Below are 576,716 nucleotides of genomic sequence, written 5' to 3'. Positions count from 1 at the left end.
TGCACTTACACTCGCTATTGAATAAATCGAGATGTTTTGAAAATGTTATTTTTAGTTTTTTCATCATTTGCACATCATTTACATATCTATTGATCCTGTGATTTCCATAATTCCACAACCTTTCCTTCTACCACTGGAGCACATCATCCATCTACACGGACGGATAGGCTTCCACGAGTTTTGGAAGCGGGGTAAGCGTTAAGCCATAGGGGCTGCATCTGACGATTTACCTACATTACTGCCACACTCCGCTCTGTTTTTATCCTATTTTCTTTAGGGGCTCTCATTTTGCGGTATTATTATTAGCTATTTATTGGTGAAGAGCCACACTGTACACTCTTATGATAAGGGGCAAATAGAGCTAGAGTATTTGCACGTAGCTCCTTTAATTAAATGGTGCAGTTATTCACCTTACATATTCTTACTGTTTTTTCCTTCAATAGAGGATTAAGCATAAAGCAAATTGATGTGTTATTTGGCTTACTGAATTTGGTTCACTGATTGACAATAACCCAATTAATAATCATTTAGTGATACTTAAGAGAAAATTATAGGGCCGACCCTGGACTTAATAAAAAAAAAAAAAAAACTTACTCAGGTGCCCCCCTCCCCTGCATCTTGGCGCCCTAGGCACGTGCCCTCGAGTGCCTAGTGGCAAATACAGCCCTGGTTACTTGCCTCAAGAAACAAGGGGATTGGGAGAATACAGAGTTTGAGACAATTCACAAGGACCATCCTCAGGACACTTGCATTCACAGTGCAAAGATTAAAACTTGTTTTCATCATTGTGGCAACTGGCATGACCATCAGCCCGAATAGGTTAAAACCTTGAAAACTTTATTGTGGAGTAATATACTATAGAAATCATGTTCTATACACCGGTAACCCGGTTACAGAAGCATTCCCTCTCTAGAAGCATTGGCATATTAATGAATGGCTAAGATCTCTGCCAATTTAATCTGCACCTAACCTTATGTCTTATTGTCAAGGTCAGGATGACCTCAGTGTTATGTCAGAACGTGGCAGATACAATTCAGTATACAAAGAAGAGAGGGCAATGAAAGAATAATTTGTTCTTTGATCTTCTCTAGTATGAATATTATTCTTTTTATTCATTATAATTTCTTGGCGATATCAGCCAAGCGAACAAATGTAAGACAGGGCACGGGTAAATCTTTATTATTACAATTAAAGTAAGAAACAGATGTACTTCCATATTCCACAATAAGCATTTTCCAGCTCTGATGGCGGTCTATCTTCCCTGAAAACCAAGGGATGAAGCAGCGAAATTCGATGTGCTCTTTCCCTTCAGATTTGATTTGATTTATTCTATATCGACGCCTTAAGAACTTACATTTCACCTGCCTAGCTGGTGAATTATATACCACTCTTTACCTGCTTTCCGTCCTATAACCTTACTAGAATATCTGCACCCACAACACCTTTTTATAGCAAAGAACCTATCTATGTGGATTTGCAAGCTAAATAAAGATATATTATTTAACAAAAAATAATTGTGATGTAATTTCCTAGTCCAACCCCTTCTTTTACATTCTCAATTGAAGACCATAATATCATCAGATACCATATTCAAATATAATGTTTACACACACAAAACAAATATACCGTATATACTCGAGTATAAGCCGACCCGAGTATAAGCCGACCCCCCTAATTTTGCCACAAAAAACTGGGAAAACTTATTGACTCGAGTATAAGCCTAGGGTGGAAATGCAGTGTTTATACTGGCCCCATAGATGCCCCAATACAGTGCTCTGCAGTGTTTATACTGGCCCCATAGATGCCCCAATACAGTGCTCTGCAGTGTTTATACTGGCCCCATAGATGCCCCAATACAGTGCTCTGCAGTGTTTATAGTGGCCCCATAGATGCCCCAATACAGTGCTCTGCACTGTTTATATTGGCCCCATAGATGCCCCAATACAGTGCTCTGCACTGTTTATATTGGCCCCATAGATGCCCCAATACAGTGCTCTGCAGTGTTTATATTGGCCCCATAGATGCCCCAATACAGTGCTCTGCAGTGTTTATACTGGCCCCATAGATGCCCCAATACAGTGCTCTGCAGTGTTTATACTGGCCCCATAGATGCCCCAATACAGTGCTCTGCAGTGTTCATAGTGGCCCCATAGATGCCCCAATACAGTGCTCTGCACTGTTCATAGTGGCCCATAGCTCTGCCCCATATATGCTCTGCTATGTTCACAGTGGCCCATAGATGCTCCACATTAATCTGTGCGATGGCCGCTGCTGCTGCAATAAAAAAAAAAAAAAGCCATACTCACCTCGCTACTTGCAGCTCCCAGCGTCTGGTCCCGGCGTCTGTCTGCACTGACTGATCAGGCAGAGGGCGCCGCGCACACTAGTGCGTCATCGCGCCCTCTGACCTGAACAGTCAGAGAGCAGATAGACGCCGGGAAGATGGATCGGCGGCTGGAACGAGGACAGGTGAATATAACATACTCACCTAGTCCTGGCGATCCTCGCGCTGTCCCCTCCTGTCTTCCGCGCTGCAGCTTCTTTCTCTATCAGCGGTCACCGGCACCGCTGACAGAGAAATGAATACGCGGCTCCGCCCCTATGGGAGGTGGAGCCGCTTATTCATATCTCTAATGAGCGGTCCCACGTGACCGCTGAAGAGAGGAAGAAGCTGCAGCGCGGAAGCCCGTGGGACGGCAGGGACAGCGCGAGGATCGCTGGGACTAGGTAAGTATACCTCAGCGCCCTCACCCCCTCACCCGCCGACCCCACCGCTACCGTGACTCGAGTATAAGCCGAGGGGGGCACTTTCAGCCCAAAAATTTGGGCTGAAAATCTCGGCTTATACTCGAGTATATACGGTAAGTGAATACAATATATATTTAGTAATGAACAGGTGTCAGCAAAGATATCCTAAATAAAATGATAAATAAAGAGTTAAAAGACACACAGACACACACACACACACGAAATCTGCGCGAAATGCAATATCTGTTTAATTTTCAAAAACTTTATAAGGGTATGTTCCTACGGTCAGTAAACACTGCGGGAAAGACTGTGTACATCTGCAGCATCCAACCCGCAGCAGCCAGATTTTATAGCATAGTGGATGAGATTTGAAGAAATCCCATCTCCACTTCAAGTGTATCGGCGCCCGCGGCTTCCCTGAGGAGACGGACATGTGGCGCACCTTTCCAGACCGCAGCATGTCAATTTATCTTGTGGAGATGCTCAGTCTTCGCAAAATAAACGTCCCCGTTACAATGTATTGAGTGTGGTGATTCCACACGGTTCAATGAACACATGCGGAAGCACCTGCGTTCAAAATCCGGCAGCACTTTGGATGGAGAGGACATGTGCTGCGTCCAAAGCGCTGCCGGTTCCTGACCGTGGGAACATACCCTAAAAAAAATTGCGTGGGCTCCCGCATAATTTTCTTAACCAGCAGAGGGAAAGCCGACAGCTGATGTTAATATTCTGGGAAGGAGCCAATAGCCATAAAGGTTCCCAGGCTATTAATATCATCTCACAGATGTTTGCTTAGCCTTTACTGGCTATTTTTACAGGGGAACCCTAGAAAAAAATTGACATGAGGTCCCACTATAAAATCAAACCAGCAAAGATTAGGCAGACAGCTGCAGGCTGATATTAATAGCCTGGGAAGGGGCCATGGATATTGGCAACCCCAAGGCTATGAACATCAGCTCCCAGTCGCCCCAGAAATGGTGCATCTTAAAGAGGCGCCAACTCTGGTACTTAGCCTTGCTCTTTCCACTTGCCCTGTAGCGGTAGCAAATGGGGTAATATTTGTGGGGTTGATGTCACCATCAAGCCCACAGATTAGTAATGGAAAAGTATATCACTGGAGCTGTATAGAGTGGTCATATCTCCTAAATGGACTATGGCGGAAAGGTAAGTATATGTTTATTATTTTATTTTTATTGCAGAAGATCGAGGGCCTCGGGGAACTAGTTGTTGAGTATGAATGTGTTTTTTAATTGAACACAGTCGCCGGATGATGGGACTACTACTGTCCCATCATCGGCTCATGTTGTCACTGTTATATGTGACACCAGACATAGCCAGATGGGAGTAGTAATCCCATCAGACGATGCCTGGCTACACACAGCAGCACACACAGACCATTGAAGACCACACACACAGACACCAGCACAGATACAGACCAGGGGCGTATTTAGAGTTTATGCTGCCCTAGGCACTTTTAGTGCTGCCTCCCCCATTGGTGAGCATGACACTATCGGCAGTGACTTTGGCAAAAATTGCAGATGTGAAGACAGCCTTTTGCAGCAGATCTGGCAGTATTTCCGCATCTGCAGTATAACGGATTACTTACGGCAACACTGTGTTCGGCCTCATTGATTCCCTATGGGACTTGCGGACATGTACGGCACTTGAGGTTTTGCCGCGATCCGACAAATGCAGTACTTGCAGCAATGGAAAAAAAACGCTGCTAGCAGTGTTTTTTTGTCTCACCGCAAGTGCAAAACCGCAAGTGATGCACAAGTTCACAAGTAGCCTTCACTATCTGACCCTGCACCTTGCTAGCTCATCCCTAACCATCCCTCTCTGACCTAAAACTACACTATAAAGCTTTAGAAAAACAATTTATTGACATATTCCTATGATAATGAGGGCTCCAGGCTATGGCATAGACTGGGATGGGCAGTCTCAGGGTCTCCATTCTCTCTCTGAGCAGTCTCAGTCCTTGCCTCACTGCCTGTGCTGCACTGTGCACAGACATCCCTCCACCAGACCCGGTAATCGCTGCTCGCAGTAACATACCAGCAGAGGTGTATCTAGGTTTTCTGGCACCCGTGGCAAGAATTCATTTTGGCGCCCCCCCTTCCCAAGGACATATGTGATTTGCACACTTAGGCATGTACCCACGAGCTCCTCTCCCTAATGCTCTCAATGTTCAGTGAAAAACTGAGAAAAGCTCGTTGTCACAGGACCATAAGTATGAGTGAAGTGTCCATGTGAAGACCAATGGAACCTGCAGAGCTGAATAATGACATCGCAGGCTTCTGAATTCTTACAACTATTGCACTGCACACTTTTAGGATTCTCCCTTGCCTGTGGACAGTCATGTAAGCACAAACATGTGATTTGTATACCTCTGACCACATTCCGAATAGACGTGCCTGGCCTCACTCATTTCATTTTCATTGAGTGAGGCCACACATGTCTAGTCAGCGTACGACTGCATATATGTAAATCGCCAGCACAAGAGAATCCTGACCGCGTGCTGTGCGCAGTGATAATTCAGAAGTCTGCAGTCATAAAGAATAACTGCAGACTCATTACAAACCTGGACAACTCCTTTAATGCTCCTAACAAATAAAAACATGAGAATTACTATATATACTCGCGTATAAGCCGACCTGAGTATAAGCCGAGACCCTTAATTTTGCCACCAAAAACTGGGAAAACGTATTGACTCGAGTATAAGCCTAGGGTGGGAAATGCAGCAGCTACTGGTAAATTTCAAAAGTAAAAATAGATACCAATAAAAGTAAAATTAATTGAGACATCAGTAGGTTAAATGTTTTTGAATATCCATATTGAATCAGGAGCCCCATAAGATGCTCCATACAAAATATGCCCCATATAATGCTCCATAAAGTTCATGATGGGCCCCATAAGATGCTCCATTCAAAATACACCACATATAATGCTCCATAAAGTTCATGATGGGCCCCATAAGATGCTCCATACAAAAAATATGCCCCATATAATGCTGCACAAAGGTTAATAATGGCCACATAAGATGCTCCATATTAAAATATACCCCATATAATGCTGCATAAAAGGTTAATGATGGCCCCATAAGATGCTCCATAGAATAATATGCCCCATATGCTGCTCCATAAAGGTTGATGGCCCCATAAGATGCTCCATTGAATAATATGCCCCATATGTTGATCCATAAAGGTTGATGGCCCCATAAGATGCTCCATTGAATAATATGCTCCATATGCTGCTCCATAATGGTTGATGGCCCCATAAGATGCTCCATAGAATAATATGCCCCATATGCTGCTCCATAAAGGTTGATGGCCCCATAAGATGCTCCATTGAATAATATGCCCCATATAATGCTGCACAAAGGTTAATAATGGCCCCATAAGATGCTCCATAGAATAATATACCCCATATGCTGCTCCATAAAGGTTGATGGCCCCATAGAATATGCCCTGTATGCTGCTGCGATTAAAAAAAAATGACAAACTCACCTGGCCAGGTGTCCTGAGCAGGCGGGGACACTGGCGCGCTATTGGGGCCAGGTGCCGAAGTCGCCGCTGGCTTAGACCCCTGGCACTTGAGATATTCACTTGTTCCACCGCCGCACACCGCTGTCTTCCGGGTCTCTGCAGTGACTGTTCAGGCAGGGGGTGCGCACTAAACACATCATCGCACCCTCTGACCTGAACATCACAGCCAGAGGATGCGAAAGACACAGCCCTGCGGGGGAACAGGGACAGGTGAATATCACATGGCTCACCCTCCCGTTATACTCACCCTCCTGGCGCGGTCTCTGCACTTCCCTGCTTTGCCCCAGGGCCTGCTGCGGTCACATGATACCGCTCATTAAAGTAATGAATATGCACTCCACGCCTATGGGAGTAGAGTCAAGTCCATATTCATCACCTTAATGAGCGGTACCTCGTGACCGCTGAGCGCAGGAAGAGCTGCCGGCACAGAGACCATCGGAGTTGCAGGCATCACTAGAGGAGGGTGAGTATGATGTCTTCAAGAAAGTGGGGAGGTTGCTTAGGTGCTGCCCCCCACATCCTGGCGCCCTAGGCACATGCCCTCAAGTGCCCAGTAGCCTATATGGCCCTGATACAGATAGACCCGCACATATTCTCCGCTCACACATAGTCTCCGCCCACACACTCTTCCTCCTTCCTTTCTACAATGTTTTTGGCATGCAAATCTGCATACCTTTTTTTACACCTGCGGTTTAGCTGTGAATGTGACTGACTCAACGTTAGTCGATGGGTGCAGAAATGCTGCAGATTCGCAAAAAGAATTGACATGCTGCAGAAAATAATACGCTGCGAATCAAGTGTGGAATTTTCCGCAGCATGTGCACACCAATTCCGGATTCGCATTGATTAACTGAGCACTCTGTGGACTTGGAGAAAATCTGTGGGTAAAAAAATGCTGCGGATCTGCAACAAAATCGGCAATGTGTGCGCATAGCCTAATAGTGCAGAAACTCTGCACTCAATGACAGTGTTATTCCTCAAAATATATTTATATACAGGAAAGATATATATTTTTGTACCGTGTTAGCCAGTAGATAGAAAAATATTAATATTTGAGAGTCCTTAGTGGTTGATACCTTTTAATGGCTAACTGAAAAGATGGTAACAAATTGCAAGCTTTCGAGACTACTCGGGTCTCTTCATTAGGCATAGAACACAAAATCTGAAAAATCACATATTTATACACAACAGGACACAGAAATAATGCAATAGATAAGACAAGTGACGTGAAGCAGAAATATCATTATGGGAGAGGAATACACAGTGGTGGCCATAAATATTGGACCAGTTCATAGATAAGAAGAGTGAATGTTTTATTGTCCTCCGATTGAGGTCTGGTTCTGTGTTGTGATGCTCCCACAAGGTCTGAGGAGCAAATTCCTTAGTTGATGTAGAAAGACATAAATCCATGCGACATTTATTCCTGCACTGAGCGTGTCACAAGTTGTCATAAGTGTTTACTCTCAGACTCTTCTGTCTCTCTGAGATTTGAAGTTACCGTTTAATACAAGTAATTTCATGTCCATGATGTGATGATCAGGGATACAAAAATGTTGGACACAGGTAGATCTATTATTTTGTCTCTTATTGTGTGGCGATGAGAATTCTTGTTCTAAGTTTTTGCCCAGTCTCGCCTACATACAGTCCCCCCCAGTTGGACTTTTAGTACAAATAATTAGGTACATCACTTTAGATGTGATGCAGCTGAAAGTACCTGTGATCTTGCAATCCTGATGTGAGTAGGGGATTGTTATCTTGTCAGTGGTCATTATAAATGGACAGGTTTTACATTTTCTCTGGTTGCAGGGAAAGGTTCCTGTAGCTGTTGGAGAGGACAGGGAGCTTCTGACAATGATGCTTCTTAAATCAAGCAATGTCCATATACAACAGCTATGGCACTTGAATCAATGAAACAACACTAAACGAGACCTGCGAAATTAGCTGCCCAGAAGAAGAGATCCATATATAAAAATAAAATGATAAAAAATGTATTGACAATCTGTAAAATAAAACAGTAGAAATTTGTAAAAAATAGCCCAAAGCAATTATCACAGAGTACCCTGTAGGGGTGAACCCAAGCACTATTCAGCCAAAAAATGGTAAGTAAAATCATCTATACAAAAGCCCTATAAAGGAAAAATAGGGATTTTTGTGTTACTCACCGTAAAATCCTTTTCTCCGAGACGCTCATTGGGGGACACAGGACTGTGGGTGTATGCTTCTGCCGCCAGGAGGCTGACACTAAGCAAACTTGAAAAAAAAAAATTAGCTCCTCCTCCGTCGTATACACCCTGACACTGGCTGCTGGAGACTCCAGTTCTGTGCAAAAGCAGTAGGAGAACAAAACAATAGAAATAATATAACAGCATAAATACAGAAAACTTGTGTCTAGAAAAGATCCTACTGACTTGACAAAATCAGATGCAGCCATAGGCTACCAGGGAGGGAGCTGTGTCCCCCAATGAGCGTCTCGGAGAAAAGGATTTTACGGTAACACAAAAATCCCTATTTCTCCTTCGCCTCATTGGGGGACACAGGACTGTGGGATGTCCTAAAGCAGTCCCTGGGAGGGAAATCAACTCACCAGTAGAAATTATCCAGATAATGGTCAAGTGCGTCACCGCCGCTTGAAGAATCTTTCTACCCAGACTTGCATCTGCAGAGATCTGGGAGTGAACATTATAATGTTTCACAAAAGTATGCAAACTAGACCAGGTTGCAGGTTTGCAAACCTGATCTGCTAAGGCAGGGGTCCCCAACTCCAGGCCTCGAGGGCCGCCAACAGTGCAGGTTTTCAGGATTTCTTCAGTATTGCATCGGTGGTAATGTGATCATCTGCACAGGTGATGATTCCAACCCCTGTGCAATACTAAGGAAATCCTGAAAACCTGCACTGTTGGCGGCCCTCGAGGCCTGGAGTTGGGGACCACTGTGCTAAGGCCTGGTGCCGAATCGTCCAGGAAGCTCCCACTGCTCTAGTGGAGTGAGCTTTGATTCCAGCCGGAACATGCCCTTGGCGCGATAGGCCTCCTGAATGGCCGCTCGTATCCAACTGGCCAGGGTAGATTTCGAGGCCGCGCATCCCTTCCTGCGACCTTCCGGAAGGACAAACAGAGCATCTGTCTGGCGGAAAGGAGCCGTCCGGGAAATGTATCTCCTCAGAGCTCTCACTAGGTCCAACGTATGGAGAGCTTTTTCTACACGGTGCGTAGGCGCTGGACAAAAAGAGGGAAGAACTATATCCTCATTAATGTGGAAAAAGGAAACAAACTTCGGAAGAAAGGAAGGTGCTGGTCTGAGCACTACCTTGTCCTGATGAAAACGTAGAAAGGGAGTACGACAGCTCTGATACCCGCCTTATGGAAGTTATGGCCACTAAAAATACGACTTTCCAAGAAAGAAAAGTCAAGGAAATATCTTGAAGAGGCTCAAAAGGAGCCTCCTGCAATGCCCTTAGGACCAAATTAAGGTCCCAAGCTTCCAAAGGAGTTTTATAAGGAGGGACCCTTATGAGCGACTCCCTGAAAAAAAGTTCTGACCTGATGGTTAGTAGCAATCCTACGCTGAAAAAGGACCGATAAGGCGGAAATTTGCCTTTTAAGAGTACTTGGAGAAAATCCTGAATCCAGGCCCGCTTGGAGGAAGGCTAGAATATTTGGTACGGAGAAGCGCAAAGGAGGCAGCCCATGCTTTCTACACTAAGAGAGAAAAACTTTCCAAGTGTGACGATAAATTCTGGCCGAAACGGGTTTATGTGCGCTGATCATGGTATCTGCTACCTCTTGGGAGAACCCTGCCTGAGTTAAAACGCAAGATTCAATGGCCAGGCCGTCAAACATAGGACCCCTGAGTTCTGGTGGTAGATCGGCCGGATCTTCTATCTCAAGGGCTGATCATGGAACCCCGGTGAGAAGCTGTACTAGGTTCACATACCAGGTCCGACGCGGCCAATCCGGGGTCGATCAGAATAGTAGGTACTCCTTCTGACTGATCTTCTTGATAACCCTCGGGAGTAGTGCCACAGGAGGGAACAGATAAGAGAGATGGAACTGGTTCCAAGTTAGTACTAGCGCATCCATGGCGATTGCCTGTGGGTCTCGGTATCGGGAGACAAACCTGGGTACCTTGGCATTCCCCCTGGACGCCATTAGATCCACGTCCGGGGTCCCCCAGAGATGGTATATCTGCTGAAATACTTTGGGATGACGAGACCATTCCCCGGGCGCTAGACCCTGACGGCTCAGAAAATCTACCGCCCAGTTTTCTGCGCCCGGAATGTGGACTGCTGAAATCACAGAGTGATTTCTCTCGGCCCAGAACAGTATTTGTTTTACCTCCTGCATGGCTGCCTTGCTGTGGGTGACCCCTTGATGATTTATGTATGCCACGGCTGTGGCATTGTCCGATTGAATTCGGACAGGGCGACCCGCCAGAAGATGGTGAAAATGCTGCAATGCTAGTCGAACCGCCCAAATTTCTAAGAGATTGATGGGGAGATCGGATTTCAGAGGAGACCAGCGCCCCTGAGCTGTGTGGTGAAAAAACACTGCTCCCCAATCCAGGCGACTGGCGTCTGTTGTGACCACCAGCCAATTGGTTGGGGGAAAGGGCTTCCCCCTGAGTAGGGATGAGTTGTCTAGCCACCATGAGAGAGCCTGTCTGACCTGGGAAGACAACTGAAATCTGCGGTTGAGGGAGAGAGGATTCCTGTTCCATACTGCTAGGATCGCCTGTTGGAGAGGTCGAAGATGAAGCTGTGCGAATGGTACTGCTTCTATAGTTGCCACCATCCTTCCTAACACCCTCATGCAAGATCGGATCATATGAGGGTACGGTTGCTGAAGGTTCCTCACTTCCCACCGAAGGGTTAGGACCTTGTCCTGGGGGAAGATTGATAGGGCTTGAGAGGTATCGAAAATCAGGCCTAGAAAAGAGATCCTCCGAGAAGGTTGTAGGGATGACTTTCTTAAATTTACTAGCCAACCCAAACAAGCAAGGGTGACCAGAGTAATGCTGACATTTTCCCTGCAAGCTTGAAAGGTCGGCCCCTTGATCAAGAGATCGTCCAGATATGGCAAGACTACTATGCCTCAGGAGTGCAGAATGGACACCACAGTTGACATGACTTTCGTGAACACCCTGGGGGCGGAGGCCAGCCCGAAGGGTAAAGCCGTGAACTGGAAATGTAGGTTGTTTAAAGCAAACCTGAGAAACCTTTGATGAGGAGGAAAAATGGGAATATGTAGGTAGGCATCCTGAATGTCTATTGAGGCCAAGAACTCTCCCTTTTCCATTAAAGCAATCACTGACTGAAGAGATTCCAACCGAAAGTGACGAATGCGGACAAACCTGTTTAAGAGTTTCAGATCTAGGATAGGTCTTACTGTTCCGTCCTTTTTGGGTACTACGAAAAGATAGGAATAAAACCCTTGAAACCTTTCCTCCCTTGGAACATGAGAAATGACTCCGCTGAGACGAAGGGACTCTATGGATTTGTACAGGTCTTGTCGATGGGACTCGGACCTGGGAAGAACCTGGGAGGAGGCTGACAGACCAGCTCTATCTTGTAGCCTGAAGATATGAGCTCTCCCACCCACTGGTCGTGGATTACCTGAAGCCAGACCTGACAAAACAGAAGTAGACATCCGCCTACTGTGTTGGAGGAACTCCGAGGAGGCCTCCAGTCACTTGGCCGAAAACCTTTGAGTCCTAGCTCCTCTGGATCTAGTTGACTGGGAACGCATTCTCCCCTGATTGGCCGTATAAGAGACCCGAGCGTCTCGGTCCTGATTGGGTCAACCCTGCGCAACAGAGCCTAATGCTGGGGCCCACCTAGCATTGCGAAAGGGTCTGAAACGAGCCTGAAATTGGCGACGAAAAGGCTGTCTAATCCTCTGCTGAGGAAGGAACTTACTCTTCCCTCCTGTGGAGTCAGACATAAGCTGATCCAGCTTTTCTCCGAATAAGCGACCCCCCTGATACGGTAGGGTTGTAAGAGACTTTTTAGAGGTAGAGTCTGCCCGCCATGTTCTTAACCAGAGAGGCCTTTTAATAGCGATAGCCGCAGCCGAAGAGGCACAGTCTGCAGCATCTAAGGATGCATTGATCAGATAGCTACCAGCAAGAGCTATCTGAGATAACATTTCCGCCAGCTCTGCTGGCAAATCACCTTCTTGAAGAGCCTTTGTTAAAGACTCTGACCAAGAAATCATAGCCTTAGCAACCCAGGTTGCCGCAAAAGAAGGAAAAAGTGCCGAACTTGAAGCCTCAAAAACGGAGCGAGCCAAGCTGTCTATAAGACGATCCATAGGGTCCTTAAATGATGAGCCATTAGGGAGAGATAGCAACGTGTTAGAGGCTAAACGGGACACCGGAGGATCTACAGAAGGATTTTCTGCCTATTTACTACACAGCTCAGTAGCAAAGGGGTACCTAACCTTCAAGGCTTTTTGCCCCGAAAAACGCTTGTCTGGGAGCTCCCGGTTACGCCGAATCAAGTCCTCAAACTCAGGGTGAGAGGAAAAAACACTATGAGCCTGTTTGACCCGTTTAAATGAGATCTTATGATCTGAGGACGTCCTCAATCCCCAGGGACTGATTGACAGCCTCAATCAGGCCATCTACAGACTCCTGAAACACAGGATTCTAAAAGTTAAGGGACTCCTCTGACTCAATAGTCTGTCTCAACTTCCCCGCTCTCTGCTGGGGAAGGAGAACGTGATACAGAGCTCCAGGATGCCGAAGCACCTGACGGCCCGGGCGACGCTGTGCGAATCCGCTTTCCACGCATTTGTCTAGTGCAGGCACGGCCCCTGCAGGCCGAAGGCTCCAGAGACCCTGAGGCCCTCTCCGAGACAGGACTGCTGGCCCTGACCGCCGGAGTCTGAAGGGATTTGATTGCTTTAGTTAGGGACGCCATGGATTGCGACGCCATGGATTGCGACAAGGACGTGACCCATTCTGGCGGAGCTGCCCCAGCATCTGCTTGCGGGGCAGGAGCCAGAGAGATTGCTGGAGATCTGGCAGGGGGGGCTCCTGGGCGTGTTCAGAGTCGCAGGCCTCGCAGACACTATTGCTCTGGGCATGCGGAAATGCAGCACGACAAGCCACACAAATGGTATATAAGACCGTGTGAGTTTTAACCCTTCTAGATATAGTGATCTGTAAAAAGCTATACCCAGACTGGGAAAATAATAATGCTTCTGCCAGCCGGAGGGTGAAGCACTTACCCCAGTCCTGTGTCCCCACGAATACCGCGATGAAATGAACGCGCGATGCGGAGCCAAAAAGAGCTCACTTTTATCCCCAGCAGACCTAGGGAGGCGGGACCGCCATCATGCGGTGCGGCCTGTAGTAGGCCAGAAGCCGGGGCCTCAATTTCTACTTTGAGCGAAAAGGAAACCGAAACTGGAAGTAGATGCGCCGGAGGGGGCGGGGCTTCACGGCGCGGTCTGCTGGGAGGAAGCCCGGGTCAGAGCGACCCGGAAGGGTTTGCTGGAGGCCAGGCCGGAGCCTGAAGCCTCTAGAAGGCCGCGGCGCCGGCAGTAGACCGCACCGGAGAAGCGGCGCCGGAGACACCGCGGCGCCGGGCGCACGGCACAGCCGCGGCGCAGGACAAATACAGCAGGAGCTGCCGCACAGCGCCGCTGGGACGCCAGAACACCGTCGCATAGAAAAAAACGCCCGAGGGATGCCAGGTAAATCAGCATCTTTAAAGATACATTATGCGCCTTGTAAGGAGCCCCCTTTTTTTGCCACTCCCCCCATATTGCAGGCTGAGTACCCCCGGTGTAAATCCAGTGGGGGGAGGAAAACGACGGTGCAGGCACCCTAGCTCCATTATCTGCCCAGGATAAGGAGAGGGACCGTCCACCACCCCATCTATCACCGCAGCGGAGCAGAGGTGTAGGAATAGGGGGAGTCATACGGACATCAAACGGGCACCTGTACAGCCTAGGGTCTAAATACCTCAGGGTGGTCAGGGCCAAGTTCGCGGGAAAGGATACGTGGAGGAACTCGCACGTGCTTGCCCGTTGTTGGTTTGGGGAGATCGGACCCTCAAAAGGGTCTGTCGCCCCCTCAATCCATAGAAAATGATGAAGAAACAGGGTCCAAAGGATCCGGGACCCAGAGGTGTGCCTCCTTGAGACACTAAGCATGAACTGGAGTCTCCAGCAGCCAGTGTCAGGGTGTATACGACGGAAGAGGAGCTAATTTTTTTTTTTTCAAGTTTGCTTAGTGTCAGCCTCCTGGCGGCAGAAGCATACATCCACAGTCCTGTGTCCCCCAATGAGGCGAAGGAGAAATCCTAAATACATGGGTAAGGTAAATGGTATGATGGAAAAGATCATAAATGGACAAGAACATAAAGGTAACAGTGACCGGTAAGAAACAAGGGCCCCAATAAAACCTCATCTTCCTTCTCCACCTCCTCTGCTGAGCTACTCAGCTGCGTACCTCTGTGGGCATCAGTGTAGATGCTTTCCTCGTTTGGATTCTGTGATTCTTCAGAGCAGATCTCTGATGCACATGGAATAGAATTTGTGAACAGCTCTGCAGAATTCCGTATCTGTGGCTCCCTAGTCAGTTGGGTGTTTGGAAATTTTTGACATGAGGGGAAACTAGGGTGATAGGGGTGCAACCTCTGAGGCTTGTACTGTGTGATGAAGGTGAAAGAAGAGGAGAGGCCACTTGATGCGGCGCTTGCCACCCACTAGAGCACATACACTTTCTGAGCCTCATCTACAAGGTGGACCGCTGTGCGGCTGCCAAAGAAAGGTAGTCAAGTAGTCCGTCCAGTAACAGATGTTGTCAGCACTCTATGGATAGGATGAGACGGTGTTTGTTCACTTGAGCTTCCATTAATATTAACACCTAACCCACGTACATGTCGAACACCAAGCTTATTCCCCCACACGTTGTAAGTAGCTTTCTCCTATTTTAACCTGCTGTTTCAAAACCTTAGGCCCATACCTGTCAGTTACCTGTCACTAGATGAACAATCACTATTTATTTTCTTAGATAGTGTGCCTGAACAACCTTGTTATACCTAACGACAATTAAGTGGACATCTTGCCTTCTGATTTGCCACTGGAACACAGTTTTATCACAAATGATTTGCTAATTGGGCCTCGTGGCTGCACCACAATATTAGGCCTACAAATTTTTAAGCGGAAATCTGGCTTTCTGATTTGTCACTGAAACACAGTTTTATCACAATCTAGTTCAATTCTGGAAGATCAATTTCGCACAGGACAGGATCCGATCTAGTTAACTGACAAGTTCACTTTCAGCAGTAGCACAGGAGCAACCTCTCTGCACTGTGACAATGTGCCAGCAAAACAAGATGTCCAGGGACATGTGAATTCGCCAGCCAATCACAGAAGACCTTACATCATGACACATCGATGGTTTCTGCGCCCCGATTGTGTGTTGAATCCGGCAGCCAAAGTAAAAATGCTCGTGAAAGCGTACATGAATCCGAATGTGCTACGTTCCTGCCAAATTTGAGATTGCCAAACGTTTTCCGAATAAGTTCGCTCATCTCTAGTAATGAGTGCAAAGTAGGAGGACTTCTTAAAAGAAAAACTAACAGGTCTGTGAGAGCCAGAATTCTTGCTGGTTGGTAGGTGATCAAATATTTATTTCATACAATAAAATGCATTTATTTAAAAAATCATACAATATGATCTGTTTTTTTTTTTTTTTAGATTCTGTCTCTCACGGTTGAATTGTACCTACGATAAAAATTACAGACCTCTCCATTCTTTGTAGGCGAGAAAACAAAATCGTCAGTGTATACTATATACATATTATTTCATGAAAATCCATACTATGTAAGTCACAAATTTTGAGTACACTTTAGCATTAGACTGCAGCACAGGTAAGGTCAAACAGCCCAAATTAGAAGTCCCTCTGATCTTTGCTATGACAGCTGGGTCGTAACAATGACTGGCAGATAAACACCCACTCCCAAGGGCACTGCTTTATTCAGTCAGTGATGTATTATTTTTATTGCGCTATGTTCCAAAAGGTTAATGTTGCATTGCAGCAAACTTTAAATCAGTAAAAGACATGCTGCACTGAAAGAAAAGTCAAAGGAAGCAAAGATTTTCCCAATATTTATTAATTTTGGTCCAAGTGGACATAATCATACTTTATATATTACAGATGAATGAAAAGTAGCACCTGTGCCGGAGCGTCCGGATGTTACAACAGGATACAAAATTGTATGTGGCTCAGCAAGTTAGAAATGTAGATACAAATGCATATTCCTTTATGACAGTGTAAATCGCCAAGTTCAGCCAAACAGAACACATCTCTGGGATTCCAAGAACAAACACATTTCATCGATCAACACAATTGCTGGAAATCCCTCAGTAGCACATAAAATATTTTAATTATATCTCCGACTAAATTATGTCTATTGGACTCCAAGTGATACTTTTGAGCTGGTTTCAAACACAGAGGTTTATTTTTTTCTAGAAAAATGTATTTTTTTTTTCTTTGTGGCATTTAATGTTGTTGGCTTTCTTCTGTACAATTAGATTTAAATGCAATGCGCTACATACACACAGTCTTTTTTTGAGCATCAGTCGAGTTATTTTTGTCAATGCAGTATGCTCTAGTCCAGGGGTGTCAAACTGCATTCCTCGAGGGCTGCAGACAGGTCATGTTTTCAGGATTTCCTTGTACTGCACAGGTGATAATTTAATCACCTACACAAATAATGAGTTGGTGATTAAATTATCACCTGTGCAGTACAAGGAAATCCTGAAAACATGACCTGTTTGCAGCCCTCGAGAAATGCAGTTTGACACCCCAGCTCTAGTTGTAGCTTTCTTATGGTGGAAGAAGAGAGTGGGAAAGAGGCTAGCTAGGTTTCCCAAATTGGTTTCTCTGCAGAATAAAAATAAATAATAAACCACACACAAAAATATTTTCGATTCTTTGCATTTTACAAGTGATAAAAAAAGCATGTGAGAGGGAGACCTTAAAGAAGCACTTTCATTATCAGGTATTAAGCATGAACAAGCTTTTTCCTGTGAGACATGTAATGACAGACAGTGATCCCCGTGCTGTCCTGTCTATATTCTCTTTTGCTTCCTCTCCTGCCCAGGAGCTATGGTATGATCAGACCATGTTCCTGTATGGACAGATGCAGCCAGTACACAGCAGGGGCACATTTATAAGATTATCTCAGCACAGGAACATTTTTTTTTAACACATCAATTGTGGAAATTATTATTCAAAGACCTATTGATTAAAATGTACTTTCTTTGTGAAACCCCCTTTAAGGGTATATGCCCACATTGCGTTTTGCTAAGAAAAATGCAGCACTTTACTGTCCCTACAAAGTGAATAAGATTTGTGAAGTCTCATACGCTAATTGCTTATTGTTTCCCTTGCAGATTTGAAGCATTTTCTAACGAATGGGAAAAAAACAAGCGACAAAAAGGTGAGTTCTTTATGCACGTTTTTTACCGGCCAACAGGCATTTTTTGATGTAGAAATGCTTGCAGCTAAGACTTAACGTTTGCTCATAACTAGAGATGAGCGAATTTGTTCAGGTTCCCTCTTATTTGGCAACTATAGCGCTTGCCTGAATAATCTGCAGAGGGAACCCGGCTTCCTGGATCGCGCCGTCCGATCAGCGCCGCAGCTGCATGTGTCGCGGCTCTGTCACAGCACATACATGGAGAGCCCAACACACAGAGTGTCCATGTACGTGCTGTGACACATCCGCGACACATGTAGTTGCAGCGCCGATCAGCTGATTGGTTGGCCCGATCCAGGAAGCCGGGTTCCCTCTGCAGCTTATTTGGCAAGTGCTATAGCTTACCGAATATGAGGAAACCCGAACAAATTCGCTCAACTCTACTCATAGCCTTTGTCTATCTAAAAGTAGGATATGTCCGATACTAAAGAATTTCTGTTCATATATTGAATATGAAGACTTAGGCCGGCTTCACATTGCGTTAACAGCAGCCCGTTCAACACAAACGTTAATGGGCTGCTGTTAACGCAAGTGCCAACATTCCATTGCGCTAGCGCAGATAGAGCATCTGCTAGCTCTATCTGCGCTAGCAGTGACGGACCCGGAAATGCTGCAGCCCGCGTCTCAGGGTCCGTCACTCAATGACGGCACATCGCTAGGGCACGCCCATTGTGGGCGTGCGCTAGCGATGCGTCCGACATAGGAATTAATGGTGGCGTTAACGGACTGCGTTACACCGCGTTATGCCACAGTGTAACGTAGTCCGTCTAACGGACGCCATTAATGCAATGTGAACCCGGCCTTAAGATTGTGTCTTTCAGGAGCTTGTCAAATGGAAAATAATGATATGTTCCAGCAGTTACAATCAAAGGTTAGAAGAGGTCTATATGTGAGTGTATATATGGAATATTTATGGTCTTGTTGTAATGCAAAAACTATAGTACAATTCCTATTATAGGGAAACCCCCTCCCCACAATAATAGACAGATAACTGTTCAGAAAACAGCATCCATACATGGGAGTGATAAATAGCTGTGCACGCTTATGGTTCCACACTTCGCCTATCAGTACTTGAATATCACTTTCAAATAGTGCAGAACTGATTAAAATTTTTAAAAGTTTTTCTCAGCTTTACATTAGTGACTTTTCTTTAAGATAGGCCTTTAAATGGAATCTGTCTGTAGGTTTTTGCTATATACGCTGAAGACAGTATGTTGTAGAGATTAAAACACAGATTTCAGTGATGCCTTGCTTACGCCAGGTTCACATTAGCGTTCGGGGGCTTTGCGGAGGGCTGTGTATGTCCTCCACTAAGCCCCGCCTACTTCCGCATACTTCTGCACGCGTCCTGCGTACCTATCTTTAACATTGAGTATGCAGGACATGCGGATGCGTCGTTTTGACGTGCCCGCCGTATGCACAAAACGCAACTTGTTGCGTTCCCGTGCGGTTGCGTCAAAACAACGCATCTGCATACATCCGCAAGACCTGTGTACCCAATGTTAAAGATAGATAGGTAGGACGCATGCAGAAGTATGCGGAAGTAGGCGGAGCTTAGCAGAGGACATATGCAGCCCTCCACAAAGCCCCCGAACGCTAATGTGAACTTAGCCTTATCAAGCTCTGTGGTTGTATTAGCTTGCAATGATTGTTTTAGCACTAGGAGCTTCTTCATTGCTGGGACTCAGCAGCACCAGCATGCTAGTCCGACACGCCCTCTCCTGTGATAGGCACCTCACTGTCTATGGACTTTGTACATGGAGAGCCTGGTGGGGAAAGCTTCTTCTGCTCTGCTGCATTGCGAAATTTAAAAACTGTTTCAGAATGGCTGCAACTAGTAAACGGAAAAATACATTGCTGGATTCATCTTCTCTTTGCTTACAATCAGACTACTCTCAGATGAGATAAAAAAAATCTGCTGACAGAATCCCTTTAATATCAGTATGGCATTGATCCAACTCTTGGCATGCCTGTCAATCAGCTGTTTGACTGGGTCGTAGAACTTTTCGAATGCTGTAGCTTCCTTATTATTCAGTTTATCTCTATGTGGTCTACACAGTACCGGCCGTGCTAAGTGTAGCAGCACAACTCCATTACCTTCAATGAATCACTGCAATACTCAACACAGCTGATACTTTGTAAGAGAACACAAGTAAATGGAACAGAAGAGGCTGCAGCACTTGCCAAGTTCTGATAAATGGGAATGATAAGAGTGACTCCTACAAATTGGATAGTGGCTTATCCTAAGATTTGAAAACTGGAAGGCCCCTTGAAGTCAAAATCTAGTGGTCAATCCAAAAAAGACAGAAAAGTCCCCCAATTTCTGACTTCAAACCATGTTACAGTGAGCCTGTTGGCAGAAAAAGGTGGCCGCAAGCTACTGTACGAGGAGAGAGATGCCACTGTCCGTAATTAGGTCATATTAGACAGTTTCATTAAATCAGATTTATAAAAACTTAGACTGACAAACATTGACCTGTGGGCTCCTGGCTGATTTTTATAGATCACAGATGTACAAAAGAAATAAGGTTTCAGATAGTTGAGAATTTGTTCTTGATAGGATGCAAGAGCCATGCTAGGATTTCTTCTGCCCACAAAACTAGGAAACCTACTATACATCCAAAGTAATGGAGAAAGGAACTGTCTCAGTTATACATTTATATAAAGAAAAAAATATAGCAGCAAATAAATAAGCTTTGTGGTTACTACATCAGTAATAAATAAATATGTACCACGGCTGCTGAACACATGGAATGATGTGGTAGATAAAGGAAAAATGAAGTAAAATACAATTCCATACTGGCAGGATGAAGATTGAGAAATTTCCCTGGTAGCAATGAGAGAACCATGTTCTGGTACAAGAGCAGAGTTCTCCAATACATAGCCGGTATTGCAATGGGACGCATACGTTCACTCAGCTTTCCCATAGGTGTACAGAGGTAATCTGAGAAAAGTGATATTTTCTGTGGCTTGTCTTGCCCTAGGTACCTCATGCTATAAGTAATGAATGGATGTAGTAAGGATATGATGGGAAACACAGATCTCATAGCATGCTGAATAGTAGATGTATGCATGTTCTCTATACTCACAAACGGAGTTCTAGTTCACATTTCTACGCTGTGAGCAGCACACGGAGAATCTAAAACATGGATATGAATGTTAGAAAATGTATTGTTGGAACTTATCCTATTTAACAGTGTTAGATCGTTCTGGACTCTGAAATGAAACGGGTCAGCACTTGCATGTGCATTTAGTACATAAAATAACTATAAATTAAAAAAAAAAACAAACAAAATAATTGGAAAAAGTTTCCAAAATCCAACTCATGGCTCCAGTTGCGGGGTGTCGGGCTGTTTAGGTGAACTCTGCGCAGTGAAGTCAGTATCTTCAGGATATTGAAGCTGCAGTTCTTTATTTAATACATAGTGATCATCTGAAAAGTCAGAGAAGTAATGGCTGATATCAGGGTGCTGAATTGGTCCTGGATCTGGATGTGGCTCAAGATTTTCTGTGGAGGAGAAGACAATAGATGATTTAGAAAATCATGAGTATTGGCACATGTACCATTTATGCAATATGAAATAAGGGTACAAGCCTGAGACTTTGCATATTTCATGTAAATGCCACAAAAGTGTTGTAACATAATTACTAAGTAGTATGGAAGAACAAACCAGAAATATAGCTAAAATTACTAATATTTAAATCAGATAAACCTACCTACCTACCCTACGTGGCTGGTCACTACTCACCCTGTGCAACATAACTGCAAGATCCGTCTTCATGCAGGATGCTGTAAAATGGCTGGTTCGCTCCTTGAGGGAGGTGATGGACACTCAAGTTTTCAATCCAGTCTGGTGGCATCATGCACACAGGATCCCAGCCAAAGATTACACCACTATAGCCATACCTATATGTCAGATTGGGAAAACAAAAGGAGCACAACCTCAGTGAAATGTGAGCACGACACTTTCCATGATATGTTACCCGATATCCTTTACCTTCTTGTTACAATATGCAAACACAATTCAAATGCACGGAACAGATTTCCGGTACCAGAAAGTGAGTGAAATTAACGGAAAACTGTGTATAGTGCATCAGGATATACAGTCATGGTCAAAAGTATTGACACCCCTGCAATTCTGTCAGATAATACTCAGTTTCTTCCTGAAAATGATTGCAAACACAAATTATTTGGTATTATTATATTTATTTAATTTGTCTTAAATGAAAAAAAACACAAAAAGAATTGTCCTAAAGCCAAATTGGATATAATTTCACACCAAACATAAAAACGGGGGTGGACAAAAGTATTGGCACTGTTCGAAAAATCATGTGATGCTTCTCTAATTTGTGTAAATAACAGCACCTGTAACTTACATGTGGCACCTAACAGGTGTTGGCAATAACTAAATCACACTTGCAGCCAGTTGACATCGATTAAAGTTGACTTAAAAGCTACACTGAATGACCCACGTGTGCGCGAGATCCTACAGTTCCATCTCATATAACTTACAAGTCTCGGTGTTTTCCCATTTTATTTTACTCGTTACGCAAAATTTCAAAAATGAAAAACAAAATCCTACTGCATATCTGCAAACTTTGTAATTGTTTATCATTTGTTTTCATGACATACAACTTTGGTATTATATATATTTTTATAAATACAAAGGTTTAAATCTAAACACAAAAATTGGATATTAGTGATGAGTGAGTATACTCGTTGCTCGGGTTTTCCTAAGCACGCTAGGGTGGTCTCTGGGTATTTGTGACTGCTCGGAGATTTAGTTTTCGTTGCCTCCGCTGCATGATTTACAGCTGATAGACAGCTTGAATACATGTGGGGATTCCCTAGCAACCCCTACATGTACTCAGGCTGGCTAGCAGCCGTAAATCATGCAGCTGCGTCAACAAAAACGAAATGTCCAAGCACTTACAAATACTCGGAGACCACCCGAGCAACGAGTACACTCGCTCATCGCTATTGGATATTACTTTTGCATTACCTGCATGCTCGGGCTAGCATGCAGAATACATTACAATGAATTCCTACCTTTTGTGCCTCACAAGAAGTCCTACAGGATAGCACACTTCCTTCTCGCTGGATCGGAGCTTCACGTGGGGCCCACTGTCCTCCTTGCGTCTCTCTATATGCTCCAAGGTATGCTGGACTAGATATGCTACAGCACCATGCTGTGAAGGATCCAAAGCTTGAATATTCTGAAGAATATCTAGTACCTGAAAAGTGAAAGCATAACATCAAAATGGTAATAAAACGTTACACTTGGTAGCTCCCTCTAAATGGCTTTAATTTCCTTTCTAATCAAATCTTTTAATGATCGTGCCGCCATCATCCTTCTGATGATCGTTGTCCATAATTCTTCCCCGATTCAGTGTGACATGACATTGTACACCTTTACCTAGGGCAGGCAAGTTAGCGCTGCAGTTCTTAAGGGGATATCTTCCTAATATATGACATTTAGATCCATTTTCACTTCTATACAAATATGTATTAAAAAGTTATAAGACCGGACAGATCTACCTTTTCAGGCCAAATCCCCAAATGGAAGTATAATCTTGCTTGTAGCAGTAGGTGCTGCACACTGTCTGGATACATGGCCAGGTAGAGATCCAGGGACACTCTCAGCAGCATAAAGCTGCGATCTTTACTTTCCCTACAAGATATAAAATGTAAATTAAGATGTGACTGCACAGTCTGTGGTCTCCAATATGCAAATTGTACACGATGAGCTGTAAACGCACTAACTTATCACAAGGAAATATGGAATTGCGATTCCTTGCCATTCGGAAAACCTGTGATTGATCTCATCGGGAGTAGGATACATTTATTTCTGTTGTACAAAAAAAATAAAAATTGGCCTTATTTTATATGGGTTGCTAAAGGCGTTTTATTTTTAACCCCTTGACAACATATGACTTACATTAACATCATATGTCGTGTCTAGCCTTTGCACACAGGGTCCGTATCTTTCCCGGGAGAATATGGCTGATTTAAAATCAACCACCATTCTGCCCTAAGAGCCATGGGTGGAGCGGAGCTCTGCTCGCGGCTGTTAACCTGTTATATTTAACATGCACCGGCAAGGGGGCATGTCGTTCAATGCACCCACCGCCTCGTCTGTGGGCGGAGATAGGTTGCCATAACAGCTGGTGTTCATATGACATTGTGATTTTAGTTACACATAGCTTATAGCATACTTATGTATAGCGCAAGTGATCAGACAATCCCAGCTTCAAGTCCTCTAAGAGAACTATTAAATACAGTAAAAAGTTAAACATAAAACAAAACCACAAAGCCCACACAAAAATGCATATCACTCTCCTTTTACCCCATTAAAAATAAAACAACTAAAAATATATAATAATAATAATAATAATAATAATAATAATAATACACATAGTTGGTATCGCTGCATTCGGAAAAGTCCAATCTATCGAAATGTAAAATAAATTAATCTGATCGGTAAACAGCTTAACGAGAAGAAAACAAAAATCTAAAATGCAAGAATTACGTTTTTTGGCCTCCACAAAATTGAAATAAAACATAATAAGAGAAAAAAAAACAAAAAAAAACTATCTAACCCAAAATGGCAGCGGTAAAAAAGTCTGCTCAGGGCGCAAAAAAATAAGCCATCACACAGCACTATTTAAAGCGTTATGGGTCCCAGAAAATGATGACGCAAGCAAAGTTATTTTTATATTTCCTGATTTTTTTTCACTACTTAAATAAAAAATTACATGTCTTGTATCTGTGTACTTGTACTAACCTGGAAAATCATATTGATAGGCCAGTTTTACTGAGAACAAGGCAAATAAAAAAATATTGTGAAATTGCACATTTTTTGCTATTTCAATGCACTTGGGATTTTTTTTCCTGCTTTCCAGTGCATGACATGATAAAATGAATAATGTAATTCAAAAGTACAACTACTTCTGCAAAAAACAAGCCTCATACAGCTATGTGGAAAAAAATAAAAAAAAGTTATGTCTCTTGGACCAGGGGTATTTCCGTTTTTGTGTTTTCATTTTTCGCTCCCCTCCTTCCCATGGCCATAATTTTGTTGTATTTTTCCATCAATATGGCCATGTGAGGGCTTATTTTTTGCTGGAGAGTTGTACTTTTCAACGACATCATTGGTTTTACCATGTCGTGTACACGAAAACGGAAAAAAAATTTCAAGTGCGGTGAAATTGCAAAAAAAGTGCAACCCACACTTGTTTTTTGTTTGGCTTTTTTAAGAAGTTCACTAAATGCTAAAACTGACCTGCCATTATGATTCTCTAGGTCATTACGAGTTCATAGACACCAAGCATGTCTAGGTTCTTTTTTATCTAATTGGTAAAAAAACAAAACACAAAATTTGTCCCATTTTCCGATACCCGTAGCGTCTCCATTTTTCGTGATCTGGGGTCGGGTGAGGGCTTATTTTTTGTGCGCCGAACTGACGTTTTTAATGATCCCATTTTGGTGCAGATACGTTCTTTTGATCGCCCGTAATTGCATTTGCGGTGACCAAAAAAAGTAATGATGGCAATTTGACTTTTTTTCTTGCTAGGCCGTTTAGTGATCAGGTTAATCCTTTTTTTTCTCTTTTTATTGATAGATCGGGCGATTCTGAATGCGGCGATACCAAACATTTGCATGTTTGATTTTCTTTAATTGTTTTATTTTGAATGGGGCGAAATGGGAGTGATTTAAACTTTTATAATTTTTTATATTTTTTTATTTTTTTTAACCTTTCGACATGCTTCAATAGTCTCCATGGGATCGGCTCTGCTACATACAATTGAGATCACCTGTATGTAGTAGAATTACACACTTGCTAGGAGTGCTGACCACCAGGCGGGGCTCATAGCAATCTAGCAGTGACAACCATAGAGGTCTTCAGGAGACCTTTGGTTGTCATGACAACACCTCGGCAACCCGCGGTCATGTGACACAGGTGCCAATGGGAGGAGGTAATGACGCACTTCTTGCACGTTCATGTTAAATGACGCTGTCAGAGTTTGAAAGTGGCATTTAACATGTTAACAGCCGCGGGTGGATCGAGATTCTACCCGAGGCGCTTAGGGGCACACGTCAGCTGATCAGATCAGCTGTCATGTGCCGGAAAAGTGCAGGCTCATCGTCAGACCCGCATTAAACGGAAAGAGGCGTCCAATGACTGAATATGTCCGTCATTGGACATTAAGTGGCTGAACGAAAAAATGGGGTGAAGACGTTAAAGGAGTAGCTGCTGCTGAGTGCTGCAGAACTACTTCTATTCAAAAAGAGGAGCCCCCTGAGCAGATCAGTGAGAGTGTCGGGTGTCAGACCACACTGATCTAAGGGTAGGTGGATCAAAACCATATGCCGGAGAATCACTATAAGCTTTTAACTTTTTTTTTTTTTTTTTTCATCTGTCTGAACCTGTATTCTACATATCTTATTGAGGAATGTTATCTAGTGGAAACCAGAAAATAAGTTCCTGGTTCTGCTAAAGGGGTTGTCCACTACTATTATATTCTTTCAGAAACAGGACAATGGTGATCACATACACATACCAAAACAAAACCTCCTGGACCTGCACTATTCCTCTGCTAGTCTCCTTGATTTCTTCTCTGGCAGGACTGCTGTATTGACTGGCTGCACACTTGTATTCTGTACAAGCTGGTAGAGCGAGCTAGGAGCTTCTTACTAATATGAAACCTCACTGCAGTAGCCAATGAGTAGCCACTGATTGGCTGCAGATCTCATGTAACGTCCTTGGGTGGAAGAAGTAGCAAGGAGACTAGCAGGGAATTCTGCCAATGATGCAGATGATGGCAGGAGTCCGGTAGAGGAACATCTTTTTTTTTTTTTTTAAACCCCTTTACCACCAAGGGTGGTTTGCACGTTAATGACCGGGCCAATTTTTACAATTCTGACCACTGTCCCTTTATGTTGTTATAACTCTGAAACGCTTCAACGGATCCCGGTGATTCTGACACTGTTTTCTTGTGACATATTGTACTATTGAAACAGTGGTAAAATTTATTTGCTATTACCTGCGTTTATATGTGAAAAAAAACGGAAATTTGGCAAAAATTTCACAATTTTCCAACTTTGAATTTTTATGCAATTAAAAAACAGAGATATGTCACACAAAACACTTAATAAGTAACATTTCCCACATGTCTACTTTACATCAGCACAATTTTGGAACCAAAATATTTTTTGTTAGGGAGTTATAAGGGTTAAAAGTTGACCAGCAATTTCTCATTTTTACAACACCATTTTTTTTTTTAGGGACCACATCTCATTTGAAGTCATTTTGAGGGGTCTATATGATAGAAAATAACCAAGTGTGACACCATTCTAAAAACTGCACCCCTCAAGGTGCTCAAAACCACATTCAAGAAGTTTATTAACACTTCAGGTGTTTCACAGGAATTTTTGGAATGTTTAAATAAAAATGAACATTTAACGTTTTTCACAAAAAATGTACTTCAGCTCCAATTGGTTTTATTTTACCAAGGGTAACAGGAGAAATTGGAACTAAAAGTTGTTGTACAATTTGTCCTGAGTACGCCGATACCCCATATGTGGGGGTAAACTACTGTTTGGGCGCATGGCAGAGCTCGGAAGGGAAGGAGCGCCGTTTGACTTCAATGCAAAATTGACTGGAATTGAGATGGGACGCCATGTTGCGTTTGGAGAGCCACTGATGTGCCTAAACATTGAAACCCCCCACAAGTGACACCATTTTGGAAAGTAGACCCCTTAAGTAACTTATCTAGGTGTGTTGTGAGAGCTTTGAACCCCCAACTGTTTTACTACAGTTTATAACGCAGAGCCGTGAAAATAAAAATTCTTTTTATTTTCCCACAAAAATTATTTTTTAGCCCCCAGTATTGTATTTTTCCAAGGGTAACAGTTGAAATTGGACCCCAAAAGTTGTTGTCCAACTTGTCCTGAGTACGCTGATACCCGATATGTGGGGGGGAACCAACGTTTGAGCGCATGGCAGAGCTCAGAAGGGAAGGAGCATTATTTGGAATGCAGACTTAAATGGATTGGTCTGCAGGCGTCACATTGCGTTTGCAGAGCCCCTAATGTACCTACACAGTAGAAACCCCCCACAAGTGATCCCATATTGGAAACAAGACCCCCCAAGGAACTTATCTAGATGTGTTGTGAGAACTTTGATCCCCCAAGTGTTTCACTACAGTTTATAATGCAGAGCCGTCAAAATAAAAAATCTTTTTTTTTCCCACAAAAATAATTTTTTAGCCCCCAGTTTTGTATTTTCCCAAGGGTAACAGGAGAAATTGGACCCCAAAAGTTGTTGTCCAATGTGTCCCGAGTATGCGGATACCCCATATGTTGGGGTAAACCCCTGTTTGGGCGCACAGGAGAGCTCGGAAGGGAAGGAGCACTGTTTTACTTTTTCAACACAGAATTAGCTGGAATTGAGATCGGACGCCATGTCGCGTTTGGAGAGCCCCTGATGTGCCTAAACAGTGGAAACCCCCCAATTATAACTGAAACCCTAATCCAAACACAACCCTAACCCTAATCCCAACGGTAACCCTAACCACACCCCTAACCCTAATCCCAACCCTATTCCCAACCTTAAATGTAATCCAAACCCTAACCCTAACTTTAGCCCCAACCCTAACTGTAGCCTTAACCCTAGCCCCAACCCTAACCCTAACCCCAGCCCTAACCCTAGCGGGAAAATGGAAATAAATACATTTTTAAAATGTTTTAATTTTTCCCTAACTAAGGGGGTGATGAAGGGGGGTTTGATTTACTTTTATAGCGTTTTTTTTAGTGGATTTTTATGATTGGCAGCCGTCACACACTGAAAGATGCTCTTTATTGCAAAAAATATTTTTTGCATTACCACATTTTCAGAGCTATAATTTTTCCATATTTTGGTCCAGAGTGTCATGTAAGGTCTTGTTTTTTTGCGGGACGAGTTGACGTTTTTATTGGTAACAATTTTGGGCACGAGACAATTTTTGATCGCTTTTTATTCTGATTTTTGTGAGGCAGAATGACCAAAAACCAGCTATACATGAATTTCTTTTGGGGGGAGGCGTTTATACCGTTCCGCGTTTGGTAAAATTAATAAAGCAGTTTTATTCTTCGGGTCAGTACGATTACAGCGATACCTTATCATGTTATAGTATAAGATCGCTGATCTGACACCTTGCTGTGCAGTGTGTCAGATCAGCGATCTGACGTGCACTCTCCAGGCTTCCCGGCGCCTACTCTGAGCAGGCGCTGTGAAGGCACCTCCCTGCAGGACCCGGATGCAGCGGCCATCTTGGATCCGGCCTGCTGCAGGGAGGAGGAGGTAAGAAACCCTAGCAGCAACGCGATCACATCGCGTTGCTCCGAAGGTCTCAGGGAAGCACGCAGGGAGCCCCCTCCCTGCCCGATGCTTCCCTATACCGTCGGAACACTGCGATCATGTTTGATCGCAGTGTGCCGGGGGTTAATGTGACGGGGGCGGTCCGTGACCGCTCCTGGCACATTGTGCTGGATGTCAGCTGCGATAGTCAGCTGACACCTGTCCGCGATCATCTATATATATAATTGCCTAAGGGTTTTTCCGTCTGTCTGTCCTGGAAATCCCGCGTCTCTGATTGGTCGAGGCCGCCAGGCCTCGACCAATCAGAGACCGGCACAGCATCGACGTAGAAATCCCGCGTCTCTGATTGGTCGAGGCCGCCAGGCCTCGACCAATCAGCAACGGGCACAGCGACGATGATGTCATAAAGGACGTAGACATCCCGCGTCTCTGATTGGTCGAGGCCGTCAGGCCTCGACCAATCAGCAACGGGCACAGCGACGATGATGTCATAATGGTTGCCATGGCGACGATGATGTCATGCCTCGACCAATCAGCGACAGACACAGTCTGCCGCGAATTCTGGAATCATCATTGTCCATATATTACAGGGACATGCATATTCTAGAATACCCGATGCGTTAGAATCGGGCCACAATCTAGTTTTTAATAACCAGCTGAGGAAAGCAGACAGCTGGGATCTGGTATTATTATTTTGGGAAGAGAGCAATAAATATGGAGCTTCCCGGGCTATTGATATGAGCTCACAGCTGGTTATTAAAAAGTGAGGACCCAGCAAAAAAAATAAAAATAAAAATAAGTGCCCCCTATTTTTAATAACCAGCAAAGACTAAACAGACAGCTGTGGGCTGAGGTTAATAGGCAGGGAAGGGACCATGGGTATTGCCCCCCTCCCAGCCTAATAACACCAGCCCTTAGCCACCCTAGAAATGGTGTACCCATTAGATACGTCAATTACAGCACTTAGCTTCGAGTCTTCCTGCTTGCCCCGATGCGTTGGCAAGCAGGTGAATAGTTTTGGGGTAAATGTCAGCTGTGTAATGTTCGTCGACATCAAGCCCAGGGTTTCGTAAAGGAAAGGAGTTTATCAGACACCCCCATTACTAACCCCACAGCCTAAGTAATAAAAACAAACACACACAAAAGTCCTTTTTCCCGACCATCTTTTACCAATTTATTACGTTTAAAAAAACCAAATAATCCAAAAGAGGTTTGAGGTAAATCCATCCCATGACGATTCCCAACCCTGCTACATCAATATGGTGTGCGAACAGTGACAAGAGTAATGTGACCGCTTAGCACGCCAGTTGGAACAGACTGACAGTAGCGCGTGATCCCGACTGCTGCGATGAGCGCAGACATCAGTGAGATTATCGCAGTTGATAGCCAATTAACTGGTGTAAATTTACTGACGTTACAGATCGCAGCATGACAAATTGCTATTGTTAGGCCGGAGAGGGCCAAAGATGCACGGGCATTCCCAGCCTGATACCAGCCCCAAGCGGTCTGCTTTAGCTTTGCTGGTTATTCAAAATGAGGAGGAGGTGACCCCACGCCAGTTATTAATTATTTAAAAAAATGGTGTGGGGTGCCCCTCTGTTTTGGATAACCAGCCATGATAAGTCAAACAACAGAGGGCTGCAGTCCACAGCTGTATTACCTGGACTTGTTATCAAAAATAGAGAGGACCACACTTTTTTTTTTAATATAGTAACATAGTAACATAGTTAGTAAGGCCGAAAAAAGACATTTGTCCATCCAGTTCAAATATAAGTACCCACACACGAAAAGCTTGTTGATTGTTGAATGCCTAAAGCACAACCAACCTTTTTTCAGGCTGTCGAACCTGAACAGTAACACAGACTTCCGTGAGAAGTCCTTGTTCGGGGTCCGTGCATGGATACTACATGTCTGGTACTGATCCCGAATTTTACTGTTCCTGTTCACCCATCTCTACTCAGGAAGAGTTTTCAGCAGGGTGACAATAATCAAAGGCAGGATTCAAATAACAAGTAACACCTCTATACACAATGAATAACACAGGCCCCGAGTCTATAACTGCCCCAGAAGCCAGTGTGAAAAGTACAAGATTTTTTTATGTTTAAATTGTGATGTGAGAAAAAAAGCCTTTAAAACACAAAACTTAATTTAAAATTATAGGTCACTCTTGATGAAACGTTCCATTTTATTTTTATTGCTGCTAGCGTCCTGCCTAAATATTGTTTTGGGATGGCGGTAAATTACTTCCATCCGATCCGGAGCTATATGCTGCACTCATTTTCCAATTCCGAGTCTCTCACTCCACTCCCATATCACCGGTTGGCAGACATTCTAACAACAAATGTAACAGCAGCAGATGAAACTCTATTGTGCTGCCATGATAAGTAGGTGGGGTTCTGCAACTAGCAGAATGGACAAAGCTCTGCATTCTACAGATGGGCGTACTAATATCTATACAGCTTGCCATGCACTTATTAGTGTTCTTACCTCTTCCCTAGGTTGAGAAGGTTACCCACCATCCGCTGCAGAACTTCCTTAGTGTTGACAGGTGCATAGAATTCCTCTGTAACGTGCCGCCCAATCATGTATTCACATTCCTTCGCAGTAAGACTTTTCCCATAACCGAATGCATCAATATACACGTAATCGGTGATGTCTGAAGCTCTGAAAAATGACAGGGTGGAACCGTCAGGTTAATTGCGGTCCCCCAAAAAATTTGAAAAGACAAAATTTACGAAGAATGCTTTCTTTTCTGACCTCTATATAAACACAGTAAAGAAAATCTGAAAAATCAGAGTATAAGATATCTTGTGACCCGGTTCTGACTCATCCAAGACAGTTATTGCTTACCCCTGGCCACCTTGGCACCAGCGGAGCATGAAGTGATGAGGAAAATTTACTGGCTCCAAACGCACTCCCAAACGTTCAGCCAGAGTAAGATATAACACAGAAAGACTGATGGGAATGCCAGTCCTATTGATCAGAACCTAGAAAACAAATAGAAGAGAGAGGCCGAGACAACAGAAGGTTACAGGCTATGCAGAAACCAATGTACCCGTATATACTCGAGTATAAGCCGACCCCCCTAATTTTGCCACAAAAAACTGGGAAAACAATGACTCGAGTATAAACCTAGGGTGGAAAATGCAGCAGCTACCGGTAAATTTCAAAAGTAAAAATAGATATCAATAAAAGTAAAATTAATTGAGACATCAGTAGGTTAAGTGTTTTTGAACATCCATATTGAATCAGGAGCCTCATATAATGCTCCATAAAGTTTGATGGGCCCCATTAGATGCTCCATATTAAAATATGCCCCATATAATCCTGCATAAAGGGTAATAAGGGCCCCATAAGATGCTCCATAGTGATATTCGCCCAATATAGTGCTGCACAAACGTTATGGTCTCCATACAGACACTTGCCCCATATAATGCTGCACAAACGTTATGGCCCCATAAGATGCTCCGTACAGTCACTTGCCCCATATAGTGCTGCACAAACGTTATGGCCCCATAAGATGCTCCGTACAGTCACTTGCCCCATATAGTGCTGCACAAGCGTTATGGCCCCATAAGATGCTCCGTACAGTCACTTGCCCCATTATAGTGCTGCACAAGCGTTATGGCACCATAAGATGCTCCGTACAGTCACTTGTCCCATATAATGCTGCACAAGCGTTATGGCCCCATAAGATGCTCCGTACAGTCACTTGCCCCATTATAATGCTGCACAAGCGTTATGGCCCCATAAGATGCTCCATAGAGATATTTGCCCTATATAGTGCTGCACAAGCGTTATGGCCCCATAAGATGCTCCGTACAGTCACTTGCCCCATTATAGTGCTGCACAAGCGTTATGGCCCCATAAGATGCTCCATACAGTCACTTGCCCCTTATAGTGCTGCACAAGCGTTATTGCCCCATAAGATGCTCTGTACAGTCACTTGCCCCATATAGTGCTGCACAAGCATTATGGCCCCATAAGATGCTCCGTACAGTCACTTGCCTCATTATAATGCTGTACAAGCGTTATGGCCCCATAAGAAGCTCCATACAGTCACTTGCCCCATATGCTTTTGCTGCGATAAAAAAAAAAAATAAAAAAAATCACATACTCACCTCTCTTCGCTCAGGTCCCCCGGCACTTTCAATATTTACCTGCTCCTCGTGCGGCTCCGTCTTCAGCAGACGTTCAGCAGAGGGCGCGCACTGAGTACGTCACCGCGCCCTCTGATCTGAGCGTCACAGCCAGAGGACGCTGATGACGGAGCCGCACCGGAACGAGGAGTGGTAAATATCACGCATCGCTCCCTGTATACTCACCTACTGCTGGCGCTGTGCAGTCCCTGCTTCTTCCAGCGCTGCATCTTCTTCCTGTATTGAGCGGTCAAAGTTACCGCTCATTATCGAAATGAGTATGCGGCTCCACCTCTATGGGAGGTGGAGCCGCATATTCATTACTGTAATGAGCGGTACCATGTGACCGCTCAGTACAGAAAGAATCTGCAGCGCTGGAAGAAGCAGGGACGTGCAGGGACCGCGCCAGCAGTAGGTGAGTATAATTAGATAGCCCCCCTCCCCTGCCGACCCCCGGGTATGACTCGAGTATAAGCCGAGAGGGGGACTTTCAGCCCCCCAAAATGGGCTGAAAATCTCGGCTTATACTCGAGTATATACGGTAGTTACTAATTACATTCCTTTACCCAGCAGATATAGTTCAATAATCGCTTATGTCTGAAGTAATGGCAATATTAGCAATGTACACATTATCCTAACATGAAGAGCGCTATTTTAATAATATTGGACTAAACACCCTTCTTAAAAGTTTATTGTGTATATTCACTAGCATTATACCGGATTTTGTGAAAATCCGCTGCTTATGTACCATCGCGCAAACTCCATACATGCGGATGTTTCTGGTCGACACTCCGGGTGATAGTGGTAGAACGGATATGCCAACAATATAGGGAACACCATGGCACTCGTTACTTGCAGTGAAGACAATTTTATTTAGTGATTGGTCAGCAGGTCAACACTTTACAAGATGTTCCTGTCCAAATGTCTGATAAGAGCAAATAGATATCATAAAAGCGTACCCCCACACTACAGATCACTCTCTGGGTGCCAAGAGTTATAAGGAGTACTACGTAAAACGACATGCCCGCTGTATGTCAGATTAAACCACTGGAGGTGAAATGCTTCTACAGAATATGAAGCTATATTTTAATACTGATGACAATTAAGAGTAGAATAAGTTGTAAAATGATATAAAAATGCGTCAGTCTAAAGAAAAACAAATGTTACAGAACAAGAGAATGAGTAATTAGTGGTGCACAGTTACTCACAATCCTACCTGATGCATATACGAGTTCAGAGGGTTATAAAAGTCAGCCACATTGCCTTTAAATTTCATCTCCGTAAAGAGCACATGATTCAAAGCATCCAGAGCCTGTCCTTGTAAGTCAAGATCCTCAATGTGGGAGGATTCACCTGCAGTAACAGTAATGCAAAGTTACATGCACAATTAAGACATAAAAAGCCTTCATGTATCAGAGGAGCATGGCATGGCTTATAAGCCTCCTCACATTGGCATGCCAATCTCCACAAGGAGAAACATGATGCTTAGATCCCATGGTAAAGAATACAAACAGAACAGTCAAACAAGATGGAATACTAGGAGGAATTAAAACATACCGTATATACTCGTGTATAAGCCGAGATTTTAAGCACATTTTTTAGTGCTGAAAACGCCCCCCTCGGCTTATGCACGAGTCATTGTCCAGAAAGCCGGCGGGGGAGGGGGAGCAGAGGCAGGAGCCGGCATGTGTGGCACAGTGACAGTTGCAGCCGCCGGCTTCAAGAAGACATTATACTCATCCTCCTCGCGCCGTCGCTGCATCTCGGTCCCGGAAGCTCTTCCCCTGTGCTGAGTGGTTACGTGGTACAGCTCATTAGGGTAATAAATATGCACGCGTCTCCACTCCCAGAGTCATGGAGCGTATATGCACTACCTTAATGAGTGGTACCATGTGACTGCTGAGCACAGGAAAAGCTGCCGGTGCCGGGACAACGGAGATGCAGAGACGGCGCGAGGAGGGTGAGTAGGATGGGGGTGGGGACAGAGCCGGGGGGGACCGGGGGAAGCGCAGCCATGCGGGACCGGGGGGAGCGCAGCCATGCGGGACCGGGGGGAGCGCAGCCATGCGGGACCGGGGGGAGCGCAGCCATGCGGGACCGGGGGGAGCGCAGCCATGCGGGACCGGGGGGAGCGCAGCCATGCGGGACCGGGGGGGGAAAGGGAAGCCATGCGGGACCGGGGGGAGCGAAGCCATGCGGGACCGGGGGGAGCGAAGCCATGCGGGACCGGGGGGAGCGAAGCCATGCGGGACCGGGGGGAGCGAAGCCATGCGGGACCGGGGGGAGAAACGCCATGCGGGACCGGGGGGAGAAAAGCCATGCGGGACCTGGGGAGCCATGCACACAACAGGGGGAGCCACACACAGCAGGAGAGGACGGGGACAGCCACACATAGCAGGACAAGGATGAGAGGACAATGCATACTCTGCTTATACTCGAGTCAATAAGCTTACCCAATTTTCTGTGGCAAAAGTAGGTGCCTTGGCTTATACTCGGGCCGGCTTATACTCGGGTATATACGGTAATTTAGACCCCTTCATTTACAAGACAATCCAATACTTCCCACATCAAAAGGGCTTTTACAAAGAAGCATATTTTTAATGGACACTGTCACTGGCTACAATTTCTAAGCATTTTGTATTACTGGGCTATAGATATTCCTACAAACCTGACTGCTGGGACAGACTTGGATGTCTGCTGTTTTTTGCGCTCAAGTAAACTTTCACTCTTCTTGAAATACTTTCAATTTCTGCTTGAATGTTTTTAATGCTGACATCGTCTAGGGGATTACAATACTGATCGATAAGAACTGCCCCTGGAAGAAGACAAAACACAGGAGATTAGGCATATCTAGTACACCCATAGAAATCTGAAGACCAGCATACATATAGGCCCCAATTCATATCCACTGGCTTTCTCTGCCAGTCTTAGGCTGGTTTCACACTTGCATTTGGCTGGTCTGCGTACATCCTCCCTTAAGCTCCGCCTACCTCCGCATGCGTCCTGCGTACCAATCTTTAATATTGCAAAAAGTGAGAGCAGCACAGAAAGATGATAATTACTTACGGGTAATTTGATTTTCCAGAACCATGAAGAGGAAGAAATAGAAGACTCCTAGGGTGGGACAACAGCAGATAACACCTTTCTCCCAAAAGACAAGTCTGATAGACCTAAGTCTAGCCTATAAAGTCGGAAGAAGGTAGAGGGTGAGGACCATACTGCCGCTCTACAAATCTGTTCCACCGAGGCGCATGCCCTTTCCGCCCAGGATGTGGCAATAGCACGCGTGGAGTGAGCCGTAACACCTTGTGGGGGAACTTGACCAGAAGAGGAATATGAAAGTGAGATAGCTGTACGCAACCACCGTGCAATAGTTGCCTTTGAGGCCTTTTTTCCCCTGTTTGTCCCCTGGAAGGTGACAAAAAGGGCCGATGACTGACGCCAAGATTTTGTGGCTTCTATGTATTGAAGCAGGCAGCGTCTGACATCGAGACAATGGAAGGTTAGCTCCCCCTGGGATTTTGGTTGGGGACAGAATGAGGGAAGAATAATTTCCTGGTCGCTATGAAATTTTGAGTTGACCTTCGGAAGGAAGGCAGGGTCGGTTTTGATAACCACTTTGTCATCATAGAAGGTAGTGTAAGGAGGGTTCACCGACATAGCTTGCAGCTCACAAGTACGACGGGCTGAAGTTAAGGCAACCAGAAGGACCGTTTTTAGGGTCAAGGATTTTATCGATATAGAATCAAGAGGCTCAAAGGGGGAAACGGTTGGAGCATTTAACACTAAATTTAAATCCCAGGGAGCCACCTTAGGTAATAATTTTGAGGGTCTGGATGTAAAAGAGGCTCGGATGAACCTATAGACCCAAGGGTGGTCAGCAAGTTTATGATCAAACAGCGCACCCAGGGCGGAGACTTGCACTTTTAAGGTGCTAGTCGACAGACCCCTTTCCAACCCTTTTTGGAGAAATTCAAGAATTTCTTTTACCGGGACTTGCTGACTCGTTTCGGACAATTGTCGCCCCGAGAAATCTAGGAACTTTTGCCAGATCTTTTGGTATTTCTCTGAGGTGACCTTTTTCCTGCTGGCTAGCAATGTGGTCACCAAAGGGTTTGAGAATCCTTTGGCTAACAGAAGTCCCCTCTCAAGTTCCAGGCGGTGAGGTGTAGCCTGTGTACTTGGGGATGTTGAACTGGTCCCTGGTGCAGGAGATCCGGAGCATCCGGAAAGATCCACGGGTCCGAGATAGACATGCGTCTGAGCCACGTGAACCATGCCCTTTTCGGCCAAAAGGGAGCTATGAGGATCACTCGTGCCTTGTCTTCCCGAATTTTCCTGAGGACTGTCGGGATTAATGGTATTGGGGGAAACGCGTATGCTAGATGGAAGTTCCACCGATATAGAAACGCGTCTACCCCCTCCGGGTGTTCTCTTGGGTTCAGAGAATAGAACTTCTTCACCTTCCGATATTCTTTTGTGGCGAATAGGTCTATCTCTGGAACGCCCCAGCTGGCACATATTTTTCCAAACACTCGCTGGTTCAGGGACCACTCCTCTTGACATAGCGTGTGACGGCTCAAGAAGTCGGCTACCTGATTCTCTGACCCTTTTGTTGTGAATTCTGTTGTCGGGCTCCCTCCTGTGGTCATGAATGATACTTCGGCTGGTTCTGTCCATGGACTTCCTCTGGTGGGTGTTTCGGAGTTTCCTTCCACAGGTGACGAGTTTGAGTCGTTAGCTGGCTGCTCTGTTTAACTCCACTTAGATCTTTGCTCCATGCCACCTGTCAATGTTCCAGTGTTGGTCTGGTTCTCTCCTGGATCGTTCTTGTGACCTGTCTTCCCAGCAGAAGCTAGGTTCCAGCTTGTGTTTCTTTGGTTTGCTATTTTTCTGTCCAGCTTGCTATTTTTATTGTTGTCTTGCTTGCTGGAGGCTCTGGAACGCAGAGGGAGCGCCTCCGCACCGTGAGTCGGTGCGGAGGGTCTTTTTGCGCCCTCTGCGTGGTCTTTTTGTAGGTTTTTGTGCTGACCGCAAAGTAACCTTTCCTATCCTGTCTGTTCAGTAAGTCGGGCCTCACTTTGCTAAATCTATTTCATCTCTGTGTTTGTATTTTCATCTTTACTCACAGTCATTATATGTGGGGGGCTGCCTTTTCCTTTGGGGAATTTCTCTGAGGCAAGGTAGGCTTTATTTTTCTATCTTCAGGGCTAGCTAGTTCCTTAGGCTGTGCCGAGTTGCATAGGGAGCGTTAGGCGCAATCCACGGCTATTTCTAGTGTGTTTGATAGGATTAGGGATTGCGGTCAGCAGAGTTCCCACGTCCCAGAAATCGTCCTTTATTATCAGTAACTATCAGGTCATTCTGTGTGCTCTTAACCACCAGGTCCATTATTGTCCTGACCACCAGGTCATAACAGTACAGGTGGCCCAAAGTACTAATGCATCTCAATAGAGGGATAAGAGAAGACCATTTTTTTTTTCTTTGCTGTGTGTTTTGTCTCTCTTTTCCCCTTTACCTCTGGGTGGTTCAGGACACAGGTGTAAACATGGACATTCAAGGTCTGTCCTCTTGGATGGATAATCTCACTACAAGGGTACAAAACATTCAAGATTTTGTGGTTCAGAATCCGATGTCAGAGCCTAGGATTCCAATTCCTGATTTGTTTTTTGGTGATAGATCTAAGTTCTTGAATTTCAAAAATAATTGTAAATTGTTTCTTGCCTTGAAACCTCGCTCCTCAGGTGACCCTGTTCAACAAGTAAAGATCATTATTTCTTTGTTACGTGGTGACCCTCAAGACTGGGCATTTTCCCTTGCGCCAGGAGATCCGGCATTGCTTGATGTTGATGCGTTTTTCCTGGCGCTTGGATTGCTTTATGATGAACCTAATTCAGTGGATCAGGCAGAGAAAATCTTGCTGGCTCTGTGTCAGGGTCAGGATGAAGCGGAGATATATTGTCAGAAGTTTAGAAAGTGGTCTGTGCTCACTCAGTGGAATGAATGTGCCCTGGCAGCAATCTTCAGAAAGGGTCTCTCTGAAGCCCTTAAGGATGTCATGATGGGATTTCCCATGCCTGCTGGTCTGAATGAGTCTATGTCCTTGGCCATTCAGATCGATCGACGCTTGCGTGAGCGTAAAGCTGTGCACCATTTGGCGGTACTATCTGAGCATGGGCCTGAGCCTATGCAATGTGATGGGACTTTGACCAGAGCTGAACGGCAAGAACACAGACGTCGGAATGGGCTATGTTTTTACTGTGGTGATTCCACTCATGCCATCTCCGATTGTCCCAAGCGCACTAAGCGGTTCGCTAGGTCTGCCACCATTGGTACGGTACAGTCTAAATTTCTATTGTCCGTTACTCTGATTTGCTCTTTCTCATCCTATTCTGTTATGGCATTTGTGGATTCAGGCGCTGCCCTGAATTTGATGGACTTGGAGTATGCTAGGCGCTGTGGTTTTTTCTTGGAGCCCTTGCAGTATCCTATTCCATTGAGAGGAATTGATGCTACGCCTTTGGCCAAGAATAAGCATCAGTACTGGACCCAATTGACCATGTGCATGGCTCCTGCACATCAGGAGGATATCCGCTTTCTGGTGTTGCATAATCTGCATGATGTGGTCGTTTTGGGGTTGCCATGGCTACAGGTTCATAATTCAGTATTGGACTGGAAATCTATGTCTATGTCCAGCTGGGGTTGCCACTGGGTACATGGTGATGTTCCATTTTTGTCTATTTCGTCTTCCACTCCTTCTGAAGTTCCAGAGTTTTTGTCGGATTATCGGGATGTATTTGATGAGCCCAAAGCCAGTGCCCTACCTCCTCATAGGGATTGCGATTGTGCAATTAATTTGATTCCTGGTAGTAAGTTTCCTAAGGGCCGATTGTTCAATTTATCTGTGCCAGAACACGCCGCTATGCGGAGTTATATAAAGGAATCCTTGGAGAAAGGCCATATTCGCCCGTCGTCATCACCGTTAGGAGCAGGGTTCTTTTTTGTGGCCAAGAAGGATGGTTCTTTGAGACCTTGTATTGATTACCGCCTTCTTAATAAAATTACAGTCAAATTTCAGTATCCTTTGCCGTTGCTGTCTGATTTGTTTGCTCGTATTAAAGGGGCTAGTTGGTTCACCAAGATAGATCTTCGAGGGGCGTATAATCTTGTGCGTATTAAACAAGGCGATGAATGGAAAACAGCATTTAATACGCCCGAGGGCCATTTTGAGTACCTGGTTATGCCATTCGGGCTTTCCAATGCTCCATCAGTATTTCAGTCCTTTATGCATGACATCTTCCGAGAGTACCTGGATAAATTCCTGATTGTGTATTTGGATGATATTTTGGTCTTTTCGGATGATTGGGAGTCTCATGTGAAGCAGGTCAGAATGGTGTTCCAGGTCCTTCGTGCGAATTCCTTGTTTGTGAAGGGGTCAAAGTGTCTCTTTGGAGTTCAGAAGGTTTCATTTTTGGGGTTCATTTTTTCCCCTTCTAATATCGAGATGGACCCTGTTAAAGTCCAGGCCATTTACGATTGGACTCAGCCGACATCTGTGAAGAGCCTGCAAATGTTCCTGGGCTTTGCTAATTTTTATCGGCGCTTCATCGCTAATTTTTCTAGTGTTGCTAAACCGTTGACTGATTTGACCAAGAAGGGTGATGATGTGGTCAATTGGTCTTCTGCAGCTGTAGAGGCTTTTCAGGAGTTGAAGCGTCGTTTTTCTTCTGCCCCTCTGTTGTGCCAGCCAGATGTTTCGCTCCCGTTTCAGGTTGAGGTTGATGCTTCTGAGATTGGAGCAGGGGCTGTTTTGTTGCAAAGAAGTTCTGATGGCTCGGTGATGAAGCCATGTGCTTTCTTTTCTAGAAAGTTTTCGCCTGCTGAGCGTAATTATGATGTTGGTAATGGTGAGTTGTTGGCCATGAAGTGGGCATTCAAGGAGTGGCGTCATTGGCTTGAAGGAGCCAAGCATCGCGTGGTGGTCTTGACAGATCACAAGAATTTGACTTATCTTGAGTCTGCCAAACGGTTGAATTCGAGACAGGCTCGATGGTCGTTATTTTTCTCCCATTTTGATTTTGTGGTTTCGTACCTTCCGGGCTCTAAGAATGTGAAGGCTGATGCCCTGTCAAGGAGTTTTGTGCCTGACTCTCCGGGTGTTCCTGAGCCGGCGGGTATTCTCAAAGAGGGGGTAATTTTGTCTGCCATCTCCCCTGATTTGCGGCGGGTGCTGCAAAAATTTCAGGCTGATAGACCTGACCGTTGCCCAGCGGAGAAACGGTTTGTCCCTGATAGATGGACTAGTAGAGTTATCTCTGAGATTCATTGTTCAGTGTTGGCTGGGCATCCTGGAATCTTTGGTACCACAGATTTGGTGGCTAGATCCTTTTGGTGGCCTTCTTTGTCACGGGATGTGCGTTCTTTTGTGCAGTCCTGTGGGACTTGTGCTCGGGCTAAGCCCTGCTGTTCTCGTGCCAGTGGGTTGCTTTTGCCCTTGCCGGTCCCGAAGAGGCCCTGGACGCATATTTCTATGGATTTTATTTCGGATCTCCCCGTCTCTCAAAAGATGTCGGTCATTTGGGTGGTTTGTGATCGCTTTTCTAAGATGGTCCATTTGGTACCTTTGTCTAAATTGCCTTCCTCCTCTGATTTGGTGCCATTATTTTTCCAGCATGTGGTTCGTTTACATGGTATCCCGGAGAACATCGTTTCTGACAGAGGTTCCCAGTTTGTTTCGAGGTTTTGGCGATCCTTTTGTGCAAGGATGGGCATTGATTTGTCTTTTTCCTCGGCTTTCCATCCTCAGACAAATGGCCAAACCGAATGAACTAATCAAACTTTGGAAACATATCTGAGATGCTTTGTTTCTGCTGATCAGGATGATTGGGTGTCCTTTTTGCCGTAGGCTGAGTTCGCCCTTAATAATCGGGCCAGCTCGGCTACTTTGGTTTCGCCGTTTTTCTGCAATTCTGGTTTCCATCCTCGTTTCTCTTCATGGCAGGTTGAGTCTTCGGACTGTCCTGGTGTAGATACTGTGGTGGATAGGTTGCAGCAGATTTGGACTCATGTGGTGGACAATTTGACATTGTCCCAGGAGAAGGCTCAACGTTTCGCTAACCGCCGGCGCTGTGTGGGTCCCCGACTTCGTGTTGGGGATTTGGTTTGGTTGTCGTCTTGTTATGTTCCTATGAAGGTTTCCTCTCCTAAGTTTAAGCCTTGTTTCATTGGACCGTATAAGATTTCTGAGGTTATCAATCCTGTGTCATTTCGTTTGGCCCTTCCTGCTTCTTTTGCCATCCATAATCGTGTTCCATAGGTCGTTATTGCGGAGATACGTGGCGCCTGTGGTTCCATCCGTTGATCCTCCTGCCCCGGTGTTGGTTGAGGGGGAGTTGGAGTATGTGGTGGAGAAGATTTTGGATTCTCGTGTTTCGAGACGGAAACTCCAGTACCTGGTCAAGTGGAAGGGTTATGGTCAGGAAGATAATTCCTGGGTTTTTGCCTCTGATGTTCATGCTGCCGATCTGGTTTGTGCCTTTCATTTGGCTCATCCTGGTCGGCCTGGGGGCTCTGGTGAGGGTTCGGTGACCCCTCCTCAAGGGGGGGTACTGTTGTGAATTCTGTTGTCGGGCTCCCTCCTGTGGTCATGAATGGTACTTCGGCTGGTTCTGTCCATGGACTTCCTCTGGTGGGTGTTTCGGAGTTTCCTTCCACAGGTGACGAGTTTGAGTCGTTAGCTGGCTGCTCTGTTTAACTCCACTTAGATCTTTGCTCCATGCCACCGGTCAATGTTCCAGTGTTGGTCTGGTTCTCTCCTGGATCGTTCTTGTGACCTGTCTTCCCAGCAGAAGCTAGGTTCCAGCTTGTGTTTCTTTGGTTTGCTATTTTTCTGTCCAGCTTGCTATTTTTATTGTTGTCTTGCTTGCTGGAGGCTCTGGGACGCAGAGGGAGCGCCTCCGCACCGTGAGCCGGTGCGGAGGGTCTTTTTGCGCCCTCTGCTTGGTCTTTTTGTAGGTTTTTGTGCTGACCGCAAAGTAACCTTTCCTATCCTCGGTCTGTTCAGTAAGTCGGGCCTCACTTTGCTAAATCTATTTCATCTCTGTGTTTGTATTTTCATCTTTACTCACAGTCATTATATGTGGGGGCTGCCTTTTCCTTTTGGGAATTTCTCTGAGGCAAGGTAGGCTTTATTTTTCTATCTTCAGGGCTAGCTAGTTCCTTAGGCTGTGCCGAGTTGCATAGGCAGCGTTAGGCGCAATCCACGGCTATTTCTAGTGTGTTTGATAGGATTAGGGATTGCGGTCAGCAGAGTTCCCACGTCCCAGAGCTCGTCCTTTATTATCAGTAACTATCAGGTCATTCCGTGTGCTTTTAACCACCAGGTCCATTATTGTCCTGACCACCAGGTCATAACACCCTTTTAAGTATGTTCCGGTTAGTGAAAGAAGGTTGTTTTCGGCCCATGTAAAAAGTTCTTTGGCTTCTGCCATAAGGGATGGTGACCTTGTGCCCCCTTGATGATTTATATAGGCTATCGTCGTGTTGTTGTCGGACAACACCACAACATGTCTTCCCCGAATCCTTTCTCCTATATGAAGAAGTGCTAGCCTTACTGCAGACAATTCCTTCAGATTGGAGGACGCTGAGGTCATTGGGCTCCCCCATTGACCCTGTAGGACCTGATCTTCTAAGTGTGCTCCCCATCCCCATGGACTCGCATCGGTAGTAACGACTACTGGATCTTGTACTGACCACGGCACTGCGTTGCTTAAATTTTCTGTTTTCAGCCACCATTCTAGTGAGTCCTGAACTCTTGGAGATAGAAGAATCTTCCGATTTAGATTGTATGGACTCCTGTCTTGTTCGGCTAGAATCTGCCATTGTAACTCTCGTGTGTGGCTTTGTGCCCACCTTGTTGCTGGAATTGTTGCCGTTAGGACTCCTAAGAGCGACATTGCATTCCTCAGAGAGATAGTCCGTTGTAGCTGAAACAATTGTATTTTCTGTTGAATAGATTGAATTTTTCTCTGTGGGAGGACACACTCCTGGTTGACTGAATCTAATAAAATTCCGAGGAATTCTTGAGTCTGTGTTGGGATAAGTCTTGATTTTTTCAGGTTTATCATCCATCCTAATCTGGTTAGTACCTCCAGTACTCTTGCGACCGCTTTCTCGCAATTTTCTTTGTTGTTCTCTATTACCAAAAAATCGTCCAAATATGGTACTAACATTATGTCTTCTTTCCTGATGAAAGATGCCACTTCAGAAATAATTTTTGTGAATATGCGGGGCGCTATGGCTACCCCAAAGGGAAGACACTGATACTGTAGATGGACGGGGGTTTCTGCAAGGTTTACCACTAATCTCAGATATTGTTGGTGTTGGACAGCGATTGGCACATGGTAGTAAGCATCTGTGAGATCGATCACTGCCATGTAACAGTTTGGGTCGAGTACTTTCACTGCGGTTCTTAAGGTCTCCATTTTGAATTTTTCTATTTGAATATAATGGTTCAGGGCCTTCAGGTTGAATATTACTCTCAGCGAGCCATTTGGTTTTGGCGTTAGAAATAAGGTGCTGTAGAACCCTTTCCCTATCTCCTGATGAGGTACTTTCATTAATACCTCTTTTGGATGAGGAGATGAATTTCTCTCTCTAGTGTGGCCTGATTTTTCCCCGCCACTTGGGTCATTTTTACCCGATTTGGTGGGAGGATGGAGAACTTGAGTCTTAGACCCTCTGACAACAAGTTGGTTACCCATTGAGAAGCCGGCAGTGCTGCCCAGTGATGGACAAACCGCCGGAGTCTTCCCCCCACCGGAATGCTGGCGTCATTGATGTCTGGGATCAGACTTGGGAGGAGGCTTGTTGAAAAGAAATCCCTTTTCTTTCCGGTCTCTCTAGGGTCTGCCTCGACTAGGCCTGTCATCTGATCGGCCGCGGGTCCCTCTATATCCAGATCCACGAAAGGACGAATGAGAGGTTTCCCATCGGCGTCTGGGAAAGGAAGGAGGTGGAAACCGCTTTTTCTTGTCCGACGCCTTCTCAAGGATCTCGTCCAGAGCCTTGCCAAAAAGGTATTGCCCTTCACAGGGTACCCCGCAGAGTTTGACCTTCGATTGAAAGTCGGCTGTCCAATTCTTCAGCCACAATGCTCTACGTCCCGAATTGGATAAAGCACATGCACGTGCGGTATTCCTAACAGAATCTATTGAGGCATCCGCCATGAACCTCGCGGCGCCCTGTAGAGAGGGCAACGCTTCCAGAAGTCTCTCTCTCGGGCATTTGTTTCTGATTTGGTCACTTAACTCCTCTAACCACTTTACCATAGCACGTGCCGTGCAAGTGGCAGCAACCCCGGGTTTAAATGACCATGTCGCTGCTTCCCAGTCCGACTTTAGAAAAGCATCTGCTTTCTTGTCGAGGGGGTCTTTTAGGGCTCCCATGTCCTCAAATGGTAACGCAACCCCCTTAGAGGTGCTGGCGATGGCTGCATCTAAATTAGGCGCCTTATCCCACTTCTCACAGACCTCCTCATCAAAGGGGTATTTGCGTTTTAAAGCCTGAGGGATGGACATCTTTTTATTAGGTTTTTTCCACTCCCGTTTTATTAAATTGACTATGTTATCATGGAAGGGAAAAAATTTCTTCTTTTTCTCCTCCAAATTACTAAACATGGTGTCTTGGACTGTCCGCGGTTCCTTAGGAGTCTCTACCCCCATAGTCGTTCTGACGAGTTTGAGCAGCTTTCCAATATCTTCTGACTGAAAATAAGGGTGACCATACTCCTCGTCTGAGGAGTCTAAATCTGAGGCATCAGAGGGGGTTAAGGCTCCCGGCTCTTCCCCTGAATCTACGTCCGACCCTTGCTCACTTGTTGGGGAGGGGGGGGGGGTTCCCTTTGTGTGATGTTTCAGCTGCTCCTTAACCGTAGATTTAACTTCCTCTCGTATAATTGATTTAATATTTTGTAATAAGGAAGATGATTCCTCCGCAACTGTTTTATTGATACAGGGCTGGCAGATTTTCTTGCTGTATAGCCTGGGGAGTGTCTCTTTACATAGTGGACAGACCCTATTTTTCTGTTTGGAGGTGGCTTTTCTTCCCTACAAAACACAGTGTACAGGGTATCAGTGTGTGTGGTTTGCCTTACAAAGGCACTCACCCCTCCAGGACCCCAGATACCGCGGCAGCTTGAGTCTCCTCAGACATTCTGGGCGCAGGCATCAGCAGCGTCTCTGGATCAATCGCTGGTTCGGTCATCTTCAGGCAATTGCTTGAAGTGCAGGACCAGCGATTCCTCTTGCCGCTTCTATTATATAGAAGGAGCGGTGTGCGCGCCTCTGGAGCAGCTTCCACCCGGAAGTGTCCAGCACACCGGCTCCTTCGGCGTGTGACGTCACTTCCTGTGCGACCGGAAGTCGTCATCCTTCACTTCGGCGCCAGCGTCAGTGAAGGACACGCCTCCTTATCCCCGGACCAGCCTCCTGCACAGAGCGGTCGCCGGGGAGTCCAGCGAGGGGAAGGGAAGGCGTGGACATAGCAGCCTCTTCACCGGACAGCACCGCACGCGATGCCGCCGAGTATGGCTGGCCCCCCCGCGGACCCCGGCCTCCGGACCGGAATCATCAGAGGGAGATCCCTCCGGAGGTAGGAGCTCTGCGACAGGCGTCCACCTGCAGGAACAGGAAACCAAAACTGAGGAGAGAGGGGCCGCCCCATTCTTATATCTCTGCTACAGGTTTCCTGTTCTTGGGGGCGGATGCCACCTCTCACGTGCGGTGCTGTCATGGTGAAGGGAAAAAACTGGACTCTGACCGCACGGGAGCGCAAAAAGCGCATACAATGCATGTCCCTGCGTACCCAATGTTAAAAATAGGTACGCAGGATGCATTCGGAAGTAGGTGGAGCTTAAGGGAGGATACATGCAGCCATACGCAGACCAGCCAAACGCAAGTGTGAAACCAGCCTTAACCCCTTACCAACATCTGAAGTACATGTACGGCACACGTCGGTAGCGCGACCCATACCCAGTAGGTAATAACTGTGTTAAAGCCAGGACCGGCCTCTAATAGCCGCAGGTGGAGCAGAGCCTCACCCGTGACTGCTAATCTGCTATATTCTGCTGTCAAAATTCAATAACAGCCCGCCGTTAAGGGAGCGCATCATTTTATAGCAGGGCGCCATTGGGTTGCTTTGAAAGCTGGGGTTTTATTGAAGACCTCTACTGGTCATTATGGAGCTCCCTTGAAGTCCAGCCTGTAGACGGGCATCATAGGGGCTGTATATACACAAATAATCAGACGATTACAGGTTCAAGTCCTCCAATTAAACTCCGTAAACAGAAAAAAATACAAAATTGGGATATTTTTGGTCACCGCAATACAGCAAAAAATGCTGTAGAAGAGATCACAGTTCATGTATATCCCAAAATGGTAAAAAAATAAATAAAATTATATATATACATATACACAATATATATATATATATATATATATATATATATATATATATGTGTAGAATATACAGTGGGGCAAAAAAGTATTTAGTCAGTCAGCAATAGTGCAAGTTCCACCACTTAAAAAGATGAGAGGCGTCTGTAATTTACATCATAGGTAGACCTCAACTATGGGAGACAAACTGAGAAAAAAAATCCAGAAAATCACATTGTCTGTTTTTTTAACAATTTATTTGCATATTATGGTGGAAAATAAGTATTTGGTCAGAAACAAAATTTCATCTCAATACTTTGTAATATATCCTTTGTTGGCAATGACAGAGGTCAAACGTTTTCTGTAAGTCTTCACAAGGTTGCCACACACTGTTGTTGGTATGTTGGCCCATTCCTCCCTGCAGATCTCCTCTAGAGCAGTGATGTTTTTGGCTTTTCGCTTGGCAACACGGACTTTCAACTCCCTCCAAAGGTTTTCTATAGGGTTGAGATCTGGAGACTGGCTAGGCCACTCCAGGACCTTGAAATGCTTCTTACGAAGCCACTCCTTCGTTGCCCTAGCGGTGTGCTTTGGATCATTGTCATGTTCAAAGACCCAGCCACGTTTCATCTGCAATGCCCTTGCTGATGGAAGGAGGTTTGCACTCAAAATCTCACGATACATGGCCCCATTCATTCTTTCATGTACCCGGATCAGTCGTCCTGGCCCCTTTGCAGAGAAACAGCCCCAAAGCATGATGTTTCCACCACCATGCTTTACAGTAGGTATGGTGTTTGATGGATGCAACTCAGTATTCTTTTTCCTCCAAACACGACAAGTTGTGTTTCTACCAAACAGTTCCAGTTTGGTTTCATCAGACCATGGGACATTCTCCCAAAACTCCTCTGGATCATCCAAATGCTCTCTAGCAAACTTCAGACGGGCCCGGACATGTACTGGCTTAAGCAGTGGGACACGTCTGGCACTGCAGAATCTGAGTCCATGGTGGCGTAGTGTGTTACTTATGGTAGGCCTTGTTACATTGGTCCCAGCTCTCTGCAGTTCATTCACTAGGTCCCCCCGCGTGGTTCTGGGATTTTTGCTCACCGTTCTTGTGATCATTCTGACCCCACGGGGTGGGATTTTGCGTGGAGCCCCAGATCGAGGGAGATTATCAGGGGTCTTGTATGTCTTCCATTTTCTAATTATTGCTCCCACTGTTGATTTCTTCACTCCAAGCTGGTTGGCTATTGCAGATTCAGTCTTCCCAGCCTGGTGCAGGGCTACAATTTTGTTTCTGGTGTCCTTTGACAGCTCTTTGGTCTTCACCATAGTGGAGTTTGGAGTCAGACTGTTTGAGGGTGTGCACAGGTGTCTTTTTATACTGATAACAAGTTTAAGCAGGTGCCATTGCTACAGGTAATGAGTGGAGGAAAGAGGAGACTCTTAAAGAAGAAGTTACAGGTCTGTGAGAGCCAGAAATCTTGATTGTTTGTTTCTGACCAAATACTTATTTTCCACCATAATATGCAAATAAATTGTTAAAAAAACAGACAATGTGATTTTCTGGATTTTTTTTTCTCAGTTTGTCTCCCATGGTTGAGGTCTACCTATGATGTAAATTACAGACGCCTCTCATCTTTTTAAGTGGTGGAACTTGCACTATTGCTGACTGACTAAATACTTTTTTGCCCCACTGTATATAATATATATATATATATATATATATATATATATATATATATATGTATATATATGTATATATATATATATATATATATATATGTATATATATATATATATATATATATATATATATATATATATATATATATATATATATATATATATATATATATATATATATATATATTTTTTTTTTTCCCTTCTTTAAAATTTCTGATTTTCACACTCCTACCACTATACTAAAAAATCTGGACAAGCTTGGTATCACCACAATCTTGCTGATGAGAATCATACAGTCAGGTGATTTTTTACCACACAATGTGCACCCTAAAAACAATGTCAGAATTGTGCTTTTCTTCTTCCCCTCGTAATTTCACCGCACTTGTTATTTTTTCTTTTTCAGTCTTCCAGTATGTGGTAAAATGAATGGGTCCTTCAAAAGTACAACTCGTTCAACATAAAAACAAAACCAAAAAAAGAAAAAAGTGTCTATTTGGACAGAACAAAACGTAAAAAAAACACGTTTGGATGAAGGGAAAAAAAAAAGTCAGGAAGGGATTAATAAAGGGAGCTCTGAAGTAAGGTACACTTGCTAATTGGGCGCCTCTATCAGAAAACACATCTGCCTGAGGATGGCGGATATTCCTGCTGTATTTTGCAGCAGTTTCGAGCCATGAATTATGAGGAGTTTGTAGGGAAGGCTTCGTCACACCCCAGCCAAATTCCCCTACTGAAGTAAAAATGTCAACAGTCGAAAAACTTCAGAGATGATTAAACATTTAAAGGAGTTTGATGCCAGAAATTTGAACAAAATTCATTTTTGCATTGGGGTCATAATGTATAATTTTACGGCTATTTTTGGCACAAAGAATACTCCAGGACAAACCTTCCATGATGTCTTGCTGCTCCACAGGCCTCTGGAGAAAGCTCTTTAATTTGCAGATCGTTGCCTCTTGGCGCATAAAATAAAGGATTTTCTTTGCACAATACTTTTGGGTCAAACATTTCCTAAAGACAGAAATCTAGAAATTCAGGATGTAAAATACAGGAAATCTTACATCTAGCGGCAGCATATCTGGACCATGCTGTATTGGTGGGTTCACTTACACTGGTAAAAATATACATTCTGGTAAAAATGTGCCACTGAAAATGGCCATGTAAGAGGGGAAGAAGCAGAGGAGACAGAGCGGGAGCCCTGACTGGGGGACACTGGATCTATTCTTCCATAATAATAAAAAGATCAATGTGAGGAGCAATGATTATTCAGGGCTCAATCTGTTTCAGTCCCGTACTCTGCGCCTTCATATATTATTTTCAGTTGTTTAGAACATGTAGAAGTGTAAGGATATCATGATCTCAAACAGATTAGATTAATTAGTATTCACATACAGGGCCTATTATTGGAAAAGTGCAATCTTCATCCCAAGTATCAGTTGTCACAGTGGTCATTAACTTGTCTATCTGAATTACTGGTTAATTTGAAGGGACCGGTCACCAAGTTCTCCCAATATAAAATACTGCCACCACCTTTACCACGTCTTACAGTATTCTAGGAACATGTATGAGTCCCCAACCCCCTCTGCATAGCTCCCAAAGTACCTATTATTATCCACCCGTGCAGTGCAGTCGGGTCCGATGGGTGTCTCTGGTCTTGATCCCTGCATTCCTCCTGCCCAGCTTCATGTGCATGACACACAATCACACAGTGTCTTCCAATCACAGGCGTATTTAGCCCTCAGCAGGGCAGAGCACAGTACATTAATGCCCAAGAAGAGGGCACAGATCTAAAAGTAAAGCCAGCACATGGGCACTACGGTACCTTGCAATGCTGAAGCATGCCTGCGCAGGAGCACGTTTGGGGAACACCGTATGAATGATAGATGCGTCATCCACATGAAGCAAGCAGGAGGACAGCATTTGTGCCCAAACTAGAAGCGCCAGAACAAGACCAGAGACGCTCATCGGATTGGACTGCGCCATATGGGGGCATTATAAAAAATAATTTGGGGCTATGCAGAGGGTACTGGGGACACCCAAACATCTTCCTAGAATACTGTGAAAGTAGTAAAGGTCATGGCCATAGCTTATACTAGGAAACCCTATTGTCAGGTTCCCTTTAAAATGGTCATCTGCTACCATGACTCATTTACTGTTTTTAGGATAATAACCCTGGAGGAGATCTCGATATACCTTGCCGGCATTTTTTCATGTTTTATACCATTCTGCTCTGCTTCCTATGCCCTGGTATCAGCTCTGCTCTCACAGCCACCACTTCCTCTCCAGAATCCCCCGCTCCTTTCTAACTACATTCTCCGTCATTCCTTGACCATATAAATACAAATCTCACAGTAACCATCATCAGGCAAAATATATACCAAGCAACACAAGACAACTGCTAAACATAGCACAAATATTACAGTCTTACCCACTCTCAGCTTTAAGGACTGACAACAGCTCATCTTCAATGAAATGTACGGGGTAACCTGACGTGTCGAGATCATTAAAGCCTTCACACGGCATACGCTAAGGAAAGAGAACACAAGACAACTAGTATAAGCCGCGGTTTATTGTTTTCTTCTAGTTGCCAATTTCGGTTATTTTATCTTAAATGTGAACTGTAATTTCAACATTTTTTGCATAAATCAATAGAACAGGCATATATAAGAAATATTTGATAGATCATATCAGAGAAATTTACTCCTATCACCACTTATGATCCGTTTCTTTCCAATCCCTTGAACTCACTGATTTATTCGGACACAGCAGCGCAACTCCCTTGGGATTGCCCGCACAGTGAGGAGACAGTTTACACATACTATTACCCTCTATAGAGAGCAAAAGGAGGGGAAAAGAGTGAGCAGCAGAGTGAGGAAACAGGCCGAGAGAGATAGTACGGCCGGGGTCACACTTGCGAGTTCAATCCGAGAAACTCGCACCTCAATAATAATAATAATAATAATAATAATCTTTATTTATATAGTGCCAACATATTCTGCAGCGCTTTACAGTTTAAGTTTCAAACACAAACAGTAACAATGTTAACAATACAATAAATAGCGTGAAATAAGACGACCCTGCTCGTGAGAGCTTACAATCTACAATGAGGTGGGGGAGATACAAAGCACAGGTGTGTATTTACAATGATGTATTTACAATGATGGTCCAGCCATCTTCAGGGGGTGGGGGATAGATGGAGATAGTGAATGGGCTACACACACACAAACATAACACGACTGATTACTGAATGTGATAGGCCGCTCTGAACAACTGTGTTTTGAGCGAGCGCCTAAAACTATGCAAATTGTGGATGGTCCTAATATCTTGGGGTAGAGCATTCCAGAGGATTGGCACAGCACGGGAGAAGTCTTGGAGTCGGGAGTGGGAGGTATGGATTAGTGCAGAGGTTAGTCGAAAGTCATTTGCAGAGCGCAGTGGTCTGTTAGGCCGATAGACAGAAATGAGGGAGGAGATGTATGGGGGTGCTGCACTGTGGAGAGCTTTGTGGGTGAGAACAAGTACTTTGAATTGTATCCTGTAATGAATGGGCAGCCAGTGTAATGACTGGCGAAGAGCGGATGCATCTGAGTAACGATTAGCCAGATGGACGACCCTGGCTGCTGCATTAAGGATGGACTGGAGATGGGAAAGTCGAGTAAGGGGGAGGCCAATTAATAGAGCGTTACAGTAGTCCAGGCGGGAGTGGATCAGGGCGACAGCGAGGATCCTTGTTATTTCCATGGTGAGAAAAGGGTGGACTCCAGAGATGCTCTTCAGGTGTAAGCGACACGAGCGGGCAAGAGATTGTATATGGGAGGCGAAGGAGAGATCGGAGTCAAACATAACACCCAGACAGCGCGCCTGCTGCCGGGGTGTTATTATGGTGTCACCCACGGAGAGAAAAAGGTCAGATTTAGGGAGGTTAGTAGGCGGCGGGAGCAGAAGTAGTTCAGTTTTGGAGAGGTTGAGTTTCAGATAGAGGGCGGACATGATGTTGGAGACTGCAGACAGTCAGTGGCGTTCTGCAGTACAGCAGGGGTAAGGTCAGGGGATGACGTGTATAGTTGTCATCAATACCCGGCACTGCCTCCGGCACTCGGGAACGGAGCGTTCAGCTGCATAGAAATACATGCAGCTGCAAACTCCGGTCCCGAGTGCCGGCGGCAGTGCCGGGTATTGATGTGCGAGACTCGTGCAAATTTCTCGCACTGAACTTGCAAGTGGGATCCCGGCCTAAAATTGAGCATACCTCATCCCAGAGCTGGATTCACATCCACAGCTCAGTTCTGAGGTTTATTGCCCTCCATGCGGTTGATACCTCTGTCTGTGAGATAACTAAAGAATGGAGCGTAAAAATTCCTCTGTATGGGAACATCAAAGTAGCTATTCACCTCCCACCAGCTCAGAGTCAATTACAAATTCAGGCTACACTCACACATCTGTATGAATTTTTAATCTGTGAAAAACTGACCATTTCCTCATGTAGTTGGCATCCATTTGTTTTTCATCTATTTTTAAAAAGGGAATCTGTCACCAGGTTTGCCACCCAATCTGAGTTGCAGAGACACAGACCCTGATCCCCGCAACGTGTCACTTACTGGGCTGTTTTGTATAGTTTTGATAAAATCACTAATTTATTAGCAGATAATCATTAGAGGACTAGTAAACCTACTGCCAGGTAGTCAAGCATATTCATGAGCTCTGTACAGTACAGTCTACACTGAAAGCTGCCAACCAGTTGTGTGGGATTGGTTATACAGTGCTCAGCATTCAGAACGGCTAAATCTGCAGAAAATAAATCAGTGATTTTTATCAAAATGACAGCAAGCAGCCCAGTAAGTGACACATTGCTGGACTCTGCTCCTACATCATGCAGCTCTTAGATGGGGTAGCAAAACCTCGGTGACGGATTCCCTTTAAATCTAAAGCAGGTATAGCGTAGAATTTTTTTTAGCTGTTGACTTTATGAAACAGTCTAAAATGGATGAAACTCAGAATGGTAAAGTACAAGACATGTCTTCTGTTTTAGATGGATCCCCATAGACTTTATAGTTGGAACCACAAAATTGATATAGGACATTCTTAGACTCAGACTGTAAACATGGATCTGGTTTTAAAACTGATGTATGTGCGGATCAATAAAACTATGGGTCGGTGTTCTGTCTCAGAAAAAAGACAGCACACAGACCTGTCACATGGATGTGGGAATGTCACCTAAGACGGAGTATATTGTCCAGCCACGTAGTATATTGTCCAGCCACGTAGTATATTGCCCAGCCACGTAGTATATTGCCCAGTCATGTAGTATATTGCCCAGTCACGTAGTATATTGCCCAGCCACATAGTATATTGCCCAGCCACGTAGTATATTGCCCAGCCACGTAATATATTGTCCAGCCACGTAGTATATTGCCCAGCCACGTAGTATATTGCCCAGCCACGTAGTATATTGTCCAGCCACGTAGTATATTGCCCAGCCACGTAGTATATTGCCCAGCCACGTAGTATATTGCCCAGCCACGTAGTATATTGCCCAGCCACGTAGTATATTGCCCAGCCACGTAGTATATTGCCCAGCCACGTAGTATATTGCCCAGCCACATAGTATATAGCAGAGCCCTGGGACCGGAAGCTGCCGCTTGCAATGGAGCGGTCCCGGGAGCGTGGCGAGGAGGGTGAGTATAGCAGGTTTTCTGTTTTTTTTAATTATTTTTAACATGACATATTTTTACTATTGATGCTGCATAGGCAGCATCAATAGTAAATAGTTGGGGACACACAGGGTTAATAGCAGCGGTAACGGAGTGCGTTACACCGCGGGCCGTTACCGCTGCCATTAACCCTGTGTGAGTGGAGGGGATTACGGAGCGGGCGCCGGGCAGTGAGTGCAGGGGAGTAGGGGAGGGACTAATCGGACTGTGGCCGTCGCTGATTGGTCGCGGCAGCCATGACAGGCAGCTGCCAAGACCAATCAGCGAATGAATAACCGTGACAGAAGGACAGACAGACAGACGGAAGTGACCCTTAGACAATTATATAGTAGATTATATATATATATATATATATATATATATATATATATATATATATATATATATATAAAATTGTCTAATATATATATATATATATATATATATATATAAAAAATTGTCTAATGTGTATATATATATATATATATATATATATATATATATATATATATATATATATATATATATATATATATATATATATATATATATACACACATACACAAACACAGACAGAGGGGAAGGCTATTGCCACCTTCCTAATGGTTTGGTAGTGGTTGTTTGGCATAGAAGGGGGGAGGGGGACAGTTACTGGAACAACAACTCTACAAAACAAGCATATGCCAGGAAAAGATTAACTTATTAAATAAAATGCATATAAATAACTGTATTATTCAGTTATTTGAATGATGTAAAGCAACTTACATGTTCGACGATGAGCGCTTTTGAGAATGCGGCCACTATTCTATGTGCCTCTATGCCAGCCCTGTGTCTGGTCTTGTATTCTTCCAGCCAGTCCAGATTGTCCAAATGGTTGTAATATTTCATAATAGACGGCCATCTGAATAAGAGAAATACTGTTAGATACGCATCCTGAGTCTCCAAAGAAACAAATACATGGCACAGCCAGGGAGGACGCTACATATAAGAGCAGAAGCTATGGCTGTTGACTAGTTTGGAGATGTTGGATCCTTATTATTTTATTAATAGTTGACTACTATTGGACAACCCTTTATTGATAGGCCAAGATGAAAAAAATAAAATGTACTCAGCCTTTCACCCCCCCACTCCCTGATCTCCTGGCATCAAAATTTGGCGGTGTGTCACATGATCGCTAAATGCTGGTGCTAGGAGACTGGCAGGGGGCGCAATGCTGAGTATGGAGGAGTTGTGAATTCCAGGAACTGTTGTGACTTATTTTTTTCATCTGCTGGAGCCCATTATTATGTTAAAGATTTAGCGTAAAGACATTTCAATGAGTAAATGTATACAATGTGATTATCATTCATATTGATTAGTATCAAGGTACAAATACCCCTTTTTGCCAAAAACTGCTTAAAATTAATTATAACAATTATATCAACAATCACGTGCCCTTATTGGAGCATCAGTCACAGATATCCAAAATGTAATGTGCGAGGAGCCGGCCACAGACTAAAGACTATTGGACCAATGCACATAGAGCGGAGTCCACAGCTCTACAGGATACAGACTTTCCAGCCGGAGCACCGGTTGCGTCGACATTGTTGCGTTTTATTAGAGCTTAGCTTGCTGTGGTTTTTCTAGTGATTTGCTTGCTCGTCAGTTCAGCCTCAGGAATTAATGTTTCCATTCAGTGATAGTAAGCAGAGGAACACATGCAGGCTGGATCTTATGTATACGTACGGCCAGGCAGAAGATTGCTAAAGGTAAATGTAAAGCAATCATTCTAGTAATCTCATCAAGATCTCAGGGTCTCAAGCCACTGTGCTCTCAGCAAATAGGTCCATTGTGTGCATGGGGATGGTGGACCCGGAGAAGCCGTCACTACAGGGGGTCTCACATGCAGTCCCAGATGAGGTGCTATTGGAATATTCTTCATTCTTTGAGCTAAAAGCAAATGTTTAAAGGGTATGAAGGAAAATAAGCCACATGTTTAATTAGGCAGTTGTTGGAGTGGATCTAGGCTGAGGTCCTGGAGGAATAGATGGATGGCCTATGGAGTTTTAGGAGATCAGTTACCGGCTGAGCTGTACCCCCTGCTACAGTTGAGGATTTTTTTTTCTGGATTTCACAAACTTTCTGAAGGATTGTTGGTCTTGGATACATGGACGTCGTGACGTTGGTTGTGTTATTTGTCGTCTGGAGGGACCTGGACAGTGACTGCAGACTATACTGGTGGGAGATACGAAATCTGTGGGCCAGCCATAAGTTGGGAGACAGTGAGTATTGTCTGGTACTGGGATCTTGTGGACTGGAGGCAATTTATTTTGGCCATTCAGCTGGATCTGTTGTAAAACCATGGATGTGAGGAATTAAAAAAAAAAATAGTTAAATCATTAACCTGCCTGGGTTTTCATTACAACCCACCACCTCAGATCTTCACATAATGCATCAGACATAGATAACCACAATAACTGTGTCAACTGTGGAACCTCACATAAGCCCACCATCCAGAACACATACTAGATGGTGGCCCGATTCTAACGCATTGGGTATTCTAGAATATGCATGTCCACGTAGTATATTGCACAGCCCATGTAGTATATTGCACAGCGACGTAGCATATTGCCCAGCCACGTAGTATACAGCACAGCGCCACGTAGTATATTGCCCAGTCACGTAGTATACAGCACAGCGCCACGTAGTATATTGCCCAGCCACATATGTCACAGGTTAAAAAATAAACATATACTCACCTTCCGAGGGCCCCTTGTAGTTCGGTCACATGACCGTGACATCATGGCAGGTCCTTCTCGCGCAGGCCCTGTGATGACGTCGCGGTCACATGACCGTGACGTCATGGCAGGTCCTTCTCGCGCAGGTCCTGTGATGACGTCGCGGTCACGTGACCGTGACGTCATGGCAGGTCCTTCTCCCATACCATCCTTGCCACCAGAACCTGGCGCTTGCATGGAGCGGTCACCAGAGCGTAGCCAGGAGCGGGAAAGGCGGCGGAAGGCGAGTATATAATGATTTTTTTAAAATTATTTTTAACATTAGATGTTTTTACTATTGACGCTGCAAAGGCAGCAATAATAGTAAAAACTTGGTCACACAGGGTTAATTGCGGCGGTAACGGAGTGAGTTACCCGCGGCATAACGCGGTCCGTTACCGCTGGCATTAACCCTGTGTGAGCGGTCACCGGAGGGGAGTATGGAGCGGGCGCCGGGCGCTGACTGCAAGGGAGTAGGGAGGGACTAATCGGACTGTGGCCATCGCTGATTGGTCGTGGCAGCCATGACAGGCAGCTGGCGAGACCAATCAGCGACTTGGATTCCATGACAGACAGAGGCCGCGACCAATGAATATCCGTGACAGAAAGAAGGACAGACAGAAAGACGGAAGTGACCCTTAGACAATTATATAGTAGATACCTGTGTGTCATCTCCTGTATATAGTATATACCTGTATGTCATCTCCTCCTATATCTAGTATAAACCTGTATGTCATCTCCTCCTATATATAGTATATAGCTGTAAGTCATCTCCTCCTATATATAGTATATACCTGTGTGTCATCTCTTCTGTATATAGTATATACCTGTAAGTCATCTCCTCCTGTATTAGACCGCGTTCACACGTTATTTGGTCAGTATTTTTACCTCAGTATTTGTAAGCTAAATTGGCAGCCTGATAAATCCCCAGCCAACAGGAAGCCCTCCCCCTGGCAGTATATATTAGCTCACACATACACATAATAGACAGGTCATGTGACTGACAGCTGCCGTATTTCCTATATGGTACATTTGTTGCTCTTGTAGTTTGTCTGCGTATTAATCAGATTTTTATTTTTGATGGATAATACCAGACTTGTGTGTGTTTTAGGGCGAGTTTCATGTGTCAAGTTGTGTGTGTTGAGTTGCATGTGGCGACATGCATGTAGCGACTTTTTGTGTCGAGTTGCATGTGACAGGTTAGTGTAGCAAGTTGTGTGCAGCGAGTTTTATGCGTGGTGCGTTTTGAGTATGTGCAAGTTGTGTGTGAGGCAACTTTTGCATGTGTTGCAACTTTTGTGCATGTGGCAATTTTTCCACGTGTGCAAGTTTTGCGTGTGGCAAGTTTTCCATGAGGTGAGTTTTGCGTGAGCCTAGTTTTGCATGTCGTGAATTTTGCGTGTGGAGAGTTTTGTGTTTCGACTTTTATGTGGCGAGGTTGGTGTATGTGTGGTGAAATGTGTGCTGAGGGTGGTATATGTGTTCAAGCACGTGGTAGTGTAGTGTGTGGTGCATTTTGTGTGTGTGTTCATATCCCCGTGTGTGGTGAGTATCCCATGTCGGGGCCCCACCTCAGCAACTGTACGGTATATACTCTTTGGCGCCATCGCTCTCATTCTTTAAGTCCCCCTTGTTCACATCTGGCAGCTGTCAATTTGCCTCCAACACTTTTCCTTTCACTTTTTCCCCATTATGTAGAGAGGGGCAAAATTGTTTGGTGAATTGGAAACCGCGGGGTTAAAATTTCGCCTCACAACATAGCCTATGACGCTCTCGATATCTCTCAAAAAAAATAAAGGGAGCACTAAAATCCCACATCCTAGACATCACTGACTGAATGAAATATTCCAGTTGCAAATCTTCATTCATTACAAAGTGGAATGCGTTGAGAACAATAAACATAAAAATGATCCACGAAAATCACAACTAATATCCCACGGAGGTCTGAAGTTGGAATGATGCTCAAAATCAAAGTGGAAAATCAAATTACAGGCTGATCCAACTTCAGTGGAAATGCCTTTATTCAAGGAAATGATGCTCAGTAGTGTGTGGCCTCCACGTGCCTGTATGACCTCCCTACAATACATGGGCATGCTGCTGATGAGGCGGTAGATGTTCTCCTGAGGGATCTCCTCACAGACCTGGATGAAAGCATCAGTAAACTACTGGACAGTCTGTCGTGCAACATGACGTTGGTGGACGGAACGAGACAGGATGTTGCAAATGTGGCCAATTGGATTCAGCTATGGGAAATAGGCGGGCCAGTCCATAGCATCACTGCCTTCGTCATGCAAGAACTGCTGACACACTCCAGCCACATGAGGCCTAGCATTGTTGTCATGCATCAAAAGGACCCCAGGGCACCTGCATATGTCTCACAATGGGTCTGAGGATCTCATCTCGCTACCTAATAGCAGTCAGGCTACCTCTGGCAAGCCCATGGAGGGCTGTGCGGCCCTCCAAAGAAATGCCTCCCCACACCATTTCTGACCCACTGCCAAACCGGTCATGTTGGAAGATGTTGAAGAAAGCAGAACGTTCTCCATGGCGTCTCAAGACTCTGTCACATGTGCTCAGTGTGAACATGTTTTCATCAGTGAAGAGCACAGAGTGCCAATGTCGAGTCTGCCAATCTTTGTGTTCTTTGGCAAATGCCAATTACCCTGCACGGTGTTGGGCTGTAAGCACAACACCCACTTGTGGATGACGGGCACTAAGACCACCCACTGACCGCACTGACATCAGGGGCTTCCAGGAAGAGCAGGCACCATCACCGTACTGATATCGGGGGCATCCAGGAGGAGCAGCCGACATCACCGTACTGACATCAGGGGCTTCCAGGAGGAGCAGCAGACATCACCGTACTGGCATCGGGGGCTTCCAGGAGGAGCAGCAGACATCACCGTACTGGCATCGGGGGCTTCCAGGAGGAGCAGCAGACATCACCGTACTGACATCGGGGGCTTCCAGGAGGAGCAGCAGACATCACCGTACTGACATCGGGGGCTTCCAGGAGGAGCAGCAGACATCACCGTACTGACATCGGGGGCTTCCAGGAGGAGCAGCCGACATCACCGTACTGACATCGGGGGCTTCCAGGAGGAGCAGCAGACATCACCGTACTGGCATCGGGGGCTTCCAGGAGGAGCAGCAGACATCACCGTACTGACATCGGGGGCTTCCAGGAGGAGCAGCAGACATCACCGTACTGGCATCGGGGGCTTCCAGGTGGAGCAGCAGACATCACCGTACTGACATCGGGGGCTTCCAGGAGGAGCAGCAGACATCACCGTACTGACATCGGGGGCTTCCAGGAGGAGCAGCAGACATCACCGTACTGGCATCGGGGGCTTCCAGGAGGAGCAGCAGACATCACCGTACTGACATCGGAGGCTTCCAGGAAGAGCAGGCACCATCACCGTACTGATATCGGGGGCTTCCAGGAGGAGCAGCAGACATCACCGTACTGGCATCGGGGGCTTCCAGGAGGAGCAGCAGACATCACCGTACTGACACGGGGGGCTTCCAGGAGGAGCAGCAGACATCACCGTACTGACACCGGGGGCTTCCAGGAGGAGCAGCAGACATCACCGTACTGGCATTGGGGGCTTCCAGGAGGAGCAGCAGACATCACCGTACTGACATGGGGGGCTTCCAGGAGGAGCAGCAGACATCACCATACTGACACCGGGGCTTCCAGGAGGAGCAGCAGACATCACCGTACTGACACCGGGGGCTTCCAGGAGGAGCGGCAGACATCACCGTACTGACACCGGGGGCTTCCAGGAGGAGCAGCAGACATCACCGTACTGGCATCGGGGGCTTCCAGGAGGAGCAGCAGACATCACCGTACTGGCATCGGGGGCTTCCAGGAGGAGCAGCAGACATCACCGTACTGACATGGGGGGCTTCCAGGAGGAGCAGCAGACATCACCATACTGACACCGGGGCTTCCAGGAGGAGCAGCAGACATCACCGTACTGACACCGGGGGCTTCCAGGAGGAGCAGCAGACATCACCGTACTGACACCGGGGGCTTCCAGGAGGAGCAGCAGACATCACCGTACTGGCATCGGGGGCTTCCAGGAGGAGCAGCAGACATCACCGTACTGATATCGGGGGCTTCCAGGAGGAGCAGCAGACATCACCGTACTGGCATCGGGCCTTCCAGGAGGAGCAGCAGACATCACCGTGCTGACACCGGGGGCTTCCAGGAGGAGCAGCAGACATCACCGTACTGACACCGGGGGCTTCCAGGAGGAGCAGCAGACATCACCGTGCTGACACCGGGGCTTCCAGGAGGAGCAGCAGACATCACACCATAATACTGCCATGAGTGCTTTCAGCTGGAGGAGCCATCACAGCACGGATACCAGCACTGACAGGAGGAGCAGCCATCACAGCACGGATACCAGCACTGACAGGAGGAGCAGCCATCACAGCACGGATACCAGCACTGACAGGAGGAGTAGCCATCACAGCACGGATACCAGCACTGACAGGAGGAGCAGCCATCACAGCACGGATACCAGCACTGACAGGAGGAGCAGCCATCACAGCACGGATACCAGCACTGACAGGAGGAGCAGCCAGCGTTGTACTGACATCAGGGGGATCTGCGCAGTGCTCTCCACACCGCATCATACTGACCTATCACTCACCGGGCACACAGCTGCCTCCGCCAGACTTTGCCCCGGGCAGCACACAGGTCTCTCAGCCGCCGGCAGGTGCAGGTGACACTAACGATGTCCTTGCAGCCCAGGCCCCCGCAGCACAGGACGAGCTCCAGGACTTCCCCGGGGAGAGACAGGAGCCCCGGGCACTGCGGCAGGACCCGGCGCTCATCAGCGGGACAGTCTCCGCTGTCCGCGGCAGCTGCACCATCCTCCTCACTGTCCGCTCTCCTGTCACCTGACAGGGAAGCCGCCATAGCGTGTTTACATGGGTGACGAGTTACCGCTGCGCCACAGATGTCGCACAGCGATGACGTCTGCAGTGACCTCACAATGGGGCGGGGCCTGGGAGCGGCAGCACGTATGAGCATTGCAGGACGTATGAGGCATTGCGGGGCTGTGGGATGATTTTGTTATTGGAACATATAAAGGGGTTGCGCCTGCTCAGTTACTTTATCACCAGGTGCACTATGACATATAAAAACCCGCTGTACTGACTTTCCCTTGGCGTCCCCGCTGGTGTTGGCTGGGACACTGACGTCACGTCAACGATGCAGGCAGCCAATCAGTGAGCTCGGCACCCCATGCCCTGTAGACGGAACGCCCCTTTAGAGCTGCGGAGTTCACCGATTGGCTGCCCGCTGTCCTTCTTTTCCAATATTTTTGTTTTTAACAAATATAAAGAACAAGAGAGGGAAGGGGGGAAGGGATTTTTGCCAGGGTGGCATTAGGAAAGTAAGAGATGTAAACAAACATTTCACACATGAGAATGCGGATTGGCTACAGTTTAGCCTAAATAAGGCTACGTTCACATTTGCGTTGTGTGTAGCGTCGGCGACGCAACGCACCACGCATGCAAAACGCATGTTTTTGTGACGCATGTGTCCATTTTTGGCTTGCTTTTGGATACAAAAAAAATGCACCTTGCTGCATCCTCTGCGCCATGACGCTTGCGCCAAAAAAGACGCATGCATCACAAAACGCAAGACAACGCATGTCCATGCGCCCCCATGTTAAATATAGGGGCGCATGACGCATGCGTCGCCGCGGCTACGCCCGACGCACCGCTAATGTGAACGTAGCCTTAGGGACGCAGCCCTTGGAACGAACCGCCTTATAATTGGCAACTATAATGAACGTATCGCATATAGGAATGTGGATTGGTTGCATTTTAGCCTAAATAAAGCAAGGGACGCAGCCCTTGGAACGAACCGCCTTATAATTGGCAACTATAGTCCAAGAGTCAGTAGGCAGAGAGTTCCTTGACGAGGTAGGCATGTAATCAGGGTGGCATTAGGAAGGTAGGGTTGTGTAGCAATCGTATCACATGTAGGAATGTGGATTGGCTACTTTTTAGCCTGAATAAAGCAAGGGACGGAGCCCTTGGAGCGGATCACCTTATAATTGGTAACTACAGTATAGAAGTCAGTAGGCAGAGAGTATCTTGGTGAGGCATGGTCAAATTGTGGTAGAGAGCGAACTGGATAATAACTGAAGTGATATGAGATAATAGGTGGTCAAGGCGTAAAACATTGATCCCATCTGTACCATTTTTGATACAACTTGCCACATTCGTTGTTGGACAAAGCGAACTTGAGCTCAAGTTCTCTATGTTGTGACATCAGTTTTATAATGAGGTCAGCGTTGGGTAGAGTAGGTTTTTTCCAATGATAGGCGATGGAATTCTTGGCGACCATGCATAAGTGTAAGATTATATGTTGCAGAGATCTGTCAAGAAGGTTAATATCCAAAGAGAGAAGGGCCAATTGGGGTGAGAGGGTAAAAGTAGGACCTGGTAATTTGGAAATTATTGAGGAAATAACGGACCAAAAGGTGACGACAGTGGGACCTTTCCAGAAAATGTGTAATAAGTCGCCTCTGTGGCCACATTCTCTCCAGCAGAGTGGGGAGTTGGATGAGTTAATGTGAGACCACCTAGATGGTGTATAGTACCATCTGGAGCATACTTTGAAGTGAGATTCTAGGAGAGACATAGAAATTGTGGAGTGATATGATGTTGAGAATGCCTCTTCCCATTCGTCTAAGGAGGCAGAGTAGTTGAGGGATTTCTCCCAGGCTATTACGTAAGCGTTTTTGACAAAAGACGTGTCCTTATTAAACCTGTCGTAAATAAACTTATGACTCCAGAGAATTCGGTGGTTTGGGTTGGTTAGAATTTTTAGGGATGCCTCCGAAAATCTCAGCTTGTGGCCAAGAAAAAGTTTGGTATTTTCCCTCAGCACCATGTACTCGAGGAAGGAGGATGATGGGATTTTGAATTTATTTTTTAGGGAACTGAAATTCAGATGGTTGGGTCCATCTGAGATGTCACCCAGAGTTTGAATTTTGAAGTCCACCCAAAGGGGAGGCAATGTTAGGTTCAGGAATGAGTAAATAAAAGTTAAAGGCAGTTTATGTAACGTGGATCCATTTTGGCTGCGACCATCTAGTCTGGAGATTCTGGACCAGGCAAGGGAAATTGCTTGGAATATTGGATGTGTGGGAATGTTTAAGGTAGAACTAGCTATGGCCTTAAAGACCATAGATTTGGGGGGTTTGCCCTCGTTGATTTCCATCTCCATGTCATACCATGCCGGGACGTTTTGGTCTGAAAACCAAGCTGTTTAAGTAAGAGCGTATGGTAATGGGCGTGTATGTTAGGAAGATTCATTCCACCATGGATTTTCTTTTTGTATAGAGATCTAGTGTCTGTTCTGGGTTTTTTATTATTCCAGACAATGTTGTTCAGTTGAGATTGGGTCGCCGTCAGGTAGGGCGTGGAGATGGGAAGAGGGATGCATCTAAGAATATACAGAATTTTGGGGAGTGTGAATAGTCTAATTGCCAAATTTCTCCCCCACCAGCACAGGTCTCTATCTTTGAAGGTAATACTATCTTTTAAAATTGAGTCTGTTAGTTTTTTCATGTTTGATATGACGGTCTTGTCTAAGTTTTTGTTAATAATAACACCTAGGTATGGTAGTTCTTCACTACACCAGTTAAATGATATAGAAGCTTTTAGACGATGAATTTCCTTTGGGTTGACGTGAATGGGTAAAATGTTGGATTTTAGATTATTAATCTTAAACTTAGAGAGGGCCGCAAAACTTTCCAACTCGTTAAGGGTTTCCAGGGTAGAAGTTACCGGGTTAGTAAGTGTCAGGATTATGTCGTCCGCAAATAGGCTAAGCTTATGCCGACGTTTATTGGTGTGTATACCAGTTATGTTGGGGTTTTGTCTTAAATGTTCCACCAGGGGTTCTAGTGCTAAATTAAAGAGTAATGGGGAAAGGGGGCATCCCTGTCTCGTACCGTTGTTGATGGCAAATGCGTCCGAGATATGGTTATTGCAGATAATTCTAGCTCTTAGGCCATTGTAGAGTGTCATAAATGTGGAAATAAGATTGCTGTTAATACCGAACTTAATTAGGGCCTGTTTGAGAAAACACCAATCAATACGGTCAAAAGCTTTCTCAGCATCTAGTGATATAAATACTGTTGGGGACCTGGATAAGTTGGTGAGTTTGATGGAGTTCAATATTCTTCTTGTAGTGTCAGCTGGTTGCCTATTTTTGACGAAACCCATTTGGTCATTAGCTATTAAATTGGGTAGGAGGTAGCTAAGCCTATTGGCCAGGATTTTTGAAAAAAAATTTATGTCCGTGTTTAAAAGGGAAATCAATCTGTAGTTACTAGGAGATGTGGGATCGCCTGATTGTTTTGGGATTAGTATAATAGACGCCTCCAGCATCTCTGGTGGGAAGGAGCCTGCTTTGGCGGCGTAGTTGAAAAGCTTTACCAGGTGAGGGGATACATTTTTGCAAAAGGCTTTATAATAGGCATTGTTGAAGCCGTCTGGCCCAGGTGACTTGTGAGGTTTGAGGTGGTTGATGGTGCGTTCGACCTCTAGGGTGGAGAAGGGTGCTAATAGGGATTCTATATCTTCTTTCGTTAGAGATGGCAGTTTGATGTTGGCGAGGTATGTTTTGATGTCGAGTTCTTTTAGGGGGGGGGAGGAAGGGTCTGAGTTTAGGTTATATAATTTTGTGTAGTATTTGGAGAACTCATTGGCTATGTCCTGGGGGTGGGTAAGTATAGCATTATCTGCCAGGGAGGAGATTCTGTTTATTTGGTTTTGAGTCCTTAATTTTTTGATTCTGTTTACCATATACTTGGTGGGCTTGTTCAATGATGAATAGACCTTGTATTTAGAAGAGTTAATAGCTGCTTCATACGGTGAGTAAAGTAAGGATTTTAATTCTTGCCTTAAGGAAAGTAGGTCAGACTGAACCTCAGGCGAGGGAGAGGGGGGACCAATTAAGGTTTTTTCAAGTTCACGTATAGATTTTTGTAGTTTTTGTATTTTTTCCTTCTTTTCTTTTTTGATGTTGGTGGAAATGTTTATTAAGGTGCCTCTGATGACAGCCTTGTGGGCACACCAATTAACAGATGGATTGGTAGTTTCTGGGATGTTTTCGTTAAAGTAATCGGTTATAGCGTTCTGGATTGTGGCCATGTGAATGGAGACATGGATGATGGAGGAGTTGCATTTCCACATCCTCACATTTTTTTAAAGATGGACCAATGAGGATCTCACCAATAACAGGGGAGTGGTCTGATATCGTCACCAATGCATACCTTTTTAAATTTCTCAAGAGAGAAGATGTCTGTTAGGATCAGGTCTATCCTGGACGCCGATTGGTGGGCTGTAGAGAAATGAGTAAATTCCTTGGATGAGGAATTCAGGCATCTAAAAGTGTCGTAGAGTTCATTTCTGTCCAGCCACCAATTCAGGTTGTCTGAAGCTGGTCTAGAGCCAGAAGGAGAGTCTAGGATTCTGTCTGGGGTGATATTGAAATCTCCCAAGAGAATGAGAGTTCCTCTTTTGACCTCGTTTACCTTCCTCAGTAATTTTGATAGGAATTTAACCTGATTCTTATTTGGTGCGTACACGTTCGCCAAAGTGCATGTTTGACCGTTAATGATGCAAATCAAGATATGGTATCTGCCTCTAGTATCAATATGTTCCTCAAGGACCTCAAAGGGGACGGTATTTTTGACCAAGGTGACCACCCCAGCTCTTTTACTAGAATTGCAAGCTTCAAAAATGTGAGGGAAGCTGCGATGTTTGAAGTAGGGGTGATTTCCTGCCTAAAACTTCGTCTCCTGAATACAAGCAATGTCTGCTTGAGATTTAAGTAACTCTCTCCATAAAGTCTGCCTCTTTTGGGGGCTATTTAGCCCTCTGATGTTATAAGATAAGATTTTGAACAACATTTTAACCAAGTTGCTAGTAAAGAAAAAAAAAATAACACTTAAAACCTTAGGGTTGCAGTAGTCTGAAAAGGAAAAGTTAAATTGAGGAACGAAATATAGTGATAACCTGTGTACTGTATAATAACTTTCTTCTTGCGAGCCTCAGAGTCGTCGAGTTCTTGGTTGAGACCTTAAAGATAAGATATTACAGTAACTACACAAGTAGGTCTACAGAACTACCTGAAAAGAAAGATGGGGTTATTAAGAGTGGACGGGAATAGGGGAGACATCCCAAATAGTAGTTGAGAGGGAGACCCCCATCATTAGGAGGTGGTAGAAAAAGGGCAACCTTATGTTTGGTTGGTTACTATTCAGCGGTCAAGTGATCTAACAAAATTTAATCCATCTTCAATGGAGAGAATCGGCATGATTCTTCCTCTGTATGAAATTAGCAGTTTCAACTGGAAGCCCCATTTGCAGCTGATTCCTTTGTCGCGAAGGACTGAGGTCACTGGCCTGAATTCCCCTCGGCCTTCCAAAGTTTCTTTTGAAAAATCGGGGAAAACCTTTAGATCCTTGTAAGGCTCTGGGAAGGTTTTTTTTTCCTTTAGGTAGGTAAGTATAGACTCTTTGGTTTTAAAGAAGTGGAGTTTGAGGATAGTGTCTCTTGGTAGTTCTGCAGAGACTTTGGGAGGCTTGGGCAGCCGGTGGGCCCTGTCAATTGTTAGGTCCAGATCCGAGAGGTCAGGCAGAGCTGATTTAAAGATGTTTTTGAGGTGGGTTGACAGTTGGTCTTGGGACACATCCTCTGATATGCCCCTTATTTTTAGATTATTTCGTCTACATCTGTCTTCGAGGTCTGCCATTTTGGAGCGTAGGTGTTTCATCTCTAGGTTGATCCGGTCCAGTTCGTCGAAAGAAATTAACGACCTATGTTCAAGCCTGTTTAGCCTCTCCTCATGTTTTGACAGTTGTTTATCAATTTTGTCAAGCTTGTCACAGTATCTTTGAAAGTTGGAGTCCATTTCTATTTTCATTGTCTTTACAAGAGGTTCTAGCTTTTCGTACATTTTGTTCATTAGCTTACTCGCTACACTCATCAGGAGGGCGTTAAACTAGAAGAAGAGGGGACGGGAAGAAAAACATTAGACTTGAACAAAGAAGACCCAGGAAAACATACTCAGATGGGAGGTAAGAACATTTCTAAAACAATCCACAGCGAGGAGATTGGAACAAAACAAAATCCTCTAAACTGCATGCTCGCAAACGCCAGAAGCCTGACAAACAAGATGGAAGAACTAGAAGCAGAAATATCTACAGGTAACTTTGACATAGTGGGAATAACCGAGACATGGTTAGATGAAAGCTATGACTGGGCAGTTAACTTACAGGGTTACAGTCTGTTTAGAAAAGATCGTAAAAATCGGAGAGGAGGAGGGGTTTGTCTCTATGTAAAGTCTTATCTAAAGTCCACTTTAAGGGAGGATATTAGCGAAGGAAATGAGGATGTCGAGTCCATATGGGTCGAAATTCATGGAGGGAAAAATGGTAGCAAAATTCTCATTGGGGTCTGTTACAAACCCCCAAATATAACAGAAACCATGGAAAGTATACTTCTAAAGCAGATAGATGAAGCTGCAACCCATAATGAGGTCCTGGTTATGGGGGACTTTAACTACCCGGATATTAACTGGGAAACAGAAACCTGTGAAACCCATAAAGGCAACAGGTTTCTGCTAATAACCAAGAAAAATTATCTTTCACAATTGGTGCAGAATCCAACCAGAGGAGCAGCACTTTTAGACCTAATACTATCTAATAGACCTGACAGAATAACAAATCTGCAGGTGGTTGGGCATCTAGGAAATAGCGACCACAATATTGTGCAGTTTCACCTGTCTTTCACTAGGGGGACTTGTCAGGGAGTCACAAAAACACTGAACTTTAGGAAGGCAAAGTTTGACCAGCTTAGAGATGCCCTTAATCTGGTAGACTGGGACAATATCCTCAGAAATAAGAATACAGATAATAAATGGAAAATGTTTAAGAACATCCTAAATAGGCACTGTAAGCGGTTTATACCTTGTGGGAATAAAAGGACTAGAAATAGGAAAAACCCAATGTGGCTAAACAAAGAAGTAAGACAGGCAATTAACAGTAAAAAGAAAGCATTTGCACTACTAAAGCAGGATGGCACCATTGAAGCTCTAAAAAACTATAGGGAGAAAAATACCTTATCTAAAAAACTAATTAAAGCTGCCAAAAAGGAAACAGAGAAGCACATTGCTAAGGAGAGTAAAACTAATCCCAAACTGTTCTTCAACTATACCAATAGTAAAAGAATAAAAACTGATAATGTAGGCCCCTTAAAAAATAGTGAGGAAAGAATGGTTGTAGATGACGAGGAAAAAGCTAACATATTAAACACCTTCTTCTCCACGGTATTCACGGTGGAAAATGAAATGCTAGGTGAAATCCCAAGAAACAATGAAAACCCTATATTAAGGGTCACCAATCTAACCCAAGAAGAGGTGCGAAACCGGCTAAATAAGATTAAAATAGATAAATCTCCGGGTCCGGATGGCATACACCCACGAGTACTAAGAGAACTAAGTAATGTAATAGATAAACCATTATTTCTTATTTTTAGGGACTCTATAGCGACAGGGTCTGTTCCGCAGGACTGGCGCACAGCAAATGTGGTGCCAATATTCAAAAAGGGCTCTAAAAGTGAACCTGGAAATTATAGGCCAGTAAGTCTAACCTCTATTGTTGGTAAAATATTTGAAGGGTTTCTGAGGGATGTTATTCTGGATTATCTCAATGAGAATAACTGTTTAACTCCATATCAGCATGGGTTTATGAGAAATCGCTCCTGTCAAACCAATCTAATTAGTTTTTATGAAGAGGTAAGCTATAGGCTGGACCACGGTGAGTCATTGGACGTGGTATATCTCGATTTTTCCAAAGCGTTTGATACCGTGCCGCACAAGAGGTTGGTACACAAAATAAGAATGCTTGGTCTGGGGGAAAATGTGTGTAAATGGGTTAGTAACTGGCTTAGTGATAGAAAGCAGAGGGTGGTTATAAATGGTATAGTCTCTAACTGGGTCGCTGTGACCAGTGGGGTACCGCAGGGGTCAGTATTGGGACCTGTTCTCTTCAACATATTCATTAATGATCTGTTAGAAGGTTTACACAGTAAAATATCGATATTTGCAGATGATACAAAACTATGTAAAGCAGTTAATACAAGAGAAGATAGTATTCTGCTACAGATGGATCTGGATAAGTTGGAAACTTGGGCTGAAAGGTGGCAGATGAGGTTTAACAATGATAAATGTAAGGTTATACACATGGGAAGAAGGAATTAATATCACCATTACACACTGAATGGGAAACCACTGGGTAAATCTGACAGGGAGAAGGACTTGGGGATCCTAGTTAATGATAAACTTACCTGGAGCAGCCAGTGCCAGGCAGCAGCTGCCAAGGCAAACAGGATCATGGGGTGCATTAAAAGAGGTCTGGATACACATGATGAGAGCATTATACTGCCTCTGTACAAATCCCTAGTTAGACTGCACATGGAGTACTGTGTCCAGTTTTAGGCACCGGTGCTCAGGAAGGATATAATGGAACTAGAGAGAGTACAAAGGAGGGCAACAAAATTAATAAAGGGGATGGGAGAACTGCAATACCCAGATAGATTAGCGAAATTAGGATTATTTAGTCTAGAAAAAAGACGACTGAGGGGCGATCTAATAACCATGTATAAGTATATAAGGGGACAATACAAATATCTCGCTGAGGATCTGTTTATACCAAGGAAGGTGACGGGCACAAGGGGGCATTCTTTGCGTCTGGAGGAGAGAAGGTTTTTCCACCAACATAGAAGAGGATTCTTTACTGTTAGGGCAGTGAGAATCTGGAATTGCTTGCCTGAGGAGGTGTTGATGGCGAACTCAGTCGAGGGGTTCAAGAGAGGCCTGGATGTCTTCCTGGAGCAGAACAATATTGTATCATACAATTATTAGGTTCTGTAGAAGGACGTAGATCTGGGGATTTATTATGATGGAATATAGGCTGAACTTGATGGACAAATGTCTTTTTTCGGCCTTACTAACTATGTTACTATGTTATTAGGTCATCTTGGTCTGGTTGATTTGAGCCTGAGGAGTGCGTAGGTGTATATACCGTAGGTTTGTCGAGTTTGTGCCTTTGTTGGATTCAGAGTCGTCGTATTTTATTTTACTTTTCAATGGTGTTTGATTAGGGGATGTGTCGCTGGATTCAACATCGTCCTCTACTTCTGAATTATTCCCAGAAGAGATATATTTCACGCTTACTGCTCCTGGGTTCATTCTCTTCAAACTAGTAGAAGACTCAACCCTGCTGAGAAAGAGAATACGCGAAACGCGCGTCCGGGGTGCCAAGCCAGGAGGGGGTACCTTTCCTTAACAACTACAATGGGTAAGCCTGATCCATTATATGGTGCACTAAATGCATTGTATTAGTGCTATCTATGCTAAGGGGATACCGGCAGGACCCTGTATATAGTGACCATTGGTTTACAACTTTTTGCAAAAAGATGTAATATACTTTGTTTCCCCCTCTTTTTGCTTGGCTATCGTCATATCTCCTTCCTATTGCCCTCCTTTGTGTGCATAGTGCATACAGCACTTATTTGCAGTGTGAATATTGGTGTTATATTGTTGTAATTACAAAATAAACGTTATATACTTTTATACATAATTATGTTGTTATGGATGTTTGTGCTCCGTTTTCTCGTACTAAACTAGTAGAAGAGTCCATTTTAATAGGAGAGGATTTGCTGTGAAAGGGTTTACTATTAGGTCCATATTCAAATCGATGAGGCATGTCTCTCCGGGGAGATCTAGACCTGCGTCTAGGAGAGGGGATAGAATTAGCCCTGTTTCTTTCTTGGTCTCTACGGCCTTGATATTTATCTTGCTTTTGGCTGTATTGAGACTTAATTGGGGTAGTGGGGTTAGTTTTCCCCTTGGATTTTGTGCTGTACATGGTTGCGGACAGAGGAAGCTGGCGGAGTGATTCTGAATGCTGTGTAGCGGCCGCAACTACTTCCAATAAGCAAATGCTATGTGTGGCTGTGTTATAGTAAAGGCGCACTTAGACTCCTTCCCAGGAGTAGTTTCTTATAGTGCCGATGAGAGGAGGGTGATATTATAATTATCCCCCCTTTCGTAGAACTTCCCGCAGTGTGTGTGGTGTTTTTTCCGGATGGACTACTTTTTTAGGCCTCTGTGCAGCACCAGGTTGGATCCGGGGCCTTGATTTAATTAAGTAACGACTTTGCGGTTTGCCTCTAGGGGGGCTCGCCAAGAGGGCCGCGGATTTCATCGCGAGGCAGGGGAGGAAGGCGGGATGGATCGCTGGCTGTGGTCCCGCAGTTTCGGCGGCCTCCGGTCTTCTGATACGGAGACACAGAGCCCGCTGGTTGGAGCCTGCTGAACAAGTGACGCCGGCGCCTGGGGAGGAGCGGTGAGGCCCGCGTCTGATGGGGGGGGGGGACGCTGCACTGCAGCTCCTACTCACGGTTGTCTGCAATTTGATGTGGCGCTTCAGCAGCGCCTCAGCGGTGCTGTCCCCCACCGGTCTCCTGGAGTCGCGGCTTGCAGCTTGTTCTGTGTGCCTGACGGGGAGATGGAGCACCGCAGCTCCTGCTCTCTGCTGTCAGCCGCCTGATGCGACGCTGCAGCCGCGTCTCAGCGTCGTCGTTCTCAGCCGGTCTTCTGGGGCTGCGGCTTGAGCTGGTTCTATGCGCCCGGTGATGGGACGCTGGACTGCAACTACTGCTCCCTGTTGTCTGCCGCTTGATGCGGCGCTTCAGTGGTGCTCCGGCGGTGACGTTCTCAGCCGGTCTCCCAGAGCCGTGGCTTGTGGCCAACTCAGTTCCTGTAGGGCCCGCTGTACCTGCTTTCCGGGGTAAACTTGGCAGAAAGTCTTCCGGCTTGTGACCTGCAGATATCCCTGAAGGGTAGCAGTGAAGGATCTTTTGCAGGAGGAGCGTCTCTTGCTGGTAGTATTAGGCCTCAGGCTTAGAAGGCCTCAAAGGCCCTGTCAGGCAGATGCCAGATTCCGGCCTATTACGCTGTTTAGCCAGTTAATTTTTGGTTGGGAGTGATCCCTGTAGTGAGAGGGGTCTACATGAAGGGGTTGTGCGGCAGGTGGCCCCCTTTTGGATGCGTTGATAGCCGCTTTGTGGGATTTTTCCCCGGAGCTCCCTCTTCAAGTGTGTCTCTCCATTGACACCGAAGCCACGCCCCCTGCCCGCTGTCTTTCAAGCATTCTTTCCTTAGGCCGGGTGCCCACGATCTGGATCTAGCAGCGCATTGGACGCAGTGTATGTTCGCTGCCGTCTGTTGAACGCAGGTGACTCCGCATGTGATCACTGAACCGCGCGGATTTACTGCATCCAATACATTCTATTAGAGAAATGTCTCCACAAGATAAATAGAGAAGCTGCGGCTAGGAGAGACGCTGCATGTCCGTCTCCGCAGTGAGCCTGCGGCATCTGTGCACACATAGTGGACATGGGATTTCTAGAAATCCCTCCACTATGCTGTATCAGGCTGCCGTCACACTGGCAGTATTTGGTCAGTATTTTACATCAGTATTTGTAAGCCAAAATCAGGAGTGGGTGATAAATACAGAAGCATATGTTTCTATTATACTTTTCCTTTATTTGTTCCACTTCTGGTTTTGGCTACAAATACTGATGTAAAATACTGACCAAATACTGCTAGTGTGACGGCAGCCTTATCTGGATGCTGCATAAATACACAGCATCAAACCCGCAGCATTTAGGCTGTGTGCCCACATTGCGTTTTTTATGCGTTTCTGCCGTGTTTTTTGCCGCAGCGGATATGCATAAAAGCGCTTAAAAACCGCATTCCCATGCAATCCTTTGAGATTCCGCAGTTGCTGTGCCCACGCTGTGGATTTTCCCGTGGTGGAATCCCTTGTCGGTAAAATCCGAAGCATGTTCATTATTTCTGTGGAATCGCGGCAATTCCGACGCCATAGGATTGCATTGAAACGCTCACTTTATGCATGTGGCTATGCCCACCATGTGTAAAGTGAGCGCTTCATGTGCAGATGGTACCCGGGTCTGGAGAAGAGGAGACTCCTCCAGGCCCTTGGGGAACCATATTTCTGTAAAAAAAAAAAAGGGATATACTTACCTTCTGATGGCCCCCGGAGTCCTCCTGCCTCTCAGCCGTGCACGCGGTGGCTTCCGTTCCCAGGGATGCATTGCACGAATCACCAGGGATGACGTCGCTGTCACACGACCGTGACGTCACAAAGGTCCTTTGCACAAAGCATCACTGGGAACGTAACGTACCGGGAGCGCCGCTGAGATCGGGGGCTGTCGGAAGGGGAGAATAACGACATTTTTTCATTTTTTTTATTATTTTTAACATTCTGTCTTTTACTAATGATGCTGCATGGTAAAAAGTTGGTCACACTTGTCAATCACTATGCTTCAAATCACTTGGAAAACGCAAGCATTCTGCAAGCTAAAAACACTTGCAAAACGCTTCTCTTTTGCGGGAAACTGCATGCGAATTCCACATGCGTTTTACCCGTGGCAGGGAGTTGCAGAAATGCTGCGGACATTTCCACAGCATTTCTGCAACGTGGGCACATAGCCTTACTGATCGTGTGCATATACCCTAAAAGGAACCTGTCTTGAAAAAAATGCTATTAGGCCGGGGTCACACTTGCGAGTGCAGTGTGAGAAAATCGCGTGAGTCTCTCGCCTCAATACCTGGCACTGCCGCCGCCGGTTTGGACCAGAGCGTTTAGCTACATAGAAATACATGCAGCTGCACGCTCCGGTTCCGAGTGCCGGGTATTGAGGCAAGTTTCTCGCATTGCACTCACAAGTGTGACCCCGGCCTAGCCCTGCAGATATGGGGTTAATCTGCAAGTAATCTAGCCCAGTGGCCACACCGAGAGCCCCACTGCCAGGAGAAAATTAACTTCACTCCTCTTGGCAGTGCTTCTGGTGCCCTGTCAGGATTTTCCAGGGGCAGGAGGTCGTGTGACTGCAGGTTGCAATATACAACCCGGCCAAATTCCAACAAGACGTGCTCGGCCTCGCTCATCACAAGTGAATAGAGTGACACTACGCACATCTAGTCAGAAGATGCAGATGTCCTATTACTTTTGTCTGCATAATGTAATTAAGTGTAATAACCCCTTCACAACCTTGCGATTTAGAATCTGCCATCTCCTGATCGCTTATGTTATACAGCAGGGCTTCAGCCGGCTATGTGTAGCCAAAATGCTCATCTGCTATGAAGGCCGGCCATAGCAGAGCAGCAATGACAACCACAGGGATCTCATGCCAACCCATCGTCACCCCACAATCATGTGACATCGACACCGATGGGTGGGTCTCATGACGTGCTTCTGGTGCGAACATGTTAAATGCCCCTGTAGAAGATTGACAGTGGCATTTAACATCTTAACAGCCGTGGGTGGATCGTGATTCCACCCGCAGCAGTTAGGGACACATGTCAGCTGATGAAGCATGCGGGCTCCGGAGCATACATCAAACGGGGCCTATGGCGTACCTACATGAAGGGGTTAAAAGAGAATCCATCAGCAGGTTTTTGCTATGTATTCTGAGGGCCGCATGAGGTAGGGGCTGAGATACAGAGTTCAGCGATGTGTCACTCATTAGTCTGTGCACTGTTTTAGTATTATGAAGGTTTAATCACAAAGAGATTATCACTGCCTGGATTACAGCTCATGAACCCTTGTTCCCCTCCTCTGATAAGCAGCTCACTGCCAATAGACAATGCACACAGAGCCTGTTGGTGACGGGGGCAGCTTTCTGAGCTCTGCTACATGCTGCATCTGAAAACTCTTGATTGTATCACAACCTCTGGACCCAGTAAACTAGAGTAACACATCGCTGGAATCAGGGTCTCTTTTCATACATTATGCTGTTCTCAGATGTGGAAAAAACAGATTCCATTTAAGTAGGCATATATGCCTTACGTATACATAGGAGGGGCACTTTCATACATTTACTTTGGGTACAAAAATGTTCTAGATGTGTTGGTGGCAAGCGCCCCTATCAGGGAAAGCAGATATCTTTATAGCTAGTTGGCAATCCTTTCAGGTTGCGATGCGTTCATGTTTCCACTTTTTACAGAAAAGATACTTCAGACAATTCCCCAGTGAAATCCTAGAAATAGAAGGTAATTGCAATGTGACCAAAGTTTCCCTTCTACAGTGTTATGCTGCCCTCTGCTGGCTGTCGTTTGTATAACTATTCTGTGCTGTACCTGGAGGCGTGCTAGGAGGTGACACCCATGACTGCCTCACTGAATCCAGGAAATTGAAGATTAGTGTTCTTAAAATTTATATGAGCTTTATTTGGAAATATTTTTTCTACAATGTTCAGAGTTCATTTTAATAAACTCATCTACATTATGGTTGGAGGTACATTGGATGATATATTAGGGTATTCATTTCTATGATATCATATATGTCCAGCAGAACCTTCAGCAACACTGTGAGTGAGTAGGATTCTGAATGTCTATGTAGGTCCAAACTGTCCTGGCAACTGTGTGTTACCTGTGATCTGTCATTGGAGGGCGGCTGGAATTAAGCTCTAACTTCTCAGAAGATGCGTGGTCGTATCAGAGCACCTAGTCGGTAAAGGTAAGGTGAGATGCACATAAATTATCAATCTTTTTTTTTTTGGAGAGACAAGTTACTTTGAGTTTGGCTACAGCTTCATCCTCTGAGCATACATTCACGATTAGCCAGGCTAATGCGGGTGGTGTCGGGAGACAGCAATCGGCTGAACTTTGACACTTCCAATAACCTAGAATTAAAGGCAAGCAGCCAACTAAACACATCACATACAGTTGATTCTATTGATAAATATGTAAAGATCAGGTGAAAAATAACACTGCAGATAGGAGTGGCTTCCCTAGGCACTTCAAGTGGTCACGCCCCACTAATAAATGAGACTGAGGCCTCATTCACACATCAGTATTTTTATGCCAAAATCAGAAGTGTCTCCAAAACACAGATCACGTGTCAATCTTTCATTCATATTTTTTCTCTAAGTTCTACTAGCTTTGGCATACAAACATTGATGCAAAATACTGACCAAATAACGACATGTGAATGAGATCTAAGGCTAGGGTCACATGACCATTTTTCTGTCACCCAGGAAAATCGGTCCGATTAGGCTGATCAGAGGGTGATCAGATTTTCTCAGATGTGGAGGATAAAAAAACCTCTCCATCTTCTCCATTCTATTAGTCTGTGAAAGTCTGATTTTTTTCACTGGCTGAGTGCGATCTGAAAATCATGTATGCTGTCCAAGCAAAGAAATCAAACATGCAAACGGCCCCATAGAATGATATGAGGAGGAGTGCTGGCCGTCAAAATGACAAACAGTACTAGTACGATTTTTATGGTCGTGCGCACAAGTCCTAAGGGTATTTGCACCTGATATCTATTTCAGGCAGATCCTCTCTGGAACTGTCTTGAGGGTGTCACGTCCTCCTGGGAGACCTGGAGTTAGAAGGTCACAATAGGTAATGAATGGCAGGTCCTCTTTAGAGACGGTGTAATTTTTGTCCTATTTTAAATGGATTTCCTTTCCATCAGTGCTGAAAGGGCCAAGGACTCTCTCCTTGCTGGATGGGAACATAAAGGGTTGTTGCTAGCAGCTTCTAAAATTATTTCCTCTCCTTACATATACTAGCTGTGGGCATATATTCCTTGCTGGTGAAATAATCTTCCTGGAAAGTGTTGAGCTGTGTAGTTGGGAGTAGTAGTTGAAGTGTTTTTTGTGCAGTAGGTTCGTTAGTGTTTTTCCCCTCATCCTTTTTGCTATTTAGTTTGTTCCTCCCTGACTGCAGAGACCCGTGTGTCGTAAACAGTGCCTTTCCCCCTTCCCACCAATCCCGTAATGAAACACAGACAAGCCTGGGTGGGTTGAACAGGTCGGTCACAGTTTATTAATGTGATAAGCAGAGATGGGCAATTACAAGTCATAACGGACTCATCGCTGAAGGCCCGGCAGTGACCGCCAGGCGAGCAAGCCGATGAGCGGTTACAAACCTTTACCCCCTCTACACTACCGCTGTGACGTAATAAGAATTATTATATATATATATATATATTTTTTTTTTAATGTTTTAACAACCATAGCACAGTACATTCATGAGTATATAAGGGAGGGAGGATGGGACAACAGCTTCCATTGTCAGCCTGGGAGAAAGAGGAAGGCACTGATCCCAGCACCCTAATTTAACCCTCGAGGGTGTGGCCGGATGCTCCTTCCTCTTTCTTCCCGTTGGTCAGTTGGGCATTCCAATTTTGGCGTCATCTGGGGAGTACTGGGAGGGGGAATTGGGCACTGCACAGAGTTTACTTCTAGTCTTAACCCTAAGGGCTCCGCAGTCAGAGGCACATTCCTTAATCAGTACCGTGCCTACCAGACTGCAGAGACCCGTGTGTCGTAAACAGTGCCTTTCCCCCTTCTCACCAATCCCGTAATGAAACACAGACAAGCCTGGATGGGTTGAACAGGTCGGTCACGGTTTGTTAATTTGATAAGCAGAGAAGGGCAATTACAAGTCATAACGGACTCATCGCTGAAGGCCCCGGCAGTGACCGCCAGGCGAGCAAGCCGATGAGCGGTTACAAACCTTTACCCCCTCACTACCGCCATGGAGGATCATGTGTATGACCTACACAGGACTCCAACCCCCACCCATCAGTATTAGGGCCTGTTCAACTCCATCCTGCAAACCTGACAAATATGCTGAGAATGTCTGAGAGGTGAATGCAGTCTGGTCTCAGTAGAGCAGAGTAATCTCCTTCCGGCTTGTGGTGTCGAACAACGATGCTATCTTTCCCTTTTATAAAATTTGCCATCCTTACGTTGATCCTTCTTGTTTTGTCGGTGGCTTTTGCCAATTACCATATCCGGTAATAAACAGATAAAACGCTCTATGTCTGCTGACATCACTGTACAGAGCTAGGCACCTTTCCGCTTGCTCCGATCCTTGCCACCAGCATGTAACACTAATATCACCGGCCTTTTGGCCCTCTTAGTGATGTTGATTATCTCTGGGAACCCATGTTGCCATTGGAAACCTCTGATACCTCTCCAGTTGAACGTTAGTCCTGGGGAGCCTAGATCTTTTCCTCCCGGCCGAAGTTTGACTCTTGATCGCCCAGTAGACATAACTATGGCTTAATGCCCAAACTGCGGGCTTACAGATGCCTGTAAGAGACAAGATTTGTTACACGAGCAAATCAGGTTATATATCTGGCGAAACATGTGGATTTACGGCGCCCATTGTCTGCACTTCGGCCTCCGATAGCTGCGGCCGCGGCTGCTTATATTAGGAAAGAAAGTGTCGTCTTCCTTTTGGATTGGCGATGGAGTTTTTTTTTTTTTTTTTGGCACTGTTTGTAAGTTTGCTCGAAATTGATACTTGATAAGAGGGGACCTGACTGTATGTGAGAAACTCTGCTTGTATTTATTATTACTGCGTACCGTTTGACTATTTTTAGCGGGCATATTGATCATCGCATGAGTTATCCAGTACCCACATGCCTCTACCAGCGAGATCGCATTTGGGTTTGAGAACGCCAATGCGCAAAGAGTTATTGTAAATGACTAAGTCTTCGCTGATTAAACGACCTTCCGACGCTGTTTTTAGTCCGCTGTAATCAATCACTAATGTGTAGTGCGCTGAAAACAAGAGATAGCGAGGAGTGCTGATGAGGATCGACCGATGTCGCGACTTGCCCCTGATGAGATTGTGATAATATTGTGCAATAGTCTCAATAATATAGAGCGAAGGCGTTCCAGACTGGTTGAAGCCTTGTCCAGCCTTTAACGGTTTGATAAAAAGGAGATTTAGTAATGCTCGCCCGGCCCATTAAATTGAAATAAAAAGGCTATTCCCGATAAATGCCAATGTACCAAAACCGCCTCTTTCCCTGAGCTGATTTAAATACTCTACGCACGGCTTGTATCTCGGACAATCGCACTTAACCGGCCTACCTTGATTTAGAGAGCAGCACTCTTCCCGTGCCTTACCATAGACCTGGCAGGTAGCTGCTGTCACAGAAGCGTGGATTAAGGGCACCGGTGATTTGTGCTGCGTCCCCTAGGGATGAAAGAAACTGGACACCCGATGGTTGCGCCTTCGGGAGAAGGACTTTGAAGGCCTGCTAATCGGAAGGTAAAATTTGAGTTAACAAGATTATAATCTACTTCGACATTACTCTGGCTCGACACCGGATGTTGTTATTAAAGCGTAGTTGAGCTAGTCAGGTGGCAAAAGAGCAAATAAAGGTGGGGATGCAGAAGACATATTGGTTAAGGTGTTTTAGGTTCCCAGACTTTTTATTTAAGTTGGATGTCTGTGTTTTTCGACAGAGTACACCATTGCTCCACTTGAACATACTTTTGCAAAATTTCTAACAGGGCTGGATCGCGGTCCTAGCTTGCTGTGGTCCGTAATTATGGCTAGCTGCCTTTGTGCCATTGTTTTTTTTAGATTGCTTCCCCCACCACGAGGTCCTTGCTTGACGTATCTTGTGTTATGACGCAGGTATGGGCATTGTAGGATTGAAGGAAACCATTGTAGGGTTGTAGGAATGTTTTTTATACTAGTAAGCTGTATGGCCCGTCTGGGTGAAGCTCTTTGTTGCCAAAGGAAGGCTCTGCCAACCGGCATCACGCTGCAAATGTCAGCAAACCCAGTAAGGACTGCTTCTGTTGGAGGGTGACTTTTTAACTTCACCGAAGATTTCTAACACTAGTGTTCCTGTATTTTTCTCATGGTAAGCGAAATTGGTGACAGTATGTTACATGGGACGACTGTCTTTTTTGGGCGGTAGTGGCATGCTGAAGTACCGAGATGTAAATTTACATTTTTCAAGTAGGAAGGAGCAGAGTTTCGTTTTTTGTTTTAATAAAGGACAACCCTGTTCGGGAAAGTAATGGAACTCAGTAGGCAGATCTCAAAATACTAGTGCTGGTCCACCTTGCAATCTGACAGGTGGAAGCAGTAGGGGTGCACGGGTAATAGGTGGAATGCCGACTATGTCAGACTTTGCCAGCGAGGCACCGAGCACGGCTTTGTGTACTAATTGCACTTCCTTGCTGAAAGACGCAAACATCACGGAAGCTTCTCCTGTGGGGGGTTGCGCCATTAGCCAATGCACCTTAAGGGGTTAGTTGGTATTTTAAGTGTTTTTCTTTTTGTTTTGGGGGGGTGTAAAATTTAGGGGAAATCGCGTGCAGATTTTAGGTTACTGGATATTACTAGTATCGGAATGATTTTGCAGGGGATAAAAAACTTATGAAAAGCAGGAGATTAATTGACGACTGCTATACTCCGGTTAAAATTATGTCAAGTCCATTAATAATCTCATTTTCTTGTCCTCTGAGCTCTTTCCCAGGGACCTGTATTCACTGTCCGGTTTGGGAACCCATATTTCACCGTCCCTTGAGTCCACCTCAGGGCCCTTTTTCCACTGTCTGATGAACCAGGACTATTGAGTACGCTGGAATGAAAACACTCACCGTTAGTTGATTTTTTGGAGAGTGACTCCAGTTGATGGAGGAACTCCAGCTCCTGTTTAGCTCGTTCTCCTTTGTAGTAAAAGCCTCTTCAGCATCATCATTGTTGTAATAACAGCCCCGCTCAGCATCGATTCATTATTTTTACACCGCACACCATTGTGTGTCGCAGGAGGAGTGACATCCGATGATGGAGGAACTCCAACTCCTGCGTAGCTGGTTCTTAGTAACTACTTTCAGCATTGATTTCAGTAACTGCCTCGTTCGGCATTAATTCATTGTTGATTTTACACCGCACACTATTGTGTATCGCAGGAGGAGTGACATTTAATGATGGAGGAACTCCGACTCCTGTGTAGCTCATTCGTATTCGTTATTGATTTTACACCGCACACCATTGTATGTCGCAGGTGGAGTGACATCCAATGATGGAGGAACTCCGACTCCTGTGTAGCTCGTTCCCACCATCCACTTAAAGCACTCACCACTATCTGACTGGAGGCCGAGTGACTCCGAATGACGGAGGAACTCTGGCTCCCGCTGTATCATTGGTTCCGGTTGGGTCTTTGAATTGGCCAGAAGCCCTAGGAGATTGGAATGTATTTCTCTTTGGCTGACGGCTGGTGATGCAGCACGTGACGTTTGACCTTTGTCGTGTGCACGTGACCGAGTGACTCCCGTTGATGGAGGAACTCCGGCGTTGATTTGGTTGCTGGATTGGCTGGAGGCCCTGGGTGATGATTCACTCCAGCCGGCAGCCACTGATGGAGCACGTGACGCCTGACCTCCATCGTGTGCCTGGGCCCAAGGGGCTCCCGTTGATGGAGGAACTGTTGTTCTGGTGATTGGATTGGCTGGAAGCCCTGGATGATGAATCACTCGAGCTGTCAGCCAGTAATGGAGCGCGTGACGTTTTGCGTCTGTCGTGTCCCCGAGCACTCATATCGTGACTGGAAATGGTGACGGGAGTCATCTGAGGAGAAGGAAGGTCCAGCGGCATCTATACCTGTGCCCGCTGCTGCTACGGGGGGTGGTATTGTCACCGTTAAGGGGTTCATTAGAGGCCGTAGCTGGTAGTGGTGTGCTCTGTAATATGGGATGTGGCCATATGCTACAATAATCACTATCATGGGCCGTGTATGGGAGTGAAGGGGTTAAAGTACTTTATTTTATTTTTTTGGGGACGGGCATTGGCGGTGTTAGTGGTACATTACTAATAGGCGAGTACTATTGCTGACTTGTTGCTCCACAGAGCATGCAGATCGGTTGTACAGAACCGATCAACAGGCTCAGCAGCATTGTAGGACCAAAGTCCTGCCTCAGCGTCACCTCATGCAGGCAGCGTGGATGTGCCTGCAGAAGGGACTTTGTGTAGTCAGGGCTCCTCAAGTTAGTGGTGCTTGGTGCATTCACATAGTAACATGGCGGCTGCAGAGCGCGCTCATCGGTCAAGTAGGACCAATCAGCGCGCTCTGCCGCTGTATACCGCGTCCTGTAACCCGTTCCCCCTGCAGGCAGTGCGGCTATACCTGCATGCGGAACAGTAGCGCAGCACGCTAGACGCCGGGGCACGAAAAGTGGGTGGAGCTTCGTGGGGTGGGCGGAGCTTCGCGGTGACGCGACGAGTAGGCGGAGATTCGTGATGATGCTGCGGCAGTAGGCGGAGCTTCGCAGTGAAGAGATTGTAGGGAAGTGGAGTGGACCTAGCCCGGATATTGAAGGCGGAGCTGGCACCACTGCTCTGCTGCAGGACAAAGAGGGGGTGGAGCCTCGCAGGGACACGCACGGTAGTGGATGGAGCTTGGCCGGAAGTGGGCGGAGCTTGGCCAGAAGTTGGCGGAGACACCCGGGACGACGAGTGTTATGGACCTGGTGGTTAGGAGCACCCGGCACGACCTGATAGTTAAACTCACACAGGACAAGCTCTGAGATGTGAGAGCTCTGCTGACCGCAGGCCCTAATCCTATCACAACAACTAGAAATAGCCGTGGAGCGTTCCTGACACTCCCTAGACGCCTCTTCACAGCCTAAGAGCTAGCTAGCCCTAGAGATAGAAAATAAAGCCTACCTTGCCTCAGAGAAATTCCCCAAAGGAAAAGGCAGCCCCCCCACATATATTGACTGTGAGTAAAGATGAAAGTCACAAACGCTGAAATGAAACAGGTTTCAGCAAAGGGAGGCCAGACTTACTAAACAGACAGAGGATAGGAAAGGTATCTTTGCGGTCAGCACAAAAAACTACAAAAGACCACGCAGAGTGTGCAAAAAGACCTCCGCATCGACTAACGGTGCGGAGATGCCACTCTGCATCCCAGAGCTTCCAGCTAGCAAGACAAAATCATGATAACCAGCTGGACAAGGAAACAATGAACAAATAATAACTATCAGGAACTTAGCTTCTGCTGGAGAAGACAGGTCACCAGAAAGATCCAAGAGCGAACTGAACCAATGCAGGAACATTGACAGCTGGCATGGAGTAACGATCTAAGTGGAGTTAAATAGAGCAGCCAACCAAAGGATAAACCACGTCACCTGTGTAAGGAACCTCAGAAGCAGCAGCTTCACTCACAGCCACCAGAGGGAGTCCATGGACAGAACTCGCCAAAGTACCATTCACGACCACTGGAGGGAGTTCGACAACAGAATTCACAACAGACGAGGAGTAGGCCCAAGCCGGGGCCTAAATTTGAATGCTGCCAACCTGGAGCCACCGCTCAGGCCGCCTGCTTACCCGCAACCGGAGCGGTGGATGATGTTAGGGGGCGACGCGCGGGCCCAGGGGAGGAGTCAGGCATCCCCCCACCGAACAAAACAGTCAGGTGGGTCAGCTCAGCACATGGGATCACAGCGGGGGAGGAGGCGTGGGGTTCTGTGGACACCAGGGGCCCGAGCGCAGGGTAGGCCCTGAGTAGCAGGGCTATGGGTGATATCAGCTAATGGTGCCCTGGGGGAGGAAGGCCTCCGACGCCTGCATGAAAGCACGAGCAGGGGGTGAGGAGGGCACAGGAAGGTAAGCGCTGGGCCAGTAATAAGGGAGGCTTGAAGCCAGTGTTCACCTTCCTGTGCAGCTTTCCGCCGCAGGGCCTCGACAGGGAAATCAAGGAAACAACAACAGCTTCCATTGTCAGCCTGGGAGAAAGAGGAAGGCACTGATCCCAGCACCCTAATTTAACCCTCGAGGTTGTGGCCGGATGCTCCTTCCTGTTTCTTCCCGTTGGGCATCCCAATTTTGGCGTCACCTGGGGAGTACTGGGAGGGGGAATTGGGCACTGCACAGAGTTTACTTCTAGTTTTAACCCTAAGGGCTCTGCAGTCAGAGGCACATTCCTTAATCAGTACCGTGCCTACTATTCCCTATCTTCCTCCCTACCTTTGGTGAATGTTTTTGTATGATAGTGGTTTTTAATTATCCCTGTCTGTCTTTGTGTTTTGTTTCTTTTACATTTCTGTCCCATGCCTCATGGGGTGGGGGAGGAGACAGATTTGGGTTTAACAGGAGTAAAGTAAGGTCAGAGACCCAGGCCTCTCTACCATCAAGAGTACCCCTGGGGCAAGGATAGATAGGGTCACAGTTCTAGGGATAGTATATTGCCCAGTCACGTAGTATATTGCCCAGACACGTAGGTCTATAACACAGCCCACGCAGTATTTAGCAGTGTGTGCACCATATCCATGTTAAAAAAATAATTAAAATAAAAAATAGTTATATACTCACCCCTGGGATCCAGCGAAGCTGTGTGATGCGGCCGCCATCTTCCGTTCCCAGGATGCTTTGCGAAATTACCCAGATGACTTAGCGGTCTCGTGAGACCGCTAAGTTTTCTGGGTAAGTTCGCAATGCATCTCTGGGAACGGTAGATGGAGGCCGGCGGGAGAGCATCGTCTGACGACGGAAGGTGAGAATAGCAGGTTTTTTTTTAATTATTATTTTTAACATTACTTCTTTTTACTATTGATGCTGCATACTCAGCATCAATAGTAAAAACTTGGTCACACAGGGTTAATAGCAGCGGATACAGAGTGCGTTACCCATGGCATAACGCGGTCCGTTACCGCTGGCATTAACCCTGTGTGAGCGGTGACTGGAGGGGATTATGGAGCGGGCACTGACTGCGGGGAGTATGGAGCGGGCGCCGGGGACACTGACTGCGGGGAGTATGGAGCGGGCGCCGGGGACACTGACTGCGGGGAGTATGGAGCGGGCGCCGGGCACACTGCGGGGAGTATGGAGCGGGCGCCGGGGACACAGACTGCGGGGAGTATGGAGCGGGGAGTATGGAGCGGGTGCCAGGGACACTGTGGGGAGTATGGAGCAGGCGCCGGGGACACTGACTGCGGGGATTATGGAGCGGGCGCCGGGGACACTGACTGCGGGGAGTATGGAGCGGGTGGCGGGCACTGTGACTGCAGGGGAGTAGGGGAGGGACTAATCGGACTATGCCCGTCGCTGTTTGGTCATGGAAGCCATGACAGGCAGCTGGTGAGACCAATCAGCGACGCGGGATTTCCATTACGGAAGTTGCCGACAGAAAGACGGAAGTACCCCTTAGGCAATTATATATATATAGATAGATCTTGTTATGAAGTGCGGCCCATTCTCGTGTAGGGTTTAAGGGTCGGGGTAGTATGTTTATCAGGCGTATATAGTTTAGCCTAATATTGGCTAAAAAAAATTTAATATTCAAATCAGGGGGCTTTGCTGCACCATTAGTGTGGTCTATGTCTTATTGCACCTTATACGCCATAATATTTGTATATTAAAGCCAGTTCTTTGTCTTGATTGGCAGTGATAGCTTGGTAAGAGCGAGCAGTGTCAAAAATCAGTTTGCGTTCTGAACTTGCGATGTGAATTGATACTAGAGGAGTACAGCAGTGCTTCAAGTGTCAGTGCAGCATGTAGCACTGTGCACGATCTAATGCTGGGTTGCTGTCTGCTTAATTAGTGAGACGGAGAAGGCCCTGCGACATGCGAATGTTGCCTGCTCGCTTCAAGACCTCTCATCTTCACTGAAGCTGCTCACCCAGCAGCCAAATACAGACAAGGACTAGGCAACCATCACCAACTTGTTGGAAGCACACCAAGAGCAAAATAGGAGCAACACACAGCAGGCATCAGAATGCACCCGCAGCCACGACATTGACACTTGGAGCACCCTGTTGCGCCTCTCCAGTATACGTGTGTAAGCACAGACTCCTAAGAAGATTTTAGACAATGTTCACTCTTACCAACAGACCGCTGTCAATAAAGACAAAGGACTGACTTTAATATTCAAATAGGAGGGTGTAATGGTGCATGCCAAGGGTGTACAGAGGTGCCCTCATTTGCATATTAAATAAAAGTACGGTAGATTTTTTGCAAATACTAAAGAACTCTGTGTGTGAGCTGAAAGTGTCTTTTACAGTGTAAGCCTATAGAGAGTCAGAACGAGACTGTAAAAGAGACTTCCAGCTCACCCATACAGTAGAGCAGGGGTGTCAAACTGCATTCCTCGAGGGCTGCAAGCAGGTCATGTTTTCAGGATTTCCTTGTACTGCACAGGTGATAATTTAATCACCAACTCATTATTTGTGTAGGTGATTAAATTATCACCTGTGCAGTACAAGGAAATCCTGAAAACATGACCTGTTTGCAGCCCTCGAGGAATGCAGTTTGACACCCCTGCAGTAGAGCGCAGTGTGATCCTGAGAGTGAGTCACCATCAGGTGACACAGAAGAGGAGCAGAACGGCGCTGGATACAGGAGAAGACGGCGGTAGTGGAGGAACTTAACACTCTGACACTATAGTAACATTTACACAGGTTTAAAGGAAAAAAAAAATAACGGACGTGGTTCTTTAACCCCTTTACCGCCCAGGGTAGTTTGCACGTTAATGACCGGCCCAATTTTTACAATTCTGACAATTATCCCTTTATGAGGTAATAACTCCAGAATGCTTCCATGGATCCCAGTGATTCTGAGAATGTTTTCCCATGACATATTGTACTTCACGTTAGTGGTAAAATTTCTTTAATATAACTGGCGTTTATTTGTGTAAAAAACGGAAATTTGGCAAAAATTTGGAAAATGTTGCAATTTTCAAACTTTGAATTTTTATGCCTTTAAAACAGAGAATTATGTCACACAAAATAGTTATTAAATAACATTTCCCACATGTCTACTTTACATCAGCACAATTTTGGAACCAAAATTTTTTTTAGTTAGGAAGTTATAAGGGTTAAAAGTTAACCATCGATTTCTCATTTTTACAACCAAATTTACAAAACCATTTTTTTAGGGTCCACCTCACATTTGAAGTCACTTTAAGGGGTCTATATGGCAGAAAATACCCAAAAGTGACACCATTCTAAAAACTGCACCTTTCAAGCTGGTGAAAACCACATTCAAGAAGTTTATTAACCCTTCAGGTGTTTCACAGGAGCAAATGCAACATGGAAGGTAAAAAGTGTTAGAATCTGTTTTGTTTTTGACCATCCTCCATCTTGTTGTGGTTTCTGGCTGCTGGTCTTTTTCCCCTGGTGCTGGGTTGCCTTAGGTCAGGTGATTGTATCCGCCTTTATTACCCAGCACCTGCCTCCCATTCCTTGCTGGACAACAGTGTTAATCCGCTAGAGTTCTGGCTAGGTGCTTTGATAGCTTTCTGTGTTTGATATTGTGCAGTTCTGGGATCTCTGGTTCTGCTATCTTTAGTTTCTGTTTTCAGTTGGTTTCTGCAGCCGTCTCTGTGTTTTCCATTAGGAGGTGACCTGTTTTTATACCCAGTCCTTAGATATTTCAGGGACCTCCTTCCCCCTATATATAGGTCTTCGCTGAGATTATCCTAGGATTGTCAGTGGGTCTAATCGCAAGGAATGGGTTGCCCACTCCATTTTAGGGTATCAGCCTAATCTCAGTGGAGGGTCAGTTTTACCCCTTCTATCCTAACTCTATGTGGCAGTTCCGTAACAAAAATGAACATTTAACTTTTTAGTCACAAAAATGATCTTTAGCAACACTTTTTTTATTTTCACAAGGGTAAAAGGAGAAAATGAACATATAAAGTTGTTGTGCAATTTGTCTTGAGTACGCCAATACCCCATATGTGGGGGAAACCACTGTTCGGGTGCACGGCAGGGCTCGGAAGGGAAGGAGCGCCGTTTGACTTTTTCAGACCAAAATTGGCTGGAATTGAGATCGGACACCATGTCGCATTTGGCGAGCCACTGATGTGCCTTAACGGTGAAACCCCCCCACAAGTGAACCCATTTTGGAAACTAGACCCCCTAAGGAACTTATCTAGATGTGTGGTGAGCACTTTGAACCCTCAAGTGTTTCACCATAGTTTATAACGCCCGGGCGTGAAAATATAAAATCATATTTTTTCCACAAACATAATCATTTAGTCCCCAATTTTTTATTTTCCCAAGGGTAACAGGAGAAATTGGACCCCAAAAGTTGTTGTCCAATTTGTCCTGAGTATGCTGGTACCCCATATGTGGGAGAAAACTACTGTTTGGGCACACGTCGGTGCTCGGAAGGGAAGTAGTGACGCTTTGAAATGCATACTTTGATGGAATGGTCTGCGGGCGTCATGTTCCGTTTGCAGAGCCCCTGATGTGCCTAAGCAGTAGAAACTCCCCACAAGTGACCCCATTTTGGAAACTAGACCCCCTAAGGAACTTATTTAGATGTGTGATGAGAACTTTGAACCCCTAAGTGTTTCACTAAAGTTTATAATGCCTGGACGTGAAAATAAAAAATCCTATTTTTTGCCCACAAAAATGATCTTTTAGTCACCATTTTTTTATTTTCCCAAGAGTAACAGGAGAATTGAACCCCAAAAGTTGTTGTCCAATTTGTGCTTAGTACACTGGTACCCCAATTGTGGGAGAAAAGTACTGTTTGGGCAGACGTCGGGGGAATCGGAAGGGAAGAAGTGACGTTTTGAAATGCAGACTTTGATGGAATGGTGTTGTGAATTCTGTTGTCGAGCTCCCTCCTGTGGTCATGAATGGTACTTCGGTGAGTTCAGTCCGTGGGCTCCCTCTGGTGGCTGTGAGTGGAGCTGCTGCTTCTGAAGTTCCTTACACAGGTGACGTGGTTTATCCTTTGGTTGGCTTCTCTATTTAACTCCACTCAGATCGTTTCTCCATGCCAGCTGTCAATGTTTTAGCATTGGTTCAGTTCGCTCCTGGATCTATCTGGTGTCCTGTCTTCTCCTGCAGAAGCTAAGTTCCTGATTGTTATTATTGTTCTTGTTTCTTTGTCCAGCTGGTTATCTTGATTTTGTCTTGCTAGCTGGAAGCTCTGGGATGCAGGGTGGCACCCCCGCACCGTGAGTCGGTGCGGATGACCCTTTTGCACACTCTGCGTGGTCTTTTGTAGGTTTTTGTGCTGACTGCAAAGATTCCTTTCCTATCCTCTGTCTATTTAGTAAGTTGTGCCTCCCTTTGCTGAAACCTATCTCATTTCTGCGTTTGTGACTTTCATCTTTACTCACAGTCATTACATGTGGGGGGCTGCCTATTCCTTTGGGGAATTTCTCTGAGGCAAGGTAGGCTTTTTTTTTCTTCTCTAGGGCTAGCTAGCTCTTAGGCTGTGACAAGGCACATAGGGAGCGTCAGGAGCGCTCCACGGCTATTTCTAGTGTGTGCGATAGGATTAGGGCTTGCGGTCAGCAGAGCTCACACATCCCAGAGCTCGTCCTGTATGAGTTTAACTATCAGGTCGGGTGCTCCTAACCACCAGGTCATAACAGTACAGCTGGCCCAAAGTATTAATGCATCTCAATAGAGGGATAAGAGAAGTTCTGAGACCATTTTTTTTCTTTGCACTGTGTTTTGTCTTTCTCTTCCCCTAGACCTTTGGGTGGTTCAGGACACAGGTGTAGAGATGGACATTCAAGGTCTGTCCTCTTGTGTGGATCATCTCACTGCAAGGGTACAAAACATTCAAGATTTTGTGGTTCAGAATCCGATGTTAGAGCCTAGAATTCCTACTCCTGATTTATTTTCTGGAAATAGATCTAAGTTTCTGAATTTCAAAAATAATTGTAAACTGTTTCTAGCTTTGAAACCACGCTCCTCTGGTGACCCCGCTCAACAAGTAAAAATCATTATTTCTTTATTACGTGGTGACCCTCAAGACTGGGCATTTTCCCTTGCGCCAGGAGATCCTGCATTGCGTGATGTTGATGCGTTTTTTCTGGCGCTAGGATTGCTTTATGATGAACCAAATTCCGTGGATCAGGCAGAGAAAATCTTGCTGGCTTTGTGTCAGGGTCAGGATGAGGCGGAGGTGTACTGTCAGAAGTTTAGAAAGTGGTCTGTGCTTACTCAGTGGAATGAATGTGCCCTGGCGGCAATTTTCAGAAAGGGTCTTTCTGAAGCCCTTAAGGATGTCATGGTGGGATTTCCCACGCCTGCTGGTCTGAATGAGTCTATGTCATTGGCCATTTAGATCGATCGGCGCTTGCGTGAGCGCAAAGCTGTGCACCATTTGGCGGTGTTCTCTGAGAATAGGCCTGAGCCTATGCAGTGTGATAGAACTTTGACCAGAGTTGAACGGCAAGAACACAGACGTCGGAATGGACTGTGTTTTTACTGTGGTGACTCCACTCATGCTATCTCCGATTGTCCTAAGCGCACTAAGCGGTTCGCTAGGTCTGCCACCATTGGTACGGTACAGTCAAAATTTCTTTTGTCCCTTACTCTGATTTGCTCTCTGTCATCATATTCTGTTATGGCATTTGTGGATTCAGGCGCTGCCTTGAATTTGATGGACTTGGAGTTTGCCAGGCGCTGTGGTTTTTCCTTGGAGCCCTTGCAGCATCCTATTCCATTGAGAGGAATTGATGCTACGCCTTTGGCCAAGAATAAACCTCAATACTGGACGCAATTGACCATGTGCATGGCTCCTGCACATCAGGAGGATATTCGCTTTTTGGTGTTGCATAATCTGCATGATGTGGTCGTTTTGGGGTTGCCATGGCTACAGGTCCATAATCCAGTGTTGGATTGGAAATCTATGTCTGTGTCCAGCTGGGGTTGTCAAGGGGTACATGGTGATGTTCCATTGTTGTCAATTTCGCCTTCCACTCCTTCTGAAGTCCCTGAGTTTTTATCAGATTACCGGGATGTATTTGAGGACCCCAAATCCGGTGCCCTACCTCCTCATAGGGACTGCGATTGTGCTATTAATTTGATTCCCGGTAGTAAGTTTCCTAAGGGCCGACTGTTTAATCTATCTGTGCCAGAGCACGCTGCTATGCGGAGTTATATAAAGGAATCCTTGGAGAAGGGTCATATTCGCCCGTCGTCGTCACCATTGGGAGCAGGGTTCTTTTTTGTGGCCAAGAAGGATGGCTCTTTAAGACCTTGTATTGATTACCGCCTTCTTAATAAGATCACAGTCAAATTTTAGTATCCTTTGCCGCTGATGTCTGATCTGTTTGCTCGAATTAAGGGGGCTAGTTGGTTCACCAAGATAGATCTTCGAGGGGCGTATAATCTGGTGCGAATTAAACAGGGCGATGAATGGAAAACAGCATTTAATACGCCCGAGGGCCATTTTGAGTACCTGGTTATGCCATTCGGGCTTTCTAATGCTCCATCTGTGTTTCAGTCCTTTATGCATGACATCTTCCGAGAGTACCTGGATAGATTCATGATTGTATATTTGGATGACATTTTGGTCTTTTCGGATGATTGGGAGTCTCATGTGAAGCAGGTCAGAATGGTGTTCCAGGTTCTTCGTGCTAATTCCTTGTTTGTGAAGGGGTCAAAGTGTCTCTTTGGAGTTCAGAAGGTTTCATTTTTGGGTTTCATTTTTTCCCCTTCTACTATCGAGATGGACCCTGTTAAGGTCCAGGCCATTTATGATTGGACTCAGCCGACATCTGTGAAGAGCCTACAGAAGTTCCTGGGCTTTGCTAATTTTTACCGTCGCTTCATCGCTAATTTTTCTAGTGTTGCTAAACCGTTGACTGATTTGACCAAGAAAGGTGCTGATGTGGTCCTCTGCGGCTGTAGAGGCTTTTCAGGAGTTGAAGCATTGTTTTTCTTCGGCCCCTGTGCTGTGCCAGCCAGATGTTTCGCTTCCGTTTCTGGTCGAGGTTGATGCTTCTGAGATTGGAGCAGGGGCTGTTTTGTCGCAAAGAAGTTCTGATGGCTCGGTGATGAAACCATGTGCCTTCTTTTCTAGAAAATTCTCGCCTGCTGAGCGCAATTATGATGTTGGCAATCGAGAGTTGTTGGCCATGAAATGGGCATTCGAGGAGTGGCGACATTGGCTTGAAGAAGCTAAACATCGCGTGGTGGTCTTGACGGATCACAAGAATTTGACTTATCTCGAGTCTGCCAAACGGTTGAATCGTAGACAGGCTCGATGGTCGCTCTTTTTCTCCCATTTTGATTTTGTGGTTTCATACCTTCCGGGATCTAAGAATGTGAAGGCTGATGCCCTGTCAAGGAGTTTTGTGCCTGACTCTCCGGGTGTTCCGGAGCCGGCGGGTATTCTTAAAGAGGGGGTAATTTTGTCTGCCATCTCCCCTGATTTGCGGCGCGTGCTGCAGAAGTTTCAGGCTGATAGACCTGACCGTTGTCCTACGGAGAAACTGTTTGTCCCTGATAGATGGACTAGTAGAGTTAACTCTGAGGTTCATTGTTCGGTGTTGGCTGGTCATCCTGGAATCTTTGGTACCAGAGATTTGGTGGCTAGATCCTTTTGGTGGCCTTCTTTGTCACGGGATGTGCGTTCTTTTGTGCAGTCCTGTGGGACTTGTGCTCGGGCTAAGCCCTGCTGTTCTCGTGCCAGTGGGTTGCTTTTGCCCTTGCCAGTCCTGAAGAGGCCCTGGACACATATTTCCATGGATTTTATTTCTGATCTCCCTGTTTTTCAAAGGATGTCGGTCATTTGGGTGGTTTGTGATCGCTTCTCTAAGATGGTCCATTTGGTACCCTTGTCTAAATTGCCTTCCTCCTCTGATTTGGTGCCATTGTTTTTCCAGCATGTGGTTCGTTTGCATGGCATTCCGGAGAACATCGTCTCGGACAGGTGTTCCCAGTTTGTTTCAAGGTTTTGGCGGTCCTTTTGTGCTAAGATGGGCATTGATTTGTCTTTTTCTTCGGCTTTCCATCCTCAGACTAATGGCCAAACCGAACGAACTAATCAGACTTTGGAGACATATCTGAGATGCTTTGTTTCTGCTGATCAGGATGATTGGGTGTTCTTTTTGCCTTTGGCTGAGTTCGCCCTTAATAATCGGGCCAGCTCGGCTACTTTGGTTTCTCCTTTTTTCTGCAATTCTGGTTTCCATCCTCGTTTCTCTTCAGGGCAGGTTGAGCCTTCGGACTGTCCTGGTGGGGATACTGTGGTGGACAGGTTGCAGCAGATTTGGACTCATGTGGTGGACAATTTGACATTGTCCCAGGAGAAGGCTCAACGTTTTGCTAACCGCCGGCGCTGTGTTGGTCCCCGACTTCGGGTTGGGGATTTGGTTTGGTTGTCATCTCGTCATGTTCCTATGAAGGTTTCCTCTCCTAAGTTTAAGCCTCGTTTCATTGGGCCATATAAGATTTCTGAAATTCTTAATCCTGTTTCATTTCGTTTGGACCTTCCAGCTTCTTTTGCCATCCATAATGTGTTCCATAGGTCGTTGTTGCGGAGATACGTGGCGCCTATGGTTCCCTCCGTTGATCCTCCTGCCCCGGTGTTGGTCGAGGGGGAGTTGGAGTATGTGGTGGAAAAGATCTTGGATTCTCGTGTTTCGAGATGGAAACTCCAGTACCTGGTCAAGTGGAAGGGTTATGGTCAGGAGGATAATTCTTGGGTTTTTGCCTCTGATGTTCATGCTGCCGATCTAGTTCGTGCCTTTCATTTGGCTCATCCTGATCGGCCTGGGGGCTCTGGTGAGGGTTCGGTGACCCCTCCTCAAGGGGGGGTACTGTTGTGAATTCTGTTGTCGAGCTCCCTCCTGTGGTCATGAATGGTACTTTGGTGAGTTCGGTCCGTGGGCTCCCTCTGGTGGCTGTGAGTGGAGCTGCTGCTTCTGAAGTTCCTTACACAGGTGGCGTGGTTTATCCTTTGGTTGGCTTCTCTATTTAACTCCACTCAGATCGTTTCTCCATGCCAGCTGTCAATGTTTTAGCATTGGTTCAGTTCGCTCCTGGATCTGTCTGGTGTCCTGTCTTCTCCTGCAGAAGCTAAGTTCCTGATTGTTATTATTGTTCTTGTTTCTTTGTCCAGCTGGTTATCTTGATTTTGTCTTGCTAGCTGGAAGCTCTGGGATGCAGGGTGGCACCCCCGCACCGTGAGTCGGTGCGGAGGACCCTTTTGCACACTCTGCGTGGTCTTTTGTAGGTTTTTGTGCTGACCGCAAAGATTCCTTTCCTATCCTCTGTCTATTTAGTAAGTCGTGCCTCCCTTTGCTGAAATCTATCTCATATCTGCGTTTGTGACTTTCATCTTTACTCACAGTCATTACATGTGGGGGGCTGCCTATTCCTTTGGGGAATTTCTCTGAGGCAAGGTAGGCTTTATTTTCTTCTCTAGGGCTAGCTAGCTCTTAGGCTGTGACGAGGCGCATAGGGAGCGTCAGGAGCACTCCACGGCTATTTCTAGTGTGTGCGATAGGATTAGGGCTTGCGGTCAGCAGAGCTCCCACATCCCAGAGCTCGTCCTGTATGAGTTTAACTATCAGGTCGGGTGCTCCTAACCACCAGGTCATAACAGAATGGTCTGCGGGCGTCATGTTCCGTTTGCAGAGCCCCTGATCTGCCTAAACAGTAAAAAAAAAACACAAGTGACATCATTTTGGAAACTAGACCCCAAGGAACGTATCTAGATGTGCCCCATTTTTGGAACTAATCTACTGTTTCCTGTAAATCTAAGTAAATTAGTAGTGCATGGAGGTGTGGTACAATTTGAAGCAATCTTTCATACACAGGCCAGGTTTGTCGGGGCAGGTGTCGCATTGATAAATGGTGTCCTTGCGTATTACCCTTTTGTATCTCACTCGGCACCTTTTTGTGGCTTACCTTTTCTTTCAGTTGGCGAGACCACCCCCGGAAAATGCTGACCTGGTACAATACGAGCACCTTCAGTTCCGGAATTACTGGGGTCTGCTCCTTCCTGAGTGCCAAATATCAGGGCCTTAACCACTACCTCCTGGAACTAAGGTACGACGTATCGGTGTGGCGTGCACATTGTGACAGCAGGAAAGCGTTGAGCATTGCCATTTGTATGATGTGCACAGACAACTTTTTGTACCACACCTTGGCCTTTCTCCAAGCACTGTACGGTTGGAGGAGTTGATCGGAGAGGTCAACAACCCCCCCCATGTTTTTGTTGTACCCCAGTACACAGTCAAGTTTGCTGACCTGTGTAGAGGTACCTCGTACAGTGCTGAGGGCGCTGCAATCACCGTGTATGGTGGTCAAGAGAAGGACATCCCTCTTGTCCTTGTACTTGACCACAAGCAGGTGGTCGCTACATTGCGCTGTCACCCCTTCTGAGCATCTGCCCAGGTAGCGTTTTTGGGAGACCTCTGATTTTTGCGGACTGTACCATAGGCTGTGGTACCTCACGCAGAGAGGGATTTGAAAAGTGGGATGTTGGAATAAAAGTTATCGGTGTAGTGGTGATAACCTTTATCCAGCAGTGGGTGCACCAAATCCCACACGATTTTCCCACTCACTCCCAGGCAGGGCTGCCACTAGGAATTTCGGGGCCCCATACTGGCAAAATTTTCGGGGCCCCCCTTGAGACTCCGCCCAGGCTCCACCCCAGCCCCCCCTCCACCCCTCGTACCATCCAAATTCCCACTGCCCTCTCTTGCAAAAACTCCACTTCTGCACCTCATCCTCACCAATCACTCATTTACAGTTCCCATCACCACATACATGGCCAGCAGCTTTTGTTTTGGCCAAAAGATTTTTTAATCCACCACCAAGACAAGGTAGACTCTTCTGGCCGGACTCTACTCTACTGTAACTTACTAAACATTTGTGAAAATATCCAATACAATTTAGGTATATTTTTATTTATTTTTCATTTTTTAAATGACCAATAATATCACAAACAAGGAAAAAAACCTCCACACCATGATCAGACACCATATTACTACCACATAGTGACCTATAATACCACATACAAGAAACAAATATTGCCACACCATGTCCAGATCACATATTACCACCACATGGTGACCAATAATACCACATACAAGGCACAATTACCACCACACCATGACCAGACCACATATTACCACCACAGTGACCAAATAATAGCACATACAAGGGACAAATACTGCCACATCTTGGCCGGACAGCATATTACCACCGCATAGTGACTGAATACTGCAATACTGATCATTAATAAAAAAAACACAATACTATCACCATAAGTGCCATTATACACAGGAGATCTGTACTTAGTATGCAGTGTCTGTGTACAGGTAACACACTAACTCACCAGTGACGTCTCTTGGTGAAGTCCTACAGCCTCGCTTTCCATCTTCATCCAGCACAGACTGCCATCACTTCTTCCAGCCAGGGCTCATCTCTGGAAACAGGAACACATGGGCTACTTGCAAGTCTGTAAGAACATGTTCACACACCACCAAGAAACCTGAAGACACAAAAGAGAATGGTAAAACCAAAAACACTCAGTTTGAAAAAATGTTTGCAGTAATCCGCAAGTGCTAGTAAAAGATGTAAATAACAGGGTATTTGGTTGATACTTTTTTGCAAAAAATGTATACTAAGCTGCTCCACCAATCTTCACGGTATACCCATATCAGAGCAGTCCTAACTAATGTATGCAATCCCTATCTGATGTATTTAAAAAACCTGATCATCTGTATATTACCTGTGTGAACAGGGTTCAGAGAGGAAAAATCCATGTGTGCATACAGGGCAGAACAGCTTTTGTGCAGCTAGCCCAAGAGGAGTGGTGGAACTCCCCAGTCTTGTAGACACAAGAGAACAATCATGGAAACAGGAACACATGGGCTACTTGCACTTGTGCAAGTAGCCCATGTGTTCCTGTTTCCATGATTGCACTTGTGCACTTGTGCAAGTAGCCCATGTGTTCCTGTTTCCATGATTGTTCTCTTGTGTCTACAAGACTGGGGAGTTCCACCACTCCTCTTGGGCTAGCTGCACAAAAGCTGTTCTGCCCTGTATGCACACATGGATTTTTCCTCTCTGAACCCTGTTCACACAGGTAATATACAGATGATCAGGTTTTTTAAATACATCAGATAGGGATTGCATACATTAGTTAGGACTGCTCTGATATGGGTATACCGTGAAGATTGGTGGAGCAGCTTAGTATACATTTTTTGCAAAAAACGTATCAACCAAATACCCTGTTATTTACATCTTTTACTAGCACTTGCGGATTACTGCAAACATTTTTTCAAACTGAGTGTTTTTGGTTTTACCATTCTCTTTTGTGTCTTCAGGGCTCATCTCTGCAGGAAATAACATAGTTATCTAGAGCTACGCTTGCAGAACACATTGCTTAATTTTTCCCCACTTCTATACTACACCAGATGAAGAAAAAAAGGCGACCTAGTGTTGCTCTGAACAGTAACAGGACCGCCCCCCGTTTAAAACAGTATCCTCAAAAAATAAATACATCACTGCCGTAATAATATCCCTTAATTAGCCCCTATGGTAATAATATCCGCATCCTGGCCCCGTGTATCTCATTCCTGGCTCCAGCCATATGTTCTCCCATCCTGCCCTCATGAGTATCCATTCTGCCCCATATGATCTCCCCATCCTGCCCCATCTGTCCCATGATCCTGACCCATCTGACCCATTATCCTGCTGCCCCATCTGTCTCCATCGTATCCATCCTGCCCCGTGATCCTGCACCATCATCCTGCCCCATTTGTCTCCATACTGCCCCATCTGTCTCCATCCTGTCTCACATCCTGTCCCCCTGTGTCTCACATTCTGCCCCGTGTCTCACATTCTGCCCCGTGTCTCACATTCTGCCCCGTCTCACATCCTGCCCCGTCTCACATCCTGCCCCCGTCTCTTATCCTGCCCCCCTGTCTCACATCCTGCCCCATGTCTCACATTCTGCCCCTGTGTCACAAATTCTGCCCCGTGTCTCACATTCTGCCCCGTGTCTCACATCCTGCCCCCGTCTCACATCCTGCCCCATGTCTCACATTCTGCCCCCTGTGTCTCACATCCTGCCCCCTGTCTCACATTCTGCCCCCTCTGTCTCCAATCCTGCCCTCATGTCTTTCATTCTGCCCCGTGTCTCCAATCATGCCCTGTGTCACGATATTGTATGAAATATAATATGATTTTGTAGCTTGGCCTGTCAGACCCATGCTGCGAGCTAAACCCCCCCTTTCTTTGTGTGTTTCTGAATGTGTGTGTAGAAGAGATTTTATTGCTTCCAGCTCTGGGAGCAGAGGGAATTTTACGATCAGTATAGCTGCATAGACAAAGGTACCAGCTGAAACTGGTTTGATCTCCCTTTTAAAACATAAGGCTCATTGTCCTAATCTTGTAAGATTCTTGGCCAACGATTTGGGCTAGGAAAATAATAAGTACATATTGCTAAAGTCCATCGGGGGATCGATCAACCACTGTAAGCGCTAGCCTCTAATTCCAACAGGTAAAAAAGTACAGATTTCTCTAGAACTGTGTGTCCTACTAGCCCGAATTTAGTATCTATAGAGAGCAAATCTTAATACAAGATGGATGAGGGGTGTGTTATGACTCTGCCAGATTCTCCAGCGAAGATATGATAATCATAAGAATGGTTGGAGAAAACTACAGCTGAGGAAAAAGGAGGGCGATCTTAACCCCTTTAGTGATGTCACGAGGCTGGAGTTTAAAAGTCTTTACACTTAACCCAGCCTGCATTCAGTAGAGTTTTTACTTAAGGAGCTATTTCTATCCAGACCTCTTGATGCACTGGGACATTTGGGGTCCCGCCTACCAGCATGGTTTTGCCTGACATGAACTGAGAACATGTGAGTTTTACCTTTCTTATTTAATCCCTGTTATTTATATAATTACCTTTGTACATATTTCAATTGTCTCATATTGTAACATCTTTATATGCCTTTTTATAAACACTGCCTTCTTTCGGAGTAAAATATATAAATTACTAGATTGTGGCCCGATTCTAACGCATCGGGTATTCTAGAATATGCATGTCCCCGTAGTATATGGACAATGATGATTCCAGAATTCGCGGCAGACTGTGCCCGTCGCTGATTGGTCGAGGCAACCTTTATGACATCATCGTCGCCATGGCAACCATTATGACATCTACGTCAATACTGTGCCCGTCGCTGAATCAGAAACGTGGGATTTCTACATCCTTTATGACATCATCGTCGCTGTGCCCGTCTCTGATTGGTCGAGGCCGCCAGGCCCCGCCATGTCCCCGTAGTATATGGACAATGATGATTCCAGAATTCGCGGCAGATTGTGCCTTTCGCTGATTGGTCGAGGCAACTTTTATGACATCATCATCGCCATGGCAACCTTTATGAAATCTACGTCGATACTGTGCCCGTCACTGAATCAGAAACGTGGGATTTCTACATCCTTTATGACATCATCGTCGCTGTGCCCGTTGCTGATTGGTCGAGGCCTGGCGGCCTCGACCAATCAGAGACGCGGGATTTCCAGGACAGACAGACAGACAGACAGACAGAAAGACAGACAGACAGACAGACGGAAAAACCCTTAGACAATTATATATATAGACTAGTTTTCGTTCTTCCTGCTCTAAAACGTACCATAAGTCTTCTGAAGGGAATTACGCTACTGTTCAGGGTTAGCTTCGGACCCGTTTAATCGAAGCTGGTGGCAGCATACCTTGTACGGTGCCTTTGGGAGTCGTTGTAGCAACGGCGTCGTTGATAATTATTGTTCCTGCCTGAGTGGGAGTAGTTATATCGCCTCCCTGCAGCGTGCCCAATAGCCAGTACATAGCAGGCAGCCTTTCTGGCGACTAATTACCCTAGGTGCAGTAACATAGTAACATAGTAACATAGTTAGTAAGGCCGAAAAAAGACATTTGTCCATCCAGTTCAGCCTATATTCCATCATAATAAATCCCCAGATCTACGTCCTTCTACAGAACCTAATAATTGTATGATACAATATTGTTCTGCTCCAGGAAGACATCCAGGCCTCTCTTGAACCCCTCGACTAAGTTCGCCATCACCACCTCCTCAGGCAAGCAATTCCAGATTCTCACTGCCCTAACAGTAAAGAATCCTCTTCTATGTTGGTGGAAAAACCTTCTCTCCTCCAGACGCAAAGAATGCCCCCTTGTGCCCGTCACCTTCCTTGGTATAAACAGATCCTCAGCGAGATATTTGTATTGTCCCCTTATATACTTATACATGGTTATTAGATCGCCCCTCAGTCGTCTTTTTTCTAGACTAAATAATCCTAATTTCGCTAATCTATCTGGGTATTGTAGTTCTCCCATCCCCTTTATTAATTTTGTTGCCCTCCTTTGTACTCTCTCTAGTTCCATTACCAGTTCCAGTACCTAATCTGACCTGAGGGTAAGGGGGCGCCAGAGAGCTGCAAGATCAAGCGGAACTGTAAAGCGGGATATACATAAATCCCTGCAGTTCATGGTATATTGAAGAGCAGTGGGATAACTAAGCCCCTGCTGTAAACTAAGAGGTCAATAGCCTTGTGTGTGTTTTTTCATCACATTGTTAGCAGTGGAGGGATAACTAAGATAAGCCCCCCTGCACATGTGATAGCCGTCTGTTGGCCTAAAGTCACCCCGATCCATGACGTAGGGGTGACGGTCACGGTGTGAATCGTGACATATTGGTGGCAAGGCGGTGGGATCTTAGAGCATTAGTGATTTGGTTTGAGCAATCATTCCTCTCACTAAAACTTGGAAAGTTCTTGCGAGGACTCTGCACAAATAAGTTTGGAGAACAAACTCAGTGTTTATTAGTCCTGAGACAATTGTGTGTAGTAGTACTGGTAATTATCCCTTCCCTTTCTCTTCGTTTTTCTATCCTATCTTTCATTTGGCAACCATGGCGGCAAAGGGAGAAGAGTGGTATAAGCAGCTTAAGAAAGACACTCTTATTGCCCTGTGCGGGGTGTGGCAGATCGACACCACGAACAAAAACAAAGGCCAACTGGTCGCGGCTCTGGTGCAACGGGAAACCGGCCAGAGCCCAGTGGGCGCAGAACCCGGCCCAAGCAGAGGGGGTGCTGCAGTAGAGGTCCAACCACTGAATGCCGGCCCTACTAGCAATCAGGGCGAATTGGACCCCCACCTGCTGGCGGCCTTGGAAGAATTCCCCACTGACGACCATGATGGACGACGGCAGCTGATTCAGCAATACCGGCAGGAGGCCAAGGCCCAGCGAGCCGAATGAGAGGCCCAAGCCGAGTGGGAGGCTGAGAGAGCCGAGCGGGAGGCCCAGGCCCAACGAGCTGAGCGCCAAGCCCAGTGAGAATATGAACTGGAGATGCTCCGGCAGGGGTGATGCCCTCCACCGCCCGGAGACGTGAACCCAACAGCGCTCAGGTACCGAAGCCCTGGCCCGATCACTTTCCTATTATGGAAAAGGACGGGGACTTGGACACTTTTCTGCGGGCCTTTGAGAAAGCCTGCAAACAGTACCAGCTGCCTACAGATGAATGGGCACGATACCTGACACCAGGGCTGAGAGGCAAAGCTCTGGAGGTGTTTGCTGCCCTCCCTCAAGAACAAGATGGTGACTATGAGGCCATCAAGCAGGCTCTGATAGCCAAGTGCCAACTTACACCCGAGGTGTACTGTAGAAAGTTCTGGAACCTCCAACGTGGCCCACACGACAGTTACAGCGATGTGGCACATGGACTAGGGACCTACTTTTACCAGTGGACTCCAGACTGTCAGTGACCACCTTTGCACAGCTGAGAGACCTTATAATCAAAGACCAGTTCTTACATCTTTGCCCAGTTGAGGTGCGACAGTTCGTGATGGACAGAGAACCCAAAGACGTGACGAAAGCAGCGCAGATTCCCGATGCCTATGAGGCCAACCGTAGATGGGAAGTGCGGAAGCCAGTCACCACCAGCTGGAGAGGGAGTAAGCATGCAACCAACGCCAGTACCCCTGCCAGCCAACACACCAGAGGTCCTGTCCCCGTGGCCAACAGCACCAGACCTACCACCGAACCTTGCCAGTGTTTCTTCTGCAAGCGGACTGGCCATATCAGTCCCTACTGCCCAGACAAGCAGAAGAACCCCCCAGCCAAGGCCCCAGGGCTAAACGCAGCAGTTCTTTTGGTGGGTGGGGTGGCTGGGAGGGTGTGTGACAACGTGCAGCACGTCACTGTGGGAGGCCATGTTGCTACAGGCCTCAAGGACACCAGGGCTGAACGAACCCTCATCCGACCCGAACTGGTGGTCCCTGAAGAAATCATTCCCGGGAAAACCCTAACTGTCACTGGGATTGGGGGCATCAGCTGTCCCTTGCCAATGGCCCGGGTTTATATTGATTGGGGTGCCGGGAGCGGGGTGAAGGAAGTGGGGCTGGCTGAAAATTTGCCCACTGATGTTTTGTTGGGGACTGATTTGGGGAGGATGGTTGCATACTATGTCCCTGACACCCCTCCCCAATATGCTAATAAGGGTAACGTTAGCCCTGATGAGGATGATGATGATGGGAAATCGCATGTGTTACCATGCTTTGTCTTGTAATGATGCATCTAATAACCATTTTTCCCTAAGATTGAAGGTGAAAATGTTGTACCTGTGCCAACTGAGCCTGATAACCATTTTTCTGAAAAGGTTAATGTGTCCATAGGTACAGGCATGCTCAGCCACATCGCTCTGCGGAGTGAGACGGCTGAGGAACCCCTAGCAGGGGCAAGTGTCGGTGCTACAGGAAATGGGGAGAAGCATGGGAACCGTGAGAAAGGTGATGCCATGAAATTGACCAGTGCCACAGAGGAAGGTAACTGGCCCATAAGTAGCACTGCCCCTGGAGTGTTGGGGGTGGATGGGGAGGTAGAGCCCATAGCAGCGTCGGCTGATGGGTCTGTAGAAATCCCCGGGGAAACAGCCTACGTAGCTGCTGTCACCCGCATTCAGAGTGCCCGGAACGCAGATAACTGTCTGCCTTCCGGACCCTCCTCAGTCATCAATGTGTCTGAACCAGAGGTGGACCCAGAGCAGGTCCCAGAGGGTTCCTGTGGGGAAGGAACCCTGACGTCACTTCTGGCTTCCCCTAGCCAGGAATTTCAGGCCGCTCTGCACGCAGATGCGAGACTAGAGCGTTTGAGACAACTCGCCGAGACGCCCACCTCCGTGACTGATAAGGAGAGGGTGTTCTGGGAATGAGGAAGGTTGTACCGGGAGACAGTACCCGGAGAATCACAAAAGGAGTGGTTGAGGGAAAGACAGCTGGTTGTCCCGCAGCAATTCTGGGGTGAGTTGTTACGGATTGCCCATGAGATCCCGCTAGCTGGACACTTGGGGATCAGCAAAACTAAGACCCAGCTGTCTCAACACTTCTATTGGCCTAAGATGGGAACAGATGTGTCAAACTACTGCTGCTCCTGTATCACCTGTCAAAGAGTGGGGAAGGCGGGGCCTGCTCTTAAGGCTCCCCTGATCCCTTTGCCAGTGATAGAGGAGCCTTTCCAGAGGATCGAGGTGGACATTGTGGGCCCGCTGGCTGTCCCCAGCAGCTCTGGAAAGCAATACATCCTTACTGTGGTAGACTACGCTACCCGGTACCCAGAGGCAGTAACTCTGTCATCAACTAGGGTAGATAAGGTGGCGGATGCCCTGTTGGCTATCTTTTCACGTGTAGGATTTCCCAGGGAGATGCTTACTGATCAAGGGACCCAATTCATGTCTCACCTAATGGAGGCTCTCTGTAAGAGAATGCAGATGAAGCACCTGGTATCGAGTGCGTATCACCCACAGACCAATGGATTGTGTGAACGCTTCAATGGTACCCTCAAACAGATGCTACGCATGCTGCTTGAGACCCAAGGGCGCGACGAAGCGGTACCTCCCACACCTGCTATTCGCTTACCGAGAGGTTCCGCAGGCCTCGACAGTGTTCTCCCCCTTCAAGCTCCTGTATGGCAGGCGAGTCCGGGGACCCCTTGGGTTGGTAAGGGAATCCTGAGAAGAGGAGCCGAAACCTTCTGAAGTGTCCATAGTGGAGTATGTCATGCGCTTCCGTGACAAGATGCAGACCTTGACGCAGTTGGTGCATGACAACATGATGCAGGCTCAGGCTGACCAGAAGCACTGGTACAACCAGAACGCCTGTGAGCGGACCTACCAAGTGGGTCAAAAGATGTGGCTGCTGGTCCCCGTGCCAACGGATAAGCTTCGGGCAGTCTAGGAGGGCCCGTAAGTCGTCCACCAACAGCTCAACCCGGTCACCTACGTGGTCACGCTTGACCACGCTCGGGGTAGGCGAAAGGCCTTTCACGTCAACATGATGAAGGCTCATCATGAATGTGAACCTTTCGTCCTACCGGTCTGCAGCTTGCCCGAAGATGGAGAGGAAGACACCCTCCTGGACATGCTGGCCCAAGCCAAGGCCGGTGGGTTCATCTAGGATGTGGAGGTAAGCGCCTCACTAACTGAACCCCAGCGGTCGCAGTTGCGGACCAAGCTGGAACCCTTCCGGGCCGTGTTCTCCAACCGACCTGGAAGGACTGAGTTAGCAGTCCACGAGGTGGACACCGGGAATCATGCCCCACTACGGCGAACACCTTATCGAATCTCTGACCAGGTGCAGCAGGTTATGCGCCAGGAGATCGATGAGATGTTACAGCTGGGGGTGATTCGACAGTCAAAGAGTGCATGGGCCTCACCTGTAGTTCTCGTGCCAAAGAAGGATCGGACCACCCGGTTTTGCGTGAACTACAGGGGGCTCAATGCCATCACAGTCTCTGACGCGCACCAAATGCCGCGCATCGAGGAGCTACTTGAGAGGTTAGCTGGCGCAAAATACCTGACAATAATGGATCTGAGTAGAGGATACTGGCAGATTTCCCTGAGCCCCGAGGTGCAGGAGAAGTCCGCCTTTATCATGCCCTTTGGACTGTATGAGTCCACGGTCATGCCCTTCGGCATGAAGAATGCCCCAGCCACTTTCCAGCGGATGGTCAACCTCCTGCTTCAGGGACTGGAGAAGTACACAGTGGCGTACTTGGATGACATTGCCATCTTCAGTTCCTCCTGGAAGGAACACCTGCAGCATCTTGAGGAGGTGCTCAGGCGAATTCACCGTGCTGGACTGACTATCAAGCCAGGAAAGTGCCATATGGGCATGAGTGAGGTCCACTACCTGGTGCACCGGGTAGGCGGAGGCACCCTAAAGCCAGAGCCTGAGAAAGTGGGAGTGACCGTGAACTGGCCCACTCCCAGGACCAAGAAACAAGTGATGTCCTTCCTGGGCACTGCAGGGTACCATAGGCGCTTTGTACAGCACTATAGTAGCCTGGCAAAACCCTTGATGGACCTCACCAGGAAGAAGCTACCCCACATCGTCAACTGGACCGATGGCTGTGAGGGGGCCTTCCAGGTGTTGAAAACAGCACTGTGCAACGCCCCGTGTTGAAAGCTGTCGACAGCAGTCGACAGTTCGTGGTACAGACTGACGCCAGTGAGTTTGGCCTCGGTGCTGTACTCAGCCAAGTTGACTCGGAGGACCAAGAGCATCCCGTGTTGTACCTGAGCCGGAAACTTTTGCTGAGGGAAGTGGCCTACTCCACCATTGAGAAGGAGTGCCTGGCCATAGTCTGGGCCCTGCAGCGCTTGCAGCCCTGCTTGTACGGTCGCACCTTCACCGTGGTGACCGACCACAACCCTCTGCGCTGGCTAAATGCCATGTGTGGAACCAATGGCAGATTGCTACACTGGAGCCTTGCCTTTCAGCAGTTTGACTTCTCCATTGAACACAAAATGGGCAGGGAGCATGGCAATGCAGATGAACTGTCCCGCCGGGTTGAACCTACTGAGGTGCACATGGAGGCATACTGAGGGGTTCTGCCTCTGTAGCATAGACCAAAAGGGGAGGTGTCACGATATTGTATGAAATATAATATGATTTTGTAGCTTGGCCTGTCAGACCCATGCTGCGGGCTAAAAAACCCCATTCTTTGTGTGTTTCTGAATGTGTGTGTAGAAGAGATTTTATTGCTTCCAACTCTGGGAGCAAAGGGAATTTTACGATCAGTATAGCTGCATAGACAAAGGTACCAGCTGAAACTGGTCTGATCTCCCTTTTAAAACATGAGGCTCTTTGTCCTAATCTTGTAAGATTCTGGGCCAACGATTTGGGCTAGGAAAATAATAAGTACATATTGCTAAAGTCCATCGGCGGATCTCAACCACTGTAAGCGCTAGCCTCTAATTCCAACAGGTAAAAAAGTTCCGATTTCTTTGGAACTGTGTGTCCTACTAGCCCGAATTTAGTATCTATAGAGAGCAAATCTTAATACAAGATGGATGGGGGTGTGTTATGACTCTGCTAGATTCTCCAGCGAAGATATGACAATCATAAGAATGGTTGGAGAAAACTGTACTGCTGAGGAAAGAGGAGGGCGATCTTAACTCAACCCCTTTAGTGATGTCACGAGGCTGGAGTTTAAAAGTCTTTACACTTAACCCTGCCTACATTCAGCAGAGTTTTTACTTAAGGAGCTGTTTCTATCCAGACCTCCTGATGCACTGGGACATTTGGAGTCCCGCCTACCAGCATGGTTTTGCCTGACATGAACTGAGAACATGTGAGTTTTACCTTTCTTATATAATCCCTGTTATTTTTATAATTACCTTTGTACATATTTCAATTGTTTCATATTGTAACATCTTTATATGCCTTTTTATAAACACTGCCTTCTTTCGGAGTAAAATATATAAATTACTAGTTTTCGTTCTTCCTGCTCTGAAACGTACCCTAAAGTCTTCTGAAGGGAATTACGCTATTGTTTTGGGTTAGCTTCGGACCCGTTTAATCGAAGCTGGTGGCAGCATACCGTGTGCTGTGCCTTTGGGAGTCGTTGTAGCGACTGCGGCGTTGATAATTATTGTTCCTGCCTGAGTGGGAGTAGTTGTATCGCCTCCCTGCAGCGTGCCCAATAGCCAGTACATAGCAGGCAGCCTTTTCTGGCGACTAATTACCCTAGGTGCAGTACTTAATCTGACCTGAGGGTAAGGGGGTGCCAGAGAGCTGCAAGTTCAAGCGGAACTGTAAAGCGGGATATACATAAATCCCTGCAGTTCGTGTTATATTGCAGAGCAGTGGGATAACTAAAATAAGACCCTGCTGTAAACTAAGAGATCAATAGCCTTGTGTGTTTTTTCATCACATTGAAGCAGTGGAGGGATAACTAAGATAAGCCCCCCTGCACATGTGATAGCCGTCTGTTGGCCTAAAGTCACCCCGATCCATGACGTAGGGGTGACGGTCACGGTGTGATTCCTGACAACATCAATGGTGATTCTCGGCCTTTATGACGTCACTGGTGATTCTCAGCCATAACGACATCACTGGTGATGCTCGGCCATTATGACATCACTGGTGGTTCTCGGCTATAATGACATCACTGGTTATGCTCGACCATTATGACATAACTGGTGATTCTCAGCCATGATGACATCACTGGTGATGCTCAGCCTTTATGACGTCACTGGTGATTCTCGGCCATGATAATGTCACTGGTGATGCTTTGCCATTATGACATCACTGGTGATGCTCGGCCATTATGACATCACTCGTGATTCTCGGCCATTATGACATCACTGGTGATTCTCGTCCATTATGACATCACTGGTGATTCTCGGCCATTATGACATCACTGGTGATGCTTGGCCATGATGACATCACTGGTGATTCTCGGCCATTATGACATCACTGGTGATTCTCGGTCATTATGACATTACTGGTGATTCTCGGCCATTATGACATCACTGGTGATGCTCGGTCATGATGACATCACTGGTGATTCTCGGCCATGATGACATCACTGGTGATGACATCACTGGTGATTCTCGGCCATGATGACATCACTGGTTATGCTCAGCCATTATGACATAACTGGTGATTCTTGGCCATGATGACATCACTGGTGATGCTTGGCCTTTATGACATCACTGGTGACTCTCGGCCATGATGATGTCACTGGTGATGCTCAGCCATTATGACTTCACTGGTGATGCTTGGTGGTGATGACATCACTGGTGATGACATCACTGGTGATTGTCGGCAATTATGACATCACTGGTGATTCTCGGCCATTATGACATCAGTGGTGATTCTCGGCCATAATGACATCACTGGTGATGCTCGGCCATGATGACATCCCTGGTCATGCTCAGCCATGATGACATCACTGGTGATGCTCAGCCATTATGACATCACTGGTGATTCTCTTCCACTATGATATCACTGGTGGTTCCCGCTTCACTGATTGGTCGCGCCCAGCCGGTGCGACCAAACAGCGACATTGGTGCGGGATTTAAATCCCGCTTCGCGACATTGGCACGGGATTTAATGTTGAAAATAATAAAAAATAATAAAAAATCATTATATACTCACCTTCCGGCCTTTCCTGCTCATCGCGATGCTCCGGTGACCGGTCCATGCATTGCGGTCTCACGAAATGACGTAGCGGTCTCGCGATACCGCTATGTCATCATCTCGTGAGACCGCAATGCACTCTTGGGGCCGGAGCATTGCGAGGAGCATCGGTAAACGCCTCGGCTGGATCCGGGGGCTGACGGGGGGTGAGAATATAACTATTTTTTATTTTAATTCTTTTTTAAACAGAGATATGGTGCCCACATTGCTATATACTATGTGGGCTGTGCTAGATACTGTGTGGGCTGTGTTATATACTACATATCTGTGCTATATACTTTGTGGGCTGTGCTATATACTACGTGGCTGGGCAAAAAACTACATGGCTGGGCAATATACTACGTCGCTGGGCAATATACTATGTGGCTGTGCTATATCCTACGTGGCTGTGCTATATGCTATGTGGCTGTGCTATATCCTACGTGACTGCTATATACTATGTGGCTGTGCTATATACTACATGGGCTGTGTTATATACTATGTGGATGTGCTATATACTACGTGGCTGTGCTATATAATACGTGGCTGTGCTATATACGACATGTGCTGGGATATATACTATGTGGCTGTGCTATATACACGTGGCTGTGCTATATACTACGTGGCTGTGCTATATACTACATGGGCTGTGTTATATACTACGTGGCTGTGCTACTGTATATACTATGTGGCTGGGCAATATACTACGTGGGCTGTGCTATTTACTACATGGGATGTGCTATATACTATGTGGCTGAGCAATATACTACGTGGCTGTGTTATATACTGCGTGGGCTGTGTTATATACTAAGTGGCTGTGTTATATACTACGTGGGCTGTGTTATATACTACGTGGCTGTGCTATATACTACATGGGCTGTGTTATATACTACGTGGGCAGTGTTATACGCTGCTTGGCTGTGCTATATATCTCTGCTGTATCTGTGCATCATGAATCGTGGTATGTGTTAAAGAGGGGGGCCCACTGAGACTCTTTCGCCCGGGGCCCTCAAAAACCTGGAGCCGGCCCTGGATTCACTGATTGGTCACACCCGGCAGTGAACAATCAGCGACAGTCGCAGTCCGACTGCGAATTGGAGCGGAATTTGAACCACACTTCGCTAATTGGTTGCGCTCGGCCGGCTGAATCCTGTGTATAAATTGCATTATTCTGAAAACTTCATAAATAAACGACATACATATTCTAGAATACCCGATGCTTTAGAATCGGGCCACCATCTAGTAATATTATAATGAGTGTTTGCAGGCCACAGTGAAGCATAGTGAAAGTTTCTTGCAAGATTGGTGCTGCACTTCAACAGAGTTGGAGATTTGGTCAGCATAAATGGTGTCCACAAAGCATTTTATTAAAGCGAAAATCGAAGGTGAGCTAAGCCCACCGGCATCAGGGGCTTATCTACAGCATTCTGTAATGCTGTAGATAAGCCCCCGATGTATCCTGAAAGATGAGAAAAAGAGGTTAGATTATACTCACCCAGGGGCGGTCCCAGTTCTGTTCTGGTCCGATGGGTGTCGCGGTCTGGTCTGGGGCCTCCCATCTTCTTACGATGACGTCCTCTTCTTGTCTTCAGGCTGCGGTTCCGGCGCAGGCATACTTTGTCTGCCCTGTTGAGGTCAGCGTAAAGTACTGCAGCGCGCAGGTGCCGGGCCTCTCTGACCTTTTCCGGCGTCTGTGCACTGCAGTACTTTGCTCTGCCCTCAACAGAATGCTGTAGATAAGCCCCTGATGCCGGTGGGCTTAGCTCACCTTCGATTTTGGAGGTGACAGATTCCCTTTAAACTGTGCACCAGGACAATGACCCCCAAACATTCAGCCAATGTCATTGAGAAGTATCTTCAGAATATATGAGAAGAAAAAGTCCTGAAAGTAATGATCTCTGATCTCAACATCATTGAGTCTGGGATTACATGAAGAGACAGAAAGATTTGCACAAGGCTACATCCACAGAAGACTTGTGGTTAGTTGTCTAAGATATTTAGAAAAACCTCCATAAACTGTGTGCAGGTGTATTTTTATACGTAAAGATGTTATTTTGAAGGCAAAGTATGATCATCTGAAATACTGATGTGATTTTGATTTTTCTTTTGTTCATTCACTGTGCATTTTGTTAACTCATGAAAATAAACTTGTGACACTTCTATTTTTGGAAGTATTTTTATCACATCTACCTAAACCTTTTGCATTGTGCTGGGAAGGTGCACTGAATTGTTTCGCCATGCCAAGGGTGCACCAAGCGTCTGTGTTTGATTTACACATATTTTGTGCTATCACACTCCCTTTAAATTGATATGAAGCAAGTATCTGTGTGCAATGCAGAAAATTGTAATTATAAGTTTGTAAGATAACACAGTGATATTTTTAATATTTTTGGTAGCTTCTATTAACATAGCAGAAAAATAAAACTACAGACAGTAACACTTGATTTAGAGTTTTTATTTAATCATTATTTGATCTTTTAATCAAACATCAGCGATGTAGCTGGGTACTATACACAAAGGATGCATGCTTTTAATACAGTCAATGTGGAGGTATAACATACTAAACTTGCTAATGATGAGGAATGGACATTGACATTCTAGTAACAGTTCAGCATATCCATGTTATTAGACAATTATGGTTCTGCAGTAGTATTAAAATTTCTTTTTTTAACATGCAGCACAGTTTATAAGGCTGTTTTTTTATTCTGAATGTCGGCCTTTGATCACTTTAACCACACATCCAGAATTGCTTCATTTTATAGTCTTCTCTTTACATTGTACTGTTGTATAAGGAATGAATGCAAATAAACAATCGTAGAAATGTAGACTGTTAATAGCGGTTGTTTTCTTACCATATTTTTCTAGATCCTTTGTTTCACTTTTTGTGCAGTATGCAAGGATTATCCTAGGATAGTGGTGCAAGAAGATCACTTTATGTTACGGTTACTAAATAATGTATTCATCAATGGGATTGTGTGGACTCCTGATATTGATCACATCCTTATTCAATTGAATAGGTGATGAGCTGCACTTCTCAGCAATGGTCACTACACAATTACTTTTTCTGGCTCTGTTTACTGTTTGGATCTGTCCACTGTCTCGAGATCCAAAAACAGCTGATCAGTAAGTGTGCCTGGTGTTGGAGCCCCACCAATCTGATATTGTATGACGTGTCCTACTGACTGATCATCAGTATTATAAGCCCAGACAAACCAGACAGCCTATTAAAATCGGTTTAGTGCAGAACTTTATAGCTCTTAGCCTAGCTGTTCCTACATCGTGAATCCCTTTTTATTTGTCATACGTTTTGGTTTAGTTTCCTTTTAACATATTTTAATGGGAATCTGTCAGTAAGATCAACCCTCTATATGGGCATGTAGGTCATAGGAAACTGAATAACATGATATCTTGATATCTGCAATCATGTTATTCAGCTTTCTATGACCTACATCTCCATTTAGATGTCTTAGGAGGATTGGTCCTACCTTTAGACTGCCATTAAGTATATAACTAATTTATGGTTGGTATTGTCTGTGCCCATTATTTTATACTGTGTATATTATACGATACGTATATATTATGATACTAATCTAATTTTATATTATATCAGTATTGAAAACGGGGATGTAGGCATAGTGATACTGAGGTAGTGCTTGAGGGAGTTCACAGAACTTTGTATCATAAAGGATGACGCCAGTATTATTTATGGCACAAGGCATGTGTTGGATGCTGTCATGGATTTTGCTTTGACTTTAGTGCTGCTGCATGCAATAACTTCCTATCCGATTCTACAAAGATGGTAAATCCTAAGTTAGCATTTCAGAAAGCAGAAAAGTTTGGTTAAGTGCAACCATATTACTGTTAAATACCATATCAGAAAATTAATAAAAGATGTGTTAAGTATAAAACCTCTCAGAGCAAATTGCCTTCTTGCCCAAAACAACAAGTTTCTTATGAGTCCAAAAGTCTCTTTCTCGCCGGTTTAATTTTTGTGAAGCCTCTTTGAAAGAACGGATAAAAATGATGTTGAAAACTGGACTTTTAGGATGTGGTTTTCTCAAACAAGTCAGCTAGTATGCAAAGTAGATTTTGGAACTGAAAGTTTGTCATGGGAAATTTAGTCTATATATATTTATATTATATTTATATTATATAATAATATAAATAACATATATAATATATAATAATATATATATTTATATATATAAACATTTTGCTGTCAATAATCTCACAGGTTCTAATAAAGCCTAATATCATGTCATCATTGACAAGACCACCCAACATCTAGACTAAATTTCCCATATATATATATATATATATATATATACAGTGGGGCAAAAAAGTATTTAGTCAGTCAGCAATAGTGCAAGTTCCACCACTTAAAAAGATGAGAGGCGTCTGTAATTTACATCATAGGTAGACCTCAACTATGGGAGACAAACTGAGAAAAAAAAATCCAGAAAATCACATTGTCTGTTTTTTTAATCATTTTTTTTGCATATTATGGTGGAAAATAAGTATTTGGTCAGAAACAAACAATCAAGATTTCTGGCTCTCACAGACCTGTAACTTTTTCTTTTAGAGTCTCCTCTTTCCTCCACTCATTACCTGTAGTAATGGCTCCTGTTTAAACTTGTTATCAGTATAAAAAGACACCTGTGCACACCCTCAAACAGTCTGACTCCAAACTCCACTATGGTGAAGACCAAAGAGCTGTCAAAGGACACCAGAAACAAAATTGTAGCCCTGCACCAGGCTGGGAAGACTGAATCTGCAATAGCCAACCAGCTTGGAGTGAAGAAATCAACAGTGGGAGCAATAATTAGAAAATGGAAGACATACAAGACCACTGATAATCTCCCTCGATCTGGGGCTCTACGCAAAATCCCACCCCGTGGGGTCAGAATGATCACAAGAACGGTGAGCAAAAATCCCAGAACTATGCGGGGGGACCTAGTGAATGAACTGCAGAGAGCTGGGACCAATGTAACAAGGCCTACCATAAGTAACACACTACGCCACCATGGACTCAGATCCTGCAGTGCCAGACGTGTCCCACTGCTTAAGCCAGTACATGTCCGGGCCCGTCTGAAGTTTTCTAGAGAGCATTTGGATGATCCAGAGGAGTTTTGGGAGAATGTCCTATGGTCTGATGAAACCAAACTGGAACTGTTTGGTAGAAACACAACTTGTCGTGTTTGGAGGAAAAAGAATACTGAGTTGCATCCATCAAACACCATACCTACTGTAAAGCATGGTGGTGGAAACATCATGCTTTGGGGCTGTTTCTCTGCAAAGGGGCCAGGACGACTGATCCGGGTACATGAAAGAATGAATGGGGCCATGTATCGTGAGATTTTGAGTGCAAACCTCCTTCCATCAGCAAGGGCATTGAAGATGAAACGTGGCTGGGTCTTTCAACATGACAATGATCCAAAGCACACCGCCAGGGCAACGAAGGAGTGGCTTCGTAAGAAGCATTTCAAGGTCCTGGAGTGGCCTAGCCAGTCTCCAGATCTCAACCCTATAGAAAACCTTTGGAGGGAGTTGAAAGTCCGTGTTGCCAAGCGAAAAGCCAAAAACATCACTGCTCTAGAGGAGATCTGCATGGAAGAATGGGCCAACATACCAACAACAGTGTGTGGCAACCTTGTGAAGACTTACAGAAAACGTTTGACCTCTGTCATTGCCAACAAAGGATATATTACAAAGTATTGAGATGAAATTTTGTTTCTGACCAAATACTTATTTTCCACCATAATATGCAAATAAAATGTTAAAAAAACAGACAATGTGATTTTCTGGATTTTTTTTTCTCAGTTTGTCTCCCATAGTTGAGGTCTACCTATGATGTAAATTACAGACGCCTCTCATCTTTTTAAGTGGTGGAACTTGCACTATTGCTGACTGACTAAATACTTTTTTGCCCCACTGTATATATATATATATATATATATATATATATATATATATATATATATATTCATGATGTGTATTTTCTTCCTTTTATCAATAGTTTGTAGTAGATTTCATTCGTATTTGCAGGGTGCATGTAAACAATGTGACTTGGTCCCAAAGCACTGTGTCCTTGTTTTCACCGGTGGTCCTACACCTACATGAAGAGCCCATCATGAGCAGATCATTATTGTAAGAACTAGTTTTATCAGTCAGTCATGAAATATTAATCAGTTCCTGGTAAACAACAATTACTAGTTTATATTAGTAAGAGACCTAGTGCCTTCATTTTCTATAAATTGTGAGTAGCTATATGGAAACCATTTGACTCACTAACATCATTCTGGTTGTATAAGTTTTAAACATGTAGAACATTAGGTAAAATAAATACAAAATAAGTACATAGTGGATGCTTTCCTGAAACGGAAAGTACTTGCAAGCAGCATAATACAAAGAATAGCAGGTTTACCCAGAATCCTTTGCAGTAGGCCTACTGCAAAGGATTCTGGGTAAACCTGCTATTCTTTGTATTATGCTGCTTGCAAGTACTTTCCGTTTCAGGAAAGCATCCACTATGTATTTCCTTTAAGTAGAGGGCTTTTCGGTCTCTTTCGTCCCGCTACATTTAGCCCAACTTGGGTCTCTCCCTAAGGTGGCTAGCATATATGTACAAAATAAGTGTAAGAAAAGGAAATGAACCCATTGGAATTACATTGCTTTCTGCATTTACTACTACAATTATTATATTGTGGTCTGATTCTTAGCACAGTTAGGCTAGGTTCACATTGCGTTAACAGCTGTTAACGCAAGTGCCTATATGTCAACGCACTAGCGCAGAGAGAGCTAGCAGATGCTCTATCTGCGCTAGCAGTGACGGACCCGGAAACGCTGCAGCCCGCGTCCCAGGGTCCGTCACTCAATGACGGCACATCGCTAGCGCATGCCCATTGTGGGCGTGCGCTAGCGATGTGTCCGACATAGGACTTAATGGCAGTGTTAACGGACTGCGTTACACCGCGTTATGCCACGGTGTAACGTAGTCTGTCTAACGGACACCACAGACGCAGTATGGACCCAGACTTATAGACACAATAAGCATCAACATTGCTGGGTGAAAAAGTGAACTGTCAATGACTTATCCAAAAAGAAATAGGCAAAAGATTCAATCAAGGAGATGAAAGTTGGGTTCCACAGGTTCATTGCACATTAAAAACACACACAACCTGGTTTCTTACAAATCTCTTCTTCTTAAGAAAGATTGTTTAGTGTGAATCATGTCTTGATGAAAACAAGTTTCAGAACTTGCTTTATAAGAATATATAGAAAAAAAGTGTATAGCAGGCACCAGCATGTAATTAAAATCCATTTATTTACGCTTCCTCAAAAGCTTCACAAAGTACATGGAGATGCATTTATTCTGCACGGCGGTACAGCAAGTCCCAGGAGAAATAACTTGGTTAGTGCAATTCAATCCTTAAAGGGGTATTCCCGTCTAACAGATCCTATCCCAATTTGTAGTAGGGTGTAATAATAATAATATTAGCAAATACCTCCAATTAGAAATGTAGTATAGTTTTTTCCGCTCTCTATATCTCTGTCCTCATGTGCAGGCATTGCAGGACTTTAGGTATCCATGGTTACATCCAATGATAAAGAGACAGTTAGCTAGCTGCTAGTGTTTGTAACCATGGATATCTAAGGTCCTGCAATGTCTGCACATGAGGAAAGAGACAACAGCGAATCATAAAAACTATACTACATTTCTAAGTTTAGATATTTGCTAATATTATTATTACTAGATTGCGGCCCGATTCTAACGCATCGGGTATTCTAGAATATGCATGTCCCCGTAGTATATGGACAATGATGATTCCAGAATTTGCGGCAGACTGTGCCCGTCGCTGATTGGTCGAGGCAACCTTTATGACATAATCGTCGCCATGGCAACCATTATGACATCATCGTCGCTGTGCCCGTTGCTGATCAGAGACGCGGGATTTGTACGTCCTTTATGACATCATCGTCGCTGTGCCTGTCGGCCTCGGCCAATCAGAGACGCGGGATTTCTACGTCGATGCTGTGCCGGTCTCTGATTGGTCGAGGCCTGGCGGCCTCGACCAATCAGAGAGCCGGGATTTCCAGGACAGACAGACAGACAGACAGACAGACGGAAAAACCCTTAGGCAATTATATATATAGATTAGTATACCTACAATGTATTGGGATAGGATCTTGGAGATGGGAATACCATTTTAATGGTTCTTAATCATAACCTGATTTCTGCTAAGGAGTTTTTCTATGGATTAAGGATATGGAACCATATGTATTAAATTAGCCCATATGGGCAGAATACATTGTTATTTTATTATAAAAACATGTGTAACTGGAAAAGGCTACAAAAGCATTGCTAATGATTTAGTTATACACGATTCCATAGTTAGGATGCAGTAAGACAGTCGTATTACTTGGACAAGGATTGCATCACAATCCTCGGACTGGCTGTTGGCTCTTCTGACCTGAGTGTGTATTTCTATGCAGCTGTCATGCTTAGGATAGGGGAGCCGACGGCCAGTGCGAGGATTGCAATGTGATCATCGTGTGAGTTAAACGGTCGTCTTAATCCGCCTATAGAAAAATTGTCTATGAATGAAGACAATTTACGACCATAGCTATGCTAACTATGTATCCTGGTAAGGTTTTTCCAGAAGAGGTGAGAAAGTACTCAAACTTAACAGCCAAAGATCTATTGAATACTGCAAACTGCAAAATGCAAGAAAAGTGATAATTGAGGGATATCTGGGAGGAAACCCATGTTGTCTTAAAAAAAAAAACCAAGATACTTTGGTTTATTTTAAGTTGGCACAAGACCACTTGAATGTTACACAATGCTTCTAGGAAAATGTTCTTTCTAAAGATGAGACAAATGTGAAACATTTTACTATATGTGCACAACCTTATTTTTGAATGAAAAAGAACCGTGCACACCAACACCAAAGCCTCATGTCAACTGTGAAAAATGATGGAGGCAGAGGTGTATCTAGCGTTTCTGGCACCCGGGGCAAGAATTCATTTTGGCGCCCCCCCTCCAAGGGCATATGCCCCCCGTCAGCCCCATCATTGCCTTCTCCTCCCCCCCCACACACACACCATTCACTTCTCTGCACATTCCCCTGCAGCGCGATACACACACACACACACAATACTGAGACCTACGCACACACTCACATACACACACACTAACACACATTCACACACACACACACATGCATTCACACACACATACACACACATTCACATTCACAAACACATACACACACTCCTCTCACCCCTCCTCGCGCTCTGCGCAACAGCTCCATCGCCTTCCTCTGACACAGCCGGCCGCTGAATGATGACGTCATCCAGCGGCGCGTCTGTGTGAGAGGAAGCAGGAAGAAGACAGATCATGCGGCTGGGCAGTGGAGCTGCAGGGATTTCTCCCTGCCCGCCGCAGCCACTCTGCAGGGGCTCCTCTCCCCCTCTGCACACACTGGGAGCCGGCACTCTGCAGCTTCTCTGTGCCGGCTGTCAGCTTGACAGTCGGCACAAAGAACAGCTGACTCCCAGTGCGGGGGGCGGCAGAATGCAGCCACCGGGGGAGACACTGCGGGCCGCCGAATTAGGCGGCCCGACTGTGCCCCCCTGCCGGCTGCGCCCGAGGCAAATGCCCCGGCTGCCCCCCCTAGATACGCCACTGGATGGAGGGATCATGATTGGGGGCTGGCTTTGTTGCCTTGGATTCCTCGTGATTACTAAGGGAAAAATGAATTCAAAGGTGTATCCAAACATGTTACAGGAGAATGTAAGGGTAGTAGTCTACGACTTGAAAGTAAGGAGATGCTGGATCAACTAAAGAGTGATTGGAAAAGGCTCGTTTTTTGGAATGGCCAAGTTAAAGTAATAAACTTAACAGTTATTGAGAGTTTTGGCATGATCTGAAGAGGATTGCGCATTCAATACATCCAAGAAACAAGCATTTGTGGGGGGAAAATGGAGTAGAAATCCTCGTGAACATTGTTGTATCTTATTTACAGCTAGAGGAAACATTTGGTGGCGACAACTGCTGCTAAACAAACATTTACAGGTTATTAAAATTACGGATTCACATATTTTTCCTCTGTACACTGTCAATATTTCTTAGTGTGCTCCATAAAATCCATGAACATTACTGCAGTTTTATCTTATTAGTTTAGTTAAATTCTGTTTGACCATAATTATGACTTAGAAAAAACTAGAACCATATTGACTGCGGGAATTAATGCAGCAATATCAGTAATTCCTAATGGTTTGCTTGGTTTTTCTTCCAATTTTTTCACTATCAGAGTGCTTATCGGTTTTCTTGCCGCAAACTTAAAAACATATAGATTAATGAAGTCTGGATAAAAAAAATGTAACTGCATTAATCGATATGGGTATCTTTTTTCTGAAGTTGATTTACTATTCCTATTTAAAGGAGATCTCCATTTTAATAATACTTTAATACTCAAAATGTTAATTAGAGTTGCCAAGTAAGCACGCTTTACCTTCCATGTTCTGATTGAATTGCACCTTTTGCGTAGAGTATTTTGTAGTATGGGATCTCCTATCACAGAGTTAAGCTGTTCGATCTCTTGTCAAGATAAACTGCTGTCAGTTTCCAAGGACGAGTATTTTTTACAAAGTTACTCAATTTTTAACTTGAGAAATGTTGTGTAAGTGGATTTTCACACAAAAGTATCTACTAGTAAAAGTTTGCTGCTAAGTATTACTATCCAAGTTATAATTTTATAGACAATTCTAGGGATAATCATCACCACCGACCATCTGATGGGTGCTTGTGGCAATGGGCAAAGGAGGAATTGAATGTTCTTTGAGTTGTTTTAAACACTTCAAATCCCGAACACCCCCTTAAATAGACTTTTAAACATAAAACAACATTTGTTTTTAGGGATAGACTGAATAAGGATGTATGATTTTGGAATTTGGTGAGTAAGCATGTAAGAAAGTTTTTTCTTTCTGTATTTTATACAGGCTATTTGGACAACCCGTTTTGAAAGGCTGCTAAACATAAAAATAAAAAAGTTGCTATCAAGCAGAAATCGAGAATATTTATCACTTTGTTGTTTCAACTGAATAATGTCCTCCATACACATTAGATAGCTGTTGACTTAACGACTGTGAGATCAACAGCTATCTCTCCCAACTCCCCTATACACAGGAACATGGCTCGACCAAGGACTTTCTCTATGAGAGTGTGCTGACAACCATTTTGATCAGCGGCTTATTTCCAAAGAGAACAAAAGTACATGTCTCTGAAATTCAGTAGGTCAGATCTTTCCCCAGACATCATCCATTCGGGAGAGAATTGAGAGGCCCACCCCATTCACGTTACACTGTTGAATGTTCCTGTTGATATTGGTTTATTTTGGCCGACTTCAGTCCTATGTATATGGGGGTCTTCATGACCAAACACTTTCTGAGCAGGATGAAAGGGAAATGTAGTGTAAATAGAACCAATGACCACTTAGCATTGGTTTGGTTTCTTAAAATATGTACGTTTTTAGCCTAGCTTTTAATTCTTCATCCCTCAAATTTTGTTTAATGACACCTTTAAAGTGCATTTATCTGGTCTCCTTTACTTTTCTATCTGAGGACCATCAAGAAAGCATTGGAAACCTGACAGGTCCTCTTTTTTTATCATAAATGGTCCTGTAATTCTATACATTATACATATTCTTTCAATACATTTTAATATTTTGGAAAAAAAGAAAATCGAATATTTCTTTGAATAGGTAACATTGTGGTATTAAATCCATTTAGTATGCAGTTTTACAATATGTTCCAGACAGTAAAACCAGGTTTTATCATACATAGCAATTTCATAATATTTTGCAACAACTAAGAAACTAAGAGAAACTATTAGCTGAATGGAAATGACCACTACCAACTAAGATAAAAATTAGCTGAATGGAAATGACCTCTACCAATAGAAAAGAAATCCATTTGATATAGAAAGAAGTTAACACATAACATTTTAGAATGCATTCCTGTCATAAAAATTGCATTTGGGATGTTCTTGATAGTGTCCATTTGTAAATATATTTTCTTCTTCCTGGAACCAATTTGCATATATTTTGGCTGAACGTCCAAGATTTAATCCAATGGCATGCAAGGTTGTGTGAAGTGGCGTTCCTTTAATAGCAGCAGACCTCGTGGGCACTATGGGGCCTGGGAGTCGAGTGGGCCTAGTGCCATTCTCTACGAGACTTCTCTCACCCAGTGTAACAACTTTAAAGGTATCTGCACCCTCAAGATACCATTACCATTAAGCTTCTTAAGCTCCTCCCTTCAAAGTTTTTATCATAATATATTGCAATCAATATATTATACAGCACTGTGTATTTACAATTGCTCATTTTGCCCTTCTATCCAGTTAATTATTCTCTTTACTCTGCTCTATATATATATAAAACAAAAAATTGGAAATAGGGGAGAGAGCGCAGATTCTAAGTGCAGCAATTAGATTCGTATATAGGTTAAACAAGTGCTATTTGCACTCACTTTTTTATGTCTTTATAAGCTTGTTTATAATTCCACTGGGTGTAGTAATTGTTGTTCCCCCTGTTCACGATTTGCAACACAATCCTGGGCACTTGTTAAAACACTCAAGTTGTTTCAATAGGAAGCTGCATATGTAGTTATCCTCCAGGTGGTGTCCCAGAACACAGTGGGTGAGGTACGATTCCAAAACCAAGTTTTATTAGTATAGCATGCAACACGTTTCAACTCTTATGAGTCTTCTTCAGGTATTATTTATAAGCTATTACTGCTTTGTGCATTTTATATATAAAAGAAGTCAGTGCATATCATTTTTGGGTGGGTGCCATACCAGGGTTTAACCCTTTTTAGACACACCCATATCACTCCAACTTTATCCAGAGCTTTACACGCCTAAAAAGATAAGGCGTTTTTTAATGTTTGTTTTTAAAATGCACAAAGCAGTAATAGCTTATATACAATACCTGAAGAAGACTCATAAGAGTTGAAATGCATTGTATGCTGTACTAATAAAACTTGGTCTTGGAATATATAATCATTTCTCACCCACTGTGTTCTGGGAGCGCACTCCACCTGGAGAATAACTACATATACTCTGCTCTATGTAGAAACAGGATGTCTCTTGTCCCTGCTTTTATCATTCCCCTCCTCAACTCCTGACCCAGCTGCTCCTCCCCTCCTCCAGTGACTCATGGCTTGTGCAGAGAAAATTTACCTCCTGTTTCTACAAAGAGCTTAGAAGTATTCAGGTTGTCAGTTTTTAATCATGTGATGTCATAAACCTAATGTTAAACAGAAGCATTAATTGGGTAGAAGAGCAAAATGAGCAATTGTAAGCACACAGTGCTATATAACATGATGAATGTAATATATTAAGAGGATAAAAACTGATCGGAGTGCTTCTTTAAATAGAATAGTACAACAAGGAGTCTTCTGCTTTCTGTGCCATCATTAATTTTGTGTGTCTTAGGCTCAGCACAGTAGGCAATTATGTCAGCACTAGATTGTGCCTCAGTGCAACAGAGTGAAGCAGCACATCAGGGGAGCTGGCTGGGGGATTTTTTTTATTGGTATTAGTATTTGAAGAAGACTCTGGGGGTCATCACACAGTGTGTGGGGAGACAGTGCAGGTCACCATACTGTATGTGTGTGAAGTATGGTGGCCATCACACTGTGTATGGGGGACTGTGGGCACCATCATACTGAATGTGTGGGGGTAAATCTAGTGCCATCAAACTGGATGGGCGGCTGAAGGGACATCATTCTGTGTGTTTGGGCCATCATACTGTGTATAGGGACCATTATACCATGTGGTGGCTGTAAAATTGTGTGGTAGGCTGTGCAGACCATTATTCTATGTGGGGGGGCTGTGGGGACATCATACTGTGAAGGTGGCTATTGTAGTGGCATGATACTGTGAGGGAGAGGGGACTGTGCGACATCATACTAAACTGCTAAATTTAAAGTTGCTATCAAGGATAAATTGATTACGTTCATATATCATTTTGGTGTTTTAAATTACTAAAGTGCTCCATACACATTAGATAGTTGTTGGATAAATGATCGTTCGGCCAGCAACTATCTCTCTTGAGAATTGAGAGGCACTGATACTGTGTATGGGTGGACTGTGGTGCCAATCGTAATGTATATAGGGTGACTATGGAGGCCATAATACTGTATGAGGAGTTTGTTCGGGGCCATTATACTCTGTAGGTAACTGTTGGGCCATAATACTGGATGTGGGCTGCGGTGGCAGTCATCATTCCGTGTGAAGGCTATGGGTGCCTTCATACTGTGGTGTGTAGGAGTAACTGTGGGGCCGTGAAGCTGGATGTGCACCTGTTAAATATTATACTGTGTTTAAAGGGTTGTGGGACAATCATATTGTGTTTGGGGATTGGGATTGTGTGGGAGCCATGATTCTATGTGGGGTAATGTGGGGACATCCTACTATGCAGTGGTTCACTGTAGTGGCATTATACGGTGGAGGGGAGGCTGTGGGAACATCATATTGTAGGGTCATCATATTGTGTGGGTTGTCACTGGGGGCCTCATAATGTGTGTGGAGGCAAAATACTGGTTGTTTGGGTAACTGAGGGGCTTATAATGTATGGGTCAATGTAGGAGCATCATAATGTGTTGGGGTCATTGTGGCAACATCATACTGTATTTGAAGTGGAGAGATCATACTATGTATGGCGGGCATTTTTGTTGACGACATACTCTATAGGGACCATGAAAGGTGCATCATAGTGGGTGAGAATGGTAAGGGACTTCAATACATGCAATACATGTCTCTTTCCCTGGCTTTAAAACTTGGGAGGTATGCCCTTCTGTGACTGTGCCTATGTGCCGTGACTCTGCAAACTCCACCATATATTTTGAGGGGGCGGCAATTATGATTTTTACTATAGGGCCCCATGATTTCTATATAGCCCCTGGTTTTGTGTCTTAATGTGGAACGGCACTTTCCGAAATCTTTTGACATTGTCATAGAGACATTCAAATAGTAAAGTAACAGCGCTCCATCCAGGTGTAGTAGTTCAAAAATATAGATTTATTTTGCCATATAGTAGCAACGTTTCGACCATATAGGTCTTTATCAAGCATACAATAAAGTGCACAGGGTCAGCTTTAAATAGTGTAGGTGCCACACAGGGCACCAATCACCATCAAGCCCCCAACCACCAAACAATTATAACAAATCAATACAAAAAACAAACATCAGACATTGTTGCAGAGTGCGTCTTCTTGCAGTCACCGCTGTACGTAGGAGAGCTTCAATCAGCAAGATATCTTGAGTAAACAGTATGTACTTCATACTGGATAAACATGAGATACAATTCAGTGTCACACAGTCCGTGCACTGAAGACAACACATTCATGAAGAAAAGCAAAACCGAAAGTAAGAAAACAACCAACCACTGAGAGCTTCCCTCCCCACATTACAGCAAGTATATGACTTTACACACTATCGCCATCTGCTGTCTGGTTAGTATAAAGTCCTCCTTTCACTTATAATAAGTCCCAATCTGTTGCATATGCCAACACCCTTTCTCAACAGTAAGGACTTATTCAATCAAACCCAACTTTTTTATTAGTCTCTGATGTTTATCAGCATTCAACGCCTTCGTGAAAATGTCTGCTGTCATTTCTTCAGTAGGACAGTACTCTAACTTCAAGACTCCTTGTTCCTGATGATCTCTCAAGAAATGATATTTCACATCAATATGTTTGGTTCTTGGATTGACTCTTTCCATCTGAGCAAGAACAAGACATCCTTGATTGTCCTCTTTTAGTTTTGTTGGTGCCAACTGTGGTTGTCCTAATTCTGTCAACAATTGTCTTAACCACAGTACTTCTTGACTCGCGTGTGCTGCGGCAACATATTCTGCTTCTGTTGAAGATAGTGTCACAATTGACTGTTTCTTACTTGTCCAACTTATTGGTCCACCTGAGAGGAAAAAAATATGTGCACTGGTAGATCTTCTGTCAGTTGGATCTCCAGCCCAATCTGCATCAACATATCCTGTTAAAAATGCAATCATTGCTTGTGGGTAATTTCAGCTTAACATTGCTAGTTCCTTTCAAATAACATATTACTCTCTTCACGGCATTCCAATCAGCTTTATTTGGTTTTGATACCTTTCTACTCAGGATTCCTACTGCTGCTGCGATGTCTGGTCTTGTAACGGTCGCTAGATACAGTAGTTTTCCTATTGCTGTTCTGTATTCTTCATTATTTGGTAGCATATTTTGTTCACTGTTCATCTCTTTGAGATAATTAGTTTCCATTGGAGACTTTACTGTTTTTGCATCCTTTAATCCAAATTTTTCTGTTATGTCTTGAATCATATGATTTTGATTCAGTAGGAAACTTCCATCTTCTTCTCTTTCTACTTGTATTCCTAGATATTGTTTTACATTTCCCAAGTCTTTGATTTCGAAATGTTGCTTCAGGATTTTTAGAATGTTTTCGTTATCCCTTTCTTGTTCAAAACAAATCAAAATGTCGTCTACATATATGAGTATGTAAATCCATCTATTAATCAGCCTTTTTGTGTATAAGCATGGATCAGCTTTGCTTCTTTGAAATTTTTCATTTGTAAGTACTTCCGTGATTTTGTCATTCCATGCTTTAGCTGCTTGCTTTAAACCATATATGCTTTTCTGTAGTTTACAAACTTTGTTTGGATTTCTTTCATCTTTGAATCCTGGAGGTTGTTCCATATAAATGTCTTCTGTTAAATCTCCATTCAGAAAAGCTGTGTATACATCCAGATGTCTCAGTTGCATCTGTTTCATTGCTGCAACTGTAAATAAAGTTCTTATTGTAGTGTGTTTGACAACTGGAGCAAATGTCTCATCATAGTCTTCTCCTACAGGCAGTTTAGATATTTCTTCCCAAGAAGTAGGCTCATAGATTTTTCTTGTGCTTGTCTTGTATGAGAGACGTTTTGGTGGTTTTCCTTTGTTCTCTCTCATTGAACGTCTTGTTTCTGTGTCTGTTTGTAGTTGTGATTCTTCACTTTCAGTATTTTGTTCTTCATTAACTTCTGCTTCTTTCTCATCAGATATTTCTTCAGTTGTGTCATTATTGGTTTTCTCATTTTTTGTTTCAACTGAAATCATTATGTCTTCATTTAAATCTTCAATGAATGTCACACTGTTACTCACCGTAACTCTGTCTGTTTTGGGATCTAGGATTCTGTATCCTTTGCAATTTTCACTATATCCAACAAATATTCCTTCCATGGATCTGTTTTGAAGTTTGGAACGTTTTTCTGTTGGAATGAATATGAAAACTTTACATCCAAAAACTTTTAAATGATTGACACTTGGTTTCATACCTTGCCACAGTTCATATGGAGTTTTCGTCAGTTTTCTGGAAAAAAGTCGGTTCTGTAGATAAGTAGCTGTCATTGCTGCCTCACCCCAATATTTCTCTGGTAGTTTGGAATCCGTCAGCATACATCTTATCATCTCTGTTAGAGTTCTGTTTTTCCTTTCTGCTACTCCATTTTGCTCAGGTGTGTATGGAACAGTTTTCTGGTGTTTTATTCCATTTTGTCTTAAGTAGTCTTCTATTCTGTGACTTGTAAATTCACCTCCATTATCACTTCTGATGACAATTGGCTTCCTTTGAAATTTGTTACTTGATCTTGTTACATAGTCTACAAGTTTAACAAAAACTTCACTTTTGTTTTTAATTAAGTATGTGACTGTGTATCTTGAGTAATCGTCTATAAAAGTCAACATGTATCTATTGCCTCCTGATGTAGTCACTTTCATTGGTCCACATACGTCAGTATGCACCAAATCAAGTGGTCTTTCGCTTTTCATCTCACTTTCTTTTGGAATAGATATCCTTGTGGCTTTGGATTTTATACAACATTCACATCTTATGGTAATTGAGCAATCTGATATCTTTAAATCTTTTGTCAATTCTTTTCTCTGTAGTTCCCTTATACTGTCAGGGTGTCTATGTCCTAGACGTCTATGCCACATGTGAATACAGTTTTTGTGATCATGTGTACATACCTTCATCTGTTCCTTTGGTGTGTCAAAATGATATAATTGTTCATCTGCCTTGACTTTGGTTATCACCTTGTTTCCTGCAATAATTGCACACTCATTGTCTTTGAATTTCACTGTAAGTCCTTTTGCTGTTAAACGTTTCACAGATAATAATCCGCCTTCCAATTTTGGAACATACAACACATCTTGTACAAGTATCTTTGAATCTTGTCCGAACTTGTTTGAACAATTTAGCATACCTTGTCCGATACCTTCTGCGGTTATTTTGCTTCCATCTGCGAGATAAATGGCTTCTTTCTTATCTAAATCAAGATCAGTAAAGAAATTCTTGTCACTTGTCATATGACTCGTTGCTCCTGAATCAATAAACCAACCAAGTGATGATTTCTTGTCTGTTACTTTAAATGTGCCATTCCAATTATTCTCACATGAATCGGAAATTGTGTTTTTTACTTTCTCTGTATGCTTTTTATGTTGTAATTTTTGTTGTTCTGCTTTCCATATGGTACAGTCTTTCTTTAAATGACCTTTTTTCTTACATCTGAAGCATTCTCTTGTCTCTTTATTATAGGGTTTTTTGAATTCTGTAGCTTTAAGAGCGTTTTCACTGTCCTTTTCAGTAGAAGAATCATTTCTTTGTTCTTTTCTTCTCTGATATTCATCTATTAGTCTTGTTTTTACAAGTAATGTCAGTTTCTGGTCTCATCTCAAGGGCATTTATCAAGGCTGTATACGAATCTGGTAAACTGCACAACAATATAGCTGCTACATGACTTTCTTTAATATCTTCACCAATAGATCTTAGCTGTGATATCACTTCCATCATTGAGAATATGTGCTTCTGCATATCGTCATTTGCACTCAATCTCATACTGTACAGCTTTCTTAATAAAAACAACTTGTGATTCAAGCTAGTTCTTTCATACAGATTTCTTAATGCTTCCCACATTCCCTTAGCTGTTTCTTCATTTCTTATATGTATTAATTGAGCATCATCCACTAATAAGCTAATGGTGGCTCTCGCTTGTATATCCTTCTTATCCCATGTCTGATTATCTTGATCTGGTCTTGCTGTAACAATTACTTCCCATAGATCATCCTTAGATAACAACATCTCTACTTTGAATTTCCATAACTGATAATTTTCACTATTTAGTTTAGCTACTGTAAATTTCAGTTCTGTGTTACTCATCATCTTTATATAGTCTTACTTGTTTAGAGAGTTGTACTGAAGATATTCTCCTGTATGTCCTGTGAATTCTCTGCAATTATATCCAGCTCCTGGGATGCTGAATTCCTCTGTCACTCTGTATCTGGATTTAGTTCCGTCTGTTTACAGAGCTTATCTGTGTGCTCCGTTATCTTGGCTATAAACCAGGATCCTTCTGCCTGAGCTTGTAGTGCAGACCTGTAGTGTCTGGGGTGCCTGGAGTGCCTGGGGTGCCTGGGGTTATCTGGGGTGCCTGGGCCCATAACCTGTTGCAGAGTGCGTCTTCTTGCAGTCACCGCTGTACGTAGGAGAGCTTCAATCAGCAAGATATCTTGAGTAAACAGTATTTACTTCATACTGGATAAACATGAGATACAATTCAGTGTCACACAGTCCGTGCACTGAAGACAACACATTCATGAAGAAAAGCAAAACCGAAAGTAAGAAAACAACCAACCACTGAGAGCTTCCCTCCCCACATTACAGCAAGTATATGACTTTACACACTATCGCCATCTGCTGTCTGGTTAGTATAAAGTCCTCCTTTCACTTATAATAAGTCCCAATCTGTTGCATATGCCAACAGACATATGTATATTAAAAATCCCCAACCGCCAATATATCCACTATACATCCACTATAAATAATCCACAAACTTTAATAATTAGCATGACATATATAGAAATGTCGAGCAATCAGCTTCATGCATCAGGGTCGTCATGGAAACATCCACCAATCCGTGCAGATCCTTGCAGAATGTGTAAACATAACGGAGCCAATAGGTTTCATCCTGAGAAGGCGCCAAGTTTCATCCCAACGCCAATCCATGATGCCAGGACAATGGAAAGCCCCGTTCCCCCTATGAAATAACTCGTAACATCACCTGGAACTCCCATAGATCTGTGTAATAGCCCGACGTCATCACCCAGGGTCCGTTATCAGTATCTGGATCGCTGGTTGGTTCCCCATCGCGGTCATGTGATGTGGACACTTCCGGGTAGCGGTGTGCCTGCGTGCCCGTGTCGCCACTTTACTGTGATCCAGATACTGATAACGGACCCTGGGTGATGACGTTGGGCTATTACGCAGATCTATGGGAGTTCCAGGTGATGTTACGAGATATTTCATAGGGGGAACGGGGGCTTTCCATTGTCCTGGAATCATGGATTGGCGTTGGGATGAAACTTGGTGCCTTCTCAGGATGAAACCTATTGGCACCGTTATGTTTACACATTCTGCAAGGATCTGCACGGATTGGTGGATGTTTCCATGACGACCCTGATGCATGAAGCTGATTGCTCGACATTTCTATATATATATCATGCTAATTATTAAAGTTTGTGGATTATTTATAGTGGATGTATAGTGGATATATTGGCGGTTGGGGATTTTTAATATACATATGTCTGATGTTTGTTTTTTGTATTGATTTGTTATAATTGTTTGGTGGGTGGGGGCTTGATGGTGATTGGTGCCCTGTGTGGCACCTACACTGTTTAAAGCTGACCCTGTGCACTTTATTGTATGCTTGATAAAGACCTATATGGTCGAAACGTCGCTACTATATGGCAAAATAAATCTATCTTTTTGAACTACTACACCTGGATGGAGCGCTGTTACTTTACTATTTGAATCTCTGAATGTCCTGGAGGGTTCCCTGGACTTGGAACGGGCGCCCCAGCAAGTGAATGCTGTCAGCCTTTCCCTTTCTTTTTTCTTGGATTGTCATAGAAACATATCTGAAATTTTGAGAGTTTTAGTGTTGAGACCCCACCTATAAAATATATGCGTAGAAGTGCTCGGCTGACTTGTGCTCTCCTGTGCGACTAATATGAGGCTTCATAGATTTTCTATTGTGGCAATATTCAGTCTAGAAAAAAGCAGTGCTCAGAACTTTGTTATGTGGGGTCTCACCGCCTGGACTCTGATATGTCTCTGAAAATGCTTTATTACTTATGTAATTCTGTTGTTTTTCATATCAGCAATAAAATCTCTGAGTGATTGTTGTTAATGGTCATTTATTATATACATGCAACTTTACACTCCTATAACATCTGCAACATCACAATATATGAATGCCAAAAATGAAAAGTCTATAGGTTACAACAGAAAAATCCTCCATCAAGCACATATATAACCTGTATGCCTTAATATTTTTGCTGTTTTTGCAATTTTCATGATGGTAGGTAGTAACAACATTTTATAGTGAGGCTATATTCCCAGAGTAGATAACTTCATCAAAACCTATAGCAGGAGGGTGCAGACATTCGTTGTGGATTTTGTAGCAGCAAATCCACCCGGTACAAATACAGTCCTAATATATAGACTGAACCTAATGAAAAGTTGAGTAAATTTGTATATACAGTACATTACTTTTCTTGTAACTTAGCTCAGCCAAGCTCCTATAGTGCAAAGGGGCCGATTTTGTTACTATACAAATAACTACTACAGTGTCTGGTTTAGAGACTACAATTTTCACAATTTAAGGGGGTCTTCTCCGATCCTTATCTCTGATTGGTGGATGTAGAGCCCTTCCTATTCACTTCGTTGGGACTTCCGAACACAAGCAAACCCATTGCTCAGCTGTTTTCAAACTCCCTTAGAACTGAATTTGGAGTCAGCCATTCGGAGCCACTTTTCCATCTACATGAAGACAACAGTCAGAACAGGAAATGAAGCGGCTTCCTTTCTGAAGGTAGATGCGGATGCCACAGATTGGGCCTGCATTTCCAGCATACACTATGGATATGCTTTATGTGTTTGGCATGAGATTGCCAACTTTCCATGCTGACTAAACGTGCAGTAGATCAGCCACGATGGAATGCTTCATGATTTCAGCTCTGAAGCTGCAGAATTGCTAATGCTGCTCTGAGCTATAATACAGGGTGTAATAATGCAATGCCTTTCCAAAAGTTCTCAACTTTTTCTGTAGATTAATTCTATATATATAAAATGGCATCCAATGTGATCGTAAGCTTTAATAATAATAAGAAAATACAGAGTCGCAGATTAAAAAACGTTACAATAATGGCTGTTTGCATAAAAGATGACATAAATGTTGTAATCTCTAGATCTCATTTACTACCTGGACGCATTGCAGTCCAAAAAACACAAAGCAAGGCCTGAGGACACGGACAAGGTTCATGCACCAGAGAATGGTGTTTTTTTTCTTTTTCTTGAATTTAATATCTTGGATCAAGATGCAGCAGCAGAATCTCAAGCAAAATTATCATAGTGAGTTTATAGTGAAAACAACTGTAATCCCATCGGTACAATGGAAGAGATAGCGTATATATCTCATACATTACATGTATTAATATATGTTTATGAGCAACGAACAAGAACAGCACAGCATAGCAGGCAGATCAGTGCTGGTAGTCCTCATTAAAAAAAAAATGCCTCTGAAGTTACAAAATCCATCTTGTATATGAGGCTGTTTATGAGAAAGAGAAAGCGAGTTAGTATATGGAAATCTCCACATTGCGAAATGGGTGTGGAGTCATCGGCTGTTGTCATACATGCAGTACACACAGTTTATGTATGTCTCCACAAACAGTGTACATGCAGGTGTGGTATGCCATGTACATGGGGTGTGGGATGCCTCATCACCAGTTTGCCATCTGTGTACAATTAAATATTCCAGTTATGAGCAGAAAACCCTAAAAAAAAGGAAAAAACATTTTATTTTTTAAAAAAAGGAATAACATATATCACATTCTGATCTTGTTATATGTCTCCATATCTATATGAAGAGCATTAAAGGGAAACTGTCAGCAGGTTTTTACTATATATTCTGTGGACAGCATCAGGTAGAAGCTGAGACACAGAATTCAGAGATGTGTCACTTAAGGTACCGTTACACTTAACGATTTACCAACGATCACGACCAGCGATACGACCTGGCCGTGATCGTTAATAAGTCGATGTGTGGTCGCTGGAGAGCTGTCATACAGCCAGCTCTCCAGCGACCAATGATGCCGAAGTCCCCGGGTAACCAGGGTAAACATCGGGTTACTAAGCGCAGGGCCGCGCTTAGTAACCCGATGTTTACCTTGGTTACCATTGTAAAAGTAAAAAAAAAAAACACTACATACTTACATTCCTGTCGCGTCCCCCAGCGTCAGCTTCCCTGCACTGTGTAAGCGCCGGCCGGAAAGCAGAGCGGTGACGTCACCGCTGTGCTCTGCTTTACGGCCGGCCGGCGCTGACACTGGGGGACGCAGGGAAGCTGACGCTGAAGGACGTGACAGGAATGTAAGTATGTAGTGTTTTTTTTTTACTTTTACAATGGTAACCAGGGTAAACATCGGGTTACTAAGCGCGGCCCTGCGCTTAGTAACCCGATGTTTACCCTGGTTACCAGTGAAGACATCGCTGAATCGGCGTCACACACGCCGATTCAGCGATGTCAGCGGGTGATCCAGTGACGAAATAAAGTCCTGATCATTCCCCAGCGACCAACGATCTCCCCGCAGGGGCCTGATTGTTGGTCGCTGTCACGCATAACGATTTTGTTAACTATATCACAAAAAGCAAAGATATCGTTAACGATATCGTTATGTGTGATGGTACCTTTAGGCTGTGTGCTGTTGTTTCCATACATCATGAAGAGATTATCACTGCCAGGACTACATGGCACGCAAGCCCTCGTCTGGCCAATCCCCGTTGTCTGATAAGCAGCTTACTGTCAATATGCAATGTAAATAGAAAACTGTGATGTGGGCGCAGTGCAAAAGGGAATAGAAAGAGGTCACGTACATCGTATGGTAATGTTTGAGACTGTGGTCCCAACTCTCTTCAGGTCACTGACAAGGTCCTCCAGTGTAGTTCTAGGCTGATTCCAGACCTTTCTCAGAATCATTCCTACCCCACGAGGTGAAATCTTACATGGAGACCGAGAAAGATTGACATTCATCTTGTGTTTCTTCCATTTTCTAATAATTGTGCCAACAGTTGTTTCATTTTGATCAGGCTGCTTGCCTATTGTCCTGTAGCCCATCCCGGCCTTGTACAAGTCTACAATTTTGTCCTTGGTGTTCTTAGACAGCTCTTTGGTCTTGGCCATGGTGGAGAGGATGTAGTGTCATTGAGTGTATGGACAGGTGTCTTTTATACAGGTAATAATCTTACACTGGTGCAATTGATAGAGTTATTGAGTGCAGAGTAGGAGGGCTTCTTAAAGAAAAACAGGTCTGTGAGAGCCAAAATTCTTGCTGGTTCGTAGGTGTTGAAATATTTATTTCATGCAATAAAATGCAATTTAATTATTTAAAAATCCTAGCATGTTATGTTCTGGTTTTTATTTTTAGAATTTGTCTCTCACAGTTGAAGTGTACTTCCAATAAAAATTACAGTCCTCTCCATTCTTTGTAGGTGGTAAAACTTGCAAAATCTGCAATATATCAAATACTTATTTTGCCCATTGTATCTAACCTGTCATGATCCCAATGGCAGGGGATCACAAAATGACAAGCACAAAAAACAAAACAAGCTCTAGGGTGATGGAAACTGAGCTGACCGCGATCCTGAACCTCAACACACAACTAGCTGTAGCCGGGGAACGTGCCTACGATGATTCCTAGACGTCTCGCACCAGCCGAAGAACTAACTTTCCCTATTAGAAGAAACACAGACCTCTCTTGCCTCCAGAGAAACACCCCACAGAAATAGCAGCCCCCCACATGTAATGACGGTGAAATGAGAGGAAAGCACATACGTAGTTATGAAAACAGATTCAGCAAAATGAGGCCCGCTAAAGCTAGATAGCAGAGGATACAAAAGTGAACTGCGCGGTCAGCGAAAAACCCTACAAAAAAAACCATCCTGAAATTACTTGAACTCATGTTCCAACTCATGGAACATGAGGAGTAATATCAGCCCACTAGAGCAACCAGCAAAAAGGAATCACATATCTGCAAGCTGGACTAAGACAAAAATTAAGCAAAACGTGGAACAGGAAAATCAAAAACTTAGCTTTTCCTGAAGAATACAGAAGCGGGAAGCAGAGGTAACAAGACACACTGATTACATTGATAGCCGGCGAGGAAATGACAAGAAAGCCAGGCTAAATAGGAAACTCCCATAACCTAATAGAACAGGTGGACACCAGAGACCGCAGAGAACACAAGTCACCCAGTACCATCTGTAACCACCAGAGGGAGCCCAAAAACAGAATCCACAACAGTACCCCCCCCTTGAGGAGGGGTCACCGAACCCTCACGAGAACCACCAGGGCGACCAGGATGAGCCCTATGAAATGCACGGACCAAATCAGCAGCATGAACATCAGAGGCAACCACCCAAGAATTATCCTCCTGACCATAACCCTTCCACTTGACCAAATACTGGAGTCTCCGTCTGGAAACACGAGAATCCAAGATCTTCTCCACAACATACTCCAATTCTCCCTCCACCAGCACCGGAGCAGGAGGCTCAAGCGAAGGAACAACAGGTACCTCATACTTCCGCAACAACGACCGATGGAACACATTATGAATAGCAAACGATGCCGGGAGATCCAAACGAAACAACACAGGGTTAAGAATTTCCAAGATCCTATAGGGACCGATGAACCGAGGCTTGAACTTAGGAGAAGAGACCTTCATAGGAACAAAACGAGAAGACAACCACACCAAGTCCCCAACACGAAGTCGAGGACCCACGCGGCGACGGCGATTAGCAAACTGCTGAGCCCTCTCCTGGGACAACTTCAAATTGTCCACCACATGACTCCAAATCTGATGCAACCTATCCACCACCATGTCCACTCCAGGACAATCAGAAGGCTCCACCTGACCAGAGGAAAAACGAGGATGAAACCCCGAATTACAAAAGAAAGGAGAAACCAAGGTAGCAGAACTAGCCCGATTATTAAGGGCAAATTCGGCAAGCGGCAAAAAGGTAACCCAGTCATCTTGATCAGCAGAAACAAAACACCTTAAATAAGTTTCCAAGGTCTGATTAGTTCGTTCCGTCTGGCCATTCGTCTGAGGATGGAATGCAGACGAAAAGGACAAATCAATGCCCATCTTAGCACAGAACGTCCGCCAAAATCTAGACACAAACTGGGATCCCCTGTCAGAAACGATGTTCTCCGGAATTCCATGCAAACGAACCACGTTCTGAAAAAACAGAGGGACCAACTCAGAGGAGGAAGGTAACTTAGGCAACGGTACCAGATGAACCATTTTAGAAAAGCGGTCACACACAACCCAGATGACGGACATTTTTTGTAAGACAGGGAGATCCGAAATAAAGTCCATGGAAATGTGCGTCCAAGGTCTCTTCGGGATAGGCAAAGGTGACAACAATCCACTGGCCCGAGAACAGCAAGGCTTAGCCCGAGCGCAAACTTCACAAGACTGCACAAAAGAACGCACATCCCTCGACAAGGAAGGCCACCAAAAAGACCTGGCCACCAAGTCTCTAGTACCAAATATTCCAGGATGACCTGCCAACGCAGAAGAATGGACCTCGGAGATGACTCTACTGGTCCAATTATCCGGAACAAACAGTCTTTCAGGCGGACAACGATCAGGTTTATCCGCCTGAAACTCCTGCAAAGCACGTCGCAAGTCTGGGGAGACAGCCGACAAAATCACCCCATCCCTAAGGATACCAGTGGGCTCAGAATTTCCAGGGGAGTCAGGCACAAAACTCCTAGAAAGAGCATCCGCCTTCACATTCTTTGAACCTGGCAGGTATGAAACCACAAAATCGAAACGGGAGAAAAACAGTGACCAACGAGCCTGTCTAGGATTCAGACGCTTGGCAGACTCAAGGTAAATCAGATTTTTGTGATCAGTCAAGACCACCACACGATGTCTAGCACCCTCAAGCCAATGACGCCACTCCTCAAATGCCCACTTCATGGCCAAAAGCTCCCGATTACCAACATCATAATTCCGCTCAGTGGGCGAAAACTTTCTAGAAAAGAATGCACATGGCTTCATCACTGAGCAATCGGAGCTTCTCTGTGACAAAACTGCCCCCGCTCCAATCTCGGAAGCATCAACCTCAACCTGAAAAGGAAGCGAAACATCTGGCTGACGCAACACAGGAGCAGAAGAAAACCGGCGCTTAAGTTCCTGAAAGGCTTCCACAGCCGCAGGAGACCAATCAGCAACATCAGCACCCTTCTTAGTCAAATCCGTCAAAGGCTTAACAACACTAGAAAAATTAGTTATGAAACGACGATAAAAATTAGCAAAGCCCAAGAACTTCTGTAGACTCTTAAGAGATGTAGGCTGCGTCCAGTCACAAATAGCCTGAACCTTGACGGGATCCATCTCAATAGTAGAAGGGGAAAAAATATACCCCAAAAAAGAAATCTTCTGGACTCCAAAGAGACACTTTGAACCTTTTACAAACAAAGAATTGGCCCGCAGGACCTGAAACACCTTCCTGACGTGCTGAACATGGGACTCCCAGTCATCTGAAAAAACCAAAACATCATCCAAATACACAATCATAAATTTATCCAGATATTCACGGAAAATATTGTGCATAAAGGACTGGAAGACAGAAGGAGCATTAGAAAGTCCAAAAGGCATCACCAAATACTCAAAATGGCCCTCAGGCGTATTAAATGCGGTTTTCCACTCATCACCCTGCTTTATCCGCACAAGATTATACGCACCCCGAAGATCAATCTTAGTGAACCATTTAGCCCCCTTAATGCGAGCGAACAAATCAGTCAACAATGGCAAAGGATACTGATATTTAACTGTAATCTTATTCAAAAGACGGTAATCTATACAAGGCCTCAAGGAACCATCTTTTTTGGCCACAAAAAAAAAAAACCTGCTCCCAAAGGGGACGAAGATGGACGGATATGTCCCTTTTCCAATGACTCCTTAACATAATCCCGCATAGCAGTATGCTCTGGCACTGACAGATTGAACAAACGACCTTTAGGAAATTTACTGCCAGGAATCAAATCTATAGCACAATCGCAATCCCTGTGAGGAGGAAGCGAATTGAGCTTAGGCTCCTCAAAAACATCCCGATAATCAGACAAAAATACCGGAACCTCAGAAGGAGTAGATGAAGCGATAGAAATCGGAGGTGCATCATCATGAACCCCCTGACATCCCCAGCTTAACACAGACATCGTTTTCCAGTCCAAGATTGGGTTATGAGTTTGTAACCATGGCAGACCAAGCACTAAGACATCATGTAAATTATACAGTACCAGGAAGCGAATCACCTCCTGATGAACGGGAGTCATACGCATGGTCACTTGTGTCCAGTACTGAGGTTTATTCATAGCCAAAGGTGTAGAGTCAATTCCTTTCAAAGGAATAGGGACTTCCAGAGGCTCCAGACTAAACCCACAGCGGTTGGCAAATGACCAATCCATAAGACTCAGGGCAGTGCCTGAATCCACATAGGCATCGACGGAAATGGCTGATAATGAACAAATCAGAGTCACAGACAGAATGAACTTAGACTGTAAAGTTCTAATGGCAACAGACTTATCAACCTTTTTTGTGCGTTTAGAGCATGCTGATATAACATGAGCTGAATCACCACAATAAAAACACAACCCATTTTTCCGCCTATAGTTTTGCCGTTCACTTCTGGACTGAATTCTATCACATTGCATTGTCTCAGGTGCCTGTTCAGAAGACACCGCCAAATGGTGCACAGGTTTGCGCTCCCGTAAACGCCGATCAATCTGAATAGCCATAGTCATAGACTCATTCAGACCTGTAGGCGCAGGGAACCCCACCATGACATCTTTAATGGCCTCAGAAAGGCCATCTCTGAATCTTGCAGCCAGGGCGCACTCATTCCACTGAGTAAGCACCGACCATTTCCGAAATTTCTGACAATATATTTCTGCTTCATCTTGCCCCTGAGAGAGAGCCAATAAAGCTTTTTCAGCCTGAATCTCTAGGTTAGGTTCCTCATAGAGCAAACCCAATGCCAGAAAAAACGCATCCACATTGAGCAACGCAGGATCCCCTGGTGCCAATGCAAATGCCCAATTCTGAGGGTCACCCCGCAGGAAAGATATAACAATCTTGACTTGCTGAGCAGGGTCTCCAGAAGAGCGAGATTTCAAAGAAAGAAACAACTTGCAATTGTTCCTAAAATTCAGAAAACTAGATCTATCTCCAGAAAAAAACTCTGGGATAGGAATTCTAGGTTCAGACATAGGAGCATGTACAACAAAATCTTGTATATTTTGAACCTTAGCAGCAAGATTATTCAGGCTGGAAGCCAAACTCTGGACGTCCATGATAAACAGCTGAGGTCAGAGCCATTCAAGGATTAAGAGGAGGTAAGACGCAGCCAGGCTACTCTGAGGAGAAAAAAAAAAAAAAAAAAAAAACACTTCCTCAGACTACTTTTTCTCCTACTTCAGCCAATATGATTACCACTTACGGCCGGCTATACTGTCATGATCCCAATGGCAGGGGATCACAAAATGACAAGCACAAAAAACAAAACAAGCTCTAGGGTGATGGAAACTGAGCTGACCGCGATCCTGAACCTCAACACACAACTAGCTGTAGCCGGGGAACGTGCCTACGATGATTCCTAGACGTCTCGCGCCAGCCGAAGAACTAACTTTCCCTATTAGAAGAAACACAGACCTCTCTTGCCTCCAGAGAAACACCCCACAGAAATAGCAGCTCCCCACATGTAATGACGGTGAAATGAGAGGAAAGCACATACGTAGTTATGAAAACAGATTCAGCAAAATGAGGCCCGCTAAAGCTAGATAGCAGAGGATACAAAAGTGAACTGCGCGGTCAGCGAAAAACCCTACAAAAAAAACCATCCTGAAATTACTTGAACTCATGTTCCAACTCATGGAACATGAGGAGTAATATCAGCCCACTAGAGCAACCAGCAAAAAGGAATCACATATCTGCAAGCTGGACTAAGACAAACATTAAGCAAAACGTGGAACAGGAAAATCAAAAACTTAGCTTGTCCTGAAGAATACAGAAGCGGGAAGCAGAGGTAACAAGACACACTGATTACATTGATAGCCGGCGAGGAAATGACAAGAAAGCCAGGTTAAATAGGAAACTCCCATAACCTAATAGAACAGGTGGACACCAGAGACCGCAGAGAACACAAGTCACCCAGTACCATTTGTAACCACCAGAGGGAGCCCAAAAACAGAATCCACAACACTAACCCCTTCACCCCAAAGCCTGTTTTCAACTTCCTAACCAGGCTATTTTTTTTAATTATGACCACTGTCACTTTATGAGGTCATAACTCTGAAAAACTTCAAAGGATCCTGCTGATTCTGTTTTCTCGTGACATTGTACTTTATGATAGTGGTAAAATTTATTCGATATGACTTGCTTTTATTTTTGAAAAAAAATGGAAATTTGGCAAAAATGCAGAAAATGTCGCAATTTTCAAAATTTTAGTTTTTATGCCCTTAAATTAGAGAGTCATATCACACAAAATAGTTAATAAATAACACTTCCCACATGTCTTCTTTACATCAGCACAATTTTGGAAACATAATTTTTTTTGTTAGGAAGTTATAAGGGTTAAACTTTGACCAGCGAGTTCTCATTTTTACAGCAAAATTTGCAAAACCATTTTTTTAGGGACCACTTCACACTTGAAGTGACTTTAAGGGACCTATATGACAGAAAATGTCCAAAAGTGACACGATACTAAAAACTGTACCCCTCAAGATACTCAAAACCACATTCATTTACTTCAGATCCAGATTTGTTTTATTTTACCAAGGGTAACAGGAAAAATTGGACCCCCAAAATTGTTGTGCAATTTGTCCTGAGTACGCTGATACCCCATATATGGGGGTAAACCACTGTTTGGGCGCATGGCAGAGATTGGAAGGGAAGGAGTGCCGCCATGTGGCGTTTGGAGAGCCACTGATCTTTATTTTTTTTCTTTATTTTTTTTTATATAGCGCTAACATATTCCGCAGCGCTTTACAGGTTGCACACATTATCATCACTGTCCCCGATTGGGCTCACAATCTAGGATTCCTATCAGTATGTCTTTGGAATGTGGGAGGAAACCGGAGTGCCCGGAGGAAACCCACGCAAACACGGAGAGAAAATACAAACTCTTTGCAGATGTTGTCCTGGGTGGGATTAGAACCAAGGACCCCAGCGCTGCAAGGCTGTAGTGCTAACCACTGCGCCACCGTGCTGCCCTGATGTGCCTAAACCATGGAAACCCCACAAGTGACACTATTTTGGAAAGTAGACCCCCTAAGGAACTTATCTAGATGTGTGATGAGCACTTTGAACCCCCAAGTGCTTCATAGAAGTTAATAATGTAGAGCCGTAAAAATTTTTTCACAAAAATGATTTTTTAGCCCCCAAATTTTTATTTTCACAAGGATAACAGAAGAAATTGGACCATAAAAGTTGTTGTCCAATTGTCCTGAGTACATTGATACCCCATATGTGGGGGTAAACAACTGTTTGGACGCACAGCAGAGCTCGGAAGGGAAGGAGCACCGTTTTACTTTTTCAACGCAGAATTGGCTGGAATTGAGATCGGACGCCATGTCACGTTTGGAGAGCCCTTGATGTGCCTAAACAGTGGAAACCTCCCAATTCTAACTCCAACCCTAACCTTAACACACCCTTAACCCTAATCCCAACCATAACCATAACCCTAACCACACCCCTAACCTGAACACACCCCTAACCCTATTCCCATCCCTAACCACACCCCTAATCCCAACACACCCCTAACCCTATTCCCATCCCTAACCACACCCCTAACCCCAACACACCCCTAACCCTAATCCCAACCCTAACCATAACCCTAATCACACCCCTACCCCTGACACACCTCTAACCCTAAACCCAACCCTAACCCCAACTGTAAACATAATCCAAACCCCTACTCTAGCCCCAACCCTAACCCTAACTTTAGCCCTAACCTTAACCTTAATGGGAAAATGGAAATAAATATTTTTTTTAATTTTATTATTTTTCACTAACTAAGGGGGTGATAAAGGGGGTTTAATTTAGTGGGTTTTTATGTTTGGCTGCTGTCACACACTAAAAGACACTTTTTATTGAAAAAAAAATAGTTTTTGCATCACCATATTTTGAGAGCTAAAATTTGTCCAAATTTTGGCCCACAGAGTTATGTAAGGTCTTGTTTTTTGCAGGATGAGTTGACGTTTTTATTGGTACCATTTTCGAGCACATCACATTTTTTGATCGCTTTTTATTCAGATTTTTGTGAGGCAGAATGAACAAAAACCAGCAATTCAGGAATTGTTGTTTTTTTTTTTTATAATTGTTTTTTATACCGTTCCGTGTGTGGTAAAATTGGTAAGGCAGATTTATTCTTCAGGCCAGTACGATTACAGAGATACATCACATATCTTTTTTTCATGTTTTGGCGCTTTTACACAATAAAAACTATTTTATAGAAAAAATAATTATTTTTGCATCGCTTTATTCTGAGAGCTATAACTTTTTTATTTTTCTGCTGATGGAGCTCTATGGTGACTTGTTTTTTGCGGGACAAAATGACGTTTTCAGCAGTAACATTGTTATTTATATCCGTCTTTTTCATCGTGTTTTATTGCACTTTTTGTACGGTGGTATGATGATAAAGCATTGTTTTTTGCCTCGTTTTTTTTTTTACATTGTTCACTGAAGGGTTAACTAGTGGGACAGTTTTATAGAGCAGGTCCCTACAGACGCAGCGATACCAAATATGTGTACTTTTATGTTTTTTTTTATTTACATAAACAAATGGATTTATTGGAAAAAAAATGTATTCTTTATTTGGGGATTTTTAAAAAAAAAAATATTTTTACACATTCTAATTTTTAATTTTTTTTACTTTATAACATTGTCCCAGGTTGGGACATCACTATATCATGTCAGATCGATCATTGTAACAAACATTTGTTTGTTTTTACATTTATACATGGTTTATACATTTTCTTTTATTTTTCCTAATAAAGGTATTTTTAACCCTTTCCAAAAAAAGCTTGATCTCTCTAGGCGTTTATATTTTCTAAAGTAGCATATCTAATGAGACATTATTTTAAAAAGAACCTGTATGAAAGTTTTCCTGACATGGCTGATTTAAAGGAAATCTGTAAGCAGGTTTTGCTGTGAAATCTGAGAGCAGCATGAGGTAGGGGCTAAGACCCTGATTACAGCGATGTATCACTAAGTTTTCTGGATGCAATAGTCTTGATAGAATCACAGTTTTCTCTGCCTCAGAGCTCAGAATGTGGGGCCCTGTGTAACCCAGCCCACAACACTGATTGACAGCTTTCTGTGTACAATGTACGCTGACAGGGGGCGGCTACTAAGTGCTAGGGGAGGGGCTGAGCTAGAATGCCCAAGGCCAGTTGTCCTGTAATGATAATCTCCTGCTGATAAGACACTGATTGTGTTGAAAACAGCAAAACACAGCCCAGTAAGTGACACATCGCTGGAATCAGGCTCTCTGTTCCTACATTATGTTGCTCTCAGATTACATAGGAAAATCCTGAAGACAGATTCCCTTTAATAATTACTTATATTCCTCATGATTAAAATAGTTTTGTGAGTCTTTAAAAAAAAAATTGAGTTGTTTCAATCCTGTGTTATTCCTCTTGAATACATCTGAGTAAATCGATATTTGGGAATTTTCATTTCCTTTGTTGAAGCGGTGTGTTTCTGTACTGATTGGGCAGTTGTGAGTATATTCATTAATTTATAATAGGAATACGAGGAACAGCACAAAGCCGAATTCTAGGAAAAGACGCTGAAGTATTGTTTCAATGGCGCATTCAGTTATTTATTAAACCGAGAGAAAATAGGTCATTTTTCTTATGTACTATCATCAAGTTAGTTGCCAACTATGAATTGAGAAAATGCCACAAGTTTCTACAAACCTAGATTGCTACTCACTCATCTGAGTCCTTTTTGCTTTCTTCAATAAATGCAATTGATTCAGATCTGAGACGATTTGTGACCTCATATGTCCGTAGAGTCACTCCAAAGATGTCTTCATGATATCTGTTGTCATCCTGAAAATAAATGCCAATAAAATCAAGACAAATCTGGTGTCACAAAGAAGCTCTTCCCTGACTCACACTCATCTTCTCTTATCTTACGCCTCTATTATACGTTCGTCTGCAATAAAATGTGCAACATCATGCAATATTAATAATGGAAGGATAAGTAAAAGAGTCACCACTCATCACTAATACCACACTGCCTTCTGCAGGTCACACATCATACTACTTTCTCCAGACTATGAAACATTACATGCGGGAATTAACCCATTGAGAACCTCTGTCAATTTGTGCCAAGGTGAAAAATTCCAATCTGTGTTACATCGCACTTACATATACTATTTGTGTTCCGCCATGTTTTTTAATTTTTTTATTTTTAAAATCAGTGGGCACGATAATGACTTAAAGGGTTAAAACAATTATTTGGATTTCTAAGGATATATAGAGCTTATTTAGTGGTTTTTACAATGGTTTCAAATACATTTTTACATTGTTTTGACCAAAATTTTCAATAGCAAAAATGAAATGTTTATCTTAACTACACATCTACACAACGTAGTTTTATGTCAACGAGCAAACATGATCTGCTTCTTTATAACATTACAATCAAATATTGCACAGCACTTGAGCGAGTAGCAGGGAGAAAGTACACGAGTTTGAGCAATACAGAAAATAGAGAACAGAGGAGGGCCATTAGATGCTACAAATCTTATACCAGCTCCACTTTTGGGTGATGCAAAGTTGGCAGGTGTCATCGATCACTCACCCTCAGTTTACTGACGAAGGCCCCTGCCTCTTCAGCGGTCATATTTCCACGCTGTTTTACAACCTGTTGAAGACTTTTCAGGACATCTCCAGCCATAGTGACGTCACCACATACATATATGTGTCCTCCCTGATCCTTCAGGGCTTTGAATGTCACGTCAGAGAGCTGTTCGCGCAAAACGTCTTGCACGTATTTCTTAAATAAAGTACGAAAAAACAATCTTGAAGCACATACAAAACATATGCTTTTGTTCATGAAACATCATATTCGACTTGTTATTTCAATCCAATGCTGAGCAAAGTGCTTCTTTGATAAGTCACAATGTCAGTAAATATTAAGGTTTATATGACATATGCAGTTTTTAGTGCTTATATTTTTGCCTAAAACTGATGAGTTCCTTCCAGCAAAAGCCAGTTCTAGATTTGGCTCAAAAATTGCTTCAAAAAACCGTACATCAAACTATATAAAAAAGTGCAAGTGTGTTTCCAACCTGAAAGGTTAATAATAACAAGGTGGTACTTAGATTCTGACGTCCAGGGGGCCTAAAAAGTCCATTTGGCCTACAACCCCTGACAAAAATTATGGAATCACCGGCCTTGGAGGATGTTCATTCAGTTGTTTAATTTTGTTGAAAAAAAGCAGATCACAGACACGGCACAAAACTAAAGTCATTTCAAACGGCAACTTTCTGCCTTTCAGGAACACTAAAAGAAATCGAGAACAAAAAATGTGGTAGTAAGTAATGGTTACTTTTTTTAACCAAGCATAGGGGAAAAATTATGGAATCACTCAATTCTGAGGGAAACAATTATGGAATCACCCTGTAAATTTTCATTCCCAAAACTAACACCTGCATCAAATTAGATCTGCTCGTTAGTCTGCATCTAAAAAGGAGTGACCACACCTTGGAGAGCTGTTGCACCAAGTGGATTGACATGGATCATGGCTCCAAAAGGAGAGATGTCAATTGAAACAAAGGAGAGGATTATCAAACTCTTAAAAGAGGGTAAATCATCACACAATGTTGCAAAAGATGTTGGTTGTTCACAGTCAGCTGTGTCTAAAATCTGGACCAAATACAAACAACATGGGAAGGTTGTTAAAGGCAAACATACTGGTGGACCAAGGAAGATATCAAAGCGTCAAGACTGGAAATTGAAAGCAATATGTTTCCAAAACAGGAAATGCACAATAAATGAGGAACAAATGGGAGGAAACTGGAGTCAATGTCTGTGACAGAACTGTAAGAAACCGCCTAAAGGAAATGGGATTTACATACAGAAAAGCTAAACGAAAGCCATCATTAACACCTAAACAGAAAAAAACAATGTTACAATGGGCTAAGGAAAAGCAATTGTGGACTGTGGATGACTAGATGAAAGTCATATTCAGTGATGAATCACGAATCTGCATTGGGCAAGGTGATGTTGCTGGAACTTTTGTTTGGTGACGTTCCAGTGAGATTTATAAAGATGACTGCCTGAAGAGAACATGCAAATTTCCAGTCATTGATGATGTGGGGCTGCATGTCAGGTAAAGGTACTGAGGAGATGGCTGTCATTACATCTTCAATAAATGCCCAAGTTTATGTTGATATTTTGGACACTTTTCTTATCCCATCAATTGAAAGGAAGTTTGGGGATGATGGAATCATTTTTCAAGATGATAATGCATCCTGCCATAGAGCAAAAACTGTGAAAACATTCCTTGAAAAAAGACACAAAAGGTCAATGTCATGGCCTGCAAACAGTCCGGATCTCAATCCAATTGAAATTCTTTGGTGGAAGTTGAAGAAAATGGTCCATGACAAGGCTCCAACCTGCAAAGCTGATCTGGCAACAGCAATCAGAGAAAGTTGGAGCCAGATTGATGAAGAGTACTGTTTGACACTCATTAAGTCCATGCCTCAGAGACTGCAAGCTGTTATAAAAGCCAGAGGTGGTGCAACAAAATACTAGTGATGTTTTGGATTGTTTTTTTGTTTGTTTTTCATGATTCCATAATTTTTTCCTCAGAATTGAGTGATTCCATAATTTTTCCCCTATGCTTGGTTAAAAAAGTAACCATTACTGACTACCACATTTTTTTGTTCTTGATTTCTTTTAGTGTTTCTTAAAGCCAGAAAGTTGCCATTTGAAATGACTTTAGTTTTGTGCCATGTCTGTGATCTGCTCTTTTTCTACAAAATAAAACAACTGAATGAACATCCTCCAAGGCCGGTGATTCCATAATTCTTGCCAAGGGTTGTATACGAGAAGAACCACATGAGTTAGAACCATGAAATAGTTGTGGACCCTGTTGGACATTTTGCATTGGAGCCAACAAGGGTTAAGTTATCCCCCTGGAACTTCAGACAACATATCCGGGTGTATCTGAATTTCGACCGCTATCATGATGAACAAATAATGATACACTAAGGCTGTATTCACATTGAGCATGCTCGAAATGCTTTTATGCCACATCGATTTTACCTCATTTTTGGACAATTTCGAGCAACAACTGGATCAGGAAAGCATCACATAAAAACTGTCTTAGGCTACATTCACATTTTGCAACCATGTTGAGTTTTTTCTGGAAATGTGGCAAAAAAGTTGCATTTTGCTGCAAAATACTGCAACATGTGACTGCAGGCTTAAAGTGTTACCATAAATGCCACATCTGCAATGTTATGTTCAGTTCTTAGATGGGATTTGTCCCTCAAATTAGCATACGCCTCTTTTCCTTTGCAACTACTCACATTCTGCTGATGAACCATATTTAAAAGTTCTTCATGTCAGTCACATAGGAAAAAACATCCTACCACAGCGAAAATCTGCTGCAAGAAGAGTGAGCAGCATCTAGCTAATACCACTTTAATGTGTCTTTGTGAAATGTATATTGCCTATAGAAATATTATATGTATTTATGCAAATGGGCAATTTGTATGAAAATACTCTCTATTTGGCTTCTCTATCCTGAACACATTGGGCGATTACATATCATAAATACATTTGAAAGAAACTATATGATGTATAAAATGTAGATACAACAATAGGAAATCCCACATTCAGTTACCTTTGGTTTATTCGGTTCCCGGGAATATGCTGTGAACAGTTCTTTAAAGACTCCTTTGTTCTTTGCAAGCATTGCCTCCTCCTTGTAGATATGATCAATCTTTGATTCCCGACATCCAAAGACAAGGATCATTGGACATGGTTTCAGTCCTAAAAATATGGATTTCAATCAGCTAAACAAATCTAGCATGTCTAAGCTCCTGTATCTCTGACAAAGCTGGTTTAGGTCCGAGACGCGCCAGAGGGTGAAGAGAGAATAGCTTGTGTGTTAGGTTTTTTAAATCGTGGGGGTTATGCCTTGCAAAACTAAGGTGGTGCGTACTACAGACAGATAACTGAGAAATACAGCTCTCATTAGACAGCACTATTGGAAAATCCACACATTATGGACTTAGTCCACCAATTGCATTTTAATAATTTTAGTGTTGGATGTATCATATCATTCATTTAAATATTAAATAATGAATGTAATATTTTTACAATGTCAGTGAATATTTTGGACGAACGGTATTTTTTTGCATCCTTTTAAACAGTTGCATATGTATGGCCCCCTTCACACGTCCATTTTTTTCAGGGCATGCGACGACCCATTGTAATCTATGGGGCTGCATATATGTCCATTATCTCATACAAACTGTGTGACCATGTGACAAACACATAGACATGTTTGTTTTATTTCCGGCAGCATGGATATCAATACATCCTGCTCACGTGCACACGGATGACATAAGGTTTCACATCCTCGTGCCGTTCGTGTGACGGAAGAGAATGCAGAATAGAAGTGACAGATGTTTGTTTAGGTGTTAGATATTCAAAAATAGAGATAGATAATAGATAGATAGATATCTGTGAGATATACTGTATAATTAGTGCCTTGCATGGCTCATGCTGCACTCCGCGAGACCCAGCGACGCTGAGGAGCGTTGTCGTCATTACCCGGCATCTGTGAATAACTGTAACTTTACTGCTATTCACAATTGTCAGAGCCAGATTTGGGGAACACTGGACTACTTCGTGGGAACATTTCTGCTAATAAATTGGTGAACGATGGACAGTCTCGTGTTTTTTTCTCTGGCACAGCGCCAGAATTAGCGCATCTAAAGTGATTCGCCTATTACGGGGTGGCTGCGGGCTGGTATTTTTAGGCTGGGAAGGGCCCAATATCTATGGACCTTCCCAGTCTGATATCAGCTCGCAGCTGTCTGCTTTACCTTTGCAAAAATAGGGGGGACCCCACAACATTTACTTATTTATTTATTACCTAAATCATATACACTAAATTACACACACAAGGCAGTAATTACATATCTCACAGACATCTATCTATCTATTTCTGTCTTTGCACAAACCTAAACATCTGTCATTTCTCTTCTGCATTCTATTCCAGGACATGTCACACGGAGGGTGGTCACGAACGGCACACGGATGCCACATGTACACAGTACTGGAATCATCAAGATGTGTGAAGGCGGCTCGACGTGTGAAGGTGGCCCATCTTGTGTTCCTGGCAGCCATTTGACAGTCTGAACAATTTTGTTATTGACTACTATGGATAGGTACAGGCCAACTTTTTCAGCAGTGCCCAAGACATCAAAGGGATTGTCTGGTTTTGTGATAAAAGTCTGCAGTCAGTCTATGTGACTGCAAACGTTTGAATCCTTACAGCATGCACACTGAGCACTGTCAGGATCCTCCAGTGAAAGTGGGCATTCGTGTTACCTCAAGTGTGTGATTTGCATAAATGCGGTCACATGCTGACTAGACATGCTCAGACTATTCACTTGCATTGAGTGAGGCTGAGCAAATCTAATCAGAAAGTGGCTGTCGGTATGCAAATCGCTTCCTTGAAGGCACCAAAGAATCTTTACAGAGCACAGTGCATATTTTGTAAGGATTCAGATGTCTGCAGTCAGATATAGTGACTGTAGACTTTTATCACAAGACAACCCCTTTAAGTCAGTACATTGAGTGCTAATATTTACTGGCCCAAAGAACACTCCAATGTACAGAGGCATATGGATTTTTTTCCATATACATCTGCAGCGTTCCCATTGCATATGTCATGCAGATACAGTGTGAACGTAATCTAGTCCATTACTGAGGAAAAGAAGTTTGCCATACATATAGTGAGGCAGTTGAGCAATGATTTGTTTTTTCGGGGGAATTTACCTATTTTCCATTTGATTGTAAATATAAGGGAATACAAATAAATATGAAAAACAATGAAGCATACCATGCAGAGTGAACATAGATCTGTGGGACTTACAAATTTGCATGTCTTCTGGTTATAATCTTACCCTTATGCTGTATATCATAGAGGCGTTGTTGCCAAAAACTCCTAAAGGGTGCAATTCCAGTCCCAGGACCAACTAGGATACAGGGTACGTGTGCTTCTTGAGGCATTTGGAAACTGGGTGCTCTAATGATAAGAAATGAATGTTGAGAACATCTTATCATTATACTACTGTACATCATTATGCAATAAATAGTCAGTCTGCATGGTAATTAGAATTTTCTGAAGTGCATTGTCTAGTTTGCTATGTAAACCTTAACAAGATCTGTATAATAGTTATAGCTAGCTATTTATCTAAAAAACGGTTACCAAGGCCGCCCTACGGCATTGGGGTATTGGGGAAAATTGCTCAGGGCAGTAACTACAAAAATATTTTCTGCAAGTTTCCAGGTCACTTTACTCTAGATGCGATGTATTCGCTATGGCTACGTTCACACTAGCGTTGTGCGCCGCTGCGTCGGCGACGCAACGCACAACGCACGCAAAAACGCAGCAAAACGCACGCAAAAACGCTGCGTTTTGCGATGCATGCGTCGGTTTTTGCCGAAATTTGGACGCAAGAAAAATGCAACTTGTTGCGTTTTCTTGGTCCGACGCTTGCGGCAAAAAAGATGCATGCGTCGCACAACGCAGCACAAAAAGACGCATGCGTCCCCCATGTAAAATATAGGGGCGCATGACGCATGCGTCGCCGCTGCGTTGCCCGACACAAACACGACGCAAAACGGGAAACGCTAGTGTGAACGTTACCTTATCGCATACAAGAGTCTGCTCATAGGTCAATTGAATTCGTCTTCATTTGGTGTGTGTGTCCCTCAAAACACAGAGATTATGTATAACCCCAATTCCAAAACAACTTGGGACACTATGTGATGGATGAGGTATGTGGTTTAGCTTTGTCTTACTGAAATATGCAAGGCCTTTCCTGAAATAAATGATGTCGGGATGGGAGCATATGATGTTCTAGAACCTCTATCTAATGCTCAGTGTTGATAGTGCCTTTCAAGTTGTGTAAACTGCCCATGGAATAGGCACTAATGCCACCCCATACAGGTGCGGGCTTTTGAACTTTGCATTGATAACAAACTGGATGGTCCCTCTCTTGAATCTGCAGGACTCGGTGTCCATGGTTTCCAGAAAGAATTTCACATTTTGATTTGTCTGCTCACAGAACAGTTTTCCAATTTGCATCAGTATATTTTAAATGAGCTTTGGCCCAGAGATGATGACAGCGCTTCTGGAGTGTGTTGATATATGGCTTCTTCTTTACATGATAGTACTTTAACTTGAATTTGTAGATTTTACGGCTAACTATATTCTCAGACAATGATTTCTGGAAGAATTCCTGAACACATTTACATGACAGAATCATGCCTGGTTTTAATGCAGTGTCACCTGAGGGCCCATAGATCACAAGGATCCTATATTGACCGCAGCATTGTCCCTTGGGCACATGGATTTCTCAAGTATCTCTGAATGTTTTGATGATATTATGCATTGTAGATGGTGGGAAATTCAAAGTCTTTGCAATTTTATGTTTTGGAACATTTTTCTGCAATTGTTTCACAATTTTAGACATTTTTTTTACAGATTGGAGAACCTCTGACCATCTTTGCTTGTGAAACACTCTGCCTCTCTAACATACTCTTTTCATGTTCAGTCATGTGACTTAGTTAAAAATTGGCACTCCAGCTATTTTTTTTTATTAGTACCACTTAATTTTCCAGCCTTTTGTTAGCCCCGTCTAAACTTTTCTCAGATGTGTTGCTGCAATGGATTTTTACGTACGGTAAGTTAATTTTTTTTTCAAATGAAATGGAAAAATGTCTGACTTATCTTCTGATCTGTGTTCCATATTCTGTTGTGAGTAAGTTATGGCTGTAAGATATTTCTAAATCATTACATTTTGGTTTTCTTTACATTTTACACAGCGTCCCAACTTTTTTGGAATTGGAGTTGCAATAAAATAACTGATGTGTGTAAGTACAGTATGTTTTAATAGCTAAGTAAGTTTCCATAATTACATAGCTAAGGGAAAATTAATAACTATGGTATAATGTTCATATCGCTTTGTAACTAACCCTCTTACAAAACAAGGTACCACTTCATCTGTCTGTATTCTATTAAGCCAAGAGGAGCAGACTCCATGATGAATGGGGCCATCGCCATCTGAAAAGCCCCAAAAAGAAAATATGAATACAATGTAAAGTAGTACAGTATGGTAAAAACTCATTTTAATTACGGTACGTTAACATGTACTGTATACTCTTGTGGGATCTACTTTTTCCTATACATCTATGTAGCAAGGTGCTGCATATTATCCTAGCCACAAAGGTATTAAAATTCCCTAAAATTAATTTAAAAAAATGATGAAAGTAACTGATAAGAAATACTACCTCTCGTGCGATAGGACACAACTGCAACAGTGAGGTGAACCTCATCAGGATACATGTCAGGAGATGAGCTGATGGAGTAGTAACGAGGCTGCAGAAGTGGTAGCTGTGTTAGCAGGAGAGATGACGGCATCTGAACGGAGGGGAACTCCTCTAGCACCTCTACAATGGTGGGATTCTTGTACCACTTCCACTCTTCATACTCTTGTAAGCCCTTAGCAATCAAGAAGATGTGAGTTATTTATGTAGAAAACAAATCTCTTTACTGTATCATGAATTTGTGTATGGAAGTGCATTGGGGAGTGGCGATGCACTTCTTGCTTCTCAAACTTACATTGTATTTCCTACCTAGAAGCACCCTCCTCTGACTGAGTGACTGGTTGTTTGCCCTGGAGCATGGCCACTGATTTGTCAATTAGTCAGAGGAGGATACAGATAGCTAAGATATACAGCAGAGGCTGAAAACGTAGAAGGGCATCATCTTGCTCCAATGTACTACCAGACACACCTCAAAACACGATTTCTTGCTGCTGGAGCAGTCTTTTGGGGTCATAAATTGATCAACCTGGCTTACCGTTTACAGAGCTACACAATTATTAGTGGTTTGGGGTGGGATATAAATGTTCTTTTAAAAAGTGATTTTTTTAAAGCACTTTCATTGTACCCTTGGGAACAAAAGTAGCCACCACTTCTAAAAATCAAAGAAGCCCAGCATGTGTCACTTGAGAGAAAAAAATTACAACTCCTTTAGGTGGGATTTTCTGGAGCTTATTTTAGATTGCAGCCTGAACTATAAGTCAGCTGTCTAGGCACATCAGGAATCAGAAATGACTACTGCTGGTAGAGATACTTTGTTGAGGGACCTCTATCCTACCTTTAGGACATGCCACCAAGCAGACTGTGTTTACAGCCAAATTTGGAAGAGTAGGCCATACATGTGTATAGTTTACTCTACTAGAATCTACTTGGATAAGGGATACAACTCAAAAAAGACATACTCATGGGTGTCCATCTCTTCTTGAATGCATAAAACACCTTCAGGTGACATGTTTTTCTGAATGGTCAAGTTGACAGAAGTGAGTAGTTTATACACTACACATACAAATAGTGACTGCAAGGTGCGTAACTAGAAGATGTCGGGCAAAGGGAACTGAAATCATATGTGTAAATTTATGCTACTGTATATACAAACGCATCTTAATAATAGGCTGCTTGAAATGTTTCTTAGCCCCTTCATCACATATGATGTATATTTACGTTATATATTGTGCCCCTGACTTTGGGGTGGGCTCACACACTGAGCCCGCATCTTCTCCTGCCTTTAACAGTTGCTGGTTGAGTGGTTCTCCACCCATGGCTGTTAATCAGTTAAATTTCACTGTCAATCGCTGACAGCGGGATTTAACATGTGCTGGCCTCAAGTGGGTGATTCATCCCACCCATCGGTGCCCCGTCATGTGACTGCGGGGCGCCAATGGGTTGTCATGACAGCCGGGGGATCTGCCTATAACCCCTGTACCTATTATTACAAGCCTCCTGTGAGTTCCAGCCCGTGGCCGGCATTCATAGATCATGAAATATGCTATGTACAGTACTGGTGAACGGATGATCGAAGCTTCAAGTCTCCTAAGGGGACTATTAAATTCAGTAATACATAAAAAATTGAAAGGTTTTAAAAATATGACAAAAATAAAAAACGCAAAAGTTCAAATCACCCCTCAGTACAAAAAAATACACACAAATTTGGTATTGCTGAGTTAGAAATGTCCGATCTATTAAAATATACAATAAATTAATTTGATCGGCAAACAGAGCAAGAAAAAAAATCTAAACATCTTATCTACTCCAATATGGTATCTGTAAAAACGTCAGCTCAGGGTGCAAGAAATAAAGCATCCCACAGCCCCATATCCCGAAAAATGAAAACGTTACTGGGCTTGGAAATTGGCGACAAAAGCAAATTTCTTTTGCCATGCAAATTTCCGATTTTTTTTTTTCACCACTTAAATAAAAAAAAATATGTACAGGGTGGAGCGCGGTAATTTGCTGATTTGGGAATGAAATTAAAAAATTATGATCATTAGAAAAATTTATTTTATATTTTAATTATACTGAACAGTAATGGAATTTTTAAATTACATGGTTTTAAATAGTGTATCTGGCAAATGTCGACCTTCGCTATCCACACACTGCTGCATACGTTTTCTGAAGTTTTCATGAACTCTAACAAGCATGTCCACTGGTATTCTGCCAATTTCAGCTTCAATATTGTTCCTTAGGTCTTCCAAGGTGTTGGGACGGTTGATATACACCTTAGACTTCAGGTAACCCCAAAGGAAAAAATCGCATGGGGCTAAATCTGGTGAGCGTGCTGGCCAGTTCACATCTCCCCTCAAAGAGATAAGCCGTCCAGGAAACATTTGCCTCAAACAATTCATGGTAACCCTCGCTGTGTGTGCAGTGGCACCATCCTGTTGGAACCATGTATCCTCTAGTTCCATTGCCTCAAGAGCTGGCTGAAAATAATCCTGTATCATAGACAAGTACCGTTCGGAGTTCACAGTTATGGCACGACCATTATCCTGAAAAAAGTAAGGACCAATGATGCCTACTCGTGATATGGCGCACCACACAGTGACGCGGTCCGAATGCAGAGGTCTCTCGTGAACTTCTCTGGGGTTTGTTTCACTCCAGTAACGCATATTTGTTTATTTACACACCCACTGAGGTGAAAATGTGCCTCATCAGAAAAAAACACAATTGCGTCACGGGGTATCGTTGCTAACATGTCTTCACAAGAGGTCCGCCGTGTCAAATAGTCCCATGTCCCATGGTGGAGAGAACGTCTTGAAATGCCAAGAGCAAATGATTGCTTCCGAGCAGAGCGTTTCGGAGATTGCAGTACTGCTGCTCTAACTCTCTCGATCTTTTGTGGTGTTGTAATCCTTCTCTCAGGTCCCCTTCGTACACATGACACATTCCCTGCTGTTCTGAATGCATTCACCCAATTTACAATTGATTGCCGTCCAGGAACACGTCCGCGTGGAGGAACAGCGAATTGTAAACGAAAAGCACGCTGCACTGCAATGATCGAGTGGGCATTTGAAAAATACACTTCAACACAAAATGACCTCTCCTCACGTGTCCACTGCATGATGGCAACTGAAAGGCAGAGGAATACAAATCTCCCATCAGCCACTGTAAGCCACACCCACTCTCCCCTCTCTTCGACCGACAGTGCCGCCACAGCATGCAGTGCAAAAAAGCAAATTACCGCGCTCCACCCTGTATATATACAGTACTTGTTTGGTATCTGCATACTCATAATGCCCTGTGGAATCATATTTCCAAGGTGAGTTTTACCACATAGTGAACGTAATAAATAAAAAACCCAAACAACAATTGAGGAATTGCATTTTATACTGATACTTTACTTTGTAAAAAGTAAACCATTGTGGAAATAACTCATTAATGTTCGATTATCATAATACAATTGTTATCATATCACCTTGCTCAAAATCTCCAGACGTTTTTTCTCTTTTTCATTTGTAGCAAGACATGCAATCTGCTGCATAAGGAGTGGGGTGGGTGGCGTTGTGATATCCAAAAAATATTTGAAGGCTTGGAATATAGTGCATGGTGGAATCCTTTGCTCTTCTGTCCAATTACTAATTACACCTGTAGAGATGATAAATAAATCATACAATTGAAGCTCATACAGGTCCTTCTCAAAAAATTAGCATATAGTGTTAAATTTCATTATTTACCATAATGTAATGATTACAATTAAACTTTCATATATTATAGATTCATTATCCACCAACTGAAATTTGTCAGGTCTTTTATTGTTTTAATACTGATGATTTTGGCATACAACTCCTGATAACCCAAAAAACCTGTCTCAATAAATTAGCATATCAAGAAAAGGTTCTCTAAACCAGGGGTCCCCAACTCCAGTCCTCAAGGCCCACCAACATGTCATGTTTTCAGGATTTCCTTAGTCTTGCCCAGGTAATAATTGCATCACCTGTGCAATGCAAAGGAAATCCTGAAAACATGACCTGTTGGTGGGCCTTGAGGACTGGAGTTGGTGACCCCTGCTCTAAACGACCTATTACCCTAATCTTCTGAATCAACTAATTAACTCTAAACACATGCAAAAGATACCTGAGGCTTTTATAAACTCCCTGCCTGGTTCATTACTCAAAACCCCCATCATGGGTAAGACTAGCGACCTGACAGATGTCAAGAAGGCCATCATTGACACCCTCAAGCAAGAGGGTAAGACCCAGAAAGAAATTTCTCAACAAATAGGCTGTTCCCAGAGTGCTGTATCAAGGCACCTCAATGGTAAGTCTGTTGGAAGGAAACAATGTGGCAGAAAACGCTGTACAACGAGAAGAGGAGACCGGACCCTGAGGAAGATTGTGGAGAAGGACCGATTCTAGACCTTGGGGAACCTGAGGAAGCAGTGGACTGAGTCTGGTGTGGAAACATCCAGAACCACCGTGCACAGGCGTGTGCAGGAAATGGGCTACAGGTGCCGCATTCCCCAGGTAAAGCCACTTTTGAACCATAAACAGCGGCAGAGGCGCCTGACCTGGGCTACAGAGAAGCAGCACTGGACTGTTGCTAAGTGGTCCCAAGTACTTTTTTCTGATGAAAGCAAATTTTGCATGTCATTCGGAAATCAAGGTGCCAGAGTCTGGAGGAAGACTGGGGAGAAGGAAATGCCAAAATGCCTGAAGTCCAGTGTCAAGTACCCACAGTCAGTGATGGTGTGGGGTGCCATGTCAGCTGCTGGTGTTGGTCCACTGTGTTTCATCAAGGGCAGGGTCAATGCAGCTAGCTATCAGGAGATTTTGGAGCACTTCATGCTTCCATCGGCTGAAATGCTTTATGGAGATGAAGATTTCATTTTTCAGCACGACCTGGCACCTGCTCACAGTGCCAAAACCACTGGTAAATGGTTTACTGACCATGGTATTACTGTGCTCAATTGGCCTGCCAACTCTCCTGACTTTGTTATCAGCATCCTGTTTGATGACATTTTATTGAGAATACCCAGTGCATACTGGGATACTCAAACAAACTGTCATCAGGGGCCAGAGGCTGTGGTCACTAGAGAAAAATTGGAGTCCGGCTTAACAGGACTGGATTTTCCTTTTCTTTTTTCAAAAGAAATTATAGTGCATACAAAAGAAAAATGTACATGGTCGACATGACCCGGTCGACGCGTTTCGACTGCACTAGGCAATCTTACTCATGACTGTCGTCACTGCGGTAGCCTCTGTCCCCACCCTGAAATGAAACATCAGTGACATCTGTCTCAGGGGCTGGGCTAGTCCTTGCTGTACTGAGCAGGCATCAGTTGTCAATTCTGACACATGCTCAGTAGGGCCTTTTCACTCTGCAGTATTCTTTTTAATGTACAGACACAGTGAGCTCCATCACCAGCTCTGATAAGAAGTGCACTGGCAGTGCACATTGTAAGCAGACCACAGAGAGCAGGGAGGACAGAGACCAGTCCCGTTATCAAAAGTGATGTTGGTTGCTCGCTGGGATATCTCCTTACAATGCACACGGACAGGGCGCTCTCTTGCTGGCTCGTTACTTCACATCAGAGCTGGTGAGGTCACTGTGCATTAAAAAGAATATTGCACAGCGACAAGATCCTACTGAGCATGTGCTCCAATTGACAACCAACGCATGCTCAATAGAGCATGGACTAGCCCAGTCCCTGAAACAGACATCACTGATGATGCTTTGTTTCAGGGTGGAGACAGAAGCTGAGAAAGTGACAGCAGCCTCTACCCGCTGATGACATCTCATTTGCGTATCCCAGCATGCACTTGGGGTTCTGAAACAAAGAGGAAGTAGTAAAATAAAATAAAGCAGTTAGAGTAGCAAGGGAATGGTAGGGAATTTTTAATTAAAGTATATTAGAATAGTGATTACATTATTAAATTAAATAGACAAATATTTTGGTTTAAATCAATGTTAGTTTTGGACCACCCCTATTAGGAAATGCATGAAGATCCAAAAACTAAGAAGCCATGTGACATGCCTGTATGTTAAGGGACTGAAATGATTACCTAGGGCTGTATTTCTTTCTTCCAAGATTTCTACCCTGACCAGCTGATTGACTGGAAAGGGATCTTCCAACCTTTCAACCAGGGCATTGACAAGATCATCATGGTTGCCTGGAAATATTCCCAAGTGGTCTCCAGGTTTGTACCTCAGCTCTTGATGTCCACTTGTGTGAAGTTGAAGGAATATAGTAGATCGACTACAAAATATATTTGTGTTAGTATTACCCAGTGATTTGTAATACATGCACATACAAGATACATTATAATGAGATCATTCAGAATTTTAGATTACTGTTACAATAAAAGTACCAAAGAGAAAGCCTTGTGTTTGTCACAGGACGTGACCAATAGGTAAAGTGAAGCTTATTTATTGTAACTTAAGGAGGATCTCGCACGATGGATTCATGTGTCATGGGGAATGTGGGGAGACTTATACCAATCATAGAACCAGTACCAAGTGATCTCACCATGTCTGTCCTGGAATAAAAAGTATATTTATTTATGACTAATAATAAGGTCAACATGGTTATTATTAACTACTACTACTACTACTACATACTCAAGGAGTTTTCATATATAATTCGGCCTAACCTAGAAAACTATAGCCCCAATTCTTTAAAGCTTTTTTACCAGTTAAATTGAGTAAATAACTTTGAAAAGTTGCTCATTTTTTAGCAACACGGGACTGCTCAGAAACTTTTGGTATTTTTACAAAATTTTTACCTAACGCCAACAAAGTGGGTGGAACTAAGTTGTGACAGGATGTTGCGACCCATGCTTGTCAGATTGTTGGCGAGCAGTTTCTTACCTTACAAGACAAATCTTACTCGACTGGAACAGGATTTGTGGCGATGCACAGAGGCAAAAGCCATTTTGCGCCAAATCTGATTAATTAAAAGGCATGAATCAGGTGACTCTACCCTGAAAAACGCTGGTTTTATTGAATTGGCTCATTGATGAATAAAGTAAAACTTTATTCAACATATTCACCATTCAACTCTGGACATTTAATGCACTAATCAAAAGTACTTTGAATCCTTTGGAAAAAATGTTATCCTGTTATGTAAAACTCATCTAATATATAATTGCCTAGAATACTACTTCCTGCAATTTGTGCCAACTTCCTGTCCGGAGCTAATGTCCGGAGATAATGTCCGGAGCTAATGTCCGGAGCTAATGTCCGGAGCTAATGTCCGGAGATAAGTGACGTCAACAGTGTCCAGTGTCTGATTGGTTGTCGCCTGCTGCGAGCGACCAATCAGAAACGTGCCGTACTGTGACACACTCCGCCCGCCATTTTGGTGTGATTTTTGAATTTTTACCTCACAGCAAGTTTCTACTGCGTGGAGGCGGGCCCAGTGACGTTGCTCTTCAAGCTCCTGCCGAATTTCGTCAAAAAAATGATAATACCATTTACCAAAACTATATATATTTAGTTGTGAAGTGGTTCAGTGACATTTTCACACCAATTTTGAACTTTTGTTTGGTGTTTTCTCCATATACTGCCTATTATTTTTGTTCTTTCTTACTATTATTTATTAATTGTATTATTCTTACATTTGAATAAATAAAGTATATATGGATTCTAGACTCCCGATTCTTTAGAATCGGGCTGCCATCTAGTTTGTCATAAAGTTTTATACTTTCAATCACATTTTTGATATTCAGAAAAAGATAACAAACAGATGGGGCTAAATGAGGAGAATATGGCAGATAATTAACAGTTTCAGAACCCATTTCGTAGAGTTTTACACGGCTGTACATGACTTGTGAGAGGGCGCATTATTCTGCAAAAAAATGAGACACCTTTGGGAAGTTTTTTGCTGAAGTTCCAATCTTTCCCTGCCAGGGATAACTTTTCTTTATCACAATTTCAAAATGACATAACCTTTTCTTCTAAAACCTAGCACGTTCACGTGTCAGAGTCAATACTTAATTTTTCACCAGGCTTTTGCCACCCAATCAGACAGCAGCATAATGTAGGGGCTGGTATCCGGATTCTAGCAATGTCAAAAAAGAAGAGAAAGAAATAGACCAAAAATCGGGGATCACCGGAGGCACGGATCAAGTAAAAAAAGGCAAATTTTATTCAAAAGTGTATAAACGGACACAGAAAACCACATAGAGCACACATTAAAAACATTTAAAACATTGGTCATCCATGTGACCTATACATGGTACACTTAGGCCCAAAATAGAGCCATCCCCCTGTATGAACCAACTCCCCAGTATCAATAGATGACAAATATAAAGAAAATCCTAACTATTACCGAGTGTGATGTCTATGTGAACAGCACCTTATTTTATCATACAAAAAATATATTGAAAAAGAGAGCTAAATGGCAAGTACACAAATAGTCATATAGCTACCACATTCAGCATATGTCACAATGACTTGTAAGGAGATCCACAATGCCTAGATGCACCATGTTATAGTGAAGGCAGTATCCATGGTGCAAACACATAAAAAAAAAAAAAAAAAAAAAAGAGTCATCTAGACATGAACCCCAATTGCCATAGAAATGAATAAAGATACATATGGAGGTGCAGTTAACCAGCCCAGCTGAGGGCACAATCAGGTTCAAAGACTAATAGATCTATTAGCAGAGTAAGTACGAGACTCAATGTGCCAAAGCTGCAGAGACTCCCATGCTGAAGAGGCATGCACACAGTTACCAAAGTCTCTGGGGCTAGATGACCAAAGCTCAATCACGGCATGTAAAATAGAGCCAAGAGCTGCTGGACACACTCAGGACCACCTGGGGAGTGGAGACAGGGGGTACGCTGACCCGACGCGTGTCGCCACACTCAGTGGCTTCGACCCCTTGCCTTTTTTTACTTGATCCGTGCCTCCGGTGATCCCCGATTTTTGGTCTATTTCTTTCTCTTCTTTTTTGAAATGGTTCATATTATATAGACCTGGTTGGATCCCTTGGAATCTGTGGTGCCCCCTCTCTTTCTTATCAAGGATTCTAGCAATGTGCCACTTATTTGTCTGCTTGCTGTTATTGTGATAAAATCACTTTTTTATCTCCTGCAGATCTACCAGTTCTAGACCCCATCCACACCACTAAGCTATCTGCCCATGTACAGTGTATAGGAAAAGCTGCCAATTAGTGGTGGGGGCAGCGTGACACAGAGCTCATGAATATGCTTGATTACCTGGCAGCAGGTTTACTAGTCATGTAGTGATCATTTTCTGCTGATAAAACAGTGATTTTATCCATTAGTATTTTATATAATGCAGCACATTTCAAAGGAAGGAACAAGCCCCACAATATCTTAGAGCAGGCTTCTCGATGTATGAGATGTAATAATACAGCTCTGATCTCCTGACTAACTTCATCCATGAGTCATTGTGGTGGGAGTGGCAGTGTAGCTGAGTTTAGCTGTGTCACATTACAAACCCTTCTATCAGGTTTCTTCTATGCTGATTACTGACTGTGTCAATTTCATGCTTATGTCTGCTGTGCTTAGGTAACGTGTAATTCCTCTGCAGTGAGAGATGTCATGATATCTCACACTGGAGTAACCTACCTGTTCTAGAATATTCTGATGTGAAATAAAATAAACTGAAGAGTGATTACAAGGTGAACACAACACACATAAGTGGGTTTACTTACACATCACTAGACAAGCAGTGGAGGAGGGGCAATACAGCCAAGCTGACAGTTCCAGGAGAGGAGGATAGCTGATTGAAGGGTTTGCTATGTGACACAGCTAAACTCAACTGTGCTGACCTTACTCCCACAGGAACATTATCTGAAAGGTGTTAGTCATTTGGGTTTTCTAATCATGCAGGAGTTTTGACCAGGAGATCAGAGCTGTATTATTACATCTCATACACTGAGAAATATGCTTTTAGCTACTGCATAGGGTGTTCTTCTTTCCTGATTGTTCAGCATCTTACAATGAGAAGAAGTACATGCCACCAGTGAAAACTCTAATAACACCCACTAAAACTTAATTTGTTAGATGGGAAATACTTTGATTGCTAATACAGTATATCCACAATAGAGAGGTGAAATAAAGAAAAAAAAGTTTTATTCCGCTTTGCAGTCATTATTGCATCAAGTGTGCAGATCAACATGAAAAATGTGATGAAAGGTCCTCTTTATCTGGATGCATTGTCTACTAACATCACTTTCCTAAGACAGGCTGTCTACTGTTATATATATATATATATATATATATATATATATATATATATATATATATATATATACAGTGGGGCAAAAAAGTATTTAGTCAGTCAGCAATAGTGCAAGTTCCACCACTTAAAAAGATGAGAGGCGTCTGTAATTTACATCATAGGTAGACCTCAACTATGGGAGACAAACTGAGAAAAAAAAATCCAGAAAATCACATTGTCTGTTTTTTTAACATTTTATTTGCATATTATGGTGGAAAATAAGTATTTGGTCAGAAACAAAATTTCATCTCAATACTTTGTAATATATCCTTTGTTGGCAATGACAGAGGTCAAACGTTTTCTGTAAGTCTTCACAAGGTTGCCACACACTGTTGTTGGTATGTTGGCCCATTCCTCCATGCAGATCTCCTCTAGAGCAGTGATGTTTTTGGCTTTTCGCTTGGCAACACGGACTTTCAACTCCCTCCAAAGGTTTTCTATAGGGTTGAGATCTGGAGACTGGCTAGGCCACTCCAGGACCTTGAAATGCTTCTTACGAAGCCACTCCTTCGTTGCCCTGGCGGTGTTCTTTGGATCATTGTCATGTTGAAAGACCCAGCCACGTTTCATCTTCAATGCTCTTGCTGATGGAAGGAGGTTTGCACTCAAAATCTCACGATACATGGCCCCATTCATTCTTTCATGTACCCGGATCAGTCGTCCTGGCCCCTTTGCAGAGAAACAGCCCCAAAGCATGATGTTTCCACCACCATGCTTTACAGTAGGTATGATGTTTGATGGATGCAACTCAGTATTCTTTTTCCTCCAAACACGACAAGTTGTGTTTCTACCAAACAGTTCCAGTTTGGTTTCATCAGACCATAGGACATTCTCCCAAAACTCCTCTGGATCATCCAAATGCTCTCTAGCAAACTTCAGACGGGCACGGACATGTACTGGCTTAACCAGTGGGACACGTCTGGCACTGCAGGATCTGAGTCCATGGTGGCGTAGTGTGTTACTTATGGTAGGCCTTGTTACATTGGTCCCAGCTCTCTGCAGTTCATTCACTAGGTCCCCCCGCTTGGTTCTGGGATTTTTGCTCACCGTTCTTGTGATCATTCTGACCCCACGGGGTGGGATTTTGCGTGGAGCCCCAGATCGAGGGAGATTATCAGTGGTCTTGTATGTCTTCCATTTTCTAATTATTGCTCCCACTGTTGATTTCTTCACTCCAAGCTGGTTGGCTATTGCAGATTCAGTCTTCCCAGCCTGGTGCAGGGCTACAATTTTGTTTCTGGTGTCCTTTGACAGCTCTTTGGTCTTCACCATAGTGGAGTTTGGAGTCAGACTGTTTGAGGGTGTGCACAGGTGTCTTTTTATACTGATAACAAGTTTAAACAGGTGCCATTACTACAGGTAATGAGTGGAGGAAAGAGGAGACTCTTAAAGAAGAAGTTACAGGTCTGTGAGAGCCAGAAATCTTGATTGTTTGTTTCTGACCAAATACTTATTTTCCACCATAATATGCAAATAAAATGATAAAAAAACAGACGATGTGATTTTCTGGATTTTTTTTTTCTCAGTTTGTCTCCCATAGTTGAGGTCTACCTGTGATGTAAATTACAGACGCCTCTCATCTTTTTAAGTGGTGGAACTTGCACTATTGCTGACTGACTAAATACTTTTTTGCCCCACTGTATATATATACATACACCCACAGACATATTTCTTTTTCTGTGGAACACATAGTGAATTCATCAGTGCTCTCATAATTTTTCTAGTAAAAGAGGCTTGACTGAAAATATGCCAAAATTAAAAGGTGAAAACACAGTTGTCTGCCATCATGTACAGTTAGGGCCAGAAATATTTGGACAGTGACACAAGTTTTGTTATTTTAGCTGTTTACAAAAACATGTTCAGAAATACAATTATATATATAATATGGGCTGAAAGTGCACACTCCCAGCTGCAATATGATAGTTTCCACATCCAAATCGGAGAAAGGGTTTAGGAATCATAGCTCTGTAATGCATAGCGTCCTCTTTTTCAAGGGACCAAAAGTAATTGGACAATGGACTCTAAGGGCTGCAATTAACTCTGAAGGCGTCTCCCTCGTTAACCTGTAATCAATGAAGTAGTTAAAAGGTCAGGGGTGGATTCCAGGTGTGTGGTTTTGCATTTGGAAGCTGTTGCTGTGAGCAGACAACATGCGGTCAAAGGAACTCTCAATTGAGGTGAAGCAGAACATCCTGAGGCTGAAAAAAAAGAAAAAATCCATCAGAGAGATAGCAGACATGCTTGGAGTAGCAAAATCAACAGTTGGGTACATTCTGAGAAAAAAGGAATTGACTGGTGAGCTTGGGAACTCAAAAAGGCCTGGGCGTCCACGGATGACAACAGTGGTGGATGATCGCCGCATACTTAGTTTGGTGAAGAAGAACCCGTTCACAACATCAACTGAAGTCCAGAACACTCTCAGTGAAGTAGGTGTATCTGTCTCTAAGTCAACAGTAAAGAGAAGACTCCATGACAGTAAATACAAAGGGTTCACATCTAGATGCAAACCATTCATCAATACCAAAAATAGACAGGCCAGAGTTAAATTTGCAGAAAAACACCTCAAGAAGCCAGCTCAGTTCTGGAAAAGTATTCTATGGACAGATGAGACAAAGATCAACCTGTACCAGAATGATGGGAAGAAAAAAGTTTGGAGAAGAAAGGGAACGGCACATGATCCAAGGCACACCACATCCTCTGTAAAACATGGTGGAGGCAATGTGATGGCATGGGCATGCATGGCTTTCAATGGCACTGGGTCACTTGTGTTTATTGATGACATAAGAGCAGACAAGAGTAGCCGGATGAATTCTGAAGTGTACCGGGATATACTTTCAGCCCAGATTCAGCCAAATGCTGCAAAGTTGATTGGACGGCGCTTCATAGTACAGATGGACAATGACCCCAAGCATACAGCCAAAGCTACCCAGGAGTTCATGAGTGCCAAAAAGTGGAACATTCTGCAATGGCCAAGTCAATCTCCAGATCTAAACCCAATTGAGCATGCATTTCACTTGCTCAAATCCAGACTTAAGACGGAAAGACCCACAAACAAGCAAGACCTGAAGGCTGCGGCTGTAAAGGCCTGGCAAAGCATTAAGAAGGAGGAAACCCAGCGTTTGGTGATGTCCATGGGTTCCAGACTTAAGGCAGTGATTGCCTCCAAAGGATTTGCAACAAAATATTGAAAATAAAAATATTTTGTTTGGGTTATGTTTATTTGTCCAATTACTTTTGACCTCCTAAAATGTGGAGTGTTTGTAAAGAAATGTGTACAATTCCTACATTTTCTATCAGATATTTTTGTTCAACCCTTCAAATTAAACGTTACAATCTGCACTTGAATTCTGTTGTAGAGGTTTCATTTCAAATCCAATGTGGTGGCATGCAGAGCCCAACTCGCGAAAATTGTGTCACTGTCCAAATATTTCTGGCCCTAACTGTATATCAAGAGCCTTCAAATTTATCATACAGCATGAGCCAGTGTGGTAAAAGTGATGCTTTTGCCTGGGGTATTTTTAGTTTTAAACAGTTACAGTATATTAAATCTCTCTTATATGTTGACTTAAAGGTTATTGCACAATTGCACAGATTTTTTTTATTGTTAATTTCTTCTTAAAATAAAGCAACTATTTTCTACTGTTTTTTTTCTACTGTTTTGCAGTTGTAGAGTGATTGTAATTTTTTTGTGATTTTAAGTCTTTTATCTAGCTGAGTGATCTACAAAAAAATGTACAAATCCATCAGAGAGCCTGCTCCTTATTTCTCTCTATTGTGTAGTAGAAATAGCAGGAGGAAGGGGAGAGGTTCTATGAAGATCTGCAGTGGACAGGGGAAAAGTATCTAAAGTTTTATGGAGAGCATTGAAAACAGGCTGCAGACAAGAAGGAAAATACATCTTGAGGAAATATATGCAATTCTGGAGCTGTGATAATTCAAAAACAGCAAGTGAAGGCAGCAGCACCCTGCATACACAGACCTCTCATCCAGCATGTACTATATAGAGAGGAACGCTCCCAGAAGAAAACAATGTGACACTTTGATCAAGGTGCAAACTGCATATCAGGGGATCTGAAGTTGAATGAAGGAATGAAAACTGAAGAATAAAATTTACAGCAATGTTGTAATCTGAAGACAACCACTAAGGTTATGTTCAAACGATGCGTTTTTTTATGCGTTTTCACTGTGTTTTTTTAAGTGTAGAAATGCTCCAAAAATGCAATGAATTACTTAAGCAATGTCTTATAGATGCCTCTCCATTACTTAGCTGTGAGCTTAATGTCACCTGACAATACAAAGGTAACATCAACCCCACAAATATGAACCCCACTTGCCACCACTACAGGGCAAGTGGGAAGAGCGAGGCTAAGTGCCAGAATGGGCGCATCTATAAGATGTGCCATTTCTGCGGCAGCTGAGAGCTGATGTTTATATCCCGGGGGTGCCAATATCCATGGCCCCTTCCCAGACTATTAATATCAGCTCATAGCTATGTGTTTAGCTTTTGTTGGTTCGATTTTATAGGAGGATACCATGTAAATATTTTTCTGGGATTCCCCAGTAAACCAGCCAGTAAAAGCTAAGCAAACAGCTGTGAGCTGATATTAATAGCCTGGGAACCTTTGGCTATTGGCTCCTTCCCAGAATAATAACATCTGCCCTCAGCCATCAGCTTTCCCTCTGCTGGTTATTAAAATTATGTGGGAGACCACGTAATTTTTTAAAACATTTTTTTGAAAAATAAACAGATATTGCATTTCACACAGAATTCTGACAGTTGCTTTTTTGTTACAGCATATGTAGGTTAATTATGTTAATGCTCCTACATAGGCTAGTGTGTGTGTGTCATTATTTAATATAAATGATTGTTTCTGGCTGAAGAGGTTGACAAGAAAATTACATCACAATTCTTTTTTTTAATAATATATCTTTGTTTAGCTCTATGGATTTACAAAAACGCATGAAAAACGCAACAAAAACGTGTGGATTTTCCACTACGTTTTTCTGCCAAGAGATGCAGAAACCGTGCAGAAATTTCAACAAGCAAACCCACAACGTGTGCACATAGCCTAACATGTAAAAATGATTATTATGTACAGGTCCTTCTAAAAAAATTAGCATATAGTGTTAAATTTCATTATTTACCATAATGTAATGATTACAATTAAACTTTCATATATTATAGATTCATTATCCACCAACTGAAATTTGTCAGGTCTTTTATTGTTTTAATACTGATGATTTTGGCATACAACTCCTGATAACCCAAAAAACCTGTCTCAATAAATTAGCATATCAAGAAAAGGTTCTCTAAACGACCTATTACCCTAATCTTCTGAATCAACTAATTAACTCTAAACACATGCAAAAGATACCTGAGGCTTTTATAAACTCCCTGCCTGGTTCATTACTCAAAACCCCCATCATGGGTAAGACTAGCGACCTGACAGATGTCAAGAAGGCCATCATTGACACCCTCAAGCAAGAGGGTAAGACCCAGAAAGAAATTTCTCAACAAATAGGCTGTTCCCAGAGTGCTGTATCAAGGCACCTCAATGGTAAGTCTGTTGGAAGGAAACAATGTGGCAGAAAACGCTGTACAACGAGAAGAGGAGACCGGACCCTGAGGAAGATTGTGGAGAAGTGGAAACATCCAGAGCCACCGTGCACAGGCGTGTGCAGGAAATGGGCTACAGGTGCCGCATTCCCCAGGTAAAGCCACTTTTGAACCATAAACAGCGGCAGAGGCGCCTGACCTGGGCTACAGAGAAGCAGCACTGGACTGTTGCTAAGTGGTCCCAAGTACTTTTTTCTGATGAAAGCAAATTTTGCATGTCATTCGGAAATCAAGGTGCCAGAGTCTGGAGGAAGACTGGGGAGAAGGAAATGCCAAAATGCCTGAAGTCCAGTGTCAAGTACCCACAGTCAGTGATGGTGTGGGGTGCCATGTCAGCTGCTGGTGTTGGTCCACTGTGTTTCATCAAGGGCAGGGTCAATGCAGCTAGCTATCAGGAGATTTTGGAGCACTTCATGCTTCCATCGGCTGAAATGCTTTATGGAGATGAAGATTTCATTTTTCAGCACGACCTGGCACCTGCTCACAGTGCCAAAACCACTGGTAAATGGTTTACTGACCATGGTATTACTGTGCTCAATTGGCCTGCCAACTCTCCTGACCTGAACCCCATAGAGAATCTGTGGGATATTGTGAAGAGAAAGTTGAGAGACGCAAGACCCAACACTCTGGATGAGCTTAAGGCCGCTATTGAAGCATCCTGGGCCTCCATAACATCTCAGCAGTGTCACAGGCTGATTGCCTCCATGCCACGCCGCATTGAAGCAGTCATTTCTGCCAAAGGATTCCCGACCAAGTATTGAGTGCATAACTGAACATTATTATTTGATGGTATTTTTGTTTGTTATTAAAAAACACTTTTATTTGATTGGATGGGTGAAATATGCTAATTTATTGAGACAGGTTTTTTGGGTTATCAGGAGTTGTATGCCAAAATCATCAGTATTAAAACAATAAAAGACCTGACAAATTTCAGTTGGTGGATAATGAATCTATAATATATGAAAGTTTAATTGTAATCATTACATTATGGTAAATAATGAAATTTAACACTATATGCTAATTTTTTGAGAAGGACCTGTAATGTCAAATGTGTCCATAGCTTTTAAGGTACATTAGTACAGTGGGGAAAAAAGTATTTAGTCAGCCACCAATTGTGCAAGTTCTCCCACTTAAAAAGATGGGAGAGGCCTGTAATTGAAATCATAGGTAGACCACAACTATGAGAAACAAAATGAGAAAACAAATCCAGAAAATCATCTTTTCTTTATTTCCAAGATTTCTTTTGCAAATTGTGGTGGAAAATAAGTATTTGGTCACTAACAAAAGTTCATCTCAATACTTTGTTATATATCCTTTGTTGGCAATGGCAGTGGTCAAATGTTTTCTGCAAGTTTTCACAAGGTTGGCACACACTATTGGTGGTATGTTGTCCCATTCCTCCACGCAGATCTCCTCTAGAGTATTGATGTTTTGGGCTTGTCGCTGGGCAACACAGACTTTCAACTCCCTACAAAGGTTTTCTATGGGGTTAAAATCTGGAGATTGGCTAGGCCACTCCAGGCCCTTCATATGCTTCTTACAAAGCCACTCCTTCGTTGCCCTGGAGGTGTGCTTGGGATAATTATCATGCTGAAAGACCCATCCACGTTTCATCTTCAATGCCCTTGCTGATGGAAGGAGGTTTGCACTCAAAATCTCATGATACATGGCCCCATTCATTCATTCATGGACACAGGTCAATCGTCCTGATCCCTTTGCACAGAAACAGTCCCAAAGCATGATGTTGCCACCCCCATTCTTCACTGTATGGTGTTCTTTGGATGCAACTCAGCATTCTGTCTCCTCCAAACACGAGCAGTTTTGTTTCTACCAAACAGTTCTACTTTGGTTTCATCAGACCATATGACATTCTCCCAATACTCATCTGGATAATCCAAATGTTCTCTAGCAAACTTCAGATGGACCCGGACATGTACTGCCTTAAGCAGGGGGACACGTCTGGCACTGTAGGATCTGAGTCCCTGGCGGCATAGTGTGTTACTGATGGTAGCTTTGTTACGATGGTCCCAGCTCTATGCAGGTCATTCACTAGGTCCTCCCGTGTGGTTCTGGGATTTTTGCCCACCATTCTTGTGATCATTTTGACCCCACGGGATGAGATCCTGCGTGGAGCCCCAGTTTGAGGGAGATTATCAGTGATCTTATATGTCTTTCATTTTCTTATTATTGCTCCCACAGTTGATTTCATCACACCAAGATGCTTGCCTATTGCAGATTCAGTCTTCCCAGCCTGGTGCAGGGCTACAATTTTGTTTCTGGTGTCCTTCGACAGCTCTTTGGTCATCACTATAGTGGAGTTTGGAATGTGATTGTTTGAGGTTGTGGACAGGTGTCTTTTTTTACTGATAAGAAGTTCAAACAGGTGCCCTTACTACAGGTAATGAGTGGAGGACAGAGGAGCCTCTTAAAGAAGAAGTTACAGGTCTGTGAGAGCCAGAAATCTTGCATGTTTTTAGGTGACCAAAAACTTGTTTTTCCACCATATTTTGCAAAATAAATCTTGACAAATCAGACAAGGTGATTTCTGGATTTGTTTTCTAATTTTGGCTCTCATAGTTGTGGTTTACCTATAATGTCAATTACAGGCCTCTCTCATTTTTTAAGTGGGAGAACTTGCCCAGTTGGTGGCTGACTAAATATTTTTTTCCCCAATGTATGTGGAGCGCCCCGTCAGGGCAGTGGCGTACTTGGTATCGGGTCCTGCGGTTTACAGGGGGATGTCACGGTGGCTGACCCGGTCCGTGGCCCTGGGATGTCCGTATGAAAGGGAAAGGTCTTTAAAGGGGAAAAGTCTATGTTCATGACGCCACCTGTGGTATTCGGTCAGGGTGACCGACGCTGCTTTAAGGGGTCCACTGGGGTGATGCTATGGCAGCTAGATGGTATACCTTCCCACAGGTGAAGTATATCCCCAGGGCTTCCCAGTATGTAGATGGTGAATGGTGAATGGCGCAGTGAAGAACGAGGACACAAGGTTGCAATCTCTTTACCTTTACTGAAGACGTCAGCATCCACAGTCCAGGGCACCAGACCACATGGCAGGCAGAGTCCGGCTGGTTCAGAGGCAAGTCCAGAGTCCTCTTTGTCCAGGTGGAAATCATTAGCCTTCCCTTGCGCTGTAGTGGTGTAGTCCTTTTCAGAATAAGCTTCAAATAAGGTCCTCACAGATGTAGTGTCTATCTCTCTGTCCCCCATATAGGATAGGACAAAACCCATATGACTGGTGACTTGAGCCTGTTTATAGGGTCTCTTAGATAACCCGGCTCTGTAGGGTGTCACCTGTTATGACCTGGTGGTAAGGACAATAATGGACCTGGTCTTTAAGAGCACACGGAATGACCTGATAGTTACTAATAATATAGGACGAGCTCTGAGACGTGGGAACTCTGCTGACCGCAATCCCTAATCCTATCACACACACTAGAAATAGCCGTGGATTGCTCCTAACGCTCCCTATGCAACTCGACACAGCCTAAGAAACTAGCTAGCCCTAGAGATAGAAAAATAAAGCCTACCTTGCCTCAGAGAAATTCTCCAAAGGAAAAGGCAGCCCCTCACATATAATGACTGTGAGTAAAGATGAAAATAACAAACACAGAGATGAAATAGATTTAGCAAAGTGAGGCCCGACTTACTGAACAGACAGAGGATAGGAAAGGTAACTTTGCGGTCAGCACAAAAAACTACAAAAAGACCACGCAGAGGGCGCAAAATGACCCTCCGCACCGACTCACGGTGCGGAGGCGCTCCCTCTGCGTCCCAGAGCTTCCAGCAAGCAAGACAAAAATCAAAATAGCAAGCTGGACAGAAAAATAGCAAACCAGAGAAAAACAAGCAGGAACTTAGCTTCTGCTGGGAAGACAGGTCACAAGAACGATCCAGGAGAGAACTAGACCAATACTGGAACATTGACAGGTGGCATGGAGCAATGATCTAAGTGGAGTTAAATAGAGCAGCCAGCTAACGAATTAACCTCGTCACCTGTGGAAGGAAACTCAGAAGCCGCAGCTCCACTCACAACCACTAGAGGAAGCCCATGGACAGAACCCGCCGAAGTACCATTCATGACCACAGGAGGGAGCTTGACAACAGAATTCACAACAGTACCCCCCTCTTGAGGAGGGGTCACCGAACCCTCACCAGAGCCCCCAGGCCGACCAGGACGAGCCAAATGAAAGGCACGAACCAGATCGGCAGCATGAACATCGGAGGCAAAGACCCAGGAATTATCTTACTGACCATAACCCTTCCACTTGACCAGGTACTGGAGTTTCCGTCTCAAAATACGAGAATCCAAAATCTTCTCCACCACATACTCCAACTCCCCCTCAACCAACACCGGGGCAGGAGGATCAACGGATGGAACCACAGGCGCCACATATCTCCGCAACAATGACCTATGGAATACATTATGGATGGCAAAAGAAGCTGGAAGGCTCAAACGAAACGACACAGGATTGAGAACCTCAGAAATCTTATACGGACCAATGAAACGAGGCTTAAACTTAGGAGAGGAAACCTTCATAGGAACATAACGAGATGACAACCAAACCAAATCCCCAACACGAAGTCGGGGACCCACACAGCGCCGGCGGTTAGCGAAACGTTGAGCCTTCTCCTGGGACAATGTCAAATTGTCCACCACATGAGTCCAAATCTGCTGCAACCTATCCACCATAGTATCTACACCAGGACAGTCCGAAGACTCAACCTGCCCTGAAGAGAAACGAGGATGGAAACCAGAATTGCAGAAAAACGGCGAAACCAAAGTAGCCGAGCTGGCCCGATTATTAAGGGCGAACTCAGCCAAAGGCAAAAAGGACACCCAATCATCCTGATCAGCAGAAACAAAGCATCTCAGATATGTTTCCAAAGTCTGATTAGTTCGTTCGGTTTAGCCATTTGTCTGAGGATGGAAAGCCGAGGAAAAAGACAAATCAATGCCCATCCTAGCACAAAAGGCTCGCCAAAACCTCGGAACAAACTGGGAACCTCTGTCCGAAACGATGTTCTCCGGAATGCCATGTAAACGAACCACATGCTGGAAAAACAATGGCACCAAATCAGAGGAGGAAGGCAATTTAGACAAGCGTACCAAATGGACCATCTTAGAGAAGCGATCACAAACCACCCAAATGACCGACATCTTTTGTGAGACAGGGAGATCCGAAATAAAATCCATAGAGATATGCGTCCATGGCCTCTTCGGGACCGGCAAGGGCAAAAGCAACCCACTGGCACGAGAACAGCAGGGCTTAGCCCGAGCACAAGTCCCACAGGACTGCACAAAAGAACGCACATCCCGCGACAAAGACGGCCACCAAAAGGATCTAGCCACCAAATCTCTGGTACCAAAGATTCCAAGATGACCAGCCAACACCGAACAATGAACCTCAGAGATAACTCTACTAGTCCACTTATCAGGGACAAACAGTTTCTCCGCTGGGCAACGGTTAGGTCTATCAGCCTGAAATTTTTGCAGCACCCGCCGCAAATCAGGGGAGATGGCAGACAAAATTACCCCCTCTTTGAGAATACCCGCCGGCTCAGGAACACCCGGAGAGTCGGGCACAAAACTCCTTGACAGGGCATCAGCCTTCACATTCTTAGAGCCTGGAAGGTACGAAACCACAAAATCAAAACGGGAGAAAAATAGCGACCAACGAGCCTGTCTAGGATTCAACCGTTTGGCAGACTCGAGATAAGTCAAATTCTTGTGATCCGTCAAGACCACCACGTGATGCTTGGCTCCTTCAATCCAATGACGCCACTCCTCGAATGCCTACTTCATGGCCAACAACTCTTGATTGCCAACATCATAATTGCGCTCAGCAGGCGAAAACTTTCTAGAAAAGAAGGCACATGGTTTCATCACCGAGCCATCAGAACTTCTTTGCGACAAAACAGCCCCTGCTCCAATCTCAGAAGCATCAACCTCGACCTGAAACGGAAGCGAAACATCTGGCTGGCACAACACAGGGGCAGAAGAAAAACGACGCTTCAACTCCTGAAAAGCTTCCACAGCCGCAGAAGACCAATTGACCACATCAGCACCCTTCTTGGTCAAATCAGTCAACGGTTTAGCAACACTAGAAAAATTACTGATGAAGCGACGATAAAAATTAGCAAAGCCCAGGAATTTTTGCAGACTCTTCACAGATGTCGGCTGAGTCCAATCATAAATGGCCTGGACTTTAACAGGGTCCATCTCGATAGTAGAAGGGGAAAAAATGAAACCCAAAAATGAAACCTTCTGAACTCCAAAGAAACACTTTGACCCCTTCACAAACAAAGAATTTGCACGAAGGACCTGGAACACCATTCTGACCTGCTTCACGTGAGACTCCCAATCATCCGAGAAGACCAAAATATCATCCAAATATAGAATCAGGAATTTATCCAGGTACTCTCGGAAGATGTCATGCATAAAGGACTGAAATACTGATGGAGCATTGGAAAGCCCGAATGGCATAACCAGGTACTCAAAATGGCCCTCGGGCGTATTAAATGCTGTTTTCCATTCATCGCCCTGTTTAATATGCACAAGATTATACGCACCACGAAGATCTATCTTGGTGAACCAACTAGCCCCCTTAATCCGAGCAAATAAATCCGACAGTAGCGGCAAAGGGTACTGAAATTTGACTGTGATCTTATTAAGAAGGCGGTAATCAATACAAGGTCTCAAAGAACCATCCTTCTTGGCCACAAAAAAGAACCCTGCTCCCAATGGTGACGACGACGGGCGAATATAACCCTTCTCCAAGGATTCCTTTACATAACTCCGCATAGCGGCGTGCTCTGGCACAGATAAATTGAACAGTCGGCCCTTAGGAAACTTACTACCAGGAATCAAATTGATAGCACAATCGCAATCCCTATGAGGAGGTAGGGCACTGGATTTGGGCTCATCAAATACATCCCGGTAATCCGACAAAAACTCCGGGACTTCAGAAGGGGTGGATGACGAAATAGACAAAAATGGAACATCACCATGTACCCCCTGACAACCCCAGCTGGACACAGACATAGATTTCCATTAGCCATGGCAACCCCAAAACGACCACATCATGCAGATTATGCAACACCAAAAAGCGAATATCCTCCTGATGTGCAGGAGCCATGCACATGGTCAATTGGGTCCAGTACTGAGGCTTATTCTTGGCCAAAGGCGTAGCATCAATTCCTCTCAATTGAATAGGATACTGCAAGGGCTCCAAGAAAAAACCACAGCGCCTAGCAAACTTCAAGTCCATCAAATTCAGGGCAGCGCCTGAATCCACAAATGCCATAACAGAATAGGATGACAAAGAGCAAATCAGAGTAACGGACAAAAGAAATTTTGACTGTACCGTACCAATGGTAGCAGACCTAGCGAAACGCTTAGTGCGCTTAGGACAATCGGAGATAGCATGAGTGGAATCACCACAGTAAAAACACAGCCCATTCCGACGTCTGTGTTCTTGCCGTTCAGCTCTGGTCAAAGTCCTATCACATTGCATAGGCTCAGGTCTATGCTCAGATAATACCGCCAAATGGTGCACAGCCTTACGCTCACGCAAGCGTCGATCGATCTGAATGGCCAAAGACATAGACTCATTCAGACCAGCAGGCATGGGAAATCCCACCATGACATCCTTAAGGGCTTCAGAGAGACCCTTTCTGAAAATTGCTGCCAGGGCACATTCATTCCACTGAGTGAGTACAGACCACTTCCTAAACTTCTGACAATATATTTCTACCTCATCCTGACCCTGACACAGAGCCAGCAAGATTTTCTCTGCCTGATCCACTGAATTAGGTTCATCATAAAGCAATCCGAGCGCCAGAAAAAACGCATCAACATCACGCAATGCCGGATCTCCTGGCATAAGGGAAAATGCCCAGTCTTGAGGGTCGCCACGTAACAAAGAAATAATGATTTTCACTTGTTGAACAGGGTCACCTGAGGAGCGAGGTTTCAAAGCAAGAAACAATTTACAATTATTTTTGAAATTCAGAAACTTAGATCTATCCCCAAAAAACAAATCAGGAATTGGAATCCTAGGCTCTAACATCGGATTCTGAACCACAAAATCTTGAATGTTTTGTACCCTTGCAGAGAGATTATCCATACAAGAGGACAGACCTTGAATGTCAATATCTACACCTGTATCCTGAACCACCCAGAGGTAAAGGGGAAAAGAGAGACAAAACACACTGCAAAGAAAAAAAAATGGTCTCAGAACTTCTCTTATCCCTCTATTGAGATGCATTAATACTTTGGGCCACCTGTACTGTTATGACCTGGTGGTAAGGACAATAATGGACCTGGTGGTTAAGAGCACACGGAATGACCTGATAGTTACTAATAATATAGGACGTGGGAACTCTGCTGACTGCAATCCCTAATCCTATCACACACACTAGAAATAGCCGTGGATTGCTCCTAACGCTCCCTATGCAACTCGACACAGCCTAAGAAACTAGCTAGCCCTAGAGATAGAAAAATAAAGCCTACCTTGCCTCAGAGAAATTCCCCAAAGGAAAAGGCAGCCTCCCACATATAATGACTGTGAGTAAAGATGAAAATTACAAACACAGAGATGAAATAGATTTAGCAAAGTGAGGCCCGACTTACAGAACAGACAGAGGATAGGAAAGGTAACTTTGCGGTCAGCACAAAAAACTACAAAAAGACCACGCAGAGGGCGCAAAAAGACCCTCCGCACCGACTCACGGTGCGGAGGCGCTCCCTCTGCGTCCCAGAGCTTCCAGCAAGCAAGACAAAAATCAAAATAGCAAGCTGGACAGAAAAATAGCAAACCAGAGAAAAACAAGCAGGAACTTAGCTTCTGCTGGGAAGACAGGTCACAAGAACGATCCAGGAGAGAACTAGACCAATACTGGAACATTGACAGGTGGCATGGAGCAATGATCTAAGTGGAGTAAAATAGAGCAGCCAGCTAACGAATTAACCTCGTCACCTGTGGAAGGAAACTCAGAAGCCGCAGCTCCACTCACAACCACCAGAGGAAGCCCATGGACAGAACCCGCCGAAGTACCATTCATGACCACAGGAGGGAGCTTGACAACAGAATTCACAACAGTCACCATGCCTCCTGGGTGTAGGTGCAGACAGGTAACATGCAATTAGCTGTCCTGCTGGTCTCTGAAGTAAGGTGTAGAAGTCCTTACTACCTTGGTGTTCCGGCTACCGGTGTTCTGCGCCTCAGAAGGAGGCAGCCTGTTCGGGGTTGGTCCCCTTCTGGTATCCTCTCCTTTGCTTTGCCTTCCTTCACGCTCGCTGCAATACAGTTCTGTCTTCAAAATGTCTCTTTCTGGGAGCTGCAGCTCTGAGGGCATGCACAGCTCAGTGGACCCTCTGTCCTCCTCAGACTGATGTCTGGAACTTTCTAACTTTCCCTACAGACTACCAGTTATATATATATATATGGGGAGTCACCTAGTAAATAGGATCAAAAGCTCCCCCCTGGTGGCCTGGAGTATGAATGTGTTGCATGTTTGTAATACCTGGATGCAGTTATCCTTCCTTGCCTTTGAACGTAGCATCACTCTCCCCGGGAGGAAAGCGACACTACTGCGATGACCAGGACCCTGGGGCGCTGCATATGTATTAGTCAAAGGATGATTATTACAATGGACCGTAGTAAATGTATTGCACAGCTTGGATATTACAACTTATTTCTACAAATCTTTTTATTGATTTCTAACATGAAATGAGGTTGTGTTAATGAGTCATTGAAATTTTTCGTACCTGGACTTTGCACTTTGTAGATTCTGTCGACTTAACAGCCTTGCACCATACACCTTCTTTCTGTGAATACTGTAGAGGGCTGCAAAGATAGAAATGTTGGATAAAAAGATAAAGGAATGTAAATTTCAATATTAATCATCTCAGTCCACTATATAGTGGAATGTAAAAGTTTGGTCACCTCTGGTCAAATTTACTTCTTAACTCTCATTACTCCTTAACTCTCCTTTACTCTCATTAAATTAGAATATCATCAAAAAGTTAATTTATTTCAGTTCTTCAATACAAAAAGTGAAACTCATATTATATAGAATATATGGATATATCACCTGCGCTATGGAGTGGTACTAATGGTGAGTGCACTATGACAACGTGCACTACGACAACGCTTACACCAAAGAATAATTATAAGGATAAGGACGGGCCCCACAGGGAACTCCAGCCCTGAGGAAAGAGTGTATCCTTTGAAACGCGTTGGCTTGGTCGCCCTGACACGCGCCCGCCCACCTTGTGACGTCACAACTATTGCCACGCCCCCCCCACACTCTGCCACTGCTCCGGCGTTGCTTCCGGCCGGGGCATGCTAGGAGTTGGCGGTTCCTGTCCATTCTAGACGTTCAGTGAGCAGAGATCTTCTGGGGAAAGCCAGTCTGGGCACCACCCTGCAGCCCTACGGTGCAGCCCTGCACACTAACCCACAAGAAGGAATGACATTCCCTGATCCTCGCAGCTACTCTCATCGCTGCAACCAGTAAGTGCATGTTTTTATGCTAATTAGCACCCCTGCACTGTCAGACATTAACGGACAAAAAATTACCCCGCTAGAATCACTAGTGTTTTAGTATACACATAGATCTGAGGTACAGCCAACCTTATACTCTAAGCTGAGCATTCCTTGTCTTTTTCTTTGGTGTAAGCGTTGTCGTAGTGCACGCACCATTAGTACCACTCCATAGCGCAGGTGATATATCCATATATTTTATATTGTTTTATCTTAGACAGGGTATAGCACAGACCCTGTCATCTCACCTGCAGCTCAATTCCCACCCCCCCGATTCAGTCCCCTCTCTTCCCTCTCGTTCTGTCAGTGCAGCGCCAGTGTACATTACTTTTATATCAAATTATCTGGAGTCATTACAAACAGAGTGATATTTCAAGTGTTTATTTCTGTTAATGTGGATGATTATAGTTTACAGCCAATGAAATCCCAAAAGTCATTTTCTCAGTAAATTAGAATACTTTATAACAACAGCTTGAAAGATGATTTTTAAATCCAAAATGTTGGCCTACTAAAATGTATGTTCAGTAAATATACTCAATACTTGGTTGGGGCTCCTTTTGCATCAATTACCTCATCAATGCTGCAAGGCATGGAGGCGAACAGCCTGTGGCACTGCTGAGGTGTCATGGAACCCCAGGTTGCTTTCATAGCAGCCTTCAGTTTGTCTGCATTGTTGAATCATCCTCTTGACAATACCCCATAGATTCTCTATGGGGTTAAGGTCAGATGAGTTTCCTGGCCAATCAAGCACAGTGATAATGTTGTTTTTAAACCTGGTATTAGTTCTTTTGTCAGTGTGGACAGGTGCCAAGTTCTGCTGGAGAATTAAATTTCCATCTCCAAAAAGCTTGAAGTGATCTAAAATTTCCTGGTACATGGCTGCACTGACTTTGGTCTTGATAAAACACAGTGGACCTATACCAACAGATGACATGGCTCCCCAAACCATCAATGATTGTGGAAACTTCACACTATACCTCAAGCAGCTTAGATTGTGTGCTTCTCCACTCTTCCTCCAGACTCTGGGACCTTGATTTCCAACTGAAATGCAAAATTTACTTTCATCTGAAAAGGACTCCTTGGACCACTGAGCAACAGTCCAGTTCTTTTTCTCCTTGGCCCAGGTAAGACGCTTCTGGCATTGTCTATTGGTCATGAGTGTCTTGACACAAGGAATGCAACACTTGTAGCCCATGTCTTCGATACGTCTGTGTGTGGAGGCTTTTGAAGCAATGACTCCAGCAGCAGTCCACTCCTGGTGAATCTCCATGAAATTTTTAAATGACCTTTTCTTAACAATCCTTTCAAGGCTGCGGTTATCCCCGTAGCTTGTGTACCATTTCCACCACACTTTCTCCTTCTACTCAACTGTCCATTAATATGCTTGGATACAACACTCTGTGAAGAGCCAGCTTATTTAGCAATGACCTTTTTTGGCTTACCCTCCTTGTGGAGTGTATCAATGACTGCCTTCTGGACATCTGTCAAGTCAGCAGTCTTCCCCATGATTGTGGAGCCTACTGAAACAGACTAAGGGACCTTTTTAAATGCTGCATGTGCATAAAAGCTTTGTGAGTTTCAGGGATCCAGACAGACTCTTGCATCTTTCATCCAGCCACTGACATTCCTGGATTGTGAGTCATGGGGAAAGCAAAAGAATTGTCAACGGATCTACGGGAAAAGGTAGTTAAACTGTATAAAACAGGAAAGGGATACAAAAAGATATCCAAGGAACTGATAATGCCAGTCAGCAGCGTTTAAACTAGGATTAACAAATGGAAAATCAAGGGCTCTGTAGAAATCAAACCACGGTCAGGTAGACCAGCCAAAATGTCATCCACAACTACCAGTAAAATTGTTTGGGATGCAAAGAAAAACCCACAAATAACATCACCTGAAATACAGGACTATCTGACAGCCAGTGGTGTGCCTGTTTCAAGAAGCAGAATAATGAGACACTTGAAGAAAATGGGCTGCATGGCCGAGTCACCAGAAAAAAGCCATTACTGCGCAAATGCCATAAAGTATCTCACCTACAATATGCAAAACAGCACAGAGACAAGCCTCAAAACTTCTGGAACAAGGTAATTTGGAGTGATGAGTCCAAAATTTAACTTTTTGGCCACAACCATAAATGTTCCATTTGGAGAGAGGTCAACAAGGCCAATGATGAAAGGAACACCATTCCTACTGTAAAGCACGGAGGTGGATCGCTGATGTTTCGGGGATGTGTGAGCTACAAAGGCACAGGAAACTTGGTCAAAGTTGAATGAAAGATGAATGCAGCACGTTATCAGCAAATAATGGAGGTAAATTTGCACTCATTTGCAGCAGGAACCTGCGCATAGGACATACTTGTACGTTCAAACATGACAACGATCCTAAATACAAGGCCAAGACGACATGTCATTGGCTACAGCAGAACAAAGTGGAGGTTCTGGAGTGGCCATCTCAGTCTCCTGACCTCAATATCATTGAGCCACTTTGGGGAGATCTCAAGCGCACAGTTCATGCTAGAAAGCCCAGGAATTTACAGGAACTGGAGGCTTTTTGCCCAGAATAGTGGGCAGCTTTTCCATCTGAGAAAATAAAGAACCTGATCCACAACTACCACAAAAGACTTCAAGCTGTCATTAATAGAGATGAGCGGTGATTGAGTCGAACTGTGCGCCAATTTCAAATTTGAGCTGTTTTGGGCGGTGTTCAAGTCGTTCGACAAACTCGAACAATTTGCTTAAAATTCGGCTGTTCGAGTTTCTGTTCGATAACTGTTTGTTCACCAAAAGCCTAACTTGATTTGCACATTAAAACTGTTTATCATTGTTAATTGACTGTTTCAGTGTAAAGTGGGCGGGGGATAGATCTGTGCTGAAAAAACGCCGATCTCCATTTTTTTTTCTTTCCCGCATTTACAGTGGGGCGGTGCAGTCTCTCAGCCTATCAGCAGTACACACACACAGCAATGTGCATGTGGTGCACACAAGCAAGGGCATGTGTCATCGGCTGTGTATGTCACATGTCCTTGCCCTATAAGAACCAGCTATTTGCCCCGTCGCCACCATTTCCTCACTGCTGCAGCTTAGTGTTAGACGGCACCGCTGCTGCTGTGGGCGCTATACAGTCTAAGAGTGTTTTTTTGGAGCGAATTTTCAGAGAGATAGGTTTAGGGAGTCGGGAGGAGTCGGGACCAGTTGTAATATCAGCCCTTTTCAGGGTAGGTTACAGCAGTTCATAGCACTGTTTGCCAGGCAGGTCTGTGCCACTGCTGTGCAAGTGTTTGTCACAGCATTTTGTGTAATCTAGCTCCGCCAATCCTTTTGGGCTAGTAGTATTGTCTGATAGTCTTCTGAGTAGCCCGCCTGTGAAGCTAGCTACACCGCCTGTGTATCTCAATTTTTACTGCATCTAACCCAGTTAATAGTTTTGGGCCTAGGAGCAGTGTCTTCACGTCAGCAGAGTAGCCCGCATGTGAAACTAACTACATCGCCTGTGTATCTCTATTTTCACTGCATCTAATCCAGTTAATAGTTTAGGGCCTAGGAGCAGTGTCTGCACGTCAGCAGAGTAGCCCGCCTGTGACACTAACTAAACCACCTGTGTATCTCAATTTTAACTGCATCTAATCCAGTTAATAGTTTAGGGCCTAGGAGCAGTGTCTGCACGTCAGCAGAATAGACTGCCTGTGAAACAAACTATACCGCCTGTGTATCTCTATTTTAACTGCATCTAATCCAGTTAATAGTTTAGTGCCTAGGAGCAGTGTCTGCACGTCAGCAGAGTAGCCCACCTGTGAAACTATCTACACCGCCTATGTATCTCTATTTTCACTGCATCTAATCCAGTTAATAGTTTAGGGCCTAGGAGCAGTGTCTGCACGTCAGCAGAGTAGCCCGCCTGTGAAACTAACAACACAACCTGTGTATCTCAATTTTCACTGCATCTAACCAGTTATTAGTTTTGGGCCTAGGATCAGTGTCTGCACGTCAGCAGAGTAGCCCGCCTGTGAAACTAACTACACCTCCTGTGTATCTCTATTTTTACTACATCTAATCCAGTTAATAGTTTTGGGCCTAGGAGCAGTGTCTGCACGTCAGCAGAGAAGCCCGCCTGTGAAACTAACTACACCGCCTGTGTATCTCAATTTTCACTGCATCTAATCCAGTTAATAGTTTAGGGCCAGGAGCAGTGTCTGCACGTCAGCAGAGTAGCCCGCCTGTGAAACAAACTATACCGCCTGTGTATCTCAATTTCCACTGCATCTAATCCATTTATTCGTTTTGGGCCTAAAAGCAGTGTCTGCACGTCAGCAGAGTAGCCCACCTGAGTAGCTCATTTTGGGCTTCTAATCTTGAAAAATGGCCTGAGCTCACCACTCATGCATTGGAGATCTTGTCGTGTCCTGCAGCCAGCATTCTCTCTGAACGTGTGTTCAGCGCTGCTGGTGGTGTGCTAACAAATAAGCGCACACGGCTGCCCAGTGACAATGTAGACAGACTAACATTCATCAAGATGAACATATCCTGGATCCGCAAGGACTTTTCTACCCATGTCATCTTGGGGAGACTAAAAGCTTGATGATTTTTGAAAATCACCTCACCAACCATTTTAAAAAACTCTGGCAAAATTGATGCCACTTAAGTGGTGTCTGTGGCCGAATTTTTCGAAAAAATGGAGACTCGTTATTTAGCCCCCTTGCTGAGTTTTACATGACGTAGCCATCATCAATTTCAGGTGGGTGGGGTCGTCTGCAGAGTTGTTTACTCATAGTATGGCCTGGGATTCAGAGGTCTGCTCCAAAGCTTCAGTGTCATCTTGTCAGCAGAATAGCCCAGCCACCCACCACCTGTTTACCTAAGTACTATTTTTAACGGCATCTAGCCCAGGAAATCCTTTTGGGCCTAGTAGAATTTGGTGCTACTCAGCAGCGTACCCACCCATGAAGCAAGCTACACCGCCTGTTTACCTAACTACTATTTTTTAACGGCATCCAGCCCAGGAAATCCTTTTGGGCCTAGTAGAATTTAGTGCTACTCAGCAGCGTATCCCACCCATGAAGCAAGCTACACCGCCTGTTTACCTGAAAACTATTTTGTAATGACATCTAGCCCAGGAAATCCTTTTGGGCCTAGTAGAATTTAGTGCTACTCAGCAGCGTACCCCACCCATGAAGCAAGCTACACCGCCTGTTTACCTAAGTACTATGTCTTAACGGCATCTAGCCCAGGAAATCCTTTTGGGCCTAGTAGAATTTGGTGCTACTCAGCAGCGTACTTCACCCATGAAGCAAGCTACACCACCTCTTTACCTATCTACTATTTTGTAACGGCATCTAGCCCAGGAAATCCTTTTGGGCCTAGTAGAATTTGGTGCTACTTAGCAGCGTACCCCACCCATGAAGAAGGCTACACCGCCTGTTTGCCAAACAAAAGAAAAAAAGTCCGCACTAACAGCTGGTTAATATCAGAGGCAGGGGATGAAAGCAAGCTTGTTCTGCGTAAATCATGCCAGTTTTAAGGAATCGGGTGCTCCGTGAAAAACAGCCAAAGTTCAATACAATATGCAAGAAGCAAAAGAGAGCACTCACCATCCGGAGAAAACTTCAGTCTTTATTGTGGCAATAAAACATAGCAAGGTCTTACAGGAGAACGAAAGGTGTCAGGAGACCGCCTGTTTACTTAACTACTATTTTGTTACGGAATCTAGTCCAGGAAATCCTTTTGGGCCTAGTAGAATTTGGTGCTACTCAGCAGCGTACCCCACCCATGAAGCAAGCTACACCGCCTGTTTACCTACCTACTATTTTGTAACAGTATCTAGCCCAGGAAATCCTTTTGGGCCTAGTAGAATTTGGTGCTACTCAGGAGCGTACCCCACCCATGTAGCAAGCTACACCGCCTGTTTACCTAACTACTATTTTGTAATGGCATCTAGCCCAGGAAATCCTTTTGGGCCTAGTAGAATTTAGTGCTACTCAGCAGCATACCCCACCCATGAACCAAGCTACACCGCCTGTTGATCTAATTACTAATTTTTAACTGCATCTAGCCCAGGAAATTGTTTTGTACCTAATAGCATTTTGTGCTACTCAGCAGAGTACCCCACCCATGAAGCAACCAACACCACCTGTTGATCTAATTACTAATTTTTAACTGCATCAAGCCCAGGAAATCGTTTTGTACCTAATAGCATTTTGTGCTACTCAGCAGAGTACCCCACCCATGAAGCAAGCTACACCGCCTGTTTACCTAAGTACTACTTTTTAACGGCATCTAGCCCAGGAAACTCTTTTGGGCCTAGTGGAATTTAGTGCTACTCATCAGCGTACCCCACCCATGAAGCAAGCTACACTGCCTGTTTACCTAAATACTATTTTGGACCGGCATCTAGCCCAGGAAATCCTTTTGGGCCTAGTAGCAATTTCTGCTACTCAGCAGAGTACCCCACCCATGAAGCAAGCTACACCGCCTTCTTTCTTTCTCAATCTAACCCTTTGGCTCTGGGGTGTCCACTCTCCCTCCAGCTCTCTCCTTCTCACAGGTGGACTACTGCGTGTTTTCACACTGTGGCGAATCTTTTGGGCCCAGGCATAAGAAGTCGTCGAGGTAATGGATAATATGTGCCGCCTTACAAACGTCCATGATGACACATTCGAGGAAGCAACTAAGTGCCTCAAATAGTGAACAGGATATGGAGCACCCCATGGGCAAACAGCGATCTATTTAGTATGCTCCTTCACAGAAGCAGCCCAATGGGAGGACACTATTCGGAGGCACAGGTAGTAACCGGAACGCCCCCTCAATGTCTGTTTTGGCTATTAGGGTGCCCCTTACCAACTTCTTGACCTGCCTGATTGCCTCGTCAAAGGAGGTACAGTACATAGTACTGTACTTGGTTCCGCGTCGATGTTGTCATTTACTGACCTGCCCCTTGGATATGACAAATGGTGGATTAGTCTGAATGTATTGGGTTCATTTTTTGGCACAACTCCCAACGGGGGTACCACTACATCTTCTAAGGAAAGTGTTCTGAATGGGCCCGCCTCCATTCTACCTAAAGATATTTATTTTTTTATTTTTTTTGTCAAGGCGTCTGGGTGTTGGTAGAGTGATTTTAGACTTTTACTCCAGCCTTTCTTGATTTTAGAAGGGCATGACAGGCCTATATCTATGTCTCCTCCTCCTTTTACTCCTCCACCTCTTTTCTTTTCGCATGACTATATGTAGTTGTGACTTTTCCATGTGTTTGCTGTGTCTTCTGAGCAGTTTGTCAGCTTTTGGACACCTTTAAGGTATTTTCTATGTATTTTCCATGTGTTTGTAGGTGTTTGTGTTTGCCTGCCATTGGTTTCAATGGGGTTTGATGGTGTTCATCGAACATTCGACGAACATTCGTCGAACACGTTCCTGTTCGACGAACCGAACCGAACCCGAACACTAGGGAGGTGGCTCAACACTTGTCATTAATGTTAGAGGGGGCAATGCACGGTATTAAGAAATGGGGTATGTAAACTTTTGATGAGGGTCATTTGGATGTTTTGGGTTGTCATTATGATTTAAACAGAGAAAACACAGTAGTTTGACTATAAATGGCTTCACCCAACCACTAATCATGAGTGGGGAAAAAGTTTTGGTGTTATTCATATTCTCTGAATAAAGGCCAAGAAAGAAAAAATTCTGCTGGGGTATGTAAATGTTTGAGCACATCCCCTAAAATACAAAAGAAATGTGACATCTTTAACCTTAGCCCTTTTAACCCTTGACCAGGAGTAAATAATAAATGACTCATCACAACCTTGAAGGGTGTAATCCAGTTGGATGAACATGCAAGGTGGGCTGAGCTGTTGAGTAAATCAATTCTTCAGAAATGATGAATGAGGGTTTTTTCTTATTCATGATGCAATTCAACGCCATGCAGGCATCTTGATCAAATGAAAAAAAAAACAAAGATGGGTTGGCTCATATTTTTGGGTAAAACTGCAAGTCTGATCCTTCAGCTGTCTATTTTAGGTTGGCTCCCTGTCTCCTTTCTTCCTTTTACTGACTAAAGTCATAGCTAGCTAGTCAGTCATAGTACAGTACAGTACAGTCATAGTCACAGTCATAGCTAGTCAGTAATACTATTAGATGGCCACCATTCTGATGAATGCAATAAATGTTTAGTTAGGCACTGCCAGTGCAGGAACTTCTCTAAAGGCAATTTCAACCAAATTGTTCATTGGAAAGAAAGTTAGTGTTGCCGTCTTTTTAATTTTCATTTCATGAATCAATAGCGCATATGAAAATAAGACACTTTGAAATATATTTTAGAGAAATCTACATCTTTCTCTAGCAGGACTGATTTTTAATTTAAAAAATTATCAATTCACAGGTAAAATCTGTAGCCGCCATCTCCTGTTTCAGTAATGTAACAATCCTTCGCTGAATACAGATTTTACCCGTAAACTGCAAAGTTTGAAAATGAATGATCAGTCTTGGCAGAAAAAGAAGCAGATTTCTCTGATAAAATATATTACAAAGTTGCTTATTTTCACATGTACTGTTGATTTATGAAATAAAATTTCAAACAGCAGTTACGCTTCAAGAGCAAAATACAATTTTAGCTGACTGATCACATACCATTATTGTTTGAAATGAAGTTGGCCATGTTTGATATTTGTTGCTCTGAAAGATTTTTTGTTAATAGAAAAATGGTTAGTCTGTGCATGGACTTCCGTAGAATATTTCCAGATTGTATTCTCGGGCTTTTTCAAATAGCTCTTAGTTTTGGATTATAGAGGGCAGTTTCATGTGTGGGGACCCCTCTCTATGTCCAAATGTCCTAATTTGGCAAGATAAAATAACTATAACACATAATTAGTATAAAAAATAAGAAATATTTATGAAATATTCACAGAAAATATGAGTCATTCTGACATAGAAAAATAGCTTTAGGCTCTGATTACACTGGCACCATATGAACCGGTTTAAGATGCTCTTCCAAAAATGATAACACAGATCATAATTGATACTATATGCTAGTTATGCATCCATCAGGTTTCTGTCAGATTTCCCTTTAGCGGGTACAGTAGAGCTGCAAGTTATACCATAGGCTTTCAGTGGTAACAGAAGCCTGTCAGAACGTAATTCTAAAAACTGGACAGTGCTCCTGTAATTACAGTAGATATTACGTTTGGTTTTTATACCTTGTGTGAGCTCTGGAGCTTCGGCCACGAAGCTGATCCGGTACTTGCTCCTCTTCCAGCTTCTGTCGTTGCTAATCAGTGAATTATTCGCTTTTTCAATATTCACATCGTCTCCCACACAAAAGACATCACAGGCGGCCTGTGTCCAACATAGATCAACAGTAACCTATGTTATTCCAAGCCACGTACTACCAAAAAACATTATTATTACGCTGCCAGCCCAGTGGATTCTACCATGAGATCTGGAGTCTTGCATCAACTTAAGATGATGGCAATCAACTAATGAATGCTATTGCAGGTAAATGTGTCAAATTTCATAGATGCAGATTATTTTTATCATGTATTTTTTGCGGTTTGTTCCTACTTGCTGCAAGAAAACAATACACACACTTGTATCTTTAATACTTGAAAGTTTACATGAATTATATGTGCTGACTGGATATCGGTATAGAAATGTAACCCTAGCATTCACTGAAGCCAAATTGAAGAGGTTATCCAGCCTTTAAAAATCGATAACTTAAAGGGGTTATCCACTACTTGGAGAACCCCACCTCAATTATTATATTTCCCCCACGGAAAATAATAATAACCTATACTCATCTGTGGTGCGGGTGCCTTTCCACTGATTTTGGCGTTTGGTCTCCTCCAGACAAAACTGATATCAGAAGGAAGTCATAAAGCAGCAGCAGCTCTCACTTTTCCTGGGTGCCAGTTTTGTCTGAAGGAAGTGACAGTGAAGTTGCCTCTGATTGGCTGCAGGGCTTGCATAGCCTAACAAAGTCACGCGAGCCCTGGGAGACCAGCCGCCAACACCGCTGGAGCAGCACCCACCCTGGAGGTGACTACAGGCTGTTATTATTTCACATAGGAGATATATAGTGATTGAGAAGTGGCTGTCCAAGTAGTGGACAACTCCTTTAAGATGAGCCATCAATATTATATTGTATATTGTCAAATTAATGCTAACCACCCATCAATTTGCTATTTGAAGAATGCCATGAAACCTTTTGAGATATTGCAGCATTATTCCATATAATTCAGTCGAGAAATATCTTGAATGGTCCAATAAGTGGACCACCAATGACCTAATATTGGTCTTGTTTAACCCTTTAAGTTTCACCCTAAGCAGATTAATGGTAGATTTGCAGGGTAGTAAAGGGTTATTCTCATCTATTTTCTTCTGGAGCACACCACTCTCCAGCCTTCTGACTTCCTGCTTACAGGGAGGCGTTATGCTTCTGATAATTGACAGTTTGGGCTAGAGGCATATGGCTGAGCCTGAATGGTCATTCTCCTATGCGGGAAAATAGAGGCAGCTTTGCCTTTCCAACATCGGGAAGTACATAAGCGATAAAGCTCGCTGTGCTGCTTGCCCTGGAATCATTCACTTCTGATAAAATATTGATCGTTCCTTAACAACCTCTGAAAACTATCAAATTAATAGTCCCTCCATTCTAGAAAACAGAGAAGATTTTTAATAAAAGGAAACTTGCAAAGTGCCTCTTTTTACAAGAGATTTGAAATGTTAGCTATTTATGATTTTGAGAAAACCCTCTTAAATAATAGTAAGTTAAAAATATTGATTAATTTAATGAAACTACAATGATTCATAAAACATGCTAGTAGATCAGAATGAAAAAAATAATATATATGTATACATATATATTATACCGTAATCAAAAATATCCATATTCTACCTAGACACATTATTGGAGTATTTTATGTTTAAATACAGTATGTTGCAGGGCAATGTTCATTATTTTCATTATGAATTCTGATGACTATCAAAGACTGCGGTCATACATAAAAACACTTAATTATGACAAATTATGATTTTATCCCTAATTTTGCTAAAAATGGCCAGTTAAACTTTGCAGCATTGGGTAGCTAAGCTCTGGTACATCTATACCTACTACTACAGTTGATCTAATTACCTCTGCCGTTACATGCATAATCAAGGGCGCAAAGACGAATCTGAAACTATGCAAAAATCAGTTACTCTTGTTCAGAAATAAGAGGCATATCAAGTAGTCCGTTGGCAAAAAGGTTTATAGTCAAAGGTTTTCTATTAGTAGAATAATGTATACATGACTTTTTCACACTCTAGATGTGTTAACTATTAGCTAAAAATTTTACCTTGAAAACTTTTTTAGCCCACGTTCGGAAAGATTCCTCTTGTCCACATAGTTCATCTCCCTCCCCCATTTTTAAAATTCGTTCTCCTCCCATCTCTTCTAGTAGAGTATCCACAGCTCGGGCAAAGGCACAGAAATGAGGGTAAGCTCTTGAACCAAGTCCAAAGACTGAGAATCTAAAATAGAATAAAAACAAGTAAAAACCCAAACTATAATGCTGTATAGGCATGTAGTAAAGACTACCTGTCTGGGCGTATTTATTTAGGGAAGTAGTGGTATGGCTGTATAAACGGCCATCAAAGGATATAAACTCAAGAAAAATCACAAAAAAGCAAACAGTCTTACCAACTCCAGGTCACATTACCAATGCGCTAGCAGGATGTAGGAGACCCCCATGATAGAGGCAGGGGCAGCAATTCATTGGGTGGTTGTGAGCCAGACACTTTGCATCACACATAGCTGTGTGACTAGAGCCCTATGCAAGCTTCATTTGTGTGCATTTTTAATACTATAAAACCACACCCATCATTGAACTGGGAGGTTTGTGAGTGGTTGCTCCATCAGTATTTTGCACCTGTGATGCCCTCGCCTTTATCTTAGGGATCTCCTGCATTTTGCTAGTACATTAGTAATCTGACCTGGAGTTGGTAAAGCTGTTTTTTTGCTTTGATTTTGGTACTGATGCATATGCAATTGTCCCCAGTAATAATATATATTTGTACAGAGCGCCGAGGTGCTAGTCATAGAAAATCTAACTAAGAAGCTTTATGCAAGTTAAGCTGGAAGTGCACTGGGGCGTGTCAGTGCACTTTAAAGAAGCAGTCCATATTCAGCCTGATTTGTATCTGGCTCCTTCTCTAGATTTCTCATGACTGGCTCATCAGATCTGCACAAAAAATGTGTCTCAATAATAATAATAATAATAATAATAATAATAATCTTTATTTTTATATAGCGCTAGCATATTCCGCAGCGCTTTACAGTTTTCACATATTACCATCGCTGTCTCTGATGGGGCTCACAATCTAAATTCCTTGTCAGTATGTCTTTGGATCTTTAATACTGAGGGACAGGCACCTATATAGCCATATATATATATAGCCATATCACTACTTAAATTTGCAAAAGCATGCTGACAAGTTTCTTTATAAATACATTCAAATGAGGTAAAAATTGTGAACCATATTATATAGTGAGAGTCATATATATGCATTTGTCCTATAAACCAGTTTCCAAGGTCTTATCCAGATAGCTATTAAAAGTGTTGTCTCAGTGTAAACATTGGTGGCATATCCTAGTGATGTACAATCTGCCAACTACCTACTGCTACGAGGTGGTGACAACAACATCACTTCTACTTTGGTCCACTCTGCTTTTTGTGGGATGGTACATGTCTGGCGATTGACTTGAATGTGGCGACCTCCAAGGAATGTAGAGAAGAGCTGACAAGCGACAAGGCTGGTCTTTTGCAGAGAGGATTGTAGAAATTGACCCATGGTGATTGGATATTGATGATATATTTCACAAAATAGATTTCAGCATTTTCCCAAGGTATCGATCTTGTGATTTCCATAAGTCAATTACTCTTCCTTCTTGCTGTTGCAATTTCAATGCTGAACAGTGTAAATATTTGTAGAATATCCTATACTTACCTTACATTGGCAAAGGGACCTGCACTTCCAAAATTATCTCCAGGGCCTGTCTCATCTCCAGATGACTTTCGAGCATCAGCAGAAGAAGACACGCTGTTAAAACGCACCTTGTAGCTCCTAAAGAGAAAGACAATATTAATAATATGAAGTGAAGGTAGAGTTCTTCATCTATGTACTGAACTGATACAACCATTCAAGGAAAGAAACCTAAGAGAACCCTATAGTTTTACAATGAACAACTATAATTTTTGCTTAAAATGAGAATTTAGTATTTAATTATTATTGGCATATTTGGGATGCAGTCTAGTCATATTTAGTTTATTTTGGATAAAAAAGTGTCTATGAAATCTAATTATTATGATTTGTAATACATAGATCAAGAAACTGTCTTTTTACTGTCACATCAAAATTTGACAGTTTTTCATATAGTAGCCAAAGGGAAGATCCTGAACGGTTGTCATCATGTGTAAATTACTCATTCTGTACATCAATATTTCAAACACAAATCAAAAGAACAAGGATCTTCATAGATACACATAGAGCTAAAGTTCAATTTTGTGATATTTTAATTAAAAAATTATTGTATACTACAAATATGTTGTCACGATTTTGTTGTCGGATATCCTAGGGTCAGGGCTCCTTCCCTGTCACTAGCGCTAAGTGTGCCCTAGCTACAGTATCTCTGCTTCATGGATTACTTCTAATAGTGAAGATGCCTGGGCCACATACCATGCTGAGTTCCTGAATCTGCTGTGAGGCAGTGAGGGGGATCATATGCGAGGGATGATATGTGTCCTCCAGGATGTGCATAGAAGCGCATTGAGGCCACTAGAGTGCATTGCAGTCACAGGCATAGCTATGATTGCAATGCAAAATAAAAGTAAGTGTGGACCTGGTCAAATTATTTGGCCAAGGCAATGTTTAGGAAAACCCGACAATGGCTTTTATTTTTGGAGCGAACTACAGGATGGTAGTGGGGCAGTTCACGCTCTCCATCAGGGTCTTACAAGTGGCCCATGACCACAGATTCCATTTAAAAACCCTGCAGCAAAGGGTAGGGTGTCAGTCTTGGTTTGTAAAACAGGTGGCTCTTCAACATCTGGCTTATGTGTGAAGTAACAAGGAGCCAAGTGAAGCCAAAATGCCTGGCACCCCCTTGGCGTAACATGGTGGTGCAGTCGCCCATGGCAACCGGTCTTAGATACGGACTGTCTTGACTCCTTGGCTGCGATTCAGAGGATACCATTTGTTTTCCATTTGTGAGTTACTTTGGACAGTAAAGACACTTTGCTTTGTACTTTCCTGTGGTCTCTGCCTATCTGTCGCACTGCACCAACCCCACTGCACTACTTTGCCCTTAATCTGTTCCCTCCTCCACCCAGTGAAGTCGATAATAGTAGTATATGAAAATACTCAAACCATACTAACAAGGGAACATGTACAGGGATAAACAAAAATACCTATCACGATAATATGCACTCACACACACCAGAGTCGAACACTGGAGAGTGAAGGAAGGAAAAAACAAATAAGAGAGAAGGAAATGCACACAACTGAAAAACCAAGCAATAGTGATGAGCGAGTGTACTCGTTGCTCGGAGATTTAGTTTTTGTTGACTCAGCTGCATGATTTACAGCTGCTAGCCAACCTGAGTACATGTGGGGGTTGCCTGGTTGCTAGGGAATCCCCACATGTATTCAAGCTGTCTATCAGCTGTAAATCATGCAGCTGAGGCAACGAAAGCTAAATCTCCGAGCAGTTACAAATACTCGGAGACCACCCGAACATGCTCGGGAAAACCCGAGCAACGAGTACACTCGCTCATCACTACCAAGCAACAGTCTTAATATAAACAGTTCAAAGCAAGAAACTAACACTGGCATCCCTGATAGCCAGTGGCGAGTATAGATAGAAGAGGGGAGAGGCCAACACTGAGCAGCTGAGAGCATCTACAGTGGAAATCTCTAGCAGCTCTCAACTGAACACATTAACCGCTGCACTGTTAGCAGAAACCTGCACTGTTTAATATGATGGTGAAGTGCTTCTAATCAGCTGCTGGGGTCATCTGGCATCTCTCTGTCACGGTAAACCCATGACATATATTATATGCTCTCAATTAGTTGATAATGGTTGAAACCTATTTACTTTGAACAAGAATTTACAATAATTATCAAATTTTCTTAGAGTGTCCTATTTCTCAGAAGCCGGTTTGTGTGTCACACAAAGTTTGAGCCTTTTGTAAAAGACACACACAATGACATTTGTTGTGCACAGGGTGGATAACTTGACTTTTTATTTTTTCTAGACAGCTTATCAAAAAAACACAGACAGGCAATATTTTTTGTAGGCAAATTGGAAAACTGTAATAAATTTTAGGATTATCAGTGACATGTGTCTGCAGCTCATAATTCTGATATAAAGTCATTAGCTACATTCACTGTGAATTATAAAATTATGATAATTACAATTATAAAATATCTGTATAAGTTTCTTCAGCCTCAAAAAATATCACAAACGCCTAAATTTTTTTTTTACAGACAGGGCAAAAAAGTGTCCTATTTTTACAAACTGTTCAGGAATTTCTGGATGCTTGGCAACTCTGGTTGCACAGTCTGCTGCGCTTTCCCATAAGGTTGAGAAAAAAAGGTATGCCAACAGATACCACCCTGATGGAGGACAAAATGACTCTCTTTTGCCCTTCAGTTAGCTAATTATAGCCCCATGCATCTATGCATTTGATGAGAACTTATTCCTGCTAAATATAAGGGTGAGATGAAATGTGCACAGAGACGACAAGAAAAAGCTGACTTTTTGCCTACAACAGTGAACAATAGTGCAGTTTTCATTTTCCAAAGCAGTTTAGGAAAATATAGTTTCTATGGCTTCTACTGGCATGAAGGGCAACTTTTATACTCGCCAACATGTGATGTCTCAATTCAGGACCATTTTAAAGCTTGTCTCCAATTTGTCTGGTAAGGCTCCAAAATGTCTAGTTTTAATTTTAGGATATCCCCTATCTTTTTATATTTTTGTTTACAAGACAGTCCCACATAAATTAGGATTGTTTGGTAAGTAGAAGTCTTAATAAATGAGGGTTTATTGGGTGCAAGGAATCTGCCTCTATGGCATAATGTTAACTCACGTTCTCTCCTCCATGTTCGAATTAGGATGTCTCATCTCCATCAAGGCACAACCAAATTTCTATAACAGAGAAAACAATACTATATTAGGTGAGTTATTTCTGTGGAAATACATGACCTGAGCAGTTGTTTTTTTCCCCAAATATCCAACTTCAGCACTCAAAATAAGGATTTCATACATGTGCTTCATACCTCGCCATTTTCTGGTGGGTCTCCATTTCCAAAGGTGCTGGTCACCACTAAGACAAGGGTTTCATGCTCTAAATGCACAATGTCATACTCTTCCATTGGCGTGGTCTACAGAGAAAAGTTTTTGCTTTATTGGCAAAACTTTAATGGATAAATGATACAACGGTAAATTAGAAAAACATTGTGTAAAGCTGTACCACTCAACTCAAGTCCCCTGGGAGGGTCATGCTTTGAGTTTATTGTATAAAACGATTTTACTCTTTTCATTTTTTAAAGGAGATGGAAGAAGAGGGCAGAGTTTAGAAGCAATTAAGGGGCCTCCAAAGGCCTAAATAATTTAGGGCAGAAATTGACGTATATTATAAAACAAATGAATCGTAAATTGAAATGAACCATATCGCAAAGATCATAGGCTAAATTTACACATGGAGGGATTGGTGTGGATTCTAATCCACAGTGAATTACAGTAGCAATTATGCGGATGAGATTTAACAAATTTCATCCACATGCTGCAATTTTTTTCACATGAGTATTGCTGCTGCTGAACATGTTGTACAGCATTTAGAATCTGCAGAATATCAATTTCTGCAGCAGATCTCACCCCTTTCAGAGTAGTAAAAGTGAAATCTGCAGTCAATCCAAACCAAAATCTGAATGTAAAATTAGCTGTGGATTTAATGCAGAAACATTTCCACAAATAGGATACACTGTAGAGATTTTCTGTCTAGATGTTCTTGGTGGAAAATTTTCAGTGTATCACATTAGATAAAAATCTCATCACACGCAGTATAAACATTGAAAATTGATTAGTTTTTTGGATTTTAAATCTACAATTTATGCTGCAGATTTCTACCCTGAATTTCACCATTTGCAATCCCTTAGGACTTCAACACATCCAAAGTAAATTTGCAAAAAAATTGTGGCAGACCCCCTCAAAAACTCTTTTGACAATGCAGTGTCCAACCAAGAGGCTGCAATAAACTCTTAGGAAAAAAAATCTTCTAAAACACATCATAACCTCTTTAAAATTCAGGAATTATTTCAGGAAAAGAAAAACTCTTCCAAAAATGGAGCGTTTCCTGAAACTTGTGCTTTTTTACTCCTGAAATAAATTCAGTGTGGACAAATCCTTAGTATATTGTAACATGTAGACCATTTGTTGTGGAAATGTCATTGACACATCAACCTTTTCATAAATCAGGGCCATTTCAGCAACAAATGTGTGTGATTGCTCTATGTGAACATACCACTACATGGCCAGCCATTAAGAAGGCGGTACGATCTTAGCGCTATACAAAGCAATCTTGAAATTTGAAAAATAGCAGAGTTATTAGTTATGCACCAGTCTCCTTTCTCATAAGTCCACAGACATTTATTTGACATGATGCATCATTACATGTTTCTTACAAGCTCATTGATTCAAGAAATACAATAGGCTGACCTTGGCATCAAAGGCATGCTTGAATATTTCACATAATGTTTTTGCATAGACTTCAGATTTGCCAGTTTCAGTCGCATAAAGGATTGTAGCTTTTACTCTTTTGGCCATTGCCTGTCCCATCAATTTTGCTGAAAATTTCACTGCCCTGCAATACCAATTTAGCAGATGTTATAAATAGTAAACATTATAAACCATCAATTGGTTGTACTGTCTGTTTTCAGACACTTGGATAACTACTTACTTGGCCAACTTCTTGAACCCAATGGCTCGCTTCTTAGTTGGAGTCCCATTCACTCCTTTCCAAACATGAGTATTCCAAGGGTCAGGCTGCACATACCAAAATATACACATTGTCAGGTACAGTATATGATGGTTTACTAAACTTTCTGCTGACTACAATTTATTTCCATCAGGGTTTTAGCACTGCTCCTTAAGCTGGGTTCAGAATGCCGTGCAAAAAGTCAGCCCAGTCATATCTCCAAATTCCGGTTGTACTGGCTCTGTGTGCTCGCCACTGTAACGGATGAGTCTGTATGTGGTCTCTGCGGCACACAAACAGCACACTTTCATATCAAGCACTCGTGAGAAGAAGCCTTAAGAGTAGTCATGAGTGGACCTGTGGAAGTTTGGGTTTGTTGAGTTCGACTGAACTTTGGTCCAAAGTTCAGTTCGGGAGCCGGAACTGTACCCAAACTTCAACCTGAACGTAAACCCCAAAGAATTCAATGGGGACCCAAACTTTGGAGCTGGAAAATCTCTCTTTCTCTCTCTTCCCTAGACTCCTGAACTGTAAAACGGACATCCAGGAGACGTCCGTGTTTGGAGTTCGGAATTCAGCACCAGACATTACGTGTCCGGTGCAAACCCCAAACTTCACAGTTCGCTCATCTCTAATCAAAAGTTCGGGGTTCGTACCGGATGGTTCTAAACTCCGAACATGGACTTTTCCCAGAAGTCCGTTTCAATGTTCGGAGTTATAGGGGAAATCCAGGGGGAAAGAGAGAATTTTCCATCTCCAAAGTTTGAGTCCCCACTGTTTTCAATGGGATTTGGATTCAGGTTCAAGTTCGGGTACAGTTCTGGTACTTTAATTGAATTTGTGACTAAAGTTTGAGTTGGATACCAGAACCACGGATCCGTTCATCTCTACATAAGAGTATTACTATGATCAGTGTCTGCAGTTAAGGCCACGTTAACATGTTTATTATTTGGTCAGTATTTTACATCAATATTTGTAAGCCAAAATCATCCAAAACATGTCACCTCTTCTGCATTTTTCACCCACCCCCTGGTTTTGGCTCACAAATACTGATGTGAAATACTGACCAAATACTGATAGTGTGATCACAGCCTTACCACAAGTCTACCAGAAGCTTTTAGTATAATAAGATGGACATTTAGTGGAGTAGGATGGAGCTTAGTACTCAGATATTTCTCTATGCACTTTCTAAGACAAATGAACCAAACTACCTGATATTCAAAGGAAGGTGTCAGACGATAATTGAGCATTTCTTGGTGAAATACTGGAGTAATGCTCCCAGACATTGGGGGTACAATCCAGACCCAATCAGCAGGACAACCTCCACGACACCGGTATTCATTTTCCATGTGTTTAATAAATGACTCTGTAGCAGAGTGATGATCCACAATTGTTACTTTATCACTCTGACAAAAAAAAAAAAAGAAAACAACTCATTATGATCAAGGAATATTCTCATTTTATTTTTTTTTTAAAGTGCCACGCTTGTCTTATGGCTGTGCCTGGTATTACAGCTTTATCTTATTTAAATGAATGTGCAGCAGCAGCAGCAGTGGCGCTGTTTCAGGACAATAGCTAATGGACTGTCTACAGCTTATAATATATGTGTATCCATATAACTGACATATTCACCAAACTTTCATTGTCCACAGTGAATAACCTTTAGAGTATCCTTATTTTATTTATTTTTATCACATAAATTTGTGACGCACCTGATAACTGTACAGAACTGCAATATTAATTTCCACCAAAGCTTGGTCTTTCCATAGAGAAGACATTTTTCTTGTGTCCAGGTTCATCCTTTTAGCGACTTCCTGCAGGAAACAGTTTTACTAAATATGATCTGTCCAAAATGATGAAATGTAACATTTTCAGCACAATGAGCCTGGATTATTTTAGCAAAGGTGAACAATAACATTGGTTATTACTCTATATATCTCTTCTCTCTGAATATTTTTACTTCGTGTGAAATTTAATTTGGTGATGAACGAACGTGCTCAGATAAGGTGTGATCCGACATGATTGGGTGCTAACCGAGTGCTTTGGTGTTCATGGAAAAATACGTTCGAGTACCTGCACCTGTATGTCTCCCGTGTGTTCCACAGCTGCAAAACACATGCAGGGATTTCCGGTTTGTTAAGCAATCCCTGCATGTGCTGTGGCTGTTGAATAGCGCGAGACATGCAGCCGCGGGGACTCGAACATATTATTCAAGCACGCCAAAGACACTCGGTTAGCACATGAGCATGCTCGTATAACACCTTATCCGGGGACATTCGATCTTCAATAATGTAGTTGTGTTTGAAAAGCTGATATTGGTTCTGGATTTTACCTTTGTTTCAAGCTCCAAAAGGCCATTCAGCGAGCTCCAGCTATTGATTTATTTGGTACTCTAATGATTTTCATGTCTTACTCACTTAACGCACACTACGCAAATAACAAAGGCCGTTCAAGTTACTGCTCTCTACACCAACACGGTACTCCATCTGGTATATTAACTACCAAAAATAGTGAAAGTCATACTTTCAGGTTCAAGTTTTCTTCATTTATTTTTTTATTTTTATTCTTTTAACGGAAGCAGCTGTGGAGCCATACAGTCGCTTCTATCCACAGAATACACTTCTTTTTCCTTTTTCACCTGAGAAAAAAATTATTTAGGTGCACTTTTCTATTTTCTTTTGTTGCCTATCCTTGTATTTTGTTAATTGATAAAACATTTTAGTTTTTTTTAATATATTTCTTAGGCTACGTTCACATTTGCGTTGCGTCGGGCGCAACCGCGGCGATGCATGCGTCATGCGCCCCTATATTTAACATGGGGGGGCGCATGGACATGCGTTGTGCTGCGTTTTGCGACACATGCGTTTTTTTTGCCGCAAGCGTAGGGGCGCAGGGAACGCAGCAAGTTGCATTTTTTTTGCGTGCAAAAAAGGATGCATGCGTCGCAAAACGCTGCGTTTTAGCGTGTGTTTTGGTGCGTTTTGTTTTGCGTGGTGCGTTGCGTCTCGGACGCAACATCGCACAACGCAAATGTGAACGTAGCCTTAGCTTACATAATTTACACCAGATCTATAACCTCTCGATCTGAGCATTAGACTAATGATTCTTCCGTTATGTATTGCAACAGTATTTTAATAAAATTACAGTATGATTTAGTTTTTGCAAATGGAAATATTACATACATTATTCAAAATGTTGCTTCCTTTTAGTAAAATAATGTTTGCAAATAAGATGTAATATTTTGTTGTCCATTGGTTAATATTGGCCACCTATTGCACCATTTATGTGTCTTGAATATATAATGTGTATATATAATCTGGTGGACAGTAAAATAGGACTAACTGATAGTGATGTTTTATTATCTAATGCTACCAAAAGATGGAGCTCTTTACCAGGCCACAGTACCTCCAGTATGTTATAGCGGGAGTTATCACAGTAGTCTCGAACTCCAATTTCAGTCCCCATGTACCATCCACTAAAAGGACAAGCTGTAAACTCCAGGCCTCCAACCTCTAATAGTAAACTGGACACAGCCGGCAATCCATACCACTTCAGATCCAGATCTTTGAACCATTCAAACCTGATGACAAGAATTAGAAATTATGTAATATTACAATGGATCTAAATTATATGCACAAACTGTTTAATATGGACACGCGATAGATATCTGGTATATGTAAAAGTAGTTGTTCGTTATATTGGAATTTTATAAAATCATAATATAACAGAGCCAATGGAAATCTCTGTAGCGTCATGAGGAAATAATCTGATTAGGAAGATAAAAATATACAAGCTTTTGTAACTGAACAATTGAAATAAAAATGTTCTAATACACAAATGTATTAGGGCCACAGTCACACATTGAGTATTTGGCAAGTTTTTACCTCAGAATTTGTAAATTAAAACCAGGACCTGCGGAAAACATGTCACCACTTCTGTATTAGTCTCCTGGTTTTGGCTACAAATACTGAGGTAAAAAACTGTCCAAATACTCAATGTGTGCACGTGGCCTTATTGATTCCAATGATGATATAAAGGGTGGAACAAGCCTTATGTATCACCACACAGATGTGGCTTTATACTTTATAGAAATCTACCGCCCAGTGTGCTATTTTTTACACAATAGAAATTGACCTGTGGCGCGTGTTTGAAATCCCCAACATGTCAAATTCATTGAGGTTTATGTGAAGATTTTCCTCATAAAATTGCATTACGTGTGGAAAATTTGCAGGTAAAAAATGCACGTTTGGTATGCGCTGACATGCGTTGAAAAATGTAAATAAAATAATAGGCACAGAAATGCTACAATTTGCAATATCAAAACTCACCAAGTACTCATCATGGGAACAGAACTGTAACTTCTATAATTTCTAGTTATCCTGACAATTCTACTAAAAAAAATAGCAACATTCTCCTTCCAAGAAAACTATGCCTGGATGTAATGAATCTAGACATGTTTTCCTATGACACTAAATAATACCCCTCACCTAGTAATGTAGTTTTAAATAAACTATTACTAGTCGGTTATTTTGCAATGGTTGATTTTGTATATCTGACTTAAGTAAAGTCTTTGGACATGTCCAAATCATCAAAGCAAAAGGTGGCTACTTTGAAGAGCCTAGAATATAAGACATAATTTCAGTTGTTTCACACTTTTTTGTTAAGTATATAATTCCACATGTGTTAATTCATAGTTTTGATTAGGGTTGAGCGAAACGGGTCGTTCATTTTCAAAAGTCGCCGACTTTTTGCAAAGTCGGGTTTCATAAAACCCGATCCGACCCCTGTGCGGGGTCGGCCATGCGGTACGCGACTTTCGCGCCAAAGTCGCGTTTCAATGACGCGAAAAGCGCCATTTCTCAGCCAATGAAGGTAAACGCAGAGTGTGGGCAGCGTGATGACATAGGTCCTGGTCCCCACCATCTTAGAGAAGGGCATTGCAGTGATTGGCTTGCTGTCTGCGGAGTCACAGGGGCTATAAAGGGGCGTTCCCGCCGACCGCCATCTTACTGCTGCTGATCTGAGCTTAGGGAGAGGTTGCTGCCGCTTCGTCAGAAGCAGGGATAGCGTTAGGCAGGGTCCATTAACCACCAAACCGCTTGTGCTGTAGCGATTTGCACTGTCCAACACCACCTTCGGTGTGCAGGGACAGTGGAAGCTACATTTTTTTTTTCTCAGCGCTGTAGCTCATTGGGCTGCCCTAGAAGGCTCCCTGATAGCTGCATTGCTGTGTGTACGCCGCTGTGCAAACCAACTGCTTTTTTCAAAGCACAAATTCTCTTGTTCCTTCCTTTCTGCACAGCTATCTTGTTTGTTTGTCCACACTTTTTATTTAATTTGTGCATCAGTCCACTCCTAATTGCTGCCTGCCATACCTGGCTGAGATTACTGCAGGGAGATAGTAATTGAAGGACAGTTCCTTTTTTTTTTTTGTGGGAGATTAAGATTGGCATTTCTGCTAGAGTGCCATCCCTGTCTGTGCCATCTCTCACTCAGTGGGCCATAGAAAGCCTATTTATTTTTTTGCTTGATTTGGGTTCTAAAATCTACCTGAAAAAATCACTACATCAATCAGTGGGAGAAAAATATTGGCCTCAGGGCTTGTGTGCCACTCCTGACTCCTGTGTGTGCCATCTCTCAGTCAGTGGGCCATAGAAAGCCTATTTATTTTTTTGCTTGATTTGGGTTCCAAAATCTACCTGAAAAAATCACTACATCAATCAGTGGGAGAAAAATATTGGCCTCAGGGCTTGTGTGCCACTCCTGACTCCTGTGTGCATCATCACTCACTCAGTGGGCCATAGAAAGCATATTTTTTGTTTTATTTGTTTTCTAAATTCTCCCTGAAAAAATCATTTTATTTTATTTGGTTTCTAAATTCTTCCTGAAAAAATCATTTTATTCTATTATTTTTTTTTTCTAAAGTCTCCCTGAAAAAAAAAAAAAAAAATCAGTGGGAGATTAACCCCTTTACCCCCAAGGGTGGTTTGCACGTTAATGACCGGGCCAATTTTTACAATTCTGACCACTGTCCCTTTATGATGTTATAACTCTGGAACGCTTCAATGGATCCTGGTGATTCTGACATTGTTTTCTCGTGACATATTGTACTTCATGACAATGGTAAAAATTATTTGATAGTACCTGCGTTTATTTGTGAAAAAAACGGAAATTTGGCGAAAATTATGAAAATTTCGCAATTTTCCAACTTTGAATTTTTATGCAATTAAATCACAGAGATATGTCACACAAAATACTTAATAAGTAACATTTCCCACATGTCTACTTTACATCAGCACAATTTTGGAACCAAAATTTTTTTTTGTTAGGGAGTTATAAGGGTTAAAAGTTGACCAGCAATTTCTCATTTCTACAACACCATTTTATTTTAGGGACCACATCTCATTTGAAGTCATTTTGAGGGGTCTATATGATAGAAAATACCCAAGTGTGACACCATTCTAAAAACTACACCCCTCAAGGTGCTCAAAACCATATTCAAGAAGTTTATTAACCCTTCTGGTGCTTCACAGGAATTTTTTGAATGTTTAAATAAAAATGAACATTTAACTTTTTTTCACAAAAAATTTAATTCAGCTCCAATTTGTTTTATTTTACCAAGGGTAACAGGAGAAAATGGACCCCAAACATTGTTGTACAATTTGTCCTGAGTATGCCAATACCCCACATGTGGGGGTAAACCACTGTTTGGGCGCATGGCAGAGCTCGGAAGCGAAGGAGTGCCATTTGACTTTTCAATGCAAAATTGACTGGAATTGAGATGGGACGCCATGTTTCGTTTGGAGAGCCCCTGATGTGGCTAAACATTGAAACCCCCCACAAGTGACACCATTTTGGAAAGTAGACCCCCTAAGGAACTTATCTAGAGGTGTGGTGAGCACTTTGACCCAACAAGTGCTTCACAGAAGTTTATAATGTAGAACCGTAAAAATAAAAAATCATATTTTTTCACAAAAATTATCTTTTCGCCCCCAATTTTTTATTTTCCCAAGGGTAAGAGAAGAAATTGGACCCCAAAAGTTCTTGTACAATTTGTCCTGAGTACGCTGATAGCCCATATGTTGGGGTAAACCACTGTTTGGGCGGATGGGAGAGCTCGGAAGGGAAGGAGCGCCGTTTGACTTTTCAATGCAAAATTGACAGGAATTGAGATGGGACATCATGTTGCGTTTGAAGAGCCACTGATGTGCCTAAACATTGAAACCCCCCACAAGTGACACCATTTTGGAAAGTAGACCCCCTAAGGAACTTATCTAGAGGTGTGGTGAGCACTTTGACCCACCAAGTGCTTCACAGAAGTTTATAATGTAGAACCGTAAAAATAAAAAATCATATTTTTTCACAAAAATTATCTTTTTGCCCCCAATTTTTTATTTTCCCAAGGGTAAGAGAAGAAATTGGACCCCAAAAGTTGTTGTACAATTTGTCCTGAGTACGCTGATACCCCATATGTGGGGGTAAACCACTGTTTGGGTGGATGGGAGAGCTCGGAAGGGAAGGAGCGCCGTTTGACTTTTCAAAGCAAAATTGACAGGAATTGAGATGGGACGCCATGTTGCGTTTGAAGAGCCACTGATGTGCCTAAACATTGAAACCCCCCACAAATGACACCATTTTGGAAAGTAGACCCCCTAAGGAACTTATCTAGAGGTGTGGTGAGCACTTTGACCCACCAAGTGCTTCACAGAAGTTTATAATGCAGAGCCGTAAAAATAAAACAACATTTTTTTCCCACAAAAATTATTTTTTTAGCCCCCAGTTTTGTATTTTCCTGAGGGTAACAGGAGAAATTGGACCCCAAAATTTGTTGCCCAATTTGTCCTGAGTGCGATGATACACCATATGTGGGGGGAACCACTGTTTGGGCACATGGGAGGGCTCAGAAGGGAAGGAGTGCCATTTGAATGCAGACTTAGATGGAATGGTCTGCAGGTGTCACATTGCGTTTGCAGAGCCCCTAATGTACCTAAACAGTAGAAACCCCCCACAAGTGACACCATTTTGGAAAGTAGACCCCCTTAGGAACTTATCTAGATGTGTGCTGAGCGCTTTGACCCACCAAGGGCTTCACAGAAGTTTATAATGGAGAACCGTAAAAATAAAACAAAAATTTTTTCCCACAAAAATAATTTTTTAGCCCCCAGTTTTGTATTTTCCCGAGGGTAACAGGAGAAATTCGACCCCACAATTTGTTGTCCAATTTGTCCTGAGTGCGCTGATACCCCATATGTGGGGGGGAACCACTGTTTGGGCGCATGGGAGGGCTCGGAAGGGAAGGAGCTCCATTTGGAATGAGGACTTAGATGGAATGGTCTGCAGGTGTCACATTGCATTTGCAGAGCCCCTAATGTACCTAAACAGTAGAAACCTCCCACAAGTGACACCATTTTGGAAACTAGACCCCCTAAGGAACTCATCTAGATGTGTTGTGATAGCTTTGAACCCCCAAGTGTTTCACTACAGTTTGTAACGCAGAGCCGTGAAAATTAAAAAAAAAAATCTTTCCCCCCAAAATTATTTTTTAGCCCCCAGTTTTGTATTTTCCCGAGGGTAAGAGGAGAAATTCGACCCCAAAAGTTGTTGACCAATTTGTCCTGAGTACGCTGATACCCCGTATGTTGGGGGAAACCAACGTTTGAGCGCATGGCAGAGCTCGGAAGGGAAGGAGCGCCATTTGGAATGCAGACTTAGATGGAATGGTCTGCAGACGTCACATTGCGTTTGCAGAACCCCTAATGTACCTAAACAGTAGAAACCCCCCACAAGTGACCCCATATTGGAAACTAGACCCCCCAGGGAACTAATCTAGATGTGTTGTGAGAACTTTGAACCCCCAAGTGTTTCACTACAGTTTATCACGCAGAGCCGTGAAAATAAAAAATCTTTTTTTTTCCCACAAAAAATATGTTTTAGCCCCGAGTTTTGTATTTTCCCAAGGGTAGCAGGAGAAATTGGACCCCAAAAGTTGTTGTCCTATTTGTCCTGAGTACGCTGATACCCCATATGTTGGGGTAAACCCCTGTTTGGGCACACGGGAGAGCTCGGAAGGGAAGAAGCACTGTTTTACTTTTTCAACGCAGAATTGGCTGGAATTGAGATCGGACGCCATGTCGCGTTTGGAGAGCCCCTGATGTGCCTAAACAGTGGAAACCCCCCAATTATAACTGAAACCCTAATCCAAACACATCCCTAACCCTAATCCCAACAGTAACCCTAACCACACCTCTAACCCTGACACACCCCTAACCCTAATCCCAACCCTATTCCCAACCGTAAATGTAATCTAAACCCTAACTGTAACTTTAGCCCCAACCCAAACTGTAGCCCTAGCCCTAACCCTAGCCCTAACCCTAACCCTAGCCCTAGCCCTAGCCCTAGCCCTAACCCTAGCCCTAACCCTAGCCCTAACCCTAACCCTAACCCTAGCCCTAACCCTAGCCCTAACCCTAACCCTAACCCTAGCCCTAACCCTAACCCTAACCCTAGCCCTAACCCTAGCCCTAACCCTAACCCTAACCCTATCCCTAACCCTAGCCCTAACCCTAGCCCTAACCCTAGCCCTAACTCTAACCCTAGCCCTAATGGGAAAATGGAAATAAATACATTTTTTTAATTTTTCCCTAACTAAGGGGGTGATGAAGGGGGGTTTGATTTACTTTTATAGCGGGTTTTTTAGCGGATTTTTATGATTGGCAGCCGTCACACACTGAAAGACGCTTTTTATTGCAAAAAATATTTTTTGCGTTACCACATTTTGAGAGCTATAATTTTTCTATATTTTGGTCCACAGAGTCATGTGAGGTCTTGTTTTTTGCGGGACGAGTTGATGTTTTTACTGGTAACATTTTCGGGCACGTGACATTTTTTGATCGCTTTTTATTCCGATTTTTGTGAGGCAGAATGACCAAAAACCAGCTATTCATGAATTTCTTTTGGGGGAGGCGTTTATACCGTTCCGCGTTTGGTAAAATTGATGAAGCAGTTTTATTCTTCGGGTCAGTACGATTACAGCGACACCTCATTTATATCATTTTTTTATGTTTTGGCGCTTTTATACGATAAAAACTATTTTATAGAAAAAATAATTATTTTTGCATCGCTTTATTCTCAGGACTATAACTTTTTTATTTTTTTGCTGATGATGCTGTATGGCGGCTCGTTTTTTGCGGGACAAGATGACGTTTTCAGCGGTACCATGGTTAGTTATATCTGTCTTTTTGATCGCGTGTTATTCCACTTTTTGTTCGGCAGTATGATAATAAAGCGTTGTTTTTTGCCTCGTTTTTTTTTTTTCTTACGGTGTTTACTGAAGGGGTTAACTAGTGGGCCAGTTTTATAGGTCGGGCCGTTACGGACGCGGCGATACTAAATATGTGTACTTTTATTGTTTTTTTTTTTTTATTTAGATAAAGAAATGTATTTATGGGAATAATATTTTTATTTTTTTTTTTCATTATTTTGGAATATTTTTTTAATTTTTTTTTACACATTTGAAATTTTTTTTTTTTACTTTTTTACTTTGTCCCAGGGGGGGACATCACAGATCAGTGATCTGACAGTTTGCACAGCACTCTGTCAGATCACTGATCTGACATGCAGCGCTGCAGCCTTCACAGTGCCTGCTCTGAGCAGGCTCTGTGAAGCCACCTCCCTCCCTGCAGGACCCGGATCCGCGGCCATCTTGGATCCGGGGCTGGAGGGAGCAGGGAGGGAGGTGAGACCCTCGCAGCAACGCGATCACATCGCGTTGCTGCGGGGGGCTCAGGGAAGCCCGCAGGGAGCCCCCTCCCTGCGCGGTGCTTCCCTGTACCGCCGGCACATCGCGATCATCTTTGATCGCGGTGTGCCGGGGGTTAATGTGCCGGGGGCGGTCCGTGACCGCTCCTGGCACATAGTGCCGGATGTCAGCTGCGATAAACAGCTGACACCCGGCCGCGATCGGCGGCGCTCCCCCCGTGAGCGCTGCCGATCGCATATGACGTACTATTGCGTCCTTGGGAAGTAAAGCCCACCCCACATGGACGCAATAGTACGTCTAATGGCAGAAAGGGGTTAATATTGCCCTTTCTGCTTGTGTGCCAGTCTTGACTCCTGGGTGTGCCATCTCTCTCTCTCTCTCCAATTGTGGGCCATAGAAAGCCTATTTTTTTTTTAGCTTGATTTGGGTTCCAAAATCTACCTGAAAAAATCACTACATCAATCATTGGGAGAAAAATATTGGCCTCTGGGCTTGTGTGCCACTCCTGACTCCTGTGTGCGTCATCTCTCACTCAGTGGGCCATAGAAAGCCTATTTTTTGTTTTATTTGTTTTCTAAATTCTCCCTGAAAAAATCATTTTATTTTATTTGGTTTCTAAATTCTTCCTGAAAAAATCATTTTATTCTATTATTTTTTTTTTCTAAAGTCTCCCTGAAAAAAAAAAAAAAATCAGTGGGAGATTAATATTGCCCTTTCTGCTTGTGTGCCAGTCTTGACTCCTGAGTGTGCCATCTCTCTCTCTCTCTCCAATTGTGGGCCATAGAAAGCCTATTATTTTTGTAGCTTGATTTGGGTTCCAAAATCAACCTGAAAAAATCACTACATCAATCATTGGGAGAAAAATTTTGGCCTCTGGGCTTGTGTGCCACACCTGACTCCTGTGTGCGTCATCTCTCACTCAGTGGGCCATAGAAAGCCTATTTTTTGTTTTATTTGTTTTCTAAATTCTCCCTGAAGAAATCATTTTATTTTATTTGGTTTCTAAATTCTTCCTGAAAAAATCATTTTATTTTATTTTGTTTCTAAAGTCTCCCTGAAAAAAAATTAAAAAAAAATAAAAAAAAACAGTGGGAGATTAATATTTACATTTGTGCTTCAGTGACAGTCCTGCGTGTGTGGCATGTCTCTCATTTGTTTCCACCAACAACAGAGTGTGTAACATTGTGCCTGATTTTCGTTGTGGTCTCACCCACCTGTAAAGGGGTAGCTAAATCATACTGAAGTTATATCTCACCGTGTAAGTTGTGTGACAGCAACAAATACCGTTAGTTTGGTTACGTTTTTAAAACAATGAGGAAGTCTGGTGGAAGAGGTCGTGGCCGGGGGCGTTCATTGTCAGCTGGTAATGAGGGTAGTGGTAGTGGTGGAGCATCAGGTGGTCGTGGGAAAAAAAATATTGCACCTAAGTCTGGAGCTGTGGAGCCAGGTTGGTCGTCTGGCTACACAAGGCCTCGAACGCTCCCTTTTCTGGGAGTAGGAAAACCGCTTTTAAAGCCGGAGCAGCAAGAGCAAGTTTTGGCTTATCTTGCTGACTCAGCCTCTAGCTCTTTTGCCTCCTCTTGTGAAACTGGTAAATGTAAAAGCAGCGCGTCGTTAGTGGATGTTCACGGTCAGGGACAAGTCGCTTCCTTGTCCTCTTCAGCAAAAACAACAACAGAGAAGAATGCAGCAGGCGACACAACGGGTTACTCCATGGAGCTCTTTACACATACCGTCCCTGGCTTAGAAAGTGAAGCAGTTAACAGTCCATGCCCATTACAAGTTGAATCTGACATGGAGTGCACTGATGCACAGCCACAGCCAGACTACTATGCTGGTCCTTTGACTCAGACCACAACATTGCCCTCGCAGGGTAATGATCAAGAATCAGACCCTGATGAGACTATGTTGCCCCATCACGAACGCTATACCACCGACCGACACGGTGACACAGACGAAGTTGCACACGAGCTACAAGAAGAGGTAATAGATGACCCAGTTCTTGACCCCGATTGGCAGCCATTGGGGGAACAGGGTGCAGGCGGCAGCAGTTCTGAAGCGGAGGAGGAGGGGCCGCAGCAGGCATCAACATCGCAACAGGTTCCGTCTGCCGGGCCCGTATCTTGCCCAAAACGCGTGGCAAAGCCAAAACCTGTTGGAGGACAGCGTGGCCATCCGGTTAAAGCTCAGTCTGCAATGCCTGAAAAGGTATCCGATGCTAGAAAGAGTGCAGTCTGGCATTTTTTTAAACAACATCCAATTGATCAGCGCAAAGTCATCTGTCAAAAATGTTCAACTACCTTAAGCAGAGGGCAGAATCTGAAAAGTCTCAATACAAGTTGCATGCATAGACATTTAACCACCATGCATTTGCAAGCTTGGACTAACTACCAAACGTCCCTTAAGGTTGTAGCACCCTCAGCCAATGAAGCTAGTCATCAACGCAACATCCCTTCCGGCAGTGTAGGGCCACCATTTTCCGCACCACCTGCAGTATCTGTGCAGGTTTCTTTGCCAGGCCAAAGCAGTCAGGGTCAGGGAATCACCAGTTTCGTAGTAGGAAACACTGCATCTAGGGCACCGGCGGCAACAATACCATCTCCCACCGTCTCTCAGTCTGCCATGTCCACCGGCACCCCTGCTAGTTCCACGATCTCCAGCTCTCCAGTCCAGCTCAGTTATACCAATAAGAAAGTATCTATAGCATTCATTCTTCTAATATGGTGACTTAGGCCATTCATTGAGACAATGCAGGATATTTTTTTCCCCTGGCTCTGTGCAGTCAGGCAGCCTTTTCAGCCCTGGCTCGGGCAGGAGGCAGGTAGAAGAGGCTGCTCAGGTTCGCCTCTGACTCAGCAGGATCACGCAGCAGTCGCTCATTAAACAGACCAGAAAGGTCGCTCTCCAGCCGGGTCTTGCTCCGGAACCCAAGTTTAAGGTTAAAGAGACGACTCAGATTTTGCTCCATGGCTGGCAATGGACGATTGGCTCTTCTCAGATGTCTTTTTGAGGGTTTTAAATTGAATTTAAGCTTCAGCTTTTTCCGTTCAGGATCATGCACGACAAGATGACGAAGCAAGCTTTCCCTCATTGTGAAGGTGCGGATACAGCCAGCATGGTAGCAGTGGTATGGCTGCAGACAAAGATGGATCTTCCTTACGTGATGAGTCAGGTTGAAGACTTTAGTAAACGTCTGCTTACAGTCCTCTCGGGGGCAAGTGTAGATCATACGTTTGATCACATGGGTCAATTTGTGTCTCCGGAGGGAACCCTTGTTTTTGAAGGGTTTATTACACTTTGTACACTTCAAATCCAACGGATGAGTCTTGCGGTGCTTCTGCAGAGCAGACCAAGTTGACGAGGTGGTTTGACATCCTTGGAAAGGGCATCTATATCCTCTATGGCGCCTGATGTGGCCTGCCACTTTGGCTTTAGAGTTGGATTTCCATTCACATCCGGGTTGGTCACAACGAAACTTTGGTTCCATAGTATGATCTGAGATGTGCCATTTTAAGGCTTTTTTCTTTCTGAAGGTCTTCAAACAGCCATTCACTGAGCACTTCAGGGGGTCCGATGTTGCATGTTTATACTTCTGATGACGTTTCAAGGTCCCCTTTGTCACAAAAGCCGCCTGGCAGTTGGTACAGGTGTATTTGTTCAGTCCTAGGTGTTTCTGGCAGTGCCTTTTTAGCTGGGTTTTATGGAAAAACGCTTTCCCACACCCTAGTTTATCACAACGCCATAGCTTCTGTCCGTTGTGCTTAGCCACATGCTCTTGCAGCCTCAGCTGCTTCCTAAATGTCGCCTTACACCCCACGGATGGGCAAGTGAGGACAGGCTTCTTCCCCAGCTTAGCAGCAACTTGACTCTCCAGTCCAGCTCACCCTACATGAGACTATGGTTAGAAAAAGGAAGTACTAAGCCTCGCATCCGCGTACACAGGGTTTGAACGCCCACATAGCTAGACTAATCTCGTTAGAGATGATGCCCTACCGGTTACTTGAAAGCGAAGCTTTCAAAGCCCTGATGGACTACGCTGTACCACGCTACGAGCTACCCAGTCGACACTTTTTTTCCAGAAAAGCCATCCCAGCCCTCCACCAGCATGTTAAAGAGCGCATCGTCCATGCACTCAGGCAATCTGTGAGCACAAAGGTGCACCTGACAACAGATGCATGGACCAGTAGGCATGGCCAGGGACATTACGTGTCCATCACGGCACACTGGGTGAATGTTGTGGATGCAGGGTCCACAGGGGACAGCAATTTTGGGACAGTTCTGCCTAGCCCATGGTCTAGGAAACAGTTGGCTGTAGCCGTTCGCACCCCCTCCTCCTCCTCCTCGTCCTCCTGCAGAAGCGAGAGCTCGTCCACAGACCGCAGTCGCACAACCACTCCATCCGCAGCTGCCACTGTTGCACACCAGGGCTCCCATTATGGGGCAGCTACTGGCAAACGTCAGCAGGCTGTATTGGCTATGAAGTGTTTGGGCGACAGCAGACACACCGCGGAAGTTCTGTCCGAGTTCTTGCAGAAAGAAACGCAGTCGTGGCTGGGCACTGTAGATCTTGAGGCAGGCAAGGTAGTGAGTGATAACGGAAGGAATTTCATGGCTGCCATCTCCCTTTCCCAACTGAAACACATTCCTTGCCTGGCTCACACCTTAAACCTGGTGGTGCAGTGCTTCCTGAAAAGTTATCCGGGGTTATCCGACCTGCTCCTCAAAGTGCGTGGACTTTGCTCACATATCCGCCGTTCGCCCGTACACTCCAGCCGTATGCAGACCTATCAGCGTTCTTTGAACCTTCCCCAGCATCGCCTAATCATAGACGTTGCAACAAGGTGGAACTCAACACTGCACATGCTTCAGAGACTGTGCGAACAGAGGCGGGCTGTTATGTTTTTGTGGGAGGATACACATACACGGGCAGGCAGTAGGATGGCAGACATGCAGTTTTCAGGTGTGCAGTGGTCGAAGATTCAAGACATGTGTCAAGTCCTTCAGTGTTTTGAGGAATGCACACGGCTGGTTAGTGCAGACAACGCCATAATAAGCATGAGCATCCCCCTAATGCGTCTGCTGATGCAAAGTTTGACGCACATAAAGGATCAGGCGTCTGCAGCTGAGGAAGAGGAAAGCCTTGATGACAGTCAGCCATTGTCTGGCCAGGGCAGTGTACAGGACGAGGTAGCGGGCGAAGAGGAGGAGGAGGACGAGGAGGATGATGGGGATGATTATATTTTTAATGAGGAAGCTTTTCCGGGGCCACTGGAAATTGTTGGCGCGGCAAGGTCGGGTTCTGGTTTTTTGAGGGACACAAGTGACGTGGATTTGCCTGAAACTGCCCCTCAGCCAAGCACAACCGCAGATTTGAGAACTGGAACTTTGGCCCACATGGCGGATTATGCCTTACGTATCCTCAAAAGGGACACACGCATTACTAAAATGATGAACGATGACAATTACTGGTTGGCCTGCCTCCTTGATCCTCGCTATAAAGGCAAATTGCAAAATATAATGCCACATGAGAACTTGGAACTAATATTAGCAACCAAACAATCAACTCTTGTTGACCGTTTGCTTCTGGCATTCCCTGCACACAGCGCCCGTGATCATTCTCACACGAGCTGCAGGGGCCAGCAGACCAGAGGTGTTAGAGGGGCAGAAATCAGAAGTGGCGTTGGCCAGAGGGGTTTTCTGACCAGGTTGTGGAGTGATTTTGCTATGACCGCAGACAGGACAGGTACTGCAGCATCAATTCAAAGTGACAGGAGACAACATTTGTCCAGTATGGTTACAAACTATTTTTCATCCCTTATCGACATTCTCCCTCAACCGTCATTCCCATTTGATTACTGGGCATCCAAATTAGACACCTGGCCAGAATTGGCAGAATATGCATTGCAGGAGCTTGCTTGCCCGGCAGCTAGTGTCCTATCAGAAAGAGTATTCAGTGCTGCAGGTTCAATACTAACAGAAAAAAGGACTCGTCTGGCTACCCAAAATGTAGATGATCTAACCTTCATTAAAATGAACCACAACTGGATTTCGAAATCTTTTGCCCCACCTTGCCCGGCTGACACCCAGCTTTCCTTTGAAAAGGTCTTGCCTGTGGACTATTATGAATGACTTTTCCAATATCGTAATTTGCTGCACCTGATTGTCCAGCATACGACATGTTTACACCTCCCTAAATGGCCAAACTCCCCACACGGGGCCGTGGTATCGCCACTTGGCGCCAGCACCCGTGAGAGTGCTGTTTTTTTTCTGAAGAGGTGGGTGTGCCCGCTTTTGGTCGACGGCACTGCCACTGGGTCCCTCATAGTACAATAAAGTGTCTCTGGCGGTGGTGGTGCGCACCCAACGTCAGACACACCGTTGTAATATGAGGGGCCCTGGGCCTGTACCGCCGGCCACAAGACAGTTCCCCCCCCCAGCTCAAACAGTGCTCTACCACTTGCAAAATTATCTCTCACAGCTCCACCAATGTTTAGTCTATGCGCTGACATCCTTCAATGCCTGGCACTGACAATACCATTGTATTGACATTTTTGTTATGTTAGGCCTTCGAAGCCTGTCTGCGGTCCCTCCTTCCACTAGGCCTCCACTGACCATTGTACTGCTGCCCGTGTACCCCTGGAACCAATTTTAAATTGCCAACAGCCCAATTTTGTTATGTTAGGCCTTCGAAGCCTGTCTGCAGTCCCTTCTTTCTACTACTACTACACTGACCAGACCACTGCTGCCCGTGTACCCCTGGAACCAATGTTAAATTGCCTGCACCCCTATTTTTGTTATGTTAGGCCTTCGAAGCCTGTCTGCGGTCCCTCCTTCCACTAGGCCTCCACTGACCATTGTACTGCTGCCCGTGTACCCCTGGAACCAATTTTAAATTGCCAACAGCCCAATGTTGTTATGTTAGGCCTTCGAAGCCTGTCTGCAGTCCCTTCTTTCTACTACTACTACACTGACCAGACCACTGCTGCCCGTGTACCCCTGGAACCAATGTTAAATTGCCTGCACCCCTATTTTTGTTATGTTAGGCCTTCGAAGCCTGTCTGCGGTCCCTCCTTCCACTAGTCCTCCACTGACCATTGTACTGCTGCCCGTGTACCCCTGGAACCAATTTTAAATTGCCAACAGCCCAATTTTGTTATGTTAGGCCTTCGAAGCCTGTCTGCAGTCCCTTCTTTCTACTACTACTACTACACTGACCAGACCACTGCTGCCCGTGTACCCCTGGAACCAATGTTAAATTGCCTGCACCCCTATTTTTGTTATGTTAGGCCTTCGAAGCCTGTCTGCGGTCCCTCCTTCCACTAGTCCTCCACTGACCATTGTACTGCTGCCCGTGTACCCCTGAAACCAATTTTAAATTGCCAACAGCCCAATTTTGTCATGTTAGGCCTTCAAAGCCTGTCTGCAGTCCCTTCTTTCTACTACTACTACACTGACCAGACCACTGCTGCCCGTGTACCCCTGGAACCAATGTTAAATTGCCTGCACCCCTATTTTTGTTATGTTAGGCCTTCGAAGCCTGTCTGCGGTCCCTCCTTCCACTAGGCCTCCACTGACCATTGTACTGCTGCCCGTGTACACCTGGAACCAATTTTAAATTGCCAACAGCCCAATTTTGTTATGTTAGGCCTTCGAAGCCTGTCTGCAGTCCCTTCTTTCTACTACTACTACACTGACCAGACCACTGCTGCCCGTGTACCCCTGGAACCAATGTTAAATTGCCAACAGCCCAATTTTGTTATGTTAGGCCTTCGAAGCCTGTCTGCAGTCCCTTCTTTCTACTACTACTACACTGACCAGACCACTGCTGCCCGTGTACCCCTGGAACCAATGTTAAATTGCCTGCACCCCTATTTTTGTTATGTTAGGCCTTCGAAGCCTGTCTGCGGTCCCTCCTTCCACTAGGCCTCCACTGACCATTGTACTGCTGCCCGTGTACCCCCGGAACCAATTGTAAATTGCCAACAGCCCTATTTTTTTATGTTAGGCCTTCGAAGCCTGTCTGCGGTCCCTCCTTCCAGTTGGCCTCCACTGACCATTGTACTGCTGCCCGTGTACCCCTGGAACCAATGTAAAAGTGCCTACAGCCTGTCCAATTTGTTATGTTAGGCCTTCGAAGCCTGTCTGCGGTCCCTTCTTTCTACTACAACTACACTGACCAGACCACTGCCGCCCGTGTACCCCTGTAACCTATTTTAAAGTGCATACAGCCAATTTTTATTCTCTATTTTACAATTATAAAGCCCAGATGGACTACGCTGTACCACGGTAAGAGCTACCCAGTCGTCACTTCTTTTGCGAGAAAAGCCATCCCAGCACTACAGCATCATGTAAAAATCTGCATTGTCCATGCTCTCTGGCTATCTAATAGTAGAAAGGTGCACCTGACAACAGATGCATGGACCAGTAGGCATGTCCACGAAAGGTTAGATGTCCATTACGGCGCACTGGGTTAATGTTGTGGATGCATGGTCCACAGGGGACAGCCTACAAAGTCTGTCTGCAGTCCCAAATATAAATTGTCCTCCGCTTACCACACCAATGCTGCCTGTGTACCCCTGGAACATTTCATAAACTCCATTGACCAAAATTAGGGGTTTACAGCCTACTACCAGTGTCTGCCGCTCCAAGGTGTTCCCCGGGTTGCCTTTTCTGAGCTTTGATCTTCAGGCTCTTCTTAAGTAGTTGTTGAAAACAACACTGCATTCGGCCTACAAGTTGGGTCTGGGATGTAGAGATGGTGTGTTCCACTCCAAGGTGTTCCCCAGGTTTCCTCGCCATTGCTGCGATCTTAATGCTCTCGTTTAGTAGTTGTTGGAAACTACAGTGCATTAGGCCTACAAATTGGGTATGGGGTGTAGAGAGATGGTGTGTTCCACTCCAAGGTGTTCCCCAGGTTTCCTCGCCATTGCTGCGATCTTAATGCTCTCGTTTAGTAGTTGTTGGAAACTACAGTGCATTAGGCCTACAAATTGGGTATGGGGTGTAGAGAGATGGTGTGTTCCACTCCAAGGTGTTCCCCAGGTTTCCTCGCCATTGCTTCGATCTTCCTGCTCTCGTTTAGTAGTTGTTGGAAACTACACTGCATTAGGCCTACAAATTGGGTATGGGGTGTAGAGAGACGGTGTGTTCCACTCCAAGGTGTTCCCCAGGTTTCCTCTCCATTGCTTCGATCTTCCTGCTCTCGTTTAGTAGTTGTTGGAAACTACAGTGCATTAGGCCTACAAATTGGGTATGGGGTGTAGAGAGACGGTGTGTTCCACTCAAAGGTGTTCCCCAGGTTTCCGCGCCATTGCTGCGATCTTAATGCTCTCGTTTAGTAGTTGTTGGAAACTACACTGCATTAGGCCTACAAATTGGGTATGGGGTGTAGAGAGACAGTGTGTTCCACTCCAAGGTGTTCCCCAGGTTTCCTCGCCATTGCTGCGATCTTAATGCTCTCGTTTAGTAGTTGTTGGAAACTACACTGCATTAGGCCTACAAATTGGGTATGGGGTGTAGAGAGACGGTGTGTTACACTCCAAGGTGTTCCCCAGGTTTCCTCTCCATTGCTTCGATCTTCCTGCTCTCGTTTAGTAGTTGTTGGAAACTACAGTGCATTAGGCCTACAAATTGGGTATGGGGTGTAGAGAGATGGTGTGTTCCACTCCAAGGTGTTCCCCAGGTTTCCTCGCCATTGCTGCGATCTTAATGCTCTCGTTTAGTAGTTGTTGGAAACTACACTGCATTAGGCCTACAAATTGGGTATGGGGTGTAGAGAGACGGTGTGTTACACTCCAAGGTGTTCCCCAGGTTTCCTCTCCATTGCTTCGATCTTCCTGCTCTCGTTTAGTAGTTGTTGGAAACTACAGTGCATTAGGCCTACAAATTGGGTATGGGGTGTAGAGAGATGGTGTGTTCCACTCCAAGGTGTTCCCCAGGTTTCCTCGCCATTGCTTCGATCTTCCTGCTCTCGTTTAGTAGTTGTTGGAAACTACACTGCATTAGGCCTACAAATTGGGTATGGGGTTTAGAGAGATGGTGTGTTCCACTCCAAGGTGTTCCCCAGGTTTCCTCGCCATTGCTTCGATCTTCCTGCTCTCGTTTAGTAGTTGTTGGAAACTACACTGCATTAGGCCTACAAATTGGGTATGGGGTGTAGAGAGACGGTGTGTTACACTCCAAGGTGTTCCCCAGGTTTCCTCTCCATTGCTTCGATCTTCCTGCTCTCGTTTAGTAGTTGTTGGAAACTACAGTGCATTAGGCCTACAAATTGGGTATGGGGTGTAGAGAGATGGTGTGTTCCACTCCAAGGTGTTCTCCAGGTTTCCTCGCCATTGCTTCGATCTTCCTGCTCTCGTTTAGTAGTTGTTGGAATCTACACTGCATTAGGCCTACAAATTGGGTATGGGGTGTAGAGAGATGGTGTGTTACACTACAAGGTGTTCTCCAGGTTGCCTTTCCTGAGCTTCTATGTTCAGGCTCTCATTAAATTGTGGTTAAATGGAACAACTGCATTATGCGTACTAGTTGGGTTGGGGCCTACTATCGGTGTCTGCCACTCCTTGCTGTTCTCCTGGTTTCCTGTCCTGAAATTCCATTTTCAGGCTCTCGTTAAGTAGTTGTTAATGTTAGACTGCATTTGGCCTACTAGTTGGGTTGGGGCCTACTATCGGTGTCTGCCACTCCTTGCTGTTCTCCTCCACTGAACAAAGCTGTGCCGCCTGTTTACTACGGTTGCCAATTTTGAACTGCATTTTGACTACTTACTGATTTGGGCCTACTCTCTGTGTCAGCCTCTCATTCCAGTTGTCCTCCACTGCAATGCCCCCTGGTTAGTCCTGTGTTACCAATTTTGAACTGCATTTAGCCCACTTTATTCTTTGGGCCTATATCTGTGTTTCCTCCTCATCCTGCCCATTGCCCAGCCAGTGATAGATGAGTCTGCTGGTACATTGACCCATAACGCTAAATTCCCCGTGCACGCTACACAGCAAGATTGTGACCCTGCTGAAAGTCAGGTTCCTCTTCCCGCATACCATACCACCTTACACGGGGACAAAGAGGAAGGTGCAGATGAAAGTGCAGGTTCCTTCATCAGGTGGGGGGAGGAATACTAGTTGGCGACGTCACTGGCACAGGGCCTCTCATAGTAAGCAAAAGTGTTGCTGCCGGTGGGAGGCGTCCCCGCCGTGCAAACACACCGCTGTACTTTGAGGGGCCCTGTGCCAGTGCCAGTGCCAACGAGTGGGCCCCCCCTGCTTGCTCAGGATCACAGCATTTGCAAAGTTGAAATACTTTCCTCTCCCTGCTCCACTGCCGTGACGCGTTCCAGATTTCCTGGGCCCACTAATTACTTGAACCAGCCCTACCCCCCACAACTTTAGCCAAATGACCTCCAATTTCAAATGCCTTCCAATTATTATAAGCTAAATTATGATTGACAAGTTTCAGTAAAAAGAATGGATGTTTTTGCCATTAAAATGGGCAGTGTAGGTGTTTTCCTGGCCTCCACTCACTGCCGACTATGCTCCCCATTGACTTGCATTGGGTTTCGTGTTTCGGGCGATACCCGACTTTTCGCGATAATCGGCCGATTCCACTCGACTCGACTTCTAAGATAGTCGGGTTTCGCGAAACACGACTCGACTCTAAAAAGGTCAAGGTCGCTCAACCCTAGTTTTGATGCCTTCATTGTGAATGTACAATTTTCATAGTCATGAAAATACAGAAAAATCTTTAAATGAGAAGGTGTGTCCAAACTTTTGGTCTGTACCGTATGTTGACACAAAGAAATCTGTTATACTATGTGTCTAGGAAAGTTCCATAAAAGATGCCCAAAGGAAAAATGCCCACCGAAAAAAAGCCCACATACATGAATGTCCACAGGAAAATTGCCCACATGGGCAAAATAACAACAGTTTATTAAAACAATTAATTGAAGAGGGCTAAGGCTGTATTTACACAAGGAAAATTGGGCACATGCTGATACAGCCAGGGTCACACTGTACACAGGCCGCGGTGCAATATAACATATCACAGGTCTGATGGAGTAGGTGATAATGACGTTATATTGGTACAGCTGGGGTCACACTGTACACAAGCTCCAGAGCGATATAACATATTACAGGTGGGGGTGAGATGGAGGATAATAATGTTATATATCAATACAGTCAGGGTCACACTGTGCACAGGTCCCGGAGTGATATAACATATTATAGGTTGGATACAGGAGGTGATAATGATGCTATATCGGTACAGCCAGGGTGATACTGTAGATAGGCTCTGGAGCAATATATCAAATTACAGGTTGGGGGGATGATAATAAGGTTATATCGGTGCAGCCGGGAGCGCACTGTACACACCTGTACACAGGCTTTGGAGAAATATAACATATTACAGGTTGCGGGATGATAATAATGATATATCAGTACAGCCAAGGCTGATTTTAGGCAAAGTGGGGCCCTAGGCAAAAGTTTAAAATGGGGCCCCAAATGCCAACATATTGTACATCCACAGAAGCATTTCTCTTGTATTTACCTGTGCTGTGTTCATGCCACTAAACGAGTGTTTGCACTCACACTACATTACATGCACATAAACACACACTTAATAATAAAATAAAGATGAGAATTCTTTTTTAGTAGTCCATGTAAATTGGCATTCAAGAGCGTTCAGATTTTTTCACTGACCCATAGCCTTTCTTTTCTGATGTTGATCCAACACTTGGATCAATATCAGATGTGCAAACGGACCCATTCACTACTATAGGTACGAGTGTTCTCCGTATAAAACATGGGATAGCACACATATGCAGAAAAATGATATCTGAATGAGGTATAAATTTGCCCCCTTCTGTGAATGAAATCTGTGGTACACAACATGCTCATATTTCTGCAAGGAATAAGAAAGATGTGGCTGGAAACGGCACAGTAGACTAAGCCTGGACATGACAGGGGTTTGAATGTAGGAGGCCAGGAAAGGGTTAACTTTTATTATGCATGTACATACCAGGTGAATTTAGGGATTGTAGGTTAGGTCACACAGGGGGCATGAGACCAGGATTGGGTAAGAGATTATGGGGGTGGGATATTTTAGGGTACCTTAAAGGGACTCTGTCACCTGAATTTGGAGGGAACAATTTTCAGCCATAGGGGCGGGGTTTTTGGGTGTTTGATTCACCCTTTCCTTACCCGCTGGCTGCATGCAGGCTGCAATATTGGATTGAAGTTCATTCTCTGTCCTCCGTAGTACATGCATGCACAAGGTGCAATCTTGCCTTGCGCAGGCGTGTACTATGGAGGACAGAGAATGAACTTCAATCCAATATTGCAGCCAGCATGCAGCCAGCAGATAAGGAAAGGGTGCATCAAACACCCCAAAACCCCGCCCCTATGGCTGAAAATTGTTCCCTCCAAATTCAGGTGACAGAGTCCCTTTAAAAGAAGAGGAGTACACATGGACCAATAAATTCTATCTGGGTACTGGACCAGTGAACAATCCTCCCACCCACGACTCTTTTTATGTTTGGTTGGCAATGATCAAATTTTGGTTGTGGTGTGTGTGATTTTGGTATTAAGGTACTGTCACACTAGACGATATCGCTAGCGATCCGTGACGTTGCAGCGTCCTCGCTAGCGATATCGTCCAGTGTGACAGGCAGCAGCGATCAGGCCCCTGCTGTGCTGTCGCTGGTCGGGGAAGAAAGTCCAGAACTTTATTTCGTCGCTGGACTCCCCGTAGACATCGCTGAATCGGCGTGTGTGACACCGATTCAGCGATGTCTTCGCTGGTAACCAGGGTAAACATCGGGTAACTAAGCGCAGGGCCGCGCTTAGTAACCCGATGTTTACCCTGGTTACCATCCTAAAAGTAAAAAAACAAACACTACATACTTACCTACCGCTGTCTGTCCTCCAGCGCTGCGCTCTGCTTCTCTGGTCTGGCTGTGAGCGTCGGTCAGCCGGAAAGCAGAGCGGTGACGTCACCGCTCTGCTTTCTGGCTGCCCGGAGCTCACAGCCAGACCAGAGAAGCAGAGCGCCGAGGACAGACAGCGGAAGGTAAGTATGTAGTGTTTGTTTTTTTACTTTTTAGGATGGTAACCAGGGTAAACATCGGGTTACTAAGCGCGGCCCTGCGCTTAGTTACCCGATGTTTACCCTGGTTACCGGGGACCTCGGCATCGTTGGTCGCTGGAGAGCGGTCTGTGTGACAGCTCTCCAGCGACCAAACAGCGACGCTGCAGCAATCCGGATCGTTGTCGGTATCGCTGCAGCGTCGCTATGTGTGACGGTACCTTTAGGCTTTAATTTCATCATGGCAGCTGGAAGGTAGGAGGTCAGGGATGGCCTTGTTTAATTAGGGTTAGGGTTACATGGGAGGTATGGTGATCCTTCATTAGTAAGTATGGTTACTTCCTGCCAGGATGATTCTCAGAGAACAAAAGAATTGTTGTGTGGACAGTACTGTGACAGTCTGTTAACGCCGAGTTGGAGCCCTGTGACTGGGGAGTGTTGTATTCGGCAATGTTCAGTCTTGGTGGGCCATCTAAAATCACTGAGGAAAGAATTGTTTTTACGTTTGTTTGCATTCATGTTGTAATTAATAAAGGCTGCTATGGCCACATATTTCCATCGTTCCTCAGCGTTATGTGTACTATTCATTAATGCCGTAGACACTTTTCAGTACTCTATGCATGTAGATTAACTGTTGTTATCTGCTGCAGATTTAATCTCTGGAAATTTGCAGGTAGGAAAAATCCTTAGCAATTCCATCCTGTCCAGACTATCATTTATACACTATCATTGGATTGCAACTGGACCAACAATTACAATGAAATCACACTTTCCTATGTGCTAGTATACATGGTGCAACTGTAGACAAAATTGTCACCTTCAGTAGTAAGCATACAAGCGCTCATTTGTTAAAAAATTTATACCACAGCATCATTGCGTTACATTCACTTAATAATTATGTCATACCTGGCAAGCACATAATAAATTGATAATTAATACAGTGGATTATGCTATCATACTTAGGATGCCGGATTGGGATCTCTATGATCATTTCTGGTGGGATCTCAAACAGTTCTGGATCATTGCCATCTGCTTGAAGAACGAGAGGGAGGACATCAAAACGGCCTCGAGGAGCTTTCCAGCCTTGCTGAATGCAAATCTGTCAATGGAAATCATTTCAATAAAAGAAGATAGAATAGAAGCAATGTTCAACAGCGAGAACCTGATGTAAGTATCCCTCAACCATATATGATTAGCTCAATATTGTGATTACCTCAGTTAACTCTACATTAGCTGGATCCCCAAGTACTGAGCCATCAGGCTGCTTGTATCCAGCGTAACGGATAATCTGTGCATTCCAGACCCTGAAGTCATGTTTTCCATCAGTCCTTTGGGGGAAAATAGTGATTGCTGATCTGTGAAAAGAAACATCAGACAAGCCTCAACAACATCAGACAAGCTGGTTGGCATAATATATATTATTATAAAGTGTGCTACAAAGATCTCACCAGTATTATCCATAAGTAAGATTTGTATTACTCCTCAATTTTTAAGCACATATTGAACCTCACAGTTTTCTGAAGCAATATGACCATAAAGTAAGTTTATATCTCTGCATGAACTGTATAGGGTTGGGCAGTGGTGTGGCTCCTGGGCCATAATACAGAATCTCCAACAGGGCCCCCAACAATCATGAATCTTTATGGCTATGTTCTCACAATCAGTTTTTATGTGTTTTTGATGCTTTGTATTTTCACTTGCCCAAAAAATGCCTGGTTTTACAGTTCCAACACAATGGATGGGATTTATAGAAGTCTCATGCCCATGCTTATCTTTTTTTACTTAGAATAAACTGACATGAGGTGCGTGTTTGAAATCCACAACATGTCAACCTCTCTTGAAGATACGCTGAGTTTTCTATGCATATTTTCCCCATAGAAATGTATTAGAAGCAAAAACTTTGCAAGTAAAAAACCACACATGCATGTTTAGTGTGTTTTCGCTGTGGAAACGTATTAAAAATGCATCTAGTCCACACTTGAGAAGCCCTCTAGCAGATTTGGTGTCGTCCCATAGCCAGACTGCTAAATTAATATACAATAAATGCTCTTTTTCAAATAAACTAACAAGCATTAATTTGCTTTTCCAGTTTATGGCATCAAAAAGATCTTACACTGTTAGTCTCAACTAAACTACGGTAATTTATTTGGGTCCTTCTCTTTCCCTCTTCTCTTTTCCCCGAGTGAATTTGATTGGCTTTTTTTTATGTCTTTTAACTGTTCTTAGTATGCTTGTATGAATTAAAACAATAATCAGAAACCTATTAAAGGGAACCTGTCACCTGAATTTGGCGGGACCGGTTTTCGGTCATATGGGTGGAGTTCCATGATTGAAGTTCATTCTATGTCCTCCGTGGTACACGCCTGCGCAAGGCAATCTTGAATGAATGAATGTCAATCCAATATTGCAGCCAGCATGCAGCCAGCGGGTAAGGAAAGGGTGAATCAAACACCCGAAAACTCCACCCATATGACCGAAAACCGGTCCCGCCAAATTCAGGTGACAGGTTCCCTTTAAAAAAAAAAAAAAGCATGGATTTCCTGAGTTATATGGAAAGCGAATCTGAAAAATTAACTTTAGAAAGAACAAGAAATCAGATAAACCTTAGAAATGTATAAGTGCTATAGGCTGGGGCTAAGTGGATGCTTTTGTCACAGATTTAGGGTATGTGCACTCAAAGACTTTTTTTCAGGTGGTAACTCACACTCAATAAAAAATAAACACGCAAAGCAATATAAAGACAACTTGCTGTTCCTATGTTCAGTATTTTCAACTTTTTTTTAAGGTTTATATATCTCAAGTTTCAAAGAGCGATTAATATGAGCAACCAGTCCATTTTTCAGGAGAATTCTGCTTGGAAGCTGCTCTCTATTTTATATATACACGTTTTAAAAAAAGGCACTGGCAGCAAATCCACCACGAAAACAGACGCCAAAGAAGACTCCACAAGAATATCACAGCAGACGTTTCTGGAAGCATCTTCCTGTAGCAAAACCTGTCGGGTGTGTCAGCGTCTAAAAGATGTGTACACATACCTTAAAAGATGCAACATTTTCACATAAAAATCTCACATTGCGCAGTTCAAGGTATTATAATATTGTGCTGTTCACATGAATTGGACAACACTGCAAAACCTTGCATTGCCCTTTGCTGTGGTTACTTCAAATAGCTGATTGTAGGACCCCCACTAACCTAATATGATGTTCCATCCTCAGGGTAAGCCATTGGCTGCACTTTTACACAAGCTTATGGTTTTCATTCTGGTGTCATTCCTGTCTTACCTGAGGTTGCCTTTGTTGGTGGCATACTTGATGTGGTTGCAGATGTAATTATACATCCCATGTGCAGTGGTACAATCTCGAGCATCAAAGACCTGTGGCAGTACAAGGAAAATAATGTAATTGTCCCAAATTCAACATCTTATTTTCATTGAGTGAGTTCGAAAACGTAACAGTTACTGCATCTGCATATTTCAGGATAAACTTCAGATACACTACTGTGAATACTCCAAGGATCCATATACAAACAAAGCCACATTCAAGGACACTGCAAAACGGTACATGGAGTTCCTACTGATCCATATCAGTAATCTATTAACACTCACAACTTGAGATAAAGAAATCAATCCATAATTAATCAAATTCACCATGAATTTCTACAAAATTACAGATTCTTGCCTATTTGAAATTTTAAGTATTCGATTTGCAGGAATGCAGTAAAATGGCATAGCGCAAGATGGCATTTTGCTGTTTTTTTTTTCTTAATGGCCAGGAATGGCTGGAAATAATAAAAAAAAAATCATACTCACCTGTCAAAGCCCTCACCTGACTCCTTATGCCGCAACCGTGATGGACCTTGTGTGGTCATAGGGGCTGTATTGCCCTCTACATGACCACCGTAAGCTACAGTCACATGTGATAAGGAGTCAGGTGAGTGCCTAGAATAGGGGAGTGTAATTCCACTTTTTTTTTCATTTTGTGACCCCTTCCCTCCCTGCCATTTATTATACTTTGGGTCTTGGAGAGACCTCGGAAGATAATTAACTTTTTCTTATGGCATTCTGCTCACTTATCTTTTGAACCAATTGTAATCAGACTGAAATGAACCTTCTGATCAAATCAAGCGAAACCGACCTAAACAAATTTCGCTCCTCTCTACTCATATCCCCATTACAAGGTAAGGGCTTTACAGATTATACAGTTCTATAGAACGGCTGTGTGCACTGAGCCTGATGCATTTATTTAACAGATAAAGATACCCCACCTGCAGTTTGGACCACTGGATTCTTCCCACACAGCGAGCTGCATTACGCCATGCATGTTTAGCTCCATATATCAACTCTGTATCGCGAAGCTGATAGGTATCTGTAGTTTCAATCTCCTTTCTTACTTCTTCCACCCTCTCTAAGTGAGCCTTAGAGCCAAATCTTCAATAGTAAAGGTCAAAAACGTTATACATTTATCAGTTGCGACAGATTGGGAGACTTGATTAATGACGACAATGTTAAGTTACACATTAGATTATCATTATTTGTTTATGGATCATTATAGGATTTTAATAGCATTAACTATCTAAAACACATTATCTGTGTGTCAGTAACACTGCCACGATCTCTCTGATATTTTAAGATTTTATCATCCATAGATACAAGAAGTCATTGCAGCTTGCACCTGTTCACATTTGTTTCATTTTGTTAGGATGCTGGTGAGTTTTTTGTTGTTATTGTACCCCATTGAATGCAGTCAATGCCTTCATATTTGATTGAGCACTCCTCTCACCAGTATAAAAGCTCATTCAGACTTCAATTTTTTTTTAAAGAAAAAAGGACTAAATTTCATCAGTGTTTTGATCAGAGTTTCATACAATTTTCAGTAATTTTCTCCAGTTTCTCCTATCAACCAGTCCATGACAAATCTACAGCACGTGGATGGCATCCAAGCCATAGACTTGCATTGGAGACTTTGTTCCGATAGTCAGATCAATATCGGACATGTCTCTACAATTTTGCAGGGATCAATCACTCAAACGAAAAAATTGGACATGTAAACAGCCCCATAGACTATCATAGGTATGAGTTCTATCCATGGAATGAGCTAAAGGCTGACGTTGATTCTTGCAGGACCTTACCTGCCCTTTAACTTTGGAGGCATTTGGCCCAGAAAAGTTGCGTTCAATAAAAAGAAAGAGCTCCTTGAAAAGACCGGTGGGCACACTCAAATTGATACATTTGTGTGGTAATCAACTCCGTTTCATAAGTATATGCTTTATATCAGCAATACAGTTTACATTTCACATAATAAATGTTTGCATATATATGACGCACAGCATGCTGTATTTTTTTGATGTATGATAGATAGATCGATAGATCAGAATGATCATTTTGTAGTTATAGAAAGCAACAGTCGGCATCCATTATGAGAAACCAAATATGATTATTACAAAATAATTAAATAAGCTATAGTCACTCTCTCTAACCCCTATGACTTCAGCGCAGGCCATTCTGGGGGTCTTTGCCAGCACAGCAAGTCATGTTGTTACGTACCAGTCACCTGAGCACTGCAGCAAATCACAGTCCTCTGTAATTAGGTGGCCCAAGAACCCATCATTAGGTGGCCCATCATTGCTCCCTGTCCTGGAGTAGCCTGACCAGGAGCCACAGGAGGTGAAGCCATTGATCATAGCTTCTTTCCTTACGTTTTAATATTCTCTGTCTTCTGAAAGTTTTTTCAAAGTCATGCAAACTTTTTAACTGGTCATTAAAAAAACAAAATCTTAATTTACAAAAGAGTCTTAAATATTTCTACACTTCCAACATTTACAGTTTATCTAGAGTATGCAAAATGTTGAGTACCACCACCCTTAAGGTACCGTCACACTAAGCGACGCTGCAGCGATACCGACAACGATCCGGATCGCTGCAGCGTCGCTGTTTGGTCGCTGGAGAACTGTCACACAGGCAGCTCTCCAGCGACCAACGATGCCGGTAACCAGGGTAAACATCGGGTTACTAAGCGCAGGGCCGCGCTTAGTAACCCGATGTTTACCCTGGATACCATCGTTAAAGTAAAAAAAACAACCACTACATACTTACCTTCGCTGTCTGTCCCCGGCGCTCTGCTTCTCTGCCCTGTGTAAGCACAGCGGCCGGAAAGCAGAGCGGTGACGTCACCGCTTTGCTTTCCGGCTGCCCGGCGCTCACAGCCTCACACACGCCGATTCAGCGATGTCAGCGGGAGAGCCAGCGACGAAATAAAGTCCTGGCCTTTCTGCCCCGACCAACGATCTCCCAGCAGGGGCCTGATCGCTGCTGTGTGTCACACTGGACGATATCGCTATCCAGGACGCTGCAACGTCACGGATCGCTAGCGATATCGTCCAGTGTGACGGTACCTTTATAAATACATTGCTAAACTTACATTTCCCTATCGCTGTGCGAATTCTCAGTTCTGTAGGTTCTCATTGAAAACAGTCTGAAGCTTGTTGTAAAACACATCTCTGATAGCTTATCTGGGCTTTTATGATGTAATGAGGAGCTGTTTTTATTTTTACTACATTACTGTATAGACCTTATTGGCTGTAATTTACAGAATGCAAATCACTAAAGTCAACTCCTCACAGACATTGAGCCAAGGGCTACTGGTAGATTTATTCTCTGAAGTTAGCACAATTTTTAATTCAACATTTGAATAAAATAAAGACTGTTACTTAGGATTAGTGATGAACATGAACAAGTATACTCGTTGCTCTGGTTTTCCCGAGCATGCTCGGGTGGTCTCCGAGTATTTGTAAGTGCTCTGAGATTTAGTTTTTGTTAACGCACTTGCATGATTTATGGCTACTAGCCAGCCTGAGCACATGTGGGGGTTGCCTGGTTGCTAGGGAATCCCCACATGTATTCAAGCTGTCTAGCAGCTGTAAATCATGCAGCTGCGTCAACAAAAACTAAATCTCCGAGAATCACAAATACTCAGGGACCACCTGAGCGTGCTTAGGAAAACCCGCGCACCGAGTATACTCGCTCATCACTACTTAGGATCGTACCAGATTAAGCATATTTTGGTGCATATCTCAAAAAGACAAATGCTATCAGGATGGAAGCCAGATAGTGTCAACAGTAACTCCATTGGCTTCATTCAAGTGAATGGCTTGTTGGGCTTCCCATTGAAACATTTTTTCACAGATTCCAACGGAATCCTGACACTCTGTTCGTGTGAAACTAGGGTCTAAAATTCTGGTTATTATGTGATTCTTTCTCTAACCCACTGCAAAATAAACAAATATTACTTTGCAAATAGCCCTTATTGAAATATCCCACAGTTTAATGAATGCAACTGTTATGCAGATGTACAGTATAAGAACCAGATTAATCCAGAGGCTGTGTGGATGTTACCACTTCTCTATGGCAGGGATCAAAATAAAATGAAGTTTGTGACTCCAGGGTGAACTTAACTAACCTTTGTTTCCTGGTAGTGTGATGTAATGTGGTACACCCCAAATAGTCCAGAAAACAGAGAGGCCAGAGGGGCTATTGATAAACTTGATGCACGAATACACAGATACATCCAGATAAACGATGGTTTAACAGAGATTCAATTCCAATGCAGCAATCACAGTTACTTTCTGGTATAGTAATGCAGATATAAGAATGGCGCAGTGATTCCTGAGTCTCAACTTCAGCTTAAATGCACAGTTCTTATCTCATAGCTATCTGAAGCTGAGGCTGTGGTTTGTCTTTGTTCATTTCCTAACTGTTCCTTCACTTTTCCTGAGCAACACACCAGAACACAAAATGTCTCCTTCTCTAATAGCGCTAAACCAGGATCCGATCATGTGGTCTAACCATGTGATCTTATGGCCATATATGGAAAGTAGGGATGCTTTTTTACTCTTTGCAACCGACTTTGTGCATATGTAAACCACTTCTATGTACTGAATTCTAAGTTACTTTATCTGCAAAGGGAAATGTGAACATTGTGCAAGCCGAATGAGTTAGCTGCTTGCTCTGGTGCGTCTTAAAGTCATATACACAACAACTTCGGGGCATTACACATAGTGTCTGTTCATAATTCAAACTACAGCCATCCTAGTCATATATCAGAATGATTGCACACTGAAGAGACACAGCTTGTGACTATCTCAACTGTCCAGAAGAGCTGCCATAAACACACATATCTCTCTCAGCTGAGGAGCAGTGCTGATAGGGCACAGATTAGATCTTTTCACTGACAGAGCACAAATGGGAGGGTAGGGTTTCTTCAGTTTCAGTGTTCAGCAGAAGGGGTATACACCCTCATTCAGTGAAAAGATTTATTGCATCTCATGTCAGCATTGCTCCTCAGCTGAGAAAGGTATGTGTGCTTATGATGGCAGCTCCTCTTGACAATTGAGATCCTTTTGAGCTCTGCTTCTTCAGCTTGCAGCATGTGACTGAGCAGAAGAGGTAGACATGCTCAGTGAAAAGATTTATTCTGTGTCATGTCAGCACTGTTAATTGGCTGAGAGAGGTTTGTGTGCTTAAAGGGACACTGTCACCTGAATTTGGAGGGAACAATCTTCAGCCATGGAGGCAGGGTTTTTGGGTGTTTGATTCACCCTTTCCTTACCCGCTGGCTGCATGCTGGCTGCAATATTGGATTGAAGTTCATTCTGTGTCCACCGTAGTACATGCCTGCACAAGACAATCTTGCCTTGCGCAGGCGTGTACTATGGAGGGCAGAGAATGAACTTCAATCAAATATTGCAGCCAGCATGCAGCCAGCGGGTAAGGAAAGGGTGAATCAAACACCCAAAAACCCCGCCTCCATGGCTGAAGATTGTTCCCTCCAAATTCAGGTGACAGTGTCCCTTTAAGGTACCTTCACACTCAGCGACGCTGCAGCGATACCGACAACGATGTCGATCGCTGCAGCGTCGCTGTTTGGTCGCTGGAGAGCTGTCACACAGACAGCTCTCCAGCGCCCAACGATGCCGGTAACCAGGGTAAACATCGGGTTACTAAGCGCAGCGCTTAGTAACCCGATGTTTACCATGGTTACCATCGTAAAAGTAAAAAAAACAAACACTACATACTTACCTTCAGCTGTCTGTCCCCGGCGCTGTGCTTTCCTGCACTGACTGTGAGCACAGCGGCTGGAAAGCAGAGCGGTGACGTCACCGCTGTGCTTTCCGGCTGGCCGGCGCTCACAGCCAGTGCAGAGAAGCACAGCGCCGGGGACAGACAGCCGAAGGTAAGTATGTAGTGTTTGTTTTTTTTAACTTTTACGCTGGTAACCAGGGTAAACAACGGGTAACTAAGCGCGGCCCTGCGCTTAGTAACCCGATGTTTACCCTGGTTACCAGTGAAGACATCGCTGAATCGGCATCACACACGCCGATTCAGCGATGTCTGCAGGGAGTCCAGCGACGAAATAAAGTGCTGGACTTTCTGCAGCGACCAACGACATCACAGCAGGATCCTGATCGCTGCTGCGTGTCAAACTGAACGATATCGCTAGCCAGGACGCTGCAACGTCACGGATCGCTAGCGATATTGTTCAGTGTGACGGTACCTTTATTATGATGGCAGCTTCTCTTGACATTTGAGATAGTCTGGAGCTCTGTTTCTTCAGTGTGGAGACACGTAACTAGGGCAGCTGCAGTTTGAATTATGAAACAGACATTTTTGGGGAACCCCATTAATGATTCTAAACTTTACAAAAATAAATCAAAGCTAATTATCAATGTAAGAGCATAGGGTAGAGAGAGTGTGATTCACAGAGAATGCCAACTAAGCTCCGCACTTTGAGCTTCGCAAACTGTAATAGCAGAGAAGTCTTGATAATGAAACAAACAATATAGTAATCCACCAAATATGCATATGTGTACAAATATTACCAATAAATAAGGGCACACAATCTATAACAACTAAACACAATTATCAAGCAAAGTCCATGGAAATGTAGAATAATAAATTAATATTATCATAATTAATCACTAAGTAATGTATTGCAAATGCATCACCTTTTTATTGATGTGTAATATTGGTCAATGAATTCCTTGGCAAGGGGAAGAAGCTGCTCTTTAGTTCGAATATCTTCTGGCTTACGGACATACTGTGGAGGAGTCATGACAGCGCCCATACACAACTGTTGTGTGCAAGGTGTAGGCTAAAAGACAAAGAAAATTCAATCTTGGTTTTAATGTGTGTTTGCTGTGTAAGGTATATATTGTGTGTTTATTATATAAGGTGTATATTGTGTGTTTGCTGTATAAGGTATATATTGTGTGTTTATTATATAAGATATATATTGTGTGTTTGCTGTATAAGGTATATATTGTGTGTTTATTATATAAGATATATATTGTGTGTTTGCTATATAAGGTATATATTGTGTGTTTGCTGTATAAGGTATATATTGTGTGTTTATTATATAAGGTATATATTGTGTGTTTATTATATAAGGTATATATTGTGTGTTTATTATATAAGGTATATATTGTGCGTTTGCTGTATAAGGTATACTTATATTGTGTGTTTGCTGTATAAGGTATATATTGTGTGTTTATTATATAAGGTATATATTGTGTGTTTATTATATAAGGTATATATTGTGTGTTTATTATATAAGGTATATATTGTGTGTTTATTATATAAGGTATATATTGTGCGTTTGCTGTATAAGGTATACTTATATTGTGTGTTTGCTGTATAAGGTATATATTGTGTGTTTGCTGTATAAGGTATATATTGTGTGTTTATTATATAAGGTATATATTGTGTGTTTATTATATAAGGTATATATTGTGTGTTTGCTATATAAGGTATATATTGTGTGTTTGCTGTATAAGGTATATATTGTGCATTTGCTGTATAAGGTATATATTGTGTGTTTGCTGTATAAGATATATATTGTGTGTTTGCTGTATAAGGTATACCTATATTGTGTGTTTGCTGTATAAGGTATATATTGTGTGTTTGCTGTATAAGGTATATATTGTGCATTTGCTGTATAAGGTATATATTGTGTGTTTGCTGTATAAGGTATATATTGTGCATTTGCTGTATAAGGTATATATTGTGTGTTTATTATATAAGGTATATATTGTGCATTTGCTGTATAAGGTATATATTGTGTGTTTGCTGTATAAGGTATACCTATATTGTGTGTTTGCTGTATAAGGTATATATTGTGCGTTTGCTGTATAAGGTATATATTGTGTGTTTGCTGTATAAGGTATACCTATATTGTGTGTTTGCTGTATAAGGTATATATTGTGCGTTTGCTGTATAAGGTATATATTGTGCGTTTGCTGTATAAGGTATATATTGTGTGTTTGCTGTATAAGGTATACTTATATTGTGTGTTTGCTGTATAAGGTATATATTGTGTGTTTGCTGTATAAGGTATATATTGTGCGTTTGCTGTATAAGGTATATATTGTGCGTTTGCTGTATAAGGTATATATTGTGCGTTTGCTGTATAAGGTATATATTGTGTGTTTGCTGTATAAGGTATATATTGTGTGTTTGCTGTATAAGGTATATATTGTGCATTTGCTGTATAAGGTATATATTGTGCGTTTGCTGTATAAGGTATATATTGTGCGTTTGCTGTATAAGGTATATATTGTGTGTTTGCTGTATAAGGTATATATTCTGTATTTGCTGTATAAGGTATATATTGTGTGTTTGCTGTATAAGGTATACCTATATTGTGTGTTTGCTGTATAAGGTATATATTGTGCGTTTGCTGTATAAGGTATATATTGTGTGTTTGCTGTATAAGGTATATATTGTGTGTTTGCTGTATAAGGTATACCTATATTGTGTGTTTGCTGTATAAGGTATATATTGTGCGTTTGTTGTATAAGGTTAATATTGTGCGTTTGCTGTATAAGGTATATATTGTGCGTTTGCTGTATAAGGTATATATTGTGTGTTTGCTGTATAAGGTATATATTCTGTATTTGCTGTATAAGGTATATATTGTGTGTTTGCTGTATAAGGTATACCTATATTGTGTGTTTGCTGTATAAGGTATATATTGTGCGTTTGCTGTATAAGGTATATATTGTGCGTTTGCTGTATAAGGTATATATTGTGCGTTTGCTGTATAAGGTATATATTGTGCGTTTGCTGTATAAGGTATATATTGTGCGTTTGCTGTATAAGGTATATATTGTGTGTTTGCTGTGTAAGGTATATATTGTGTGTTTGTTGTATAAGGTATATATTGTGCGTTTGCTGTATAAGGTATATATTTTGCGTTTGCTGTATAAGGTATATATTGTGCGTTTGCTGTATAAGGTATATATTGTGTGTTTGCTGTATAAGGTATATATTCTGTATTTGCTGTATAAGGTATATATTGTGTGTTTGCTGTATAAGGTATACCTATATTGTGTGTTTGCTGTATAAGGTATATATTGTGTGTTTGCTGTATAAGGTATATATTGTGCGTTTGCTGTATAAGGTATATATTGTGCGTTTGCTGTATAAGGTATATATTGTGCGTTTGCTGTATAAGGTATATATTGTGCTTTTGCTGTATAAGGTATATGTTGTGCGTTTGCTGTATAAGATATATATTGTGTGTTTGCTGTATAAGGTATATATTCTGTATTTGCTGTATAAGGTATATATTGTGTGTTTGCTGTATAAGGTATATATTGTGTGTTTGCTGTATAAGGTATATATTGTGCGTTTGCTGTATAAGGTATATATTATGCGTTTGCTGTATAAGGTATATATTGTGCGTTTGCTGTATAAGGTATATATTGTGCGTTTGCTGTATAAGGTATATATTGTGCATTTGCTGTATAAGGTATACTGTATATTGTGTGTTTGCTGTATAAGGTATATATTGTGCGTTTGCTGTATAAGGTATATATTGTGCGTTTGCTGTATAAGGTATATATTGTGTGTTTGCTGTGTAAGGTATATATTGTGTGTTTGTTGTGTATGGTATATATTGTGTGTTTATTATATACAGTCATGGACAAAAGTATTGACACCCCTGCAATTCTGTCAGATAATACTCATTTTCTTCCTGAAAATGATTGCAAAGACAAATTATTTGGTATTGTTATCTTCATTTAATTTGTTTTAAATGAAAAAAACACAAAAGAGAATGAAGCAAAAAGCAAAACATTGATCATTTCACACAAAACTCCAAAAATGGGCCAGACAAAAGTATTGGCACCCTCAGCCTAATACTTGGTTGCACAACCTTTAGCCAAAATAACTGCGGCCAACCGCTTCCGGTAACCATCAATGAGTTTCTTACAATGCTCTGCTGGAATTTTAGACCATTCTTCTTTGGCAAACTGCTCCAGGTCCCTGATATTTGAAGGGTGCCTTGTCCAAACTGCCATTTTTAGATCTCTCCACAGGTGTTCTATGGGATTCAGGTCTGGACTCATTGCTGGCCACCTTAGAAGTCTCCAGTGCTTTCTCTCAAACCATTTTCTAGTGCTTTTTGAAGTGTGTTTTGGGTCATTGTCCTGCTGGAAGACCCATGACCTCTGAGGGAGACCCAGCTTTCTCACACTGGGCCCTACATTATGCTGCAAAATTTGTTGGTAGTCTTCAGACTTCATAATGCCATGCACACGGTCAAGCAGTCCAGTGCCAGAGGCAGCAAAGCAACCCCAAAACATCAGGGAACCTCCGCCATGTTTGACTGTAGAAACCGTGCTCTTTTCTTTGAATGCCTCTTTTTTTCTCCTGTAAACTCTATGTTGATGCCTTTGCCCAAAAAGCTCTACTTTTGTCTCATCTGACCAGAGAACATTCTTCCAAAACATTTTAGGCTTTTTCAGGTAAGTTTTGGCAAACTCCAGCCTGGCTTTTTTATGTCTCGGGGTAAGAAGTGGGGTCTTCCCTGTCCCTTTGAATTCAGACGCCGACGGATAGTATGGGTTGACACTGTTGTACCCTCAGACTGCAGGGCAGCTTGAACTTGTTTGAATGTTAGTCAAGGTTCTTTATCCAACATCCGCACAATCTTGCATTGAAATCTTTTGTCAATTTTTCTTTTCCGTCCACATCTAGGGAGGTTAGCCACAGTGCCATGGGCTTTAAACTTCTTGATGACACTGCGCACGGTAGACACAGGAACATTCAGGTCATTGGAGATGGACTTGTAGCCTTGAGATTGCTCATGCTTCCTCACAATTTGGTTTCTAAAGTCCTCAGACAGTTCTTTGGTCTTCTTTCTTTTCTCTATGCTCAATGTGGTACACACAAGGACACAGGACAGAGGTTGAGTCAACTTTAATCCATGTCAACTGGCTGCAAGTGTGATTTAGGTATTGCCAACACCTGTTAGGTGCCACAGGTAAGTTACAGGTGCTGTTAATTACACAAATTAGAGAAGCATCACATGATTTTTTGAACAGTGCCAATACTTTTGTCCACCCCCTTTTTTATATTTGGTGTGGAATTATATCCAATTTGGCTTTAGGACAATTCATTTTGTGTTTTTTCATTTAAGACAAATTAAATGAAGATAATAATAACAAAGAATTTGTGTTTGCAATCATTTTCAGGAAGAAAATGAGTATTATCTGACAGAATTGCAGGTCTGTCAATACTTTTGGCCATGACTGTAAGGTATACATTGTGTGTCTACTGTATATGGTATATATTGTGTGTTTGCTGTATAAGGTATATATTGTGTGTTTGCTGTATCAGGTATATATTGTGTGTTTGCTGTGTAAGGTATATATTGTGTGTTTGCTGTATAAGGTATATATTGTGTGTTTGCTGTGTAAGGTATATATTGTGCGTTTGTTATGTATGGTATATATTGTGTTTTTATTATATGTTATTTATTGTGTGTTTGCTGTATAAGGTATATATTGTGTGTTTTCTGTGTAAGGTATATATTGTGCATTTGTTATGTATGGTATATATTGTGTGTTTATTATATAAGGTTTTTATTATTATTTTGCTGATTTTATTGAATGTCTCTGTATATCTTATTAATATATTATTGGGTGTTGTTGTACAACGTACCATTGAGGCCTTGAAGTGCAGTGTGTCATGCAGCACAGTATTTGAGTCCCAATTTTTCAGTCTCAGATATCGAGGACATTTGGAAGGACTTCCATTCACCTGGCTCCTTGCAGGGGCATGTCTCCCTGAGGCTGAAACCTGGAATTATAAAATAGAAGCAATGCCAATGCCCATAGGGAAGGAGAAAAGGAGAAGAAAGTGATTTTACGTTGTATACATCTGATTTGCAGCACAATGGAGCATAGACATGAAGCCAAAGCAGAAATAATTATTCACATAAAGACCAACATCGTTTCATAATTAACTAATTTGCTTGGCATGAGAAATAGTTATTCAGACATTACTGTGCCACAGTTTCATATTTTCTTATTTTTTCCAACTCATATTAACATGCTGCCTGAACTTGTACATAACAACGATAGCAGGTTTCCATTACTCCAAGATACATAAAATGTACAGTATATTAAACTGACCATATGCAATAGATGAATGTCAACTGAATCCAACATTTTTGGAAGGAACAACTTGTGGTTTATGATGGTATCCTGACTTAACCTCCATAGCAGATGTCAGGGCAAAGAAGGGGTAGGGCATGATGAATTTTAACATGCCTTGTCCTATTGTTCTTAACATACATAAGCCATTGACAGATTTGTCTGGTAGCAGCCTAATCCCCTCTTCCCATCAAAAGCACATGCATGTTCACCGGATCTGGGCATGCATGATTATGTGGGGGGCAAGGAGGGTTCTGGAGAATTATCTAGAAGCCGAACAAGGATTCTTCAAATAGCTAAAATGTACAGCCAGCTACTCTCCCAAGTCAATTAATTATTTTTATTATAATAATCTTGCATGTAAATAGACATGTACAATATTTTATTATTTTCTGGTCTGCAGTCAGCTCTATGGAAAGTGCAATATATGGGGAACACATTTATAGACACAGTGGAGATACAAAGGTCAGTGGGTGCTCTTGTCCACTAGTCTGGTTGTCTTTAGTGGGCAAAACACTACTCAGAGAACACAGGGTGAGGTACCACATTCTATTAGGACATTAGTGAATCACTAACAGGCAACAACATATAGTACATTCCAGCAAGTACACAAGATGATGAAAATGACATACAGTCTCACTCTTCTGCTGGCTCACTGGGGATTAGAACATTGGCAACCTCGAGACATCCAGGGCCAACTACCCCAACCAGTAATACCCTGCTTTTGGCAGGCATTCACAGAGAAGAATTAGTGGCAAGATTAGGAAGCAGACCCGACACATGTCACTAGGAGACTTAATTATCACAACCTGGGTTCTCCAAATAACTTTGTGAGCTCATTAATGGGCAGTGGAGCAGACCTGTATTCCACCAGCTGGAACCATGATTCCTAGGCTGACCTTACTTTTATAAAACACAGCTCTCATTTCAGGGCATTGTCCCACAGGAATAGGGGAAGCTGGGGAAGGTAATCCCTCATTTTTTGGTCTTTCAATCAGACTGCATATTTGTCCTTCAAGTTGTGCAAACTAGTACGCTGCAGGAGGCTGATGCAATATGTAATCAGCATTCCACAAATTAATATACAATAAGGGTCAATGGACAGTCTCACATGAAACAATGGCTCATGTCCCTTGACCTTTACAAAGGAGCATTACGTATAGCAGATTGAAGCTGTGTTGTCACAGACACCCCATATATATTGATTACATAAAACTAGTCAATTATGAAAGAATTCACTATCTGGAGGATAACATCAGCTCTAAATGCAATTGTTATTTTCTCCATAATGGACCAGTTTTATATAATTCGTTTAAAAAAATGTGAATTAAATATGTTTCCTTTTTGGGATAAGTGGTACTGTGTGACTCCTGATGTTTGTATTATCAACTTGGATTTGCCACTTTTTGATTTGTGTAATTATAATACTGAAGACAGTACAGTTTGAAAATTTTCCTAGCCCAAGTTAAAAAATAATACCTTTTGAAGTCAGTGATACCCTATGTATTGCGTAGGCTTAGTAATCTTAGCCATACTCATACAGATGCATAAAATCAAGCACTTGGGGATTTTTTCGCATTGGATGTTTCTGGTCATCCAGCAAGTCACAACCTGGAAAGGCAAAAAACTGAACCTCAGCTGTAAAACGTTTTCTGAGATAGTAGGAGGGCATCTTTTCAAAGAGCCTGTACGCGTGAAGCTATAAAGTCTAAGATTACACATTGCTGTAAGGTCTTTGCATTGAAAGATGCAGAGCTCGATGTTTAAATACCTATGGGACCCAGAGTATGCTGCAGGATGTTCGCCTTGTGCATCATTGGCACTTTAGCAAATCAGCTCACTGGAACTCTAAATTTAAAATATTGCTGAATAGATAATACTAAATGGAATAACATGGATTAGGCTCCAGCGTCTGCTCCCAAGGGGATGGGTATTTCACTGTTGATCTATACAAGACTGGCAGGGAAATCCTGCATTTATTTCCAAAATATAAGTTAAAAGCAGATTATGCAGTATGTGTAGCAAATACAGAAACAGGGATTAAAATAAAGCTTTACAGAGAGAAAGATTCAGCTAACAGAGAAAGGGGAATCCCATAATCTGCATGTTCAGGAAGTCCCAGACACTATGGAGAAATATTTCACGTTTCACATGATTGTCAAAAATGATCATGTACTGTATTTAGAAAATATTGAATTACTTATAGCTTATGGACAAACGTCATTGATATTGTTAAAAAAAATTGGAACCACAGCAAGTGCAGGATCTCCAACCTCCTCTGGAATTAGCATCAGACAAAAAACTGTACATCAGGAGTTTCATAACAAGGATGAGCAACTGCATGCAAGGCTTATATTACCAAGCTCAATGACAAGTGTCAGATTGGTGGAAAGAAAGACACCACTGGACCCTAAAACAATGTAAACGTGTTGTGGAGCCACGAATAGCGCTTTTCTGTCTGGCAGTCTGATGTGTGAGTCAGAGTTATATGATTGCCCAGAGAACATTAGTTGCCTTACTGCATAGTGCCAACTGTGAAAAGTTTGGTGCAGGAGAGATAATACTTGGGGGTAGATTTTCATGGGTTTGCCCTTAATTCCAGCAAAGTAAAATTCTAATGTTTCAGGAGATTAATACATTTTGGAAAATGTTTTCCTTCTAATTATGTGGGAACAATATTGGGAAGGCACCAATGCATAAAGCAAGGTCCAAAAAGCCATGGTTAGGTGAGTTTTGGCTGGTAGAATTTCACAAAGTCTTGACTTTAAATATATCGAATACTTGATGACCTAGAAGAGAGATGGTGAGCCAGGCCCCCTTACCCAACATCAGTGTCTGACCTCACAAATGTTCTTCTGAATGAATGGGAAAAATTACCACAAACCCACCCCATAGTTTTGTAGAGATCCTTTCCAGAAGAGTTGAGGCTGTTTTAGTTACAAAGGGCAAACCAAAAATATATACCTATGGATCTAGAAGTGATGTCATAAATAGAGATGGGCAAACCTGAACAGTAAAGTTCGGGGTCCGTACCGAAGATCGGGTGTTTCTCGCATTGTCATCTGCATAACAGCACTGAAAACACTGCCTCTGATTGGTGATAAAATCATTACTGCTGGTCAGTCAGCCACAGTTCCTATGCTGTCAAATAACGGAGTGAGCCCGCAGCTGTGATCGGAAGTAAAAAGTTTACCTACGGTCACTGGCATTGGCTGGTGGGAGTACTACTACTACTCTGATCAGCCTATGCCTACTGTCGCCAATAGCAGCAAGAGCAGGCATGGCTGATGGGAGTATTCATCAGCTGGCAACTGTTTTCTAAATAAATAAGTATTAAAAAAAAACACGTGTGTTCCCCCTGTATTTTTGATAACCAGTCATGCAAGTAGGTGAGTATAACTGTGTTTGTTATTTTTAAATAAAAAAGTAAAAGTGTGTTTTTTTATCTTAAATAAAGGACATTATTCTGGCTGTGTATTTATTTACAATTAACTATAGGACTATAGGATTAGTAATAGATAGGCGTCTTATAGATACCTCTCCATTACTAAGCTGTGGGCTTGATGTCACTGGGCAAAACAAACTTAACATCAACCACACAAATATAAACCCCACTTGCCACCGCCACAGGGCAAGCAGGAAGAGCCAGGCAAGGTGCCAGAGTTGGTGCACCTTTTCTGGGCAGCTATGAGCTGCTATTTTTTGGCTGGGGGGGCAATATCCATGGCCCCTTACCAGCCTGAGAATATCAGTCAACAGCTGTCTGCTTTATCTTAACTGGTTTCCAAAAATGGGGGAACCCGATGCTGTTTAAATTATTCATTTAAATAATTTTTAAAAACGGCTTGGGGACCCCACTTTTCTTAATAACCAATCTTGCTAATGCTGACTGACTGAGGGTTGCTGACCACAGCTGTCAGTTTTGCCTGACTAGTTATCAAAAATACAGGGGAACCTACGTCATTTTTAAAAAAAATTAAAATTATGTATTAAGAGCACAGGCGCTAGCTGACGAGTACTCCCATTAGCAGCACCTGCTCTCACTGTTATTAAACTTTTAGCTACTTTTACTTAGTAAACTTTTTACCTTCGATCACAGCTGAGGGCTCAGGCTGTCATTTGACAGTATGAGAACAGCAGCTCTCTGATACTGATTTTACCGCCGATCAGAGTCAGCGTTTCCCGCTCTGTCATGCACATGACAGCATGGCAAACACTGGATGTTTGGGCCCCCATTCATGTGGTACCCAAACCCAAACTTTTTTTTAACTGTTCGGCCAAACCCGCCGGACCCGAACATCCAGGGGTCCGCCCATCTCTAGTCATTAAAGTGAGTGTGAGTGTTCCAATACTTTTGTCCATGTAGTATGTGGTGTATTGCTTAAACTAACTATGTGATCATCATTTGCAAAAGGTAGCTGTGATATTATTAAGGTGTATTCATAAACACACTTAAAATAAAAAATCTAAAAAACTAAACTGGTTTCAGGTGTGAGGCAGCGACAGGTGTTATATGCAAGGGTCACTATGTTTTCCCCAGAATGCGCATAGAAACATATTGAGGCCACTAGAGTGCATTGCAGTCACAGGCATAGCTGTGATTGCAATGCAAAATAAAAGTAAGTTTAATCTTGGGCAAGCTATTTGCACATGGCAGATTTAAAAAAACCCAGCATGGGCTTTTATTTTTGGAGCGGGCTACAGAATGGTAGTGGGGTGGTCCACTTCCTCCAGGCCAGGTCTTACAGGTGGCCCATGGCCACAGAGTTCATTTAAAAACTCTGCAGCAAAGGGTTGGGTGTGTCAGTCTTGGTTTGCAATCTTGCAAAGCAGGTGGCATTGAAAATTTCAGCCTGTGTGAAGTTACACGGAGCCAAGTGGAGCCAAAAGGCCTGGCACACCTCAGTGTAGCGCCGTGATGCAGTCACCCACGGCAACTGATCTCAGATACGGACTGTCTTGATTCTAGGCTTCGGTCCAGAGGATACCGTTTGTTTTCCTTTTGTGAGTACGAGTACGTTGGACATTAAAGAGACTTTGTTTTGAACTTTCTTTTGTTCACTGCCTGTCTGTCATACCGCACCAACCTCGCTGCACTACACAGGGTATAAATGATTAACCAGCAGAATAGGAATGTATATAACAACATAATATCAGTCATATAACAAAGAGTATATCTGGCAATTTCTTTCAAACTTAGAATTACTCTACCAAGTAGTAATTTTTTTTTATGAGAAATCATATAAGATCACAGATTAGATCAAATCCCTACAGCATTTCCATAAATGGTTACTGGCATATCTCCTGACTTTTGAATCTAAGATGGTGAGACATTTTAGGTCTCCAATAGTTTTGCTGAGAAAAATTTCCAAAACAGTAAAAAAAAAACTTTCATTTTGGCAAAAGTCTGCTCACATTAGCATTATCCTCTTTTGAAAACAGTTTATGGGACAGTCCTGTGAAAAATGGGAATGTTGCCTGGTTTTCATCGTGGACGTCTGGTGCCACCTCCACTGACTATGCTGCTGCCTCATAAAGGCATCAATTCAGCCTCCCCTTGGAGTGACTGACACCATTCATGATACAGGAAAGAAATATATCTTGGTACCGTGTTAGCCAGTAGATAGAAAAATATTTAGAATTGAGAGTCCTCAGTGGTTGATACCTTTTAAAGGCTAACTGAAAAGATGGTAACAAATTGCAAGCTTTTGAGACTACATACGTCTCTTCATCAGGCAAAGACTAAAACAAATTCTGAAGAATCACATATTTATGCACAACATAGTATAGAAAAAAAAAAAAAGGGATGAACACCTTGGTCGCCTCAGAAAGACCTTTTTGAATCAGGGCTACCATCCAAGCAATTGAAAACCAGATTACAAGAGCCAAGAGAATATCAAGGAATCACCTGCTACATTACAAAGCGAAAGAAGAAAATAACCGGGAACCTCTAGTGGTTACCTACAATCCAAATCTGGAGGTGCTAAGGGGAGCTGCACGGAAATTACAACCTTTACTGCAAAAAGATCCCCGCTTACAATCCATTTTTCCAGACCCCCCACTACTGTGTTTTAGACAGCCCCCAAATCTAAGAAGCATCATTGTCAAGAGCTCCCTGTCCTCTCCAACAGCTGCAGGTACCTTTCCTTGCAACCAGAAAAAATGTAAAACCTGTTCATTTATAATGACCACGGACAAGATAAAGATCCCCAATTCACATCAGGACTACAAGATACCAGGTACCTTCAGCTGCATCACTTCTAATGTGGTGTACTTAATTATTTGTACTAAATGTCCAACTGGGGGTCTGTATTTGGGGGAGACAGGGCAGAAACTGAGAACAAGGATGAACTCTCACCGCCATACAATAAGAGAAAAAAGAATGGATATACCTGTGGCAATACATTTCTGTCTCTCAAATCATAACATTATGGACGTGAAATTACTTGTACTAAAAGGTAACTTCAAATCGCAGAAAGACAGAAGAGTCTGGGAATATAAGCTGATGACGACCTTTGACACTCTCACTGAAGGAATGAATGTGTCACACGGATTTATGTCTTTTTACATCAACTAAGAAACTTGCCCCTCAGACCATGTGGGGTCATCACAACAGAGACCCTAATCACAGGACAATAAAACAACCCTTATCTAAGAATTGGCCCAATATTTATGGACGTAACTGTTTATCACCCATGGTAATTCTGCTTCATGTCACCTGGCTTATCCATGGTTTTTTCCCTTTTTTTTTCTATACTATGTTGTGCATAAATATGTGATTCTTCAGAATTTGTTTTAGTCTTTGCCTGATGAAGAGACTAGGGTTGAGCGAAACGGGTCGAACATTTTCAAAAGTCGCCGACTTTTGGCGAAGTCGAGTTTCATGAAACCCGATCCGACACCTGTGCGTTGTCGGCCATGCGGTACCCGACTTTCGCGCCAAAGTCGCGTTTCAATGACGCGAAAAGCGCCATTTCTCAGCCAATGAAGGTAAACGCAGAGTGTGGGCAGCGTGATGACATAGGTCCTGGTCCCCACCATCTTAGAGAAGGGCATTGCAGTGATTGGCTTGCTGTCTGCGGCGTCACAGGGGCTATAAAGGGGCGTTCCCGCCGACCGCCATCTTACTGCTGCTGATCTGAGCTTAGGGAGAGGTTGCTGCCGCTTCGTCAGAAGCAGGGATAGCGTTAGGCAGGGTCCATTAACCACCAAACCGCTTGTGCTGTAGCGATTTGCACTGTCCAACACCACCTTCGGTGTGCAGGGATAGTGGAAGCTACATTTTTTTTTTTTTTTTCTCAGCGCTGTAGCTCATTGGGCTGCCCTAGAAGGCTCCCTGATAGCTGCATTGCTGTGTGTACGCCGCTGTGCAAACCAACTTCTTTTTTCAAAGCACAAATCCTCTTGTTCCTTCCTTTCTGCACAGCTATCTTGTTTGTTTGTCCACACTTTTTATTTAATTTGTGCATCAGTCCACTCCTTATTGCTGCCTGCCATACCTGGCTGAGATTACTGCAGGGAGATAGTAATTGAAGGACAGTTCCTTTTTTTTTTGTGGGAGATTAAGATTGGTATTTCTGCTAGAGTGCCATCCCTGTCTGTGCCATCTCTCACTCAGTGGGCCATAGAAAGCCTATTTATTTTTTTGCTTGATTTGGGTTCTAAAATCTACCTGAAAAAAATCAATACATCAATCAGTGGGAGAAAAATATTGGCCTCAGGGCTTGTGTGCCACTCCTGACTCCTGTGTGTGCCATCTCTCAGTCAGTGGGCCATAGAAAGCCTATTTATTTTTTTGCTTGATTTGGGTTCCAAAATCTACCTGAAAAAATCACTACATCAATCAGTGGGAGAAAAATATTGGCCTTTTTTTTAATTATTTTTTTTCTTCTAACGTCTCCCTGAAAAAAAAAAAAAAAATCAAATCAGTGGGAGATTAATATTGCCCTTTCTGCTTGTATGCCAGTCTTGACTCCTGGGTGTGCCATCTCTCTCTCTCTCTCCAATTGTGGGCCATAGAAAGCATATTATTTTTTTTAGCTTGATTTGGGTTCCAAAATCTACCTAAAAAAATCACTACATCAATCATTGGGAGAAAAATATTGGCCTCTGGGCTTGTGTGCCACTCCTGACTCCTGTGTGCGTCATCTCTCACTCAGTGGGCCATAGAAAGCCTATTTTTTGTTTTATTTGTTTTCTAAATTCTCCCTGAAAAAATCATTTTATTTTATTTGGTTTCTAAATTCTTCCTGAAAAAATCATTTTTTTTAATTATTTTTTTCTCTAAAGTCTCCCTGAAAAAAAAAAAAATCAAATTAGTGGGAGATTAATATTGTCCTTTCTGCTTGTGTGCCAGTCTTGACTCCTGGGTGTGCCATCTCTCTCTCTCTCTCCAATTGTGGGCCATAGAAAGCCTATTATTTTTTTAGCTTGATTTGGGTTCCAAAATCTACCTGAAAAAATCACTACATCAATCATTGGGAGAAAAATATTGGCCTCTGGGCTTGTGTGCCACTCCTGACTCCTGTGTGCGTCATCTCTCACTCAGTGGGCCATAGAAAGCCTATTTTTTGTTTTATTTGTTTTCTAAATTCTCCCTGAAAAAATCATTTTATTTTATTTGGTTTCCAAAGTCTTCCTGAAAAAATCATTTTTTTTTATTTTTTTTCTTCTAAAGTCTCCCTGAAAAAAAAAAAATCAGTGGGAGATTAATATTGCCCTTTCTGCTTGTGTGCCAGTCTTGACTCCTGGGTGTGCCATCTCTCTCTCTCTCTCCAATTGTGGGCCATAGAAAGCCTATTATTTTTTTTGCTTGATTTGGGTTCCAAAATCTACCTGAAAAAATCACTACATCAATCATTGGGAGAAAAATATTGGCCTCTGGGCTTGTGTGCCACTCCTGACTCCTGTGTGCGTCATCTCTCACTCAGTGGGCCATAGAAAGCCTATTTTTTGTTTTATTTGTTTTCTAAATTCTCCCTGAAGAAATCATTTTATTTTATTTGGTTTCTAAATTCTTCCTGAAAAAATCATTTTATTTTATTTTGTTTCTAAAGTCTCCCTGAAAAAAAAATAAATAAAAAAAAACAGTGGGAGATTAATATTTACATTTGTGCTTCAGTGACAGTCCAGCGTGTGTGGCATCTCTCTCATTTGTTGCCACCAAAAACAGAGTGTGTAACATTGTGCCTGATTTTCGTTGTGGTCTCACCCACCTGTAAAGGGGTAGCTAAATCATACTGAAGTTATAGCTCACCGTGTAAGTTGTGTGACAGCAACAAATACCGTTAGTTTGGTTACGTTTTTAAAACAATGAGGAAGTCTGGTGGAAGAGGTCGTGGCCAGGGGCGTTTATTGTCAGCTGGTAATGAGGGTAGTGGTAGTGGTGGAGCATCAGGTGGTCGTGGGAAAAAAAATATTGCACCTAAGTCTGGAGCTGTGGAGCCAGGTTCGTCGTCTGGCTACACAAGGCCTCGAACGCTCCCTTTTCTGGGAGTAGGAAAACCGCTTTTAAAGCCGGAGCAGCAAGAGCAAGTTTTGGCTTATCTTGCTGACTCAGCCTCTAGCTCTTTTGCCTCCTCTCGTGAAACTGGTAAATGTAAAAGCAGCGCGTCGTTAGTGGATGTTCACGGTCAGGGACAAGTCGCTTCCTTGTCCTCTTCAGCAAAAACAACAACAGAGAAGAATGCAGCAGGCGACACAACGGGTTACTCCATGGAACTCTTTACACATACCGTCCCTGGCTTTGAAAGTGAAGCAGTTAACAGTCCATGCCCATTACAAGTTGAATCTGACATGGAGTGCACTGATGCACAGCCACAGCCAGACTACTATGCTGGTCCTTTGACTCAGACCACAACATTGCCCTCGCAGGGTAATGATCAAGAATCAGACCCTGATGAGACTATGTTGCCCCATCACGAACGCTATACCACCGACCGACACGGTGACACAGACGAAGTTGCACACGAGCTACAAGAAGAGGTAATAGATGACCCAGTTGTTGACCCCGATTGGCAGCCATTGGGGGAACAGGGTGCAGGCGGCAGCAGTTCTGAAGCGGAGGAGGAGGGGCCGCAGCAGGCATCAACATCGCAACAGGTTCCATCTGCCGGGCCCGTATCTTGCCCAAAACGCGTGGCAAAGCCAAAACCTGTTGGAGGACAGCGTGGCCATCCGGTTAAAGCTCAGTCTGCAATGCCTGAAAAGGTATCCGATGCTAGAAAGAGTGCAGTCTGGCATTTTTTTAAACAACATCCAATTGATCAGCGCAAAGTCATCTGGCAAAAATGTTCAACTACCTTAAGCAGAGGACAGAATCTGAAAAGTCTCAATACAAGTTGCATCCATAGACATTTAACCACCATGCATTTGCAAGCTTGGACTAACTACCAAACGTCCCTTAAGGTTGTAGCACCCTCGGCCAATGAAGCTAGTCATCAACGCAACATCCCTTCCGGCAGTGTAGGGCCACCATTTTCCGCACCACCTGCAGTATCTGTGCAGGTTTCTTTGCCAGGCCAAAGCAGTCAGGGTCAGGGAATCACCAGTTTCGTAGTAGGAAACACTGCATCTAGGGCACCGGCGGCAACAATACCATCTCCCACCGTCTCTCAGTCTGCCATGTCCACCGGCACCCCCGCTAGTTCCACGATCTCCAGCTCTCCAGTCCAGCTCACCCTACATGAGACTATGGTTAGAAAAAGGAAGTACTTAGCCTCGCATCCGCGTACACAGGGTTTGAACGCCCACATAGCTAGACTAATCTCGTTAGAGATGATGCCCTACCGGTTAGTTGAAAGCGAAGCTTTCAAAGCCCTGATGGACTACGCTGTACCACGCTACGAGCTACCCAGTCGACACTTTTTTTCCAGAAAAGCCATCCCAGCCCTCCACCAGCATGTTAAAGAGTGCATCGTCCATGCACTCAGGCAATCTGTGAGCACAAAGGTGCACCTGACAACAGATGCATGGACCAGTAGGCATGGCCAGGGACATTACGTGTCCATCACGGCACACTGGGTGAATGTTGTGGATGCAGGGTCCACAGGGGACAGCAATTTTGGGACAGTTCTGCCTAGCCCACGGTCTAGGAAACAGTTGGCTGTAGCCGTTCGCACCCCCTCCTCCTCCTCCTCGTCCTCCTGCAAAAGCGAGAGCTCGTCCACAGACCGCAGTCGCACAACCACTCCATCTGCAGCTGCCAGTGTTGCACACCAGGTCTCCCATTATGGGGCAGCTACTGGCAAACGTCAGCAGGCTGTATTGGCTATGAAGTGTTTGGGCGACAACAGACACACCGTGGAAGTTCTGTCCGAGTTCTTGCAGAAAGAAACGCAGTCGTGGCTGGGCACTGTAGATCTTGAGGCAGGCAAGGTAGTGAGTGATAACGGAAGGAATTTCATGGCTGCCATCTCCCTTTCCCAACTGAAACACATTCCTTGCCTGGCTCACACCTTAAATCTGGTGGTGCAGTGCTTCCTGAAAAGTTATCCGGGGTTATCCGACCTGCTCCTCAAAGTGCGTGGACTTTGCTCACATATCCGCCGTTCGCCCGTACACTCCAGCCGTATGCAGACCTATCAGCGTTCTTTGAACCTTCCCCAGCATCGCCTAATCATAGACGTTGCAACAAGGTGGAACTCAACACTGCACATGCTTCAGAGACTGTGCGAACAGAGGCGGGCTGTTATGTTTTTGTGGGAGGATACACATACACGGGCAGGCAGTAGGATGGCAGACATGGAGTTGTCAGGTGTGCAGTGATCGAAGATTCAAGACATGTGTCAAGTCCTTCAGTGTTTTGAGGAATGCACACGGCTGGTTAGTGCAGACAACGCCATAATAAGCATGAGCATCCCCCTAATGCGTCTGCTGATGCAAAGTTTGACGCACATAAAGGATCAGGCGTCTGCAGCTGAGGAAGAGGAAAGCCTTGATGACAGTCAGCCATTGTCTGGCCAGGGCAGTGTACAGGACGAGGTAGCGGGCGAAGAGGAGGAGGAGGACGAGGAGGATGATGGGGATGATTATATTTTTAATGAGGAAGCTTTTCCGGGGCCACTGGAAATTGTTGGCGCGGCAAGGCCGGGTTCTGGTTTTTGGAGGGACACAAGTGACGTGGATTTGCCTAAAACTGCCCCTCAACCAAGCACAACCGCAGATTTGAGAACTGGAACTTTGGCCCACATGGCGGATTATGCCTTACGTATCCTCAAAAGGGACACACGCATTACTAAAATGATGAACGATGACGATTACTGGTTGGCCTGCCTCCTTGATCCTCGCTATAAAGGCAAATTGCAAAATATAATGCCACATGAGAACTTGGAAATAATATTAGCAACCAAACAATCAACTCTTGTTGACCGTTTGCTTCTGGCATTCCCTGCACACAGCGCCCGTGATTGTTCTCACACGAGCTGCAGGGGCCAGCAGACCAGAGGTGTTAGAGGGGCAGAAATCAGAAGTGGCGTTGGCCAGAGGGGTTTCCTGACCAGGTTGTGGAGTGATTTTGCTATGACCGCAGACAGGACAGGTACTGCAGCATCAATTCAAAGTGACAGGAGACAACATTTGTCCAGTATGGTTACAAACTATTTTTCATCCCTTATCGACGTTCTCCCTCAACCGTCATTCCCATTTGATTACTGGGCATCCAAATTAGACACCTGGCCAGAATTGGCAGAATATGCATTGCAGGAGCTTGCTTGCCCGGCAGCTAGTGTCCTATCAGAAAGAGTATTCAGTGCTGCAGGTTCAATACTAACAGAAAAAAGGACTCGTCTGGCTACCCAAAATGTAGATGATCTAACCTTCATTAAAATGAACCACAACTGGATTTCGAAATCTTTTGCCCCACCTTGCCCGGCTGACACCTAGCTTTCCTATGAAAAGGTCTTGCCTGTGGACTATTATGAATGACTTTTCCAATATCGTAATTTGCTGCACCTGATTGTCCAGCATACGACATGTTTACACCTCCCTAAATGGCCAAACTCCCCACACGGGGCCGTGGTATCGCCACTTGGCGCCAGCACCCGTGAGAGTGCTGTTTTTTTCTGAAGAGGTGGGTGTGCCCGCTTTTGGTCGACGGCACTGCCACTGGGTCCCTCATAGTACAATAAAGTGTCTCTGGCGGTGGTGGTGCGCACCCAATGTCAGACACACCGTTGTAATATGAGGGGCCCTGGGCCTGTACCGCCGGCCACAAGACAGTTCCCCCCCCAGCTCAAACAGTGCTCTACCACTTGCAAAATTATCTCTCACAGCTCCACCAATGTTTAGTCTATGCGCTGACATCCTTCAATGCCTGGCACTGACAATACCATTGTATTGACATTTTTGTTATGTTAGGCCTTCGAAGCCTGTCTGCGGTCCCTCCTTCCACTAGGCCTCCACTGACCATTGTACTGCTGCCCGTGTACCCCTGGAACCAATTTTAAATTGCCAACAGACCAATTTTGTTATGTTAGGCCTTCGAAGCCTGTCTGCAGTCCCTTCTTTCTACTACTACTACACTGACCAGACCACTGCTGCCCGTGTACCCCTGGAACCAATGTTAAATTGCCTGCACCCCTATTTTTGTTATGTTAGGCCTTCGAAGCCTGTCTGCGGTCCCTCCTTCCACTAGGCCTCCACTGACCATTGTACTGCTGCCCGTGTACCCCTGGAACCAATTTTAAATTGCCAACAGACCAATTTTGTTATGTTAGGCCTTCGAAGCCTGTCTGCAGTCCCTTCTTTCTACTACTACTACACTGACCAGACCACTGCTGCCCGTGTACCCCTGGAACCAATGTTAAATTGCCTGCACCCCTATTTTTGTTATGTTAGGCCTTCGAAGCCTGTCTGCGGTCCCTCCTTCCACTAGGCCTCCACTGACCATTGTACTGCTGCCCGTGTACCCCTGGAACCAATTTTAAATTGCCAACAGACCAATTTTGTTATGTTAGGCCTTCGAAGCCTGTCTGCAGTCCCTTCTTTCTACTACTACTACACTGACCAGACCACTGCTGCCCGTGTACCCCTGGAACCAATGTTAAATTGCCTGCACCCCTATTTTTGTTATGTTAGGCCTTCGAAGCCTGTCTGCGGTCCCTCCTTCCACTAGGCCTCCACTGACCATTGTACTGCTGCCCGTGTACCCCTGGAACCAATTTTAAATTGCCAACAGCCCAATTTTGTTATGTTAGGCCTTCGAAGCCTGTCTGCAGTCCCTTCTTTCTACTACTACTACACTGACCAGACCACTGCTGCCCGTGTACCCCTGGAACCAATGTTAAATTGCCTGCACCCCTATTTTTGTTATGTTAGGCCTTCGAAGCCTGTCTGCGGTCCCTCCTTCCACTAGGCCTCCACTGACCATTGTACTGCTGCCCGTGTACCCCTGGAACCAATTTTAAATTGCCAACAGCCCTATTTTTTTATGTTAGGCCTTCGAAGCCTGTCTGCGGTCCCTCCTTCCACTTGGCCTCCACTGACCCTTGTACTGCTGCCCGTGTACCCCTGGAACCAATGTAAAAGTGCCTACAGCCTGTCCAATTTGTTATGTTAGGCCTTCGAAGCCTGTCTGCGGTCCCTTCTTTCTACTACAACTACACTGACCAGACCACTGCCGCCCGCGTACCCCTGTAACCTATTTTAAAGTGCATACAGCCAATTTTTTTTCTCTATTTTACAATTATAAAGCCCAGATGGACTACGCTGTACCACGGTAAGAGCTACCCAGTCGTCACTTCTTTTGCAAGAAAAGCCATCCCAGCACTACAGCATCATGTAAAAATCTGCATTGTCCATGCTCTCTGGCTATCTAATAGTGGAAAGGTGCACCTGACAACAGATGCATGGACCAGTAGGCATGTCCACGAAAGGTTAGATGTCCATTACGGCGCACTGGGTTAATGTTGTGGATGCATGGTCTACAGGGGACAGCCTACAAAGTCTGTCTGCAGTCCCAAATATAAATTGTCCTCCGCTTACCACACCAATGCTGCCTGTGTACCCCTGGAACATTTCATAAACTCCATTGACCAAAATTTGGGGTTTACAGCCTACTACCAGTGTCTGCCGCTCCAAGGTGTTCCCCGGGTTGCCTTTTCTGAGCTTTGATCTTCAGGCTTTTCTTAAGTAGTTGTTGAAAACAACACTGCATTCGGCCTACAAGTTGGGTCTGGGGTGTAGAGATGGTGTGTTCCACTCCAAGGTGTTCCCCAGGTTTCCTCGCCATTGCTGCGATCTTAATGCTCTCGTTTAGTAGTTGTTGGAAACTACAGTGCATTAGGCCTACAAATTGGGTATGGGGTGTAGAGAGATGGTGTGTTCCACTCCAAGGTGTTCCCCAGGTTTCCTCTCCATTGCTTCGATCTTCCTGCTCTCGTTTAGTAGTTATTGGAAACTACAGTGCATTAGGCCTACAAATTGGGTATGGGGTGTAGAGAGACGGTGTGTTACACTCCAAGGTGTTCCCCAGGTTTCCTCTCCATTGCTTCGATCTTCCTGCTCTCGTTTAGTAGTTGTTGGAAACTACAGTGCATTAGGCCTACAAATTGGGTATGGGGTGTAGAGAGATGGTGTGTTCCACTCCAAGGTGTTCCCCAGGTTTCCTCGCCATTGCTGCGATCTTAATGCTCTTGTTTAGTAGTTGTTGGAAACTACAGTGCATTAGGCCTACAAATTGGGTATGGGGTGTAGAGAGATGGTGTGTTCCACTCCAAGGTGTTCCCCAGGTTTCCTCGCCATTGCTGCGATCTTAATGCTCTCGTTTAGTAGTTGTTGGAAACTACAGTGCATTAGGCCTACAAATTGGGTATGGGGTGTAGAGAGATGGTGTGTTCCACTCCAAGGTGTTCCCCAGGTTTCCTCGCCATTGCTGCGATCTTAATGCTCTCGTTTAGTAGTTGTTGGAAACTACAGTGCATTAGGCCTACAAATTGGGTATGGGGTGTAGAGAGATGGTGTGTTCCACTCCAAGGTGTTCCCCAGGTTTCCTCGCCATTGCTGTGATCTTAATGCTCTTGTTTAGTAGTTGTTGGAAACTACAGTGCATTAGGCCTACAAATTGGGTATGGGGTGTAGAGAGATGGTGTGTTCCACTCCAAGGTGTTCCCCAGGTTTCCTCGCCATTGCTTCGATCTTCCTGCTCTCGTTTAGTAGTTGTTGGAAACTACACTGCATTAGGCCTACAAATTGGGTATGGGGTGTAGAGAGATGGTGTGTTCCACTCCAAGGTGTTCCTCAGGTTTCCTCGCCATTGCTTCGATCTTCCTGCTCTCGTTTAGTAGTTGTTGGAAACTACACTGCATTAGGCCTAGAAATTGGGTATGGGGTGTAGAGAGATGGTGTATTCCACTCCAAGGTGTTCCCCAGGTTTCCTCGCCATTGCTTCGATCTTCCTGCTCTCGTTTAGTAGTTGTTGGAAACTACAGTGCATTAGGCCTACAAATTGGGTATGGGGTGTAGAGAGATGGTGTGTTCCACTCCAAGGTGTTCCCCAGGTTTCCTCGCCATTGCTGCGATCTTAATGCTCTCGTTTAGTAGTTGTTGGAAACTACAGTGCATTAGGCCTACAAATTGGGTATGGGGTGTAGAGAGATGGTGTGTTCCACTCCAAGGTGTTCCCCAGGTTTCCTCACCATTGCTGCGATCTTAATGCTCTCGTTTAGTAGTTGTTGGAAACTACAGTGCATTAGGCCTACAAATTGGGTATGGGGTGTAGAGAGATGGTGTGTTCCACTCCAAGGTGTTCCCCAGGTTTCCTCGCCATTGCTGCGATCTTAATGCTCTCGTTTAGTAGTTGTTGGAAACTACAGTGCATTAGGCCTACAAATTGGGTATGGGGTGTAGAGAGATGGTGTGTTCCACTCCAAGGTGTTCCCCAGGTTTCCTCGCCATTCCTGCAATCTTAATGCTCTCGTTTAGTAGTTGTTGGAAACTACAGTGCATTAGGCCTACAAATTGGGTATGGGGTGTAGAGAGATGGTGTGTTCCACTCCAAGGTGTTCCCCAGGTTTCCTCTCCATTGCTTCGATCTTCCTGCTCTCGTTTAGTAGTTGTTGGAAACTACACTGCATTAGGCCTACAAATTGGGTATGGGGTGTAGAGAGATGGTGTGTTAGACTACAAGGTGTTCTCCAGGTTGCCTTTCCTGAGCTTCTATCTTCAGGCTCTCATTAAATTGTGGTTAAATGGAACAACTGCATTTGGCGTACTAGTTGGGTTGGGGCCTACTATCGGTGTCTGCCACTCCTTGCTGTTCTCCTGGTTTCCTGTCCTGAAATTCCATTTTCAGGCTCTCGTTAAGTAGTTGTTAATGTTAGACTGCATTTGGCCTACTAGTTGGGTTGGGGCCTACTATCGGTGTCTGCCACTCCTTGCTGTTCTCCTCCACTGAACAAAGCTGTGCCGCCTGTTTACTACGGTTGCCAATTTTGAACTGCATTTCGACTACTTACTGATTTGGGCCTACTCTCTGTGTCAGCCTCTCATTCCAGTTGTCCTCCACTGCAATGCCCCCTGGTTAGTCCTGTGTTACCAATTTTGAACTGCATTTAGCCCACTTTATTCTTTGGGCCTATATCTGTGTTTCCTCATCATCCTGCCCATTGCCCAGCCAGTGATAGATGAGTCTGCTGGTACATTGACCCATAACGCTAAATTCCCCGTGCACGCTACACAGCAAGATTGTGACCCTGCTGAAAGTCAGGTTCCTCTTCCCGCATACCATACCACCTTACACGGGGACAAAGAGGAAGGTGCAGATGAAAGTGCAGGTTCCTTCATCAGGTGGGGGGAGGAATACTAGTTGGCGACGTCACTGGCACAGGGCCTCTCATAGTACGCAAAAGTGTTGCTGCCGGTGGGAGGCGCCCCCGCCGTGCAAACACACCGCTGTACTTTGATGGGCCCTGTGCCAGTGCCAGTGCCAACGAGTGGGCCCCCCCTGCTTGCTCAGGATCACAGCACTTGCAAAGTTGAAATACTTTCCTCTCCCTGCTCCACTGCCGTGACGCGTTCCAGATTTCCTGGGCCCACTAATTACTTGAACCAGCCCTACCCCCCACAACTTTAGCCAAATGACCCCCAATTTCAAATGCCTTCCAATTATTATAAGCTAAATTACGATTGACAAGCTTCAGTAAAAAGAATGGATGTTTTTGCCATTAAAATGGGCAGTGTAGGTGTTTTCCTGGCCTCCACTCACTGCCGACTATGCTCCCCCATTGACTTGCATTGGGTCTCGTGTTTCGGGCGATACCCGACTTTTCGCGATAATCGGCCGATTCCACTCGACTCGACTTCTAAGATAGTCGGGCTTCGCGAAACACGACTCGACTCTAAAAAGGTCAAGGTCGCTCAACCCTAGAAGAGACGTATGTAGTCTCGAAAGCTTGCAATTTGTTACCATCTTTTCAGTTAGCCATTAAAAGGTATCAACTACTGAGGACTCTCAATTCTAAATATTTTACCATTCATGATGTCATTCATGGGCATCTGCCTTCCATCTATGCTGCCTCCCTGGGAGAAAAGGAACTGTGGATTGTGGAGATTCACTGCTAGTTTATGGTATTTTTACCATATTTTACATGTTAAATATATTTGGATGCTTTGCAAATATTGAGTGTCCAAACAATGAGCCATTGTCTGTTGGCTCTTCTAGATGATACAGATCCTCGATTGTTAGATAAGGCTTAATAGGCAATGACCGGGAATAGATTTTAGTATTGACAACTCTATTGATGAACTGTAGTAAACAGAGAGCACAATATTGTCAGAATTTGTTCGAATCACCTTCACAATGTAGGCATCTCTTCCAATTTTATTCTTCTACTCTCACCCTGCAGCACCGCAAGTTTTCAGATTTAATTTGAAAACAGGTAGCAGACCTAGCGAGAAGGCATAGCTGCGTTTTTTTATATTGAATGCAATAAGCTACCAATATGCCAAAGGCAAAGTGCTCTCCGTGGGATTGAAAGCAGTTTTTCTAATTTTGGCATAAATAAAATATTTAATCATTTGCATTTCGTTCTGTGTGTTTTACACTCCACTTCATTCTCATTCAATTTTTCTGAACTTCAGATTGTTATTTTAAGTTTCACAGGGCTTTTGCTGTTAATATTTCAGTTAAACTTCAGTGAAAAAAAAATATAACAATGCACACATAGAAAATGTTTAAAATAGCTTTCGAAATATCCATTGATTGAAGAAAATAGGTGTTATTAAATATGGTCTGGCCACAGAAGACAATTTGATTTATGGTGTCAGAAATAACATATAAAGGATTATCTGATGCATCCTAGATGTACAATGCAATGTTTCATTTGTCAGTAGTACGACGAGATGCTAGGAAATAAGTGATCACCTTGACTCTCCATCAATAGTGAACATCAATTTGTCCTTATGATGATTTTACTCAATGAATGAGAGAGCACAGCTGAGATTTGGAGACAATATCCAGAACAACGATGACAAGTAATGGTTCTGCCAGACTCTGATAAAATACAGATTATAGTAAAACATAACAGTCTAAAACCTGTCATACCTGCTCACACTCTAGGTAAGGGTTGTTTAAGACGACAGGCATATTACTGTTGTTCCTCCATACGTCATTTAAGGCGGTATCATTTCCTTCTCCCTTTTGGGTTTTGCTGAAAATAAAGCAAACACAAGTTAGTCTTCTGACTCAGCAGTTATAGTCAAGGAGGCCATTTATTTAATGCTTGCTCTGAGTTCTATTTATAATGCATATGTTTTAGAACACGTTGGATCTTCGGGGGTTGTCCAGGATATTGATGACCTATCTCTAGGTTCACCCACCACCCTAGCCAATCTCACCCACCACTTTACAGTTTAAAGAGCTGTGGGGCTCTAGTTTTAATGAGTTTACATCCAGCTGTCTCTGAAGCTGATAACACCTGATTGTTGGGGGTGCCAGGTGTAAGGGTTCATTTACATTGACCGCTTGGAGGCACTAAACAAGCATTGATTGGTAAACATTTATTGATAGGCAGTCATTTAACAACCTGTATACACAAGCAGAATGCTGTAAATGGTGGGCACTTGAGTGGTCTGTGGCAGATTGTATATGGAAGAGGAGTGTGAGGTGCTGCCGGAGGAGGCGACTATAAAGGATAAAAACTGTGCTGCAGAGAAATGCTGTGTATAAAGGAGGAGCGTGAGGTGGAGGAGGAAGCTATGTAAAAAGGAGCATCAGGTGCAGGAGGAATAAGGCCCCTTAACTGCCGCCATTAAAAGTCATATTGGCAGTCATTAAGGGGTTAATATTGTGTTCAAAAAATACTTTTGCTTCATTCTCATGGTCAACTTTAAGTGGCCTGTTCAAGAGTTGGAACTGCCAAAAATTTGTTCATCTTTGCACCGCAAGGAAAAACCAAACATGTTGCTTATCAAAAGGCTGTTGGATGAGTTGAAAATAAAATACTATCAATACTTGGGTAATCATTTAGTTAATTTTTGTTGCAAATCTGTGGTGTTGAATATATGATGTGAAATGTTTTATGTGCAATATAATCATTATAATTTGTTATAACTAACCACAGTTAGTTACTATGCCCGGGCAACGCTGGGCTCTTCAGGTAGTATAGGATAAATGTGTGTATATAACTGCACATGTAGTTTTGAGGCCACTTATTGGCAACAGCGTTTATAAAGTACTGTGTCTGATGATAGAAGATGGGTTGACTGAAGTAATTTCTTAGTGAGAAAGCATTATTATCTACATTACATGACTTGGCAGAAGGGATGAAGCAGTTTAAGGTCCTGTGGGATACAAAGGGTTATTTTCTCTTTAACATGAGCTTATAGATCCACTAGATAATAGCCCGATTCTAACGCATCGGGTATTCTAGAATATGTATGTAGTTTATTTATGAGAGAGAATAAAATAATCCCAAAATATTCTTTAACTACGTAAATAGTAAGAAACTAAAAAATGTTGGCCCCCTTAAAAATAGTCTGGGTGAAATGGTGGATGAGGATGAGGAAAAAGCCAATATGCTAAATGACTTTTTTTTCTTCAGTATTTACACAAGAAAATCCCATGGCAGACAATATGATCAGTGATAACAAAAACTCCCCATTAAATGTCACCTGCTTAACCCAGCAGGAAGTACAGCGGCGTCTAAAAATCACTAAAATTGACAAATCTCTGGGCCCGGATGGGATCCACCCCCGAGTACTGCAGGAACTAAGTACAGTAATGGATAGACCATTATTTTTAATCTTTAAAGAGTCCATAATAACAGGGTCTGTACCACAAGACTGGCGTATAGCAAATGTGGTGCCAATATTCAAAAAGGGGACAAAAACTGAAAACGGTAATTATAGGCCAGTAAGCTTAACCTCTACTGTGGGTAAAATCCTGGAGGGCATTCTAAGGGATGCTATACTGGAGTATCTGAAGAGGGATAACCTCATGACCCAGTATCAGCATGGGTTTACTAGGGACCGTTCATGTCAGACTAATCTGATCAGCTTCTATGAAGAGGTAAGTTTTGGACTGGACCAAGGGAACCCAGTGGACTGTTATGAACAGGTAATTCAGAACCACAATGGACCTTGAAGTTCAGAGCACACAAAGTGACCTGACATTTACCAAAAACATAGGACGAGCTCTGAGACGTGGAAACTCTGCTGACCGCAATCCCTAATCCTATCACACCACACTAGAGGTAGCCGTGGATTGCGCCTAACGCTCCCTATGCAACTCGGCACAGCCTGAGAAACTAACTAGCCCTGAAGATAGAAAAATAAGCCTACCTTGCCTCAGAGAAATTCCCCAAAGGAAAAGGCAGCCCCCCACATATAATGACTGTGAGTAAAGATGAAATACAAACACAGAGATGAAATAGATTTAGCAAAGTGAGGCCCGACTTACTGAATAGACCGAGGATAGGAAAGATAGCTTTGCGGTCAACACAAAAACCTACAAACAACCACGCAGAGGGGCAAAAAGAACCTCTGCACCGACTAACGGTACGGAGGTGCTCCCTCTGCATCTCAGAGCTTCCAGCAAGCAAGAAAAACCAATATAGCAAGCTGGACAGAAAATATAGCAAACAAAAATAACACAAGCAGAACTTAGCTTATGCAGGATAGACAGGCCACAGGAACGATCCAGGAGGAAGCAAGACCAATACTAGAACATTGACTGGAGGCCAGGATCAAAGCACCAGGTGGAGTTAAATAGAGCAGCACCTAACAACTTAACCTCATCACCTGAGGAAGGAAACTCAGAAGCCGCAGTACCACTCTCATCCACCAAAGGAAGCTTATAGACAGAACCAGCCGCAGTACCACTCACGACCACAGGAGGGAGCTTGGCCACAGAATTCACAACAGTACCCCCCCCTTGAGGAGGGGTCACCGAACCCTCACCAGAGCCCCCAGGCCAACCAGGATGAGCCACATGAAAGGCACGAACCAGATCGGCAGCATGGACATCAGAGGCAAAGACCCAGGAATTATCTTCCTGACCATAACCTTTCCACTTAACCAGATACTGGAGTTTCCGTCTCGAAACACGAGAATCCAAAATCTTCTCCACAATATACTCCAATTCCCCTTCAACCAAAACCGGAGCAGGAGGATCAATAGATGGAACCACAGGTGCCACGTATCTCCGCAACAATGACCTATGGAACACGTTATGGATGGAAAAAGAAGCCGGAAGAGTCAAACGAAAAGACACAGGATTAAGAACCTCAGAAATCCTATATGGACCAATGAAACAAGGCTTAAATTTAGGACAGGAAACCTTCATAGGAATATAACGAGATGACAACCAAACCAAATCCCCAACACGAAGTCGGGGACCCACACAGCGCCTGCGGTTAGCGAAACGTTGAGCCTTCTCCTGGGACAAAGTCAAATTGTCCACTACATGAGTCCAAATCTGCTGCAACCTATCCACCACAGTATCCACACCAGGACAGTCCGAAGACTCAACCTGCCCTGAAGAGAAACGAGGGTGGAACCCAGAATTGCAGAAAAACGGCGAAACCAAAGTAGCCGAGCTGGCCCGATTATTAAGGGCGAACTCAGCTAAAGGCAAAAAGGACACCCAATCATCCTGATCAGCGGAAACAAAACATCTCAGATATGTTTCCAAGGTCTGATTGGTTCGTTCAGTCTGGCCATTTGTCTGAGGATGGAAAGCCGAGGAAAAAGACAAATCAATGCCCATCCTAGCACAAAAGGCTCGCCAAAACCTCGAAACAAACTGGGAACCTCTGTCAGAAACGATGTTCTCTGGAATGCCATGTAAACGAACCACATGCTGAAAAAACAATGGCACCAAATCAGAGGAGGAAGGCAATTTAGACAAGGGCACCAAATGGACCATCTTAGAGAAGCGATCACAAACCACCCAAATGACCGACATTCTTTGAGAGACGGGGAGATCCGAAATAAAATCCATAGAGATATGTGTCCAAGGCCTCTTCGGGACCGGCAAGGGCAAAAGCAACCCACTGACACGAGAACAGCAGGGCTTAGCCCGAGCACAAATCCCACAGGACTGCACAAAAGAACGCACATCCCGCGACAGAGACGGCCACCAAAAGGATCTAGCCACCAAATCTCTGGTACCAAAGATTCCAGGATGACCAGCCAACACCGAACAATGAACCTCAGAGATAACTTTATTCGTCCACCTATCAGGGACAAACAGTTTCTCCGCTGGGCAACGGTCAGGTCTATTAGCCTGAAATTTTTGCAGCACCCGCCGCAAATCAGGGGAGATGGCAGACAAAATTACCCCCTCTTTGAGAATACCCGCCGGCTCAGACAAACCCGGAGAATCGGACACAAAACTCCTAGACAGGGCATCTGCCTTCACATTTTTAGAGCCCGGAAGGTACGAAACTACAAAGTCAAAACGGGAAAAAAACAGCGACCAACGAGCCTGTCTAGGATTCATCCGTTTGGCAGACTCGAGATAAGTCAAGTTTTTGTGATCAGTCAAGACCATCACGCGATGCTTAGCTCCTTCAAGCCAATGACGCCACTCCTCGAATGCCCACTTCATGGCTAGCAACTCTCGATTGCCAACATCATAATTTCGCTCAGCAGGCAAAAATTTCCTGGAAAAGAAGGCGCATGGTTTCATCACCGAGCAATCAGAACTTCTCTGCGACAAAACAGCCCCTGCTCCAATTTCAGAAGCATCAACCTCGACCTGGAACGGAAGCGAAACATCTGGTTGGCACAACACAGGGGCAGAAGAAAAACAACGCTTCAACTCCTGAAAAGCCTCCACAGCAGCAGAAGACCAATTGACCACATCAGCACCCTTCTTGGTTAAATCAGTCAACGGTTTAGCAATACTAGAAAAATTATTGATGAAGCGACGATAAAAATTAGCAAAGCCCAGGAACTTCTGCAGACTCTTCAGGGATGTTGGCTGAGTCCAATCAAAAATGGCCTGAACTTTAACAGGGTCCATCTCGATAGTAGAAGGAGAAAAAATGAACCCCAAAAATGAAACCTTCTGAACACCAAAGAGACACTTTGACCCCTTCACAAACAAAGAATTAGCACGCAGGACCTGGAACACCATTCTGACCTGCTTCACATGAGACTCCCAATCATCCGAGAAGACCAAAATATCATCCAAGTATACAATCAGGAATTTATCCAGGTACTCTCGGAAGATGTCATGCATAAAGGACTGAAACACTGATGGAGCATTAGAAAGCCCGAATGGCATAACCAGGTACTCAAAATGGCCTTCGGGCGTATTAAATGCTGTTTTCCATTCATCGCCCCATTTAATACGCACAAGATTATACGCACCACGAAGATCTATCTTGGTGAACCAACTAGCCCCCTTAATCCGAGCAAACAAATCAGACAGCAGCGGCAAGGGGTACTGAAATTTGACCGTAATTTTATTTAGAAGGCGGTAATCAATACAAGGTCTCAGCGAACCATCCTTCTTGGCCACAAAAAAGAACCCCGCTCCCAATGGCGACGATGACGGGCGAATATGACCCTTCTCCAAAGACTCCTTCACGTAACTCCGCATAGCGGCGTGCTCAGGTACAGATAAATTAAACAGTCGACCCTTAGGAAACTTTCCACCAGGAATCAAATCGATAGCATAATCACAATCCCTATGTGGAGGTAGGGCATTGGACTTGGGCTCATCGAATACATCCCGGTAATCAGACAAGAACTCTGGGACCTCAGAAGGGGTGGATGATGAGATAGACAGAAATGGAACATCACCATGTACCCCCTGACAACCCCAGCTGGACACAGACATTGATTTCCAATCTAATACTGGGTTATGGACTTGTAGCCATGGCAACCCCAACACGACCACATCATGCAGATTATGCAACACCAGAAAGCGAATATCCTCCTGGTGCGCAGGAGCCATGCACATGGTCAGCTGGGTCCAATACTGAGGCTTATTCTTGGCCAAAGGCATAGCATCAATTCCTCTCAATGGAATAAGACACTGCAAGGGCTCCAAGACAAACCCACAGCGCCTAGCAAACTCCAAGTCCATCAAATTCAGGGCAGCGCCTGAATCCACAAATGCCATGACAGAATAGGAAGACAAAGAGCAGATCAAAGTAACGGACAAAAGAAATTTCGACTGTACCGTACTAATGGTGGCGGACCTAGCGAACCGCTTAGTGCGCTTAGGACAATCGGAGATAGCATGAGTGGAATCACCACAGTAGAAACACAGCCCATTCTGACGTCTGTGTTCTTGCCTTTCAGCTGTGGTCAAAGTCCTATCACACTGCATAGGCTCAGGTTTATGCTCAGATAATACCGCCAAATGGTGCACAGATTTACGCTCACGCAAGCGTCGACCGATCTGAATGGCCAAAGACATAGACTCATTCAGACCAGTAGGCATAGGAAATCCCACCATGACATCCTTAAGGGCTTCAGAGAGACCCTTTCTGAAAATAGCTGCCAGCGCACATTCATTCCATTGAGTGAGCACGGACCACTTTCTAAACTTCTGACAATAAATCTCTATCTCATCCTGACCCTGACACAGAGCCAGCAAATTTTTCTCTGCCTGATCCACTGAATTAGGTTCGTCGTACAGCAATCCGAGCGCCAGAAAAAACGCATCAATATTACATAATGCAGGATCTCCTGGCGCAAGTGAAAATGCCCAGTCTTGAGGGTCGCCACGTAATAAAGGAATAATGATTTTAACTTGTTGAACTGGGTCACCAGAGGAGCGGGGTTTCAAAGCCAGAAATAGTTTACAATTATTTTTAAAATTCAAAAACTTAGCTCTATCTCCAGAAAATAACTCAGGAATAGGAATTTTAGGTTCTAACATAGGATTCTGAACCACTAAATCTTGAATGTTCTGTACTCTTATAGTGAGATTATCCATCAAAGAGGACAGACCCTGAATGTCCATGTCCACACCTGTGTTCTGAACCACCCTGATGTAAAGGGGAAAAGAAAGACAGAACACAGTGCAAAGAAAAAAAAAAGGTCTCAGAACTTCTCTTTTCCCTCTATTGAGAAGCATTAGTACTTTTGGCCTCCAGTACTGTTATGAACAGGTAATTCAGAACCACAATGGACCTTGAAGTTCAGAGCACACAAAGTGACCTGACATTTACCAAAAACATAGGACGAGCTCTGAGACGTGGAAACTCTGCTGACCGCAATCCCTAATCCTATCACACCACACTAGAGGTAGCCGTGGATTGCGCCTAACGCTCCCTATGCAACTCGGCACAGCCTGAGAAACTAACTAGCCCTGAAGATAGAAAAATAAGCCTACCTTGCCTCAGAGAAATTCCCCAAAGGAAAAGGCAGCCCCCCACATATAATGACTGTGAGTAAAGATGAAATACAAACACAGAGATGAAATAGATTTAGCAAAGTGAGGCCCGACTTACTGAATAGACCGAGGATAGGAAAGATAGCTTTGCGGTCAACACAAAAACCTACAAACAACCACGCAGAGGGGCAAAAAGACCCTCCACACCGACTAACGGTACGGAGGTGCTCCCTCTGCGTCTCAGAGCTTCCAGCAAGCAAGAAAAACCAATATAGCAAGCTGGACAGAAAATATAGCAAACAAAAATAACACAAGCAGAACTTAGCTTATGCAGTATAGACAGGCCACAGGAACGATCCAGGAGGAAGCAAGACCAATACTAGAACATTGACTGGAGGCCAGGATCAAAGCAACAGGTGGAGTTAAATAGAGCAGCACCTAACGACTTAACCTCATCACCTGAGGAAGGAAACTCAGAAGCCGCAGTACCACTCTCATCCACCAAAGGAAGCTTATAGACAGAACCAGCCGCAGTACCACTCACGACCACAGGAGGGAGCTTGGCCACAGAATTCACAACAGTGGACGTAGTGTATATGGATTTTTCAAAAGCTTTTGATATGGTGCCTCACAAGGTTGATACATAAAATGAGAATAATGGGGATAGGGGAAAATATATGCAAGTGGGTTAAGAGCTGGCTCAGGGATAGGAAACAAAGGGTGGTTATTAATGGAGCACACTCGGACTGGGTCACGGTTAGCAGTGGGGCACCACAGGGGTCAGTATTGGGCCCTCTTCTTTTTAACATATTTATTAATGACCTTGTAAGGGGCATTCAGAGCAGAATTTCAATATTTGCAGATGACACTAAACTCTGCAGGGTAATCAATACATGGGAGGACAATTTTATATTACAGGATGATTTATGTAAACTAGAAGCTTGGGCTGATAAATGGCAAATGAGCTTTAATGGGGATAAATGTAAGGTCATGCACTTGGGTAGAAGTGATAAGATGAATAACTATGTGCTTAATTCTAAAACTCTGGGCAAAACCGTCAATGAAAAAGACCTGGGTGTATGGGTGGATGACAAACTCATATTCAGTGTCAGGTAGCTGCTACAAAGGCAAATAAAATAATGGGATGCGTTAAAAGAGGCATTGATGCACAAGATAGGTTATTACACTTGGGGCTACTTAGTTTGGAAAAACGAAGACTATGGGGTGATCTTATTTTAATGTATAAATATATGAGGGGACAGTACAAAGACCTTTCTGATGATCTTTTTAATCATAGACCTGAGGCAGGGACAAGGGGGCATCCTCTACGTCTGGAGGAAAGAAGGTTTAAGCATAATAACAGACGCGGTTCTTTACTGTAAGAGCAGTGAGACTATGGAACTCTCTGCCATATGATGTTGTAATGAGTGATTCATTAATTAAATTTAAGAGGGGACTGGATACCTTTCTGGAAAAGTATAATGTTACAGGGTATATATACTAGATTCCTTGATAGGGCATTGATCCAGGGAACTAGTCTGATTGCCGTATCGGGAAGAAATTTTCTTCCCCAAAGTGGAGCTTACTATTGGCCACATGGTTTTTTTTTGCCTTCCTCTGGATCAACATGTTAGGGCATGTTAGGTTAGGCTATGGGTTGAACTAGATGGACTTAAAGTCTTCCTTCAAGCTTAATAACTATTTTACTATGTTACTGTGTATTTTAGAATAATACATTGGATATATAGGATTCGGCCTGCCACGACCAATTAGCGAAGCGTGGTTCAAATCCCTTGCCAATTCGCGGCCAGACTTCGCCTGTCGCTGATTGTTTGCGGCCGGTCACGTAGTATATAGCACAGCCACGTAGTATATTGCACAGCCATGTAGTATATAGCACAGCCAGGTAATATATAGCACAGCCACGTAGTATATAGCACAGCTCATGGAGTATATAGCACAGCCCACGGAGTATATAGCACAGCCCATGGAGTATATTGTACAGCCCGTATAGCTAATTACACACCCCCTTAGTATATTGCACAGCCCGCGCAGTACCACGCACGCAGTATATAACACAGGCCACGTAGTGTATAACACAGGCCATGTAGTGTATAACAGGCCACGTAGTGTACAGCACAGCCCACGCAGTATATTGCACAGCCTGCGTAGTACATTCCACAGACCGCATAGTACATTGCACAGCCAACGTACTATATTGCACAGCCCGCGTACTATATTGCCCAGCCCGCGCACTATATTGCAGAGCCCGCATACTATATTGCACAGCCCACAAAGTACATTGCACAGCCCGCACAGTACATTGCACAGCGTATATTGCACAGCCCACGTAGTATATAGCACAGCCCATGTAGTATATTGTCCAGCCCACGTAATATATTGCACAGCCCACGCAGTATATAGCAATGTGGGCACCATATCCCTGTTAAAAAAAAGAATTAAAATAAAAAATAGTGATATACTCACCGTCCGTTGGCCCCCGGATCGAAGTGGTTACCGACGCTCCTCGCGCGCTCCGGTCTGAAGAGTCCATTGCATTGTCTCGTGAAACCACTATGTCATCATCTCGCGAGACCGCAATGCATGGATTGGTCACCGGGGCGTCGCAAGGAGCGGGAAAGCGGTTCCTGATCCGGGGGGCCATCAGACGGTGAGTATATAACGATTTTTTTAATTATTATTTTTAACATTAGATCTCTTTACTATTGATGCTGCATAGGCAGCGTCAATAGTAAAACATTGGTAACACAGGGTTAATAGCAGCGTTATTAACCCTGTGTGAGCGCTGACTGGAGGGGAGTACGGAGCGGGCACTGACTGTGGGGAGGAAGGAGCGGCCATGTTGCCGCCGGACTGTGCCCGTCGCTGACTGATCGTGACAATGGTTGTGGGCGTTTTGGCACGACCAATCAGCGACTTGGATTTCCATGACAGACAGAGGCCGTGACCAATGAATATCTGTGACAGACAGAAGGACAGACAGAAAGATGGAAGTGACCCTTAGACAATTATATAGTAGATAGAAGTGCAATAGGAAACAGTACCACTCTCAATCTGATCACGTGTTTTACGTACGATACACCTGCTATTTAATGGTTAATGGTTGCGTTCTTTGGAGATTTTAATACAACTGCTGCTTGCCATAGTATAGTACTAAAGATTTCATTTGGGCTTTATTTTATTTTCAGACTACATGCTTTATTACATGTTGCTATTAATATGTGAAATGTCATGGCACAGTAGGCACTTCTTTCTATAAATTGTAATAAAAGCAGTAAACTTCTGCTATTGTGATCTACATGTATATAATGTCCACACTGATTTATGATACAGCACAATGTGCAGTAGCTGAAATCTTACAAATTCAGGAAATCACAGAATGAATAGATATGTTAGGCTAGGTTCACATTGCGTTAGGGCTAACGCAATGTCCCAAAAGGGATCACGTTTGGCGATCCCGCTAGCGCAGATGCCCGATCTGCGCTAGCGAGGAATGGACCTCGGACGCTGCAAGCAGCATTCGAGGTGCGTCCGAAAATAATGGGACATCGCTAGCGCGTGCTGAAAATGGCTTGCGCTAGCGATGCGCTAGAGATCCGTTAGCACATTGCAGTCAATGGGTGCGCTAACGGATCTGTTGCATGCCGTTAATTGCGACAATTGCGCCATGTAACGGAGTCCGCTAGTGGACACCCATTAACACAATGTGAACCTAGCCTTAATGATACGTAAATTAAAAAATAGAAACAGATTTTTCAAAATATCTATGCCGCACAAAGAAATGCACACTCCTAGACGCCTTGCCATGTTTTCAATGAGGCTATTATTATGTTAAGTAGCTGTAACGCTAAATAAATCCATACCTTCATTTTGCAATCCGTGTTTCCATTTCAGAGAAATCCCTTATCCAATTTTTATGCTAACGAGCCATAAGTGCAGGGAACTTGGCCCTGCCCATACAGCTCTCTGGGCTCTCCATTTTCTTTCCCTCTACTGGCCTCCTGACATTCCCAGAGGTGGTGCATGCACAGTAAGGTCCTGAGGGAGCTGTGAGTACCAGACTATAGATCTGCACATACGCTTGCGCAAGAATGCGGGAAAAGTAACAAGTCTCTGAGAGAAGAGTAACCTGTCCGTCAGTGATGTGAGGCCAGAAAGAGGGATTTATTCAGAATAACATAGATGATATTAGGTTGAGGTACAAAAACCTGCTGACAGGTTTACTTTAATAGCTGTCTGAGGAATGTTCTGCCTTGATAAATGCATTTGGAGGAATCGCCGTACCACTACTTCCACAGCCCAATCAATGTAACACTGGGATGTAAGTGTGTCTACAATGAAGGTTAGACAGAAAAAAGACTCGCACATCCAAACTAGTGTGAATAGGTGCATACCAGGAGCAGCTACCTCCATACATAAATATACAAAAAAGGTTGCACTCTATCGTGCAAAAGTAAGTGTTCACATTTGGACAGGGAGATCAGGTACCCATCAGTTTTATGAGACCACCTTGACGATTGGTTGATGGGCTCACACTATTTGATTATATCAAATTCTGTGCAAAGCGTCTCTTAAATATTTTCCTAATGTTCAAAAGCCATTTTGCTATTCATATTTCATATATTTCATATTAGACATGCTTTTGCACGATAGAGTGCAACCTTTTTTGTATATTTATGTATGGAGGTAGCTGCTCTTGGTATGCACCTATTCACACTAGTTTGGATGTGCGAGTCTTTTTTCTGTCATTTCTATGTTAGCTGACTGACTGCGCACTCCTCCCATCACCATGTGGTTTTTAATTGCATCTCATCACACTTGGTCCCGGTCAACCCATATGTAGGCTTTGCTGAACAGAGGTGTCCACATTCACCCAGGCATACAGACATTGGCCTTCGGTAAGTGTTCACATTTGGACAGGGAGATCAGGGACCCATCAGTTTTATGAGACCACCTTGACGATTGGTTGATGGGCTCACAATATTTGATTATATCAAATTCTGTGCAAAGCGTCTCTTAAATATTTTCCTAATGTTCAAAAGCCATTTTGCTATTCATATTTCATATATTTCATATTAGACATGCTTTTGCACGATAGAGTGCAACCTTTTTTGTATATTTATGTATGGAGGTAGCTGCTCCTGGTATGCACCTATTCACACTAGTTTGGATGTGCAAGTCTTTTTTCTGTCATTTCTGTGTTAGCTGACTGACTGCGCACTCCTCCCATCACCATGTGGTTTTTAATTGCATCTCATCACACTTGGTCCCGGTCAACCCATATGTAGGCTTTGCTGAACAGAGGTGTCCACATTCACCCAGGCATACAGACATTGGCCTTCGGTAAGTGTTCACATTTGGACAGGGAGATCAGGGACCCATCAGTTTTATGAGACCACCTTGACGATTGGTTGATGGGCTCACACTATTTGATTATATCAAATTCTGTGCAAAGCGTCTCTTAAATATTTTCCTAATGTTCAAAAGCCATTTTGCTATTCATATTTCATATATTTCATATTAGACATGCTTTTGCACGATAGAGTGCAACCTTTTTTGTATATTTATGTATGGAGGTAGCTGCTCCTGGTATGCACCTATTCACACTAGTTTGGATGTGCGAGTCTTTTTTCTGTCATTTCTGTGTTAGCTGACTGACTGCGCACTCCTCCCATCACCATGTGGTTTTTAATTGCATCTCATCACACTTGGTCCCGGTCAACCCATATGTAGGCTTTGCTGAACAGAGGTGTCCACATTCACCCAGGCATACAGACATTGGCCTTTGGTAAGTGTTCACATTTGGACAGGGAGATCAGGGACCCATCAGTTTTATGAGACCACCTTGACGATTGGTTGATGGGCTCACACTATTTGATTATATCAAATTCTGTGCAAAGCGTCTCTTAAATATTTTCCTAATGTTCAAAAGCCATTTTGCTATTCATATTTCATATATTTCATATTAGACATGCTTTTGCACGATAGAGTGCAACCTTTTTTGTATATATACAATGAAGGTTAGAGCGGTCCAGATATTTTACATTATGCCACCCGAGAAAATAATGCCAGAAATACTTGTAGGATGGGTGTAACGTTCCTATGTGAATACCTCATCATGGCATTGCCCACATGGTCTACAGACCAATCTTCAGATATTATTGCATCTAAGACAAAAGCGGAACTCATCAATAAAGCATCAGAAAGCATCAGAAAGAGATGGAAAACGTATAGCTGCATGTCTGACTCACAGTCCAATGTTATGCAAACATCTCCTGTTGGTTTGCTTATTTGATGCCTTGAGCATTGTATGTGGTGTCATTGAATGGATCGTCAGCGAACCAGTGATATGGATATTTCTCCAAAGTGTGAAATTAATGTGCCCTTCAGCATGACAACTCCAGGCTACATGTTGCTCATGCTACTGTGAGAAGCCTGCATGGCCTAAATGTGCTACCATAACGTGCAGTGTCTCTGGGACATACATTAGTAGATTTGGGACATCCTTTGTCATTAATTGCAAAGGGAGCTGCCAGTAGAGGATCTTGATGATTTGCATGCCCAAGTGCATTCAGCATGGCAGAACATTTGTTAAACAACCATTAATGACCTCGTTGATAGCAGATTAATGTGTGAAATTGGTGGTTTTATTCAATACTGAATAAATCACGATACTTTGACATTGTTATTTCTATTATTTCATCATTTGCGTATCATCACCATGTCTATCGACACTGTTATTTCCATAATTCCTTCACTTTACCTTTATGGTGCTGCATTTTCAGTTTCGAGGTGTGCATATAGCACTGTCGCTGTTCTAGTAACACAAAATGTAATGCAAATATTTTCTATACTGTAATGTGTTACAAATATTAATTTTATATATACATTTCTCATGTTCTTTTCTCCTGTACATTTATCACAATGCTTTCAAACTGAAAATTAATTCCACACCCAAAAATGTCACCTTATATAGAGAACCATATCAACTTCTCCAAAAATCCTTAAATGAGTTTTCCCACGAACAAAAGTAATTTTAATCAACATTTTAATCAATAGAACTTTGAATAATAATTAGTGATGACTGATGAGCGAATATACTTGTTGCTCGGGTTTTCCCAAGCACGCTCGGGTGGTCTCCGAGTATTTGTTAGTGTTCGGAGATTTAGTTTTCACCACCTCAGCTGAATGATTTACAGCTATTAGCCAGGTTGAGTACATGTGGGGGTTGCCTGGTTGCTAGGGAATCCTCACATGTAATCAAGCTGGCTAATAGCTGTAAATCATGCTGCTGCGGCGATGAAAACTTAATCTCTGAACACTAACAGATACTCGGAGGTCACCTGAGAGTGCTCGGGAAAACCCGAGCAACTAGTACACTTGCTCATAACTTCCACAATTGGATCTGTTTTAACCCCTTAGTGACAGAGCCAATTTGGTACTTAATGACCAGGCCAATTTTTGCAATTCTGACCACTGTCACTTTATGAGGTTATAACTCTGGAACGCTTCAACGGATCCCGCTGATTCTGAGATTGTTTTTTCGTGACATATTGTACTTCATGTTAGTGGTAACATTTCTTCGATATTACTTGCGATTATTTATGAAAAAAACGGAAATATGGCGAAAATTTTTAAAATTTTGCAATTTTCAAACTTTGTATTTTTATGCCCTTAAATCAGAGAGATATGTCACGAAAAATAGTTAATAAATAACATTTTCCACATGTCTACTTTACATCAGCACAATTTTGGAAACAAAATTTTTTTTTGTTAGGGAGTTATAAGGGTTAAAAGTTGACCAGCAATTTCTCATTTTTACAACACAATTTTTTTTTAGGGACCACATCACATTTGAAATCATTTTGAGGGGTCTATATGATAGAAAATAATGAAGTGTGACACCATTCTAAAAACTACACCCCTCAAGGTTCTCAAAACCACATTCAAGAAGTTTATTAACCCTTTACGTGCTTCACAGGAACTGAAACAATGTGGAAGGAAAAAATGAACATTTAACTTTTTTTTGCAAACATCTTAATTCAGAACCATTTTTTTTATTTTCACAAGTGTAAAAACAGAAATGTACCCATAAATTTTGTTATGCAATTTCTCCTGAATACGCCAATACCCCATATGTGGGGGTAAACCACTTTTTGGGCGCACCGCAGAACTTAGAAGTGAAGGAGCGCCGTTTGACTTTTTCAATGCAGAATTGGCTGGAATTGAGATCGGACGCCATGTCACGTTTAGAGAGCCCCTGATGTGCCTAAACAGTGGAAACTCCCCACAAGTGACACCATTTTGGAAACTAGACCCCTTAAGGAACTTATCTAGATGTGTGGTGAGCACTTTGAACCCCCAAGTGCTTCACAGAAGTTTATAACGTAGAGCCGTGAAAATAAAAAATCGCTTTTGTTTACACAAAAATGATATTTTCGCCCACAAATTCTTATTTTCACAAGGGTAACAGGAGAAATTAGACCACAAAAGTTGTTGTGCAATTTCTCCTGAGTATGCTGATACCCAATATGTGGGGGTAAACCACTGTTAGGGCGCACCGCAGAGCTTGGAAGAGAAGGAGTGCCGTTTTACTTTTTCAATGTAGAATTGGCTGGAATTGAGATTGGACGCCATGTCGCGTTTGCAGAGCCCCTGATGTGCCTAAACAGTGGAAACCCCCCACAAGTGACACCATTTTGGAAACTAGACCCCTTAAGGAACTTATCTAGATGTGTGGTGAGCACTTTGAGCCCCCATGTGCTTCACAGAAGTTTATAACGTAGAGCTGTGAAAAAAAAAAAATTGCATTTTTTCTACAAAAATGATCTTTTTGCCCACAAATTTTTATTTTCACAAGTGTAACAGGAGAAATTAGACCACTAAAGTTGTTGTGCAATTTCTCCTGAGTACGTCGATACCCAATATGTGGGGGTAAACCACTGTTTGGGTGCACCGCAGAGCTTGGAAGAGAAAGAGTGCCGTTTTACTTTTTCAATGTAGAATTGGCTGGAATTGAGATCGGACGCCATGTCGCGTTTGGAGAGCCCCTGATGTGCCTAAACAGTAGAAATCCCCCACAAGTGACCCCATTTTGGAAACTAGACCCCCCATGGAACTTATATAGATGTGTGGTGAGAACCTTGAATGCCCAAGTGCTTCACAGAAGTTTATAATGCAGAGCCGTGAAAATAAAAAATATTTTTTTTTCCACAAAAAAGATTTTTTAGCCCCCAAGTTTTTATTTTCACAAGGGTAACAAGAGAAATTGGACCCCAAAAGTTGTTGTCCAATTTGTCCTGAGTATGCTGATGCGCCATATGTGGGGGTAAACCACTGTTTGGGCGCACGGCAGAGCTCTGAAGGGAAGGAGCGCCTTTTTGGAATGCAGACTTTGATAGAATGGTCTGTGGGCATTATGTTGCGATTGCAGAGCCCCTGATGTACCTAAACTGTAGTAACCCCCCACAAGTGACCCCATTTTGGAAACTAGACACCCCAAGGAACTTATCTAGATGTGTGGTGAGAACTTTGAATGCCCAAGTGCTTCACAGAAGTTTAGAATGCAGAGTCGTGAAAATAAAAAAAATTTTTTTTCACAAAAAAGATATTGTAGCCCCCAAGTTTTTATTTTCACAAGGGTAACAAGAGAAATTGGACCCCAGAAGTTGTTGTCCAATTTATCCCGAGTACGTTGATGCCCCATATGTGGGGGTAACCCACTGTTTGGGCGCACGGCAGAGCTCAGAAGGGAGGGAGCACCATTTGACTTTTTGAGCGCAAAATTGGCTGTCGTGTTTGGAGACCCCCTGATGTACCTAAACAGTGGAAACCCCCCAATTCTAGCTCCAACCCTAACCCCAACACACCCCTAACCCTAATCCCAACCTGATCCATAATCATAATCACTAACCCTAACCATAATCACAACCCTTACCGCAAAACAACCTAATGTCAACCCTAACCATAACCCTAATCAAAACCCTAAATCCAACACACCCCTAATCCTAATCTCAACCCTAACCTCAAACCTAACCCTAATCCCAATACACCCCTAATCACAACCCTAACCTTAACCCTAATCCCAAACCTAACCCTAATCCCAAGCGTAACCCTAATGCCAACCCTAACCCTAATACCAACCCTAATCCAAACCCTAACCCTAATCCCAGCTCTAACCCTAACTTTAGCCCCAACCCTAGCCCTAACTTTAGCCCCAACCCTAACCCTAGCCCTAAGGCTACTTTCACACTTGCGTCGTTTGGCATTCCGTCGCAATCCGTCGTTTTGGACAAGAAACGGATCCTGCAAATGTGCCCGCAGGATGCGTTTTTTGCCCATAGACTTGTATTGCCGACGGATCGTGACGGATGGCCACACGTCGCGTCCGTCGTGCACTGGATCAGTTGTGTTTTGGCGGACCGTCGGCACAAAAAAACGTTCAATGAAACGTTTTTTTGTACGTCGCGTCCGCCATTTCTGACCGCGCATGCGTGGCTGTAACTCCGCCCCCTCCTCCCCAGGACATAGATTGGGCAGCAGATGCGTTGAAAAACTACAGCTGCTGCCCACGTTGTGCACAATTTTCACAACGTGCGTCGGTATGTCGGGCCGACGCATTGCGACGGCCCCGTACCGACGTAAGTGTGAAAGAAGCCTAACCCTAAATTTAGCCCCAACCCTAACCCTAAATTTAGCCCCAACCCTAACCCTAAATTTAGCCCTAACCCTAGCCCTACCCCTAGCCCTACCCCTAACCCTACCCCTAACCCTACCCCTAACCCTAACCCTACCCGTAACCCTAACCCTAACCCTACCCCTAACCCTAATTTTAGCCCCAACTGCTGTTCTCCTGCCGGCCGGCAGATGGAGACAGATGGCGGGCGCACTGCGCATGCGCCCGCCATTTTCTTCTGCCGGCGGCCAGGAGGAGCAGCAAGAGGATCCAGGGACACAGGTGAGTATTGTAGGGTCCCCGAATCCCCCTATTTCTCTGTCCTCTGATGTGCGATCACAGCAGAGGACAGAGAATTACACTTTACTTTTTGCATGTCAATTCTTTGTGCGGAATCCGCAGCGGTTTTTCACCTGCTCCAATAGGAAACTGCAGGTGAAAACCCGCAGCGGAAACCACAATGAAAACCGCGATAAATCCGCAGTAAAAACCGCAGCGGATCTTTCTAAGTGTGCTCATACCCTTACGGATTTCTACTATTTATCAGAAATTTGTAATTTACACAAAAAATACAAAAAATAAATATGCAATGTTATGCCGGTTTCACACGTCAGTGGCTCCGGTACGTGAGGTGACAGTTTCCTCACGTACCGGAGACACTGACTCACGTAGACACATTGAAAGCAATGTGTCATTGCACATGTCACCGTGTTTTCACGGACCGTGTGTCCGTGTGCAAACCACGGAGACATGTCAGTGTTCGTGGGAGCGCACGGATTACACGGACCCGTTAAAGTCAATGGGTCCGTGTAAAACACGTACCGCACACGGACGCTGTCCGTGTGCAGTCCGTGTGCCGTGCAGGAGACAGCGCTACAGTAAGCGCTGTCCCCCCACGTGGTGCTGAAGCGGCCATTCATATCTTCTTTCCAGCAGTGTTCGCTGGAAAGAAGATATGAAAAAATCCATTTTTTTTTGTCGTGTTTAAAATAAAGATCCCTGTCGCCACACCTCTCCCACCCCCCTGCGAGGGAGCGGGTGAGTATTTTAGTAACAGCGGGGGGGCGCACAGGGAGTGGAAGGGGGGTGGCGACAGGGATCTTTATTTTAAACACGAGGACAAAAAAAAGAGGGATTTTTCATATCTTCTTTCCAGCAAACACTGCTGGAAAGAAGATATGAATGGCCGCTTCAGCACCAGATGCAGGGGACAGCACTTATCTCTAGCGCTGTCTCCTGCACGCTCTGTGTGGTACCCAGTCGGCACACGGGTGGCACACGTGTGCCGCACGTGTGCCACACTGATGTACCATGGGAGCTCATGGAGACACGGACACGGATAATTCCGGTACCGATTTTTCCGGTACCGGAATTATCTGGACGTGTGAGACTGGCCTAACTGGTAACAAATAGTGATAAATCATGATGTAGTAAATAGTAATGGGCCCATTATGCAATTAGAATCCAGATAGACATCAGCAGGTTCATTAATAGGCTGTGTCCCCATTTGAGATCCATTTTTAAGTTTACCTATGAACTACTTGATTAGGTTTAATAATTTGGTAAATATATTATCTTGCTTTATTTGAGTCTTAGGTACGTGTTTTGTTAACAGATGTGAGCTCTTTGTGGTATGAATCCCAAATACACGAGTGTGCATGAGGCCTAACCCTGATACCTTGCGTGAAAAGACTTTTCCTTTTTTAAGTTTCTTATATGAGATGTAATAAGTTTCCATAGACTTTTTCACAATGCAAACAAAACTTATTGCTGAAAAACTTGGAGCTCTATTCAATCTTTGCTTTTTTTAAGTTACTTTCCTTTTTCTCTCTGGCCGGCCTCACACTAGCGTGTTTTACAGATGTAAGAGAAGTGCTGAAAATATGGATTGCATATGGTACAATGCTTCTCTATGCCCCAGCTCCTATCAGCCGTATTTTACTGATCCGTATTATATGGTCTTCTACGGCCATAGAAAAACGCAGCATGCTGCGTTTGTCACCGTATTGCGCAAAAAATACGCCAATGAAAGTCTACGGGGGCGAGAACAATACGGATTACACACGGACCAGCAGTGTGACTTGCGAGAAATCCGCAGCGGTGTTCTAGCGAAAAGCCGGCAATTAAGTGCGGTGTACAGTAAAATCACACTGACAGGTTCGAATAGAATAGCTGAAATAAATGTCTACACATAGTATAGGGCTATATATATCTATATACATAATTGTCTAAGGGGTACTTCCGTCTGTCTGTCTGTCCTTCATCATAGGTCCTGCTCACACCAGCCCTGGGACTGCAAGCTGCCGCTTGCAATGGAGCGATCCCAGGAACGTGGCGAGGAGCGGCAAAGGTGGCGGATGGTAAGTATAGCAGGACTTCAATGGGCTATAGGTGAGTATATGTTTTTTTTTAAGTCTCTATACTACGTGGCTCTGTGCTGGCCAATATACTATGTGACTGGGCAATATACTATGTGGCTGGGCAATATACTACGTGACTGGGCAATATACCATACTACGTGGGCTGTGCTATATACTATGTGGCTGGGCAATACGTGACTGGGCAATATACTACATGGCTGGGCAATATACTACATGGCTGGGCAATATACTACGTGACTGGCCAATATACTACGTGACTGGGCAATATAACGTACTACGTGGGCTGTGCTATATACTATGTGGCTGGGCAATACGTGACTGGGCAATATACTACGTGGCTGGGCAATATACTACCTGGCTGGGCAATATACTACGTGACTAGGCAATATACTATGTGGCTGGGCAATATACTATGTGGCTGGGCAATATACTACGTGGCTGGGCAATATACTACGTGACTGGGCAATATACTATGTGGCTGGGCAATATACTACGTGGCTGGGCAATATACTACGTGGCTGGGCAATATACTACGTGACTAGGCAATATACTATGTGGCTGGGCAATATACTACGTGGCTGGGCAATATACTACGTGGCTGGGCAATATACTACGTGGCTGGGCAATATACTACGTGGCTGGGCAATATACTACGTGGCTGGGCAATATACTACTTGGCTGGGCAATATACTACGTGGCTGGGCAATATATGTGGACATGCATATTCTAGAATACCCGATGCGTTAGAATCGGGCCACCATCTAGTATATAGTAATTTTCGGGCCACCATCTAGTATAACTAATTTTTACAAGCAGAAGCTCTGCTAATGCAGCTGTGCTCATGCCTGTAAAATCTCGGGGGATGAATGGAATGTAGGTCAATTACCTGTATTTACCTTCACGCGCGGTGATGCGTCCTCTGCTGGATGTCCTCATATGAACTCGAGCCTGGGAACTTTTCTGAATACCGCGACTGAAGGTAAATACAGGTCATTGACCTACATTCCATTCATTCCCCGGGATTTTACAGGCACGAGCGCAGCTGCATTAGCAGAGCTTCTGCTTGTAAAATTAGTTAACCCCTTCAGATGGATTTACATCGTGGGACGAGACTGATCATCGGAAGGTATGGGATATTGTTTTTTTTATTTTACCTTTTTTACAGAACGAGGGTCTTCAGGTGGATTACCAGTATAATAAAATATTACAACAACCTGTGTATTTATTTCATTAAAATACTTTGTAATAATGTGTGTGTATTTTTTAACCATTTCATGCTATTGGATTAATAATGGATAGGTGTCATAATTGACGCCTCTCCATTATTAATCTGGCTTAATGTCACCTTACAATAGCAAGGTGATATTAACCCTTCATTACCCCATATCCCACCGCTACACGGGAGTGGGAAGAGAGTGGCCAAGTGCCAGAATAGGCGCATCTTCCAGATGTGCCTTTTCTGGGGTGGCTGGGGGCAGATGTTTTTAGCCGGGGGAGGCAATAACCATGGACCCTGTCCAGGCTATTAATATCTGCCCTCAGTCACTGGCTTTACCATTCTGGCGGAGAAAATTGCGCGGGAGCCCACGCCAATTTTTTCCGTAATTTAACCCTTTAATTTAATAGCTAGAGCGCCCAAATTTTGCACATACACACTACTAACATTAGTAGTGTGGAATATGTAAAAAAAAATGTAAAAAAAAAAGGGGATATGAGATGGGTTACTGTATGTAAACCATGTCTCATATCATGTCGGGTTTAGGAAGGAGATAGCAAAAGCCGGCAATTGAATTACCGGCTTTTAAGCTATCTAGTGCTGTATGAAATATTAATATATATATATATATATATATATATATAGACAGTACATATGTTTTTATGATTTTTTGAGCACATGGATCCATTGTATGTCGGTTTTGCAAGCCTGTGAGAAAATATCGCAGTACGGATGCCATACGGATTACATACGGAGGATGCCATGCGTAAAATACGCTGACACACCCTGCCTACGGAGTACTTACGGATCACTATTTTTGACTTTTGTGGCGTATTACGGCCGTAAAATACAGACCGTATTTTTATACGCTGAGTGTGACGCCGGCCTCTTGCTGCATTCATTGATGGTTTTCTTTTCCCACAGATTGTTCATATTAGGGCACCTACTTGTAAATTTTGCACAAAATCAAGAAGCTCTTATGTTTGTCTATTATTTTTACTCGGATTTTTGCACAAAATGTCAGTTGTCATTGCATAAAAAATGTTGCAAAATGTGCACAAGAAAATTCAGATTTTGAGTACATTTGCATGAAACATTTGCAACTTTATAAAAAGTTTTAATAGATGAATCGGCTGAAAACATTTGGAACCCCCAAGCCAAGCTCATGATGAAAAATATATAAAAAAACTCAAGCAAACATAGACTTTAATAAAGGCAAGAAATAAAAGAAGAATAAGGCGCAAATATATGAGGTGAAAAACAGATAAATAAAAAATGCAAATTAGTCCACAGAGACGTTACCCAATGAAAGTCTGACCTCGAAATTAATGCATATTTCTTACCAAATAATCAAAAAAGAATGCTGTTTCAAACTAAAGTGGTTTGCAGAAATATATATAAAGAATATTGGACAAATGTTTTCTGTAAGGCCGGGGTCACACTTGCGAGTTCAATGCGAGAAACTTGCGCGAGTGTCTCGCAGCAAGTCCCGGCACTGCCGCCAGCACTTGGACCGGAGCGTGCAGCTACATGTATTTCTGTGCAGTCGCGCACTCCAATCCCGAGTGCCAGCGGTAGTGCCGGCATAGATGCGTGAGACTCGCACGAGTTTCTCGCATCAAACTTGCAAGTGTGACCCCGGCCTAAGGCTGCCGTCACACTAGCAGTATTTGGTCAGTATTTTACATCAGTATTTGTAGCCAAAACCAGGAGTGGGTGATAAATACAGAAGTGGTGCATATGTTTCTATTATACTTTTCCTCTATTTGTTCCACTCCTGGTTTTGGCTACAAATAGTGATGTAAAATACTGACCAAATACTGCTAGTGTGACAGCAGCCTAACTCTGAAGATTGCAAAAATAATCAATAAAATGCAACAGTTCTGACTGTAATATAATATACTGTTCATTACTAGTAATCTTACATAAAATACAGGTAAATATGTAAGATCTTGTCATAATACTTAAAAAGGACCTGCCACATGCCAAAAAAAATTAGTTTGCTAACTCGACAAAATTTCTGTGCACCCTGGAATCTGCCACTGTTTTCTATTTTCCATATTACACCTCATTTGCGGAGATAATACGCCCTTCTTTCCCTTTGCACCAGTCTAATTTCTTGCTTTTGGTCCAAGAGAGCCCGATAGTAGCGTTTTCTCTGGGAGCGGCTAGTCATCCTCGCTCTATGATGCTGCCCAACCCTTGCTCGACAGTATCTGAAACTGGTTCAACAGCGTGATCTCACGAGATTTCCTAGGTCTTGATGTGACTTGTCTACCTGTGAACAGGAAAGTCTTCTTACTGCACAGTTTTGCAAGACCATGGAGATTTCACGAGATCTAGCTTTAGATGCTGCCAAGTGGTGACTTGGCAAGTTCATAGAGGTAGAAAGACTTCATGTCTTCAAAGAAACCTTCCAAGCCAGGAATACATACATTAGGTGCTAAAAGGAGAAAAGTGCATATCTCTGTAATGCAGGGACAAAATGAAAAATAGAAAATAGTGACAGATTCAGGGCAGCACAGTGACTTTGGCAAAGAAAAAAAGAGGTTTTTTTGGACATGTGACAGGTCTTTATCTGGCTGCTTAAGCAGTAAGCCCCAGTGTCGGAACACATTTAACCCCTTATGACCAGAGGTATTTTTGGTTTTGCATTTTCAATTTTTGGTCCCAGTCTTCCAAGAGGCATAACTTTTTTATTTTTCTGTTAATATGGCCATTTGATGGATTGATTTTTGCGGCACGAGTTGTACTTTTGAATCACACCATTGGTTTTACCTTGTCATGTACTAGAAAACAGGGAAAAAATTCCAAGTGCAGTGGAATTGCAAAAAAAGTGCAGTTCCACACTTGTTTTTTCTTTTGCTTTTTTTACTAGGTTTACTAAATGCTAAAACTGACCTGGCCATTATGATTCTCCAGGTAATTACGAGTTCATAGACACCAAACATGTCTATGCTCTTTTTTATCTATGTGGTAAAAAAAAAATTCCAAACTTTGTGGAAAAAAAATTGCGCAATTTTCTGATACCAGTAGTTTCTTCATTTTTCGTGATCTTGGGTTGGGTGAGGGCTTATTTTTTGCATGCCGAGCTGATGTTTTTATTGTAAGCATATTGGTGCAGATATGATCTTTTGATCGCATGTTATTGCATTTTAATGCAATTTTGCGGTGACAAAAAAAAAAACGGAATTCTGGTGTTTTTACTTTTTATATCGCTATGCCGTTTAGTGATCAGGTTAATCCTTTTATTTTAGTGATAGATTCCAAATGCAGCAATACCAAATATGTGTATGTTTGATTTTCTTGTTTTTGCTCTCAATGAGGCAAAAGGGGGGTGATCTGAACTATTAATATATATATATATATATATATATATATATATATATATATATATATATATATATATATATATATATATATATACACATATACAGTACGGACCAAAAGTTTGGACACACCTCATTTAAATATTTTTAAATGAAAATTGTACATTCACACTGAAGGCAAAACTATGAATAAACTAACACATGTGGAATTATATACTTAACAAAAAAGTGTGAAACAACTGAAATTATGTCTGATATTCTAGGTTCTTCAAAGTAGGCACCTTTTGCTTTGATGTCTGCTTTGCACACTCTTGGCATTCTCTTGATGAGCTTCAAGAGGTAGTCACCGGGAATGGTTTTCACTTCACAGGTGTGCCCTGTCAGGTTTAATAAGTGGGATTTCTTGCCTTATAAATGGGGTTGGGACCATCAGTTGTGTTGTGCAGAAGTCTGGTGGATACACAGCTGATAGTCCTACTGAATAGACTGTTAGCTGCTTTTTTCTTGCCATAATACAAATTCTAAGTAAAGAAAAACGAGTGGCCATTATTAATTTAAGAAATAAAGGTCAGTCAGTCCCAAAAATTGGGAAAACTTTGAAAGTGTCCCCAAGTGCAGTGGCAAAAACCATTAAGCGCTACAAATAAACTGGCTCACATAAGGACCGCCCCAGGTAAGGAAGACCAAGAGTCACCTCTGCTTATGAGGATAAGTTTATCTGAGTCACCAGCTTCAGAAATCGCAGGTTAACAGCAGCTCAGATTAGAGACCAGGTCAATGCCACACAGAGTTCTAGCAGCAGACACATATTTACAACAACTTTTAAGAGGAGACTTTGTGCAGCAGGCCTTCATGGTAAAATAGCTGCTAGGAAACCACTGCTAAGGACAGGCAACAAGCAAAAGAGACTTGTTTGGGCTAAAGAACACAAGGAATGGACATTAGACCAGTGGAAATCTTGGTCTGATGAGTCCAAATTTGAGATCTTTGGTTCCCACCACCGTGTCTTTGTGCGACACAGAAAAGGCGAACGGATGGACTCTACATGCCTGGTTCCCACCGTGAAGCATGGAGGAGGAGGTGTGATGGTGTGGGGGTGCTTTGCTGGTGACACTGTTGGGGATTTATTCAAAATTGAAGGCATACTGAACCAGCATGGCTACCACAGCATCTTGCAGCGGCATGCTATTCCATCCGGTTTGCATTTAGTTGGACCATCATTTATTTTTCAACAGAACAATGACCCCAAACACACCTCCAGGCTGTGTAAGGGCAATTTGACCAAGAAGGAGAGTGATGGGGTGCTATGCCAGATGACCTGGCCTACACAATCACCAGACCTGAACCCAATTGAGATGGTTTGGGGTGATCTGGACCGCAGAGTGAAGGCAAAAGGGCCAACAAGTGCTAAGCATCTCTGGGAACTCCTTCAAGATTGTTGGAAGACCATTCCCGGTCATTACCTCTTGATCTGGAAGCTCATCAAGAGAATGCCAAGAGTGTGCAAACCAGTCATCAAAGCAAAAGATGGCTACTTTGAAGAACCTAGAATATAAGACATAATTTCAGTTAATTCACACTTTTTTGTTAAGTATATAATTCCACGTGTGTTAATTCATAGTTTTGATGCCTTCAGTGTGAATGTACAATTTTCATAGTCATGAAAATACAGAAAAATCTTTAAATGAGAAGATGTGTCCAAACTTTTGGTCTGTACTGTATATATTTATTTATATTTAAAAAAATATTTTTTTCTACTTTTGGCATGCTTCAGTTGTCTCCATGGGAGACTAGAAGCAGCCATAACTTGATCGGCTCAGCTACATACAGGTGATGATCAGTTCGCCTGTATGTAGCTGAATTACTCAAGCCTCAATTACTCAATTATGCAAGCTGGCAGTGACAATCATAGAGGTCTTCAGGAGACATATGGTTATCATGCCAACCCATCGGTGACCCGTGATCACGTGACGGGGGTTAACCGGTGGGCAGATTTCCAGCACGATTGCCAGAAGCGCATGTTAAATGCTGCTGTCCGCATTTGACAGTGGCATTTAATGAGTTAATTACCACAGGTGGATCGCGATTCCATCCGTGGCTGTTCCACGCACATGTCAGCTGTTCAAAACAGCTGAGAAGTGCTGGGAAAGATGTGGGCTCACCGCCGGACCCCACATTAAAGGGAGGGAGTCCGACATCAGCATGAATGTAAACCTGATGTCGGAAAGGGGTTAAAACCCAGAAAGCATGTAACAAAAAAATGTCATTATTATTTATTAACTTTATTAAAAGTCATGCTACATCACAGTGACTCCTCCAACGGATAGCGAATTGCTTAATTGGAACTAATAGTTAACAAAGAAAGGTCTATTCACACATTGCTGTCACAAAAGGCAAAGATACAAGAGGTGAATCTGTCCACATGATTCTCACTGGTGATGAAGATGAACTTTACACTGAAGAGAATTATATTTCTTAGTGCCTTCCAGATGCTGTCATATAATCCAACTTTTAATTACTCTCAGATTCCACAACAACAAATATCAGCTTCTCTCCAAGAAGAAATGCGAGAATAGATTACATCCATACAGTAAAATTTGTGTATACGGGAATACATGAAACAAATAATAGCTTCCTGAGAACATATCACTTAAGTATACTTCATTGGACTCTTAAAAGGGTTGCTGGTCCAAACTGATAAGTTAGAAGTCATTCTGTGTAACTGCAGAATTATGAATCCCCCCAGCACACGCACTGTGCATTGTGGAGATTCGATGGTTTCTGACCCTGGACCGAAGGATGGGTTTGAGTTATACATACTCCTGGTCACTAGGCTCAGTCTCGCTCCATACACTTATATAGAGCAAGGTTGGACTCTTTAGTCATCCGCACCCACTGGCTGGGAGTACGTATAACTCCTACATAACCTCCGGTCCAGGGTCAGTAACAGGCGAATCCCCGCTACTCAAAGCGCTGGCGCTAGGGGGATTCATAAGTCTGCAGTCCCATAGAGTGACTGCAGAATTATCGATTTGGACCGGACAACCTTTTTAAGGAAGTTGTTCACTTTATGATTCAGATCTTGCATGTTTCAAGCTCACAAACATTGTCCTAACTATACCATGATGCAGAAAACCTTACACTTATAGGGGTTTTACATATACAAATAAAGCAGTCCAGCATTCGCTGTGTCCCTAAATGCCCTTGCTACATTTATTTTCCTTTTTTTAGCTTTCATTCAGTCCTTTGTAGCCATCTTTATAATCTGTCATTGTTTCCATTCTCTACTTCCTGTCAGCTCTCCCTCTGCATCTCTAGACTACATTTCCCAGGAGGCAGTGCACACTGGCTTGTCTGCCTGAGCTGTATTTGTCCCGCAGCTTACACACTCCCACACTCAGTGCCCACCCATTCCACCTACAAAGCACCATCCTGAGACTCATATATTGTACACTATAAACATGGATAAATGGCTCCCCCCATTGTTTCTCCTTTCTAACACTCCTAGTACGCACTGTCCTTAGACTTTTTTGCAGCAAATAATGTTACAGGTGTATATGTAAGAAGGTGAACAAGAGAGTAAAGTTGATACCTAACTGAGAAACAGAAAGTGAACACCACCATCTGCTAGTCAAAGATGAAAATAAAGAAAGAATTACAGTAGTAATAACCTATTAGTGGGAACCAAAGTTCCCAGACGAGGAGATTAAAGACAACACCATGTCAGATGAGACCTGTGTCGCAGTTACTAATTATAAAAGGCCAGCATCCAAGTAACCTGCTTACATGTACACAAGAACCACACATGCTCAGTGAGCTGTAGGTGAGCAATGAGTCATATTATGGTTCATTTATTATTACGTAATCTAGCACTCTGAAGAATCCAGCACCTGCCTCTCTGGAAGAAGTCCCAGAAGATTGGAGAAGAGTAAATATTGTCCCCTACTTCAAAAAAGGAAAGAAGATGGAGCCCGGCAATTACAGGTCAGTGAGCCTTACTTCTATACCAGGAAAGATCTTTGAACAAATTATTAAATAGCATGTCTGTAAGTACTTGCATAACAATACTGTAAATAACCCGGGCCAAAATCTCTGCCCTGCCCAGTTGCAGACAAATCTAATTCATTAGTAATATCCAAATATTGAGGCTGGAAGTGCTCTGGCAGGATGGAGAACTTCACCTGCCTCTTCCCTGTTCCATTCTCAGCCTAAGGCCACTTTCAAACTTTCAATATTTGGTCAGTATTTTACATCAGCATTTGTAAGCCAAAATCAGGAGTAAAATATCAAATACTGAATGTGTGAACGTGGCCTAACTCTGCCTTCATCTAAGTGATTGACAGTTTGCACTGCTGCTGCATGTCAATCACCTATTGGAGGGTGGAGTTAGACTCAGATTGAAGCTAGGAGCCAAAACAATAGAAGTGCTCAGTCCCGCTTAAAGCATTTGCAGTCTCTTTTCTATATCACTAAGGCTGGCTTCACACATCCGTGAAACAGGGACCATTATGGGATCAAAAGACAGACCTGACCACTAAGTCTCCTGACCTGAGCTAACTGTTTTATATATGCCCAGTGATCTTCTGATGCAAGAACAGTCTGTATTTCATGGATGTGTGAACCTGGTTTAAGGTGGATTTCCTTACAACAAAGCAGTGTTGGATTTACTTGCATTCTTATAATCTACATACTCAATTAGTCAATTTGGGGGTTAGAATGAGCCAGCAGATTTACTTTAACCCCTTTCTACTTTTGGACGTACTATTCCGTCCATGTGGGGTGGGCCCTACTTCCCAAGGACTGAATAGTACGTCCATCGTGATCAGCCACGCTCACGGGGGGAGCGCGGCCGATCGCAGCCGGGTGTCAGCTGACTACCGCAGATGACATCCGGAACTATGTGCCAGGAGCGATCATGGACTGCTCCTGGCACATTAACCCCCGGCATACTGCAATCAAAGATGATCGCAGCATTCCGGTGGCATAGGGAAGCATTGCGCAGGGCTCCCTGTGTGCTCCCGAGACCCTTGGAGCAACGCGATGTGATCACGTTGCTCCGATGGTCTCCTACCTCCTTCTCCCTGCAGGCCCCGGATCCAAAATGGCCGCGGGGCTGCATCCGGGTCCGGGTCAGAGCAGGCACTGGTAAGCCTGCAGCCCTGCCTGTCAGATCGCTGATCTGACACAGTGCTGTGCAAAGTGTCAGATCAGCGATCTGACCCTATAGTATCAAGCAAAAATTTAAAAAAAGAAAAAATTCACATGTGTAAAAAAAAATAAATAAATTACTAAATAATAAAAAAAAATTGTTCCAATAAATACATTTCTTTATCTAAATAAAAAAAACAATAAAAGTACACATATTTAGTATCGCCGTGTCCGTAATGACCCCACCTATAAAACTGTCCCACTAGTTAACCCCTTCAGTGAACACCGTCACAATAAAAAAGCGAGGCAAAAAACAACGCTTTATTATCATACCGCCGAACAAAAAGTGGAATAACACGCGATAAAAAAAAGGATATAAATATCCATGGTACCGCTGAAAACGTCATCTTGTCCTGCCAAAAATGAGCTGCCATACAGCATCATCAGCGAAAAAATAAAAAAGTTAGTCCTCAGAGTAAAGCGATACAAAAATAATTATTTTTTATATAAAATAGTTTTTATCGTATAAAAGCGCCAAAACATAAAAAAAATATAAATGAGGTATCGCTGTAATCGTACTGACCCGAAGAATAAAACTGCTTTATCCATTTTACCAAACGCGGAACGGTATTAACGTCCCCCCCAAAGAAATTCATGAATAGCTGGTTTTTGGTCATTCTGCCTCACAAAAATCAGAATAAAAAGCGATCAAAAAATGTCATGTGCCCTAAAATGGTTCCAATAAAAACGTCAACTCGTCCTGCAAAAGCAAGATCTCACATGACTCTGTGGACCAAATTTTGGAAAAATTATAGCTCTCAAAATGTGGAGCCGCAAAAACTATTTTTTGCAATAAAAAGAGTCTTTTAGTGTGTGACAGCTGCCAATCATAAAAATCCACTAAAATGCCTGCTATAAATAGTAAATCAAACCCCCCTTCATAACCCCCTTAGTTAGGAAATATAATAAAATAAAAAAAAAGTGTTTATTTCCATTTTCCCATTAGGGTTAGGGTTAGGGTTGGGGCTAAAGTTAGGGTTAGAGTTGGGGCTAGGGTTAGGGATAGGGTTGGTGCTAGGGTTAGGGTTGGGGTTAGGGTTAGGGTTGGAGCTAAGGTTAGGGTTAGGTTGGAGCTAGGGTTAGGGTTAGGGCTAGGATTGGGGCTAGGGTTGGGGCTAGGGTTAGAGTTGGGGCAAGGGTTAGTGTTAGGGCTAGGGTTAGGTTTGTGGTTAGAGTTAGGGCTACAGTTAGGGTTGGGGCTAAAGTTAGGGTTTGGGTTGGGGCTAAAGTTAGGGTTTGGATTATATTTATGGTTGGGATTAGGGTTGGGATTAGGGTTAGAGGTGTGTCAGGGTTAGGGGTGTGGTTAGGGTTACCATTGGGATTAGGGTAAGGGGTGTGTTTGGATTAGTGTTTCAGTTAGAATTGGATTTTCCAAATGCGACATGGCGTCCGATCTCAATTCCAGCCAATTCTGCGTTGAAAAAGTAAAACAGTGCTCTTTCCCTTCCGAGCTCTCCTCCGCCCAAACAGGGGTTTACCCCAACATATGGGGTATCAGCGTAATCAGAACATGTTGGACAACAACTTTTGCGGTCCAATTTCTCCTGATACCCATGGGAAAATACAACACTGTGGGCTAAAAAATAATTTTTGTGGGATTTTTTATTTTTATTTTCACGGCTCTGCGTTATAAACTGCAGTAAAACACTTGGGGGTTCAAAGTTCTCACAACACATCTAGATAAGTTCCTTGGGGGTCTAGTTTCCAATCTGGGGTTACTTGTGGGGTGTTTCTACTGTTTAGGTACATCAGGGGCTCTGCAAATGCAACGTGACGCCTCCAGACCAATCCATCTAAGTCTGCATTCCAAATGGCGCTCCTTCCCTTCCATGCGCCTAAACGGTGGTTCCCCCCACATATTAGATATCAGCATACTCAGGACAAATTGGAAAACAACGTTTGGGGTTCAATTTCAACTGTTACCCTTGGAAAAATACAACACTGGGGGCTAAAAAATCATTTTTGTGGAAAGAAAAAGATTTTTTATTTTCACGGCTCTGCGTTATAAACTATAGTAAAACACTTGGGGGTTCAAAGTTCTCACATCACTTCTAGATGAGTTCCTTAGGGGGTCTACTTTCCAAAATGGTGTCACTTGTGGGGGGTATCAATGTTTAGGCACATCAGTGGCTCTCCAAACACATGGCATCCCATCTCAATTCCTGTCAATTTTGCATTGAAAAGTCAAATGGCGCTCCTTCCCTTCTGAGCTCTGCCATGCGCCCAAACAGTAGTTTACCCCCACATATGGGGTATCAGCATACTCAGGACAAATTGTACAACAACTTTTGGGGTCCAGTTTCTTCGCTTACCCTTGGGAAAACAAAAACTTGGGGGCGAAAAAATCATTTTTGTGAAAAAATATGATTTTTTTATTTTTACGGCTCTGCATTATAAACTTCTGTGAATCACTTAATGGGTCAAAGTGCTCACCACACATCTAGATAAGTTCCTTAGGGGGTCTAGTTTCCAAAATTGTGTCACATGTGGGGGGTTTCAATGTTTAGGCACATCAGGGGCTCTCCAAACGCAACATGGCATCCCATCTCAATTACAATCAATTTTGCATTGAAAAGTGAAATGGCGCTCTTTCGCTTCCGAGCTCTGCCATGCGCCCAAACAGTGGTTTACCCCCACATATGGGGTATCAGCTTACTCAGGACAAATTGTACAACTTTTGGGGTCCATTTTCTTCTTCTATCCTTGGTAAAATAAAACAAATTGGAGCTGAATTAAATTTTTAGTGAAAAAAAGTTAAATGTTCATTTTTATTTAAACATTCCAAAAATTTCTGTGAAACACTTGAAGAGTTAATAAACTCTTAAATATATATATACTGTATATATATTATTCCAAAAGTTGGAGAACCCCTTTAATAAACACCTTAGAATACAACTTTATTAAGTTTCTGTTTGTGTTGTTGGAGCATTCAGGCTACACATTTATTTACTAGAACATAGAAAACATCCTTAGTAGAGTTGACATTACAATGTTTTATTAATGTAATCAGATGGTATTAATGGATGTTACATGTGTATTGTGATATTTAATGAGTCAATGACCCTTTTAGTTTTGTAATATGACTTAAGGTTACTTGTTACTCTTATAAAGCCAAGTCTAAAAATTCAGTTTGTTACATTTACCAATATAGAATATAAGAACTTGTGATAGCATTTACTATTGTTCTGTTTTGTTCTTGTATTGGTTCCTCATTTTGTCATCAGTTCTGATTTTTCCCACTACTCTTTATTCAACATGTTGGTTTCTCAAAAATCGCTGACATGACATGCAGAACGGTACTCTTGCATGTCATTGCTCAGTCACACCATCATACAGTCTCCAAGCCTCAAGATGACATCTCAAACTATCTTAATTCATTGATACGCTGCTTACCAACTGCTTGGGGGGTTAGCAAAAGTGGAGAAATGCATCCAATCTGCTGCTGTAATACCTACATTTTATCTATTACCTTATGCTTTTCACATGTATCCCAGCAGTATCATGTCTCCTTATACCCGTTCCACACTTATCTAATGTCATTTTTTGTGTATTGTAGAGATGGTACTCACTCAGGTGTGGCAGGAGGAAGACAGGAGGCCCGTTTCTTTAAAAAGTCCATACGGGTTTATTTGCTCCATAAACCCCTAAGCAACAACAAAAGGTAAACGGCCTTTAGAGCAGGCAAAACAACACAAAATGTCCTTAGCAGGGCTTTGCTCCCTCAGGCCTGTGGGCACACAGGCTGGACAATGTCCAGCACGCAGGCTCGCTCTGGAGCCACACACACAGGAGGGCTTTTCCATCCCCAGACACAGACCATGTGCCAAACAACAGCCTCCATTATGTAGGCTGTAACCACACCCACAGGTGAGGTATGTGGGTAGCCAGACCCACCCATCTCATAGCTACCCGCAACCCGGTCCCAGGTGCACCAAACATCCTAGTGCTTACGTGCACTAGAGAAAAATACTCCGAATTACATTACAGGGAGCAGCCATCTCTGTGACACATACCTCTCATTGATTACGCAGCCATTAGCCTCCTCACAGTATATATAGAGAAATATAGCAATTTTGCACAAGCCTGCCATATTCAGTATTGGCACTGAAATTATTCACCTTAAAATGAGGATATCTGTCACCTAGAGTTGAGTGAAAAAATTTGCAGGATCTTGCTCAGGCATCCAGGTTGGTACTCTGAAGCAGCAGGATCAGGGCAGTGAGAACATGTTCTGCTGGTACTTGAATGCCAGCATCCTGGATGCTTCTTGAGATTATTCAGCCTCACGTAACATCACGCTGTATCTGGTAATCGCAAGTAACGCCCAGAATGCATATGGGTGGCTGCTAAAAAAGTTGGCTTTGCCCTGGTCCAGCTGCCATGACATGAATGTTCGGCCAGGATTTAGCAAATCCTTTTGCTCAACTCTACTGTCTAAAAATCAAAGCAAAGCTACAAAAAGAGGAATAAAAAATCCTCCAGAAATTCAAGAATTAACAAAGCAAAAAAAAAGGCAGCAGTATTTACCTGCCCAGGTCTCAGAACTAATGAAGTGATATGCTTGACCCGAGGATTTCATAAAATGTCTTTATTTTGGACAATTTAATAAATAATTAATCTTTTAATGTCATAAAAAATAGACAAAAGCAAACAGTGGTAAAGTCATATGCAAATTAGTGAAAAATTTCCAATACTGAAGTTCAATAAATTATTAAATGATCCAGACAAGACCAAAAGGTTCTTCAAATTTCTCACTAAGGAGCAAACATTGACTAAAACTGTTATTTTTAAGGAATGTAAGAGAATCAAGCCCCACTACAAAAATCTGGAGGGAGATCGTAGCTAAAATGAAAAAATTTGAACAAGGACGCCAAAATCTTTGATGTGGAGTGAGGCTAAAGGGGCGATGTGTCCCCATTTGAAGTCTTTAGGAGTAGACAAAGGAGACATGTAGACTACAGTATAGTTTGAGCTGGGTCTTTAATTAGTTCACAGATTTAGTTTGCTATGCTAAATTATTATCTAAATACCCAGGTCAGGGTAAAATGGCTTTAGAGCACCTCATGTGCCCAATCAGATCAGTATTCAATCCCCATTACTAAATAAATGAAAGATTTTCTAAACTGTATGTGGAATTATTTAGGATCATGTGCTTCAGACATCTGTCTTAAGCTTAATTGTGCTGGTATAGAACTCACCAAATGTTTTAGGAAGCTTGCCTTTTAAACAGAATATGTCACCAAGTTTTTACTACCCCATCTGAGAGCAGCATGTTTAGAAGCAAATTCCAGTGATGGGTCACTTACTCAACTGCGTGTTATATTTCTGATAAAATCACTATTTTGTCTACTGTAGAGCTACCAGTTTTCTGAATTCTGAGCTCTGTATAACCCCACCTATCACGGCGCGCGAATTTTTGCCTGTAGGACATTATTGCAAGAGAGCTTGGCTGAGTAGATTACACAAGACGGAAAACACACAGCAAGTCAGCAGGATCTAGGAGCAACATGGCAGATGTGACAACCTACATGGTGAGCTGCAGCATGTGCTACATGTTCACAGATCGACCAGAAGAAGAATCCAATTTCACCTGTCAGAAGTGTAGACTAGTGGCCCTTTTAGAAGAAAAGGTGCGGGGTCTGGAAGAAAGAATAGCAACTTTGAAACTCATCAAAGAGAATGAAGACTTTCTAGACAGAACAGAAGCATCTCTACTGGTCACAGAAGGTGCAAAAAGTGTCAGAGAACCTCCAAAAGCAGATGAGTGGAAGCATGTGACCAAAAGAAGCAAGAAGACCATGGAGAAATCACCAACCACACAACTGAAGAACCGATATCAAATCTTTGTAGAGGATGAAGATGGCACACCTAAGAATGAAGCAATACCAGCAAGCAAAAAAGAAAAGGGCACACAGCAACAAGTGACAGCAAAAAGTACAGCCAAGAAGCAACGAAGAGTGGTGGTGGTGGGAGACTCACTACTGAGAGGCACCGAAGCAGCCATCTGCAGACCGGACATAACTGCAAGAGAAGTATGCTGCCTTCCAGGTGCGATGATCAAGGATGTGACCGATAGGATACCAAAGCTCTTCAGCTCCAAGGACGTCCACCCATTTCTTCTGATACATGTTGGCACCAATGACACGGCAAGGAAGGACCTACCGACAATCTGCAAGGACTTTGAAGAGTTGGGGAAGAAAGTAAAGGAACTGGATGCACAGGTAGTTTTTTCTTCTATCCTTCCAGTAGACGGGCATGGCACCAGGAGATGGAACAGGATCCTTGATGCAAACAACTGGCTAAGACGATGGTGCAGACAACAAGGATTTGGATTCCTGGACCACGGTGTGAATTACTGGTATGATGGACTCCTCGCCAGAGACGGACTACACCTCAACAAACCTGGGAAACACACATTCGCCAGAAGACTCGCTACACTCATCAGGAGGGCGTTAAACTAGAAGAAGAGGGGACGGGAAGAAAAACATTAGACTCGAACAAAGACGACCCAGGAAAACATACTCAGAAGGGAGGTAAGAACATTTCTAAAACAATCCACAGTGAGGAGATTGGAACAAAACAAAATCCTCTAAACTGCATGCTCGCAAACGCCAGAAGCCTGACAAACAAGATGGAAGAACTAGAAGCAGAAATATCTACAGGTAACTTTGACATAGTGGGAATAACCGAGACATGGTTAGATGAAAGCTATGACTGGGCAGTTAACTTACAGGGTTACAGTCTGTTTAGAAAGGATCGTAAAAATCGGAGAGGAGGAGGGGTTTGTCTCTATGTAAAGTCTTGTCTAAAGTCCACTTTAAGGGAGGATATTAGCGAAGGGAATGAGGATGTCGAGTCCATATGGGTTGAAATTCATGGAGGGAAAAATGGTAACAAAATTCTCATTGGGGTCTGTTACAAACCCCCAAATATAACAGAAAGCATGGAAAGTCTACTTCTAAAGCAGATAGATGAAGCTGCAACCCATAATGAGGTCCTGGTTATGGGGGACTTTAACTACCCGGATATTAACTGGGAAACAGAAACCTGTGAAACCCATAAAGGCAACAGGTTTCTGCTAATAACCAAGAAAAATTATCTTTCACAATTGGTGCAGAATCCAACCAGAGGAGCAGCACTTTTAGACCTAATACTATCTAATAGACCTGACAGAATAACAAATCTGCAGGTGGTTGGGCATTTAGGAAATAGCGACCACAATATTGTGCAGTTTCACCTGTCTTTCACTAGGGGGACTTGTCAGGGAGTCACAAAAACATTGAACTTTAGGAAGGCAAAGTTTGAACAGCTTAGAGATGCCCTTAATCTGGTAGACTGGGACAATATCCTCAGAAATAAGAATACAGATAATAAATGGGAAATGTTTAAGAACATCCTAAATAGGCAGTGTAAGCGGTTTATACCTTGTGGGAATAAAAGGACTAGAAATAGGAAAAACCCAATGTGGCTAAACAAAGAAGTAAGACAGGCAATTAACAGTAAAAAGAAAGCATTTGCACTACTAAAGCAGGATGGCACCATTGAAGCTCTAAAAAACTATAGGGAGAAAAATACTTTATCTAAAAAACTAATTAAAGCTGCCAAAAAGGAAACAGAGAAGCACATTGCTAAGGAGAGTAAAACTAATCCCAAACTGTTCTTCAACTATATCAATAGTAAAAGAATAAAAACTGAAAATGTAGGCCCCTTAAAAAAAAATGAGGAAAGAATGGTTGTAGATGACGAGGAAAAAGCTAACATATTAAACACCTTCTTCTCCACGGTATTCACGGTGGAAAATGAAATGCTAGGTGAAATCCCAAGAAACAATGAAAACCCTATATTAAGGGTCACCAATCTAACCCAAGAAGAGGTGCGAAACCGGCTAAATAAGATTAAAATAGATAAATCTCTGGGTCCGGATGGCATACACCCACGAGTACTAAGAGAACTAAGTAATGTAATAGATAAACCATTATTTCTTATTTTTAGTGACTCTATAGCGACAGGGTCTGTTCCGCAGGACTGGCGCATAGCAAATGTGGTGCCAATATTCAAAAAGGGCTCTAAAAGTGAACCTGGAAATTATAGGCCAGTAAGTCTAACCTCTATTGTTGGTAAAATATTTGAAGGGTTTCTGAGGGATGTTATTCTGGATTATCTCAATGAGAATAACTGTTTAACTCCATATCAGCATGGGTTTATGAGAAATCGCTCCTGTCAAACCAATCTAATCAGTTTTTATGAAGAGGTAAGCTATAGACTGGACCACGGTGAGTCATTGGACGTGGTATATCTCGATTTTTCCAAAGCGTTTGATACCGTGCCGCACAAGAGGTTGGTACACAAAATGAGAATGCTTGGTCTGGGGGAAAATGTGTGTATATGGGTTAGTAACTGGCTTAGTGATAGAAAGCAGAGGGTGGTTATAAATGGTATAGTCTCTAACTGGGTCGCTGTGACCAGTGGGGTACCGCAGGGGTCAGTATTGGGACCTGTTCTCTTCAACATATTCATTAATGATCTGGTAGAAGGTTTAAACAGTAAAATATCGATATTTGCAGATGATACAAAACTATGTAAAGCAGTTAATACAAGAGAAGATAGTATTCTGCTACAGATGGATCTGGATAAGTTGGAAACTTGGGCTGAAAGGTGGCAGATGAGGTTTAACAATGATAAATGTAAGGTTATACACATGGGAAGAGGGAATCAATATCACCATTACACACTGAACGGGAAACCACTGGGTAAATCTGACAGGGAGAAGGACTTGGGGATCCTAGTTAATGATAAACTTACCTGGAGCAGCCAGTGCCAGGCAGCAGCTGCCAAGGCAAACAGGATCATGGGGTGCATTAAAAGAGGTCTGGATACACATGATGAGAGCATTATACTGCCTCTGTACAAATCCCTAGTTAGACCGCACATGGAGTACTGTGTCCAGTTTTGGGCACCGGTGCTCAGGAAGGATATAATGGAACTAGAGAGAGTACAAAGGAGGGCAACAAAATTAATAAAGGGGATGGGAGAACTACAATACCCAGATAGATTAGCGAAATTAGGATTATTTAGTCTAGAAAAAAGACGACTGAGGGGCGATCTAATAACCATGTATAAGTATATAAGGGGACAATACAAATATCTCGCTGAGGATCTGTTTATACCAAGGAAGGTGACGGGCACAAGGGGGCATTCTTTGCGTCTGGAGGAGAGAAGGTTTTTCCACCAACATAGAAGAGGATTCTTTACTGTTAGGGCAGTGAGAATCTGGAATTGCTTGCCTGAGGAGGTGGTGATGGCGAACTCAGTCGAGGGGTTCAAGAGAGGCCTGGATGTCTTCCTGGAGCAGAACAATATTGTATCATACAATTATTAGGTTCTGTAGAAGGACGTAGATCTGGGGATTTATTATGATGGAATATAGGCTGAACTGGATGGACAAATGTCTTTTTTCGGCCTTACTAACTATGTTACTATGTTACTATGTTACTGATTGCCAGCATCCTATGTACCCTGTGCATAGGCAGAAAACTGCCAATGAGTGGTGTGGGTGGGGTTATGCAGAGCTCGTGAATATGGCAGGCTTCATGGCAGCTAATTTACTAGTCCTCTACTCAGAATCTTCTGCTGGTTATACAGTGATTTTGTCAAAACTACAGCAAGCAGCCCAGTATGTGATGCATTAGTGACAGCCCAGTAAGTAAGTAAAGCTAGGTTCACATCGCGTTAGGGCATTCCATTTAACAGATCCGTTTCTAAGCGGCACTAACGCTATGTAACGGATCCTCTAACGCGCCTTTATACTTCAATTAGCATAACGCATCCTATCGCATGTCAAAATCGGCATGCATTAGCGATGGTCTGTTACTTTGGACTACCACGTTTTCGGGTACGTTACGTGAACGCACAGCTAACGGAAGCTTCCGCTCTGCATTGAACTCTATTGCTAATGCATGCCGACGCAATGCAACCATGCATTAACGCATGCGTTAGGGTGATCGCAAAAAATAAGAGAATTTGGGACACATCGTTAGCGCATCTGTTAAATGGAATGCCCTAACGCGATGTGAACCTAGCCTAACAAATTAAATTGCCAAATCATGATGACAGATTCCCTTTAGTAAACTTGTTGCATCTGCTGTAATTATGCCAAAAATGTAAATGTACGACTGTTATTCCTGGTATAAATAATAGTAAATCGTTTGGTCTGTGGGAAGTTTTTATTCCTCCCATGAAACTCTATCCACTGGTACTGCCACTTTATAAAAGTGATGAGAAGTGTGAAAAATCCTAAATTATAGAGCAAATATGGCATGTGGAGACAGAACTGAATGTACTTATACTGTGAGAAAGAGAGCCAACATCAAAAATGATCTCTGCAGACTCTGAAAAATTAATGGAGTTGCATAAACTTGTGAATTTTCTGTGTTTCTATTAAGTGTAGGCTTTCTGCCACGGTGGACACTAAACGTATCATTTTCTATAAGTTTTCATTTAACAATGAAATGAACAAGAGGTGGTCATTGCTTTCGCACACCCAGAACATGGTAAATATTCTTATTTTCAAGTGCGAAATGCATCTTATCTCTATTTTCTAACGGACATTACCACTAACACATTGCCACTACGACTTTAGCATTGAAGACCAATTTTTACTGTTTGACATTGTGGATATTGAGACTTTATGCAAAAGTGGATATAGAAAGAAAATGAGAACACTGGTATAGTAGCTTGACTGCATGATGAATTTTATCATACTCTGAAAATATACGTAGCTCAACTAAGAATGATTAAATTTCACAGGTTTTCGATGTGAATATCTAATTCCTTTTGGTAAAGGAATATACGATAATTACTGTACATCTAAAGGGGAGTTAACTGACTTGATAGTTTTTGTAATTTTACATGCAATGCTAAAGGTTAGGCTTATTTTATGCAGGGATATCTTACCTTTCAACTTGCACTTCTGCATCCTTCCTTTCTGCAAGGTGATCTCCATTTAGCTCTTTACATGCATTTTGAAGCAAGTTCACTACTGGTTCAATCTCCTTCATGATATCATTTTTTTCCGCTCCCCCATTAAGGCAAGGACTTATGCTAATGTCATCTCCTTTGACTCCATCAAGCCCATTTAAGTTAAGAAGCTGGTGGACTTCCTGCCAAGACGAACCAGCTGAACTTGTGGCACTGTCCACCATATTTTGTTGGTCTTTACTATATAGGCTCTGACTTGACAAGTCACTTGACTTTTGGCACAGAGGTCTGGTAACTCTAATTGTTTTGGGTGTTCCATCTCCTGTAAATGTTGTCTCCAAATGAGTGGTGAACCCTTCAGGACCTCTAAGAATGAGCACCACAAACGTCTCTGAGCCGATACTGCGTAGTATTTCCAGGGCAGTTTCATAACTAGCATCAACAAGTGGTCTATCATTCACTGCCAGTATAATGTCACCGACCTGTACAAGACCACTTTGCTCGGCTGCCCCACCTCGAATTAAGTCAGAAATGATCACTGGGGGTCTGCTCCTTCTTTGCTTGACTAGAAACCCCAGGCCACCCACTTTTCTCTTATAGAGCCGTACCGATATGACATTCGGTTGTAGCTGTTTAACACTAAATTCATATTCCTCCATGACAGGGCTCTTCAAAGTCTGTTGGGAGTAAGTAAATTTATTGGAAGGTTATATCAGTTTCTTTATCTAAAAGTAACAAGGACAATATGAGACCGTTATAGAGTTGCCAAACAACGTAGATTCCTTAGATGTTTTTTGAACCCTGGTTCAGTGATTTTCAGATGTGAAAAGCTTCTTCTGGATCTCAGCTGAACATGGCTTTACTTCACCTATCTCATGATTCTGGTGCTATTTTCAGGAACTTGTTGTAGAGGCAGTTTATAATTCTGAGGTTTCCCACATAACACTAAATCCAAACAAGCCTTGGATTTGTCACAGGACGTCTGGTAGGATACTTATAACAGTTCATTTAAAGGTAGTTCAACGTCTTCTTAATACTCAGACATCCTTAAATCATGTGTCCAGTCTCCATCTGTATTTTTTGCACCTGTAAGAAAATATATATATTTTTTATTAATCACATCCCCACATATGTGTTTGCTACATTTTTTGTACCAGTATATATATGTGATTTTGTAAGATGGTCTTTTTCATAAAATTGTGGATTGTAAACTGCTGCAAAATCCGGAAGTCTTTTAATGCAATGTGGTATAATGTGCATCATCCAAAGACATGACTAATGCATTTATCATTATGCCAAATTAAAAGGTAAGGGAGTCAGCTTACCATCTCCTGAAGACAACTGCTGATTGCAAATCTATGCATAGACATTTCAGAGCCACACAACAATCCAATAGTAAAGAGCGCTGACCAGCATTATTATCTTGTAAAACATACTATTTATTTCATTATCGAATGCATTCTTATGGAACAGAACTGCACACACAGGGGAAGACATTACCTACATGTTTAGACAGTAAACCTTATTATTGGATAAGACTTACTACTGAATTGCGTAGGCTTGTGGCCATCCATGTGGAGGTTGTTAAACTTAAAGATCGTGGGCCCTGATAAAAAATATCCAAAATAGCCTACAATTATTACAGGTCTGTAACATTATTGGACTTCTTATTTGGGTCAAAGCGAACCTTAATTTGAATAATTAAAGAAATAGTACGTTTTAATGGATATTAGTGCTGGACAGAGCCATTTAGTAGTGACATAGTAGTAAAGAGTAGTAAAGAATAAATATATATGGCATCATACAGATATGTCCAAGATGTTCTGTGCATACAAATGTGCACACAACTACCTTTTCATACATTTTGGTAAGGATTCGAATCTCCCAGTAAATGCATTATAGTGACTGCTACATAGTATTGCAAAATTATATTATTTTTTTTAAGTTTGTCATCTTACTCCACACATCTCAGAATATAACAAGCCTTGAGAAAAGGAAAAGAGGACACATCTGCAGTGCTCATGTAACAGTTGGGAAACATCTGTAATATGTGATATGCAAAATATGGGCTGTACGTTTTCTTTCCAAAAACATTTTTTTTCTATTTAACCATCCGTATTTAGGATGTGAGGTCTTGACCTTACATATTTGATAATTGGATCAACCAATATTTCTATAATCAAAAGTATCTGGCTGAATAAGGATATTTGAATATTGGCTTTCTGGGTGTAATATCCAGAACCCTCCCCAGTTCTGCTGAATCAAATTTATGTGCCAAAGAGATTTATAGTACTGTAAGTGTGAATAAGTGGTACTTCTGGGGTCCAGACCTTACATTATGAATCCATATGTAGAATAACACCTACAATAAAAACAGTGAGTAGATATCCAGAAGTAAATAAATAGAAATACATGTAATGTCAAGTATTACAGCCATCCCACCGCAACAAGGTGAATCAATCAATCAATCAATCAAGATCTCACCTCGCTATGTGACCTAGACCTGTTTTTTCTTTTTTCGTCTGTGCCCCTCTTTTCTAAAGTTAATCCCTTCTGTAATAAAGATTTTCCTTTCAACCAACTGGGTGTATACAACAGAACTTCTCTGTAGGCGTGGCCATTTTTGAGCAGGTAATATATGTCAGTTCAAATAACAACATTATAAGTAAATAGACTAATCCAACATAATTAGTTGACGTTGACTACAGTGAGCATGGAATGGCAGACCATTCTAAATAAATATGTAGCCAAAGAAAAGAAACCGAACTTGTGATCATAAAAGTTGGGAAGAATTAAAAAACCTTTTTAAATCTTCTTTAATGAGTCCAGTTGAGCATCTGATTAGAAATTCTCATGAACCACAGATACGGTAGCACCTATAAAAATATATTGTTTTACTTCATATCGTTTTTGCATCAGAGGTTGTTTTTTTGGCATTTGTATTGTTTTGTGTGAAATGCTCACTACTCTGTGTTTCCCAAAAAAAGCATCCTAGATAGATCAGCCATCAATCCTACAGTAGATGTATGGCCACATTTAAATAGGACACTGTGGACACATAAAGGGCACATAGAATATTATCTGTCACTGTGATGGGGCCCTCAAAAACTGACTAGAAAAATTAGACACGTTTATTAGGTATGACCACTGCCTTTTCCTTGTTCCAGTTTGTGTGAATATCTTTGAAAGTCCTTTATACAATTTTAATGAGCCTGTGTCTGGCTGCAGTATTGTGCTTTTCCTCATATTTGTCTCATTGAGATTTCATTTCTAATAAAAAAAATAAAAAATACGCATTTGTTTTCTAAAAGAATCCTAGATTTTCACCGCCATCTGAGGTTTAATTTCTTCAACACCTCAGAGGATTCCCCGATGCTCTGAGACTGTAGCACTGTCATCTTATTATAACCCAGTCGTTGTATGCTTTCCCTGGAGCTCAGACAATATCCTCGCGGGAAAACACCTTCCATCAGTACAATTCTCTTCAAACATTTCATATCTGCCCAGGATTGTCTTGTGAAATATTTATACTCTCTGTACAGATATGGGATTTCCTAACATGGCCTTGTTAATAAACTTGTGGACCACTATCTATTAACACTGTCAGACACATCTGGGCATCTGTCCACTGAAAAGGAGAAAATCACAGATATGACTATGAAATCAAAATATGTGTTGCTAATAAATGACTGTGTACTGGATGTGTATGTCAAAGGGGGATTATCATCCCATCTCAAAGGATCAAAGGATTTTCCATACATATATAGTAAATATGAATTCCATCAATGTGACCTAAATCAGTCTTAGGCTGCTTTCACACATCAGGTTTTTTGTTTCAGGCACAATCCAGCAGTTTTTGAAAAAAACCGGATCCGTTTTTTTCTTACGCCGGATCCGTTTTTTTCCCATAGTTGTATTAGTGCCGGATTGTGCCTGAAGGACATGCGTTTCATCCGTTTTGTGCCGGATCCGTCCCTTCAGGCTTTTTTGCCGGACACAGAAAACGTTCACTGCATTGTTTTTTCTGTGCGGTGAAAAAGCCTGAAGGGACGTTTCCGGCAATAAACACATGGAACGGATGTGTGAATGAACGTTTCCGGCTACCAAATTCGTTTTTTACACATTGAGCATGCCCAGAAGCTTTGTTTTTGATTCTGGCATGGGAAAATCTCGCTCTCTCTCTCTCTCATCCATGCGCAGTAAAGAGAGCCGGATCCAGCTAAACAACGGATCCGGTGCATCAGTTTTTCACAATTTACGCCGGATCCGTTTTTTTGCAAATTTGCCGGATTTAGCCTGAAACCAAAAACCTGATGTGTGAAAGTAGCCTTAGCAAAAATGTGGTTCATCTAATTTGCTGCACAGGACATAGCTTGGATGTATCGCTAGGCTGGCCATACACATACGATAGCTCTCCGTCTATCACTTCTGACTTTCGCATACATATGAATGTTCATCTTGGTTTATCTTGGTTTATCTCCCAATATTAACTTAATGAAGTGGTGTCCATTGTTAGGAATCTCCATAATTCTGCAGATCAAGTAGGTAGTAAAAGCATCTGTAGGGCTCGCTCACGTCAGCACATAACAGACCAATGTTATACTATGGGGCAGTACAGATTGGCGACTTTTCTACAGACCGAAATGGTCTGTCGAAAAAATAGCAGCATTCTGTGAGTGTCACCGGAATTCAGATCATGCACGCACATACAAGTTTATGGGTGTGGGTAAAACATTGGACTGCAATCGAATGCCATCCAAGAACAGTCCAACATCTGCGGACTTAGGGAATGGAGAAGATGGAGAAATTAAGTTTTCCATCTTCCCTGCACCTGCAATGCGATTCTCAAATGCGATCACATTAAGATTAAACTGACGAGTTTGAACTGAGCGTCATTAGAATAATCAGCCCAATTCTCTCACAAGAGACACTCATGTGACCCCAGCCTAACCTTTGGAGGACCTGGCATGACTTGCCACGGCATGGACAGCCTTTTGATTTCAATGTGCACCATGCGTTATTTATCCTGTGGAGCTTCTGCAGGAATATTAAACCGTTGCTGCCAGATTCCCCTGCAGATCACAGCCGTTAGGTCATTTTATAGATATTGGCATTGATAGGTCTAGTCATATGGATACTTATATTTTCAGATTAAAGATTTAGCACCACACCAACCAGCTTCACTCAAAAACCTCGCAAATCACAACATCCAAACACTAGACACTAGAATTTAGTTTATGACTGTGAATGATATCCACCAAAACAATCGCTAATCAGTTAAAACTTCAGAACAAAGGTTATTTTTAGCTGACAGATCACAAACCGTCATTATTTGAAATGAAGATTTTTTTTCGTCCGAAGAAAAATATTTGTTTCAACAAAACAGTATTACGTTTCTGAACAATTTTTCATTGAAAGACTATTTTCAGAAACATTTTTAGTTTATCACTTGGTTTCATTGAACATGAGCAGAAAAGTTGAACGACTATAAAGGTCAAAATAAACTAAAATATAGATGGCTACGTCTGTGTAACGATTGTTCACCAGACAATTGTGCATAGAACTCTGTAGATAATTCCATGCTTATCTAAATGGATCTCAGTGGAGAATTTCTTTTAAGACAATAACCTCCAACATACAGGAGACGTAGGTATATGTGCACAACATTACTACAGAACAAGTCATACCTACCATCCCGTGCCGGTTTCCTACACAGCTGTGCGGCGCCCCTTCTCTCTTTGGAGCTGCTGATAAGACATATAACCTCTCCGAGCCCTTTTTTATATTTTTGACTATAATGTGGCCTGACCTGATTGCTTACATCATTTTGTCATGGAATGCATTCATATATATGTAAATAAGGTAAACTGCGGTATGTCATCTTTCTAATTTGACATTAATGGCTGTCCCCAAGCTACCACCAACAGGTTTGATACAGGTTTTTCTGATTTACACAAAGGAATTGGCATTGTAAGTGATAATGATCAGCTTAGTTTGTATTCCGTCACAACTGACTGACATCTCCAACACCGTAACTGGGATATATATAATTATATGCCCAGTACTGGAAGCAATTGTCCATACATACAGTATATCCTGATGTAATCCAGTATTGATAATTATATTTATACACATACGGTATATACTGAATATTTAATATTGTCACTGTTTGTGGCATAATCAAGGGGCAAACACAGGACTGTGACAAGACTTTACTTAGTAGGTGGACATCACCACACCTAACACCCCACACCAGCATTTCCAGACTAACAATTCTCCAGGGCAAAAGCAGGAATGTCACAGGAATTTACTGAGGAGTGGTCGACATGCAAGAACCAAATCACTACCGTCCATGGAGTGAAAAGTTGACCACTGAGATATGCTGAAAAACAGTATATATTATTAGTATAAAATTTATGTTACAGGGAATCTGTCAGCAGGTTTTTACCATGTAATCTGTAGAAAGCATGCTGTAGGGGGTAAAACAGAGATTTCAGCAATGCTTTTCTTATCAAATTCTATGGTTTTGTTTGCCTGCAATGATTGTTTTAGAACTAGGAGCTTCTCATTGCTGTAACCCAACAGATGTGCCTCCTAGTCCGGCTACACCCCTCCTGTGATAGGCAGCTCACTGTCTATAGACTGTGTACATACACAGTTTCGGCTAGCAATGTTAGCTTTATCAGCTCTGCTTAATTGCTAAATCTAAAAGCTCTGGTTGTCAGAACGGCTGCATGTAGTAATCTAAGGGCTGCCTATTTGGATTCAGCTTGTTTTTACCTACATCAGGCTGCACTCGGAAGAGGTGGCAAAAACCTGATGACAGATTTCCTTTAATTCCCTAAAGAGAAGGGATCAGCTATAATACACATCAGATAACTGTCAAGCAAATTATCATTTAGTCCACAGCTCTCTATTAACTCCTCCATGTACAATTTTGCTCTGCTTGACCGAGCTCCTGTGTTATCTATGAGAGAACCCTCACTAATTTTCTTTGGCAACGGCTTATCTCCAAGATGAACAAAAGGATCGGCTACTGAAATTCACCATACTGGATCCTTTTCTCCTTCCACATCTTCTGCCATGGGAGAGTTGGGAGGCTAAAATTCACATTAGAGTGTCAGATAATCCCATCAAGTGGGTTCGGCCTAGTTTAGTCTGTTGTGTGTGGGTGGGGTCCTTTAGGATGATAAAACCTCAGCAATGGGAGACCCTGTGATAAGTTTTTCATTGGGGAGGTTTCCAATAAAAAGGGCATCAAAAGTGGGCAGCTTCTTAAAAAATTGACCTGGAAATAAAATTGATGTGCACAAAATTGCGAGAAAGTGAAATTGAATGGAGTCTGTCATCAATTTGACAATGCTAAAATGAGTGATGAGGAGATGATTTCTAAGAGTCCCATGTTGAATTTGATAATTAATCCAAACATACCTGAGAAAATGACCGTTACCCAGTCATGCATGAGGTTCTAACACTAGGTGTCCACTAGACATGATTTTATCTCTGAAGAGTCCTGTGCTAGGGATAACATCTCCTCACCATATTTGTTTATTCACATTTTCAGCTTCATTTGATATTCTTTCTAGGATGTGTCATTAAAGCCCAGCGGACGAGCTTTGGGTGGAGTTGCCACCTATATCTCAGGATATTTTGTGGATAAAAGATTTCCTAGCGGACACCTATTGATTCATTATTACGGATATGTTTGAGCTTGTTTCCACTACACCAGTTAAGAATGTAAAGCTGCATTTAAACTGCAAGGTAATCATAAATGAGCATTGTCAAAAACACTCATTTCATGATTATCTTGATGTGCAAACGGGCTAACGATCACCCAATGAACGAGAAAAACACTTTCTTATCAGGTGAAATTGTCGTTAGCATGTTGCAAAAAATTCATCATTCTAAGCGGTGCATCATCCTTTGTAAACGCAACTTGCATTGCCAAGAAATACGGCAGCCTGTGTCCATTGAGCCATCTACTATAGGTCACTCAGTGTGCATTGTTTGCATTGGTAAGATTTAAATGAATGCAGATCAATAAAAGTTTGCAGATCAATGGCCATATCATGCCACTGGTCAGTCCATGGAAACTAACCTTATGTGAAGCAAGTCAAATTACACTGTTTATATGACATGCTTATCCCCTTCCCGACATGCACCGTAAAAGTACTGCTCTTCGGGAGCTGAGTTCCCGCGAACAGCAGTACATGAGCGCCGCAGCGATCTAGTGCTGGTGTCAGCTCTGTGTGAGAGCTGACACCCGTAACAAAACCCACAATTGGTGCCAGCACCGATCACGGGCGTTTAACCCCTCTGATGCTGCTGTCAGCAGTCACAGCAGCATAGATGAGCATAGCGCAGGGAATGAGTTCACTGCGCCCTTCCATCAGGACAATGCGATGCGATAGCGTTGTCCTGATTCATGGAGACCCCCGGCTGTAAGATGGCTGCAGAGTCCTTCAGGGTCCTGCAGGGAAGGTGGATTGTGAGCGCCTGCTAAAAACAGATGTATCAGATCAGCAATCTGACACTATAAAGTGATGTCCCAGGAAGGTAAAAAAATAAAAAATAAAAAGTGTAAAAATATTTTTTTAGAAATCCCAAAATAAGAAAAAAAACAAAAACAAATACTTTTCCAATAAATACATTTATGTAAATAAAAAAATAAACAATAAAAGTACACAGACTTGATAATGCCACATCCATAATGACCCGCTCTATAACACTGTCCCACTAGTTAACCACAAAAAACAAGCCACCATACAGTTTCATCAGCAGAAAAAAAAGATATAGCTCTTAGAATAAAGCGATGCAAAAATAATTATTTTTTCTATTAAATAGTTTTTATTGTGTAAAAGAGTCAAAAGATAAAAAAATATAAATTAGGTATCACTGTAATCATACTGACCTAAAAATAAAGCTGCCTTATCAATTTTACCACACGCGGAACGGTATAAAAAAAATGAAACAAAAAGCAATTCCTGAATTGCTGGTTTCTGTTCATTCTGTCTCCCAAAATTCAGAATAGAAAGTGATCATGTGCAATGGTACCAATAAAAACGTCAGCTCGTCCTGCAAAAAACAAGCCATAACCTGACTCTGTCGCCCGAAATATGGAAAAATTATAGCTCTCAAAATATGGTAATGCAAAAACTAGTTTTCGCAATAAAAAGCGTCTTTTGGTGTGAGACAGAAGCCAAACATAAAAACCTGATATAAATCTGGTTTCACTGTAATCCCACAACCCGAAGAATAAAGTTGCCATATCACATATACCGCACGAGGAATGGCAAAAAAAAAAAATAAAGCCAATTCTTCACATGCTGTTTGGTTTTTTCTTTCTGCCTGCCAAAGAGTGCAGTAGCGCACATTTATCCTGCATGCTGCATTGAGCGCTTACATCGGGGTTTCCATGTAAATCTCTGAAATACGTGATTCTGACAGAAACCCTGGTGGAAGATTACCTATAATGAGGCAGATGGAGGCACTGTGGGCGCCATAGGACCTGTGATGCGGCAGTGTCCGTCTTTTTTAGGATTGCATAAAAGTGCCGTCGACCACAGTTTTGTGCACTTCTGAAAAGAGGCCAGACAAAGTCCAGAGTAAATCTGCTGCCTCATTATAATGAAAGGATCCCTTGGGGTTTCATCTGTCATGTCACTCGGAGATTTAGATGGAAACCCCGATGTACTTGCTCAGTGTAGAGCGCCGGATTAATGTGATCTAAATGTTATGTAAAATGTTCCCAGTAAAAGCTTCAACTCAATCCTCAAAAAAGCAAGCCCACACTCATGTCCGTCATCTGTTAACGGAAATATAGGTGCTTCCATTTTACTGGTAGCACAAGGCACTGGAAAAGCTAAATGGCTCCTCGCTCCCCAAAAGAAATTCAGCAAATTCTCTGCTCCCAAGTCCAAATGACCCCCCTTCTGGGCCCCAGTGTGCCTAAACCACATTTAGCGTTCACATGTTTGGCATTACGGTAATGATTAAAGCTTGCCTAATTTACAGGTGCGTGTCTCCAGAAGCGTGAGCTGGGCATAATGCACTGGTCACTACAACAGCAGTTTGCAATTTTCACTCAGCAACATTCACTGTTGCTTGTTTCTGGAAAACACCCATGGAGTCAAAATCGTCACTAGATCTGTAGATAAATTCCCAAAGGGTTAGAATTTCCAAAATGGGGTCACTTGATGAGGCGATTCTGCTTTTCTAGTACTTAGGGGTTCCTCATATGGAATCCGCAAACTATTCTAGTAAAATCTGCGTTCCTGGAGGTAAATAGTGCTCCGCCCAGCCCGAGTCTCTCCGTATGGCTAAGTAGTACTGTACAGTCACATATTGGAGTATTGCAACGTTCAGTAGAAATTGTGGGACAAGTTTTGGTACCATTTTTACACATTTCCTAGTATGAAAATGTAAAACTTGGGGCTAACACACAATCTTGTTGGTAAAAATGTAAATCATTTTATCTTCACTGCTGAATGTTATAAAAGTCTGGGACACATCTTTGGTGTCACTATAATCACTGCACCCCTAGATGAATTCATTGAGAGGTGTAGTTTGTAAAATGTGGTCACTTCTGGGGGGTTCTGCTGTGTTGGCACCTCAGTGGCTCTACCAATGTAACATGGCACGCTCAAACAAGTGCAGCAAAATCTGGCGTTTCTTCCCTTCTGAGCCTTGCACTGTGCCTCAAAAGTAGTTTTCAATTACTTTTGGGGTATCGGTGAACTCAGGAGAAATTGCACAACAAATGTTGGGGTCCATTTTATCCTGTTACTCTTGTGAAAATACAAAAAAAAGATTTTGTGGGAAAAATTAGATTTTTTTAGTTTCATGGCTTTATGTTATAAACTTCTGTGAAGCACCTGGGGGTTCAAGGTGTTCAATACACATCTTGACAAGTTCCCTAAGGGGTCTAATTTCCAAAATTGGTGTCACTTGTTGGGGGTTTCCACTGTTTAGGCACATCAGGGGCTCTCCAAACGCTAATTATTCCATCAAATTTTGCATTCAAAAAGTCAAATGGTGCTCCTTCAATTCCAAGCCCTGCCATGCACTTTTTTCTCCACATATGGGGTATCTGCGCACTCAGGAGAAATTGCAATTTCTCCTCTTACCTTTATGAAAATGCGAAATTTGGAGCTAAAAAAGATGTATCTGGGAAAATGTGGTTTTGTTATTTTGACTGCTTAACGTTATAAACCTCTGTGAAGTACCTGTGGGTTTAATGTGCTCAATACACATCTAGAAAAGTTCCCTAAGGGGTCTAGTTTCCAAAATTGGTATCACTTGTTGGGGGTTTACACTGTTTAGGCACATCCGGGGCTCTCCAAACGAGACATGGCAATTAATTATTCCAGCAAAGTCAAATCAAGTCAAATAGTGCTCCTTCCATTCCAAGCCCTACTGTGTGCACAAACAGTAAATTTCGCCCACATATGGGGTATCGCCATGTTCAGGAGAAATTGCACAACAAATTCTATTGTCAATTTTCTCCTGTTACCCTTGTGTAAGTAAAACAAATTAGGTCTAAAGGAAAATTTTGTAAAAGAAAAGTAATTTACTTTTTCCATCCACATTCCAAAAATTCCTGTGAACCACCTGAAGGGTTAATAAACTTCATGAATGTGCTTTTGAGTACCTTGAGGGGTGCAGTTTTTAGAATGGTGTCACTTTTGAGAACTTTATGTCATATAGGCCCCTCAAAGTCACTTCAAATGTGAGGTGGTCTCTAAAAAATTTGGTTTTGCTAATTTTGTTGCAAAAATGAGAAATCGCTGGTCAACTTTTAACCCTTATAACTTCCTAACAAAAAAAATATGTTTCCAAAATTGTGCTGATGTGAAGTAGACGTGTGGGAAATGTTGTTTATTAACTATTTTGTGCGATATGCCTCTGATTTGAGGGCATAAAAATGAAAAATTTGAAAATTGTAAAATGTTCGCAAATTTCCAATTTTTTCACACATAAACGTTATATCAAAGTTATATCAAAGAAATTTTACCGCTATCATGAAGTACAATATGTCATGAGAAAACAATCAGTGGGATCCATTGAAGCGTTCCAGAGTTATGACCTCATAAAGTGACAGTGGTCAGAATTGTAAAAATTGGTCTGGTCAGGAAGGTGCAAACAGGCTTCGGGGCGAATGGGATAAAGTTAAGGGGACAGGGACTGGAAAATTGAAGATCACTGGTGCTCGTAGAGTAACAACATGAGAACTCAGCCCCACAAGCAAACCTAAAAACCATAAAAGCCTAACTTCTGTTTGTTACTACTTACAATATAAAAATTAACACAACAGAGCAGTATGATAGCGGTTTATAGAATTATACTTATGTATAGTGTTGAGCATTCCGATACTGCAATATCGGGTATCGGCCGATATTTGCAGTATCGGAGTTCCGATACTGAGTTCCGATACTTTTACAATATTGAATACCGGAATCGGAAGTTCTCATAATGCAATGAGCCACTGTGATTTTATTCAGCCAATGAGGAATCCTAAAAAGTGTGGGCACATTCTGTTATGCATGTTAGGCATGTTAACTAATGGCATGGCTGTGATTGGCTGCTGAAATGATGTCATGATGCACTATAAAAGCCGCTGCCGCCATTTTGGGTTCACTCTGCTGTGAATTTACTTAGGGACAGGACGCTGCTGTTCTGACTCTGAGGAACATTTTGAGCTAGCGATTTGCTTTATTGTGCTTTACCCAGGCTACTTTAGCAACCGCTGTGTGAGAATTGAGAAGCTTTCTTTTGCCTTGCAGCGCTGTTCACCGCTGTCTGCGAGGTCTGTGTGTCTGAATGCAGCTCACGCTGTAGTTGTGTTCTGCAGCCACCTCTGGTTTTAGTCCGCTCAGCGTGCATCACTGCTTCATACATTGTCCTTTTTTGCATTAGTGCAACTCATTTTTCCTGATTTTCTCCTATTAGTGTGGTTCCATCCATATCCAGCTAAATTGCTTGAAAACACTATATAGGAGTAGATAGAGAAGCTTTTCTGCAGCCTTGCAGCGCTGTTCACGGCTGGCTGCGAGGTGTGTGTGTGTGAGTGCAGCTCACGCTGTAGTTGTGTTCTGCAGCCACCTCCGGTTGTAGTCTGCTCAGCATGCGTCACTGCCTCATACATTGTCCTTTTTTTGCATTAGTGCAGCTCATTTTTCCTGATTTCTCCTATGTGTGGTTCCATCAGTATCCAGCTAGATTACTTGAAAACACTATATAGGAGTAGATAGAGGAGCCTTTCTGCTGGCTTGTGCCCTGCAGCCCCAGCCAGATTAGTATTAGCCTATTTTTTGGAGCCTCATCTATTGCATTGTAGGTTACCTTCCTGCATTGTAATAGCTACAAAAAGTTTGTGATACTATCGGTTTTACATCTTTGGGCACATCCAGTGTGTTTTTGTGAAAAAAGGAAAAAGTTAACAAAGTTCACCAAACACTCCACTTTACAGTTGTGTAGGCCACATTAGCTCATATTAAAGTCTAGTCCACACTTTATAAAATTAGTGTTTCTTATACCTGTTAGCAGCTGTTAAGGAAAAAGCACACTATGCCCTTAGTACTTTTCTGCCTATCTTTTTCAGTCTACCAAGATGAAGAAGGCAGGGAGTAAGGCACGTGGTCGTGGGGGTGGAGTTTCTGCAGGGAGAGGACGTGGGGATTCTGTGCCTGCTGCGGGCACCAGTGACTCAGCATCCCCCAGTTTTACCAGGTACCCCACTGCTGCAGGACGAACAAATTGAAGCCGTTGTCGGATGGATGGCAGCTAGTGCATTGACTTCAATTAGTTCCAGATCCTCTCAGGTCCAGAGAACTGAAGAGCACCCATCTGTCTCTTCAACACCTGCCAAATTGCCCAGGCAGTCAAAGAGCCCTGGACAGGAGCCATCTCTACTTCTGTTCTCTGAATCTGTTGGCATGGAAAGAGGGGGCAAGCCAAGCAGCATTCGAGAATCTGAAGAAGGGGTAGTATGCAGTGATGCACAACAGCTTTGTCTCTCTGAATCTGAAGAGGCGGGTGGGCCAGTGCCTACGGTCAGCACACCTCAGTATGCATCTGATGATGACACTCAGGTGCCACTTTCTGGTGTGTACTGTGCTGTTGAAACTACCCAGGAGAAGCAGTCGCTTGAAGAGGGTAGTGTAGATGATGAGGTCCTTGACCCATCATGGCATGAGGTACAGGAAGGTGGTGGGAGCAGCTCTGAGGAAGAGATTCCCCGAATGGCCAAAAAAGGAGGGAGAAGGAGGGGGCAGACTATGTTGCCTGTAGCCTCCACTTCAGCACCCATTAGGAACATGCCTCTTCCAAAACCCAAAACAGGCGCTCCCAAGACTTTTAGTGCCTGGTCCTTTTTTGACACAGTTGCAGATAATAATAATAATAATAATTTTTTATTTATATAGCGCCAACATTTTCCGCAGCGCTTTACAAATTATAGAGGGGACTTGCACAGACAATAGACATTACAGCATAACAGGAATACAGTTCAAAACAGATACCAGGAGGAATGAGGGCCCTGCTCGCAAGCTTACAAACTATGAGGAAAAGGGGAGACACGAGAGGTGGATGGTAACAAATGCTATAGTTATTCGGACCAGCCATAGTGTAAGGCTCGGGTGTTCATGTAAAGCTGCATGAACCAGTTAACTGCCTAAGTATGTAACAGTACAGACACAGAGGGCTATTAACTGCATAAAGTGAATGAGAACATTTTTTTTTTTTTAAATAGGCCACACAGGGATCCTTACATTAATGCATTGAGGCAGTAGGCCAGTCTGAACAAATGAGTTTTTAGGGCACGCTTAAAACTGTGGGGATTGGGGATTAATCGCATTAACCTAGGTAGTGCTTTCCAAAGAATCGGCGCAGCACGTGTAAAGTCTTGGAGACGGGAGTGGGAGGTTCTGATTATTGAGGATGCTAACCTGAGGTCATTAGCGGAGCGGAGGGCACGGGTAGGGTGGTAGACCGAGACCAGAGAGGAGATATAGGGTGGTGCTGAGCCATGGAGTGCAGATGACATTTGCTTTGTCAAGTGCAAGCTGTATAATCAGAAAGTGAAAAGAGGGAAAAGTGTCAGCAACCTCAATACCACATATATGTGGAAACATGTCCGTACCAAGCACGTGGTGGAGTTACAAAGACACACTGAAGACCTAGGCCAACCTACAGCACCACCTACCACCTCTTCAGCTCGTGTTGTTGCCTCTTCCTCCAGCTCACACACAGCTGGTACAGCTTCCTCACAGGATCGCTATGGAAGAACCTCTGGCACTGTTGATCAGACACACAGTGTCATTCCACCCACAGCACCACTTTCCCTGTCATCCTCACACTCCCAGGCCAGTCTACAGCCATCGGTAGCACAGGCATGGGAGAAAAGGCGCCCATACTCGGCAAACCACCCCTGAGCACAGGCTCTGAATGCTTGCATTGCAAAACTACTGTCCCTTGAAATGCTCTCATTCAGGCTGGTGGAGACTGACACCTTCCATAACTTCATGGCATTGGCAGTCCCACTATACAACGTGCCCAGCCGCTTTTATTTCAGCAGGCAAGCCGTCCCTGCCCTGCAAAAGCATGTGGAGGGAAAAATTAAACATGTGCTACTAAACGCCGTCAGTAGCAAGGTCCACCTGACCACCGATTCGTGGACCAGTCACCATGAACAGGAACGATATCTTTCCCTCACTGCCCATTGGGTACATGTTGTGGAGCCGGGTACAGATCTTGAGAGTGGCGCTGTACGTGTTCTGCCAACTCCAAGGATTGCAGGAATCCAGTCTGTACATATTGACTCCTCCTCATACACTAGTTCCTCTGAATCAGCACTGCAGGAGCCGTCACAGTCTACCTCCACATGGACCCGTGAACGCTTACCTGTTACGACCGATATGAGAACAGCCATGGCCAAACGTCAACAGGCCATATTGAAATTAATTACTCAGGGGAATCGAAGCCACACAGCGCAGGAGCTCTGGAATACCATCAAGCAGGAGAGCGACGTGTGGTTTGTGCCAGCGAATCTCCAGCCAGGCATGGTAGTGTGCGACAATGGCCGAAGTCTGGTGGCAGCTCTGGGCCTAGGCAACCTCATTCACATCCCATGTCTGGCACATGTGCTCAACTTGGTCGTGCATGCAGAGTTTTTTAAGGGACTATCCAGATCTTGATGCACTGCTGCACAAGGTCTGCATAGAGTGCGCTCACTTGCGGCGTTCCAGCATGGCAAGATCGCACATTGCAGCTCTGCAGGGCCGATTCCGCCTTCTGGAACATCGCATCATATGTGACCTACCCACCAGGTGGAATTCAACGTTACATATGTTGGAGAGGTTGTGTGAGCAGCAGGCAGCAGTAATGGAGTACCAGCTGCATCAGGCGCAAGCAAGTCGCACGGCGCGCCTTTCACACTTCACCACCACTGAGTGGGCCTCTATGAAGGACATCTGCCACATTTTGTATGCCTTCAATGATTCCACGCAGATGGCGAGTGCAGATGATGCACTAGTCAGCATGACTATCCACCTTATCTGCCTGCTTGAAAAAACACGGCAAGCACTAAGGGAGGACGTTGTGGAAGAGGTGGAGGATGAGGAGTCACAAATGCCATCTGCTTCTGGACAGTCTGCACAACGTGGTTCCTCACAAAGGCCTAGGCAGGGGACACTTTGTGAGGAGGATGAGGAGGAGTCAATGGAGGAGGAAGACATCTGTCCAGAGGATGGAGGTACACAATGCTCTAGTAGTCAGTATGTTGAGCGAGGGTTGGGGGAAGCAGAGGAGGCAGAGATGATGCCTCAAGCAGGGGGCAGTATTTCTTGGCCAGTTGACAGTCTGCAGCACATGGTTGATTTCATGCTGCAGTGCCTGAGAAACGAACGCCGCATCGCCCACACTCTCAACACGGCTGATTATTGGGTGAACACCCTCCTAGATCCTCACTACCGGGACAACTTACAAAGCCTCATAGCACCGTTGAACCGGGAGCGTAAAATGTGAGAGTACCAAGACACACTGGTGCATTCCATCATGTTCTCCTTTCCACCCGAGAGCAGTGCTGCTAGTGCTTTACAAAGCAGCTCTGTGCGTCAAGGCAGTGGAGGAAACTCTGCACAAAGAAGGAGCAGAAGCAGTGCCTCAGTACAAGGCAAGACCAGCATGGCCCAAATGTGGCAAAGTTTTGTGTCCTCGCCACAAATGTCTACACCATCACAGACGGCTCCAGTCAGCAGGAGGCAACGTTTCCATCAGATGGTGACAGACTACATGTCTTGCCCTCTCAGTGTACTCCCCGACGGCTCTTCCCCCTTCAAGTTTTGGGTCTCTAAGCTGGATGCATGGCCAGAGCTTAGACAGTATACATTGGAGGTGCTGGCTTGCCCTGCTGCTAGTGTACTATAGGAACGCGTCTTTAGTGCTGCCGGTGGTGTATTAACAGACCATCGCATGCGACTATCCTCCGATAACGTTGACCAGCTTACTTTTCTGAAAATGAACAAGGCATGGATCTCGCAGGAATTTGCCAGTCCTCTTCCAGATTAAATAATTGGTTGGCAACAGTATCCAGGTCTCCTGTTGTATTCATGTTTCTACCACCTAAACTGTAATCCCTGGGCTCCAACACCGCCAGTTGCTGCTCAGAAGTGCCATCTGCACAGTCAACACATGCTCCAGTGTTATTGGGTTTCAGTAACGTCAGCTGATCACCTGCTGTGTATCTGGCAATTTCTCCTACTCCGTCCACGCTCACACTATTACAGATATTAAACTTGCTCCAATTAGGCCTCTGGCTACATTCTGTTTCTCCTGTAATCCTTGGGCTCCAACACTGCCAGTTGCTGCTCAGAAGTGCTACCTGTACAGTCAACACATGCTTCAGTGTTATTGGGTTTCAGTAACATCAGCTGATCCCCCGCTGTGTGTCCGGCAATTTCTTCTGCTTCACACTCACACTACTACAGATATTAAACTTGCTCCAATTAGGCCTCTGGCTACACTCTGTTTCTCCTGTAATCCCTGGGCTCCAACACCGCCAGTTGCTGCTCAGAAATGCCGTCTGCACAGTCAACACATGCTCCAGTGTTATTGGGTTTCAGTAACATCAGCTGATCCCCCGCTGTGTGTCCGGCAATTTCTTCTGCTTCACACTCACACTACTACAGATATTAAACTTGCTCCAATTAGGCCTCTGGCTACACTCTGTTTCTCCTGTAATCCCTGGGCTCCAACACCGCCAGTTGCTGCTCAGAAATGCCGTCTGCACAGTCAACACATGCTCCAGTGTTATTGGGTTTCTGTAACGTCAGCTGATCCACTGCTGTGTGTCTGGCAATTACTCTGGCTCCGTCCACACTCACACTACTACATATATTAAACTTGCTCCAATTAGGCCTCAGGCTACACTCTGTTTCTCCCTGTAATCCCTGTGCTCCAACACCGCCAGTTGCTGCTCAGAAGTGCCATCTGCACAGTCAACACTTGCTCCTGTGTTATTGGGGTTCAGTAACGTCAGCTGATGCCCTGCTTTGTGTCCAGCAATTTCTCCTACTCTGTCCACATTCACACTTCTACTACAGATTTTAAACTTGCTCCAATTACGCCTCTGCCTCCACTCTGTTTCTAGTATTTACCCTGGGCTACAACACCGCCAGTTGCTGCTCAGAAGTGCCTTCTGCACAGTCAACACTTGCTCCTGTGTTATTGGGGTTCAGTAATGTCAGCTGATCCCCTGCTGTGTGTCCGGAAATTTCTCCTGCTCTGTCCACATTCACACTTCTACTACAGATTTTAAACTTGCTCCAATTATGGCTCTGCCTCCACTCTGTTTCTAGTATTTTCCCTGGGTGCCTTTGCCTCCACTGTTTCTAGTATTTACCCTGGGCTCCAACACCACCAGTTGCTGCTCAGAAGTGCTGTCTGCACAGTCAACACATGCTCCAGTGTTATTGGGGTTCAGTAACAGCTGATCCCCAGCTGTGTGTCCGGCAATTTCTCATGCTCTGTCGACATTCACATAACAACTGATTTTAAACTTGCTCCAATTAGGTCTCTGGCTACACTCTGTTTCTAGTATTTACCCTGGGCTCCAACACTGTCAGTTGCTGCTCAGAAGTGTCTTTGGCACGGGTACTCCCTCCTTTCCAGCTTGGTTCCAGAACGCCAGCTGTTTCCGGGTAGTGTCAACGTCACTTTGCCTCCAATACGTTGTCCTGTCAGGTTGCGGTCGGGTTAGCCGATTCTATGGTGCCTGCAGTTTAGGTGCTTCCTATTTGGCTGCGGGATCTGGCAATGAAGGCTGGTACCGTAGTGCCAATAGAACATGCTCCCTCTGTAGGACTGTGGGTTTCGGTAACTCCGGCCGGCTCGGGCCTTGCAACTTTTTTTTTCATGTGTACCTTCTGCTGCCTATCTGAGTTCCAGTACCATTTGCTAGTTCTTTGGAAGTCAATCTTGAATATGTCCCCCTGGGTTCCAGTAACGTCAGCTGGTTCCAGGCAGAGCCTTTGGTTTAGGTGCATCCTTCTCGGTATCCGAATTCCACCAACATCTGCTGGTCCTTGGTAGTGCTTTCTGACACGGGTACTCCTGCATAGTAACCGGGTTCCAGTACCATCAGCTGGTCCTCGGTAGTTCCATTGGCTCTTGTACATTCTGCTACCTATCCGGGTTCCAGTACTATCAGCTGGTTCTCGGCAGTGTCTTTGGCTCTTGTACCTTCTGCTACCCATCTGGGTTCCAGTACCATCAGCTGGTTCTCGACAGTGTCTTTGGCACGGGTACTCCCTTCCTGCCCAGCCTGGTTCCAGCATGCCAGCTGTTTCCGGGTAGTGTCAACGTCATTTTGCCTCCAATACGTTGTCCTGTCGGGTTGCGGTCGGGTTAGCCGACTCTATGGTGCCTGCAGTTTAGGTGCTTCCTATGTGGGAAGCGGGATCTGGCAAAGAAGGCTGGCTCCGTAGTGCCAATAGGACAAGCTCCCCCTGTAGGACTGTGGGTTTCGGTAACTCCAGCCGGCTTGCAGCCTTGCAACTTTTTTTTATGTGTACCTTCTGCTGCTTATCTGAGTTCCAGTACCATTTGCTAGTTCTTTGGAAGTCAATCTTGAATATGTCCCCCTGGGTTCCAGTAACGTCAGCTGGTTCCAGGAAGAGTCTTTGGCTTAGGTGCCTCCTTCTCGGTATCCGAGTTCCAACAATGTCTGCTGGTCCTTGGTAGTGCTTTCTGGCACGGGTACCTCCTGCTTAGTAACTGGGTTCCAGTACCATCAGCTGGTCCTCGGTAGTTCCATTGGCTCTTGTACCTTCGGCTACCCATCCGGGTTCCAGTACCATCAGCTGGTTCTCGGCAGTTCTTCAGCCTTTTTGTACCTTCTGCTACATTTCCAAGTTCAAGCTTTTTGAAATGGTTTTTGGTAATCACTCTGGATCTCCCTGACGACGACCCTGAAGACCACTCCGAAGAAGACGACAACCCCGAAAACGATGACCCTGGAGATGACAACCCTGAAGACCACGCCGAAGAAGACAATGACCCCGTAAACGACAACCCTGGAGATGACGACCCTGAAGACCACCTCGAAGAAGACAATGACCCCGAAAACAACGACCCTGGAGATGATGACCCTGAAGACCACCCCAAAGAAGACGACGACCCCGAAGATCACGACCCTGAAGACCACCCCGAAGAAGACCAAGAAGATGACCCTGAAGAGGAAGATGAAGGAGAAAGTGTGGGAGAAGTAAAAAAGAAGGTGAAGACCATGGAAGTAGTGAAACATAAATATCTGACAAAATATAAAAAAGCTTAACATAGTCAATATCTTTGTAACTACGAACGTCTTAAAAAAAATGAATTCCTGCTATTCCATTTGATTGGGCTAAACCTCTATGCCTTTAATGTCTCCTCCACCTCCCCCAATACATTCTACGTTATTCTTAGTTGTTTTCCTTCATGTACAATTAACCTACAAGGAAAGAAAGGGTTTATTTTCATTCCGATATTTGTGTCCCATTGATATGCATTGGTTTTCGGTATCGGAATCGGTGATATCCGATATTTTTGGGGTATCGGTCCGATCCAATCCGATCCGATATTTCCCGATATCGGAAGGTATCGCTCAACACTACTTATGTTTTAATGTAGAACTGATCAGGTGACTTTAAGATGACCTGCTCTGGAGGTCTTTAGGCTGAGTGATGCATGCAGAGAATTAAACCACTCCGAATAATGTATAGAGATAAGAAAGGTAATATAAATAGCAGATGGAATTAATGGCTGCAGAGATAACATCTCACTTTTAAGGGCATCTGGCTTGAGCAGGTTTAACCTGCCAGGATGAGTTTGGAACAAAAATGTAAACTTTTCTTTTCTCCCACACTATCACATCAGTGCTGTGCAAAAACCTAAATGTGAAAAATATTAAACATTTGCTTTGCTAAAAGTGGTTTTCCGTGACTTTTTCAAGTTGTGGCAATAGCAGGACATGTTCTAAAGGAGCAAAGAATCAGTACTTACCCGCTCAATCCCCCAGATCACAAAAGGCTGACAAATATTTTATGATTTAGAAGACAAGTACAATTCTTATGAACATACCTATATAACATTCAGAATAATCTATAAATTCACTTCTCCATGTTGTTGTTTTGGACCATTTCTCAAGAAGGGGGGCTGTAATGGGCGCAGCTGGATGAAAGCCCCCACATGACTGCGTTGCCAAGAAGGGAGTTTTAGAGTTTTGAATAAAAAAAAGGGATCTTATAGGTGATTGGTGGAAATTTTTGAATAAGGGGTGGACCTAGTGGGGAAAGGAGGCAGGGGCTGGAGAAGTGCGGGAAGGATCACTTGTGAGGTGAATCATCAGGAGAGAAGAAGTGTGCAGCTACTCACCATGGCCTCCATAGACAGCCTCGTGGAGCAGCTGCGCAGGGAATCCAGGTCCAGGAGCGATGGATGGCTGGAAGAGCAGCTCACCAGGCTGCTGGGCGACTGCGGGAGCCGGGGCAGCAGGACCAGGAGAACCCGGCCCCCAGAAAGATTGTCCCCCGACATGTCACCGCGCGGCAGGCGCAGGCCGCGGAGCCCCTCCGGGGACCCTGCGGGGGCTGCGGGACGCGGCGCGACCATCCTGCCCGTCCCCCCCTCCGGCAGGAATCCACCCGGCGGCTCTGCCGGCGCGAGGCGGCGACGTGGAGCGGCGACCAGCCAGGCACGGCCCGATGCCAGGGCCGCAGCGGAAGCCAGGGCCGCAACGGAAGTGCGGCCTAGTCCGGGAGCGAGCGGCGGTGCGGCGCCCTCTAGCGGTGCCAGAAGCAGCCGGAGCACAGCGCGGGCAGCGGCGGCAGAGTCAGGAGGAGAAGGGAGCACAGCGACGTCAGCGGTGAGGGCCGCACAGGTAGTGCGGCCTAGTCCGGGATCGAGGGGAAGTGCGGCGCCCCCCAGCGGCGCCAGGAACAGCAGACTTACAGCACAGTTAGCGGCGGCGACAACAGGAGGAGCCAGGAGTCCAGCGACGGCAGCAGTGAGGGGGAGCTATGGAGCAGCGGTGACAGCGGCGGGCTCACCTCCCCTAGGTGGGCCTGGCAGCGGCACGAGACGACAGAGTAGGGCGACGGGCAGGCTGGCATCGGTGGTTCAGCTGGGCCCGGGACGCGTTGGTCGTGGGGCAGGTGCCGGTCGGGCAAGTAGGCCAGGAGGCCGAGGTGGATTGCAAACAGCCGTCAGGTCAAGATCCGCCAGGAGGTCCAGCGACAGGAGTGTATCGCCAGTCTCGGTCCCCCCTGGTGACGTGGAGGCCAGGGGCGCGGGCCTGGGGCAATTCAGCGGCAGCGACGACCCCGGATCTGAGAGCGAACATCCAGAAGATGGCGAACAGCGGGATTCCGGAGACACGGCTGGTGGGGACACAGCACCTGCGCAGCCTCGTGAGTACATGTCTATTCCTATTTCGGTGCCGGGTACGGTGGGGTTAGTGGAGGGGGTAGGGGACGCTGGTTCTGGGCTTCCTGGCGTTAGAGAGCTTTTGGCAGGTATGTCGCATATTTTGAGGCGATTGGACGCGGGGCCAGCAAGTAATATGGGAGGGTCACCTGCTGGGGCTTGGTTGGTGGATCCTGTTAGTACAGCCGGGGGAGGGGGCTCCGGTGAATTAGTGAGGTCTGGGGCGGCCGCGTCGGCCCAGGCAGCTGGGGTGTCAGTGTCGGTTCAAACGGAGACGGGTAAGAAGGATGAGATAAAGTTGGATGATCGGGCAAAAGGGGAGGTCTTTGTGTGCTTTGAGGGTCCCCTCGGTGCCCATTTAAAGAAGGAGGTGAAGGAGAAGATCTGGAAGGATGAATTTGTCGAGATTTTCTCCCTCCTCCCTTTGGAAAAATTTAATCTGGACAAAGGGAAAAAAGATGATAGCAAAAAGGAAGAGGAGGAAAAAAGGCGTTGGCGCCTGATTCCGCAAACGTTTGTTAATTGGCAACAGGCTTTTGCTATCTTGGCCAGTGTGATAGGAGAAAAATTCCCGGAAAATTGCTCGGGTCTTTTCTGTTACTTTGATTCTATTGGTGAGGCACATCGTACGTATGGGGGCCAGGCTTGGCAGCGTTACGATGAACAATTCAGGCAGCGGAAGGCGGTTAGGCCTGAGATAAAATGGGAGCATAAGGACATTGGATTGTGGCTGAAGGTGATGGCCCCTGTGAGGTACGGGCAGTCCTTTCAAGGGGGCGCGGGGAGTAGTAGTCAGCAATCAGGACAAGGGGGAGGAGGAGGACAGGGGTATCAAGGGGCGAAGGAAAAAACGGGAACGTGCTGGCAGTTCAACGACGGCCAGTGCAAGTATGGCAATACCTGCAGGTTTAAGCACGTGTGTTCCCATTGTAGCGGAGCTTCACACGGGGCTTCAAAATGTTTCAGAAAAGCAAGGGGCAAGCCAGCAGGGGGTAGCGGTCATGGGGGTGACGCCGGTGAGGCTTCAAAAGATGGCCCCTTATCTAAGTAGATATCCGGACCGGTTGAAGGCGGTGGTGATTAGGGACGGTTTTGCTGAAGGTTTTAGGATTCCTCACCCGAATCATACGGTCCCCTTTTCTACAAAAAATCTGAGGTCAGCAAGTTTACATGCGGATGTTGTTTCGAGTAAGTTAGCAAAAGAGGTGGAGTTAGGAAGAATGGCGGGCCCGTTTAGTTCGCTGCCTATGGAAGGGGTGATCGTTTCTCCATTGGGGGTGGTGCCCAAGAAGGAGCCAAATAAGTTTCGTTTAATCCAGCACCTATCGTACCCAAAAGGTTGTTCTGTTAACGATGGCATTGCGGAGGAATTATGCTCGGTTGTATACACGTCGTTCGATGCGGCAGTGCAATGGGTTCGTATGTACGGAGCGGGGGCCTTGATGGCGAAGACAGACATCGAGTCTGCCTTTCGGCTTCTGCCGGTACATCCGGAGAGCATTCCGTTACTAGGTTGTTTTTGGAATGGAGAATTTTATTTAGACAGGTGTTTGCCGATGGGCTGTTCCATTTCTTGCTCGTTGTTTGAAACTTTCAGTACTTTTTTGGAATGGGTTGTTAGAGACGTTTCTGATGTTGCTTCGGTCATTCATTATTTGGATGACTTCATGTTTGTGGGCCCCCCGGACTCTGCGGTTTGCGGTAATTTATTGGCCACCATGGAATGGGTGTCCGGGCATTTCGGGGTCCCTTTGGCGCAGGAGAAAACAGAGGGTCCCTGTACGGTCTTAAGTTTTCTCGGGATTCTTATCGATTCTAGAAAGATGGAATGCAGGTTGCCCGACGACAAATTGTTGTTGCTGAAGCAGGAGGTGTCCAGAATCGGAAAATTGAGGAAAGTGACGTTGAAGGAGTTACAGTCGTTGCTAGGGCGCTTAAATTTTGCGTGCCGGATCATGCCTATGGGCCGGATTTTTTGCCGAAGGTTGTCCAGAGCTACGGCGGGAGTCCGTGCAGCTCATCATTTCATACGTTTGAGCCGGGAGCACAAGGACGATCTGTTGGTTTGGCAGCGTTTCTTGGAAAATTATAATGGCAGATCATTGATTCAGCAGGAGGATTTGAACGCCTTTGATTGTGAAATTTATACGGACGCAGCAGGGGGAGCCGGTTATGGCGCCTACTGTGCAGGCAAATGGAGTGTCGGAGTGTGGCCGGAAGAATGGCGGCAAAACGGGCTAACCAAAAATTTGGCATTGTTGGAGTTGTTCCCAATTGTAGTGGCAGCGTTTATTTGGGGCGAGAATTTTAAGGATCGTCGGGTACGATTCCATTGTGATAACTTGAGTGTCGTGTCAGTTATCAACAGTTTATCTTCCTCTTCTCCCCCCGTGATTAGGTTGGTTAGGGAATTGGTGTTGAGGTGTTTGGAATTGAATTCGTGGATTTCGGCGGTGCATGTACCAGGTGTCCAAAACAATATAGCTGATGCTTTATCTCGTTTTCAGTGGGACCGATTCCGGGAACTGGCGCCAGATTCGGAACCTACAGGAGCGGGATGTCCTTCGCATCTGTGGCAGATTGTTGCGGAAGGGGAGGTCGCTTGATACAGGCCTCACTGTCGAGCAGGACATGGTCGGATTATGCAGCGGCGTGGGAGATGTGGGAAGGTTGGTTGGTCCAATGCGGCCCAGTGGAATCCGACGGCGATAAGATTATGGCTCTGCTGGCTTTGATGGGTAAGGCGGCCGAATGGGGATGGTCCGTTTCGAGGTTAAACAAAGTTGTTGCGGGTCTGGCCTTTGGTTTTCGGTTGCAAGGTTCAGCTGATCTGACAAAAGATTTTTTGATAAGGCAGGCTTTGAAGGGTTTTCGGAAGGGCAATGTGTCTTTTGATAAGCGTAGGCCGATTTCTTTTGGTATGCTGGAACGGCTTGGGGAGGCTTTGGGCGGTATTTGTAGTTCGCAGTTTGAGGTTGTATTGTTTAGGTTAGCCTTCTCTTTAGCGTTCTTTGGCGCTTTGCGCCTGGGGGAGCTGGTGTCCCCAAATAAAAATAAGGTGGGTGGTCTGTTAGCGGAAGATGTTGACTTTTGGGCAGGAGGTATTGTATTTTGGATCAGGCGTTCTAAGACTGATCAGCTTGGTAGGGGTAGGCGACTGGTGCTGGGGAGAGTTGACGGTAGCGGGATGTGCCCGCAGCACTGTTTGGAATCTTATTGGCGTCTGTCGGCACTGAGGGCAGGCCCTTTGTTACGACATCAGAACGGGGAATTTTTGTCGCGCTACCAATTTACGGCGCTGTTGAAGAGGGGTTTGGGATCGTTGGGTGTTGACCCGAAGAATTTCGGGTCGCATTCATTTCGAATTGGTGCTGCGTCCGAGGCGGATCGTCTGGGCCTAGGCGTTGATGTTATCAAAAGAATAGGCAGATGGAGTTCGGATCGATATCTGTCTTATATTAGGAATTAGGTCTGTGGGGGAGAGAGCCTTGTTATGGTGTTAATCATTGTTGTGTTTTTTCAGGTCGAACCTCCCTCCTGGCATGGATTATCGGACATTCATTTGTTCATTGGGGTGCGCTTCGTGCGGATGTCAGGCGAAATGGTAGGCAATTAGGCTTTGTAAGGGATTCGGTGGTTATTAGATGGTTGGGATTTCGGGGTATGTTATGGCGGAGTTTGTTGCCGGCAGTTGCCAACGCCGCTAGATTGGATCGACCCCCGGACATTTTGGTGGTTCACCTTGGAGGAAATGATTTGGGAGTTAGGCCAGTGAGGGAGTTGATCAGAGACATTCGTTTTGATTTTTTACGGTTGTGGGTATCTTTCCCGGGTGTTGTGACGGTGTGGTCGGACATTGTACCAAGGCGGAAGTGGCGTGATGTACGGTCCCATAGAGGGATCAATAGAGCCCGGGTGAAGCTGAATAGGGCGGTGGCAGGATTTGTGTCTCGGAACGGGGGTATTGCCGTTAGACATTTGGAGCTGGAGGATGGGATTGGCAATTATTGGAGGGATGATGGAGTGCATCTTAATGATGTTGGTATGGATTTATGGGCACTCGGGCTACAGGAAGGAGTCGAGAGAGCTTTGGTGGCGGTGGGGCACTCACGAGCCTGAGGTGGTCAGGGCTGTTCGTGTGTGGCGGGGGGTGGGGTTCTTGGAGGTGGTGATGACGTTTTTACGGGGTTGATCTGGCTTTTGTTTACGGGCTCTGGACGGGGAATTTACCTCGGGAGCTTTGGGGTTTTGGTTTGCCCGAAATGGGTTACATGGTGCCCTTGAGCTGGTGGTCACGGCTGAGGGTAAAGAAGTGTTTGGTTTTAAAGTTGGTGGTGGCTTTATGCCTATTTTTGAGCCAGATTTCTTACCCCCAAGAACCCTCCCCTCCAGGTTTTTACATATGGTATATATGTTGTTATTTATGTTATTGTTTGTTTAATAAAATGGCCGCTGTGGCCAAAATTATCCAAAGAAATTTACGTGTTGGTGTTTAATTTAAATTTACAGGAGAAGGGGAGAATGGCCCCCTGGGGATGGGGTGGGGGTCAGGAAGATTGAGTACGGGAAAGACCCTGTTTTGGCGATACGCGGTCAAGAAGGGGGGCTGTAATGGGCGCAGCTGGATGAAAGCCCCCACATGACTGCGTTGCCAAGAAGGGAGTTTTAGAGTTTTGAATAAAAAAAAGGGATCTTATAGGTGATTGGTGGAAATTTTTGAATAAGGGGTGGACCTAGTGGGGAAAGGAGGCAGGGGCTGGAGAAGTGCGGGAAGGATCACTTGTGAGGTGAATCATCAGGAGAGAAGCCCACCCTCCCTCCCTTTATTGTGGATTAGTTTAAGTGAACAGTTTGATGGAGGGGTAGCCGGGGAGTTGGGTTTTTTCTCATCTCGGTTTTTTAATCAGTTATTGCCAGAGGGGAGTTTTCGTTATCATTGTCACAGTGGCAGTTTTGGCGGGGGGTGGGGTTCTTGGAGGTGGTGATGACGTTTTTACGGGGTTGATCTGGCTTTTGTTTACGGGCTCTGGACGGGGAATTTACCTCGGGAGCTTTGGGGTTTTGGTTTGCCCGAAATGGGTTACATGGTGCCCTTGAGCTGGTGGTCACGGCTGAGGGTAAAGAAGTGTTTGGTTTTAAAGTTGGTGGTGGCTTTATGCCTATTTTTGAGCCAGATTTCTTACCCCCAAGAACCCTCCCCTCCAGGTTTTTACATATGGTATATATGTTGTTATTTATGTTATTGTTTGTTTAATAAAATGGCCGCTGTGGCCAAAATTATCCAAAGAAATTTACGTGTTGGTGTTTAATTTAAATTTACAGGAGAAGGGGAGAATGGCCCCCTGGGGATGGGGTGGGGGTCAGGAAGATTGAGTACGGGAAAGACCCTGTTTTGGCGATACGCGGTCATGAAGACGGTCATGAATGGATCGATATTGAAGACCATAGGAATGTGGAGATAGTAGGCTTACAAGAAAATCTTATTTTAAGATACTAACCACCTCTGATCTTCTCTCATGGGTGTAAAATTCTCTGTACAATGCACAATTCTCTTAGCAGTTGAATATGCTTCAGTGGTAGCATCAGTGAAGAACCATCTGATATGAAAGAGTCCCACATCAAAAGCAGCAATTAGATCAATTAGATTCATCATATGATGCACAAATAAATCCTCTATTCAGAACTCAAAAGATCAAGAATGAACTGTACAAAGACTTCTGTACTTCCCTAAATACAAGCAGTTATTTATAAGTCAATGATTACAATGCTAAAACACCTCTTTTTTCTTCTGGAGTCCATTGCTACCAATCCTTCTGGCTTTCTGCTTGCTGGGAAGGGGCGGTGTAGTCCTGAAGATTGACAGTTTGGACAAGCGGCATAGTTGCCTCACTGGCCTGAGCTGTGCTCTCTCCGATGCTACCAGCAAAGGCAGCTTTGTCTGTTCTGCATGGAAAAGGACAGGAGCGTTGATCCATCGATCCAAACACCTTCACAGCAGCGCTCTAAAACTCTAGAGCTGGCAGGGGTGCATGCTCCTTGTCTAGGAAGCCTGCCAACGCTAATATACTGTAGAGGTGGCTGGTAACCAGGATAATGTGCACTAACTTATAGAGTTGAAAATCTCACCATGGAGAGGATGTACAGTATAATAAGAGGTGAAATGCAAAATTGCTTGTTTTTACATCCACTTTGCAATTTTCCCAATTTAACAAGATGAGACAACCTCTTTAATGAACTTTGGGAAATGTTGTCACATTACTCTTAAGTTAGTCACTGCTTTGAAAATTAATATCAGTTAGGGCCTAGACATGAGATAATGACATGGTTTCACCATGTTCTTATCCTCTACTAATGTACTAAAGAACAAAAAAGTACCGTATATGATCCTAATGTTCTGTTACAAAATAACACAGTGTTGAGAGCCAGCATTTCACATTTCTTTTCTACCTCCTTACAATCTTGTACAACAACAGCTACTCAGAATATTCATTGCTTGCCGCATGTTTTCAGATTGGGCAAATACGTGCCAGGCATTACAGGGTACCGTGCACATATCTGGTCTGAGATCCAATCTCAAGTGGAAATGGGTTTGAGCATCACATCAGAATGAGTTTTGTTCTAGCTGGAGATGAGTTTCCTCACTAAAGCCAAGAAATAGCATGCTGGTAATATGAATGGGCGAGTACGACCCATACTGACCCACAGCTTGCTGCATCTATGCACATACGGACACATACTTTTAGTATCACCTTACAAGTTTGCATTTTTAGAGCAGGACACGGACTAATTGATTAATGTTTTCTCGTCATAATAAGGCTGGAGTCACACTAGGGAGGATTATGGACGAGTGCTATGCGAGAAAAAAATGCATAGCACTCAGACCAATGTTAATCTATGGGGCGGCTCCCATGATCAGTTTTTTTCTCGGCCGTATTATACGTGCGAGTGAAATTGCAGCATGCTGCGATTTGCACCGTATATCGGCCATAGCACTCAGCCAATGCAAGTCTATGGGTGCGAGAAAAATTCGCACACTACACGGACCATCAGTGTGAATTGCGAGAAATACGCACCGGTGTCTTTGAAAGGCCGGCAATTCAGTGCTGTGTAATGTAAAATCACACTGACCGCTTAGAATAGAATAGAAAGAATCAAAGTATACACATAGTATAGGTGTATATATACACCGCTCAAAAAAATAAAGGGAGCACTTAAACATCAGAATATAACTCCAAGTAAATCAAACTTCCGTGAAATCAAACTGTCTACTTAGGAAGCAACACTGTTTGACAATCAATTTCACATACTGTTGTGCAAAAGGAATAGACAACAGACGGAAATTATTGGCAATTTTCAAGACACCCTCAATAAAGGAGTGGTTCTGCAGGTGTGGACAACTGACCACATCTCAGTACCAATGCTTTCTGACTGATGTTTTGATCTCTTTTGAATGTTGGTTGTGCTTGCACACTCGTGGTAGCATGAGACAGACTCTACAACCCACACAAGTGGCTCAGGTAGTGCAGCTCATCCAGGATGGCACATCAATGCGAGCTGTGGCAAGATGGTTTGCTATGTCTGTCAGCGTACTGTCCAGAGGCTGGAGGCGCTACCAGGAGACAGGCCAGTACACCAGGAGATGTGTAGGGGTCCGTAGGAGGTCAACAACCCAGCAGCAGGACCGCTACATCAGCCTTTGTGCAAGGAGGAAAGGGAGAAGCACTGCCAGAGCCCTGCAAAATGACCTCCAGCAGGCCACAAATGTGCATGTGTCTGCACAAATGGTTAAAAACCAACTCCACGAGGATGGTCTGAGTGCCCAACGTCCACAGATGGGGGTTGTGCTCACAGCCCAACACTGTGCAGGATGCTTGGCATTTGCCACAGAACACCAGGATTGGTAAATTCGCCACTGACGCCCTGTGCTCTTCACAGATGAAAGCAGGTTCACACTGAGGACATGTGACAGATGTGACAGAGCCTGGAGACACCGTGGAGAGCGATCTACTGCTTGCAACATCCTTCAGCATAACCAGTTTGGCAATGGGTCAGTAATGGTGTGGGGTGGCATTTCTTTGGAGGGCCGCACAGCCCTCCATGTGCTTGCCAGAGGTAGCCTGACTGCCATTAGGTACCGAGATGAGATCCTCAGACCCCTTGTGAGACCATATGCTGGCGCAGTTGTCCCTGGGTTCCTCTTAATGCAGGACAGGGCTAGACCTAATGTGGCTGGAGTGTGTCAGCAGTTCCTGCAAGATGAAGGCATTGAAGCTATGGACTGGCCCGCCCAGTCCCCAGACCTGAATCCAATTGAACACATCTGGGACATCATGTCTCGCACCATCCACCAACGTCACGTTACACCACAGACTGTCCAGGAGTTGGCGGATGATTTAGTCCAAGTCTGGGAGGAGATCCCTCAGGAGACCATCTGCCGTCTCATCAGGAGCATGCCCAGGCATTGTAGGGAGGTCATACAGCCACGTGGAGGCCACACACACTACTGAGAATAATTTCCTTGTCTTGAGACATTTCCACTGAAGTTGGATCAGCCTGTAACTTCATTTTCCACTTTGATTATGAGCATCATTCCAACTCCAGACCTCCGTGGGATATTATTTGTGATGTACGTTAATAATTTTTAGGTGTTATTGTTCTCAACACATTCCACTATGTAATGAATAAAGATTTACCACTGGAATATTTTATTCAGTGATATCTAGGATGTAAGATTTTAGTGTTCCCTTTATTTTTTTGAGCAGTGTACATTATATATATATATATGTCATTGACACACAGGTATTCTAGAATATGTATGTAGTTTATTTATGAAGATTTTAGAGTAATACATGGAATACACAGGATTCGGCCATCCGCGACCAATTAGCGAAGCGTGGTTCAAATCCCGCGCCAATTCGCTGCCGGACAGTGCCTGTCACTGATTGTTCGCGGCCGGCCACGTAGTATATAGCACAGCCACATAGTATATAACAGCCCATGTAGTAAATAGCACAGCCACATAGTATATTGAGCAGCCACGTCGTATATAGCACAGCCCACGGAGTATATAGCACAGCCCGTAGTATATAGCACAGCCCACAGGGTATATAGCACAGCCCACGGAGTATATAGCACAGCCCACGGAGTATATTGCACAGCCCACACAGTATATTGCACAGCCCACGTAGTATATTGCACAGCCCACGTAGTATATTGCACAGCCCACATAGTATATTGCACAGCCCGCGTAGTATATTGCACAGCCCGCGCAGTACCATGCTCGCAGTATAAAACACAGGCCACGTAGTGTATAACACAGGCCACATAGTGTATAGCACAGGCCACGTAGTGTATAGCACAGGCCACGCAGTATATTGCACAGCCCGAGTAGAACATTGCACAGCCCGCGCAGTACATTGCACAGCCCGCGTACTATATTGCACAGCCTGCGTAGTATATTGCACAGCCCGCGCAGTACATTGCACAACCCGCGCAGTACATTGCACAGCCCATGCAGTACATTGCACAGCCCGCGCAGTACATTGCACAGCCCGCGCAGTACATTGCACAGCCGCGCAGTACATTGCACAGCCCAAGCAGTACATTGCACAGCCCACGCACTATATTGCACAGCCCACGTAGTATATTACACAGCCCACGTAGTATATAGCACAGACCACGCAGTATATTGCACAGCACACGTAGTATATTGCCCAGCCCATGTAATATATTGCACAGCCCATGCAGTATATATCAATGTGGGCACCATATCCCTGTCAAAAAAAGAATTGAAATAAAAAATAATTATATACTCACCCTCCATTTGCCCCCGGATTGAAGCGGTTACCGACACTCCTCGCGCGCTCCGATCTGAAGAGTGCATTGCGGTCTTGCGAGATGATGACGTAGCGGTCTCGTGAGACAGCTACGTCATCATCTCGCGAGACCGCAAAGCATGGAGCAGTCACCGGGGTGTCGCAAGGAGCGGGAAAAGGCCTGTTCCTGATTCGGGGGGCCGACGGACGGTGAGTATATAACTATTTTTTTTTTTTATTATTATTTTTAACATTAGATCTTTTCACTATTGATGCTGCATAGGCAGCATGAATAGTAAAAAGTTGGTCACACGGGGTTAATAGCAGCGTTAACCGAGTGTGTTACACCGCGGTCAACGCTGCCATTAACCCTGTGTGAGCGCTGACTGGAGGGGATTATGGAGCGGGCACTGACTGCGGGGAGGAAGGAGCGGCCATTTTTCCGCCGGACTGTGCCCGTCGCTGATTGGTCAAGGCTGTTTTGCCATGACCAATCAGCGACTTGGATTTCCATGACAGACAGAGGCCGCGACCAATGAATATCTGTGACAGACAGACAGAAAGACAGACAGAAAGACAGACAGACAGACGGAAGTGACCCTCAGACAATTATATAGTAGATCTTTATATTTCATAGATAGATAGCAGAAAAGCTGGTAATTCATTTGTTGGCTTCTGTGAAATAATTGCAGAAAGCGACAGGATAGGAGACATGGTTTACATACAGTAAACCATTGCAGAACAGTTAGATTTATAAATGTCAGTGTATAATACTATTAGTACTATGTTTATGTAAAATTTGGGACCTGTTTGTATTTACTAAAAGAATGTATTCACGGAAAAAAAATTGGCGTGGGCTCCTGCCATCCCACCATTTGCCCCCAGCCACCCTAGAAAAGGCGCATCTGTAAGATGCACCAATTCTGGCACTTAGCCTCTCTCTTCCCACTGCCCTGCCAGCTGATTTTCCATGCTGAAGAGTTCATCTGAGTTCAGGCCGGCAGGGGCGCAGCTTTGATGACTTCACGGCTAGTCACTGAAGCTCCGCTCCCAGCATTTCATTAATTCCTCAGTAGTTTACAACCTGGACGGTCGCATTAGCACCACTCCTGGTTGTAAACTGTATATACCCAGGGGTGGATTATAAGAGGGCCAATCTGGGCGGTAGCCCAGGGCCCAGTGGTGTGGGGGGGCCCTGGGCTACCGCACAGATTGCCCGCCGGCCGCCGCCATCATATTACACAGTACAGAGTCCAGAGAGTCAGTGACACAGTGGCACTGGCACCCACCAGCCGCCCCTGTCAGACTGGTGGTGCTGCGGCGTTATTACCTCCTGATTTATGTGCCGTGTGCGGACACACTGGGGCAATGATGCTGGAGGGAGGAGACAGTCTGGGGACTGGGGCAGATGATTGCTGGATACACTGGGGCAATGCAGGAGACACTGGGGCAATGCTGGAGGACACAGTCTGGGGACTGGGGCAGATGATTGCTGGACACACTGGGGCAGATTGCTGGACAAACTGGGCAATGCTGGACAATTGGACATACTGGGGCATATTGCTGGACAGGACACACTGGGGGCAATGCTGGACATACTAGGGCAGATTGCTGGATACACTGTGTGGAGGTAATATGCTGGACACACTGAGGGTAATATGCTGGACACACTGGGGCAGATTGTTGAACACACTGTCATGGGACAGGATGGAGATGGATGGGGCAGGATGGGGAAATCATATGGGGTAGAATGGATACTCAAGAGGGCAGGATGCGAGAACATATTGCAGGAGCCAGGAATGAGATACACGGGGGCTAGGATGGGGAATATTATTTCCTTAGGGGCTAATTAAGGGATATTATTACTGCAGTGATGTATTTATTTTATTTTTTGAGTATACTGTTTTAAATGGGGGGGTGGTCCTGTTACTGTGCAGAGTGACACTATATCACCTTTTTTTCTTCATGTGGTGTAATGTTGAAATTGGGAAAAATTAAGTAATGTGTTCTGCAAGCGGAGCTCGAGATAACTGTGTTATTTCCTGCAGAAACAACAAACAAGCCCTGGCTGGAATAAATGATGGCGGTCTGTGCTTCATGACAGATGAAGGACTTCACCTAGAGACGTCGCTGGTGAGTCAGTGTTATCTATACACTGACACTATACACTGTAAACCAGGGGTGTCAAACTGCATTCCTCGAGGGCCTCAGCTCAGACCATGAGTGTTTTCAAGATTTCCTTTGTATTGCACAAGGTGCTGGAATCATTCTGTGCAGGTGATTAAATTGTCACCTGTGCAATACAAGGAAATCCTGAAAACATGACCTGTTTGCGGCCCTCGAGGATTGTAGTTTGACACCCCTGCTGTAAACCATATTCCAAGCTCCTGTGTATAATGTCGTCAGTGATCGCTGTATAACCTCTACACAGACACTGCATACTAGGTACAGATCTCCTGTGAATACTGGCAGTTATGGTGATAGTATTTTGTTGATTTATTTTTTTATTACTGTCAGTATTGTAGTATTCAGTCACTATGTGGCGGTAATATGTGGTCTGGAAATGGTGTTGTGGTATTTGTCCCTTGTATGTGCTATTTGGTCACCAAGTGGTGGTAATATGTGCTCTTGACATGGTGTAGCAGTATTTGTTCCTTGTATGTGATATTATTCCCCGTCACATGACCCCCCCGGTCACATGACCCTCCCCCATCACATGACCCTCCCCCGTCACATGACCGGGGGGACCCACAATGTCTGAACAGCCCGGGGCCCTGGCTACCCTTAATCCACCCCTGTATATACCCCAGATATGGATCGCAGTGTGGGACTGACTGTACACCAGACAGGTATGGGTATATTGTTGGTTTGTTATTTTATCATTTATTACAGGAGATCGAGGGCATCGTTTGGATTGGCAGAGGAATAAAGATGGCAAAACTGTCTTTCATTTCATTAAAATACTTTATTTTGCATGTGTGTGTTTATTTAACCCTTTACAAACTTTAGGATTAGTAATGGAGAGGTGTCTTGCTGACACCTCTCCATTACTAATGGGCTTAATGTCACCTTGCAATACAAAGGTGACATTAACCCCTTATTACCCCATATGCCACAGCTACAGTTCAGTGGGAAGAGAGAGTGCCAGAATTTGGTTCATCTTACAGATGCGCCTTTTCTGTGGTGGCTGGGGCAGATGTTTTTAGCCAGGGGGGGGGGGGCAATAACTATGGTCCCTCTCTAGGCTATTAATATCTGTTCTCAGACACTGGCTTTCCCTCTCTGGTGCAGAAAATTGTGCGGGAGGCCACGCCATTTTTTTCCGGGAATACACTCTTTTATTAAATACATACAGGTCCCAAACTTTACACACACATAGTACTAAAAGTATTAGACACTGACATCTATAAACATAACTTTTCTGCAATGCTTTGCTGTATGTAAGCAATGTCTCCTATCCTGACAGCTTTTGCAGTTATTTCACAGAAGCCGACAAATGAATTACCTGCTTTTTTGCTATCTATCTGTCTATGAAATATAAAATATATATATATATATATATATATATATATATATATATATATGTCACTGACAAATATATACATACATATATACTATATAATACATATAATACATATATATCTAATATATAATTGCCTAGAATACTACTTCCTGCAATTTGTGCCAACTTCCGTGGCTTTGTCCGGAGCTAATGTCCGGAGCTAATGTCCGGAGATAAGTGACGTCAACAGTGTCCAGTGTCTGATTGGTTGCCGCCTGCTGCGAGCGACCAATCAGAAACGTGCCGTACTGTGACACACTCCGCCCGCCATTTTGGTGTGATTGTTGAATTTTTACCTCACAGCAAGTTTCTACTGCGTGGAGGCGGGCCCAGTGACGTTGCTCTTCAAGCTCCTGCCGAATTTCGTCAAAAAAATGATAATACCATTTACCAAAACTATATATATTTAGTTGTGAAGTGGTTCAGTGACATTTTCACACCAATTTTGAACTTTTGTTTGGTGTTTTCTCCATATACTGCCTATTATTTTTGTTCTTTCTTACTATTATTTATTAATTGTATTATTCTTACATTTGAATAAATAAAGTATATATGGATTCTAGACTCCCGATTCTTTAGAATCGGGCTGCCATCTAGTATACTATATAATTGTCTAAGGGTCACTTCCGTCTTTCTGCCTGTCCCGGATATTCATTGGTCGCGGCCTCTATCTGTCATGGAATCCAAGTTGCTGATTGGTCGTGGCAAAACGCTCACGACAATTGCCACGACCAACCAGCGACGGGCGCAGTCCGGTGGCAACATGGCCGCTCCTTCATCCCCGCAGTCAGTGCCCACTCCATACTCCCCTCCAGTCAGCACTCAAACAGGGTTAATGGCAGCGCTAATGTACCGCATTATGCCGTGATGTAACACCCTCCATTAATGCTGCTATTAACCCTGTGTGACCAACTTTTTTGCTATTGATGTTGCCTATGCAGCCTCAATAGTAAAAAGATCTAATGTTAAAAATAATTTAAAAAATAAAAAATCATCATGTACTCACATTCCGGCGCCTTTCCCGCTCCTCGCAACGCTCTGGTAACCACTCCATGCAAGCGTCAGGTTCCGGTGGCAAGGATGGTATGCGACAAGGACCTGCCATGATGTCACGGTCATGTGACCGTGATGTCATCACAGGTCCTGCGAGAAAGACCGGCCATGACATCACGGTCATGTGACCGCGACTTCATCACAGGTCCTGCGCCCATACCAATCCTGGGACCGGAAGCTTCCATGTGCACCGCACACAGGGCCAGGACTTCAATGGAGGGTGAGTATATGTTTATTTATTAAGTCTGTAGACTACATGGCTCTGTGCTGTATACTCCGTTGCTGGGCAATATACTACATGACTGGGCAATATACTGCGTGGTTGGGCAATATACTACGTGGCCGGGCAATATACTACGCGGACATGCATATTCTAGAATACCCGATGCGTTAGAATCGAGCCACCATCTAGTACATATATATATATATATATATGTATATATATACACACGTATTCTACATGTATATTTCTATTTTATCTACTCTATTCTAACCTATTCTACTCTATACTGTACGTGGCAGATCATTTGCCGGATTTTAATCTATATATCTATATCTATCGCTCTCTCTCTATATATAAGTACAGTATATATATATATATATATATATATGTATATATATATATATATATACAGTATAAATATATGTTTTGAAGATTATTTGGTATTAAAACGATGCTTACAGTTGTGTTTTACAATGCAATTTTAACATGAACTTTTACATAGAGAGAACTGCTATATGTAAAAGCTCATGTTAGAATCGCATTGCATACGGATGTCACACTGTTACTAGATGTCAGGAAATCGCATCCTCGCATTGCAAACGGATTACATATGGATCACTGTTCGGGAACATTTGTGCGATTCTCAGTCGTCAAAATTGTACAGATTTTTTTATACGGTAAGTGTGGCTCCAGCCTAAAGCATAGAATGTGGGCAGTCTCTGTTTCAGGGCAGGTCAATACTCCATACAGGACATTTTTAAAGGGATTGTCCAGACTTTTATTGATTACCTATCCTTTGGATAGATCATCAATAACAGATCAGTGGAGATCCGACACCCAGCATCCCCACAAATCAGCTGTTTTCAGCTCTGGTGCTAGACAGATGTGTGTAGCACAGCCTCATTCACCGTATATTGGTTTTTGCCGAGACCCTCAGCTCAGATTCTATTGAACATCAATAGTACACAGATTTTTTTTAGCACAAGATTACCTTTAATAAAAACAAAACAGACAAAAACCCAGTTATGCTACTTATTACTTTTGTAAAGTACTGAACAACAAAAACTACTAAAGTCACTTAGAGTCCCATTTTATGGTACATTTTAGAAGCATTATATTTCTTTCATTGACTGTAGCATAGAATGATATAGTTTAGATAAATATCTAAAACAGGTTATTCTAGTTTTCTATTTTTGTCTTTATGTAGTATATTTTAATTCAGTCACAGACAGAAAGTAGAAGAAACGGAATGCATTTCTATCCCTAAAAAGTACTGTTATTTACTGTCAGTTACTGGTAAATCTACAGTATGTTTAGTGTTAATGGTTATTATAATCTACGCAAACTCACCATACATGATACAATGTGATGGTTTATGTGGTGGTGGGGCATGTATGGAAGCTGGTAAAGAAACTGATGGCTTTTCACAAACCCAAAAGGTCTCCTGATGATTAACTAACCATAGGGGGTCCTGCTATTGTTGTTCGACTGTAATCCATGCGAGAATCCAGCAGCAAATGGAAAAAAATCCCTAAATATTATAAAGATTAGGGTCCTGAACACAGCATTCTTCTCTATTAAAGAAGTTTTCTGGGACATTGATACAGTTTATGCTTAGGGCTCATGCAGACACCTGTAATATTCAGACGAGTGCTATTCGTTGTTATGACAGCCAAGAATATGTCTGTTTTTTTTCCTCAGAACTGATCTGAGGACAAAAATGACAGCATGTTTGAGTCTGATACCTTCGGACTGCACTCGGCCATGTTAGTCAATAAGTTTGTGGAAAACATCGGGCTGCACTCAGATGACATCAAAGTGCAGTCTGATTTCCATGGATTGACACAATAGATAAAATGGAGTAAATTTTTTTGCAGTCTTCTCCTCAACTAAATGAATGGGATCAAATTGATCAGAGTGAGATTAGCTTAATAGACCCAATTTTCTCTGATGATAGGCTATATGCTTGTGCAATCCTAGCCTTAGGGTAAGCCATTAATATTCAAATTAATGGAGCCTGACTCATAGCAATGTCTGCAATCAGCTGTGTAAAGGGGCTTTGGATTGCACTGTATCTCATTCATTGTTTAGCACTGTACATTTTGTTGAGACGTTTGCTGGGACTGCAGCTTTATGCTGCTCAGTCTTGATTTAAGTGAATAGGACTAAGTTGGAACACGAAACACAGTTGCTTCCAAATGTACGGGTCTATACCTAAGGCCTCTTTCATACGTGTCTCCGGTACGTGTACTGACAGTTTTCTCACGTACCGAAGACACTGACACACGTAGATCCATTCAAACGAATGGGTTTATGCACATATCTCCGTGTTTTCACAGACCTTGTGTCCGTGTGCAAAACACGGAGACATGTCCGCTTTTCTCCGGCAGAACGTACTGCAATACGTCCCGCACACGTGCACACGGAGAACAGTGTGCACTCTCCTCTGTGTGCATGTACCGCCCGCAGGAGAGACAGCGCTACAGTAAGCGCTGTCCCCCCTGCATGTGGTGCTGAAGGCAGCATTCATCTCTTCTCCCCGCAGGAGAGAAGAGATGAAAACTCAAATTTTATTTTTTTTCTTAAAAATAAAGTTTGTGGGTCACCTCCCGCCTCCCATCCCCTGTGCGCCCGCCGGCTGGCAGAAAAATACTCACCCAGCTCCAGCGATGTCTCCTCTCAGCGGCCGCCGGCAGCTTGTCCTGTGTGAGCGGTCACGTGGTACCGCTCATTACAGTGATGAATATGCGCTAGAGCTGGGTGAGTATTTTTCTGCAAGCCGGCGGGCACACAGGGGATGGGAGGTGGGAGGTGACCCACAAACTTTATTTTTAGCTAAAAAAATAAAAAAAACCTTGATTTTTCATTCCTTTTCTCCAGCGAACGCTGCTGGGGAGAAGGATTGAATGACGGCTTCAGCACCAAAAGCAGGGGACAGTGCTTAACTGTAGCGCTGTCTCCTGCACGGTCCGTGTGGTCCTCAGGCGGCACACGGGCGGCACACAGCTGGGGAGGGTGTGGTGCCTGTTGGGGCCCTTAGGACTTCCGAACTATTAGGCTGCCGTCACACTAGCAGTATTTGGTCAGTATTTTAGATCAGTATTTGTAGCCAAAACCAGGAGTGGGTGATAAATGCAGAAGTGGTGCATATGTTTCTATTATACTTTTCCTCTAATTTTTCCACTCCTAGTTTTGGCTTACACATACTGATGTAAAATACTGACCAAATACTGCTAGTGTGACGGAAGCCTTAGACAATGGTAAACCGACACGTGCTGTCAGGAAAGGAAAAATAGTATTGCATGCTGAGCAGTTTTTTGTGCTCCCATAGAAATGAATGGAGAGACCACATGTGCATCACTGAGATCTGATTCTATTGCACATTTTTAGAATATTCTATCAATATACAGTGCCGTGCATAAGTTTTAGGCAGGGGTGGAGAAAATTCTGTAAAGTAAGAATGCCTCCAACATTTTGTGTGACCACCCTTTGTTTTCCAGAAACACTTGCACAGTTTTTGAAGGAATTCGGCAGGAAGGTTGTTCTAAACATCTTGGAGAACTAACCACAGGTCTTCTATGGATGTTCCTTGTGCAAATCCTTCTGACCCTTTATGGAATGTCAGACTCGATGATACTGAGATCAGGCCATGTAATCACTTTCAGGACTCTTTGTTCTTCTTTACACTGAGGATAGTTCCTAATGACACAGGTTGCATGTTTGTGGTCGGTGTCCCACTGTAGAATAAATTTGGAGCCAGACACCTCCTTTATGGTACTGCATGATGGATAAGGATCCCCCTGTATTTCTCAGCACTGAGGACACCAATAATCCTGACTAAATCACCAAATGCTTACTCTGAAGCATTTTTTCCAATACCTTGGATAGTAATGTACATTGATGACTTATCAATGGAACATTATCCCTTGAACTATTAGGAGCAGGAAAATTCATCTCGTCATATGAATCGATGAGTGCAGAAAAGTAAGTCTCTCCTGGCAGCCAAGAGGTTAATATTTGCACATCTTCGATATTTTAGTCTGCATATGTCTTCTATTTATATTATATGAAGGAGAATGACAGCTTTTTTGTATATCTTCTTTCAAGCTACAAAGCAAACGTTATTTTTATTCTGCTTGTTAGTTTTTTCTTATTCAAAGCCTTTTATGTTTCCCAAGTATTTATTTTTGAACGCACGGTGTTTACTTGCAAAAGAGGAGTTTTTTGAATTATCTATGAATGTACCAGATCTTCCCTAGCAATGAAGGTATTAACAAGTATGTCTTATCCCCTGATTACTCTGTTTTACAAAGTGCCGTGATTAAACAGAAGCGATTCAAAGGAAACTGAAACATCTGATCCGAAATAACTATTGTGCTTCATATGTGACATAATTTACCGCTCTAAGAGCAACTCGCTGGTGGTAATGAATTCATAGAAAATGCATTGCATGAACGCAAATTACCCCGGAGGTTTTAAAAATAAATGCATCCTTGTCTAAAATGGTGAAAAGTCATTGTGATTACATTGATTATTTTTATTAGGCTGGGGTCACTGATGCCAGCACTCAGGACTCAGCGTGTGGCTGCATGTATTTCTATGCAACGCTCTGGTCCAAACCGCCGATGGCAGTGCCAGGTATTGAGGCGCAAGCCACTCGCAAGTGTAACCCCGGCCTTAGTCTGTAAGTGTCAATCTCTAGCTTCATTTCAGTTTTATTGACGTTGTCCTTACTGGAAGATTCATCCATAATCTACTATATAATTGTCTAAGGGTCACTTCTGTCTGTCTGTCCTTCTGTCTGTCACGGTTATTCATTCGCTGATTGGTCTCACCAGCTGCCTGTCATGGCTGCCGCGACCAACCAGCGACAGGCACAGTCCGGAAGAAAATGGCCGCTCCTTACTCCCCGCAGTCAGTGCCTGTTGCCCGCATACTCCCCTCCGATCACCGCTAACACAGGGTTAATGCCGGTGGTAACGGACCGCGTTATGCCATGGGTAACGCACTCCGTTACCGCCGCTATTAACCCTGTGTGTCCCCAACTTTTTACTATTGATGCTGCCTATGCGGCATCAATAGTAAAAAATGTAATGTTAAAAATAATAATAAAAAAAGAAACCTGCTATAGTTACCCTCCGTAGTCGCTCGCGCCGGCCGCCATCTTCCGTTGCAGGTTCTGGTAGCAAAGATGGTATGGGAGAAGGACCTGCCATGACGTCACGGTCATGTGACCGCAACGCCACCACAGGCCCTGCGCGCCTGCGCTAGAAAGACCTGCCCGGACGTCACAGTCATGTGACCGCGACGTCAAACCTGGCTGGGCAATATACTACGTAGCTGGGCAATATACTACGTGACTGGCCAATATACTATGTGGCTCTGTGCTGTATACTACGTCGCTGTGCAATATACTACTTGGCTCTGTGCTGTATACTACGTTACTGGGCAATATACTACGTAACTGGGCAATATACTTCGTGGCTCTGTGCTGTATACTACGTCACTGGGCAATATACTACGTCACTGGGCAATATACTACGTGGCTGCGCAATATACTACGTCACTAGGCAATATACTACGTAACTGGGCAAATACTACGTGGCTGCGCAATATACTATGTCACTAGGCAATATACTACGTAACTGGGCAATATACTACGTGGCTGGGCAATATACTACATCACTGGGCAATATACTATGTGGCTGGGCAATATACTATGTGGCTGGGCAATATACTACGTGGGCTGTGCAATATACTACGTGGACATGCATATTCTAGAATACCCGATGTGTTAGAATCGGGCCACCATCTAGTAAATGATAATTGTATAGTTAAAGTTTACAGTACAGGTAAATATTTCTGCTTGATCTAATGACCGATGCTTATGCTAATTATCTAAGTTTGGGTTTCTTGTTGTTAATGTAAAGCAACTGCGGAGCAGTTGCTCTTAGCCACCACCAGGGGGCGCTGTAACGGGAAAAAGGGTCGCACTTACTGTGTAACACTTCAGTGCAGAAGTGCAGGCCACCACCAAGAGGAGGCAGAGTAGTCAGACAGGCCGAAGTCTGCAACAAACAGGAAAATGAAGTACCAGAGGACACAGCAAAGGACAAGGTCAGAGACGAGCCAAAAGTCAGAGCCAGACAGGAGCGTGGTATCCAAAACGTGAGATGGAAAGAGGCGTCAAGGTATGAGCCAGAGGGTCAAAAGCCAGTCGGGGAACGCAGTACCAGAGACAGAAAAAACTAAGGCGGAGTTCAGAGATCAAGCTGAGTCATACACTGTAGGGAAATCACCAAACGTACACTGAGTCAGGGATAGGGCGCAAGTCAGACACATACATGGGAAGTCAGCGGTAGAAGAATCACTAGGGTATACGGATCAGCTGCTCTAGCCAAGACCAGTACTATCACTGACACAGGCAACCAGAAATAGCACCAATAAATAGCAACCCAAGAACCAATGAGGCAGGAAAGGTTAACCCCTCCATGACCAGGCCAGGGAAAGAGAAGCAAGAAGCAAACCCCAACCTGGATCATGACAGTCAATATTTGCACAAGGATATGTTCCTTCATACTGAATGAAATTCTCTGTGATTAGCCCATTTTTCAAAGTGGAGGTATGGGAGCAGAGAGACGATTATGTCTCTGCCTTGTCCCAGCAATGAACCATATAAATGACAACAAAAAAAGTAGAGGCATGTTGACTTCACATGTTGAAAGACAATTAATTTAAATATGAAATGTTTCGGTTTAAGACAAAGTATATCTTACGTCCTCATGTAGGTTGTTTCAATGTTTTGCCTACATTTCAGCTACACTTTTTTGTTGAAGGGTGGAAATTGTTACCCCAGTAACCATAACCCATTTTAGACCTGTATAATCCTCAAAAGAATATTCATCAGACACAAACTTATAATATCAATGATACTTTATTTGAGTTTGCCCATTTTAGACCCGGCCTGTCTCCTCCACCTTCCATGTCCCATTAGTGCAAACAACCCTTTGGAAACACAGGTTTCTATAACGTGTTAGCATCACCAGGGAGGTTTGCCAACTTTCTCATGACTTTTGGAAGCTTTTTCTTTTTCTGAACGTCTCCAAAATGTTGGATTTTTGAGCAATGGATGTGCTGTATGCACTCAGCATTAAGAGTTTTGTATATGTTCTGTTTTAAATGGGTTTGCTACCCTTTGAGAATAATTTACTTTCTTAAATACATTCATTTTGGCTTGAAATTATTTTTGAAATTGGGTTTCATTATAAATGGAGCATTTTGTTAGTCTTACAGCCTCTTTGTTCCCCGGCACATTAAACTGTAATGTGATCTATGGTCATACAGTAAAACAGGTGAGAGGAGCTTAGAAAAAGACAACTAAAAAAAGAGTTACAAACTTTTCTGTTCCTCTGTCAGAACTCACTCACTGAGGGATTCTCAGGAAGAGACATTTTCTCTTGTTACCGCACCTTTCCTCACAAACGGATCAGCACTTTTCTCCATACAATGGCCGCTGGTGGAGGAACATGTCCATCAGTCTCCCCCAATAGAAAAGCAGCTGTCACCTGTAAGGTGTTTTACAATTGAAGGAGTTGATGGACAGGTCTGGTCACATGTTCCTCCACCAGCGGCCATTGTATTAAGAAAAGTGTTGATCAGTCTGTGAGGAAAGCTGCACTAACAAGAGAAAGTGGCTGACCTCCTTACCTGAGAATCGGGCAATGAACTCGTTCTCATAGTCTAACGGGAAAGTCCCCTTTTTTTATCTTTTTCTGCGCTCCTCTCTGTTGATTTTTGGCCACAGATCACATTACATTTGAATGTTCAGGGAAACAAAAGAGTGTAAAAACAAAACAGAGCAAAATTTATAATAAAACCCAATAGCAAAAAGGATTTTTAGTCAAAATACATGTATTTAATAAAGCAAGTGTCCTAAAAGGTGGCCGACACTTTTAAAGCAGCACTCGAGCATATTTTTGCCTTCATAGTTGAGAGTCTTTTGTATGCGTTATGTTAAACCTGTTTTGCTTTTGTCGCATTTCTGTATTTCTGCCATCCTCACTCTATTACGGTTCTCCCAATGCAGCCTAAACTTCCCATAATGCCTATTGTTTTGCAGAAGATTGAAGTTTCCTCACATTGTAATTGCTCTGCTCATATCTAATGTCAGAAAGGCATACACTACGTTCCAAATTATTGCATGAATGATATTTTTCTCTCATTTTCCTAAATGGTAGATGCCAATAATTCAGAATAATGTTCGAATCATCAACTGCTTGAGTATAAATCAAATTTTATTGGGCAAAGCTCCCAATGATAACAATATTTTTTCAAAACTAAAAAAAAAAATCAAAATGCACTGTTTCAAATTATTATCTTTTACTTGAGAATACTTCAAAGGGGAGGATGGTGGCCAAGCCATGAGTTTCTCTCCTTTTATGCCCATAGCAGCCAATGAGTTAGCTGTATTCTTATATACTTTGCAGAGGTCATTATCACACCTTCAGGGACCCTAAAGGGAGCTACCTGCTCTCTCCCCATGATTTTGGCCTAAATCACAACTCTGCCACCTCCTTCCTAATATGTAGCGAAAACTTGCTAATGTTGCAGCCATGTTGGGACAGCATGGCCTTCCACAAACCATCCACTACTTCATCCACCTACACCAGGGATGTCAAACTCAAATACACAGAGGGATAAAAATTAAAAGTTTGGACAAAGTTGTGGTCCAACATAGAAATTTATATAAAAAAAAAAAAATCTACAATTGAGGAGGTTTTCCCTTTCCATCAAATGTAACCATGGAACTTTGCATATGGATACAAACTTAAAGAGGTTGTCCAATGAACAAAATACATTTTAATTTATAGATCTTAGAATAGAATATGGGAATAATATAATGGGTTATGTCGGAGCAGTAAAAGGCATATGGTCCAATAGCCTAATTTAAATATATAATAACAAAGGATAGAAAATGTTGAATAATACAGATAATAAAGTATGAAGCCAACAAACGTGCCCACCCAACACTGACATACCACCACAGTGAATTCCTCCACAGTACCCCCCACACGCATGGTATGATGACACTACTGTACCCCCACTCAACCCCTATCCTGGCAATGTACGGTGATCCCATCACAGTTTGATTCAACTGTAATCCCCACACAGTCAACCACACATTATAGTGGACCCCACAGTCCTCCACAGAGTATAATAGACCCACATTTTCCTCCATACAGTATAATAACAACACAGTCCTCCATACAGTATAATGGCCCCATATAGTCCTCCATACAGTATAATTAACCCCACATAGTGCACCCTAAAGTATAATGGGCCTCCACAGTGTGCAGTACAGTTTTATGGGTCCCACATAGTGGTCCTTATAATATAATGGCCTGACATAGTGCTCCATGCAGTATAATGGCACCATAGAGTCCTACATACAGTATAATGGCCCCACAGAGTGCTGCATACAGTATAATGGGTCCCATATTGTGCTACATACAGTATAATGAGCTGCATAAAGTGTTCCGTATAGTATCATAGCCCCACATAGTTCTCCATACAGTATAATGGCCCCACATAGTCACACATACAGTATAATGGGCCCCATAAAGTGCTCCATACAGTATAATGGCCCCACATAGTGCTCTATGCAGTATAATGGGCCCTCATAGTGCTCCATACAGTATAATGGCCCAAACGGTGATCCATACAGTATATCAAGGCCCTGCTTTATCCTCCACACAGAATAATGACCCCACATTAAAATATATACTCACCTCTCTCTCTGGTCCCCAGCAGCTTTCGTCTCTGCAGCAAGTGCTCTGAAGCTCTTCACTGCTCAGCACATTAGGTGCATTGTTATTGTAGCGCCCTACCAGGGCAGTGGGGTACTCGGCATCGGGTCCAGTCTTCCTTAAAGGGGATGTCATGGCGGCTGCGACCCGGTACGCGGCCCTGGGTGCCCAATAAAAGGGGAACAGTCTTTAAAGGGATATTGTAAATGAGTCTGTCGTGACGCCACCTGTGGTGTTCGGTCAATAGGGGGACCTACACTGCTTTAAAGGGGTCCTCTGGGGGATATTGTTGCAGCAATGATGGTGACGCTTTCCACAGGTGAAGCAGAGTCCCCAGGGGTCCGATAGTGTATGGCGATGATGGTGTATGCCGGACAATGAGTAAAGGACACAAATTGTAAAGTCTTTACCTGGTTTACTGTAGTTGGCAGACCACAGTCCAGGGTACCAGGCACAGATGGTGATGCGGCATGGCCGGCTCAGAGGCAATGGGAGAATCACTTTTCCAGTTGAGGTCCGTGAGCTTTTCCAACTATCTCCATTCTGTGAGGTCCCTGCTGCCTGAAGCTTACTGGCAAAGTCCTCTTTTCCCCTGTCCTGGGACAGGTACCTGCATGATGGGCCGCTTGAGCCATTTTAAAGGGACTCTATCATGCCCCGGGCTCCTCAGATGCTGCTGCATCTCAGGTGTGGTGTGGGTCATTCACTTAACGTTCTGGACCCTCCGCTTTTGCCAAGTGTCCTACAGTTCCACTATAGCCTCGGGCTCCCGGTTCCCGGTACTGCGCTTTGGCTCTGAGGGTGCCCGGTCACAGTTCCCCTCTGAGCTCTGCTCCTCTCCTCTGCTCCTTTCCTCTGAAGCTCCACCACATACAACCCTTCGGGTCTTTCTCCTTCCATAGGCTGCAGCTCCCACGTGGCTGCTGGGCCTCTCTGTCCGCTCTCTCAGACTTACTTCTCTGTCTCTCCCAGACTGGCTAACTCCTCCTCCAGACCAGGACATATATCATATTTGAGGGAAGCTCCCCTGAATCTGGGTCCTGAGCTCCCCCTCCTGGTCTGGATTTGGAATATGTTGCATGTGAGTGCCTCACCTGACAAAGTGAATTCCATTGCCTCTGAGCATGATATCACTGCAACAACCGGTTACGTGGGGTGTTGCACTATGACATCTTGCCACTGAGACATCAGATGCAGAGGGGATAATAATGGCTGATGGAGCATCAGCTGATGCTCCCTCCTCCATCATTCTTCTCAAATGTATCGGCATCCAGGATGCCAATACAGTCGAAAGTACAATGCCGGTTGGGGGCACCCTGCCCGGCATTGCCAGCCCAATATACTCACCCTGAGGACCAGATTTAGACCACGGGCCAGAGTTTGACATATGTGTTCTAGACCATCCAGGTTTCCATAGCACTCATCAGTAAACAAGACTGTTTTAAAATTTGTCATCGTCTATGCCTGGCCCCACTACAACTGTTCCTGTTTGTGAACACTGCTTAGTAGGTTTATACACAACTGGTAGGTTCTGGATGATCCTGCAGCTTGAGTTTTGTGGGAATCTAGGAGCACCAGCAGCTTCAAATACCTGTTTGCTGCTTTGTAATGGTATCTTAGCAGCTGCTCTCTTAATTCGAGTAATGTTTCTGGCAGAAACTTTCTTCATTATACCTTTATTTGCACAAACCCATTTGTGCTTTGTTTCAGCCACAAATCTCTTCATAGTACCATAATTACTTACATTTTCTTGAAATATCTAATGTTTTTATACCTTAGGCATTGAACTATTTGACACTTTTCGGCAGCATAGAGATCCTTTTTCTTTCCCATATTGCTTGAAATCTACGGCCTGCTTAGTAATGTGGAATGCCCTTCTCAAGTAGTTTTTATTTAATTTGGCTCACCTGGTAAACTTATTATCACAGGTAGTTGAGCTTGTTTTTTCAGCTGAAATCAAACAAAAAAGGAGCGCCATCCGAAGAGAACAGTAGGCCTACATGGGGAGTTGGGGAATTGAAGGATTGAAGCTCCATTTACTTTGTAGAGGGAGGAAGACTCAACTCCCCATGTGGACCTACCGTGCTCTTCAGGTGGCGCTCCTTTTTTATTTGTTTTTTTTCATCTGTCTTACAATATGGCACCTGATTAGGATGTTCGGATCTGGTAGCAGCAGACTGATTGAGCTGTAAGAAAGTTGTCCATATTCTTAATATCTATCTACTGTAAGTGTTTTGTTGGTTTTTCTTCCTTTCTTCCATCCTCAGAATCACTCCTTTTCAGCCTTTTTTTCATTTTGTTTTCTTGAGATATATTACAGGAATAATTAAAGTAAAATAAATAAAGTAAAAAAAGTTTTTGTTTCCAGGTCCAAGTGACTTCTTAAGGTCCACGAGGCTGAATATTTCTTTCAATAGTCGAGATAGATGTCGTATTTGGAGATCTTCTGACCCATTACCATCAGTTGCTAAACATTGTCCTGCAAACAGGATTTCCCCCACCTGATAGACTTCTCTGAAAGAGCAGGGACTTCATCTTAAAGGAAAACTCCATGGTGTAAATATTTAAAAAAAAACTAATTTCAGTGATCCAAAAAGCTCTGAGACGCAATACCATCCATGAGTTTATTTGAAAAACAAAAAATTACATCTTTATGACACTTCAATTCAGTTTGCATAATAATTTGGAATGCAATGTACATGGGATAGGCTAGTTTTACACTAGCGTTCGGCAGGGCTGTGGATGAAATCCTTCTTCCTCTGTTAAGCCCTGACCACTGCCGTGCCTCTTCCTTCAGCTCCGTCTCCATCTGCACGCATCCTGCATACCCTATCTTTAACATCGGGTACGCAGGCCATGCGGATGTATGCGGATGCCTCCATATGCGTTGTCTTGACGCTGCGCTGGCCTGCGTCGAACGCAAAATGTTGCATCTTGTTGCGGTTGGCGTAGTGTAAAAACAACGCATGCGGAGGCATCTGCATACATCTGCATGGCCTGCATAGCCAATGTTAAAAATAGGGTATGCAGGACGCATGCAGACATAGGCGGAGCTGAAGGAAGAGGCACGGCAGTGGGCGGGGCTTAACAGAGGAAGAAGGATTTCATCCGCAGCCCTGTGGAATGCTAGTGTGAAAGTAGCCTTACATAATTCTGCAGTTCCTTAACTCAAACTGCAAATTCTTAAAGTACTGTATGCAATGTTTTAGTCCTGGCTACTGCTTATGATAGGTTTCTTCCGGTCAGTGCTTACAAGTAAGGAGGCAAGGGAAAGTAGTTTTAAGTTGTACCATATCATTTACACTACAAGCTCTACACACTGATAGCATGGATAGCTGGTGAAAGTTAAAAACTGACACACTGGCTAATAAACGGGCATGTACTGGAATGATGTTCAAAATGGGGATCACGTGACACAGGTGACTATATTGAAAGCATCAAAATGTATGGATGTAAATGAACTGAATTACACTTCTGCAGCACTGCTTGTCAGTGAGCGTTATATGTGCAAGTATTCCATAGACCTTCTTTGATTGATTATTTTGTTCTTCAATAATATAAGCTACGGCTAGTTGGTTCAGATTCAGCTTATTCCCTTCTCCTCAAACAAAACGCAGCTGAGCTAAGCATTTGCATGGGTTTAGAAAGCCGTCAGATGTAACTTTGTGTTTGGCCACCTATAGATCTTGCCGCCTCAGTTTCTCTGCCAGAGCTAAACTCTTTCTATGAAAAGATTTCTATGGAGAGATATAGAATATAAAACTATTTTCAGTATTATTTAGGAGTCCTGCACATCATTTTTCTAGTGGTTGGAGGAGCATCCTAAAAGATAACTTTAGGGTTGATTTTTTACCAAGAAAAATGATAGAAGAATAGATGTCTACAATTATCTTTAGTTAAGAAAATTCTTGATATATTGTGTACCTTAAAAGGAGAAGCTAGGATGAACCAGCACCACGTTTAAAGCCAGCCATGTGCTTATTTTTTGGTTGGCAAAGTCTGACACTTTCGGTCAAAATATCTAATGTTTATGGGGACTGTGCAATAATTTTATTGAGGAACACAAATTGGACTAATTAAATGTTGTGCATCCCACCTGCCCTCATGGAGATTAATATACATTTTTATTGAAGCTCTGAGGGTTAAGTTGGAGATATGCAGTGTTACTTTTCTAAAGAAGATCGCTCAGCTAGCAATAATCTTATGTTCAGCAGCAGAACTGTACTTAATATTGAACCATTTCTATTATATACAATAATAACTCAGTGATTGAACATGATTCAGTAGGTTTCCTACAATGCCTTGGAAGACTGCAAGCATCTCACTGAGATATCATGATGAGCCATAGTAAATCATAAACTCAACTCTGCTACCATGTGTATATACCACTGTATACGATGATTCATATTGGTTTTAAACCCCTTAGTGACCAGCCACATTTTTAAAATCTGACCAGTCTCACTTTATGAGTTAATAACTCTGGAACGCTTCAACAACGGTAAATTTGGGTTGATATATTTTGTGTTTATTTATTAAAAAAATTAAAAAAAATTGACAGAAACATTGAAAAAATGCAATTTTCAAACTTTGATCCAGATTGTCATTCCACAGAACAACATTAATAAATAACATTTCCCTCATGTCTGCTTTACATCAGCACCATTTGTAAAATGTCATGTTATTTTTTTAGCATTTTAGCAGGTTAAAAAATGTAGCAGCAATTTTTCATTTTTTTCAAGGAAATTTACAAAATTATTTTTCTTAGGCTCCTATTCAGGTTTAAAGTGACTTTGAGGGTCCTATATATTGGAAAACCACAAAAGTGATACCATTTTAAAAACAGCACCTCCCAACATATTAAAAAAAACGCTGTTAGGTAGTTTATTAACCCTTCAGGTGCTTTTCAGGAATTAATACAATTGGCATGACAGGAATGAACAAATGTATTTTTACCACCTAAGTGACGCTGACTTCTGAACATGTCACTATAGCCGTCAGACTCTAAGGCCGCTATTTGGCCATGACTTGCTGTGGCAAACATCAGGACCACACAATCATAACCTCAGGGTGCCAATGGGGACAATGAGGAAGCCCCCCACACTCTGTTAACCATTTAGATGATGCAGTCACTATTGACAAGAGTTAACAGCCATGAATGTCACCAACACTGATCACGGCTGATGCAGCAAGATGAAATTATTTTATTAAGGTTTAGGCACTGAACATTGTATATACCAATATTTCCACTTCTACACAAAGTAGACAATATACGGTACATAGATTGTGACAAAATATAGCAAAAGGAAATTTGGAATGAGCTGATGGTAATGAATATAAAACTGTCATTTCCTAACAAAGTTCTGCATAATTTCTACAAAGAGTAAATGCTGACAATGGATCCTTCTCGGAAGAACACTAAAGATCCCTATAAAACCATGTCTTTGAATATGAAATATTCAAAATTGGGTACCTTAAGTTGAACTTTGCGAGTCACTCAAGATATACAGATAATAAAATGGTCGAACCTCCTGCCGACACAAACCAAACTGCGTAGCTATTACAATGCATATCCAATTTATGATGGATGCTTTTGGGCACAGGACTTTAGAGGTTAGAATATTGCATGAGTATACGTAAGCTGCTTCTTAAAGACAATTCTATTTTACAATGTCATACATTTATAGCTTAGCTGAACAATATCTTCCTATAAAAAGTCGTAGTTCTAGCTGGACAGCTTGATCAATCCACATCCATTCTAGAGCTTTCTCCAGTATGTAGTGTTATTTTTTCTGTAACTTGAGTTATAAGGCATTCGGTACTCTTAATTAGCCATTGGGACAGCTGATATTATTTTTACAATAGATACTAAGGAGCCTTATTCTATTTAGCACAGTGTTTTTGCTGTAAAATAAGCCTTGAATGGACGTCCCATGGTGCTTTGGATTGGGTGTACCTTGCCAATCCTGGTTATTTAATCCTCTCTCTTGTCCCTCTTTGATCTATGTTTTTGGTAATAAGTTGGCCGATTAAGAAACCGCTGCTCATTCACCATGGAAACCCATAATGGATCCCATAACCTTGCATGCGCTAAAGGAAAACTAAATTTACTTTATTGTGAATATATTTTATGAAAATGAAAAGCAACATCTATTGTTATTTACTGTATACAACCAACCAGAAAAATTATTTTAAAATAGTTTTGAGTGTACCAATTAATAAGTCTGGACTCATTAATTCCATCAGTATGAGTCTATAATGCACCAATAATTTATAAATCACCAACAGGGAAAATAGGACTTGGTGATAATGAAACATAGTTTATTAATTGTTTTCATAAAACCACTTAAAAAAAGATAGTAAAAACATGGTGGACACTTAATCAAGTACAGTAGATACCGAGTAACACGGGTTATTAGACCTATACATATAACAGCCTGAACAGGGAATGAACTCATGAGGGCCTATGCAGTATGTCAAGTAATAGTCAGATGCACCAATTGCAAAAGAAGAATAGCAGTAGAGAGCAGAATAGATAAAAAATCAACAGTAAAAAACACATGTGGCAGGAAATACTCCTAAACTAATCAGTATTAATCTATATATATAATTGTCTAAGGGTTTTTCCGTCTGTCTGTCTATCCTGGAAATCCCGCGTTTCTGATTGGTCGAGGCCGCCAGGCCTCGACCAATCAGCGACGGGCACAGTGACGATGATGTCATAAAGGACGTAGACATCTCGCGTCTCTGATTGGTCGAGGCCGCCAGGCCTCGACCAATCAGCAACGGGCACAGCGACGATGATGTCATAAAGGACGTAGAAATCCCACGTTTCTGATTCAGCGACGGGAACAGTATCGATGTAGATGTCATAATGGTTGCCATGGCGATGATGATGTCATAAAGGTTGCCTCGACCAATCAGCGACGGGCACAGTCTGCCGCGAATTCTGGAATCATCATTGTCCATATACTACGGGGACATGCATATTCTAGAATACCTGATGCGTTAGAATAGGGCCACAATCTAGTCTATATATATAATTGTCTAAGGGTTTTTCCGTCTGTCTGTCTGTCTGTCTGTCTTTCCTGGAAATCCCGCATCTCTGATTGGTCGAGGCCGCCAGGCCTCGATCAATCAGCGACGGGCACAGCATGGCGACGATGATGTCATAAAGGTTGCCTCGACCAATCAGCAACGGGCACAGTCTGCCGCGAATTCGCCTCGACCAATCAGCGACGGCACAGTATCAACGTAGATGTCATAATGGTTGCCATGGCGATGATGATGGCATAAAGGTTGCATCGACCAATCAGCGACGGGCACAGTCTGCCGCGAATTCTGGAATCATCATTGTCCATATACTACGGGGACATGCATATTGTAGAATACCCGATGCGTTAGAATCGGGCCACAATCTAGTCTACTATATAATTGCCTAAGGGTCACGTCCGTCTGTCTGTCTGCCTTTCTGTCTGTCTGTCACGGATATTCATTGGTCGCGGCTTATGTCTGTCATGGAAATCCAAGTCGCTGATTGGTCGTGGCAAAACAGCCACGACCAATCAGCGATGGGCACAGTTTGGCGGAAAAATGGCCGCTCCTTCCTCCCCGCAGTCAGTGCCTGCTCCATAATCCCTTCCAGTCAGCGCTCACACAGGGTTAATGGCAGCGTTAACCGTGGTGTAACGCACTTGGTTAACGTTGCTATTAACCCTGTGTGACCAACTTTTTACTATTCATGCTGCCTATGCAGCATCAATAGTAAAAAGATCTAATGTTAAAAATAATAAAAATAAAAAATAGTTATATACTCACCGTCCGTCGACCCCCCAGATCAGGAACAGGCCTTTGCCGCTTCTCGCGACGCCCCGGTGACCGCTCCATGCATTGCAGTCTGGCGAGATGATGATGTAGCGGTCTCGCGTGACCGCTACATCATCATCTCGCCAGACCGCAATGCACTCTTCAGACTGGAGCGGGTGAGAAGTGTCGATAACCGCTTCGATCCGGGGGCCAACGGAGGGTGAGTATATAACTATTTTTCATTTTAATCCTTTTTTTAACAGGGATATGGTGCCCACATTGCTATATACTGTGTGGGCTGTGCAATATATTATGTGGGTTGTGTTATATACTACGTGGGCTGGGCAATATACTACGTGGGCCGTGCAATATACTACGTGGGCCGTGCAATATACTACGTGGGCCGTGCAATGTACTGCGCGGGCTGTGCAATGTACTGCGCGGGCTGTGCAATGTACTGCTTGGACTGTGCAATGTACTGCGCAGGCTGTGCAATGTACTGCGCGGGCTGTGCAATGTACTGCACGGGCTGTGCAATATAGTATGTGGACTGTGCAATATAGTACACGGGCTGTACAATGTACTACGTGGGCTGTGCAATGTACTATGTGGGCTGTGCAATATACTATGCGGGCTGTGCAATATACTGCGTGGGCTGTGCTATACACTACGTGGCTTGTGTTATACACTACATGGCCTGTGTTATACACTATGTGGCCTGTATTATACACTACGTGGCCTGTGTTATATACTGCGTGCGTGGTACTGCACGGGCTGTGCAATATACTACACGGGCTGTGCAATATACTACACGGGCTGTGCAATATACTACTAGGGTTGTGCAATATACTACACGGGCTGTGCAATATACTACTAGGGTTGTGCAATATACTACGTGGGCTGTGCAATATATTGCGTGGGCTGTGCAATCCTGTGTATTCAATGTATTATTCATAAATCTTCATAAATAAACTACAAACATATTCTAGAATACCCGATGCGTTAGAATCGGGCTACCATCTAGTATACTATAAATTACATAAGAAAATAGAGCTAAACCCCTAACAAGCAATTGTAGTACACTACCCCTTAGAGATGGGAGAATCAATTTGAAGGACCCCGGCTTAGCAACCAGGTCAATATTCAATGATGACTGGATGGTAAACTTGGACGAAAACCCTGGACAGGAACCCTGCTAATCGCCACTTGCCTGATGGCATACATGGCTCCTGTTTGGATGAGATGATGTGTGCAATGGTGACGTCACACCAGTCAGGAAAGTAAAAATAGGCACTGGGAATACCATCGACTAAGTGGAAATTTGCAGTGCTACCATCCAACGGTCGCGGAATACTGACCTGGCTGCTGGACCGGGGTCCTATGAATCGATTTTCCCATCTTAACTATCCACTCCTACAACTGTGATGAGAAATTAATATCTAGGTAAAAGCATCCCAGCAAAAGAAAGTAATCCCAGTGATTCTGAGACTATTCCTTTGTGACACATTGTACTTCATGCTAATGATAAATTTAGGTCCAAATTTTCTGCATCTATTTGAGAAAAAAATAAAAATTTTGGTGAAATTTCGCAATTTTCAAACTTTCAATGTTTATATCTTTAAACCAGTTAGTCATGTTGAACAAAATAATTTATATTAACATTTCCCTTATGTCTACTTTACATCAGCATAATTTTTAGAACATTTTTTGTTAGGAAGTTGAAAGGGTAAAAGTTTATCAGTAGTGATGAGCGAATATACTCGCTACTTGAGATTTCCCGAGCATGCTCGGGGGTCCTCCGAGTATTTTTTAGTACTCAGAGATTTAGTTTTTCTTGCCGCAGCTGAATGATTTACATCTCTTAGCCAGCTTGATTACATGTGGGGATTCCCTAGCAACCAGGCAACCCCCACATGCACTTATGCTGGCTAACAGATGTTAATCATTCAGCTGAGTACCCCTGATCATGCTCGAGAAATCTCGAGTAACGAGTATATTCGCTCATCACTGTTTATCAGCAGTTTCTCATGTTTTGAAGCAAAATGAAAAAAAAAATATTTTTTTCTAGGGACCATATCATGTTTGAAGTGACTTTGAGGGGACTGTATGACAGAAAATGCCCAAAAGTGACACCATTCTAAAAATAGCACCTCTAAAAGTGTTCAAAACCACAGCAAGACATTTATTAACCCTTTATGTGCTTCATAGGAATGAAGGCAATGTGGAAGGAAAAAAATGAACATTGTAATTCCTGCCACAAAAATGTTCATTTATCCCCAAGTGTTGCATTCTTACAAGGGTAATGGGAGAAAATGAAGTGTACAATTTGTTGTGCAGTTTCTCCTGAGTACACCGATTCCGCATATGTGGTGGAATACTTCTGTTTAGGCGCACGGCAGGTCACAGAAGGGAAAGAGAGCCATTTGAATTTTGGATCGCAAAATTAGCTGGATTAGATAGCGATTTGGAGAGCCCCTGATGTGCCTAAACAGTCAAAACTCCCCACAAGTGACCCCATTTTGAAAACGATATCCCTCAAGGAATTTATCTAGAGGTGGGGTGAGCATGTTGAACCCACAGGTGCTCCACAGAATTTTATAACTTTGAGCTGTGAAAATGAAAAAATTGATTTTTCTCACAAAAATCTTGCTAATGGTCCCAAATATTTCATTTTCACTAGGGTAAAATTGAGAAAATGGACCATACAGTGTGTTGTGTCATTTGCCCTGAGTACACCAATACCCTATATGTGGTGGAAAATAGTTATATGGGCACAGGAACACTCAAAAGGGAAGGAGCGCCAATGGAATCCTGGAACGCAATTTTGACTAAAATAGATTGAGGATGCGATGTCACATTTGAAAAGCCCCATACCAAAACAGCAAAAACCCCCACAAGTGACCCCATTTTGGAAACAACACCTTTTGAGAAATTTATCTTGTGGTGTAGTGAACATGTTTAACTCTCGGTCGATTGTATAACGTTGAGCTTTGGCCTGAGTCAATGGAAAATTATATTTTCTACTAAAAATGTTACTTTGGCCCCAAGTTGACAATTTTCAAAAGGGAAGGCGGCTGATAATAAGATTCCAAGTAGATGGGAGGGAGGAGCTCTGCATCTAGCTCCTCCCCCTCCTATCTAGATAGAATATTATCAATAGCACCTGCCATCTCCTATCTCAGTAATGGGAAAGTCTGCTCACTGAATACAGATTTTACTTTGAAATTGAGAATTTTGATAATGACCAATCATTTTTGGCAGACAAAGAAGCAAATCTTCTGATTTATGCCAAGTTGCTTATTTTCATGTGAACTGAAATAAAAATTAAAACGACGGTTACGTTTTAATTTAATATTATTTTTTTACATTTTTAAGGTCTTAAAAAAAGCTGTTCATTGTGGGGTTAAAATACATTTAGGAAACTCATGGGCAAGTGCTAATTACCAAGTGTCCAAAGGTACACTATAAAGAAATTATGGTCGATCTACCTAAAGAGCTATGAGTATGTACATACCACATACCGTACCACGATGGGTTGTGCTAAATCACAAATTAACTTGTCTGTACTGAAAAACATCACTTCTATTTCCGCATGTGAATGGAGGTGGAAACATAGCAAAAGACGAGTTTTAAAAAACTCTCATCTAAGATAAGAGTGGCCAACGATACATACTATATGATCTCTACTCTGTATGTTGGACTGTACTGCGCAGTACGCACAATATATGGCCGAGAGGAGAAGGTTTCAATAATGAGGAAGTTAAGGACAATCTGTATAAAAATCTTGTTTTTTTTTATAAACTTTTACCCTATCACCATATTCCAAAAGACATTAAAATACATCCCATCAGTTTCCTGTCCATCCTCTAATCGCTGTGGTAGCTACATATGTAGCAGTGCTCCTTTGTAAGATGTAGCAGTGATAAGTTTGTCTTGTTATAGCTCATTATTGTGCCACGTTAGCTTTGATAGCCCCTTAGATACAGCTACTAGCCGGAGCTCTGCTGTTATGTCACATTTAGCATTTATCAGAGGGTTATACTTGCTGGGGAACAATGTACTCCAACTGTGCTGTTAGCTTTACCAGCACGAGAGACAATGCCATAAGTAAGGATTAATTAGAAATAACTTGGCACAAAGTATGTCTCACATGACACCTAAAGCCCTTTCTGTAGCAAGTGTGAGATGAGTTTATTGTAATGGAGTCATTATGTGAGGGGTGATCAAGTGCCTTTATCATTTCGTACACTAATTGAATGCCCACATCGCTCGCCATACTCTCGTTTGATATAATTAGATTCTGACAATCCTTGTTGGTTTTTATTTAACAGTGGGTGATACAATGCAACAAGTCAAGGAGCAATACAACTCTGAGATCCCGCAGCAATTTACCACTAGTTTACATGGAACCAGATGACTCATGTTGCTAATTTCATTCTTGGTAACAAGAAAGACAACATTCTGTGGCAAAAGAAAATCCATGTTTTATTGGTAACTAAGCAAACTGTTCACTGTAAATGCGACATCTATAGCTCAGACTAAAACACCATTATCTGGAGAACAAAACCCAAACTATACAATATACAAAAATTGGTGCCATTGAAGGTTTCCTGCTGGCATTTACCCAAGGAAAACAGGAAAATATGCTCATCTTGGGTGATGTGCGGGTGTCACTTATGCTGGCCGATTCTGCATATGCCGATTCACATTTGCTGGTCCTTTTCTGTGTTTTAATGCAGATTTTTCTTGTTTTACGCAACATATGTACACCACCTGTTATTCTTCATAATGGATAACACCCATTCCATCTGGTTCTACTAAGATATATTTCATTCACCTTCTGTGGTATCTGAAACATCGCATTCAGTGTCAGGTTTATTTAATGCAATGCATTCAACTATTTCCAAGATTATTCCATTTGTTCCTCTATACACTGAAATGCACTACCAGCAACTCAAACTCTCACCCACCATTGAAACCTATAAAATCCTGAATATTCACTTCCAAAAAAGTCTACAAGCAACAATACCCTTCCTGCAACAACCTTACTATTTGAGCCCACACTTTCCTCACTGTCTCCTTCCCTCCTCTGTTGTAGATTGTGAACCCTCATGGCACAGTTTTCCCTCAATCTGTACCGTCGTTGTCCTGTCCTCTCAATATGTCTTTCATTTATTTGGTTGATGTTTATTGTACTTGAACTTGTACTTTTTGTATTTACCCCATTGCTATGTCCAGCACTATGGAATAAATTGTAACATAAAAACAATAATTTACCATCAAATTTAGAACTTTAGGTTTGAATTGTATATTCATATGGCCGTAGAAAATGGACTTTAATGGTAATAAACTTATACAAACTGAAATGGGCAACCAATTTGGAAGGATTTATACAGGCGTCTAAGAGTATACTACTGTAAGAGAGTGCTATTTAGAGAACTAATAGAGTCCACATTTCCCAAGTGAAAGCAATTAAAAGTAAAAATAAAATTCATGGGAAGTTTTATTATAATTTTATATGGCTGTTTGTTTTGTATTATACGCGTATTATCTGGGAAATGGTGTTCACACTATCCTTGAATAGTAACAGAAATACATAATGGGTATACATATTTTACATGATATATTTTGTTTAATCACTATGATAGTAGCGATGTATGGGATCAGCCAGAAATATCACAAAGTGAATGGCTCCCAAAGAGGAGCACAAAGTTTATTTTAGATCAATCTGTATTGTGTTCTATTCTAGTCCAGCTCCTCTCTCTAAGAATACAGGTTAAGCAAAGCCCATTTCTCGAAAAGTGGGATTGTTTTCTTATCTTGGGTAAGTGTGAAGTTTTCATCATGTTCCATTTTATTCTGAACATTTTTTTTAAAATTATTATACAATAATACAATCCAGCTATAGTTATGCCATCACTATAAGTTATAGCGACTATTAAAAAAAATTGTTATTGTTAGAAGGTTAAAAAATGCTGTAATGTTCCATTAAAATAAATGTTATATTCTATAATGTGTGTATAATTATGTAATTCAGGGTGCCTGACACTTGCTGCAGCCTGATAGAAGAGAGTAGGAACAATAGTCTGTCTTCATCAAAGTGAGTGATGGAGTCAGGATGAAATCTAGAACTGATATTATCCATAATAACCTCAGACATGAGCACATGGCAGGTTGGGAGTGGGTTACCTACCCTGATTGTGCTGTGCCCCCCGCGGCAGGCTGGGCATGCTGGGTCTTGCTGCTGCCTTCAGGGTCCCTCCAGCACCTTGGAGAGCGCCCAGTCTCTGCCCATAGGCAGCTGCACTGTCTGAGCTCTCTGCACACTGAGCTCTGCGATCAGCACTGGCTCTGTGGAAAGTCATCTGCAGCTGCACCTCCTTCGCTGGCAATCCAAGACTCCTCACTCCCTGCCTTGTTATATAGCTAATGTACCTGCCCTCTGAGGCACATCTGCGCATATGTGTCCCAGAACCCAGTGTCAATGATCTGGATTACCTCTAACATTGGCTTTAAACCTAGTCTATGGAGCCTTTCAGAATTTAGAGGCTTTAAACCTAGTCTATGGAGCCTTTCAGAATTTAGAGGCTTTAAACCTAGTCTATGGAGCCTTTCAGAATTTAGAGGCTTTAAACCTAGTCTATGGAGCCTTTCAGAATTTAGAGGCTTTAAACCTAGTCTATGGAGCCTTTCAGAATTTAGAGGCTTTAAACCTAGTCTATGGAGCCTTTCAGAATTTAGAGGCTTTAAACCTAGTCTATGGAGCCTTTCAGAATTTAGAGGCTTTAAACCTAGTCTATGGAGCCTTTCAGAATTTAGAGGCTTTAAACCTAGTCTATGGAGCCTTTCAGAATTTAGAGGCTTTAAACCTAGTCTATGGAGCCTTTCAGAATTTAGAGGCTTTAAACCTAGTCTATGGAGCCTCTCAGAATTTAGAGGCTTTAAACCTAGTCTATGGAGCCTTTCAGAATTTAGAGGCTTTAAACCTAGTCTATGGAGCTTTTCAGAATTTAGAGGCTTTAAACCTAGTCTATGGAGCCTTTCAGAATTTAGAGGACCTGCATTGCGCTTGGTTCTGTAGCTGTGCTGGACTCCACTCCAAGACAATGTAGAACAACTGATTCAGCTTAGTCATTTCTAAGAAAATCCCCCAAGCAAATCCAGTGACAGGATGCTACATTTTGTAGGATTGTGTCCAACTATACTCTAAGCAAGATCCGACTAGCTGGATTATCCTAGCCTACTGTTTTCTTTGGCTTTCCACATTACATCTCCTAAAATGCTTCTGCCCCTGTTTAGTGGCACTTTACAGTCACCTGGCCACTTCTGATCCTTACATATAGGGATAATGGGTTGACGAGAGGCTTTACAGAATGCAAAACCTTTGTTACTTTACAACCCTACTATCTGCTCCTGGTCTTTCTGTGGATTACGAAGTTTCTATGGAATATCATGCATTATAATACATGATAGAAAATTGCTCTTTCTGTTCTAAACTTCTAAGCAGTCTTGCTAGTTTTAGATACAACAGTTATCAAAAAAGTGACAGATGGGATAGGCAATCTAAATTGGCAATGAGAAAAAGATCCAGCTCGCTATTATAGGATTCCCATATAGTTTGGAGCATGGAAGGCGACTACGCCTGGATGCAGCTGGTGGTAGGAAAAGGTAGAAGATCCAGCTTCACGAACTTGATTTTTTAAATATGTTTTTCTTTATTAATGAATAGTAATAATCCAGTGAAAAAAAAACAGTTAAAATTCCAAATTCATAGCATGGCTAGATGATCCATGGAGGAGGCAGGGCATAGATCTATGTGTTTCAGGTGTATAACACCCTTAGTCATGATGACTCTAAATTGGACACAGAGTAAACAGCTGGGAGCTGCTGATGAATATGAGATGAGAGCAGTATAATGCTCTCATCATTAAAAGAGGTCTGGATACACATGATGAGAGCATTATACTGCCTCTGTACAAATCCCTAGTTAGACCGCACATGGAGTACTGTGTCCAGTTTTGGGCACCGGTGCTCAGGAAGGATATAATGGAACTAGAGAGAGTACAAAGGAGGGCAACAAAATTAATAAAGGGGATGGGAGAACTACAATACCCAGATAGATTAGCGAAATTAGGATTATTTAGTCTAGAAAAAAGACGACTGAGGGGCGATCTAATAACCATGTATAAGTATATAAGGGGACAATACAAATATCTCGCTGAGGATCTGTTTATACCAAGGAAGGTGACGGGCACAAGGGGGCATTCTTTGCGTCTGGAGGAGAGAAGGTTTTTCCACCAACATAGAAGAGGATTCTTTACTGTTAGGGCAGTGAGAATCTGGAATTGCTTGCCTGAGGAGGTGGTGATGGCGAACTCAGTCGAGGGGTTCAAGAGAGGCCTGGATGTCTTCCTGGAGCAGAACAATATTGTATCATACAATTATTAGGTTCTGTAGAAGGACGTAGATCTGGGTATTTATTATGATGGAATATAGGCTGAACTGGATGGACAAATGTCTTTTTTCGGCCTTAATAACTATGTTACTATGTTACTAATATATTTTGTCCATAAAACGTCAGCTAATTGCTCTCCAAGGTTGGAAACTTGTACAGTACAATGGAGAAGCTTGTGTACAGTATATAAGGTGTGTATACAGAAGCTGTAGGTATGCTACATGTACTGTATATGACGTTCCAGCTCTATACTATGTAGAACCTATAAAGACATATTATTTACTCCTACATTCACTAACACATTCAAATCACATTGTATTAAATGACAACTGATCTAAAGGAGGGTGTTCAGCTGCCATATTATGCTAGCTACACATTGATGAGCAGAGTATAGACAAAACAGATTCAGGTACCCTTTTTTTATCCTTTTTATCAATCCCATAGTGAACATAAGGGTTGTCATATTTCAGCGCAGCCTTTGATAAATCATTAACATATCATCTCCCGTGCCAGATTTCAGATTGTCTGCCAGTATTTATCTGTGTTCGACTTCATACATAGCCTCAAATACGCAATTAGGCAGCTAAACATAGAACACAAGATATGTGGATAAATAATATCACGCATTCAGGAGGCCAATGATTCCTATTAAATGTTCAATATTGAGATACTGTTCATACACTAAATCATGGCCAGTCTTCGTATCACTTTACTCCTAATTCATGGAACAAAAAAGTTAATGTGTACCAAGTTAAACCTGAGTAACATCCCCAGCCAAAGTCTAACCATCACCTAAGCATACCCTAAATATGATCAGAGCTTAATGCTATGGAATAAGGATCATGAATGCTGTCATTCCATCAGACTGTTAGGATTCAGATGGGCAGTCCTCTCACAGCTTGTTAAAATCAGATCTACAGTCCATGTGATTGAGAACTATGCCTTTATTCTGAATATCAATGCTGTCATATATATTTTACCAAAGATTATGAAGCCTAACCCAGAATTGTCTTAGTAGGTCAGATGATGATTTGGTAATAAAACCTTGTCATAGAAAAACTACCATCATATTAGGTCCAGAGAATAGGGAACTTCTTAAGGTGAACAGTTTCTTTGTTTTCACTCATTTATTTTCCAAATGACTGTCATTAGGCATAGAGAGTGGAGGCAATGCAGCATGTTTGTTTAGTTTTTTCTTATTTTTTCATACTTTCTTATAGGGCTAGCTCTCCTCTCTTACTATAGTAATCTAGTGAATACATCCCTTTCATATCTCCTAATGCATTCATCATTACATAAGGGCATACGTAGATTAATAGATTTGCAGGCATCTCACAACTCCTTCTCATTCAACATTCCTTTTTAAAACAAACAAGAAGTTTAAACTTCCAGCCTTTCTGAAATCTAAGGTCCTTGTACTATTTCAGCAGTTTCTTATGGGAGGCAAATCGGTCCTTACCTGTGCTGTGAAGAGGCAGTTAAATGACTCTTCCTCTCCTACATCCAGACACTTGTGCAGTATAAGGACAAGTAACAGTTAGTGGTACTCACCTCCTGCAAGCTTCCCTTTCCCTTCTTTAAAAAGAGTTTTTAATGTCTGCTCTTTTCTTCAGTATACACAATGGGGGGTTTAATTGAAGGAGTCTCCCACCCCTTCTCTCTCTCCCTCCCCTCTTATTTACTCTCCACCCTTCTTACGCTAAAAGGAGAAGATGGGAAAGCACTATAAATACGTAGGAAGCCAAGGGCTGAGGCACGAGCTCAGAGAGGATAGCGAGGAGGAATTTATTGCCTAATGTACCTCCTTTCCCATATCATCATTGAAACGAATTAACACTGACATCCAACCAGACTTTTACGGGTGTGGAATTCAACCGAAAAGTCCTCATTAACAGAAAGCCAGCAGATGAGACAGATCAGGCATCTGTTACATAGCTAAATTCCCCAAACTTCAGAAAGCAGGACTATGTATCTTCAATTAGCCACCTATTACGAATAAACCCAAAGGCATTATTCCTCATTTCTTCTAGACTGGTATGTGGTTTACCTGTTGACAATCTTCTAGGTTTCCTCTTACTGCTAATGACTCTGGGAAGGATCTGTTGAAATACTCATTAAACAAAGAAGGCTTTTCTTGGAAATGAAATAACTGAAATGAATAGAGTCAGTGAGTCCTCTTGAGCATAATATCAGAGCCAGGTACGTATCGCAGTCCTGCACAGACTGTATGTCAGTACACATCATATGATATATATTCTGCAGGGTATCTCTCCTTTTTAGCCCCTCTGTCTGTCCCACATTCTGCAGAGTATCTCTCCTTTCAGCCCCTTTGTACACAGCTAAATATATATGGGTAAGTATTCTGTGTACAGTATTCAGTGTTATCCTCTTTGTATGAGGGAGAAGGCATATAGGGATTTGTCAATATTGCTGTTGCAGTACTTGTATACTGCTGCTACAATCTAAATACAAAAGTCCTTTTCAGGGCTACATACTGTCCATTCTCTAGTAAAACTGCTATTACCTATATTCAGTGTAGGGATAGTTGGTGGAGGAAGGATAATTTTGGATTAGAGGCATCTAAACAGGGTTTAATGCCTTACAGTCCTGCTGCAGCCTAAAAACAAAAGTCCTTTTCAGGGCTATTTTGTTTTCCCTATTAATATTGGAAAGTTTGCAGGCATATATTATATACCGAACTGAAAATGTAAAACATGCGCTGAGGGATGGGGAAATGGACGTACTACTGATGGTGCACACAGAGATTGAGGCTCAGTGAAACTGTGGCTGCTGCAGTAGCACAACACGCATGTGCATCCACAAGACCTAACCTCCTGTCCCACTTTGCAGGTGGTCACAGGACACTACTCTTGAAGCCAGAACAGTGCAAACAGATGGTTGGTTAGATGGCAGAACATGCTTCCTGTATGTTTCACAGCCCCACTTTGTCTTTCATACGGTTCAGTCTCACAAGCCAAGAGTCTGAACCACATAATCCTCACCCAGATCTTCCTTCCTCCCACCATGGCTAGTCCCAGGAGTCAAGTGATCCCACACTCCGACACACCAAGGAGCTCTTAACATTTCCATTTATTGATTCTGACCTGCATGGATCAAGAGGGACATAAGGAGATCGTCTGTAGTGATGCCCAAATATTTGAGCAGCCACGGCCAGTATCAGACGACAGTGGGGAATAGAAATTAGTGTCTAAAGAGGCAGATTATGATGAGACACAGTTGACAACAAGTGATATTGTTAAGTCAACAAGTCAGGAGGAGGACCAGAGTATGAAGTGGAAGACGAGGTAGTGGTAGATGAAGTCACTTACCCAACATAGGAAGGTGTCATGCAGAGCGAAGACTGCAGCGCAGAGGGGGAGGTATACTCAGTACCTCATCAGGCAGGAAGAGGCAGTGGAGTGGCCAGAGGGAGAAGGTGGGCACTGTTCCCGAGAACCTCACACATGGCAATTCCCAGGCCAAGGATTATGTCTTCTCCAATCTGGCGCTTTTTTTAAAAAGAAAGTGCGGACAATAAAAGTATGGTAATTTGCAAAATATGCCCTACTAATATCAGCAGAGGCCTGACTACTCACAGTCCAACCACTACCAGCATGCTCAGCCACATCATCAAAGCACCCAACTAGGTAGGCCGAATGCCTGGATCCTCAATCAGTTTCTGTGAGTGATATTACAGCCTCTTCCCCTGTGCTACATGCTTGCCAATTTTCTGTCCAGGATTCAGGCATGGATGCTTCCCACCCTACACATATCGTTGAATATTCGCAAGCATCATCAGCAATTGCGTCCATTCTTTGTCCCAGCACAGCATTCAGCTGTCCCAACTCCAGGCCTTGGAATGCAAATGAAAATGTCCAGTCACCCAACTACAGACCCACACACTAAACAGGCCCATTTCCAGACTGCTTGCCGCTTAGGCTTGTGAACGCTGAGGCTTTCATCAACTTCATGGAGGATGCCATCTCTCAGTACTTGGTCCCCAACCGCCACTATTTTTCCCCAGAGTGCCATCCCAGTCTTACACCAGCATGTGTACCATAACATCACTCGTGCCCTGACCAATGCAGCTACTGGGAAGGTCCACTTAACGACTGACACATGGAAAAGTGATTGTGGCCAGGGACACTACATTTCCCTGATAGCACAGTGGGTGAACCTTGTGGAGGACGGGACTGAAACGAACCTTGGAACAGCACACATGCTGCCAACACCAAGGATTGTGGGCTCTAGTTCCACCAGGGTTTAATCCACCTCCTACACCACTTCCTGCACCCCTCCTCCTTCTCATCCTCCATCTCCAAATTGCCCATATCAGTCACAAGCTGTATCCACTGCAGCACTGCCCAGGTGAAGTGGTAACAGGTTTTGCTGAAACTAATTTGTTTAGGTGACAAACAGCACACCACCGCAGAGTTGTTTAAATTTATACTGTATTTATGTACTGCTGGTGGTTTTGGTGATGTATGTACAGTACAGACCAAAAGTTTGGACACACCTTTTCATTTAAAGATTTTTCTGTATTTTCATGACTATGACAATTGTACATTCACACTGAAGGCATCAAAACTATGAATTAACACATGTGGAATTATATACTTAACAAAAAAGTGTGAAACAACTGAAAGTATGTCTTATATTCTACGTTCTTCAAAGTAGCCACCTTTTGCTTTGATGACTGCTTTGCACACTCTTGGCATTCTCTTGATGAGCTTCAAGAGGTAGTCACTGGGAATGGTCTTCCAACAATCTTGAAGGAGTTCCCAGAGATGCTTAGCACTTGTTGGCCCTTTTGCCTTCACTCTGCGGTCTAGCTCACCCCAAACATCTCGATTGGGTTCAGGTCTGGTGACAGTGGAAGCCAGGTCATCTGGCGTAGCACTCCATCACTCTCCTTCTTGGTCAAATAGCCCTTACCCAACCTGGTGGTGTGTTTGGGGTCATTAAGAAAAACCGTATGCACTGCCAGGGGTGGTGCCAAAGTAGGGTCCAAAACCAAGTAGTGAGAGATAAACTAAGGCACTCAACTTATATGTGATTTTGCAATTTATTGTAGTCATCAAATAAACGTTTCTGCCTCAACACATGGCCTTCTTCAGTAACAATAACTCCATAGATAGAAGAGCATTTTCATGAACGCAATAAAGTGTGGGCGGCACAATAGCAGTAACTGCTTATAACGAGGTATAATGTCCACGTTGGTGTGTCCAATATAAATGGGAAGCCCTAGTAGATGTGCCGGCATGTATGGCAGTGACGCGGCATCCACCACTTGTCGAGCGGTTACTGCTATTGTGCCACTGACACTTTATTGCGTTCATGAAAACGCTCTTCTGTCTTTGAAGTTATTGTAACTGAAGAAGGCCGTGTGTTGAGGCCGAAACGTTTATTTGCTGACTACAATAAATTGCCTTAGTTTATCTCTCACTGTTTGGGGTCATTGTTCTGTTAAAAAATAAATGATGGTCAAACTAAACGCAAACCGGATGGAATAGCATGCCGCTGCAAGCTGCTGTGGTAGCCATGCTGGTTCAGTATGCCTTCAATTTTGAATAAATCCCCAACACTGTCTCCAGCAAAGCAACCCCACATCATCACACCTCCTCCTCCATGCTTCACGGTGGGAACCAAGCATGTAGAGTCCATCCGTTAATCTTTTCTGCGTCGCACAAAGACACGGTGGTTGGAACCAAAGATTTCACATTTGGACTCATCAGACCAAAGCACAGATTTCCACTGGTCTAATGTCCATTCCTTGTGTTCTTTAGCCCAAACAAGTCTCTTCTGCTTGTTGCCTGTCCTTAGCAGTGGTTTCCTAGCAGCTATTTTACCATGAAGGCCTGCTGCACAAAGTCTCCTCTTAACAGTTGTAGAGATGTGTCTGCTGCTAGAACTCTGACCTGGTCTCTAATCAGAGCTGCTGTTAACCTGCGATTTCTGAGGCTGGTGACTCGGATAAACTTATCCTCAGAAACAGGTGACTCTTGGTCTTCCTTTCCTGGGGCGGTCCTCATGTGAGCCAGTTTCTTTGTTGCACTTGATGGTTTTTGCCACTGCACTTAGGGACACTTTCAAAGTTTTCCCAATTTTTAGGACTGACTGACCTTCATTTCTTAAAGTAATGATGGCCATTCGTTTTTTTTTTTTACTTAGCTGCTTTTTTCTTGCCATAATACAAATCCTAACAGTCTATTCAGTAGGACTATCAGCTGTGTATCCACCAGACTTCTGCACAACACAACTGATGGTCCCAACCCCATTTATAAGGCAAGAAATCCCACTTATTAAACCTGACAGGGCACACCTGTGAAGTGAAAACCATTCCCGGTGACTGCCTCTTGAAGCTCATCAAGAGAATGCCAAGAGTGTAAAAAAGCAGTCATCAAAGCAAAAGGTGGCTACTTTGAAGAACCTAGAATATAAGGCATAATTTCAGTTTCTATACACTTTTTTTGTTAAGTATACAATTCCACATGTGTTACTTCTTAGTTTTGATGCCTTCAGTGTGAATGTACAATTTTCATAGTCATGAAAATACAGAAAAATCTTTAAATGAGAAGGTGTGTCCAAACTTTTGGTCTGTACTGTGCATACATCACCAAAACCACCAGCAGTACATAAATACAGTATAAATTTAAACAACTCTGCGGTGGTGTGCTGTTTGTCACCTAAACAAATTAGTTTCAGCAAAACCTGTTGCCATTACCTGATGTATTCCTGTGCTGTTATTGTTTCTGACCCTGTACACATGTGACAATCCATAACTTTTGAGACTAATACATTGCTATATTAATAAGTCTTGTGCTGTCTGACAAGTGAAGGGTTACTAGTACATTTACTTTTATGTTATGGGCATTAAGGAAGTTGTGCAGGTTCGTGCTGAGAGTCTGCAGCCACTCTGTGTGACTGAAGACTTCTGAATCCTCACAGCATGTGCACTGCACACTGTCAGGTTTCTCCTGTGCGAGTGGTTTGAATTTTCATACATTCAATCAAGTGCCTACTAGATGTGTGGCCTACTAGATGTGTGCTGCCTTGCACAAGTCAAATTTTGAGTGATGCTGTGCATGTCTAGTTGCAATGTAGCTGCAAGTATACAAATCGCATACTTGCATTCACATGGACACACACACTCTTGCTGCCGGCATGGGGGAATCCTGACAAGGTGCACAGTCCCCTCGCAGCTCCAGCCGAACACCTCCGAAGGGGGACAGAAGCAGGAAAAGGGTGAAACTTGGACAAAAGAGCGCCGAAAGGAAACTCTGACACCAGAATGGGGTTTAGGCCAATAAGAGGGCGCCCTCTGCTGGTTGTCCTCATATGAACTCGAGCCAAGGAGCTTTCTAGGAAAGTTCCCACGATCTAGGAACAGCCAGCAGAGGGCGCCTCACCGCAAATGAAGGTAAATATAGGTCAATGACCTACTTTACCTACATTCTCCGGGGTTTTTGCAGACATGAGCAACGTTGCATTAGCAAAGCTCGTGGCTGCAAAATATTTTAACCCCTTCAGATGGATTTACATCGTTGGACTTTACAGATCTGCGGAAGGTAAGGATATTGTTGGTTTATTATTTTTTTTTGTTACAGAACGAGGGTCTTCAGTGATTGGATTGGGCGTTCAATAAAATATTACAACAACCTTTTTTTTATTACATTAAAATAATTTTTAATAATGTGTTTGTGTATTTTTTAACCCTTTACTAGTATTGGATTAATAATGGATAGGTGTCATAATTGACGCCTCTCCATTATTAATTTGGCTTAATGTCACCTTACAATAGCAAGGTGGCATTAACCCTTCATTACCCCATATCCCACCGCTACACGGGAATGGGAAGAGAGTGGCCAAGTGCCAGAATAGGCGCATCTTCCAGATGTGCCTTTTCTGGGGTGGCTGGGGGCAGATGTTTTTAGCCAGGGGGGGGGGGCAATAACCGTGGACCCTCTCCAGGCTATTAATATCTGCCCTCAGTCACTGGCTTTACTACTCTGGCGGAGAAAATTGTGCGGGAGCCCACGCCAATTTTTTCCGCCATTTAACCCCTTAATTTACTAGGTAGAACGGCCAAATTTTGCATAGACACACTACTGACATTAGTAGTGTGGAATCTGCAAAAAAAATGGTGATATGAGATGGTTTACTGTATGTAAACCATGTCTCATATCATGTCAGGTTTAGGAAGGAGAAAGCAAAAGCCGGTAATTGAATTACCGGCTTTAAAGCTGTCTAGCGCTGGAAGAAATATTAATATATATATATATATATATATATATATATATGTGTCTCACTGACATATATATATATATACAAATTCTATGTGTACACATTTAGTCTACCTATTATACTGTAAGCTGTCAGTGTGATTTTACTGAACACCGCAATGAATTACCGGCTTTTCTCGCTAACACCGCTGCGTATTTCTCGCAAGTCACACTGCTGGTCCGTGTGTGATCCGTATTTTTGGGGCTTCCATAGACTTTCATTGACGTTTTATTTGCGCAATACGGTGACAAACGCAGCATGCTGCGATTTTCTACGGCCGTAGAAAGCCGTATAATACTGATCAGTTTAATACGGCAGATAGGAGCAGGGGCATAGAGAATAATTGTGCTGTATGTTTTGCGAGTTTTACGGACGTAGTTTCTGCGCTCTTACGTCCGTAAAACTTGCAAGTGTGAAGGCGGCCTAAGTGTTACCTGGTCTGTCAGTACACACACACCTTTTCTGAATGGCCACAGAGGTCATAGAGACTTCTCCAAAGCGACTTGCAGCTGTAATTGCCACAAATGGAGGATCTACAAAGTACTGACTTTAGGGGGTGAATAGCTATGCACACTGAAGTTTTCATTTGTTTTGTCTTGTTTGGTGATTGTTGCACACAAAAAAACAACTAAAATGTTCACAGTTGTAGGCAGTTGTGAGTTTCCATGTTGTGACAGTGCAAAACTCAAAAAATGCCAAGGGGTACTGGAGGTGAATACTTTTCCAAGCCACTGTAACCAGTGCCTTGAAAAAGTATTTATAGCCCATGAACTTTTCCACAATTTGTCATGTTACACCCACAAACTTAAATGTATTTTATTAGAACTTTATATCATATACAACACAAATTATCAAGTATTTGTGAAGTGTAAAGGCAACAATACATAATTTTCCAAAAATTAAAAAAAAACAAAACTGAAAATTATATTTAGCCCCCTTTAATCTTATACCCCCAAATAAAACCCGACTAACAAATTACCTCATATAATTTGTGAAATGAATCCCCCCGTGTGCAATTTATTCTTAGTATAACAACAGCTGTTCTATGAAGACCTCAGAGGTTTGTTTGAGAACATTATAGATCAGATTAAGTTATAAAAAAATAGCCCAAGCTCTGAACATCTCACGGAGCAGTGTTCAGTTCACAAAAGAAATAGTCAATTAATCTATATACATAATTGTCTAAGGGTCACTTCCGTCTGTCTGTTCCTCTGTCACGGTTATTCATTCGCTGATTGGTCTCGGCAGCTGCCTGTCATGGCTGCCGCGACCAATCAGCAACGGCCACAGTCCGATTAGTCCCTCCCCTACTCCCCTGCAGTCAGTGCCCCGCGCCCGCTCCATAATCCCCTCCACTCACCTGTGTGTCCCCAACTATTTACTATTGATGCTGCCTATGCAGCATCAATAGTAAAAATATGTAATGTTAAAAATAATAAAAAAAAAAAAACCTGCTATACTCACCGTCCGCCGCCTTTCCCGCTCCTCGCCACGCTCCCGGGACCGCTCCATTGCAAGCGGCAGCTTCCGGTCCCAAGGCTGGTGTTCCATAAGGACCTGCCGTGACGTCACGGTCATGTGACCGCGACGTCATCATAGGTCCTGCTCACACCAGCCCTGGGACCGGAAGCTGTCACTTGCATTGGAGCGGTCCCGGGAGCGTGGCGAGGAGCGGCAAAGGCAGCGGACGGTGAGTATAGCAGGACTTCCAACGGGCCTTCGGAAGGTGAGGATATGTTTATTTATTTTTTTAAGTCTCTATACTACGTGGCTCTGTGGTGGGCAATATACTACGTGGCTGGGCAATATACTACGTGGCTCTGTGCTGTATGCTATGTGGCTGGACAATATACTCCGTCGCTTGACAATATACTACGTGGCTGGGCAATATACTACGTGGCTGGGCAATATACTACATGACTGGGCAATATACCGTACTACGTGGCTCTGCTATATACTATGTGGCTGGGCAATATAATACATCACTGGGCAATATACTACGTGGCTGGGCAATATACTACGTGACTGGGCAACATACTACGTGACTGGGCAATATACTACGTGGCTGGGCAATATACTATGTGGCTGGGCAATATACTACGTGGCTGGGCAATATACTACGTGACTGGGCAATATACTACATGACTGGGTAATATACTACGTGACTGGGCAATATACTACGTGACTGGGCAATATACTACGTGGCTGGGCAATATACTACGTGGCTGGGCAATATACTACGTGGCTGGGCAATATACTATGTGGCTGGGCAATATACTACGTGGCTGGGCAATATACTACGTGGCTGGGCAATATACTACGTGACTGGGCAACATACTACGTGACTGGGCAATATACTACGTGGCTGGGCAATATACTATGTGGCTGGGCAATATACTACGTGGCTGGGCAATATACTACGTGACTGGGCAATATACTACGTGACTGGGTAATATACTACGTGACTGGGCAATATACTACGTGGCTGGGCAATATACTATGTGGCTGGGCAATATACTACGTGGCTGGGCAATATACTACGTGACTGGGCAATATACTACGTGACTGGGTAATATACTACGTGACTGGGCAATATACTACGTGGCTGGGCAATATACTATGTGGCTGGGCAATATACTACGTGGCTGGGCAATATACTACGTGGCTGGGCAATAAACTGCGTGACTGGGCAATATACTACGTGACTGGGCAATATACTACGTGACTGGGCAATATACTACGTGACTGGGCAATATACTACGTGACTGGGCAATATACTACGTCGCTGGGCAATATACTACGTGACAAGGCAATATACTACGTCGCTGGCCAATATACTACGTCGCTGGGCAATATACTACGTGGACAGTTTCTAGAATACCCGATGCGTTAGAATCGGGCCACCATCTAGTTAAATATATGAATCTAGAACAAATTGTTTACTATGTACTACCTCCGATTGATATGAAAGCTAACAAAACATAAAAAAGAGCCAGAAGGACAATGGGAACTTGCCTACAATTGCTGACAAAATAACAATTAGAAGTAATGCAAAAGAAAAAAAAATAATTGTATTGAAACAAAATTCTCTTTATTTTAATTTCTTTAACCCCTTTCTGACCTCGGACGAGATAGTACGTCCGAGGTCAGATCCCCTGCTTTGATGCAGGGCTCCGCGGTGAGCCAGCATCAAAGCCGGGACATGTCAGCTGTTTTGAACAGCTGACATGTGCCCGTAATAGGCGCGGGCAGAATCGCAATCTGCCCGCACCTATTAACTAGTTAAATGCCGCTGTCAAACGCAGACAGCGGCATTTAACTACCGCTTCCGGCCGGGCGGCCGGAAATGACGTCATCGCCGACCCCCGTCACATGATCGGAGGTCGGCGATGCGTCAGGATGGTAACCATAGAGGTCCTAGAGACTTCTATGGTTACTGATCACCGGTGGCTGTGAGCGCCACCCTGTGGTCGGCGCTCACAGCACACCTCCATTTCTGCTACATAGCAGCGATCAGCAGATCGCTGCTATGTAGCAGAGGCGATCGTGTTGTGCCTGCTTCTAGCCTCCCATGGAGGCTATTGAAGCATGGCAAAAGTAAAAAAAAAAAAGTAAAAAAAAATGTGAAAAAAATAAAAAAAATATAAAAGTTTAAATCACCCCCCTTTCGCCCCAATCAAAATAAATCAATAAAAAAAAAATCAAATCTACGCATATTTGGTATCGCCGCGCTCAGAATCGCCCGAGCTATCAATTAAAAAAAAGCATTAACCTGATTCGAAAAAAATTCGAAACGACAGAATTACGTTTTTTAGGTCGCCGCGACATTGCATTAAAATGCAATAACGGGCGATCAAAAGAACGTATCTGCACCAAAATGCTATCATTAAAAACGTCATCTCGGCACGCAAAAAATAAGCCCTCAACCGACCCCAGATCACGAAAAATGGAGACGCTACGAGTATCGGAAAATGGCGCAATTTTTTTTTTTTAGCAAAGTTTGGAATTTTTTTTTACCACTTAGATAAAAAATAACCTAGTCATGTTAGATGTCTATGAACTCGTACTGACCTGGAGAAGCATAATGACAGGTCAGTTTTAGCATTTAGTGAACCTAGCAAAAAAGCCAAACAAAAAACAAGTGTGGGATTGCACTTTTTTTGCAATTTCACCGCACTTGGAATTTTTTTCCCGTCTTCTAGTACACGACATGCTAAAACCAATGATGTTGTTCAAAAGTACAACTCGTCCCGTAAAAAATAAGCCCTCACATGGCCAAATTGACGGAAAAATAAAAAAGTTATGGCTCTGGGAAGGAGGGGAGTGAAAAACGAACACGGAAAAACGAAAAATCCCAAGGTCATGAAGGGGTTAAGCAACAAACTAAAAAAGAGTCCTTTCAAAATCAGCAAATATGGCCGGCGTCACACTCGGCGTAAGACAATACGGTCCGTATTTTACGGCCGTAATACGCAGAAAAGTCCCCAAAATAGTGGTCCGTATCTCCTCCGTAGGCAGGGTGTGTCAGCGTATTTTGCGCATGGCATCCTCCGTATGTAATCCGTATGGCATCCGTACTGCGAGATTTTCTCGCAGGCTTGCAAAACCGACATACGGACATACAATGGATCCATGTGCTCCCAAAAACATAAAAACATATGTACTATATATATATATGGGGCAGCACGGTGGCTCAGTGGATAGCACTGCAGCCTTGCAGCGCTGGGGTCCTGGGTTCGAATCCCACCCAGGACAACATCTGCAAAGAGTTTGTATGTTCTCTACGTGTTTGCGTGGGTTTCCTCCGGGTACTCCGGTTTCCTCCCACATTCCAAAGACATACTGATAGGGAATCTAGATTGTGAGCCCCATCGGGGACAGTGATGATAATGTGTGCAAAACTGTAAAGCGCTGCGGAATATGTTAGCGCTATATAAAAATAAAGACCCCGAGAGCGTCATAGGCTATGTTGTGAGGCGAAATTTTAATCCCGCGCGTTCCAATTCACCAAACAATTTTGCCCCTATCTACATAATGGGGAAAAAGTGAAAGGAAAAGTGTTGGAGGCGTCGCAGCTACAGCCACAAAATTTTGCACAGTCACACGTCTGGACACCGCGAGCGTCATATGCTATGTTGTGAGGTGAAATTTTAACCCCGCGCTTTCCAATTCACCAAACAATTTTGCCCCTATCTACATAATGGGGAAAAAGTGAAAGGAAAAGTGTTGGAGGCAAATTGACAGCTGCCAGATGTGAACAAGGGGGACTTTAAGAGTGAGAGCGATGGCGCCAAAGAGTATATACCGTACAGATGCTAAGGTGGGGCCCCGACATGGGATACTCACCACACACGGGGATATGAACACACACACAAAAGGCGCCACTAAGTACCATGTGCTTGAACACATACACCAACCTCGCCACATAAAAGTCGAAACGCAAAAGTCGCCGCTCAAAACTCGCCACGTGCAAAACTCCCCACATGCAAAACTAGGCTCATGCGAAACTCGCCACACATGCAAAACTTGCACACGCGGAAAAATTGCCACATGCACAAAAGTTGCAACACATGCAAAAGTTGCCTCACACAAAACTTGCACATACTCAAAATGCACCACACATAAAACTCGCCACGCGCAAAACTTGATGCACACAACTTGCTACACTAACCTATCACATGCAACTGGACAAACAAAAAGTTGCTACACGCATGTTACCACACAAAACTCATCTCACAAAAGTCGCTACATGCATGTCGCCACATGCAACTCAACACACACAACTTGACTCAGGAAACTTGCCCTAAAACACACACAAGTCTGGTATTATCCTTCAAAAATAAAAATCTGATTAATAAGCAGACAAACTACAAGAGCAACAAATGTACCATATAGGAAATACGGCAGCTGTCAGTCACATGACCTGTCTATTATGTGTATGTGTGAGCTAATATATACTGCCAGGGGGGAGGGCTTACTGTTGGCTGGGGATTTATCAGGCTGCCAATTTAGCTTACAAATACTGAGGTAAAAATACTGACCAAATAACGTGTGAACGCGGTCTAATACTGGAGGAGATGACACACAGATATATACTATATACAGGAGGAGATGACACACAGGTATATACTATATACAGGAGAGATGACACACAGGTATATACTATATACAGGAGGAGATGACACAGGTATATACTATATACAGGAGGAGATGACACACAGGTATATACTATATACAGGAGCAGATGACACACAGGTATATACTATATACAGGAGCAGATGACACAGGTATATACTATATACAGGAGCAGATGACTTACAGGTATATACTATATACAGGAGGAGATGACACACGTATATACTATAAACAGGAGGAGATGACACACAGGTATATAAAATATACAGGAGGAGATGACACACAGGTATATACTATATACAGGAGGAGATGACACACACATATATACTATATACAGGGGAGATGACACACAGGTATATACTATATACAGGAGGAGATGACATACAAGTATATATCATATACAGGAGGACATGACACACAGGTATATACTATATACAGGAGGAGATAACGTACAGGTATATACTATATACAGGAGGAGATGACAACCTGGTATATACTATATACAGGGGAGATGACATACAGGTACATACTATATACAGGGGCGATGACACACAGGTATATACTATATACTGGAGGAGATGACACACAGGTATATGCTATAAACATGAGCAGATGATACATAGGTATATACTATATACAGGAGGAGATGACTTACAGGTACATACTATATACAGGAGGAGATGACACACGTATATACTATATACAGGAGGAGATGACTTACAGGTACATACTATATACAGGAGGAGATGACACACGTATATACTATATACAGGAGGAGATGACATACAGGTATATACTATATAAAAGAGGAGATGACACATAGGTGTATAGAGGAGGAGATGACATACAGCAGGTATATACTATATGCAGGGGAGATGACATACAGGTATATACTATATACAGGAGATGACATACAGGTATATAGTATATACAGAAGAGATGACATACAGGTATATAATATATACGGGAGATGACACATGGGTATATACAATATACAGGAGGAGATGACATACAGCAGGTATATACTATTTACAGGGGAGATGACATACAGGTATATATTATATACAAGAGAAGACATACAGGTGTATACTATATATAAGGGAGATGACAAACATGTATATACTGAGGTGAAAATGAGGGGTGTGAGGTGAAAATGAAAAGGTGTGAGCGCAAAATGAGAGGAGTGAGGGAAAATAGTGGAGTGATTGGAAAATGACAGATGTGAGGTCGAAATGACAAGTGTTAGGGGGGAATGAGAGGAGTGAGGGGGAAAATAAGAGGAGTGAGGGGGAAAATGAGAGGTGTAAGGGAGAAAATGAGAGGCATGATGGGAAAATAAGAGACATGTGGTGCTATAACTAACCACAGATATTTACTATGCCCAGGCAACGCCGGGGTCTTCAGCTAGTATATATATATATATATATATATATATTAATATTTCATCCAGCGCGAGATAGCTTAAAAGCCGGTAATTCAATCCTTCCTAAACCCGACATGATATGAGACATGGTTTACACACAGTAAACCATGTCATATCCCCATTTTTTTTGCATAGTCCACACTACTAATGTTAGTAGTGTGTATGTGCAAAATTTGGGCTGTCTAGCTATTAACTTAAAGGGTTAAATGGCGGTAAAAATTGGCATGGGACCCCCGCGCAATTTTCTCCGCCAGAGTGGTAAAGCCAGTGACTGAGGGCAGATATTAATAGCCTGGAGAGGGTCCATGGTTATTGCCCCCCCTGGCTAAAAACATCTGCCCCCAGCCACCCCAGAAAAGGCACATCTGGAAGATGCGCCTATTCTGGCACTTGGCCACTCTCTTCCCATTCCCGTGTAGCGGTGGGATATGGGGTAATGAAGGGTTAATGTCACCTTGCTATTGTAAGGTGACATTAAGCCAGATTAATAATGGAGAGGCGTCAATTATGACACCTATCCATTATTAATCCAATAGCATGAAATGGTTAAAAAAACACACACACATTATTACAAAGTATTTTAATGAAATAAACACACAGGTTGTTGTAATATTTTATTCCACTCTCAATCCACCTGAAGACCCTCGACCTGTAACAAATTAAAAATAATAAACCAACAATATCTCATACCTTCCATCGATTTGTCCCACGATGTAAATCCATCTGAAGGGGTTAAATTATTTTACAGGCAGGAGCTCTGCTATAATGCAGCTGTGCTCATGCCTGTAAAAACCCAGCGAATGAATGGAAAGTAGGTCAAAGACCTGTAGTTACCTTCATTCGCGGTGATCCGCCCTCTGCTGGATGTCCTCATATGACCTCGAGCCTGGGAAAATATTCAGAAAAGTTCCCAGGCTCGAGGTCATATATATATATATATATATATATGTCTCAATGACTTATATATATATATATATATACACCTATTCTATGTGTATGGATCGCCCCCAGACACAGGGCCACGCGTTTCGGTATCGGGCCTCTCTGGTTCGGTTCTGAGGCTGTCACGGTGGCTAGACCCGGTCCGTGACCCTGCTAAGGGGCGTCCAATAAAGGCAGTGCAGTCTGTCAGAGGTTCGTGACGCCACCTGTGGTGTTCGGTCAGGGTGACCGACGCTGCTATTGGGTCCGCTGGGGTGATGGAATGGCAGCTGGATGGTATACCTTCCCACAGGTGAAGTATGTCCCCAGGGCTTCCCAGTGGTGTAGGTGGCGATGGTGTAGGTGCAGGCAATAACGAGGACACAAGGTTGCAGTCTCTTTACCTCTTTACTGAAGACTTCAGGATCCTCAATCCAGAGCATGTTTAACAGGGCTATCAGAGACAGGCCGGTCTGATGGGCACTTCCAGAGTTTCCCTCGCAGATGGAAATCGTTGCCAACCACTAGCGCCTGTGTGTTGTAGTCCTACCCTGCTGAGCATTCAGTATAGTCCTCACAACTGCTGTTCTCGTTCATTCGTTCTCTACAGCTCTCTCTCTCTTTAGTTCCAGATGTTACTAGTTTCTCGTTCCCTAGGAATGTTTTGGCTAGGACGCACCCGTATGACGGGAAGGCTTAGAGGTCTTCCGGGACCCTGGAGACGCCCCTCTCCCAATGTTGCCCCCTATGTCTTCTTAGGAAATTTAACGTAGACAGCCAACCTATAATTAACTGTCCTGCGGAGTTTGAAGTAAGGCCTGCAGTCAGTTACTCCCGCGGTGTTCCGGCCACTGGCTACACGCCTCAATAGGATGTTGCCTCGGTCTCACGGCTGTCACCACCTCGCAGTCCGGGGCGCCTTCTTTCTCTTCCCCGCCTGCTCTTACCTCTTCTGGTCCTGTCCTTAGCCAGCAGGGTCACGCTCCGGTTGTCCGCCAGCGCTCCGGAGTCCGTCCCTGCAGACATGCTGCCCGGGTCCTTGCTCCCATGTCTGCTGCACTTCCTCCTTTCTCTCCCTCTCCTAGTGAGTGCATAGGGGGCGGGCAGGCGAGCTCTCTGGCTTCTTAAAGGGTCAGCCCCTCCCTACTCACTGCCCCTCCTCCCGGCCTATCACTTGGAGGCTGGAGGTATATAAGGATCTCAGCCACTCCTGGACGCTGCCTGGGCAACTTCTATAATTCTGAAGTCTCTGCTCCAGGTCTGGTCTAGCTAGGTTTACCAGTCCAATTTGCCTGTCTTACTCTGTTTACCTTTTTCCCAAGGATCGTGTCTGGTCTTCTCAGCATCCTGAGTCCTGTTTCCAGTGCGGTTCCCTGCAGTCTTCAGCCTGCTTCCAAGTTCCACATTCTTCTCCGTTTTTGTCCGTTCATTTCTTCTCTACCTCCTAGGTCGGTTTAACACAGGTTTCTGTCTCATCGGACCCTCTTTTGGAGGTCAAGGGGAAATCCCTGTATAGGGGTCACTCCAATCCTTGGACTCCTTAGAGGCACCCTGGTGTTTTGGTCCTGTGGCCTTCCTTTGGGGTGTCTCTCCTAGTATATTTTGTATTTCTTACAATAAAGCTTTTTACCTGCTTCCCTGGTCTGGCTCTCCCTTCCTGGTATCAGCAACCGCAGTATTTGCGGTCCAGTGGGTCTACCCGATTGATCCTTCGGTAGGGCGTGACAACGGCACAACTCCTACTGGTACTCCTTTTTGCTTGATCTTGTTTACACTGTTCCACAATATCCTTCCTTTCTTGTCTCTTTCTTAGGATACCGCCGCAAGGAAGTGCAGGCGTGGTTCCGTAACGTTCTGTTCGCTAGGCTCCTGCCAGGTTCCCATGCCTGACAGGGACCCCCCTGTGTCTTCTCCCCGCAACACCCCCTGCCTGAATCCAACCCAGTCAGCTTCTGACTAACTTCCTCCCTAGCCCCTAGTTTTACCAGTGTGAGGAGTGGCCCAATAAATAAAGCCTTTTTCTCCCCCTAGTGGCCGGAGTGTGAAGTGTAATGTGTTCTGGTGATACCTGGTCAGGAGAATTCCTTCAGTGCCATCAGACGTACCATCACTCCCCTTAGTGGCAGAGTGTCATACTGCAACGACCAGATCTCTGGGGCGCTGCACTCCCCCCCCCCCCCCGGTTAAAACCAGTACTCCTGGACTGGGAAGAAGAACAACAATACATAGCAGCAAAAGACATACAAAATTTTTGAAATGCTAAAACAAGTAACTAGAAAAGGTGCTTCCCTTTATGGGAGGTAAGGACACTTGAAAGTTACAAACAAAATTAAATATTTTTAAATAACATGTTGACTATGAATAACTCTCAGTACCCAGCCGGGTATTCTACCAAGTGCAAACTCTGAACAATAAGTTAACTTTTGCTTTAAGGGCGTATACGCTGAACCCACTAAAGGCCTACTATAAAATGCTATATAAATAACTCAACTTTTCTTTCCGTTCTAACTTCCCCAATGCAGGACCGCCTAGCTCCTTGGCTGGGCCTACTGTCATTGTACCAACCATCTTTCTACAGTTCTCAGGAGGACTCTCTCTCTAACCCCTACGGGTTCACTTCAAGCTTTCCTGTCCTCAATCTTTATTAACATTATCAAACTTTATTAACTTTCAACATTATTAACGTTTCAATCTTATCTAAGGCAATATGTCAACATTCCCTTTAAGAGGGAACCAAGTCTCTAGAAAGTAGTGCAGATTCTCTCTCTGTCTGCAAGTCCACTGAAAGCAAGACCTTCTGCGTCATGTCCGGAAGCATTATCTTCGCAAAGTCTTCTTTCACTTGTAAAACCAGTAGGGAACACCTTTAAGAAGGTGCAAACTATATACAAAAACAGTTTTTGAATCATTCACCGTCCATGATCCGGCAGTCTTTGAGAACAATTATGAACTTTATGCAAAAGTAGAAAAAGAAATAGAAAACATTAGGGATCCCGGGTAAACAAAGGGACCCCTTTAAGAAATAACCCTGGCCGGGTTTAAAGTAGCAGCAACAGCAGGAAACAGTTAACTATATACATTTTTCGGATTTCCGAGGTTTAGTGCTGTGTTGTGAATTCTGCTCTTGGGTTCCCTCCAGTGGTTGTAGGTGGGAATGCAGTTGTCTCTGAGTCGCAGTCCTGGCCAGGTGTATCTGCTGATTACAATTCTGACTGGGATATTTAGGTGTGCAGGATTCATTAGCCCTTTCCAGTTGTCAATGTTCCTTGTGAAGTGTTGGTTCACTTTCTGGCTTCTCTTGCTAGCTGCCAAATTCAGCAAAGATAAGTGTTTGGTTTTTTGTGTCTTTGGCACACTGCTGTGTGCTTGTTTTTGTTTGTATTCCTGCTCTGATTGTAGGATTCGCTGGAGTTGCAGATATACGCTCCTACATCTTTAGTTAGGCTTCTTTCACACTAGCGTCGGAATCTCCCCGTCGCATTGCGTCGGGGAGAGATTCCGACGCTAGCGTTTAACGCTTTGCACAATGGAGGCAGCGGATGCATTTTTCCGGCGCATCCGCTGCCCCATTCTAAGGTGCGGGGAGGTGGGGGCGGAGTTCCGGCCGCGCATGCGCGGTCGGAAAAAGCGGTCCGTCGGGAGAAAAAAACGTTACATGTAGGGGTTTTTTTTCCCGACGGTCCGCCAAAGCACGACGCATCCGTCGCAAGACGGATGCGAAGTGTGCAAATCCGTCGCTAATGCGTCGCCAATAGAAGTTTATGGGGAAAAGACGCATCCTGCAAGCACTTTTGCAGGATGCGTTTTTTCTGCAAAACGACGCATTGTGACGGATTTACAAAAAACGCTAGTGTGAAAGTACCCTTAGATGTAGGAAGTTTTTGTATATTCTGCTGCGGATATTTTTGAAGGGTTTTAATACTGACCGCACAGAACTCTGTCCTATCCTGTCCTATTTAGCTAGAGTGGCCTCCTGTGCTAAATCCTGTTTTTCTGCCTGTGTGTGTTTTTTCCTCTCCGACTCACCGCCAATATTTGTGGGGGGCTGTCTATCCTTTGGGGATCTGCTCTGAGGCAAGATAGTATTCCTATTTCCATCTTTAGGGGTATTTAGTCCTCTGGCTGTGACGAGGTGTCTAGGATTGTTAGGTACACTCCACGGCTACTTCTAGTAGCGGTGTTAAGTTCAGGATTGCGGTCAGTATAGTGACCACCTTTTCCAGTGAAAGTTCTCATGCTGCTCCAAGGTCACCGGATCATAACAGTGCTGTAATAGGTGACACGACATCAGCCGGTGGCGACCACATCCTGGCCGGGGAAGGTCTGGCTCTGTGTCACTGTCCAGCACTGTCGTCGTCGGATCAGCAGCGGTCTGGGTATGAGCGGTGATGCCGGTGGCAGACTCCGCAAGCAGGGCACCACATGCCGGGGTGGTAGTGCTGGGTCCTGTGGGGTCAGGGGAGTCCCGCCACCAGTTTCGGTCGTGATCGTAGATGGCGCGACCACTAGCGCACAGCGTTTGACTCTCTTGGCATACCACCCTTGCTCACTCCAGTGGCGGGTATAGGTCACATGGTCCCCTCTGTACAAGTTTCGGAGTGGAGGTACACTGCGGGACTAACCAGGGAGCATTCCACTCAAAGACCACTCCCCTGGGGCTGATGTCGATCGGTATACCCAGAGGTGTCGGTAGTGGGGGCAGGATCCCCTTCATAGCGTAAAGGGCCACCACCATGATCTCAGTAGCGGGAGACTAGTCATCAATGGGCTGGGGAGCGGTCACCGGAGCCGGATCGGTCGGTGGGGCAGGGGCGCTGTTGGTACCTGCGTCTGTTGTGGTTCCACCGATGTCGGTCGGCTCCGCTGACGAGGACGCTGGAGTCCGCTGAGGCCCTGACCACGGTTCCCCCCGGGTGGCCTTCCAGCACAGCTCCGACTTCCATTTCCTCGCCGTCGCTGACCCCCCGTCTGGAGTCGGGTGGTCCGAAGCCTCCTCCGGCAACTCCAGGGGATCCGGGTTCCCCTGTGACGGCAAGCCCTGGTCCGGCTCCGCTTGGCTGCGGTGCTCCCGGGTCACTTAGTCGTCGTTCAGGTACCCGCTGGTCATTAGCTCCGCTCCAGGGTCTGCAGCAGCACACAGCTCCTTCATTTTCTGGGGTTTGAGCTTCGCCATTCCTGAGCTCGTCATCCTGCAGCCGTAGTCGGAGTAGGCGGATACTGCTGTTCGCGCCGTTCTCTCGATCTCCTCCCATGACACGCCCTCCTTCTTCTCCTGCGCTCCTCGTGGCGCGGCAATGGCGGCGGTTTTGGCGGGAATCATGCAACAATCATCAGTACACAGTCCTTGCAATAAATCACAGTCAAACACGTTTCAATCACAGTTCCAAGGCACACATGACCCAATTCTTCAGGCTTAAGTATGATCCTGTTCGTGACGCCAAGTTGGATCGCCCCCAGACACAGGGCCATGCGTGTCGGTACCGGGCCTCTCTGGTTTGGTTCTGAGGCTGTCACGGTGGCTAGACCCGGTCCGTGACCCTGCTAAGGGGCGTCCAATAAAGGTGGTGCAGTCTGTCAGGGGTTCATGACGCCACCTGTGGGGTTCGGTCAGGGTGACCGACGCTGCTATGGGGTCCGCTGGGGTGATGGAATGGCAGCTGGATGGTATACCTTCATACAGGTGAAGTATGTCCCCAGGGCTTCCCAGTGGTGTAGGTGGCGATGGTGTAGGTGCAGGCAATAACGAGGACACAAGGTTGCAGTCTCTTTACCTCTTTACTGAAGACTTCAGGATCCTCAATCCAGAGCACGTTTAACAGGGCTATCAGAGACAGGCCGGTCTGATGGGCACTTCCAGAGTTTCCCTCGCAGATGGAAATCGTTGCCCACCACTAGCGCCTGTGTGTTGTAGTCCTACCCTGCTGAGCATTCGGTATAGTCCTCACAACTGCTGTTCTCGTTCGTTCGTTCTCTACAGCTCTCTCTCTCTTTAGTTTCAGATGTTACTAGTTTCTCGTCCCCCAGGTATGTTTTGGCTAGGACGCACCCGTATGACGGGAAGGCTTGGAGGTCTTTCGGGACCCTAGAGACGCCCCTCTCCCAATGTTGCCCCCTATGTCTTCTTAGGAAATTTAAGGTAGACAGCCAACCTATAATTAACTGTCCTGCGGAGTTTGAAGTAAGGCCTGCAGTCAGTTACTCCTGCGGTGTTCCGGCCACCGGCTACACGCCTCAGTAGGATGTTGCCTCGGTCTCACGGCACGACTCCTACTGGTACTCCTTTTTGCTTGATCTTGTTTACACTGTTCCACAATATCCTTCCTTTCTTGTCTCTTTCTTAGGATACTGCCGCAAAAAAGTGCAGGCGCGGTTCCGTAACGTTCTGTTCTGTTCGCTAGGCTCCCCCTGTGTCTTCTCCCTGCGACACCCCCTGCCACGGGATGTTGCCTGAATCCAACCCAGTCAGCTTCTGACTAACTTCCTCCCCAGCCCCTAGTTTTACCAGTGTGAGGAGTGGCCCAATAAATAAAGCCTTTTTCTCCCCCTAGTGGCCGGAGTGTGAAGTGTAATGTGTTCTGGTGATACCTGGTCAGGAGAATTCCTTCAGTGCTATCAGACGTACCATCACTCCCCTTAGTGGCAGAGTGTCATACTGCAACGACCAGATCTTTGGGGCGCTGCATGTACACATTTATTCTATCTATTCTATTCTAACCTGTCAGTGTGATTTTACTGTACACCGCACTGAATTGCCGGCTTTTCTCTCTAACACCGCTGCATATTTCTCGCAAGTCACACACATGGTCCACATATGGCAATCAGACTAATTCCATGGTCAGCATCCCATCACAGAATTTGGTACTCATTATTTGTAATAATACATTTTTCAGGAAAGGCATCCAGACCCTCCTTCAACTTTTGTAGCGAACCAACCATTACAACATCATGTGGCAGAGAGTTCCATAGTCTCACTGCTCTTACAGTAAAGAATCGTCTGTCATTATGAATAAACATTCTTTCCTCTACAGAGGATGCCCCTTTATCATTAGAAAGATATCTGTACTGTCCTCTCATACATTTATACATTGTAATAAGATCACCCTTAGGCTACGTTCACATTAGCGTTGCGTCGGGCGCAGCCGCGGCGACGCATGCGTCATGCACCCCTATATTTAACATGGGGGGCGCATGGACATGCGTTGCACTTGCGTTTTGTGACGCATGCGTCACTGTGGCGCATGCGTCAGGGCACAGAGGACGCTGCATGATGCAGTTTTTTCAAAAACCATGCAAAAGTGGACGCATGCGTCACAAAACGCTGCGTTGTGCATGCGTTTACATTTGCGTTGTGCGTTGCGTCGCCGACGCTGCACCGCACAACGCAAATGTGAATGTAGCCTAATAGCTAATTGAAAAGATGGTAATAAATAGCAAGCTTTTGAGACTACTCGGGTCTCTTCATCAGGCTTCATTCTTGTAGAATAGCACAAAATCTGAAGTCACGTATTTATACATAACAAGACATAGGAATAATGCAGTAAATAAGACAAGTGACATGAAGCAGAACTATAAATATGGCGCGAGGAGAAAATAGTTGTGGCAGTAAATACTGGAGGAGTTCATAGATAAGGAGTGTGAATAAAGCTTTCACACTCCTTATCTCTCAACTCCAATTTTAACGGGAGACAAACATTCATATTTAACTTCAACAGCCATTTTTTATCCCATCTCCACCTTACAAAATTCCCTTTGTAATATAAATGTATTCTCCTCTGTGTTGACTACCTTGCAACATTTAGAAATATCTACAAATATTGAAATTCTATTCTGTATGTCTACTACAAGGTCATTAATAAATATGTTAAAAAGCAGAGTGCCCAATACTGACCCCTGTGATACCCTTCTGTTAACTGTGACTCAATTCTTGAGTTTATTACTGTTTATGTAGTTGAAGAATATTTTTGGATTATTTTTACTTTACTCTTTGGCAATATATGATCACATAGGATGGATATTAGGGATGATTTTACATATAAATGAACCCCTCCCCCTTGTTTATTTGTACAGTCATTCCTGAAAAGACTATAGAACTGTAAGCTCTCATCCAGCCATTTCTCAGTTATCCTCACCATATCATAATGATATGATGATGCTTCTGGCATTAGTGCACATCCACTTCATGTATTTCTCTTTATCTCTATTCCTTCTTAGTACATTGACTGCCCTAACCCCCCCCATGCATCATCTAATTTAATTATTCATGCCCTGGTCACTATCTACACTATCTTACCCTCTTGTACAGTATTTCCCCTCCCTTTCTTAGTTCCTAGTTTAATTAGTCCTCCAACCTTCTAGCCATTTTTTATCCCAGCACAGCGGCACCTTCCCCCGCGTAGAGCCTGTAGCCAACAGAGAAGTTGGCCCAGTTCTTCAAAACCCCACACCCTCCTTCCTACTTTAATTCTTGAAACAATTATTCACCTCTCTAATCTCCCACTACCGCTCTAGTTTGGAATGTGGTACAAACAGTATTTAAGGCCCCTTTTAAGGCACATTTTTAAGGACCCTCCACCTACCTCTAACTTTGTCATTGGTGCCGATATACATGATGACCGCTGGGTCCTCCCCAGCCCCTACCATAATCTGTCAACCTGATTGACACATCGCAAAACTCGAGGGACAGGAAGATCAGGATTAGCCACCCTGACACTCTGCCCTCTACCCTTAATTCTATCACCCAACTAGCTGTCTCACTGTCCTGAAATTTCATACTACGATCCTCCCCCACATCACCCCAGCAAGCACCTGCACAGTGAGCAGTAAACTCCTTTCTATATTGTCTATGGATTTCAGTGTTGCCAGCTGTTCACTTAGATCCAGTTCTTGAGCTTCCAAATATACAATGTGCACACATCTCACACAGAAGTATGTAACCTCAAATGTCTGGTCAAGGATTGCATACATGCGTCAAGATGTACACTGGATGGCATTGTCAATCATCGAGCACATATTACTAATGGAAATGACACAACAAAAGAATTTAAACAAGTAAATAATACAGTAAATTAGTATAATTTACTCCGCTCTAAACTCCCTAAATTCAAAGTCACTGATTCATGATAACTTATGTAATTAAGGCAGGTCAAAAAAATCATAGGAGATATAGTGGAAAGTTCCCAGTTAGGTTTTACAATAATAAGGAAGAAAATTCCAATGAACAGGCTTCCATGCTGACAGTAATTGAAAAGCTATTTCAGCAATGTCTCATGCCGCAGGTTTATCTTGAGCAACCTCCGTACTCACAGATGCGTTATACAGCTTTTGTGATCACCATAGATATTCCTTTCCATAACAATATTGGACATTCCAGTATGAGCAGCCTCTATACACCCAACAGCCGTCATGTACCTTTAGGCAATCATCTTCATAACTATATTGCACAGTCCGGCATAACTGCACAGACACAAGCAAGATGACCACCTTTCTTCGTATGACACAAGTCGGCAAACATGAGTTATTCGGGCAATGGCCACGTCTCTGTAAATCACCCGCATGGATGGAGCAAACAAGGAACAGCGTCCTACATCACGCCGACACATTTCATCCAACTAGAACTTCCTCAGAGAGCAAATGCACTGACTCTCAGTCATTGAAACTTTACCTCACCCTTAGGGTACGTTCACATGAGTATATAGAACATCATTCATAGTTTCATCAAGAAAAGTGAGACGATTTCTTTACACTTGAAATGCCTGTGCAATTCATGTGCAGTCCTTAAACAATCTGTGTTTTTTTACAGCAGCTTTAATCATTTACAGGGCCATTTACAGTTCCCTGTGTCACAGAATTACAATGTGTCCATAAAACTTGGATCTTATACTGTGGCTCTGCATGGAGATCCAATTTTTTTCTGTCACCTACTGTATAGACTTGAATGGGTCTCATCCATTTACGGAGTAAATTAGTGCATGTTTTGATTTTTTTCACACTCGGTGAAAAAAATGGCGCATTGAATAACATTGGTCCAAGTGCTGTCTGTATTTTCACGGACAGCACTAGTACCAAAAATACAGTCGTGTGAACGAGCCCAGAACAGACATCAACTACATTTAAAATTATGAGCGCATAAAATGATATAAAAATAAGCACAATATAAGAACAAAACATTGTTACATTGGTGCAAGTATTAAACAAAAGGAGTGAAAATATCCCCCCTCAAATGGCCCTTTTGTCATTGCATGTGGAGGCCTTTGACCCTTTGCACAAACCAATTTCAATACATCTATTTTTGGTGGTTAAGAACTCCATTGCATCATTTTGGAAGAAAGCAAATGTCCCCAAATTTCAGACATTATCCAGAAAGTTATGCTTCACAGGTCTTATGAATATTCACAAGCCTTGGAAAACAAACACTTTTGGAAAACACCAGAAAAAATGGGAACACCAATTTTCCATAATGTGTAGTGGTTAAAAACAGCACTTCATTCGATTTTGGAACACCGTTAACTATTTTAAGAATGTTATTGTTTCTTGCTATTTTTGTAAAAATGATCTATGGATTTTGTGATGGTACCAATGTAAAAGCTACATTTGTAAGTTTTCCCCTTTCCTCTCTTTCCCTCCTCTCATACTGTACATCATCTCTCATTCCCTTTATTAAAGAACAACTTTCCCCTTTCCTTTTCCCCTCTCTCTTGCCTGTATTTACTTGTAAATTTAATAAAATTATTGAAACACAAAAGGAGGGAAAAGACAAATGGAGAAATGGCCACATTACTGCTTCCACCACTAAATCAATGTAACAACTGATGCCCATTGTATTCAGAGTCGGAGAACATAAGCAACCATTAATAATCTCACTGATAACAGTTATCTCATTAATACCTAATAACACTGTACTGTGCAAAAGTATCAGGCAGGTGTGGAAAAAAGGCTGCAAAATGAAAATGCTTTCAAACTAGAAGTGGTAATTGTATATTGTGAACAGAAAATAAACTAACATCTCCCCAAGTACGTATATGTATTGTATACTCTCTCTCTCTCTCTCTCTCTCTCTATATATATATATATATCTTCCTCAACATTGAAATTGCACGCACACATCTATACAACATAAATATACATACACATATTTATACACATATATATGTATATACTTATATATGAAAATTCTGTTTGTTCTACTAATTACACTAATGTTATTATGACTCTTAATATGTTCTGAAGATTCGATATGTCTGTATCGTGGCTTTACAGTATGGGCATCTGTATATTCGGGTGCTTAACTTAATGCACAACACTACACTTAAATTTCATTTTCTGAAATAACAGACCAACTGATCAGTCAGCAACGGCTTTATTTAGAAAATTGCAGGAAACATCTCTTCCACCTCTCGTTGCACGAATAGACAATGGACAGCCAGATACACAACATAATAATATTTAGTGTAGCAGTAACTACAATAAGGATTAGAGCTTTTCTTCTAACAATTGGGGAAAGTTTCAGCTTCTGAATCTAAGGCTGGAGTCACGCACAACGTATAAAAAAATCGGTCTGTTTTACGCGGATAAGAATCGCAGAAATGGTCCCTGAACAGTGATCTGTATGTCATCCGTGTGCAGTGTGTGGATGCGATTTTCTCGCATGTAAGCATCTGTGTGACATCCGTATGGCGAGATTTTCTCACCAGCTTGCAAAATGGACATATAATGGATTCATGGGCTTAAATATTCGTGAAAACATATATACAGTATATATAAATATATATATATATATGTGTGTGTGTGTGTGTGTGTGTGTGTGTGTCAGTGAGTCATCAAAGTCTGCATTCCAAAACATCACTTCTTCCCTTCCGAGCCCCAACTTGCACCCAAAGAGTAGTTTTGTCTCACATATGGGGTATCAGCGTACTCTGGACAAATTGGACAACAACTTTTGGGGTCCAATTTCTCCTGTTACTCTTGGGAAAATGAAAAATTGTGGGCTAAAAAATCACTCCGATCTCAATTCCAGCCAATTCTGCATTGAAAATGTCAAACGGCACTCCTTCACTTCCGAGCTCTGCCATGCGCCCAAACAGTGGTTTACCCCCACATATGGGGTATCGGCATACTCAGGACAAATTGCACAACATCTATTGTGGTCTAATTTCTCCTGTTACCCTTGGGAACATAAAAATTTGGGGGTGAAAAGATCATTTTTGTGGAGAAAATATTTTTTATTTTCACGGCTCTATATTATAAACTTCTGTGAAGCACTTGGAAGTTCAAAGGGCTCACCACACATACAGGTAAGTTCCATAAGGGTCTAATTTCCAAAATGGTATCGCTTGTGGGGGGTTTCCACTGTTAGGTACATCAGGGGCTCCCCAAAAGCGAAATGGCATCCGATCTCAATTCCAGCCAATTCTGCATTGAAAAAGTCAAACAGCACTCCTTCTGTTCCAAGCTCTGCCGTGCGCCCAAACAGTGGTTTACCCCCACATATGGGGTATCGGCATATTCAGGAGAAATTGCACAACAAATTTTATGGTTCTTTTTCTCTTTTTACACTTGTGAAAATAAAAAAATTGGTTCTGAAGTAAAATGTTCATAAATAAAAGTTAAATGTTAATTTTTTCCTTCCACATTGCTTCAGTTCCTGTGAAGCACGTAAAGGGTTAATAAACTTCTTCAATGTGGTTTTGAGCAGTTTTTAGAGTGGTGTCACTTTTGGGTATTTTCTGTCATGTACACCCCTCAAAGTGACTTTAAATGTGAGATGGTACCTAAAAAAATGGTTTTGTAAATTATGTTGTAAAAATGAGAAATCGCTGGTCAACTTTTAACCCTTATAACTTCCTAACAAAAAAAAAATTGTTTCCAAAATTGTGCTGATGTAAAGTAGACATGTGGGAAATGTTATTTAGTATCTATTTGCCATGGCCACTCCTTCTGCAGCCGTGCCTGCTGGCGGAACACCGCCGCTCCCTCTGCCCATACTTATCCGCTGCGGGCGCGCGTCCTCTCCTTCATTCTTCTCCACTCCCTGGTTCTCGTCGGGTGCGCGTGCACACCACCCACTCCAGCACTTCCACTTTCTGATTTACAGGTGCTCTGTATCTCCTCTCTGTGATCCTGGAGGACCGTGACTCGGAAGTCCATCAGCACTCCATGTATTTAAGGCGATTCCTTCCTTTGCTCCTTGCCTGTCTGTCATTTGTGCTTCTGTGACTCAGGTCCACCTTTGTCTTTGCTCTGCCTGTTCTGAGTCTCCACTCTGTCCAGCCAGTTCAGCTTCTCTGCCTTTCCCAGGCTTCCTTGTCTTCTCGTCCAGTCCAGCCTTCACAGTGTCTGCTCCATACTCTGTTAGTCTGGTGTCTCTGTCCTGTCCTGCTTCCTTTGTGTCTTCCCCTTCCCAGTGCTCCTTTGGTCTCACCTGTGTTCAGCTCTTACCAAACTGGACTTCATCTTACCTTGCTCTGTCCGTCCTACGCCCAGCTTCTCTATTTTCTCTATTTTTTACCTCCTACTACCTGTCTCCGGGTTCCAGCTTCTGCGGCAATAGTCTCCCTTGGGTCTGCCCCTAACGCTCCCTGTATAGGGGTGGTCTACCTGGTCAGCTCACTTTTGGGAGGTTCGTTGTCGTGGATCTGCGGTTCCACTCCAGGTGTTCCAAAAGATCTAAAAACTATTTTGTGTGACATCTCTCTCTGATTTAAGGGCATAAAAATTCAAAGTTTGAAAATTGCAAAATTTTAAAAATTTTCACCATATTTCCATTTTTTCATAAATAAACACAAGTAATATAGAAAAAATGTTACCACTAACATGAAGTACGATATGTCACGAAAAAAAAAAATCTCAGAATCAGCGGGATCAGTTGAAGCGTTCCAGAGTTATAACCTCATAAAGTGACAGTGGTCAGAATTGTAAAAATTGTTCTGGTCATTAAAGAAGTTGTCCACTACAGTAACTTTTTTTTTCATAAATCTTGCTATTATGTGCCACTGAAAACATCCACTGTGTTTATTTTAGCAATATTACCTTTTATCATGCTGTAGCAGCACATCTTCACTGCTGGATCAAGCTCTCATGGGGTTAATCGACAATTTCCTTTTTCCTGACTTATTGTGATCTAATACTACAAGCTCCATGATGGTTTGCACAGGCTTCTAAGCCCGAACCTACCATACCTATTCCAAAACCCACCCAAACCCCTCTCTCCTCTCCCTCCTCTCTCTTCAAAAAGATTTGTGATGTCATTTCTGTCCAACCTCCTCTTTTACATTTGTCCAACCCACACTCCATTACACACAGATAGATAGGTAGATAGATAGATAGATATAGATAGATATAGATAGATATAGATAGATAGATAGATAGATAGATAGATAGATAGATAGATGGAATTAGATAGATAGATGGAATTGATAGATAGATATGGGATAGATAGATAGATATGAGATAGATAGATAGATAGATAGATAGATAGATAGATAGATAGATAGATAGATATGGGATGGATAGATAGATATATACAGATATATCTTTATATCTATGTCTATTTTATTGGAGCTTTTTTAGTTTTTGTTTATCGCTCCCTCCTTTCCAGAGCCATAATTTTTCCATCTACAGGTCCTTCTCAAAAAATTAGCATATAGTGTTAAATTTCATTATTTACCATAATGTAATGATTACAATTAAACTTTCATATATTATAGATTCATTATCCACAAACTGAAATTTGTCAGGTCTTTTATTGTTTTAATACTGATGATTTTGGCATACAACTCCTGATAACCCAAAAAACCTGTCTCAATAAATTAGCATATCAAGAAAAGGTTCTCTAAACGACCTATTACCCTAATCTTCTGAATCAACTAATTAACTCTAAACACATGCAAAAGATACCTGAGGCTTTTATAAACTCCCTGCCTGGTTCATTACTCAAAACCCCCATCATGGGTAAGACTAGCGACCTGACAGATGTCAAGAAGGCCATCATTGACACCCTCAAGCAAGAGGGTAAGACCCAGAAAGAAATTTCTCAACAAATAGGCTGTTCCCAGAGTGCTGTATCAAGGCACCTCAATGGTAAGTCTGTTGGAAGGGAACAATGTGGCAGAAAACGCTGTACAACGAGAAGAGGAGACCGGACCCTGAGGAAGATTGTGGAGAAGGACCGATTCCAGACCTTGGGGAACCTGAGGAAGCAGTGGACTGAGTCTGGTGTGGAAACATCCAGAGCCACCGTGCACAGGCGTGTGCAGGAAATGGGCTACAGGTGCCGCATTCCCCAGGTAAAGCCACTTTTGAACCATAAACAGCGGCAGAGGCGCCTGACCTGGGCTACAGAGAAGCAGCACTGGACTGTTGCTAAGTGGTCCCAAGTACTTTTTTCTGATGAAAGCAAATTTTGCATGTCATTCGGAAATCAAGGTGCCAGAGTCTGGAGGAAGACTGGGGAGAAGGAAATGCCAAAATGCCTGAAGTCCAGTGTCAAGTACCCACAGTCAGTGATGGTGTGGGGTGCCATTTCAGCTGCTGGTGTTGGTCCACTGTGTTTCATCAAGGGCAGGGTCAATGCAGCTAGCTATCAGGAGATTTTGGAGCACTTCATGCTTCCATCGGCTGAAATGCTTTATGGAGATGAAGATTTCATTTTTCAGCACGACCTGGCACCTGCTCACAGTGCCAAAACCACTGGTAAATGGTTTACTGACCATGGTATTACTGTGCTCAATTGGCCTGCCATCTCTCCTGACCTGAACCCCATAGAGAATCTGTGGGATATTGTGAAGAGAAAGTTGAGAGACGCAAGACCCAACACTCTGGATGAGCTTAAGGCCGCTATTGAAGCATTCTGGGCCTCCATAACATCTCAGCAGTGTCACAGGCTGATTGCCTCCATGCCACGCCGCATTGAAGCAGTCATTTCTGCCAAAGGATTCCCGACCAAGTATTGAGTGCATAACTGAACATTATTATTTGTTGGTTTTTTTGTTTGTTATTAAAAAACACTTTTATTTGATTGGATGGGTGAAATATGCTAATTTATTGAGACAGGTGTTTTGGGTTATCAGGAGTTGTATGCCAAAATCATCAGTATTAAAACAATAAAAGACCTGACAAATTTCAGTTGGTGGATAATGAATCTATAATATATGAAAGTTTAATTGTAATCATTACATTATGGTAAATAATGAAATTTAACACTATATGCTAATTTTTTGAGAAGGACCTGTATATGGCCATGTGAGGGCTTGTCTTTTGCGGGACAAGTTCTACTTTTGAACGACACCATTGGTTTTACCACGTCGTGTAACAGAAAATGTGAAAAAAATTCAAAGTGCGATGAAATTGCAAAAAAGTGCAATCCCACACTTGTTTTTTGCTTGGCTTTTTTGCTAGGTTCACTAAATGCTAAGGCTGTGTGCACACGTTGCGGATTTGATTGCAGATCCTCAGCGTTTTTTGCCACAAGGAATTGCATCAAATCTGCAGTGTAGTGCACAACCAATGTAAGTCTATGTTAGCCGCAGACTTGTTGTGCACATGCTGCAGAAAAAGCAGCACCGAAACGCAGATTTTTTTTCCACAGCATGTCACTTCTTTTGTGCCGAACTGCAGCGTTTCTGCACCCTTAGGCTTGCATTGAGTCGGGCACATCCGCAGCGAAACCGGAGACGTAAAAAAGATCTGCAGTTTTGCTGCGAATGTGGGTCCGAGAAACGCTGCAGTTTGGGAGGAGTGAAGTGTGTGGGTGGAATGTGGGCGGTGACTGTGTGTGCGTATGTGTGTGGGACTGTTTGGGTGTGTGCGGGGCTGTTCAGGAGTGTGTGAGGCTGTTAGGATGTGTGCGGCACTGTGCGGGGCTGTTTGGGTGTGTGCGAGGCTGTTCGGGTGCGTGCGGGACTGTTCGGGTGTGTGCGGGGCTGTGCGGGGGGTCTTTTGGGGTGTGTATGCAGGCATCATCCAATGGGACTACAAGTACGCAGCATCCAATCTACAGCTAATTTGCATGTAATCCGGACAGTGGACACACACCCTACACTAGCCGTACATCTATCAATAGATATATCTATCCAGATATATCTATAGATAGATATATGAATAGATAGATGTATGCATCTATAGATCTATCTATATGTAGATCTGTCTATCCATTTCATCTATCATCTATCTGTCTATCTGTGTGTGTAATGGAGTGTGGGTTGGACAAATGTAAAAGAGGAGGTTGGACAATAATGACATCACAAATCTTTTATTTTTGTTCAATAATACATCTCTATTTAGCTTACAAAAATGCACAAATAAACACGCAAAAAACGCACCAAAAACGAATTTAAAAAACTCATCAAAACTGCGCAACAAACGCACCAAAAACTGCATCAAAACTGCACCAAAAACTGCATCAAAACCACAACAAAAACTGCATAAAAAAGCATCAAAACTGCACCAAAAACTGCATCAAAACCACACCAAAAACTCCATCAAAAACGCATCAAAACCGCACCAAAAACTGCATCAAAACCAGACCAAAAACTACATCAAAACCGCATCAAAACTGCACCAAAAACTGCATCAAAACCACACCAAAATGCATCAAAACCGCACAAAAAATGCATCAAAACTGCACCAAAAACTGCATCAAAACCGCACAAAAAACACACCAAAAACCGGACCAAAAACTGCATAAAAAATGCATCAAAACCTGATTCAAATCCCCACAAAAAACACACCAAAAACGAATTACAAAATGCATCAAAACCACGCAAAAAATGCACCAAAAACGCATCAAAAAGTACATCAAAACCGCACCAGAAACTGCATCAAAACCACACCAAAAACTGCATCAAAACCGCGCAAAAAGCGCACCAATAACCGTTTTCTGCAAGGAGATGCATATTTTGTGCAGAAAATTCTGCACCCAAATCTGCAACCTGTGCACACAGCCTAAAACAGACCTGCCATTATGATTCTCCAGGACATTATGAGTTCATAGACACCAAACATGTCTAGGTTATTTTTTACCTAAGTGGTGAAAAAAAATTCCAAACTTTGCTAAAAAAAAATAAATGAAATAATTGCGTCATTTTCCGATACCCATAGCTTCTATATTTTCTGAGATATCGAGTTGGGTGAGGGCTAATTTTTTGCGTGCCGAGCTGATGTTTTTAATGATACCACTTTTGTGCAGGTGCGTTCTTTTCATCGCCTGTTATTGTATGTTAATGCAATGTTGCGGCGACCAAAATAACATAATTTTGGCTTTTGAATTTTTTTTCTCGCTACGTCCTTTAGCGAACATGTAAAAAATTTTTTTATTGACAACAGCTGACATGTTGCGACTTTGAAGTGGGCTCACCGCTGAAGCCCACCTCAAAGCGGGGGATACTGACAGCTGACGTACTATTCCGTCAGCTGGCAGAAAGGGGTTAATGAACAATATGTTTCGGTAAAAAAAAAATGAAAAAAAAAATGGCGTCGGCTCCCGCGCAATTTTCTGTGCCAGAGGGGGAAACCAACGGCCGGGGGCCAATATTTGTAGCCTGGGAAGGAGGTAATACCCATGGCCCCTCCCAGGCTATGAATATCAGCCCACACCTGTCTGCGTAGACTTTACTGGCTATTAAAATAGGGGAACCCCCCCAAAAAAATGATGTGGGGTCCCCCTGTATTTTATAGCCAGAAAGGCTACGCAGACAGCTGCGGGCTGATATTCATAGCCTAGAGAGGGGACATGGATATTGGCCCCCCCAGCTACAAATACCAGCCCACAGCTGCCCCAGAAATGGCGCATCTGTAAGATGTGACAATTCCAACACTTAGCCCCTCTCTTCCCACTCCCGAGTAGTGGTGGGATATGGGGTAATAAGGGGTTAATGTCACCTTGCTATTGTAAGGTGACATTAAGCCGGATTAATAATGGAGAGGTGTCAATAAGACGCCTATCCATTATTAATCCTAGAGTAGTGAAATAGTTAAAAAAAAATAAAGACACAGCCAGAGAAAGTATTTAATATTCTTAATTTAACCATACTTACCATACTCGATCACCTGCAAAAAATTAAAAATAATAAACCGTACACTACCTGTCCGCCGTAGTTCAATTAATAATGAGTGTCCCATGACGATCTCCCCTATAGAACAGTGACATCGGGTGATGTCACAGCTCTATAGGACCTCCAGAGACACATTGACAGGAGACAATGGCTCCTGCAGTGCATCACTGAGAGGTTACTAGAGTTCACTGGTCTCACTTTATGGCAATAGCTGCATAGGAACTTTCTCACACAGCAATGCCAAAAGTGAGACTAGGGACTATTTTCTCACAGGGGCATAGAAATGCATTGTGGGGAATACATTGTGGAAGGATACCTTCCATTATTGTATTCCTGGAGCCCCTAGAGAGCGGTCGCATCAGCTGATGCTGCTGTTCTCCACAAGAGATCGTCGTGGGACACTCCTTTTAATTGGATATTTGCGAATCAGGGAGTATAGTGTTTGTTTATTATTTTAATATTTTTTACAGGTGACACTGGCTTCGGGGATAAAGTTGACAAAGTGATGGTGAGTATGTACTCTATGGTATATGTACTGTATGTCTATATGTATGTTGTATGTATGTACTGTATGTATGTACTGTATGTATGTACTGTATGTCGCATGTTGTCGCATGTCGCATGTTGTCACATGTTGCATGTCGCATATCAGATGTTGCATGTCGCATTCTGCATGTTGTCACATGTCACATGCTGCATGTCGCATGTTGTGGCATGCTGCATGTCGCATGCTGTCGCATGTCGCATGCTGCATGTTGCATGTTGCATGCTTCATGTCGCATGTCACATGCCACATGTTGTCACATGCTGCATGTCGCATGTCACATGTCGCATGCTGCATATTGCATGTTGCATGTTGTCGCATGTCACATGTCATCATATGTTGCATGTCGCATGTTGTCGCATGTCGCATGTCATCATATGTTGCATGTCGCATGTTGTTGCATGTCGCATGTTGTCGCATGGTGTATGTCGCATGTCGCACGTTGCACAACGCATGTTGCACGTCACATATTGCATGCTGCATGGTGTATGTTGCATGTCGCATGGTGTATGTTGTATGTTTGTATGTATGCATGTTGTATGTACTGTATATGTGTATGTGTTTTTTTTACATTCAACACATTAGCCGGATGATGGGACTACTACTGTCCCATCATTAGCTAATGTGTCACTCACTGCAACTGTAGCAGGCATAGCCCGATGGGACTTGTAGTCCCATCGGACGATGCCTGCACACAGAGACACACACACACCAATGACACCCCAACTCGAAGCAGACCCCAGCATGGCTAGCGGACCCACCGCACACACCCGCAGACCCCAGCACCGCCCTGCGCCCACACATCCCGATGCAGCCATGCAGACCCCCGTGCCCACACATCACAGCACAGCCCCGCCCATCCATTACAGCCACCACAGCCCCGCCTGCCCCCGGCACAGCCCCGCCCACCCCTAGCACAGCCCTGCAGCCCCCCAGTGCCGTCCTCAGCCCAGTCACTCTTGATGAGTGACCGCTGACTGTGAGGCTGGGTCACGCCTGCTGCTGATGTCACGTCAATTTCCAGAGTCTGAAAGTTGATGTGACATTGGCGGAAATTAGCGGCGGCTGCAGCCTGGGGGTCACGTGACCCGGACTTAGCCGCCGGCATAGCGCCGCTTACAGGCGAAAACAACAACGGAAGGTATTTACACAATTCATTAGGGGCGGGGGGATACATTGGGGGGTTAATTGAAAGTAGTGGACAACTCCTTTAAGCTGCAAATTAGCTCCGTCACTCAGGGGTTAAAGGAGTATTCCCATCTTAAATATCCTATCCTAATATGTAGTAGGTGTAATAATAATATTAGCAAATACCTCCAATTAGAAACATAGTTTAGCTCTTCTGATTAGCTATGTTGCTTACCCAATGTGCAGAGCATTGCAGTAGTTTAGTTTTAGTATGGTTACGGCCACTAACAACTAACTAATTATCTGTCACTATATGAGTGGTTGTAACCCATGGATGCCTAATCTACTGCAATGCCCTGCAGATCGGGTAGGTGACATAACTAATCAGAATAACTATACTACATTTCTAATTTTAGGTGTTTGCTAATATTATTATTTTTATAACTAGTACATATGGAGATGCTTTGAAGTGAATGTTCATCTTTTATCTCCTTTTACAATTATGTGTTGATTGTTTTTTTCATGCAGTATATTGAATTTGACACTTGCAGCAGACATAGCTCACTAGTGCTTTACCAAACCAGGGTTAAAGGCACTCAGCCAAGCGCTTAAGGTGCTTTCACATCACGCTCAGGCACCCGTTCAGTGGCTCCATCAAGGGTTACGTTAGAACTACATCTCAGGCCGGGGTCACACTCAGCGTATGAAATTACGGTCCGTTTTTTACATCCGTAATACGTAGTAATTGTTCCAAAACACTATTCTGTATTCAATGTGAGGATGCGATTTTTACGCACAAATTTATCCGTGTGTCATCCGTATGGCATCCGTATGGCTTCCATACGGCGATTTTTTCTCGCAGGCTTGCAAAATGTACTTATCATGGATCTATCGGCTCAAATATTTTTAAAAACATATATACAGTCTATACATATATATATGTATATATATATATATATATATATGTCAGTGAGACACACACATATATATATATATTTATATGTAATTCAGCGCTAGATGGCAGAAAAGCCGGTAATTCAATTGCCGGCTTTTCCTATCTCCTTCAAAAACCCGACAGGATATGAGACATGGTTTACATACATGACCTTGGCAAGGTTGACACTTCGTGACCTTCCCCCTTTTTCCCTTGAATAAACACGCCACACCAGTACTTTTTGGATAATAACGGCCACAGCAGCCAATTTATTATTAATAATAATAATAATACTAATAATAATTAAAGACACTTGGTGGGGCCCTCGAAGCTAACCCGATTCTGGTCTGGTGATTAAACCGTCGGCATTGCCTCTTCCCTCCCAGCCTTACTTCCAGCCGCGTTTTTCCTCCTGGCTCGGAAGCACCATGAATTGAGGGAAGAGGTTGCCTCCACACCGTTAAACCTGTACCCGACTTCCATAGTCGGGTACCCACCCATCGGTACCGCGCACCCGACCTCCAACATGGGGTGGCCCTCCGGGTCCCATGATAATGTGATAATGTGACCCCGACTTGCCTCGTCGGGTATCACCCAAGTCTCACCAGACCACCAACAACCCGTAACCATCCACTGTAGGGGGGTCCCGCAATGCAAGAACCCCCCCATACCGAACTTTTTTGCCAGCTTCGAGTACCCACCAGTGCTCAAATCACTATTCCATTGATTATAACAGAACCTCAGGCTCACGGAGAGCCATCCCCACCAGTCAGGAGAGGAAAAAACCCCTGTGGGGGAAACCTCCAGGGAACCATGGCGTTGGATTGCCCTTCCCCTGGGCTTAAAGGTAACTGCCAAATTAAACACATTTGCATAAGTATCCTTCATATACTTATTCGAATTATTGATCCGGCCACTGCGACCCAGTCATTCTTCTCCTCCTCTGGGATGGGTGGGTGGGGCTTGTTGTCCAGCTGTCCTGGGAGTGAAAAGAGAGTTACTGCTCCTCCCTGCCTCCTTTTATCCCCCTTGATCTCCCCCCTTCTCCCCTTGCCTAGGTCACTTCCCTTATGTCACTTCCCCCTTTGTCAATCCTTTACTTCCTCCCCCCCTCCTTCCTTGCTGTTCTCCCTGCCTTTTCCCAAAATCCCCAATCACCTGGTCACAGGCAACCTGCCCCGGTCATGCCCCCCTCCTTCCGATCCTCCGTGCCTCATCCGGGGGTTACTTGACCTTGGCAAGGTTGACTCTCCATGACCTTCCCCCTTTTTCCCTTGAATAAACACGCCACACCAGTACTTTTTGGATAATAACGGCCACAGCAGCCAATTTATTATTAATAATAATAATACTAATAATAATTAAAGACACTTGGTGGGGCCTTCGAAGCTAACCTGATCCTTGTCTGGTTATTAAACCGTCGGCATTGCCTCTTCCCTCCCAGCCTTACTTCCAGCCGCGTTTTTCCTCCCGGCTCGGAAGCACCATGAATTGAGGGAAGAGGTTGCCTCCACACCGTTAAACCTGTACCCGACTTCCATCGTCGGGTGCCCACCCATCGGTACCGCGCACCCGACTTCCAACATCGGGTGGCCCTCCGGGTCCCAGGATAATGTGACCCCGACTTGCCTCATTGGGTATCACCCAAGTCTCACCAGACCACCAACAACCCGTAACCATCCACTGTAGGGGGGTCCCGCAATGCAAGAACCCTCCCATACTGAACTTTTTTGCCAGCTTCGAGGACCCACCAGCGCTCAAATCACTATTCCATTGATTATAACAGAACCTCAGGCTCACAAAGAGCCATCCGCCACCAGTCAGGAGAGGAAAAACCCCCTGTGGGGGAAACTTCCAGGGAACCATGGCGTTGGATTGCCCTTCCCCTGGGCTTAAAGGTAACTGCCAAATTAAACACGTTTGCATAAGTATCCTTCATATCCTTATTCGAATTATTGATCCGGCCACTGCGACCCAGTCATTCTTCTCCTCCTCTGGGATGGGTGGGTGGGGCTTGTTGTCCAGCTGTCCTGGGAGTGAAAAGAGAGTTACTGCTCCTCCCTGCCTCCTTTTATCCCCCTTGATCTCCCCCCTTCTCCCCTTGCCTAGGTCACTTCCCTTATGTCACTTCCCCCTTTGTCAATCCTTTACGTCCTCCCCCCTCCTTCCTTGCTGTTCTCCCTGCCTTTTCCCAAAATCCCCAATCACCTGGTCACAGGCAACCTGCCCCGGTCATGCCCCCCTCCTTCCGATCCTCCGTGCCTCATCCGGGGGTTACTTGACCTTGGCAAGGTTGACTCTCCGTGACCTTCCCCCTTTTTCCCTTGAATAAACACGCCACACCAGTACTTTTTGAATAATAACGGCCACAGCAGCCAATTTATTAATAATAATAATAATACTAATAATAATTAAAGACACTTGGTGGGGCCCTCGAAGCTAACCCGATCCTGGTCTGGTGATTAAACCGTCGGCATTGCCTCTTCCCTCCCAGCCTTACTTTCAGCTGCGTTTTTCCTCCCGGCTCGGAAGCACCATGAATTGAGGAAAGAGGTTGCCTCCACACCGTTAAACCTGTACCCGACTTCCATCGTCGGGTACCCAGCCATCGGTACCGCGCACCCGACCTCCAACATCGGGTGGCCCTCCGGGTCCCATGATAATGTGATAATGTGACCCCGACTTGCCTCGTCGGGTATCACCCAAGTCTCACCAGACCACCAACAACCCGTAACCATCCACTGTAGGGGGGTCCCGCAATGCAAGAACCCCCCCATACCGAACTTTTTTGCCAGCTTCGAGGACCCACCAGCGCTCAAATCACTATTCCATTGATTATAACAGAACATCAGGCTCACGAAGAGCCATCCGCCACCAGTCAGGAGAGGAAAAAACCCCTGTGGGGGAAACCTCCAGGGAACCATGGCGTTGGATTGCCCTTCCCCTGGGCTTAAAGGTAGCTGCCAAATTAAACACGTTTGCATAAGTATCCTTCATATCCTTATTTGAATAATTGATCCGGCCACTGCGACCCAGTCATTCTTCTCCTCCTCTGGGATGGGTGGGTGGGGCTTGTTCTCCAGCTGTCCTGGGAGTGAAAAGAGAGTTACTGCTCCTCCCTGCCTCCTTTTATCCCCCTTGATCTCCCCCCTTCTCCCCGTGCCTAGGTCACTTCCCTTATGTCACTTCCCCCTTTGTCAATCCTTTACTTCCTCCCCCCTCCTCCCTCCTTCCTTGTTGTTCTCCCTGCCTTTTCCCAAAATCCCCAATCACCTGGTCACTGGCAACCTGCCCCGGTCATGCCCCCCTCCTTCCGACCCTCCGTGCCTCATCCGGGGGTTACTGTAAACCATCTCATATTCCTTATTTTATTACATATTCCTCTTTAGTAATGTAAGAAGTGCCTTTGTGTCAAATTTGGGGTCTCTAGCTATTAAATTAAAGGCTTAAATCCCGGAAAAAATTGGCATGGGCTCCCGCGCCATTTTCCCCGCCAGAGTGGGAAAGCCAGTGACGGAGGGCAGATATTAATAGCCTCGCGCCATTTTCTCCGCCAGAGTGGGAAAGCCAGTGACGGAGGGCAGATATTAATAGCCTTGAGAGGGACCATGGTTATAGGACCCCCCTGGGCTAAAAACATCTGCCCCCAGCCACCCCAGAAAAGGCACATATGTAAGATGCACCTATTCTGGCACTTAGCCTCTCTCTTCCCACTCCCGTGTAGAGGTGGGATATGGGGTAATAAAGGGTTAATGCCACCTTGCTATTGTAAGGTGACATTAAGCCAGGTTAATAATGGAGAGGCGTCAATTATGACACCTATCCATTATTAATCCAATAGTACGAAATGGTTAATAAAACACACGCACATTATTAAAAAGGATTTTAATGAAATAAAGACACAGAGTGTTTTAATATTTTATTATACTCCTAATCCACCTGAAGACCCTTGTCACCTGAAACAAAGTTAAAAAAAACAAACAACGTATTCCATACCTTCCGTCGTTACAGTCTTGTTCCATGCTGTAAATCCATCTGAAGGGGTTAAATCATTTTACACCCAGGAGCCTGCTAATGCAGCCGCCCCTGCCTGTAAAACTTGGTGAATGAATGGAATGCAGGGGAATGTACTGTAGTTACCTCGAGTCGTGGTGATGCGCCCTCTGCTGGATGAACACATATGAACTCGAGCCTGGGAACTTTTCAGAAGCCTGGCTACAAATATAAGCCCGCAGATGCCCCAGAAAAGGCGCATCTAAATGATGCGCCAATTCCGGCACTTAGCCCCTCTCTTCCCACTCCCGTGTAGCGGTGGGATATGGGGTAATGAGGGGTTAATGCCACCTTGCTATTGTAAGGTGGCATTAAGCCCGGTTAATAATGGAGAGGCATCAATAAGACGCCTATCCATTATTTATCCTAGTAAAGTGTAAAAAAAAACACAGACAGTAGATAAAAATATTTTAATGAAATAATTACACACACTTTTTGACAAGTCCTTTATTGTACTCTCAAATCCTCCTGAAGACCCTCGACCTGCAACAAACAAAAAAAACAAAAAAACAAATCCATACTCCCTGTCCGCAGAAATCCTATAACAAGTGTCCCATGACGATCTGCCATGGAGAACAGACACATCCGGAGATGTGTCTGCTCTCCATGGCTGCAGCAACACACTGACAGGAGCTCCAGCTCCTGTCGGTGTGTAACTGCGCAAGCACGAGAGTTTACCAGCGCTCATTGACCCCGGTACTCTCGCTTTACGGCACTGCTCCGTGGGAAAGTTCACAAGCAGCTCTAGTGCCATAAATTGAGACGCCGGAGCTGCTGAAATCTGGAAAAATAAGCGATACACTGCTAGGAGCTTCGCTCCTGGTAGTCTATCAACGGAGAGCAAGAGATCGGCATGGGACAGTCGTTATTGGATTTCTGCGGACAGGGAGTACGGATTTGGTTTATTTTTGGGGGATTTTTTCCTAGGGGACCGAGGGCTTCGCGTAGGTGTATGTTCTGTATGGTGAGTGTATATACTCTATGTTATATGGTGTATGTAATGTCTGTCATGTATGTTACGTGTATTGTATGTGTATTTTATGTGTTATGTGTTTTGTGTTTTACTGACGATTGTGCTAAGTCGCCGAACACTGGGACAACTCTCCCATCCTAATATCGGATGGGAGTAGTAATCCCATACAGTGACTTAGCACAATTGGGTGGCACTATCGTCGCATGGGGACACATGCACACAGACAGACTTCTCACACATAGACAGACACACACACATACATACCAGATCGATCAGACGCCAGGCATCAATCCCCATACGACGACATGCCCCCATGATGACGGTCACTTCCGACTTGTACACGACCACACTCCGCCCACGCACTTCCTCCCACATGCCATCACTTCCTGCTGCAGCGGTTTCTGACACCCAATCCGCAGCAAACCCGCAGATAATTTTTCATCTGTGGGTTTTACTGCGGGTTTGACCCTCACAATGGAGGTCTATGGGTGCAGAATCATTGCAGTTCTGCACAAAGAAGTGACATGCTGCGGAAAAAACAACGCTACGTTTCTGCGCGGTTTTTCCCGCAGCATGTGCACAGCGGATTGCGGTTTCCATAGGTTTACATGTTACTGTAAATGCAATGGAAACTGCTGCGGACCCGCAGCGTCAAAATCGCTTCAGTTCCGCGGTAAAAACCGCAACGTGTGAACATGACCTTACCCTATAAATAGGCAGACTGACTGACTACAACTCTGTAGATACCGGTGAAACTAATTCCAGGACACAACTTAGTTTAACATGTCCCTTGGGTCAAATTATTTTCAATATTTTCTAGGTGCAGCCATCATTTTTGTAGAGGCCATTTTCAACATTTTTTTTCTGTTCAACCACAAATCAAAAGCAATGTCTGATTTTTATTATATGATATTCAGTAAATTTAAATGTAAAAACTACTTTTGTCAGTTTCAAGTAATTTCAGTGACCAAGTGTGGCTTTTTCTTACTTCGCCAAAAGGTCACCGACAATTTTGTATATGTGTGTATGGAGTCCCATATAGTGGTCAGCGCGCGATGAGCATGTACGACAGCTAAGCAGCCACTTTATAAGGCTGGTGTTACGCTACCATATAACACAGCCGAGTACTGTACGATACAACATTGCTTAGCACCCGGCCCAGTTTTATACTATGTGGTTGCTCAGCTCTGCGATTATTTTCTCTTGCTAATTCTTCGTAAGAGAACAATGGCAGCATGCTGCAACTGACAGTGAGACTCAACTTACCACCACCCATATAACTCTATGGGAGCGAGTGAAACATCGTACCCCATTCGGATGTCATCCCAGTGCAGTCCGATATACGACGAGTCAGGCCATGGAGGAGATGGAGAAATTACTTTCTCAGTCTCCTCCTCACCTGTGCTGTGATTCTCTCATGCGAGAGCCTCAGAGCACAGAGCACTGACACTCGGCTCAGGCTAGCAGCAGAGCAGGAGCCTAGCGTTATAAGCATATCGCATCCGATCCTCTCACATCAGATTCCATACGCTAGTGTAGTTCAAGCCTAAAAGTCATGGTGGCTTTCTGCTGTATTATGACAAGTTCATTACAAATAGCTTGTATGTTGTTAATGGCCACGTTATTTTTGCAAAAACACTCAACCATTAACAAAAACACATTTTCACATTTCTAATGAAAGCTGTTGCATCATGTATAAAACAGATGCTTGGCTGACTAATTTTTCTACTCTATTGACATGTGCAATAGGGAGGCAATGGGTTGAAAACAACTTATTGTTTTCTGAGGAACTACAGCTGTATCTCAAATTTCATATGCCAAAAAATCTCCTTGCAGCTCCACCCAGTATCAAGGGACATCAATAGAAATCTATCTTCAAAGATTTAAGATATGTTCATGAAAATTAGTAACATTTAAAAAGAAGCTTATGTTGGCAAGGTAAATAGTGCTATTGACCTTATTGAACTTTTTGGGTAATTTCACAGATGACTGTGTATTAGCTCTATTTTGTATGGAACAGCAATAGCTTAATACAGTGGGTATGGAAAGTATTCAGACCACTTTAAAATTTTCACTCTTTGTTTCATTGCAGCCATTTGGAAAAAAATTTAAAAAGTTTATTTTTTTGCTCATTAATGTACACTCTGCATCCCATCTTGACTGAAAAAAACAGAAATGTAGACTTTTTGCAAATTTATTAAATAAGAAAAACTGAAATATCACATGGTCATAAGTATTCAGACCCTTTGCTCAGTATTGAGCTAGCACAGCCATGAGTCTTCTTGGGAATGATGCAACAAGTTTTTCACACCTGGATTTGGGGATCCTCTGCCATTCTACCTTGCAGATCCTCTCCAGTTCCATCAGGTTGGATGGTGAACGTCAGTGGACAGCCATTTTCAAGTCTCTCCAGAGATGCTCAATTGGGTTCAGGTCAGGGCTCTGGCTGGGCCAGTCATGAATTGTCACAGAGTTGTTCTGAAGCCACTCCTTTGTTATTTTAGCTGTGTGCCTAGGGTCATTGTCTTGTTGGAAGGTGAACCTTCAGCCAAGTCAGAGGTCGAGAGCACTTTGGAAGAGGTTTTCATCCAGGATATCTCTGTACTTGGCCGCATTCATGTTTCCTTCAATGACATCCAGTCGTCCTGTCCCTGCAGCTGAAAAACACCCCCATAGCATAAATGCTGCCACCACCATGTTTCACTGTTGGGATTGTATTGGGCAGGTGATGAGCAGTGCCTGGTTTTCTCCACACATACTGCTTAGAATTATCATCAAAATGGTCTATCTTCGAGACAAGTTGAAGGCTGCTATCAAAGCATCCTGGACTTCCATAACACCTCAGCTGTGCCACAGGCTGATCGCCTCCATGCCACGCCGCATTGATACAGTAATTGATGCAAAATGAGCCTGACCAAGTGTTGAGTGCATTTACTGAACATACATTTCAGTAGGTCAATCAATTTTCAAGCTGCTGTTATAAAGTATTCTAATTTACAGGGATAATGACTTTTGAGTTTTCATCAACATTAACAGAAATAAATAGTTGAAATACATCACTCTGTTTGTAATGACTCTATATAATATATATGAGTTTCACTTTTTGAATTGAAGTACTGAAATAAAATAACTTTTTGATATTACAATTTTGTGAGAAGCACCTGTACATGATAAAGTGTTATAAGTGTTTCACAATAAAATAATCATGAGAAACAAATATTAAGTATATTCTTAAGTATATTTTATTCATAGTTTTTTTTCCTTTGTTCAGAAATTGTGCTGTATGATCACATATGACCCCACTTATTACTGGATCAGGGGTCTTAAACCCTCATTTCCTTATTAGTGTACAACTACAATGATAAAGAGGTTGACGGAAGTAATGCTTGGCAAATGTCTGCTGCTTAAATATTTGCACATGCACTATGTACAAAAGCAGAGCATGAACTGATATCAAGAAGCATCTCACACAAAGGTTAGTAAATAGATTTAGAGTAAATTCAAGTTGATTATTCACATACAACACACAGTGGAGGCAAAAATACTCAATGCACCTGAGAAATATCTTTAAACAGTAGCATCAATATTGTAATATTGAAAAATGGTCAAACTGATAACCATCAATAAAGGATCAGTAGTGTGATTCACAAAACCCTACGAATCATCAGTTTGAAAGGAACACAAAACTTGGGTGGCAGCCAATGTTCTGCTGTACAGAGCAGAGTGAACAATGAACAGGATGCAGTTCTTGCCTTATTCTAACAGATGATTCACAGAAGTGCTAACTTACAGCCTGTTGCACCTGCGTCGGCTCAGAGTGGTCACCAACTGCTCCTGCCAGCAATTTAGCTGCTCTATGTCAGCAGAACAGCTCTTCCTCTTTGTAACAACCCTGCTGGCATCACTGCATGGCCTTCCATTCCCCACCTGCCTGTTACATCTACTCACTCACCCAGTGCCATGCTGTGAGATCTGTCTGCTGCTGGTTCCATACCATGTGCTTCATGGCGGCCTGCTCTGTGTACACTTCCTGGCTGTGTGCATAGGGGGGCGGCGCCAGCCACTCCGGATTCTTATTGAGACTGTGTGCACCTCCCTAAGGTGCTTCTGGCCAATAGCCTTGAGGCCTCTGATACTTAAGGCATCCTCACCCATTGGAGGATGCCTGAGCAAACTATTCCCCTCAGTTAGCATTTGCTACTGAGCTGCCAGGTCGTGTCTGCTTCCTGTCTCAGAGGGCTGCACTATTGCAGGCCTTCATCTGTGTTCTGTTTGTGTATCCGTGTCCGTTCCTGTCTGTGCTCTGGTCTATGTCCGTCCCTGCTCCTTCTTTGTCATTAGTCATTTCCCACTCTGCTGTGTGTACCTCTGCCTTATCTTTCTGCTCTGTTCACCACTGTCTGTGGCTCTGCTTCTCTCTGCTCAGTTCTACCACAACCTGTGGTTCTGTGTCTCTCAGCTTTTCTCTCAGCTCTGCTCTCTGTAACTTTGCTCTGCACTCTGACCTTGCTTTACACTCTGTGGCTTTGCTCTCAGCTCTGCACTCAGACCTTGCTCCGCACTCTGTGGCTTTGCTCTGCGGCTTCGCTCCTTGCGGTTCCACGTGGCACCGCTCCTTGCGGTTCTACGTCTTTAGCTCTTGGCGTTACCTCCAGCATCTCTGCTCTTGGCTCTGCCTCCAACATCTCCGCTCTTGGCTCCGCCTCCAGCGTCTCCGCTCTTGGCTCCGCCTCCAGCGTCTCTGCTCTTGGCTCTGCTTCCAGCGTCTCCGCTCTTGGCTCTGCCTCCAGCGTCTCCGCTCTTGGCTCCGCCTCCAGCGTCTCCGCTCTTGGCTCTGCCTACAGCGTCTCCGCTCTTGGCTCCGTCTCCAGCATCTCCGCTCTTGGCTCCGCCTCCTGCGGCTCCGTCCTTGGCTCTGCCTTCTTCTTCTCTTCTCTTAGCTCCACCTTCTACTCGTATTCGGCCTCCTGCGATTCAGCTTTGCTTCCACTCTTGCTCTATCTTTATTCTGCAACTTTCCATACAGGTCTCTACCTGTTCCTATATATTCTCCAGTCTGAACAGGTTTTTACCTGTTTCTACACATCCATCTGAATACCAGTTCCTACCAGAGTATCAGTCCTGTCTGCCAGTGCCAGCTGTGCCCGCCTGTCTGCCTGAGTGCCAGTCTCGCCCGTCTGCCTGCCTGTATCTCCGTCAAGCCAGTCCGCCCATCAGGGCCTCTGCCATACCCGTCTGTCAGCCAGTGTCACAGCCGTGCCTGCCTGCCCGTGTCTTGTCCCCGGTGGGATCAGCATCCACAGTCCGACTCCACCCTGGAGTGGTACCTGGTAGCTTCCTATTGCACAAGTCTGACCTCACCATCAGAGGCTCCAGCGAACACCTAGGAAGCTACTTAGTTACACCCCTTCCAGGGAAGTTCGGTCTGTGGTCCAGTGGGGCCACACCCCCAGGTACCCGCGCCAACCAGTCTCGGCGCGAGCGTTACACTCTTCCAGGCTGCTTTGTCAATGAAGCATGACTGTTGGCATCATGGTGATTGACAGCCTATTTGCCATAGTTAGGCAGCGGAAAGCCACTTGTCAATCAGCATGACATCGGCAGTCACGCCCCATCAACAGAACATAGTGGAAAAGAAGATGATGCTCTGTAGACATGACGCCAGCGGAAACCAATGAATCGCTGGTTTGAGTGGTCTATGACTGCTCTAGGCCAGCAAAGATCGACGCCGGGAACAACAGACAGGTAATTATTAACCCATTTAAATATATTAATGTTGGTAATCTAATGATAAGAGCCCTCAGATCCTCCAACCCAAGTGCAAACAACACAACATTTTATATATAGTCTTTATCACGTCCCGAGATCCAGTCTGTTTTTCTAATTAGGATATGGCACATCGGACCATGATCCATCCGTTTGTGCTAAATGTGCGATAGGAGAGGCTGTACCAAAGCTCTTGGACCTTTCACACAGTGCTGTTACAGTTTAGCAGTTTATTGGCTTTAAGGTATGTCTGGCAGACAGAGGTATGGACAGGGTCAGCAAAATCCAATTTTTGACACTGAAGGTACCGTCACATTAAGCGACGCTGCAGCAATCCAGACAACGATCCCGATCGCTGCAGCGTCGCTGTTTGGTCGCTGGAGAGCTGTCACACAGACAGCTCTCCAGCGACCAACGATGCTGGTCCCCTGGTAACCAGGGTAAACATCGGGTTACTAAGCGCAGGGCCGCACTTAGTAACCCGATGTTTACCCTGGTTACCAGCGTAAACTGTTGTGAATTCTGCTTTTGGGCTCCCTCCGGTGGTTGTAGGTGGTAATGCAGTTGTCCCTGGGTTGCAGTCCTAGTCAGGTGTATCTGCTGATTGCAGTTCTGACTGGGGTATTTAGGTGTGCAGGATTCATTAGTCCTTGCCAGTTGTCCATGGTTGTTGGGAGGTGTTGGACCTCTGTCTGGTTCCTCCTGCCTTGCTGCCAAATCAGCAAAGATAAGTGTCTGGTTTTGTTTCTGTGGCACACATGCTGTGTGCTTGATAATTCAGTGCTATTCATTTGTTTTTTCTTGTCCAGCTTAGATTGTGTCAGTATTTTCTCAGTCTTGTTGGATTCTCAGGAGTTGCAGATATACGTTCCACGTCTTTAGTTAGATGGTGGAATTTTTTGTATTATCTGCTGTGGATATTTTTGGAAGGGTTTTAATACTGACCGCTTAGTATTCTGTCCTATCCTTTCCTATTTAGCTAGAGTGGCCTCTTTTGCTAAATCCTGTTTTCTGCCTGCGTGTGTCTTTCCTCTCCTACTCACAGTCAATATTCGTGGGGGGCTGCCTATCCTTTGGGGTTCTGCTCTGAGGCAAGGTAGAATTCCTATTTCCATCTATAGGGGTATTTAGTCCTCCGGCTGTGTCGAGGTGTCTAGGGTTTGTTAGGCACACCCCACGGCTACTTCTAGTTGCGGTGATAGTTCAGGATTTGCGGTCAGTACAGTTACCACCTACTCCAGAGAAAGTTTCATGCGGCTCCAAGGTCACCGGATCTTAACAGTAAACGTAAAAAAAAAAAAACACTACATACTTACATTCCGGTGTCTGTCCTCCGGCGCTGTGCTTTCCTGCACTGTCAGAGCCGGCCAGCCAGAAAGCACAGCGGTGACGTCACCGCTGTGCTCTGCTTTCCAGCTGGCCGGTGCTCACAGTGCAGAGAAGCACAGCACCGGGGACAGACAGCGGAAGGTAAGTATGTAGTGTTTTTTTTTTTTTACGTTTACGCTGGTAACCAGGGTAAACATCGGGTTACTAAGCACAGCCCTGCACTTAGTAACCCGATGTTTACCCTGGTTACCAGTGAAGACATCGCTGAATCGGCGTCACACACGCCGATTCAGCGATGTCTGCGGGAGATCCAGCGACGAAATAAAGTTCTGGACTTTTTGCTCCGACCAACGATGGCACAGCAGGATCCTGATCGCTGCTGCCTGTCAAACTGAACGATATCGCTAGCCAGGACGCTGCAACGTCACGGATCGCTAGCGATATCGTTCAGTGTGACGGTACCTTAAGAAACCAATTATCCTTTTTACTTTGATGCCATGAAAAAATTGACAAACACTTCCAGCTTCTGAATTAGGTGGCATGGAAAGTGTTAAAGCAAACAGATCAGATTTGAAATCAGAACACTTTAGCATTTCTTTAGCATTTAGCACTTTAGCAAGAATTGTCCTTGTAATCACATTTGTGACCAGCTTTAGCCTTGATCACTCTACTAGAGAATGATCAGCACATCTAACCCGCTTCATGTAGTGTGACCAAATAAATGTTAATGTCTTCTGTGACAAGATTTGATAAAATTAATTAATTGGATTTTAATATTCTTCATTGTTTATACATAACCTCGCTTCAAAGTGATCAGAGGACATAAAACAATTTCCCTACTAATCTCACACATAAGATGGCTCATTACATCCACAATCCAAGCACAGCATTTAATGTTATAATCATTGCACTTTTATTTCTAGAGTCCTTGGCAATGTTTAAGAGGGAATCTTTGGTGTTCAGAAAAATTCTACTTGCTTTTGAAAGATAATAATGGGGTACAAGTCAGTGAAATTATACCTCAAATCAAACAAGCCCTTGATTTGTGCAGCTGGTAACATGTTTGTTAGCTGGTATAATGTACTTATCTGAATAATTAACTGAAGGGCTCTGGACATAATAAAACAAGCAATTATATAATGTATTATTTAATTGTTTCAGCAATGCGTAAATTAACTTTTGATTTTAGACAACACTAACTAATCTGCTTTATTTTTTTTCTTAGAAAAGATGAAACTTATGGGGAAATATTAACCATCTTAATAACCACATTGAGTGAGAAAATTGAGTTATGGTTTATGCATGGAACCATTTTACAGAAACACATTGCACAGTACAGTATGGAGACCATAGTCTGCTACTGGTTCATATTGCATCTCTGGCGCTAAAAGATTCCATGCAAGGCACATATGTGATGCCATGCAGGAGATAGTATACCGTACATATAGATTCTTAAGACCTGTCACCAAGTTTCACAATGCTAACTACATACATTATTACATATAAAAGAGGAAAACAGAGCAGCACAACAGGTAAAAATAGAGAGTCTGGGTGCAAAGAGCTCCCAAAGGCGAAAACCAAACCTTGTATGTAGAAATCCAAAAAGCAGGAGCAGCACACCGTAATCAGTTGAAAAAAAGAGAGCTTTTAGTTAGCTCATGACAGCGACGTTTCGGTTCAGACAAATGAAAAAGGTTAATTTGTCTGAACCGAAACGTCGCTGTCATGAGCTAAATAAAAGCTCTCTTTTTTCAACGGATTATAGTGTGCTGCTCCTGCTTTTTGGATTTCTACATTATTGCATAGATTTCTTATTCTTGATGAAGCTGCAGTACTTACTTGTAAATACATGGCAGAATGACTGGATAGTTTTTTTTTAAAGTTTACACAATCTTGCCTCAACATTATTGACAGCTCCTCACTGTCTTTCCTTCCTGCTGCTTATTTGCCACCCATCTAGCATGATTAACAGCTCTCCAATGTCTTCCTCCCTGCTGCTTAATCTCCACCCATCTAGCATGACTGACAAGTCCTCGGTGTCCCTACTGTAGGGAGTCAGAACTTGCTAAGAATTGAATGACACTGTGACTTTAAGAGACAATGCTTCCCTGTGATTTGTGTGCACTTGGATTAGTCTTTTCTCCCCTGCAGCTTGCTGTGTTATGGTTTTGGACAAAAAGCAGGAAGTGTGTTGGGTCAGGAAATAAAGGGGAGCCCGAGAGAGACAGGCAGGACTGTAACTGTGTCCTAACAATGAGAGACTGGTAAGTGAACTAATGGATTCAAAGGAGAAGATAGTGCCGGTTACTGCAGGATTGATCACCAGAACAGTGTCAGAAGGAAAGAGTCGCATCACACATCCCACACAGTTTGCTTGGAGCACTTGCAACCTGAGATCGGAAACAATGCTGTGGTACCAGTAATATCTCAACATTGAAAGTGGAAACGAGACTTGCCCAAATCGTGAAGAAGACAGATTAGTTACACTGAAGGAAGAGCTCAACACAACTAACTCGGCTACTCTACATCAGGACCGAGCAGGAGCTACCAGACTTTCGCCCAAGCTACAGAACTGTGAGTGTACACCGGTGTTCAACTGTGTAAGGGTGTAAAGCAGCCTTCTTTAGGTTTAACACTGTAGCAGCTCAACCCAATTATCAGAAGCCAGTTAGGAAGTTAGAAGAGAGTAGTCTGTAGAAATTGTTTATACTGTTCATATTGAACTTTGCAGTACCATAGCTGGAGTGCATCTTGTGTAACACAATCAAGCTATCTCTCTTTGCATCTATTATTGCTGTTATCATTACAATAACTGTTAGCCATAATTTCCGGCACATAATCCTCTATCTTTCAATAAAGCCAGTGTTTTGTTTCTACCTACTCATTGTACCGTATTTGAGTTCTGCCCGGTAATGGCGTTCAGGTACTGCTACACTCCTCCCTGCGGCTTCATCTACACCCATCTAGCATGATTGAGAGCTATTCGGTGTCCCTCCTTTCAACTTCTTAATATCCAACCATTAAAGGGACACTGTCACCTGAATTTGGAGGGAACAATCTTCAGCCATGGAGGCGGGGTTTTTGGGTGTTTGATTCACCCTTTCCTTACCTGCGGGCTGCATGCTGGCTGCAATATTGGATTGAAGTTCATTCTCTGTCCTCCGTAGTACATGCCTGCGCAAGGCAATATTGACGTGTGCAGGCGTGTACTATGGAGGACAGAGAATGAACTTCAATACAATATTGCAGCCAGCATGCAGCCAGCAGGTAAGGAAAGGGTGAATCAAACACCCAAAAACCCCGCCTCCATGGCTGAAGATTGTTCCCTCCAAATTCAGGTGACAGTGTCCCTTTAAGCATGATGGACATCTCTTCAGTGTCCTTTCTCCTTGCTGCTTAATCTCAACCTATATATCATGATTTAAAGCTCTCCAGTGTCCCTCCTCTCTGTTGCTTAATCTCCACCCATCCAACAGGACTGACAACTCCACGGTGTCCCTCCTCCCTGCTGCATAATTTCCTCCCATCTATCATGATTTATAGCTCTTCAGTGTCCCTCTTCCCTGTTTCTTAATCTCCATTCATCTAACAGGACTGACAACTCCTTGGTGTTCCTACTCCCTGCTGCTTAACGTCTACCCATCATTTACAGCTCTTCAGTGTTCATCTTCCCTGCTGCTTAATCTCCATCCTTCTAGCATGATGGACAGCTGTACAGTGTCCCTTCTCTCTTCGGCTTAATATCCACCCATCTATCATATCCTTCCTCCCTGATACTTATGGATCTCCACCCATATTGCATCAATGACAGCTCTTAAGTGTCCTTCTTCCCTGCTGTCTAATCTCCACCAATTTAGCATGATTAACAGTTCCTCATTGTCCCTCCTCCCTGCTGCTTAGTCTCCACCCATCTTGCAAGTTTGACAGCTCCTCACTATCCATCCTCCCTGACGCTTAATCTCAGTCTACCAAGTCCAATTAACCTGCTCCACCTGAGTACAAGCTGCACATGAATAAATCATGTATATAAAATCTGTATATGAGATCAAAAATTTTATTTTATTTCATATTTGTAATATTTAAAAGGAACATTTTTATATATGTATAGAATTCAAGGTTACTGTTTATCACGTCATGTCAAATACATACAGTCATGGCCAAAAGTATTAACACCCCTGCAATTCTGTCAGATTATACTGTTTCTTCCTGAAAATGATTGCAATCACAAATTATTTGGTATTATTATCTTTATTTAATTTGTCTTAAATTAAACACAAAAGCGAATGAAGCAAAAAGCAAAACATTGATCATTTCACACAAAACTCCAAAAATGGGCCAGACAAAAGTATTGGCATCCTCAGCCTAATACTTGGTTGCACAACCTTTAGCCAAAATAACTGCGACCAACCGCTTCCGGTAACCATCAATGAGTTTCTTACAATGCTCTGCTGGAATTTTAGACGATTCTTCTTTGGCAAACTGCTCCAGGTCCCTGATATTTGAAGGGTGCCTTCTCCAAACTGCCATTTTTAGATCTCTCCACAGGTGTTTTATGGGATTCAGGTCTGAACTCATTGCTGGCCACCTTAGAAGTCTTCAGTGCTTTCTCTCAAACCATGTTCTAGTGCTTTTTGAAGTGTGTTTTGGGTCATTGTCCTGCTGGAAGACCCATGACCTCTGAGGGAGACCCAGTTTTCTCACACTGGGCCCTACATTATGCTGCAAAATTTGTTGGTAGTCTTCAGACTTCATGATGCCATGCACACGGTCAAGCAGTCCAATGCCAGAGGCAGCAAAGCAACCCCAAAACATCAGGGAACCTCCGCCATGTTTGACTGTAGGGATCGTGTTCTTTTCTTTGAATGCCTCTTTTTTTCTCCTGTAAACTCTATGTTGATGCCTTTGCCCAAAAATCTCTACTTTTGTTTCATCTGACCAGAGAACATTCTTCCAAAACGTTTTAGGATTTTTCAGGTAAGTTTTGGCAAACTCCAGCCTGGCTTTTTCATGTATCGGGGTAAGAGGTGGGGTCTTCCTGGGTCTCCTACCATACAGTCCCTTTTCATTCAGATGCCGACGGATAGTACGGGTTGACACTGTTGAACCCTCGGACTGCAGGGCAGCTTGAACTTGTTTGAATGTTAGTCTATGTTCTTTATCCAACATCCGCACAATCTTGCGTTGAAATCTCTTGTCAATTTTTCTTTTCCATCCACATCTAGGGAGGTTAGCCACAGTACCATGGGCTTTAAACTTCTTGATGAACTTGTAGCCTTGAGATTGCTCATGCTTCCTCACAATTTGGTTTCTCAAGTCCTCAGACAGTTCTTTGGCCTTCTTTCTTTTCTCCATGCTCAATGTGGTACACACAAAGACACAGGACCTTGTGGTGTGTGCTGGGTGAATGCCCCGGCGTCCCTCTGCCCCGACGCGCGTTTCGCGTTCGCTTCTTCTGGAGGCATGTCAGGGCAGGGGGCAAACCGGTATATATACCGTATAATGCGCCGTTCATTGGGCAACATTAACAAAATATCGCCAAACAGCTGGGGGAAAACAAGAACGACCAGTATCACGCATGCGCCCGATTCTTCCTTACACAATGTACGGAGACCGGAAGCTACATGCAGGGATATCCGGTGGAGGGTGGTGTACAGACTTCCTCTCTCTGTGTGTATATACTGCGCAGGCGCCCGAATCTCCGTACAAAGTGTACGGAAATCGGAAGAACTGCGTAAGGACTTCCTATGTTTAGTGGCGTAAGTAAAACCCCCATGTACGTAAGCGCATGGCGCAAGCGCCCAAGTCTCTGCACAAAATGTACGGACACCTGAAATACTCAAAGGCCACCACCCATAAGTGTAAGTGAACAGACTATTTTTGTCCTTGGGGATATAGGCGCATGCACAAATGACAGGTACCCGAATGAAAAGGGAAGTCTAATAGCGGTAGTGGAGCCGGCGGCGCCAGGTCGTCCAGAAGTATGACTCGGCACCACCAAACCCCAAAATTACCACCAGCCGACCATCCCTCGGGCCTGCAATCAGGTCATGCGCTCACCCCACTGACAAATAGGCATAAATATGCTAAGGAATCCCCAGAAATAAAATAGTGTAAGTAAAGTGCAGTGTACCAAGAGACAAATGTCAGTACATATAGGTGATGTACAATGCTCTCAAATGTGTATAGAAGGAATAGCTATACAAAGAAACTCCTGAAATAACATATATAACAGTGCACATATAAATGACAGTGCCCTGTCATCCCCTGTGCAGGGGATGGGAGAACTACAATACCCAGATAGATTAGCGAAATTAGGATTATTTAGTCTAGAAAAAAGACGACTGAGGGGCGATCTAATAACCATGTATAAGTATATAAGGGGACAATACAAATATCTCGCTGAGGATCTGTTTATACCAAGGAAGGTAACGGGCACAAGGGGGCATTCTTTGCGTCTGGAGGAGAGAAGGTTTTTCCACCAACATAGAAGAGGATTCTTTACTGTTAGGGCAGTGAGAATCTGGAATTGCTTGCCTGAGGAGGTGGTGATGGCGAACTTAGTCGAGGGGTTCAAGAGAGGCCTGGATGTCTTCCTGGAGCAGAACAATATTGTATCATGCAATTATTAGGTTCTGTAGAAGGACGTAGATCTGGGGATTTATTATGATGGAATATAGGCTGAACTGGATGGACAAATGTCTTTTTTCGGCCTTACTAACTATGTTACTATGTTACTGTATAAATACATCATAGTGATGTGGCCATATAATATATAGTGAAGGCAGAATCTGTGACAGGACGCCCAATAAACAAGTGATCATAAAATGTACTATAAAATACTAGATCTAAAAAAGATCCCTACTACAAAAAGTGAAAAGGCTGATATGCTAACAATGTGTAGTGTGGACAATAAAATCCCTCGACATAAAGCAACTCACGTGCCGAAGGAGCCTGAAATAATCAGGGAAAATAATAATCCCTCTAGTGCTATTTCTAAAAACACGGAAAAACCCCCCTTAACATATATAAAGCAATACAAAGTCCGAGTTGAGCCATATATTGTCAAAATACAAATTTCCATACACTTGTAGATAGTGCAGCAATGTATGTGCTAGGAGAGCCTTATAAATAAAATAAAATTTAATATATGATGGATATACCATACACTATGGTAAGGGTCTCCTGTACTACTGTCCAAGCACAAAATATAACATTCAAGGTATGCCTATAATGGTCCCAATAAGAATCTTATACTATCAAAGATGAAAACAGTGTCTTCTTCAATCTACTGGAGGCATCCCTCAACTTGGAGATGGTGTCTTGAGTATGGTATCTTCATACGAAAATCCTCCTTGCTACTCCCCGAACTGAAGGTGGTAGTTGTCAACAGCCAATACATACAGATGATGAGCTGGATGTCCTGTTCCGCATATGTGGGTTTTGAATTTGCCTATGGCAGTTTAGTCCCTCTTTTTGTGGATTTTGCACCTTTCTTGGTTTATAGTGTTATGTATTTTACATATTTTATATTTGACCTTAATAAAATTGTTATATTTTTTATCTAGTACCATAGTGTGGATCATTTCATCTTTTCTGGTCACACTGTTTGTGAGGGATATATTGCTAGCTGGTACTTCACCCTCCGTTTGGGAGGAATGAGTGATATATTTTGTGAGCAATCTTTTGTGAACATATAATATTGCAGGCTGTTGTTTAAACAGAGCTCAACTTTATGGATCTTAGAGCTAAGGAAAGCTCTTGGCAGGCGAAAGCCTCCAACATGTTCAAGAAGGGTGCAGGTCCTATACCTACTTCCTTTAACTCCAATCAACAGGAGAATGTGAAAAAATACAAAAACGCGGTGCACAAAAAAATCAAGGTCTGGTGGACCAAGATTACTCTAGAAAATTATGTCGCACAACATATTATACCAAGAGGCTTAAGAATACATCTATTCCCCACCTTTGATCTTGACGATGCATCCCTTAAGGAGAGATGGATCAAGGCAGCAAACACATGCTCGTTTGAATTTTTAAACATCATCATAGAGAATAATGCTATCACGTTGAAAAATATTGAAATGGAAATTGACTCTCTCCAAAAAGTATTACAGCAGGACTTGAGAGTCGATTCCTTCCCGGAGATGATTGGCAAACTGGATAAGGAGATTGAAAAATGGGAGGGAGCCATTTCCCTAAATAAACAGAAGAAATATGAGAGGGACTGGCTGACTTCGAAACCAATAAAATCTTTAAATGGCAAACTACAAAAACAAACATATGAAGAAATATGTCCAGAAGCTCCTCTATAGTATCTAATTCATCTATGAGCGAGGGAGGGGAATCCACCCACAACGGATACAATGGACCCAGAACTCGCCAGTTCACGAAGAAGGGTTCCACTCATGGGAACTATAATCGGAAGGGTGACACCGTTAAGGTAATTAACCTTTCAGCCCATATTTTGACAAATGCACAAGAAAGAGTCTTACAGAAAGGACTTAATTTCTCACCATCTTCTACCCTAGACACGTTTACCACAATAAAGGATCTCCACCTCTTTGCGAGAAAACTTATTTTGAAAAAACTACATCATAAGGGGAGCATAGGGGGGCCCGATACTGAAGACGGGGAACAACAAGCCCTGGAGGCACTTGTATCCCTACTAGAAGAGAATACCACCAATACAAGTAAGTTTCCCATGAGCCTCATCAATAAATCTACCAAATTTCCACCACTTATGATATCTCCAGCGGTAGATACATTTACCAAAATGGTTACCAACGACATCGAGGAAATGAAATCTAGACCTAGGGGACCCCGCTCTTTTAACCTTTCTAGGGAAGAGAGAGTGGCTCTGAGGGAATTAGAGAGTTGGGATGACGTTGTTTTCAAAATAGCAGACAAAGGTGGCAATGTTGTCATATGGTCAAATCAGATGTATGAAGCTCAAGCTGAAAAACTGCTTCATAACACTACTGAATATAAACAGCTTGCATTTAATCCAATGACAAAATTTAAGGATGAGTTTATCACCATTCTCACTACTGCATATGAAAACAATGTCATCCCAAAAAAGCTCTTGGATGTGCACGTTAAGATGTGCCCTAGATTGGCGACATTTTATTTGGTACCTAAGGTACATAAAAACCCGGAAGACCCACCGGGTAGACCAATAGTGACGGTCAATGAGGGGCTATGTGAAATTGTTTGCGATGTGATTGAACATTATTTAAAACCTTTGGTTGTTCAGTTGCCCTCATACATCAAAGACACCACCGCTGCCTTGGGCCATCTGGAAAATATACAACTTACTGACGACATGATTTTGGTTACGGCCGATGTTGAGGCATTGTACTCTAGCATCAGGCATGTAGATGGCCTGCAGGCAGTGGAGAAATACCTTACCCACAGTAATATTGAGGGCGAAACGTCTGTATTTATCTTGAAATTACTTGCATTTGAGGGATGCCACCAGTAGATTGAAGAAGAAAAGGAAGAAAATGTTCCAGCTTCCAAGTAAAATATACAAGTTTAATCCAACATATTAAAATGAGGAGACAACTCCTGGGACAGCATCATACACATAGTAAAGCGAGCGACGCGTTTCGACCAAGCGGTCTTGATCACAGCTGATCTGCTAAATGACATATCCGGTATAAATGCAATATAGCACCAATCAAATGCTGGAAAAATGTTGGATTAAACTTGTATATTTTACTTGGAAGCTGGAACATTTTCTTTCTTTTCTTGGATATCCTTCACGTCACGTCAGGACGGAGTTCCGGGCTTCCTGCATTTCCTCGGTGTGCTGGCTCCCTGTTTTGTATGCTAGATTGAAGAAGACACTGTTTTCATCTTTGAAAGTATAAGATTCTTATTGGGACCATTATAGGCATACCTTGAATGTTATATTTTGTGCTTGGACAGTAGTACAGGAGACCCTTACTATAGTTTGATATATTTCGGATGTGTAGGAAGATGGACCGGGCTAGTGGTCCCTCTTGTGTGTCCGGGCCGGCACAGTCGGGGCTGTCAACATTGTTGCCGGGGGAAAGACTTCCTGACTGGAACAGACCTGTGCACCTGACTGAGGGGGGCGGGACAGATATAAAAGGGATTGAGCGCAGGAAGACGGGGCTTTTGGTTGGTACTCAACTTGTGCGACAAGAGAAGGTTGACTCCCTCTCCGCTGACCGACGCCAATTGACAGGGCCGCGTGACCTGACTACGGTCCCCGCTGAGACAGGCCAAAATGAACGCTGCCCTTTGACCCGAGATTGCTTACCGGACTGTGCCTCTGACAACTACCGACATACCACGCAGTGCCAATCCTTCGGTGCATGCTGAGTGAGATTGCGGCCTCCTCTTCTGAACTGTGCACTTCACCAGTGGTGCTGCGGATTTGTTCACAAACAACTCCCCATTCCAAGAACAGGAGATCATGTGCAGGAAGAACTGGATACTTCACCTCTGTCACGATTCACACCGTGACTGTCACCCCTACGTCACAGATCGGGGTGACTTTAGGCCAACAGACGGCTATCACATGTGCAGGTGGGCTTATCTTAGTTATCGCTCCACTGCTACACTGTGATAAAGACAAACACAAGGCTATTGGCCTATCAGTTTACAGCAGGGGCTTATTTTAGTTATCCCACAGCTCTTCAATATACCACGAACTGCAGGGATTTATGTATATCCCACTTTACAGTTCCTCTTGAAAACTTGCAGCTCTCTGGCATCCCCCTTACCCTCAGGTCAGATTAGGTACTGCACCTAGGTTAATTAGTCGCCAGAAAGACTGCCTGCTATGTACTGGCTATTGGGCACACTGCAGCGAGGCGATATAACTACTCCCTCTCAGGCAGGAACAATAATTAACAATGCCACCATCGCTACAACGACTCCCAAAGGCACAGAACAAGGTATGCTGCCACCAGCTTCGATTAAACGGGTCCGAAGCTAACTCAAAACAGTAGCGTAATTCCCATCAGAAGACTTAGGATACGGTTTAGAGCAGGAAGAATGAAACTAGTAATTTAGATATTTTACTCTGAAGAAACGGCAGTGTTTATAGAAAAATATTACAAGGATGTTACAAAAGAGACAATTGAAAAAATATGTACAAGCAATTATAAAATAACATGGAATAAAGAAGAAAGGTAAAACTCACATGTTCTCAGATCATGTCAGGCAAAACCATGCTGGCAGGCAGAGCCCAGATGTCCCAGTTCATTGTACAGCTCCTCAGGCAAAAACTAAGACTAAAGGCTGGGTTAAGTGTAAAGACTTATAAACTCCAGCCTCGTGACATCACTAAAGGTACCTTCACACTCAGCGACGCTGCAGCGATACCGACAATGATGTCGATCGCTGCAGCGTCACTGTTTGGTCGCTGGAGAGCTGTCACACAGACAGCTCTCCAGCGACCTACGATGCCGGTAACCAGGGTAAACATCGGGTTAGTAAGCGCAGGGCCGCGCTTAGTAACCCGATGTTTACCCTGGTTACCATCGTAAAAGTAAAAAAAACAAACACTACATACTTACCTTCCGCTGTCTGTCCCCGGCGCTGTGCTTTCCTGCACTGACTGTGAGCACAGCGGCCGGAAAGCAGAGCAGTGACGTCACCGCTGTGCTTTCTGGCTGGCCGGCGCTCACAGCCAGTGCAGGAAAGCACAGCGCCGGGGACAGACAGCGGAAGGTAAGTATGTAGTGTTTGTTTTTTTACTTTTACGCTGGTAACCAGGGTAAACATCGGGTTACTAAGCGCGGCCCTGCGCTTAGTAACCCGATGTTTACCCTGGTTACCAGTGAAGACATCGCTGAATTGGCGTCACACACGCCGATTCAGCGATGTCTGCAGGGAGTCCAGCGACGAAATAAAGTGCTGGACTTTCTGCGGCGACCAACGATGGCACAGCAGGATCCTGATCGCTGCTGCGTGTCAAACTGAACGATATCGCTAGCCAGGACGCTGCAACGTCACGGATCGCTAGCGATATCGTTCAGTGTGACGGTACCTAAAAAGAGCTGGTTAATTATATTCACTGAGTTCAGAGATATTTACCTTCTCAGACCCTGGAGACAAAAGAAATTCATGAGAGAAGGGAGGGACAACAGGTGGCTTTGCAGGATTGGTCACCTACAGTTTAAAGCCACACCCTGCTCACACACTAGCTTCAAGTTACCCAGTGTCTGCCATAGGGCTGGTTTGTTGTATTCAGGGGGGGAAGAGAGAGGGGGTTTACAGCTGCCATGTGCTTTCAGGACCATGGTCAGAAGTGCAAAAATCCCTCAGCTATGGTTTTTACATTATTGTGACATATATTATCCTCACACTTATATTATACATTATCCTCACAACCTCCGTGCAGAGACAGTGCTTCAATAATCTCCAGGACCAGATCAGAGACATCTCGCGCCACCTACAGCGCTATCATGGGATTTTCCAGCCTCCACCATCCAGGAATCAGAGACTGATAAGTTAACTTGTTTACTTGACCCTCGGCTATTACCCTTTTTGCCGTTATCGTTTGTGTGTTGTTTAACATATTGGTCCCCCATTCTCCCTGTGTGGAGAGTAACTGCTGAATTAGTTAACTATAAAGAACCCGTTAACTCTTTCTCTGTCTCCTGCCTGTCACTGCCTTGCTCGTTCCTGCTTGAACCTTACAGATGCATGGGCAGGCATTCTATGTAGTCTGAAATCTAAGAAGTTGTACAATATTTGCACAGATTTTGCTGTCTAGAAGGACAACATCTGCAAGGAGTTTGTATGTTCTTTCTGTGTTTGTGTGGGTTTCCTCCAGGTTTTCTCAGAGACCTCAAGACATATGATACGCAGGGCCAGTTTTAGGCAAATTGGGGCCCTGGATAAAAATTCAAAGTGGGATCCCCAATCCTGAAATATTCCACCAACAACACTGTTGGGTCCCCTACACAAGACCATATAAAACACATATGTGTTACACCAATATCGGTGTCACCAGTGTTTTCAATCGGTGTGTCGTCCATGTGCCATTCATGTTTTTCCGGTATGGATGCTGGAATTGAAATTACAAAATTTCTCACATACTTTCAATGTGCACACACACAGCAGACATACAGCACACAGATGGCACACAGACGACATGTTTACACAGACCCATAGACTTGAATTGGTCCTTGACATCTGTGCTGTTGGGAAGACACAGACATGAGTGCAGCACCGTAGTTTAAAAAGTGTACATGTGGCATCTGTGAAACACACGATACACAGTTGTGTGAAGGGGGCTGTACAGTCACATAATAGAAAACACTAGCAGAAGAGCCCTCTTTTTCTACATCCTACTTCACAAACGGCAGAATAAGAAGCAATAAAAAAAGTCCTACATGTCCCCCAATCTGTTCTGCTAAATCCCCTCTGGCTCCATGGTCGATGGTATGGGGTCCCTGATGGTTATTATTCACTTTGCAGCTATACTATAAGGTGCAGCCCAAGACCACTGCAACCCAGTACTAAGACTGGCAGAGACCCCCAAAGCATCGGTGCTGGAGCCGCAGGGGATTTATCATTTCATGCTAATTATTTTTACATTCTCAGAAAACCCCTGTAGTGTCTGTTCACACCCACCATTTTTGCTGATTGATCTACAGTGTTGGCAGGAAATATTCTGTTTTTTTTGCAGCCTTTTGACTTGCATTTTTGTTTTCCATTCATTTGAATAGGGAAAAAATGCTGTAGAAATGCTGAAAGACGAAGTGCAACAGATTTATATTAAAAAAAAGTGTCTTTTGGCCGGTGTCCGCATCTGGCCGGAGTCCGTGTCTGGCTGCTGAACTGGGACAGAGCGGAATAGTATAGTACTGTAGACTGCGCTATTTCATCCAATAGTATATTAAGCCCTGTTCACATTGCGCTTCTGTAGTACATCCAGGGCACTGCCTGAATCCCCCTAAAATAGGGTTCACATAAATCCCCGACGGGGATTCCATTAGTTTGTTTTTTTCTGAATTGACAGTCTGATTTATTTTCTTAAGGCCGGCGTCACACTAAACATATGAAAAATCAGTCCAGGTCTCCCTGCCGAGAGTCGCACGAGTATACTCATCCGTGTGTAATGCGTTTGCAGTGCGATGATGCGATTTTCTCCCACCCATGTATCTGGATCGCCCCCACATAAGGGCAATGGGGTACTCGGTACCGGGTCCTTCAGTTCCCTCAGCGAGGATGTCACGGTGGCCCGACCTGGACCGAGGCCCTATGAGGGGCGCCCAATAAAAGGCAGAGTTCGTAGATAACGGTAGTGTTCGTGACACCACCTGTGGTATTCGGTCAGGGTGACCGACGCTGCTTAGGGCTCCACTGGGGTGATGGAATGGCAGCTAGATGGTATACCTTCCCAGAGGTGAAGTATGTCCCCAGGGCTTCCCAGAAGTGTAGATTGTGATGGTGGATGGTGCAAGGCGCGGTGAATAACGAGGACACAATGGGTGCAGTCTCTTTACCTTTACTGAAGGCTTCAGCATCCACAGTCCAGACAGGGTAGGCAGAGTCCGGCCGGTCTGATGGCAGTTCCAGAGTCCCCTTATCCAGGTGGAAATCAGTAGCCTTCCCCTTGCGCACAGTAACGTAGTAGGTCCCTACTTACATTAGCTACCATAGGGTCCTCACTCTTGTTACTTCTCTCTCTCTGTCCCCCAGATGGATAGGACATAACCCGTATGACGGTGGTGGCCTGAGGCTATTTTATAGGGACCCTAGCATCGCCCCTCCTCTGCGTTGCCACCTTGTCTGCTTAGGTTCTTAGGTCGGACAGCCAACTTGGAATCGACTGCCCTGCCGGTCTCTGAAGTAAAGCGTAGAGTCTAGTACTCCCTCGGTGTTCCGGCCACCAGATCTGCGCTCAGCTGGAGGAAGCCTGCTTCTAGCTGGTCTCCCGCTGTTGTTTTACTCCTGCTGCTATGACTTCTGTGCTCACTCACTACGGCACACTTCCTTCCATGTCCTTCCTTAGGAGGCTGCCGCATGGGTTGCAGGCGCAGCTCCGTATCCTTCTTTCCCTTTCCTGGGCCGAGCCCAGGCTGCTCCTCTCCTCTCCTCCTGGCTCCAACTCTCTCTCCACTCCAACTCTCTGACTTCCTAACCAACCCCCAGTTTTACCCAAGTGTTAGAAGTGGCCTACTAGATAGAACCTTTTGCTCCCCCTGGTGGCCGGCGTGTTAAGTGTGTGTGGCTGTGATACCTGGCAGGGTGAACTCCTTTGGTGCTATCAGACGTAACATCGCTCCCCCTGGTGGAAGAACGACATTACTGCAATGACCAGGACTCTGGGGCGCTGCATATCCGTATGATATCCGTATGACATTATGTTTCTCACAGATTTTCCCCATAGAATTAAATTGTTCAATGGGCTGAAAAGAGGAAAATGTGTGTGTATTTGTTACAAGGTAGATGTTTGAGTTTTTCTCACACCCATAGACTTTCATTGGCGAGTCTCAGACGATATACGTGTACAGTCACAGCATGCTGCGATTTTACACACACGTCGAATACGCCTTAGAAAAAATATGATGATGTGAGCTGCCCCATAGATTAACACTGGGCCGAGTGCTATGCGATGTTTTCTCACATAGCACTCGTCCGTATTATACGCTAGTGTGACTCCGGCCTTAGAGATTCAGTTTGTGTTTTTTTGTGTAAAACTGTCCATTTTTCTGTGGCTGTTGGAACAGGTGGACACATTCAGTGAAAAAAAAATCATGTCTGGAATTAATTTGAACTTCATTCCTGTTTTAGCAATTTACAGCTCCATTCAGGATTCAGGCAGAACCCACCATGTGCAGAAAAGAAATACAGTGTGAACAGGCCCTAATTTAAAACACTGGCATTATGCATAAACTGCTGATCCCTATTATAGCAACACTACAATTACAGAACTATACAGTACAGACCAAAAGTTTGGACACAGCTTCTCATTTAAAGATTTTTCTGTATTTTCATGACTATGAAAATTGTACATTCACACTGAAGGCATCAAAACTATGAATTAGCACATGTGGAATTATATACTTAACAAAAAATTGTGAAACAACTGAAAATATGCCATATACTCTAGGTTCTTCAAAATAGCCACCTTTTGCTTTGATGACTGCTTTGCACACTCTTGGCATTCTCTTGATGAGCTTCAAGAAGTAGTCACCGGGAATGGTCTTACAACAATCTTGAAGGAGCTCCCAGTGATGCTTAGCACTTGTTGGCCTTTTTGCCTTCACTCTGCGGTCCAGCACACCCCAAACCATCTCGATTGGGTTCAGGTCTGGTGACTGTGGAGGCCAGGTCATCTGGCGTAGCACCCCATCACTCTCCTTCTTGGTCAAATAGCCCTTACACAGCCTGGAGGTGTGTTTGGGGTCATTGTCCTGTTGAAAAATAAATGACTGTCCAAATAAACGAAAACCGGATGGAATAGCATGCCGCTGCAAGATGCTGTGATAGCCATGCTGGTTCAGTATGCCTTCAATTTTGAATAAATCCCCAACAGTGTCACCAGCAAAGCACCATCACACCATCACACCTCCTCCTCCATGCTTCACGGTGGAACCAGGCATGTTGAGTCCATCCGTTCACCTTTTCTGCGTCGCACAAAGACACGGTGGTTGGAACCAAAGATCTCAAATTTGGACTCATCAGACCAAAGCACAGATTTCCACTGGTCTAATGTCCATTCCTTGTGTTCTTTAGCCCAAACAAGTCTCTTCTGCTTGTTGCCTGTCCTTAGCAGTGGTTTCCTAGCAGCTATTTTACCATGAAGGCCTGCTGCACAAAGTCTCCTCTTAACAGTTGTAGAGATGTGTCTGCTGCTAGAACTCTGTGTGGCATTGACCTGGTCTTTAATCTGAGCTGTTGTTAACCTGCGAATTCTGAGGCTGGTGACTTGGATAAACTTATCCTCAGAAGCAGAGGTGACTCTTGGTCTTCCTTTCCTGGGGCGGTCCTCATGTGAGCCAATTTCTTTGTAGCGCTTGATGGTTTTTGCAACTGTACTTGGGGACAATTTCAAAGTTTTCCCAATTTCTTGGACTGACTGACCTTCATTTCTTAAAGTATTGATGGCCACTCGTTTTTCTTTACTTAGCTGCTTTTTTCTTGCCATAATACAAATTCTATCAGTCTATTCAGTAGGACTATCAGCTGGGTATCCACCAGACTTCTGCTCAACACAACTGATGGTCCCAACCCCATTTATAAGGCAAGAAATCCCACTTATTAAACCTGACAGGGCTCACTTGTGAAGTGAAAACCATTCCCGGTGACTACTTCTTGAAGCTCATCAAGAGCATTCCAAGAGTGTGCAATGCAGTCATCAAAGCAAAAGGTGGCTATTTTGAAGAACCTAGAATATAAGACATATTTTCAGTTGTTTCACACTTTTTTGTTAAATATTTTATTCCACATGTGTTAATTCATAGTTTTGATGCCTTCAGTGTGAATTTACAAATTTCAAAGTCATGAAAATACAGAAAAATCTTTAAATGAGAAGGTGTGTCTAAACTTTTGGTCTGTACTGTATATGCAGCACATACTGTATACACAGATACACACTATACATGCACACACATTTTATATGTACTTTATAAATATAGAAACAAACACTACATATTGTATATACAGTATACAGACACATACAGTATGTACAAACACAAATTATATACACACAGAAACATTCAGTTTATATACAGTATACTCACATACATATACAGTTTATATATATTTACACAAAATACTGCACACATGCAGTATACATATATAATAAATATACATAGACACAAATACTACATACTGTATTCATTCACACACCACACCACACGGTTTCCTATTGACGTGCGGGCGCGCTCCCGCACGTCAATAGTTAACAACAGCCGCCAGCCAATTGGAGGCTGGCGGCTGATGTCGGCCGCAGGCGCACACGTCGCCGGCGTCTGACGTCATTGTCAGTCGCCGGCGAGTGTGCTCTGCTGCAGGGAGCTCGCCGCCTGGAGCGCGGACAGGTGAGGAGACTGCTTGTTTTTTTTTTTTTGTTTTTTTTTCTTTTATAATGGTGGACACACTGAGGGCAATGCTGGAGGACACTGGAGGCAATATGCTGGACACACTGGGGCACTATGCTGGACATACTGGGGCAGATTGCTGGACACACTGGGGGTAATATGCTGGACACACTGGGGCAGATTGCTGGACACACTGGGGCAGATTGCTGGACACACTGTCTGGGGGCAATGCTGGACACACTGGGGGCAATATGCTGGAGACACTGGGGCAGATTGCTGGACACTGGGGCAATATGCTGGACATACTGGGGCAGATTGCTGGACACACTGGGGGCAGGACTGGAGGCATGGGCAGAATGTAGACACGGGGCATGATTGGAGACACGGGCAGAATGAAAAACATGGGGCAGGATTGGATCATGGGGCAGGATGGATACGATGGAGATATATGGGGCAGGATGTGGAGATCATATGGGGTAGAATGGATACTCATGAGGGCAGGATGCGAGAACATATGGCTGGAGCAGGACACTGGGGCAGATGGCTGGAGGACACTGGGGCAGATTGCTGGAGGACACTGGGGCAGATGGCTGGAGGACACTGGGGCAGATGGCTGGAGGACACTGGGGCAGATGGCTGGAGGACACTGGGGCAGATCGCTGGAGGACACTGGGGCAGATTGCTGGAGGACACTGGGGCAGATTGCTGGAGGACACTGGGGCAGATTGCTGGAGGACACTGGAGCAATGCTGGAGGACACTGGGGCAATGCTGGAGGACACTGGGGCAATGCTGGAGGACACTTGGGCAGATTGCTGGAGGACACTGGGGCATATTGCTGGAGGACACTGGGGCAGATTGCTGGAGGACACTGGGGCAGATTGCTGGAGGACACTGGGGCAGATTGCTGGAGGACACTGGGGCAATGCTGGAGGACACTGGGGCAGATTGCTGGAGGACACTGAGGCAGATTGCTGGAGGACACTGGGGCAGATTGCTGGAGGACACTGGGGCAGATTGCTGGAGGTCACTGGGGCAGATTGCTGGAGGACACTGGAGCAATGCTGGAGGACACTGGGGCAATGCTGGAGGACACTGGGGCAGATTGCTGGAGGACACTGGGGCAGATTGCTGGAGGACACTGGGGCAGATTGCTGGAGGACACTGGGGCAGATTGCTGGAGGACACTGGGGCAGATTGCTGGAGGACACTGGGGCAGATTGCTGGAGGACACTGAAGCAATGCTGGAGGACACTGGGGCAGATTGCTGGAGGACACTGGGGCAATGCTGGAGGACACTGGGACAATGCTGGAGGACACTGGGGCAGATTGCTGGAGGACACTGGGGCAGATTGCTGGAGGACACTGGGGCAGATTGCTGGAGGACACTGGGGCAGATTGCTGGAGGACACTGGGGCAGATGGCTGGAGGACACTGGGGCAGATGGCTGGAGGACACTGGGGCAGATGGCTGGAGGACACTGGGGCAGATGGCTGGAGACACTGGGGCAGATTGCTGGAGACACTGGGGCAGATTGCTGGAGACACTGGGGCAATGCTGGAGACACTGGGGGAAATGCTGGACATACTGGGGCAGATTGCTGGACACACGGTTGGTAATATTCTGGACACACTGTCTGGGGACAATGCTGGATGCACTGGGGCAGATTGCTGGACACACTGTCTGGAGGCAATATGCTGGACACACTGGGGCACTATGCTGGACATACTGGGGCAGATTGCTGGACACACTGGGGGTAATATGCTGGACACACTGGGGCAGATTGCTGGACACACTGGGGCAGATTGCTGGACACACTGTCTGGGGGCAATGCTGGACACACTGGGGGCAATATGCTGGAGACACTGGGGCAGATTGCTGGACACTGGGGCAATATGCTGGACATACTGGGGCAGATTGCTGGACACACTGGGGGCAGGACTGGAGGCATGGGCAGAATGTAGACACGGGGCATGATTGGAGACACGGGGCAGAATGAAAGACATGGGGCAGGATTGGATCATGGGGCAGAATGGATACGATGGAGATATATGGGGCAGGATGTGGAGATCATATGGGGTAGAATGGATACTCATGAGGGCAGGATGCGAGAACATATGGCTGGAGCCAGGAATGAGACACACGGGGCCAGGATGTGGAATATTATTACCATAGGGGCTAATTAAGGGATATTATTACTGCAGTGATGTATTTATTTTATTTTTTGAGTATACTGTTTTAAATGGCGGTCGGTCCTGTTACTGTGCAGAGTGACACTATATCGCCTTTTTTTCTTCATGTGGTGTAATGTAGAAGTTGTGAAAAATTAAGTAATGTGTTCTACAAGCGGAGCTCGAGATAACTGTGTTATTTCCTGCAGAAACGAGTCCTGGCTGGAAGAAATGATGGCGGTCTGTGCTGGATGAAAGATGAAGGACTTCACCTAGAGACGTCACTGGTGAGTCAGTGTTACCTATACACTGACACTATACACTGTATACTATATAGAGGTCCTGTGTATAATGTCACCAGTGATCTTTGTATTACCTCTACACAGACACTGCATACTAAGTACAGATCTCCTGTGAATACTGGCACTTATGGTGATAGTATTGTGTTGTTGTTTTTTACTCATCAGTATTGTAGTATTCAGTCACTATGTGGTGGTAATATGTGGTCTGGAAATGGTGTTGTGGTATTTGTTCCTTGTATGTGATATTTGGTCACCAAGTGGTGGTAATATGTGGTCTTGACATGGTGCGGTGGTATTTGTTCGTTGTATGTGATATTATTCGATCACTGTGGTTGTAATTTGTGGTCTGGTCATGTTGCGGTGGTATTTGTTCCTTGTATGTGATATTATTGGTCAAAATATACCTAAATTGTATTGCAGATTCTACCAAATATTTAATAGGTTACAGTAGAGTAGGGCCCGGCCATTTTTCTGGAATAATCTGGTTCGGGTATATCATGACCCCTGTCACATGACCCCCGTCACATGACCCCCGTCACATGACCCCCGTCACATGACCCCCGTCACATGACCGGGGGGGCCACAGTGTCTGAACAGCCCGGGGCCCTGGCTACCCTTAATCCACCCCTGACCACTATGCCCTATTGGCTTGTGCCTGCATTTGTTGACTCCACTCAGAGACCTATGTATGACCACAGTATGTATTTTCCTCTCAATAGAATGCATATAACTATTTGTTCTAAAGAACAGTGGGGGGTTACAGCATCCCCACATCCACTGATAATATGCAACCTGAATCTCGGTCATTTTCTAGAATGAAGGTCCCGTGTCCATTGTTTGAATGGAGCATTGGTCAGGCATGAGTATGGCCACTCCATATAAAGTCTATGGAACTGATGAAGATGGCCAAATACAGTACTCATATTTTACTTTCAGCTAAATAGATTATATCCACAAGCCAACTGCAAAGTGCCACACCCTAATTTGTATCCCTTTTCTTTATCTCTTGCACAATTAACACTTATATGGCTTCAGTTGAGGCAATTTCAATACGTGGTGACTAGTGATGAGCGAATATCATTGTTGATCGGGTCTCCCTGAGCATGCTCGGGTGATCTCCGAGTATTTGTTAGTGCTCGGAGATTTAGTTTTCGGGTGACATATTGTTCTGCTTTTAGTATAATTTCCGGTCAATTTTCCTTATTTTTTTTTGTAATCTGCCTCTGCACAGATCCAGCCATAAGGTGGCTGTTGTGTGTAATTTCTCTGAACTGTAAAGGGCCATTAAAATGATGATGTACAATAAAAAAAAATCTTATATTGACCTCACTGTTCATCTGTTTGGTCCCTCACTCCTCACTATCATCCATCCAGTCTTTGTCACATCTTCTGATCATCGGTGAGTGCTGAATTCCCTCGAATCCTCATGTTAGACCGGGACTTCTGGCACTGAGAATGCATGGGTTGGTTCTGTGCATGCACGCTGATCGATTTCTCACGTTATGAGGTTACACGCGCTTGCACAAACCATCCCAGGCCTCATCACAGACAGAAGTCCCAGGCCTGCATAAGAAGACCAAGGCGACTATGAGAAGATGTGATGAGGACCAGACGGGTAAAGTGATGGGTGGAGTGGCCCAGAGAGGTCAGCGGTTCCCTGAGGATAATTTGTCTTTATTTTTTTACATTAAAAAACTAGGTTCATCCCATCAGAAAAAAATGTTTCCGAAATATAAAAATAATTGTTATGGGAAGAGCAAAAAAATGTTGAAATGTATTTCAGTGATCCTCAGTGGTTATAAAAAATTTGAAAAATCAACATGTATTTCCTTTATTTTCCCACAAATATTGCCTGATATCAGCAAAAAATAAAAGAAGAAAGGATGAAAAAAAAAATATGTTCCATATATCATGGTCAGGAATGGAGGTAAATGACTTGGATTTGAAATGGTTAAACTGTGCTGGTAAAATGAAATCCGATCTCTGTATTTACTATGGACAGCAAAGGACAATCTTACAGTAAGATATTTGTGGGAATGAGGTCTGGAAAGCATTTGACAATCATTTACCGAGCCTTGCCACAGGACTTCGAATAAAAGCCGAACCAAAATCTCAATTTTCACACGTGTTTTGGGGTGTTGCCCCTCATCAGTGCAAATCTGATTTGACTGTATGTGAGGTCTATGACTGGGGTCTAAGGGGTGCTTTGCACTGAGTAAGGGCAACACTCTGAAACACGTGTGCGCAAATTGAGATTCTAGTTTGGCAAGGCTTGTTAGAGGGTCGATATTGACTTTTAGGATTGCTACTTCTAATAGGTGGCACCATAGTTCCAGTCCTCTTCCTTTCTAAAGAGACAATTTGCATATCCTGTATCATTCACTCAAGGAAAACAGACGTCTCTTTTTCATTGTCCACCCAATGTACAGCATGACTGGTTTTCCACATCCATGTTTCATGGTCCAGGTGAAGTCTATGATGTACGGACGTTTCGCAGGTCTACTGACCCGAACTCACATGGATGCGGGAAAGTGGTCGAGTTATACGAAACATAAGTGTGCAGTGATCGATCTGGTGACCAAACCCCACCACTCTAATGTTTATCTACTATATATAGTTGATAATAATGGGCTCTATTAACCATTTATTAACCTTGCACAAGCTCTTCAGTAGCCATGCTTATATCGATGTTATGATTTTTTATGTAACCACTTGAGAACGTGCTGTAGATTAGCTGCACGTCGGTTTCCAGGCATAGTTTACGTGACTGTGCTCCTTCTCTGTGAATAGATTAGTTTCCATAGAAATGGATGAATGGTAATTATTTGTAATAGTAAGGTACTAGTAATTAGGACTAGCGTTGCAAGGTGAGCAGCTTTTAGAAAGAGTCTGGTTATGAGCAGCATTTTTTTAATGACATATAGGTACTGTATCACCAGGAGGACCTCACCTGTGTTACCTGTTACCTTGCAATATCTGAACTCAGGTCCAAATGAAATGAATACCATAGCAATAGTCAGATTTAATACAATTCCCCAGCAGTAATCAATAACAATTTCTGAATGAAGAATAGGTTCAACTGCGCAGAGATTAAAAATATTTTACCTGATTTTTTGGACGATTTCTCATTCTATGACACTAATAACCTATCTCAGGAAAAATGTTGGACTTGATATTGACCCTGACAAAAATGGTTTTCCTTCATAAGAAACTGGTTGATTTATTATGAATCATCAATCAGAAGATTTCCGTATACGCTATTGGAGAAATGATTTCTCAGACAGAATATGCCGTGTGTACAATTACATATAGACCCATTGAATGCATTTCACTCTAATGAATATTTTGACTAATAGATTTGTCAGATTGCATTCATCGCGCATTGCACAGTCTGTCCTCTAATTTATGTGTTGTTTGCATTTGTAACTCTAAAAATAAATCTTTGCACTAGAATTGGATTAGTTGATCTATACTCTGTATTATGCAATAATCTTACAGGACATGGTATGTTGTTACCCAGGGGTCAGCACCCGGCCCACTGACCTGATATATGTCTTAGGCCTGTCTCACACGTCCAGATAGTTCCGGTACCGGAAAAATCGGTACCGGAATTATCCGTGTCCGTGTGTCCGTGTGCTTATGTTGAACATCAGTGTGGCACACGTGCGGCAGCAGTGTGCCGTCCGTGTGCCGACTGAGGACCACACGGACCATGCAGGAGACAGCGCTAGAGTTAAGCGCTGTCCCCTGCGTGCGGTGCTGAAGCCGGTATTCATCCCTTCTTCCCAGCAGCGTTCGCTGGAAAGAAGGAATGAATAATCTTTTTTTTTTATTTATTTTTGTTTTTAAAATAAAGTTGTCGGTAATCTGCCCCCTCCCACCCCCTGTGCGCCCCCCCGCTGGCATTAAAATGCTTACCCAGCTCCCTCGGCGCTTACATCCTCTCAGCGTCACTGCTTGTCCTGTATGAGCGGTCACGTGGTGCCGCTTATTACAGTAATGAATATGCGGCTCCACCCCTATGGGAGGTGGAGCCGCATATTCATAACTGTAATGTGCGGCACCACGTGACCGTATACAGGAGAAGCAGCGACGCTGAAAGGATGTAAGCACCAAAAAGGTCTATGTTATTTTTTATCTAAGTGGTGAAAATAATTCCAAACTTTGCTAAAAAAAAAAAAAAGTGCCATATTCCAATACCCGTAGCGTCTCCATTTTTCGTGATCTCGTGTCGGGTGAGGGCTTATTTTTTGCATGCCGAGCTGACGTTTTTAGTGATAGCATTTTGTTGCAGATACGTTCTTTTGATCACCCGTTGCATTTTAATGCAATGTCGCAGTGACCAAAAAAACGTAATTTTGGCTTTTCAATTTTTTTTCTCCCTACGCCGTTTAGCGATCAGGTTAATCCTTTTTTTTATTGATAGATCGGATGATTCTGAAGGCGGCGATACCAAATATGTGTATATTTGATTTTTTTTTTTTTATTTTGAATAGGGAGAAAGGGGGGTGATTTAAACTTTTATATATTTTTTTTATTTATTTCATATTTTTTTAAACATTTTTTCTTTTACTTTTGCCATGCTTCAATAGCCTCCATGGGACGCTAGAAGCTGGTATAACCTGATCGGCTCTGCTACATAGCAGCAATCATCAGATCGCTGCTATGTAGCTTAAAGGGAACCTGTCACCTGAATTTGGCGGGACCGGTTTTAGGTCATATGGGTGGAGTTTTCGGGTGTTTGATTCACCCTTTCCTTACCCGCTGGCTGCATGCTGGCCGAAATATTGGATTGAAGTTCATTCTCTGTCCTCTGTAGTACACGCCTGTGCAAGGCAGTGGTCTCACCGCCAGTGCCCACATCAAAGAAGGGGATCTGACCTCGGACGTACTATCCTGTCCGAGGTCAGAAAGGGGTTAAGGGTTTACACTCCAGTTTTATAAACTAATTTTACAATTATATATTAAATAATCAGACATTGAACGCCAGCTTCTGTCAAAACAAATGAAATTATAGATGATTAGGGTATGCTCACATGTTGTATTTTAGTAGCATTTTTTCTGCATCAAAAACCATAGTGCTGTCAAGAAAAATGCTACGTACAATACTCTAATTTTTTTTATGCATTTTTACGTACATTTTGTGTAGTGTTTTTGGCTGTGTTTTTTATCCATTCATTTTAAAGGGACACTGTCACCTGAATTTGGAGGGAACAATCTTCAGCCATGGAGGCGGGGTTTTGGGGTGTTTGATTCACCCTTTCCATACCCGCTGGCTGCATGCTGGCTGCAATATTGGATTGAAGTTCATTCTCTGTCCTCTGTAGTACATGCCTGCACAAGGCAAGATTACCTTGTGCAGGCATGTACTATGGAGGACAGAGAATGAACTTCAATCCAATTTTGCAGCCAGCATGCAGCCAGCGGGTAAGGAAACGGTGAATCAAAAACCCCCAAACCCCGCCTCCATGGCTGAAGATTGTTCCCTCCAAATTCAGGTGACAGTGTCCCTTTAATTGATGAAAAACTCTGCAAAAAACATTGAAATAGTTGAAATTCTATGCCTTGGCGAAAACGCAACATGGCTCCAAACATGAGAGAAAAAAACACAGCGTGCACATGAGATTTCAGAAACCTCATTGTCTATGCTGGTAAATATTGCGCCTTTTACGTACTTCTCACACGAGGGTATACATCGGATGAGTGCTATCAAATAGCTTATCGGATAGAGCTATTTTACTCTATAGAGCAGTGTTGATCAGCATTATTTTTCAATTCAGCATGGGAAAAAAATAAGCATGCTGCGTGTTGCTGCGCAAATTGGATCGCATTCACCAAGTCTATGGGAGCACCGAAAACATTGCACTGCACTCGGGTGACATCTGAGTGCAGTCAGATTCTGCAAATTCACAGAATGGAGAAGATGTAGAAATCTTGTTCTCCATCTTCTCCTTACCTTACTCAGAGAAAATGGGATCACATTAAACAGACACTCTGACCACACTCTGATCAGAGTTGGATCCAAGCGTCAATTCTGCATTGGCAATGTCACAGCTGACCCTATGACCTTTGCAAGATTATTGGATGATTCAATACAAAAGATAGGCTCAGAGGGTTTTCATTGTGAGGCCGGCCTCACACTAGTGAGTTTTACGGACGTATGAGAGGTGCAAAAAATATGGATTGCATACGGTACAATGATTCTCTATGGCCCAGCTCTTTTCTGCCGTATTTTACTGATCCATATTATACAGTCTTCTACGGACGTAGAAAATCGCAGTATGCTGCGTTTGTCACCGTATTGCGCAAAAAATACGCCAATGAAAGTCTATAGGGGCAAGAAAAATACGGATTACACACGGACCAACAGAGTGACTTGCCAGAAATACGCAGCGGTGTTCTAGCGAAAAGCTGGTAATTCAGTGCGGTGTACAGTAAAATCACACTGACAGGTTAGAATAGAATAGCAATAATAAATGTCTACACATAGTATAGGGGTATATATATATATATATATATATATATATATATATATATGTCAGTGATACACATATATGTATCTTTATTAATATTTCATACAGTGCTAGATAGCTTAAAAGCCGGTAATTCAATTGGCGGCTTTTCCTATCTCCTTCACAAACCCGACATGATATGAGACATGGTTTACATACAGTAAACCATCTCATATCCCTTTTTTTTGCATATTCCACACTACTAATGTTTGTAATATGTATGTGCAAAATTTGGCTGTTCTAGCTATTAAATTAAAGGGTTAAATCACGGAAAAAATTGGAGTGGGCTCCCGCGCAATTTTCTCCGCCAGAGTGGTAAAGCCAGTGACTGAGGGCAGATATTAATAGCCTGGAGAGGGTCCATGGTTATTGGTCCCCCCGGGCTAAAAACATCTGCCCCCATCCACCCCAGAAAAGGCACATCTGGAAGATGCGCCTATTCTGGCACTTGGCCACTCTCTTCCCACTCCTGTGTAGCGGTGGGATATGGGGTAATGAAGGGTTAATGTCACCTTGCTATTGAAAGGTGACATTAAGCCAGATTTTATTATACTGGTATTCCACCTGAAGACCCTTGTCACCTGGAACAAATGTAAAAAAACCAAACAACAATATTCCATACCTTCTGACGATCAGTCTCGTCCCACGCAGTAAATCCATCTGAAATGGTTAACTAAGTTTACAAGCAGAAGCTCTGCTAATGCAGCCGGCCCTGCCTGTAAAAACCCCGCGAATGAATGGAATGTAGGTGAATGACCTGTAGTTACCTCGAGTTGCGGTGATGCGCCCTCTGCTGGATGTCCTCATATGAACTCGAGCCTGGGAAAATATTCTGAAAAGTTCCTACGCTCTGGCGATCAAAAGAACGTATCTGCACAAATGTGGTATCATTAAAAACGTCAGCGCGGCACGCAAAAAATAAGCCCTCACTCGACCCCAGATCACAAAAAATGAAGCCAATCGAAAAACAAGTGTGGGATTGCACTTTTTTTGCAATTTCACTGCACCGCCAAGTTATGGCTCTGGGAAGGAGGGGAGCGAAAAAACGAAAACACAAAAATGAAAAAGGGCCGCTGCAGGAAGGGGTTAACCAATGTTATAATTTGGTTTGATCCCTGCAGCGATGATGTACAAAAAAGCTCACCCTATTTAATGTATTCTATCAAGTCATATCATGAAACTTGCACATTTATTATTGTAGTTGATAGATTTGTGACAACAGCATACCTAGTCATTTCATGGAGAATGGAAATATCTATGATGAGGATCAATGGCTGGGAAATACATAGTAACATAGTAACATAGTTAGTAAGGCCGAAAAAAGACATTTGTCCATCCAGTTCAGCCTATATTCCATCATAATAAATACCCAGATCTACGTCCTTCTACAGAACCTAATTGTATGATACAATATTGTTCTGCTCCAGGAAGACATCCAGGCCTCTCTTGAACCCCTCGACTGAGTTCGCCATCACCACCTCCTCAGGCAAGCAATTCCAGATTCTCACTGCCCTAACAGTAAAGAATCCTCTTCTATGTTGGTGGAAAAACCTTCTCTCTTCCAGACGCAAAGAATGCCCCCTTGTGCCCGTCACCTTCCTTGGTATAAACAGATCCTCAGCGAGATATTTGTATTGTCCCCTTATATACTTATACATGGTTATTAGATCGCCCCTCAGTCGTCTTTTTTCTAGACTAAATAATCCTAATTTCGCTAATCTATCTGGGTATTGTAGTTCTCCCATCCCCTTTATTAATTTTGTTGCCCTCCTTTGTACTCTCTCTAGTTCCATTATATCCTTCCTGAGCACCGGTGCCCAAAACTGGACACAGTACTCCATGTGCGGTCTAACTAGGGATTTGTATAGAGGCAGTATAATGCTCTCATCATGTGTATCCAGACCTCTTTTAATGCACCCCATGATCCTGTTTGCCTTGGCAGCTGCTGCCTGGCACTGGCTGCTCCAGGTAAGTTTATCATTAACTAGGATCCCCAAGTCCTTCTCCCTGTCAGATTTACCCAGTGGTTTCCCATTCAGTGTGTAATGGTGATATTGATTCCTTCTTCCCATGTGTATAACCTTACATTTATCATTGTTAAACCTCATCTGCCACCTTTCAGCCCAAGTTTCCAACTTATCCAGATCCATCTGTAGCAGAATACTATCTTCTCTTGTATTAACTGCTTTACATAGTTTTGTATCATCTGCAAATATCGATATTTTACTGTGTAAACCTTCTACCAGATCATTAATGAATATGTTGAAGAGAACAGGTCCCAATACCGACCCCTGCGGTACCCCACTGGTCACAGCGACCCAGTTAGAGACTATACCATTTATAACCACCCTCTGCTTTCTATCACTAAGCCAGTTACTAACCCATTTACACACATTTTCCCCCAGACCAAGCATTCTCATTTTGTGTACCAACCTCTTGTGCGGCACGGTATCAAACGCTTTGGAAAAATCGAGATATACCACGTCCAATGACTCACCGTGGTCCAGCCTATAGCTTACCTCTTCATAAAAACTGATTAGATTGGTTTGACAGGAGCGATTTCTCATAAACCCATGCTGATATGGAGTTAAACAGTTATTCTCATTGAGATAATCCAGAATAACATCCCTCAGAAACCCTTCAAATATTTTACCAACAATAGAGGTTAGACTTACTGGCCTATAATTTCCAGGTTCACTTTTAGAGCCCTTTTTGAATATTGGCACCACATTTGCTATGCGCCAGTCCTGCGGAACAGACCCTGTCGCTATAGAGTCCCTAAAAATAAGAAATAATGGTTTATCTATTACATTACTTAGTTCTCTTAGTACTCGTGGGTGTATGCCATCCGGACCCGGAGATTTATCTATTTTAATCTTATTTAGCCGGTTTCGCACCTCTTCTTGGGTTAGATTGGTGACCCTTAATATAGGGTTTTCATTGTTTCTTGGGATTTCACCTAGCATTTCATTTTCCACCGTGAATACCGTGGAGATGAAGGTGTTTAATATGTTAGCTTTTTCCTCGTCATCTACAACCATTCTTTCCTCACTATTTTTTAAGGGGCCTACATTTTCAGTTTTTATTCTATTACTATTGATATAGTTGAAGAACAGTTTGGGATTAGTTTTACTCTCCTTAGCAATGTGCTTCTCTGTTTCCTTTTTGGCAGCTTTAATTAGTTTTTTAGATAAAGTATTTTTCTCCCTATAGTTTTTTAGAGCTTCAATGGTGCCATCCTGCTTTAGTAGTGCAAATGCTTTCTTTTTACTGTTAATTGCCTGTCTTACTTCTTTGTTTAGCCACATTGGGTTTTTCCTATTTCTAGTCCTTTTATTCCCACAAGGTATAAACCGCTTACACTGCCTATTTAGGATGTTCTTAAACATTTCCCATTTATTATCTGTATTCTTATTTCTGAGGATATTGTCCCAGATAAATCAGCTTTATCATACAAAACACAATTACAATTGGAATAAGTGAACACCGAGCATTTCCTGACAACTTTGAATCCTCTAGATAAAAAAAGTCTGCTGCTTACTTTAAAACCATATTCCCTAATGTGGAATCAATAAGCTCTTCAAAAATAATGTAACATCCAATCCCAAATGTATTTTCCATTTCTTTCATCATGTATCACTAAGAAATCTTATTTAACCTTTTCCCACATTAGGACGTAAACCCCTAGAAAGGGGTTCGCATGTGTGGAGGGGTTCAGGAGCTACATAGTAGACCTCAGTCTTTAACAGGTCAGAGCCGAGTTCCGTCCATGGTGGTTAACAATTTGATCACGGCTGTCAATCTCTAACCGCAGCATTTAAGTGGCTACGTACACAGGCTCCCATTGGAGGAGTCCAATTGGTTACTATACCAGGCGGGGTCTGCTGAAGACCCTGTTTACTGTTGTCTCGGTACTCCAGTGAAGTTCATAGGAAACCATAATTCTTATTATATACCACAATACTTTGATAATGCCATATATAGTAAAGGTGTTACACAATCACAGGTTGAAGTCCCTAAAAATAATGTAAAAATAATACAGTTTTAAAAAAAAATAAAATAAACGAAAAATACATAAATTCAATTCACACCCTGCTTCCCCATTAACAGTAAAGGGGAAAAACTGAACAGATTTTCCAAAAGTTGGATCTGTTAAAATGTGGAATTAATTAATTTGATCGGTAATGTAAATTACATACCATTACACTATTTGAGGAACAAATACACTGCATCTTATGATGGTCGGTTTCTATTTAGAACCATTCTAACAGCATTGGAGCACATTTATCGAGGTACACACGTGGTCAAAATTGTTGGCACCCCTCGTTTAATGACAGAAAAACCCACAATGGTCACAGAAATAACTTGAATCTGACAAAAGTAATAATAAATAAAAAATCTATGAAAATGTGCAAATGAAAGTCAGACATTGCTTTTCAACCCAACCATGCTTTCACGGAATTTAAAAAAAAAATAAAACTCATGAAATAGGCCTGGATAGAAATGATGGTACCCCCTGAATAATGTGACAAAAGGGACATGTTAAATCAAGGTGTGTCCACTAACCTGAGCTGAAAATTACATTTAAAGGCTTCCTTAGACCAGTGTCCACTTGTGGGGTTCCCGGTCCTTTTGTCTGCCCTTATTCACACCCTAAGATCAACTCTGACCCATGGTAAGGTTTTTAATATTAGACAGTGTAGGACCGTCCCAATCAGAGTCACCTTGTCGACGGTGGGATGGCTTTTATACTATTTTTGATCAAAAACAGTATTACTAAGAACTCTGTGTTATTTTAAGGCACTTGCTTTGTGCTTATTTGGTTGCAGCAGAGTTTTTGCTCATTTTGTTTCTTGTAGGATTTGTATGTTTTATGGCCAATGTGAACATGCGTTTATGTACTGCATGTATACCAACTCAAACCTGGCTCCATTTTTGTGTTTTTTCTTTGTATTTTTGCATTCTGTGCAAGCCGGGGTGTGGCCTCCCTCTCCATTTAAAGGCTTCCCTATACTGGTGTCTACTGATTGGGACCCGGTCCTTTTGTCTGCCCTTATTCACACACTGAGGTCAACTCTGACACATAGTAAGGTTTTCAATATTAGGCAGTGTAGGACTGTCCCGATCAGTCACCTTGTCGACGGTAGGATGGCTTTTATGCTATTTTTAATCAAAAACAGTATTACTAAGAACTCTGTGTTATTTAAATGCACTTGCTTTTTGTTTATTTGGTTGCAGCAGAGTGTTTGTTCATTTTGTTTCTTGTAGGTTTGGGATATTCTAATTTTGTGAAAAGCACCTGTGGATAAAGAGGAGCAAACGTAATCTTTAACGTAGCTAGGAAAGTCTGTCTACTATGTGATGTTTGTAGAAGATATTTCCATGTAGAAAATGTAATATGCAGTTTTTCATATAGAATTACTATGGAGCGTGTTGATAATTTTTGAGGTCATATCCATAATATTTTAGTGCAACATATATAGAAGAAAATATTTGTTTTGCTCAGTTCTACCTTCCTAAGGTTGTAAATGATGGAAAATAAATTTAATTATAGGATTGTAGGATCAGACAATGCATAACGTTTCTTTGTGGTATGTAATCTTGGAGAGGCATACAGATGTGTCCTTCTTTATATTATAGCAAGCTAATAAATAAAAAACAGCAAAAATACTGATTTTGTGATATTCTGTTGGGAGAGGTTTCTGCTTTTTGTGTCTATAAGTGGTGTAGTGCAGTGGTAGCACACTTATGCAGTGAGGAGGTAGTGACCACAGTAAAGTTCCAAAAACAAAAGTCTCTTTAATAATCAGAGTACTCATGAAGTAGAAGCATCAAAATGATATCCTCCGGATCGCAGCCGGGAAACAAAAAACAATTAATAAATGTCTTGTTGCTTGGGGCAATTGCACCACCGTATCGGTGAACACAGGGTGAAATATGTGAAGTGACGGAGTTGCCTGTGTTGACCACTGTTCTAGTAACCTAACTGCTGTATCTAATCACAAGCCTCCGACATCCATAGACAATGAGTTTATTACACCTTCACACCAACAAAGTAAAAAATGCTTCTAGTGCTCAGCATAAATGAGCACACCTCCTTTGAAAAGTAAGATTTTAATCAATATCTCACTAAATACAAAAACAATTTCCAAAATTTTGACAAGACTAAGTTTCATAGAACATTTTTTAACACACAGCATTAAAGTAAGGTTAATAATATAACTTTCATGATAAAATCTTCAGTTTTACTCAAATTAGTTGGAGCAAAAATGATTCCACCAACATCAAAAACTACTACTAGTTTGTTGTATGACCTCCATGATTTTTAATTGCAGCATCAAGTCTTCCTGTCACTGAATGAGCAAGTTGACGATATATTGCAACATCTATATTTTCCATTCTTTAACAACAATCTCTGTAAGTGAGTCACCTGCTATTAGGCACATATGAAGGGTACATGCAAAGCTAGGATGGATAGCTAAAGGTACCGTTACACTTAACGATTTACCAATGATCACGACCAGCGATACGACCTGGCTGTGATCGTTGGTAAGTCGTTGTGTGGTCGCTGGAGAGCTGTCACACAGACAGCTCTCCAGCGACCAACGATGCCGAAGTCCCCGGGTAACCAGGGTAAACATCGGGTTACTAAGCGCAGGGCCGTGCTTAGCAACCCGATGTTTACCCTGTTTACCATTGTAAAAGTAAAAAAAAAAACACTGCTTTACGGCCGGCCGGCGCTGACACTGGGGGACGCAGGATAGCTGACGCTGAGGAACGTGACAGGAATGTAAGTATGTAGTGTTTTTTTTTTACTTTTACAATGGTAACCAGGGTAAACATCGGGTTACTAAGCGCGGCCCTGCGCTTAGTAACCCGATGTTTACCCTGGTTACCAGTGAAGACATCGCTGAATCGGCATCACACACGCCGATTCAGCGATGTCAGCGGGTGATCCAGCGACGAAATAAAGTCCTGATCATTCCCCAGCGACCAATGATCTCCCAGCAGGGGCCTGATCGTTGGTCGCTGTCACGCATAACGATTTAGTTAACGATATCGTTGCTACGTCACAAAAAGCAACAATATCGTTAACGATATCGTTATGTGTGACGGTACCTTAACACTAGAGAAAAAGAGAATGGATTCAGAAGGATATAGATAAGCTTGAACAATGGGCAGTGACTAATTAGTTTTAACAAGCAGAAATGCAAGATTCTACATCAGGGCAAGAAAAAAGAATATTACATCTAGAAAATGGGAGGAATTAACCTATACCACAGCACATGTTAAAAAGACTTGGGCATACTAATAGATTACTGACTGCACATGAGTCAACAGTGTGATGCAGCAGCAAAAAAGGCAAACAGTTCTAGGATGTATTAAGAGAAGCTTCGAGTCTAGATCATGTGAAGTAATTATTCCCCTCTACTGCTTCTTGGTAAGGCCTTATCTGGAATACTGTGTCCAGTTTTGGACACCACATTTTAAAAAACATGGAAGAATTGAAGCAAATTCAGAGAAGAGCTGCCAGGATGGTGAGCGGACTGTAAACTATGTCCTACAAGGAAAGGTTAAAGGATCAGGGAATGTTTAGCAGTGTTTTGCCCTTCTATGGGCATTCGCTTCACGTAACTTCTGCGCAGGCGCAGGTGAGTCACTGGTATTTCCACCAGATATGCAGGAAAGATGCACTCCTGACTTCCTTCCTCCCGACCCGTAGAGTAAGAATGTCATTTCTGAAGCCCCAGTTTAATAAAGTCACAGAGAGATCACTGGGAGCCAAAGTACCAATGACTTGCCGTCATCTGCTCAGAATCTCTGTGAAGCCAATGCCCATAGAGAGGGCAGAACACTGAAGAGAACAGTGCAGTATTTTTGGCCGTGCACCTGACATCACAGGGACCAAGTGATGATGTGGGAGAACAATTGGTTAATGAAGCAAGGAGCCAGATTTATCTTTGAGGCAAGATCCGCCCTATAGGCTTGAATAAATCATTTACATAAAGTGATAAAAACTGATTTTTCCACAAGGCATCTGATATGAGGGATATAGGTAGAACTTTTCCAACAGACTAGATGGAGACCTGATGCTATCGCATCCGGAGGGCAGTATTGTCACAATGGGGTGCAGGCATGCGGCGTTGTTGTTGCCTAATGTCATCCTGTGATAATCTAATGACTTTAGCATGAGGGAACTCATGTGCTTGATGCCTACACTTATATGCATTGTTTTTGTCCCAGCGATGCTGTTGCTCTTCAAGAGTCTCATTTGTCCTTTGTTGTCTTCAACGTTGTGCCTTTGCTGCTTTCCTTTCATTGTCATTGGCATACTTTTTAGGAGGAGCCATGTTGGCGCTGATATTTGCTTTTTAAAGGTGTTTTCCCACTAACAAAATTTGATTTTAAAAATTGTTTGTGCCTGACCGTGTACCGAACATACCACAGCTCCAGGGCAGGAGAGGAAGCAAAAGGCAATACTGACATTACAGCAGGAGATCACAGAGAATACATTTTGTGAGGTAAAATATTTTTTAAAAACAGTCAGTGAAATATTTTACCTCACAAAATGAATCCACTGTGATCCCCTGCTGTAATGTCAGTATTATCTTTTGCTTCGTCCCCTGCCCAGGAGATGTGGTATACTCCGTACACAGTCAGACACAGTCAATTTTTAAAATGAACTTTCGTTCGAGGGAAAACCCCTTTATTGTGACCGGCTTCCTCTGCCTGTAGACACGTAGCGCATCTGCCGCCGGGATCAGCCGAATGGTTCACTGCACCTGCCCATAATTCGCGCAGGCACAGTAAATCTGACCGCCGCCATCTTTGTGCAGACAGATAGCGGCTGTCACATTAAAACTGTGCATGCACTCCTCCCGTACAAAAATGGTGGAAGTCAGTGAATCATTCGACTGATCCCGGCAGCGACATGTTCACGACAATGTTCCGCTGGTGGTACCGCGCAAGAGGCGGCATGAGTGTGTGAGTGTGATTGTGAGAGTTTGAATGTGTGTGAGTGTGGCGTATAGACTGTGTATGTGTTTGTGGTGCGACGGTGTTCCGCTGGTGGTTCCATGCAATAGGTTGGTACCAGCAGCAGTTTCCATATTGAGACACTTATCATTTGGGTTTCCCAATATGGAGGTCGGTGAACTTCCTCCGCTTGGAATTCTGGGATACGGTGACATCTGGACAGAACAGGAAATGAAAACATTACAAGGCAATTATATAAATAGATTAGATAGCTCAAATGTGTGACAGATTCCCTTTAAGCTTTATTTTCATGATACATAAGTATTTTTAGTAATGATCATTGTGTTATTAGACAATGTAGACTTGGTACGATAGTACAGTAGGACATTACAATAATTATATATGACATATACTGTAAATTGAAGAGCACTGTCTGGTATTATGAGAATAATTTCTAATACTAGGGGATGGTTCCCTGTTCTAATTAGATTGTAAAAGGTTAGAACTGAATTGCAAAAAAATATTTATGTAACAGTAGAAGTTGAGAAAAGGTATTTTTCACACTAGCATGAGAAATAAATATCAAAAGTGACTGCCTAGGATGTCGAATCCGAGAAGGTACCATGACATGTCCAGAGTGCTTAAATAGCCACCAATGACAACAATGCAATCCTTGCAACGGTGAAAAATTGTGCTATGGCTTTAATCAAAGATTTTTTTTTTGTAACCTCGCCAACCTAGTCTTCCTGCGCTTTAAATTTGTGCCATCCAGCATCAATTGCATTTGCAAATCCAAACAAAAGTCCCAAAAAGTAAGTGCCCCATTCTGACATTTATTCTTCAAAACTTGACTGCAGAATGGTTCTACTTGTCAAGCAAGGCCCCAACAATTGCCAGACCTACCTGGTTTTGAGGTAACTTTTGACAGTAATGACAGTTACATAACTAATGTTTTATATGTTAAAATAGCCGAGCAACTTGAATGATACACTGTAGAATACAGCTTCCTAATTTCCTTCAAGCTGTTTTTTTACCCTGATGTTAAACAGACAGAAATAAAGGAAGAAAAAAAATGTTCACGGTATATTATATACTGAATGTAAAACAATTAACGTAATTTGTTTTAAGCAAACAGTGAAGCAAATCTTAAGAACTTTTTAAAACAAAAGTTAGGTAAATGTAAGTAGCAATGATTGAGTTAAAATACTGGAAGCATAAAAAATCCCAGAGAGGTAAAAATAAGTTTAATTGATGTTTTGCATAAATACTTGTTCATTCTAGTCTTACTGTGCATGCAAAGAGGTGGAAAACAGAGAGGTGTCAAGTTTTCAGTTGTGATTTTGATGGTTCTTAGAGTATGTAGGGAGCACCTGCAAGCCATGAGAGACTGAAGAGGCTGCTTACCCAGCGAATGCACACAATGTTCTAACATACGTCTCAGGCATCCAGGGATATGGAGAGCTGAAAGGAACTTTCCTGAGGGCACTCGATAACAAAGCCATCAGGAGCCAAGAGAAAAGTCACACTGCTCTGTATACAGACATAAAGGCCTAGGTTGTAGAAAGAGTGCAGGTGTTTGGCAGCTATACTGTTCAGGAGGGGGGAAGGAACTTGAAGATTCTTATCACGCTGCTGGCTTAACACACTCCAATAAAACTTTAGGGAAAGTAACTTTTACATTTTTTAAAATATATTTAAAGAAACACTAATACACTGTGCTAGACCTTGTGTGGGGCCCACGGGGACAAGGGGGACGTATAAAAAGAAAGAACCCTGTCTTAAGTAGAACATCAGTTTCCGTTTTAGGGAATCTTATTAACTTTATACTTCCAAACAGAATGCATGGACAGTACAGTCCTGAAAATGCATGGTACTGGATCCCAAATCCGATTCCAAACTTTTTATTTTTATTGAGAGATTTAATATTTTCTGGCCAGACGTTGCAGCAGAGAACCAAGCTGTCAGTGAGATGACAACAGCCCTGGGAGGGAGTAATGAAAATGACTGATACATTCACCGTACATTTGTTCACCTCCAATGCACTTCCAGCCCCCTAACAATACTGTATATGTTCAAACCAGGATTTCTCTGAATTCGAGCTCTCTGTCCATCTTATTGTTTGGGAGATGTCCATCTCTCACTTACATTACCAAATAAATTCATCTAGAATAGTGATGAGCTGTTCACTTTTTTTGGTGAGCTAGATCTTTGGCTCTGCGCACAAAAAATATCCATCTTTACTAAATCACAATTGGATCCCTATTAAATATGTGTTCACATAACACACCCAACTGCAGCCAGCCAATAACAAAGCATTTTTCTGGCTGGGTTGGTAGTGTTTCAGTACCATCGGTAGCCAAACACTGTTACATTAACCAGGTGAGAGCCATTCAGAAACTGCAAACTCTCACTTGGGTTCTACCTCCCATCTTTTTGTGCCAGATCGGTCACAAATGATCCATCACCAATTTGAAAAGTAATTGCTGCAAGACCAAATTTCCATATCTTTACAAAACATGAAGAAAAATTAATTCCAGATTTCATATTTTATTAAAAGCTAATCTTCTTAAGTTTAATATCATACATCTAGGCTCTAATTCATCATGTTATTTGTCAAAGAGTTCATACTTATACAAGGATGACCAGCTAAAAACAATATAACCTCCAAATTTAAGAAACATCATGATCCGAAGTTCAGTTCCTTCAGATACACTGAGAGGTGCAATGTGAAGAGCTGCAAAACCTGCACTCATTTAGAGACCAAAGATAGGATTAAGATTCCCAACTCAGAGCAGGACTATAAGATTCCCGGGACAATAACGTTTCTCTTCCAATGTGGTGTGTACTTAATAGGGTTGAGCAAAACGGGTCGTTCATTTTCAAAAGTCGCCGACTGTGCGGGGTCGGCCATGCGGTACGCGACTTTCGCGCCAAAGTCGCGTTTCAATGACGCTAAAAGCGCCATTTCTCAGCCAATGAAGGTAAACGCAGAGTGTGGGCAGCGTGATGACATAGGTCCTGGTCCCCACCATCTTAGAGAAGGGCATTGCAGTGATTGGCTTGCTGTCTGCGGCGTCACAGGGGCTATAAAGGGGCGTTCCCGCCGACCGCCATGTTACTGCTGCTGATCTGAGCTTAGGGAGAGGTTGCTGCCGCTTCGTCAGAAGCAGGGATAGAGTTAGGCAGGGTCCATTAACCACCAAACCGCTTGTGCTGTAGCGATTTCCACTGCCCAACACCACCTTCGGTGTGCAGGGACAGTGGAAGCTACATTTTTTTTTTTCCCCTCAGCGCTGTAGCTCATTGGGCTGCCCTAGAAGGCTCCCTAATAGCTGCATTGCTGTGTGTACGCCGCTGTGCAAACCAACTGCTTTTTTCAAAGCACAAATCCTCTTGTTCCTTCCTTTCTGCACAGCTATCTTTTTTGTTTGTACACACTTTTTATTTAATTTGTGCATCAGTCCACTCCTTATTGCTGCCTGCCATACCTGGCTGAGATTACTGCAGGGAGATAGTAATTGAAGGACACTCCCTGTTTTTTTTTTTTTTTTGTGGGAGATTAAGATTGACATTTCTGCTAGAGTGCCATCCCTGTGTGTGCCATCTCTCACTCAGTGGGCCATAGAAAGCCTATTTATTTTTTTGCTTGATTTGGGTTCTAAAATCTACCTGAAAAAATCACTACATCAATCAGTGGGAGAAAAATATTGGCCTCAGGGCTTGTGTGCCACTCTTGACTCCTGTGTGTGCCATCTCTCAGTCAGTGGGCCATAGAAAGCCTATTTATTTTTTTGCTTGATTTGGGTTCTAAAATCTACCTGAAAAAATCACTACATCAATCAGTGGGAGAAAAATATTGGCCTCAGGGCTTGTGTGCCACTCTTGACTCCTGTGTGTGCCATCTCTCAGTCAGTGGGCCATAGAAAGCCTATTTATTTTTTTGCTTGATTTGGGTTCTAAAATCTACCTGAAAAAATCACTACATCAATCAGTGGGAGAAAAATATTGGCCTCAGGGCTTGTGTGCCACTCCTGACTCCTGTGTGCATCATCACTCACTCAGTGGGCCATAGAAAGCCCATTTTTTTTTTTTTTGCTTTATTTGGGTTCTAAATTCTACCTGAAAAAATCAATAAATCAATCAGTGGGAGATTAATATTGGCCTTTGGGCTTGTGTGCCAGTCCTAAGCGTGCCATCTCTCTCTCTTAGATAGTGGGCCATAGAAAGCCTATTTATTATTTTTTTTATTGGGTTTATAAATTTTCCCTGGAACAAAAAAAAAAAAGTGGGAGATTAATATTGGCCTCTGGGCTTGTGTGCCAGTCCTGAGCGTGCCATCTCTCTCACAAATAGTGGGCCATAGAAAGCCTATTTATTTTTTTGCTTGATTTGGGTTCTAAAATCTACCTGAAAAAATCACTACATCAATCAGTGTGAGAAAAATATTGGCCTCAGGGCTTGTGTGCCACTCCTGACTCCTGTGTGCATCATCACTCACTCAGTGGGCCATAGAAAGCCCTTTTTTTTTTTTTTTTGCTTTATTTGGGTTCTAAATTCTACCTGAAAAAATCAATAAATCAATCAGTGGGAGATTAATATTGGCCTCTGGGCTTGTGTGCCAGTCCTGAGCGTGCCATCTCTCTCACAAATAGTGGGCCATAGAAAGCCTATTTATTTATTTTTTTTTGGTTTTATAAATTCTCCCTGAAAAAAAAAAGGGAGATTAATATTGGCCTTTGGGCTTGTGTGCCAGTCCTAAGCGTGCCATCTCTCTCTCTCTCTCAGATAGTGGGCCATAGAAAGCCTATTTATTATTTTTTTTATTGGGTTTATAAATTTTCCCTGGAACAAAAAAAAAACAGTGGGAGATAAATATTGGCCTCTGGGCTTGTGTGCCACTCCTGACTCCTGTGTGCGTCAATTCTCACTCAGTGGGCCATAGAAAGCCTTTTTTTGTTTTATTTGTTTTCTAAATTCTCCCTGAAAAAATCATTTTATTTTATTTGGTTTCTAAATTCTTCCTGAAAAAATCATTTTATTCTATTATTTTTTTTTCCTAAAGTCTCCCTGAAAAAAAAACAAAAAACAAATCAGTGGGAGATTAATATTGCCCTTTCTGCTTGTGTGCCAGTCTTGACTCCTGGGTGTGCCATCTCTCTCTCTCTCTCCAATTGTGGGCCATAGAAAGCCTATTATTTTTTTAGCTTGATTTGGGTTCCAAAATCTACCTGAAAAAATCACTACATCAATCAGTGGGAGATAAATATTGGCCTCTGGGCTTGTGTGCCACTCCTGACTCCTGTGTGCGTCATCTCTCACTCAGTGGGCCATAGAAAGCCTTTTTTTGTTTTATTTGTTTTCTAAATTCTCCCTGAAAAAATCATTTTATTTTATTTGGTTTCTAAATTCTTCCTGAAAAAATCATTTTATTCTATTATTTTTTTTCCTAAAGTCTCCCTGAAAAAAAAAAAACAAACAAATCAGTGGGAGATTAATATTGCCCTTTCTGCTTGTGTGCCAGTCTTGACTCCTGGGTGTGCCATCTCTCTCTCTCTCTCCAATTGTGGGCCATAGAAAGCCTATTATTTTTTTTAGCTTGATTTGGGTTCCAAAATCTACCTGAAAAAATCACTACATCAATCAGTGGGAGATAAATATTGGCCTCTGGGCTTGTGTGCCACTCCTGACTCCTGTGTGCGTCATCTCTCACTCAGTGGGCCATAGAAAGCCTTTTTTTGTTTTATTTGTTTTCTAAATTCTCCCTGAAAAAATCATTTTATTTTATTTGGTTTCTAAATTCTTCCTGAAAAAATCATTTTATTCTATTATTTTTTTTCCTAAAGTCTCCCTGAATTAAAAAAAAAAAAATAAAACAGTGGGAGATTAATATTGCCCTTTCTGCTTGTGTGCCAGTCTTGACTCCTGGGTGTGCCATCTCTCTCTCTCTCTCCAATTGTGGGCCATAGAAAACCTATTATTTTTTTAGCTTGATTTGGGTTCCAAAATCTACCTGAAAAAATCACTACATCAATCAGTGGGAGATAAATATTGGCCTCTGGGCTTGTGTGCCACTCCTGACTCCTGTGTGCGTCATCTCTCACTCAGTGGGCCATAGAAAGCCTTTTTTTGTTTTATTTGTTTTCTAAATTCTCCCTGAAAAAATCATTTTATTTTATTTGGTTTCTAAATTCTTCCTGAAAAAATCATTTTATTCTATTATTTTTTTTTCCTAAAGTCTCCCTGAAAAAAAAACAAAAAACAAATCAGTGGGAGATTAATATTGCCCTTTCTGCTTGTGTGCCAGTCTTGACTCCTGGGTGTGCCATCTCTCTCTTTCTCCAATTGTGGGCCATAGAAAGCCTATTATTTTTTTAGCTTGATTTGGGTTCCAAAATCTACCTGAAAAAATCACTACATCAATCAGTGGGAGATAAATATTGGCCTCTGGGCTTGTGTGCCACTCCTGACTCCTGTGTGCGTCATCTCTCACTCAGTGGGCCATAGAAAGCCTTTTTTTGTTTTATTTGTTTTCTAAATTCTCCCTGAAAAAATCATTTTATTTTATTTGGTTTCTAAATTCTTCCTGAAAAAATCATTTTATTCTATTATTTTTTTTTCCTAAAGTCTCCCTGAAAAAAAAAAAAAAAACAAATCAGTGGGAGATTAATATTTACATTTGTGCTTCAGTGACAGTCCTGCGTGTGTGGCATCTCTCTCATTTGTTGCCACCAACAACAGAGTGTGTAACATTGTGCCTGATTTTCGTTGTGGTCTCACTCACCTGTAAAGGGGTAGCTAAATCATACTGAAGTTATAGCTCACCATGTAATTTGTGTGACAGCAACAAATACCGTTAGTTTGTTTATGTTTTTAAAACAATGAGGAAGTCTGGTGGAAGAGGTCGTGGCCGGGGGCGTTCATTGTCAGCTGGTAATGAGGGTAGTGGTAGTGGTGGAGCATCAGCTGGTCGTGGGAAAAAAAATATTGCACCTAAGTCTGGAGCTGTGGAGCCAGGTTCGTCGTCTGGCTACACAAGGCCTCGAACGCTCCCTTTTCTGGGAGTAGGAAAACCGCTTTTAAAGCCGGAGCAGCAAGAGCAAGTTTTGGCTTATCTTGCTGACTCAGCCTCTAGCTCTTTTGCCTCCTCTCGTGAAACTGGTAAAAGTAAAAGCAGCGCGTCGTTAGTGGATGTTCACGGTCAGGGACAAGTCGCTTCCTTGTCCTCTTCAGCAAAAACAACAACAGAGAAGAATGCAGCAGGCGACACAACGGGTTACTCCATGGAGCTCTTTACACATACCGTCCCTGGCTTAGAAAGTGAAGCAGTTAACAGTCCATGCCCATTACAAGTTGAATCTGACATGGAGTGCACTGATGCACAGCCACAGCCAGACTACTATGCTGGTCCTTTGACTCAGACCACAACATTGCCCTCGCAGGGTGCTGATCAAGAATCAGACCCTGATGAGACTATGTTGCCCCATCACGAACGCTATACCACCGACCGACACGGTGACACAGACGAAGTTGCACACGAGCTACAAGAAGAGGTAATAGATGACCCAGTTCTTGACCCCGATTGGCAGCCATTGGGGGAACAGGGTGCAGGCGGCAGCAGTTCTGAAGCGGAGGAGGAGGGGCCGCAGCAGACATCAACATCGCAACAGGTTCCATCTGCCGGGCCCGTATCTTGCCCAAAACGTGTGGCAAAGCCAAAACCTGTTGGAGGACAGCGTAGCCATCCGGTTAAAGCTCAGTCTGCAATGCCTGAAAAGGTATCCGATGCTAGAAAGAGTGCAGTCTGGCATTTTTTTAAACAACATCCAATTGATCAGCGCAAAGTCATCTGTCAAAAATGTTCAACTACCTTAAGCAGAGGACAGAATCTGAAAAGTCTCAATACAAGTTGCATGCATAGACATTTAACCACCATGCATTTGCAAGCCTGGACTAACTACCAAACGTCCCTTAAGGTTGTAGCACCCTCGGCCAATGAAGCTAGTCAGCAACGCAACATCCCTTCCGGCAGTGTAGGGCCACCATTTTCCGCAGCACCTGCAGTATCTGTGCAGGTTTCTTTGCCAGGCCAAAGCAGTCAGGGTCAGGGAATCACCAGTTTCGTAGTAGGAAACACTGCATCTAGGGCACCGGCGGCAATAATACCATCTCCCACCGTCTCTCAGTCTGCCATGTCCACCGGCACCCTCGCTAGTTCCACGATCTCCAGCTCTCCAGTCCAGCTCACCCTACATGAGACTATGGTTAGAAAAAGGAAGTACTTAGCCTCGCATCCGCGTACACAGGGTTTGAACGCCCACATAGCTAGACTAATCTCGTTAGAGATGATGCCCTACCGGTTAGTTGAAAGCGAAGCTTTCAAAGCCCTGATGGACTACGCTGTACCACGCTACGAGCTACCCAGTCGACACTTTTTTTTCCAGAAAAGCCATCCCAGCCCTCCACCAGCATGTTAAAGAGCGCATCGTCCATCCACTCAGGCAATCTGTGAGCACAAAGGTGCACCTGACAACAGATGCATGGACCAGTAGGCATGGCCAGGGACGTTACGTGTTCATCATGGCACACTGGGTAAATGTGGTGGATGCAGGGTCCACAGGGGACAGCAAGTTTGGGACAGTTCTGCCTAGCCCACGGTCTAGGAAACAGTTGGCTGTAGCCGTTCGCACCCCCTCCTCCTCCTCTTTGTCCTCCTGCAGACGCGAGAGCTCGTCCACAGACCGCAGTCGCACAACCACTCCATCCGCAGCTGCCACTGTTGCACACCAGGTCTCCCATTATGGGGCAGCTACTGGCAAACGTCAGCAGGCTGTATTGGCTATGAAGTGTTTGGGCGACAACAGACACACCGCGGAAGTTCTGTCCGAGTTCTTGCAGAAAGAAACGCAGTCGTGGCTGGGCACTGTAGATCTTGAGGCAGGCAAGGTAGTGAGTGATAACGGAAGGAATTTCATGGCTGCCATCTCCCTTTCCCAACTGAAACACATTCCTTGCCTGGCTCACACCTTAAACCTGGTGGTGCAGTGCTTCCTGAAAAGTTATCCGGGGTTATCCGACCTGCTCCTCAAAGTGCGTGGACTTTGCTCACATATCCGTCGTTCGCCCGTACACTCCAGCCGTATGCAGACCTATCAGCGTTCTTTGAACCTTCCCCAGCATCGCCTAATCATAGACGTTGCAACAAGGTGGAACTCAACACTGCACATGCTTCAGAGACTGTGCGAACAGAGGCGGGCTGTTATGTTTTTGTGGGAGGATACACATACACGGGCAGGCAGTAGGATGGCAGACATGGAGTTGTCAGGTGTGCAGTGGTCGAAGATTCAAGACATGTGTCAAGTCCTTCAGTGTTTTGAGGAATGCACACGGCTGGTTAGTGCAGACGCCATAATAAGCATGAGCATCCCCCTAATGCGTCTGCTGATGCAAAGTTTGACGCACATAAAGGATCAGGCGTCTGCAGCTGAGGAAGAGGAAAGCCTTGATGACAGTCAGCCATTGTCTGGCCAGGGCAGTGTACAGGACGAGTTAGCGGGCGAAGAGGAGGAGGAGGACGAGGAGGATGATGGGGATGATTATATTTTTAATGAGGAAGCTTTTCCGGGGCCACTGGAAATTGGTGGCGCGGCAAGGCCGGGTTCTGGTTTTTGGAGGGACACAAGTGACGTGGATTTGCCTGAAACTGCCCCTCAACCAAGCACAACCGCAGATTTGAGAACTGGAACTTTGGCCCACATGGCGGATTATGCCTTACGTATCCTCAAAAGGGACACACGCATAACTAAAATGATGAACGATGACGATTACTGGTTGGCCTGCCTCCTTGATCCTCGCTATAAAGGCAAATTGCAAAATATAATGCCACATGAGAACTTGGAACTAATATTAGCAACCAAACAATCAACTCTTGTTGACCGTTTGCTTCTGGCATTCCCTGCACACAGCGCCCGTGATCGTTCTCACACGAGCTGCAGGGGCCAGCAGACCAGAGGAGTTAGAGGGGCAGAAATCAGAAGTGGCGTTGGCCAGAGGGGTTTTCTGACCAGGTTGTGGAGTGATTTTGCTATGACCGCAGACAGGACAGGTACTGCAGCATCAATTCAAAGTGACAGGAGACAACATTTGTCCAGTATGGTTACAAACTATTTTTCATCCCTTATCGATGTTCTCCCTCAACCGTCATTCCCATTTGATTACTGGGCATCAAAATTAGACACCTGGCCAGAATTGGCAGAATATGCATTGCAGGAGCTTGCTTGCCCGGCAGCTAGTGTCCTATCAGAAAGAGTATTCAGTGCTGCAGGTTCAATACTAACAGAAAAAAGGACTCGTCTGGCTACCCAAAATGTAGATGATCTAACCTTCATTAAAATGAACCACAACTGGATTTCGAAATCTTTTGCCCCACCTTGCCCGGCTGACACCTAGCTTTCCTATGTAAAGGTCTTGCCTGTGGACTATTCTGAACGACTTTTCCAATCTCGTAATTTGCAGCACCTGATTGTCCAGCATCCGACATGTTAACACCTCCCTAAATGGCCAAAGTCCCCACACGGGGCTGTGGTATCGCCACTTGGCGCCAGCACCCGTGAGAGTACTGTTTGTCTGAAGAGGTGGGTGTGCCCGCTTTTGGTCGACGGCACTGCCACTAGGTCCCTCATAGTACAATAAAGTGTCTGGCGGTGGTGGTGCGCACCCAACGTCAGACACACCGTTGTAATATGAGGGGCCCTGGGCCTGTACCGCCGGCCACAAGACAGTTCCCCCCCCAGGTCAAACAGTGCTCTACGACTTGCAAAATTTTCTCTCACAGCTCCACCAATGTTTAGTCTATGCGCTGACATCCTTCAATGCCTGGCACTGTCAATACCATTGTATTGACATTTTTCTTATGTTAGGCCTTCGAAGCCTGTCTGCGGTCACTCCTTCCACTAGGCCTCCACTGACCTGTCTACTGCTGCCCGTGTTCCCCTGGAACCAATTTTAAATTGCCTACAGCCAGCCCAATTTATTATGTTAGGGCTTCGAAGCCTGTCTGCGGTCCCTCCTTCCACTAGGCCTCCACTGACCTGTCTACTGCTGCCCGTGTTCCCCTGGAACCAATTTTAAATTGCCTACAGCCAGCCCAATTTATTATGTTAGGGCTTCGAAGCCTGTCTGCGGTCCCTCCTTCCACTAGGCCTCCACTGACCTGTCTACTGCCGCCCGTGTTCCCCTGGAACCAATTTTAAATTGCCTACAGCCAGCCCAATTTATTATGTTAGGGCTTCGAAGCCTGTCTGCGGTCCCTCCTTCCACTAGGCCTCCACTGACCTGTCTACTGCCGCCCGTGTTCCCCTGGAACCAATTTTAAATTGCCTACAGCCAGCCCAATTTATTATGTTAGGGCTTCGAAGCCTGTCTGCGGTCCCTCCTTCCACTAGGCCTCCACTGACCTGTCTACTGCTGCCCGTGTTCCCCTGGAACCAATTTTAAATTGCCTACAGCCAGCCCAATTTATTATGTTAGGGCTTCGAAGCCTGTCTGCGGTCCCTCCTTCCACTAGGCCTCCACTGACCTGTCTACTGCCGCCCATGTTCCCCTGGAACCAATTTTAAATTGCCTACAGCCAGCCCAATTTATTATGTTAGGGCTTCGAAGCCTGTCTGCGGTCCCTCCTTCAACTAGGCCTCCACTGACCTGTCTACTGCCGCCCGTGTTCCCCTGGAACCAATTTTAAATTGCCTACAGCCCAATTTTTGTTATGTTAGGCCTTCGAAGCCTGTCTGCGGCCCGTTCTTTCCACTACTACTACACTGACCTGGCTACTGCCGCCCGTGTTCCCCTGGAACCAATTTTAAATTGCCTACAGCCAGCCCAATTTATTATGTTAGGGCTTCGAAGCCTGTCTGCGGTCCCTCCTTCCACTAGGCCTCCACTGACCTGTCTACTGCTGCCCGTGTTCCCCTGGAACCAATTTTAAATTGCCTACAGCCAGCCCAATTTATTATGTTAGGGCTTCGAAGCCTGTCTGCGGTCCCTCCTTCCACTAGGCCTCCACTGACCTGTCTACTGCCGCCCGTGTTCCCCTGGAACCAATTTTAAATTGCCTACAGCCAGCCCAATTTATTATATTAGGGCTTCGAAGCCTGTCTGCGGTCCCTCCTTCCACTAGGCCTCCACTGACCTGTCTACTGCCGCCCGTGTTCCCCTGGAACCAATTTTAAATTGCCTACAGCCCAATTTTTGTTATGTTAGGCCTTCGAAGCCTGTCTGCGGCCCGTTCTTTCCACTACTACTACACTGACCTGGCTACTGCCGCCCGTGTTCCCCTGGAACCAATTTTAAATTGCCTACAGCCAGCCCAATTTATTATGTTAGGGCTTCGAAGCCTGTCTGCGGTCCCTCCTTCCACTAGGCCTCCACTGACCTGTCTACTGCTGCCCGTGATCCCCTGGAACCAATTTTAAATTGCCTACAGCCAGCCCAATTTATTATGTTAGGGCTTTGAAGCCTGTCTGCGGTCCCTCCTTCCACTAGGCCTCCACTGACCTGTCTACTGCCGCCCGTGTTCCCCTGGAACCAATTTTAAATTGCCTACAGCCCAATTTTTGTTATGTTAGGCCTTCGAAGCCTGTCTGCGGCCCGTTCTTTCCACTACTACTACACTGACCTGTCTACTGCCGCCCGTGTTCCCCTGGAACCAATTTTAAATTGCCTACAGCCAGCCCAATTTATTATGTTAGGGCTTCGAAGCCTGTCTGCGGTCCCTCCTTCCACTAGGCCTCCACTGACCTGTCTACTGCCGCCCGTGTTCCCCTGGAACCAATTTTAAATTGCCTACAGCCAGCCCAAATTATTATGTTAGGGCTTCGAAGCCTGTCTGCGGTCCCTCCTTCCACTAGGCCTCCACTGACCTGCCTACTGCTGCCCGTGTTCCCCTGGAACCAATTTTAAATTGCCTACAGCCAGCCCAATTTATTATGTTAGGGCTTCGAAGCCTGTCTGCGGTCCCTCCTTCCACTAGGCCTCCACTGACCTGTCTACTGCCGCCCGTGTTCCCCTGGAACCAATTTTAAATTGCCTACAGCCCAATTTTTGTTATGTTAGGCCTTCGAAGCCTGTTTGCGGCCCGTTCTTTCCACTACTACTACACTGACCTGGCTACTGCCGCCCGTGTTCCCCTGGAACCAATTTTAAATTGCCTACAGCCAGCCCAATTTATTATGTTAGGGCTTCGAAGCCTGTCTGCGGTCCCTCCTTCCACTAGGCCTCCACTGACCTGTCTACTGCTGCCCGTGTACCCCTTGAACCAACATCAGAAAATATAAAAATAAGTATTTTGCTTATAAAAAAGAAAATACTGGAGAGATATCAAATGCAGACATTTTAACATTAAAAACAAACACATACAACAAAAATCTGGTACAGTACTAAAAATGGCCACCAGCTACAATAACTTTCTCCTGCAAGTAGTTAACTGAAAGTTTTTTTCAATTTAAAACACAGATATGGCATCCACCGAGTGTTGTCCTGTCGCATCTTCTTTATATTATTGCCAAGAAGATGCAAAACAATGAAAATAATAAAATCATTATTTACCAAAAAAATAGAGTAAGTCAAAACCACATTGCAAATAAACATTCATTACAAATAAAGAAGCAGGGCGCGTCCGAGGATGAGTATATACCTAATAAGAATATAATCACCCTCGGACGCGCCCTGCTTCTTTCCGACAGCCTTCCTTCCTAAGAATCAGCCCTTCCGTGGTGTAGAGAGAGGGTTTGTTACACTCCAAGGTGTTCCCCAGGTTGCCTTTCCTGAGCTTCGATCTTCATGCTCTCGTTTAGTAGTTGTCGGAAAGTAGGCTGCATTAGGCCTACAAATTGGGTATGGGGTGGAGAGAGATGGTGTGTTACACTCCAAGGTGTTCCCCAGGTTTCCTTGCCATTGCTTCGGTCTTCCGACTCTCGTTTAGTAGTTGTAGAAAACTACACTGCATTAGGCCTACAAAATGGGTATCGGGTGGAGAGAGATGGTGTGTTACACTCCAAGGTGTTCCCCAGGTTTCCTTGCCATTGCTTCGGTCTTCCGACTCTCGTTTAGTAGTTGTAGAAAACTACACTGCATTAGGCCTACAAAATGGGTATGGGGTGTAGAGAGATGGTGTGTTCCACTCCAAGGTGTTCCCCAGGTTTCCTCGCCAATGCTTCGATCTTCATGCTCTCGTTTAGTAGTTGTTGGAAACTACGCTGCATTAGGCCTACAAATTGGGTATGGGGTGTAGAGAGATGGTGTGTTCCACTCCAAGGTGTTCTCCAGGTTGCCTTTCCTGAGCTTCGATCTTCCGGCTCTCGTTTAGTAGTTGTTGGAAACTACACTGCATTAGGCCTACAAATTGGGTATGGGGTGTAGAGAGATGGTGTGTTCCACTCCAAGGTGTTCTCCAGGTTGCCTTTCCTGAGCTTCGATCTTCCGGCTCTCGTTTAGTAGTTCTTGGAAACTACACTGCATTAGGCCTACAAATTGGGTATGGGGTGTAGAGAGATGGTGTGTTCCACTCCAAGGTGTTCCCCAGGTTTCCTCGCCAATGCTTCGACCTTCATGCTCTCGTTTAGTAGTTGTTGGAAACTACGCTGCATTAGGCCTACAAATTGGGTATGGGGTGTAGAGAGATGGTGTGTTCCACTCCAAGGTGTTCTCCAGGTTGCCTTTCCTGAGCTTCGATCTTCCGGCTCTCGTTTAGTAGTTCTTGGAAACTACACTGCATTAGGCCTACAAATTGGGTATGGGGTGTAGAGAGATGGTGTGTTCCACTCCAAGGTGTTCTCCAGGTTGCCTTTCCTGAACTTCTATCTTCAGGCTCTCATTAAATTGTGGTTAAACGGAACAACTGCATTTGGCGTACTAGTTGGTTTGGGGCCTACTATCGGTGTCTGCCACTCCTTGCTGTTCTCCTGGTTTCCTGTCCTGAAATTCCGTTTTCAGGCGCTCGTTAAGTAGTTGTTAATGTTAGACTGCATTTGGCCTACTAGTTGGGTTGGGGCCTACTATCGGTGTCTGCCACTCCTTGCTGTTCTCCTCCACTGAACAAAGCTGTGCCGCCTGTTTACTACGGTTGCCAATTTTGAACTGCATTTCGACTACTTACTGATTTGGGCCTACTCTCTGTGTCAGCCTCTCATTCCAGTTGTCCTCCACTGCAATGCCCCCTGGTTATTCCTGTGTTACCAATTTTGAACTGCATTTAGCCAACTTTATTCTTTGGGCCTATATCTGTGTTTCCTCCTCATCCTGCCCATTGCCCAGCCAGTGATAGATGAGTCTGCTGGTACATTGACCCATAACGCAACATTCCCCGTGCACGCTACACAACATTGTGACCCTGCTGAAAGTCAGGTTGCTCTTCCCGCATACCATACCACCTTACACGGGGACAAAGACGAAGGTGCAGATGAAAGTGCAGGTTCCTTCATCAGGTGGGGGGAGGAATACTAGTTGGCGACGTCACTGGCACAGGGCCTCTCATAGTACGCAAAAGTGTTGCTGCCGGTGGGAGGCGCCCCCGCCGTGCAAACACACCGCTGTACTTTGAGGGGCCCTGTGCCAGTGCCAATGCCAACGAGTGGGCCCCCCCTGCTTGCTCAGGTTCACAGCACTTGCAAAGTTGAAATACTTACCTCTCCCTGCTCCACTGCCGTGACGTGGTCCAGATTTCCTGGGCCCACTAATTACTTGAACCAGCCCTACCCACCACAACTTTAGCCAAATGACCCCCAATTTCAAATGCCTTCCAATTATTATAAGGTAAATTACGCTTGACAAGCTTCATTAAGAAGAATGGATGGTTTTGACATTAAAATGGGCACTCTAGGTGTTTTCCTGGCCCCCACTCACTGCCGACTATGCTGCCCCATTGACTTGCATTGGGTTTCGTGTTTCGGTCGATCCCGACTTTACGTCATAATCGGCCGATTTCACTCGACCCGACTTTTGAGATAGTCGGGTTTCGCGAAACCCGGCTCGACTCTAAAAAGGTCAAGGTCGCTCAACTCTAGTACTTAATTCTGTGCACTATACAGGGGGGAAACAAAGTATTCAGTCAGCTTCCAATTGTGCAAGTTCTCCCACTTAAAAAGATGAGAGAGGCCTGTAATTGACGTCATAGGTAGAGCACAACTATGAGAGTCAAAATGAGAAATAACACTGCCAGGGCAATGAAGGAGTGGCTTCGTAAGAAGCATCTGAAGGTCCTGGAGTGGCCTAACCAGTCTCCAGATCTCAACCCCATAGAAAACCTTTGGAGGGAGTTGAAAGTCCATGTTGCCCACCGACAGGCCCAAAACATCACTGCTCTAGAGGAGATCTGGAGGAATGGGCCAACATACCACCAACAGTGTGTGCCAATCTTGTGAAGACTTACAGAAAACGTTTGACCTCTGTCATTGCCAACAAAATATATATAACAAAATATTGCGATGAACTTTTGTTAATGACCAAATACTTATTTTCCACCATAATTTGCAAAATAAATCTTGCCATATCAGACAAGGTGATTTCCTGGATTTGTTTTCTCATTTTGACTCTCATAGTTGTGGTCTACTTACGATGTCAATTACAGGCCTCTCTCATCTTTTTAAGTGGGAGAACTTGCACAATTGTTGGCTGACTGAATACTTTTTTCCCAACTGTACATTATGATGTTGCATGTGTAGAAAAGTTTTGCTTGACCATACTAAAATTAATATCAACAGATTATTTTTTCATTATCAAAAAATGATTGACAGTGGCTGAGTTCTTAGAATTGTCACCTTGCAGTAACAGAGACCTGGATTATAATCTGAGTAAGGGTACATCTCTATGGAATATATATAGAGTAATTACCTCCAGGGTTTCTAGTCTCGTATATGTTTTCCATACTATATTACATTGTAAGCTCCTGTGGGTACAGAGACTGATATGTGTGATGTCACAAACAGGAGTTGTCCCTATACTGATTTCTGCTAAATATTGTCATTATTTTGTGGAACACGCTTTACATTTTTTAAAATCTTTAATATTTTAAGATTTGCATAAAAATTCCCAGTCTTATACCATTAGGCTTGGAAAATACAACGCTGAACTTTGAGTATACAAATTATTCTTGGCATTAATATCCTATTATGAAATGATACAATCCAAAGGGGTTAATGATGTAATGATTGAAAGCTATAAAAAAGAAGAGAAACACATTTCCATAAAGGTTACTGTCACCTCCCTAGATCCATCCAGAACATCCCTGTGTCCATATTGACCATTAACTTAACATCTTCTCATGATGATTAATGAATGTGACATTATAGAAAGTAGCTTTTGGGAAAAGTCATTATAAGGTGATAAATGTATCTTTAGTAATGTTAGATAAATGGAGTTTATGGGAAATATGAAGAGAAATCTGTTCTTAAACAGATTGTATAGCTGTAAATCAGACCTTAGGAAAATCTTTCAAATACTTATAATTTGGAACTCTGCAATAGGATTTCTATTCTCTCTCCTCTCCCTCCATTCCTTCCTACTCCCTCTATTCCTCTCTATCTTTTCCAGCTGTCTCTCTCCCTGTATTGCTATGAGGAGACATAATGGGGCATTATTACTTTATGGAGGCACAGGGGGCCATTATCACTATGGGGAGGCACGGGGGGTTATTACTGTAAGGCGGCACAAAGGGACACTATTATTAGTGGATTCTTTATCACTATGAGAAGGCATATTCAGGACTTTAATACTATAAGGAGCCACGAGGAGGGCTATATTACTATAAGGAAGCATGGGGGGGTATTATTACCTTATGTAGACACAGCATAACTGTATTATTATAAATTGGCACTACAGGCATTATTACTAGAAAGAGAGACAACAAACATTATTACTATAAGGAGGAACATGGGGGGTTTGATTACTATGAGGATGCATATAGGAGATTATTGGAGGCACAGAGGGGTCTATATTACTATATGAAGGACTATTATTATGCGGAGACACAATGGAGGGACTATTACTCTGTGGAGGAACATTGGGGGCAACAGTACTGTATGGAGGCACAGAGATGGCTTTATTACTGTGTGGATACGAAAGGAGAGTACTGTTACTGTGCAGGGCAAATTGGGGCAATATTACTGTCTAGATCACAATGGATGGTACTACTGTATGTAGTTTGTGTACAGGTAGTGGAATGTGACCGTGTTCGCCAAATGCGGTAACTTAAATATGAAGATGTGTTACATAATGCAGAGAGAAGTAATGGATGGAAGAAGATGGAAGAAGTGATCATAACAGTCTGGGTTGGATGGAAAAGAAAGGAGAAAATGAACAATTAAAATCACATATATAACACTAGTGTAAAACCATTTACTACCATTATATGGCCACTGTATGGTGGCAGCATTATTCTTAGAACAGTGTTTCTGTTAATGAATACCATGGGGGTATTATTCAGTAACTACTGTAGATGCTTGTAATATTTGGCTATGGTCCAGCAAACATTATGGAATCACCGGCCTTGGAGGATGTTCATTCAGTTGTTTAATTTTGTATAAAAGAAGCAGATCATAGACATGGCACAAAACTAAAGTTATTTCAAATGGCAACTTTCTGGCTTTAAAAAAAAACATTAAAAGAAATCAAGAACAAAATGTGGTAGTCAGTAATGGCTACTTTTTTTTAACCAAGCATATGGGAAAAATTATGGAGTCACTCAATTCTGAGGAAAAAATTATGGAATCACCCTGCACATTTTCATAACCAAAACTAACACCTGCATCAAATTAGATCTGCTCGTTAGTGTGCATCAAAAATGGAGTAATCACACCTTGGAGAGCTGTTGCAGTAAGTGGACTGACGTGGATCATGGCTCCAGCACGAGAGATGTCAATTGAAACAAAGGAGAGGATTATCAAAGTCTTAAAAGAGGGTAAATCATCACGCAATGTTGCAAAAGATGTTGGTTGTTCACAGTCATCTGTGTCTAAAATCTGGACCAAATACAAACAACATAGGAAGGTTGATAAAGGCAAACATACTGGTGGACCAAGTGAGTCGCCTGCCAGGGCCTGGGGTACTCGGCACAGGGTCCGGTCGCAATTAAAGGTGTGGTCACAGTGGCAACAACCTGGTCCATGCCCTGGGTACTCAAGTTAAGGGGAAAGGTTTTTAAAGGGTATTTTGGAGTAAATTTTATTCGTGACGCCACCTGCGGCTCTCGGTCAGAGGGGACTGACGCTGCTTAAAGGAGTCCTCTGGGGTGATGTTGTTGCAGCAAGATGGTGACACTTCCCACAGGTGAAGCAGGGTCCCCAGGGCTACCAAGGTGTATGGCAAGGATGGTGAGTTGCCGGTAAATAACGGAGGACACAGGGCTGCAGTCTTTACCTGGTTTACTGAGGGTAGCAGGCCTCAGTCCAGGGTACCACCAACAGGTGCAGAAGGAGTCAAGGCAGTCTGAAAACAAATAGAAATCCCCTTGGCAGGTCAGGTTGGGAGCCTTCACTATGCGCTGATTTTCTGGTCCCTTGCTACCTGTAGTTTGCTGGCAAGGTAACCCTTTCTCTTTCCTGTCCTGGGACAGTAACTGCACAGTAGTCAGCTTGAGCTGCTTTCTTGGGGTCTCTGACATGGTGACTCCAGACTCTAACTACTGCTGTATCTCAGGCTTTGTATGGGCAATTTATGTATAGTCCTATGCCCTTTGGTTCTGCTGTGGAACGTGCAGTTGGCCACAACCTTGGGCTCCCGGTGCCCGCTTTCTGTGCTCTGGCTCACAGGAGGCCCAATCACAGCCTCCTTAAGCTCCTAATCACTTCTCTGAGCTCCTTTCCAGTCTCTTGTCCCTCACAGACACTGAGACTCCTCCTCCAGGCCAGGATGGATCTCAGGGAAGTTCCAATAAAACAGGGTTTTCAGCTCCCTCTTCTGGCCTGGAGTTGGAATGTGTTGTGTGTAAGGTTTACCTGCCAAAGGGATCCCACATGTCTCCAGGCATGGCACTACCCTCCCCAAGAGGAAGGCAGCACCACTGTGGTACCTGAACTCCTGGGGTACCACACAAGGAAGACATCAAAGCATCAAAACCAGAAACTTAAAGCAATATGTCTCCAAAAGCAGGAAATGCACAACAAAACAAATGAGTAACGAATGAGTGGAAACTGGAGTCAACGTCTGTGACCGAACTGTAAGAAACCGCCTAAAGGAAATGGGATTCACATACAGAAAAGCTAAAAGAAAGCCATCATTAACACCTAAACAGAAAAAACAAGGTTACAATGGGCTAAGGAAAAGCAATCGGGGACTGTGGATGACTGGATGAAAGTCATATTCAGTGATGAATCGCGAATTTGCATTGGGCAAGGTGATGATGCTGGAACTTTTATTTGGTGCCGTTCCAATGAGATTTATAAAGATGACTGCCTGAAGAGAACATGCAAATTTCCACAGTCATTGATGATATGGGGCTGCATGTCAGGTAAAGGCACTGGGGAGATGGCTGTCATTACATCTTCAATAAATGCACAAGTTTATGTTGATATTTTGGATACTTTTCTTATCCCATCAATTGAAAGGATGATGAAATCATTTTTCTAGATGATAATGTATCCTGCCGTAGAGCAAAAACTGTGAAAATATTCCTTGAAAAAAGACACATAAGGTCAATGTCATGGCCTGCAAATAGTCCGGATTGTTGTGAATTCTGCTCTTGGGTTCCCTCCGGTAGTTGTTGGGGGGAATGCAGTTGTCTCTGACTCGCAGTCCTGGTCAGGTGTATCGGATAATTACAATTCTGACTGGGATATTTAGGTGTGCAGGATCCTTTAGCCCTTGTGTTGTGAATTCTGTGGCTGAATTCACTCCTGTGGTCACAAGTGGTACTGCAGCTTCTGAGCTTCCTCCCTCAGGTGTTCTGGTGAGCTCGTTAACTGCTTCATTACTTAACTCCGCCTGATGCTGCTATCCTTGCTCCTTGTCAATGTTTCAGTGTTGGATCTGAGCTTCTCCTGATTGTTCCTGTGACCTGTTGCTCTGTATAGGTGGTTTTTTTTGCCCCCTTTGCGTGGTTTTGCTTTAGGGTTTTTTGTAGACTGCAAAGTTCGCTTTACTGTCCTCGCTCTGTCCTAGAATATCGGGCCCCACTTTGCTGAATCTATTTCATCCCTACGTTTTGTCTTTTCATCTTACTCACAGTCATTATATGTGGGGGGCTGCCTTTTCCTTTGGGGAATTTCTCTGGGGCAAGTCAGGCCTATTTTTCTATCTTCAGGCTAGCTAGTTTCTTAGGCTGTGCCGAGTTGCCTAGGTAGTTGTTAGGCGCAATCCACAGCCGCTTTTAGTTGTGTTTAGGATAGGATCAGGTGTGCAGTCTACAGAGTTTCCACGTCTCAGAGCTCGTTCTTGTATTTTTGGATATTTGTCAGATCACTGTGTGCGCTCTGATCGCTAAGCACACTGTGTTTCTGGATTGCCTTCATAACACCTGTCATTAGCAAACATAACAGTACAATGAGCCAAACTAATGATTCTCAATAGAGGGAAAGAAAAAGTTCTGACATCATTTTTTTTTTTTTCTCTGCTCTGTGTTCACTTTTTTTTCCCCCCTAGACATTTGGGTGATTCTGGACACAGGTGTGGACATGGATATTCAGGGTCTGTGCTCTTCAATGGATAATCTCGTTATAAATGTACAAAAAATTCAAGATACTATTGATCAGAAATCTATGTTAGAACCAAGAATTCCTATTCCTGATTTGTTTTTTGGAGATAGAACTAAGTTTCTAAGTTTCAAAAATAATTGTAAGCTATTTCTGGCCTTGAAACCTCATTCTTCTGGTAATCCTATTCAACAGGTTTTGATTATTATTTCTTTTTTGCGCGGCGACCCTCAAGACTGGGCATTTTCTCTTGCGCCAGGAGACCCTGCATTGAGTAGTGTCGATGCGTTTTTCCTGGCGCTCGGATTGCTGTACGATGAGCCTAATTCAGTGGATCAGGCTGAGAAAAATTTGCTGGCTTTGTGCCAGGGTCAGGATGATATAGAAGTATATTGTCAGAAATTTAGGAAATGGTCAGTACTCACTCAGTGGAATGAATCTGCGCTGGCAGCTTTGTTCAGAAAGGGTCTCTCTGAGGCTCTTAAGGATGTCATGGTGGGATTTCCTATGCCTGCTGGTTTGAATGAGTCTTTGTCTTTGGCCATTCAGATCGGTCGACGCTTGCGCGAGCGTAAATCTGTGCACCATTTGGCGGTACTGCCTGAGGTTAAACCTGAGCCTATGCAGTGCGATAGGACTATGACTAGAGTTGAACGGCAGGAATACAGACGTCTGAATGGTCTGTGTTTCTACTGTGATGATTCCACTCATGCTATTTCTGATTGTCCTAAGCGCACTAAGCGGTCCGCTAGGTCTGCCGTCATTGGTACTGTACAGTCCAAATTCCTTCTGTCCATTACCTCGATTTGCTCTTTGTCGTCGTTTTCTGTCATGGCGTTTGTGGATTCGGGCGCTGCCCTGAATCTGATGGATTTGGATTATGCTAAACGTTGTGGGTTTTTCTTGGAGCCTTTGCGGTGTCCTATTCCATTGAGAGGAATTGATGCTACACCTTTGGCCAAGAATAAACCTCAATACTGGGCCCAGCTGACCATGTGCATGGCTCCTGCACATCAGGAAGTTATTCGCTTTCTGGTGTTGCATAATCTGCATGATGTGGTCGTGTTGGGGTTGCCATGGCTACAAACCCATAATCCAGTATTGGATTGGAATTCCATGTCGGTATCCAGCTGGGGTTGTCAGGGGGTACATGGTGATGTTCCATTTTTGTCGATTTCGTCATCCACCCCTTCTGAGGTCCCAGAGTTCTTGTCTGATTATCAGGATGTATTTGAAGAGCCCAAGTCCGATGCTCTACCTCCGCATAGGGATTGTGATTGTGCTATCAATTTGATTCCTGGTAGTAAATTCCCTAAAGGTCGATTATTTAATTTATCCGTGCCCGAACACGCCGCTATGCGCAGTTATGTGAAGGAATCCCTGGAGAAGGGACATATTCGCCCATCGTCATCACCACTGGGAGCAGGGTTCTTCTTTGTAGCCAAGAAGGATGGTTCGCTGAGACCGTGTATTGATTACCGCCTTCTTAATAAGATCACTGTTAAATTTCAGTATCCCTTGCCATTGTTATCTGACTTGTTTGCTCGGATTAAGGGGGCTAGTTGGTTCACTAAGATAGATCTTCGTGGTGCGTATAATCTGGTGAGAATCAGGCAAGGAGATGAATGGAAAACTGCATTCAATACGCCCGAGGGTCATTTTGAGTATCTAGTGATGCCGTTCGGACTTGCCAATGCTCCATCTGTGTTTCAGTCTTTTATGCATGACATCTTCCGTGAGTATCTGGATAAATTCCTGATTGTTTACTTGGATGACATTTTGATCTTCTCAGATGATTGGGAGTCTCATGTGAAGCAGGTCAGAATGGTTTTTCAAGTCCTGCGTGCTAACTCTTTGTTTGTGAAGGGATCAAAGTGTCTCTTCGGTGTGCAGAAAGTTTCATTTTTGGGGTTCATCTTTACCCCTTCTACTATCGAGATGGATCCAGTTAAGGTCCAAGCCATCCAGGATTGGATTCAGCCGACATCTCTGAAAAGTCTGCAAAAGTTCCTGGGCTTTGCTAATTTTTATCGTCGCTTCATCTGTAATTTTTCTAGCATTGCCAAACCATTGACCGATTTGACCAAGAAGGGTGCTGATTTGGTTAATTGGTCTTCTGCTGCTGTGGAAGCTTTTCAGGAGTTGAAGCGTCGTTTTTGTTCTGCCCCTGTGTTGTGTCAGCCAGATGTTTCTCTTCCGTTCCAGGTCGAGGTTGATGCTTCTGAGATTGGAGCAGGGGCGGTTTTGTCACAGAGAGGTTCTGATTGCTCAGTGATGAAACCATGTGCTTTCTTTTCCAGGAAGTTTTCGCCCGCTGAGCGTAATTATGATGTGGGCAATCGAGAGTTGCTGGCCATGAAGTGGGCATTCGAGGAGTGGCGTCATTGGCTTGAAGGAGCTAAGCATCGCGTGGTGGTATTGACTGATCATAAGAACTTGACTTATCTCGAGTCTGCCAAGCGCTTGAATCCTAGACAGGCCCGTTGGTCGTTATTTTTTGCCCGCTTCGACTTTGTGATTTCGTACCTTCCGGGCTCTAAAAATGTGAAGGCGGATGCTCTGTCTAGGAGTTTTGTGCCCGACTCTCCGGGTTTATCTGAGCCAGCGGGTATCCTCAAGGAAGGAGTCATTGTGTCTGCCATCTCCCCTGATTTGCGGCGGGTGCTGCAAAAATTTCAGGCGAATAAACCTGATCGTTGTCCAGCAGAGAAACTGTTCGTCCCTGATAGGTGGACTAATAAACTTATCTCTGAACTTCATTGTTCGGTGTTGGCTGGTCATCCTGGAATCTTTGGTACCAGAGAGTTAGTGGCTAGATCCTTCTGGTGGCCATCTCTGTCACGGGATGTACGTACTTTTGTGCAGTCCTGTGGGATTTGTGCTAGGGCTAAGCCCTGCTGTTCTCGTGCCAGTGGGTTGCTTTTGCCCTTGCCGGTCCCAAAGAGGCCTTGGACACATATTTCGATGGATTTCATTTCTGACCTTCCCGTTTCTCAAAAGATGTCAGACATTTGGGTGGTCTGTGATCGCTTTTCTAAAATGGTCCATCTGGTGCCCTTGGCTAAATTGCCTTCCTCCTCTGATTTGGTACCTTTGTTCTTTCAGCATGTGGTTCGGTTGCATGGCATTCCTGAGAATATTGTTTCTGACAGAGGTTCCCAGTTTGTTTCAAGGTTTTGGCGAGCCTTTTGTGGTAGGATGGGCATTGACCTATCCTTTTCCTCGGCTTTCCATCCTCAGACTAATGGCCAGACCGAACGAACCAATCAGACCTTGGAAACATATCTGAGATGTTTTGTTTCTGCAGACCAGGATGATTGGGTGTCCTTTTTGCCGTTGGCTGAGTTCGCCCTTAATAATCGGGCCAGCTCGGCTACCTTGGTTTCTCCATTTTTTTGCAATTCTGGGTTCCATCCTCGTTTCTCTTCAGGACAGGTTGAGTCTTCGGACTGTCCTGGTGTGGATTCTGTGGTGGATAGGTTGCAGCAGATCTGGACTCAGGTAGTGGACAATTTGATCTTGTCCCAGGAGAAAGCTCAACTTTTCGCTAATCGCAGACGCCGTGTGGGTCCCCGACTTCGTGTTGGGGATCTGGTTTGGTTATCTTCTCGTCATATTCCTATGAAGGTTTCCTCTCCTAAATTTAAACCTCGTTTTATTGGTCCGTATAGGATTTCTGAGGTTCTCAATCCTGTGTCTTTTCGTTTGACCCTCCCAGACTCCTTTTCCATACATAATGTATTCCATAGGTCGTTGTTGCGGAGATACGTGGCACCTATGGTTCCATCCGTTGAGCCTCCTGCCCCGGTTTTGGTGGAGGGGGAATTGGAGTATATTGTGGAGAAGATTTTGGATTCTCGTGTTTCTAGACGGAAACTCCAGTATCTGGTTAAATGGAAGGGTTATGCTCAGGAAGATAATTCCTGGGTTTTTGCCTCTGATGTTCATGCTTCCGATCTTGTTCGTGCCTTTCATGCGGCTCATCCTGGTCGGCCTGGGGGCTCTGGTGAGGGTTCGGTGACCCCTCCTCAAGAGGGGGGGTACTGTTGTGAATTCTGTGGCTGAATTCACTCCTGTGGTCACAAGTGGTACTGCAGCTTCTGAGCTTCCTCCCTCAGGTGTTCTGGTGAGCTCGTTAACTGCTTCATTACTTAACTCCGCCTGATGCTGCTATCCTGGCTCCTTGTCAATGTTTCAGTGTTGGATCTGAGCTTCTCCTGATTGTTCCTGTGACCTGCTGCTCTGTATAGCTAAGTGCTTTTTGCTTTTTTGTTGCTTTTTTTCTGTCCAGCTTGTCTTTTGTTTTGCTGGTAGCTCTGAGACGCAAAGGGTGTACCGCCGTGCCGTTAGTTCGGCACGGTGGTTTTTTTTTGCCCCCTTTGCGTGGTTTTGCTTTAGGGTTTTTTGTAGACTGCAAAGTTCGCTTTACTGTCCTCGCTCTGTCCTAGAATATCGGGCCCCACTTTGCTGAATCTATTTCATCCCTACGTTTTGTCTTTTCATCTTACTCACAGTCATTATATGTGGGGGGCTGCCTTTTCCTTTGGGGAATTTCTCTGGGGCAAGTCAGGCCTATTTTTCTATCTTCAGGCTAGCTAGTTTCTTAGGCTGTGCCGAGTTGCCTAGGTAGTTGTTAGGCGCATTCCACAGCCGCTTTTAGTTGTGTTTAGGATAGGATCAGGTGTGCAGTCTACAGAGTTTCCACGTCTCAGAGCTCGTTCTTGTATTTTTGGATATTTGTCAGATCACTGTGTGCGCTCTGATCGCTAAGCACACTGTGTTTCTGGATTGCCTTCATAACACCTGTCATTAGCAAACATAACACCCTTGCCAGTTGTCAATATTTTTTTGGAAGTGTTGGATCACTGCCTGGCCTCTCCTGCTTATCTGCCAGTTCAGCAAAGATAAGTGTCTGTTTCTTTTCCTGTGGCACACATGCAGTGTGCTTATTTTCAGTACTGTTTGTTTTTCTTTTGTCCAGATTAGACTGTGTCTGTGTTTTCTCAGTCTGTTTGGTTTCACTGGAGTTGCAGATATACGCTCCTACATCTTTAGTTAGATGTAGGAGGTTTTTTGTATATTCTGCTGTGGATTTTTTGAAGGGTTTTAATACTGACTGCACAGAACTCTGTCCTATTCTGTCCTATCTAGCTAGAGTGGCCTCCTGTGCTAAATCCTGTTTTTTCTGCCTGTGCATGTTTTTTCCTCTCCGACTCACCGCCAATATTTGTGGGGGGCTGTCTATCCTTTGGGGATTTTCTCCGAGGCAAGATAGTATTCCGATTTCCATCTTTAGGGGTATTTAGTCCTCTGGCTGTGACGAGGTGTCTAGTTGTGTTAGGTACACTCCACGGCTACTTCTAATTGCGGTGTTAAGTTCAGGGTTGCGGTCAGTATATTGGCCACTTTCTCCAGTGAAAGTTCTCATGTAGCTCCAAGGTCACCGGTGTTGTGAATTCTGTGGCCAAGCTCCCTCCTGTGGTCGTGAGTGGTACTGCGGCTGGTTCTGTCTATAAGCTTCCTTTGGTGGATGAGAGTGGTACTGCGGCTTCTGAGTTTTCCTTCCTCAGGTGATGAGGTTAAGTCATTAGGTGCTGCTCTATTTAACTCCACCTGGTGCTTTGATCCTGGCCTCCAGTCAATGTTCTAGTATTGGTCTTGCTTCCTCCTGGATCGTTCCTGTGGCCTCTCTATCCTGCATAAGCTAAGTTCTGCTTGTGTTATTTTTTGTTTGCTATATTTTCTGTCCAGCTTGCTATATTGGTTTTTCTTGCTTGCTGGAAGCTCTGAGACGCAGAGGGAGCACCTCCGTACCGTTAGTCGGTGCGGAGGGTCTTTTTGCCCCTCTGCGTGGTTGTTTGTAGGATTTGTGTTGACCGCAAAGCTATCTTTCCTATCCTCGGTCTATTCAGTAAGTCGGGCCTCACTTTGCTAAATCTATTTCATCTCTGTGTTTGTATTTCATCTTAACTCACAGTCATTATATGTGGGGGGCTGCCTTTTCCTTTGGGGAATTTCTCTGAGGCAAGGTAGGCTTATTTTTCTATCTTCAGGGCTAGTTAGTTTCTCAGTGCCGAGTTGCATAGGGAGCGTTAGGCGCAATCCACGGCTACCTCTAGTGTGGTGTGTTAGGATTAGGGATTGCGGTCAGCAGAGTTTCCACGTCTCAGAGCTCGTCCTATGTTTTTGGTAAATGTCAGGTCACCTTGTGTGCTCTGAACTTCAAGGTCCATTGTGGTTCTGAATTACCTGTTCATAACACACCGGATCATAACACCGGATCTCAATCCAATTGAAGTTGAAGAAAATGGTCCATAACAAGGCTCTAACCTGCAAAGCTGATCTGGCAACAGCAATCAGAGTAAGTTGGAGCTAGATTGATGAAGAGTATTGTTTGACACTCATTAAGTCCATGCCTCAGAGACTGCAAGCTGTTATAAAAGCCAGAGGATGTGCAACAAAATATTAGTGATGTTTTGGAGTTTTTTTTGTTTGTTTATTTTCCTTGATTCCATATTTTTTCCCTCAGAAGAATTCAGTGACTCCATAATTTTTCCCTATGCTTGGGTAAAAAAGGTAACCATTACTGACTACCACATTTTTTGTTCTTGATTTCTTTCAATGTTTCTTAAAGCCAGAAAGTTGCCATTTGAAATGACTTTAGTTTTGTGCCATGTCTATGATCTGCTTTTTTCCACAAAATTAACTGAACTGAATTAACATCCTCCAAGGCCGGTGATTCCATAATTTTTGCCAGGGGTTGTACAAAATACATATCTCAGGATTTGGCAACTGCCTCCCTTAACAGAAAAGAAAGACAAGCATTCATCAATATATCTGAGGGTTGATCCTTCAGCTGTTAGGAAATGGACATATTGCCCTGTTCCCTCTTGAAGAAATAAGTATTGTGTATAATTGTATGTGATGTGGTGTATTGTAATGTTTTGCAATGTTAGTGATAAGGCTGTGCTCTACCCAGCGATAGATAGTTGACAGGGACAGCTAGAGTTGGTTGGGACTAGACCAGAGTAGGAGGGGCCAATTGGAAGAGACAAGAGAGATTTTCCTTGTAATTAGTCAGAAAGAGCCAAGAATGTGCAGAGAAAAGACCTCAGGTCTAGTGTTAACAGTGCTGCATGCAGTGAGTGACACTACGGCAAGAGAGAAACTAGCAGAGCAGATAGTGAGAGCCTGGAAGAGAAGTGAGCAGCAGTCTGGAATCGGGATAGACAGAGAGAGAGTGAAACAAATAATATCGGGGCCTGAGACAGGAAGCCTAGCAGTACGGTGCGGAGTCTTCGGTCAGAGAGGAAGACAAAAGTAAAGGGAGAATATATATATGGGGTCCATGACTCATGTGTGCTGGACTGTGTTATTGAGGAGTCATATCAAGGAACCCTACTTTATTGTGTACTCATTAGTCAGCAGGGGACTGAGAGTAGCTGTGAGGGGCCGTAGTGTTACATCTCGACCTGTGAGGTTGTGCCAGGGCTGTAGTTGTGGCTGAGAGTATGTGCTTTAAAGTGCCCTGGTCTCCCATCACATGAATATAATGTCCCTTCTGCGGCCCACCTTCCGCCTCACCTTCTGCACCGTCAGGGTCCCATCAGGCTGGCTGAAGTCCTGCAGCTGGCATTGTTGCATATAAGGAGACAGAGTCCATTTCAAACTTATAAAGTAAAACTTTACGTTCCTTGGTTCGCAGCACATCCTTTTCAGATACAGCATCAAGCATAGAGTTTCTTACAGTCCACATTCTCTACTATCCCTGCACTTCCTTCTGTGGTCCTCAGTACATGCCTGGGTCGTACCGCCTCTTGCGGTGACGCAGCGTACTCCCTGTCCAGACTCACTGTGCTTGGTGGTTCCCTCGTCTCTTTCTCCCATGTGATGATCTGCCACATGATGATCGACCTGCGTCCCTGTACTGTATAGGACACACTGCTGTCACATGTTGTACTCTTGGCCCTCCTTGACCCTGGATGGATGGGCTACTCTCTTATAACATTACAGAGCTACTGGGTAGCTCAGGCACTAAGGCCCACCCAAGCTGTTCATTCTCTCTAACCCCTGTGACTCTAACCAGGAAACTGTTCCTGCCTTACCCCAGTAAACTCCTCCTTTAATAAACTATTTATAATGTACCCATCTTGTGGCCCAACTAAGGTACTACACTATCCCTATACGATTATGGAAAAACACTATACATAATAGTATTAAACATTCATATAAGAGTAGAAGACACCATATAAATAGTAAAACGAAATTATCTTTACATAGTGCAGCAACCGGGACGTACTTAAAGGGGTAGGGGCTTGTATCAGTCTTTGTGACCCCTTACAAGGTCCCCACGGAGAAAAACTGAAGCTCCCAAGACAGTGTACTGGGCTGTGCCAGGACTAAAGGATGTAAGTTAGGAAGATAGGGGGAAGAAGGAGATGTCTGTTGATGTCGCTTGTTAAAGAAAGGTCCTTTATAGATAAATGCCTTCTATCTGCTGTATATAGTTCATATCAAGTTATTCTTCAGTAAAAAGAAGTTATTTTAAAATGGTGGTCTCCCTCATTGAAGTGTGAAACATCTGGTCCTGGCAACTCAGAAGAGTGTCTCATCTGTGGCTATCACCCCACGGTGCTACACAACCACACTGAACAAGTACATGCGCCTGATAATTTAATAGTGAATTCTTCAGCCCACCAGGAGATCTACTGGTGGTTCAGTCCATCCGTGTAAAAGAACAGTACAGAACTGACCACCTCGCAGCTGTATTGTACCTTTTTCCTCCACAGCATCTACACTCTTCTGTTGCTTTATATTTCACTGTAAAAGTAAAATCAGTGATTATGTCTCCGCGCGTTGAAGAGAATTTTCTGAAGCTTTACATTGATGCGTTATCAATGTGTAATACCTGGCAGAACGGTATTCAACAAATCACCATGGAAATGAAAACTTTAGTTGATCTTTTGTAGAACATTCTTTGGGAGTTTAGAAAGCATTAATTAATGTGCACAAAGTAGTAACAGGAGGCGTATCTAGTGTAAGCTAAAGAAAATCTTCGTTATGACAACAAATTATCTGTGGAAATGACTAGCTACAACATCACTTCCAATTAAAAAATATATATAACAAAGTAAAAGCTCACAATGTGTGAGGACTCACTGGAAGTACCCGGATAGGGTGGAAATTGTGGCAGTTTGTGCCCCCGGCATCCATCTAATATATTCTAGAAAAATATTAGTGGAATTTTAGCCTCCGGATAAGATAATATGTTTGTAGACAGTGTAAGATGGTTCCAAACATGACAGATCTGTGACACTGGAAGTTGAAAATTTCAGCGTCTTGTTTTGTCTGAATGTCAAAAAAATAACTTGTAACGGTTATTTATGGCTGGAAAAGCATAAAGGGGTTGTCCGCCTTTGATAACAATTTTTTTTTTCTTAATTTTTTTTTTGCTATTGAGTTTCATTAAAACCTTTGTACCGTTTGGCTTTTACAGGCGCTTTGTTTCCCTGCACATTTAATTTTGTTATGATCTGTTGTCATAAATCAGCTGAGAGGAGCTCAGAAAAGGCAGATAAGGGAGTTACAAAAAGGGACCACCAGCATAGCGGGCTGACTGATGAATTCTCAGTTAAGTTATTCTGCAGCCCCATAAATCCTACAGTAATAATCTTTATTTTTTATATAGCGCTAACATATTCCGCAGCGCTTTACAGTTTTGCACACATTATCATCACTGTCCCCGATGGGGCTCACAATCTAAATTCCCTATCAGTGTGTCTTTGGAATGTGGGAGGAAACCGGAGTGCCCGGAGGAAACCCACGCAAACACGGAGAGAACATACAAACTCTTTGCAGATGTTGTCCTTAGTGGGGTTTGAACCCAGGACTCCAGCGCTGCAAGGCTGCAGTGCTAACCACTGCGCCACCGTGCCGCCAGTATGTACAAACAATGCGCAAAAAGCCAATAAAGAGAATAAAAATATAACACTAAGGCCGGCGTCACACACAGCGTAAAACAATACGGTCCGTATATTACGGCCGTAATACGCTGAAAAGTCCCGAAAAAAGTGGTCCGTAGCTCCTCCGTAGGCAGGGTGTGTCAGCGTTTTTTGCGCATGGCATCCTCCGTATGTAATCCGTATGGCATCCGTACTGCGTGGTTTTCTCGCAGGCTAGCAAAACCAACATACCGCTATAGAAATGATCCATGTGTCCCAAAAAGAAAAGAAAATATATATATATACTGTCTATATATATATATATATATATATATATATATATATATATATATATATATATATGTGTGTGTGTCAGTAGACACATATATTAGAGAGAAAAGCCGGTAATTCAGTGCGGTGTACAGTAAAATCACACTGACAGCTTACAGTAGAATAGGTAGAATAAATGTGTACACATAGAATAGGTATATATATATATATATATATATATATGTCAGTGAGACACATATATGTATATATATTAATATTTATTCCAGCGCTAGACAGCTTGAAAGCCGGTAATTCAATTACCGGCTTTTTCCTTCTCCTTCCTAAAACCCGACATGATTTGAGACATGGTTTACATACAGTAAACCATGTCTTCTCTCCATTTTTTTTGCAGATTCCACACTACTAATGTCAGTAGTGTGTATCTGCAAAATTTGGCCGTTCTAGCTCTTAAAATAAAGGGTTAAATGGCGGAAAAAATTGGCGTGGGCTCCCGCGCAATTTTCTCCGCCAGAGAAGTAAAGCCAGTGACTGAGGGCAGATATTAATAGCCTGGAGAGGGTCCACGGTTATTGGCCCCCCCCTGGCTAAAAATATCTGCCCCCAGCCACCCCAGAAAAGGCACATCTGGAAGATGCGCCTATTCTGGCACTTGGCCACTCTCTTCCCATTCCCGTGTAGCGGTGGGATATGGGGTAATGAAGGGTTAATGCCACCTTGCTATTGTAAGGTGACATTAAGCCTAATTAATAATGGAGAGGCATCAATTATGACACCTATCCATTATTAATCCAATACTAGTAAAGGGTTAAATAAAACACAAACACATTTTTTAAAATTATTTTAATGAAATAAAAACAAAGGTTGTTGCAGTATTTTATTCAACGCCCAATCCAGTCACTGAAGACCCTCGTTCTGTGAGTAAAAAAACATAATAAACCAACAATATACTTACCCTCCGCAGATCTGTAACGTCCAACGATGTAAATCCTTCTGAAGGGGTTAAAACATTTTGCAGCAAGGAGCTGTGCTAATGCAGGCTGCTCCTCGCTGCAAAACCCCAGGGAATGAGGCTAAAAATAGATCAATGATCTATATTTAGCTTCATTTGCGGTGAGGCGCCCTCTGCTGGCTGTTCATAGATCGTGGGAAATTACCTAGAAAGCCAAAAAAAATGGAGAGAAGACATGGTTTACTGTATGTAAACCATGTCTCAAATCATGTCGGGTTTTAGGAAGGAGAAGGAAAAAGCCGGTAATTGAATTACCGGCTTTCAAGCTGTATAGCGCTGGAATAAATATTAATATATATACATATATGTGTCTCACTGACATATATATATATATATATATACCTATTCTACGTGTACACATTTATTCTACCTATTCTTCTGTAAGCTGTCAGTGTGATTTTACTGTACACCGCACTGAATTACCGGCTTTTCTCTCTAACAGCGCTGCGTATTTCTCGCAAGTCACACTGCTTGTCCGTGTGTAATCCGTATTTTTCACGCTTCCATAGACTTTCATTGGCGTATTTCTTGCGCAGTACGGTGACAAACGCAGCATGCTGCGATTTTGTACGGCCGTAGAAAGCCGTATAATACTGATCAGTAAAATACGGCAAATAGGAGCAGGGGCATAGAGAATAATTGTGCCGTATTTTTTGCGAGTTTTACGGACGTAGATTCTGCGCTCTTACGTCCGTAAAACTCGCATGTGTGACGGCGGCCTAATACATTTTAAAAATATATAAGTTACATGCTAAAGGGAATCAGTCAGTAGGTTCAACCCTATTAAGCTGCCTATATGGGTATGTAGGTCAGAGAAAGCTGAATAAAATGACAGATTGATATTTGAAATCTGCAATAATTATTTTGATACGCTGAATACAGCTTTTTTTTTACTGGGAATGGCTAGAAATGATGATTTGGACTAGGATTAACTTTTTTTTTAATTAATTAATTTTGTATCTGATTTTTAATTTTCATGTATTTCCCATATTGTGCATCCCATAAGGTGATAAAAAACCTTTGGGGTCATTTCAACATTTAAATGCTTTTTTTTTTTATCTGATTTTGCCTGTAACTGAACTGCTACATTAGCACCAGTTACAGTGGAAATGTAGTCTCCTGGCTGAATAGCTGAGCTGACCCCTTTTCTCTCTCTACAACAAGTGATCAAATGACCGCTGGGCCTGGGAAGGAAGAAAAGTTAGCTCGTCCTATTTTTGTATACACATTGTTTGTTCAGTGCTGTGTACACCGCGATCGAGAAGGCAGAGATGGTAATAAACCATTTGTGCCTTCTTTATGGGGATTCTTGGTGTGTCTAATAGCTGGACCCCTGCACCCGCATCTCAGAATGTCACTGCAGACTAGGACAGAGATCACAGGGATGGACAGTCTGGAGGTAAGGCTGGTTTCACACTTGCATTTCAAAACGCATGCGTTTAAAAAAAAAACGCATGGTGAAAAAACGCAGGTAAACGCGTGCAAACGCTGCGTTTTTTTGACGCATGCGTTTTGCATGTGGTGAAAAAAACGCGGCGTTTTGACGCGTTTACATGCGTTTTTTCATGCGTTTGCATTTTTTAAACGCATGCTGAGAAATGTGTGACAGCTGCCAATCATCAAAATAAAGTAAAAAACCCACTATAAACAGAAATAGTTAGGGTTAGGGGTAGGGTTAGGGATAGGATTAGGGATAGGGTTAGGATCCCTTTAGGGTTAGGGTTAGTGTTAGGGTTAGTATCCCGTTAGGGTTAGGATCCCTTTATCATCTTTATGGTGGGGGGTGGCATATCAGTGTGTTTTCTGTTTTTTTTTTAAATAAAAACGCATGCGTTTTTAACGCAAACAAATGCATGTGCTTAAAAACGCATGCGTTTACATAGACATCAATAGGTTTTTTTTTGCCGCGAAAAAACGCACGCGTTTTTTGCTGCAAAAAAACGCCGCAAAAATTACTACATGTTGCATTTCTGCAACTCAACGTATGCAGAGAAAAAACGCATGTGTTGCAAAAACGCGTCAAAACACATGCAAAAAAACGCATGCGTTTTTAATGTTAAATATAGGGAAAAAACGCATGCATTTTTTTGCGTTTTTTACCGCAAAAACGCAAAAAAAAACGCAAATGTGAAACCAGCCTAAGCTGCTCGTATTAAATAAAAAAAAATGTATGTCAGCAGATCGCCATGCCATTGTATCGGAGCTGTGAAATAACACTTCTGGCAGCAGATTGTCCCTCCTTCCATTAAATAAAGTATTTATGCTTGGCAGAGCATGAGGAGTTTCTTTACTGAATGCATTAGTATTCTGGAGTTACACATTTATTATATGTATTAGCTTTCTAGGTAAGTTCCCACGATCTATGAACATCCAGCAGAGGGCGCCTCACCGCAAATGAAGCTAAATATAGATCATTGATCTATTTTTAGCCTCATTCTCCGGGGTTTTGCAGCAAGGAGCAGCCTGCATTAGCGGAACTCTTTGCTGCAAAATGTTTTAACCCCTTCAGAAGGATTTACATCGTTGGACGTTACAGATCTGCGGAGGGTAAGGATATTGTTGGTTTATTATGTTTTTTACTTTCAGAACGAGGGTCTTCAGTGACTGGATTGGGCGTAGAATAAAATACTCCAACAACCATTGTTTTTATTTCATTAAAATAATTTTAAATAATGTGTTTGTGTTTTTTTTAACCTTTTCATTCAATTGGATTAATAATGGATAGGTGTCATAATTGACGCCTCTCCATTATTAATTAGGCTTAATGTCACCTTACAATAGCAAGGTGGCATTAACCCTTCATTACCCCATATCCCACCGCTACACGGGAATGGGAAGAGAGTGGCCAAGTGCCAGAATAGGCGCATCTTCCAGATGTGCCTTTTCTGGGGTGGCTGGGGGCAGATGTTTTTAGCCAGGGGGGGGGCCAATAATCATGGACCCTCTCCAGGCTATTAATATCTGCCCTCAGTCACTGGCTTTACTACTCTGGCGGAGAAAATTGCGCGGGAGCCCACGCCAATTTTTTCCGCCATTTAACCCTTTATTTTAAGAGCTAGAACGGCCAAATTTTGCAGATACACACTACTAACATTAGTAGTGTGGATTATGCAAAAAAAATGGTGATATGAGATGGTTTCCTGTATGTAAACCATGTCTCATATCATGTCGGGTTTTAGGAAGGAGAAAGCAAAAGCCGGTAATTGAATTACCAGCTTTTTGCTATATCGCGGCTGTATGAAGGAATAATATATATACATATATGTGTCTACTGACATATATATATATATATATATATATATATACCTATTCTTTGTGTACATATTTATTCTACCTATTCTACTGGAAGCTGTCAGTGTGATTTTACTGTACACCGCACTGAATTACCGGCTTTTCTCTGTAACAGCGCTGCGTATTTCTCGCAAGTCACACTGCTGGTCCGTGTGTAATCCGTATTTTTGGGGCTTCCATAGACTTTCATTGGCGATTCCCGGCCGAGAAACGCTGACAATCGCAGCATGCTGCGATTTCACTCGGATCCTGAATACACCCGAGAAAATATCGGATGATGGGAGCTGCCCCATTGATTAACATTGGGACGAGTGCTATGCGATTTTTTATCGCATTGCACTCATCCGTATTACGGTCTAGTGTGACCCCGGCCTAACAAAGAGATCCATAGTATTAAAATATTTAATTTTTATTCAATCATAAATACATAATAAAGAATATAATCAAAAGCAGATATGCCAAAATGGGGACGCTAGGTGTAGATGGTGAGGTGAGATCAAAGTAACAGACTGTATTTCAATAGTACTGTGACTTTAAATATTCATGTGTCATTATTATTAAATAATTACGAAATGTATAGATGGCACACTTAAAAAAAACAAGGGTAAAAGATATACAATGTACTAAGCAGGCTATAATAAGTAAAAAGTTATAAATAATTTTAGAGTGAATACGTTAGGTATAGGAAGTTATATTTAGAGATAGTGGTTTAATGTGCTATGGTAAGCAGGAAAAAGAATATTGGTGTATTCTCTGTAAATATATCCAGAAACCAAATTGTAACCCTGCAGTAATATCAAGAGTTAACATGTGCTGAGATAGAGACTTAATAAAAGGGTTAATGCTGTTTTTACCTCAAGAGACAGTGGCCAGGTAAGTCCTATAGAGTGGTCACTAGGGTTGAGCGAAACGGATCGTTCATTTTCAAAAGTCGCCGACTTTTGGCAAAGTCGGGTTTCATGAAACCCGACCCCTGTGTGGGGTCGGCCATGCGGTACGCAACTTTCGCGCCAAAGTCGCGTTTCGTATGACGCGCTTGGCGCCATTTTTTCAGCCAATGAAGGAGCGTGGGCAGAGTGATGACATAGGTCTTAGGGGCGCGGACGCCTATCGTCATCTTATCGCTTGTGCGCTGTAGCGATTTGCAATGTGTAACACCAGCTTTTCTGTTCAGGGACGGAGGGGAGAGAGAGAGAGAGAGAGAGAGAGAGGAGAGAGAGAGAGAGAGAGAAGAAAAAAAAAATAAAAAAAAAATTCCCATTGACTTTGCATTGGGTTTCGTGTTTCGGTCGATCCCCGACTTTTCCCCATAATCGGCCGATTTCACTCGACTCGACTTTAGAGATAGTCGGGTTTCGCGAAACCCGACTCGACCCTAAAAAAGTAAAAGTCGCTCAACCCTAGTGGTCACCTCAACGTGACCCTTTTGGCATCTCTGTTTTCCATTATTTTTTTTATGTATTTATGATTGAATAAAAATTAAATATGGTAATATTATGGATCTCTTCATTGTTTGATCCCTCATCTATGGGGTTCGGATTTATTAAATTCAACCATATTTAGCATGACAGGTTCCCTAGACCATGTTGGGCAGGGCCGGTGTCACCACCCGGGAAGCCAAGGCAAGTGCCAGGGCCCAGATAAACAGGGAAGCCCACAAACTGTCAGGGGGTGGGGTGAGGCAGTGCATGTCCTGTAGGCATTCATTTGAATTTGCATCTTTACCGACACGAATGCAAACGAAGATGCGAGCGCCATAACTTTAGGGATTTTCTCACTGCCAAACCCTGCAGATGTCATGAAAGCGCTGCAGATTATTGGACGACGTGAGTGCAGCAGCCTGGAGACGGTATGCGCTCGTAGAGCCGAAGACATCGGCATCTAATACACAGAGGAGCTTGGTATGGGAAAGGGCCAGTATGGGGATGTGGTAGTACAGCTGGGTCTTTATGGAGATACTGCAGTATATAGTAAGGGGCTCAATATGGAGATATGGAAGTATAAGGGAGCTTAATATGAAGATGGGGCAGTATAGGGCAAGTCTATATAGAGATGGGACAGTATAGGGGGATTCTGCATGGAGATGGATCAGTATAGGGGGGATTTTGTATGGAAATGGAGCAGTATAGGAGGATTATGTTTGGAGATGGAGCAGTATAGGGGGATTCTGTATGGAAAGGGGACCAGACTAGAGGTGGGCAAACCCGAACAGTAAAGTTCGGGGTCAGTACTGAACTCCTACTGCTTGGTACGGACCCCGAACATGAACTTCACCAGGAAGGCACCCTGAACACAATGGGTGTGTCTCGCACTGTCATGCAGATTAAATTTCTCCCGGTGAACTACTGTGAACTCACCGCTGCACCATGAGACTTTTTCTCACTGTGCTATCCTCAGTGACCTGTGGTAATCTCGATTATGTCACTGATCGTCACTGAGACTGTGCTCGCAGCAGCTCATTCCTCGGTGGTTCTCAGCCTGTAAAGTCCCACCTTGGCACCGTCCAGATGGAAAACGGTTTATCCGAGACATGGATTACTGCATGGGGCAGAAAGAAGGATAGGTGAGGGATATGGTTGTTTTTAATTTTTTTTTACTGTGTCAGCGCCGGCTGTAAAGCAGAGCACAGCGTTGACTTCACCGCTGTTACTGCCGGCGCTGAGACAGAAAGTGCAGGGAAGCTGACGGCGGGGGACGTGACAGACATCAGAATGTGAGTATGTAGTGTTTTTTTTTTTTTACTTTTACAATGGTAACCAGGGTAAATATCGGGTTACTAAGCGCGGCCCCGCACTTAGTAACCCGATGTTTACCCTGGTTACCCAGGTGCTGCAGGGGGACTTCAGCATCGTTGAAGACAGTTTCAACAATGCCGAAGTCGTTCCCCTGATCGTTGGTCGCTGGAGAGAGCTGTCTGTGTGACCGCTCCCCAGCGACCACACAACGACTTACCAACGATCACGGCCAGGTCGTATCGCTGGTCGTGATCATTGGTAAGTCGTTTAGTGTAACGGTACCTTAAGAAGTTCCATGTAATCTCCATGCATGATGTACTGTACAAGCATATGCATATTGCTAGTTCTATAGCTTTTAATAACTGTCTTCCTAATGTGCATACACTGAGAAGATGTTTCTATTGTTTATAGAATGTAAAAGGATCACAGTGCCACCTGAAGTTGGGGGAATAAGAAATTGCATTATCAATTCGCTAATGTTTCAATAAGCATCTCGTGTATAAATAGTTACTTCTACTGTATATTGTGTAGTTATAAAAACACGAAGACCGACCAGCACCTCCTTACACAATGAAGCAAACGAGAACAAGTGCAAGCTGCTGTGGCTGCATTATATACAAGCCAAAGAGTACAGCAACTCACTGTAGTTGCTAAGATATGTGAAAACACTGAACATATGAATTTTGGTAGCCAAAGTGAGCTTTCTTTGATGAGATCCTAACCTTTAAAGGAAACCTGTCATTAGATTCATGTTACTTGAACCACGGACTGCATAAATGAAAACCTGACTCACCGATTAGTTTGAATAACCATCCAGGGACTGTTGGGAGAGACGTGGCTTGTCCAAAGACATCCATGGCCATCGTGTCTCTGCCCTACTTCAGTTGATTGACAGGTCTCTTCCATGTTTGTAGATTCAACCCAGCCAGGAACTCCATTGGACTAGTCAGGTGACAGGTCTCACCATATAGTCACCGTTTGGCTTTTCAAACCATGTTTTTTCTAAAACATTGCAGCCTTTTAAAGTAAAACATTCCTGTCTGGAATCAGGTAGACAGTCTCCAAATAATACTGCTTGTGGTTCAGTAGCATAAATCTAATGACAGTTTCCATTTAATTCCATCTTGGCGTACACAATTCGCTGCTGATTTATTCTTTGTTTTTTACTACAATATTTTTTTCTAGTATGTCAATATCTCAGACTAAATCACTGAGGTTTGTTGAAGGATTATAGTGTCCTCACTGATCCAATTACTAATTTCAGATAAAGGAAATGCTAAAAGGGGTTGCCTAATGTCAGGAGAAAAGTCTACAGTCACGCTATGTGACTTCAGATTGCGAAATGGTAACAGTCCATGCACACTTCAATGATTCAACTTTATTCCCGATTTGAGTTGACAGTTATGCGGTATGCTATGCTTCCCTTGTATTCCTTGTGTGGGTTAGTGATCACGTGAACATAGGTATGCTATTTGCATACTTACTGTGAAGACACCAATGGTGTGACTGGCACTGACTAGGGGGTGCCATCAGAGGGCATGGGAATGAGCGCAGGGAGTGCAGGATCAAGGCACGCTGTGCGCAAGGACTTGAGTGCAGTGAGCACAGGACCTGTTACTGAGCAGTCACGTGACCAGGGGGTGGAGTCACCGCGTGTGAGTGCAGGGAAGGCAAATGAGTGCAAGCCACAGACAGTAACGGAAAGCTGAAGATCAAAAGCCAGACAAGAGCGTATTACTTAGGGATAAGACAAAGAGTAAACGGAGACAAGCCAACCAGATAACCAGAAAGGACAGGGCAGTACAAAGCAGGATACAGAGGCAAAGTCAGGGGAAAAAACGGTTCACACACAGCAAAGCACACAATCACAGAGGCACAATGTTTATAGACGAGTAACCTGGGTCATCGACCACAAACCGAGAATACGGAAGTATCACTGACACCAAATCCAGGAAGTGCCAACATTAAATAGCTGCCCCAGAACCAAAGAGTTGCAAACTAAAATTAACCCTGACGTGACCAGGATGGAGGCGGAACCATCCTGTCCAGAGTCATGACACTTACAGACACATGCCGACCAGTCTTCTGAGTTTCTGTCAGTTGAAGAGAATGGAGAGAAGCCAGATGAGCCTAGTTAGCACTGCCTGCAAGTATGCAAATGGATTTCCTATGGTCAAGTGACCGGCCACCCACACGATGAACACAGGGGAATCATGACCGTGTGCCTGTTGTACTGTAATGATTTGGCAGTCTGCTGTTACATATAGTGACTGCAGACTTTTATTATTAGACTTGACAAACTCTTTTAAACCCTTTCTGACATCCGACGTACTATCCTGTCCATGTGACCCGGGCCCATATGACCATGGACAGGATAGTACATCAAAGCCGATCAGCCGCGCACAAGAGTGGTGTGCAGCCAATCGGGGCCGGATGTCAACTGATTGTCACAGCAGACACCCAGCACTAAGTGCCAGGAGTGGTCATGGACCACTCCTAGCCCATTAACCCCTGGAACACTGCAATCAAACAAGATCGCAGCGTTCTGCTGCCGGCAGATGCATAGAGAAGCACCGCACAGGGAGGAGGCTCCCTGCATGCTTCCCTCAGAACAACGTGATGTGATCGTATTGTCCTGAGGATCTCCTTTCCGACCCCAGGCTGCAAGATAGCCGTGGGGTCCTTCCGACTCCTGCATGGAGGTGGCTTCTCAGTGCCTGCTGAGCGTAGGCACCAGCAAGCCTCCTTCACTGCCTGTCAGATCGCTGATCTGATACAGAGAAGTGCAAAGTGTCAGATCAGTGATCTGACTTTTTATAGGGATGTCCCATCCTGGCACAATGTAAAATAGTAAAAAGAAAGATATTAGCATGTGTAAAAATATATTTTTTTAATTCCTAAATAAAGAAAATAAATTAAATATTTTTCCAATAAATACATTTCTTTATGTAAATCAAAAAAACAATAAAAGTACACATATTTAGTAGTGCCGCATACATAATGACCCGACCTATAAAACTGTCCCACTAGTTAACCCCTTTAGTGAACCCCATGAAAAAAAAACAAGGCAAAAAAACAATGCTTTAGCATCATACTGGAGAACAAAAAGTGGAATAACACACGATCAAAAAGGCGGATATAAATAATCATGGTACCGCTGAAAATGTCATCTTGTCCCGTAAACAATGAGCTGCAATACAGCATCATCAGCGAAAAAATAAAAAAGTTATAGCTCTCAGAATGAATCGATGCAAAAATAATTATTTTTTATATAAAATATTTTTATTGTATAAAATCGCCAAAACATAAAAAATGATATAAATGAGGTATCACTGTAATCGTACTAACCTAAAGAATAAAACTGCTTTATCAATTTTACCACTCGCGGAATGGTATAAACGCCCCCAAAAAGAAATTCATTATGCCTCCCAAAAATCGTAGTAAAAAGCAATCAAAAAATGTCATGTGCCCAAAAATGGTACCAATAAAAACAGGACCTCATGTGACTCTTGGGATTACGTTTATGGTTGGGATTAGGGTTAGGGTTAAGATTAGGGTTAGTGGTGTGTCAGGGTTAGGGGTGTGATTAGGGTTGTGTTGGGGTTAGAGGTGTGTGGGCTTAGGGTTGTGGATAGGGTTGGGATTAGGATTTGGGGTGTGTTCGGGTTAGGGTTATGGTTAGAGTTGGGATTAGGGTTAGGGGGTGTTGGGGTTAAGGTTAAAAAGGCACTGATGATTGGCCTCGGGGAGACCAAAACATCCAACACCGCGGAGACACCATCACGTGTTTCTCAACGCAGTGATTCCAGAACACTGCCCCCATCCCTTATGGGAAATATGCAGATGCATGAAAAGAAGCTGCGGAGACACCATCACGTGTTTCTCGACGCAAGCAGTGAATAGCCAGGCCTTTCCCCGGGAAGGAACAACCACGGGAAGGGCAGCATCCTATGAAGGAAAGCCACCTATGCCAAGCATGGTATCCATCCACAGACAGCTGTTTCGGGGTTTTTGCCCCTCATCAGTGTGGAGTAGGAATCTGGCTATTAGGAGCAGTGCCTAGTAAAAAGGCTATAAAGGCACTGATGATTGGCCTCGGGGAGACCAAAACATCCAACACCGCGGAGACACCATCACGTGTTTCTCAACGCAGTGATTCCAGAACACTGCCCCCATCCCTTATGGGAAATATGCAGATGCATGAAAAGAAGCTGCGGAGACACCATCACGTGTTTCTCGACGCAAGCAGTGAATAGCCAGGCCTTTCCCCGGGAAGGAACAACCACGGGAAGGGCAGCATCCTATGAAGGAAAGCCACCTATGCCAAGCATGGTATCCATCCACAGACAGCTGTTTCGGGGTTTTTGCCCCTCATCAGTGTGGAGTAGGAATCTGGCTATTAGGAGCAGTGCCTAGTAAAAAGGCTATAAAGGCACTGATGATAGGCCTCGGGGAGACCAAAACATCCAACACCGCGGAGACACCATCACGTGTTTCTCAACGCAGTGATTCCAGAACACTGCCCCCATCCCTTATGGGAAATATGCAGATGCATGAAAAGAAGCTGCGGAGACACCATCACGTGTTTCTCGACGCAAGCAGTGAATAGCCAGGCCTTTCCCCGGGAAGGGGTTAAGGTTAAAGTTAGAATTGTGGGGTTTCCACTATTTAGGCACATCAGGGGCTCTCCAAATGGGACATGGTGTCCGATCTCAATTCCAGCCAATTCCGCATTGAAAAAGTCAAACAGTGCACCTTCCCTTCCGAGCTCTGCCGTGCACCCAAACAGTGGTTTACTCCCACATGTGGGGTATCAGCATAATCAGGACAAATTGGACAACAACAATTTCTCTTGTTACCCTTGTGAAAATAAAAATTTGGGGGCTAAGAAAATCATTTTTATGGGAAAAACAAGATTTTTTATTCTCACAGCTCTGCGTTATAAACTTTAATGATACACTTGGGGGTTTAAAGTTCTCACAACACATCTAGATAAGTTCCTTGGGGGTCTAGTTTCCAAAATGATGTCACATGTTGGTGGTTTCTACTGTTTAGGCACACCAGTGGCTCTGTAAACGCAACATGAAGCCCGCAGAGCATTTCACCAAAGTCTGCATTCCAAAACATCACTATTTCCCTACGAGCCCCTACGTGTGCCCAAACAGTAGTTTTCTCCCACATACGGGGAATCAGCATTCTCGGAACAAAAGGAACAACAACTTTTGGGGTCCAATTTCTCCGGATACTCTAGGGAATATAAAAAATTGCAGGTTAAAAGATCTTTTTATTTTCACGGCTCTACATTATAAACTTTAGTTAAACAATTGGGGGTTCAAAGTGCTCACCACATATCTAGATAAGTTCCTTAGGGGGTCTAGTTTCCAAACTGGGGTCACTTGTGGGGGGGTTCCACTGTTTAGGCACATCAGGGACTCTCCAAATGCGACATGGCATCCGATCTCAATTCCAGACAATTTTGCATTGAAAAGGCAAACGGCGCTCCTTCCTTTCCAAGCTCTGCCATGCACCCAAACAGTGGTTTACCCCTACATATGGGGTATCAGTGTACTCAGGACAAATTGCACAACAATATTTGGGGTCCAATTTCTCCTGTTACCCTTGGTAAAATAAAACAAATTGGATCTGAAGTACATTTTTTGTAAAAAAATTTTTAAACATTCCAAAAATTCCCGTGAAGCACCTGAAGGGTTAATAAACTTCTTGAATGTGGTTTTGAGCACCGTGAGGGGTGCAGTTTTTAGAATGGTGTCAATTTGGGGTATTTTCTATCATATAGACCCCTCAAAGTGACTTCAAATGTGATATGGTCCCTAAAAAGAAAAATGGTGTTGTAAAAATTAGAAATCGCTGGTCAACTTTTAACTCTTATAACTCCCTAGCAAAAAACTTTTGGTTCCAAAATTGTGCTGATGTAAAGTAGACATGCGGGAAATGTTACTTATTAAGTATTTTGTGTGACATTTCTGTGTGATTTAAGGGCATGAAAATTCAAAGTTGGAAAATTGCAAAATTTTCAACATTTTCACCAAATTCCCGTTTTTTTCACAAATAAGCGCTAGTCATATCAAAGAAATTGTACCACTATCATGAACTACAATATGTCGTGAGAAAACAATGTCAGAATCACTAGAATCTGTTGAAGCGATCCAGAGTTATAACCTCATAACGGGACAGTGATCAGAATTGTAAAGGGGTTAACCTGGATTCTTCTTGAGTATCTTCTAGTAAGTTCACAAGACAACATGGGATGTTTTATGACTGGGGAAGACTGATACTGGCTCAGTCTTCAGTGGTCTCAGGCACTGTGAATTGGGCCCTGCTGACAACCTAGAACCAGAAAGTAAAATAGTAATTTATTTTTCATGCAAAGTTTGTTTAGTTTGCATTAGCTATTGTGATGTTAATGATAATGATTCATAGTAAAAGGTGAAGAACAGCACATTGTAACATTTCCAATATTTTGCAAATATTTGCATTATGAAATGTTTTAAATTTACTTTCTGTATTTATTCTTTTGAAAATCTTTACTTTGTCTTTCAATAGCAACCTTTTTTATATATTTCCTGAGCTTAACAATCTTTTCTGATGATCGCATATTACTGTTATCACCGTGGCTGTAGGAATATATAAGTGCACAGCTCATTTCAAAACAGCGATCTGGGAAATGTGCTGTAGTGCGTATCCATCACACGAGCAGGACAAATGCAAATATATATATACAAAAACATTATAGAAAAAACTCTCTAAACCTGAAGATTTCATTCAAATGAAGGATAACTCCATGTACTTGTCACTAAATTGTAACTATTATTTTCTGATCAAGACAACTGCTTTGTTGCCTTGGCTGTGTGTTCTGGGTCATTGTCTTGCAGGAAGACCCAGCCGCTACCCATTTTTAATGTCCTGGCGAAGGGAAGGAGGTTGTCATTCAGGATTCTACGGTACATGGCTCTGTAAGGAGTAAGAAAGGGCTGCGGGCATCTGTACTGCACCGGGTCCGGAACTGTAGAAGCTGTGTCCCAGGTTGCCCTTTGGAATGAATAGGGGATTGGACAGACCTCTTCACCCGGAAGCAGGGGGCGTGGAAAACAAAAAAGTGCACACAGCGACAGGCAGTTTCCCGCCGGCAGTGACAGAGCAGGTATATGTGCAGCGTACTCCGCTTGGTGTGCAGCAGCACCGCAATGTACCGCGGTCGGCTACACATGAGTAAGCCACTGAGCCCAGCAGTAGAGGAATGGCCGTGGGCTCCGTTAAGCTCAGTGCTGTGCACAGACATAGGAATGGGGGCCGTGTGCAGGACTGTTCGTTATGGTCCTCTTTTCTGGACAGCACTCTGCCAACCCCCTCGATAATAGATTGTATGCAGCTCCCTTGACTTTGGCTGCACAAGGGTAAAACCGGAGACCACCAGTTGTAGCCAGAAGATATACCGTGAGCTGTGGGACCCCTCTGAGGACATTGCACCGGCCATCATTGGGACTGCAACCCTCATCGGATCATCTGCGGCCGAGGAAGCAATGCACACGATAAGTTTATTGAGTGGACTGTGAAATTTAACTGTTCATCTCCCTGCGAGGAGTACCTTTACTGTTCAATTAAATTGTATGTACTTGATTTTATTGCTGTTTTGTTTCCTATTGTTAACCCATTACTTGCCAAATTAAATTTTTTACAAGTACGGATTTTTCAGAAAAGGGCGTCCCAATATTCAATTAAAAATGACAATGACATGATTTCCTATTTTGAAAACATTCATTTTACAAACACAACGCAATAAATTGGACCTAATTATCAAAATCATAAAATCTTAGTTGCTAGAAGCTAAAGATTAGGCGTCCCAAAAAAAGGACATTGGTAGATAATGGGTTAATACGAGGTATTTTAAAGATATTATTTTATCAGAGTGATGCCTTGCTGATATGTGAGCTAACAGATTCCCTTTAACCCCTTCGCGACATGCGCCGTACTAGTACTGTGCTGCCGGCACTGCATTTGTACCAGCAGCAGTACTAGTACGGCGCACCGATCACCGCGGTCTCGCGCTGAGCGCCGCGGTGATCGGGTGCGGGTGTCAGCTGTATATGACAGCTGACACCCCGCAGCAATGCCCACGATCGGCGATAGCGCCGATCGCGGGCATTTAACCCCTCTGATGCCGCTGTCAGTAGTGACAGCGGCATAGAGGGGGATCGCGCAGGGACGGGGGCTCCCTGCGCTCTCCCACCAGAGAAACGCGATGAGATCGCGTTGCTCCGGTGACCCGGAAGGAGTCCCCGGATCCAAGATGGCCGCCGGACTCCTTCCGGGTCATGAAGTGACCTGGCTAGCCGGCGCTTGCTGAGAGCAGGCGCCGGAAAGCCAGCTAAGCTGCCTGTCAGATCGTTGATCTGACAGTGTGCTATGCACACTGTCAGATCAACGATCTGATCTAATACAGTGATGTCCCACCCTGGGACAATGGTACAAAGTAAAAAAAAAAAAAAAATAGAATGTATAAAAAAAAAAAAAAAAAAAAAATCGCCAAATAAAGAAAAAAAAAATTTCCCAGTAAATCCATTTATTTATGTAAATTAAAAAAAAACAATAAAAGTACACATATTTGGCATCGCCGCGTCCGTAACGACCCGCTCTATAAAACTATCCCACTAGTTAACCCCTTCAGTGAACACCGCAAAAAAAAAAAAAAAAAAACAAGGCAAAAAACATTGCTTTATTATCATACAGGCGAACAAAAAGTGGAATAACACGCGATCAAAACGACGGATATAAATAACCATGTTACCGCTGAAAACATCATCTTGTCCCGCAAAAAAAAAGCCGCCATACAGCATCATCAGCAGAAAAATAAAAAAGTTATAGCTCTCAGAATAAAGCGATGCAAAAACAATTATTTTTTTATGTAAAATAGTTTTTATTGTGTAAAAGCGCCAAAACATAAAAAAATGATATAAATGAGGTATCGCTGTAATCGTACTGACCTGAAGAATAAAGCTTCTTTATCAATTTTACCACATGTGGAACGGTATAAACGCCCCCCCTAAAAGAATTTCAGGAATTGCTGGTTTTTGTTCATTCCGCCTCATAAAAATCGGAATAAAAAGCGATCAAAAAATGTCATCTGCCCGATAATGTTACCAATAAAAACGTCAACTAGTCCCGCAAAAAACAAGATCTCACATGACTCTGTGGGCCAAAATATGGATAAATTATAGCTCTCAAAATGTGGTGATGCAAAAACTATTTTTTGCAATAAAAAGCGTCTTTTAGTGTGTGACGGCTGCCAACCCTAAAAATCCACCAAAAAACCTGCTATAAAAGTAAATCAAACCCCCCTTCATCACCCCCTTAGTTAGGGAAAAATAATAAAATGTAAAAAAATGTATTTATTTCCATTTTCCCATTAGGGTTAGGGCTAGTGTTAGGACTAGGGTTAGGGCTAGGGTTAGGGTTGGGGTTGGGGCTAGGGTTAGGGTTACCATTGGGATTAGGGTTAGGGGTGTTGTTGGATTAGGGTTTCAGTTAGAATTGGGGGGGTTTCCACTGTTTAGGCACATCAGGGGCTCTCCAAACGCGACATGGCGTCCGATCTCAATTCCAGCCAATTCTGCTTTGAAAAACTAAAACACTGCTCCTTCCCTTCCGAGTTCTCCTGTGCGCCCAAACAGTGGTTGCCCCCAACATATGGGGTATCAGCGTTCTCAGGACAAGTTGGACAACAACTTTTGGGGTCCAATTTGTCCTGTTACCCTTGGGAAAAAAAAACCTGGGGGCTAAAATATCATTTTCGTGGAAAAAAAATATATTTTTTATTTTCACGGCTCTGCGTTATAAACTGTAGTGAAACACTTGTTGGTTCAAAGCTCTCACAACACATCTAGATAAGTTCCTTGGGGGGTCTAGTTTCCAATATTTGGTCACTTGTGGGGGGTTACTACTGTTTAGGTACATCAGGGGCTCTGCAAGTCAACATGACGCCTGCAGACCAATCCATCTAAGTCTGCATTTCAAACGGCGCTCCTTCCCTTCCGAGCTCTGCCGTGCACCCAAACAGTGGTTCCCCCCAACATATGGGGTATCAGCATTCTCAGGACAAGTTTGACAACAACTTTTGGGGTCTAATTTGTCCTGTTACCCTTGGGAAAATAAAAACGTGGGGGCTAAAATATCATTTTCGTGGAAAAAATTTTTTTTTTATTTTCACGGCTCTGCGTTATAAACTGTAGTGAAACACTTGTTGGTTCAAAGCTCTCACAACACATCTAGATAAGTTCCTTGGGGGGTCTAGTTTCCAATATGGGGTCACTTGTGGGGGGTTTCTACTGTTTAGGTACATCAGGGGCTCTGCAAATGCAACATGACACCTGCAAAACAGTCTGCATTTCAAACGGCGCTCCTTCCCTTCTGAGCTCTGCCATGCACTCAAACGGTGGTTCCCCCCAACATATGGGGTATCAGCATACTCAGGACAAATTGGACAATAACTTTTGTGGTCCAATTTCTCCTGTTACCCTTGGCGAAAAAAAAAATTGCGGGCTAAAACATCATTTTGTGGAAAGAAAAAATGATTTTTTAATTTTCACACCGCTACATTCTAAACTTTAGTGAAACAATTGGGGGTTAAAAGTGCTCACCACACATCTAGATAAGTTCCTTAGGGGGTCTTCTTTCCAAAATGGGGTCACTTGTGGGGGGTTTCCACTGTTAAGGCACGTCAGGGGCTCTCCAAATGCGACATGGGTTCCGATCTCAATTCCAGCCAATTTTGCATTGAAAAGTCAAATGGCGCTCCTTCCCTTCCGAGCTCTGCCATGTGCTCAAACAGTGGTTTATCCCCATATATGAAGTATCGGCGTACTCAGGACAAATTGCACAACAACTTTTGGGGTCCAATTTATCCTGTTACCCTTGGGGAAAAAAATTGGGGGCAAAAAGATCATTTTTTGTGAAAATTAATAAGAATTTTTTTTTACGGCTCTACATTATAAACTTCTGTGAAGCACGTGGAGGTTTAAAGTGCTCACCACACATCTAGATTAGTTCCTTAGAGGGTCTACTTTCCAAAATGGTGTCACTTGTGGGGGTTTCCACTGTTTAGGCACATCAGGGGCTCTCCAATCGTGACATGGGCTCCAATCTCAATTCCAGCAAATCTTGCAGTGGAAAGTCAAATGGCGCTCCTTCCCTTCCGAGCTCTGCCATGTGCCCAAACAGTGGTTTACCCCCACATATGGGGTATCGCCGTACTCAGGACAAATTGTACAACGACTTTTGTGGTCCAATTTCTCCTGTTACCCTTGGTAAAATGAAACAAATTGGACCTGAAGTAAAAATTTTGTGAAAAAAAAGTTAAATGTTAATTTTTTTTTTAACATTCAAAAAATTCCTGTGAAGCACCTGAAGGGTTAATAAACTTTTTGAATGTGGTTTTGAGTACCTTGAGGGGTGCAGTTTTTAGAATGGTGTCACTTTTGGGCACTTTCTGTCATATAGACCCCTCAAAGTCACTTCAAGTGTGAGGTGGTCCGTAAAAAAAATGGTTGTGCAAATTTTGTTGCAAAAATGAGAAATCGCTGGTCAACTTTTAACCCTTATAACTCCCTAACAAAAAAAAATTATGTTTACAAAATTGTGCTGATGTAAAGTAGACATGTGGGAAATGTTGTTTATTAACTACATTGTGTGATATAACTCTCTAATTTAAGGGCATAAAAACTAAAAGTTTCAAAATTGCTAATATTTCATAATTTCTGACACATTTTTGTTTTCTTCACAAATAAATGCAAGTCATATCGAAGAAGTTTTACCACTTTCATGAAGTACAATATGTCACGAGAAAACAGTGTCAGAATCACCAAGATCCGCTGAAGCGTTTCAGAGTTATGACCTCATAAAGTGACAGTGGTCAGAACTGTAAAAATTGGCCCTGTCACTTAGGTGAAAACAGGCTTTGGGGTGAAGGGGTTAATAACTTCGACTAGTGTTGTCAACATTGTACAGAATTGGACAGACTGTAATTTAGCTGCATAGTGCCAGGCTAGCCTTCGCCATCACAGCTTAACCCCCTATGAATATGATTTGTTTCATTAGGCAGACAGGTATCAAGAAGGATTAAGTATACAATCAAATGTGCAAACAAATCTGCTGGTATTTGTGATAAGAAATGAGCAACAGCTCAGTCTAAGGAAAGGCCAAGTCCCAATCTATTCTGGCTGTGTGAGGATATACATATTACCCTGACAAATTCTCTAGCTACAAGCTCAGAACAACCTTTATCTGTGTAATACCGCTATACAGCCGGAGATGCACTTTTTGGATTAGGAAACAGCAAAATGATTCAGTAGCGTGTTGCAAATAGGCTGTATAGAAACTTACTGCCAATGCTTTTCAATAATATTTTTTTCATTTGATTGGATGCACTCAGAGTGATCAAAACTGTACACTGCCAAGGTTTACTTTACAATAGAGTATATTTTAGGCATATAAACAGAATAAAGGGACCCTGGCCTGTGCTTGAGGTACAGATTGTATTGTGGTACAGGGGTTGTCTCACTAGGATAAAACTAGACATAGTAACATAGTAACATAGTAACCGTGGAGAAGAAGGTGTTTAATATGTTAGCTTTTTCCTCGTCATCTACAACCATTCTTTCCTCACTATTTTTTAAGGGGCCTACATTTTCAGTTTTTATTCTTTTACTATTGATATAGTTGAAGAACAGTTTGGGATTAGTTTTACTCTCCTTAGCAATGTGCTTCTCTGTTTCCTTTTTGGCAGCTTTAATTAGTTTTTTAGATAAAGTATTTTTCTCCCTATAGTTTTTTAGAGCTTCAATGGTGCCATCCTGCTTTAGTAGTGCAAATGCTTTCTTTTTACTGTTAATTGCCTGTCTTACTTCTTTGTTTAGCCACATTGGGTTTTTCCTATTTCTAGTCCTTTTATTCCCACAAGGTATAAACCGCTTACACTGCCTATTTAGGATGTTCTTAAACATTTCCCATTTATTATCTGTATTCTCATTTCTGAGGATGTTGTCCCAGTCTACCAGATTAAGGGCATCTCTAAGCTGTTCAAACTTTGCCTTCCTAAAGTTCAATGTTTTTGTGACTCCCTGACAAGTCCCCCTAGTGAAAGACAGGTGAAACTGCACAATATTGTGGTCGCTATTTCCTAAATGCCCAACCACCTGCAGATTTGTTATTCTGTCAGGTCTATTAGATAGTATTAGGTCTAAAAGTGCTGCTCCTCTGGTTGGATTCTGCACCAATTGTGAAAGATAATTTTTCTTGGTTATTAGCAGAAACCTGTTGCCTTTATGGGTTTCACAGGTTTCTGTTTCCCAGTTAATATCCGGGTAGTTAAAGTCCCCCATAACCAGGACCTCATTATGGGTTGCAGCTTCATCTATCTGCTTTAGAAGTAGACTTTCCATGCTTTCTGTTATATTTGGGGGTTTGTAACAGACCCCAATGAGAATTTTGTTACCATTTTTCCCTCCATGAATTTCAACCCATATGGACTCGACATCCTCATTCCCTTCGCTAATATCCTCCCTTAAAGTGGACTTTAGACAAGACTTTACATAGAGACAAACCCCTCCTCCTCTCCGATTTTTACGATCCTTTCTAAACAGACTGTAACCCTGTAAGTTAACTGCCCAGTCATAGCTTTCATCTAACCATGTCTCGGTTATTCCCACTATGTCAAAGTTACCTGTAGATATTTCTGCTTCTAGTTCTTCCATCTTGTTTGTCAGGCTTCTGGCGTTTGCGAGCATGCAGTTTAGAGGATTTTGTTTTGTTCCAATCTCCTCACTGTGGATTGTTTTAGAAATGTTCTTACCTCCCTTCTGAGTATGTTTTCCTGGGTCGTCTTTGTTCGAGTCTAATGTTTTTCTTCCCGTCCCCTCTTCTTCTAGTTTAACGCCCTCCTGATGAGACAATCATCTGTTATCACTGTCTGAAGCTACAGCCAGACTAGTATAGGTTGGAAATGTAGTACGACATACTGTTCAGGTCTGCAATGGTTACAGCTGCTCTTTATGTATCAGCAGCCAGGGCTACCATCAGGGCAGTAGTACTGCTGGCAAAGGCTAAATTCACCAGTTGGCTTCCATGCACCAATCACTAAATGGAATCTGAAAAGTTTTACATAAATATGATTTCATAGGATTCATGCACATGACCGTAATAATCTGATGAGTGGTATCCTTTGTTTTGACGGATAGCACTAGTCCCCATGTTATTCAGTGAAGCAGTACACATGTCCAATTTTTTCCTTGGACCAAATCGAAAATCGAATTGCCTCCAATAATCAGAAGGCCCTTGACCATTCAAGTCTATGGGTCCCTGGACAGATTGAATGAAGAAGTATAAAAATAATTTCCGCTCACACTCGGCATAATCGGACCAATTTTCTCAGATGAGAGAAAAATGGTTGTGTGACCCTAGCTATAGGAATACCACTTGGTATTCAGCTTTCTACAGACCCAGCAAAAATATGATATATTTTTCACAGGCTGCATAAAAATAGAATTATTGGTATTTATTTCACAATTAGTGAAATTAGCTTTTCTTTGGTTCCCACTAAATTTGCATAGTTGGGTACAGCATGGAGATAAAATGGGAAACTGTCATGAAATTCATTAGACCTCAACAACTGGCAGCATAAATCAGACAATAGTCCACTATGAAAGCTGATTAGTTGGAGGCAGGTATCCTGTGGCTTCTTCCTGCCCCGCATCCCTGGATTAACACGTATCTCCCTATATATATGCCTAAAAGTTTTGTAAAGGATAGCACCACCATGAATAGTAACATAGTAACATAGTTAGTAAGGCCGAAAAAAGACATTTGTCCATCCAGTTCAGCCTATATTCCATCATAATAAATACCCAGATCTACGTCCTTCTACAGAACCTAATAATTGTATGATACAATGTTGTTCTGCTCCAGGAAGACATCCAGGCCTCTCTTGAACCCCTCGACTGAGTTCGCCATCACCACCTCCTCAGGCAAGCAATTCCAGATTCTCACTGCCCTAACAGTAAAGAATCCTCTTCTATGTTGGTGGAAAAACCTTCTCTCCTCCAGACGCAAAGAATGCCCCCTTGTGCCCGTCACCTTCCTTGGTATAAACAGATCCTCAGCGAGATATTTGTATTGTCCCCTTATATACTTATACATGGTTATTAGATCGCCCCTCAGTCGTCTTTTTTCTAGACTAAATAATCCTAATTTCGCTAATCTATCTGGGTATTGTAGTTCTCCCATCCCCTTTATTAATTTTGTTGCCCTCCTTTGTACTCTCTCTAGTTCCATTATATCCTTCCTGAGCACCGGTGCCCAAAACTGGACAAGACCTGTTATGATCATGACAATAATTATGGTAATGATAATTCTCTGCTGTTTGGGCATAGTTCCAAGAAACTTATTCTTGTGAACTTTGTTCACTTTAGTTTAGTTTTACTTTTTTCCAAATGGTATCCTTCTTGCATGAAGGTGTTAGTACTTTGGGCCTATCCATGTCCCTAAAACTAGGGGCACCCTGGTTCATCTCTGTCCCCGGATTACTCCTGAAGGAGATGATGGGTTCTCGTGCCTTGTTATGCTCCTATATCTACCCTAATCTATCCCCTCCCCTAACTCAAGATAGTGGGGAGCTGAAGTGTATAGGAACGCAGTAACCAAACAAATAAAGGGAGACTGACAGGGATAAATGAAAATACCAACCATACAAAATACTTACACCAAAGAACAGAATGGGACAAAGGGGAATTAGACGATGGAGAAACCTAATAGGAGAGGATGAGGATGTGTACACACACAAAACTCCAAGCAACAATCTCCTGAACAATCTCCTTTGTACTGCTAGCAAGGAAAAAATCTGCACAGTTTAACAGGATGGTGAAGTACTTCTAATCATTGCAGGCGTGCATGAAATCAGACACCGCAGCCTTCTGGACCCTCTCTGTCATGGTATCCCCGTGACACTTCCACTGTAGTTTTTCACCAATAACTTAGGGGCAAACTCATCAAGACTGTTTTATATACAAGTGCAGAATGAAATGGAGTAAGATACAACAAATGTATTAACAAGCATGTACTTCTTACACTTCTTAATGAATATGATTAAACATTCAAATGTCTTTCACCAGAGTCAGAAATGTACTCGGGTTATCGATTGGGGTCCATTTCTGCAAAAATGGGTAAGTAGTAATAAATTTGTTAGGTTGTGACACTTTCCGGCTCCTCCCGCTATGCTCTGCACACTTTTAACTAAGGTACTGGTGCAGGCATAAAAATGTCAAAAGTTGTCAATTTTTTGTGCAGTTTTGTGTTTTCCAAAACTATTGCAACATTTTCATACATGTTTTCAGGTGCAAGCTGTTAATTAAATCAGGGCAAAAATGTGAGAATATTTCTTCCATACAGTAAGTGACAAATAAGACACTCCATTTTTAAAAGAAGAATAAGATGAGAAGATTAAAGGGAACCTAAGGGTACCGTCACACAGTGGCACTTTGATCGCTAGGACGGCACGATCCGTGACGTTCCAGCGATATTGTTACGATCTCGCTGTGTCTGACACGCTACTGCGATCAGGGACCCCGCTGAGAATCGTATTTCGTAGCAGATCGTCTGAAACTTTATTTCGTTGCTGGATCTCCCGCTGACATCGCTGAATCGGCGTGTGTGACGCCGATCCAGCGATGTCTTCACTGGTAACCAGGGTAAACATCGGGTTACTAAGCGCAGGGCCGCGCTTAGTAACCCGATGTTTACCCTGGTTACCAGCGTAAACGTAAAAAAAACAAAGACTACATACTTACCTTCAGCTGTCTGTCCCCGGCGCTCTGCTTCTCTGCACTCCTCCTGCATCCTGTGTCAGCGCCGGCCAGCCAGAAAGCACAGCGGTGACGTCACCGCTCTGTTTACGGCTCACCGGCGCTGACAGTGCAGAGGAAAGCACAGCGCCGGAGGACAGACACGGAATGTAAGTATGTAGTGGTTTTTTTTTTTACATTAGCACTGGTAACCAGGGTAAACATCGGGTTACTAAGCGCGGCCCTGCGCTTAGTAACCCAATGTTTACCCTGGTTACCCGGGGACTTCGGGATCGTTGGTCGCTGGAGAGCTGTCTGTGTGACAGCTCTCCAGCGACCACACAGCGACGCTGCAGCGATCGACATCGTTGTCGTATCGCTGCAGCGTCGTTTCAGTGTGACAGTACCCTAACAGATACTGTATGTATGATTTCAGTCGGTATGTTTGACTCTGAAAAGATGTGGCATTTCAGGGAAAAATATACTTTAAAAGCTGATGGGGACCAAGTTGCAAGGGAGATTAGTCGGATAGGTGGATCCACACCTGCTGCCAGTGACTGACAGGACTCTTCCTAGACAGTATATACATGCAGGGAAAGACCTGTCAGTTATTGACAGCGAGTGGGGAGAAACCACCGACGACCCCCCTGTCCGACTAGTCTCCTATTCAGCTTGGTCTCTGGTCCCATTTTAAAGTATGTTTTTGTAACACCCTAGGTTCCTGGTTGTTACAGTGGCATTGCTTTCCTCACGGGGAGGGTGATGTCACGCATGGAAGCGAAGGATGATCTTCTTTATCAGGTAACCACAAACATACAACATGTTCACACTCCAGGCCAGAAGGGGGAGCTCTGATCCAGCTTGTGGGTGGCTCCCCTATATCTATATATATATATATTCTGGTCTGGATGGAAAGTCAGTCTGTTCCTGTCAGAGAGACAGAGGAGAAGGAAGCAAAGGGGCCGTGCAGCCATGAGTATGCTGCAGCTCCTGGACAGAGAGAACATAGAAAGAAGAGCACATTGTAGAGAGCGTGCAGGAAAGCAAAGCACAGGAGAGTGACAACTGGGGATAATAGCTGCGACTGAGCTACCTCCCTGCAGAGCGCAGGCACAGGTAGACGGAAGACCGAGGTTGTGTTGGACTCCACGAGGCACAGCAGAAACCGGCAGGAGAGCTGGACTACACGTCACCTGTCTGCCCTAATACCCAGGAGACACAGTAGAGCCCAGGTCGTGATAGAGACCCTGTAAAAAGGCTCGAGCCACCTGTCATACAGGTTTGTGTCCCACTTTTATGGATGACAGAGAGAACAGTGAGGGCCTTGACAGAAGCCACAGGCAGCAAGGGACTACACCACTGCACTAGTAGGAAGGCTTTTAACTCCACCTGGTAAAGGGGACTCTGAACTCACTTCCAAGCCGGTCGGACCCTGCGATCTGGTGCCCTGGACTGTGGTTGCCTGATGTCTTCAGTAAACCAGGTAAAGAGACTGCAAACCTGTATCCTCCTTTTCTTATTGCACCACTCACCATCTCCATCTACACACCGTGAGCCCTGGGGACCGAACTTTACCTGTGGGACGTTATACCATCTTAGCTGCCATACCACCACCCCAGAGGACCCCTTTAAGCAGCATCGGTCCCCACTGACCGAATACCACAGGTGGCGTCACGAACACAAACTTTATTCATAACTCCTTTAAAGATTTTTCCCTTAACATGAATGCCCAGGGCCATGGTCCGGGTTGCAGCCACCGTGACACATCCCCTTAAGTACAGGACCCGGTACTGAGTACCCCACGGCCCTGGCGGGCGACTCATTTTTCTCCATAATGCTGCTGCTTTCCAAAGTCAAATATATATGTCTGAAAACATGCCTGACACATGATGCTCTGGTTAGGGTGATTTTCATGAGCTGTCAGATTCACATGAAAGATTTAAGAAAGAAATGAATGAAGTGCACCTGACATTTGAAAGCAAACCAACTCCACTGCCACTATGTATTGGTTAGAGCTATACTTAAAAAACTTGTAATTTAGACACTATTTTTGTCTTTTTATCTCAAAAAAGTGTAGCCCAGTATGATGACAACATATGTGTCCATATGGCTAAAGATAAGTATATAATCTGCTCTCTATCACACTGATCAGTGATCACTATCATACTATAATCTGTGTTCAATTTATATAATATTGGCCTATCACCACAATTTAACAGGAAAACCTGCTAAAAAAAGGCTATTTGAAACAACAAGTAATGTCACTTGTCCTCTAAGGACTAAATGCTGTAAAAATAGAATTTGCAGTAATCTATGACCTGTAAAGTATCTTTTATCCTGGGAGAGAACAGCCGCCTAGCAATAGCTATTGGTTTCACACAGCTAAACTCCTAAATGCGGTTGTAAAAATGATTGCTTAAAACAGTAAAAGGAAATGCATTACTGTGCATGCACTCACTACCTACAGTGCCGGGGGCACAGCTCTCCCTCTGGTGAATTGCAAGGTTGGCACAGATTCCTCTTAGTTTTACTTAGTGGCAATGGCTAAACTGACGAGTGCTTCTATCTAGGAGGGGAACAGATGTGGGTAACGTACATGCTGTAAGAGAACCGTCGGTGGCAAGTAGAGATGAGCGAACCCGAACTTAGAAGTTCGCCATTCGTACTGTACTACCGGACAGTTAGAGTCCGGTGTTAAATGCTGAACACTTCTCCTGGAAGTCCGTTGCAATGTTTGGAGTCCCGGGGGAAGTCTGAGAGAGAAAAGATTTTCCAGCTGAAAAGTTCGGGTCTCCATTGTTTTCAATGGGGTTTGGATTCTGGTCCAAGTTCGGGTACAGTTGTGGTACCCGAACCAAACTTTGTAATAAAGTTTGGGTCGGGTACCAACAGAGTTGTACCTAGGGGGGGCAGCTGGGGCATGTGCCCTGGGCGCAGCCGGCAGGGGGGCGCAGTCGGGCCGCCTAATGTTGTGGTCTGCAGTGTCTCCCTGGCAGCTACATTCTGCCACCCCCCAGACTGGGAGTTAGCTGTTCTCTGTGCCGACCGTCAAGCTGACAGCCGGCACAGAGAAGCTGCAGCGCTTCTGCTCCCAGGGATCAATTGTACTCGCATCTTTCAGACATGAGTACAATTGAAGCCCTGACTGCTGGGTCAGAGCGACGCCAGCAGCATGATCAGATAATGTGATCACGCTGCTTACGTCACTCTCCAGCACTGCAGAGCAGATCCAGAGATGCAGATCAGTGGTAAGTAAGTGCTCGAGTGGAGCTGAAGAAACTGAAGGTGCAGGGGGGGATTTATTGTGGGGGGGAGATTTAATGTGAGTGGGGCTGGAAGGATTTATTGTAGGGGGGATTTAATGTGAGTGGGGATGGGGGGATTTATTGTGGGGGGATTTAATGTGAGTGGGGATGGGGGGATTTATTGTGGGATGGGGGATTTAATGTGAGTAGGGATGGGGGGATTTATTGTGGGATGGGGGATTTAATGTGAGTGGGGATGGGGGATTTATTGTGGGATGGGGAGATTTAATGTGAGTAGGGATGTGAGATTTAGTGTGTGGGGGGGAGAATTTGAGTGGGGATGGAGGATTTATTGTGTTGGGGAGAATTGGAGTGGGGATGGGAGATTTAATGTGTGGGGTGAGAATTGGAGTGGGGATGGGGGAATTTATTGCGTGTGGGGAGGATTTGAGTCTGGATGGGGGATTTATTGTGTGGGTTGAGAATTTGAGTGGGGATGGGGGATTTATTGTGTGTGGGGAGAATTTGAGTGGGGATGGGGGGATTTATTGTGTGGGTTGTGAATTTGAGTGGGGATGGGGGAATTATTGTGTGGAGGGAGAAATGGAGTGGGGATGGGAAATTTATTGTGTGGGTTGGGAATTTGAGTGGGGATGGGGGATTTATTGTGTGTGTGGGGGGATTTGAGTGGGGATGGGGGAATTTATTGTGTGGGAGGATAATTTGAGTGGGGATGGGTGGATTTATTGTGTGGGGGGAGAATTGGAGTGGGGATGGGGGGATTTATTGTGTGGGTTGTGAATTTGAGTGGGGATGGGGGAATTATTGTGTGGAGGGAGAAATGGAGTGGGGATGGGAAATTATTGTGTGGGTTGGGAATTTGAGTGGGGATGGGGGATTTATTGTGTGTGGGGGGGGATTTGAGTGGGGATGGGGGAATTTATTGTGTGGGAGGATAATTTGAGTGGGGATGGGTGGATTTATTGTGTGGGGGGAGAATTGGAGTGGGGATGGGGGGATTTATTGTTTGGGGAGAATTGGAGTGGGGATGGGGGATTTATTGTGTCGGGGGAGAATTGGAGTGGGGATAGGGGAATTTATTGTGTGGGGGGAGAATTGGAGTGGGGATAGGTGTGTTTAATGTGTGTGGGGAGAATTGGAGTGGGGATGGGGGATTTAATGTGTGGGGGATTGAATGTGTGGGGGGAGATTTGTCATGAGGATGGGGTGTTTAATGTGGGGGGAGATTTGGAGTGGGGATGGTGGATTTAATGTGTGGGGGAGATATGGAGTGAGGATGGGGGATTTAATGTGTGGGGGAGATTTGAGGACATGAAATGAAGAGCAAAGGGGGAGATGAGGGCATGAATGAGGAAACAGTATGGGGGAATGGGGGGCATGTATGAAGAAACAGTATGGGGGAATGGGGGCATGTATGAGGAAACAGTACTGGGGAATGGGGGGCATGCATGAGGAAACAGTATTGGGGAATGGGGGGCATGTATGAGGAAACAGTACAGGAGAATTGGGGCATGTATGAGGAAACAGTACGTACAGGGGAATTGGGGGCATGTATGAGGAAACATTATGGGGAAATGGGGGGAATGTATGAGAAAACAGTACGGGGGACTGGGGGGAATGTATGAGAAAACAGTACGGGGGAAAAAGGGGCATGTATGAGGAAACAGTACTGGGGAATGCGGAGCATGTATGAGGAAACAGTATTGGGGAATGGGGGCATGTATGATGAAACAGTACAGGGGAATTGGGGGCATGTATGAGGAAACAGTACAGGGGAATTGGGGGCATGTATGAGGAAACTACAGGGGAATGGGGGCATGTATGAGGAAACATTGTGGGGAAATGGGGGGCATGTATGAGGAAACACTACGGGGGACTGGGGGGCATGTATGAGAAAACAGTATGGGGGAAAGGGAGGCATGTCTGAGGAAACAGTACTGGGGAATGGGGTGCATGTATGAGCAAACAGTGTTGGGGAATGGGGGCATGTATGAGGAAACAGTAGAGTAGAATGGGGGCATGTATGAGGAAACAGTACAGGGGAATTGGGGGCATGTATGAGGAAACAGTACAGGGGAATGAGGGGCATGTATGAGGAAACAGTACATGGGAATGGGGGCATGTATAAGGAAGCAGTATGGGGGAATGGGGGACATATATGAGGAAACAGTATGGGGGATGGGTGCAAACAGTATGGGGAGCGAACGGGGGAATGTATGCGGACACAGTATGAGTGCTGATGTGAAAAATGTATGTGGACAGAGTAAGGGGAGTGAGGGTGTTGGAATGTGTGCATGCGTAGCATGGGAAGAAAGTGTAAGGGTACAGCCAGGAGGGGACAGTATACCAAGGAGGGGGGAGTGTGATGAGAGAATACAGTATAAATACTGGGCCCTATAGGGGGGGCACAGTATGAGAGGACAGTGTGAAGAGGGGGGCCGGTATGGAAAGGAGAGGTCAGTGAAAAGAGCATGTACCATAAGAGGGACAGTGTGGGGGTCAAATTTTGTGCAGACAATATAGTGAGGGGTAATGTTTTATTCAGGAGCATTATAATGACACTTCTATCTTTAAGGGCATCATGTGGAGATTTTCTGTAAAAGAGCGGAGAAGATGGAAGTCTGCAGTGACGAGCTGTGGATGAGAAAACTTATCTTGAGGTCTGGACAAGACGAAAGAAAGAAGAATGGCTCCAGAGAAAACATCAGCTATAAGGTACCTGGATGTAAATGTTATTTTTGATACTAACTAATTCTCATGTTTTTAAATATGTTAGGAGCATTAAAGGGAATGGCCAGGTTTGTAATGAATTTGCAGTCATTCTACGTGATTGCAGGCTTCCTAATTCTCACAGTGCGCACTGCATGCTGTCAGGATTCTCTCATGCTGGTGATTTAGATACATACAGTCACGTGTTGACTAGACATGTGTGGCCTCACTCAACGAAAATGAACTGAGTGAGGCAGGGCACGTCTAGTCAGAATGTGGTCAGAGGTATACAAATCACATACTTGTGCTGATATGACTGTCCACCGGCAAGGGAGAATCCTAAAAGTGTGCAGTGCATGTGTTGTGAGAATTCAGAAGCTGCGATGTCAGGATTCAGCTCTGCAGGTTCCAGTAGTCGTCACATGGACACTTCACTCATATGCGATTTTCATACTTAGGGTCCTGTGACAACGAGCTTCTCTTCTGCTTCTCTCAGTTTTTCACTGATCATTGAGAGCATTAGGGAGAGCGGCTCGTCGGTAGATGACTAAGTGTGCAAATCGCATATGTCCTTGGGAGGGGGAACCAAACTGAATTCTTGCCCCGGGTGCCAGAAAACCTAGATACACCTCTGGGTACCAGGACCTGAACTTCCACGGGTCCGCTCATCCCTAGCTGTAAATATCACAACAACAGTATATGGTATCTAGTAAACTCTCAGAAAATCAATAAAAAATAACAAGAGAAGAAATTGAATGGTTATAATGAATGCTGACCTCTAGTATCCCCTGAGTTCTGGTTCTGCATTAACTGTCATTCTGTTCTGCATAGAGTAAAGAGGTTATTATCTGCCTAGATTATTAATTTGATAGGTGGGCAAGGCCACACCCCACCCTGTCCCAGCTTCACCCATTTTGGCAGAGCTGATTCAAGTGGATTGAAAACACCAAAAGTCACAACTAGCTGTTGCGCCAAAAATGTGCCACTTTTCAAACTTTTATATCACTTTGATGAATCGGCCCCAAGTGTTTTCACCACTTTGTATGCGTTGTCCAACTAGGGCCATAGCCTTACTGAAAAGACCTTGACTTAGTGGAAAATGGACATGAATTAGCATGTAACACAAAGCCCTCCAAAAAACGCTCTACAATTATGGTGCACATTTCTCACATAAAGTAACCCAACTAATAACCCATAACCAGATATATCAAATAGCATGATCCACTCTGATATTTCTGGTGCGTTTTTACACTGTCTAGTCTAAGTTTGCACTAAGAGTTCGACAGCTTTGATAAATATGCCCCATTATGTGGATTTTAACGATGGTGATATTTTCCCCTTTATGTGAGACTGATGTAATCCCCCTAGATTTGCTCCTTTTACGAGTGATAGCATAACGCATCTGATTTCACTTTTTAGGCTATTCCTCCCGATCTACCTAAACTGCTTATCCTCTAGGTCAACATATAAGGGTTAAGAGGCCAGTAAAACCATGAACATAAAGCAGGCTTTGTATCTGACAAAAGATTGATGCTAAAAATATCTGCAGCTGCCCAATGAAGTGACATAAATAATGGTAAAATGCGTTAGTGCCCAGCTCATACCATCTGCTTCCATCTCCCAAACCTAGTGTCAAAGTCACTGACTCAGAGTGCTGCACTAATGTGAACCCATCACCAGAAGGGATAAGGAAATAACAATAAATGTATAATACAAATATATTATTTTTTTTCTTAGTTGATGGTAAAGGTTCCTTACGTGCCAGTCATTCACAATTGCGCATCCCTTCAAAACTGCTCTAGTTTTCATGCTGGTAAGAAACAGTCGGAACGTTGGAGTAGTTTAGTTTGTCAAAAAAATACAAAGGAAAAAAGAATTTTCCATTTATATGTTTTGACTCAGCATGGTACAGCTTTGATAAACTGGCATATTGCTGTTCCCGACGCTGACCTTTAAACCAAGAGATGTGGGTGCTTTATGCATATAACCTTTCCTCCTCCCCTTGGCTGGGAACAGGGATGATCGAATGCGCTGAGTATCTGCACCGTGCTTCACTTTAGAACTGAATGGGTACTGACAGCTATTTCAGAATAAAATAATAATGACGGACAGCTCCTGGCCATGTGGTGCCAGATAAGCCTGTTGGAGTTTATATATTTCATTCCAGTGGAGTCAGGTAGTCACATTATTCATGGGGAATAGGTGATACAAATCTTGGAAGAGTGCATGTTATTCTTCATGCCTCATTTCCAAGTGAACCTCTCTACCTAGGCAAAGAATTTCAACATACAAAATAATTTTAATGATACAATTTTTTTTTAAAAGAGATAAAAACACAACTTTCCATGCTAGCCTGTGCATTAGATAATTCTGCAACAATCAATCACCTTTAACACTGTAATTACTTCAATGGAAGTGTGTATTTCCTAATCTATCAGAAAGAATCATCTATTGATTGCAAAATTGTCCTTCAATACACATGGCTATTTTATTACATTCTGTACCTGTAACACGAAAACCTGATTTAAACAATACAGTGCTATGCACAATTTGCGGCACCCCCTGTCCAAAATTACTGTTTCTGTGAACAGTTAAGCAAGCTGAAGATGAAATAATCTCTAAGGCTGTGTTCACACGTTGCGTTTTTTTCGCGTTTTTTTTCGCGTTTTTTCCCGATAAAAACGCTATAAAACCGCAAAAAATGCATACAATAAGCATCCCATCATTTAGAATGAATTGCGCATGTTTTGTGCACATGATGCGTTTTTTTCCGCAAAAAAAACGCATCGCGGCAAAAAACGCAGCATGTTCATTAATGTTCTGTTTTTTTTGCGGATTTCCCACTCCAAAATGCATTGGGAAGTGTCCGGAAAAAACCGCGGCAAAAACGCGTCAAAACCGCGGCAAAATCGCGGCAAAAACGCATGCGGTTTTCTTGCGGATTTCTTGCAGAAAATGTCCGGAATTCTCAGGAATTTTCTGCAAGAAATCCTGAACGTGTGCACATAGCCTTAAAGGGCTAAAGTTAAAGATGACACATTTCCCTTGTATATATATGTATATATAAATTCATAGTTTACATTTTAATTTTACAAAAATTAAAGTGGGACAGTGCAAAAGTTTTGGCACCCTGCATGGTTACTACCCAGTAGCACTCCCTTTTGAAAATATTACAAATTGTAAATGCTTTTTGTAGATAGCCATGAGTCTTTCAATTCTTGTCTGAGGGATTTTCATCTATATCTATTCTTCCTTGGAAAATTCTTTTAGTTCTGTGAGATTCCTGGGTCGTCTTGCATGCACTGCTATTTTGAGGTCTAGCCACAGATTTTCAATGATGTTCAGATCAGGGTACTTTGAGGGCCATTGTAAAACTTTCAGCTTGCGTCTTTTGAGGAGTAGTAGCAAGGCAATTAATCTAAGTTCCCATATTTTCTCACAAATAGAACTTGATGTGTTAAGTAAGGGACTAATGTTTTGTCCGACGGCCAACTTTGACAAATTTACTGCCATTAAAGACTTGCATCTCTTTGCAAGAAAGTTATTGTTTAAGCGCCATTTCCATAATGAGGATGCAAACTTACTATTCCCTACAGAGGCGGAACAGGAGGCACTAGACACACTGGAAGAACTAGCACGTGAACACAATGAAACTGAGGGAGGTAAGATCCCGGATTCTATTAAACCACGCTCACATAGATTTTCACCTCTCTCCTCATGCCCGACTTTGGACATTTTTGTCCAGACTGTCAGTAGAGAATTTGATAAAATTCCTCGTTACCCCAATACTGTTAATCTTAGTAAGGAAGAAAGAAACAGCCTAACCAAAATACAGGGTATGCAGGACATCCTTATCAAACCCGCAGATAAAGGCGGAAATATAGTGATTTGGCCTAAATCACTATATGAGGCGGAGGCAATTAGACAACTAATGGTTGAGATCTGTTATAAAAAACTTACCTTTAATCCCCTGGATAAATTTTCAAAAGAACTATTAGCCATTCTCAAGGAGGCTAGGGATAATGGGGTAATAACTAAAGATCTATTTTCAGCTTTACAAGTGGTGGAACCAACGATACCCACATTTTACTTATTGCCCAAAATCCACAAGAACGAAACTGTACCGCCGGGTAGGCCAATTATTTCGGGATGTGGGAATTTTATGGAAAACATCAATAAATATGTAGATTCCAGATTACAACCTCTGGTTGAGGTGCTACCATCGTTCATTAAGGACACAAGCGATTTTTTAAAGAAAATAGATGGCCTACACATTGATAATGACACCTTACTAGTATCGTGTGACGTGGAATCTCTATACACGAGCATACGCCATAATGATGGGTTACAGGCAGTTCGTTATTTTTTGGAATCCTCCTCAACATCCTAAGACATAAATGAGTTGACTCTGGAACTTTGGGATTTTTCTTTGTAGCATAATTTCTTTTTATTCAAGGGGTCCTTCTACTTACAGCTCCAGGGCACCGCAATGGGTGCGTCATTTGCGCCTGCATATGCAAATTTGTCCCTGGGGCTGTGGGAGAGGGACCTCTTGATGTCAGACCCCGTACCAGCGATGGACCGTATCCTTTTATGGGTACGGTTTATCGATGACATATTTATTCTTTGGCAAGGATCAGCAGCATCCCTAGAATCCTTCATGCTTCAGTTGAACCAAAACCCTTTTAACCCCTCTGTGACCTTAGACGTACTATCCCGTCGAGGTGCCCTGGGCTTATCTGACCCTGGACGGGATAGTACGTCATAGCCGATCAGCCGCGCTCACGGGGGGAGCGCGGCCGATCGCGGCCGGGTGTCAGCTGCTTATCGCAGCTGACATCCGGCACTATGTGCCAGGAGCGGTCACGGACCGCCACCGGCACATTAACCCCTGGCACACCGCGATCAAAGATGATCGCGATGTGCCGGCGGTGCAGGGAAGCACCGCGCAGGGAGGGGGCTCCCTGCGGGCTTCCCTGAGACCCCCGGAGCAACGCGATGTGATCGCGTTGCTGCGAGGGTCTCACCTCCCTCCCTGCTCCCTCCAGCCCCGGATCCAAGATGGCCACGGATCCGGGTCCTGCAGGGAGGGAGGTGGCTTCACAGAGCCTGCTCAGAGCAGGCACTGTGAAGCCTGCAGCGCTGCATGTCAGATCAGTGATCTTACAGAGTGCTGTGCAAACTGTCAGATCACTGATCTGTGATGTCCCCCCCTGGGACAAAGTAAAAAAGTAAAAAAAAAATTTTCCAAATGTGTAAAAAAAATAAAAAAAAATATTCCAAAATAATGAAAAAAAAAAAAAATATTACTCCCATAAATACATTTCTTCATCTAAATAAAAAAAAAAACCAATAAAAGTACACATATTTAGTATCGCCGCGTCCGTAACGACCCGACCTATAAAACTGTCCCACTAGTTAACCCCTTCAGTAAACACCGTAAGAAAAAAAAAAAAAAACGAGGCAAAAAACAACGCTTTATTATCATACCGCCGAACAAAAAGTGGAATAACACGCGATCAAAAGGACAGATATAAATAACCATGGTACCGCTGAAAGCGTCATATTGTCCCGCAAAAAAAGAGCCGCCATACAGCATCATCAGCAAAAAAATAAAAAAGTTATAGTCCTGAGAATAAAGCGATGCAAAAATAATTATTTTTTCTGTAAAATAGTTTTTATCGTATAAAAGCACCAAACCATAAAAAAATGATATAAATGAGGTATCGCTGTAATCGTACTGACCCGAAGAATAAAACTGATTTATCAATTTTACCAAACGCGGAACGGTATAAACGCCTCCCCCAATAGAAATTCATGAATAGCTGGCTTTTGGTCATTCTTCCTCACAAAAATCGGAATAAAAAGCGATAAAAAAATGTCACGTGCCCAAAAATGTTTTCAATAAAAACGTCAACTCGTCCCGCAAAAAACAAGACCTCACATGACTCTGTGGACCAAAATATGGAAAAATTATAGCTCTCAAAATGTGGTATTGCAAAAAATATTTTTTGCAATAAAAAGGGTCTTTCAGTGTGTGACGGCTGCCAATCATAAAAATCCGCTAAAAAACTCGCTATAAAAGTAAATCAAACCCCCCTTCATCACCCCCTTAGTTAGGGAAAAATAAAAAAAAATGTATTTATTTCCATTTTCCCATTAGGGCTAGGGCTAGGGTTAGGGCTAGGGCTAGGGTTAGGGCTAGGGTTAGGGCTAGGGTTAGGGCTAGGGTTAGGGTTAGGGTTGGGGCTACAGTTAGGGTTTAGATTACATTTACAGTTGGGAATAGGGTTGGGATTAGGGTTAGGGGTGTGTCAGGGTTAGAGGTGTGGTTAGGGTTACCGTTGGAATTAGGGTTAGGGGTGTGTTTAGATTAGGGTTTCAGTTATAATTGGGGGGTTTCCACTGTTTCGGCACATCAGGGGCTCTCCAAACACGACATGGCGTCCGATCTCAATTCCAGCCAATTCTGCGTTGAAAAAGTAAAACAGTGCTCCTTCCCTTCCGAGCTCTCCTGTGTGCCCAAACAGGGGTTTACCCCAACATATGGGGTATCAGCGTACTCAGGACAAATTGGACAACAACTTTTGTGGACCAATTTCTCCTGTTACCCTTGGGAAAATACAAAACTGGGGGCTAAAAAATAATTTTTGTGGGAAAACAAAAAGATTTTTTATTTTCACGGCTCTGCGTTATAAACTGTAGTGAAACACTTGGGGGTTCAAAGTTCTCACAACACATCTAGATAAGTTCATTGAGGGGTCTAGTTTCCAATATGGGGTCACTTGTGGGGGGTTTCTACTGTTTAGGTACATTAGGGGCTCTGCAAACGCAATGTGACGCCTGCAGACCATTCCATCTAAGTCTGCATTCCAAATGGCGCTCCTTCCCTTCCGAACCCTCCCATGCGCCCAAACGGTGGTTCCCCCCCACATATGGGGTATCAGCGTACTCAGGACAAATTGGACAACAACATTTAGGGTCCAATTTCTCCTGCTAACCTTGGAAAAATACAAAACTGGGGGCTAAAATATAATTTTTGTGGAAAAAAAAATATTTTTTATTTGCATGGCTCTGCGTTATAAACTGTAGTGAAATACTTGGGGGTTCAAAGCTCTCACAACACATCAAGATGAGTTCCTTAGGGGGTCTACTTTCCAAAATGGTGTCACTTGTGGGGGGTTTCTACTGTTTAGGTACATTAGGGGCTCTGCAAACGCAATGTGACGCCTGCAGACCATTCCATCTAAGTCTGCATTCCAAATGGCGCTCCTTCCCTTCCGAACCCTCCCATGCGCCCAAACGGTGGTTCCCCCCCACATATGGGGTATCAGCGTACTCAGGACAAATTGGACAACAACTTTTGGGGTCCAATTTCTCCTGTTACCCTAGGGAAAATACAAAACTGGGGGCTAAAAAATAATTTTTGTGGGAAAAAAATTTTGTTTTATTTTTATGGCTCTGCATTATAAACTTCTGTAAAGCCCTTGGTGGGTCAAAGTGCTCACCACACATCCAGATAAGTTCCTTAGGGGGTCTACTTTCCAAAATGGTGTCACTTGTGGGGGGTTTCAATGTTTAGGCACATCAGTGGCTCTCCAAACGCAACATGGCGTCCCATCTCAATTCCTGTCAATTTTGCATTGAAAAGTCAAACGGCGCTCCTTCCCTTCCGAGCTCTCCCATGCGCCCAAACAGTGGTTTACTGCCACATATGGGGTATCAGCGTACTCGGGACAAATTGGACAACAACTTTTGAGGTCCAATTTCATCTCTTACCCTTGGAAAAATAAAAAATTGGGGGCAAAAATATAATTTTTGTGAAAAAATATGATTTTTTATTTTTACGGTTCTGCATTATAAACTTCTGTGAAGCACTTGGTGGGTCAAAGTGCTCACCACACCTCTAGATAAGTTCCTTAGGGGGTCTACTTTCCAAAATGGTGTCACTTGTGGGGGGTTTCAATGTTTAGGCACATCAGTGGCTCTCCAAACGCAACATGGCGTCCCATCTCAATTCCTGTCAATTTTGCATTGAAAAGTCAAATAGCGCTCCTTCCCTTCCGAGCTCTCCCATGCGCCCAAACAGTGGTTTACTGCCACATATGGGGTATCAGCGTACTCAGGACAAATTGGACAACAACTTTTTGGGTCCAATTTCTCCTGTTACCCTTGGTAAAATAAAACAAATTGGAGCTGAAGTAAATTTTTTGTGTAAAAAAGTTAAATGTTCATTTTTATTTAAACATTCCAAAAATTCCTATTAAACACCTGAAGGGTTAATAAACTTCTTGAATGTGGTTTTGAGCACCTTGAGGGGTGCAGTTTTTAGAATGGTGTCACACTTGGGCATTTTCTATCATATAGACCCCTCAAAATGACTTCAAATGAGACGTGGTCCCTAAAAAAAAATGGTGTTGTAAAAATGAGAAATTGCTGGTCAACTTTTAACCCTTATAACTCCCTAACAAAAAAAAAAATTGGTTCCAAAATTATGCTGATGTAAAGGAGACATGTGGGAAATGTTACTTATTAAGTATTTTGTGTGACATATCTCTGTGATTTAATTGCATAAAAATTCAAAGTTTGAAAATTGCGAAATTTTCAAAATTTTCGCCAAATTTCCGTTTTTTTCACAAATAAACGCAGGTACTATCAAAGAAATTTTACCACTATCATGAAGTACAATATGTCACGAGAAAACAATGTCAGAATCACCAGGATCCGTTGAAGCGTTTCAGAGTTATAACCTCATAAAGGGACAGTGGTCAGAATTGTAAAAATTGGCCTGGTCATTAACGTGCAAACCACCCTTGGGGGTAAAGGGGCTAATATACACATAACAAACAAATGGGATTTGAATCAAATTGAGTTTCTTGATGTTGCAGTAAAGAGAGGTGCAGATAATGTCCTTTTGACTGATCTATATCGTAAACCGACGGCGGTTAACTCATTCCTACATGCATCATCCTCACATCCGAAGGCCATGATAAATTCCATACCTATAGGGCAGTTCCTACGCCTTCGGAGAGTATGTTCAAATGAGGAAGATTTTGAAAAACAGGCGAGTATCCTGAAGGAGAGATTTTTTGAACGTGGATATAGCCATAGATCAGTTAAAAAAGCTTATAATCGGGCCAAATACACCACAAGACATGAGGCTCTATATACGGCAAAACCTCCAACTAAAAGACAGCCCACCAGGTATATTACCCAATTTCATGGCCAGACAGATTTGATGCACCATTATCTGGCAAAATCATGGCCAATCCTTCAGAGTGACCCAATACTATCCAAGTATATTGGCGAACAACCAGATATTACATTTAGGCATTCACGGAATCTCGGTGACTCTCTTGTTAAATGCCACTATGTGACCGACCCATCAGTGTGTTCCACATTTCTGAATGGGACTAAATCTCAACCTGGCTGCAAACCGTGTGGAAAATGTGTGGCCTGTCCTAATATTATGAGGTCAAAATTATTTAAAAATAGTAAGGACACTATAACATACCAGATTAAACATCCAATTACATATATGTCTCAGGCTGTAATATACTATGCTGTATGTCCATGTCCACTGATTTATATAGGGATGACGACAACTAAAAGTACCTACAAGAGAACATGTACTGGGAATACAAGCAGCTAGGGAGATTGAGGATGTCACAATGTTAAAGACTATTCCCAAACACTTTAAAACACATCATAACTGTGACGCCTCTCTCCTAAAAGTGGTAGGAATAGATATGATAAAACATAATGAGAGAAGTGGGAAGGTCAGCATACCCCTAGCACAATTAGAAACAAAATGGATCTGGCTACTAGATACAGTGCCACCCAATGGCCTCAATGAAAATTTAAGTTTTACTCCATTTCTGTGATACATCTTTTTATACCTTTTTATACTGTTTTATACTTTTTTTGTAATTCTCCTAGTGTTGTATACCTTTTAACCTTTTCAATTATTTATTTTTAAAATTTATTGGTATGGTTATTTATATAATATATATAAATATATTTATATATATTTATCCAATATGATATTGTAACATGACCGATATTGATACATGATGCATTTACTTTGTACTAATCACTGTACTTATACCATCTTAGGCAATTTCTAATAACGTACCTTTGTGGATGTATTCTATGTGTTGGGTCTTCACGTATAATTATGGACCAGGGATCAGCTACCTTTATCTGAGGTTCCTTTCTCGTTTCGGTTCTGAAGAGGTGAACTTTTGCCCACATTGGATCCAAGAAGACTGGATATATAGGATTGAAGAATACAAATAATGTTTTACATATCAATTTGGGCTATATGCTGTAGTGTTTATTATTATTTTTGTATAATTTATATTCAGCTCCCTCTTTGGGGATTTAGTGTGGGTGTATGACAGATTTATACTATACTATACATATTGTTCAAAAATATTATATATACTGTATGATTATGTCAGGGTATTCCTATTCACATATTATATATTATTTATTAATTTTTTCCCCCATTATAGCTTCCTGGTTTCATATTTATACTGATTTGGTCCCATATATTTATATATATAAAAATTTTTGTTAATTTTCTTATATGTAGTATATACCCCTTCTCTTTGGTGCACATTCATATTATTTAGCTTACACAGCCACTTTATGGCTGTGGACACTTAGCTAAAAATCAACGTTATATTTTTTATAACGCCGCACACAGCCATTGACGATGATATGGCCATGAACTTTCATGCGTAACATTTAAAATGCTGAGGCGTCTTATTATACAACGCCAATGGTATTAGTTGTGGGCATTCAAACACTGGTGCTGTAGCGTTCCGCTGTTTTTTCACAACGCTGCCCTATTAGGTGAGCGTCATACTTTTCAGCACTTTAGAGATCTCTTTTTTCGCTCATGTCGTTCCTGCTGTTGTGCGCATGAGCGTCCGGCATTCTGGCGTCGGGGCCGCGGCGTCTTTGTGTCCTTGGCAACGCCATGAACTCAACATGTGCGTCCGGTCACATGACGCTGCGTCTCGGATTTCCGGTCTGCCCGGGCGGCGCATGCGCCGCTTAGACGGCGGGGATTTACATCAGCGTTCTCAGATACTGATATGGTATATAAAAGCCCCTCGGTCATGCAAATACACACACCCCCTGACGAAGGACTGCGTGTCTGAAACGAGCGTCGGGGTGCACATTACCTTGCCGCTGGCAGCCTGGGATCATTCCCTTGACTTATTGTAAGTAATTGGCATCTCTATTGCATCTGCACATAGCACTTTTTATTCAATTAGTTTCCTGCTTGTATTTTGCACAAAATGTTCCCTTGGTGGTGATTATTTTGTCACACATAGCACTTTATTCTGTTACATTTTCACCATGATCTTTTGTGATTTTTCGTGAGATTTTTTGAGATTTTTTTGTGATATTGATGCATATCTCTTTATATCACTGGCACACACTGGCTTTTATATATATATATATATATATCATTTATTTACTCTTGATGTGCATACGTGATAGATTGCCATCTTATCCTGTGGCATATTATGAGGATTTGGCTTGCCCTGTTATTTTGCGGCTTGAATTGTGCACATCTTCTTGGAATTTATCTATATATATATTTTTTTTTTAAATGTTTGTCACTATTGCTATTAAATAAATAAAAATTGATTTTTATATTACCAATATTCCCTGTCACGTTCTCATTGGTTCGGGTCTCTATGTTGAGAGCTTTGTTCTCTTCTCTTTAGTGGTTTTCCACTATAACTGTGGCACATGTGGTGACCCATTGATTATATTGTATTTTTTATTATGATCTTTTAATTTGTCTATTATCTAGGTGTCACTACTGTGTCTTTTACTACTACCCTACTTGTCAGCGGATATGGCGCCCCCACTCAGCGGCGGCTGACCCTGGAGAAACCCTATTGATATATATTATTAACCTGATAGGTTAGCTGGGTTATAACCATGTCTAGAAATGATCATTTAAGGCAATGTAACAAACATCATTTTTCAGCTCTGATTTTATCAGCTGAAAGTTACAAGCATATGCAAGGCATGACAGCACAGAGTAAAAAACATGATACTTATCAAGAGATGATGGTTTATACGCCTCTACGTGTTTCACCTCAACGGATCATCAGGAGGCCATGATATGTGGATGTCTCTACCTCGTCACGTAAAACCGCATCAAAGACTCAGAGACAGTTTTCATCCTAGTGAGTGCTGCTAGCAGTGCTCCTCACATGGGACTACTACTTGCCAGAGACTGATCTATTTTATCAATTTTACCTGCTTCCTAATAACAAACATATGGATAACTGTAACTAAACCTTGGACATCCAACCTGATTGTAGTATAACTTCAGGCTGGAGGAACACCAGGTTGGTTCTTGCTCCATATAAGTTTTTGCTTGCTTTACCTTGGAGGCTTGTGCCATTACAGCCCCACAAATGGTATGGATTTGTCATTCATATGTACATATACATTCTATATATATCACATATGGGCAAATAGTGTTTATATACAGTTATACTCCATATAGTATTACATATTTCAAATTTAAATAATACAATATCAGAATTTTCTCATTAAACCATAATGAGGTCCCTTAGATAACAGCTTTGGACTGTCCTTGTCCAGAATGTAATCACAGAAACAAGCTGCAGGCCGCAGAGACAAGCTGCAAGACCTTGCGGCAAAAGATAATATCAATGACAGAACATGAGGTTTGTTTAATTTGGACTATTAGTTCACTTTGTTCTTATGTCAAGTGCAAGGGCGGACATATCATTGGTGCAGCCTGTGCGGCCGCACAGGGGCCCACTAGGTAAGGGGAGGCTCTTTTCCGCCTCCAAAACTGGTGGCATTGTGCATTATTGTAACAACTCTGCTGGCATCACGGCATGGCCTCTCATCTCTCACACTATCTTACCCACTGCTCCAGGTCATGTTGTGGTTTCTGTTTCTTGCCAGCTCCATATTCTGTGCCTCTGCTCTCTGCATGCTTCCGGGCTGTGTGCATAGGGGGGTGGCGCCTGAACTCTCTGGTTCTTATAGGAATCAGGTGCACCTGTCTAATCTTTTCCTGACCAATTACCAAGAGGCCTCCAGTATTTAGTGCAGCTCCACCCAGTGGACTGGGCCTGTGCAATGTGTTTACTCAGTTTGTGTTTTGCTTCTGAGCTGCCAGGTTTTGCTCTGTGTCTTGCCTTCTCTGATGGCCGTTCTCCTTGCTTTGCCTTGTATCTTGTTTGTCTGCCCTCCGGGAGGCTGTATATCCTGGCCCCTGTGTCTTTGTTCTTATACCTTGTCTTGTTTCATTAACTTGTCTGAACTTTGTCCTACCTCTGTCTCCTTGTCTGTTCTTTCCTTCCCTGCAGTGCTTCTCTGCTTTGCTCTCGGCTCCGCACTCTGCGAACTTGCTTTGCTTCTTACTCTGCACTCTGTGCCTTTGATCTTGGCTCTTGGCTCTGCACTCTGTGCCTTTACTCTGCTCTTGGCTCTGCACTCTGTGCCTTCACTCTGCTTTTGGCTCTGCACTTTGTGTTTCTACCCTTGTCTCTCTGCAGCTTTGCCTCTGCTCCGCACTCCTGCGGTTCTGTTCCATTCTACTCTGCTCCGCTCCTGCTGCTGCAGAAATCTCTTGCTGCAGCTCCTTTCTGCATTCCTTGCGGTTCTGCTCTGCTTAGCTTTTGTTGCTGTGCTTTCGCTTGCTGCTCTGCCTGTTCCTTCATTCTCGTTTCCTTCTGGCTTGTTTCCGTACCTGCATCTACTGTGTGAACAGGTCCCAACCTGTTCCTTCACACTTCATTCCTTCCTGCTTGTTTCCTTACCTGCACCTCCTGTGTGAACAGATCCCTACCTGTTCCTTCATACTACATATCCGTACCTGCACCTCCTGTGTGAACAGGTCCCTACCTGTTCCTTCATATACCACACCAACCTGCCCTGTGTCTCTGCCGTGCCTTCCAGCCTTGTGTCTCTGCCGTATCTGCCAGCCTTGTGTTTCTGCCGTATCTGCCAGCCCTGTGTCTCTGCCGTATCTGCCAGCCCTGTCTCTGCTGTACCTTCCAGCCCTGTGTCTCTGCCGTACCTTCCAGCCCTGTGTCTCTGCTGTACCTGTGAGCCCTGTGTCTCTGCCTTGCCTGTCAGCCCTGTGTCTCTGCCGTTCCTGCCAGTCCGGTGTCTCTGCCAGCTCTGTGTCTCAGCCGTGCCAGCCTGCTTATTTGAGTTTCATCCGTGCTCATCTGCTAGTCTTGCCTGATGCCCGCACCAATCCTGGTGTTCCTGTTTCCCAAGTGGGATCAGCAGCCACAGCCAGACACCACCCTGGAGTAGCACCTGTGTTATGACCTGGTGGTTAGGAGCACCCGACCTGATAGTTAAACTCATACAGGACAAGCTCTGGGATGTGGGAGCTCTGCTGACCGCAAGCCCTAATCCTATCGCACACACTAAAAATAGCCGTGGAGCGCTCCTGACACTCCCTAGGCGCCTCGTCACAGCCTAAGGACTAGCTAGCCCTAGAGATAGAAAATAAAGCCTAACTTGCCTCAGAGAAATTCCCCAAAGGAATAGGCAGCCCCCCACATATAATGACTGTGAGTAAAGAAGAAAGTCACAAACGCAGAAATGAAACAGGCTTCAGCAAAGGGAGGCCAGACTTACTAAATAGACAGAGGATAGGAAAGGTAACTTTGCGATCAGCACAAAAACCTACAAAAACCACGCAGAGTGTGCAAAAAAGACCTCCGCACCGACTCATAGACAGAACTCGCCGAAGTACCATTCACGACCACAGGAGGGAGCCCGACAACAGAATTCACAACAGTACCCCCCCCTTGAGGAGGGGTGACCGAACCCTCACCAGAGCCCCCAGGCCGATCAGGATGAGCCAAATGAAAGGCACGAACAAGATCGGCAGCATGAACATCAGAGGCAAAAACCCAGGAATTATCTTCCTGACCATAACCCTTCCACTTGACCAGGTACTGGAGTTTCCATCTCGAAACACGAGAATCCAAAATCTTCTCCACCACATACTCCAACTCCCCCTCGACCAACACCGGGGCAGGAGGATCAACGGAGGGAACCATAGGCGCCACGTATCTCCGCAACAACGACCTATGGAACACATTATGGATGGCAAAAGAAGCTGGAAGGTCCAAACGAAATGATACAGGATTAAGAACTTCAGAAATCTTATATGGCCCAATGAAACGAGGCTTAAACTTAGGAGAGAAAACCCTCATAGGAACATGACGAGATGACAACCAAACCAAATCCCCAACACGAAGTCGGGGACCAACACAACGCCGGCGGTTAGCGAAACGTTGAGCCTTCTCCTGGGACAATGTCAAATTATCCACCACATGAGTCCAAATCTGCTGCAACCTGTCCACCACCGCATCCACACCAGGACAGTCCGAGGGCTCAACCTGCCCTGAAGAGAAACGAGGATGGAAACCAGAATTACAGAAAAAAGGAGAAACTAAAGTAGCCGAGCTGGCCCGATTATTAAGGGCGAACTCAGCCAAAGGCAAGAAGGACACCCAATCATCCTGATCAGCAGAAACAAAGCATCTCAGCTATGTCTCCAAAGTCTGATTAGTTCGTTCGGTTTGGCCATTAGTCTGAGGATGGAAAGCCGAAGAAAAAGACAAATCAATGCCCATCTTAGCGCAAAAAGACCGCCAAAATCTTGAAACCAACTGGGAACCTCTGTCCGAGACGATGTTCTCTGGAATGCCATGCAAACGAACCACATGCTGCAAAAACAACGGCACCAAATCAGAGGAGGAAGGCAATTTAGATAAGGGTACCAAATGGACCATCTTAGAGAAGCGATCACAAACCACCCAAATGACCGACATCTTTTGAGAAACGGGGAGATCAGAAAAAAAATCCATGGAAATATGCGTCCAGGGCCTCTTCGGGATCGGCAAGGGCAAAAGCAACCCACTGGCACGAGAACAGCAGGGCTTAGCCCGAGCACAAGTCCCACAGGACTGCACAAAAGAACGCACATCCCGCGACAAAGAAGGCCACCAAAAGGATCTAGTCACCAAATCTCTGGTACCAAAGATTCCAGGATGACCAGCCAACACTGAACAATGAATCTCAGAGATAACTCTACTAGTCCATCTATCAGGGACAAACAGTTTCTCCGTAGGACAACGGTCAGGTCTATCAGCCTGAAACTTTTGCAGCACACGCCGCAAATCAGGGGAAATGGCAGACAAAATTACCCCTTCTTTAAGAATACCCGCCGGCTCCGGAACACCCGGAGAGTCAGGCACAAAACTCCTTGACAGGGCGTCAGCCTTCACATTCTTAGATCCCGGAAGGTATGAAACCACAAAATCAAAACGGGAGAAAAAGAGCGACCATCAAGCCTGTCTAGGATTCAACCGCTTGGCAGACTCGAGATAAGTCAAATTCTTGTGATCCGACAAAACCACCACGTGATGTTTAGCTCCTTCAAGCCAATGTCGCCACTCCTCGAATGCCCACTTCATGGCCAACAACTCCCGATTGCCCACATCATAATTGCGCTCAGCAGGCGAGAGTTTTCTAGAAAAGAAGGCACAGGGTTTCATCACCGAGCCATCAGAACTTCTTTGCGACAAAACAGCCCCTGCTCCAATTTCAGAAGCATCAACCTCAACCTGAAAAGGGAGCTAAACATCTGGCTGGCACAACACAGGGGCAGAAGCAAAACGACGCTTCAACTCCTGAAAAGCCTCCACAGCCACAGAGGACCAATTGACCACATCAGCACCTTTCTTGGTCAAATCAGTCAACGGTTTAGCAACACTGGAAAAATTAGCGATGAAGCGACGATAAAAATTAGCAAAGCCCAGGAACTTCTGCAAGCTCTTCACAGATGTCGGCTGAGTCCAATCGTAAATGGCCTGAACTTTAACAGGGTCCATCTCGATAGTAGAAGGGGAAAAAATGAAACCCAAAAATGAAACCTTCTGAACTCCAAAGAGACACTTTGACCCCTTCACAAACAAGGAATTCGCATGAAGGACCTGGAACACCATTCTGACCATCTTCACATGAGACTCCCAATCATCCGAAAAGACCAAAATGTCATCCAAATATACAATCATGAATCTATCCAGGTACTCTCGGAAGATGTCATGCATAAAGGACTGAAACACTGATGGATCATTAGAAAGCCCGAATGGCATAACCAGGTACTCAAAATGGCCCTCGGGCGTATTAAATGCCGTTTTCCATTCATCACCCTGTTTAATTCGCACAAGATTATACGCACCACGAAGATCTATCTTGGTGAACCAACTAGCCCCCTTAATCCGAGCAAACAAATTAGACAGCAGCGGCAAAGGATACTGAAATTTGACCGTGATCTTATTAAGAAGGCGGTAATCAATACAAGGTCTCAAAGAACCATCCTTCTTGGCCACAAAAAAGAACCCTGCTCCCAATGGTGACGACGACGGACGAATATGACCCTTCTCCAAGGATTCCTTTATATAACTCCGCATAGCGGCATGCTCTGGCACAGATAAATTAAACAGACGGCCCTTAGGAAACTTACTACCAGGAATCAAATTAATAGCACAGTCGCAATCCCTATGAGGAGGTAGGGCACCAGATTTGGGCTCTTCAAATACATCCCGGTAATCAGATAAAAACTCAGGGACTTCAGAAGGAGTGGAAGGCGAAATTGACAGCAATGGAACATCACCATGTACCCCCTGACATTCCCAGCTGGACACAGACATAGATTTCCAATCCAACACTGGATTATGGACCTGTAGCTATGGCAACCCCAAAACGACCACATCATGCAGATTATGCAACACCAAAAAGCGAATATCCTCCTGATGTGCAGGAGCCATGCACATGGTCAATTGAGTCCAGTACTGAGGCTTATTCTTGGCCAAAGGCGTAGCATCAATTCCTCTCAATGGAATAGGATACTGCAAGGGCTCCAAGAAAAAACCACAGCGCCTGGCAAACTCCAAGTCCATCAAATTCAGGGCAGCGCCTGAATCCACAAATGCCATTACAGAATAGGACGACAGAGAGCAAATCAGAGTAACGGACAAAAGAAATTTAGACTGTACCGTACCAATGGTGGCAGACCTAGCGAACCGCTTAGTGCGCTTAGGACAATCGGAGATAGCATGAGTGGATTCACCACAGTAAAAACACAGCCCATTCCGACGTCTGTGTTCTTGCCGTTCAGCTCTGGTCAAAGTCCTATCACACTGCATAGGCTCAGGCCTATGCTCAGACAATACCGCCAGATGGTGCACAGCTTTGCGCTCACGCATGCGCCGATCGATCTGAATGGCCAAAGACATAGACTCACTCAGACCAGCAGGCATGGGAAATCCCACCATGACATCCTTAAGGGCTTCAGAAAGACCCTTTCTGAAAATTGCCGCCAGGGCACATTCATTCCACTGAGTAAGCACAGACCACTTTCTAAACTTCTGACAGTACACCTCCGCGTCATCCTGACCCTGACACAAAGCCAGCAAGATTTTCTCTGCCTGATCCACTGAATTTGGTTCATCATAAAGCAATCCAAGCGCCAGAAAAAACGCATCAACATCACGCAATGCAGGATCTTCTGGCGCAAGGGAAAATGCCCAGTCTTGAGGGTCACCACGCAACTAAGAAATAATGATTTTTACCTGTTGAACGGGGTCACCAGAGGAGCGGGGTTTCAAAGCCAGAAACAGTTTACAATTATTTTTGAAATTCAAGAACCTAGATCTATCCCCAGAAAATAAGTCAGGAATAGGAATTCTAGGCTCTAACATAGGATTCTGAACCACAAAATCTTGAATGTTTTGTACCCTTGCAGTGAGATGATCCACACAAGAGGACAGACCTTGAATGTCCATATCTACACCTGTGTCCTAAACCACCCAAAGGTCTAGGGGAAAAGAAAGGCAAAATACAGTGCAAAGAAGAAAAAAATGGCCTCAGAACTTCTCTTATCCCTCTATTGAGATGCATTAATCCTTCTGGCCAGCTGTACTGTTATGACCTGGTGGTTAGGAGCACCCGACCTGATAGTTAAACTCATACAGGACAAGCTCTGGGATGTGGGAGCTCTGCTGACCGCAAGCCCTAATCCTATCGCACACACTAAAAATAGCCGTGGAGCGCTCCTGACGCTCCCTAGGCACCTCGTCACAGCCTAAGGACTAGCTAGCCGTAGAGATAGAAAATAAATTCCCTAAAGGAATAGGCAGCCCCCCACATATAATGACTGTGAGCAAAGATGAAAGTCACAAACGCATAAATGAAACAGGTTTCAGCAAAGGGAGGCCAGACTTACTAAATAGACAGAGGATAGGATAGGTAACTTTGCGATCAGCACAAAAACCTACAAAAACCACACAGAGTGTGCAAAAAAGACCTCCGCACCGACTCACGGTGCGGAGGGGCCACTCTGCATCCCAGAGCTTCCAGCTAGCAAGACAAAATCATGATAACCAGCTGGACAAGAAAACAGTGAACAAATAATGACTATCAGGAACTTAGCTTCTGCAGGAGAAGGCAGGTCACCAGAGAGATCCAGGAGCGAACTGAACCAATGCAAAAACATTGACAGCTGGATTGGAGTACCGATCTGAGAGGAGTTAAATAGACCAGCCAACCAAAGGATTAACCACGTCACCTGTGTAAGGAACCTCAGAAGCAGCAGCTTCACTCATAGCCACCAGAGGGAGCCCATAGACAGAACTCACCGAAGTACCATTCACGACCACAGGAGGGAGCCCGACAACAGAATTCACAACACACCTTTCAGCTGCCTGCCGCACAAGCCTGACCTCACCATCAGAGGCTCCAGTGAAGACCAAGGCAGCTGTCATAGTCACCCCCCTCCCAGGGTAGTCTGGTTCATGGCACAGTGGGGCCACAAACCCCCTTGGCTCACGCCCATCAGTCAGGGCGTGAGCGCGACAATTATGATGAGATATTGGACTGCAAAGGGCCCATAAATTAATCTTGCCACAGAGGTCCTTTTCTATCTGTGTCCACCAGTGGTCAAGTGCAATCTGGAATTCAGTAAAGAATATTACCGTATATACTCGAGTATAAGCCGACCCGAGTATAAGCCGACCCCCCTAATTTTGCCACAAAAAACTGGGAAAACTTATTGACTCGAGTATTAGCCTAGGGTGGAAAATGCAGCAGCTACCGGTGAATTTCAAAAATAAAAATAGATGCTCCATACCGTTCATTATGGCCCCATAGCTGTGCCATATAGTGCTCTGCACCGTTCATTATTGCCCCATAGATGTACCATAGAAAGCTGTGCCATATAGTGCCCTGCACCGTTCATTATTGCCCCATAGCTGTGCCATATAGTGCTCTGCACCGTTCATTATTGCCCCATAGCTGTGCCATATAGTGCTCTGCACCGTTCATTATTGCCCCATAGCTGTGCCATATAGTGCTCTGCACCGTTCATTACTGCCCCATAGCTGTGCCATATAGTGCTCTGCACCGTTCATTATTGCCCCATAGCTGTGCCATATACTGCTCTGCACCGTTCATTATTGCCCCATAGCTGTGCCATATAGTGCTCTGCACCGTTCATTATTGCCCCATAGCTGTGCCATATAGTGCTCTGCACCATTCATTATTGCCCCATAGCTGTGCCATAGAAAGCTGGGCCATTGCTGCTGCTGCAATAAAAAAAAAAATGCCATAGTCACCTCTCTTGCTTGCAGCTCCTCAGCGTCCTGTCTCGGCGTCTCTCCGCACTGACTGTTCAGGCAGAGGGCGGCGTGCACACTATATGCGTCATCGCGCCCTCTGACCTGAACAGTCAGTGCAAGAGGACATGAAGACAGAGCGGCACCCGGCGTGTGGAACTGGGACAGGTGAATATGTAATACTTACCTGCTCCCGGCGTCCCGCTCCTTCCCCCGGACAGCTGGTCTTCGGTGCCACAGTCTCTTCCTCTATCAGCGGTCACTGGCACCTCTCATTAGAGAAATGAATATGCGGCTCCACCCCTATGGGAGTGGAGTCCATATTCATTTCTCTAATGAGCGGTCCCACGTGACCGCTGAACAGGGGAAGAGCTGCGGCACCCGAAGACCGGGGGACTGCAGGGACAGCGCCAGGAGCATTGGGAGCAGGTAAGTATGCCTCAGACCTCTCTCCCCCTCACCCTCCGACCCCACCGCCGACCGTGACTCGAGTATAGGCCGAGAGGGGCACTTTCAGCCCAAAAATTTGGGCTGAAAATCTCGGCTTATACTCGAGTATATACGGTATTTGGGGAGTTCTGCATGATTGAGTATTTTTTCGAAGTACACTCAATTTGGAATTTAGATTATGACCCTCAATGGTCATAAGGGCTGATGACTATCTCTATTCGGCATTGCAGAAACTGTTGGCACAATTCATATAGACATATGTGAAACAAGAGTAGAGAAATGGACGTCAATGTGATTGGATAAAATTTAACTTTTATTAATAGATATGTTAAAAAAATATCTAAATATGGTTCAAATGTATTTCTATAAATGAATTAATTAAATTAAAACAATTTCAGATGCATATCATACAATCAAATATATTGTGAGATTGTATGTAGTGGGCAAATGGTCAGGGTCTTGTTATTTGTGTGTGACAACTATTCTCCAATCCTTATATCCTATACGTTTGTTATTATTTAGTGGTGTACACTTGATGTGATAATTTGCATTAATTATAGATAATCTCACCTGTTATTTATCATAATTTGAATTACAATTCATACAGAGCAGACTGTACAGACAGGGAGGATACATATATATAAGAATAGCCCTTTCCTTCATGTAATGATTGCCAAGAATAGCTGGCAGGATAACAGAAAATAAGAGACTCAATTAGCTAGCCAGTGTTCATACCATTTTTTTAGTCCTTTTGTTGACCCATTTGCTATTGTTTTCTGTTGGAGCTAGTAGTATTTTAACAATTAAGGGAACACCACGTTTCCTTTCCCTCTACTTGTTGAAGGCTGTTGGCATTAACAGCACAATTCTTGTCCTCTACACCTTTTTATCTGAAGATTAGGTCAGTTTTACTGGAAAACAGCCATAGGGCAATGGCTGTCTACTGCTCTAGTCAGCAGCGGCTTATTTATTGTAGAATAAGACCTAATTATAAGAAGTATCACATTAAATACCTTTGTACCTTGCTGCTATGTATTCCCAAACTTTGCAGAGTAAGTGAAAATTACAGTATGTTATAAGGGTGGGGAGACGGAAATAACCAAGCTTTTCTTTTCTCATTTTTTTTTTGTCAAAAGAGTTTACATGTTTCAATCTACCAGAAAGAAGCTCTGTGCACCACTTTTGTCAGCAATACCTTCCATCTGCCTCGGGTTACTTCCCATCCTACTGTGCTGTAATCAAATGTCTATGAATACTGAAGCCACATAGTGTGCAGGGAGCCGCGCAGAATTCAGCTTACTCAGCAACTAGCTAAGGAACAGCAGTTTTATATAAACAACAAAAGATCAAAATTGCAAAGTAACCCATTCATTTTCAAGCAAAACATACACAACATACATCAAATATTGTATCCTCATACTAGCTATAGAAGAAAGTTAGACATTAAGAGATCTGAAAGTGACAGAATGCAGTTTTTTATCTGCTGTCATTCTCCTGCAATGAGAACTTTTATCTTTCATAATGTACAGTTCTTTTGCATAGAGCTCGGCCACTAGTGACGGTCAAGAACCTGGCCAAGTGAGTGCAGTAGTTACATTTCAGGAGAGGGGTTAACTCTTACCATACCAGCCACCTCTCTCCACCTCATTGATTTCTAAACAGCAGTTAGTTGCTTACTTCCCTTCAGCTTCTTCTCCTTTTCGCTCAGATTAGAGTTGAGCGACCTTGACCTTTTTAGAGTCGAGCCGGGTTTCGCGAAACCCGACTATCTCAAAAGTCGGGTCGAGTGAAATCGGCCGATTATGACGTAAAGTCGGGATCGACCGAAACACGAAACCCAATGCAAGTCAATGGGGCAGCATAGTCGGCAGTGAGTGGGGGCCAGGAAAACACCTAGAGTGCCCATTTTAATGTCAAAACCATCCATTCTTCTTAATGAAGCTTGTCAAGCGTAATTTACCTTATAATAATTGGAAGGCATTTGAAATTGGGGGTCATTTGGCTAAAGTTGTGGTGGGTAGGGCTGGTTCAAGTAATTAGTGGGCCCAGGAAATCTGGACCACGTCACGGCAGTGGAGCAGGGAGAGGTAAGTATTTCAACTTTGCAAGTGCTGTGAACCTGAGCAAGCAGGGGGGGCCCACTCGTTGGCATTGGCACTGGCACAGGGCCCCTCAAAGTACAGCGGTGTGTTTGCACGGCGGGGGCGCCTCCCACCGGCAGCAACACTTTTGCGTACCATGAGAGGCCCTGTGCCAGTGACGTCGCCAACTAGTATTCCTCCCCCCACCTGATGAAGGAACCTGCACTTTCATCTGCACCTTCCTGTTTGTCCCCGTGTAAGGTGGTATGGTATGCGGGAAGGGGGACCTGACTTTCAGCAGGGTCACAATCTTGCAGTGTAGCGTGCACGGGAAATGTTGCGTTATGGGTCAATGTACCAGCAGACTCATCTATCACTGGCTGGGCAATGGGCAGGATGAGGAGGAAACACAGATATATGCCCAAAGAATAAAGTGGGCTAAATGCAGTTCAAAATTGGTAACACAGGACTAATCAGGGGGCATTGCAGTGGAGGACAACTGGAATGAGAGGCTGACACAGAGAGTAGGCCCAAATCAGTAAGTAGTCGAAATGCAGTTCAAAATTGGCAACAGTAGTAAACAGGCGGCACAGCTTTGTTCAGTGGAGGAGAACAGCAAGGAGTGGCAGACACCGATAGTAGGCCCCAACCCAACTAGTAGGCCAAATGCAGTCTAACATTAACAACTACTTAACGAGCGCCTGAAAACGGAATTTCAGGACAGGAAACCAGGAGAACAGCAAGGAGCGGCAGACACCGATAGTAGGCCCCAAACCAACTAGTACGCCAAATGCAGTTGTTCCGTTTAACCACAATTTAATGAGAGCCTGAAGATAGAAGTTCAGGAAAGGCAACCTGGAGAACACCTTGGAGTGGAACACACCATCTCTCTACACCCCATACCCAATTTGTAGGCCTAATGCAGCGTAGTTTCCAACAATTACTAAACGAGAGCATGATGATCGAAGCATTGGCGAGGAAACCTGGGGAACACCTTGGAGTGGAACACACCATCTCTCTACAGTGGAACACACCATCTCTCTACACCCCATACCCAATTTGTAGGCCTAATGCAGCGTAGTTTCCAACAACTACTAAACGAGAGCTGGAAGATCGAAGCAATGGAGAGGAAACCTGGGGAACACCTTGGAGTGTAACACACCATCTCTCTACACCCCATACCCAATTTGTAGGCCTAATGCAGCGTAGTTTCCAACAACTACTAAACGAGAGCCGGAAGATCGAAGCTCAGGAAAGGCAACCTGGAGAACACCTTGGAGTGGAACACACCATCTCTCTACACCCCATGCCCAATTTGTAGGCCCAATGCAGCGTAGTTTCCAACAACTACTAAACGAGAGCCGGAAGATCGAAGCAATGGAGAGGAAACCTGGGGAACACCTTGGAGTGTAACACACCATCTCTCTACACCCCATACCCAATTTGTAGGCCTAATGCAGCGTAGTTTCCAACAACTACTAAACGAGAGCCGGAAGATCGAAGCAATGGAGAGGAAACCTGGGGAACACCTTGGAGTGGAACACACCATCTCTCTACAGTGGAACACACCATCTCTCTACACCCCATACCCAATTTGTAGGCCTAATGCAGCGTAGTTTCCAACAACTACTAAACGAGAGCCGGAAGATCGAAGCTCAGGAAAGGCAACCTGGGGAACACCTTGGAGTGGAACACACCATCTCTCTACACCCCATACCCAATTTGTAGGCCTAATGCAGCGTAGTTTCCAACAACTACTAAACGAGAGCCGGAAGATCGAAGCAATGGAGAGGAAACCTGGGGAACACCTTGGAGTGGAACACACCATCTCTCTACAGTGGAACACACCATCTCTCTACACCCCATACCCAATTTGTAGGCCTAATGCAGCGTAGTTTCCAACAACTACTAAACGAGAGCCGGAAGATCGAAGCTCAGGAAAGGCAACCTGGGGAACACCTTGGAGTGGAACACACCATCTCTCTACACCCCATACCCAATTTGTAGGCCCAATGCAGCGTAGTTTCCAACAACTACTAAACGAGAGCTGGAAGATCGAAGCTCAGGAAAGGCAACCTGGGGAACACCTTGGAGTGTAACAAACCCTCTCTCTACACCACGGAAGGGCTGATTCTTAGGAAGGAAGGCTGTCGGAAAGAAGCAGGGCGCGTCCGAGGGTGATTATATTCTTATTAGGTATATACTCACCCTCGGACGCGCCCTGCTTCTTTATTTGTAATGAATGTTTATTTGCAATGTGGTTTTGACTTACTCTATTTTTTTGGTAAATAATGATTTTATTATTTTCATTGTTTTGCATCTTCTTGGCAATAATATAAAGAAGACGCGACAGGACAACACTCGGTGGATGCCATATCTGTGTTTAAAATTGAAAAAACCTTTCAGTTAACTACTTGCAGGAGAAAGTTATTGTAGCTGGTGGCCATTTTTAGTACTGTACCAGATTTTTGTTGTATGTGTTTGTTTTTAATGTTAAAATGTCTGCATTTGATATCTCTCCAGTATTTTCTTTTTTATAAGCAAAATACTTATTTTTATATTTCCTGATGTTGGTTCCAGGGGTACACGGGCAGCAGTGGTGTGGTCAGTGGAGGCCTAGTGGAAGGAGTGACCGCAGACAGGCATCGAAGGCCTAAAATAATAACACATGGCTGTAGGCAATTTTAAATTGGTTCCAGGGGTACACGGGCAGCAGTGGTGTGGTCAGTGGAGGCCTAGTGGAAGGAGTGACCGCAGACAGGCATCGAAGGCCTAAAATAATAACACATGGCTGTAGGCAATTTTAAATTGGTTCCAGGGGTACACGGGCAGCAGTGGTGTGGTCAGTGGAGGCCTAGTGGAAGGATTCACCGCAGACAGGCATCGAAGGCCTAAAATAATAACACATGGCTGTAGGCAATTTTAAATTGGTTACAGGGGTACACGGGCAGCAGTGGTGTGGTCAGTGGAGGCCTAGTGGAAGGAGTGACCGCAGACAGGCATCGAAGGCCTAAAATAATAACACATGGCTGTAGGCAATTTTAAATTGGTTACAGGGGTACACGGGCAGCAGTGGTGTGGTCAGTGGAGGCCTAGTGGAAGGAGTGACCACAGACAGGCATCGAAGGCCTAAAATAATAACACATGGCTGTAGGCAATTTTAAATTGGTTACAGGGGTACACGGGCAGCAGTGGTGTGGTCAGTGGAGGCCTAGTGGAAGGAGTGACCGCAGACAGGCATCGAAGGCCTAAAATAATAACACATGGCTGTAGGCAATTTTAAATTGGTTCCAGGGGTACACGGGCAGCAGTGGTGTGGTCAGTGGAGGCCTAGTGGAAGGAGTGACCGCAGACAGGCATCGAAGGCCTAAAATAATAACACATGGCTGTAGGCAATTTTAAATTGGTTCCAGGGGTACACGGGCAGCAGTGGTGTGGTCAGTGGAGGCCTAGTGGAAGGAGTGACCGCAGACAGGCATCGAAGGCCTAAAATAATAACACATGGCTGTAGGCAATTTTAAATTGGTTACAGGGGTACACGGGCAGCAGTGCCCTGGTCAGTGTAGTAGTAGTAGAAAGAATGGACCGCAGACAGGCATCGAAGGCCTAAAATAAAAAAATTGGGCTGGCTGTAGGCAATTTTAAATTGGTTCCAGGGGTACACGGGCAGCAGTGGTGTGGTCAGTGGAGGCCTAGTGGAAGGAGTGACCGCAGACAGGCATCGAAGGCCTAAAATAATAACACATGGCTGTAGGCAATTTTAAATTGGTTCCAGGGGTACACGGGCAGCAGTGGTGTGGTCAGTGGAGGCCTAGTGGAAGGAGTCACCGCAGACAGGCATCGAAGGCCTAAAATAATAACACATGGCTGTAGGCAATTTTAAATTGGTTACAGGGGTACACGGGCAGCAGTGGTGTGGTCAGTGGAGGCCTAGTGGAAGGAGTCACCGCAGACAGGCATCGAAGGCCTAAAATAATAACACATGGCTGTAGGCAATTTTAAATTGGTTCCAGGGGTACACGGGCAGCAGTGGTGTGGTCAGTGGAGGCCTAGTGGAAGGAGTGACCGCAGACAGGCATCGAAGGCCTAAAATAATAACACATGGCTGTAGGCAATTTTAAATTGGTTCCAGGGGTACACGGGCAGCAATGGTGTGGTTAGTGGAGGCCTAGTGGAAGGAGTGACCACAGACAGGCATCGAAGGCCTAAAATAATAACACATGGCTGTAGGCAATTTTAAATTGGTTACAGGGGTACACGGGCAGCAGTGATGTGGTCAGTGGAGGCCTAGTGGAAGGAGTGACCACAGACAGGCATCGAAGGCCTAAAATAATAACACATGGCTGTAGGCAATTTTAAATTGGTTACAGGGGTACACGGGCAGCAGTGGTGTGGTCAGTGGAGGCCTAGGGGAAGGAGTGACCGCAGACAGGCATCGAAGGCCTAAAATAATAACACATGGCTGTAGGCAATTTTAAATTGGTTCCAGGGGTACACGGGCAGCAGTGGTGTGGTCAGTGGAGGCCTAGTGGAAGGAGTGACCGCAGACAGGCATCGAAGGCCTAAAATAATAACACATGGCTGTAGGCAATTTTAAATTGGTTACAGGGGTACACGGGCAGCAGTGGTGTGGTCAGTGGAGGCCTAGTGGAAGGAGTCACCGCAGACAGGCATCGAAGGCCTAAAATAATAACACATGGCTGTAGGCAATTTTAAATTGGTTACAGGGGTACACGGGCAGCAGTGGTGTGGTCAGTGGAGGCCTAGTGGAAGGAGTGACCGCAGACAGGCATCGAAGGCCTAAAATAATAACACATGGCTGTAGGCAATTTTAAATTGGTTACAGGGGTACACGGGCAGCAGTGCCCTGGTCAGTGTAGTAGTAGTAGAAAGAATGGACCGCAGACAGGCATCGAAGGCCTAAAATAAAAAAATTGGGCTGGCTGTAGGCAATTTTAAATTGGTTCCAGGGGTACACGGGCAGCAGTGGTGTGGTCAGTGGAGGCCTAGTGGAAGGAGTGACCGCAGACAGGCATCAAAGGCCTAAAATAATAACACATGGCTGTAGGCAATTTTAAATTGGTTCCAGGGGTACACGGGCAGCAGTGGTGTGGTCAGTGGAGGCCTAGTGGAAGGAGTCACCGCAGACAGGCATCGAAGGCCTAAAATAATAACACATGGCTGTAGGCAATTTTAAATTGGTTCCAGGGGTACACGGGCAGCTGTGGTGTGGTCAGTGGAGGCCTAGTGGAAGGAGTCACCGCAGACAGGCATCGAAGGCCTAAAATAATAACACATGGCTGTAGGCAATTTTAAATTGGTTACAGGGGTACACGGGCAGCAGTGGTGTGGTCAGTGGAGGCCTAGTGGAAGGAGTCACCGCAGACAGGCATCGAAGGCCTAAAATAATAACACATGGCTGTAGGCAATTTTAAATTGGTTACAGGGGTACACGGGCAGCAGTGATGTGGTTAGTGGAGGCCTAGTGGAAGGAGTGACCACAGACAGGCATCGAAGGCCTAACATAACAAAAATGTCAATACAATGGTATTGTCAGTGGCAGGCATTGAAGGATGTCAACGCATAGACTAAACATTGGTGGAGCTGTGAGATAATTTTGCAAGTGGTAGAGCACTGTTTGAGCTGGGGTGGGGGGAAACTGTCTTGTGGCCGGCGGTACAGGCCCATGGCCCCTCATATTACAACGGTGTGTCTGACGTTGGGTGCGCACCACCACCGCCAGAGACACTTTATTGTACTAGGAGGGACCCAGTGGCAGTGCCGTCGACCAAAAGCGGGCTCACCCACCTCTTCAGACAAACTGCACTCTCACGGGTGCTGTCGCCAAGTGTCGATACCACGGCCCCGTGTGGGGAGTTTGGCCATTTAGTGAGGTGTAAACATGTCGTATGCTGGACAATCAGGTGCAGAAAATTACGAGATTGGAAAAGGCATTCAGAATAGTCCACAGGCAAGACCTTTTCATAGGAAAGCTAGGTGTCAGCCGGGCAAGGTGGGGCAAAAGATTTCGAAATCCAGTTGTGGTTCATTTTAATGAAGGTTAGATCATCTACATTTTGGGTAGCCAGACGAGTCCTTTTTTCTGTTAGTATTGAACCTGCAGCACTGAATACTCTTTCTGATAGGACACTAGCTGCCGGGCAAGCAAGCTCCTGCAATGCATATTCTGCCAATTCTGGCCAGGTGTCTAATTTTGATGCCCAGTAATCAAATGGGAATGACGGTTGAGGGAGAACATCGATAAGGGATGAAAAATAGTTTGTAACCATACTGGACAAATGTTGTCTCCTGTCACTTTGAATTGATGCTGCAGTACCTGTCCTGTCTGCGGTCATAGCAAAATCACTCCACAACCTGGTCAGAAAACCCCTCTGGCCAACGCCACTTCTGATTTCTGCCCCTCTAACTCCTCTGGTCTGCTGGCCCCTGCAGCTCGTGTGAGAACGATCACGGGCGCTGTGTGCAGGGAATGCCAGAAGCAAACGGTCAACAAGAGTTGATTGTTTGGTTGCTAATATTAGTTCCAAGTTCTCATGTGGCATTATATTTTGCAATTTGCCTTTATAGCGAGGATCAAGGAGGCAGGCCAACCAGTAATCGTCATCATTCATCATTTTAGTTATGCGTGTGTCCCTTTTGAGGATACGTAAGGCATAATCCGCCATGTGGGCCAAAGTTCCAATTCTCAAATCTGCGGTTGTGTTTGGTTGAGGGGCAGTTTCAGGCAAATCCACGTCACTTGTGTCCCTCAAAAAACCAGAACCCGGCCTTGCCGCGCCACCAATTTCCAGTGGCCCCGGAAAAGCTTCCTCATTAAAAATATAATCATCCCCATCATCCTCCTCGTCCTCCTCCTCCTCTTCGCCCGCTACCTCGTCCTGTACACTGCCCTGGCCAGACAATGGCTGACTGTCATCAAGGCTTTCCTCTTCCTCAGCTGCAGACGCCTGATCCTTTATGTGCGTCAAACTTTGCATCAGCAGACGCATTAGGGGGATGCTCATGCTTATTATGGCGTTGTCTGCACTAACCAGCCATGTGCATTCCTCAAAACACTGAAGGACTTGACACATGTCTTGAATCTTCGACCACTGCACACCTGACAACTCCATGTCTGCCATCCTACTGCCTGCCCGTGTATGTGTATCCTCCCACAAAAACATAACAGCCCGCCTCTGTTCACACAGTCTCTGAAGCATGTGCAGTGTTGAGTTCCACCTTGTTGCAACGTCTATGATTAGGCGATGCTGGGGAAGGTTCAAAGAACGCTGATAGGTCTGCATACGGCTGGAGTGTACGGGCGAACGGCGGATATGTGAGCAAAGTCCACGCACTTTGAGGAGCAGGTCGGATAACCCTGGATAACTTTTCAGGAAGCACTGCACCACCAGGTTTAAGGTGTGAGCCAGGCAAGGAATGTGTTTCAGTTGGGAAAGGGAGATGGCAGCCATGAAATTCCTTCCGTTATCACTCACTACCTTGCCTGCCTCAAGATCTACAGTGCCCAGCCACGACTGCGTTTCTTTCTGCAAGAACTCGGACAGAACTTCCGCGGTGTGTCTGTTGTCGCCCAAACACTTCATAGCCAATACAGCCTGCTGACGTTTGCCAGTAGCTGCCCCATAATGGGAGACCTGGTGTGCAACAGTGGCAGCTGCGGATGGAATGGTTGTGCGACTGCGGTCTGTGGACGAGCTCTCGCTTCTGCAGGAGGACGAAGAGGAGGAGGAGGGGGTGCGAACGGCTACAGCCAATTGTTTCCTAGACCGTGGGCTAGGCAGAACTGTCCTAAACTTGCTGTCCCCTGTGGACCCTGCATCCACCACATTTACCCAGTGTGCCGTGATGGACACGTAACGTCCCTGGCCATGCCTACTGGTCCATGCATCTGTTGTCAGGTGCACCTTTGTGCTCACAGATTGCCTGAGTGCATGGACGATGCGCTCTTTAACATGCTGGTGGAGGGCTGGGATGGCTTTTCTGGAAAAAAAGTGTCGACTGGGTAGCTCGTAGCGTGGTACAGCGTAGTCCATCAGGGCTTTGAAAGCTTCGCTTTCAACTAACCGGTAGGGCATCATCTCTAACGAGATTAGTCTAGCTATGTGTGCGTTCAAACCCTGTGTACGCGGATGCGAGGCTAAGTACTTCCTTTTTCTAACCATAGTCTCATGTAGGGTGAGCTAGACTGGAGAGCTGGAGATCGTGGAACTAGCGGGGGTGCCGGTGGACATGGCAGACTGAGAGACGGTGGGAGATGGTATTGTTACCACCGGTGCCCTAGATGCAGTGTTTCCTACTACGAAACTGGTGATTCCCTGACCCTGACTGCTTTGGCCTGGCAAAGAAACCTGCACAGATACTGCAGGTGGTGCGGAAAATGGTGGCCCTACACTGCCGGAAGGGATGTTGCGTTGCTGACTAGCTTCATTGGCCGAGGGTGCTACAACCTTAAGGGACGTTTGGTACTTAGTCCAGGCTTGCAAATGCATGGTGGTTAAATGTCTATGCATGCAACTTGTATTGAGACTTTTCAGATTCTGTCCTCTGCTTAAGGTAGTTGAACATTTTTGACAGATGACTTTGCGCTGATCAATTGGATGTTGTTTAAAAAAATGCCAGACTGTACTCTTTCTAGCATCGGATACCTTTTCAGGCATTGCAGACTGAGCTTTAACCGGATGGCCATGCTGTCCTCCAACAGGTTTTGGCTTTGCCACGCGTTTTGGGCAAGATACGGGCCCGGCAGATGGAACCTGTTGCGATGTTGATGCCTGCTGCGGCCCCTCCTCCTCCGCTTCAGAACTGCTGCCGCCTGCACCCTGTTCCCCCAATGGCTGCCAATCGGGGTCAAGAACTGGGTCATCTATTACCTCTTCTTGTAGCTCGTGTGCAACTTCGTCTGTGTCACCGTGTCGGTCGGTGGTATAGCGTTCGTGATGGGGCAACATAGTCTCATCAGGGTCTGATTCTTGATCAGCACCCTGCGAGGGCAATGTTGTGGTCTGAGTCAAAGGACCAGCATAGTAGTCTGGCTGTGGCTGTGCATCAGTGCACTCCATGTCAGATTCAACTTGTAATGGGCATGGACTGTTAACTGCTTCACTTTCTAAGCCAGGGACGGTATGTGTAAAGAGCTCCATGGAGTAACCCGTTGTGTCGCCTGCTGCATTCTTCTCTGTTGTTGTTTTTGCTGAAAAGGACAAGGAAGCGATTTGTCCCTGACCGTGAACATCCACTAACGACGCGCTGCTTTGACATTTACCAGTTTCACGAGAGGAGGCAAAAGAGCTAGAGGCTGAGTCAGCAAGATAAGCCAAAACTTGCTCTTGCTGCTCCGGCTTTAAAAGCGGTTTTCCTACTCCCAGAAAAGGGAGCGTTCGAGGCCTTGTGTAGCCAGACGACGAACCTGGCTCCACAGCTCCAGACTTAGGTGCAATATTTTTTTTCCCACGACCAGCTGATGCTCCACCACTACCACTACCCTCATTACCAGCTGACAATGAACGCCCCCGGCCACGACCTCTTCCACCATACTTCCTCATTGTTTTAAAAACGTAAACAAACTAACGGTATTTGTTGCTGTCACACAAATTACACGGTGAGCTATAACTTCAGTATGATTTAGCTACCCATTTACAGGTGAGGGAGACCACAACGAAAATCAGGCACAATGTTACACACTCTGTTGTTGGTGGCAACAAATGAGAGAGATGCCACACACGCAGGACTGTCACTGAAGCACAAATGTAAATATTAATCTCCCACTGATTTGATTTTTTTTTTTTTTTAAGGGAGACTTTAGGAAAAAAAAAATAATAGAATAAAATGATTTTTTCAGGAAGAATTTAGAAACCAAATAAAATAAAATGATTTTTTCAGGGAGAATTTAGAAAACAAATAAAACAAAAAAAGGCTTTCTATGGCCCACTGAGTGAGAGATGACGCACACAGGAGTCAGGAGTGGCACACAAGCCCAGAGGCCAATATTTATCTCCCACTGATTGATGTAGTGATTTTTTCAGGTAGATTTTGGAACCTAAATCAAGCTAAAAAGAATAATAGGCTTTCTATGGCCCACAATTGGAGAGAGAGAGAGAGATGGCACACCCAGGAGTCAAGACTGGCACACAAGCAGAAAGGGCAATATTAATCTCCCACTGATTTGTTTTGTTTTGTTTTTTTTTCAGGGAGACTTTAGGAAAAAAAAAATAGAATAAAATGATTTTTCAGGAAGAATTTAGAAACCAAATAAAATAAAATGATTTTTTCAGGGAGAATTTAGAAAACAAATAAAACAAAAAAAGGCTTTCTATGGCCCACTGAGTGAGAGATGACGCACACAGGAGTCAGGAGTGGCACACAAGCCCAGAGGCCAATATTTATCTCCCACTGATTGATGTAGTGATTTTTTCAGGTAGATTTTGGAACCCAAATCAAGCTAAAAAAATAATAGGCTTTCTATGGCCTACAATTGGAGAGAGAGAGAGAGAGAGATGGCACACCCAGGAGTCAAGACTGGCACACAAGCAGAAAGGGCAATATTAATCTCCCACTGATTTGTTTTTGTTTTGTTTTTTCAGGGAGACTTTAGGAAAAAAAAAATAGAATAAAATGATTTTTTCAGGAAGAATTTAGAAACTAAATAAAATAAAATGATTTTTTCAGGGAGAATTTAGAAAACAAATAAAACAAAAAAAGGCTTTCTATGGCCCACTGAGTGAGAGATGACGCACACAGGAGTCAGGAGTGGCACACAAGCCCAGAGGCCAATATTTATCTTCCACTTTTTTTTTTTGTTCCAGGGAAAATTTATAAACCCAATAAAAAAAATAATAAATAGGCTTTCTATGGCCCACTATCTGAGAGAGAGAGAGATGGCACGCTTAGGACTGGCACACAAGCCCAAAGGCCAATATTAATCTCCCTTTTTTTTTTAAGGGAGAATTTATAAAACCAAAAAAAAAAAAATAAATAGGCTTTCTATGGCCCACTATTTGTGAGAGAGATGGCACACTCAGGACTGGCACACAAGCCCAGAGGCCAATATTAATCTCCCACTTTTTTTTTTTTTTTCCAGGGAAAATTTATAAACCCAATAAAAAAAATAAAAAAAAATAAATAGGCTTTCTATGGCCCACTATCTGAGAGAGAGAGATGGCACGCTTAGGACTGGCACACAAGCCCAAAGGCCAATATTAATCTCCCACTGATTGATTTATTGATTTTTTCAGGTAGAGTTTAGAACCCAAATAAAGCAAAAAAAAAAAAAATGGGCTTTCTATGGCCCACTGAGTGAGTGATGATGCACACAGGAGTCAGGAGTGGCACACAAGCCCTGAGGCCAATATTTTTCTCCCACTGATTGATGTAGTGATTTTTTCAGGTAGATTTTAGAACCAAAATCAAGCAAAAAAATAAATAGGCTTTCTATGGCCCACTGAGTGAGTGATGATGCACACAGGAGTCAAGAGTGGCACACAAGCCCTGAGGCCAATATTTTTCTCCCACTGATTGATGTAGTGATTTTTTCAGGTAGATTTTATAACCCAAATCAAGCAAAAAAATAAATAGGCTTTCTATGGCCCACTGAGTGAGAGATGACACAGACAGGGATGGCACTCTAGCAGAGATGTCAATCTTAATCTCCCACAAAAAAAAAAAAAAAAAACAGGGAGTGTCCTTCAATTACTATCTCCCTGCAGTAATCTCAGCCAGGTATGGCAGGCAGCAATAAGGAGTGGACTGATGCACAAATTAAATAAAAAGTGTGTACAAACCAAAAAGATAGCTGTGCAGAAAGGAAGGAACAAGAGGATTTGTGCTTTGAAAAAAGCAGTTGGTTTGCACAGCGGCGTACACACAGCAATGCAGCTATCAGGGAGCCTTCTAGGGCAGCCCAATGAGCTACAGCGCTGAGGGGAAAAAAAAAAATGTAGCTTCCACTGTCCCTGCACACCGAAGGTGGTGTTGGGCAGTGGAAATCGCTACAGCACAAGCGGTTTGGTGGTTAATGGACCCTGCCTAACGCTATCCCTGCTTCTGACGAAGCGGCAGCAACCTCTCCCTAAGCTCAGATCAGCAGCAGTAACATGGCGGTCGGCGGGAACTCCTCTTTATAGCCCCTGTGACGCCGCAGACAGCAAGCCAATCACTGCAATGCCCTTCTCTAAGATGGTGGGGACCAGGACCTATGTCATCACGCTGCCCACACTCTGCGTTTACCTTCATTGGCTGAGAAATGGCGCTTTTCGCGTCATTGAAACGCGACTTTGGCGCGAAAGTCGCGTACCGCATGGCCGACCCCGCACAGGGGTCGGATCGGGTTTCATGAAACCCGACTTTGCCAAAAGTCGGCGACTTTTGAAAATGAACGACCCGTTTCGCTCAACCCTAGCTCAGATTATGATGATCTGCTATTATAAATCTTGCAAAATCACCAGCCCGAAGCATTAAGAGCAGGTCTCCTAATCTTGGCTCTCACTACTGTGCTGAGCTTTGTGCTAGTTCAAATGCCTTGTAATCTCTATGTGAAAATCTATGATAGTTGAATGTGTTTTTGCAAGAGATCAATGGATAGATTTATGGGACTAAAGTCCAGCATCCAGGTCATTTATTATACCTGGTGGTTAGATGGAAGGCCGGTGAATTTCATACCGTCTGGTACCCCATTAGTGGCTTTTGATTAGTCAGGACTGGCATGACATCATCTGAGCGTCATGTCTTACATATGACATTGTGCCAGCTTTTACAAATCAAATGCTTCACCAGGGAAATTAGAAGGAAAGAGATTTGTAGGCCTCTCATCTAGCATCCAAGTACCACAGACTTGGATGCTGGTATGGAGTCACACAAATAGATCCATCCATCTGTAGTTAAAAGCAGAAATTGGGCTGGGCTTTAAGTCCTAGTAATGCTATAGTTCTGCTGTCCATCAGAACTGTCACTCAAGGAGGTGAGCCCACCATGCCAGAAACCAGGAAGTAAAAAGACTGCATAACTCTGAGTTGCACAAGAGACAACTTGAGAAAAAAACTTCAATAAATAGATTTAAGCAATCTTTGACTGGAGATTTTTAATGTGGATTTTGAAGACTCTACTCCAAAATCTACAAGAAAAACCTCTTTAAACGTTTACTCTTTAAACAAACTTTTAATTCATTTCAAGTGGAAACAGGCCAGCAGTATACATGGTATTGTTTTCCACTTTTATCTTTAAAAGATGTTTAAAAAGAAGCAACAGGTCAATTATTGCGTTCCGGCTTCAAAAATTTAACTATTAAATGAATAAAAGCAAACACAATGCCCAAATATTTTTTAAAGTGCTTGTTTTTTAGGTACCGTAAATTTGAGGTAGCCAGGAAAATCCACATAAAAAAACTAAATGTGAATATATTCCGAAGCTAACACTATGTGTCACACTAGATTAACTGAGGTCCACATATGAAAATAATCCAGAGGAAATGCACGTATCCATTTAATGCCATATTGCATATGTTCATATTATTACATGCACAGGTCATGTCATCTATAGGGACTGATAAAGTGGAAAATTTCAGAAGCAAGTTGTCAGTTTGGGTTGACTTCTGTTGAACCTCCTGAGCTCTGTTATTGCTAGACTTCTGTTGTTATGACCTAACCTTGGTCCATCAGAGAATCCTTGTCTGAGACACTTGGGACCTGCTGTGGGTACGTGCCCCAGTAATGTAGCTTTATGGAAATCTGTCACCAGCTTTATGTTTCTTAATCTGAGAGCAGTATAAATTAGAGTCAAATAAACTGATTCCAGTTGTGTGTGTCACCTATTGAGCTCCTTGCAACAATTTTGATAATTTCAGGGTCTTGCCTGATAGTTTTCTAAAGGCAGACAGCTAACAATCAGTAGGAAGGTGAGGACAGACAGAGCTCTTGAATATCGAGGACTACATAGCAGGAAGTCATCCCTGTGAGGACTAGCAGAGCTCGAGCAGAGAAAACAATGCTTTACCAAAACTACAAAAAGAAGCCTAGTGATTGACCCAACGTTAGAATCAGGGTTTTTACGTCTACTTTATTCTGTTCTGAGATGGGGCAGCATAAACCTAGAGGTGACAGATTCTTTTCAAGCAGTGTGGGAGTCCATCAGTGACCTGTCATGCTGACCATAAATGGAAGAGAAAAGTTGACAAACCTACCTACAGAACATGGCAAGGAAAAGAGCAATTTCAATATAAATGAAACTAGTTTCTGTTGCAAAAGGAGGCTTATTCCTTTGTTTGCATGGATATTAACATATCCACTTTATGGTGGTCGGAAGAATAACAGAATAAACAATCATATATCTCATGTGTATGACTCATGCTATCAAACATATTCTAATACTTTTATGAGCAGCATGAGACTGTTGACCTCATTCACAAACAAGTGAACAGAGAACATAGTTATGTGGTTGACTTAAGTATTTGGCAAAAACTGAAATAAACAAAGCTATCTTCTTGAAATGAATATGACTTCAATTGTTTCTGATGAAATTATGTGTACGATATGGAATGTAAAAATTATGATGTAGTCACATACAGTGTTTTTTCTGGTTATTACCTTCTTTTCCACTGAAAAGAGCAAAGGAATTTTCCACAATAATACATTTCAATTTTGATTAAGTTTAATATTTGCATTTATATTATACCAAGATCCTTTAAACAGACAATGATATTTCTCTTAGACATAAACACAATACATGTGTACACTGTGTCATGTGCATTTTATATTGCCTAGCATTTATATGTGCCTTTTGCATAAACATATAAAAAACACTTGCTTCCTACAATGCAATCTCAGTCTGTAGTATCAGCTGCTCTGCTACAACTTCTTCTGTACATGTAAATACTTAAAGGGAATCTGTCACCTCAATTTGGCCCTATAAACTGCGGCCACTGCCATCTGGGGCTTATCTAAAGCATTCTGTAATGCTGTAGATAAGCCCCCGATGTAACCTGAAAGATAAGAAAAACAAGTTAGATTATACTCACCCAGGGGTGGTCCGGTGCGGCCCGGGTCCCATGGGCGTTGCAGGTCCGGGTCCGGCGCCCGCCATCTTCATACGATGTTGTCATCCTCCTTGCTTCTGTTGTGGCTCCTGTGGAGGCATCCTGATTTGCCCTGTTGAGGGCAGTGTAAAGTACTGCAGTGCGCAGGTGCTGTGCCTCTCTAACGTTTCCCGGTGCCTGCGCACTGCAGTACTTTGCTCTGCCCTCAACAGGGCAGAGTATTATGCCTGCGCAGGAGCCGCGACAGCAGCAAGGAAGAGGACGACATCCTATGAAGATGGGAGGCGCCGGGCCCAGACCTGTGACGCCCATCGGACCCGGACCGCACTAGACCTCCCCTGGTTGAGTATAATTAACTTGTTTTTCCTATCTTTCAGGTTACATCGAGGGCCTATCAACAGCATTACAGAATGCTGTAGATAAGCCCCTGATGGTGGTGACCGCAGTTTATAGGGCCAAAAATAGGTGACAGATTCCCTTTAATATTACATAGAGTATATACTTTCCAATTTGTATCAATTGATTTAGCTTTGATTAGAAAATAAAATTTACATATCAGAGCAGAATACTCTAGCGCATCGTCTATATAAAGTAATATATCCCAAGTAGTGAGGAGCGAGTATGCTCGTTACTCGAGTTTTCCTGGTGTTCTCCCAGTATTTTGGGCATGCTCAGAGATTTACTTTGTGTCGCCGCAACTGCATGATTTGCGGCTGCTAGACAGCCTGATTCCATGTAGGGATTCCCTAACAGACAGGCAATACTCACATGTATTCAGGCTGTCTAGCAGCGGCAACACAAACTAAATCTCTGAGCATGCCCAAAATACTCAGAAAACACCCGAGATTGCTCGGAAAGCTCAAATAACGAACATACTCGCTCATCACTAATCCCAAGCATTAGAATGTAACATAAAGGAACCTGTCAGTAAAAAATGTAATATTTACCTGTAGCCGTAGTGTTAATCTGAAGGTAAATACCAGATGAAACATGTGCAACAGTCTAATTGGATGAGCGGTTGCAGGGAGAAAATGAAATTATATTCCCCCTGCAGCTGCTCACTTCCAGTCATCAGGGCGGTTTTGGGGGCAGTAAAAAATCAGTATTCACTAATCTGTGAGCACTCTGTAATCACTCTCTGTGATCCTTGACAGGCATTGTGCCCTCTACATATACTGCACAGCAGGAATTAAGTCAAGGAGCACATAGAGTGAAATTAACATTGTGCATTTCCCAAAAGTGACAAATGCTTAACAAGGGCTTATTCAAACACACCATATAGCGGTAACATTTTACAGTGTGTTATGACTGAAACTCCAATTACAAATCGCATGTCTCATGAACTGAACCAACAGCCTCCTGGACTGTTTTGCTCATCAGAACTGCGGTCGGGTCCAGAACCGCAAAATGCATCCTGCATGTAATCCTGTTACTAAGCACTAATAATGCTTCTTCCATTGGGTTTCTATTACACTAGTTTATTTGTCCCGTATTTAGAAGTAAATTCTTAAAATAGCAAGAAAAATATTATAATTATATGAATAGTTGCATTTATATTTTACCAAAATCCTTTAAATATACAATAACATTTCTCTTAGACATATTCACAAAACATTATGTACAATGTGTGTTATGTATATGTGCTTCAGAAATAAAACACACGTGCATCCAAAAACATAAGCCCAGTCTGTAGTACCAGATGCTCTGCTACCACTTAATTTTACATAGAGGATATACTTTTGTATTTATTATCAGTTGATTTAGGTAAGATTAGAAAATGAAATGTACAATTCGGAGTAGGATACTACAGAGCATTGTCTATATAACGCAACATGTCACCAGAATGTAACATTGAGTATGAGGACTGATACATAATAATTATACAATATGTCTGAAGACATATTGACATACCTTGATAATATATAAAATACATGAAAATGCCATAGTACAGCCATAATTATATACGCAAAAAAAAAATAGAAAAGAAATATCATACACATGAAGAAGGTATTACTGCAAAAATGAAGTGCTCCTCAAATCATCTTACCTTTACAGGATCAATATCTAAGACTGATTCAGGATTCTGCTTCTCAATAATGGGCTTCTTGTTCTCCAGTGAGAACATGGTCACCTCATCTGAAGGGTGGTATTGGTAAGGTAAATGTACTTGAGAACTGCACCGGCCAACAAATAGGCAAGCCAATAGTAGCTATGGCAGTAATGTGAGAATAGAAACAGGTGGCATAGTTCTCTAGTCTCTCTACACTAACAAGCCCGCAAGCATGTTGGCATTGTGTGACAGCTTAGCGTCTGAGCCACATGCAAAATACACCATCTCAGGGAAAATGACAATTCTTTATAATGTGGAAACCTCACACTGGCACCAGGAATTTTACACGGACATATCTTTTGGAGCTAAGCTTTTACCATCTGTTCCCTCTTTTAACGGCAAACCTTGAAACCTTGTAAATCCTGTGTGTTCTTGTATGTACATGTCCTTGGGAGTTTACGCTCTTAAGGCACTCATTGTTTCTGAGAAAACTAGATCAAGTGCTTTTGCCAAAGATAAAGATCACAAAAAAATAAAAATAGTACTCTGCAACCTATTCATTACAAATAAAAGTTAACAATTGTACACGGTCCAGGGCCAAATTTTATTTAAGAAAAATAAACATTTTAGAGACCGTTAAAAAGGGCATTGCATCTATTTTTGCTACAGTGGTAAACTACAATCTATATTACGTGTGTTAAGAGGTCAGAACATTTTTAAATATTAATATTAAAAACAAAGGACGCAGTAAATGCATCACAGGCATTTCATACAGTACAGTGCCTTGAAAAGTATTCATATCCCATGTACTTTTCCACATTTGTTCACGTTATATCTACAAACATAAATGATTTTTATTAGGATTTTATGTGATATGCTAACACAGTAGCTAGTGTTTGTGAAGTGTAAAGGAAATGGTACATTATTTTTTAATTATTTACAAAATATACCTCTGAAAATAGTGAACTGCATTTGTATTTAGCTCCCTGTAGTCTGACACCCCTAAATAAAATCATAAGCGACCAATTTCCTCCAGAAATCACATAATCAGTAAATCGAGTCCACCTGTTTGTAATTTATTCTCAGTATAGCTACAGCTATTCTATGAAGGACTTAGACATTTGTTTGAGAACATGAGGGATCAAACAGCATCATGAAAACCAAAGAACACACCAGACAGGTCAGGGATAGAGTTGTGGAAAAAAATAAAGCAGGGTTAGGTTTTAAAAAATAGCCCAAGCTCTGAGCATGTCACGAAGCACTGTTCAAACCATCATCCAAAAATGGTAGTAGTATGGCACAACTGCAAACCTTCCAAAACATGACTGTCCACTTAAACTGCCATCTCAACAAGGAGAGCACTAATTATGGAAAGCAGCCTAGAGGCCCAAGGTCACTCTGGAGGAGCTGCAGACATCCACAACCCAGGTGTGAAAATCTGTCCATAGGACAATTATTCTGTGTTGTAATGCTGCGGTAGCATCATATGCAGTGAAGAGGCAGTGTCCCACAAAGTTCCAATACAAAGTCTCTTTAATGTGTTTTCTCACAGCATTAAAGTCCAGTTCACACAAATGCATATAACTTCAGTGTATATTATCAGTGTTCATTTCACACCAGTTCATAGCAATACATATCATATGGCTTTTAGATTGCAGTCCCTAAACACGCCAGACCTCTCATTGTTCAGTATCCGTGGGGCGACTGCATGACATATTACAGTCTCCATACACAGCCTAATATGTTGCAGACACTACACACGTCAGCCCTCCTCTGACTAGTTCCCATGGGTGTCCTGCATCACTGTATCACAGTCTCTTTACTCACACAGCCATGCACAGCCCAGGATATCCTCCGGATAGCAGCCGGGCACAAGACATCCACCTCTGGACACAGGACTGTCCACATCTGACTCCTTCGGGCATAGGATATTCACCTCCGGGCACAGGACTGTCCACATCCGAGACCAGTACCATGGATGACTTGCATCACTGTATATGCTGTGGGTGCCAGGCTATTCAGCTGCACTGGGTGCTGGCTCTGCTGGCCTGTGCCTCCATGCACTCAGCCAGTGCTCTGCAGGCCTCTGCACATCAGCACACACCAGACTGACACTGACGTTGCACCTGACACCAGACACACCCATACCCCTTACTGCAGGGCTTTAGCACACAAACCTGTGGCCTTCAGCCGTCTCCATGAACAACCTGGGGGGGAACACACAGCAACCCCTACTTGTGACACGAGTCACTGCCTCACATTACAATCACAGCTACACCTGCGACTGCAATGCATACTAATGGCCTTCATATGCCTCTGTGCGCATTCTGGGGAGCACAAACAGCGCCCCCTAGCAGTAACAGGGGTCACTGCCTCACAGTGTATTCTCCACAACTCTGGCCATTATGGAAGAGCGGTAAGAAGAAAGCCATTTTTTAAAGCAAGCCATAAGAAGTCCATTTGCAGTTTGCATAAAGTCATTTAGGGGACACAGCTAGCATGTGGAAGAAGACTTTGTACTTTTCGGCTAACAGGAAATACCTCTGCCCCCTTTTTATATTACACCTTTAGCGTGCGTTCCAGGCTGGAGTGCAGAACGTGATCAAGTATACGCGTGAATATGGTACTTATATATAACTATTGATGATTTTAATTGGCTGTGTTGAGAGGGGACTAATACGGTCTTATGGACATCTGTTTATTTTGTTGGTTCAGAGTCATGGACCCTGTTTATATTAGACCCGGTGTTCTCTGGGAAAATGGGGCGGTCTACCATTGGTGAGCTGTGAATGGCCAGTGGAGCTTATCTTTCACTATTTAAACTGGCCCCGTTTAGATCTAAACAGGTCTGTCCATACATCAGGACACCTGCATCTATGCATCACTGGTTCTACATTTTTGCCTCCTGATGAACCGTATGACGGGGAAATGCGTCGAGGCGTTCGGTTGGAAGCTAAGTGACTTTGGGCTAACACCCTCCTTTGCTCTCCTCTAAATTGTCCATCAGTACCTGCTAAAATTACATAATATCGATTATTGCTGATGTTTGATATGATGGACTGTTCATCACTATTTGAACCAAGCTTATTTATTGTCTGATCCCCTTGCTGTCTTTTTTTTCTACATTTACTTTTTCTCTTAGTCATGTGTGAATATAAGCTGTGTTTATCTGTGGAATGGCCATCATAGCGGAAACACATTATAGGACTCTATGTGGATATATGCAAATGTATTATTGAGTCATAATCCTTTTTTGGTTATTGGGAACACATGCAGGGGGAAGTAAATTAGTTTGTGCATTTTAGCCTTTTCTTTTTACCCAAACGCTTTCCTTCATCTCTTTTGTTTGCTCATTGTTTTCCCACCTATAGCCCGACAGGAATAAATAGGGCGAGTTGGGGATAGCCGCCGCAGAGTGGGGGCGCCAAAAAATCGTTCTGTCAGGGTGCCAACCTCCACTGCTAGGTAGGGATAGCAGTAAAGCATAGTAGGGATAGCAGTAAAGCATAGGGTTATTTGGTAGGTTAGGTGCACGGTTAGGTCTATTATTGTTTTTTCACTGGGAATAGGTATTTTTAATAATGTTAATATTAAAGTATATTTTTTAAGGGATTACATGTTTCACAGACATATTTATCATGGCTGGTTATCAAGAATAAAGGGTCACATGCTTTTTATAATTATTTAAATAATTTATTTAAAAATTTTTTTTTAAATAAATAATAAAAAAAGGCACAGGGTCCCTTCATTTTTGACAATTAGTCAAGCCAAAGCAGACAACTGGGGGCTGGTACTCTCACACTGGGAAGGTGCCATGGATATTGGTCCTTCCCAGATTACAAATAGTAGCCCACAGCCGCTCCAGAAAAGTTGGAAAATTCTAGCACATTTTCTGGCTCTTCCCACTTGCCCTATGGCAGTGGCAAGTGGTGTAATAGTTGTGGGGTTGATGTCAGCTATTTTATGGCCGCTGACATCAATTCCACAGGAAAGTAAAGTAGAGGCGTTCATAAGACACTCCAATTACTATCTTCATAGTAAGATTATAAAAAAAACACAGCCAGCATTAACTCCTTTCTTAGAAATAAAGACACTAACACCTTTATTTGAAATAAAAATATAAAAAGCAAAGTTATTGTCTCCTTTATGCCTAATCCAATGAAGCACATGTCAACTGTAAAAGACAAAAAATAATAATCAACCATATTCCTCACCTGTCTGTCAAAAATATAATCCTCCAATGCCTGTGTCACCTGTAAGAGACAAAATATAATAAACAACCACATTCTTCACTTGTCCAATGAGAAGATAATCCAGTTGTCCTGCAACAAGTCTAGCTCTGCTACATTTAGATGTGATGTTGAATGCTGGCATGATGTGAGCCTTCAGCCTGGCAGCCAGCATAGACTCTGAGCTGGGAGTCATAGCACAGCATCAGAGTCTCGTGGTGATGTGAATAAGGTGAGCGTAGTTCAGAGCCGATAAACTCTGCTCACCTCACTCATGTCACCGCTAGTGTGAGAAAGTTAATAAAATAAAAAAAATTAACTAAAACACGTAGACATCCCCTGTAATTTTCATAATCAGCAAAGAGAAATCCGACGGCTGGGGACTGATGTTAATATTCTGAGAAGAAGATAATATCCATAAAGGTTCCCAGGATATTAATATCAGCTCACAGCTGTTTGCTTAGCTTTAACTGGTTATTATAGGGGTGACTCCCCACAAAAATGTTTTATCCACGGGTTCGCCCACCACTAATTGTGGCACAAGAAAAAGATTACTACATGTTCAGCTGTGCACTAATTAGCTAGACACTGGCTTTCCCAACTATACAAGTGACCTACTATCAACCACTCAAGAAGGAAACAATAAGAACTTTTGTTACCACTGTGAGAGAACAGAATCCATTTTGTTTATCTGTGGTATCAATTTTTAGTACATGGTCTCCATCTTGTCCTATGTATCCTATGTAATGGTGATCAGTAGTGTTGAGCGATACCGTCCGATACTTGAAAGTATCGGTATCGGATAGTATCGGCCGATACCCGAAAAATATCGGATATCGCCGATACCGATATCCGATACCAATACAAGTCAATGGGACATCAAGTATCGGAAGGTATTCTCATGGTTCCCAGGGTCTGAAGGAGAGGAAACTCTCCTTCAGGCCCTGGGATCCATAGGGATGTGTAAAATAAAGAATTAAAATAAAAAATATTGATATATTTACCTCTCCGGCGGCCCCTGAACTCAGCACGGGTAACCGGCAGGCTTCTTTGTTCAAAATCAGCGCTTTTAGGACCTGAGAATAACGTCCCGGCTTCTGATTGGTCGCGGGCCGCCCATGTGACCGCCACGCGACCAATCACAAGCCGCGACGTCACCGCAAGCTATTAACGCGCTCATTTTTAAAAATGAGCGCGTTAATGGCTTTCAAAGACGTAGCGGCTTGTGATTGGTCGCGTGGCCGCGACCAATCACAAGCCGCGACGTCACCGCAAGCTATTAACGCGCTCATTTTTAAAAATGAGCGCGTTAATGGCTTTCAAAGACGTAGCGGCTTGTGATTGGTCGCGTGGCCGCGACCAATCACAAGCCGCTACGTCTTTGAAAGCCATTAACGCGCTCATTTTTAAAAATGAGCGCGTTAATAGCTTGCGGTGACGTCGCGGCTTGTGATTGGTCGCGTGGCGGTCACATGGGCGGCCCGCGACCAATCAGAAGCCGGGACGTGATTCTCAGGTCCTAAAAGCGCTGATTTTGAACAACGAAGCCTGCCGGTTACCCGCGGACTCACCAGGGGCCGCCGGAGAGGTAAATATATCAATATTTTTTATTTTAATTCTTTATTTTACACATCTCTATGTATCCGATACCGATACCCGATACCACAAAAGTATCGGATCTCGGTATCGGAATTCCGATACCGCAAGTATCGGCCGATACCCGATACTTGCGGTATCGGAATGCTCAACACTAGTGATCAGGTAACACTGCTGGGTGGGAAAGTTTCACATTTCTATTCACGACCCTAAGGTTACTATTGGTTCATAGGTCAGAGGGAACTATTCTATTTTGTCTGTGACCCTATTTAAAGGGCCACATGTGTTAATAAAGAAGAAGTCTTATCTAGTATACCATAGATGGCTGTGCTGTATTGACTTCCTCGAGATCTCGAAAACATATTTTAATATTTGGAGTTCGGAAGGCATAGAAGAGAATGTATTTCACTCACACCAAGAGAACTGGCTAGAAACTAGCAGTTCCCAATAACAGTATCTTAAACAGAAACTTTCTGTATCTTCAGTTTTCCCCCATATAAAATGCAAACCTTTCTAAATCCTGTAATGACTCAGCCCAACATCTAGATTGACCAAGGAAAGAAAACCAGGGCAGGAAGGAAATGATAGGTTGGCTTCCCAAACCTGATTATCATTTCATAAAAATCCAGGACCAAAGCAAGAGTTAATAAAACTCTTAGCAATTTGGTAGGGATATGTAACCTGGATTCAGCTTTTCCTGGATGAGATATATACTTCTTGGAGCCTAGTATGCAAGCGTGAGGAATCTTGGAGAAATGTAGCAATCACCGATCACTTGTCCTGTCACTATCTCGCAGCATTTCAATGTGCAGTAAATCGATACAATATGGTGGCTCCTAATTGATCAAGACATTTTACATTCATGTTCTGTTGGTGACAAAATCATTACATTCATTATACGTCTGAATAAAATATTAGCATCTTTTTATTCTCCCTCATAATACATTTATTATCGTTACTGTACATTTCCCATGCAGCCCTAAGGGCTTGGCCGTGGTCATGCCAGCAGAAGCCAAATAATTTTCATAGAGAAAAATGTATCATTTCCACTATTTCTACTCTATTACAGGGAGCTTGTCAGCAAAAAATGCAGTATTTACCTGTAGCCGTAGTGCTAATGATGCAGGTAAATACTGTGTGAAACATGTAAAACAGTCTGATTGGATGAGAAGCAGCACGGAAAAAATTAAGTTATATTCCCCCTGCAGCTGCTCAATTCCAGTCATTGGAGTGGTGTCGGGGACAGTAAAAAGTCTGTGCTCACTAATCTGTGAGCGCTCTGTTATCACTCTCTGGGATCATTGACAGACATCGTTCCCTCTGCATACACTGCATAGCAGGAATTAAGTCGAGGAACACAGAGTGATTATAGAGTGTTCACGGTGTACTGAGAACTGATTTTTTACCGCCCCTAGCAAAGTCCTAATGACTTGAAGCAAGCTGATGCAGGGGGGATATACAGTAACTTCATTGATTCACCATATCTGCGATTCCAATTAGAATGCTGCACATGGTTAAAACGCTATTTAGTGCAAATGACCACTATGGCTGCAGGTAGATTTTTTGCTGACAGGTTCCCTTTAAATACACTGTCTGCTTGCTTCCAGGTTAATATTCTTATAGGGGCTTTCCACTACTGGACAGGATTCTGTCAGAACAGCTGCCCTCTCTGACATAATGGTAAAGACTACAGTCAAATTGTGGTTGTCCAGTAATTGACCACCTTTTTAATGATTATTAGTATTGACATTCCATAATGCACACCTCCAAATATTGGGAATATTGGGAAGCACTACACCAGTTAACCAGGTTAATTCCCAGTAGCCACAGTTTTAGGTGAGCCCTAAAACACATCTTTTTAGGCAAGTCTACTATTTCACCTTACCAACTATCCAGATTTATCCAAAATGGCTGCTGCATTCCCTGTCTCTGCTTTTATACAGGTTGTGATAGTCCCTCGTAATTAACTCAGCCATATCGTGTGATGTGATCGCTACAACAGCTTTCTCTGGTTAATACAATCAGTTTATTTGCATAAAATGTGAGCAGCCATTTTTTGGCAATGTGTGCAAAACTTTTAACTTTCTTAACTTTTGTGCCCCCGATTTCCTTATTTCCTTCATAGATGGTAAGTTCTTTTTATCAGGACCCTCACTCCTCTTCTTTGAATTGTTGAATTGATACGCTGAAATGACTAATATTGTTTTGTTCATGTACATATCCAGTGATGAGCAAAAGGTTATATGTTTTGAACAATTTCAATACCTTCTCACTAACTGAGTTACTTTGCCCACCTAACACTTCTTGCCATGAGCTGTCCCAATGGTTAACCCTGTTTGAAGACTAACTGTTGAGGCCACAAAAATATAAAACATACACACAACACAGGTAAATGCGTGAGAATAATACAATATCTTTGGAAAGGGTGATGTCATTGGTCAACAATTGCCAAAGGAGGGATCTACATCCATAATAAAACATCATATAAAGAAATGGCTTCTGGGGATGGAGGCAAAAGAAAATGGTGGTAACAGACAGAATAAGACATGCAAAATGAGTTTAGACCCCGCAATTAATTCAAACTACAGACTAACCACCCTAAATATATTCATATTCCAGACCAGACTGCAAGGAACAGTATATTTATTGTTTTTTGCTGTTCTATTTGCTATGCTATTTTGAGTTCTCTTAGCTTACAGCAGTGAACCAGCATTGGGACATTTTATGCACCCACACAGAACTTAGTGCGCCAGTGGCAGGATGAGACAGACATATGGAGTAAGAGGTTGAGGGAATTCTCACATTATTTATTGGATTTTATTTGCATGATAAAAATCACAGCTAATGGATATCTGTCATGGTAAAAAAAATCTGCATGTTACATGTCAGTTTTCACAACGGAAGAAAAAGTGCATCTTTCAGAACTTGTTGTTCTATTCTACAAACTGACACAAAATGGAACCAAGATGGTTATTCAGTGGTTCTAAATGGACATATAAGCAGAGCCTTACACATTACGTATGCAGCACACACCGCTCACACATTAGTCACATATACCTCATTGTATTTCCACCATTTTATTGGTGTGAATACCCCTCAATTAGTGACTTTGTTATTTGCAACAAATTAATCAAATGATTTGTGCTTTTTTTCAAGTTGTCTTTTGTTGCCTAGTTACGTTTTTATTTTTACATCAGCGTGGCTATTCCAGATGTTTTAGACTGATTCATGAAATGTGACTTTCTATAAAGTCAGAAAATGTGGCAGAAGTTCACTCTAGCTCCCCAGCAAAGTGATTTTATGTACACCAATTCAAAAGTCGCATTTTTTGAGACATATTGCAAAACGAGCACTAAAAAGTTGTGCAAAGTTTATGACTAGAATTCATTATTTTGATGAATTTGGTGCAAAAAAACATCATTAAAGACTAGAAGTAAAAATAAATAGTGACTTCAAAATAACCACAAATGATGAATTGGGCATATAAAGTACAGCACACACTTAAACTGACATTTTAACAGGAGTGGGTAGACTTTTTATATCCACTGTATTTTTATTAAATATGCAGCCTTAATGTGTATTGAACTACATTTTTAGGGGAATGTCATTAAATGCTTATACACTGGTTGGCATTCTTCAGTATATTATTTTGCAGTGTCCACTCCAAATGTTAATTGGTTATAAAATAGTAATAATAATAATTATTACTATTATTATTTATTATTATATATTCTTTATTTCAGAAAAGCATTAGTTCACAATTTAGAGTTCTATTGCTATTTAGAGGATTTCCTTATACATTTAGTAAAACTTATTTGCTTAGCCTTTTACTTTTCCAATCAATTAACTCCATTAATGGGGTTATATGGTTTAATTGAAGCAATCCTTGATGCATCTACTTTTGTAATAAGCTTTGTGCTTTCAAGTGGTTGTGAGCAGGTAGCAGGATGCAGTAATGGACAGGAGGCAGAGCAAGGGCCAACTATATTTTACTGGAACAGGGGTTTACTCCATGCAGGGAGAGGAAGGGGTAAATAGAAGTATAGCAGGTGGTATAAACACAAAGGATATGAAGGGTGAGTTAAACAACAACAATAAGTAATGAAGCAGTTCTTTAAGGGCTAACTTATCGCTACGGTGGCTTCCTGACTGAAGAGTCTTAGGCTTAAAGGTGGCGCCAAGGCAGTTAGCGCGTGATGAGTTCAGTGTCGCCCTGATCCGGTATCCGGCGCTGATGGTGAGTCCTTGTCATCTTGGATGGGGTCCTGGGTCCAGGGTTCGTTGTGCGATATGAAGTGCAATCTCCAACTCCATTGGAGCCTAACGTAGTTTGACAAAAATAAGCGGGTGAGATGAGGCACAGTTCCCGGTGAGTCACCTGGTCCTTCCTAGGAGGCACACAAGCAGGACTTACTGGCCCAAAGCGTTTGGCACCTTCTGCTGGAGGAGCCACGGAGCACATGGCACATTTCTTCTCACAGTCTTTGTATCTGTTCACAAGGAGTCTATCGTGCCGGCCTGTACTGTCACAGTGCTCAGAGGACAGAGCACCAACTGTTCCCTGCTGCGTGCTACTTGTTCCCACCAGGACTGACTGCTTCCATGCACGCTCTGGCCTCTTTAGCTTAGTCATGCCCCCTGATGTTAAGTGCAAAGGTCAGTCCAGGTTCTTAAGCTTTCCCCCGGACAACAGAGGAGACAGCCCCGACAGTTCCAGACCCGGCACAAGAGAGTTACCCCCGCTCCAGTCACTCTTCTTACATGGTCCCCAAGAGAAAATCTTAGAGATCGCTCCTTACATTGCTGCCTAGACATCTTTCCAGGCAGAGAGCTTTCTGACCATCACTGCAGTAGGTGTACACTACCACAGTTGTGATATCAGATCAATCTTTCATAATTATTATGCACCATGTCACAAAACGCCACATACTGCTTAATATTGTGTACATTATCATTGTTCCCCCTAAAAATGGTTGGTCAAATCAGCATGGACTTCCCAAGACCACTGCCATTTGAGAATGTGCAGGGAGGTTGACCGGACCACAGGTACTTGCATGCAGGGTCCGGAACTAGAGAGGTCGCATCCACTGTTGCCTGGGGGAAGCCTGAGTGAGATGGACCTCCCCCTGTGGCTGGAGGGAAGCTCTAGGGAGGAGGGGCTTCCTACTGTGAAAGGGTGGCAGAAGGAAAGAGGAAAATAGCACGCAAAGCAGAGCAGTGTGGAGCCAGCTAATGCAGCGAGGAGCGTGCTCTGCTTCCCCCTGCAGAGAGTGCTGCAGCAGGCCTGAAGGACAGGGGCTGCCGCATTGAGGGGTGTAGTGTGCTCAGCTGCAGCCAGGAGAGTGAGAGCCAGGCAGAGCAGAATCATGCAGAGCAGAGTCAGAAGGAGCAGAGCCATAAAGAGCAGAGCCAAGCAGAGCAGAGCCATACAGAGCAGAGACTGGCAGAGCAGAGCCATACAGAGCAGAGCTGGGCAGAGCAGAGCCATATAGAGCAGAGCTGGACAGAGCAGAGCCTTATGGAGCAGAGCCGTGCAGAGCAGAGGTGTGCAGAGCTGTGCACACAGAGCGGATCCAAGCCGGGTGTCACAGTAGCCATAAAGAGGAGTGCTCTGACCAAGAGCATTAGCGTCAAGCAGTTCAGTGTCACCCACCGCCAACAGCGGGGACCCAGGAGAGCAGGACGTGCTGTGTGTGTCCATTGACTGCCAGAGAGAACCAGGTGCCGTACACTACGTGACCATGAGTACCGCACACGCTGCCCAAGAGAGACCACATACAGAACTGACATTTGCGCCCTGACATGGACACAGAATAGTTGTCCTGACCCTTGGTATCCGACCACACCAGTTAAGACAGTTAAGGAGCCACATGGGGCTCATACAGGTCTGTGGCCCATAGTTCTATTAGCCACATCAGTATATGGACAAGGGGCAGTGGAAGGTACCAGAGACCGACCGCTGTCATGAGAAGATGGGGTATTGTTGTGTGCTGCACCCCATTAGTAAGCACACCGCGCCCACCGTTGCCGGCGCTAAAGCGTATGTAGCAGGAGCTGCAGTGTTTGGACTTCCTGTAACCCTTGTTACTGTATTGTCGTTATTTGTACCGTCGTACTTCAGTTTGGCATTTATACTGTTTAACTCTTACCTCCCTTCATGGAGTGTTTCCCCTGTAAATAAACCTGTTAACACTTGCTGTGCCTCCCATCCGTTACTGCATCCCGAATTCCTGCTAGCTTCTTACATTTGGTGTAGTGGCAGGATACAGTCTACGAACGCGAGGGTGGAAGACCAAGTGGTCAGGGGTACCCCAAGAGCCACCATACCATTGGGGACAATATTGAATAACCTCCCTAAATTTACAGGAAGCAAAATTCAGTTATGCAGCTGGACTGAGCAGATCAAGGGGATGATGAGAATGTACCCCATGACTCCTGCATTAGCGGCTTAGGTTGCCCTGATGGCTCTAGACAGAGAGGCCAAGGATTCCGACATGCTACGACCTCCCCATGAGCAAGACACCTTTGACAGAGTACTGCAAATACTTGAAGAGACACATGGAGACCCCACGGACATAGAGGAGTTACGCACGCGCTTATTTAGGCATATTCAAAGAAAGGGGGAGACTGTGATGCAGTACATGAATGTCAATCCAGAAGAAACTCAGCTGACAGCACCACCGTACTAGGGTAATAACTTGTGCCTGCTCACCTGTGATGGGAGTCCTGACCGCCAGATCTGAGGTGCTCCAGCCACTGAACAAGTCCAATATCAAACAACGAAGAAGAAAGGAAAGGCGGCACTCACAGATCCATTCCGAGCGGTTACTTTATTGCTTAAAAAGCCATCACAGCCGGGGGTACTGAACAAACAGTGCGGCAAGCCTGATGACGGCCGTTTCACGCCCTCCTGGCGCTTCTACGGGTCTGACCCGTAGAAGCGCCAGGAGGGCGTGAAACGGCCGTCGTCAGGCTTGCCGCACTGTTTGTTCAGTACCCCCGGCTGTGATGGCTTTTTAAGCAATAAAGTAACCGCTCGGAATGGATCTGTGAGTACATGAATGTGCTACAGGAGCTACACACTACAATTCTTAAGAAAGACGGCATAGGTCTAGGACCCACTGACATAGTGCTGCGAGACCAGTTGGTGACGGGTCTGAGAGACACGCTGCTTGGGCGGGCTTTGCATGAGTGCCTGCGAGTGAACCCACCCATGACTTCTGCAGAAATTATGGCAGAGGTGCATATAGGTGAGCAGGAGCAGGGGGTTGCAACTTTGACAGGAATGGTCTGCTGTTGCAGAGTACCCAGCCCAAAGAGGAAGAGCCAATGTGAACCCACAAATTATGGCAGGGAATATAGAATGTATGGGAAAAAGTTTAAAAGCTCTAGGAGGCTCTCTCTGCTGTCTTGGAGTCCCGTGTCATACCCCAAGGTGGCTCGCAGCAAAACCTAAAGGAAGTAAGAGGAGAAGTGCAGCGCATCAGAAGTTCCCCAGCAGTTGTCCCAAGATTTACTTCCAGTACGCGGAATGAAGAGCGAAGGCAAGTGAGATGTGCTTCCACTGAGGTCAACAATCCAGACCAAAGCACTTACCAAACAGATGCAGACAAGGGTGTTGGACATGTGGAAGAATGGGACACCTGTCCAGAAATTGCCGCACCCGAAACAGACAACAGAGAAGATCCGCTTATCCCTCTGACGGTCTTGCGAGTTTGAGAGAATGCCACTCCTGGGAGAAATGGTATGGCGAGTAGAGAGCAGCCACACCCAGAGTCAGACAGAGCCATGAAGTCGGGTGCCGAGAAGAGATGGAGAGGGGGTTGACTAGAAGGATCATCTCTATTCTCATTTGCACAAGGAAAGACTAGAAACAATGGGATGAAACTCAATGGGAGGAGACATAGATTAGATATTAGAAAAAACTTTTTGACAGTTAGGGTGATCAATGAGTGGAACAGGCTGAAACGAGAGGTGGTGAGTTCTCCTTCAATGGAAGTCTTCAAATAGAGGCTGGACAGACATTGGTCTGGGAAGATTGAGTGAATCCTGCTTTGAACAGAGGGTTGGACCAGATGACCCAGGAGGTCCCTTCCAACTCTACCATTCTGATTCTTCTATGACTATCTACGGTGGGGTGTCTGCATTGGTCAGGGGCGTGGAGGTGAGCCTGGAGGAGCTCCAACTTGGATCTGAGGGTACTGTCTGCGAGACCCAGCCTGAAGAAGGGAAAGAGCCAGATGTCCCTGTCCCTGTCCCACGGTTCCTGTTTGTGAGAAGAAAGAATCACTTAACTTGCCCTCTGAAATGGACAGTTTGCCAGCCGCCGGCTCAAGAGACCCCGGTTTAATGGAAGAGTTGCAAAATGCTCCTCAGGTACCTCCGTCAGAAGGGGTAGATTGTGAAGAGGAAGAACAACTGACTTTGCTCTCTGAAGTGGAAAGTTTGCCGCCTGACATCCCCAGAGATCTTGACCAGTTGGAAGAGGCGAAACAGCCGGGTGAGGCAGAGAGTATGGCTGAGAAGCAATGGGAAGTGACCCCTGCAGTACCATTGCCATTATTTAGTTCACAGACTGATGAGTCCGAGCCAGAAGTTCTCAAAGTTTCCGAAAAAGACCAGGAAATGAACGATCCGTCTGCTGGCAACAAAGCTAAGAAAAGGAAAAATAAGAAGAAATGTGTGAAAGTGACTAATGTTGCAGAGATATCGGATGAGACGGAAGATGTGAGAAAAGTGACTAAAATCCCTACCACTTCACTCGAAGGTTGGAGTGACCTCTACAGGCCTTACTGGGAGAAGATGGAGCCAGAAAGGCAGGAGGAGTTGTGAAAATTGTGGGTAGCTGTCGGCCCTCAGATAAGTAACGTGGAGTCTGTCGAATCCTCGCCCATGAAATGGCAAGCTAAAAAGGAGGGGGAATGTAGGGAGGTTGACCGCAGGTACCTGCATGCCTGGTCCGGAACTAGAGAGGCTGCATCCACTATTCCCGGGGGAAGCCTGAATGAGATGGACCTCCCCCTGTGGCCAAAAGGTACCGTCACACTAAGCGACGCTGCAGCGATACCGACAACGTCGCTGTTTGGTCGCTGGAGAGCTGTCACACAGACAGCTCTCCAGCGACCAACGATGCCGGTAACCAGGGTAAACATCGGGTTACTAAGCGCAGGGCCGCGCTTAGTAACCCGATGTTTACCCTGGTTACCATCGTTAAAGTAAAAAAAACAACCACTACATACTTACCTTCCGTGTCTGTCCCCGGCGCTCTGCTTCTCTGGTCTGGCTGTGAGCACAGCGGCCGGAAAGCAGAGCGGTGACGTCACCGCTCTGCTTTCCGGCTGCCCGGCGCTCACAGCCAGACCAGAGAAGCAGAGCGCCGGGGACAGACAGCAGTAGGTAAGTATGTAGTGGTTGTTTTTTTTACTTTAACGATGGTAACCAGGGTAAACATCGGGTTACTAAGCGCGGCCCTGCGCTTAGTAACCCGATGTTTACCCTGGTTACCAGCGAAGACATCGCTGAATCGGCGTCACACACACCGATTCAGCGATGTCAGCGGGAGAGACAGCGACGAAATAAAGTTCTGGACTTTCTGCCCCTACCAGCGATGTCACAGCAGGGGCCTGATCGCTGCTGCCTGTCACACTGGACGATATCGCTAGCCAGGACGCTGCAACGTCACGAATCGCTAGCGATATCGTCTAGTGTGACGATACCTTAAGGGAAGCTCTAGAGAGGAGGGGCTTCCTGCTGTGAGAGGGGGCGGAAGGAAAGAGGAAAAAAGTGCATGAAGCAGAGCAGTGTGGGGCCAGCACAGAGCAGTGAGGAGCCTGCTCTGCTTCCCCCTCCAGAGAGTGCTGCAGCATGCTGCATTGGGCTGCTGCATTGAGGGGTGTAGTGTGTTCAGCCGCAACCAGGTGAGAGCTGGGCAGAACAGAGCCATACAGAGCAGAGCTGGGCAGAGCAGAGCCATACAGAGCAGAGCCGGGCAGAGCAGAGCCATATAGAGCAGAGCTGGGCAGAGAAGAGCCATGTGGAGCAGAGCCATGCAGACCAGAGGTGTGCAGAGCCGTGCACACAGAGCAGAGCCGGACCAGGTGTTGCAGTAGCCACAGAGAGGAGTGCTCTGATGGGGGGCATTAGCGCCAAGCAGTTCAGTGTCACCCGCCGCCAACAGCGGGGACCTGGGAGAGCGGGACGTGCGGTGTGTGTCCAGTGACTGCCAGAGAGAACTAGCTGCAGTACACTACGTGGCCATGAGTACCGCAGACGCAGTGCCCAAGAGAGACCACATACAGAACTGACATTTGCACCCTGATATGGACACAGAATAGTTGTCCTGACCCTTGGTATCCGACCACACTAGTTAAGACAGTTAAGGAGCCACGTTGGACATTTTCTGTTCTTATTTGTATTCCCTTTGCTCCCCTAAGTATTTTGTTTTTTGTTTTCTCAAAACTTGTGATATGGTTCCATAGATATGTGGCTTCTTCTTTTGCCCTAATTTTTATGGTCTTTACCAATGCTCACAAGGTAATCATGGAGAGCAGCCTAACGACAGATTCCAGAGAATACTGTCATCAACGCCCCCTTATTTTATGGTAAAGACCACAAGTATTAGCACTAGCTAAAACGGTCAATATCCCTGGTTCTGTATGGTGGATTTAAAAAATCTAATATATAATTGCCTAGAATACTACTTCCTGCAATTTGTGCCAACTTCCGTGGCTTTGTCCGGAGCTAATGTCCGGAGCTAATGTCCGGAGCTAATGTCCGGAGCTAATGTCCGGAGATTAATTGCCTAGAATACTACTTCCTGCAATTTGTGCCAACTTCCGTGGCTTTGTCCGGAGCTAAAGTCCGGAGCTAATGTCCGGAGCTAATGTCCGGAGCTAATGTCCGGAGCTAATGTCCGGAGATAAGTGACGTCAACAGTGTCCAGTGTCTGATTGGTTGCCGCCTGCTGCGAGCGACCAATCAGAAACGTGCCGTACTGTGACACACTCCGCCCGCCATTTTGGTGTGATTTTTGAATTTTTACCTCACAGCAAGTTTCTACTGCGTGGAGGCGGGCCCAGTGACGTTGCTCTTCAAGCTCCTGCCGAATTTCGTCAAAAAAATGATAATACCATTTACCAAAACTATATATATTTAGTTGTGAAGTGGTTCAGTGACATTTTCACACCAATTTTGAACTTTTGTTTGGTGTTTTCTCCATATACTGCCTATTATTTTTGTTCTTTCTTACTATTATTTATTAATTGTATTATTCTTACATTTGAATAAATAAACTATATATGGATTCTAGACTCCCGATTCTTTAGAATCGGGCTGCCATCTAGTCTAATATATAAAGCTGAATGTGTGTGTGTGTGTATCTATGTATGTCCAGGATTGGCATCTGCACTGTCGCAGCTACAGCCACAAAATTTTGCACAGTCACACTTCTGGACCCCGAGAGCGTCATAGGCTATGTTGTAAGGTGAACTTTTAACCCCGCGCGTTCCAATTCACTAAACAATTTTGCCCCTATCTGCATAATGGGGAAAAAGTGAAAGGAAAAGTGTTGGAGGCGTCGCAGCTACAGCAACAAAATTTTGCACAGTCACACGTCTGGACCCTGAGAGCGTCATAGGCTATGTTGTGAGGTGAAATTTTAACCCCGCGCTTTCCAATTCACCAAACAATTTTGCCCCTATCTACATAAAGGGGAAAAAGTGAAAGGAAAAGTGTTGGAGGCAAATTGACAGCTGCCAGATGTGAACAAGGGGGACTTTAAGAGTGAGAGCGATGGCGCCAAAGAGTATATACCGTACAGATGCTAAGGTGGGGCCCCGACATGGGATACTCACCACACACGGGGATATGAACACACACACAAAAGGCGCCACAAACTACCACATGCTTGAACACATATATCACCCTCAGCACACATTTCACCACACATACACCAACCTCGCCACATAAAAGTCGAAACACAAAAGTCGCCGCTCAAAACTCGCCACGCGCAAAACTCGCCACATGCAAAACTAGGCTCACGCAAAACTCGCCACACATGCAAAACTCACCTCATGGAAATCTCGCCACACGCAAAACTTGCACACGCCGAAATTGCACATACATACACATGCATAAGTTGCCTCACACAAAACTTGCACATACTCAAAACGCACCACACATAAAACTCGCCACGCGCAAAACTCGCCATCCGCAAAACTTGCTGCACACAACTTGCTACACTAACCTGTCACATGCAACTCGACACACAAAAAGTTGCTACATGCATGTCGCCACACAAAACTCATCTCACAAAAGTCACTACATGCATGTCGCCACATGCAACTCAACACTCACAACTTGACACATGAAACTCGCCCTAAAACACACACAAGTCTGGTGTTATCCTTCAAAAATAAAAATCTGATTAATAAGCAGACAAACTACAAGAGCAACAAATGTACCATATAGGAAATACGGTAGCTGTCAGTCACATGACGTGTCTATTATGTGTATGTGTGAGCTAATATATACTGCCAGGGGGGAGGGCTTCCTGTTGGCTGGGGATATATCAGACTGCCAATTTAGCTTACAAATACTGAGGTAAAAAAACTGACCAAATAATGTGTGAATGCGGTCTAATACAGGAAGAGATGACACACAGACATATACTATATACAGGAGATTACACACAGGTATATACTATATACAAGAGAGATGACACACAGGTATATACTATATACAGGAGGAGATGACACACAGGTATATACTATATACAGTAGGAGATTACACACAGGTATATACTATATACAGGAGCAGATGACACATGGGTATATACTATATACAGGAGCAGATGACACACGGGTATATACTATATACAGGGGACATGACACACAGGTATATACTATATACAGGAGGAGATGACATACAGGTATATACTATATACAGGAAGACATGACACACAGGTATATACTATATACAGGAGGAGATGACAACCTGGTATATACTATATACAGGGGAGATGACATACAGGTACATATATATACAGGGGCGATGACACACAGGTATATACTATATACAGGAGGAGATGACATACAGGTATATACTATATACTGGAGGAGATGACACACAGGTATATGCTATATACAGGAGCAGATGATACACAGGTATATACTATATACAGGAGGAGATGACTTACAGGTACATACTATATACAGGTGGAGATGACACACGTATATACTATATACAGGAGGAGATGACATACAGGTATATACTATATAAAAGAGGAGATGACATAGGTATATAGAGGAGATGACATACAGCAGGTATATACTATATACAGGGGAGATGAAATACAGGTATATACTATATACAGGAGATGACATACAGGTATATCTACTATATAAAGCTGAATGTGTGTGTATGTGTGTGTATGTATGTCTGGGATTGGAATCTGCACCGTCGCAGCTACAGCCACAAAATTTTGCACAGTCACACGTCTGGACCCCGAGAGTGTCATAGGCTATGTTGTGAGGCGAAATTTTAACCCCGCGCATTCCAATTCACCAAACAATTTTGCCCCTATCTACATAATGGGGAAAAAAGTGAAAGGAAAAGTGTTGGAGGCGTCGCAGCTACAGCCACAAAATTTTGCACAGTCACACGTCTGGACCCTAAGAGCGTCATAGGCTATGTTGTGAGGTAAAATTTTAACCCAGCGCTTTCCAATTCACCAAACAATTTTGCCCCTATCTACATAATGGGGAAAAGTGAAAGGAAAAGTGTTGGAGGCAAATTGACAGCTGCCAGATGTGAACAAGGGGGACTTAAAGAATGAGAGCGATGGCGCCAAAGAGTATATACCGTACAGATGCTAAGGTGGGGCCCCGACATGGGATACTCACTACACACAGGGATATGAACACACACACAAAAGGCGCCACAAACTACCACATGCTTGAACACATATTACCCTCAGCACACATTTCACCACACATACATCAACCTCGCCACATAAAAGTCGAAACACATAAGTCGCCGCTCAAAACTCACCACGCGCAAAACTCGCCACATGCAAAAACTAGGCTCACGCCAAACTCGCCACAAGTGCAAAACTCACCTCATGGAAAATTCGCCACATGCACAAAAGTTGCAACACATGCAAAAGTTGCCTCACACAAAACTTGCACATACTCAAAAGGCACCACACATAAAACTCGCCACGCGCAAAACTCGCCATGCGCAAAACTTGCTGCACACAACTTGCTACACTAACCTGTCACATGCAACTTGACACACAAAAAGTTGCTACACGCATGTTGCCACACAAAACTCATCTCACAAAAGTCGCTACATGCATGTCGCCACACGCAACTCAACACACACAACTTGACAAACGAAACTCGCCCTAAAACACACACAAGTCTGGTATTATCCTTCAAAAATAAAAATCTGATTAATAAGCAGACAAACTACAAGAGCAACAAATGTACCATATAGGAAATACGGCAGCTGTCAGTCACATGACCTGTCTATTATGTGTATGTGTGAGCTAATATATACTGCCAGGGGGAGGGCTTCCTGTTGGCTGGGTATTTATCAGGCTGCCAATTTAGCTTACAAATACTGAGGTAAAAATACTGAGCAAATAACATGTGAACGAGGTTTAATACAGGAGGAGATTACATATAGGTATATATTATATACAGGAGGAGATGACATACAGGTATATACTATATACAGGTGCAGATGACCTACAGGTATATACTATATACAGGAGGCGATGACATACAGGTATATGCTATATATAGAAGATGACACACAGGTATATACTATATACAGGAGGAGATGACACACAGATATATACTATATACAGGGGAGATGACACACAGCAGGTATTTACTATATACAGGAGGAGATGACATACAGGTATATACTATATATAGAAGGAGATGACATACAGGTATATACTATATATAGGAGGAGATGACATACAGGTATATACTTGAACACATATTACCCTCAGCACACATTTCACCACACATACATCAACCTCGCCACATAAAAGTCGAAACACAAAAGTCGCCGCTCAAAACTCACCACGCGCAAAACTCGCCACATGCAAAAACTAGGCTCACGCCAAACTCGCCACAAGTGCAAAACTCACCTCATGGAAAATTCGCCACATGCAAAACTTGCACACGCGGAAAAATTGCCACATGCACAAAAGTTGCAACACATGCAAAAGTTGCCTCACACAAAACTTGCACATACTCAAAAGGCACCACACATAAAACTCGCCACGCGCAAAACTCGCCATGCGCAAAACTTGCTGCACACAACTTGCTACACTAACCTGTCACATGCAACTTGACACACAAAAAGTTGCTACACGCATGTTGCCACACAAAACTCATTTTCACCTCAGTATATACATGTTTGTCATCTCCCTTATATATAGTATACACCTGTATGTCATCTCCTGTATATAGTATATACCTGTATGTCATCTCCCCTGTATATAGTATATACCTGCTGTGTGTCATCTCCCCTGTATATAGTATGAGAGGAGTGAGGGAAAATAGTGGAGTGATCGAAAAATGACAGATGTGAGGTCGAAATGACAAGTGTTAGGGGGGAAGGAGAGGAGTGAGGGAGAAAATGAGAGGTGTGAGGGAGAAAATGAGAGATGTGAGGGGGAAAATGAATGATGTGATTGGGAAAATGAGAGGCGTGATGGGAAAATAAGAGAAGTGAGGTGCTATAACTAACCACAGATATTTACTATGCCCAGGCAACGCCGGGCTCTTTAGCTAGTAAACAAATAAAAACAATATGCTAAAGGGAGCAATGGGAATCAAAAGAGAGCTTAAACTGGCCACTTCTAACTGGTAACAGGTCTTCCTTAACCCCTTAATGTACAACGAAGGGCATAGCCCCTCATGGCCAGGTGTCAGTTACCGCCCCAGACCAGGCTATGCCCATCATGCATTTAAACTGTCATTGCATGTAAACGTGCAGTGACAGTTCAGTGCCGACAGTTGAGAGTCACTGGAAGAGGTGTGGGACCCATGCTGTCTGTCCCCACATCCAGATTGCTGTGATCCATTTTTGTTAAAATAAAAAATGTGGTGCTAAAAGATGTTTTTTGTGGAAAAAAATTTGATTTTTAATTTTCACGACACTACGTTATAAACTTGGGGGTTCAGAGTGCTCAACAAACACTGCACTCAATTTCAACCAATTTTACGTTCAAAACCTCAAATGGTGCTCCTTCCCTTCTGAGCACGGCCATGTGCCTAAAGAGTGGTCTTCCTCTGCACATTGTGTATCGGCATCCTCAGGAGAAATTGTAGAACAAATATTGTGGTTCATTTTCTCCTGATACCTTTGAGAAAATAAAAACAATTGCGTCCGAATTAAAATTTTGGGGAAAAAAGTTAAATGTTCATTTTTTCCTTCCACATTGCTTCAGTTCTTGTGAAGCACCTGAAGGGTTAATAAACTTCTTGAATGTGGCTTTGAACACTTTTGAAAACCTTGCAGTTTTTAGAATGTTGTCACTTTTGGCATTTTCTGTCATATAAGCCCCAAAGTCACAGCAAATGTGAGATGGTCCCTAAAAAAATGGTTTTGTAAATTTTGTTGGAAAAATCAGAAATCGCTGGTCAACTTTTAACCCTTATAACAAAAATTATATTTCAAAAATTGTGCTGATGCAAAGTAGACATGTGGTAAATGTTATGTATTAATTATTTTGTGTGACATAATGCTCTGATTTAGGCCTTTTTTACACTTACTGGTTTTTTTGCGGCCCGTTATTGTTGGTCTTTTTTGCGGGCCGTATCACCACATTTTTTACAGTCTGCCGCAATATCGGACCGCAAAAAATGACGTTTTTGGGTTTACAATACTATGGAAAAAGCATTGGGAAAAAAAATGGCATGCCGTAAAACCGGAAGTCACAGTGCACCGCAAAAACAAGCTTCTGCTGTTTTTGCGGCCCCATTGATTTTCAATGGGGGCCATGTCACGGCCGAATGGCGCACCATGGAGTTATTGCTGCCTGTTTTTACAGCCCCATAGAAATCTATTGGGGGCTGCAAAAATGGGACGCAAAACCACGGTCAGTGTAAAAGAAGCCTTAGGGGCATAAAAATTAAAAGTTTGAAAATTGTGATATTTTCAAAATTTTTGCCAAATTTACATTTTTTTCACAAATAAACACAAGTAGTTTCGAAGAAATGTTACCACTGTCATAAAGGACTATATGTCATGAAAAAATAATCTCAGAGTCAGCGAGATCCGTTGAAGCATTCCAGTTATAACCACATAAAGTGACAGTGGTTAGATTTTGAAATTAAGGTCATTAACCTACAAAGTGGCTTGGTCCTTAAGTGCTTAAAGGAAATATGTCAGAAAAAAATATTTACGGCCATATGCAAATGAGGTGCTTGGAGAATCAAGGGTGGGGTTGTATGTTTTGCCCTCCCTTCCCACAATTTTGCTGGTAAGCACAGCCCTGTCAATAAATGCAGTGGAAATGTCAGAGAAAGGTGACTCCAGACTGTTCGACCCTGTCTACGTTGCTCTGAACACTTCTCTTGTAGTGATGAGCGAGTATACTCATTGCCCGGGTTTTTCCAAGCATGCTCGTGTGGTCTCCGAGTATTTATAACTGCTCAGAGATTTAGTTTTTGTTGAGGCAGCTGATTGATTTTTGGCTGCTAGCCAGCCTGAGTACATGTGGGGGTTGCCTGGTTGCTAGGGAATCCCCACATGTAATCAAGCTGTCTATCAGCTGTAAAAATCATGCAGCTGAGGCAATGAAAACTATATCTCCGAGCAGTTACAAATACTCGGAGACCACCCGAGCGTGCTCGGAAAAACCAGAGCAACGAGTACACTCGCTCATCAGTCATCACTATTCACTTGCATATCAACATAAAGAATATTTTCTCCACAACTATCCAACAAATTTTTAGATTAAGCATTTCTGGATTCTGGTTGCAGAAGGAAGCTGCTGGGTCTGATTAGACCCCAAAAGAACCCCAGCGCCTGCTTTCTTGTAAATGCAATCTCCAGAGATTGTGCATGGTTTTGCAGCTCAGCCCTTTCACTTCACTAGCAATGGGCAGCAATAAAAGACAAAACCAATAGTCACATTTAGCTGCTATTTTGTACAGCTTCTTTCATAAGTGTGTAAAATACTTTTCAATATATATATATATATATATATATATATATATATACTGTATATATAAAGAATATGAGGCGCTGGAGAAATACCAGGGCCTCAAAGGAGAACTGGAGAAGATATGAAAGGTGAAGGCAACAGTGATTCCAGTGGTGATAGGAGCACTTGGAGCAGTGACCCCTAATTTGGAAGAATGGCTCCAACATATCCCAGGAGCAACATCGGAGCTCTCTGTCCAGTAAAGCGCAGCGCTGGTAACAACTAAGATCCTGCACAGAACTCTCAAATTCCCAGGCCTCTGGGACCCAATAATGAGAAAGGACAACAAAAACCACCCCATTGGGAGTATATATATATATATATAAACTCACACTTTATCAGGAATAATATTACAATAAAATATAAAATATACAATTACTCTTTATTTAATCCAAATATATTAACCATATAATGTTCTATATTGTTCACCTTAATATCAGCCTATTTAAACAACACTGTATGCACCTGTAATATGAATCATAAATCATGACTTCCATGGCGTACATCACTCTGTGATCCAGTGTATAAACACAGATGAGGATCTGGTTAGTAGCACAGCTGTCCCTGGCCTTGGATTTTATCATGGATTGTGTATATGTGCAGCTTACAGTTAAGTCAACATATATTTAACTGCATTATTCACTACTGCCTATGCAATTCCTAAGCATCTAACATATCTGGAGTTCTGCCAAATCTGACATCAGTGGAATCGGGTTAGGGTCAGACATGCCCATAATCTCTTTTCCACTGTAAGTTCTTCTAGACTTTGTAAAGCGTAATATGTGACTCAAATATTTTAAGATTTTTTTCTGCCATAATATTGGAATACTGTATTGTTATTGTTTTTTATCTAATCTACGTTCTAATATGGATTTGTAACCTCAACCTAAGGAGCACATTCACTATACTCTTAAAATCAATCGTGAAATTTCAATTTCAGATGTTCGCTTTTGACCTGTTTGATTTAGAAAACTAATTTTCAAGCATTTAAACTGAAATAATCTATAGAAGTCCTTACAGTATTTATATGTGCCCATCACTGGATTAAAAAAAACAGATGATCAATGGAGGCACTCAGTGTCAGACCCCAATCAATCTGCAGTTGATGACCTTTCATAAAGGTAGGTCATCATATACCTATCCTGGACAACCCCTTTATTACTAACATAGTATCCAGTAACATTCAAAGCACCCCCTAGTGGTGCATGGAGAAAGCTGGAATTTCAACATTTACCTTATGTGTATGCAGTAGATTTGGAGATAAGTGGTGACCCTGAACATGTTTTTACAACAAGGCAGGATGATCTAGAATAATGTATTACATAACAACAGCAGCTCCTGATTGGGATATGCAACCCATTTTATTTACATTCTAGGATGTTTTATGACAAGACAGTGATCATATTATTTAAGCACAGTACATGACCCCTACCCAAACAAGCATCTTTTGCTAATCAAATGTTTTTTATTTAAGAATTTGTATATAATTATATTTTTGGATTATTTGAGTCCCCAATCTGTGTCTAGGGAGCCATATGTGGATTATCCGCTATTTCATCCTTCTTCTCTGCTAGATTTCTAAAACGTAATATGGACAAAACGGAATTCATCATCTTTCCCCATCTTAAGGTACTGTCACACTAGACGATATCGCTAGCGATCCGTGACGTTGCAGCGTCCTCGCTAGCGATATCGTCCAGTGTGACAGGCAGCAGCGATCAGGCCCCTGCTGTGCTGTCGCTGGTCGGGGAAGAAAGTCCAGAACTTTATTTCGTTGCTGGACTCCCCGTAGACATCGCTGAATCGGCGTGTGTGACACCGATTCAGCGATGTCTTCGCTGGTAACCAGGGTAAACATCGGGTAACTAAGCGCAGGGCCGCGCTTAGTAACCCGATGTTTACCCTGGTTACCATCCTAAAAGTAAAAAAACAAACACTACATACTTACCTACCGCTGTCTGTCCTCCAGCGCTGTGCTCTGCTCTCCTCCTGCTCTGGCTGTGAGAGTCGGTCAGCCGGAAAGCAGAGCGGTGACGTCACCGCTCTGCTTTCTGGCTGCCCGGCGCTCACAGCCAGACCAGAGAAGCAGAGCGCCGAGGACAGACAGCGGAAGGTAAGTATGTAGCGTTTGTATTTTTACTTCTTAGGATGGTAACCAGGGTAAACATCGGGTTACTAAGCGCGGCCCTGCGCTTAG

The 576,716-nt window shown here is 43.6% G+C and overlaps 3 protein-coding genes across 11 annotated transcripts; all 3 read right to left on the bottom strand.

The window, feature by feature from the left end:
* Positions 1 to 16,401: 16,401 nt before the first annotated feature.
* On the bottom strand, positions 16,402 to 62,812 carry FBXO21 (F-box protein 21). 2 transcript variants are annotated; one of them, XM_069754687.1, is made up of 12 exons: positions 62,512 to 62,812; positions 55,860 to 55,995; positions 51,833 to 51,930; positions 50,294 to 50,415; positions 35,958 to 36,104; positions 34,506 to 34,642; positions 32,001 to 32,137; positions 31,638 to 31,814; positions 23,330 to 23,462; positions 22,841 to 23,025; positions 21,540 to 21,697; positions 16,402 to 21,298 (listed from the first exon to the last, which is right to left on the bottom strand). In XM_069754687.1, exons 1-12 carry the CDS (start codon positions 62,778 to 62,780, stop codon positions 21,114 to 21,116), a joined length of 1,884 nt encoding a protein of 627 aa, XP_069610788.1. In that variant the 5' UTR covers positions 62,781 to 62,812; the 3' UTR covers positions 16,402 to 21,113. The 2 variants fall into 2 exon arrangements, with proteins under 2 accessions (XP_069610788.1, XP_069610795.1); XM_069754694.1 differs by having other exon boundaries at positions 20,985 to 21,298; positions 62,501 to 62,635.
* Positions 62,813 to 131,271: 68,459 nt separating this feature from the next.
* On the bottom strand, positions 131,272 to 550,590 carry NOS1 (nitric oxide synthase 1). Of its 8 annotated transcripts, XM_069754681.1 has the most exons (30): positions 550,460 to 550,590; positions 520,254 to 520,386; positions 298,127 to 299,236; positions 257,090 to 257,195; positions 237,056 to 237,193; positions 232,057 to 232,202; positions 226,321 to 226,483; positions 225,339 to 225,430; positions 223,271 to 223,412; positions 223,017 to 223,156; positions 200,631 to 200,805; positions 198,938 to 199,039; positions 198,437 to 198,631; positions 197,208 to 197,293; positions 196,967 to 197,111; positions 195,529 to 195,633; positions 195,339 to 195,397; positions 192,196 to 192,312; positions 190,545 to 190,719; positions 188,409 to 188,547; positions 178,450 to 178,528; positions 158,866 to 159,059; positions 156,279 to 156,448; positions 152,774 to 152,984; positions 152,459 to 152,546; positions 150,382 to 150,503; positions 148,086 to 148,234; positions 145,032 to 145,226; positions 144,143 to 144,277; positions 131,272 to 132,929 (listed from the first exon to the last, which is right to left on the bottom strand). In XM_069754681.1, exons 3-29 carry the CDS (start codon positions 298,807 to 298,809, stop codon positions 144,155 to 144,157), a joined length of 4,239 nt encoding a protein of 1,412 aa, XP_069610782.1. In that variant the 5' UTR covers positions 298,810 to 299,236; positions 520,254 to 520,386; positions 550,460 to 550,590; the 3' UTR covers positions 131,272 to 132,929; positions 144,143 to 144,154. The 8 variants fall into 8 exon arrangements, with proteins under 8 accessions (XP_069610782.1, XP_069610758.1, XP_069610772.1 ...); XM_069754657.1 differs by lacking the exon at positions 550,460 to 550,590 and having other exon boundaries at positions 144,159 to 144,277; XM_069754671.1 differs by lacking the exons at positions 520,254 to 520,386; positions 550,460 to 550,590 and adding an exon at positions 363,378 to 363,449.
* On the bottom strand, positions 210,729 to 222,645 carry LOC138657497 (P43 5S RNA-binding protein-like). Its single transcript, XM_069745278.1, has 2 exons — positions 222,561 to 222,645; positions 210,729 to 211,863 (listed from the first exon to the last, which is right to left on the bottom strand). The coding sequence occupies exons 1-2, from the start codon at positions 222,643 to 222,645 to the stop codon at positions 210,767 to 210,769; spliced, it is 1,182 nt and encodes a 393-aa protein (XP_069601379.1). The 3' UTR covers positions 210,729 to 210,766.
* Positions 550,591 to 576,716: the final 26,126 nt, after the last annotated feature.

Source organism: Ranitomeya imitator, chromosome 1 (assembly GCF_032444005.1).
Source record: "Ranitomeya imitator isolate aRanImi1 chromosome 1, aRanImi1.pri, whole genome shotgun sequence".
In the NCBI taxonomy this organism is placed as follows: domain Eukaryota; kingdom Metazoa; phylum Chordata; class Amphibia; order Anura; family Dendrobatidae; genus Ranitomeya; species Ranitomeya imitator.
The sequence above is the reverse complement of the archived record's forward strand: the minus strand, read 5'-3'. Positions and strand labels throughout refer to the sequence as shown.

What these genes read in the sequence shown, in the direction of transcription:
- NOS1 (XM_069754657.1), bottom strand. Translation starts at nt 298,809, where the DNA reads ATGGAGGAATATGAATTTAGTGTTAAACAGCTACAACCGAATGTCATA. An exon ending in ACCCACCAGAAAATGGCGAG is followed by an intron (nt 195,398 to 195,528) that starts GTATGAAGCACA and finishes TCTCTGTTATAG; the next exon opens with AAATTTGGTTGTGCCTTGAT. An exon ending in CCTTCGTCAGTAAACTGAGG is followed by an intron (nt 144,278 to 145,031) that starts GTGAGTGATCGA and finishes ATTTATTTTCAG; the next exon opens with GATGACAACAGATATCATGA.
- LOC138657497 (XM_069745278.1), bottom strand. Translation starts at nt 222,645, where the DNA reads ATGAATAGTACACATAACGCTGAGGAACGATGGAAATATGTGGCCATA. An exon ending in CAACATGAATGCAAACAAAC is followed by an intron (nt 211,864 to 222,560) that starts GTAAAAACAATT and finishes ATGTAGGGTGAG; the next exon opens with CTGGACTGGAGAGTCAAGTT.
- FBXO21 (XM_069754687.1), bottom strand. Translation starts at nt 62,780, where the DNA reads ATGGCGGCTTCCCTGTCAGGTGACAGGAGAGCGGACAGTGAGGAGGAT. An exon ending in TGGTGCCAAGGTGGCCAGGG is followed by an intron (nt 31,815 to 32,000) that starts GTAAGCAATAAC and finishes GTCATTTTTCAG; the next exon opens with AGCTTCAGACATCACCGATT. An exon ending in TTGCAGTTATGTTGCACAGG is followed by an intron (nt 21,299 to 21,539) that starts GTGAGTAGTGAC and finishes TCTCCTCCACAG; the next exon opens with AAAATCTTGAGCCACATCCA.